This window comes from Ovis aries, chromosome 3, assembly GCF_016772045.2.
Source record: "Ovis aries strain OAR_USU_Benz2616 breed Rambouillet chromosome 3, ARS-UI_Ramb_v3.0, whole genome shotgun sequence".
In the NCBI taxonomy this organism is placed as follows: domain Eukaryota; kingdom Metazoa; phylum Chordata; class Mammalia; order Artiodactyla; family Bovidae; genus Ovis; species Ovis aries.
Window position 1 is genome coordinate 220,081,275 of NC_056056.1, and position 554,763 is coordinate 220,636,037.

Below are 554,763 nucleotides of genomic sequence, written 5' to 3' on the forward strand. Positions count from 1 at the left end.
TTGGCAAAGTAATGTCTCTGCTTTTTAATATGCTGTTTAGGTTGGTTATAGCTTGAGAGCAGGGGAAAAGGCCCAGATGTCTGGCGGTGAGCAGAATGGTGGTGGACACCCTGCCTGGCCTGAAGAGAGGGTCAGGAGGCAGGGAAGCAGAGACGGCGTGGGTGGAGGCCCTTTTCCAGGAAACTTGGCTGAGAAGAGGAAAGAGAGGCAGTAGCTGGGGGGTGATGAAAGAGGGACAGAGGTCTTGTTTCTTAGGTCAGGAGACTTGAAAAGAAATAAATGCAAGTGGTAAGGTGCTGGTCCTCTGGGGTGCCTGAAGATGCAGAAAAGGCAGTACTGGCTAGAGGGGTCCCTGAAAGGCAGAGCTGGAGGGACAGCCCTGGAGGGGAAGATTCAGGAAGGGCTTCAGCTTTGGGTTTAGGCCAGTGGTGGTGGAGGTGGGGTTCTGTGGCTGAGTGGAGTACGAAGGCTGGCCATCTTCTGGAGGGTGGGGTGGGTGGGTAGAGGCTCCAGAGAGCTGTGGGGAGGGGCCAGGTCTCTCGGCAGAAGGCGTGGTGGAATGTGGGGGAGCTCTGCTGGACCATGGTGAGTCTGGGTGCAGCTCCAGACCCCAGCCTGCAGGGAGGTGACCACCTCTGTTGTACAGGGCTGGGCGGACCTGCCGACTGAGGCCATGGGCAGGTCAGAGCCCAGCAGGTTCTTGGGGAGAGGCAGGTAGATGATGTCTGTAGGGCCAACCCTTCCCAGGGGCTGCCTGGGGCCCTGTGCTAGCATTCTGGCTCACCGGGAAGAACACAGCCATTGATTAGTGATATCTGCTCAGAGCGCATGATGGAAGGGGAGGGCTTGAGCCACTTCTGTGCTGCCCCCCTTGCCCAGGCAGCAGCAGAGAGCCGGCGGCCAGGCATAGAACGCTGCTGGGACTGGTGTTGCTCCAGCCCATGCAAGGACTCAAGGTGTGACTCAGCCCCAGTGCCTGTCATCAGTAAACTGGAAATGATAGCGCCACCTGTATGGGCGATCGTGAGGATTAAAGTCATGATGTGTGTGCTCAGACACGGCAGCTTGTGTCGCCTCTGTGATGGGCAGAAGGAGCAGGGTGGAGTCAGGGAGTCTAGGGATGGGAGTCAGGAGGGAATGAGCTAGGCTCCACTGGGGTGGGGGCCTGGGGCACATGTCTTTCTCTTCCCCTCGGCTGTCTGCAGAGCATCGTCTCGGATGGAAGCGCATGGAGGGTGCGGCTGTGAAGATCTAGGCAGGTCCTGGGTACCTACTGGCCAGGTCAGCCAACAGCTCCAACCTCACTGTGAAATAAGGTAAGACAAGGTGATTGTCCTGATGAACTGGAGCAGTGAGATTTATCAGCAGCCCTGTGGCCTCTGGCATCGACCATCCTGGATAGTTCAGTTCAATTCAGTCGCCCAGTGGTGTCGAACTCTTTGCGACCCCATGAACTGCAGCATGCCAGGCCTCCCTGTCCATCACCAACTCATGTCCATCGATAGAGAAATCAATGGATAGCGAAATCATGAAAGTCCATTTTCAGCTCCCCTCCACTCCTCCACTCTCCTTTTCAGGGAGTGTTTATCCTTCACCCGCAGCTGAGGACAGGCTATCCCTGCTCTTATGTTTCTTTCTCAGTCTGGTCCTAGTTTCCTCTTTGTACAGTACGGCAGTAGGGCGAGGTGGTGATAGAAGGGCACAGACATCTCTCCCAGCTTTGATGGCTGTGTTCAAAACTGCTCTTAGGAAGGGGCTGGACACATTCAGACTAGAGTGTGAGTGACTGCCTCGGCAGCAGCGCAGCAGTACCTTGCTGGCCTCTTCCCTCCCTGCCAGCGCCAACCTAGGAGCTGAGTTTGGTCTCAGTGCCAGTCTTGTGGGAAGAGAGAGACTCACCCAAAGAGGGTGAAGATGGGCAGGAGTGGGGCGTGGCCAGGTTAGCTGAGGGAGGGGTCGTTGCAAGACGCAGGTGTGAGTCTGGGAGCTGTGGGACTCAGGGAGTTTTCTGCTGATGGCCCCAGGGCTCCTCAAGGCCACCCTGGAGGAGGGAAGCTGAGGGTGCAATCCTGCAGGAAGGTGGGAATCAGGGGGGAAAAGCGACAAGCTCCACAGAAGATAAAGCCTTCTGACAGGTAAGAAGACCCCAGAAGTGGAACAGGTCCCTGGGAAGTGGGGTGGGATGGGCACGGGGGACAGACAGAGGTGTGAGGGTCCTTGCAGGATGCGGGGGAGGGGGCTTCCTCCCCAAAGGAGGGGACTGTCCGGGGGCGGCATTGGCATGGGAGGCTGGCACTCCCGCCCCCGCTGCGATGCCTCCCTGGGGCTCTCTCTGCCTTTCACCAAGGAGAGCAAGTCCCCCCCAGTAGGGGGGCATCAACAAAGGTGAGGGGGCTACCTGCGGCTCCTCTGTCTAATAGACCTGGTGTCTACTGAGAACCTGCTGGCTGCGGGGAGTGGAGCTGGGATCCGGCAGTGAACAGCACGGAGACACCAGGGCTCAAGGAGAGGCCAGGCAGAGGTCTCCCGGGCGCTGTCACTGATGGGCACTTGCTGAGTCACAGCAAGCACCAGGGCGTTCACGGTCCTCACCCCACGTGATCAGCACGACCTAATGCGGCAGGTATGTTTACCCTGGTTTCACAGGTGAGGCACCAGGTCCAGCACCCTGCCCCAGGACCCCAGTGGCAGGTCCACACTCGTGCGACCCCTCGGACCCTGCTCGCCCACCAGCACTGCGTCCGGCAGGTGAGAGGTGCCTGGAGGGAAGTGGGGCGCGGCCTAGGGATGTTGGCCTGAAGCCCCAGCCCCAAGTGCTGCTGTGCCCCAGGCCTGCTTAACTCTTGATCCCCCCTCCGAAGGAGCCTGGACCCCGTTGCTGGCCATGGGTCGAGGTGAGGGGCAGAGCAGGTGCAGCCCGTGGTGGGTCCGGGAGGGGCAGGTTGCCTGGGGAAGTCCATCCTGCGTGGGAGGGGCTGAACGCCCCCCACCCCCTCCTCCTCAGGATGCAGACTTAGGAGCAGTGGGGAGCCCCGGAGGTTCCCAATCAGGGAAGAGGGACCTGACAGCACTGTGGGGGCAGAGGGCTCAGGGAAGGCCCTGAGGGTAGGGGCTTCGACTCGGGAGGCAGCGGACAGGACTGGGGGAGCCAGCAGAGGCAGGAGACAGGGACAGAAGGTGGGCATGGGGGTGCCCAGGTTTCGGATCCTGCTGCTTTTGATGGGGGTGCCCGCTCTGAGCTGGTGATGGGTGCCTTCACCCCCAGCTCTCTGTTCCCCTGGGGCATTCATTCTAGGGTCTGGGCCTGCCTGGGGGCCCTGCTTGGTCCCAGCCAGGACTCCTGTGCCTGGATGAGGCCTGGGCCTGTCCTGAGCACCCTGGCCTCGTGGTGGGGGTGCGGGAGGTGCAGGGCTGGGTCTGGGCAGGACCTGTCTCCCCTGATCTCTCCCCTGACCCTTTCCTGGGTCCTGGGAGCAGAACCCCGATTCCTCCCTTCTTTCTTCAGGTTTGGCTCTGGCACCGCCATTGACTCGGCTCATTGACTTGAACCCGGGGCTCCCACTACTGGGTGTGGCACCTGGGCCCTGGGGTTCTTGTGAGGATGGGGTTCCCCCCGTCCCGGTATCCACAAACCCAAGCTGCTTTTGGTAGGGGGTGGAGCAGCTCCTAGATGGCCAACCCAGAGAAGGGAAGACGCAGGGCAGCTGGCTGGTGCCAGAGCTGCCTGGAGCGGTGTGTGAGCTCTGGCCGTGGAGCCGAGCGCTGCCAAGGATGGAGGGCAGTCTGGGCTTCACCCGGCTCCTCCAGGAGCCCAGGAGGCATCTGGTATGTCCACCTGTTTTCTGGATGAGGATGCAGGACCCGGGGACGCTGAGGAGATCGGAAGCTCGGCTGGAGGCGGATGTCGGCAGCCCGTGGAGCCCGCTGCATCTTGGCTCCTCCCACCGCTGCCCCTGACTCTGTCTGGAGCTGGTGCACGGGTTGCCAGGATCGAGGGAGGAGACCCACATCAAGTGCCTGGGATTTACCTCCTATGGCCTATACATCAGGGAGCCCTGGGCATTTCATCTCCCGGGCCCCTCTTCACCATCCCTGTGGCCCCTCTTCCCTCATCCACGGCTGAGTGATCGGACCAGGCTCTGCCCACGCTTCCCTGGGCTCTACTCTGTGGCTACAGGGGTGCTGGGCGGGGTGAACCTCTGCCCACTCCTCTCTCTGTTCCCCTCCCTCCGTCACCCCAGGGTCCCCTTTGGTTCCTGCCTCTAGAACTTTGCTTGCTCGGCCCCTCCCCCGAGATGCCTCCCTTCCTCTGCCCTTGTCACCAGGCACTGTCTGAGCATCTCCCCTTCATCTGTCCCCATGTGGGATGAGAGGTCCCCTGTGAGGGCCCCCTGTGCCTAGCAGTGCAGGACCGTTGTTAGTTTCCAGGCCCCACACCCTTTGGATCCCTTGCTCAGGGGCAGGGTCAGCTCTGAGCCCCTCTAAGTCTCTGGCTTTGCCTGGCCCTGAGGAGGTGGCTAGGATATCTATGGAAGGTTATTGAATATGAACTACCCGCTGCCCTGACCTCTGTTGCACCCATTTTTTCAGAAAAGGAAACCGAGGCTTTAGGGTTGGAGTGTGGTATTCAAAGGCCTCCAGGCAGTGCAGGCAAGGCAAGGGCAGGAGCCCTGGGTGGGGCCAGCTCCGTCTCTCACACTCCTTCACTGTCTGGGAGGTCAGAAGAGGTAGCTTCCGGGAAGGACCGGAGAAGTCTGCAGGGCCGGACTGGGCATGACCAGGACCCTGGACAGCTCAGCAGAGCTCAGCAACAGCTGGCAGGGCTGGGACAGTCCCTTGATGTGTTGCAGGCCTTTGGTGGGGTTGGAAGGAGCTGGCCTGGCACCTGGTGGGGAACAGGATGGGTGAGAGGGAGAACAGGTATCCTGGAGTTTGAAGATCGGCCTTGCAGTTCCCACTTTACCACACACTAGCTGGACAGACCTCAAACAATCTTTTGGAACCTCAGTTTCTTCATCTGTAAAATGGGCCTTCTGGTCTCCCTTCGCAGGGATGGTTGCCCCTACCTGAGGTCCCAGCCAGGCTATGGTGAGAAATAAGGCAGCTCTAAGGAATCTGGAAAAATTCTCTAGAAACACTAAGGGACTTACAGGCAGCCAGTGAGGGGCAGGGCCAAGGGTGCTGGGAACCTAGGCCACCCACCTTAGTGGTGACCTGGAGTGGCACCAGGAGCTGACCCCACCCTCAGGAGGCCTGTGGGCTGGGCAACCTCCTGCTCCTGCAGCCTGCAGGGAGGTGGATGGCCTCCCCGGGCTTGGCCTCTGTCCAGCTCCTGGTGACTCCAATCCTGGAGCAGCATCGCTTGGGGCAGGGAACATGATTCCTGAAGCATGTCTTGGGCCCTCTGTCCAGTGACAAACGCCTCGCCTCCCAGGCCCATCTGCCAGGGGCAGACCCTGGTAGAATGATCAGTCAGGTGTCTGGAGCTCGCTTTATACAAGGCACCCTTCTCTGCAGCCCCCTTCTCCTTTTGCTTTCAGTCTTCCCCAGCACCAGGGTCTTTTCCAGTGAGTCAGCTCTTCGTGGAGGATGAGATGGTTAGATAGCATCACAGACTCAATGGACATGAATTTGAGCAAACTTTGAGAGATGGTAGAGGACAGAGGAGCCTGGCCTGCTGCAGTCCATGGGGTTTCAAAAAGTAGGACATGACTCAGCAACTGAACAACGAAAACAGCCTCCCTGCTCCTGGCTTTTTCTGGGTGATGATCCGAGGGTCATATGGGGGAGCACCCCAGAACGGGGTGGAGGACTCATCTGGACCACAGCCTGGTGAGATCCTCACCTCGGGGCAGGAGAGAGCTGTGGGGTCTTCCCATATCTTGACGTTCACCTTTGAGCAAGTCCAGGAGTGAGCTGGGACATCACTTTTGTCCTCAGGCTGAGAAAACCAAGGCTCAGAGAACCACGAGGATGTGCCGAGGGCCCAAGCTAGTTGGTGGCAGAACTAGCTTAAAATCCAGATCCTAGAATTGACATCAAGAACTCTGACAGTGCTAACAGCCTCCACTTGCTCGGTGCCACGGGGCACTGGGCCCTCTAGCTGCACTGCCCTCGAGTTAGAAATTACTGTACCGGCTTTACAAGAAACAAGGAAGAGACTGAGGTCCAGTCACAGGTTCTAAGTGGCAGAGGCTGGACTTGAACCAGTGGTTCTGTAGTTGGGGTAGTCCTCATAGGCTATACCTGACCCTACCCAGAGGTGGGCAGGGCCTGGGGGCTCGTGACAGGGTGGCTTTCCCACCCAGGGCTCTGGGCTGAGGGGAAGACCCAGGGAAGGCCCACGCCAGATGGCTGGAATTGAAACTGACCTGCCTTCAGGGTCCGGATAGACCTGAGCAAGTAGGCGGAGACCTTGGAGGGGCGGAACGGGGGCACACGTGGGGATGCAGGGTCAGGCTTCACCCTTCCAGCCCCAGCTTGGGTCACCTCCTCCAGGGAGCCTCTCTCAATCCCTCTAGCCCATGCTGACTCCCACCTCCCCTAAAATCCTGGGGCTTCCTCTGTCAGGGCGATTCCCGCGGCCTGCCCAGCTCCTGGCACGCCACAGGGGCCCACTGAACATCTGCTGAATAGTGACTATTTCCTACAGGCTGGCTCTGAGCCAGGCACCATGGAGGATCTGCTCTGCCAACAAGGCACTGGGGTCTTCCAGGGCCTGGGCCTTGCCACGCCTCCAGCTCACCCCAGCCCCTGCCCTACACCCCACCACCCGCCGCCCCGACTCTGCTCACTCCCCTGCCTAGACGCCCATCTCTCCACCCCTCATGATACTCTGATGATTTTAGAAGAGTTCGAGACAACATAAAAGTCCAATAAATGGAGTTACGAATCACCCTTCATCTTATCCCCAGGGTTGACATGTGGGTCTACAATACTACCGAGCTTTTTTTCCCCTCATCTTTCATTTGTCAAAACCCAGAGTCAGGGGCCTGCTTCCCTTGTCCACGGGATGTGTGATGACCACGGACACGTTCCTGCCACAAACACGCCAGCAGCCGGACCTCGCTACTTAATATTCCCTCGACACTCCATAAAACCAATCCCCTCTGGCTGGGCACCTGGCTTGTTTTGGATTGAGGGCTGCTATAAATAGTTATTGCCCCAGGACACCTTCCTGGAAAGGTGAATTGCCCCCCACAGTGGAAATGTTGCCCCTCCACCACTGGACCACCAGGGACGTCCCGCACATCACCTCCTGCTGAAGCGTCCCTGCTGCCCTCTTCTCTGGTGTCGTGAGCATCTGCTGACCTCCTGCTTCTGCAGGGGGCCAGATAGCCTGCCATCTCCTGTTTTTCCCTCCGGCTTCCAGCACATAGTAGGGGGCCTGGGAAAGACTTCCCTGCTGCACGAGCCATCCCCTGGCTGGTTGGCAGTGCGGGATTGCGTGGTGTTTCTATTAGTCTCCATGAACAAGTGCCACTGTTATTAAATTTTCCCAAAGCAGAATGTCTGCTGTGTTTGCCAGACTGGTTGCTCTTTTAGGAGTGGGTCTACCCTGCCCATCCCTCACTCCTTATTCTCCATCTTTCAGAGCCCATTCGCTGGGCACCTACTGAGCTCCAGGCTTGTGGGACGCAGTGCTGGGGGCCGAGGCAGGCTGATTCCCCAGCAGGCATAGCTGGGACCAGGGTAGGTGCGGGTCAAGTTCAGAGCTCAGTGCCTGGGACAGGGTTGGGCAGGTGATGGCAGGCCCCTTAAAGGGTGGGGAGCTTGTGCTTTGACCGGAAGGAAGTGGTAAGTGTTGGGCATGCAGTCGGTACTCCATAAATGTACACTGAGGGAAGGTAAGAGGTGCTGTCTGGGAGCTGAGTGGAGGGCGGGTGGGATCAGAGGACGGGAGGAAGCTGAACTTAGAGGATGAGTGTCACCAGAATGTCCCTGCTGTCGCCCCAAGACCAAAAATTCTCCACCAATTCCCAACCACACGTCCCCCACGTTCTGCGAGGTCATGAACCCATTGAGCCTTTGTCCTTGGCTGGTAACGCGTGGAGTCTGTTGGGCTACTGAGCCCAAGTCCTGTCTCCCAGGCAGGTACACTGGACTCCTGGAGACACTGTGCTCGGGAAGCCTCCATCCCTGCGGGGAGGAAGATGTGCCTGGCGGAGTTTGGGATGCTCCTTCACACTGCAGAGTCGGGCAGCTGGGCTGCGGGAGCCGGGAGGCTCTGTGTGCTAAGCGGAGTTGAGGTTAGACCTCATTCTCTACCTGCTTGTTCATTCACTCACTCACTCGATACTGGCCTTGTCCCTGGTGCTGGGACACGGAACCTCTCGCTCAGAAGCCTTCAGGGGCACCCACGACTTGCTGGGCACGGCATTCAAGGCCAGCCTATGGAATGCCCCAGGGGTCCGCGTCTCCTTGCTCTCCCCGCCCTGCTCGTCCTGGCCCCTGCTGTCCGTGCCCTCAGGAATGCCCATCAGGCTCCTGTCCCCTGTCCACACTCTGCCCTTTCTCCCAGGCCCAGTTCCAGGCCCTCTTCCAGGAGGGCTGGCACTATCCCGCAGGCTGGGCCTCTCTCCTTACCAGCCGACATTGGGTCCAGAGTGGTCTCTGGGTGTGTCCCCCCTTCGGCCTTTCATGGAGACCCCCTGCGTCCTTGGTCCCCAACACAGGCCTGGGAGACACACAGTTCCCAGGACAACACAGACACCCAGTGGGCGCTCTAGCCACCTGAGCTGTGGCGCTGAAAGTGGAAAGATCAAATGTTCTCCTCGACAGCAGGCCTGTGCTTTACCCTGGGGTCTCTTTCCTAAATTTCCAGGGGACGCTTCCACTCCTCTCGGCCTGGCCTGGAGGGCCTGCCTTGGGGCTCCAACCCTCAGAGGGCCAGGCCTATTCAAGCTGGGCATCTGCAAAGGTCAGCATGGCCTCGGGGGCCTGAGAAACACCATGGGGGGGGTGTCATCAGGTCATCAGGTCGGGATCTGAGGACCTGGCCCCTGGTTTGAAGAAGGCTCTGACTCACTGGGGAGAGAGGGGAGCAGCACCTGGCGGGCCCACCCTGGGGAGATGGACTGGCCCCTTATGACCTCTCACCCCTGCCATGGGTGGAGACTGGTGGCCACAGGGCACAGGTCAGGCTGGGGCCTCCCTGATGGAGAGGTGAGGAGGAGAGGCCCATCTAAGGCACCTCAACAGAGGTTTGTGGGTCCCTGGGAGGGGGAACCTGCTTTCCAGGACTGGCCCCGAAGGAGACCGGGTGGCCTGCTGTCTCTGTGCCCACCCACCGCATGTTTCACCTGTCCCTCCCGCTTGCCCAGCTCATCTTCTGTTTCCAGCCCAGACTCTGCCCCAGAGATACTGCACAGTGAGGTCCACAGACAAGGAAACAGGAGAGGGGTGACCAGTCCAGGCCCCCCTCAGCCGGCCCCAGCCCAGGCCTCCATCACCTCCCTCTGCAGTCCCAGCCTCTCCCGCTCCTCTCCAGGGCTGCCTGTGCCTGTTGAGTCGTTTCAGCCGTATCCAGCTCGTTGGACGCTATGGACCGTAGCCCGCCAGGCTCCTCTGTCCATGGGATTCTCCAGGCAAGAATACTGGAGTGGGTTGCCGTTTCCTCCTCCAGGGGATCTTCCCGACCCAGGGATCAAACCCGAGTCTCTTATGTCTCCTGCTTTGGCAGGCGGGTTCTTTACCTCTAGCACAGCCTGGGAAGCCCAGGCTGGCCTGAGCAAACTCTAAGAAGGTAAAGCTGGTCAGGTGCTCCCACTCAAAGACCTTCTATGGTTCCCAGTGACAAAGCCTACCCCCTTAGGCAGGCATCCAAGCCCTTCAGCTCCGGCTCCATCTCCTCCCCCTCCTGCCCACACTTCCTCGTTCCCCAGCTCTGAGGAAGCTGTCATCTCAGATTTGCCAAGGCCCTGCCTGGAATGTCTCTTCCATACCTTCTTTCCATGACACCCACTTCTCTGGGGGGTGGCCACCTCCAGGAAGCCCCACTGGGTAGCGGCTCCCACTTCCCCTCCCTCACCCACCCTGCCCGTCTGCCTCCCTCCCCAGCAGGGTGTCCTGTCCTTGGGGATTGTGTCTGAAGCTCTGATGAAGGCAGAATGTCATGTGAGTGTGCCAGGGGAGGGGGGCCCACAAACCTCTGTTGAGGTGCCTTAGATGGGCCTCTCCTCCTCACCTCTCCATCTGGGAGGCCCCAGCCTGACCTGTGCCCTGTGGCCACCAGTCTCCACCCCTGGCAGGGGTGAGAGGTCATAAGGGGCCAGTCCATCTCCCCAGGGTGGGCCCGCCAGGTGCTGCTCCCCTCTCTCCCCAGTGAGTCAGAGCCTTCTTCAAACCAGGGGCCAGGTCCTCAGATTCCGACCTGATGACTTGTCCGCTCTGGGTTAGCTTTCCGCTGGCCACGCATTGTACCCCGGGTCGGGGACCTGGGACCCCCAGAGGGAAGAGATGAGGACGCCGGAGGGGGGCCAGGCCTACGTAGGCTAGGGGCTGGGGGCCCACATCTCTAGGAAAAGGGGGCGGAGGAGGACTCGCAGACGCCCGGCAGGAGGGGTTCCGGGCGAGGTACCCTCGCGGTCCTGGGAGAGGGTCCGGGCCGGGGGCGGGGGTCCGCGGCGCCCCGGAAGGAGCCGCGCACGCCCCAGCACGCGGTACCCGCCGCGGCGGCCTCGGATCCGGAGGTGAGCGCGCCCCCGCCCTGCTCCCCGCCCACCCCGCGCGCTGCGGGGCCAGGGGGCCGGGGGGCGGGCCGGAGAGGGGCGCGGGGCGAGGCGGGGCCGCGCCGGCCCTTTTCCGCAGCGCGGGCCGCCTCCTCCTCGCCGCGCCCGGGCCCGCTCTTCCCCCTGGGGCGGCGGGATGCGGCGCCGGGCCCGGGCGGGGGCCGCGGGCCGAGGCCTGGCCGGCCCGGCGGGGGCCCCGGCGGGCGGGCGCGCGGGGCCGGGGACCGAGGGCGCGATCGCGCCCCTCCCGGCGCCGGGGCGGGGGGAGGCGGGGAGGAAGAGGGGGAGGGCGGCGGCGGGCGGGGGAGCCGGGCAGGCTCGGAGGCGCGCGGCGGGCAGGCGGGCGGGCGGGCGGGCGAGGGAGCGGGCGGCGGGGAGCCCCCCGCCCCCCGAAGGAGGAGTCTGGCTCCCACTTGCTGCCTCGGACGCGCGGCTAGGCGGCCGCCGCCGGAGGAGCCCCCGCCCCTGCGCGCCTCCCTCCCCGGAGCCGGGCCCCTGCCTCCCTCCGTGCGCGCTGCTGCTCGCGGCCGCCGCGGCCGCCGAAGAGGAGCCCGGGGCCAGGTAGGGCTGGGGGCGGGCGGGGCGCGGGCCGGGGGCGCGCGGGGGGCGCGGGGCGCGGACGCAGGGCCGGGCGCGGGGGCGCGGCCGGGACCCTCTCCGGGCGCGGGGTGACGCCCGCGGCGCGGCGCAGGGGCGCCCGCAAAGTTACTTCGGCTGCCTTCGCCGGGGGCTGGCGCCCTGGCCGCGCAGCCCGGCTGCCCCGTGGGCCGAGCGGGTGCCGCGGGGAGGGGCTCGGCCGGAGCGCTGGACTTCGACTGGGGCCGAGGGGTCAGCGAAACTTTTCCCTGGCTCGCCGGTAGCTGCTGGCTGCTGGCGGAGTTGCTGGTGGAAGAAGCGCATTGGTGGGGTGCAAGTGATAAGGATGGTCATAACAATAGCAGCCCCTCGACGCTGAGAGCCTACTGTGCGCAGCGAAGCCCCTGCTGGTACTTGGGGGGCGCAGGAGGCGGGGACTGATGCTGACCCAGCGGCCACTTTGGCGTTGCTGGAAACTTCATCCATCCATCCACCCACCCAGCCATCCACCCAGCCATCCACCCATCCATCCACTCATCCACTCACTCATTCCGCACATGTTTATTACTGTCTGCTCTGTGCCGGTCGCAAGGGATTCCGTGGCTACCCAGGCAGGTTCCAGCCCTCGCAGGCAATATTTCAGGGGCTGCTCAGGCTAAGCAGCAGTTCTGCCTCTTGTGTGTTTCTTCTGGTACTTGTTACAAGAAGGTGAATTCTCACGCCAGTCCCCCTTGACCCGGTGGAAACAGAAGAGGGTCGGGCTGAGAGCTGATGTGTCCAGGAGTCTGTTGTGTCCAGGCTTTGGGTCCTAGACACCCCCCTTTCCTCCATCGCATCCCCACTGGGGCTGGGAGCCTGGGCTGGAATCAGGAGGCCCCACTCTGAAACTGGCCCCCAAGGCCACTTAGCTGTCCTCTCTGGGAAGTCTTTGCCCGGGTGCTGGGGGCTGAGCTTCTCCCATCCCTTGGGGGCTTGGTTGCCTCTCCCTCCCCGATTCTAAGACCCCTATTGAATGGCCCAGAGGAGAGCTTGTTAAGTGGCCAACAATTATGAAATTAAACCCGGGAACAAAAGTGGGTTGGTTGGTGAATGGTGAGCTGGCTCCGCAGGACTTGAATGGTGGTGGGAGACTTGTTAGCAGGGCTCAGCCAGGCTGGGGGCTGGGGGTTTGACACTACCATCGTCCATACCCTGGCTGGTATTTGCAACAACAGAAAAATGCACCAACTACACAAATAATTTGTCACATTGCCTAAAATGCTTGGGGGATGTCGGAGAGGCCACCGGCTGACTGCCACATTCAAGTTGGAAGCCGGGCTTCCACCCATGGGAACTAATGTACTGGGAGGCTGTTCGGGGAGGGGCTGGTGGATTTGGCTGGGCTGAGGCAGGCCTCCGGTGGTGGGCAGTACGCTGGGGCTGTTGAGCCAGCTGGTGGGGATCGGGAGGCATTCTGGAGCCGGGCACAGTGTCCGTGGGGACCGTGGTGTGAGAGTCGTGCATAATAAACTGTGCTTCATGATGCCCGGCTCCTTGCAAATTGGCTTTCCGAGTGGCAGCCCCACAACACTTGTAAAACCTTTTTCCTTAAGATGGGTTTCTGCGAAATGGTTACATCTATTTGAGTGCTCACTCCGTGGAGGTCCATTAATTGGCTGATGGCTAGTCAAAAGGCGATAATCCAGTCACAGTGGTTTAATCGTGTCTTTGGAAGTGGTTCAACATGGGGCTGCCTTCCTATTTATTTCTCAGCCCTAGGAATATCCGAAGACCTGGATTGAAGTAGATCCCTATGATGTTGATGTGGGTAGGCTCAGATTTTGTCACCTACCCAAGGGATGTCATATCTCGGATACAGTTGCCATATGAACACTTAAAATCATCCACATACACCCTAACCCTGTAGGCTGTGTTTATGGACAAAGGGGTCTAAGTAGAGGTAAGAGACTAGGGCTTTAGGGTCATACTGTTAAGACCCTAACTGTGTCAGGATTGCACTGACACTCAAAGTAACCATTCAAGAAAAGTCTGCTTTTTAAAAATTTCCCAGTCCACCGGTGAGACTATTAAATCTTCATCCGATGAAAGCAATTTAAATTCATTTGTTTTCCCTTGAACTTGCTACATTCCGTTGCAGGCTCTCACCTGCAAGGACACATCTCTCTCAGGACACATCTCACACAGGACACATCTCTCTGCACTTGTTTGAAGAATTAGGATGGTAGCAGGATTTCACCGAAGAGTAGCGCTCTAGGAGAAAAACCAACATTCTGGGTGCAGGTTCCGGACTAGTGGAGAAAAGAAAACCCTCCCCACAGTGCAGTCATCTTTTAATTTATCAAAATGATTTCGTTTTTCCAATTTCAGGCCCGTGAACCAATCACAAATAGCAGGGCAGAGGAAATTAATCGGCCAGGCAACGACTTTTAACAAGTAAATATTATGCACAGAAAAACACGCAATTAGTGGAGGTTAGTTAATGCCTTTCAAGTTTCCGCGGCGAGCTGCCGTTCGGGTGGAATTTCTGCGTTATTGCTGAATTGTCTGTCAAAAATCTTCAGTGTGACAACGCGACATGTCGCTTCCATCGCCCCTCCCTCTCCAGGAACAGAGAAGGGGCCTTTTCTAGCATCCCCCCTTTTCCATTCTTCTCTCTGAGATCTCTCCATTCAGCAGTTGTTGTCTACCTTTGTCTGCCTGCACCTCTGGAGTGAGGGGTCCTGGGGAGAGGGATACCCCAGGTGTAGGAGCCCGGGAATGGACTCTCAGGCTTGATCTGTGCCTGCTGATCACAGTGGAATCTCGGATGAGAGACAGGCTGTCCTGGGGTCTTCCTTCCAGCCAGACGTCTTACCCTCTAGGATCAGTTGTGCCAAACACTTGGTGGGCAGGGAAGAGACGGGGGTGAAGGGAATGTGTCCCATAGTGAGAACCGCCAAGCCTGTGCTAGGTCACCCTGAAGGCAGTTCTTCCCTGCGACCATGTTTCCTGGGGTGTTGATGTCCCCCAGGTGGAATGAGACCACCAGCTAGCAAGCATCCTCTCCAGACTGCCCCTGACGTTGTGTGACTTGGAGCTGAAGAAGTGACAAAATTGTAAAAAAACAAAAGCAACCCGTGTTGGAGAGAAGGTATATATAATTTCTTGATTAATTTCATTTGCTGTGGTTTTCCCTGGTGACCTGGTTATTCTGCTGCCAAAACAGAGACTTTATTTTGACCCCCACCCCCAAATGAGATAAGACTCCAATACGCTTTATTTCCATTTAAAGTATCTGTGACTGATAAGAGCAGGCCAGTCTCATGAAAGACAGTCTTAGCAAATGGGGATTATATATTTTAATTTTGAACTCAGGTGGTGGCTCGAGATGTCCTTTGGTCTTTCCATACCATTCTGTGAATTACCATTTGGGGTTTCTTCTTGGATGTGAACTTGGCCAGCTTGACGTCAGACCTTGGTTGTACATCAGAGGCAGATGCAGCTGCCGAAACAAAAAGTCACCCCTCTGGTTGACAGCGATATGCGTTGAGTGCAGAACCAAGAATTGACCAGAGCCCTCTCTGCACCGCCCCAACCCCAAATCCTGAAAGTTTGCTTGGATCGCACGACTTCACATTTCCATCCCCTCCTTCCAAGGATGTGAGGCTCAGCACGCATGGAAAGACTTTTGGCATCGCCCGTGCTAATTTCATCACTTTCGGGAGAACATGATGCCTGATTCACGTTTCCCCTTCATTTCATTCTTCTGCATTTCCCGACAGTACTGCAGCCTGCAAGGCTGCAAAATATATTGCACTGGCTACCTGAGAAGCGTGAGCTCTTCCCCGCACCCTGCCTCTCCCCCTTCCCAACGAAGCGCTTTGGGATTGCGGTGCTCGTGGAAAAGGCAGCCGGTCCCTCCCCCACCCTAGGCTCCCTGCACAAAGGGGCGTATGTGTGGTGGGGGTGGGGGACACATAGAGAAGGAGTTTTGCTTTTGTTAAGTTTGTCATTCAGACACATTCGTTAATTGATCATACTTTTGGAGGTTTCATCCTTAATTGCAGATTCCTGCATGATCACAAAAAAATAAAGCACTTAAACTGATCATAAAAATGGCAAAACCCCAATCTCTGACTTAAGTGTAGAATTACCATAGTGCCGATTTGATTATGCTTCAGTGACATCTGTTTAATAGATTTCCACGAGAACTGTAAATCCACGTTTACTTTCTTTGCAAATCGTATGTGAACGCCAACACCCAGGACCGCCCTGCTGCCTCCCCTCCCCGCCACCGTGTGTGTCCCGCACCCCCAGGAATATGGAGTGTGACTTGATGGATACGTGGGAAGGGGACGCAGAATCCTGGTTTTTTCACGCGTACCTCTTATTTCCTTTTGTGTGTGGGTATGTCTGTGTGCACGTTTGAAACGAATCTGAGCAGCATCCCGCCTCAACCCCACAGACTCGCGAATCTCCAAATGCTTTATTTCGAAAACTAGGACATAGCACTTTGCAGAAGAAAAATCAGTCCATTCACCGTTATTTATGTGATTGCTGATCGGCTAGATGGATATAGAAAGCACTAAGAATTATAATAATTTATGGAGTGGAGCAGTGGTTTACAAACATTATTTCTCAACCCGAGCTTTGAGGGTTTCTTTGCTTCTCGGGCCTCGTTGGGTGCTATGGGAATGGAGGATATTCCGAATTTGAAGACCAGCCGGGTGAACTGACTGTCTTCCTGTCTAAGGTTCAAGGAATAAGTGAGCAGCTATTTGTGGCAGACAGGACATGATCCAGTAAGTAGCTCTCTTCATCATTCTGAAATAAAAGTACATAATTGGAAAATGAAGTGGCAGCGGCTGCTGGGGTGGGGGGCGGCGAGGAATTAGAAAGTGTAATTTAAAATCATGTAGTCATAATTCAAAACAGGCCCAGCTAAAAGGTTTGAAAGTGGTAAATGCTTTAAAGTCGCTTGTGGTTGATCCTTTTTCAAGGAATATGGTCTAATTTTCATAGTATTTGTGGATTCCTTCATCAACTTAGCTCATCAACTTATTCAACGTGGCTGCTAATATCAGCTGCAGGCCAGCATTCCCCAACCCCCTTGGAATCCACAGTTGATGAAGAAGGAGGAGGTCAAATATAAGAGCTTTATTTTCGGGATATCAGGGGATTAGGTCTGAATTTTTTTTTTCCAACTGGGCTGTCTGTTCCTTTTCTTTTCCTTCGAGTTCTTGCGGTGCTTTTGTTTTTACCTTTTCTGATATTTTCAACTACCGACTAATCGACTGCATATTTGCTGGCACGAACAAAACAAGGGGGGAAAATCAGTTTAAAAGTGATTTTTTTGAGCTCGCGTGGAAGCATGGCCTGTAAGAGACTCACTCCCAAACCCCCACTTTGGTATTAATACTCTTCTGTTAGATTCGATTTCCCCTGCATTTTGCTTGGGGTGGGAGCCACGACTTAGGAGGTGGTAGCGTGGATTTTCTGTGACATTTTACCACCTTGCTACTAAGCTCTCAACTGAAGCGTCAGTGCCTTTGGCTGAGCTGCCTTTCTCTCAGCAGCGCTCTGGGTGAGCGGCCGGATCCAATCGTCTGCTTACTGGGCTGCCCCCTTGGCGGGGTGGGGGCTGCCAGCTACCCCCAACTCAAGGTCCAGTGAAGAGAGGCATGGGAGCGAAGACGGTGGGATCCTGCAGAAGTTTTCCAGGTGTTGGGCTTTGTCCGAACGCTGCTGCAGTGCAGTCTCTCTGGGCAGGTGTTTCTCAGGGGCGTCTCCTGTTTAATGGGTAGTCTCTCCTGTGCGGTCATTGATTGTCCTCTGAATTTGGGATTCAGGACAATATAACATTGCCCTGACCTCACAGTTACGGCTTTCTTGTTCTTCAATTGCCAAGTCGTGTCCAACTCCTTGAGACCCCACGGACTATAGCCCTCCAGGCTCCTCTGTTCATGGGATTTCCCAGGCAAGAATACTGGAGTGAGTTGTCATTTATTTCCTCCTCCAGGGGATCCTCCTGGACCAAGGATCGAACCCGCGTCTCCTGCATTGGCAGGCCGGTTCTGTACCTCTGAGCCACTCCAAACATGCTAATGCTGGAGAGAGACAGATGTTGGTCCCCTTAACAGCCTCAGGTTGGCTTTGATTATAGTGACCTTTACCCTTCGTGACATTTTCAGCTGTTGAAATAGGGACACTTTTGAGAGCCGGAGAGGATGCTGGTCATAATGACTGACGGGACAGCAGATGTGAGCTGAGACTGTCCCGGGCCCGTCCTGGCCCTGAGGAGCCTGTGGAAGTGCTGCTCAAGCCTAGTGGAGAAAGGAAGCTGTCTCGGGGCTGCCGATTGGCGGCCCTGGCAGTGCAGTGGCGCGTAGATTCCCTCTCAGGCCCGCTGGGCAGATTTGGGCTGCTGGGAGCACTCAGGCCTCTCCTTTGCAGAAAATCCACCTGCTGTTAAGATGCTGTGTTTTTGGGCCTTTGGCACATGCTGGTAGGTGTAGGTAGGGGCCTTCTCGGGGCTCCCGAGCCTCTTCCCCTCTAGGATCTGAGTTGCCCCGTTGATCTGTCCAGCTCCTCCTGCTGGGTCCCAAGCCCTTCAAGGGTCGGTTTCCCATCTGAGTCATTTGGGTCCCGGAATAGGATCTTCCCTCTGAGTTAGGGCAGCATGTGTTTCAGAGTTGGCTGGAGTCCTGTGGTGCCCAGGACACGAGAGTGGTGAAGTCTGCCTAGAAAACTCGTCACGGGGCAGGTGGTACTGGGAGTGTCCAATTGCATCACCCAGGGAAGGACTGACCTCTGGCCCGCCCTGCCCCAGGGTGGGCGGGCGGGGGCCTGGAGCCCCCTGAGTATCTGAAAATCTCTGCTTGATGCTGGGAAACTCCTTGCGGAGCTCCTGGGCTTCGCTGGAACTTTCTGACCCGAGGGGAAGAGGTGCTTGGGGGGCACCTGCTGTGTGCCAGCTCTCTGCCAGGTGCTTCTGCAGGCGCCATGCCCTGCACTCCTGCCAGTGGCTCTGGGAGGGAGATTCTGGCATCCACGTGTTTGCAGGTGAAAAACCCGGGATCTGAGGAGGTGAGAGGTGCTCTGGAGTCTGGACCTGAGGCCCGAGGGCTGCGGTTTCTCTCACTGGTTCATTTGCTCGGGTATTGTTTTATCCTTTGGCTTCTCACCTCAGACTCAGAACGTTCATCTGGGAGCTTTGGTGAGAGAAAGCCCGGGAAGGCTGGGGGCTGGGGCGGGCGACATCTCCCCGAGGCCCTGAGCCAGGGGACAGGTGTGGTGCCCGGGGTGGGGGTGAGGGTCGTGCTTGGAGCCTTCCAGGCAGAGGGAAGAGCAGGAGCGAAGGCTCCGAGGTGGGGACTTGCTGTGTGCAAACCTGGAGTGGAGACTGTGGCCCGAGTGGTGAGGCTGGGGTCGGCATGGGGTCCTGGCTTATCTGAGGGCCAGTGTGGGCTCCTGGGCTGGTCTGAGGGGCTGAGTGGGCTCCTGGGCTGGTCTGAGGGGCTGAGTGGGCTCCTGGGCTGGTCTGAGGGGCCAGCGGGGGCTCCTGAGCTGGTCTGAGGGGCTGAGTGTGGGCTCCTGGGCTGGTCTGAGGGGCTGAGTGGGCTCCTGGGCTGGTCTGAGGGGCTGAATGTGCTCCTGGGCTGGTCTGAGGGGCTGAGTGAGCTCCTGGGCTGGTCTGAGGGGCCAGTGGGGGCTCCTGAGCTAGTCTGAGGGGCTGAGTGAGCTCCTAGACTGGTGTGAGGGGCCGGTGTGGCGTCCTGGGCTGGTCTGAGGGGCTGAGTGGGCTCCTGAGCTGGTCTGAGGGGCTGGCATGGGGTCCTGGGTTGGTCTGAGGGTCGGTGTGGGGTCCTGGGCTGGTCTGAGGGGCTGAGTGGGCTCCTGAGCTGGTCTGAGGGGCTGGCATGGGGTCCTGGGTTGGTCTGAGGGTCGGTGTGGGGTCCTGGGCTGGTCTGAGGGGCCGGCGTGGGGTCCTGGCTGATCTGTGGGCCTGAATGGGGCTCTGGCTGATCTGAGGGCCGGACTTCCCCTCAGGGCAGCAGGATGCTCCTGACGAGATCTAGTGTGTGGGAGGGAATGGCGTGGTCAGGGTGCCTCCTGGGCCCTTGTTTCTGGAGGCTGGTGTGGTGTGTGGGCTTGCTGACGCACCACGGAGGGCAGGCAGGTTGTGGGGCAGCCGCGGGAGGGGGCGCCTGGCTTGGCCTCTTTCCTGGCTATGAGCTTCCAGTGCCGTAGGTCCTAATGCCTCCTCACCACCTGGTACCTTGGCCAGCGCCCGGACTTCTCCCGGCCTGACTTGACTCAGGGCGCCAACAAATAAATGCCTCTGAGGGAAAACAGAGAAACTGCCTTGTAAGAGAATAAGACTTTTGAAAAGCAATCCCTAAAAAAAATGGAGGGATTTTTCAACAAGAATTTTTCAACCCAGACATTTCTAGAGCTTTTCAGCTTTCCCATTCTGGACGGACCAGGCCTTTGTGGAGGGGCCAGCACAGTTTCCCCGCCATCCCCTCTGTTACCTCCTGACGGGGCCAGTGAGGAAGCGGAAGCACAGAGAGGGTAAGGGATTGCCCAGGGTCCCACGGCTAAGCAGTACTGACCTCAGAGTCTGGGCCCTTCTCTGTTGCAGAAGCGCACCAGGGCCAAGAGCAATAATAATGCAGTGAGACAGTTCATTAATGCTGCCTCTGCCTCAGGGCCTTTGCACCTGCTCTTCCGCTGCCTGGATTCTCTTCCCCAGGTTTCTGGGCGTGGCTGGCTCCCTCTCAGCACTCATTTTAGGAACGATGTCGCCTCTTCAGTCAGGCCTTGCTTGATCATCAGTTTAAAGTCACAGCCCTCTCCCCGCCTCTGCCGTAGCCCTTACTCCATCACCCTGTCCTGTCCTGCGGGTACCTGTTGTTGTCTGTGGGCATCTCTTCTATTTACTTAGGGGTTTGCTTTATTGCTCCCACCTCCTGGAGGGCAGTGACCTGTTGATTCTTTTACTGCTCTTTGTGGCATCTGGACTGGTGACTGTGTGTAGGGCCAAGGCAAACATTTGTTGAATAAGGAAGGGCACTAATTGGGCTTCCCCAACGGGTCAGTGACTTTCCTGGTGGCTCAGATGGTAAAGTGTCTGCTTACAATGTGGGAGATCTGGGTTCGATCCCTGGGTCGGGAAGATCTCCTGGAGAAGGAAGTGGCAACCCACTCCAGTACCCTTACCTGGGAAATCCCATGGACGGAGGAGCCTGGTGGGATACAGTCCACGGGGTTGAAAAGAGTTGGACACGACTGAGCGACCTCACTAATGGCTCAGCAGTAAAGAACTCTGCTGGGATGCAGGAGACACAGGAGATGCGGATTCCATCCCTGAGTTCGGAAGCTCCCCTGGAGGAGGACATGGCAACCCACCCCAGTATTCTTGCCTGGAGAATCCCATCCACTGGGTCGCAAAGAGGCAGACACGGTTGAAGCGACTGAGCATGCACGCATACAAAGGCACTAACCAGTCTGTTCCACCCTCTTCTTTGTGGTCCCACTTCCTTCCTGCTCCCTGGCACGGAGGAGGCCCCTGTGGCCCGGCCAGGGTGTATGACTTGCTCAAGGTCACATCTCTGGCCTCCGCTGGCCAGAGATCTGGGACGGAAGCCCGGGTGGTCTCTGTCCCAGCATCTTCCACGTGTGTTGCCTGCACGCGGTGCGCTTTTGTGGACCAGGTGTGAATGCTTCCCAAGCTCACAGCCATTTACTGGGGAATTGCGTTCCCGTCCCGTGGATCGGCTGTGTTCTCTGCACGGTGGCTGATGCTGCTGCGGCTCCATAAATATTAAATGGGTATTAAAAGAAAGCTCTGCGTTCCCAGTTTCCCTGATTTCTCTGAGCAGGGCCCATTGCAAACCCCCTTTATGTGAAATGCAGCGTTTCACTGCGGAGTGCCTCCCGGGACGCTGTGCTGCCTGCCTTTCCTGGCTGAGTCCCCTGGTGCTGAGTGTCCTCCCCCACTGTGGCTGGCCACAGGGCATGCAGGCACCCACCTGCTCCCCGGGGGCGGGGGGATGGGTGAGGGCCTGATCCCTGCACCCCTCCCTTCATCTCTGCATCTCTCCATCATCCTTCCCTCCATTTCTCCATCCTTCCCTCCATCCCTCCATCCGCACATCCACCAATTCAATATTTATGAATCATCTGTGATGAGCCCTGGGCTGATGAGGATGGTGATGATAAAACCAACACTAACAACGTTTTTGAGCGTTTACTAGGCACCGGGCTCTGTGATCAGCCGTTTACACATGTCACCTCATTTAATCCTCATGACTGTCTGATGCTGGCTACTCTTTTTCTCTTCCATTTTGTGGACAAGGAAACAGAGCCTCTGGCAGGTGAAGCCCCTTGCTCAGGGTCACAGAGCTGTGGGGGCTGTGTCGGAGGTACCGGGGGATGAGCACTGCAGTGAGACCCAGGCTCAGCCCCCAGGGCACATGCAGGCCGTTCATGGGACCCTGGGACAAAGACCCCTGATCAAGGCTTCTCTGGGGGAAATACTGGCCTTGTGGAGGGGTGAAGGGTGAGGTTAGCCAGCTGGGGAGGAGTACAGAGGTGGTCTAAGCTGCCTGCATCCAGATCTCAGCATCACCTTCTCTCTCTCCACGCTGGATTTGGCAAGAGACTTCACTTCTCTGTGACTCACCGTTCTCATCTGCAAAATGGGTGAAATCAGAGTATCTATGTCATAGGTAGGTGGTGACCTTAGAGAAGGCCCCCTGAGAGGATTTGAAGTGTGTGCTTTGAGCACAGCACTCCTTAGCTGGAGGCATCTGGGCAGCACTAGAGCCTGCTGGGCGCAGACCTGTGTAGCTGGAGCGTGGTTAGGGCCCACTGGTCTTGGGTGCTCATCATTGGAGCCAGGGAGAGGATTTCAAGCAGGACCTTGATGTGGTCAGCTTGCATTTGAGAAAACTGAGGTTCTTCAGGGCTGCTTGTGCTGTCTGCTTTGCTTGCATTGAATGCCCTTGGACCATGGGCACCCCAGTGCCTGGGCAGCACCTGGCCACAGCGGGCCTTCTGCACACAGGTCTCCAGTTGAGCTGAACAGTGTGATGTGTGATGTGGTGATTTAGTCACTGAGTCCTGTCCGACTCTTGCAACCCCATGGGCTGTAGCCCACTGGGCTCCTCTGTCCATGGGATTTCCCAGGCGAGAATACTGGAGTGGGTTGCCGTTTCCTCCTCCAGGGGACCCTCCCGACCCAGGGGTCAAACTCGGGCCTCCTGCGCTGCAGGCAGTCTCCTGCATTGCAGGCAGATTTTTTACCGACTGAGCCGCCAGGGAAGCCCCTGTGATTGTGATGGTACCTGAGAATATTAGCTAGGAACTTGGTACCTGTGCTCAGAATTCCTGTTCATTTACCTCATATAGCTGCTCTGGGAGGTGATGTTACTGTTATCAAATCCACTTTCCAGAAGAGGAAGCTGAGACTTAGATTAGGAAGTTGGCTTGAGATCACACCCTGGTGGCTCAGAGGATAAAGAATCTGCCTGCAATGCAGGAGACCAGGGTTTGATCCCTTGGAGAAGGGAATGGCTACCCACTCCAGTATTCTTGCCTGGAGAATTTTATGGACAGAAGAGCCTGACAGGCTACATTCCATTGGGTCGCAAAGAGTTGGACTTGACTGAGCAACTTAACACTTCAAGGTCAACCCAGCAGCTCAGCACAAGGTGGGGACTCAGATTCTTCAGACCTGGGCTGATGGAGCCTGTACCTCAGTGTTTGCTGCCCCGAGGCCTCTCCCAGGGATAACAGGATGGTAACAGGCCAGAGGCCTGGATGCCTGGACTCACCCAGCCAGGAGGCCAGCCACACAGCCTGCAGTAAGAGAGCTGACTTGCTTAGAAACAAAGAACGGGCCGGGGAACAGGAGCAAGTCGTCTTCTGGAGAGAAGAGGCTGATTTTTTCCCCTGATCTTCCCAAGTGGATAAGAGGGGTGTGTATTCTGAATCAGGATGTATTTGGGAAGGGGGGAAGAGGGAGTGAGGGGAGAAGAGAAGGATATTCCTATTTATTGCACTGTGTATGAGCATGCTTGTTGAGAGTTAAAAAAATTAATAACCACTTCTCCTTTGCACCTAATTAAAATGATCTCCAGTCTTTAATTTTTGTCGTTTTCCTAACCTAGTTTATTTTCTGACTGTGTGTATTCTTCCACGTGCAAAGAGGATTTTTCTTCGTTTAACGTGACTGGGATCTGACCGTCCAAGAATAGTTTAAATGATGTTATTTTCTCCTTGGTTAAATGTGGCACAAATGCAATCGTCAGAGGGTCTTAATGACCAAAACCTGGAACAAAACAAATCTTTGAAGCGTTTCCTATTTACATAGTTAAAAAAAAATTATGGAAAAGAGCAAGAAAAAAAAAAAAAAAAGATGATCTTAGTTAAGAAGCCGCGGCTGTCGTGGCAAGTCTGTGTATCAGAGTGGGATGGAATCGTATCCAGGATTCCACATAGCTGAGCTGGAATCGAAAAGGGACAGTTTCATCCAGCAACTAAAATACAAACTGCACTTTCCAATGAACGAAATGAAAAAAAAATATATATAGCATTTGTGAGCTGTGATTATGAGTGGTTTCAAGGTTTGACTGGGCACAGTGAAATTCTTGAGATCCTTACAAAGCTTTTGAGAAGGTTGTTTTTTTTTTTTTTTTTTAAGTAGGGCTTCCGCTTCCCTACCCCACACCCCAATGGCCACCCCCTGAGTTGAGCTGGTATACAGCAACCTTTCTGGGAAAATCCCTTCTCCAGGCTCTGCTGAAAGATCTTTAGGCGAAATGGTTGTTGATGAAGGAATTTGCGCCCGCGCTGTCTTCACCTGTTTGGGCTTGCGCGTGTGTGTGTGGGAGAGTGTGTATGCTTGGGTGGGGGGAGGTCTGTGGGGAGGGGGTGGGGTTGGAGGTGATTCCTTCTTATTCCCCAATCCTGAAAAGTAAAACTTACCTTACCTGTTTCCAGAATACCGGCCATTGTTTTCTGCATCTCATGGTCACCCTATGGGCTCTGGGGGGTGGCGGAGCGGTGGGGGTGGGTGGGGGGGGGGGGGGGGGGGGGGGGGGAGTGGGGGGGTTGGTTTGTTGAAGGCAGAAAAAAAGTCTTAAGTATTTAAACATGTTGGACCATGCATGCATTTGTCCATGGTGGTGTGGTGGTTTTTTTTTTTTTTTTTTTGGTCCCCTCCCTCCCTTTCCTTTTCTTTTTACCAAAGTATATTCATCAAACTGCTGAGTTGGAAAGATTTGTAATGAGTTTTTGAGCTGTACGACTGTGGGTTTTTTTTTTCCCTTTCCCCCGCCCTCTCCCTCTTTCTAAATCTTCATCTGACATTAAATAAAGCAAATCCCAAACAGATTAACTGTCGCCTGGTTCTGCTCCGTCTCCTCAGTCTGTTCCCAGGTCTGGCTCGGGGCCGGGCGGCGGGAGATGCCCGCGGGGCCCGCGGAGGTCCATGTGGCGCGCTAGGTGGGACCCCGGCGTCCTGAAGGCAGAGGCCCTGGCCCTCCTGCCCTGCGGCCTGGGCATGGCCTTCTCGCAGTCCCACGTGATGGCTGCCCGGAGGCACCAGCACAGCCGGCTCATCGTCGAGGTGGACGAGTACAGCTCCAACCCCACCCAGGCCTTCACCTTCTACAACATCAACCAGGGCCGCTTCCAGCCGCCGCACGTGCAGATGTAAGTGGGTGCCCTGATGGAATCCACACCCCATCCCCCGGGGTGGAGGAGGAGGCGAGAGCGGGAGGGCCGCTCGGGGGTGGGCTCCTGGACTCGGGGTACCCCACCGTCTCCTGTGCGTTGACGGCGATGGATCACAAGGCTCGGGACAGGAGGGACGGGGGAGAAGCTGCAGTGTGCTGGCCTTGTGGGCCGATTCTGGCCGGAGTCTTGTTTCCTTTGGCTAGGAGGACGTTTTACAAACATTGAAAAACGAGGTGATGGCACGTAAAAATCCAGACTTCTGGCTTTGCTCTACGAAACCCAAAGTCGTGGCAACCCCGGGCCCATTTGGCCTCGTGGCAGCATCGGGGGGTGGGGCGGGGGCGCTGAGTTCCAGCTGCCACCCCCTTGGTGTTTGGGTTTCTGACCCCCTGGTCTAATTCCTGTTCCTTGTTGCACAGATGGGGAGACTGAGGCATAGAGAAGGGGCAAGACGAGGCTTGCTTCAGGACAGACAGGGCAAGACCCTGGTTGTGGCCTGACTGTTCTCCTTTCCTTCTGCCCAGACCCCCTTGGCTTCCCCCAGAGGCCTGGGGAATTCTGCCACCTGCCCTTTGGGGCTGATGGGAAATATCAGAGGCGCCCCAGCAGCAGAGCACTTAGAGTGCAGACTCAGGATCCGCGAGTAGAACCTTTCTGCTCCCTGGGTCTTTTCCAGCGGTCGGGAGAGGAGCCCATGGCACGGGGTAGAGGTGGATAGATTCCAGGCCCGGCCCTGGGCGGCTCCCTGTGTCACTCCATCTCCCCTCCTTGTCTCCTCTGGCCCGTCCATCGGTCCGGCCAGACAGGTGACCCCCCACGAGCCCAACACAGCTGGCAGGTGCCAGAGCGGACATCTGCCTCCAATGCAGGGCGTTCGCCACGCTTAGCATCCTTTCCCAGTGATGTCTGTGGACAGGAGTGCTCACGTGCCTTCCTCTGAGAGTTTAGGCGTTTGTTTGCTCCATCATTGAAACTCCTCTCAGCCCCTTCGGGGTGCCCCTGTGCTGGGTCTCTGACAAGCCCCTGATGAGTGGGGAGCGCCGCGAGTCCCCAGTGACTGTACAGCAGATGAGAGCTGAGATGGGACGTTCCTGGGCTGTGGGGCCCAGGGCAGGCCCCCAGACCAGCAGGCTGGTCAGATTTCCTCCCTGAAGACACAGGGCCCGGCTTCCTCCTGGGCCACGGGCACTGGTTCTGGGGGGCAGTGGTCACGTGAGGTGCTGGCCGCTGCCCGTTAGGGAGACAGGAGGGTCCGGGATGTGACCCAAGTCGAGAAGGAGCCCAGGGGGTTCCACTGCCCGGCCAGAGGTGGTGTGACTGGGTCACTGCCCCGTGTCCCTGTGGTTCCCTCAGGACAGGTCTTCTGTTGCAAAGGGTGGGTGAGGGATCAGTCATGGGAGCAAGGGCTCCGGAGGGCAGGGGGCACCCAGCCTGGGGGTGGGCCCCAGCGGTAGGAACTCCCTCTTCCCTGCAGTGCCTGCTCTGGTAAATGCTTGTTTCCGTGGGGGCTGCAGGGCTGGCATTGTCAATAGGATGAGATGGTTGGATGGCATCATCGGCTCAGCGGACACGAGTTTGAGCAAACTCCGGGAGATGAAGGACAGGGAAGCCTGGAGTGCTGCAGCCCGTGGGGTCGCAAAGAGTTGAACATGACTGAACGATTGAAGGACAACAACACGATTTCTCTTTGGGAGACTCCCTGCAATGTCCAGTCTGGAACCAGACTGGCAGATTTGGGCAGGATGGGAGGCCTTGAGTCTCAAGCATGCTGTTCCTTGGTCTCTCTGGGACCTCGAGGCCTGGCACGGCGGCTGCAAGGGGAGGCCTTCCCACGGCTGGGTGTTCTCTTCTGTTGATGGAGTTGGCCCTCCTGTGCTGCAAGTGACAGTGCCTAAGGTCCCCAGATGCTGCTGGGAATGGGTGAGAGCCCCAGGCCCTCAGGCGGAGCAGGTGGGGTGTGTGTGTGTGAGTGTGTCCCTGTGTGCACGCCCTTTCAGAGGGGTCCCTGGGCACAGCAGATAAAGCCAAGTAGAGGCAGGCAGAGCTGTCATGTAGGGGACCCCTGGGTAGCCCCAGTTGCAGAACAGAGCTAGGGCTACAGAAGTCAGGAGAATTGTGGGGAGCCAAGGGGCTGAGGGAGGACCCTCTGGAGGGAGGAGAAGATGCCTTGTAGGTTGAGACCCACAGAAGCAGGATCAGGGGCAGCAAGTCGGGAAGTTGCCGCAGGGTCTGAGCCAAAGGTAGCGGGGATGTCCAGAAACTTCCAACCCAGGCAGGAAGCACGCAGGCCCCTGCGGGCCAGGCTGTGTCAGAGGAAGGGCGGTGAGCAACCAGGTGAGAGGAGTCATTCCCCCCATCTAACAACTCTGGCTTATTGGTTCATTTCTTTGTTCACTCACCCACCCAGGGTGTCTGTGAGCAAGTTGCCAAGCACGCTGGTTAGTTAGGAATGTGGGCTCCGGAGGCATACTTGGTGGCTCATGTGGTAAAGAGTCTGCCTGCAATACAGGAGACCCAGGTTCCTTCCCTGGGTTGGAAAGATCCCCTGGAGAAGGAAATGGCCACCCACTCCAGTATTCTGGCCTGGACCATCCTGGGGACAGAGGAGCCTGTCAGGCTACAGTCCATGCGGTCGCAAGAGTTGGACGTGACTTAGCGACTGAATCACTGCCATGGGCTCCAGGCTAGACCACCCGGATTTGAGTCCTGGCTTTGCCGCTTGACTGTGGTGTGTCTCTTGGTGCCTCTGTTTCCCTGCCTACATGATGCTGCTCCTTGTATTGCTGAGGATTAAGTAGGTGGATCCATGAAGAGAGGGGCCGGGCGGCAGGTGTCCGTGCCTGCCAGGCTAGGTGCTCGGGACTCAGCAGTGACCACAGATGGAGCCTCGCCTGCACTGAGCTGATGATACCGTGGGCTATGCCGTGAAAGTCATTAAGTGCAGTAGTGTAGGGTTCTGATAGCACTAAGTGCTGTGGAGAGAAAGCTTAATGGCTTTTTGCGGTCACTTAGCTGTTGTGGGCAGAGCAGGTTCACACCGGCCTGCCCCGCTCCATCCCTCCTGGCCTGCTCTGTGTGGTCCCCTCCTGAGGCTCAGGCAATAGGGCTCAGGGATTTTGGCTGGGCCCCCGAGGAGAGCATACAGCGAGCCCCGGCTCTGGACTCCTGGCCCGGTGCTCCCTGACTGCCCGCTTGGGTCACCTCAGCTTGAAACGCAGCTTTGCACACAATCAGGTGAAGCCGGGCCCCCGCAGAACTGGGTGGGTGGCTGCTATCTCCCACCCCCTCTTCTCCCGACTCACACCCTGCGCGCAGAGGAAGCGTGTGGGTTTCCATGGCGAGTCTCCACCGAGGGAGATGCCACTTCCTGACACGTGATTTATCGCCGCCCTGGGCTTTGTCTCGGGGTGAGGGAGCGAGGGGCCTTATTTAATAAATCCACAATTTATATTTAATAACAACGGTGACAGCCCAAACGTGGCCTCCGATGGAGCCCTGTGATTTATGCGGTTGCCCCCAGAGACCCTGGTGGTAACCAGGCTGCCTTTGCCTGAGGAATGAGTGTCTGGACCTGGGGCTCTGGGTTTTGAGCCCTGAGATCAAAGACCACCCCCCCGTACCCCGACCCTGGGTGCCAAGCAACACTGCCCCTGGGGAGAGCCCCTCTAGGTACCTGCCCCTCTGTCCTGGGCCAGACCGGTGGACCGCTGGCCTGGTGCTCACTGAGAAGGCAAGATCTGTGTGGGAGGGACAGGTTCCCATGGGGGTCCGCCTTAGAGGAGACTGGGGCCAGGCGTGGCAACTCCTCTTTGGCCTTTGTTTATTTATAATATTTATTTATTTGTTTGACTGTGTTGGGTCTTCACTGGGGCACGTGGGGTCTAGTTCCCTGACCAAACCCAGGCTCCTGGGTGGGAGCACGGAGTCTTAGCCGCTGGACCACTGGGGAAGTCCCTCTTTGTCTTTAAAAGGAGTCCTATTGGTGCAGACTCAGCTCAGTTCAGTTCAGTCGTTCAGTCGTGTCCGACTCTTTGCGACGCTGTGGACTGCAGCACGCCAGGCCTCCCTGTCCATCCTCAACTCCCGGAGTTTACCCAGACTCATGTCCATTGAGTCGGTGATGCCATCCAGCCATCTCATCCTGGTGTAATCATTTAAAGACCCTCCAAGCACTGTGGAGGGTCAGGCTGTGTGGGGTCCTTGATGAATGTGGCAGGGTGGGGGACATCACTCTGTGCCAGGCCAGAGTGTCCCCTGGTTCCCAGCCTCCTCACTGGGCAAGGCTGGAGAGCTGATGCCCTCACTAGGTGAGATGGCGGCTTCAGAAGGGACCCGGTGGCCCCTAGCCTGTCCAGGTGCTGCGAGGTCTCCAGGAGACAGGGAGGGTCAGCCTTGAGCCCAGGAGAGGTGGGGGTTGGGGTGGGACGGCCAGCAGGAGGCCCTCACCTGGGCTCTGTCTGTTCTCACGTGCCATCCTGAACCTCCCCCAAGGGCTCCGGGTGCAGTTCTGTTTTCTGGGACCTTGCTTTCTCCCTCCTGCCTCCAGGCTTTGCGCAGGCTGCTTCCCCTAGTCGATGTCCGCTAACACGGACTCATCCTTCGGATCTCATTTCCTCGGAGTGCCTTCCCCGACCTCTCGCCAAATCTTTCTGGCTGCCCTCCCTCCCCCAGATCTAGGCACGCAGAGCCTCCCATTCATGGCACTGCTTCAGCCTATGCTGATACATGCACTCGTGGGAGAGCTTTGTAAGCGTCCCTCCCCTCCGCCAACATGGGCTATCTCCCGAGCCTAGCACGGCGGGACAGGAGGAGGGAAAGAAAAGGGAGTGAGGATCAGGCAAGGCACACGCCCCAGGAAGAGTGAGGGGATCAAGGAGGGCTTCCTGGTGGTGGCGGCATAACCCCTGGGCTTGGGGGACCGGCAAAAGCAAAGCAAGGAGGTGGGGAGGAAGGGAGGCATGGGGTCTCCAGGTGCAGGCTTGCCTTGGAGCCAGTGCTTGGTGGGAAGGAGCCTTAGGCAGTCGTACAGCTCAGCACCAACCAGTCCTTGCCTTCTTCTGGGCCTCCGTTTCCCCACTGGTAGGATGAGAGGAGACTAGAGGTATCACTCATTCTAAAAGCCGTGGGTGATGCCCAGTCACATGACTGGACACGGTTTTGGAACTTCGCTGAAGACAAGTCCTGTGTCATCCAGCCCCCTGACCTTCAGGGTACCCTGTTTGCCCAGAAATAGAGATGACGGGATGGGGGACGGCCTCTGCCTCCCATGCCTATGTGAGTTTTTGGCATCAGTAGTTGCATTTCCAGGGTGTCAATGGCTCAGGGGAGAGAGAGACCGAGAAGGGGGCCAGGACATAGGACACAGGCTGCAAGGGGCATGGATCAGGTTTCCAGTTCTCAGAACATCTCCAAGAGAGTGGGTGGTCCCCACCGTACTGAGCCGGATGGGAGGCTGGAAGGGTCCTGGGCACAGTGAGGAGGTCGCTGAGCCCAGACACTACCCTGGATCTGGGCGCTGGAGGCTGGGTTCTCTATTCTGCACCATCCCTGCTGCCAGGGTTCCTGTGGGAAGGTCCCGGGTGAGGCTGGGGGGACGCGGTGACAGGTTTCAGGAGTCAGAGAGAGGCAAAGAGCCACAGACTTGCTTGGGACCATCTCGGCAGGTAGACGCTTTGGGGGAGTCGAGTTTGCCCCCTCCCAAACCTGGAACATTTATTTCCATACTTTCTCTCTGGTCCCCTGAAGAACATGGCTGGGAAATAACCATTTTCCTCTGTTTTATGAGGTTAAATGCCCCAATTCCTGTTCTGAAGACCCAGGTTCAAATTCTACTCTTTAACTTAGGAGCACCAGTCCTGGGTGTGGGACTAACCTTTCCAGCCCTCAGTTACTTGCTACACAGAGCTGCCTCAACTCAAGGGTTAGCCAGATTGCAAACTGCCGTATGGGTAAAGGAGAGTTTCCTGGCTCACGTCCAGGTTTGGGTCCAGCTTCAGGCACAGGGGGATCTCAGGCTCAGCTGATGTCGTCAAGCCCTCCCACCCTTTGTGTGCTGTCCTCAGTATCCTCATTCTTGTTCTTTCCCTCCCTTCAAAACACAGGCAGGGTTCCTAGGAGCTGCACAAGGTCTCCATGGGTGTCCTGTCCCTAGCAGGTGTTTGGTATTTAGTAGGCACTCAGAAGCATCTGTCTATAGATTGACTGGATGCAATGAAGTAAGGCCTGGAAACAGTCCAGCTTGGTGTGAGTTCTGGAATCGAAAACTGGCTTCAAATCCCAGCTCCACCAGCTTCCATAGCTGAGATCCTGGGCAAGTCAACCTTTTCTTTTTTAAAAAAAAAAAAAAATTCTTTTTTTAATGTGGACCATTTTTAAAGGCTTTATTGAATTTGTTAGAATATTACTTCTGTTTTATGTTTTCCTTTCTTGGCCACAAGGCCTATGGGATCTTAACTCCCCAACCAGGGATCAAACCCACACCCCCTGCATGGGAAGGTGTAGTCGTAACCACTGGACCGCCAGGGAAGTCCCCAGCAGCCTTTTTTGATCCTCAGTTTCCTCATCTATAAAATGGGCACATGCAGAGTGCCCTGTTCAGACGGTCCCTGTGAGGGTGAAGAGAGCAGATGCGTGACAGTGCTTTGCACACAATGAGCTCTCAACCCATGGGAATCATCAGTATCATTACTGTTGTTATTATTTCAAGGTTGAGCATTTGTTACAATCCAAATAGCTGGAGGACAGTGCAGGGAAATAAAAGTCTGTTTTTGTTTTTTGTTTTTTCCTCTGGGGATTATTAGGTTTGCCTCCTCACGGAGCTCAGAAGCCTCAGGGCGAAGAGAAACAAGAGCGGAGTTAATTAAAGAGCTTGGGCTCCAGGAGCAGGCCCAGCCCGACTAGTGCCCGTGGAATTCGTGTGCTCCTGGCTGGCTGGCAGCAGGGGCGTCAGCTGGCTCAGGGCTCCTCCACGGAGGGACACACAGGATGAGGGGTTGCTGGGCCCCGAGGTGGCTCTGGGAATGGTGTCTCACTCCCTGTGTCCCCCTTCTTTGTCTCTTTGACTTGATCTCAGCTGCCCTGTGGCATCTTTACAGCCTCGGTGTATGTGAGGCCAATGAATGAATGGATGAGTTTGATTGACTCAGTCATGTTAATTACTGCGCCAGGCCAATAGCCCAGTAGTGACTGGCTGCCTTGCTCCAATGTCAGCTGTGTTAGGGGCAGACAGGTGGATTCCCAGGCCTCTTCCCTGCAAGACTTGTCTGTCATATGGTGGGTGGCGGTGGGGAGTGACCCAGAGGACAGAGGAGTGGCAGGAATTCCTAGGAGGGAGATGTGCACTTCTCGACCAGTTGAGGCATCACCTCCTCCTGGCACGTTCAGGGCCCCCCAGGCCAGACTAGGGCCTTCTCTGGCCCCCAGGCCCTCTGCTGCCCCATCCGACCTTGTGGCTTTATTGTTACTACCTGGCCAAGTCTCGTCTCCACCATCAGTCTGGGACGTGGCCTGGTTCATTCAGTTCTTAGCTCTGAGCTCATAACTGGTACCCAGTAGGCGTTCAGGATGTGTTTTGTTGAATGAATGAGGGATGGAAGGAAAGAATGGAGAGAGAAGAGAAAGGACTCTGAGAACCGTCCTGTTGGACATCATCAGACTCAGAAATTCTTCCTTTTCCCCGATCGGACCTAACTCTGACCCGCTGGGGGTCCTCGCTTGACTTAACCACCCCCAGCAAAGGGCCCTGGGAGTCTCTTCCCCGGAGGCTGGGTGACGGGGAGATGCTGGCACGGGGCTGCGGCTGCCGCTGGGCGGATGGAGCTTCCTCGTGCTCTCTGCACATTAGCATGCTGAACCCACGTCTCTTGTAAGGTGTTAATTAAATTTCTTCGAAGTATATTGTCTGAAAAAAAAGGATAATTAGAAAGATGTCTTTAAAAGTATTTATGTAACTGATATGGTACTGCTTTTGGTTTGCCGCATAATTAGATTTAAACACAACTCCTCGAGCGGCATACTCATTTGGAGAGAGCAGCTCGTTGAAATGTCATTGTGTCGTTTTTCAGCGTTTTGAGCCTGGCAGAACCAGTCAGCCGAGGAGGCAAGAGCCGGGGTTCTCGGGGAGCGGGGAGCTGGGGCTGTTTCCCACGGTCTGCATTTATTCCCTGGGACACCCAGGCCACCTGCTCAGTATCCTCATGTGCAAGATAAGAGGGCTTCCAGGGCCTCCTGGGGACCGAGAACTCACAGTTACACAGCTACAGCTTTTAAATTTCCTGAGTGTCGTTGCCTAGTGAGGGACGGAGCTCCATTATACAGATGAGCAAACCAAGGCCAGGCATTTTCTTGAGGTTATATGTTAGTGACGATCAGCAGATCTGGGTCTTCTAAATCCAGAGCTGTTTTCCTGCAGGACCCTGGAAAGCCCTCATTCTCAACATGATCAGACCAGCTCATAGGTTTTGAAAATTGCTGTCTGCCTATCATGCCTTTATCTTGCAAGTTCCCATGAAATGCTGCCCTTCACACATGGCTCTCCCTGGATGCTCTCTCTGCACGGCCCTGCAGAGTCAGTTCTTCCAACCGGATGAGGGCTTCAGTGCATGCATCCTCCATGGGGCCGACAGCAACCCCCTCCAAGGCGGTGAAACCTGGATTTTTGGGGGGTGAAAAAAATCTTACTATTATAAAGCACAGATACACACATAGCAAATGAATAGATATACAGTGTATCTGTGGTGTTAAAATTGCACAAGAGAGGGGTAAGTAGAAAAAGCATCTTTTGTAGGTCCCTTAGGGGCTGACGATGAAACAAAAATGGTTGAGAGGCACTGCTTGTCAAACAGCCGGCCAATTGTGGTCATCACTCCGGTGCACGTAGGTCCACATGCTGGACTGTACCTGTCAGCTCTTCCCACTCATCACCTCCTTTAACCTTCACACAACACCCGGGGGTTCCTGTGTTACAGAGGGGAAACTGAGGCTCAGGGGGGAATCTTCCGCCTGATTGGTGAGTGGAGGGTCAGGGTTCGGATGCGGGTGGATGCGATCTGGACCACACGTGATCCGATCTGGATGGGATGTGCGCTGTAGGCTCCCGATGCTTTGGCCCCTGGACCCCATAGTCCCCTCTCTCCCCAGGGTGGACCCGGTGCCTCATGACGCCCCAAAGCCGCCTGGCTACACCCGCTTTGTCTGCGTGTCTGACACCCACTCGAGGACGGACCCCATTCAGATGCCCTACGGCGACGTGCTGATCCACGCCGGGGACTTCACGGAGCTGGGGCTCCCGAGCGAGGTGAAGAAATTCAACGAGTGGCTGGGTAGGTGCCAGAAGGGGTGGCGCCTGGGAGCGGCCAGACTCGGGGCAGACCCCTGCCTGCCACCCTTCCTCCCTGCACCGCCTGGCCCCTCCCTGGCCTTTGTCACCTGTCCACCTCCCCTGGGAAGCCCCCTGACCTCCAGGACCAGGCCTCAGCCCTCTGACTATCTCGTCACACCTGGGAGGTCTCCTGCCCCAGCACATGTCTCTGCTGTGACTTTCTATTTGTGGGATATTTTTCGGCCTGGGAGACTCACTTCCAAAGGCAAACCCAGGTTTGTTTTTGTCTGGTTGCGTGTCCAGCCCCCAGTACCTGGTCCAGGTAAGCACCCAACAAATAACTGATGAATGACTGAATGAGAGGGTGAGTCAGTGGCTGAGTGGGTGAACAAATGAATGACTCTCTGGGAACAGTGATGCCAAGGCAGGTGCTCAGCTGGTCGCACCGGCTCAGACACCCACCACCCTTGACCGCGGCCCAGGTGAGAGGGCCCTCCTGGCCTCCGTGGCCCCAGCAGGAGCCCAGGGGTCTCGGTGTGGGCTCCTCCGTGGGCAGCTGTTGGTACACGCAGCAGAGCGAGCACTGTCCCATGCCGTGGGAGATGGTGGGCCATGATTCACAAGCACAACCCCCAGGGTTTTGTCTTGGTTATGCTTTCTTCCAAAATAAGAAAGATGTAAATATGGGGTGCCCCCCCGGGAAAAGCTGCTTGCTTGGAATCCAGAGAAACCTCACAGTGACTCTCTCTACCACGGCCCCAGTGGGGACCGCTGGACGGCCCCGGTGGGCAGGCCTGCTGTCTCGGAGGCGTGGAGCCAGAGCCAGCCCACCTCCTCTCGCAGCCCCTCATGGCCGCCAGACGGTCCCCCGCGCCTCCCCAGGGGCATCCCGCTGTGCAGTTGGCTGGGAGCTCCGCGAGCAGAGGGCCAGGAGCGAGGCGGGTAGCTGCAGCGAGAGAGGCCCGGCTTTGCCAGTCGAGACAAATATTTACAAGCAAGGCCTTTCCTTCCTCTTGGCAGGCTTGGAGCTTTCAATATTGATCTTTCAAATGGGAAATCCTAATCGAGGCCCCTGTTTGGGCTGAAACCTGTGAAGGCTGGGATGGGGTGGGGGGCGCTCCTGCAGGAGGCGAGTCTGCCCCAGTGCGTCTTCCTTTGCCAGGTCCTAGGAAGGGGGCCCTCGCGGAGACAGCTTTCTCTTGAATATTTATTTATTGGATTTTGGCTGCATCAGGTCTTAGTTCCTGAGGGCCTCACCCCTCTTTAGTTAGTTGCGGCGTTTGGGCTTAGATGCCCCATGGCACGTGGGATCCTGGTTTCCGCAGCCAGGAGTCTGACCTGTGTCCCCTGCATGGCGAGGCAGGTTTGTAACCGCTGGACCAGCAGGCCAGTCCCGAGGCTGCTTTCTTAGCCCCCTGCTCCAGGGTCTCAAAGAGACGTGAGGCTGAACCGAGAGCCCACGTCCCCGGCAGAGAGCAGGAGTCGTTGGTGGCTGGGCACGTGCTCTGCCAGGCCCGCTTGGTAGGCTCCTTACTGTTGCTGCCCGGCTGGATGTGAGGAGCAGCTGTTGGACGTGGGCCCTGTTTGGATCCTTATCTGACCAAAGGCGATGTTGGCCCCCGCCCCCGCCCTGAGGTTCCCAAAAGTGGGGACTGTTTCTGATGTACCCCCGGCCCAGATGTGTTCCTCTCCATGCTGAGTGAGTAATGAAGCCAACAGTTGCATGTACACAGGGCGGCGGGGGCGGGGGGGGGGGGCGGGGGAGAGAGGCCAGGGGTGGAGGGCTGGTGGCCAGTGGTGGTGGCTGGGGGCTGTGAGCTCTCAGTGCAGGTGCTGAGGGTGGCCTCCCCCTGGATGGGAGGTTTCGGGGACAAGCTGTCGCTGGGCTGGGTTTGGCCTGAAAATCGGGGAGTTTGTGCGGGGCAAAGGGTAGCTGAGGCCAGAGCCTTCGTGGGACATGTGAGAGGTGGTGTTATGTGTCCGGGCTGGAGGGAGGGGCTCTGGGGGAACGTGAAAGCAGTGAGCCTGAAAACGGGCGTGGGGCCTGCTAGAGACTCTGAAGCCGAGTGGAAGCCAGGGGCCTGGGAGGCCCGCCTGGTGAGATGGCCATTTTAGGAAAATCTCTCTACCTGCCGCTTAGTAGAGGTCAGAACTAGGTGCCATGGGAATTTGGGCGGCTTTCTTGGTAATTTGCGCTTGGTGTTGATTTATTTCCCCGGATCGTGGCAAGTGGGAAGGGTGAACTTGCAGAGGGTCGTCCTTTTACAAAAGGGGCCTCTCCCCTTGGCAGCCTTGAAGTGTTTGCAGATGTCAGTGCTTGTCACTCAAGTGCACTGGGCGGGGCTTGAGGCTGAGGAGTGACTGAACGGGGCCCAGGGGAGGGGGCGATTTGCATGTGAGCATCAGTAGGAACGGTTTAGGTGGTCCAACTGCAGTCAGCTTCTTGGGAACCTGCCTGCTGCGCACAGGGACTCACCTCTGTGGGCTGGTGGTTCACGTGCCCAGGGATGTGGTTGGTGATATGGTGGAGAGACGGACTCAGGAGGTGTGGTTTTAGAAAAAGCTCGTGTTTATTGACTCTTCATGTGTGTTGGGTGCCCTTTATGTATATTTTTAAATCATTTGATTCTCTTGGTCAGGGGATGAGGCAGGAGCTATTATCATCCCCATTTAACAGAGAAGAAGCCGAGGCTCAGTGGAGTGAAGTAACTTGCCCCAGGTCACACAGCCAGCAACTGGCAGAGCTGGGATTGAAGCCTAGGCAGTTGGACTCTGGAGCCCAGCTCTCATCATCTCCTCTGTATCACCTCTCTTGTTTTTATGGTGAAATTTCTCTGTTTTGAAATAAAGATGGGCCTTTTGGGGCCAGATGTCCAGGGTCAGCTTCCTCCCAGGTGACTGCAGGAGTCAGGTGACCTCTCTGAGCCTCCCTGACCTCATTTTAGATGGGCAGGAGGTCAGGCTTCCCTTACCCTGTCTGCCTCTTCAGAGGTGGGTTGTTTGAAGGCTCTATTGGGCTGAAGGAAATGCTCAAGTGTTATAATCTGTAAAAGGCTGTGCGGATGGTCTTACTGCCCCCAGGAGGTGGCGTTGGCCAGATCAGGGCTTCCCTTGGGGCAGAGGTAGGGGTCATGGGTTGGTCCCATGTGGGGCTGGGGGATTTGACCGGAGCCTGCACGTTGAATTGCAAGGAGAAGCGGTAGATGGTTTGTGTGTCAAAGTATGTGGAGTTTCCGAGAAATGCTGACCTACAACCTCATCTATGCGGGCAGTTCTTACACACATACACACACACGCAGGAAGCTTTGCAGGGCCTATTCATTCCTCCGTTCGGTGCATCTCTCTGAGAACACGGGGTGAGTGTGCAGTGGGTGATGGTAGGAGTGAGGAGCGGCCACCGTGTCTGACGATGGGGATGCCCCGGACGGGTGGACCCACCGGAAGCACCAAGAGGACCATTCTCATGATGAGGTCTGCGGAGCGCTGGCCCTGGGTGATGGTGACGGAGAGCTCCTTGAAGCAGCCACGGAAGGCCTCCCTGAAGAGCTGGCCTTGGGTGTTGCATGAAGGTGACAGTGAGCCCTGCAAGAGGAACATTCCAGGCAGGGGCAGAGCGGCTGCAGAGGCCCCACGGGCAGGCACAGGGGAGGGTTTCCACCACTGCAGCTATGCCCCGTGGGCCAGCGGCAGGAGTTTGGGGTTGATTCTAAGTGAGCTGGGCTCTTCAGGAAGGTTTGCAGAAGGGAGTGACCTTTAAAAAGGCCTGGACTGCAGAGGTAGGATGGAGGCAGCAAGGCCAGTGAGGTCCGAGGCTCTGGAATGTTCCAGAAGTGATGTCTGGGACTGTGGGGGATTTGTGGCTCTCTGTTTCTTTTATCCCTCTGATTTTTCTGTGGGGAGCATGTATTATTCTCGTAGCTTTAACTGAAGACAACAGTAAAATCTCATTGCTTTTAAAGAAACATTGGCCTCTCTGGAGTCTGATGCACGGCGTATCCCAGGATGGGGGTGGGGATGGTGCTGGGCCCAGGGCAGTCCTGGCATCATCCAGCTACTCAGGAGGTCACCTGGAGTCCCTTCCCTGGCCAGCAGGGCCCTGCCTGCCTCTCACAACCACGGGCCCAGCCCTTCCTCCTCCTGAGTGAGAAAGCTGCTGATCTGAAATTCATAACCAGCTTCTTCCCTGCTCATTGATCTCATGGAGAACACCTACAATCATATTGTAGGAACCACCTCCAGACAGGAGGAGATTTAAAAAATTAATAAAGACCCTTTTGTAAGAGAGGATTAGGTGCCTGACCGGGGACATGTGTGGCTCCCCTCACGCGTCTCCAATTTGCTGTCGGGTGGGTTGCTCTCGGCCTGGCTGTGAGGGTGTCCGCGTTTTGCCCACTTGCAGGCTTCTGTCTGGATCTGTATTCTTTAGAGGGCACTAGGTTGGGGGTGATAGGGCCCCCTGACAGATCCCTTTTCCCATGGGCCATTAATATCCCCAATACATTCATGAAATAGAACCGCCAGATGGATTTGTAAATGTCCCAGTAAGCAGCTAAAAAATTGCTAAGGACGGGCTTTCCAGCTGTAAAGAATGAAAAGAAGAGCACAGTTAACTGAAAATGGAAAAGAATGTGCTGGAAGCTCCTTGCTCATCTGCAGGAATGGCGTGATGACGGATGGGCAGCCTGGAGCCCGCAGACTGATTGGCTCAGTAACTCGTGTCTGTGCAGGGAGGTGGGACAGCAGGGAGGTTAAGCGCTCCCATCTGGCAGTCAAGCAGGCCTGTCTTCACCCCTGCTTTAGCCTCTTATTTGCTGTGTGACCTTCACTTAGTCACTCAACCTCTCTGTGCCGCATTTGTACCTACCTACCCCATAGGGTTGGGGAGGAGTGACAAGTCATATGCTTAGTACATTGCGGACTCAGGGAGACGCCCTCGAGGAGTGCTGGCTGTTGTCATAAAAACCTTGCCTCTTCCTGATCCGATACCCCACAAACACACCTGCCAACCAACCAGCCTCAGCATTGGCTGAGCCATTCTGTTCTGACCACACTGGTTGACTCCAGTTCCCCGCTCGGGACCCTGGCTCATTCTTGTCCTCTGGCTGTTTCTCGTCCACCCGGCAGAGTCCGACCCACCCCGGCTCAAATGTAGCTCTTGTGAAGCTACACGCCCCATGGCCCCCTCCTACCCTGCTGGGCTGCACTGGTCCCTGCCCCCACCCCCCCGTACACCAAGGCTCCCTGTTCAGGCCTTGGTGGTGGCCCTTGGAGGGAGGCCCCTGTGTCTTCATGCCTCCCGTCTGCCCCACCTAGACCGTCTGCCCCCGGAGGGCGGGATGAGCCTCACCCCCAGCGCTGACCAGGCCTCAGCCCGGGGAAGCCCTGGACAGAGGCGTGGACTCGGGGTGGGTGTGCTGTGAGCTGGCCCCTGCCTCCTGGCAGGGCTGGTTGCCGCGGCGGGCGGCAGGGAGCAGCTGTAAGAGGGGCTTCCAGGAGGGCAGGGCCGTGACACCGGAGAGCGTGAGCTGCGGCTCTCACAACATGGGGCTTGGGGAGGGTCTTCGAAGGGGCAGAGGCCGAGGGGGTGTCTCCAGATTGAGGCTGGGAATTGAGGCCAGCGGGTGTTGGGGACCTGGCCGAGGGAGGGACAGGTATTCCGGGGGTGTGTGTGGGCTCCCCTCTGGAAGCCAGGGGTGCTGAGCACCTGGGAGCACCCACGCCCAGGATGACCCTGAGGCCTGGACACCGCCTGCGTCTGCCCCAAGGCAAGAACACTGGCCGTTTCTGCTTCCGGCTGGAAGTGACAGCCGTGCCCTCGAGAACTGTCTGTTCCCAGTGGGATTTGCGAGATGCTGGAAGGCTGGTTCTCTGTGACTGGCAGGCGCCAGGCTTTCCTTCCTGCCCCACCCCCTGCCGGGAGAAGCCTGCAGCCTCCACAGCCCCTCCCCTCCCCTGGAACTCCCAGCTTCAGACCCGGCACTGGCCTCGGAGTGACCGCTCACCCCTCCTCTCCACCTCCCAGTCCGCCCTGGGGTCTCCTTCTCCAGCTTCCCTCCTGGCGCCCCCTTCTCCATCTCCTCCTTTCGTTCCTGGTTCTCCTCGCTGACTCGCTGATGGTGGCTCCGCTCAGGACCAACCCTGAGCTTCTCAACCGCCTTCTTTCCGGATGATAATGAGCTCCCCCCCAACACCCGCCCCTCCCCGCCCCGACGTTGCTCCCGCCCAGACTCACAGACGCCTCCCACTCTGCCTCGACCAGATCTCTCTTTGAGATCCAGCCGGCCTATTATTCAGTCGACTCAGAAGACACTTCCTCCTGGCTGTTCACCAGGATTGTAGACTTGTTCTGTCTCAAGCTGAACTCCCAAACTGTAGACCCACACCCAGAGGGTATGTGGTAAGGCACAGGCCTCCACTGAGACCCTTTCAACCCCAGCTCCCTTCCCTCTGAAGCTGTCAGGGCCTCCTGTTGTTATTTGGGCCCTGCTGTTGTCTGTCCTGCCCACGTCCTCGTCACTCACTTTTGCCACCTGCCGAGCTGCTTTGGGCTCCCAAGTGGGCCGTCCTGCCAGCCTCCCCATCTTCCTGCAGAACCTGTGAACCCTTTGAGGGTTGAGGCTGAGCTGGGTCAAGTGCAGGTCCTCGGAGTCCACCCTGGCCCTGAGGGGTGCTGGCGGCCGTCTGCTGAAAGGCCTGTAGAGCACCCAGGAGTCACTTAATTAAGTGACTCTACGCTTAGCAGCATTGGGCGGGGAGGAAGATGAGGGCCTGGAAATGGAGTGCTTAGAAGTTATAATTAACTTTTTACTGGCGCCCTACCATAAAACGATGTATAAGACAATATAAAAGGGGTCCAAGGATCTAGTTAAATAGAGCTAGGTCTTTTGCAAGTAAACCCTTAATTAAAATCTGTGAGAGAGGAAGGGAGAGAAAGGGAAAGCGGAGAAGCCGTTCCGAGGTGGGTTTCTTTGGTGTTTGCCTCATCTGCCGCTGCAGGGAGGCCGCGGGGCCGCGGTCAGGGGCCGGGGGTGGTTGGGCACGAGAAGGCTCCACGCCGTCTTTTTGCCTCTGTGCCATCAGATACGGGAGCCCCTGATAGGAGCTGCGGGTGGACCCGAGGGGCTTTGGCAAGGAGTAGGGGGCCTCACGGTCCCTGTGCAGAAGCAGGAGATGACGCCTGGGTGCAGAACTGGTCTTTGCGGGAACAACTGTTTCAGATGCGGCTGGAAGTTGACGACCTCCCCACCCACTGCCCACCCTCAGCCCTTTTCTTCTCTCCCTCCCCACCGACCCACCCCGGCCCGGGTGAGGCCCCGGGTGAGGCCGAGGCCAAGTTAACGCTCCCCACTCCACGCAGCTCTGTCCCCAGCAGCTTCTGCAAGTCGCTGCTCAGCTTCTGCAAGTCGCTGCTTTTGTCTTATTCCTGAGAAAATTGTATTTTTGTTTTTCACCTCATGCAAAGGCGCCCTTCTTCCCAGAGCCTCGGACCTTCGTGTTCACATCTGTCTCTTTGTGCCCAGTACCTGCCCCGGGCTGTGGACTGTCCCCGCAGTGGGCATCAGGGCATTAGGCCTGAGAGGCAGGGCTGGGGTGGCCCCAGCCCAGTGTATGCACACCGCACGAGTGGGGCTGAAAACCTTCTGGGTTTCTTAGGCGGAGCCATCCCGCTGTCCAGCCCAACGTGGCCAGCGTGGTGGGGTGCGGTGGGTTTCCCAGGACTGGCTGCGATCCCAGGGTGTAAGCGGCTCAGCGGGTGTGGGCAGACAGGCCTCGTATGGACCGAGGTCAGGGTTTGCAGCCCCTTCAGTGGATCTGGGAGTCTGGTTCTGGGCCTCCCTTTCTGACTCTGACCTTGACCTCGTTTTTCCTGCTGAGTGCTCACGTCCACGTCCGAAAAATGTGATGTTTGGACCATGTGTCGACTGAGGCCCCTCCCTGGGCCCCAGCTTGGCTCTCCTCTTGGATCACACTCCTCCTGGCCTCTGAGCCGGGAGGCCAGGCTGTGGGTGAGCTGAGTGTCCGTCTCTCCCACGGGAGAACAGGGGAGGGGTCTACACACATCCCAGTCATCCCAGATCTTGGGTAGGGTAGGGTGGGATGGCACTATGTTCACTGTCTTGTCTTGAAGAGTTAGTGATGACCGATACAGCTACTTCCAGAGGGCCCAGGGATCCATGTAGGGTCTGACAATGCTGTAAACAGGCAAGGTCACTTAGGTGATTGGATCAGTGACTCGGATGATTAGGGGGAGGTGATAGTGATCAAGGTGAGAGGTTTTTTTTTTTTTTTTTTTTTTTAGTATAGATGGTTTCAGTTCAGTTCAGTCACTCAGTCATGTCCGACTCTTTGCGACCCCATGGACTGCAGCACGCCAGGCCTCCCTGTCCATCACCAACTCCTGGAGCAGATGGTTTAGGATGGCCTAAAAGAGGACCCATGAGTAGAGAAGGACCCAGCCCTGAATTGCCTCATTTGCAGGCAAGGTCTGCAGGGCTGAGCCCAGAGACGGTAGAGGCCAGGGGGGAAGGCCCAGGTCTGCTGACAGGGCGAAGGTGCGAATTTTATCCTAAGTGTTAAAGACGCCACGGGGGCTTAGAATCCCTTGGACAGCAAGGAGATCCAGCCAGTCCATCCTAAAGGAGATCAGTCCTGAGTGTTCATTGGAAGGACTGATGCTGAAGCTGAAACTCCAGTACTTGGGCCACCTGATGTGAAGAACTGATTCATTTGAAAAGACCCTGATGCTGGGAAAGATTGAAGGTAGGAGGAGAAGGGGACAGCAGAGGATGAGATGGTGGGATGGCATCACCGACTTGATGGACGTGACTTTGAGTAAACTCTGGGAGTTGGTGATGGACAGGGAGGCCTGGCGTGCTGAAGTCCGTGGGGTCGCAAAGAGTCGACACAAGTGAGCGACTGAACTGAACTGAATGGTGTGACTCGGTGTTTTGAAAGACTCGTTCAGCTGCTGGGTGATGCATGGTCACAGCAGGCGGAGGAGGACGCTGGGGCCCCAGGAGAGGCAGGGGGACCTGGGAGTGGACCTGGAGGGGCCCAAGGGACAGAGCAGGCCGGGGGTCTGGCTACAGCGTGGAGATGAGGTCAGCAGGAGAGGCTGCTGGGAGAGACGGGCTGGAGGGCTGGGGGGATGGTTAACATGTGTCCACGGAACCCGGCAGGCCTGGCACGAGGTGAGCAAGTCTTTGTCACCAAGCGGGCTTCCCTGGTGGCTCAGATGGTTAACGAATCCACCTATGATGCGAGGGATTGGGGTTCGAACCCTGGGTTGGGAAGATCCCCCTGGAGGAGGAAATGGGAACCCACTGAAGTATTCTTGCCTGGAAAATCTCGTGGACTGAGGCGCCTGCTGGGCTATAGCGCTCGGGGTTACATGAGTCAGACACGACTGAGCGGCCGAGTGCACACATACACACGACTCTAGTTTTTAGAGAGCTCATAATAGACATCAGTGGATGTGCACAGTAGACTCAGAGCAGATTCTGGCTCATTTGCTTGTTAATTTGGATAAAAAGGCCTGATCCAGACGTCCTCCAGACACAGGAGGCTGCTATTCCTACAAAGACTAGAGATTGAATATTTAAAACAACAAAAAAATTTTGTTTTTGACTCTGGGCCTCACATCATCTCTGGCTGTCTCTGCTTGGGAGTGGGTTGGTGTCAAGGGATTTTGGTCGTGTGTAGGCACAGCGGCCGGCTTGACTGATAAACATGTGGTCGCCCAGAAAGAGGGAGACTGATGCTCACATCAAAAATCGGAGGGCGAGGAGAGCAGAGGTTTGGTATTCATTCAAAAAATTAACTTTCTGTATTCTTCACCAAAAAAAAAAAAAAAAAAATTCTCACAAGGCCAAGCTGTGTTTCGGGGGCTAAAAGAGAGAAAATTAACTTCTAATAAAGATGAAAAATCTAGAATTCTAAGTGGTAGTCAAGCGATTTTGGCCAGCCGTAATTATAGTATTTTCATGTTAATGTATAAACCCCTTGAAAGGTGTGCTTAAGTGCTAATTATCTATTTACAACAGAATGGCTTTGGAAATGAAATGAGACCCACTGCAGGTGTGTGTGTGTGTGTGTGTGTGTGTATTTCAAACATGTTTTGTGGTTGTTTTTTTTTTTTAAGACTGTCATCCTAAAAATCTTTGCCTTATATTAAATTTAAAAAAATGTTTAAATAAGGTACAGATGCATTTCTCTGAAAGGTATAGGCTCTCTGAAAGTTTTTCCTTAGTTTTATTTTTTGTGTTTTGTTGTTCATTTGGGTTTTTGCTTGCTTATTTATATCTCATCTTGTGTGAAAAGATTTGAGATGGTTTATAAAAAAAACAGTAAGAATGGTAAAATGGTAGAGTGTTGGTGATAAATTGAGAGCCAGAATTAAGAAAAGGAAATCAGAGCAGTTCTGAGGGCGGGCTTAGAATATCAATACCTGGGGCTCACATGAGTTTTCTGTGCTAGAGCCTGAGCTTCCTGGGAGCCAAGGTGAAAAAAGCAGACGCATTTGCAGATGGCTGTGATTGCTGGGTGGAGGAGGTGTGTCAGGCCCTCTGGTTTGTCTGTCCTCCGTAGCAATGTCTGATGTCCGTTTCAGCTGTGGCTCTTGAGGATCAGACTTATGTTCTGGTCATTTCTCTGTAGGGGGACCTTGGTAAAGATTTTTGATTTGAATAATGTGAGTAGAAAAAATAATGAATCTTTATTTAGTCTTTTCTAGGACATCAAACATTTCTGTCATTCATTTTGTGCTTCCTGTCTCCCTCCTCTGCTTATTGTTTGGATTGATTGAAGCTTCTTTTTTTCCCCTCTACTGGTTTGGAAATTCGCCATTCTTTTTCGACTTGTTTAGTGGTTACTCGTAATGTTTTAATAAGCATATCCAACTTAGTCTAAAATTAATCAACACTCCCACTCTCCCCTGAAGGTCCCCGAACTGTGCCCACCACACCCCCTCCTACCACTGTCTTATGTATCTTTGTTGTCTGGAGTTTGCTGTCCTACTTTTTTTAACACCACCTCGCAGCAGTCACCGTCATTACTGTGTGTTTTCCCATTTGCACCTGATTCTTTACTCAGTGACGTTTGCTGAGCCCTTTTTTATGTGCAGGGTGTGATTCTGGGCCCTGAAGATACAGCAGTGTGCAGGGTGTGATTCTGGGCCCTGAAGATACAGCAGTGAGCGCGCAGGAGACAGGCCATGGGCAAACAGAGCTACAGCACGCTGGGAGGATCTGGGATAAGGGGGCAAGGTGTGGCATCACCTTCTGATGCAGTGGCACTGGAGCAGAGACCAGGGTGGAGGGGGCCAGCCATGTCCACGTCAGGGAGGACATTCTCAGCGGGGGCAGCCGCTCTGAGTTGGAGAGCTGGTGGAACCGTGGAGGACTGGCAAGGAGGCATGGGGCCTGGGGCGCGCTTGGAGGGCCTGAGGGCCAGTGGGGGCCATAGAGGCTGGATGAGGACCAAGTAGGGCAGGTGGGGTTGCTTCATGCAGGAGGGAGACCTTGGCGTCTGGGCAGTGCTTGGACAAGTGGAGGGTGGGGTGCAGGCCTTCCAACTCAAAGGGGCAGGCTGTCCAAGAGTCCAAGGCTGGAGCTCTTACTTGCCGTTAGGTTGCGCTCCTTCATTCATTCAGCGTACATTTACTGAGGGCCTCCCCTAGTCTAAGGCAGCTGTTAGATGCCCAGGATATGGTGGGTAGCAAAACAGCCAAGACTCCCGTGCAACAGGAACATAAACGAGAAAATGCCATGATGCCAAGGAGGCAGAACTGGGTGAAGTGGTAGCCTGAGACCAGGGGAGACGCTCAGCCGCCTCCCAGGTGTGTGAGATGGAGAGCCGGTGACACCCGCCCCGCGTCTGAGGGTCCTCGTCCGTCTAGAGGAGGATGGTGAGGCCTTCCTCCCAGACTGGTGATTGTGCCGATGAGAGACGAAGGGTTAAAAACAATCTGTTTTCTGAGGCTTTGCTTGGTTTTCCATTGTGAACCTTCTTTGCCCTGAACTGCATTTTTGCTCATCACCGCTGGTTGTGGGCTGTGGAGCCACTGGAGGAAGTCGTTGGTTGGAAGAGAAATAGCTGGTTGGCCATTCGAGAGAGTTGGGGGAAGCAAGATTCTCTTGCTAGCATGCTTTTTTTTTTTTTTTTTCTACAAACATGGAGATATGTGTTTGGATATGAAATCAGTCTGTGGGTTTTTTAAAATGTCATTTTCATGTTGGACTTCATTCCAAAACAGGAATAGTCAACAAGCCAGAAAATCCTGCCCAGCACAGAATTGAAATATTCCGTCCCCCTGTGCACACACTTATGAAATGTCTGAGAGATTCCATTTTTCTGTCTATACCACCTTCCTCTGCCTGCCCCCTGCACCTGCCCCCCCAGCCTTTGTCAGAGGTTCGGTGACTAGTTTGGTTTGGAGGTTGTGACCACCACTTAAAGAGGGTGTGGGAACTGCCCTGTCCTGTTATCCTTGCCATGGCTTACAGAGCTTGCCCCTTCTTGTGGAGTGTCTGCCGACCCCCACCCCGGTCTCTCCCAGGCGGCCCTGCTCAGACGCCAGGTGCATGAGAATTCCCTGGAGAGGTGGTGGGAAATCTGGTTGAGGTGCAGGTCTCAGTCTGGCGGTTGTGAGATGGGCTGGAGATCCTGCATTTCTAGCCTCCATATGTTTGTGTGTGTGTGTGGTTTTTTTTTTTTTTTTGCCTATAGCTGATATCTAGTCTTTAGCATTGTGGTCGGAAGAGATGCTTGATATGATTTCAATTTTTAAAAATTTACCAAGGCTTGATTTGTGACCCCAAATGTGATCTATTGTGGAGCAAGTTCCATGTGCACCAGAGAAAAAAGTCACCTCTGCTGGTTTTGGATGAAATGCCCTGTAGGTATCAATTAGAGATTCTGCATTTCTAGCCAGCTCCCAGCTGATGAGTAGCCAGGCCCTGAGCTGTTCAGTACTGCAGCCACCTGTTTCTTGGGGATATTGAACATTTGAATGGTGGCTAGTGTGACTGAGAAACTGACTCTTGTGTTTCATTTCATTGCAATTAATTTAAATAAAATAACCACAGGGGGTTAATGGCTACTGTAAGGACAGGACAACCCCTTGAAGAGTCTGCTGTTACTGTCTCTGTGGATGAAAGAACTGAGCTCAGATAGGTGGAGAGCTAGCCCGAGATTGTATAGTGAATAAAAGTGGAATCGAAATTCTAACCCAAGACCTAGGCTCTTTAAAAAATTTTAAATTCCTTTTTTAATACCTAGTGGCTCAAACAGTAAAGAATCTGCCTGCAGTGCAAGAGACCCAGGTTTGATCCCTGGGTCAGGAAGATCCCCTAGAGAAGGGAATGGCTACCCACTCCAGTATTCTTGCCTGGAAAAGTCCATGGACAGAAGAGCCTGGGAGGCTACAGTCCATGGGGTCGCGAAGAGTCGGACTGAGCGACTACACCTTTCACTTTCAAGGTGACCTTGTATATTCAGAAAATGCATGCCCTTTCTATCAGCAGATTCCTCCTTTCCAAGTCTGTTTTAGTATTTGTGGTCAGAAGTAACACTTTATAACATCAGAACCAATTCACAAAGTCATATTTAAGTTGCTGATGGGACACAAGAATGTTCAACACTCTATGTTTCATATGTGAGAGCCACATTTTGCTACAAGGCCTTGTATACAGGTTGTATGAGAGCTGAACAGTGATTTTTTTTTTTTTTTCTGGACAGCACTTTACAGTTTAAAAGGTGCATTCATGTTGTTTAGTCACTTCTCCTTTGAGACAAACAGCCTGGGTCCTGAGTAATGACTTCCCCACTTGACAGATGAGGAGACTGAGGCCTGGTGTAGGAATGTAGTTTCCTGGGAGTCACCCAGGTCCTGGCTGTCAGGGGTCACCTTCCCAGAGAGCCCTTCTTGATGGCCTTACATGATCCACGCCCCCATCCTAATGTGCCCTGTCCCTCTCACCTGGGTTTATTTTTTCCATATCTGCTATCCCCACCTGACCTAGTGCTTAATTCTTTGTTCGTTTATTGCGGATTCCTAGGAAGGTTCACTCCTCAAAGGCAGGGACGGTGCTGTTTGTCTGTCATGTTGCATCTTCAGCACCATGGACAGCAACAGCCTCCCAGTCAGCTCTCAATATTGTTACTTATTATTTATAAATGAAATGATTTACAAATACAGAAGTGAGAGAAGAGCCAGTGGAGAGCACGCAAGCTTTGCAGCGGGCAGGACTGCCTCCCTCATCCTGCCTGGCCACATGCCTGCTGGGGAGCATTGAGAAAGTGATTACTCTCTTGGGCCTCAATGTATTCATCTGCAGTGTGAGGCTAACACACATTTCTTTGTAGGCTGTTGTGAGGATTGAATAAGACACTGCAGGTGGGATCCTGTTTAAACATGTGGATCTGGAGAGACCCCCTTGAGTTTGGATTTTGGCTCCATTCTTCCAAGCCACCTGGCTTTCAGCATATTATGTCCTCTCCCTGAGCCTCAGTTTTCTCATCTGTAAAATGGGGCTGATATTGGGAGAGTTCTGTGAGGCAGGGACTGATCTGGGCTTAGCACAGGGCCTGACCTGAGAGCTACTCACACAATAATAAAAGCCACTACTCTTTTTGTTGTGGCTGTTTTGTGACTGCATCTAAGATGCCTGGCAACAAGCAGATACCCAGTTGATGGGAGCTTTGTTTTTGCTTCGTTTTGTTTTAAATGATGGACCAGATTTAATCTCTTACCCATGCAGTGTTCAGTCACATTTTTTTCCCCGTTAACAGACAATGTTGTGATGGTTTCAGGTGAACAGCAAAGGGACTCAGCCATGCATCTATCTGTATCGATTCTCCCCCAAACTCCCCTATGGGAGTTTTAATTATTGTTGTTAATATCAGGCAAGGATGCCTTCCTTTTGAAAATATTTTATTTATTTATTTTTCTGGCTGTTTCAGGTCTTAGTTGTGAAATATGCAATCTAGTTTCCTGACCAGGAACAGAACCCACGCCCCCTGTGCTGGGAGCATGGCGTCTTAGTCACTGGACCACCAGGGAAGCTCCCTGCCTTCCTGTTAAAAAATATCAGATATTTAAAACCTAGGATTTAGTTCTGTAAAATTTGCTTTTAAGAAAATCGGTTTTTAAAAAGTGTATAGGTTTGGTTTTTTTATTTCTCTTAAGAAGGGATTTCACACCTTTCCAAGTGTGCACGATACAAATGAAGATCTGAGCGCTCTGGGACGGCTGTTTGGAGCTAATTTGGGGCTGGTTTGACAGCCGTGACACGGAAGGGGAAGCGTGGAGCTGACAAAGAGGGGCTTTCTCTGGTGGCGTCCCAGCCGCTCCAAATAGTCACTTTCCAGTCTAGCATTTGTCATACTGGTGTTTGAAAGAAGATTTTTGTTCGTCAATCCAACCGGAACCCTCTCCCCTTAACACTCTTTGTTGGTTCCCTGCTGTGTCCCGGGAGAAGTCCAGACCTTCCTGGGTAGTGGCGTCCCCTCCTGCTGTGACCCCAATCTGTCCCTTCCCAGGCCTGCCCCCTCTCGCACTGTCATCTGCCCTCGGTTTTTAAGCAGTTGCCGAATACCTGGCCAGTGGGTTTTCCCACCTCCATGCCTTTGCTTGTGGGGCGTAGTCTTCCCGGAGACCCCTCCCAGCTTTGTCTACCTGGAGAGCTGCTATTTCTCTGATGCCCGCTCTCATCTGCCTTTACTAAGCTCCCCCCTCTCTTCTGATGGGGGAAAGGAAAACTCACTGCTGTGTATGGTTCCTTAGGACTTGGAACCACCCCCATTGTATGCATGCATGTATAATCAGTCATGTCTGATTCATTGCAGCCCTATGGGTGTAGCCCACCAGGCTCCTCTGTGCATGGGATTCTCCAGGCAAGAATACTGGAGCAGGTTGCCATTTCCTTCTCCAGGGGTTCTTCCTGACCCAGGGATCGAACCCAGGTCTTTTACATCTCCTACACTGGCAGGCAGGTTCTCTACCACGAGCACCACCTGGGAAGACCACCACCCCCATTACAGATCCCAAATTGCTTGCGTGTGTCTTTCCCGCTCTAGATTACAGGAGAAGGGGCTGGGGAGGGGGAACCTCTCTGTTCCCAGCTCCCAGCACAGAGGGTCCAGCACTTACTAGGACCAAGGAAAGTGACCGTGGAATGAAGGAAAGCATACGCAAAAGTGGTGAGAGGATTTTACTCTCCTGTATCTTAATCTTCAAAATGTTGGTTTAGCTTTAAAACACTTGGTTTCACTAAGAAGTATTTTAAAAATAGGAACCTTTTGTCTTCACCATTTTCAAATACTTACTTCAGTTTACTGCAAAGAAGATTGTTTGGGTCAATTTCCCCTCTTTAAATGGTTGGTCTGTAGGTGTCAGAAGGCACCAGAAGAACCTTATGGAAAATGTTTGCTCAGCAACGTGAGGGTCAGATCTCCGCCCTGTATCCTTGCCTTTCACGCACGGAGGTCAGATCCCAGGTGAAATGCATGCTGGGAATTTTTTGGAAGGGTGGGAGCGAGCATAGACTTCCTAGCCTGGAGCTCCTCAGTTAGGGCTTTCTGATAAAGTGGGGTGGGTAAGGGCGTCCAGTCGTTAGACGGCCACTCAGTCCCTGTCCACCTTGAAACGCTGATGACTTCCAAGATCCAGGACTGTTCACTGCCAAGGCCACAATGAATGGCCACCAGGGTTCTAAGATTCGAGGACTCTCAGGGTTCCAAGAACCTAAGGTTCTCCCTAGGATTCAGGGCGCTCAGCTCTCTTCTAAGATGATTTAAAATTTTTTTGTGATTAAATATACAAACATTTACCACTGTAACCTTCCTGAAGCGTACAGCTCAGTGGGATGTAGTTCAGTCACACTGTGAATGGAGCCCTCATGACCGTCTATCTCCTGCATTCTGCTATGGAGGCATCACTGGCGGCTGTCTCTTCCACACTGTCATGGGCCATCACTACCATCTGTCTCTTCACACGGTCATGGAGCCCTGACTACCGTCTGTCTCCTTCACACTGTCATGGGGCCATCAGCACTGTCTGTCTCCTCACACTGTCATGGAGCCCTGACTACCGTCTGTCTCCTTCACACTGTCATGGAGCCCTGACTACCGTCTGTCTCCTTCACACTGTCATGGGGCCCCCACTGCCGTCTGTCTCCTCACACTGTCAATGAGCCATCACTACCCTCTGTCTCCCTCACACTGTCCTGGGACCATCACTTCTGTCTGTCTCCCTCACACTGTCATGGGGCCATCACTGCCATCTGTCTCATTCACACTGTCTTGGAGCCCTCTCTGCCGTCTGTCTCTCGAACTCTTCATCTTCCCAAACTGAAACCCTGTATCCAGGAAACACTAAGTCCTCCAGCCCCTGGTTCCCCACCCCCCCATACTTTTGTCTCTGTGAATTTAGCTATAAACATCTGCTACAAGGAGAATCATACAGGTTTTGTTCTTTTGTGACTGGCTTATTTCACTGGGCATAATATCCTTAAGGTTCACCCACGTTGAAGCATGGAGTCAAAATTTCCTCCCCTTGAAAGGTTGAATTATATTCCATTGTATGGATAGGGCACATTGTATTTATCCACTTATCAGCTGATGGACACTTGAGTTGGTCCCACCTTTTGGCCTTTGTGACTATGAGTGTACAAATTCCTGTTTGTGCCTGTTTCCAATTCCTTAGGTTATATTCTCAGAAATGCAATTGCTGGATCATATGCTCGTTCTGCTTTAAATTTTTTGAGAATTTTCTGTACCATTGGCTGTTTCATTTTATTCTTCCACCGACAGTGCCCAAGGGCTGTCATTTCCCCATGTCTTCACCAGCTCCTCTTGTTTTGTTTTTCTGATAGTCACCTTTCTGATGTATGTGAGGTTATTAGCTCATAGTTCTATTTGCATTTCCCTAATAACGTGAGTAGCAGATATATTTCTCCCATTCTTCGGGTCGCCTCTCACTCTGCTCCTGGTATCTTTGATGTGCGGGCGTCTTACATTGTGATACATTTTTTCATTCGTTGCTTGTGCTTTGGTGTAATATCCAGGAAATCATTGCCAAACCCAGTGTCACGAATCTTTCCTCCTATGGTTTCTTTGAAAAGTATTATAACTTTAGCTCTTACTTCCAGATCTTTGTTCCATTTTGAGTCACTTTTTGCGTGCAGGAGACATAAGAGATGTGGGTTCGATCCCTGGGTTGGGAAGCTCCCCTGGAGGAGGGCCTGGCAACCCTTTCCAGTGTTCTTGCTTGGAGAATCCCATGGACAGAGGAGCCTGGTGAGCTACAGTCCAGGGGGTCACAAAAAGTTAGATGTGACTAAAGTGACTTAGGAAGCATGGATTAAGTGGCTGGCTCCATTCTTTGACATGTGGATGTCCAGTTTTCCCAGCACCATTTGTTGAAGACTGTCCTTTCCCCATTGAATGGTCTTAGGTTCTTTGTAAAAAATAACTTGGCTGTATATATTTATCTCCGGACTCTATTCTATTGCATTGATCTGTGTGTTTGCATTTATGCCAGTGCCATACTGTTTTAATTACTGTAGCTTTGTAGTCAGTTCTGAAGTCAGGAAGTAAGAGACTTTCAACTTGGTTTTTCTTTTTCGAGATTACTTTGGCTATTTAGGGACCCTTGAGATTCCATGTGAATTTTAGGATGGATTTGCTGTTTCTGAAAGAAACATCATTGAAATTTTGGTAGTAATGCCATTGAATCTGTAGATCATTTTGGGCAGTATTGACATATTAATAGTATGAAGTCTTCCAATTCATGGGCACAGGGTATCTTTCCACTTATTGGTGTCTTCTTTAGTTTCTTAGCAGACATTTCGGAGTTTTTACATACAGATCTCCTACCTGCTTGGTTAAATTTATTTTTATATATTTTATTCTTTATGATGCTATTGCAAATAGGGTTGTTTTCTTAATATCCTTTTCAGATTGTTTATTGTGTTTAAAAATGCAACTATCTTCCCCATTGTTTTTGTATCCTGCACTTTTGCTGAATTCGTTTAATTTGTTCTAAAATCTGTATTGCTTTTCAAAATGGTCTTTGAAGGTTTGTTTACAAAGCCACAAGATATCTTGAAAATATTATGTTGTTTAAAATAAAGTCATTGAGAACTCCTCAGTAGGAGGTTTTGTAAGGACTCAAGTGTATGGCACCATTTTTTCTTTTTCTAGAGAAATGTTTAATGCAAAAACTTTGGTGTATATAATATGCCTGGGTGATTGTGACAGATATGGAGAAATCGTGGCGTCAGCTACAGATGGATCAGGGTTCAGGTTCCCACTTCTCTGCTTATCCATTTTGCACTTCTTTAACATAACTGAGCCCCAGTTCCTTCATCCGCCAATCTACTGCCCGTTTTGTGGGGCTGTTGTGAGGGTTAGACGTAGGGCACGGGAGAGCCTGTCTCATATTCTCAGCAGGTGACACGTACGATGTCATTCGTGGCTGCCGGACCTGCCGGGTGAGGAGCTGCTTGGCCGGATCACCTGCCTCTGAACCTGGTTGCCAGACCTCCCAGTACGTAGACCCTCAGAATCACAGAGGAATCAACCAGTTCAGCTTTTCTGCCTGTTCTGTCTTTCCACCAGTCTCAGCTGTGGCCTCGTTTGATTTGGTTCTAGATTTTGAGTAGCAGGTAGAACACGTGAGAGATCAGGCTGCCCTGGGCAGAGGTAGGAGGCAGGTGAGGAGTGCCTGGCCTCCGATGCCTTCGTTTAATTTCATTGCAGTTTTATTTATTACCCTATTGTTGCTCAGTTGTGTTAGTTAGACTTTTTGCAACCCCCCCTGGACTGTGGCCCTCCAGACTCCTCTGTCCATGGGATTCTCCACACAAGAATACTGGAGTGGGTTGCCATTTCCTTCTCCAGGGGATCTTCCCGACCCAGGGTCAAGCCAGTGTCTCCTGCGTCTCCTGCCTTGGCAGGCAGACTCTTCACCGCTGTGCCACCTGCTAGGGTAATGCATGTGTGCAGTGAGTTATAACAGCCACAAGGCTTATGGTAAAGCCAACAGTCTTCTCCCTAGTGATTTCTGTCCCCTGCGCATATTGGGTAGCTGCTGCTTTATTACCACGATGTCTCTAAGTAACAACCTCATATTGCTGCTTTTTATTTTTCAATTGTAGAGATTCCTTTTTAATGTCTTACAGTGAACACTTAGATACTTCGTCTCTCTATCCATATATACACATCTCTGATCCTTTTCTACAATCCCATCACAGTTTTTGGGTAAATATTCACTGTGTAACCTATTGTTTTTCGTAAAGTAATTAATTGGTTGGTTTGTTTGCTTTTTTTCCTCGTGTAGCCATCGTGGTTCATCCCTGTCTCCTGTAGGGTTTTAAATGCCTCTCAGCAGTGTGGTGAGCTGGGCTGGACCATCTGTTGGCTCATTTTTCTTGTACTTCCTGAGCGTCTGACCCCTGCCCCAGTTTGGATTAGCTGCCCAGGCCTCTGCACCCTCACCATCCTGGGATCGCCCTTCACCATTTCCGTCTGCCTTCCTTCTGTCTTGGAGCCCCTGGTCCTGAGGTCCCGTGACTTTTTTTTTCTTAATTTACTCCCTCATTCTGGTGGAGCATACACTTCAGTAGCTTTCTGAGAAAGAATGCGCTGGAGATAAATGTCTGGCCAAATGGTATGTCAGGAAAAGTATTTTGTCCTCCATCGTAATTGGTAGTTTGGGTGTAGAATTATAGGTAACAGATCATTTTCCCTCAGAATGTGGAAGGCGTTGCTCCATTTTCTTTGTTTCCTTTGTCACTATTGAGTATCTCATCCTTTGTATATGACCTGTTTTGTTTCTAGACAATGTGTCTCAGATGTGAGTGGTTTTTATTCATTATTGTGGTAACCCTTTAAATGGAGCAAAGATTGTCTTTAATCCTGTGGATTATTTTTCCAAAGTTTCCCACCCCTCTTTTTTTCTTCCTGACTTCTTTTTCATAGAATTCACACGTGGAATCTCTGCTTTTGATTCTCTGATTTCTGTCTCACTTCATTGTTATTCTGTTTCAAGCTCGGGGAGGTTTCCTCAACCACCTCTTCTACTCTTTAACCAAAACTAAAATATTCTGCCACATTTTAATTTCTTTTGTTAAGAGCTCCCTGCTAGAATTTCATGGATGCAATGTCTTCTATCATCTCACCAACGGTGATAACTATATATATATGTTTTTTTCCCCCTGCATCAACCCTGTTTTCTCCAATTTCCTTTCTTCTTATTTGAGCCTCTGCCCATTTTCAGCTTGGAGGCTTTTCTGTGAGGTCTGATGACCCTATGTGTTGTGTTTAAGAACGAGACACTTGAAAGCTGTTTGTTTTTTTTTTTTTTAAAATATTTATTTATTTGGCTGTGCCAGGTCTCAATAGCAGGATCTTTGGTCTTCAATCGGCATGTGGGATCTTTAGTTGCAGCATGTGGGATCTTAGTTCCCTGACCAGGGATCAAACCCAGGCCCCCTGCATTGGGAGCATGGAGTCTTAGCCACAGGACCACCAGGGAAGTCCCAGAGCTGTTGATAAGCTGTGTGTATACTTGTGTGTATATGTGGAGGGGGAATGTACCACCATAGCCCTGGCCGTCTCTTTGGGGAGCGCCTGATGTTGCTATCTGTAGGTTTTCCTTCTGGATGTGTCTTTCTCCCCAGAGATGAGTTCACCGGTTTGCAGGGCTGGCTTCCAGAGTTTGAGAGCGTGTCGGGGAAGGGCCCTGGGGCCTCCACGGTCACCATATTCATTCTTGTCCTTCATCTTCCTGCTGTTCAGGCTCTGGCCTCACTGCCCATCCCCCGTCAGGCCAGTGGTCTCTAAGTGGGGCTGTGGAGCCATTGTTTTCCTTTGAGAGTAAATGCCCTCTTTTCTGCAGAGATTAGGGGGTGAAGGGCATGGTGACGGTCTGATGGGGGGTTCTGGGCCTGCCTGCTCCCGGATGTTCTAGGTCAGGCTCTGCACCTGAGCCCGGGTCCCCAGGCCTCCTGAGGCTCTGGCCATAGCTCGTCCTGCTTCTTGTGGGAGAGTCACACCCTTTTATTCCTTTACCATTGACGTCACAGGATGTCAGCAACAAGCAGGCAACGTGGGTGTTCAGAACACCCGCCCTGTGTGAGCCCTTCTGTTTGACACTGTCAGCACCTGCCTTGGGAACCCCCATCCCAGCATCACCTGGAAGGTCTTAGGAAGCTGAAAAGAGGTCAGAACCTCCATGTTCCCTCATTGTGGGACTGATGGGGAAACTGAGGCCTGAGCAGAGGAGGCCTCACCTGGGTCCGGGGAGGTGGTATCAGAGGTGAGGCTAAGCCCAGGCCTCCCAGCCTCCAGCCCACGCTCTTCCCAGAGCCTCTGGGTACCAGCTTTGCACCCAGGCCTCGTGCCCCACTGACGTCTGTTGAGGAAGTGAAAGACATGACATTTGGGGTCTGCCGTGTGATATGCTGGTCAACATCTTAGCGATGGCCCTTCCAGAACATTCTGTGGTGGGTTGCCTGGGGGACCTTTGGTGACTCAGTGACCTCACCGTCCACCCCTCATCCTTGGTCCTGCATGGGATTCAGGGAACGTGTATGAGCACCTCCCCGAGTAGCCAGCCCTGTGCTAGGTGCAGAGAGGAAGCAGGTGGGTTCCAGTGTCAGGACGTCCGGCTGATGGGGGAAGCGGATAAAGCAGCTGACAGCGAGAGTGCAGGCTGGGCAGGGCTGGGTGAAAGAGGGTGATCATGGAAGGCAGCCTGGAGGAAGTGGCACTTGGGCCCACTGGTGACGGGTGAGTTAAATTGGAGTTGGCTCAGGAAGAAGGCAAGAAGGGAGTCCTAGGTGGGTGGAACAGCGTGAGCAAGTGTCCGGAAGCCTTAGGAGCTCAGAGGTGCGTGGTGTGTCGTGCTGCGGGAAGGTGAGGTCGTGGCACCGACAGGGCCTGGCCTGGAGGGGGCGCCATAGCCTTGAGTTCTGCATGCCTGCTGCATACAGGGTCGCCAGCTCGGCCCCGGGTGAAGGTCTCAAGGGGCCTTTCATGAGGTGTTTGGTGGGCGGGTGTGTGTTCTGGCAAGCCGTGACTTCTGGGGAAGTTTCCACAAAATCTTGCTGGCTACAGGAGGCCTGATTTTGGGGAGGAAGAACACAGAAGCCTTTCAACTGTCCTTTTCAGCCTCAAGTCATACATGGTCTGCCGTAGCGATTGAAACGAGCATTTAAATAGGAGATGAGGACTGAGTGTTCCTGGTTTTAAAACATTTCCCAGGAAAAACAAATGTTTGAAAGTTAAACATTTTGGCTATTAGGAGGAAACAGAAGAAAAATTGCATTTGCCTTTTAAATATGGGCACTCGCGTTGGGTTATAAATCCAGAGCTTCCCACACAGGGCCCGAGCGGGCCGGCCTGCAGCTTGGCAGAGGGGCCACCTTCCCAGGACCGTCTGTCCCACAGTGGGGGTCTGAACACCCAGGGCTGGCCAGGCAGTCTGGATTCCGGTGCCACGCTGTGACCCCAGGCAAGTGACCTAACTTCCTTAGGTCTGTTTTCTCATCTCCGTCCTCCCAGCTCCCATCTCTGGATTTCCTGGTGAAAGAGTGGCAGTGAAAGCTTGAGCCGCTCAGTCGTGCCCAACTCTCCGCGACCCCATGGACTGTAGCCCGCCAGGCTCCTCTGTCCATGGAAATGTCCAGGCACGAATACAGAGTGGGTAGCCATTCCCTTCTCCAGGAAATCTTCCAGACCCAGGGAGTGAACCTGGGTCTCCCGTGTTGCAAGCAAAGTTTTTACTCTCTGAGCCACCAGGGAAGCCCCAAGAATACTGGATTTCCTGGTAGAGCATGGCATTTCATTCTCCTTCCAGCCCTAAGTACAATGATGACAGCTGCCATCCAGGCTGTATAAATCCTGCCTTTGAGTATTCTGAATTCTGACTTGGCATCTTGGAGGCTGGCTGAACCCGGCGGGACTAGCCCTCCAGAGTTAACTCATTGCTGAGAAGAGTAAGAACTCGGTTCTGGGCACACCTTTCAGAAGCAAACCAGCCAATCTAGAGTTCTCCACCCCCACCCCACCCCAGTCCCCAGCCACGCCCTCTCCAAGGTTCTTGTCCTGGTGACCCCAGGGCTGGGAGCAGACATCGAGGATCAGCCCTTTCCCCCAGAGCCCACCCGCCTTATTCACTAGCTCATCCTCCACGCCTTTGCCCTGTTTTTAGGGATCTGTGAGTATAAACTTCTTCCACAGGACAGTCATTTCCAAGTCTGCGAGTCTTACCACCCCTGATTAAAACAACCCCCTGTTTAAGTGCAATACAGGGGCTTTACATGTCTTCCCTGGTTTGATTTTTCTAAGATCTCTGTGAGGAGCCCTGAACATTCCACCTTTATGGGTGAGGATGCTGGGGCTCAGAGAAATGATGGTTTTCCCTCCAGGCCAGATAGCCAGGAGGCGGAGGTGGGGTCCAGCTTTGCTTTCTAAGGTACCTAGAAGCATCGAGTGTGAATTGCTGATCACAGTGCCCGGCACGGGGCAGCACAAACCAGCGTCTGTGGGGAGCACAGCCTCTGCGGTGTGCTGCGTCGCTCAGCCCCGCCCTTGTCCCAGGCTCCCGTCTTCAGCCTCCCCTGCCTGCTTGTGCTGCACTCAGAATTCCCTTCCTGCATCGTCGGCCCCTGTCCTCCAAGTGGGCACGGCAGTGGCATGCGGGTACCCAAGCCGTGTGCAGCCCCCATGATGGCTCGAGGCTGGCTCCGCATTCCAGAGTTACTCTAGACTGCGTGCCATCCCAAGAAGTCTGCCCACGTGACTCTCCCAGACATCGGCAAGTGTTTAAACACAGAACTGTCAAAGACGCACTAAAAATGCAATCAGAGATCGTTGACGCTCTCTTTATTCCAGTCCCCTCTGCTGTTTTCTGCGAGCCGGGGATGGGCGGGCGGGGGGAGCCGCTGCATTCAGAGACACTAAAACTCCGCCGGGCTCCATACGCTGCTCGGAGAACAGTGTAGATTATGGAGAAGCTTGCACGTATCTTGTTGAATTTAACAGATTATGCAGTTGGAAGGCAGCATTTTCTGTTAAATGGGATGGGGAAGTGTTAGCGAGAAAGAATTGTAACCTTTTGGAGGAAGATTAATCTTGGAAGCACAAGTAGTGGATTTTGTTCGCATCCCTCCCTGTGCCCTGAACCCCGCGCACACTCGAGGCTGTGGGCGCTCCACGTGTGGGTGTGTGTCTATTTGGACATAGATGGCCAGTGAAAAGTTAAAACAATATGGTCATCTCCCAGTGCTCTGCTGATGTATACCTGATGGGTCTTTTTTACTACCCACAAACCCATGGCCAGCAAACGCCAAGATCTCAAGTGAGCTGGCTGAGAAGAAAGGAAGCATTTTGGAAAGATGAGCTGAAGGTTACCATGCAGAATACAACTGCATAACAATGCGCACCAGCTCTGAAAAGCCAGGTGGAGGGCTGGTTTCCCTAAGGACTTGCTGCTTCTCCCAGACCTGAGGATGGGAGACCACCCCCTGGCCCACCCAGCGAGGCCCACCAGGCCCAGGAGCTGAGCAGACCCTCAGGACCCCAAGCCACTCTTCCTGAATGTCCTGTCTTTCGAGTCCCCACCTCAGCCTGTGTGTCCTCCTGGAGGCTGGCTGGTGTGACCGCTGTTTGTGCGCCCGAAAAATAAACCACGCCAGGACAGTTTGAGGAAAAATTTGGAGGAAAGGAAGGGATCCAGCTAGAGAGAGATCAGTTGGTATAAAGGAGACAGACTGTCTCAAGATGGGTGGATTGATTTATAAACGCCTTCATCTGTCCATAATCCATTCATCTTTGTCCACCCATCCACTCACTCACCCACCTACCCATCACCCGTCCACCCAGTGATCTGTCTAGCCCTGAGAAGCAGTGTGGCATGATGGTGCTGATTCAGGGTGAGTTTGATGAGGCCGAGCTACAAAGACTAAATGTCCAGAACCCTCTGTGCTTGTGCATCACTTTATTATTGATTTGTGTAACCTTTCTGAGCCTCTGTTTTCCCAGTTGTAAAATGAGGATAGTAGCTTAAGTGTCTTTGAAGGTTAAATAGCTGGTGAGTTGCCAAGTCCAAGTTGCCACAGTCAGACAGATGTGCTTGGGGCTGGTCCTCCAGCTCAGGAGGAGGTGGTCCTGAGAGGTCTCTGTGTTCACACACACATGAGCCCCCTGCCTCCAGGCTGCACGGCACCCACGTTTTGGAGAGACCAGACGGTATTTGTGGGTGTCATGACAGCTTGTTGGGGCTCCTGCCCCTGCCTGGCTTTGTGTACAGGAGCTCGTCCTCCCCTGGGAGGAAAAAGCCTCAGTCACCTCCTCTGATCCGAGGTTGGAGGAGCCGGAGAGAGCTGAGCGTCTCTTGCCCACTCCCCAGGCCCTGGTAGTCGGGAGCTGCGGAAATAAATGAAACTGTACGGTTGGAGTAATTTGCTAATTTGCTTAAGCAACACCCCCAGTCAGAGACATGACATACGTTAGTGCGGGGAGGCACTTGGGGTGGGATGGATGGGTGATGTGAAGTAGAAACGCAGAGAAACAGTGCTGGAAGGCAGTCGTGATGGCCGCTGCTCCAGCCGTGACTGCAGTGCGGCGAGGAGCTGGCCTGATGGCCTTGAAAGAATCTGAGCTGCTGACCCGGAGGTGTGGGGTCAGCTGGACTAGCACCTAGCATCACTTGCCCCGCTCACCTGCTGTGGGACCTCAGGCCCCTGACGTGGGAACCTAGTTCCCCAGTTATGAGACCAGAGGTTGCCGAACCTGCCTCGGGAGCACCCAGCCTGTTACCAAGGGTGGCTGGCCCGACAACGAGGTCCAGGAAGTGGCGGGTTTCTCTCTGTGATGCCCTCAGGCCCTCTCCCCTTCCCACCGGCAGCCCAAGCATCACTGGAGGTTGGGGGGCAGGGTCTCTGCACTGTGTCACCTGGGGTCCTGGTGGGGCCTTTGCTTTCCTGATTTCTGCTGGGACCTGCTTGGGCTGGAGGTGGGTGAAGCCCACATATCTCCTGTCTGCCCCTGAAGCTCTCCTGTGAGGGGAACAAGCAGACTGCTCAGCACCCCTGGGCCAGGCTGGGATGCAGATAGGAGGGTGGGTAAGGTGGGAGGCAGAGGGGCCTTGCAGAGCTCAGCACCGTGGTCTGGTTGGCAGCCGAGGGGCAGGGGCCAGGTCTGTCCCCTTCTTGTCTCCAGGACTGTGGCCCGGGCCATAAACCCCAGTGTCTTAAAATGAGTGCAGTGGGCATGGGTGTCAGTGGTAGAGACAGGTTGGGACTGTGCCAAACTGACCTCTGCTTCTTGCCTGAAGGAGGTATAGGTACCTAGCACTTGCCTGGGCCAAGATTGTGAGATTTAAAATGGATCGATTTCTAGAAAACAGAAAGACATTTTACTGGGAGTTTCTCTAATTTTTAATGTGGGCAACAAATTGAAATTTTAAAAAGATGAGAAAGTTTTTTTTTGCCAAACAGTATGTCAGTGGGCAGGGCTGGCATCCCAGGGAGGCCGACTCCTTTCTGAACCTCAAAAGCCTTTTTGCATTTCCATTCATTGGTTTGCCTGATCCCAGAGCAGTCTTGTGAGGTAGACATGTTTCTTCCTATGTCACAGGAGAGGAAACAGAGGTCCGTTGAACAGAGGAGGTTAAGTCAAAGTCATATGGCTCGTTAGCGTCTAAGCCCCAGCTGTCAGTGCTCAGAGCCCCCATGCCTGTCACTGGACAACCTCCCTGAGTTGACAAACACCAGAGAAGAGAGAATGCTGCTTTTCTCCAACCTGTAAAGAAGTCTGGGGACTTCCCTAGCAGTCCAGTGGTTAAGACTCTGCCTTCCGGTTCAATCCCTGGTCCGGGAACTAAGATCCCACAGGCTGTAGAGTTTGGCCCAAAAAGAGAGATGTCTTTTTTTTGGTGGGGGGAGTGGGGTCACTGATGAGGCAGTGATGAACAGACCAAGGGTCAGGAGAACCACTCACTGTGTAGCCCTCAGGTGAAGGGACCTGAGACGGGGAGGTGGGGACCTGGGAGCAGGGTCTTCTTCCCCGGGCGGAATTGGCCCGGACAGAAGAACTGGAGGCGGGGAAGTCCTGAGAATGAGGCGGGGCCCCTGCAGCTCAGAGGCCCAGCAGGAAGCTGCCCAGCCCCCTCCGGCTGGTCTGGGGGGCTTCAGTCGGCCACCCAGCAGAAACGGGGGCAGGGAGACCTCAGGGTTGTTGGTCAGAGGGCACCTGTCTGGAGGAAGGGTCACCTCTGCTAGGGTTCCCAGGGGCTCTTGCCTGCCCCCCTTCCCGCAACTGCCCTGTGGCCTCCGGAGGCCAACAGCAGTGCCCCGTGTGTGTGTGTGTGTGTGTCTGTGTCTGTGTCGGCCCTGCAGGCAGCCTGCCCTACGAGTACAAGATCGTGATCGCCGGCAACCACGAGCTGACCTTCGACCAGGAGTTCATGGCCGACCTCATCAAGCAGGACTTCTACTACTTCCCGTCCGTGTCGAAGCTGAAACCTGAGAACTACGAGAACGTGCAGTCGCTGCTGACCAACTGCATCTACCTGCAGGACTCGGAGGTCGCCGTGCGGGGCTTCCGGGTCTACGGCTCCCCGTGGTGAGTGGGCGGCTGCTGCCCTGACCGCTGGCGACGGCGGAGCTGTGCGAGGGCTGGGGGGACAGTGGAGCTGAGGCCGAGTGCTCAGAGGCAGGTGGGGCTGGTGAGGGGGACAGTGGAGCTGAGGCCGAGTGCTCAGAGGCAGGTGGGGCTGGTGGGGGGGACAGTGGAGCTGAGGCCGAGTGCTCAGAGGCAGGTGGGGCTGGTGAGGGGGACAGTGGAGCTGAGGCCGAGTGCTCAGAGGCAGGTGGGGCTGGTGGGGGGGACAGTGGAGCTGAGGCCGAGTGCTCAGAGGCAGGTGGGGCTGGTGAGGGGGACAGTGGAGCTGAGGCCGAGTGCTCAGAGGCAGGTGGGGCTGGTGCGGGGGACAGTGGAGCTGAGGCCGAGTGCTCAGAAGGAGGTGGGGCTGGTGGGGGAAACAGTGGAGCTGAGGCCGAGTGCTCAGAGGCAGGTGGGGCTGGTGAGGGGGACAGTGGAGCTGAGGCCGAGTGCTCAGAGGCAGGTGGGGCTGGTGGGGGGGACAGTGAAGCTGAGGCCGAGTGCTCAGAGGCAGGTGGGGCTGGTGGGGGGGACAGTGAAGCTGAGGCCGAGTGCTCAGAGGCAGGTGGGGCTGGGAGAAACCACGCAGAGACTTGGGGCCAGCTGTCCCCTGACGCCGCATGACCCTGGGCAGGTCACTGCCACCCTCTGAGCCTTGGTTTCCCCGTATCTGACAGATAATTAGATGTGTTATACTGGCTCACATTTAGACAGGTACCATTATTATCCTCATTTTCCTGGAGAGGATACTGGGGCACAGAGAGGGTGAGGGTCTTGCTGAAGGTCACACAGCTAGGAATGGGCAGAGCTGAGATTAAACCTAGGCAGGTGGTTCCAGAATCCCTGTTTTTAACCATCATCCTATACTCCAGGAATCTCCCTATTGTCTGTCCCTCTGACACACGGAAGATGCTTGGATGGAGGTGATGACCGATTAGTCAGACTGAGACGAGGCAGTCAGAATTTCCATGGAGGGCCAAAGGCCTGGTTTACTGTACTGGGGACAGCAGTTGTTTAAACCACCAGCATGCATCAAGACTTTGCTCCCTGTTGGAGACACGGAGCAATCAGGCCTTATCCCTAGGCTCACCTGGCTGAGTGGGCATCAGGGGGAGAACAGGTCATTACTGGTCTCTGTGATGGTCAGTGTGTCCACAGTAACTTGAGGGATGGCGATGGTGGTCATGATGGTGTTGATGATGGTGATGATGGTGGTGATGATGGTGATGGTGATGATGGTGGTGATGGTGATGATGGTGGTGATGATGGTGATGGTGATGATGGTGGTGATGGTGATGATGGTGGTGGTGGTGGTGATGGTGGTGATGGTGGTGATGGTGATGATGGTGGTGGTGGTGATGGTGGTGATGGTGGTGGTGGTGGTGATGGTGGTGATGGTGGTGATGGTGATGATGGTGGTGGTGATGGTGGTGATGATGGTGGTGGTGGTGGTGATGGTGGTGATGGTGATGGTGATGGTGATGCTGGTGGTGATGGTGGTGATGGTGGTGATGGTGATGGTGATGGTGATGGTGGTGGTGGTGATGGTGGTGGTGGTGATGGTGGTGGTGATGGTGATGATGGTGGTGATGGTGGTGATGGTGGTGATGGTGGTGGTAGTGATGGTGGTGGTGATGGTGATGCTGGTGGTGATGGTAATGATGGTGGTGATGGTGATGGTGATGATGGTGGTGATGGTGATGATGGTGGTGGTGATGATGGTGGTGGTGGTGGTGATGGTGATGATGGTGGTGATGGTGGTGATGGTGGTGATGCTGGTGGTGATGGTGATGATGGTGATGGTGGTGGTGATAATGGAGGTGGTTGTGGTAATGGTGATGATGGTGGTGGTGATGGTGATGGTGGTGGTGCTGGTGAAGGTGATGGTGATGATGATGATGGTGGTGGTGATAGTGGTGATGGTGATGGTGGTGATGGTGGTGATGGTGATGATGGTGGTGATGATGAAGGTGATGGTGGTGGTGATGATGGTGTTAAGATCATGATAATGATGATTATGACAACAAATCATCCCTGAGCGATTACAGTAAGCTGGGCCCTGGGCTTAGGTTGTCATAAGAACTGTCGCTAATGCTTGACCCCTGTAAAGACTCCTTATTGTCCCTGTTCTACAGGTGGACAGAAGACTGGCCGTTAGAGGCCCAGCTGGCAGTGGCTACAAGATGCCAAGTACTGGCAGGGGGAGGAGGATACACAGGAAGGAGAGACCTCAGGGGCTTGAAAGAGTGGCTTGATCATGGAAGGGGCCCTGGAGGGGATGGAGTGGCCAGAGCCACATGGGAGGAGAGGGGCATTCCCAGTCGTGGAGGGTGACGGGGCCTGAGTCTGTGCCGTCAGCCAGGGCGGTGCACTTAGGGAGCTGACGGGGCCATCCGGGGGACACAGGGTCTGTCCGGGTGCAGAGACTTCAGGGAGAGCAGCTGCCAGCTGAGAGTAGCCAGGAAGCCTGGGCTGCCCCCGCTGATGTGGCAGGTGACCCCTGCTGCCTGGATGCTGCGGGCGGGTTTAGGACATGGTCCCACCCTGCCAAGGCTCCCTCAAGGGGCAGGGGTGAGATGCCGGGCTGTCCTTGAGCCCCTGGAGGGGCCTGCGGTCACCTCCCCAGTCCTCATCATGTACAGGGTCCCCACAAACCCTTCTGTGAGCCCGTGGGATCCCAGACAGGGTCTGGTGTGGCACTCAGGTGTGATGAGCTCGGGGCCGAGGCTGGGAGAGGAGGTGGCCGAGTCAGGCCATGAGAGCTCAGACCAGGAGTGGAGGTGTGTTTAGGGTAAAAAGCAGAAGGAGGTGGTTGTCGGAGGAGGACGCAGGGTGAGCGGAGGCCTGGAGGTGATGGGAGGACCGGAGCGTGCGGTGCAGGTGCGGAGGCCAGGAGATGAGGGTCAAGGGTCTGGAGGGTCAGGTGTCAGACCAGGGACTCTGGGCTGGATCTCTTTGCCTAGTGGTCTCCCACAGCCTTTCTCCCCTGCACACCCACACACCCAAACACAGACACACAACATTTTTTTTTTTTTTAAACTTGTATTCCTTAGAAGTTAACGGCATGGCTTTGGGACCAAACTGCCTGGGCTCAACTCTTGGCCTCACTTCCTATGGGCTGTGTGACCCTGGGCGAGTCGCTTAACCTCTCCTTGCCTCCGTTGCCTCTGCAAAATGGGAATAACAGGCACGTCCCATGGAGAGTGGTTGTAAAGCTGTCAGGAGGGTTCAGCTGAGCCGAGTGGCTGCACCAAACTCTCCATGAACAGAGACATCATTCTTGTTCTTTGCTGTGTGGAGCCACCCTCCTCCCCCTCCTGCCCCCTGCCCAGAGCCCAGCATGTGGGACGGAGCACGGCAGGGCAGGGGGGCAGCAGGCGTCACTCAGCGTCCTTCCCGTCCCACCCAGAGCAGCTCGATGCAGCCCCACAGCTGGGCTCCAAAGAACCCCTTTGACAGCCAGCTCGCCAGGCTCCTGGCCAGGCTGCCAGGCCAGCCCTGTGGCCCCTCTGCCAGCTCCAGGCCACATGCTAGAGCTGCTGAGGCCTGGATGAGGCTGCTGTCGCCCTTGCTGGGGTCCAGCTGCAGTGTGCTCCAGCTGCCCCTGGTCTCTGCTTTGCCTTTTGTGGCCCCAGAACCAGCAGTTTTGGACCCTTTAGTTGCAGGTCCCCCAGAGCCTGAAAGGGGTGAGCATCTTTTCCTTGACCTTTATCCTTCCTCCTAGGTGGGTGCGCACCTCCAGCCCACGCCTTGGCGGGCCCAGCCCCAGGCTGTGGGAGTGGGAGGGGCTGCAGAACAGAGAAGGGACCTCGCGTAGGGCTTGGTGAGATCCAGGAGGGCTCCCTGTGGGAGGGGGTATTTGAAGGAGGCATGGCGTTTCCGTGATGACATTGCCGACTCAATGGACATGAGTTTGAGTAAACCCTGGGAGCTGGTGATGGACAGGGAGGCCTGGCGTGCTGCAGTCCACGGGGTCACAGAGAGTCAGACACGACTGAGCGACTGAACGGAACTGAATTGGTGTTTCCATAGGTGGAGGAGATGGGAAGGAACCACTGTTACATGCTGGGCCCTTCAGACTCCTGTTGGGCTGCTGTTGGTTCACAGCCCTTGACACAGACAGAGGGCTGAAGGGCATCTCATCTGCATTCCAAGATGCAGCCCAGGAGCTGGCATTCCATGCAGCAACCCCAGTTCCCTTGGGCCCTATCTGGGGCTGGGAGCAGGCGAGATAGGGGCTCCTGTGCTGGGGAAGTTTCCCTGAGTTTCTCTGCGTGATCCAGTTGCTTGCACCTGCTTCTGCGGCATTGTGGAGTTAATCCTGACTTCCCTCTGCCGCCTTACCCCTCTAGGACCTGTGTGCCTGGGAAGGCGGGCCCCTGCCGCCAGGCCTGCCGGCGTCTCAGCTACCGTCGTGGTTGGGCAGTGGAGTGGTGAGGGAAGGGCTGTTCAAACTGTCGCACATCACCACTTCTTTGCTGTGTGACTCTGGGCAAGTACCTTAGCCTCTCTGGTCCCTCTGGGAAAATGATCCTAACTCCCTTATAGGGAGGCCGTGAGGTCTGTGTGGGTCTGTCCAGATGGAGGCTATGCCCAGAGTGAGCCCTTGAAGGTTGGTTGTGTTTATTCCTGCTGCGGTGGAGACGAGGACAGAGGGAGCTCTGTTCCTGCTAGTACTTCAGCAGCCCCAGGGGAGGGCCAGGCTTGCAATCACCTCATTTAATGGAAGAGCGGGTAGAGGCCCAGGTGAGGATGTGGCTTGCCCAGGCCCCTGGTGGGTGGTTCTTCCTGACTTTCGGTCTGCTCCACGTTGGATGCCCATTTATGAAGACCTACTGTGCGCCAGGCGTGGAACAACATGCTCTTCGTGTGTCCCTGGGTTCTCTGAACAGCCTTAGGACGCACCTCACACCTGCCTTGTTGGCCCGTGAGGACACTGAGATCTGGGGATCAGAGTGACGTTCTCATGATCAGTTTATTCACCGATCAGGTGTTTGTCCTGGGGGTGTGCCATGAGCCAGGCACTCGCAGCTCCTGCAGTCACGGGCTTTTCATGCTCATGAGAGGCACGTCAACCACCAACTCGCTGATTCAACAAAAGTCGCGAGGAGCTCTAGGAGCTGGGGTTGGGGAAGGCTCCCCACGGGAGAGCCATAGATACAGGCAGCTCTGGGGGCCCGGGAAGGGTGTGACAGGCAGAGGGAACAGCCCTGGCGAGGGCCAGACAGAGGGCCGTGGGCACACTGGGGTGGAGTGTGGCTTCCAGGGTCTCAGGGAGAGAGCAGACGCCAGAGGCTGGGCCGTCGGGTGGGCTGGCAGCTGCCGTGGTGGGTGGTGGCCTCCCCCTGGGCTCCCGGCGCTCTTTCTGCCTGTAGCCAGTGTCCTGAGCCCCTGGGGACCTGGCACGTTACATCCAAGGCCTGGAAGGGACACTCACGTTCTCGTGTGTGCTGAGCTGGGGCTCAGTCATGCTTGTACCGTGGGCCCAGACACACAGGGACATCCCCACTGTCCCGACTCTCACTCCTCATCTGACCTCAGCATGTCACATCCCTCTGAGCCTGTCTCCCTTCTGAGTGAGGGGGCCGTAGCGCCCTCTCTGTGCTGCCCCTGGGTGAAGCCACACGGCGGAAGAGCACTGACAGTTCCCCAGAGGGGATTCCTGGCCAAAGAACCTCGTGGCCTGGCTGCTGAATCTGCCTGATTCGAGGGCAGGTGGTCTGTGCGCCGCCCCCCACCCCCACAACTATCTGTCGAGCGAGAGGCAGGGTGAGCTCGCCCCCGGTGCCAGCCACCTGGGCATATGGCCGCTTGGAGGGGACAGACAGCAAAGCTGATGGTGATTATTATTAAATTCAGATGTTCCGGGTTTTCCTTTGCTTTTTCCTGTGCCCTTAACATATTGAGTACCACGTGGAAGACAGGCAACTTTAGCAGCATCATAACTCCAGCAGGCAGGGATCAGAGATCAGATAAACTGATAGCCCTGAGTAGCCTAATACTGATGGCATCTGGGGCATGTGGGCAAAGCTGCCCCGGGCTGAGGGGCAGACCCAGTCTGTGTCGTCCGAGGAGGCAGAGCAGGGACAAGAGGCAGGTTCTCATCAGTGTGGGAAATGTATCCCACAGGTGGGAGCCCAGAGGAGAGGCAGTGTGGCTTTGCTGAGTGGTGAGCTGCCTGCTACAAGGGGCATGCAAGCAGACATACACTGTGGGTGGGCCTGGTGTCCTCCCAACCTCTCCCCTTCCTAGAGGGCCTGAGGCTGATGATTCTCTGTAAGTGGATGGATGCACTGGCCAGCTCTTGGGGAGGTCCTTTTGGTGCTGGACTTGGGAGCTCAGGAGTGGGACCAGGCTGGCCTTGATATTGAGAACTCACTGAAGTCAGCCAGGAGGAGGAAGCAGACAGAAAACTCAGTTATCATGACTGGCCTTTCCTTTAAGTACGACCACCTGGAGTTGCTCTGCTTGGGAGACCAGTGGGTCAGACTTGAGCGGTTCCACTTCTTGGCTGACACGCACTTGGAGGTCCACAGTGGCCACTGGGTGCCTGGCCCCCTGAAGTGGGGGGGGGCCAAGAATGGATCCAGCCTGGCTCTTCCCCCCACGACAGGGCACCATTAGCAACCCCACTTTGCCGGATGGTCAGAGGCAGAGAGAGAATAATTTTTTAATCTGAGTATGCCCTCTGCAATATTTTAAATGTCAAAAATGGAAGTGTTTTTGCTCAGTCATGTCTGACTCGTTGAGACTCCGTGGACTGTAGCCCACCTGGCTCCTCTGTCTGTGGGATTTCCCAGGCAAGGATACTGGAGTGGGTAGCCATGCCCTTCTCCAGGGGGTCTCCCTGACCCAGGAAACGAGCCCTGGTCTCCTGCATTGCAGGCAGATTCTTTACCATCTGAATCACCAAAATGTACTTACACTAAAAAAAACTATATATTGTTTGCCTGAAATTCAAATTTAATGGGGAGATCGTCTGGCCACCCTAATCCTGAGATAGCTGGGTTCTGCTTGGTTTTTGAATGTTGTAAAGATGGGCTCCTATGTTGTGCTGTGCCTGCCTTTTTCACTCAATATTCTGTTTTTAAGATTCCTCCGTGTCATCGTGTGCAGTTGTGCTTGGGTCTTTTTTCATTGCTGTGTAGGATTTCATCGTATGAACATTTCCTGACCTATTTATCCATTCTTCAAATAGGCCCATTATAAATGATATTACTAGGAACATCCCACATGTATCTTAGTGCACAGAGAGATATACTCTTGAATGAGGATGCCCACACACACACCTGGGAATGGGGTGGTCAGGAGATCCTCTGCACAGCTCTTCAGTGGAGGCCAAGAGGCAGCAGTCGCTTGTCTCGCCCCTCTGCGAGCACTTTGTGCGACTTGTCAGTTGTGCCCATCTGGTGGCTGGGTTGGTATCATTATGGGGTCTTCACTTGCGTTCCCTTGATGACCTGTGAGGCTGAGAATCTTGGCCACTTAGCTTTCTTCTTTTGTGATGGGCTCAGCTCTTTTGCCCGTTTAAAAAAGTAATTGGGCTGTTTGCCCTTTTTGTATTTCTCCATAGAGATTCTTTATTTGGCAGGCAAGCCCGTCATCAAGTGTAATGTCTCAAGTGGCACTTCCTCCCCCACGACCTGCCTCTTCCCGCTCCTGGTGGCGCCTTCCGAGGACCGTGTGCATTTAGTCGCTTCAGTCATGTCCGACTCTCTGCGACCCCATGGACCATGGCCAGGCTCCTCTGCCCATGGGATTCTCCAGGCGAGAATACAGCAATGGGCTGCCGTGACCAGAAGGTCTTAATTTTGGTGCAAAGTAAAGTCGCTCAGTCGTGTCTGACTCTTTGCGACCCCATGGACTGTAACCTACCAGGCTCCTCCATCCATAGAGCTTTCCGGGCAAGAGTACTGGAGTGGGTGGCCATTTCCTTCTCCAGCGGATCTTCCCAACCCGGGAATCGAACCTGGGTCTTCTGCATTGCAGGCAGACGCTTTGCCATCTGAGCCACCTGGGAAGCAGGCTCAGCAGTCACAGGTCTGTGTTTTTCTTTGTGGTTAGTGCTTTCTGTGTCCTATTTAAGAAGGTCCTCCCTTGAAGTCATGAATATGTTTCCACATTATCTGAGATCTTCACGGTTTTGCCTTTTCTGTTTAGGTATTAGCTCCACTGGCCGTGATCGCACTGACGGCATGAGGTAGGGATCCCGTCTGGGGATTTTCCACGTGGCCCGGCACGCATATGGAGTTCGTCCTTCCCGGCTGCTCCGTGTTGCCCTTCTCACCTGACACGCGGGGAGCTGTGTCTGGGCTGTCTCCTGCCCCTTCAGTCCACTTAGCTCCAGGACCACACTGTCTTAATTACCCTGGCAACCAATTTCTTTCAAGTCTGTTTTCCTGACCAGAATAGTCGAGGCTCCAGGAAAGCAGGGACCTGTCTTCTGGGCGGGGCGGGCGGGGGGAGGTCATATCACCGCATCCCCCATCCAGCCCAGTGCGGGAGGGATAAAGGTCTCCCTGGGAGCCACAGGCTTCTGTGGCCACCCTCCTGGGGCACCGTGACTTTCTAGAAGTCATCTCTGGTCTCCTCAGATGTAGACTGGGCCCTGGGCACTGAGCCTTGGCCCAGAGCAGCTTAGAGGAAGGGAGCGGGAACCAAGCGCAGAAGAAGAGGAAGAGCTCAGCTGTTACAAAATCCTAAGTGTTAGAAAAAAAAAAATTCCGTATACATACCGTATTCATTTATGGGTTTTGGATGCATTTTTTGTTCTCATTTAACTGAAATCGGCCTTGATTTTTTTTTTTAAAGGAGTGAGAGAGGGAGTGAAGTTGGCACGCAGCTAGTCCATCTGGTCTAATTACTTCTGGTATTTTGAAAGAAGGCATCTAAACCTGCTGAGACAGGAAACTTTGAGAAGTGGCGGCCTGGCCGCTGCTGGGCGTCCAGGCTGGGATCCTGCTCGGTGACTCGGAGGCCTGGCTGCTGAGGGGCCGGCGCTCTGCAAACAGCCAGCATGCGCGGTGACCTCGGGTCAGGTCTTGGCTTCTGTGAAATGACAGTGGGCACTCCCCTTGTGCAGGGGTGTTCTTAGGATTCGGGTCTTTTGCATAAGATGCTTGGCACACACCCGGCGTTCAACACACGGTGGTCTCACCCAGCCCCAGACCTTTCCAGCTACTGCTTTGACTGCCCGGAATGGGGGCTGGGGGAGGTTGTCTTCCTACAGCCTGTGTGGCCCTGGGCGAGGCTGGTGGTGGACTCCAGTCTGAGCTCCCCCTTCTCTGTGTGTACAGAGCAGGCCTGGTGCAGGGTGGGGTGGGCAGACAGGAACTCAGCTGCCAGGGAATTTAAAACCTGTGCCCCAGAGGTGCTGATGAGACAATAACATAGTTACTGTTTATACCACTGAGCTGACCAGAGGCTCTACACTTGTAGCTGCTCCAGCAGCTCAAACCTTCACCACCAGGAGGAGGTCTGACCCTTGTCCCCATTATATAGCTGAGAAGACTGAGGCCCACAGGGTGAAGTGACTGGCTGAAGGTCCCACAGTAACTGAGAGTCCCTCTGGGCCTGCCCAGAACTGAGGACAGAGAGGTTGCTAAAATAAAATGCTTTCTAAAAGACTTGATGAAATACGTCTTTTAGAGAAAAAAAGATTAGAGGATGAAATTATGAGCTCCTAACTTTTCCCTTGCTTGTCAGCACCTCTTACCAGCATGTGGTCAAAGTCCTGGGAAGGCTGGGTGAGTGGGACAGGATCCTGGGTGGGGCGGGGCCCGAGGCAGCCCACACTGCCCCTGGGGGCCAGAGGCTGGTAGGTGACCACATTGAGGCCAGTGTAGACAGCTGCGCCCCTTGCTGGGCTCTTGACCCTCGGTCCTCCTGGCTCAGAGTGAGGAGTGGCGGGGTCTGGGACTCGACTCCAACCACCTATAACCCTTTGCTCTTTTACTATTAAGAAAATGTTTTAAATCTTACAAAAAAAAAAAAAAATACTGACTTTTCAGGCTCTGCAGTAATTCTCCAAGGTGTTTGGGGTGTTGTAGTTTGAGGTTGCCTGCTCTTGTTCTTGCTTCCTAGGTGGCTCAGCTGTAAACAGTCCGCCTGCAATGCAGGAGATGTGGGCTCGATCCCTTGGGTCGGGAAGATCCTGTGGAGGAGGGCGTGGCAACCCTCTCCAGTATTCTTGCCGGGAGAATCCCATGGACAGAGGAGCCTGGTGGGTTACAGTCCATGGGGCCGCAAAGAGTCGGACGCGACTGGGCGCTTATGTTCTGCAAAGCTCTATCAGGGGATCCTGGGAAGCCTGAGTTGGGGGTACCCCACAGAGAGCATGTCTGCCCCAGCCTGTGGGTGCACACAGCCAGGGACTGCTTTCCAGTCCTTTCCTGGCCTAGAATTTTGGGGGCCTGCAGGTTTACCACCTTGGAAGCCTGGGTCGGGGGTCCAGGGGAGGCATCCTCTCTCTGGTGGAGGCGTCTGCCATCCCAGAAGCCTTCTCAGGGCCAGCTTTGAGGTCACACCCCCTACTAACCTCTGCCCCATTGCCTCACGGCCATGAAGACCCACATTCCCGGCTTCAGAGGCTGGAGGTCCCGGGGCATTTAAGCCGTGCTTGTTACATTCCATCCTGCATTTCTAGATGGTTTCAGCATGGGCTATGGGCTTGGTCTGTTGAGACAAGAGAGGCCAAGGCTCTTAGTCCGCTTCGGGACCTGCAGCCCTCATTCTGCAGACTTCCCGAGAGCTGCTCCACAGTCCCCTCACTCTGCCGGGCACTCCCCACAGGACAAGGCGGGACTGTTCGTATCCTTGTTTTGGGAGGGTGAGGCAAGGCATCAGGAATCAAGCGACAGGTCCAGGATCTCAGCCATAGGCAGGAACTGGACTTGGGCGGCTCTGGGATTGGCCAGCCTTGACCTGCTTCATCAGCTGTGGTTTCCCAGCCTGTCCCCTGGCACATCCTCCCTGTAGCCCCTGTTAGGCTGCTGAACCAGTCGGGGCTGGACTTCGGGGTCCCAGGAACCCCATCAGTGGTAAATGCTCCAGGGCCCTGTTCCGGGGTGCTGCCCAGGTGCTCCCAGTGAGGCCCCCGGAGCTGCTGGTTGGAGCATCGCAGAATCTGGGTTCACCCCTCTCTCCCCTACCTGGAGCCCAAGTTGGGAACAGCCTGTGTCTGTTCAAGGGAAGCTGGGAAGGCTGCCTCTCAGGCTGACCGCAAGCCCCACCCGAGCTGTGGTGCCCCCAAGTGCCCCCTTGGTCAGTCCTGTGATGGCAATGTGACATGCTTGGGAGGGTCCCCCAGGGATGAGCAGTGTCCTCCACCAGCGGTCAGTTCCCCTCCTTCCTCCGCCAGATCTGACACTTGTCAACTTCATACGCCACTGGTGGCCAATGGATTGTTTAGACTGATCTCTATTTATTCGTCTGTGCTGGGCCCTTATTGCTGTGTGGGCTTCTCTCTAGTTGCAGAGGGCAGGGCGGCTCTCTAATCGCAGCGTGCGGCCTTCTCTTTGAGGCGGCTTCTCATTGCAGAGCACGGGCTCTGTGGCACGTGGCTTGTGAGCGCTAGGCACAGGCTCAGTAGCTGTGGTGCAGGGGCTTGGCTGCTCCGGGGCACGTGGTGTCTTCCTGGCTCAGGGATGGAACCTGTGTCTCCTGCATTGACAGGCAGAGTCTTTGGTCGACAAGTTTGGCTGGAGGAAGAAATTCCTCACCTTCTGGCCCCGCGCTTTGCTGCCTCTGGGTGTGTGCACACACATGCACACACTAACACACACACACAGGACTACCACACAGCACATACAGCACACATGCATGCCACCAACACACGCACACAGGTGCCCACATATGTACACACGCAGCTACACACACACAGAGTCCCCACCCCACAGACGCAGCACACATGCACGCCACACAACACATGCACACGTACATGTACACACAGAGCCCCCACACCACCATCACATATGCACACACACATGTACACACACAGCTGTACATACACAGAGCTCGCACACCGCACATGCAATACACACGCACACACACATGTACACACAGCCGCACACACACAGGGCCCTCACACCACACACGAAGTACAGACACATACATGCACACGTACATGTACACACACAGAGCCCCCACACCACCATCACATATGCACACACACGTACACACACACAGCTGTACACTCATAGAGCTCTCACACTACACACACACACACACACGTACACACATACACAGCCATACACACACAGGGCCCTCACACCACACATGCAATACAAACACACACATGTACGCATTGTCTCTCTCACATATGCTTTCTGTCACACATGTGCACACGTACATGTACTCATACACACACACACGCACACAGAGCCCCCACACCACCCATGCAGGACAGACACACACATGCACACTCTCTCCCTCTCCCATACGCTTTCTCTCGCACACGTGTGTTCTGTCTTCTCACACACACACTCCTGCACACAGATGCTCTTCTCTCACACATGAGACCTCTTCTGCTCTGCCTTTCCCATCCTTATCTTTCCTGATTTCACCCTGTTTTCTTTATAGAAGGGCCCCTCAACACACACACACACGCACACTTCTACACGAGATTAATGTTTGAACGCATCGTCTGCCTTCTTCCCGCCGCAGAGTCCCAGCCAAACAGAAGATGAATGACTCTGAGCGTGGAAGGGTGGGGAAAATTAATTAGCAATGACAAAGGACCCCATTTTGGGTTCACTCACCTCGCTGCTGACTTGCCGTAAGTGGGCGCCAGGCGCGGAGTGTGACTGACAGGCCCGCTCCCACTGGCCCTACCGCAGGGTGGGTAGCAGCGTCTCCCCCAGGCCCCCTCGACTCACCAGCCCGGGAGATGCAGAGAAGGAGCAAGGCATGCCCGTCTCCCTCAGAACCGGGACCTCCCCGGGAGACTGGGGCAACTGTGGGATGAGGAGTCAGCAGGAACTGGCTCGGGGGACCCGGGCACGTCACCGCCCTCTGAGCCTCGGTGTCCCTTGCTGTGGATGGAGCACAGACTCGCTGGGGTGCCGAGAGGGTCCCGGGACACACGTGGGCCAGTGACAGGTGTCATCCTCACCTGAGAGGCAGGGGCCGTGGCCAGCTCCCTGGAAGTGGCCCCAGAAACCTGGCCTCTGGGGGAGAGGGTGCTGGGGCAGGAAGGGTAGGTGAGGATCAGGACGCGTGCTGGGCCTGGAGTGGGCCTGCTCCACTCGTCTTGCCTGAGCTTGTCTTGTCTTGTCAGGCTTGTCTGACCTCAGGGGTGGCCTCTGCGGTGAGAGGTCCCTGCCGGTCCCTGCAGCCTTCCTCCTGCAGGAGAGGCGGAAGCGGAAGCCCACCTGTCCTGCGGGAGCGGGCACTGTGAGAGGCTCTTCCCTTCCATCTGCAGGGCAGCCGCCCTGGCCCTCACCTGGGGAACGGGCTGCCTGGGGAGGCAGGGATGGGCCCCTGAGGGAGGGGAGTCGGGAGGAGCCAAAGATGTGAGCATCGCCTCTGAGGACCCCTCTGTGAAATGGGCACAAAGTCCCCCCAGGCAGGTTGTGGCAGCGGGAGGGAGAATGGGAAGCTCAGCAGATGGTGAGAGTTCTGTTTCTGGTCCTGGGGGTGGCCGGGGGCGGGGGCGGTGGGTGGGATCTCACGGCTTCAGGACTTCCAGGGGCTCTGGGGAGGATCCTGTTGGGAGGATGCTGGGAGGAGAGGGTTCATGCTCAGTTCTTCCCACCTGCCTGTCTGCCAGGTAGAGCACCTGTCACTTCATTCCATCATTCATTCATGCACACCTGAGGCAAGCCCTCCCTGCCTAGACCCAGCCATCTTTTGGGCAGGAAGGACTCAGGAATGGTTGACCTGGGCCTGCCCTGAAGGAGCCAGTGCAAGGGTGCTCAGAGCAGGAAGGGTTACCTGTGCTCGGAGATGGAGGTGATCAGGGGAAGTTTCCTGGAGGAGGTGGCCTTTGACTCAGGTCTTAATATATCACTGGTCATGGGTTCCGAGGAGAGGCTGGGAAGGGCGTTTCAGATGGCTGGGACAGTACGAGCCAAAACCCAAAGGTGGGAAGAGGCTAGGCTGGGTTCAGGAAGCAGAGGATTGTTGTGGTTGGTGGGTGGTGAGCTCACTGGGGAGTCTGAGCCAGATGGTCCAGAAGGTAGGCTGGGGCAGAGCCCAGGGGCCCTGTGTGCCAGGTCACATGGTCCAGGCTTGACCTGGAGGTGATGGGGAGCCATGGAAGGTTCTGGAGTAGAAGTCACAGGATGTATGAGAGGCATATCCTATCTCTGAAGCCAGGCTCAGAGAAGGGGAGCAGACAGGGGACATTCAAGAGTTGCTCAGAGGGACAGGTAGACAGTTGTCATGGAAGAAGAACCAGGGGCCCAGCCACCGCAGCGGGATCCTCTTCAGGTCAGTGGCCCGCTGGGCACAGGGTACAGGAGCCAGGAGCCCTGGTCCAGGCGATCTAGCCTCCTGTGTGTGCTCAGACACACTGCTTGGCCTCTCTGTGGCACTGTCTCCTCATCTGTCAAGTGGGGCCTCCCGAGAGCTCTGTCCTGAGGACTGACTGAGCTAAGGTGTGAGCGTGGCTGGGAAAGTGGGGTTCGCTGAGGCAGACAGCCAGGGCCCCTGGCGCTGTGTTCGTCGCTCTGGGGTGGAGGCGGAGTGCCCAGCTCTGGAGTTCGCAGTCCGGATTGGAGTCCTCGCCATGCCACCAGGTAACCTTGCACAAATCTCAAAACCTCTCTGAACCTCAGATTTTGCATCTGTAATGAGGCCGTGACAGCAGTTGCGTCCTGGGATGGGCGTGAGGACTCAGGGTTCGTGGAGGCGTCCTGGGATGGGCGTGAGGACTGGGGGTCGTGGAGAGTCTTTGGAGCTCGGCCGGTGTGGGTGTCACCCCAGTGGCCTCTTGACACCCTCCAGTAAGGCGCCCCTTCCCTGCCCTCCACTCTCAGGCATTGCGCCCTGGCCTGGGTTTACTGCCGGGTCCAGCTGTACCTAAGGCACCCTGGACCTCCTCCGCCCCACACCCCAGCATCCCCAGGAGTTGGGGTGGCTGATTAAATGGCCCCCGGTACACCCCCTTCCCAGGGGTGTGTGCCTTACCTGGGGAGATGGAAAAACCAGAGCAGGGCAGGCTGTGTTTTCTACAGACAAGTATCGCCTCCCTCCCGCCTGCTGTTAGGGAGCCCAGAATTCACACTTCAGGGGGAAACCGTTTAATGATTGGCCACGTGGAGGTCATTTATATTGGCTAAGCGGGCCTAATTAGACGGGATTCGAAGGTTACCATAAGCGCACAAAAAAGCTGTTAAGGGGTTAACCTCTGAGAGATTACATTGTATTCAGCGCTCTGTTAAAGTTTGAATTAATTTTTCCCATGGGTTTGTTCACATTCTAATTTTCAACTAAATGAGACATCTGTTTCAGAAAAGGAAAATTTGCTCTGGTTGTCATAGCAACTATCATTCTGTAAGAAAATTATTCCAATGGTTACTTTAGAACAGAAAGACAGAAATTCAGGACATAAAGAGCCTGCCATCACTCAGTCGGAATTCTGATCCGCCCGAGCTCCTTGGGCTCTGTGATGTGTCTTGGACGGTGACATGGGGGCTCCTTGCCCTGGGGGCAGTCAGGCTGTGGGTCCGGGCGAGATGCCAGCGGTGTTGGGGCCGGGAACCATGGTCTTGGCAGCACCAGGGTCTCAGGCACACTTGTGGGCCTCGGACCACAGCTGCCCCCAGGGTGGGTGGGGGATGCTGGAGCTTGGCTGCTTGGATGACAGTCCCCGAGAGCCCCTGCCTGCCTTGTCCTCTGTCTGGAACCCCGGGCAGCCTTGAACTTCACCTCTGATCCCAGAAGGCCCCGCTGGACCAGGAGAGGGGGTCAAATGACCAACTGAGGATGCCGGGGGAATCTGGGCCAACTTCACTGTCAGGAAGGGCAAGTGCCACCCACCGCCCTTTGGCGTCTCTTCCCATGGCACAAAGCTGGATGGATGTCACATACGCATGGCTTTTCCGGACTCTGGGGAGTGTGGTCTCTGAAGAGTCGGTCTCTCCTGCTGCTCTGGCCCCTACTTCTGGCCTCCCTCAGGAAAGGCCTGCTAATAGTCTGCAGACCCCCTGAAGAGCATCTCCTCTGGACGGTCCCTTGCATGACTTGACTGTCTGCTTTCCCCAAATTTCAGTCAAGGCCAGAACTTGCCCATTTCCCAGTGACAGTGCCCCTGGAAATCTGGAGGTGTGTTTTCGTGGTGGTGGTACTTCCGTTCTCATAAATGTCCTCCCGCCCACCCTCTCTCCCTGCCCTCTGTGTCAGCCAGTGGGGCGCAGCATCGAGCAGGAAGGAGCCCCTCTAATGGGTAAGATCTGGGGCACAGGCGTCCTTATCCCAGTTTACACACACACAGAGTCTGGGAGCATCCCACCCCGGGGCAGAGGCAGGGTGTCTGATGCCAACTTGGGTGCCCTTGAGCAAATGTCTTGGGCACCTCTGGGGGTGGGATGGATTCCAGCTTCCCAGGATTATGAGGGCACATGTTTCCAAGAACCATCTCTGGGGAAATGCCACCCCCAGATGCAAGCTCGTGGGTGCTGGAAGGGAAGGTGGAATAGGCAGGGGCTCGTGTGGGTGGGCTCCCGGGGGGCCTGTGATGCCTCTGATATGTTGCTGAGTGTCTTTTCCAAAAAGCCGCTCCTGCCGCGACTCATGGGAATGAGCAGACGTCTTCTCTCCATACTGATGAGGTCTCGTTCCCCTCTTGTAAATATTTGATTAGGGTTTTTGAAAAATGGATGCTGTGTTTGCAAGGCGGCACCAGAAGGGCGTTGCTCCTTTTCTTGTAAGCTGACGGGCTGCGGGCTTCCGGGGACCACCAGGCTTGGCTTTGGGAGTGGTTTCTAGGCTGCTGCAGCCTCCCCTGCAGGGACCCTGTCCCGGCTCAGCCAAAGTGGGGCTTTGAGGGCACCCAGAGCCTGAGGACTTCAGAATGGCAGAGCTGTGAGCTGTATGTTAGGGCTGTCAACCGTTTTTGACCAGGAACTGTGGTAGGAAAAGCATTTGTCTTTTTTGCATTGTGACTCAGTACACCCTTACGTGGGTGTCTATTTAAATACAAATATATTTAACTGAAGTGTCCCTTCCCTGCTATGCTGTACTCTGATGTTTTTTGTTCGTTTTTCCTTTCCTTTTTCTTCTTCTTCTTTTTTTAAAATGTGGTTTGACCCTTCAAAACGCAGTTTGAAAAGTCCTGCCCTTGGCTAAAGGTGCATTGGAGAAGGAAATGGCAACCCACTCCAGTGTTCTTGCCTAGAGAATCCCAGGGATGGGGGAGCCTGGTGGGCTGCGGTCTATGGGGTCACACAGAGTTGGACATGACTGAAGCGACTTAGCAGCAGCAGCAGGCTAAAGGTTTTTCATCCAGGTTCCATGAGAGGGTTTCAGGAGGGGTTTTTTATGATGGAGACTGTGATGGTGGTGATGATAGTGGTGGTGGTGGTGATGGTTATGACAGTGGTTATGATGGTGGTGGGGATGGTGATGGTGATGGAGAGGATGGCAGTTGAAAAGCGTTGGACCAGGCCCTGTTGTAAGCACTTTACCTGGATTAATTGTTTTCAAAGCCGTATTGAGGCAAATGGTGTTGTTATTATGCCCATTTTACAGGGGGGATAATTGAGGCATAGAGACACTAAGCCACTTGCCCAAGATCACGTAGGTAATTAGAGGTGGACCCATTCTAACCCAGGTCTGTATGATCCCAAGATTCCCTCCCGTTCAGTTCAGTTGCTCAGTTGTGTCTGACTCTTTGCGATCCCATGAACCGCAGCACAGCTGACCTCCCTATCCATCAACAACTGCCGGAGTCTACCCAAACCCATGTCCACTGAGTTGGTGATGCCATCCAACCATCTCATCCTCTGTCGCCCACTTCTCCTCTTGCCCTCAATCTTTCTCAGCATCAGGGTCTTTTCAAATGAGTCAGCTCTTTGCATCAGGTGGTCAAAGTATTGGAATTTCAGCTTCACCATCAGTCCTTCCAATGAACAGCCAGGACTGATCTCCTTTAGGATGGACTGGTTGGATCTCCTTGCAGTCCAAGGGACTCTCAAGAGTCTTCTCCAACACCACAGTTCAAAAGCATCAATTCTTCAGCGCTCAGCTTTCTTCACAGTCCAACTCTCACATCCATAGATGACCACTGGAAAAACCATAGCCTTGACTAGATGGATCTTTGTTGGCAAAGTAATGTCTCTGCTTTTTAATATGCTCTCTAGGTTGGTCATAACTTTCCTTCCAAGGAGTTAGCGTCTTTTAATTTCATGGATTCAGTCACCATCTGCAGTGATTTTGGAGTCAAAAAAAATAAAGTCAGCCACGTTTCCACTGTTTCCCCATCTATTTGCCATGAAGTAATGGGACCGGATGCCATGATCTTCGTTTTCTGAATGTTGAGCTTAAGCCAACTTTTCACTCTCGTCTTTCACTTTCATCAAGAGGCTCTTAAGTTCTTCTTCACTTTCTGCCATAAGGGTGGTGTCATCTGCATGTCTGAGGTTATTGATATTTCTCCTGGCAATCTTGATTCCAGCTTGTGCTTCCTCCAGCCCAGTGTTTCCCATGATGTACTCTGCATATAAGTTAAATAAGCAGGATGACAATATACAGCCTTGATGTACTCCTTTTCCTATTTGGAACCAGTCTGTTGTTCCATGTCCCATTCTAACTGTTGCTTCCTGACCTGCATACAGGTTTCTCAAGAGGCAGGTCAGGTGGTCTGGTATTCCCATCTCCTTCAGAATTTTCCACAGTTTGTTATGATCCACACAGTCAAAGGCTTTGGCATAGTCAATAAAGCAGAAATAGATGTTTTTCTGAAACTCTGATTTTTTTCTGATGCCCTCCAAGTTGGGTGTAAAATCGTGTGTATGTTGGGAGGGGGTGTTTTCTGCAGAGAGAACCCTCAGCTTTCTGCAGACATGCTAAGGCAGGCCTGGGTCAGGTATGCCTGAGGGAGGAGGCACCTTCTGAGGGGGCTTTCCCCAGGGCTGCCCACCTCACTGCCTTCCCCAGCCCCAGGCACCTGGTCTCATCACATGCAGGGCGCATCCTGAGGTTGGGGATCCCTTGGGACAGCCCAGACCTGGGGGTGCAGACAGCTCTCTGTGTGCACCCTTCACTGTCTATTTCTCTCTCATGGGCCCTGCGGGCAGATTCCCAGGTCCCTACCTATACGGGTGGTCCCTCTGGTACCCACCCATGGCTGGGGGTCCAGGAACCCCACCCCCCACCCCAAGAGCAAGGCAGGAGCCACAAGTCTCCCTCAAGATCTAAACTTAGCCTGGTGGGGGCTTGGGGAGATGGTAGCCTGGTGTGTACTGCTTGCTTTTAGTAGTAAGTTTTTCTGGGTGGTACCTGGGGGCTTTCATTCCAAATGGAGGATTATATCCAGCCTTGAGGTTTTGGCTGCAATCCCAAGACAACAAAAAGAGTTCCGTTTGACATCCTGTTCACAAGCTCACTCATTCATCCAGGCTGTCTCTCTCAAACACTGGTCGTTGAACAAACATCTGCCCTTCCCCCGGGCAGGTGCTGGGCATTTGGGGTGAGAGGGAAGATGGAGGAGAGAGGACTCTGAAGGAGAAATGTGCTGTGGGAGGGGGCAGGCAAGAGGAGAGGAGGGACCCAGTGTCCCAGGCAGGGGTCACGGGTGAGCAAAGGCTGGCAGCAGAGGGGAACCCCACAAGTGTCTGAAATGGGAAAGGACCTTTGCCCCCTAAAGGCTAGTGTGGCCACTCACCTTGCTCCTTCACAAGCGTACGTTCCAGGATTTGACACTGCAGGCTCAAAGGCTGCAGGGAGAGGGGGTCAGATCTGGGTTCCAGAATGACTTCTACACTGATCACGGTGTGACCCTGGGGACCTCCCTTCCTCTCTCGCTGAACCTCAGTCTTGTCCAGAACCTACCATGGTGGGACTAAGTCAGTTCTCAAATGCTGTCCCCTGGAACCCCCAGGGTTCCATAGAGGGGCACTGGGCGGCTGCCAACAAGGCAGAGGCAGTGGGTCAATAGCCAGGGGTGTCAGCCTCCCCCGGGGGTGCATATGGGCCGTGAGGGGGATTTTAGTGGCAGCTCTGGGCACATGAGAGGCTTTGAATGTGAAAGCCCAGCCCCATGACCAACTTGTACAGAGTATGTCGGCAAATGGTGGGGAGGTGCCCAGCCTGGAAGTCTTTGCACCTGGGCCCAGATCCCTGAGCCAGCTCACTTCTCTGAGCCTCTGGTTCCTCATCTGAAAAATGGGGATAATCCTGGCCCTTAATTCACTGGGTTCTTGTAAGAGTTAGGTGAACCCTTTCCTGCAGTGTGATCAGATTGCTGTTGTTCAGTCACTGAGTCGTTTCTGACTCTTTGTGACCCCATGAACTGCAGCAGGCCAGGCTTTCCTGTCCTTCACTATCTCCTGGAGTCTGCTCAGATTCATGGGCATTGAGTTGATGGTGCTATCCAACCGTCTCATCCTCTGTCATCCCATTCTCCTCCTGCCCTCAATCTTTCTCAGCATCAGGGTCTTTTCCAGTGAGTTAGCTGTTTGCATCAGGTGGCCAGAGTATTGGAGCTTCAGCTTCAGCGTCAGTCCTTCCAATGATTATTCAAGATTGATTTCCTTTAGGAATAACTGGCACTTGGCAAAAAGTAGGTGTGCAGGGAATGCTGGTGATAATTTTTCCATAAAACAGGAAGAAAGAGACCTGTCTGCCCACCTTGCTGCAGGTGTGAAGGTCCCTAGGGTGGCTGATGAGGGGGTGATGGTGCTGATGGTGATTATATCAGTTTCCTAGGGCTGCAGAACTAATTATCACAAACCACGAAGCTTAAAACAACAGGTGTCAATTCTGCCCAATTCTGGAGACTGGCAGTCTGAAATCAAGGTGTCACCGAGGTTAGTTCTTACAGAGGGGACTGAGGGAAGATCTGTTCCCTGTCACTCTCCCAGCTTCTGGTGGTTGCTGGAAGCCTGGAGATTCCTTGACTGGTAGACAATCACTCTGGTCTGGGCAGCCATTGTCACATGGCCCTTACCGCTGTGTGTCTGTTTTCTGAGGACACCAGTCACTGGATTAGGACTGCTCTAATCAGGTATGACCTCACCTTGATTATGTCTGTGAAGACCCTACTTCTAGATAAGGTCACATTCACAGGTATTGGTTCAACTTCCACATACCTTAATATTTTGGGGGAGATACAATTTGACCCCCAATGGTGATGATAGTAATGAAGGGGTGAAGGTGTTGTTGGTGGTGGTGGTGGTGATGATGGTGATGGTGACGGCGATGATGGTGACTTTGTAGATGCTAAAGGGCTGTGTTAATTTGGGGATCTCATAATGACTTAGGCCTAAGAGCTGACTCTTAGTTGGGATACTTTCGTTGTCAATGAAAACCCAGTTCAAATGGCTTTCTATTGGCCCATGTAACTGGGAAGTGCAGAGATGCGGGGGTGTCAGATGCAGTTTGATCCAGCTGCTGCCCTGGACCATGTGTTCCAGCCATCTCTCTTTACGACAGTTTAATAGGTCCTGACGGCTCCCAGGGTAGGAAGCTCACTGGTGTGATGGCGTTCCTTTCTCTCATCACTGAAGGAAACATCTGGAGTTGCCTCCAGCTGGAAGGGTCAAGGTCACATGCTCCCCATTGAACCCATTGATGGGGAATGACTTGCATGGATCCGTCTGGGGCTGAGGTGGGCAGCAGCTTGGAATTCTGTTCATTGGTCTCTGTCCACCTGGCCCTGACCTTGATGTTGAGGGTGGACTCAGCGCTGTGGAGCCCCTGCTGGGACCTTCGGGGTGGAGACAGGAATGAGCATTCCCACCCAGGACCCTCTGTCTCTTGGTGGGGGCTGGGAGAGTGACAGGGAACAGATCTTCCCTCAGTCCCCTCTGTAAGTCCCCACTGGCCCCAAATGTGGGAAGGATGATGGATGAGCATTTTCCCACTGTGGGGCCAGGTGAGAGTATTCTCCTCTAGATTTCCTTAGAAGTGCTTAGAGCAAGAGAGGTCTTTGGCAGGAGCTTTTTTTTTTTAACTTAAAAAAATTACATGAATATTTGGTTGACCCAAAAGTTTGTTTTTTCTATAACATATTATAGCCAACCCAATAATATTGTTCATCATAGAAAAAAGCTTTTTTTTATTAGTGAAGCAAGAGGGAAAAATATCAATAACTGGGAGAAATATCAATAACCTCAGATATGCAGATGACACCACCCTTATGGCAGAAAGTGAAGAGGAACTCAAAAGCCTCTTGACGAAAGTGAAAGAAGAGAGTAAAAAAGTTGGCTTAAAGCTCAACATTCAGAAAACTAAGATCATGGCATCTGATCCCATAACTTCATGGGAAATAGATGGGGAAACAGTGTCAGACTTTATTTTGGGGGGCTCCAAAATCACTGCAGATGGTGATTGCAGCCATGAAATTAAAAGACGCTTACTCCTTGGAAGGAGTAACCTAGACCAGCCTAGATAGCAAATTCAAAAGCAGAGACATTACTTTGCCAACAAAGGTCCATCTAGTCAAGGCTATGGTTTTCCCAGTAGTCATGTATGGATGTGAGAGTTGGACTGTGAAGAAAGCTGAGTGCTGAAGAATTGATGCTTTTGAAGTGTGGTATTGGAGAAGACTTTTAAGAGTTCCTTGGACTGCAAGGAGATCCAACCAATCCATTCTAAAGGAGATCAGTCCTGGGTGTTCTTTGGAAGGAATGATGCTAAAGCTGAAACTCCAGTACTTTGGCCACCTCATGAGAAGAGCTGACTCATTGGAAAAGACTCTGATGCTGGGAGGAATTGGGGGCAGGAGGAGAAGGGAATGACAGAGGATGAGATGGCTGGATGGCATCACCGACTCGATGGACATGAGTTTGAATGAACTCCGGGAACTGGTGATGGACAGGGAGGCCTGGTGTGCTGAGATTCACGGGGTCGCAAAGAGTCGGACACGACTGAGCAACTGAACTGAACTGAACTGAAGCGGGAAAAGGTGCGTCAGGCGCCTTTCCTGGCATTCCAATGGTTAAAAATCCAAGCTTCCTCTGCAGGGGGCATGTGTTTGATCCCTAGTTTGCGAACTAAGATCCTGAGTGAGACGAAGCCAAAAACCAACAGACAAGACTGGTCGTTACCTGGGCAAGAGTCTAGATGAATTCACACTTTGAATCCCCATCCGGGTGGACACCTCCTGGGTGTGAGGTCCTGGGTATCCGACTGGTCCTGATGGCTGAGTGGCACTGAGGCCCACCTTTCCTGCCTCTCATCACCCCCACTCTCGATGGCCACCTCTGAACCCCCTGCTCTTCTCCTACAGGCAGCCCTGGTTTTATGGCTGGGGTTTTAACCTCCCACGTGGCCAAGCGCTGCTCGAGAAATGGAACCTCATTCCCGAAGGCGTGGACGTCCTGATAACGCACGGACCACCGCTGGGTAAGACTCATCTGCCTCCGCCTCCGGCTCCTGGCCCCGATGCCCACTCGTGCTGGGAGGACACAGGGCTCTGGGTGCTGGGGCCAGGGGGCGCTGGGCCTATCCAGGGGGCTCCCGAAGGGCTCTGTTCCGAGTCGTGGTGCTGGGGTGCCCGTCACCCACTGTCGCTCTCATTTCCTGAGCACCTACTGTGTGCCAGGGGCTCCACGTGTTACCTCCTGGACTGCTCATAGCCAGGTGGTAAGGTCAGACTCAACTACCCCTTTCACACAGGTAGGCACTGTGGAGCCAGGGGTGTCAAAGACCTGAGTTCTGGGGGCTGAATACCACAAGGTCACTCTCACCAGCCCCCATCCTGTGCACCCCTCACCCCGGGAGACCACCCACCCCAGCAGTCTCCAGCTTTCCTCCCAGCCCCCACGGCCCCTACTCCGGTCCAAGCTGACAACACCGCTTGTCATCCCAGATGGGAAGGGTTGCCAGGTGAAGCCCAGCGCAGCCCCAGAGTCCCTCGCTCCGATACCTGTTTTGGGAGAAGCTGTCCTGAGCACCTACGTGTGCCAGATGACCAGCCAGCACACTCGGGTGCCTGCTCCACCCTCACTAAAGGTTCCCCATTTCCAAATGGAGGGAACCTGGAGGCCCAGGGCCCTGACATTGTTCAGGCGTGACCCGTGGCTTGTAGTGGGCTTGAAGCAGGTTTCTTATTTTCTCCCTCCTTCTCTCCGTCTCCTCCTTCCCTACTTTCCTCCTCCCCATCCATTCCCCCACCAGCATCTTTTGAGTTCCTGCCTCACCACGTCTGCTTCATATACAACACACAACCCCTGCTCTGGGGGTTGCCTGTGTGCTCAGCCCAGCCCAGCTGTTAAATGAATTGTTGAATGTGGCACAGAGAGGTTAAGTGACTTGTCCAAGGTCACACAGCCAGCAGGTAGCAGAGCCTGGGACTTAAACCCAAGGGTCTGCTGCAAACCCGCTTCCCTCCCACTTCCTGTCTCCCCCCTCCTCTTCCTCCCCGCCCCCCTCTCTCCTTTAAGTCAGGTCCACTGCAGTCTGTGTGATTCTTTGCAGGGTCCGTCTTCCCCTCCCCAGCAGTTTTAGGAACCTGTTTCTCCCGCCCAAGCAGAGAAGGGGCTGAGCTGAGCCCTCATTGTCCTCTTGGAGTAATCAATTACTCTTCGTTTGTGTAGCCATGTGAGGCTAATAAGCCGCCACCATATGGGCGGCTCCGGGAGGCTGGCTGTGCGAGCAGACCCAGACGCGGGCACGTGCGTGAGGCTGCAGTGAATAAAGAGGGCATTTTCCTGATTTTGTGATGCTTGTTTATAAAGTTTCCAACCTGCAGATTCTGCTCCTGGGCTCCTCCCTGCTGCTGGCTCACCTTGGGCCTCACCTGTCCCTCTCAGGCCTCAGCTGGCTTTTCTCTGCAATGGGTGGATACCGGCCTTGAGGCCACTTTGAGCATGAATGGTCTGGAGGCTCTCAGCTATGGAGCCGTCTTCGCTACCCCACCGCCGCCCTGTGTGTTCTCTGTGTGGCCCTGCGAGAGGAGCAGGGGAAGAGGGAGGTGGAGGAGGCCACAAGGCCCTAGGAGGTGCACGCTGGAGCCAGGCTTCCCTCCCTGAGAGTGGGGCAGGGCAGGGCAGGGCGGGTCCAGGACTGCCACGTCCCTGAGACTGCAGAGCTGCGACCTGGGCTTTGCGGGGCCAGGGCCAGGCATGCCTGGGCTTCGTCACTGCCCTCCCTCTCTCTCCCCTGCCAGGCTTCCTGGACTGGGTCCCCAAGAAGATGCAGCGGGTGGGCTGCGTGGAGCTGCTCAACACGGTGCAGAGGCGCGTCCAGCCGCGGCTGCACGTCTTCGGCCACATCCACGAAGGTCAGCAAGGGTGGGGGCCGCACACGTGGTGGTTGCTATTGTTCAGTTGCTCAGTCGTGTCTGACTCTTTGTGACCCCAAGGACTGCAGCATGCCAGGCCTCCCTGTCCTTCACTTAGCTCCTGGAGTTTGCTCAAAGTCATGTCCATCAAGTTGGTGATGCCATCCAACCATCTCACCCTCTGTCGTCCCCTTCTCCTCCCGCCTTCAATCTTTCCCAGCATCAGGGTCTTTTCCAGTGAATCGGCTCTTCCCATCAGGTGCCTAAAGTGGTGGAGCTTCAGCTTCAGCATCAGTCCTTTCAATGAGTATTCAGGGTTGATTTCCTTTAGGATGGACTGGTTTGATCACACGCTGGTGGGGGAGGTGCACCTCACTGGCTGCTCAGGGGGCGCCTCTTGGCTCCCTTGAACCCGGTCACCTCCTCCCTGGCCAGCGGGAAATAGCCCACCTCCTACATACACTTTGCATCTACATGCGCCTATCTCCACACTGGCTGTCAGTTACCTATTGCTGGAGTGTCTCATCATAGGACGATGAGGGCAAAGTCTGGCAAGACTCAGGGGTAAGTTTTACTTCCTAGAGCCCTGCAACTCTGCCATGCCTCTAGCCTGAGAAGTCTTCAGAGATGGCAGGGGGCTTTCTGGAGAAGGGGACATTTGGATGTGACCTAGAGAAGGATTGCATTTGGGGGTACACGGTGAGCTGTCTGCAGGGCTGGAAGCCTGTCTTCCTGTTCATGTCTCTATGGCCTGGCATACAGTAGGTGCTTAATGAATGTGGAGGGCTGCCTGCCTCCCTGAGGGGCTCTAGTGGCCCTTCTCCTCGCAGTGTGCCCACCTAAGACAGACATGAGGTTCTGCCTTCTGTCCTGGGGGCAGGACCGCTTGCTGTCTCCACATGGCTGGGGTTGGGGGGGTGTCCATGTCATCTCAGGCAGTGGGCAGGGTGGCTGTGAAGGTGACTGGCGATGTCGGCAGCTGCAGTCCTGACTGCCACCCTGTCCCTGCCCTGTCACTGCCCAGGGTTCACCTCATTCGACTTCAGCCTTCCTCACTGGAGCCTAATCGCACCCGTTGGACAGGTCCCTCCTTTGGCTCCTTTTGAACTTTTATCCCACCTGTCCAAGGCCTCTTGGTCCCACCGTACCCTACCATGAAGCACATGGGCTCCCGTGGTGCAGGGGGACCGCTGTGGTTCCCCCCAACGTTGTCCCCTGGCCTCTTGAACCTCTGTCTGCATCGGGCTGCGGCTCCTGGGCCTCAAGTTTGTCTGGTTCACATCAGATCACTTTCCAGCTCAGAAACCGGCAAGGCTCAGACCCTTCCCTCTGCACCATGCTGTCAGGGGTGGGAGTGATCGTACCTCCGAGACCCTGAGGAGCTCACAGACTTCTGGGCAGCAGATGAGCCGTCAAAGGCGGGGTCTGAAAGGTCATGGGAGAGGTGGATGGCGCGTGTGCTGCAGGATAATAGTAATGCCTGTCGTTTTCTGTAGCCCCATTGTGGGCATGTAACACCATCATCTGATCCAGACCACGCCCTGCGTGATTGTGCGCGCAAAATGCAGGCTCCAAAGAACTCGGAACCTGTGCAGAGGAGGGGAAGTGTCCCTTTTGGTGTGGAGGTGATCTGAGCTGAAGGTTGAAGAGGATTCTGACAAGTAGATGTGGTGGGAAGAGGGTATGATGAGGACAGAGGTGTGGAGAAGAAAGCCCGTGACGGTGGCGGTGATGGTGACAGCGATGGTGACCAGGATGGAAGTGGAGAGGATGGCGGTGTTGATGATGGAGATGACGGCGGCGGTGGTGCTGGTGATACTGAGCTGACAGCGATAGCAGTGATGACAGAAGTGGAGGTGATGGTGGTGATGGAGATGACGACGAGGGTGGTGCTGGTGGTGGTGGTGGTGATGGTGATGATGGCGGTGTTGGTGATGATGGTGATGATGGTGGTGGTGGTGATGATGGTGGTGTTGGTGACGATGGTGATGATGGTGGTGTTGGTGATGGTGGTGGTGGTGGTGATGGTGATGATGGCGGTGGTGGTGGTGATGGTGATGATGGCGGTGCTGGTGCTGGTGCTGGTGCTGGTGTTGGTGATGGTGGTGATGATGGTGATGGAGATGATGACGAGGGTGGTGCTGATGGTGGTGGTGATGGTGATGATGGTGGTGTTGGTGTTGGTGGTGGTGGTGGTGGTGATGATGGTGGTGTTGGTGATGATGGTGATGATGGCAGTTGTGGTGCTGGTGATGGTGATGGTGGTGGTGTTGGTGACGATGGTGATGATGGTGGTGTTGGTGTTGGTGGTGGTGGTGGTGGTGATGATGGTGGTGGTGGTGTTGGTGACGATGGTGATGATGGTGATGGTGGTGTTGGTGATGATGGTGATGATGGCAGTTGTGGTGTTGGTGACGATGGTGATGATGGTGGTGTTGGTGGTGATGGTGATGATGGCAGTTGTGGTGCTGGTGATGGTGATGGTGGTGGTGTTGGTGACGATGGTGATGATGGTGGTGGTGGTGTTGGTGGTGGTGGTGATGGTGATGATGGCGGTTGTGGTGCTGGTGATGGTGGTGGTGATGGTGACGATGGTGATGATGGTGGTTTTGGTGGTGATGGTGGTGGTGATGGTGATGATGGTGGTGTTGGTGTTGGTGGTGGTGGTGGTGGTGATGATGGTGGTGTTGGTGATGATGGTGATGATGGCAGTTGTGGTGCTGGTGATGGTGATGGTGGTGGTGTTGGTGACGATGGTGATGATGGTGGTGTTGGTGTTGGTGGTGGTGGTGATGGTGATGATGGTGGTGTTGGTGATGATGGTGTTGGTGATGATGGTGATGATGGTGGTGTTGGTGGTGATGGTGGTGGTGTTGGTGACGATGGTGATGATGGTGATGATGGCAGTTGTGGGGCTGGTGATGGTGATGGTGGTGGTGTTGGTGACGATGGTGATGATGGTGGTGTTGGTGTTGGTGGTGGTGGTGGTGGTGATGATGGTGGTGTTGGTGATGATGGTGATGATGGCAGTTGTGGTGTTGGTGACGATGGTGATGATGGTGGTGTTGGTGGTGATGGTGGTGGTGGTGGTGATGATGGTGGTGTTGGTGATGATGGTGATGATGGCAGTTGTGGTGCTGGTGATGGTGATGGTGGTGGTGTTGGTGACGATGGTGATGATGGTGGTGGTGGTGTTGGTGGTGGTGGTGATGGTGATGATGGCGGTTGTGGTGCTGGTGATGGTGGTGGTGATGGTGACGATGGTGATGATGGTGGTTTTGGTGGTGATGGTGGTGGTGATGGTGATGATGGTGGTGTTGGTGTTGGTGGTGGTGGTGGTGGTGATGATGGTGGTGTTGGTGATGATGGTGATGATGGCAGTTGTGGTGCTGGTGATGGTGGTGGTGTTGGTGACGATGGTGATGATGGTGGTGTTGGTGTTGGTGGTGGTGGTGATGGTGATGATGGTGGTGTTGGTGATGATGGTGATGATGGCGGTTGTGGTGATGATGGTGTTGGTGATGATGGTGATGATGGTGGTGTTGGTGGTGATGGTGGTGGTGTTGGTGACGATGGTGATGATGGTGATGATGGCAGTTGTGGGGCTGGTGATGGTGATGGTGGTGGTGTTGGTGACGATGGTGATGATGGTGGTGTTGGTGGTGATGGTGGTGGTGGTGGTGATGATGGTGGTGTTGGTGATGATGGTGATGATGGCAGTTGTGGTGCTGGTGATGGTGATGGTGGTGGTGTTGGTGACGATGGTGATGATGGTGGTGGTGGTGTTGGTGGTGGTGGTGATGGTGATGATGGCGGTTGTGGTGCTGGTGATGGTGGTGGTGATGGTGATGATGGTGGTGATGGTGATGATGGTGGTGGTGGTGGTGGTGATGGTGGTGGTGGTGGTGATGGTGGTGGTGGTGGTGGTGGTGATGGTGATGATGGTGATGATGGCAGTGGTGATGGTGATGATGGTGGTGTTGGTGTTGGTGGTGGTGGTGGTGGTGATGATGGTGGTGTTGGTGATGATGGTGATGATGGCAGTTGTGGTGCTGGTGATGGTGATGGTGGTGGTGTTGGTGACGATGGTGATGATGGTGGTGTTGGTGTTGGTGGTGGTGGTGATGGTGATGATGGTGGTGGTGGTGGTGATGGTGATGATGGCGGTTGTGGTGATGATGGTGTTGGTGATGATGGTGATGATGGTGGTGTTGGTGGTGATGGTGGTGGTGTTGGTGACGATGGTGATGATGGTGATGATGGCAGTTGTGGGGCTGGTGATGGTGATGGTGGTGGTGTTGGTGACGATGGTGATGATGGTGGTGTTGGTGGTGATGGTGGTGGTGGTGGTGATGATGGTGGTGTTGGTGACGATGGTGATGATGGTGGTGTTGGTGGTGATGGTGGTGGTGATGGTGATGATGGTGGTGATGGTGATGATGGTGGTGGTGGTGGTGATGGTGGTGGTGGTGGTGGTGGTGGTGATGGTGATGATGGTGATGATGGCAGTTGTGGGGCTGGTGATGGTGATGGTGGTGGTGTTGGTGACGATGGTGATGATGGTGGTTTTGGTGGTGATGGTGGTGGTGATGGTGATGATGGTGGTGTTGGTGTTGGTGGTGGTGGTGGTGGTGATGATGGTGGTGTTGGTGATGATGGTGATGATGGCAGTTGTGGTGCTGGTGATGGTGATGGTGGTGGTGTTGGTGACGATGGTGATGATGGTGGTGGTGGTGTTGGTGGTGGTGGTGATGGTGATGATGGCGGTTGTGGTGCTGGTGATGGTGGTGGTGATGGTGATGATGGTGGTGATGGTGATGATGGTGGTGGTGGTGGTGGTGATGGTGGTGGTGGTGGTGATGGTGGTGGTGGTGGTGGTGGTGACGGTGATGATGGTGATGATGGCAGTTGTGGGGCTGGTGATGGTGATGGTGGTGGTGTTGGTGACGATGGTGATGATGGTGGTTTTGGTGGTGATGGTGGTGATGATGGTGATGATGGTGGTGTTGGTGTTGGTGGTGGTGGTGGTGGTGATGATGGTGGTGTTGGTGATGATGGTGATGATGGCAGTTGTGGTGCTGGTGATGGTGATGGTGGTGGTGTTGGTGACGATGGTGATGATGGTGGTGTTGGTGTTGGTGGTGGTGGTGATGGTGATGATGGTGGTGGTGGTGGTGATGGTGATGATGGTGATGATGGCAGTGGTGGTGCTGGTGCTGGTGCCGGTGATGATGGCAGTGATGGAGATGATGATGGCTGTGGTGGTGATGGTGATGATGGTGATGGTGGTGGTGATGATGATGATGGTGGTGTTGGTGATGATGGTGATGGTGATGGCGGTGGTGGTGCTGGTGATGGTTCTGGTGGTGGTGATGGTGATGATGGTAGTGATGGAGATGATGGTGATGATGGCAGTGGTGGTGCTGATGCTGGTGATGGTGGTGATGGTGATGATGGCGGTTGTGGTGCTGGTGATGGTGGTGGTGATGGTGATGATGGTGGTGATGGTGATGATGGTGGTGGTGGTGGTGGTGATGGTGGTGGTGATGGTGGTGGTGGTGGTGGTGGTGGTGGTGATGGTAATGATGGTAGTGATGGAGATGATGATGGCTGTGGTGGTGGTGATACTGAGGTGACAACGATAGTAGTGATAATAGAAGTGGAGATGGTGGTGACGGTGATGGTGGTGATGGTGGTGGAGATGATGATGATGGTGTTGGTGATGATGGTGGTGATGGAGATAATGATGGTGGTGGTGGTTGTGGCATTGATAGTGATGATGGTAATATTGATAATAGAAGTGGAGATGATGATCACGGTGGTGGTGGTGATGGTGATGATGGTGGTGGTGATGATGATGGTTCTGATAATGACGGTGATGGTGGTGGTGGTGGTGATGGTGATGATGATGGCAGTGGTGATGGTGGTGGTGGTGGTGATGGTGGTTCTGATAATGACAGGGGTGGTGGTGATGGTCATGGTGGTGGTGGTGGTGATGGTGGTTCTGATAATGACAGTGATGGTGATGATGATGGCAGTGGTGATGGTGATGATGGTGTTGGTGATGGTGGTTCTGATAATGACAGGGGTGGTGGTGGTGGTGATGGTGGTTCTGATAATGACAGTGATGGTGATGATGATGGCAGTGGTGATGGTGATGATGGTGTTGGTGATGGTGGTTCTGATAATGACAGGGGTGGTGGTGGTGGTGATGGTGGTTCTGATAATGACAGTGATGGTGATGATGATGGCAGTGGTGATGGTGATGATGGTGTTGGTGATGGTGGTTCTGATAATGACAGGGGTGGTGGTGGTGGTGATGGTGGTTCTGATAATGACAGGGGTGGTGGTGATGGTCATGGTGGTGGTGGTGGTGATGGTGGTTCTGATAATGACGGTGATGGTGATGATGATGGCAGTGGTGATGGTGATGATGGTGTTGGTGATGATGGTTCTGATAATGACAGGGGTGGTGGTGATGGTCATGGTGGTGGTGGTGGTGGTGATGATGGTGGTTCTGATAATGACGGTGATGGTGATGATGATGGCAGTGGTGATGGTGGTGGTGGTGGTGATGATGGTTCTGATAATGACAGTGATGGTGGTGGTGGTGATGGTGGTTCTGATAATGACAGGGGGGGTGGTGGTGGTGATGGTCATGGTGGTGGTGGTGGTGATGGTGGTTCTGATAATGACGGTGATGGTGATGATGATGGCAGTGGTGATGGTGATGATGGTGTTGGTGATGATGGTTCTGATAATGACAGGGGTGGTGTTGGTGATGGTGGTGATGGTGGTGGTGGTGGTGGTATGGATAGTGATGATGGTAGTATTGATAATAGAAGTGGAGATGATGATGATGGTGATGGTGGTAGTGCTGTTGATGATGTCAGTGATGATGTCTCAACACACACTTTCCAGGCACTGGGCTGAACACGTGGATTATGTCATTTGCTGCTCACAGCAGGTCGGGAGGAGTGTCTTGCTAACTTCAGTAGCTTGCCCCAGACATCTTTAGCCTCCTGTGGCTAAGTGCCGCCTGACTACCACACCCATCAGATCACCCTCAACTGCTCCGGGTCCTGGTCACCTCTCAGCCCACTGTGCTTACTTTCTAGGGTATGGAGTCATGGCGGATGGGACGACCACCTACGTGAATGCCTCTGTGTGCACCGTCAACTACCAGCCCGTGAATCCACCCATAGTCATCGACCTCCCCACCCCCCGGAACTCTTGACTGCCCCCGCAGCCCCAGCCCTTCCCACCGCATCAGCTCCATATGCCTGGCCGAGAGCACGGACCCCCAGCAGCCCTTCCTTCCCTGCACACAGCCTGTCCAGCTCCGGGCGCCAGCCCAGCCGACGGGCTGAGGCCTTGGAATGAAGAAAATCACCCCTGACTGTCCCTGGAGTCGGGACACTGCGGGGCTGTTGGGGAATCTGCACTCATCGCTGATTTCTGTGTGTCCCTTCCATGTGTTCCTTGTTAAAGGACCTACTATGCTCACAGCCATGTCCTGCTTAGGACGTGACGGAGTCTTCATCTGCTCAGTTGGACGCCCTCGTGGGTTTGGGAAGCTGCTGCTCTTGGACGGATTCTGAAGTTCTGGCACAAAATCTCCCTCTCACTGAGGGTCTGAGCGGCTGCACGCCTCAGGGTTGGGGAGGTGGGTGGGTGGGGTGTCGCAGTCTGAGTGCGGGCAGCCCTTCCACTTCCCCTAGGCCTCCGAGGGAGCAATCAGGGATGTCTCAGGAATCGGGCTGCACCTGGCCAGGCCACCCAGCCATCGGCTTCTTGCCGTCCCGTGTTTTCTTCCTGTGGGCATTTTTGCTGATGTGAACGATGGCCTGAGCATCGTGGACACCCGCTCAGAGCCTGGACTTGGTGGGGTGGAGGGGGGTTGGTTCTGTAGAATGAGCTTGTTGAAGACCCAGGACTGGGCTGGAGGGTCCCCACGTGCTGGACGCCCCTGGTCCCCTGGGGAGTGCCGAGCTCTGCAGAGCCCAGCAGCCAGGGGGGTCCATGGGCCGAGGCAGCCCTGCCCCCTGTGTGCGCCCGTGGGGATGTGGACACACTCACACATACTTGCAGCCCTCTTAACCTAGTGAGGTGAACCTCAGGGTTCCCACTGCTGTCCTCGAATGTGTTCTCTCCCCCGGTGGGATTTCCCTCACCCCTTGGGTTCTGTCTCCCCTGCCGTTGGCTGGGATGGCTGAATGGTTCATAGTTGTGGTACCAGCGACCAGCTGCCCCCTAATGGGAACACGGCCCAGAGTCAGAGCCGGGACTGGACTTCCGCAGTTCCACCAGGGGACTTCAAGGACTGCAGTGTTGGGCTGAGTCTCTCTGATGGATAGAGAACCAGCTGGGCCTGCTTGGGGGTGAGGCTGGTGAGGCAGAATTGGCATGGGCAGCATTAGATTTTTTATTTAAAATTTAGGTATTTTGTTTATCATAGATTTTTTTCCCCCTGCATTAAGTTTGGTTTTTAAAAACTGCATTAAAATAGTATCTGATCTGGATCACTGAGTTTTTTGGTGCCCCCTTCAATTGTGTGTCCAAGAGGAGTAACCTGCCTGCCTCCTCTTCATCCCAGGCCTGGGAACCAGCATTTAATGAGCCCTTTGCAGATGTGATCTCATTTCTGACACTCCAGCAAGGCGGGTACTGCTGGCCCTGTTTTCGAGATGAAGCGATTGAGGTCAGAGAGGTTAGGCAGCTAGCCTGAGGGAGCACAGCTCAAAAGAGGCAGAGGCAGGATTTGAACCTTGGCCTCTGGCTTCACAGTGCCCTGTGCTGCCAGCACCCAAAGCTCTGCCCCTACAAGGCGATGCAGAACTCAAGGCTCTTTCTTTAAGGATCCTGTTCAGCACCTGTTTGGTTTGTTTTTCATGGAAAGGCCCTGGAGGACTTGGATCTCTGAGCCCAGGGTCCCAGGAGACCGTGATTTCTTCCCTATGAGAGTGAGGCTCCCACAGGGCGAGGGGCCCATCCAGGGAGCCAGGAGCAGCTGGGGCCAGCTTTACTCTGCGGCCTCCAGGGCTTCAGGAGTCCTGTTCAACCCACGTGGTTCCTGGTAGCCGGGGATGTTTACAGGGTCTCTGGGGGCACGTCAGACGCACGGCATATGTGTGCTTAAATGGGTGGCGATGACTCCAGACTCTTTTGATCGCCTCTACTGAATTTCTATGCGGACCAAGAACTATAAACTTAAAAAAAAAAAAAAAACAACTTTTTCCTAAGGTATCTTCAGAATATGGTGTATTTTTATGTGGAAAATAAAAGTTATGAAGGCAGCTGTTACTTTAAAAGAAAAATTCATTAAAAGTCCTTGAGGTATGAAAGATGATGGCGTGCTCCTCAATCATTTCGGCATAACTTGATTGTGGCTGTAATTTTTTTTTTGTCAAGCATGTCAGACAATAAAGTCTTTGTAAAAAGAAAGAGAAGTCCGCCGGTGTCTCTTGCTCGGTCTCTGGGTGTTGTGTGGGGCCTGTGGGGGAGGAGAGGTGTCCTCCAGGCCAAGTCCTGGGCTGAGTTCAGAGGCCGAAGACCTTCTGTGCGCCAGCGACTAGCATCCTTCTGCTGGCTCCAGCGCCCCTCAGAGGCGGTTGGCACGTGCACTTCCGTGTCCTGTCACGTTCACATAGCTCGAGCACCTGGTCCCCCACCAAACAGTATTTCGAGGTGGCCTTAGCTCTGGCCTCTCCCCGGAAGTGGCAAGTTCCAATCCAGCCCTTGTCAAACTCAGGGTCCAGATGTTGCCCAGGAAAAGCTCTGGCAGATATAATGACTACAGTTCCAAAGCTCCCTAGCTGTAGAATTCTGCCATTTTCATGTGTCCATCCATCCATCCATCTATCCATCCACCCATCTAACCACCATCCATCCATCCATCCATCCATTCATCCAACAACCATCCATCTATCCATCCACCCATCTAACCACCATCCATCTATCCATCCATCCATCCATCCATCTAACCAGCATCCATTTATCCATCCATCCATTCATCCAACAACCATCCATCTATCCATCCATCCATCTAACCACCATCCATCTATCCATCCATCCATCTCACCACCATCTGTTTATCCATCCATCCATCCAGTCACTATCTGTCTAGTCACCCATTCATCCAACCACCATCTCTCCATTCAGTCCATCCATCCATCCATCCATCTCACCACCATCCGTTTATCCATCCATCCAGTTGCCATCTATCTATCCATCTATCCATCCAACCACCATCTATCTATCCATCCATCCATCCAACCACCATCTATCTATCCATCCATTCATCCAACAACCATCCATCTATCCATCCATCCATCTAACCACCATCCATTTATCCATCCATCCAGTTGCCATCCATCTCTCCATCCATCCATCTATCCATTCATCCATTTACCCATCCACCCATCCATCTAACCACCATCTGTTTATCCATCCATCCATCCAGTCACTATCTGTCTATTCATCCATTCATCCAACCACCATCTATCCATTCAGTCTATCCATCCATCCATCCATCTCACCACCATCCATTTATCCATCCATCCATCTAACCACCATCCATCTATCCATCCATCCATCCATCCATCCATCCATCTCACAACCATCCATTTATCCATCCATCCCACCACCATCCATTTACCCATCCATCCATCTAATCACCATCCATCTCTCCTCATCTCTCCATCCATCCATCTATCCATTCATCCATTTACCCATCCATCCATCCATCCCTCTAACGACCATCTGTTTATCCATCCATCCATCCAGTCACCATCTGTCTATTCATCCATTCATCCAACCACCATCTATCCATCCATCCATCTATCCATCCATCCATCTCACCACCATCCATTTATCCATCCATCCAGTCGCCATCTATCTATCCATCCATCCATCCAACCACCATCCATCTATCCATCCATCCATCCAACCACCATCCGTCTATCCTTCCATCCATCCAGTCCAACTACTGTCCATCCGTCTACTCACCCACCCATCAATCCATCCACCCCACAAACATTCACTCAGCACCTCTCTTGGACCTGATTTGCAATAGGGACATGGCAGTGATGGCAGTGATGGATTTAGGAGGTAGGGTTGATGAAGGATGGGCGTGGGGAGCCAGAGATGATATACTGTGCGTTGGCTGCTGGTCATGGAGGGGGAACACAGGGCAGGAAGAACAGGTTTGAAGAGGGGATGATGAATCCTCTTTGGGACTCAAGGGCCGGAGGTGCCGTTGGGAGATGTAGGGGGAGGTGCCCTGTGGTTGGGGGTGGGGTGTGATAAATGGACACAGAGGGGAGGAGCCTCTCTGGAGACCTTCATTTGTGGGTCAGGACCAGAGCCATGGGGTTGGGGAGCAGGCTGGGGGCAGCCCAGATGGCATCAGCCCACCATGACCCTCTCCTGTCCTCAGACTGGCCCACCTGTAGTCTGCCCTTCCAGAGAGCTCCCTCCATCAGAGCCTCAGACGTGGCTGCAGTGGCAGGCCCTGGGCCTCGGGTCCCCATCGTAGGCTGGGGGAAGAGCTGCTCGATTCGAGGCACTCTTGCGGCTGTGCTCGGTCACTGATTCTCCGAGCAGGGCTCCTGGGCAGGGGCAGGGGCCCGCCAGGGCTGCCGTCAGCCCTGGTGGCGCTGTCTCACTGCGGGTGCTGCTTTAGTGCCTGGTACCCACTCTGCTGGGGAAACTTCCAGGTGGCGCAGCGGTAGAAAAATCCGCCTGCAAATGCAGAGATGAAAGAGACGCTGACTTGATCCCTGGGTTGGGACGATTCCCTGGAGGAGGAACGGGCAAGCCTCTCCAGAGTTCTTGCCTGGAAAATCCCATGGACTGGCGGGCTACAGTCCATGGGGTCGCACAGACTTGGATACCACTGAGCACAAGCGCCCTCTTGGAGACGCGGCAGCTGCTGAGTTCTGAGCCCTGTGCTCCTGCTGCTTTCCGTGTAGACGAGGTGCTGGTGGGGGTGGGGAGAGGGGTTGACGCCACCATGGACTGCGCACCCCCCCAACCCCCACCCTCACCCCGGCTCTGACTTGTGCAGCTTTACTCAGAGGTGCAGCGGGGTCCGTAGCAAAGAGAGTTTAACATGCTGGGCTCACTCACGCTGCCAGCCGTCTCTGATACAGGACGGGGTCCCCTCCAACACTCCTCTTGTCCCTGGGAGTCCAGGGGGCAAGCCCAATGAGCTGCGACCCTTCCCTCTGCCTCTTTCCTTACGGGAGCTCACACTCAGGAAGCCCAGCCCCCAGCCGCTTTTTCTTGCAATTTGGCTTTCATGGAGCTGAGTCTTGAACATCCTGTCTGAGCCACAAGGGAACTGCCCCCTTCAGCCTCCATGGGGACCAAATCCTCAGGCCTTTTTCTTCCAGGAGACCCTTGCCCCAGCCCCCTGGATAAACTAGTAGAGACGACAAGCTCTGCGGACCTGGGCTTCACCCAAGACCCTCCCCTAACGTCACCCACAACTCCCAGCTGGGGGTCTTGTTGCAGAAGGTCCTGGACACCTCACAGGGTCTTCAGTCCCACCTTCCCTTGAAGGACCAGACTGCAAAGTCCTCCAGGATATGGGAAACAGGCCCTGCTGTCTGGAAGCTTGAGGGGTACTTTGGAAGCCTCCTCTGATCCAGGGAAGAAGCTGAACCCTTCAGCTGTCACATGCTTGGGGCTCAGTGAATGGCAGACAGGTCAGGCTTGGGGGCCCCGAGGAATATCAAACCCAGTGTTCAGGGGGCGATCAGGGAAAGCTTCCTGGAAGAGGGAGCCTGGCTGGGTCCTGAACAGGAAACAATTTCCTCACTTTAAACAGCTTTTTCATTTTGAAATAATTTTAGATTTACAGAAGAGTTGTAAGAATGGTACAGAGAGTCCCCACAGCTTGCCCTGATGTTAACATCTTACATATAACCATGGTCCATTTATCAAAACCAAGAGATTAGCACGGTGTAAGGCTACTAGCCCTTCCTTTGGATCTTTCTGAACAATGTCCCATCCACGAGTCCACGTGGCATTTGGTCATTATGTCTCCGTAGCCCTCTGTGGGTCGGAGATAGTTTCTCAGTCTTTCCTCAATTTTCATGACCTTGAAAGTTTTGAGGACTGGGTATTTGGTAGATTGTTCCTCCAGCTGGGTTTCTCTGATGATTTCTCAGGATTTGCCTGGGGTTGTATGTTAGGAGGAGAAGAGTGTGGAGGTGATGTGTTCTTCACAAAGCATTATATCCGGGGTTACGTCAGACCACTGTGACTTACCACGTGGTTATTAAACTTTTTTTTAAAGTATTTGTTTATTGATTTTTCACTGCCCTGAGTCTTCCTTTCTGTCCGTGGACTTTCTCTAGCTGCGGTGAGCAGGCTTCTCGTTGTGGTGATTTCTTTTGTTATGGAGCAGGGGTTCTAGACTCTCAGGCTCAGTAGCTGTGGCCCACGGACTTAGTTGCTACAGGGCATGTGGAGTCTTCCTGGATCAGGGATCGAACCCGTGTCCCATGCGTTGGCTGGTGGACTCTTATCTGCTTCGCCACCAGGGACGTTTGTGTGGTTGTTAATCTTGATCACGTGGTCACATGATATCAGCTGAGTTTCTCCACTGGAAAATGCTAGTCTTCCTTTTCCATACTCGGTTTGTTAGAAACAGTCACTAGGCCAGCTCACACTCAAGGAGAGGGGAATGAGGCATCCAAGAATGTGGACATAGGATAAAATCACCACATTGACTTACACCTATTTGGAGGAGCCATCTCCAGGCTATTCGAACCACCTAACATTTTCCCCACTGATTTTAGCATCCATCCATGGGTCTTGCCTGGAGCAGTGGTTACTGCAGTATTCTCATGGTGATTTTCTATTTCAACTTCTTCCCTCCTACATTTATTATTTGAAATTGTTCTGTAGGGAAGATTTGCCCCTTCTCTGCCATTTACTTATTTATATCAGCATGGATAATCTTTAGGTTAGGACCTAATGCTGTCATTTATTTGGTTGCTCAGACTGTTCTAACTTTGACCGTTCGGGAGTTCTTTCAAATTGGTTCCTGTGTTCTTCGGACATATTCCTTGTGTCTGTTTGTTTTGCTTCCTTACTTTGGAGCAGGCTCATCTTGCATTTCCCTTGCCCCAGTGCGTTCGCTGTTTCTCCTTCAAGTTCTGGCTCCTTTTATGTAGAAATTCAGATCTGGTTTGTAGAGGGACTAGCTGCTACTGGGGTATCGCTATTTCTAGGCCCTCTTAGTGGACAGAGCTAGGAAATATTTTTTAGAATACTAACCCATGTAAGGGGCTTCCCTGGTAGCTCAGACGGTAAAGAGCCCACCTGCAATGCAGGAGATGAGGGCTCAGCCCCTGGAGGAGGAAATGACAACCCACTCCAGTATTCTTGCCTGGAGAATCCCTTGGACAGAGGAGCCTGGCCAGCTACAGTCCATAGGTTTTCAAAAGAGTCAGACACAACTTAGCAACTCACCACCACCACCACCACCAGTCAAGTTCACTCTTTGTGATGTACAGTTCTAGGGGTTTCAACAAATGCTGAGAGTTATTTATCCACGACCCTGGTACTATAGGAAGCAGTCCCACCATCTAAAAGATTCTTTTATTTGGCCCTTTTAAAATCACACTGTTTTCCAAAAGGGCTTCCCTGGGGGCTCAGCTGGTAAAGAACCCACCTGCAGTGCGAGAGACCTGGGTTCGATCCCTGGGTTGGGAAGATCCCCTGGAGAAGGGAATGCTTTTGTAATCCCACCAGCAATCATAAATGTTCCTGTTAATCTACATCCTCAACAGAATTTGGTATTTAAAATTTTTAACTATTTGAGTAGGTGTGCTCATTGTGGCTTGAATTTCCATTTTTAAATGACTAGTGATGCTGAACATCTTTCTATGTGTTTATTTGCCATATTTCTCCTGGGAAATGCATGCTCAGATCTTTTGTGCCCTTCTTAAAATCTAGATTGTCTGTCTTCTTGTGTTTGGATTTTGAAGTTCTTTAGGTACTGGACACAAGACCTTAAGTGAATACATGATCTGAAGACCTTCTGGTCTGTAGGTTGTCTTTTTACTCTTTTAACAGTTTCTCAGAGCAAAAGTTTTTCATTTCCATTAAGTCCAGTTTATCAATTTTTTTTATTATAGATTGTGCTTTTGGTGTAGCCCATTGATAAACCCCAGGCCATGCAGATTCTCTGATGTTTTTTTGTAGAAATTTTATACTTGGGTCTACAGTACATTTTGAGCTGATTTCTGTGTAAGGTGTGAGATACGTGACAAATTTCATATTTTTTCAAATGAATGCTATTTTTCCATTTAATTTCCTTTGCACATTTGTCAAAAGTCAGTTGATTACATTTGCGTATGTTTATTTCTGGACACTTTATTTTGTTCCATTGATCTATAGTGCTATGATCTTGCCAAAATCATATTTTCTTGATTATTATAATTTCATGGCTAAAGCTTGAAGTTGGGTGGTATGAATGCTTTTGCTCTTTTTCACAGAGAGCAAAAAGAGCTCTCTGTTTGTTTTGGCTACTCTAGTTTTTTTTTTTTTTTTAAAGAATAAAAAAGAGATCCCTTTACTTTTCATATATACATATATGAACGAAATTGTAGCCCACAGTCTTCTTGCCTGGAATATCCCATGGATAGAGGAGACTAGCAGGCGACAGTCGTTACAGTTGCAAAGAGTTGAACACAATTGAACTGAGCATGCAAACATACATATATGTAAGAATATTTACAAAATTTTGCTTTAATTTATAATCTGTTAAAAAAAATTTTAAAATTTATTTGGCTGCACTGGGTCTTAGCTGCGGCATGCCAGACCAGTTCCCTAGCCAGGGATAGAACCCAGGCCCTACTTGGTCCCCTGGCTGTGCTTTGCTAACTTCTGATATAAAAGGAGCGTAGATACTGAGCGTGTGTGCTAAGCCCCTGAGTCACTGACTCAGATGTTGGCCGCTCCTCGTGGGGTCCGGCTGGTGCGTGTGCCCCCAAGGCCCACTCTTTGTGACCCCATGGACTGTAGCCCGCCAGGCTCCTCTGTCCATGGGATTCTTCAGGCAAGAATACTGGAGTGGGTTGCCGTGCCCTTCTTCAGGGGATCTTCCCGACTCAGGGATTGAACTCATGCCTCTTACGTTTCCTGCATTGGCAGGTGGGTTCTTTACCACTAGTGCCACCCAGGATGCCCAGGAGATACTGAGGGAAGCATTTTCACGCTTGGGGAAGAATTTGTCTTTCTTTCTATTGGGAGCTGAGTGTGGGGCTCGGGTCAGTCTCGTCAGAACTTGGGCTGCACTGTCGTTGCCTTTGGGCTTCCTCTGTGCGGCCCCCTGGAGAGACGGGCTCCTGCGGGTCTCTTAGCTGGTTCCCCTTTTATTCCGCGATGGTCGGCGTGGTGATAGGGGAGGGGGTGGTTCTGATTCAGACCCCGGGAGCACTGGGAGCCTTCCTCCGTGCCCCTGCGCTCCCGCATGCGTTTCTCCCCCACCCGCCCCCAGGAGGAGTGCCCTTTTCGCCCCCTCTCATGCGCTGGGTTCCCTTGGGCGTGGTCTTGGTGTCCTCGTCTCTGCATGGAGCCCTTTTCTGCTCCCTTCGAGGGACAGGGTGGTGGCTTCTGGCAAAGTGTCAGCTGGATCCTCCTCTAGCCCCTCCACAGAGGGTGAAGGAAGGTGGCACCTTTTTCAGAGGGGCATCAGAACCCCCTGATGTCTGTGAGCTCCTGCGGCGGTTCCTGGAGGATCCCAGCTCCTTGGTGTCAGAGTCCCCTGAGTCTCTACATCCTCAGGCTAGCCCGCATTTGGTTTTGGGCAATTTGTTGAAATGTTACAGCTGAATCCTCTTGCTGGTTTACATGGTATTTTGTGTCTAGCCCGTAAAAGCAAGCACTTGGGTCTGGCATCTCCTTCTGGTACCTGTCTATCTCCAGACCGTAGTGAACTGTTTGTGTTGAACTCCATTCTCGTGTGGGTTTACGGAAAGTTGTTCATCTCTTGTCTTGTACAGGAGGGAGTGATGCCCTCCCCAGTGTCTCAAGGCCCCAAACCACAGGTGCTTCTCAGCCCTTGGCTGCGTCGTGCTTACTTGTGGCTCATTGGTCGAAACAAGTCATGTGGCTGAGAGTGGCTTCAAGGAGTGGGGAAATGGACGTTATTCAGAGACAGGGACTTCAAGGTCAAAAGCAAGGGACGTGGATACACACGGGGGGGGGCGGCAGGTGGGGCCATTTGCTCTCATATGAGTTCTGTTGGGGTGGAGAAAGCAGGCACTCCATTCTTTCTACACCATGGGATCCAGAGGGCCTGCTGCTCCCAGCTGGGCCAGGCCCTAGGAAGGAAACCCAGGGATGAAGACACCTGACCAGGTTATAAGGACCCAGGAAAGAGAGGAGAGGAGCCCCAGAGCTCACCTGGGAACACAGGGCTGCCTTCCGGAAGCAGCCCAGCCCCCAGGCTCCCCGCTTTGACTCTGAGGGCCCTGGGCTGAAACCCTTCCCTGACCTCTTGCTGTGGTTCCGTCTGAGGTCCAGCTCCAGGTGTGGGGCGAGGGCTCTTTGGGCTTCCATAGACCCAGGGCTCCCCGACCAGGCCTGATCCCTTCTCTTTTGATCGTCTTTGACCTACCTTGTTGGGGGCTCTAGGAGGCAGGTGCGTGTTTGACCTGTGAGGCTGGGAAAACACCCATGGATGGATGAGCCCGAGGCAAGCAGGGGTTCTCTTCATTTTGCAGATGTGGTGATGGAGGCTCAGAGAGGAGAGTTGCACACAGGCCAGGGGGTGGTGGGACACCCCCACGCATGGTCCTGCACTGCTCTCTTGACTCAGGCTTGAAGGGTCCAGGTGTCAGAAAAGCAGTAGCTGCCCCACCTCTCCTGGGGTTAAAGGAGGGTGTAGTTAACAGCCCACTCACCTATAACCCTCTACTCGGAAGCCCTGCTAACTCTGAGAGAAAAACCCCACTGCAGGGATAAGCTCTTTCCATGTGTGTGTATATTGGGGGAGCAGGGGATGATTGTCCATTTTACAAATGTGGAAACTGAGGCTCAGAGAGGGCAAAATGACCTGCCTGAGTGTCACGGTAGAGCTGGAACTTGAACCCAGTGTCACTGACACCACAGATACTCAGAATATTTCAGGAGGGCTGGTGGTCTGAAGGTGGCCAGTTATGACCCCATTGAGTCCTGCTTCTGTGTCAGGATGGGCCACTTGTCACTTGTTGAATGCACAAGAGGAAATGCCCAGCTCAGCCTGGGGGAAGTCAGGAAGGCTTCCTGTAAGAGGCGGCTCTGCACTGAGTGCTGAAGGACGAGTTGGCATTCCCTGAGGAGCAAGTGCAGAGCGCAAGGCTGTGTGAGAAGCATCTCAGGAAGGCTGAAGCCAGGCACACGGCGCAGGGGGTGGGCACACAGAGGGGGCCCCGAATGCTGGGGCAGGGGCATCCGCCCACCTCCCCTCTTAGCAGAGCTGCTGGGGTGGAGGGCATTTCTGCTCCACGGCATCAACTTGGAACCACAGCCCCATCCTACATCCCCCTCCCTGAACTCGGGCTGCCTGGGCACCCCTTGCACTGTGGTGGGCATCTTCCTCCTCTGAGCTCCCTCAGGGCCCTCAGATTCTCTGGGATCTTGGGGTTTCCCCAGTCCTGGCCCAGCCAGACCGCCTCAGCCTGGTCGCCGATGCCTCCCTCACCAGGCTGAGCAGGACTCCAGGAGCCGCCTCCTCACTCCCATGCATCCCACAGGGCATCCTTCCTCCCCCGCCCCCGCCGGGGCCTCGGGGTCTCCCTCTCTGCAGTGGGAGTGGAGACCCCACCGGCTGGCTGGAGTGCAGTGTGGCCAGCGGGGCTCAAAGGAAGTTGGCGCTGGTCTGGCTCCCTAAGAGCCCCCGTGGCTTCTGTTTGAACATTTGCCTCCTTCCCTGATCAGCAGCCATGGCTGCGTCCAGTGGGAGCAGGGAAAGGAGGATGAGGCGTGGTCGTGGCGGTGATGGCCCCAGGAAAGGGGAGGAGAAGCTGGGCCACTGCCCAGGTCCCCGGGGAACCTGCCCTGCTGGTGGCTGGGGCCGCGGTGGGTGCTGGGTGGTGCCGCCCCAGGGAGGGCCTTGGGCTGTGTCGTGCTCCTGAGTTTACTCAGGGTGACAGTGGAGGGTCCTGGTCCCCACCCCTCCCTGACAGCTGGGGTCACACAGCTCAGGGGCAGCCCTCTTGCCTGCCTCTCCAGTTCCTTCCAGAACCTTCCAGAAGGCAACAGGCTCTGTTTCCTTTCCATCTGCTTCATGATGGGTGGATAGGATTATGGTGATTTAAAACTTCTCTTGGCTTGTCTTCCCTGGTGTGACTTCCCAGGCGGCTCAGACGGTAAGGAGCGAGAGCTGGGTTTGATCCATAGGTTGGGAAGATCCCCTGGAGGAGGAAATGACAACTGACTCCAGCGTTCTTGCCTGGAGAACCCTTGGACAGAGAAGCCTGGCGGGCTATAGTCCAAGGGTTGCAAAGGGTCGGACACAATAGTGACTAAGCACACAGCCCAGCGCCGAGGCTGTCAGACCCTGCTGTGTCCTGAAATGGGTACTGCTGGGCCCGGAAGGGCTGAGCCCCCGCTGCACCGACGGGGCCTCACTCAGCTGTCGGCCGCTCCTCGTGGGGTCCGGCTGCTGTCTGTGCCCCCAGGACAGAGAAGGGGCCCTGTGGACAAGCCTGGCTGGGGCGCAGGTCTGACCCACGTCAGGGAAGCCCCAGGGCTTGTGTGGAGGAGGGGGCTGTCCTTGAGTCACCCAGCAGTCTCTTAACGAATAAAACTGGCAGAAATTCTGAGTTTCCAAGTTTATTGTTGGTGGTTCTTTTAAAGTCTCAAGAATCATTCTTGCAAAGGCTAACATTTTAATCTACTCAGACTAAGAGGGGTCCTGAGCTCAGTGGGGCAGCCCGGGGCCCTCCAGAGCGGCCGCTGCCAACCCTGGAGCCCAGGCCTGGGCTGACCTCAGAAAGAGGTTGGGTGCGGGTGTGGGCTGTGCTTGGGGGGATGCCCCGTACGTTCATGAGGCCCTCTGCTGACAGATTTCCCGAGGCGTGGGGACAGGCCCTGCAGTCCCTGTCTGTCGGCGCTGGGCTCACGGTGCGGGGCCCCTACTGGAGGAAGGCCCGGAGGAAGTCGTTGTAGGAGATTTTTGAAGACAGCGTCTTGTCATAATACTCCAGGATGTGGAAGAACTCCTCCTCGGAGAGGTTGATGCTGTACTGCCTCAGGACCTGCGGGGGAGAGGAGCCGCCCCTGGTACTGGAGCCGTTCAAGACCAAGACCAAGGGGGCTGGCTGCCAGGAAGGGGCTGGGCCCTTGCCCACCTCTCTTCCCTCCCCGAGCCTGGACAGCCTACCTCCAGAGTCACGCCCTCCCCCCTCACCCCCCACCCCTCCAGCAAGGCAGCCCTGTCTAGCAACACAGGTGTTGTGAGGCTGGTCAACGTGGAGGACGAGGAAGACGGACAGAGCGGAGGGGATTGGAGGGGAGACTAACCACGGAGCCGTAACTAGGTGGGAGGCCTTGGGGTGCAGCTTCAAGGGAGGGGAGGAGGGCAGGCGCAGGCTTCAGCACGTAGTTACGACTCAACAGTAATACATCCAGGGCAGAGCCTGCTGGTTTCCCAACCAATATCCGTTGACCCTTCCCCTTACATTATCAGACCCTGATTTTCTTCCAGGCTACTGTGTGGCCAGCCAAAATGAAAGGTGACAGTTCTCAGCCTCTCTCACAGTTCTGGCCACTAAAACGAAATGAGAATGCTATGCTGGAATTTTAGGAAGCCTCCTCTAAAGAAAACAGGCATGCCCTCCTTCTCTCTTTGCTGCCTGGAATGCTGAAGTGATGCTAGGGCTCCGGCACCTGTCTTGGGCTATGAGGTGACCTTGGGGAAGGAATCCAGGTGTTGAGGATGGTAGAAAAAAAAGTACAGATGTCCCTGATGACAGTCCAGACACCATGCCAGCTCCGGACTTCCTACCTCTGGGATTCTTTTACATGAGAAGAAAACTACCATGTCTAAGCTGCTGTGATTTATTTCACCTCTGTTATATGCAACTGAGACAAACTGTGATAGATACTCTATTAAATAAATACGAAGATTAGGTTATACATTTCCTATGTATATTTTGTGTTATAATTCATTTCTCAGAGGAGGCTAGAGAGCGGGGTTGGAAGAACCCAAGTTTCCTCCAGGGCCAGCAGGACTGGCCCCAGGCCCGTGGGGCTGAGGTCAGCTGGCCTGCCTCTGGGGCTGATGGGCTGAGAGCAAGAAAGGGGAGTGAACCTGGGGGTCTGGAGGGCCCAGCACCCATCAGGTCTCATTGCCAAGGGCAACGTCTCCTTTTCTCTTGCCCCCTCCCTGCTTGTCACCCACCCCAAGTTCCTAGGGTGTTATCTTCCTTCTCTTCTCTGGCTGAGAATTGTATTTGACCCCAAAGTAAAGAGCGGGGCTTCTCTGGTGGTTCAGACAGTAAAGAATCTACCTGCAATGTGGGCGACCCAGGTTTGATCCATGGGTCAGGAAGATCCCCTGGAGAAGGGCATGGCAACCCACTCCAGTATTCTTGTCTGGAGAATTCCATGGGCATAGAAGCCTGGCAGGCTATAGTCTTGCAAAGGGTTGGACATGAGTGAGTGACTAACCAGCGCTGTGAGCTGGAGGCCACGTCAGGGAGGTGACAGGGTATTCACGACCTCCAGTGACAGGCCTGGCCCCACCCACTGTGTGTGTGTTGCTGGGGCAGGGGTGGGGGATTGCTCCAGGGGGCCCCTCATTCTCTAGTGCCCTGCATGCTGCTGCTAAGTCACTTCAGTCGTGTCTGACTCTGTGTGACCCCAGAGACGGCAGCCCACCAGGCTCCCCCATCCCTGGGATTCTCCAGGCAAGAACACTGGAGTGGGTTGCCATTTCCTTCTCCAATGCATACAAGTAAAAAGTGAAAGTGAAGTCGATCAGTCGTGTCCGACTCTTAGTGACTCATGGACTGCAGCCTACCAGGCTCCTCCGTCCATGGGATTTTCCAGGGGGTCCTTGCAAATTCAGACCCACTAACTGCCGTTCATCTGCCTGCATTGCTATTTAAGAAAAGGTTTTTACATAAAAAATTTTTTGTTTTAGTTGTTGAAACGCAGAGAAATCTAAGGAATACATTTTTCCTAAGTGCACTGAGAGGTAATAACCCTTTCTTGCTTTGATGTCTTGACTGAGTATTTTTTCCTGGCTGTAATATTTGATTTTTAATCTAACATTCTAGACTTCAATTATTTTCTCAACCTCAGTGGTTAGCTAGGGCAGGGATGGGAGAGAGAAGCAAAGAATGGGAGCAGGCCTGCTGACAATTTGAGGAGTTCTGCGTTATTCCAAATGTGGGAGTTTTAAGTCACCCTTGAGGGTGGCCCTTTTCTTTCCTTCGGGAGGAAACCCTCCAAATGTTAACTTCCAAAGGTTCTGCAGGGTAAAGTCTAGCATAGATTCTGTTCCAGAGGTGGGGCTGTTGGGGGGCATCACGATCACAGCTGGTAGACTGGGGTGGGCGAGGTGCTCCCCTAGACCGGCAGGAGAGGCCCCGGAGTCCAGTCTCTACTGGGGTAGCTGGTTGACCAGACTGCATGGTCCAGGGTGGGCAGCCCCTCCATGCCAGGACAGCGGAGGGAGAGGGGAGGACTGAGCAGGGGGCTCTTGCAGGGCAGGGCTGGGGTCTGCAGACCCTGAGTAGCCACGCCCGGGACATGCCTCAGTCCCCGAGGTCGTCATTCTGCTCCGCGGCCTCGCGTGGGGTGTAGGCCGGGCTCTGAGGAGCAGCGGCAGCAGACGGCTGCACTCAGGTGTTGGTACCCCGGGAAGGCCCGGCGGGATTCTAAAAGCCTCTAGGGTGGGGACAGCCTGGGGTTGGCAGCGGACGACAAGTGGACGCAGCCTCCAGTAACCTGGGGGAACCCAGGAAGTGAGATCTGGACAGCTTGCCCACGCCTGGGCCTTCCTCCGGGGCTGGGGGCTCCTTTGGTGAGGTTTTTCTGGCCGCTGGCATTTGGCAACCGCGTCCTATTTGGAGGGAGAAGCCCCGCAAGAGCCACGCTCACCTTCCTGAAGTCAGCCACGCTGAGAAACCCCGTCCCGCCCTCGTCGTAGGCCTTGAACGTGCGCCGCATCGGCCTCCAGCAGTGCACGATCTTGGGCTGAATCCGAAGCAAGGCGGAGTAAAAGGAGCAGGTCTCGGCACCGGCTTCTTTCTGGGAGAAGAGCCAAAACCCACGAGAAGGTGAGAAAGGAGCTCTGGGTGGGAAGGATGGTGTGGACAGGCTGTGGCCCAAGGGGTAAGCAAGGGGCTGTGAGCGCCTCTCCTGGGCCTTGCTTCCGTCTTGGCCTCCAGAGCTCACTCCCCACCCAGGGTTCCCAGCTGGAAGGGAGTCTGCAGGCTTGTCCCAGGTGGCTCGGTGGTAAAGAATCTGCCTGTCAACATGGGAGATGCAGGTTCGATCCCTGAGTTGGGAAGATACCTTGGAGGAGGAAATGGCAACCCACTCCAGTGTTCTTGCCTGGAGAATCCTGTGGACAGAGGAGCCTGGTGGGCTGCAGTCCATGGGGACGCAAAGACTCGGACATGATTTAGTGACTAAACAAAGCTCATCACAAACAGCATCTCCTGGGGGGAAGGTAGGTCTCTTCATCCCCATTTCCTGGATTGGGAAATGGAGGCTCAAGGAGGCAAAGGGGCAGGATCAGGACCCCTCGGGGCTCCGTTTGATGCCAACACTACCAGACCACCTCCCAGGGAACCCCTCCCCGTGTATTTGAGGGGATGGCCAGGCAGATAACCGAAATAGTTTGAGGGGGGAAAAAAAGAGGTTCAATTTGAATCTTCTAGTAGGTTCTTATAATGAACAGACTTTTTAAAAAATCGCAAGGTTGTAATTATATCTAGTAATTAGACAGCACACTACACTGTGATTATTTCATTTAGGTGCTATTAGATTTGAAAACAAGATATTTTAGCATGATTTAGCCCCAACACATGTCTGAATATCACAGAGGTGAACTGTAGGCAATAATGTGTAATACATTTTGGGAAAGTTTAATTTTTAACATGGCACCACGTAAAACACATTAGCACAATGTTAAATTGCTTTCAATTTTTGCATCCTTTAGCACCTATGATAGAAACTCACCAGATGCCCGGTAGCTTCCTCAGCGGCCGATTTACCAATCAGCTGGTCCCCACCCACGGAAGAGAAGGGATTCTGTGAGCACTTGCTCTTCCCACACCTAAGTCTGGCTTGAGAAAGGGTTTTCCCATCCCAGCCCGGGACACCACCCCACCCAGGGGTCCTTGGCTGCTAGCAGTGCCCCCCAGAAGCAAATTCCCGGGGCTCCCCTGGTGGCGCACTTGTTAAGAATCTGCCTACAAATGCAGGAGAGACATGGGTTAGATCCCTGGTCCTGGGAGATTCCATGTGCCTCGGAGCAACTCAGCCAGTGCTCCACAACTGCTGAAAGTGAAGTTGCTCAGTCGCGTCCGACTCTTTGTGACCCCATGGACTGCAGCCTACCAGGCTCCTTTGTCCATGGGATTTTCCAGGCGAGAGTACTGGAGTGGGCTGCCGTTTCCTTCTCTAGGGGATCTTCCCAACCCAGGGATTGAACCCGAGTCTCTGGCACTGCAGGCAGACACTTTCCCGTCTGAGCCAGCAGGGAAAGCTTGTGGTCTAGAGCCTGGGAGCTGCAGCCACTGAGACCCACAAGCCTGGAGCCTGCGCTCTGCAACAAGAGAAGCCACCACCGTGAGAAGCCCGCGCAGCACAACGCGAGAGTAGCCCCCGCTCGCTGCAAATAGACAGAAGCCTGTGCAGCAAAAAAAGACCCAGCACAGCCAAAATAAATAAATAACTAGAATTATTTTTTTTAAAAAAGCAAAGCCCCAGCTCACTTCCTCAGAGGAGTGTGTCTGCTGTTAAGGCTACAGAGAAAGCCTCAAAGTGCTGGAAAAGGAAATGGCCCTTGAGACAGCTGGCACGTTGGGGCCGGGGGCCACCTGCAGAGGGGACCAGGCAAGGGCAGGGCGGGCCCTGGTCCCACTCCTTCCTGGGAGAGGCTCCTGGGAGTCTCACCACCTGTCAATCAGGCCCAGGGTGGGCTTCTGGATGGGAGGCAGGACTGTCCTGAGCTGCGGAGTGGAGGCTGTGGTTGGGTTTGGGTGAATGACCAGAGCTGGGGGGAGGCAGGGGCACACGGAGGTGAGCTGGGACATCTGCCCAGGGGCCCAGGCTCCTGGTTGGGGGGTGGGGGGTCCTATTCCAGAGCGTCTCTCACTTCCCATACACAATCTCAGTCAGCCCCAGCCCCCCAAGCAGTCCATGAGCAGCCTTTGGACGCCTCTGTGAGGGTAGGTGATTCACCTAGGAGCAGGCTGGCCTCTGCACACGGGGGGCTTGGAAGGGGGCGTGGAGCCTCTTCCCAGCAGGCCACCCCTCACTTACAGAACTGAGGCCCAAAGAAGCCGAGGAGGGCCAGAGCGGGCAGGCGTCTCCATGGCTCTCCAGTTATGCTTGCAGGCTGGCCCTCTGACGATTGAACGAGGAAAGTATTTTCTCTACTTACAGAATTACTGAGCTAGAGAAATAATTGTCATAAAGCCAAGTTTTTCTTCCATAGTTTGTTGTAAGCCTTTGGTGTTAGCTCTTGCTTGTCTAAACTAGAAACTATGGTGAGATGCGGCCCGATTTTGCACAGAATGACAGATTTCCCTGTATGGAATCCACTGTTTGCTGACTTGCCGGAAGCCACCACGGGAGATCCCACCCATGACAAGGTCATGTGGAAGAGAACTGTTAAGCAAGGCTTCAGGACTCAAGGGGCTCCCTAGGCTTTCTCGAGCATCTACCCTAGAACCAGAATCTGTCTGTTTTACTACTTCATGACTTTCACCAACTCCTCTGACATTAACAGGGGGCTAACCCTGACCACCTTTCTCTGGAGAAAATCAACTTAGGGCTATAGCTAATAAGTCTCCTGGACATGAGAAAAGTATTTCCAATCAAAACCCCTCTGTTAGCATTATAGCTTGCTTGGCAGGTATATCTAGCTACGCATATGATTATTTACATCCTCCCAACTGTGAGAGGCATGGAAAGCCTAAAACATAGAGCCTTTCAAAGAGTTAAAAGTTGAGGTAGAGAAAGATGGCGGAGGAATAGGACGGGAAGATCACGTTCTCCCTCACAAATTCCTCAAAAGAACATTTCAACGCCGAGCAAACTCCACAAAACAACTTCTGTAGGCTGGCAGAGGACATCAGGCAACCAGAAAAGCAGACCATTGTCTTCAAAACAGGTAGGAAAAAATATAAAAGACGAAAAAGGAGACAAAGGAGGTGGGAAGGGAGCTCCGTCCCGAGAAGGGAAGCCCGTCCCGGGAAGGGAATTTTAAGAAGAGAGGTTTCCAAACACCAGGAAACACTCTCCCTGCCGAGTCTGTGGCGAGCCTTGGAAACACCGAGGGCAACATAACAGGAAGGAAAAATAGATAAATAATTAAAACCAACAGATTACAAGCCCACCAGTAACTCCCCCAGCGGAAAAGCAGCACAGACGCCTGCATCCGCCATTGGGAAGTGGGGGCAGGGCAGGGACGCGCGGGAGGCGCGGGCTGCAGAGCTTTGCAAGAATCGGGCAGGAACGCCCCACGCTCAACCAGAACGATCTAACTTGGGCTAGCAAACCAGACTGTGGGATAGCTACCACGCGAAAAGCTCGAACATAAGACACCGCCAGGACCGAGCACAGAACAAAGGACGGAGCGGAAAAAGCCGGCTGCAGACCATTTCCCGCCGGGGACAGGCAGCCAGAGCCGTAAGGACTGGAAAGGGGCAATTGCAGACCCGGAGATACTTTACTTACCTAACTGCAAGCAGGCTCCTTTGCTAAGACTTCTGGGGGTGCTGGACAGTCACAGTCTGCCTCACGGTGTGCGCCAGCGGTCCACCCAGAGAGCTGAGCGGCAGCGGCGGAAAAGGTGACAAGCCGCGGCGATCGCGCTCGCCAAACTCCTGAGCTACTCGGACCTGGGAAGGGCACAAAGCGCAGTCCCAGCCGCATTTGTGCCTCTGAGGGCTGCCTGAGGGCCGAACCTGAGCGGCTTGGACCGGGGAAGTGCACGCAGCCTAGGGCCGGCCCCAGACGGTTCCCGGCTGAGCATCGTAGAGCCGGAGCGGTTTGTGCGCCGCGAGAAAGGACAGGTCAAGCGGGGCAGAGATACTGTGTACACACGACAGTGCTATTTGTTTGCAGCATCCCCCCTCCCCACAGCGCGACTGAACTAGTGAGCCTAAAAACCAGCAAACAGAAGAAGTTAAACAGAGGGAACCACCTTGGAAGTGAGCCCACACGGCCCATAACATCAGAGAAGAGCCAGATATATTTTTAATTTTTAATATTTTTAAAATCATTCTTTTTTTTTTTGCTTTTGCTTTTATTTTCCTTTTTTTTCCGAGCTTTTTTTAAATTGTTAAGTCTTCTATTTCTCCTCTAATTTTTATTTCTATAACCTAGTATTACTATTAAAAAAAAAAAAAAGACTTTTTTTTTTTTTTTTAAAGGCAAACACCATATATACTCTTTGGATGGTTGTTGGTGTTTTGTTTTGTTTTTGTTTGTTTGTTTGTTTTTTAATAATTCTTTTTTTTCTTTCTTCCTTTTCCTTCTGCTTTTCTTTAATATTGTATCTTTGAAAATCCAACCTCTACTCCAGATTTTTAATCTTTGCTCTTAGGTTTTTGTTGTCAATTTTGTACATTTAAAAACCCAAACTTCACTACCCCAGTTTACCTGAGAGCGAGATTACTGGCTTGACCCCTCTCTCCTCCTCTGGACTCTCCTTTTTCTCCACCAGGTGGCCTCTGTCTCTTTTCTCCCCCATCTCTTCTCTATCCAACTCTGTGAATCTCTGTGTGTTCCAGATGGTAGAGAACACCTAAGGAACTGGTTACTGGCAGGATTTGTCTCTCTCCTACTCATTCCTCTCTCTTATCCTCCTGGTCACCTCTGTCTGCTTCCTCCCTCTCCTCTTCCCCGTATAACTCTGTAAATACCTCTGAGCGGCCCAGACTATAGAGCGCACATAAGGAAGTGACTACTGGCTAGCTTGCTCTCTCCTCTCTTGATCTCACCGCATCTCATTCCAGTTACCTCTAACTACCCCTCCATCTTCTCTTCTCCTTGTAACTCAGTGAACCTCTCTGAGTGTCCCTCAATGTGGAGAAACTTTTCATCTTTAACCTAGATGTTTTATCATCGGTGCTGTATAGATGGAGAAGTCTAGAGGCTACTGTAAAAATAAAACTGAAAACCAGAAGCAGGAAGCTTAAACCCAAAGCCTGAAAACATTAGAGAACTCTTGAATTCAGGGAACATTAAGCAATAGGAGCTCATCAAATGCCTTCATACCTACACCGAAACCAAGCTCCACCCAAGGGCCAACAAGTTCCAAAACAAGACATACCACCCAAATTCTCCAGCAACACAGGAACACTCCCCTGAGCCTCAATATACAGGCAGCTCAAAATTATCCCAAAACCTTTGATGTCTCATAACCCATTACGGGTCACTCCACTGCACTCCAGAGAGAAGAAACCCAGCTCCACCCACCAAAACTCCAACACAAGCCTCCCTAACCAGGAAACCTTGACAAGCCACTGATAGAACCCCACCCAAAGTGAGGAAGCTCCATAATAAAGAGAACTCCACAAATTATCAGAATATAAAAAGGCCACCCCAAATGCAGCAATATAACCAAGATGAAGAGACAGAGGAATACTCAGCAGGTAAAGGAACAGGAGAGTTGCCCACCAAACCAAACAAAAGAGGAAGAAGTAGGGAATCTACCGGAGAAGGAATTCCGAATATTGATAGTGAAAATGATCCAAAATCTTGAAATCAAAATGGAAACACAGATAAATAGCCTAGAGACAAGGATTGAGAAGATGCAAGAAAGGTTTAACAAGGACCTAGAAGAAATAAAAAAGAGTCAAAATATAATGAATAACCCAATAAATGAGATCAGAAACTCTCTGGAGGCAACAAATAGTAGAATAATGGAGGCAGAAGATAGGATTAGTGAAATAGAAGATAGAATGGTAGAAATAAATGAATCAGAGAGGAAACAAGAAAAACGAATTAAAAGAAACGAGGACAATCTCAGAGACCTCCAGGACAATATGAAATGCTCCAACATTCCAATTATAGGAGTCCCAGAAGAAGAAGACAGAAAGAAAGATCATGAGAAAATCCTTGAGGAGATAATAGTTGAAAACTTCCCTAAAATGGGGAAGGAAATAATCACCCAAGTCCAAGAAACACAGAGAGTCCCAAATAGGATAAACCCAAGGCGAAACACCCCAAGACACATATTAATCAAATTAACAAAGATCAAACACAAAGAACAAATATTAAAAGCAGCAAGGGAAAAACAACAAATAACACACAAGGGGATTCCCATAAGGATAACAGCTGATCTTTCAATAGAAACTCTTCAGGCCAGGAGGGAATGGCAAGACATACTTAAAGTGATGAAAGACAATAACCTACAGCCCAGATTACTGTACCCAGCAAGGATCTCATTCAAATACGAAGGAGAAATCAAAAGCTTTACAGACAAGCAAAAGCTGAGAGAATTCAGCACCACCAAACCAGCTCTCCAACAAATTCTAAAGGATATCCTCTAGACAGGAAGCACGAAAGGGTGTATAAACCCGAACCCAAAACAATAAAGTAAATGGCAACGGGATCATACTTATCAATAATTACCTTAAACGTAAATGGGTTGAACGCCCCAACCAAAAGACAAAGACTGGCCGAATGGATACAAAAACAAGACCCCTCTATATGCTGCTTACAAGAGACCCACCTCAAAACAAGGGACACATACAGACTGAAAGTGAAGGGCTGGAAAAAGATATACCACGCAAATAGAGACCAAAAGAAAGCAGGAGTGGCAATACTCATATCCGATAAAATAGACTTTAAAACAAAGGCTGTGAAAAGAGACAAAGAAGGCCACTACATAATGATCAAAGGAACAATCCAAGAAGAAGATATAACAATTATAAATATATATGCACCCAATATAGGAGCACCACAATATGTAAGACAAATGCTAACAAGTATGAAAGGGGAAATCAACAATAACACAATAATAGTGGGAGACTTTAATACCCCACTCACACCTATGGACAGATCAACTAAACAGAAAATTAACAAAGAAACGCAAACTTTAAATGATACATTAGATCAGTTAGACCTAATTGATATCTATAGGACATTTCACCCCAAAACAACGAATTTCACCTTTTTTCAAGTGCTCATGGAACCTTCTCCAGGATAGATCACATCCTGGGCCATAAATCTAAACTTGATAAATTCAAGAAAATCGAAATCATTCCAAGCATCTTTTCTGACCATAATGCATTAAGATTAGATCTCAATTACAGGAGAAAAACTATTAAAAATTCCAACATATGGAGGTTGAACAACACACTTCTGAATAACCAACAAATCACAGAAGAAATCAAAAAGAAATCAAAATATGCATAGAAACTAATGAAAATGAAAACACAACAACCCAAAACCTGTGGGACACTATAAAAGCAGTGCTAAGAGGAAAGTTCATAGCAATACAGGCATACCTCAAGAAACAAGAAAAAAGTCAAATAAATAACCTAACTCTACAACTAAAGCAACTAGAAAAGGAAGAGTTGGAGAACCCCAGAGTTAGTAGAAGGAAAGAAATCTTAAAAATTAGGGCAGAAATAAATGCAAAAGAAACAAAAGAGACCATAGCAAAAATCAACAAAGCCAAAAGCTGGTTCTTTGAAAGGATAAATAAAATTGACAAACCATTAGCCAGACTCATCAAGAAGCAAAGAGAGAAAAATCAAATCAATAAAATTAGAAATGAAAATGGAGAGATCACAACAGACAACACAGAAATACAAAGGATCATAAGAGACTACTATCAGCAGTTGTATGCCAATAAAATGGACAACGTGGAAGAAATGGACAAATTCTTAGAAAAGTACAATTTTCCAAAACTGAACCAGGAAGAAATAGAAAATCTTAACAGACCCATCACAAGCAAGGAAATTGATACTGTAATCAGAAATCTTCCAGCAAACAAAAGCCCAGGTCCAGATGGCTTCACAGCTGAATTCTACCAAAAATTTCGAGACGAGCTAACACCTATCCTCCTCAAACTCTTCCAGAAAATTGCAGAGGAAGGTAAACTTCCAAACTCATTCTATGAGGCCACCATCACCCTAATACCAAAACCTGACAAAGATGTCACAAAAAAGAAAACTACAGGCCAATATCTCTGATGAACATAGATGCAAAAATCCTCAACAAAATTCTAGCAATCAGAATCCAACAACACATTAAAAAGATCATACACCATGACCAAGTGGGCTTTATCCCAGGGATGCAAGGATTCTTCAATATCCGCAAATCAATCAATGTAATTCACCACATTAACAAATTGAAAAATAAAACCATATGATTATCTCAATAGATGCAGAGAAGGCCTTTGACAAAATTCAACATCCATTTATGATAAAAACTCTCCAGAAAGCAGGAATAGAAGGAACATACCTCAACATAATAAAAGCTATCTATGACAAACCCACAGCAAACATTATCCTCAATGGTGAAAAATTGAAAGCATTTCCCTAAAGTCAGGAACAAGACAAGGGTGTCCACTTTCACCGCTACTATTCAACATAGTTCTGGAAGTTTTGGCCACAGCAATCAGAGCAGAAAAAGAAATAAAAGGAATCCAAATTGGAAAAGAAGAAGTAAAACTCTCACTGTTTGCAGATGACATGATCCTCTACATGGAAAACCCTAAAGACTCCACCAGAAAATTACTAGAGCTAATCAATGAATATAGTAAAGTTGCAGGATATAAAATCAACACACAGAAATCCCTTGCATTCCTATACACGAATAATGAGAAAGTAGAAAAAGAAATTAAGGAAACAATTCCATTCACCATTGCAACGAAAAGAATAAAATACTTAGGAATATATCTACCTAAAGAAACTAAAGACCTATATATAGAAAACTATAAAACACTGATGAAAGAAATCAAAGAGGACACTAATAGATGGAGAAATATACCATGTTCATGGATTGGAAGAATCAATATAGTGAAAATGAGTATACTACCCAAAGCAATTTACAAATTCAATGCAATCCCTATCAAGCTACCAGCCACATTTTTCACAGAACTAGAACAAATAATTTCAAGATTTGTATGGAAATACAAAAACCTCGAATAGCCAAAGCAATCTTGAGAAAGAAGAATGGAACTGGAGGAATCAACTTGCCTGACTTCAGGCTCTACTACAAAGCCACAGTCATCAAGACAGTATGGTACTGGCACAAAGACAGACATATAGATCAATGGAACAAAATAGAAAGCCCAGAGATAAATCCACACACATATGGACACCTTATCTTTGACAAAGGAGGCAAGAATATACAATGGAGTAAAGACAATCTCTTTAACAAGTGGTGCTGGGAAAACTGGTCAACCACTTGTAAAAGAATGAAACTAGATCACTTTCTAACACTGTACACAAAAATAAACTCAAAATGGATTAAAGATCTAAATGTAAGATCAGAAACTATAAAACTCCTAGAGGAGAACATAGGCAAAACACTCTCAGACATAAATCACAGCAGGATCCTCTATGATCCACCTCCCAGAATTCTGGAAATAAAAGCAAAAATAAACAAATGGGATCTAATTAAAATTAAAAGCTTCTGCACCACAAAGGAAAACATAAGCAAGGTGAAAAGACAGCCTTCTGAATGGGAGAAAATAATAGCAAATGAAGCAACTGACAAACAACTAATCTCAAAAATATACAAGCAACTTCTGCAGCTCAATTCCAGAAAAATAAACGACCCAATCAAAAAATGGGTCAAAGAACTAAATACACATTTCTCCAAAGAAGACATACGGATGGCTAACAAACACATGAAAAGATGCTCAACATCACTCATTATTAGAGAAATGCAAATCAAAACCACAATGAGGTACCACTTCACACCAGTCAGAATGGCTGCGATCCAAAAATCTGCAAGCAATAAATGCTGGAGAGGGTGTGGAGAAAAGGGAACCCTCCTACACTGTTGGTGGGAATGCAAACTAGTACAGCCACTATGGAGAACAGTGTGGAGATTCCTTAAAAAATTTCAAATAGAATTACCTTATGACCCAGCAATCCCACTGCTGGGCATACACACCGAGGAAACCAGAATTGAAAGAGACACATGTACCCCAATGTTCATCGCAGCACTGTTTATAATAGCCAGGACATGGAAACAACCTAGATGTCCATCAGCAGATGAATGGATAAGAAAGCTGTGGTACATATACACAATGGAGTATTACTCAGCAGTTAAAAAGAATTCATTTGAATCAGTTCTGATGAGATGGATGAAACTGGAGCCAATTATACAGAGTGAAGTAAGCCAGAAAGAAAAACACCAATACAGTATACTAACACATATATATGGAATTTAGGAAGATGGCAATGACGACCCTGTATGCAAGACAGGGAAAGAGACACAGATGTGTATAACGGACTTTTGGACTCAGAGGGAGAGGGAGAGGGTGGGATGATTTGGGAGAATGACATTCTAACATGTATACTATCATGTGAATTGAATCGCCAGTCTATGTCTGACGTAGGATGCAGCATGCTTGGGGCTGGTACATGGGGATGACCCAGAAAGATGTTATGGGGAGGGAGGTGGGAGGGGGGTTCATGTTTGGGAATGCATGTAAGAATTAAAGATTTTAAAATAAAAAACTAAAATTAAAAAAAAAAAAGAAAAAAAATCTCATTATAGTATGTTTGATTTTCAGGGATATTATATTTCTAAAAAAAAAACAAACAAAAAAAAACAAAAAAAAACACAAAGAGTTAAAAGTTATTAGAGTAGTGTTAATGTAGGATTTCGTTATTTGGCCAATGCTTGTTGCTAAGTTCCCATATCTCTTATCCACTGTGTACCTGGGAGTGCATTAGTTAACATAGTTGGAAAGTAAGAAAAACAAGTGTAGCCTTGAAATTAACCATATCAGACTTTTGAGCTAATAGGTTCTTTCTTGTAACTCACTGCACCTTTACTCCGTGAGAAATGTAACTTGTTTAATACTTTTTGAGGCTGACGTAGATTAGAAATATAAGAAAAAACATTTCAAGGGAAAATAAGTTTTCTGGTTGAACAGCCTTTATCAAAAGAGGGTCATAAAATGTTCACAGGCCTCCAAAGACAAAAGATAATGTACACAATATTGTTTATGGGAAAGGTTTGCAGAAAAATCCTGGTTTCGATAAAGACAAAACAGATGTAATGTTTGGGCTGACTCTGTATGACTTTGCATCTTTCATTTCCCTCTATGTACAAGTAAAGGTATAAAAGACCCTTTAAAAAATAAAAACAATGGGCCTCGCTTGAAGAAGCTTGGTCACCCCGTGTTTTTCTTTTTTCTCTTTTTTTTTCTCTCTTACTTTATTTTTTCAGGCTGATCCCTTGGAGCATAGAGGCTCCCTGCGTTCGCTTTTCTGCCCGGGTTTCTAAGACCTGAACGGAAAGACGTTCTGGGTCTTCACTCCCTCGGAAGACTGGGAAGGCACCTGTGGCAGGTGCAAACCGTGAACAGGGCAAACTTCTTGTCTCGAAGTTTTATTGGCTTTCTATGTCAACCAAGGAATATCAGCCTCTTTCTCTCCTCTATTTTCTTATCTACAGTATTCTTTCCTTATCTCTCTCTAAATCAATCACCGACGCCATTTTTCCTCCAGGTTCCCCTGGATCCTGCGGGGGCTGGACCCCGGCACTGGCTGGCACACCATCACTCGGCTGCTGCTGGGATGTGGGGGCCTGGGTAGGGGTCTGGGTCGGGGGCTGCCGGGCTTGCCCCACGCCTCTGGTCCCCACAGCTGGGTCTGAGGGTGACTGGCATCGGCTGTGTTTGTCTCCAAGTCAGCAACGCCTGTTCGTAACCATTTAATTCAGAGTAACTTAATTCAGTGTTACGGATGATAGAACATGAGTGTGGAGAGTCTTCATGCTTTGGAAAGACTTGAGAAAGGCGTGTCCTTAACAGTGTGGTTGACCTGGGTGTGGGTGAGAATCATACAGTTACACATGACAGAAAAAGGGTAAAGATCCAGGGGCCCTCCGGTTGCAAGATTTAAGCATCTTTAGGGTCTCATTCCTCTTCAAAGAGGCAACAACAGGACTGCAGACAACTCATCGTGGGCGCAGCTTATGCAAGAAAGACCACGCGTCTCTGAGCAAGGCCTGCCGTCTCAGACGCCAGATGAGCGAGCAAGCAGTCACGTGTAAGGCACCGGTGCTTCCCTTCACTGTGGCCGCCCCACCCCCCACCTGTGCCTCCAGTTAAGTGACCTAAATCTGCTCCCGGCGGTCCTGTGAGCCACCGACTGTTTCCTCTGTCAACCCACAGAGGTCCCCTTGGGCAGGTGCCACTCAACCGGCTTGCGACCCTTGAATCCTGGCTACTGGTTCCCAGCCTGGGGTCTCCAGACCTTTACAGGTTTGTAAAGGTTCATACATGCACCGCTCGCATGAAGTGAAACGACAGAGTTTAGGAGGAGCTGAGAAAAAAGAAAGAAACCCAGCTAGCCCGGCCCCACCCCCGTCCTCCGGGTGATCCACATACCATTTTATTCGCATTCTGGATTTTCATTCTCTGCATCAGTGAGGTCTCCTTTGCTTTTAACAGGAGGACGCAGCTCTGCATGAAGCTGCAGTAAGCGAACTTCCCGTTGTTCTTCAAGTCGTACTTGACGAGGAGCTGCTGGCACTCGTCCCTGGTGATGTCCAGGTGGAATTTCTCCACGAGAGCTGAAGGCAAGCACATCAGTTCACTTGATGGCGGGCAGCTCCCTCTTGGTTCAATCACAGCTTTCACTCACTCACTCACTCATCACTCATCACTTGCTGAGACGCCCCAGCCGGGTCCTTGCTTCACAGGCTTGCGGCCGCTGGCTGGACGGATGTGGAAACACATAGGCAGGCGACAGGGTAAGTGTGGCCAGGACGGAGGGGACCCTGCATCCTGCTGGGCTCCCTCTGTCCTGGCTTAGCCTGCTGGCCCAGCTTGGCCTGGTCTCTGTTGCTGCAGTCACAGCAGTAGGAACACAGCACTGTGGGGGCCATGACCGCAGGCAGCGAGAGCGTGGAGCGGGGTTCCCGCCGCACAGGAGTCGGGCAGGACCGGGCAGGTGGGGAGGAGGGAAGGTTCCATGTGCTGGGGTGTGGGCCTGGCAGGGGCTCCCCTGGGGTCAGCAATTCAGACTTGGCCCTCTGCGCAAGGGTTTTCAACTGGGCTTCAGAGATACGCTCTCAGGGGTCTGCTGCTGCTGCTGCTAAGTCACTTCAGTCGTGTCCGACCCTGTGCTAGGCTACACCAAATTGTGCATTTGGGGTTTTCATTCTAATGGTGATCTTAAAGTTCCATTCTGGAACACCAGGACCTCCCTGAAGAGACAACCATCGTGCACTTTGAGGATCTGTGTCTGGCTTTCTTTCTTTATGATTAATTATTTTTGGTTGCTCTGGGTTTTCGTTGCATCAACAGTATGCAGCAATTAGAGGGAGCGTAAATCCAACCAATTTTTATAAATATTTGAAGTTTACCAAAGTGATAAGTAAGCAAGTAATTATGAGTCATTCAGTCGTGTCTGATTCTTTGCGATCCCATGGACTGTAGCCCGCACCAGGCTCCTCTGGTCCATGGGATTCTCCAGGCAAGAATATAGGAGTGGGTAGCCATCCCCTTCTCCAGGAGTCTTCCTGACCCAGGGGACTGAACCTGGATCTCCTGCAATGCAAGTGGATTCTTTACCCTCTGAGCCACCAGGGAAGCCCATTTGAAGTTTACCAAAGTGATACATGGCAAACATCGAACCAACAGCGCCGAGCTGTGTCCTCGGCTGCCCCCGGCCCCCGGGCCACCTTCCTGGGCTCTCAAAACCCGTCCCTGTTTATATTCTGCCCAGAGACCGCAACCAGCCTGCAGGTTCTAGCCCCGAGAGTCACGTGTGCTGACTTGATCCAGTGGGTGTGGACCTGCCCGGTGAGGGTGGAGGCATCAGGAGCCCTTGTCCCCCAGATGCTCCCGCAGGTTGCCTGGGCTCCACCGGGAGGAGGGGACCTGGGCTGGGAGGTGGGCCCAAGTGCCCTAGGGGGACGGAGTGGGACGCACCCAGGAAATCGGGGCCGGGGATCTCGCCCTGCCTGTTGGGGTCCCTCTCCTTGCACTCCCGTAGCAGCTCTCGCCAGCAGCCCTGGACCTTCTTGCGAAGCTTGGTCTCGATGGGCTCGCAGTTCTGCAGGGGCGGGGTCCCGCTCACGCTCGAGGGGGTCTAGCAAGAAAGAAAATGGTCTTGTACCTGGAGATTCTAGAGGGATGTCATAGGAGAAACCGACAGATGTGACCCGGGTCTTGAGGTGCACAATTCATAGGCAGTGTTATTTCAGAAGCAGAATGAAAGACAAAACCAAAGTGCTGATGTTGCCGTTTTAACCAGAACAGTTTTGGGTGCAAATATAGCCTTTCCCTTCCTGGCTTCTAGAGGCCCCCACATTTCTTGGTTCAAGGCCCCGTTTGTCCTCCACCTTCAAAGCTGCAACGATAGGTGTGTGTGTGTGTGAGTCGCTCAGTCATGTCCGACTCTTTGCGATCCTATGGACTGTAGCCCGCCAGGCTCCTCTATCCATGGGATTCTCCAGGCAAGAATACTGGAGTGGGTTGCCATGTCCTTCTCCAGTGGATCTTCCCAACCCCTGATTGGACCCAAGTCTCCTGTGTTGCAGACAGATTCTTTGTCATCTGAGCCACCAGGCAATGGTGGGTGGGTCTTTCTCCTGCATGTCCCATGCGCCTCTGTGTCCCCATTGACTGGATACAGTCAGTTGGGCCCCCTGGACCCTCGGGGACAATCTCATTAGCTCTAACTCCATCTGCAACCTTGACTCCCCCCTCGGCAGGTAAGGTACACATCACAGGTTTTGGGGACTGGGATGTGGATGTCCTTGGGGTGCTCTGACCCCCTTGACTCTGATCCACTCACCATCTGTAACACGCTAAACACTCCACTTGCAGGTTCACTGGCTTGCCCATTGTCCCCTATGAGATCATAAACTCCACAAGTGCAGGGGCCAGTGTTCATTCTCAGCACACAGTAGGTGCGCAGTAGACACGTGTTGACAGAATGAATGAACAGCCAGCTCCGTCTTGGATGGCTCACCCCGCATGAAGCATGGAGGTGGTGACCTCTGCTCACATGCCTAGTTGCCATCCCCTCAAACACCACCCCCGCCCCCCCAGAGACCCTGTCATGCTTCTTACAGAGGAAGGGAGACCTTCTGCGAGACTGAGCCCCTCCTTTCATCCCGGGCTGGGGGGCTTGGCCCAGGACCAGGGCTGTGTGGTCAGACAGCCTGGGTTTGCCGACAGGTCTCTCTGTGCTAACAAGGGACCCTGAGCCCACACAGGTCCCTCTTAAGAGTCTTGGATCTTCAACCGTAAAATGGGCATTAACACACCTTACCTCTCGGTACGTGGCCCTCGGCAGATCTGTCCACCCTGGGGGCATCTGTGTTCCTGGGTGACAACGCCTTTGACAATGGCTGACCTGCCCCCTCCCCCGGGTCCTGCCCCCTGGCCCCCAATTCCCCTCTGTCTCTTCTGCCCCCGATGCCCACACCTCCTTCCCCTCCAAGGCAGGTGACTGAGAGGACCCACCAGTGGCTCCTCTCCAGAATCCGCCCCCGGGCCCGGGGGCTCATTCTAAGACACTTTCTCTGTCACCAGAACCCTTGGGGACATGAAGTTCCTGGCCTGGGGAAAACGTGGACCCAGTGAGATGCCGAGAGACGGGAAGGAACTCACACAGGGGTGACTCCGTGACTTGGACCCCGCTTTCGGGTCACGAGTGGGCGACGACCCTGCGGACCGGCCCCGGTCCAAGACCTCGGGGACGCTGCTCCCTCTCTGCGCCTTGGCTGAGTCGCCTGTGGCTGGCGGCGTGGCCGGCTTGTCCACGTTGAAGCTGCTCAGGAAGTCCAGGTACTTCAGCCTCCCCTTGGAGTTGACGGGCATCTCTTCCCAGAGCCTGTCAAACTGGCAAAGAAGCAGAGGTCACCCTTGGGTCAGCGCACACCTTAGGCAAGAGGGCCAGAAGCCAGCGAAGGCAATGTGCTCCTTTGCTGGGTCCCGGGCTCACGTCAAGTTAAACAAAAATTGAAAAATGGAAAACACCCGGCCGGCCAGCCCCAGCTTCCTGGGAAAGCAGGGTTGGCTGGGGGGGGTGGGGGCACGGATTATCCATGGCTTCTGCGGGACATTTTTTAATTGAATTGGGCCCTTAGCGAGCACTTTAAGGCCATTAAATCTTGCCATTAGTCACAGAGACTGAGCTGCAAGACGGAAGAATGTTCTAGGGGAAAACGCAAATCAAACCCCAGCCTTCTGGGTCCCCGGGGAGCCCGGCGAGGCTCCCTCCTGCAGAACAGCCCCAGAGCACTGCGAACAGCCCGGGGCCGCTGTGCAGCGTAAGTCACCCTCAGGGCAAACAGTGCGCTCTCAGGAGATGAGAAGAGAGGCGTCTGGAGGACGGGGAGCAGCTTATGGCCTTGGTGTCAGCGCGGCTGCCGTCACCGGGCTGAGTAAGGGCCCCATGTTGCCGGGACATCACCAAACGACTCAGTGCCACAGGAGCCACTCTAGGTGGCTCGAGGGATTTCAGGGAGCTGAGAAGAATGGTGATTTAACTTCCGTTTGTTTTTTTAACAGCCGCTAAGGCCCAGCCTCCAGCCCGCATCTCCGACCCTGAGGCCATGGAGGAACTTTCCTGCCCTGTGCCTCGACTTGGTCAGAAAGCCACTAGGCTTGCCTGCTCCACTGGGGTTTGCTCCAGGGGCAAATTAAAAGGGACCATGTCCGCCACTGCTTGAAAGTCTGGACAAGACGTAGTGAGGGCTGAGGAAGAGTAGGAGAACGTTCCAGGCCCTGAGAAGGAGAAATGGTTTAGTTTGGGACAATCTTCTTGTCTAAGCTTTCTGTGCTAAGCTTTTAATTTTGAAATAATTACAGGTTTGCAGGATGTTCCAATGATGATACAGAGAGGTCCCCGGGATCCTCCGCCGAACTTCCCTCCCAGGTTACATCTTATGTAACAACTTCATGTGTGTGGTGTGTGTGTGTGTGTGTGTGTGTGTGTGTGTGTAGTTCAGTGTCATTTATCACATCCAGAGTTGCATGTTGCTTTCATTTTGATCAATGAGGGAAACCTACCTCATGGAGTGGAAGTGAGGGTCCTTGAGAAAGTGGCCACAGAGGCTCAGACAGACCTCACCGGCACCAAGGTCTCCTCCAGGAAAGTTCCCATGGACCACCAAGGAAACCGGATGCTCTTCTCTTTCTACCTGCATCCTGAGGAAGCCACCCCTGTAGGTGACACCTCACCTGGCCGAGAGACTCCCTTGGATGGGCCTCTGAAAGTCATCTTTAAATGCCAACTGTCTTGCAAAGGGGTTGACACTCTCTGGGGTCTCAATGCATGTTTGTTAATGGCTGAAGATCCCCAAAGACTCACATGATAAAACTGACCGGACGGGAAGACCCTTTAGAAATGAAGAGGGACAGGGGACAGGGCGCTCAACCATGTTCTGAGTGCACCCATCAGGAAGGGCTTTATGGAAGAGAGATGCAGCTGAAGAGGAGGGCGGGCTGCCGGTGGGCTCTCATGCCCTCCTATCTTGGCAAGACTTGGAGGTGGGCAGGAAGAAGGTCATGCTACGAGGACAGAGACAAAGGGTGGGATGTGGCAAGAAGCTGAAGCACAGATGTGAAGATATTTACAAAACAGCCCAGGACAACAAAAGGGGTTTTTCTCAGGCACATGAGGCAGGGCCCACCACCTTCCTGATGAAATCCTGTGAGGCAGTGAGGTCAATGCAGGACCACACAAACCCTATTCTCATCTTCTTGTAACTGAAGGGGTCTCAACGGGAAGAATACACATCCCTAGGATGACTCAGGGGCTCCCCTGGTGGCTCAGTGGCAAAGAATCCACCCGCCAATGCAGGAGACATGGGTTCAATCCCTGGGTCAAGAAGATTCCCCTGGAGAAGGGAATGGCAAGCCACTTCAACATCCTTGCCTGGGAAATCCCATGGACAGAAGAGCCTGGTGGGCTACTATAGTCCATGAGGTTGCAAAAGAGTAGGACATAGGTTAGTGACTACACCGCAACAGGATAACAGGGGCCTGGGTGGGCCGGGAAAGGATGGGAGGCCACACGTGGCTCTCCAGTCCTGACAGGTTACGCCCCAGGACACTGGTGGAGCCAGGGATGCAGCTCAGGATGGCGGCTGGGGGTGGGGTGCTGCGGGGACAGGCGAGGCCTCGAGAGGACTGGGAATGGGCACCCCAAAAGTGGATTCTGGAGAATTACAGGCTTGTGAGCTGGACGTGAAACCTGGGCAGAATTCTTGTGGTTTGTGAATCAGCTGAAAAGCAAGTGAGTTTCCACGTCAAGTGGCGGAGCATGGCCTGCTGAAAGGCCCCTGGGAATGCAGAGGAGCAGTCAGCGGCCTACTAAACACGAAGGACTCAGGACCTCGGTCCTGCTTCTGCTCGTGAGGCAGCAAGTGGCAAGGGAACGCCACTCCATTTTACCAGCAAGAAAAAAGCCAAATACCTACAGATTCAGAACCCTTCCCGAGCCTGTCTGTGAGCTGAGGTTGCAGGAGCCAAGAGGACTGAATTCCATCAAGCCCCAAGGCTCCAAGGAGATCCTGACACCCCAGCTCTCATGCCCAGTGGGGCTCAGGAGGAAGTGGGAGTGTGGGAAGAAATCAGCTGAGATGTTAGCAAATTCCTGAAGGCCAAACGGGGGCTGGTGCTCAGGCTGGGAGTCTCGGGCACAGGGAATGATCAAGCTCACAAGCCCTCCTTCTGTGGCCTTTGCTGCTGCTCCTGAAGGGGCCACGTCAAGCTACTGGTGGAGGACAGACGTGAGACACCACCCGCTTCTCCAGACACCCTCTCCTGGGAAGCGAAGCCGCTGAGGGAGGCAAAGCACGTCCACTCAAGCCCAGGGGGCTCCTTCTGCTGGAGGGATCTGCCCCCCGAGCACACAAGGGGTGAGGGTAGCAGAAACACAATTCAAATGAGGCTCGATCACCCACCAGACTGACGCAACAAACCCCGACACTCACAGCCTGGCAGCGGAGAGGTGAGCCTCTTCCAGCCATAAGCAGCATTCCACCACAGTCTAGCATTCTCCTGCACATGCTGTCTGTAATTCAGCTTTTTTTTTTTTTTTTAAGTTCTACACACAAACAAAAGGAAAACTGACCCATTGCCAAGAGATATAGCCGTCAACAGGTAAGACTCAGAGATGACCCCCAGTGTGGGGATTATCAGACAAGGACGTTAAAACATTAAACTAATGAGATTAAAACAACACGTTAGATCCATGAACTAATGTGTCCACGGATGTAACAGAAAAGCTGCACAACACGTATGAACAGATGGAGAATTTCGGCCAAGAGGTGGAAACTGTTTTTTAAAATGCACGGTTACGTTCAAACACAACAGAGCAATGGGATTAAAGAGAGACAGAGAAGAGCAGCGTGGCACTGGAGGCCTGGTGGGATGCAGGTGGTGGGTGGGACTCTCCCGGGAACAGGGACGAGATGCCCCCGTGCGAGACGCGCAGTTAGAATGAGGCCATCGCCCACCGCCTGACGTGGAAACAGAGGCAGCTGGGAAGAGCCATGGCTAGCCTGTGCCAACAGTGGGCACCGGATTTCCACGGTCACTCAGGATAGAGGCCTGGAGGCCAACAGAGGAGGAGCCCAGTCTCTAGGACCAGCCAAGGCGGCTTTGGGACCACCTGGCAAGTGGGGACCATGCCCAGGGTTGAGCCGCCTGGGCGAGCTGTGTGTGGAGCATTTAGGGCCTATCACAGCTGCCCACCTGGCTCCCGTCTCCTCACACCTCACCCCCAGTCTCTCCGTGCAGGGCCTCTGGCAAAAGGCAGCTGGCACTGGCAGCCCCTGCCTTTCTTCCTCGCTGGGATCTGGGCCCTGGAGAAAGCATGTGATAATTAGCAGATGTCTCACCCGCACAGAGAGATGCTGGAAGGCAGCGAAGAGATCGCTTTAAAGTGTCAGGGGGAGAACACTTGGGTTTAGAATTCTATCCCCAGCCAAACTATCTTTTGAGGATGAGCATGAAATAGAGAAGCTCTCTGGCTTACTTGTCCCTGAAAGATGCGGCTGAGCAAAAGGGGAAGTGAACAGGAAGTGGAAGTGGGACCAAAGGTGAGTGGCTGTGGACACCAGATCAGTAAGGCACCCAACACCCCCCTACCCTGTCGCCTGCCAGCCCCACCCCGCAGCACCCCATCCCTGGCTCCTTCGGCCTCCTTATCCTCTGCCCCTTGTCTTTCTCTCGCACTCAGATTCGCTGAGGAAATCCTGTTACTTCCAGCTCCGAAACACATCCATGATCCGACCTCGTCTGCTCCCAGCCGTCCACCCGGCCTGGTCTTTAATCAGATGTCTCCTTCTCAGGGGCCTCCCCTGACTGCCGCCCTCACAATGTATTGCCCCCACCCCTCCCTACAATTCCCCAGCACTGCCCTCTTTCCTGGTTTTTATTTTTTGCTTCTATGGCCATCCAACATACACGTATCTTAACGTATTTTGTATACTGTCCATCTGCCCCTCAAGGAACAAAGACCCCGTGAGCAGGGTGTGTCTCCTGGGCCCACATGCCAGCACTGTGTCCTCAAGGAACGCACCCTGACCCCTTGGGTCCAGACCAGCCCCTAGCTCTGTTCTAGCATGCCGCACCTCCCTTTACAGCAGAGAGTGGTGTGGGATCACAGAAATGATGTTCCCACAGGCATTTAATCTCTCTCTACCCTCCTGGGATGCAGCCTCAAGGGAGGCAGGGAGCAGGCCCTCCTTGGTTCCCCAGGACCTGATGTCAGAACTCTGCTCAGAGGACCAGAAGTCCACTCCTCAGTGAAGGAGAGGGTGTCTGCTGCCTCTGGGCACTCACTGTGCAGCCAAGACAGACAGCGCTGTGCGCAAGGACACGCAAGAGTGTGCCAAGGGGCGATGATGGAGAGCTGGGTGGGGGAGGTGGGTAGGGCAAAGCTGGGCGTGGTCAGCTCCAGCAGGGAAGGGCGTGGTCAAGAATTCACTTGACCAGATAGATACAAGGGGGCGGGGCCGGGGGCAGGCAGAGACAGCAGGGGTCAAAGATGGAGAAGGCAGAACTGCAGCCTGGGTGGAGGGCACCTGGACCAGCCTGGGGAGCACTGTCCCATCTCCTAGAGAAGGACACCAAAGCTCAGAGAGGCTGAGTGCTCCAAGGTCACACAGCTGGACGAGTGCAGAAGCAGGGTTGAAATCCAAGCCTGCCTGCATTTCTCTCACTTCCTAGAGGTGTCTGCTTTAGAAGCATCACATCTGGAATGTTCAGAAGTGTTTGAGTTCCTCTCCCTAATGCAGCTGCGTAGTCACAGTCTTTAGGCAGTCAGCGTGGGCTGGTCTAAATTGCCTCATTGGGATAGGCTCTCCCCGTGGGGCCCCTGTCTCCTTCAGCCAGATCCAAGTGGACACAGTTCTATGGCCTTTTATAACATGCTTTATGCAGAGCCATGAAGACCTTCAATGTCCAACTTCACCTGCTCTGAAAGCCACTTTCCTTTCCTGAAAGGTTAATTGTGCCAAAAGTTTTCCAGAGATGGGGCACTTTTCGATTTAGGGAGCTCTGTTAAGTCAAGAAAGCTGGCCCCTCGGATTCACGATGACTGGATCTTTTAGAGATAAGTTTATAACGTAGATAAACTAAGTCCTAGAATCTGTACCAGCAGGCTATTGAACCTGGCTGGACCTGTCCCAGTGTCTCTGGTGGACTCGTCCCCATGCTGGGCTGAAGGGTCTAGACGTGTCCAGTCCAGTGTGCACATAACTTCTGTGTCTTACTCTGCCAGACTCAGGACCATCCACCTGAGAAGGTTGTTGGCGAAGCAGCTCACGCGAGGAGAAAACATATGGATCTCGGGGGCTTTTGCTTTCTGTTTACCAGCCTGTATGCAGAAGCAGTCTTCCCCAGTATAGCACAGTTTCTGCTAATCATCACCCAACTTAAACCGTGGTACTTATGCCAGACTTTGACGCTTTCGATGGTGCAGTCTGTCTCTGAGATATGTCCGTGTATTTTTAGAAGGCAGCGTTTAAAAGTAAGTGCTTGATTGTGCGGTGGGGGATATGGGGTGGGGGGTGGGGGTGTCTGTGCTGCGGATGGTGAAGCTTTTTCTTCATAGACCATTAAAATCAAATTCTCTGTTGAGAATGCCAGATACGCCAGCATGTCATTAATTTACATCTATAATTAGAGTAAAATTTTACTCATTTAGATGGAATGAAAAATCTTTATTAGCAAAACCTTTATTAGCAAAACCTTTATTAGTTGGCTCCATAGAATAATAAATGCAACTGTATTAATTTGAAAGGCTTCCATCCATTGGTAGCAGTGGAGAGATGCATTTCAAACAGCTTCACTTGGTGTGGTTGTTCTTTGGGACAGAATTCTTTGGAAAGAGCGCTTAACGTTTCTTAGCAAAAAAGTGATCACAATGCCTAAGAAAAGCTGGCATTTTGGGAAAGTGAAATCTGATGTTCGTATTAGCAACATCTTTAACAAATTCGTTCTTTAGGGTAGTGAGTTCAGCGGCCTGAGTAGGGCTGGAGGGTGGGTGTGACGATCGCTCAAGGTTATTTTCAGTCCTCACCCTAAACCTCTGAGACTAGGAGTCTTGAGGTTGGGGTGGAGTCTCTCCCAGCTCTGGGGTCAGGACGTGGGTGGGACAGAATGACATTCCCACACGGGGAGCTGTAGGAAGCGCCTGGGCTAGGTCGGAGAGGAACCGGGAGGAAGAGGGGAGGCTGGGTTGCGTTTGTGAGTGTTCTGGATTTCCTTTTTCGTCTAAATTATTCTCTGGGAATGGACAGGGCCTCGGTTTGTCTGCGCACAGGAGCGGGCTGGCGGGAGTCCGTTTTCTTGGGGGAAAGGGACGGCCACGCGTGTGTTCGGATCATTGGTGCTCTGTGCTATTGGCTGCTCAGCCCCTGGGATGTTGGGGTCTGGGTGGGGGACGTGGACATGGTCCACCCGTGGGACGTGCTGAGCACCTGCTCTGTCCAGCCTCACCTCCATCTCCAACCCCCACCCCGGCTCAAGTGTGGAGAGAAACCGGCCGTCTCTCTGGATCAGTTGGGGCCCGGGATGATCCAGGGAAGGAGTAAGAGGGGTAATGGGAGCTGGAGCCGAGTTTAATTTGATTTTAAAAATAAAGGTGACATGACTTGCATTCTAATTGAGATGGTGAATTCCATACCTGTTACAGGAACAGAAGGCTCCTGTGTCTCTTTAGTAAGATTCAAAACAACAACAGTAACCTCCTCTCTCCCCACCTGCCAAAAAACCCCAAAACAAACCCTTCTCATATTTAAAAAATAGAGAAAAACCTTAAACTCTCTATACTCTGGGAAACAACTGGCCTGACGCTCATAACAACACTGCATAGGAGGCTGAACAGAATGCAATCCTTACTTGCTCGTCCGTCAGAACCTGGACATGGCGAGTACAGATGGACCGGAACTCGTCCCTGGAGGTGGTGTTCGTCTTCATGGTGTCAAAATTCTCGAACTCCTGGGCGATGGCATGGTAGTGGGAGGTCACAGCCTTGTGCAGGCGAGCCAGCAACTCCTGGTTTGCCATTTCCTTGGGCGATAAGGGCCGTGGACCTCTGGGCATCTTCTCAGCCCACTCCACAGCGGTCTGGGCAAAACAGAACAGAAAATTGATCCCTTTAGTGAATAATGAATTGCCTTAGCTCTGGGCACCTCAGGCAAGGGTGGAGCCCAGGAGGCAAGCTTCATGAGGAACTTGAGCCAGGAGAGTCAGAGAGACCCAGAGGCCTGACTGCAGGTGAAGATCTGCCTGGAAAGCGGGAGCCTGGGCTGACCAGCCACAGAGCAGGGAACAAAGCAACTGAGCCTGCAGGGCAGGGCCAGGGCTGGGCCCGAGGAGGGCACCCCTCTTACCCCCAGCCATTCACTCACTCGGCCTGTCCTCTGGTTTGCTGAACACACACACAGTGGATGTCTGCTCTGGGTGGTAAGGGAATCAATAGGGATGCGGATCCAGACTGCTTTCATTTCCAGCCCTCAGTACAGGTTGATTTATGCTCATGACAGCTGTGATGTGAATGGCATTGCTAATTTATTTGTTAGGCCGTGCCGGGTCTTAGTTGTGGCATGCAAACTCTTGGTTGCGGCATGTGGGATCTAGTTCCCTCACCAGGGATGGAACCCAGGCCCCCTGCTTTGGGAGAGTGGAGTCTTAGCCACTGGACCACTAGGGAAGTCCTGCGAATGGTGTTTCTTTTTGTTGACTGCTACCATATTATGCTGCAGCTCCACTGTTGGTTAAGTGTCCTTTAAGTCTGAGACTTTGAGGCCCACAGGGATTTAATCCTGGCGAGTACAGAGTCTTGCGTTTGGAGCTGCAGGGACCACGGAGCTGGCCTGCTTGCCGAGATCTCATTTTGCACCCCTGGGAGGTGCTCACAGGGCCTGGGGACGCTGTCCATGGTGCTGGGGAGCCCTGAGGAGGGATAGGACCAGTCTGGGCACAGGGCAGCTTTCTGCAGGGAGGAGCGACCCAGGAGGAAAGAGAGGATCTTCTTACTGGATGGCAGGCTGATGGGCTGGCAACAAGCATGTGGCCAGGTGAGCCAGAGGGGCCTGTGGAGGCCTGCAGCCCATGTTCAGTATCTGCTGATGATCAGTGTGGTGGGCAGAGAGACCACAGGAAGAGCAGTGAGTTCAGTTACTGATTGATTCTCAACAGCCCTGGAAATGACAAGGGCTTCTGTGTCTACCCTGGGCACCGAGGAGACTGGAGTTGGAAGGGAGATGCTGGGGCTGGGTGGGGGGGCGGCAACTGAGTCCTGAGCCTCCTGCAAGGGTAGTTGGAAGGGCAAGGCCCGCAGCATCTATTCTCTGCCACTAAGAAAAGGCCCCAGAGGCTAGACCTGTGGTCACCACATCAGCAGGTGGGCTCCGGGAGTGTGTGGAAGGGGTGGGGCCCTGGGGTGGCAGGTGGGGGCTGGGCTCCATGAGAACCCAGGGGTAACAAGCCATGAAGGCTGTCCCCAAACCAGGGTGGATTCTCAGATCCTCTGGGCTTCTCCAGCCAAAACCATTAGTGACTGGTGGCTAGAAGGCTGGTTCTTTCAAAGCACCAGCACCTGGCCGGATGATCGCATCCAATCCCCACAACCTATGTGAAAACTTGGTCATGACTCAAGTTCAGCAGTTCCATAGGAGTATGGGTATTATATGCTACTTTCCTGCAGGACAGAGCAGAACGTTCCTCTACGAAAGTGTATCAAACATGGGATGCTGTTGACAATACCCTCAAAAGCGTGGCTATACACCCTTACACTCAAACCACAGCCCACTACATCCTCGACCACCCAAAGGTTGACAGATGCTTTCAAATACGTCCATTGGGAGCCATCTGCAAAGTGAATGAACGCCTTTCATTTCTCATTCTAGAAAAAAATAGTGATCCTACAGACGCATCTTACACTTTTTTGAACAGTTGAAAACATGCCTCCTGTGTCTGAGTATGAAGCCCTTTCCCTAAACACCATGACGGGCGTCAGTGGTCAGAGAGCAGAGGGATCTTTGCTGGGTGGAGACTCAGGCTCGAAGTCCATCCTTATGCTGGTCACACCTTTGGGGCCTGAGGAGGACGTGCCATGGGTGAACATAACTGGAAAGAACATGGGTGTTGTGTTGCACAGGGGAAGGTGGAGACCCCTCTGACTCTGGCCCTAACTGGCCGTGTGACATCCACATGCCCACTGAATCAAGTTTTCCTCAGTTTCCTCATTTTTCCAGGGAGGAATCTAGGCTTCCATGAGACGGGGTGTGTGAATGCCCTTTGAAAGTGTTAACACACACAAAAAATCAGAAATTCTTCTGTTTTAACAACAGATATGGAAGAACTCTAACAAAGTAAAATGGGCAATCTTAGGTTAATATGCTTTAAACTCCAGAGGAAATTGAATCATTTTCTAGCAAGATATAGATTACTAAATTTAACGTAAGTAACATTACGAATAGATAGGTAATCAAAAAAGAAGTTTAAAAAGCTGTTAAAAGAGCTACCATCTATCACTAAAAAGATGTCAGGCCCTGGAGTGGGTGGGTTGCCATGCTCTCCTCCAGGGGATCTTCCCAACCCAGTCTCTGCATTGCAGGCAGACTCTTTACCATCTGAGCCACCAGGGAAGTCCATGAATACTGGGGTGGGTAACCTATCCCTTCTCAAAGGGATCTTCCTGGCCCAGAAACTGAATCAGGGCCTCCTGCATTGCAGGTGGATTCTTTCCCAGCTGAGCTACCAGGGAAGCTAGATAATTTTTACATTAGTCAAATTATTCCAGAATACAAAAAGAGATATATAGTATTCCAGTTCATTGTATATTACCCTAACACAAAAATATAATCAAGAAAACACTTTAAAAATATGAGGCAATCTAGTTTACAGACATAATGGCAAATATAACAAAAAAAATTTTTAAACCAATTTTTTAGGAATATTTAGTGCTGTATTTTAAAAGGGCACACCAAAATCAATTAGGGTTTACTCCAAGAATTAGGAAGTCTTCCTTATAATTAGCAAAGGTCACATATCAATGCACGGCAAAGTTCATCTAACACAATTTGGCAGTCATTCCTGATAAAATGGCGTAGAATAGAAAGAGCATACATCCTGTACAGGAGTAAAATGAACATCTTAAACACAGGAGTATTAATCAGACACTATCTGTAAATGTGCTACACAGGTGAAATAGGACGCATTTCCATTAAAGTTACAAACAAGACAGGCAGGCTCACTGTCAGTTCTGCTAGTCACATTTTTAGAGGCTCTAGCCTTTGAAATAAGACAAGAAGATGAAATAAACAGCTGAAAGCAAATGCTGAAAACCAACATTTATCATTACTCTTGGGTATGATTGTACAACTAGGAAATCTCAACACAATTATGACAGCGGCTGAATTAAAGTAAAAAATAAAGAAAACGCAATACCTTCTTTCTTATACAATAAATATAACTAGTTAGAAATTATGTCATAAAAAAACAATTCACATTAATGACAAAGCTATTGAATACTTTGGGATAGATTTCATCTGAAAGGCATGAGACCTATATAAAGAAAGCCAGACACATTCTGCTGAAGGTTATCAAAGCAAGACTGAACTAAAAACAGACACATACCAAGTTTCTGGATGTGAAGACTCCATTTCAAAAGAGAAAACCTTTTTCAAATGATAAACAAATAAAACTCTAGCAAAAATCACAATGGCTATTTGAGGGGGGACCCATTAGATATAGATATTAAACTTAATATAGAGACATAAATGTGAGATTTGCCATGAAATTTTTGGAAGAGGCTAGCGACGATGTTTTTGAGTCACCAGATATCAAAACATCACAAACTTGATATAAACAGAACAACAGAATGAGAATAGTAAGGCCCCGGACATACAAGCAGAACAGTGGACACCTACTCAGGCTGTTCTTGAGAGAGAAGAAGTCTCTTCTGTGACTGAGCCCTGACATCACAAAGCCCATTGTTGCAAACCTACAAAGTCAGCAGGAAGGAGGAGGTGTGGGACACACGCGATGGGGTGCTGCTGCTGCTGCAGCTAAGTCGCCTCAGTCGTGTCTGACTCTGTGCGACCCCATACACGGCAGCCCACCAGGCTCCCCCGTCCCTGGGATTCTCCAGGCAAGAACACTGGAGTGGGCTGCCATCGCGATGGAGTATTGCTCAGCCATAAAAAGGAACGTTTACATTGTTCTGGCATTTACAGTGCCATTTGTTGCAACAGGGATGGACCTAGATATTGTCACACTGAGTGAAGTAAGGCAGACAGAGAAAGGCAATTACCATATGATATCACTTATAAGTGGAATAAAAACAAAAAGCAGCAGGGTGCAGTGTGGCTCTGGTTGACTCCAAGATACCTTTGGGTGAGGGCAGCCCTCCTAAGCAAAACTGAACATCTCAGTTTCATAAAGGTATTCTCTCTTCCCTCTTGAGTTAACAGCTTCAAAATACCATCCCCCTCCCCCCGCCCCCAGCAAATGGAAAACGCCCAGTGGCCCAGCCTGGAGTCCTCTGTGATGCGTCCATCATGCAATCTGTCTATCATCTATCATCCAAACCTCCCCCAAACCCCAGTGGCCCCACGCCCAGTGCATACCTGGAAGCTGACTGCTCCACCCTCACCTCCTGGTCCAGGCCACCATCGTCTTGCCACAAATCACAGCTCCCTTCCTTCCACCCTCAATCTGTTAAAAGTACACACGCAGGAGCATCACACGCACGTACGTGTTAGCACTTGTTCTCTGGGCAGAGGGGTGCGGGAGGGCCGAGCCATAATCAGAAGCCAGCACCACTTTCCCCTGAGGACGACCTCTGTAAAGTGCAGGCCAGGTCATGCACAGCTCTCCAGTGGCTCCCCACGTTGCTTGGAGCAACCGGCAGGGCATCACAAGGGCCGCCGGCTCGCCCACTGGGACCTCTGACCTCACCCTGTGCCAGCCGCCTGCTGTGCTTCATACACACAAGCTTGTTCCTGCCTCAGGGCCCTGGCACTTGCTGTTCCTGCCCTCCTCTCAGGGTTCACACCAGGCTCCTGAGCTGAACGACACGTTCACTCCCGCGCCCGTTCCCTTCTCTTTCTCCATCCCATGTTCCGCTCCCTGATCCCCCTTATATTTACCCTAATTGTTCTCCATCCCACCAGAAAATAAACTTCAAGGCCAGGGCTCCGGTCTTTGGCTCACTGCTGAGTCCCCGAGTGCTTTAAAGAACCTGGCACACAGTGGGGCCTTGACCTTTGTTCAGAGACAGAATGGATAAGCAGTGTCACCAACACAGCCAATCAAACAAATGACTGCTCTGCACGGCCACCCTAGGTCTTCTGTTAAAAAGCTCTGATCTAGAGGCTTCCCTGGTGGTCCAGTGGTTGAGAATCTTGCCTTCCAAGGCAGGGGACACAGGTTCACCCCGCGGTCTGGGATCATCCCACAGGCTGTGGAGCAGCTAAGCCCACGTGCCACAAGTGCCGAGCTGGCGTCCAAAGCCTGCGCTCTGCAACAAGAAGCCACTGCTACAGGAAACCCGCAACCACAGCTGAAGAGCAGCCCCCGCCGATCACAGCTGATGCAAAGCCCACGTGCCGCGATGAAGACACAGTGCGGCCACAAGTGAAATAGTTATTTAAAAAGTATCACCACTCTTTAAAAAAAAATGGAAATGAAACCAAGATTCCGTTTGTTTTTCTTCTAAGAAACACAAATTTCTGGAGTGACAATATCAGCGTTGGGGAAGGTAGAATAAGGTAGGCGGAGCCGTGAGGGTGCCTGTGCTTCCACCTGGCACCTGCCCTTTGAAGACTCTCCTCAAGGAAGTAAACAAGATGAATTCATGAAATCACGATCGTTACGGTACTGTTTGGAAAAGGAATTGGCAACCCACTCCAGGATTCTTGCCTGGAGAATCCCATGGACAGAGGAGCCTGGGGGGCTATAGTCCATGGGGTCGCAAGGAGTCGGACACGACTGAGCGACTAACACACACACAGTATTATTTACACAGTTCACAAAAAATTAGCAACATTTTAGAGGTCAAAATTGTCTAGATCAGGAGAACGGCTAAATAAACCATAGTATTTCTACAATGCAGCTATTTGGAAGGCTTCAAGAAATAGTTTAACGGTATGGTAAAATGTTTGCGGTGTGCAGAGTGGGAAGGGGTGCAGCAAATTGGTCCACATGACCACACACACGCACACGTGTGTACACACCCCAGCACTAACACTTGTTCTCTGGAGGAGGAGTAAGCCAGGGCAGAGGCGGGCAGATGACTGGGGCTCCTGAGCTGCGAGTCTGCCTCCCTCTCCCGCAGGTTGGGGTCTGGAGGTCAGGAGGCAGGGATGGCTCGGTGGCAAGCAATGCAGAGGAGGGGCGGGGGTCCAGGAGCCCTGCTCGGTGTGACTGCCCATCTCTGCCTGGGCAGGAAATCACAGTGACACGTGGGTCACACTGAATCCCAGAGCCCCAGGGGGAGGGGTGGGAACGGGGGCAGCCCAAGCACCTGAGGCAGGCATGTGACCCACACACGGGTGATGCACCCAGAGAGGACGAACATGCAACGCACGCCCACGACGGCTGCATCGGGCCATCCACAGACGCCCCGGGAGCGTCTGCTGCGTGCCTGGCTCTTCTGCTGATGCGCGGGAGATGGAAGTAAAAGACGATCCTTAAATAGCCTCTGCCAGGGGAGGGTCTTGGGGCCAGGGAGAGAGAGGAGAGCCAGTTTCACAGGTGAGCAGAGATTACGAGATGGGTTGTGTACTCTCGACACAGCTGATGGGAATTGCTCCCTGAGGAGGAAACCTCAGAGCCCAGAGGTGAAGGAGGCACACATCCTCGCAAACCTCACGCGGCAAGCTGGGAACGGAAGGTCCCTGGGCTCCGGAAGGTCGGGGGAACAGCGCTGGCCTCCTGCACCCCCCCAGTTCTCTTCCCCAAGCCCCCAGAGCCACACCAGGGGCCAGGCTGAGGACGCAGAGAGGGAGGGCGACTCGGATTTGTCCCTAAGCTGGTTTCACGGCCAGTTGGAGAATATTCTTGGGCTGCCAGCAGAAGTGATTATTGTATGTTCATGGCAGAAAACTTGGAAACTACAAACAGGGCACAAACTGAAACAGACGTCACCGGGGGCCCCGCCCCCAGCGGCACCATGGCCATCGCCCTGGTGCACACGGGACCAGCCTGGGACCAGAAGGTCCCCGGGCCCTGGGCATGCGGTCCCAGCCCTCCCCACCCCGTGCCACCCGGGGCACCCACTGGCCTCGGGAGGGCAGGGCCTCCCGGCTTGCCCATCAGGGGCACTGGGCTCGAGGCGGTCAGGCGCCCATGTTCTGGTCCCCACCTTGCTTTTCTGCAAAGCCGCGCTCCGGGTGACTGGAGACGCCGGGGAGGGACAGATGGCTCTTGGTCTGGCGCTTTTGTGTCCCTGGCACTTGTCACGTGACCGTTCTATCTGAATGGGGGAAAATAGGGCTTTTTCTATAACTGGAAGCAATGTTTTTCCTCATCAGAAAAGACACCACTATCTTCAGATGCAAATGTCACTTTCCAAAACCAACTACGCTTTACATAAAAGGCCTCCTCAGGATAGGGATCGCAGCTGCAAGACAGCTTGGGGAAGGGATGGGGCGTCGGGCGCCTGCTTCCGTCCCCACGACTGTCTGGAGCGGGAGCGGTGGGCCCACTCCTCCTGCAGCCCATCATCTGACAACTGGATGCTTGCAAGGCTCTTCCGGTGACTTTACAAATGAGAGAAAAAAGAAATAGTGGAATCTTATGCACTACTGTTTGACCCAATTACAGGATGATTTCCATGTTTGGAAGGAATCCTCTCACATTTTTTCAAGGGTATTCGTATAGATCCTTGTTTTACTAAACACTTGTCCCTCTTGATATCACAGAGAAATACAGACCACCTGCGCTTAAAAGAAAACTCCCAGTCCCCTTTGTGACTACCCGGCAGCAGTAGCACAATACATAAAAGGAAAAATGCGCCAAGACAGGAAGCACGCAGTCAGCAAAGAACCGGCTAACAGCATCGCGCGTCTGTGGAGCTTTTCTTGGACTCAAATGTAGCCAAGTATCTCATTTAGTAAAAACCAAGCTTTACAGTGAAATCCAGTGGTTCTAAATCCGGCTACTGCTTGGACTCACCCAAGAGGCGGCTCCAACCAGTGCGGGGTCAGAAGGAGGCAGCCTGAATTGGGGGGTCAGAGGGAGATGGCATGGACTGGGGGTCAGAGGGAGGCAGCCTGGATTGGGGGGTCAGAGGGAGGCAGCCTGGATTGGGGGGTCAGAGGGAGGCAGCCTGGATTGGGGGGTCAGAGGGAGGTGGCCTGAGTTGGGGGGTCAGAGGGAGACCTGTGCTGAATTCCCAGAGCCGCCTCTTCTGCCCCAGCTCAAAGCCCCTCCCCTCCCCCCACAGCCCCGACATCTCTGATGCTGCCTTCCGCTCAGACTGGGGTGTCTCCAAGCGCACACAGTGCTGGGTGACCATCGGGGGAAGCTTACAGGGCCCCCCCAGAACCTGTCCTGCCCCCTGGGGCTCAGGCCGCACTTGCCATCATCACTCAGCGCCTGACACAGAACAGGAAGAAGGGATGGTCGCACATGCCTCTGGAGCACTGTCAGGGAAGCCACACCAGGAATCCAAGTTTTGGCTGATTTGGATCGAGCCAAAGGGGGTCAGAGGCTGGGCCGGTCCAGCGGAGGGGCCGGGGTGGATGGTGAGGACAGCTCACGGTCAACTGAGGGCTTTGGCGCCGGCCAGGGCTGAACAGAGCTCCGCACGGCTCTTTCCAGAGGCCTCGAGCAAGACGCACACCCTCCGCCCTCCCTTTACCCACGGGGATAAAACCGAACCATCTCCAAGGGCAGCCTCAGATCTCAACAGGACGACACACGCGGCGCTTCACCCGATGGCCGGCCGGCACGGGCGGCCTTCACGCTGCTCCTGCCGGCTTTTTAAGAGACATTTTGGCCTGAGTCAGGAGGCGGGGCAGACGTGGGTTTGAGTCCTGGCTCCTGGCTGCCGCGGTCTCTGTCGCAAGCCATCGGAAGGGAGAGGTACCTGGCGCCCGCTCTGGCCTGCAGGCTAAGCCAACCTGCCCGGGGCAGGAGCCTGGTCTAGATGTGGTCACACACCCTGGGGCGGGGGAGAACCTGGGCTTCTAGCCAGCGGCCTCGGGCCTGCCGTGGGCTCAGATTCGGGATGGCCAGGGTACCGCCCTGCTCTCCCATCTTCCAGCCGGACCTTATGCAGGCGCCTCACTTCTCCGGGCCAAGGCTCTCCGTCTGTAGTGTCGTGACAGCCACACCAGTCGGAGGGAACTCCCCACGAGAATCACTCCAGGAGACAGGGGGAAGACAGGGAGCACCCCACTGGTTCTGGAATCAGCTCTGGCTCTGCTGTGGGGAACTCATATTTGAAGGGGGTTATGGGTTTGGTCCCTGGGACAGGAAGGTCCCCTGGAGGAGGGCGTGGCCACCCACTCCAGTATTCTTGCCTGGGAAATCCCACGGACAGAGGAGCCTGGCTGGCTGCAATCCACGGGGCTGCAAAAGAGGTGGACATGGCTTAGCAACTGAGCATGCACGCATGGGGAAACCCCAAGGGAGAAGCCTGTGCCCCCCCAGTTCAAACAAGCTGGGGAAAGTAGCCAAGGATGAGAATCGGCGACACAGGCAGGTGTCCTCTGGACGGCTCACTGACCCGGGAATTCGGTTAGCTCATGTTCGGGTTCATTGCGCTCTCATTTCAATAGCTCTATTAAGGGAGGGATTTTAGAAAAGAGCCTTCTAGTAAGTACCCTGTCAATAAATTATGTCCAGCCACGTCTTGGCTGACTTATCAATTTTCCATGACATAGTATCCTAAGCGACTTCTCTAGACAACAGGGAAGCGAGAACACGGCAGGGAGGGTGGGCGAACTGTCCAGAGATCCAGTGCAGCTGGAGATGGAGACACGCGAGTGTATGCTTCCTGGAGGCACGGGGCACTCAAGGCCTGCTTCCTCAGCTCCCGTCCCCACAGCCTTTGCCACGCGGCTCTGGGTTTCCTCCCACCGAAGAGCTGAGAATGGTTCCCTATCCCACAGCTTTGCGCTCAGCCATACGACTGCTTTGGCCAAGGGAACGTCAGCCAGAGCCACGGGGTCGAAGCATTAAGAAGACTTTGCGTGGTCGGCAAGCCCCACTGTGTCTGTGGTGCTGTCTTGAGAGGAGCTCACCTGCTTTACTCTGTTCTAAGGGAGCAGAGACATCCCAGGGAGGCCACCAGAGCTGAGCCCAGGCCAGCCAGCCCACACGCAAAAGCTGAACAAGTGTTTACAGTCCTGGCTGTAAACAGGTGCTGGGCTGGGCTGGGGCTCTCTGTTACACAGCGACGCTGACTGATTCGGTTCTGAATTTCTGGCCAGTGAGGAATAAAAGGTACTGAGCTCAGACTACAGAGAAGACAAGGGGGCCTTTTGGCTCTCACTGCTCCTTGATGGTCACCGAGCAAAAGGACTTGATGTCGCTCGTCCTGTGGGCGTCCAAGGTGGCCTTCACCTGGCTGGGACCACATGGTTTAGCAAGGCCTGCTCCAGCTCTCGGGTTAGAAACACATCGGTATATTGATTTAAGTCTTAGGAAGGATATAATTAAGCTAATCAGACTGCATGATTCTTCTACTAAGTTTTGTTCTGAATACTTAGGGAGACAATTAAACAGTTTTTTCCCATGATTCCTTAGAGGAGGAGTAAAAAAAAAAAAAAATCCTGAAATTTCATACAGAATAAGAACACAGCAGGTAGCAAAAACTCCTAATTAGAAATACTCGGTAAAGAATTCTTCCACTTCCTTTTAAAGAACAGTGTAATTACTTCTAAGAATTGAAAAATTGCTTCATTTGATCAAATATTTTGATTAGCAAAGAAATTAATTGTACTGTATCTTCATTTGTATTTACAGTGAATTAATGAACGCTAAAAATAACAACAGCAGCAAAACTGCCTGTCAAAAGAAAAGATAAAACATTTTAAAAATCTAGATGAAAATAAAGTGAAAGCTCTGTATGCAACTGTGCTGATACAGACGCCTCCCGCTGGATCAAGGAACCAACTTCAGCAACTCCCAGGGACCCCCGCGCATGGGGCCAAGGGTGGACACTCGGGTATCGGGAGGTCTGGAGGCCTTAGTGATGGACGGATCTGCCTTGGCAGTTCAGCACACTGCGTGCAGAAGTGAGAGAGATACACCAGAACCGCAGGTACCACTCGGGTTTCCTGGGGCATGACGCTGCCCACCCTGGGGTCTCTGACCGAGCAGGGATTCTTTCTGGGCGATGAACAGACCCAGATCTGGAGATTTCAGCTTCCTTTTCCTTTGGAAGGGCTACACTCAAGCCAAGTTTCAAGCTTCAAACTGAACCCAGGTTTACTGAGACCCGGTCCTGGGAGCCACCTTTTGCAGTGCTCTTTCATCCAGACTCTGAGCTGCAGCATTGCGGAAGCGCCTCTGACCCTCTCCTTGCCCTTGGGGGCAGCTGTGTCCTCTCTGTTTCTAGATCAGTAAGTGGGGCTTCTCCCTGAAGAGATCAGGACCTGGGCTGCTCCCCTGTGAGCTGATGACGGAGCTCAACACGGCCTGACTTCAGAGCTGTGCTCTCCCATCCTCCCGTGGCCCCAGCCCCCACCACACGCACGAGTACAGAGTCTACCCAAGAAAGGCATCAACACAGACTGAGGGCCTACTGCGCGCCTCTGTCCCAGGCATGGGGACCTGAACGGCTGAGGCCAGCCCCTGCCTGGAGAAGCTATGCTTTGGGATGCCCATGGAGGCACGGGGGAGACCCACCCCAGAGCCCTGCCCCATGGCCTCCCTCTGGGACCCTCTGTCCCCACCTCACATCCCCCTCCCTCTCCTTCTCTTCACCCCGGCCCCAAACCCTCACTCCAGCTGTTCCCAAAATGCGGGTTTCCCATCTCAGGTCTCTGCGTGCACTGATCCTGACACCTGGGAAGCCCAACTCCCGACGTCCGGATGCACCGAGAGCTCATCAGAGAGCCCTTTCTGCCTCCCCTGCCCTGACCATGTAGACCGAGGGCCTCCCACTCCGGCTCCCTGGGCTCACTTCCCCTCCACAGCTCAAAATTCACAGAGGACCCACTTGACGCGTCTGCCAACACCCAATCCATAGACCCTTCGGTAGCACGAAAGTGCCATAAAATGCAGAGAAACAGAGGAAACACTTAAGCTACCCCTGCGACCGTTTAATGATTCAATAAACTCCTGGCTGAAGTCATTTATGAAACTATGAAAATGAATTCTTCCACCCAAATAAATTACACGCTGTGTAATCACATCATTACTGAACATTGTACACTAACCGGGCACTCAATGAAAGAGGAGAGAATGAAAATAATAATGCAGACATTGGGTGTTTGCTATGTTCAGGACCATGCAAAGCTTCTTCTGCATTAACTCGCTTAACCAGAACAGCAGTCCTGTATGGTGGACACTCAGACACTCAGACTGACAGCAGCAAGCTGCGAGCAGGGGCCTGGTGCTGGCTGGATTTCTAATCCTGGCCCTGGTGCTTCTAGCTGTGCAACCAGGAATACATGCTGAAGCTCTCTGTTCCTGTTGCCCCCTCTGCGGTGCTGGAGAAGACTCTTGAGAGTCCCTTGGACTGCAAGGAGATCCAACCAGTCCATCCTAAAGGAGATCAGTCCTGGGTGTTCATTGGAACGACTGATGTTGAGGCTGAAACTCCAATACTTTGGCCACCTGATGCAAAGAGCTGACTCATTTGAAAAGACTCTGATGGTGGGAAAGATTGAGGGCAGGAGGAGGGAATGACAGAGGATGAGATGGCTGGATGGCATCATTGACTCAATGGACCTGAGTTTGAGTAAACTCTGGAAGTTGGTGATGGACAGGGAGGCCTGGCGTGCTGCAGTCCATGGGACTGAGCTCAGACACGACTGAGCGACTGAACTGAACTGAACTGGAAAGGGTTCTTAAGAGGATGAGCTGAGTTAATTCAGGTAAAGTGCCTGCAACAGGGCTGGGCTTACAGCACATGCCCAGTGGGTATCAGCCTCTGTTTGGACGTTGGTATCTGACTGTGGGTGGCAAGAAAATGCAGGAACTGGCCGGGCAGAATCACCAGGGAGATGACGCGCTTCCTCCTCCAAGTCTCTTATTAGGGACCATTCATATTCAGGCCTCAGTGAAGGCCAAGAGGTGGAGCTTTCTGGTTCCTTCATGAATGGTTGGAGCCATTTCTGCCAGAGCAGTCCTTGCCCCTGGGGAGGTGTGTGCATGCTCACCTGTCCTCCTACCAGCCTGGACACCAGGGCTGGCCCAGGGCCTCGCACATCGTTGTTCACATTTGCTAAACGTGGGGAGGTAAGAAGCTCCCAGCTGAATGGGGCAGTTAAAGCCAGAACCCAAGCAGCTCCCCTCCAAGCCAGACACGCAGGTACAGGGTAACAATTAAGACGCAAGTGCCATCCTGGATTTGCTCTGCAAGGCTTGCTTGGGACAACGACTTCTTAGATTGACTCCTAGCTTCCTGATACGGTCACGACCTTGTAGAATCAGTAGTACAGCTCAATGCTGGTGTTTAATTGATCCAAACACGGCAATTAAATTGGATCACAAATCCCTGGAGGGACAAAATGAGTGAGGGTCTCTGGGGCAGAGTCTACACCACAGTCTGCTTACTTGAACAGGCAGAGAGCGTCCCGCCTAGGTACGAATAGGGAGGGAATGCCAGCCCGGATACCAGGGGAATGCTCGTGAGGTACTGGAGGAGCTGCCCAGGGCCCCCTGGAGACGGGCTGAGGCTGGCCCTGCTGGCGGTGAGCGGGCTCAGGTGGCTGCAAGCCTGGCACGGCCCCTTCGCTTTTCTGCGAGACGCGTGGAGACCAGGCTGAGTCTGCTTTGGCGGGCGAGCCCGTCCCGCTTCCAGCCGGGGCCTGTCTGGCAGCTGCTAGAGCAGCGGGCGCCCAGTCCTCCCGACCGCCCACCCCTCCTGGAAGCTGACGAAGGCGCGGGTTGAGGGGGGGACTGCTCTTCCTTCCGACTGGCAGCTCCAGGTCCAGGTGGGGCCCTGGACTGTGGGGTGCATCAACCACTCGGGTTTGGGAGAACTGGGTCTTTTGCAGGTGGTGCTAGTGGTAAAGAAACCGCCTACCAGTGCAGGAGACAGGAGAGACTCGGGCTTGATCCCTGGGCTGGAAGATCCCCTGAGGAGGGCACGGCAGCCCCCTCCAGCGCTCTCTCCTAAGAGAATCCCATGGACAGAGGAGCCCAGTCCATAGGGTCACAAAGAGTCAGACACGACTGAGGCAACTTAGCATGCACACGCGCATTTTAACCTCGTGAGAAGGACACTGCGTCATGCTGACTGGTGGTCAGGTAACCTGAGCAGGCTGGCCCCTGACTGCTCGTCTGGTGTGACGGTGTCATTTTCATTCCAGGCGGTTGACTGTGTTTCTTTTCCTTTAGCTCAGGCACGGTGGCCCAGAGCCCCTCACCCTGCACTGTCACCAAGGTCACCCCAAGTGTCCAAGTGACCTGAGTTATCCCTCCCAAGCTGCCGTGTCCTCGACCGTCTCCAGGACAACAATAACAACAGGAAGCAAGTATTCCATTGGAAGTGGAAAGTCAGTGAAATTTAGGGGAAACATTCAAAAATCCCCCAAATTATATCTAGAGCACTTGGATTTTTTTTTTTTTTTTTTGGCATCAGGGGAAAGAGTAAATAACTGGAATGGCATATCTTAATAATTTGTTTAATTTATTTCCAATAATCTTTGGGCCTTTTCCTGAAAAGGAAATGTCCCCATTCTTTACAATATTCATTAAAAATACATGGACACCATTATACTTACAATAAAAAGTAAAATAAATCAAAGTAACACTGTTGGCAACCAATATAAACATGATGCTCATGAAAGATTACAACCATTTTGATGTGGGTTACAGTCTCTTCGTTGGTTGAAAACTACAACCTTAAATTCTCTCTTGGAAAAAAATCATCTCCAAGTTGCTTAACCTCTCGCTGGATAAGTTCAGAGGTGATATATTATAAACACCAGGTAAGGACTGATCTCACTGGGTCTTGGTTAGCTAAAATGTGGCAAAATAATTACTCTGCATTGAATAAGGATGCGCTTTGTTAAAAATTCCATTATTTCCATGGTAATAAAGTAGAAAGATTTTATACGGGTTCCTACTGTGTCTTTTAAAAATTCTATGTCTGCTCTGAGCATTATTTTATATTCACAAAGGATACTGAAATTTCACTTTAAGACTTAAATGTTAAACAGAAATGATTTTCTAAACACAAGGTGATACTCTATATAGCTCGCATGTAGCTTTTTGAAGGTAAAATGTTTTTCCCAGAAATGAAAAAGAGGTATTTGCTGAGGGCAGACACTCAGGTAACGTCTTCACCCGGCTTGCGAGAGTCTTGTGAGAAAGGTGTTGGTGCTGAGTCCACGGCTTGTCCTGGTTAATCTTTCTTTACTTTGCAACCGAGGCCCCAGGAGCGCTTCGGTTTTCATAATACCTCCTTGCTTCTCTTTGGTGCCACCTAGGCGAGTGCGTCTCATCCTGATCCTGGCCGGCAAAGCTGACTGGTGCCTGCCTCGGTGGTCCGCAGCTTGTGGGCTCGGGGCTGGGTGGTGGTGTGGGGTCCCTGGGGGAAACACGGGGCCCACACGTGGAGCCAATGCTAGGATGGTCGATCTGTACTGGCTATGCGCCCCCCGCCACTTTGAGTAGCGCTTCAGGGGTGTGCCCCGGGGCAGCGGGAGCCGAAACGCCAGGGCTCAGCTGCACCCTGGGATCTGGAAAGTACCGCAGCATTTGGTGTGATGGGAGCTGAGGCGCTTTTCCCTGCAGTGTGTGATGGACACAGGAGACAGATCTATACAGGTTTGGGGGGGGCATTTGGCACCCCATCTAAGAGACGGGTGAAGCCACCGTCTTCACGCTCCAGGTGCTCCCAGCTCCTGCAAGGCCTTTCGCGACGCCTCCCCTACCTTTGCAGCTGTCCCTTCTCCAAGAGCAGATTCAGTTCAGCTGGGGATTATTCACGGCGAACTTCCTCTGCGAGGAGAGGTCCCGACTGCCTTAATTACATTTCGGTAATCTCCTTTTAATTACTTGCCGCCCGTGCATCCCCTAGAGGAAGGGATGGCTGGTGTCGTATTTAATGAGCTCGAGGAGGATGCATTAACTGTTCCTGTTGTTAGTTAACTTCTTTTCCTTCTGTCAAGAATGGTCGTTGGCCTGCAACTATCTTCTGAAATCGCCACCAGGTGGGGCAGGTCCTGGCTCGTCCACAGCCGCCTCGCCATCCCAGTCCACCCTCGTGGGAGTTGACCACATCCCTGCTGAGATGTCTCCAGGGTCTGGGACCTGAATTCTGGAGCGAGGGGTGCGGGGCCCAGGTGGTCTGCCCCTGCCTCCTCCCCCAACAGCAGATGGACGTGCCCGGAACATCCGTGGTCACCCCGTGCCCCATCCTTCAGGCGAGCAGTCCCAGCCTCAACTTGCTCTTCTGGTAAAGGCACCTCCATCTTCACACCTCCTCCCCGAGCCAGTTCAGGGGCTGATACCAAGCGCCTAGTGCACGCGGATGGGCAGAGCAGGAGGGCCGAGCAGTGGGCCGAGGGGTGCCAGCATCCCTGCTGCAGCCCCTCCAGCCGCCCGGCTCCCTTCTGTCCCGAAGCACACTTCCTGCCGTCACCCGCGTTACAGTTAGTCCTAAAGCCTCCTCTTAGGAATGTTCAGCAAGGTGCTTCCGGAGGTGCAGGGGACTCCGAGATGAGATCAGGTAGAACAAGCATGGGGGGAAGCAGGGGGCAACACTCGAGGCTCTGGGAACACCCCCCCTCGCCATGCTCTGGGCTCAGGGACTCCAGAGCCGGCAGAGATGCTCAGAGGGACCCGTGAGCAGGGACGGGCCTCCTCCGCTGCCAATGGTGCAACCTCTGGACGGGGCCCGTGAGGACTCCGCGTGGCCAGGGGGGCCCATGGGAAGGGTTTGGGCACGTGCTCATGGGTGCTTGGCAAGGCCACGCTGTAGCAGTTGGAGGCCTGGAAGCCACTGTGAGTCCAGCAATGGGGCGTGGGTGATGCCCCAGGACACTGCCCCCTGCCTCCTTCCTCAGTCGAAGGCCTGCTCCTGACTCGTTCTCTCACCTTCCACTTGCCAAAGGAGCCTCCCTGCTGGCCCCCGGCCCCCGGGTCTTCTCCCCCGAGGCCCCGCATAGTCACGACACTCTTCTCCCCAAACCTTCTCTGGGTCTCCACGCGGTTCAAAGTGCTACGAGGCCGCCCACCCCATCGCTCCCTGGGCGCCTGCTCCTAGCCCTCTCTGCCCTGCCCCTCGCCCCAGCCCCGGCAGCCAAACTTCACGCCAGCCGGGCTCTCCAGGGCGCCGCCCCCCACCAGTGGTCACGCAGCTCCCTCCCTCCTCTCCACCGGGTCTCAGCTCAGATGTTCCCTTCTCACCGGGCCCTCCTCTGCCCAGCTTTATCTGACCCCACAGCACAGATCAGATGCTGACATCTGATATGTGTTCTCACTGCTCATCTGTCTCTCTTGCTAGGATACAGGCCTGGCTCAATGGCTTACCTCAGGACCCTGCCCAGTGCTGGGTGCACAGCGCCCACCGGAAGCCCTGGCTGACGGACACAGTGGGTGGGAGGGGGCACATCCCACCAGATCCACGCTTTAGACACACACTGTTGACGCGGAAATGCCAGTGATGTCATGGGAGGGGAAGAGGCAGCTCTGGGAGGGATGTGCAGGGGCCTAGAGGAGAGGCTGGGTGCTGGGGTGGGAAATGGTGAAAGTTCTAGGGAGGGGGATGGCTAAGAAACTGGGGGGACAAGAAGCTGAGGGATAAGGAGGTATAGCTAGAGAATCAGCAGGGGTTACAGGGGCTGCTTTGTGGGATGGGACTGGGGTGAACAGCTGATCAAGTGGTCTCTGTTCTGGAATCTTTTGTGACAATTCCTTTTTTTTTCTATATGGGCATATACTACTTTGATACAAATAATAAATGTTTGTTTACAAAAATGTCTTTTAAGAGTTGAGGAAAAGCCCCAGCAACCCCCCAGTTCAGCAGCACATGCTCCCTGTCCTTGACCCGCCCCCCCCCGCCCCGCCCCACTCCGCCACCAAAGGATATCTGTATGGGGAAGAAGACTAGAGCTAAATATATCAAGATACTGGGCTTTCCTGGTGGTAAAGAATCCGCCTGCAATGCAGGAGGCCCAGGTTCGATCCCTGGGTCGGGAAGATCCCCTGGAGGAGGGCGTGGCAACCCAGTCCAGTATTTTTGCCTGGAGAATCCCATGGACAGAGGAGCGCCTGGCAGGCTACAGTCCATGGGGTTGCAAAAAGTCAGACATGACTGAGTGATGAACACTTTCATTCCAAATGTTAACACTTTATCCCGAGGGGTGACTTTAATTTTCTCCATCACAATGATTGCTAATCATGTAAATGGATACAAACAGCAACTATCACTATTAGCTTAAACCATATGAAATTGTCAGTAGTCAATCATTTAGGCTCTAAAGACGGCAATTTCATAGGATGCAACCTCACAGAAAAAGAAATGATTTCCTTTAAGTGGGGCTGCTTTCAAGGTCAATAAAAGCATTCCTATCCTTTGAACCCAGTTATTTCATTTCTCAGTTTCCTTCTTTAGGAGAAAAAATCCAAAATGTGGCCGTAGACATACAAGGTGTTCACTGCAAAGTAAATGACAATCTCAAAAACTTGGGGGGGAAAAACTCTAAATGCTTAAACATAAAGAGTCAATGGAATGTTATACAGACATTTAACTTGTGTTTGGAAGAACTTGAAGTGACATGTAATGTTAAGGAGAAAAAAGGCAAGATATGCGATTACAGCTACAGTGCAACCTCCACTGGGTAAAAACACGTATTCGGTTTGTAGGCTCAGGTTCACGGTGGCATTATTCACAGGAGGTAAAACTGGGAAGCAACCGAAGTGTGTGCTGATAGGTGAACGGGTAAGCAAAACACGGTCTATCCACACAACAGATACTATGAGACTTAACAAGGAAGGGCGTTCTGACATGTGCTACAGAAGGATGAACTCTGAAGGCATTACGCTTAGAGAACCAAGCCAGACACGAAAGGACAGATATCGTATGATTTCACTCATCCAAGGCACCTAAAGTTGTCAGGTTCATAGAGAAAGCAGAACGGTGTTTGCCAGAGACTGGGGGAGAGGGGTCGGGAGTTACGTGTTTAATGGGGACAGAGGCTTGGTTTTGCAAGATCAAGAGAGTTCTGGAGATGGTTACACAGCAACATGGGTGGACTCAATGCCCCTGGGCTGTGCACTTAGAAAAGGGTAAGACGGTGACACTACAGTCTATGCGTTTCACCACAATAAAAGAACGGGGTGGGGACGCACTAGAAATAGGCGAATGAGCTCTCCGAAGCAGCCCCTGGGCCCTGGGAAGAAGACCAGCTCGGAAGCTGAACTGCCTGGCATCCACCCGGCTGAGGAAGCAGGCGGGTGGTACCCGACTTCCGAGCCCATCTGCTCCACCCATCCCCTCCCTCATCCCAGGTGAGGTGATGCGCGGGGTGGACTCGGAGCTCAGAAGGTCTCGCTCAGCAGGATGGAGCTTGTTACTGTTGCACCATCATCGTGGGATTAAATGACTGTTTTCTTTTTTTTTTTTAACACTTGTATTTTCAAAAGTTTTCTCAACAGGTATTTCTTTTAAAATCAGTGAAAAGATATAAGTCACATAAAAATAGGGAGAGTCACCATAAACAAAGAGAAAAGACAAGTCACAGATCGGGAGGAGATATTTACAACGATCACCCAACAAAGAAGTGGGCCCTTTTAGGCAGTTCCCAGAGGAGGGAGCCTGGGTGGCTAATAACATTAGAAAGTGTTGGCAGAGACTGAATCTTGATAATACCCAGGGCTCCAGGATATGGTGCGTGGGGAGCTCTCCCGCAGGGCCGGCCAGAGTACACACGGATCGCTGCAGCCACCGTGGGGGTGTCTGTGGAGCTGAACCTGTGCCGTCCCGACCCCTCCCCAACTCAGTCTGTCCACGCGGAGTGACCCTGCGTGTGGGAAGGACACAGTCACGGAAGGCCGACTGCGCTCTGCTTGCTGTGGAGAAAACGGCAAACCACCTGCCCGCCGTGAGCAGCAGGACAACTGAATGGGGTTTGCTCACTCAACAGAATGTATCCACTTGTCACTTCACTGGCTAGTTCTACAACAGCTTCAGTGAGTGAACTGACGCCAATGTAATGACATAAATAAATCCTAAATTCCTGATAGTACAGCAAGAAAACCTAAAGCTCTGAAGACAGAGTTGGATATAATGTCATATGTATATATCTATATATGTATGATATATATATATGTATATGGATAGTTTTAAACCAGGAAACACAATAGTACATAGGAATGACCATCTAAATGGCAAAGATGAAACTCTTAGTGGTCCCCAGAGGAGCTGGCACAGCGTTTAGAAGCCCGGAGGCCGGAGCCAGGCGTCGGGGGCCACTAACCAGCTCTGCCGCCACCTCCGGGAGTGACTGGCCAATGACCTGACATCCATGCCCCAGCGTTCTCGTCCATGAAATGGGACATTACTAGCGTGTGCCTCTTCATGACAGCGGAAGAATGCACCAGTTCGTGCGTAGAGAGGGTTGAGAACAGGGCCTCGCCCGCACAGACCCTGCTGCTGTCATTATCACTGCACTGAGCCTCAGACCTTAAAAAGGTTCATACTGTTTGCTCCAGCCATCTCTCTTCCGAGAGCTTATCCCACGTAAGTGATCGAGGATTTATGGACTCAGATGTTGACTGCATACAAGTCTGTGCAGTCGGAAATGCCCCGAGCCTCCAGCTACGTGTGCCTGTGTGCTGAGTCGCTACAGTCGTGTCCAACTCTTTGTGACCCTATGGACTGTAGCCCGCCAGGTTCCTCTGTCCATGGAATTCTCCAGGCAAGGAGAATCCAGCTATGACAGTGTGTGTGTGTGTGTGTGTGTGTGTGTGTGTGTGTGTGTGTGTGTGTGAGTGTGTGGGGGGGTGCAATTAAATACATCCCAGCACAGCCTGTTGAGATTTAGCTGCCACCTTATTTTTGTATTTTTCACATCTGTTTTTATCTCCCCTTCCAGGAAGGCAGGGACCATAGCGCCCTCTGACTCAGCACAGAATGGAGGCCAAAGAGGTCCAAGCCCACTGAGAGTAGCCTGTGATCGTCACTACTGATGCTGGTCCATGTGCAGTTAGAGACGGAGGAAACGGCCTAAGAAGGGACAGTGTGCGCAGCCGGAGAAGTGGTCCCGGGAATGAACGAGAGCCCTGTGGAGGGCAGCCACCCACTCTCCTCCAGGAAGTCCTCTCAGACTTCCCCCTAGGACCCCACTACAACCACGCTGACCCCTACCTACCCCAGGCTGGGCTGCTGCAAGGCCCAGAGCCTGGAACAGGGGGTCCCAACAAGGGCCTCCTAAGTGAGTCCCAACTCCCTCAGGGCGTGACTTCTCCGGACACCAGATCATCTTCAGGGATCTATGACTCCTAGAACTTTGAAGCCTCTCCTAAACTTCTTTGAAAATCAGCAAAATAAAATAACATTTCAGTGAAGTAAAGGATACATTATGTACCTTCTGACACTTGACGTAGAATCAATATCAACTTTTCATTTATAATAAGCTAATTAACTCAGGTGGCTGCCGATTTATGTGACACGGTTTTAATCAATTATCTATTTTTCCCAGACTAATTTTAGCCCTTTTCCAAAGAGAAATGCTTATGTGCTGCGGACACTCTTACCTCCTCAACGTAACTGCTGAAGTTCTGGAGAAAATATTTCCAATTTATGTAGGGGGTGAGATGAAGTCTGAGTTTTCTCAAAAAATAATGATACTGGTTATCTGTTAGTTTGTAACAGAAATCCTTAAGAACCTGTCCAAAATCCGAAGCCTTTACAAACCCAGTGTCCTCTTTATCCAATGCAGAAAATGCCTACAATTTAAAAAATAAAGCAGATATTAGTCTAATATTTAAAAAATATTTTTTCTTCAGTATTGCTTTTTGGAATGCAAATGAAATCAAGTGAATGGGTGTTCCCTGTAGATTCTAAATTACTAACTGAATGCCCCAGGACTGAGAGGCAGGTAGAAGGTGCGCCTGGTACAGGAGCCGATGTGTTGTTGAGGAAACTCACTTCCCTCCCTCCCTGGATATGAAGAGGAAGAGGAGTGAAAGAGGAACCCGCCCTCACTGGTCTGAAGCCGAGGGGTGAAGGAACCTGCCTGAGGCCTCTTCTTCATTAAACTTGAGCTCCGGAATGAATCATTCATAACTAGAGGCTCAGGTGAAATTCCACTGCACTGGGATGTAGGGCAGGGGTCTCATGATAGGAGTCTAACGTCAGAAGTGTGGCCAGGAGGAGAACTCAGGGGACCACCCCTCCCAACCCCACCCCAAGGCTTGAACCCTGAGGCTGCTGTCCTTTGCCCACCCTTGGCCAGAGCCCTCACGGCCTTCCTTCCCAGGGACACCCCACCACCGACATCTGTGCTGGAGGAGCTGGGGAAGACAGTGTCCACCCAGCAGAACAGCAGTCAAACCAAAGTGCAAACATGTGCTATAAAAAGGAAGCACGTTTCCCCCATCTGCTGAAACAAAATCGTTAGTTTCTCTTGCATTAGAAAACCTATATCAAGGTGCAGGTTAAGATCTTAGTTTCTTAAGTGAGAATTGAACGTGCTTGCAGACAGAAACCCAAATTCCCTTGCAGTTAATTGTCACTCAGGACTAATTAGGCACCCTCATCGGTCCAGGGGGTGGTGTTATCCGTGTCACTAAATTAACCTCAAATTGCTGTCTGGCTGTGAGTTTGTGTTTGCCTGTGGTATTACGACATAGCCAGGGACGGTGGGAAGCCTCTGGCGCCACGGCTGGGAGGTAGACTTTGAACCTTGGCCGTGTTACCCACAGTAAGCCCTCAACCTCTCTGTGCTGAACGTCTTCAGTACAGAAACCGGGACTTCAGAACTCGCGTTGGTCTAAATTTTACTACAGCAAACCTGAAGTCACATCCGTCCCAGGTACCTGTGCACAGTGGATCTCAGCAGGTTGGTAAGGGGAACAACCCTCCAGATGAAGGGCGCTGACTGAGCATCCTGTCCTGAGGGCGTTAGAAGGCCCCGTGGAGCCGCAAGGCTCCATGGACCTAAGGGATGAGCTGGGGTCTGGCTCACTGTGGCCACACGATCCGCACTTCCCTGGGGCTGGGTGGCTTCCTCATGCATCAGTCCAGCCTGACAAGCCACAGGCTGGGGGCAGGGAGGCTCAGATATGCAAAGAAATGGACGGAGGAGCCTGGTAGGCTGTAGTCCATGGGGTCACGAAGAGTCGGACACGACTGAGCGACTTCACTTTCACTTTTCACATTCATGCATTGGAGAAGGAACTGGCAACCCACTCCAGTGTTCTTGCCTGGAGAATCCCAGGGACAGAGGAGCCTTGTTGGCTGCCGTCTATGGGGTCGCACAGAGTTGGACACGACTGAAGCGACTTGGCAGCAGCAGCAGCAGCAGCAGGGAGCTATAGACTCTGCACAGATATACAAGGCGTCGCTGCATCATTTCAGAAATAAGAGGCTGCACCGAGATGGGTCCCCCAGGACCTGCAGAGACGCCGTTTGTGTCTCTGGTCCCCGTGCTGACCCCTCTCCCCAGACAGTCATTCCTTCCTTCCCTCCCTGCCACAAAGGCCACCTGCATTCAGGCCACCTGCATTCAGGCCACCTGCAGTCTTGTGGCCAGAGAATCTCACTCTCCTGCTTAAAATCTCACCTCCTAAGGAGTGTTTCTCGGGAGTGAGAACTATAGCTCCTCCCGCAGTTTCTACGGACCTCAGTTTGAGAACCACCCTGAGCTGGGAGAGGGCAGGGCCACCCTGCAGTGGACTTATTTGGCCTGCACGGTGCCTCTGACAGATCTGAAACATGTGTTGGCATTGAGAAATCAGGAGCTTTCATAGCTGCTCATAAAAAATGCAAAGATCTAGCCGAGCTGGGACCATTTCTCAGCTTAGCAGTGGTCGGTCAGCGGAGGCGCTGAGCAGAAGCTGCCCTCTGGACAGGGCTGTGCCCCCGGCCTGCTGCAGCCACCCCCAGCCCCTGCGTCACTTCCTTACTTCCGGCCCCCTGTGCACATTGAGTTTGCAACCCTCAGAAGGCGACCCCTGGGCCCGGGCAACCTGGTGTTGACAGGGTATATAGAGGGGATTCCAGCTGACCTGCAGCGAGGCCATACTAATCTGTGATCTTTAGATAGTCGTTAAAAAAAAAAGACACAAACGTGTCAGATCCTCGTGAATTCCTACACACAGACCATCTCTGCTGTCCGGGAGGAAGGCCACGCTCGCTGGCATTCCAGAACAGTCACGGGCTGGCTGGGCTGCCCCTGGCCTCTCGTCTCTCCTCTGACCCCTGAGGCTTGGACTCAGGAGCCCAGCTTGCCTCCCAGCGCTAAGGGAGTTAAAAAGCCCGGGCCTGGGTGTTTGGGCGGGTCCTTGGGTCTGTGTATCGCAGTCACAGAGACAGCCCTGCTCCCACTGTGCCGTCTGGACCACACATCTGACATCGCACGGGCAGCTCTGGATTCGCCGTCTCATCAGGTGGCAAGGCCTGCCCTCTGCACACGGCATCTCCTCTTCCCACGTCTGCTGCAGAGGGCAGCTCACGTGGGGACCCTCAAGGGGGACCAGCCCCTCGCCAGGAGCATGGCCCAGGCACTGTCTTCCGAGGATGCATCCCATGGCACTATCCCCATGTAGGCTGGGTCTTGACATACCCCATGGGGTCAAGAAATGTCAGCCTCAACGTCAGTGTACCGGGGGCACTCCCTTCTCACACTCCTGGGGCTCCGGTCACAGTGAGTCTTTGGCCACAGCCCTGCCCTGGGCAGCCTCTTCAAGGCCACCTTGAGATGGCATTGCCCACCCGCATGGGCCTGGGAGCCCACTCTCTCCTGATACTTCCATCCTCTGCCCTCTTTGGCCAGAAACTGCTGCCCTCACGGCAGATCCTGCCTCTGCTGGAGGCAAGTGCTTCGGCCCTCACAGTAGATCCTGCCTCTGCTGGAGGCGAGTGCTTCGGCCTCACACAACACATGCCGGCTGTGATCATGGCAGCTTTGCAGAGGGCAAAACTGGACACACACGTGTGCTCACACGAACAGTCTGGTCCCGACCCACCATCGGGTTCTGATGCTCCAGGAGAGTGGAGGGAGGGGGAGGGACCCAGGGGGAGGGGCCGGTTTGTGAGGTGGTTTTCAGGAGCTGGCATGGTGCCAGGGCCTCAGTCCCCACGTAAAGGCGTGTGTGGCCTGCCATACCATTGACAAAGCCAGGCTGGAGGCGGCGACGACCTCCTGGATGTTCTTCAGAACCTCCTCTGGATTTAGGGCTGCAAAATTGATGGGCATGCTCTCCTCTTTCTCCTGGGACTGAGGTTTCGTAGGCTTGCTGTTCTCCACCGCTCGCAAGAAGTCAAGGTAATTGATGGAGTTATTGTGCCAGCCGATTCCCCAACTTGTCCCCAAAGAAAGAACACAATATATTAGTTAAAAACACCATCACTTACTCAATCAACAAACACCTGCTGAGTACAAAACAGTGCGGAGGACACGAACAAAGGTGAGGCGCCCTTTCCTGGCCTGTAGGGGCCGCACACGGGTCAGCTAGGCTGTTGCTCGAGGGCTCAGGGAAGGGCTATGGCGGGAGAGGGTGCGGCGCCGCTGCTGCTGCTGGGGCCGCAGACCGCGTTGCGCTGGCGCTCTGAGTCTTGAAGCCTGGACAGTCAGGCTCACAGGGTTCGAAGAGCAGAGGGTGGGGGAGGAGGACTGGCTGGAGGAATCTGGCCCTGCGATGGGGGCAGGTGCAGGAGCCTCAGCACGGGCGTGACGTGTGCGGAGGCGTGATCTGGGGAGATGCAGACGGTGATGGCAGAGCTGGGATGGAGGCAGGACTCGGGAGGTGGGGGCCGGGGCTGTGTTCCTCGAGACCTTAGCTGACCAGGGCCCTCACTGAGAAATGGCAGGGACTCTGAAATCAGGGAAGCACGTCAGAGCCAGTGACAAGGAAAAGAGGGGCTGAGTAAAATAGATGTTAAATTCTTTTTCAGAGTGGTTGAAACTATGTTGGCAAGCTGAGAGCACCCAAAACATTTTTTTTTTTTTAACAAAACCTACACAGCTTAGTATTTTCTCAAATATCAATTCCCTGATGGTCCAGTGGTTAAGAATCCACCTTACATGGCAGGAGATGCGGGTCCGATCCCTGGTTGGGGAACGAAGACCGCATGTGCTGCGGGGCAACTAAGCCCACACGGTGTAACTGGAGAGTCTGGGTACCGCACCGAAAGAGCTCACATGGCCCAACTGAGACGTGACGCAGCAGGTAAATAAGTAAAAATATTTTAGAAAGAAATTCCATCTGGGTGTGCATCTCAACAAGGACATCCACGCAGAAAAAGAGGCTCCTGCGCTTCACTCCAACACACAGAAAAATCTCTTTAATTCTAAAAGAAGACTCTGCGAGAGCAAATCCAAGTTTCCTGAGACTATAGAGCTTATTTATTAAAGATGTAAAATAATGCAAAACATAGCTTGATGACACTCAAAGTTCACGTTTCTGTAACAGATGCCCTGGGGATCACTGGCATCTTAACCCCTATGTGCTCCTTCGCAAGATGGAGCATGTATCAAAGAACAGCTCGGAATGCCAGGAAGTGGAGAGGAAGGTTTCCAGCAACGGGAATAGCAGCTTCTAAAGAGAAGGAGCCAAGAGCCGTGTTTCTCCAACCACAGCTGCAGAGCTGCTTTCCACGGGCCCTGCGTCTCTGGCTCGCGCGGCCGAGACGCCGAGGAAGAGGATAATCAGCTCCATTTCATCGGCAGGGTAAATTGCCAACTTGGTATTAAAATTTAGTAATAAAATCAAATGCATATGCTAATCTCAGTATTATTTAGAAAAGTCTATTTTGGATCTAGAAAAGAATAATCTACATATAATTATAAATAACAGAGATGTTTATCATCAAGAGGTCTTTGAGAAGAAACAAGCAACTGAGCGATGGATCCTTATTAAGGTTTCAACTCGTAAAAAAGTTGATCACCCCATTGACAGGTGGACTACAGAAATTCCACAGCCCTTGTGGTGTTTACGAAAGTATCAGGCCTAACTGCATTTTAACAAGAGTCTCTTGTAATCATTTAGTTGATTATTTATCTGGTGCTATTTTTCGTGATTTATTCACTGAATGCATTTGAATTCATGTTCAGCTGGAAATAGATTTAGTGAGATGAGACCCTATTTAAGGAAGAAGAGGATACAGGCATTTGAGGATGAAATGGTCCTTCTTTTCTCTCTACAAACACACACACACATCCACACTCATACACTTACATGTACATACATATACATACATGTATACATATACATGCATATACACATAGGCAATAGAACACTATCCTCTAAAATTTTAAGGGAAAATGACTTGCTCTCTAGGAGTCTATGTTCCAGCAAGCTAACAATCTGTACAAAGGAAAACAAAAAACATTTTCAGACAAAGAACTGAGAAAATTGTTTTCCTGTCCCCCTTTTTCTTAGGAAAATACTCCAGCAAAATAAGAATGCAAGTTCAGAAATAAAAAGACGTGGGCATAAGCAACAGGGGCTCTGACCCTGGACAGTCTGGGAGGCTCCTGGTGGTGACCTGAAGCAGGGCGTGAGGAGCCAAGCTCTCGGGCGGAGTGAGCCCACGGGAAATCGGAGGGAGCAGACAACTAGGGGGCAGACGCTGGGGGGGCTGAAGGCTGACGATGCTGAACTCCAGAAGACACTGAACCCCACTTTAGAAATCAGCGATGGGTAAAGAAATCACCCTACTCTCTTTGTTCTAGGAAGTAGTTTACAGCAGAGTTTACAGCATTTCATAGTAATGACTCTGTACATATTCATTTACAGCCTTTCCGCAAATGGCTTGAGGTGGACACAGAGGCCCAGGGGTAGAGCCGCTGAGAAGAAAGTTAATTTTCATTCATTGCTTGGACACTGAATACTATGAATTATGGACACGTACACAGCCATAATTCTGAAATGCTGTTTAATGGCATTTGAGTTTTATAATCAACCTGTGAATCAAGCAGAGAGGATCTGGTTGCGGCTGCAGGCCATGTAAAAGCTAACCAGCTTTTGCAAAAAAAAAAAAATCACAGCTGACAAAAGGTGGGACACGGAGAGAAAAGGTGGCAGAAAGGGGGTAGCGGGGCTCCGTGCCTAAGAGCTTGGAAGGGCCACTCTCATCCTTACGATAAGAAGGAAGCCAAACAGACTGAAAACCAATGGCCTTTCTTGGTCCCATCAGAAAACTGAGGTCACAGGGCAAAACATTACCTCCAAATTTGGAGAGATGGGTGAACACAGAGAATCACAGCCAAGAGCTGCTTTTCTGGAACAAAGACCTTTGGAGCTGTAAGCCAGCAGGAACACAGAAGTGGTAACTTGGGCAATACTAGAAAATCAAAGACAAAGAGAAGATCTTTACAGAAGCCAGAGAGGGCAGAAAATTTTATTTGCAGAGGAACAAAGATAAGAATTACATGGGGTTTCTCATCAGAAATCATGCAAGTAAGAAGACAGTGGACTGAAATATTTAAAGTGTTGACAGGAAAAAAAATTACTAACCTAGAATACTATATTCGGTGAAACTTATCTTTCAAAAGTGAAGGAGAAATAAATACCTTCTCTGACAAACAATCCCTGAGGGAATTCATCACAGCCACCCTGGCCTTCAAAAATGCTAAAACACACTCTTCTGAGAGAAAGAAAATCAAAGAGCCAGAAACATAGATCTACCTCAAGGAAGAAAGAGCATGGGAGAAGGAATAAATGAAGCTAAACTGATGTCTTTGAGGGACTTCCAGGCTGTCCAGTGGCTAAGACTTCATGCTCCCAATGCCAGGGGCCCAGGTTCAATCCCAGGTCAGGAAACTAGATCCCACACGTGGCAACTAAAGCTCTAGCATGTCGAAACAAAGATGGAAGATCCCAAGTACCACCACGAGGACCTGGCACAGCCAGATAAATACATAAATATTCTAAAAATAATAATATTTTTATCTTTCTTATTCTTAGTTGGTCTAATAAACCACTGTTTGCTCAACGTTACAATAACAATGTATTGGGAGATTTTAGCAAATGGACAGGTGAGGTGGATAACAGCAATGTTATAAGGCAGAGGTCCCTAACCTTTTAGGAACCAGGGGCCAGTTTTGTGGGAGACAGTTCTTCCGCTGATGATGGGGGGCGGCATGGTTCAGGAGGTAATGCGAGTGATGCAGAGCAGCAGGTGAAGCTTTGCTAGCTGGCCCGCTGCTCAACTCCTGCTGTGCGATCTGGTTCCTAACAGGCCACGGCCCAGTACCCGTCTGTGGCCCAGGTGTTGAGGACCCCTAAGGAACAGCAGACAGGACTTGGGAACACTTAGTCTGTAATAAGGTGCTTGCACCTCCCGTGAAGCAGTGATGTGTTACTTGACGTGGGACTGAGGCTAGTTGTCCACTTGGGCTGCAAATTCTAGAGCAACTGCTCACATTTTTTAGTGGGAAGGGAGGGAATGCTAATATCCTCACCTCACGAAGAGAGGAACGTGAGATGCAGGTGCTCAGTCATAGGACTGCCAGCCTGCACAGCTATGGGACGTGGCAACTTAGAAACTGCATGTGGAAGCAGTTTGAGGAGGGGCAATCAAATGAATTGTTTTGATTCAAAATTACAAGAGGATAAAGCTTGCAGTTCAAGGGACCCCAAAGCACATAACTAGTTTGCTTCTTCCTAAAGTGACAGAAGAAGGAGTTTTTAAAAGGTGTCAAACAGTGGTTCTCAGGGTGCTCTGATCCAGCAGCATCAGCATCACTCAGGACCTTGTTAGGAATGCAGATTCCCAGGGCCCAGGCTAAGTCAGAGAGCCTGAGGGAGGGGCCCAGCAAGCTGGGTTTCAGATGAACAAAAATAACTTTAGTGTAAATGTATACCAAATACTGCATGGAACATACACTAAAAAAAACAAAACAAAACAAAACAAAAACTGTTTATCTGAAACTTAACATAGCATTTTATGTCTTACCTGGCAACCTGAGTCCCTGGGAAATCTGACGAGCCCAAAAGAAAAGTTTTAAAGATTCTGACACTGGGAGTCTTCCAAGGAAACTACCTGCCAGATTACCCTGCCAAAGCAGTTCAACCAAAGTTGACTAGCTCTATGTATCTGTGCAGCTCTATGTATCTGCTTCTTAGTATCTCACTCATTAGGGGCATATTTTTGAGGGAAATGTCTAACATGGAAGATGGGAGGAAAAAGCAACACTGAGGAGAGAAGTGACATTTCTCAAGTGAAGAAAACTTAAAAAAAAAATCTATTGTTAATAGTTTCAGAGGAATGAACCAGTATATCCATGAAACAAGAACAGGATACTATAGAAAAGGAATATTCTGAGAATTTAAAACATGCACTGGTAATTAAAAATATGAAAAGTACTATTAGCAGGGATAAAAATCTCAAAAGAAGGGTTGCAAACTAAAATTGAGAAAATCTCCCAGAAGGTGGAGCAAGAAGAAAAAGGGATGGAGGACAGGAAAGGTTTAAAATACTGGGAGACACTTTAAGTGGCTCACTAGTCAATAACAGTAGGAGGCTCAGAAAGAAACAAACAGGAGAGGAGCTCGTTAATGAAACAAATCAAGAAAATTTCTGAGTTGAGGAACATGAAAAGGCACATCCGAGAAGATGAAGCTGACAGATCAGCTGAGGTTGTCTGAACACACTAGAAAGAGATTTCACAAATGGGAGTGAACTGGGGTTTAATTAATGATAAGAAGTACATAGAAACAAAGCAAACAGAAAAAATAATGATTAACTCCAGGGAAAACAACACACTACACAGGAAAAGAAAAGCGATCATTTCGTCACAGAAATATAAACCCTGAACACCCAACTACAGCAAAATGTTGACACGGCGACATGGGGAGCCCATGGGGGTAAATGTGCGTGGGTTTCCATGGGGCGGGGGAGGCTGGGAGGGGAGGGGTTGGTGACTATGCGATGGGTGAAAAGGAGTTAAACCCACAGTTTCCTGATAGGAAGCCGATAGACACTGCCTTAAAAGTGAAAATAAGTAGCTATTTAACTTTGTCACTTAAGACTATTAACTTAAGTACCAAAAATAGGCATTTAAAGCATTGGAAGTTATTGGCTCTAGGGAGGAGAAGGTGGGGGTGGGGGACATCAGGGCAGAGAGCTGCTGTTTTTAATAAGCCTTGAAGGATGACTTGACTCCTGCCCAAGTGTATGAATAACATGGGTGAAAGGAAAGTAATGTGAAAAAAAAAAAGATGATTGTGCTGCTGGACACACCCGCAGGAAAATTATATATTTGTCAAGTTGCTTTCTGTTTGCTTTGGGTTGACTCAAACCCATTAGATCACAGCCCGACCAGAGGATTATTAGAAGGCTCATTCTTTTTGTTTTTCAATTGAGCCACACTGGCTTATAAATGTTCTGGGAGTACATTATAGTTTTACTTCTGAACACAGGTTGAAACTCAATTTTTGGTGGCATGGGGGTTACTTCGATGCCGAAAGGCTGTTTGAGTGGACAGAGAAGGAAAAATTCATGAAAGTGACATGACCAGCCTGATATTCAGCGCTGTGAGAACCATAGTTAACTTGCTCAAAGGAAACCTGTTTAGAAGATCAATCAGCTCCTCTTCCTTCAGACAACAGCCACACTCCTGCAGCAGCTTCCGCAGCCGGCCCAGGGATATGTAGCCAGTTTGGGATTTATCTAGTTTGGCGAGCGCTTTGCTGATATCTTGATCGTGGTCCTTAAGTTTATCCCTGAAAGAGAATACATTTGAGACACACACACTCCAGCAGGGAAAACCAATAATTTCTTTGGAGCAAGAGCTCCATGATCATTCTAATGGGATGATCTGATGATTCATCTACCAGCTAATCTTGAAGATGCTTTGCACCCTTGGTGCACTACATACATTGAAAGGTACTCTGGAAAAAAAATCATCATTATCATTTTTTAATTATTCTTATCAGCAAAACTATGTTAGAGAAATTACAACCTTGGCTTTATACTAGAATGAGTATTTTAAAAACGGAGTGAAGCATTTAAAAATACAGTGATTCATGGGAAATATACCTCCATTCTCCCCGACGAAGCCTCGGTGGGTGCCTGTCATGTGCCAGGCACTGCTCTAGGTGTCAGAGCGGCCACTCTAGCAGAATTTCCATTCCAGGTGGGGCAAGGCTGATGATAAACAGAAGACATCAATGCCCTGTACGATGGGTCAGTGGGATGGCTGAGCGCTGGCGAGCAGGGCTAGGAATGTTCACAGTGGACCGGGCTGCAACCCCCAGTAGTGGGTGCAAGTGGGCCTCACTGGGGAGGCAACAGTTGAGCAGAGATGGCAGCTGAAGGACTCAGCTGGGATTTAGCCCCCTGCAGCCCTCTCTGGGCCCAGGGATAGCCAGTGCCAAGGCCCTGAAGCAGGAGTGGGACTAAGGACGCCGGAGAGCCTGGGCCCCGTCGGTGAGCACTGGGGGTGCAGGGGTCCGAGGAGCCCTTGCCTGCTGCCAGGTCCTTTGCTGTGAAGAAGCGCAGCCATCCTTTGTGTGGATCAGCTGGCAAGCCAGGACCTATGCCGCCTTCATGCTCCATCTCCCATCCTTTCTTCTTGCCAAGGGAGGCGGGTAACTGTCATCCCATTTTATAGGAAGGGGGCAGCGTCCTCCCATGTGGATTCCGGGCTGGCCAGCTGTCCCTCGCAGGGACACAGGGACGACATCTAGCTGTAGCTCCTGCTTTAGTTCGAGGGCTCATTTCCTTGGGAATGTGTTCAAGCTTCTGATTCCGTCTTTCGGGAAAATTCTTCCCAGACTTAACAGAAATTATTGGTAAGGGAATAAAGACATGTGGACATCTTTGAGAATGAGCTGTCTCGCTCCGGACCTACGGGGCATGGAGTCTATTCTATAACTCCGACTTACCTAGGTCTCCAGAAAGCTCTCCCTACTACCCTGAACACCGTGCCGATGTGACTCCAGCTCGGCGGTGAGCTTCTTAGTAGGGGAAAAGAGGAAGCCAGAAACTCAAAACTCGAAATCTTCTCTGGTAATTGTCTATCACCCAAGATACGTATTATGGATTGTTCCTGTCATCAGACGCTAGGTTGTGTCCGACACTGTATGACCCCAGCATGCCAGGCTTCTCTGTCCTCTGCTGTCTCTTGGAGTTTTCTCCATTGAGAAAACTGTCCATTGAATCGGTGGCGCTATCCAACCAGCTCATCCTATGCCACTCTTTTCTCTTTTTGCCTTCCCCTTTGTGGATACATACCCACAAATAGGTTCCTTGAGTGTGCCTGGTAAAAAAATTTTCCATAGCAACAGAAAAGTCAGAGATCAGGAGAGCAAAGTCTGAGAGTATATTGGGGTGGGGGAGGCAAGGACGCTGAGGCCGTGCGGGTCACCGTCTCCCTTCCCCAACTGGCCCCCGGTTCCGAGTTGGCCGATGTGTGCCTCTAAGAAGCTGACACAAATGAGCTGCGCTAACTGTCCGAGGATGTGTGTCGAGAGGCAACTGCCTGGATTCCCGCACAGGTGTACTCTGAATTCAGTCCCATGTTACGAACTGGTTACTCCTCATCACAACTATTACATTCCACTTAATCCTTCAAAAAGGGAAGCAAATGAAGGTATAAAAAAAATCAGAACTTTTTTGGAGATACATATTTTTAGAGAATTGAGGCGTTGAGCCTTTCTTGGACTGGTTTCCAGGCAATAATCACCTCCCTTGCAGAGTAAGTCTGTGCACACAGTGAGTGAGGATTCGGGCCTGGGATCCAGCCAGCTGCCCAACAGAACCAGTGGCAGCTGACGCAGCGTCTGGGCCCCAGTCTGGACGCGAGACGGGAGCCCCACGAGGGTGGGGCCACAGAGCCCCCCGGCCCGCGGCCAGGCCGGCATGGGGGGAAGAGCCCTGGGTGACCCGGCCGGTTTTGCTCCTGAGCCTCTCAGTTCACATCTCAGAACCGCCAGCTGCGCTTCTGTGGCTCGTTTACTGATGCTGCCCTGACCCTGGATCTTCAACTCAGACTTGGGCCCCAAAAGAGCAAGGCCTGGAAAATAAATACGGGCTTGAGAAAGGACTCTTCTGAATCTTAAAAATGTATTCAGGCCACTTTAAACAAAGTTGATTCACTTAAATTTAAGAAGCAAACGTGAAATTACAGTCCCTTTGGTGAGCACGACTCCTGTCTGTGAATCTTATCAGGGTCCGGTATAAAGGAGGAGGTTGAAAGTCCGGGAAACGCTGCATTCCGAAGGGTTCTCTGGAAGACCCACTGACACCAAAGTTGAAAAGCGGGCTAACCTGAAGGGCAAAGTGACTCGACAGCTTCACAGTGTGACGTCCTTGAGAAAACAGGGGCCGGTCGGGAACTTTTATGGACCGGGCTTGTGTTCTTGGGTAGGAGAGCATGACGGCACGGCACTGGCCGAGCTTGGCGCTGTGAAGACATGAGGGGCATCGTCCACTGGCTCGGAGCGCTCCCGGCCACGGACCCACACGTGCCCAGTAAACGGGAGCGGGAAGAGAAAGTGTGTGGGCATCGCCAAGGACGCGCGGCTCCTCTCCGAGCCTCATTACTCACAAGCGGCAGGAGGGGAGGGAAGGGGGCACACGCGTGGGTAATGAGGCCAGCCCTGTCTGGGAAAGATAAATTCCACTTTTTCACTCGTTTTATGGCATATGTGATTTATGCCAATCTTGCGCATAGTTTTACTTGAAATTTCACCAACTCAATTCTCTGCCTCTGGGCTTTATAACTTAGCAACTTGGGCGTAACTCGGGTGCGTTCAACAGGCCTTTCTCTTAAACCCCATTCAGCCATCACATCCCATCTCTGTGTCCTTGGAGTGCTTCTCTCCTCCGGGGGATTCTTTAGCTCATTCACTCATTCGGAGATGGTGTGGACAGAGAGCTGCAGTGGCAGACGGCAGACGGACACACACGCAGATGAGAGCGCCGTGGAGCCGCCCAGGACCGGGACTGACGCGGGGTCTGTTTCATCTCACGTCATGTCAAATGTGGCAACATTTTCTCCCGCGTTTAACTTTTTATTGCTGCACAATTGACATATAACATCGTGTCGGTTTCAGGTGCCCAAGATAATGACAACGTCATATACACTGTGACACGGTGTGTGGATAAGTGTAAGGACGTAAGGTGTAAGGATAAGTGGAGATACTGTTCGTCACCATCCATAGGATGAGAACGTTTGAAGATTTACTCTTTCAAACACACCGCACAGTACTACTAACTACGCTCACCTTACTGTGCTCACGTCCCCAGGACTTACCTTATCATAACTGCAAGCTGCGCTTCTGGACCCCTTCACCCCCTCTGACACTCCCCCCCCAACCTCTGCAACAGCCCATCTATTTTCTGGATCTACAAGCTTGCTCTGGTTGTTGTCGTTTTAAGGTTCCACGTACGAGTGAGACTACCTGTTCTTGTCTTCCTTTGACTGATCTATCTCACCTGGCATAGTGCCCTCAAGATCCATGCATGATATCACCACTGGCGAGATTTCATTCTTTTTTATGGCTGAATAATATTCCATTGTGTGTGTAGATACATATTCATACACACACACACACACACACACACACATTTTCTTTATCCATTCTTTAAACATTTTAAAATGTGGCCTTAGTGACTAGTTTTAAGCTTTGAAAAGAACCATGCACAGTCTAACCATCCAAATACAACACGATGCCTTCTGCACAGCATCTTCTGGTCCTCGTGGGCAGGCATGTATGTTTGGTGTGGTTACCATCAAGGCACACAGACTGTTTAAAATTTCATTGCCCACCAGTCTTCCATCACAAACACTCCCACAGGCTCCATGATGATGACTATAACTGGCACATACCACCTCATCTTCCTTGCAGCCGTGTTCTCTACAAGCTAGGGTATTCCTCTGCAATGGACAGGTGTCTACTTTGTTGCTGCTGTTGAAGACACAAGTCATACCTTGGACCTGCTGAACTCCTCTGAATTATTTCTGTGGGATAAATACTCCAAGGTTGAACTGCTGAGTTTAAGAATGTGTCCTTTCATGCACTCACTGGACAAGTCCTCACTGAGAGCCTGCTAGGTGTCGAGCACTGTTCTAAACCAAGGGGAGACAGGCGTGTCCTGGGCCCTGCATTCCAGTTTCCCAGAGGAGGGGCCAGGGGTGTATGTTAGTACAGACCTAAAAGCTTCAGTTCTCAAGTTCAGTTCAGTCACTCAATCGCGACTCTTTGCAACCCCATGAACCACAGCACGCCAGGCCTCCCTGTCCATCACCAACTCCCAGAGTTCACCCAAACCCATGTCCATCGAGTCGATGATGCCATCCAACCATCTCATCCTCTGTCGTCCCCTTCTCTTCTTGTCCTCAATCTTTCCCAGCATCAGGGTCTTTTCCAATAAGTCAGCTCTTCGCATCAAATTATTGGAGTTTCAGCCTCAACATCAGTCCTTCCAATGAACACCCAGGACTGATCTCCTTTAGGATGGACTGGTTGGATCTCCTTGCTATCCAAGGGACTCTCAAGCATCTTCTCCAACACCACAGTTCAAAAGCATCAATTCTTCTGCCCTCAGCTTTCTTGATAGTCCAACTCTCACATCCATACATGACCACTGGAAAAACCATAGCCTTGACTAGACGGACCTTTGTTGGCAAAGTAATGTCTCTGCTTTTTAACGTGCTGTCTAGGTTGGTCATAGCTTTCCTTCCAAGGAGTAAGCGTCTCTTAATTTCATGGCTGCAATCGTCATCTGCAGTGATTCTGCAGCCCAAGGGTGACCTATCGAATGTGAATGAGCTGAGAGTGTGGCTGGGTAGGGCTGGGTAGGATTATAGTTCTCTAACTCCATCATGGCTCTGTTTTGCTGCTGTTCTTCAGTTGCTAAGTCGTGTTCAGCTCTTTGCGATCCCATGGACTGAAGCACACCAGGCTTCCCTGTCCTTCACCACCTCCTGGAGTTTGCTCAGGCTTGTGTCGATTGAGTTGGTGATGCCATCCAACCATCTCATTCTCTGTCATCCCTTTTTCTTCTGCCTGCAGTCTTTCCCAGCATTCAGGGTCTTTTCCAACGAGTTGGCTCTTTGAGTCAAGTGGCCAAAGTACTGGAGCTTCATCTTCAGCATCATTCATCCTTCCAATGAATATTCAGGATTGATTGCCTTTAGAACTGACTGGTTTGATAGCCTTGCAGTCCAAGGGACTCTCAATAGTCTTGTCCAGCACCACAGTTCAAAAGCATCAGTTCTTCAGTGCTCATTCTTCTGTAGGGTCCAATTCTTATATCCATACACGATTACTGGAAACACCATAGCTTTGACTTTACAGACGTTTGTTGGCAAAGCAATGTCTGCTTTTTAATACACTGTCTAGGTTTGTCATAGCTTTTCTTTCAAGGAGCAAGCATCTTTCAATTTCCTGGCTGCAGTCACTGTCTGAAGTGGTTTTAGAGCCCAAGAAAATAAAGTCTGTCACTGTTTCCACGGCTCTGCGACTTAACACTAGTTTCTAGAATCTACAGGGGCTCTGTAGGTGGCTCAGTGGCAAAGAATTTGTCTGCCAGGACAGGAGACGCTGGTTCCATCCTTGGGTCGGCAAGATCCCCTGGAGAAGGAAATGGCAACCTGCTCCAGTATCCTTGCCTGGAGAATTCCATGGGCGGAGGAGCCTGGTGGCCTGCCATCCATGGGGTCACAAAAGAGCCGGACATGACTGAGCACGCACACGCACTAGAATCTACAGCAGTGAACGAGTGTGATAGTTTCACGGCAGCACTGCCAGCCCCGGGAGGGACAGGCTCAGAACAACCAGGGTCAGTGTGGGACAGACACCGGCCCCCGCGAGGCGCTCGCCGGCTCACCTGGCCGCTGCGGCCTTCTCCGTGCTCTGCTGCAGCTCCTTCAGCTCTTCTTGCACCTGCTGAGGCTTCGTGAAATGACCCATGAAGTTCAAGTACTCCTCCACGAAGGGCCGGTGAACGTCTGCTGAGTAGTTAATCCCCAGTTTCTGCAAAAATTCTTGGTAAGTGATGTGCCCTCTTCCCTCACTGTCGTACCTTTAAAGACAAGCACAAAACTCTCAGCTGTAGCCGCCGAGGGGGCATGCGCAGGGCTTTAACCCCGTCTACACTCCATCTGCCTGGTTCCTCACACCCTAGGTTCCTGCAGTACTGGCCTCCCTGAGGGAGTCAGATGTGCTGGAGCTCAGGGCCCACCCAGGCCTGATCTGAATCTGTTTTTAACAAGATCCCCAGGCCATCCATATGCTCATCAACATTCCATTGAAACCCACTGCTCCAGTCAACAGGAGGATCACCTCATTCGAGGTGGTCTTGGTTCACCCCATAAGAGCAGCCGGATTCACCCACCAGCTTTTGGTAGAAAGATGACCGTGACTACGGAAATGAAAATGAACCCTTCTGCTCATTCAGGGGTCTTTTACTGAGCACCTCCACAAAAGAAGAACTATGCTAAGGTTCAGAAGAAAAATCCGACAAAAAAAAAATAGCACATTCAGTCTTAATACTCAAATAAATGAACGCCCCTTGATTCCAGCTCCCCATTTCCTCTTTGAAGAGATGCCAATTACACACAACCAACGAGAGAGGCGAGGAAGGAAAACAAGATAAGAATTACGCTGCGTACCTTTTATGCCATTTTCTATTATTGGGATTTTTCTGAATTATAATTCATTTTTTTAAGAAAAAAGCATAATGGAGGGTTTTTATCTCCCCAACATTATTCAAATAGAATAGAAAGAATTACTTCAATAAAAAGTTTTAAGGCAAGTTTTCAATTTTCTTTAAAGAAAAGCATTTATTCTTGCAGAAGAGCTTGGTCCTCTTCTCTAACTGGTAAAGACAGCATTTTGTCAAGGTGATTTTTTTTCTCAGATGAACTCAGTGTTTTGAGGACCAAATATTTACATGGAGCTGGGGTGCAACGCTCCAGCTGGCTGCTGTTTGGGGCTTTGTCGGCCGCAGCGTCAACGCAGCCAGCTCTCCTGTGCGAAGCAGGGCCCCTCTCTGTGCTCAGCCCACCCGACATGGTAGGACTACAGAATCACATGCTCCCTGGGTCCTCTGTGACCCTTTCGACTGAGTGATGACAAGGAAAATGGGTTTATTTACCTGACTTTCTTGTCTCTCCAGGGGAGCAGCGGTGGGTGGAGGATGTGGGGTAAGAAGCCCCCAAGGTGGGTGCTAGCCCAAGGTCCCCTGTCCACTCCCTTCTCTGCACTCACAGGCCTGCAGACCCCACCTCCACCTCCTTCCCAGCACCCAGGCCTGTTTTCATCAGGTACTCTGTCCAAGAAGGTGAGGAGTGTTCCCTCCTGTGACTAAGAGGCAGGGAGAGTGGTGAGGTCTAACACCAGCGAGGTCCTCCCATCACTGCCTCCCCACCGTCTGCGCTTGGGTTCCTTGCCTGCACCTGTGAGCATGGGGGTGGGGGGTTCTCACACCTGCAGGCGGAGATCAGCGCCTGACTGCTGGCACTGTTACTGAGGATTTGGGAGAAACTTCCAGACCTTTCTCAGTTCAGTTCAGTTCAGTCGCTCAGTCGTGTCTGACTCTTTGCGACCCCATGGACTGCAACATGCCAGGCCTCCCTGTCCATCACCAACTCCCGGAACTTGCTCAGACTCATGCCCATCGAATCAGTGATGCCATCCAACCATCTCATTCTCTCCTCCCGCCTTCAATCTTTCCCAGCATCAGGGTCTTTTCCAAGGAGTCAGGTGGCCAAAGTATTGGAGCTTCAGCCTCAGCATCAGTCCTTCCGATGAATATTCAGGACTGATTTCCTTCAGGATGGACTGGTTGGATCTCCTTGAAGTCCAAGGGACTCTCAAGAGTCTTCTCCAGCACCACAGTTTGAAAGCATCAGTTCTTCAGTGCTCAGCTCTCTTTATGGTCCAACTCTCACGTCTGTACATGGCTACTGGGAAAACCATAGCTTTGACTAGACGGACTAATAGCTTTGACTAACTAGCTTTGTTAGCAAAGTAATGTGTCTGCTTTTTAATATGATGTCTAGGTTGGTCATAGCTTTTCTTCCAAGGAGCAAGCATCTTTTAATTTCATGGCTGCAGTCACCATTTGCAGTGATTTTGGAGCCCCCCAAAATAAAGTCTATCACTGTTTCCATTGTTTCCCCATCTATTTGCCATGAAGTGATGGGACCAGATGCCATGATCTTCATTTTCTGAATGTTGGGTTTTAAGCCAACTTTTTCACTCTCCTCTTTTACTTTCATCAGGAGGCTCTTTAGTTCTTCACTGTCTGCCATAAGCGTGGTATCATCTGCATATCTGAGGTTACTGATATTTCTCCCAGCAATTTTGATTCTAGCTTGTGCTCCATCCAGCCCAGCATTTCTCATGATATACTCTGCATAGAAGTTAAATAAGCAGGGTGACAATATACAGCCATGACGTACTCCTTTCCCGATTTGAAACCAGTCTGTTGTTCCATGTCCAGTTCTAACTGTTGCTTCTTGACCCGCATACAGATTTCTCAGGAGGCAGATAAGGTGGTCTGGTATTCCCATCTCTTTAAGAGTTTTCCACAGTGTGTTGTAATCCACACAATCAAAGTCTTTGGCATAGTGGCATCTGTTATTCGTACAGCCTTAGGGCTTGCAACCCTCCCAAAATACCATTCGACCTTCATTCGATGAATTTTCTAAAATAGAACGAAGTGGCCCACCCACTAGAGGAGGCCCACGGGGGCTCTGATTCCTGGGCTTGTGTGTGCATGTTTAGTCACCCAGTCTGCCCGACTCTTCGAGACCCCATGGACTGCAGCCCACCAGGCTCCTCTGTCCATGCGATTTCCCAGGCAAGAACACTGGAGTGGGTTTCTTACTACAGATCTTCCCGACCCAGGGATTGACATGCATGTCCTGCATTGACAGGCGGATCTTTACCACTAGTGCTCCCGGGAAGCCTTACCTGGCTTTCTATTCCAGGTGGCAGGAAGGGCTGGTGCTGCTAGCAAATGGCTGCCCATACTGCTGGTGACCAGGCAGCTGCGAAGGGGGCGTCTAGGTCTCCATCAGGGCACCTGGGAGGGGGAGGGGCTGCCATTTCTCAAGCTCCGAGGGCGACCCCTGGGCCGCGGTCCTACCCTGAGCCGTATCACATCTCTGCCAGCCCCATGCCACCAGATGCAGCTATGACTCACTCTAGAAAGACACCCCTGGAAGAAAGCTCCCCGAGGGCGCCCCACCCCAGGGGGAGGGCTCCTGAGAGAAGGGGCACAGACGACCGGCCCGGCAAGAAAGCCCCGGCCAGCAGGGCACCCGTCTGGAGCCTCTCTTTCTCTGGTCCTAAGGTCAAAGGACTGCACCTCTGCCGCCCCGGGGCCCTCCGGGCCGTGATGAGGACCGGGGGCAGGTGTGCTTGGGGAACTGGGACCAGGGCCACCCAAAGGCTCAAGCACGCCCTGCCTCCACGTCTCCCGCTCCAATCCGAATCTCCCCTCCTGGCTTGATGGGAAGCTTCCTGAGGAGAAACGTGCCTTGTTTTACCTTGGTGGGCAAACTCACAGCTTCCAGCAACCCACCCTGCAAACGCTTCCTTATCAATACCTGGTCACTGAGCAAGTGAACATGGAGCGTGCGTGTCCCTAAGGAAGGCCTGCCGTCCCCGCGGGGGACACTCGGGGGATTCCCAGCCACAAACTCTAAATCGTGACACTTGGACTGAATGAAAAGACACTTCTTAATCACTTCATTGATAAAGATCATACACAGTCTCTCCGCATCTCCAAGGAACAGAAGACCAGATTGCACAACCGCAACTAAAATATTGTTATGCATGTGAATAATAAGACAGTTAATTCAGCTTACATAACCTCACCCTTCATTACATAATCCTTTGTGTCACATTAAAAAAACATCAACTTGGTTATAAAGGTTGAATTTTAAAATGGTTCGGCAACAGATGCACCAGGAAAAATGTGCATATAAAGCAGAGGGCCCATAAAAACCCACATTTGCATGTGGCAATGGCCACTAATTTATGACATAATCAGATTACTGCCTGTCTGTTGCACACACAGCCGTTCGGTTGTACACACGGCGTGAATACATTCACATCGATCGCTGGGCTGAGAAAGTCTTACTCGTTCAGACTCGGTTTAGCGCTTGATTCTTACAGAAATGACAGAAGAACCTTCCAACACCACTGACCCCAGACTCAGAGCATCTGGTGTGAGCCCCACGGATGACCCAGGCTGGCAGCAGAAGGAGACGTGGTCCTGGGCAGCTCGGACATGTGGGTCCTCTCGGGGAACATCCATGGCGAGGGCAGCGTGACTGCTCGGAGAGCTGCCCTGCAGAGCGTGAAGTGTCCGGCTGCCTGAGGGTTGGTGCCCAGTGGGCACATTCACCCAGGCTGGCGGGGGGCACAGATCGGATACCATCTGCCTCGGCCCCACCCAGGGCCACAGTCTGGCCGTTACGCACCCCAGTAAGTGGCCGTCTGGCCTCGGATGCAGCCACGCCAGAGAAGGGAGACCCACTCCTTCTGGGACTGCCCAGCATTCCTGGTTCCAGAGGATGTCAGCTGCTAGAACACCCTTCGTGAAGGGCGAGGGGCCTACCGGGTTAGTCCTCGCCAAGCTGAGCCCCCTTTCATGTCCAGCTCTTCTAACTAGACTCCTGCCATCAGCTCGTCCCATTCAACCTTCTCTTTTTAAACAAGTTTTATTTATTTATTTTAATGTTTTGGCCACACTCTGTGGCATGTGGGATCTTAGTTCCCCCATCAGGGATGGAAGTGCACTCTCTGTATTGGAAGGCGGGGTCTTAACCCCTGGACCACCAGGGAAGTCCCAGTCCTTCCTTTCCTGAACTGTTCCTTCAGCCTTTCCAAATCCTTTCCCATCCCGGGGCTCTCCAGTCTAGCACAGCCCCTGGTAGGTTCTCTTGGCAGAGTCTAGGGAGACAACCCAAAGCTCCACGTGAGTCACACGTGTTCATGGGAGCCGATGCACAGGACACAGGGATTCTGTAACAGTCTTCGCTTTTCATCTTGGAATGCTGATGTACAGCGTATCTACCCAAACAAGAAATGTGCATAAATTGGGCATCATCTCCAGAACATTCTACCAGGTCTGCGTGACCAGCTGGTTGTACACAACAGACCTCTATAGTTAAATTTCCCAGGCTGCTGGCTGTCCTGCTTGAGTCGTCTGTGTGTTTTTATAACACACCGGCTTCGTAGTTTCCTGGCAAAGTTGGTTTTAGGTCCAAAATAACAGAAATCTACCCAAGGAAACTAGGCTACAGAAGGGGCTCAGAATGCTGAGCCCCCAGAAGGGAATGTCCCCCGGAGCCCTGGTCCTGGGGCTCCCTGTCCCCTCGGGCTCTGCTGACACAGGCAGCACCCTCCCCCTTCTGGGGGCCTCCCGCTCCCGCCCCCCAACTCTGGGCCACTCTGCTAGCTGGGATGCCCTCTCCCCGCTCTGGTTAATGACTGCTTATTTGGGGATTAGGGTCAGGCATCGCACACCGAGGGTCCCTCCTGGAACACCCACAGCTCAGGCTGCCCGGCTTCTCTCCCCTGGCATGTGGGTGCTGTCTTCCTGGCTGAGTCATGGGCAAGGGGCTGCCTTCATCTCTGAAACCCCCGAATCTGGCACTGGGCCTGCAATCTCGAAAGTTTCAGGAAATTCCTGCTCAATGATCGCCTCAGAGGAAGGAGTGAGCGAATGCACATTCATCCTGTAATGTATTCTCAGCCGTCTCTCTGAAACCAAACGTGTTGCTCCTGAAATCCTGGGCTGCAAGATCCTATCGCTTCACTTAGGAGGTTTCCTTTCACTAGGGCCTCCTCCAGGTTTGAGGGCTGTGTATCTTTAACCCTCGGTGAGCCAGGCTTGCTTAACAGGCACCTGCCCCACTCTGTCCGCCCCAAGAGGTCAGCGGGGGCCACAGCCCACCCATCCCTCGGCCATGGGCTGGGGGCAGAGGTGAGTCACTCTGGGCTGACCTGCTTCACTCTGCAGACCCCCGGGGACCCTGCTGAGGAATGAAGCCACCTCTGGAAGCCAGATCCCGGATCACCAGTTGGAAGAGAAGTGTCCAGAAGAGCTGCTAGACATGCTAGACTTCGGGTGAATAAGAACCGAAACATCCACGTGCCAAGTCACTGAGATCTGGGGCTTAATGCATTAATTTACTTCCGCGGTGTTAATGAGACCTTCCGGACGCCTCAAACCTCTAATAGAGTGCAGGTGCTTCGCTTAAGTGCTGGGTGAGCGGCGGGGGACGACAATTATTTTGTCTATATTCTCCACGTTTTCTAATTCTGCGTTTTCAAAAGAGCTGAATGCTATTTTCTTGATCACTTCCAGCTACCCAGTTTTGGGGATGGGCTTTCTTATTCTCACCAGTAGACCCCGGGAGCTGGCAGAAAGTGTCACACTGGCCCCAGCTGCTCCCACCTTGCCTGGGGTCCCCGTCACTCATGCTGGGTGGAAGAATGCCCCTCCCTTGTATGAGCAGCTGCGGGAGGCTCAGTGGCAGGGGGACCCTGGGCAGCCCAGTGCTGGCCGCCCCCTTGCCAGGCCACACCTTCTGCTTTGTGCAGCAGGCAGGTGGGGATGCGGAGGGAGGAGACCAGGGTGAGTGGTGTCGGCAAACACTGAACCGTGGAGAGGAGCAGGCCAGTGGAGGGAGGAGGGGGGAGGGTGAGCACGGTGAACCGAGGTCACAGAAATGCCCAGAAAATGGATGAGAAACCACACCATCGAGTTTGTCATGCCTACTGAGTGGGGCGCAGCTGCTTTCTTGCTGTTATCTTTTCCTTTTTCTTATGCTTTTTTGAAATTCAAAAACGCTTGCTCCAAAAAAGCTATGACCAACCTAGACAGCATATTAAAAAAACAGAGACATTACTTTGTCAACAAAGGTCCATCTAGTCAAGGCTATGGTTTTTCCAGTGGTCATGTATGGATGTGAGAGTTAGACTGTGAAGAAAGGTGAGCACCAAAGAATTGATGCTTTTGAACTGTGGTGTCAGAGAAGACTCTTGAGAGTCCTTTGGACTGCAAGGAGATCCAACCAGTCCATCCTAAAGGAGATCAGTCCTGGGTGTTCATTGGAAGCACTGATGCTGAAGCTGAAACTCCAATACTTTGGCCACCTGATGCCAAGAACTGACTCATTGAAAAAGACCCTGATGCTGGGAAAGATTAAAGGCACGAGGAGAAGGGGATGACAGAGGATGAGATGGTTGTGTGGCATCACCAACTCAATGGACATGAGTCTGAGTAAGCTCTGGGAGTTGGTGTTGGACAGGGAAGCCTGGCATGCTGCAGTCCAAGGGGTCGCAAAGAGTCAGACACTACTGAGCAACTGAACTGACTGATGCTTTTCTGGATTTTCCAAGTCTTCTAAAATGAATGTGCATTAATATTGCTATCAGAAAGTAATTGCAAATCTGTGTGATCTTTTTGCTACTGATTTTTATGCTTGTCTTTGCGAAGTAAAGATTTTATGCTTATCTTTGCCTCATTATACTGTTTGGTCACATGGCCATGCCATCCATGGGATAGCTGACTGAAGCTCAGAGAAGGTGAGCCACTGGTCCAAGGTCACACAGCTCACCCTGGGCTCCAGGGGACAAGGCACAGCCCTGCTCAGAGCACAGCCCTCAGCTGTGGGCTACTCAGCCACCTCAGGGTGGCCTCCTGATTTCTGCCCAAGCTCACCAGACAAGTCCAAGGAACCTCTGATCTCATCACTCAGCCTCTCTTTCCAGCTGCTACTGCTGTTTAGTCACTAAGCCATGTCCGACTTTTTGTGATTCCCATGGACTAGAGCCCTCCAGGCAGGAATACTGGAATGGGTTGCCATTTCTTTCTCCAGGGGATCTTCCCAACCCAGGGATCAAACTGTACTCTCCTGCCTTGTAGGTGGATTCTTTACTGCTGAGCCACCAGGGAAGCCCCTTTCTAGGCTGCTAAAGGCTAATTGTCACTTCCTAACTCTGTCACACCGATCACTTCCTTCCCAGTCCTCCAGGCTCCCCCCCAGGGAAGTTTACCCCGTCCTCTCACTTAGAACCCCAAGACAGCCCCAAATTCACCTCCGTGCTTCCCTCGCCTCTCTGGCAATTCATCCTCCTCCCTGTGGCCAGACTGATCTTTCTAGACTGTGGAAACCTGCCTTGATCTGTCCCTACTAAACACTTGGCCTTCAGGACAGAGTTCCCACCTTGTCCTTCCCTTCACGATGTGGTTCAGCTGATGCGCGGCTCCCCCAGGTGACCCCGCCGTCCTGGGGCGTGATCCCCCTTTGCCGCTTGGCTGGACATTCATCTGGTGGCTCTCAACCCTGTGTTTGTCCTTCTGCCTGTCTTGGGAGCTGTGTCCGTCGGAGGTGGGGAGAGGGCAAGGCCAGGCTGTTCCCAGGGGGTCCTGTTCAGCCCAGCGACTGAGATTCCAGCAGATTCCAAGAGGCATTGGGGGGTGGAGGCCACCTCCTGGTCTCCTGGAAATACCTTGTCTCCCCTTTGCCCTCCAGTCCCTGGTGGGGGGCAGCCCCTTGTCTCTGGGTAACCCTCTCCTTGCTCTTCCAGCCCTGGGGGGTGGACAGCAGCCTTCTGGCCTCTGAGTAACTCCACAGTCCCTTTCAGACTTCTGGTCCATCTGACATCTCTGTAATCAGTCTCTCCCTTAGGTCCCACTCGGCTGTAAATATGTGAGCAGCTTCTGTGGCCCCACCAGGACACTGTGGACACACTCCTGGGGCCCCCTCTGTCTCCATCGCCCCTTTTCCCACCCACCCTGGAGGTGACTCCGCATGTGGAGACGCCATTGTGGGCTCCCCACCTCTGCTCCTCTTTCCCTTTTCCCTGGACACACGTCCCGACTGTTTCTCCCAGCCTCCCTGGCTGGGGTACAGCCACATGCAGGGATTCTGGTCCACAGAGTCTGGGCAAAGTGACAGTCACATGTCCAGGCCCGGACCTTACAAAGCTGACCAGACGGTCCTCTGTGCTCATTCCCCTTCTCTGCTGCCAGACACGTAAGATCAGGGGATGGGGGGCGGGCTCCTGGTCCCCGAATGATTGTGGGCAGAGCGCTCCACCACCCACATTAAATTGCGACGTCCTTACCGGGGCAAGCCCCTGGGATGTCGGCCTTGTTTGTTATTACAGCTGACCCTGACCCTGACCGTGACCACTGGAGTTAACTTAGCAGAGCACAGCAAGGCCAGAGAAGTTAAGTAACTTGACAGGGGCCGCACCGCTGTGAAGGGGTGGAGGCAGGGGTCATGACCACGTGTCTGCAGAGCTCCCAGCCACTCACTGTCCACAGCGGACAGCCGGCTACACAAAGGTGGACGAAGTCCTCATCTCAGTTTGCAGCACAGGGTAGACATTGTGTATTTATAGAATAGTGGAAATACACGGATGAAGAAACTTTAGCGGAAAGTAATGGTGTGAGTCTCCCTTCCATCAACAGGGAAGCCTGCCTGTCTCCCATCAGGAAGAGGGCTAGGCGTGCCCCCCTTCCACAGGGAACCCCCAGGGACACCTGACTCTCATACCCCTCATCCCTAAGGCTGGCACCCAGCCTGGGGGCTCATCCCACCCCTCCCTGATGGAGACAGCCGTTCCCTTATGCCCCACACCCCCCATCAATCTCTCCTCTGAACGGCCTCCTGACTCATCTTCCTGAAGCAAGACTTGACCCACATTCGCAGCCACTCAGACTGCATTGTTCCAGATGTCCCGTTAGGATTGCCCGAAAGCGAGGACTGCACCGGGCGATCAGCCTCACCTTTCCTTCCTCAGCCTGGAGCCCAGGTATCGCTTGGAGAGCCCCTCGCCCATCTGCCTGCCCCATCTAGACCCTAGGAACCATTTCAGCATCACTCCTCCACATCCAGAGCACCTCTTTTCAGCTCCCTGTCTGCTGGACCTGTCCCTCCTCTGGCACTTATAACAGGCGACGCTCACACCAGTGTTGGGGGGGGGGTGGTGTTCGTGCCCACCAACAGCTCCTTAAATGTCAGAATGACACAGTCATCACTGCATCATCCGAAATGTCTACGTGGTGAGACCTCCATGCGTCTGCCCGCTGCGATCCCGTCCTTTGAGTCCTCAGGTGGACCCACTCACTCAGTCTGTTAAAAGGGAAAACGGGCAGGGAGACCAGACTCACCCTGGGTTGGAACTGATCTAGAAGAAAAATAAGGGTTTTGTAAGAACTTCACGATGCTTTTCTAAATTAGACACAAAACAGCCCACCTAATTCTAAACTCGGCCAACATTATAGCTTTCCACTTTAAACAGATGAAATGCTGAAGAAAAACTGCATGAGCTGCGCCATTGAGCTGGCCCCCAAGAGGACCTGCAGTACTGGGGTACGACCCTGGGGGCTGCCAGCGGCGACTAACATATAATGGAGGAGGAAGCAACTCAGAGACGGAGCTGGAACTCGGAAATGGACCATGTGGTTAGCGCACCTCGAAACTTAGACATCCACCCAGGGAACGTTGTGATGGGGGGCCTGGTTCAGAAATAGCTTAGTCTAAAGTACATTTTGAAAAATGTAGCCAATACTAGCTCCTAGTTTCAGTTTAAGACACCCTCGGGAAACTATTCCAAGTTGCCAGAAGTTTGGTTATTTTCTTCGAACAAATTACTAATCTATAAAACACTTGTGTAGCATCGATTTCCATCTCCGGGCAATGGGGAGACTGCGTTTCCCTTAACCCACTGCAGATCTGTCCACGGAGGTAGTTGTGTTAGAGAGGAGTCTTTGGGGAGTGACTTCATTCTCCGAAACAGTGAAAGGATGTGCTCAAATGCGCAGTTCCTGAGAAACGCAAAACCCTCACGTCCAGTGTTGGTGACAAGTGTTGACCTGGTTCCTGTGTTCCGAAAGGCCGGCCTGTTGGCCAAAGCTGCTTTCGGGGGTGAATAGGGCAGGTACAACCACAGAATAATGTTCCTGGCCCTGCCTGACCCCCGAGTTGTGATGAAAGCCCGGTGCTGAATTTGGCAGTCAGGAAGGAAGGGACAGTCTTCAGATGCCACTCACCTCATCCAGAGCTTTTCGAACTCTCTCGGCGTGAGGGGGATGTCAAAGCCGTACAGCGCGTTCTTCACGTCCCGTCGTCGAAGGATGCCATTGCCCTCGCTGTCGGTTTCTATAAAATTCTACAGTATTACAAGACAGCGTTTAGTAACATGTAAAATGCTCTCAGAGAGTATCTGGGACAGTCTAAGACTTCCCCTTACGCGCATCGCCTCCTGTCGACTTTTTTTAAGATTCCTTTTTTTTGATGGGGACTATTTTTAAAGTCTTTTATTGAATTTGCTAGAATATTGCTTCTGTTTTATGTTTTGGATTTTTGGCCACAAGGCAGGCGGACTCTTAGCCCCTTCACCATGAATGGAACCCACGCCCCCTGCATTGGAAGGTGAATCTTTAACCCCTGGACAACCAGGGAAGTCCCTAATTACTCTTTCGTATTCGTTCCAAATAAAGTCCTCATTCTGCTCAACAAGACAACAGAGCAAAACGTCAAGTGTTACATGCTAGAACAGGCTTGTTTCCGGGTAATGAGTGGTTTTGAGCGTGTGGCTGGGATTTTTTTTTCCTGAGCAACAATTTGGGTTCAAACACTGTTAGAACTAAGGGCCAACCAGAGCCCAGGAGGTGAGGTGTGGCCCACACTGTTTGAGGTTATCATCTCCACTTTTTGGAAAACTTGGCCTCCGGCGGTCAGAGGGAAAACAAGGGACAGGAGACTCTATAGTTGTTACGATGAGGTGACATGGTACCATTTTAACACCCCCAAGGGGTGCAAAAGGTCTCTGGGGATGTGCCAGGCATTTAAAGGACCACAGACTAGGAGAGCGGGTAATACAGGGCGTTGAACACTGTCTTAAACTTTCTGAACAATAGTTCATTCCTCCTCTTTCCAACACACTGTGCGGAAGACACACTGGGTTCACTTCCCAAGCCCTCTGCAAGCATCACACTTCATGGCGAAACCATGAAACGTTTTCTGGATGATTAAGAATCAGACAAGAATATCTCTATTGCTATTTAGCCTTGTACTGGAGGTGCAAGCCAGTGTAGTTAAGCAAGGTAAAACTGGTAAAAGGTATAACAACAGGGCAGGAAGAAATGCAACTGTCATTATTCACAAATGACATGACTGTATATACAGGTGTACAAGGAATCCACAAATAAAGTATTATAATAAGAGAAAGTGGCAATAAATCTGGATTCTATGAGAAGTGAAAGAGAAAGTTGCTCAGTCGTGTCTGACTCTCTGCAACCCAAGTGACTGCAGCCCACCAGGCTCCTCTGTCCACGGAGTTCCAGGCCAGAATACTGGAATGGGTAGCTGATCCCTTCTCCAGGGGATCTTCCCAACCCAGGGATCAAACTCAGGTCTCAAACCCAGGTCTCCCACATTGCAGACAGATTCTTTACCATCTGAGCTACCAGGGAAGCCCTGGGATTCTATATCAATAGGTAAAATCACTCACATTTTAATACATCAGACATGGAAAATGAACTTTAAAAAAATAACATTTACAACAGCACCAAAAATAGAAAAGTCTGAGGAACAAATCTTATAAATGATTGTTAAGGTTTTTACATAAGAAAGTCTAAAACTGTTTTGAAAAACATTTTAAAACATCAAAATAAATGGAACTACACTGTGTTCATTCATTGGAAGGCCCCATGTAGTAAAGATGTCATTTCTTGCCAAACATCCCAATAGTTTTTTTTTTTTTTTCCTTTGTAGAATTTGACAAACTGATTAAAAAACTCTAATAAGAGAACAAAGAGGAGGGAGCTGCCTACTGGCTAATTAAGATGCATTACTGGACTTCCTGGTAGTCCAGTGGTTAGGATTCGGCGCTTCCACTGCAGAGGCCCGGGGTTCGATCTCTGGTCAGGGAACCCAAGATCCCAGCCTTGGGGAAGTAGAGGTGCCTACCTGCAGGCTGACCCTGGACCCAAGCCCACAACCACCCCCCTCCCGGAGCCCGCTCCAGCGGGCCAGCACTTCCTGGGGCCCTGTAGTCAGAACTATGTTATGTCTATTTTACCACAATTTAAAACAATACCTTCATTCATTTATTTACTCCTGCCACACACCACTGAAATCTGAAAACATACAAATACTATTCATATGCGCATTTATTTTGTGACGTCTCTGTGGCTGCCGAGCGCAGGGGCTACGGAACAGTCGCCGTGGGAGGGCTCCAAGGCACGAGGGCCTGGAGCAGTTGTGGAACGCGTACTCCCAGCTGCAGGTCCCGGGATCTCGAGCACAGGCTGGGTAGCTGTGGCTCATGGGCTTAGCTGCCTCATGGCAGGTGGGATCTTCCCAGATCGGGGACGAAACCCATGCCTGCTGCGTCGGCAGGCACGTTCTTTACCACTGAGCCACCAGGGAAGCCTCTGCCACAATTTTTAAAAACAGCGACAGCATGTGCAGCCGGCTGTGATCCATCCACTGCCTCACACTGAAAACCACCTGGTCTGCCCCGAGGTCTGCCCCATCCATGCTGTCCCCACTGTGCCGGTCAGCCCCGCAAACCCCCTGCCTTGGTTCAGCTTCAGGCCTGGCATTCTCACCTCCCCTGCACGCCTGTCCAACCCCTGCTCATCTTTCTACTCGTGACCTCTTCTTGGGCACCCCGTTGTGTGCGCACCACTGCCATTGTGATCCGTACCATTCTTTAGAGTTCTTGTTGGTGTTTACGCTACAAGTCTCTGGGCGCACAGACATGTCTTCATTTTATCTTATTTTTGGTCATTGTATCTGTAGTACCTTGCAACAAGGACTTTCCTGGTGGCTCAGACGGTAAAGTGTCTGCCTACAATGTGGGAGACCTGGGTTCGATATCTGGACCCACTCCAGTACTCTTGCCTGGAAAATCCCATGGATAGAGGAGCCTGGGGGGTTACAGACCATTGGGGTCGCAAAGAGTCGGATACGACTAGGCAACTTCACTGACAGGGCATAGTCAGCTCATAATAATATTTGCTGAAGAAACCAATGACCTTATTTTCCAAAAATACTTCAATAGACATGAGCATATTAAGCTGCCCCCAGAGGGGACGATGCCTCTGTGTTTCTGAGGATCCAGCGGGACGCGCCCCCAGTGGTGTGTGGCAGGAATGGGGAGCCCCATGACTTAGGTGGCTCCCCAGGTGGTGCTAGTGGTCAAGAACCCCCTTGCCAATGCAGCAGAGACCTAAGAGACGCAGGTATGACCTCTGGGTCAGGAAGATCCCCTGCAGGAGGGCATAGCAGCCCACTCCAGTATTCCGCCTGGAGAATCCCATGGACAGAGGAGCCTGGCGGGCTATGTGACCCTATATATGCAGGTCACAAGATGACTAAACCCTGAATCCTTGTTCAAGTGCAGTTTTCCTGGAGAATACACCCCTTGGGATATTAGCAGCTGCTGTTTCGTGAATTCCCAACAGAAATGCAGCAGAAGGGAGACACCTTCACCATCTCTAAATGCTGGGGCCCAGCAATGAAGAGCGTGGATGTGAGCGCCCATGGCAACCCGCGTGCCATCACCAGGCGGTCAAGCGGGAATATGGCAGATCTTGTTTCTGGGCTTTACTTTCTGCCAGTTTAGAATTCCGAACTAATCCCTTCAGTGCAGCACTCAGTATAAACTGAGAGAGGGACAGGGCGGTCCACATGCTCTGGGTCATTGAGTCCTGTGGGGCCAGTGAGGGGGCCCAGAGCTCGGTTCTGGAGAAAGCACCTCCTCCCCCCACCCCACCCCCTTCCAGGCCCCTGAAATCCCTCTTCCTCCGTAATCCTCCGTGTCCCCTCCCCGCTCCACTCCCACCAGGCTCAGTTCTAGGAGACATGGAAGAGGTTTCCATAGGGGGACACCAGGGCTGCAGCCCAGAGCTCTGGGGTCCCCACGGCTCTTCCACACGTAGTTTGGGGCTGTGCCCAGCGCCAAGGATGAAGGCAGCTAAGAGAGGCCATGGAATCAAGGTGGAGTGAAAGGGCTAGGACAGGGAGGAGGTCAACTGGCTGGGGGGCCGGGCCAGGAGTCAGGGGGCCTGCAGGGTGTCAGGGAGCTGAGGTGGAGGTGTTTCAGGGAGGGTGGACAGAACAAGGCAGAAGCAAGGCCTCCCCGGCCTCCGGCCGCTCCCAGCAGCCCGCTCCTTCCGGCGTCCGCCGCCTTGTTAATAACCTGCCTTTGCTCTGTGACTGTCCCTTCCCCTGGTCCGTGAGCTCTGCCAGAAGGGAGCAGGCACACCCCCTGGGCACTCAGTTCGTACGATGTCAAGGCGGGGTTGGAAGAAGCGGCGAAGGGTCCTGGAGGTGGCCCCACAGGGAGCAGCGCAGAGCGGACCAGAGAGGCGGCTGCTCCCATAAGGGAAGGAGGGCAGAGCAGCCAAAAGGAGAGGCAGGCTGGGGAGAAGGGGCTGTTTTCCTGAGTTGGTCCAGCCTGAGGGAGCTTGAGGGTGGGAGAGAAGCAGGAACAGGGCGGGCACGTGGCTGACAGTGTTAGCTCTGCCCTCTCCCTGCTGGGGTTATGGGCCCTGTGTGCCCACCATGTGCAGTCCAGATCACGCCCTGCGCTCTTCAGCCCAGGGGACTACTCTAAGGCCGGTCTGGCCTCGGTCCATGTGATTTGCTGGCCCAGGATGGCAGAGTCCATGCTATGAGGATGGGGACCAAGGAAGAGGTGGTGTGGGTGCTTAAAAGCAGGCCTTCACATTGGACACAGGTCAAGAGAGAGGACAGAAAGAAAATGGCCAAGTGAAATAAAGTAGAGATGTTCTTCAGACTAGTGTGAAAGTATTCCTATAATGCAGTTTACAAATACTTTTAAAAGTGAAGTTACTGGGTCCTTGTTGCATTGAGAAATAGTGACATCACAGTCTAAACTTCAGGAGGAGCTGGGCTTGCATTTCAGATCTACTGTCTTGCAGGTATAGCTGTCATTGTTAGAGTGTGTGTCCATCCTGACACTGTAATCACAATTTATATCACTGCACATGGAGGGTATTCACCTTGAAAATGTGCTTTTTATGATTTTGGCAGGAAAGGAAGAAATATCTTTTTAAAATGCATGTTTATAACTGTGGGTGCTTCCCTGGTGGCTCAGACGGTAAAGAAGCCACCTGCAATGCAGGAGACCCGGGTTTAATTTCTGAGTAGGGAAGATCTCCTGGAGAAGAGAATGGTTACCCACTCCAGTATTCTTGCCTGGAGAATTCCATGGACAGAGGAGCCTGGCGGGCTACACTCCATGGGGTCACAAAGAGTCAGACAAAACTGAGTGACTAACACTTTATAACTGTGTAAAAAGAAATATGATAGCATCTCACATTGCTTCATTTAAATTTTTAATTCATATCAAACCTGAGATAAAGCCAGGAATTTCAGTCCACGTAACTCCTAAAATTACTTTTTTTCCCCCTAAAGACAAAATTGACCTTGAATGTGAGAATTTATTTTGAAAAGGTATTTTAAGAATCAAAGGAGGCACCGCTGCTGCTAAGTCACTTCAGTCGCGTCCGACTCTGTGCGACCCCATAGACGGCAGCCCCCAAGGCTCTACATTGGTATAAAAGTTGCTTTCCTATCTCAGTGACTGGATCAAAACAGCTCCATCATCCCAATGACCTTGGAACACAAATAGCTGCCCTTCCCTTTTAAGGAAACAATCGCTTTCTCACCTTAGACAAGTCTGACCATCTGGTTTTTGCTTTGGTGACAAGGTACTGATGCGCCTGTTCACAAGCTAGTTCTGAATCTGCAACCTTCTGTTTTGGTCTTAAAAGAAAAAAAAATTATAAATAATTCTGTTTCAATTTAAAAGACTCATTAATCTCCCAAGGGGTTCCCCTACTCCCATTCGTGACAAAGGTGCTATAAAAGTCTGCTATTTCACATCTGGTCTAACTTAATTCTTAAAATACAGTCTTACCTCCCTAGCTTCACGTTAGGGAAATCTTAAATTTAGTTAGGAGTCCTTGCTTATTTCCAGATAAATGCTGTTCAAATTTTCCAGCGATTTACAAAACAAAAAGGGTTCGTTCAATCCCAAAGGGATAAAAAATAACACAGCACAACATTGTCTTTGGATGAAAACAACCAAAAACTTGCATTTCTGAATGTACAAGTGGGTGTGATAACTCGGACCAAAGCAAACAGTCTGGGAACCCTAGGGGAACATGACCTACAGACTCGGTCTCAGCTCATGCTCAAAGGTTGAGTCTGTGGAATACAAAATGATCAAAATTCTATTTACTCACAGAACAGTGGGCGCTGAAGACACTTTCAAAAAAGACTGTGGTTAGGGCACCACGAAGCATAGTGAAGACTGTGGCTGAAGGAATTTGGGGCGCCCTGGACTCTTCCACTCACAACAAATTTGGGGAGCAGATCCTATAAAACCTTTTGCCACTTCTATCTCTGAGATCATGCTGCTCGGATCCTTGTTCACTCATGGGCATGTGGGTGATTGGGGTGTCTTGCCTGAGGGTGAGTGAGCAAGCCCCCACAGGGACGTTCACAGGAATTTCTCCCCAAAGGAGCCCGGAAAACCAGGAAGAGGACAGCAGAAAAGCCCACGATGCCCTTTATTTTTTCATTTTCTGGTCGTCTCGTGCAATACGCAGGATCTTAGCCCCCTGTTGTCATTGTTCAGTTGCTAAATCCCGTCTGACTCTTTGTGACCCCATGGATTGCAGCCCGCCAGGCTCCTCTGTCCACAGGATTTCCCAGGCAAGAATACCGGAGTGGGTTGCCATTTCCTTCTCCAGGGGATCTTCCTGACCCAGGGATGGAAACCATGCCCCCTGCACTGGAAGCATGGAGTCTTAACCAGGGAAGTCCCCCAGGTCACCCTTTGAGAGAAGTATAATTCATGTTCCAGCAGGTGAGATGCTTGTGGGGAAAAAAATCTAAAGAAAAAAATGCAGCACAGGTTTATGCGATCCGTGCCGCTTTGCAGCTCTATACGACGCCGGGTGGGGTGGACGTGGTTTCTGGGGTAACCATGACCCCCACAAGCTCCAGTCGGGCTGCAGCTGCTGGTCATTTGCCACACGGATTTCCCAGCAATGTTGGCATCGTCACCCCACTTTGCAAAGGGGGACACTGGGCTTTGGAGAGGTGAAACAGCCTGCCGAAATCACACAGCCAGTTCTGGGAATCCTGGCCCCTCAGCTCAGGGCCCTCCCAGGCTGGAGGCGAGCCTTTCTCATCATTTTCATTCCAGCTGAAGCTACAGCTTTGGCAGCTCCTCCAATGTCAGTCCTCAGAGGAAGGGACCCATTAGTTGGCTCAGTTCACAGAGGTGAGAGGGCCACCGTGGTTTTGTACACGGGGGATCTTCTTTCTGCTTAACGTTTGTATCTCAATTCAAGGAGCTCAGTTCTCCCAGCACCCCTGGAGTGCCTAGCCCAGTGCAAGGTCGGGGCAAGTGAGGCCTGCGGCCGCCGTCTCCAAGAGAAGTTCTCCTGGGGCATCCCGCTCCCATCCTACATTTAGAGCAGACAGCAGAAGGCTTCCCTGGTGGCCCAGTGGCTGAGAACCTGCCTGCCAATAAAGGGGGTCATGGGTTCAACCTCTGGTCCTAGAAGATTCCACATCTTCCTGGCAACTAAGTCCACAAGCCACAACCACTGAGCCTGTGTGCTGCAGTACCAAAGCCTGTGTGCCTAGGGCCCGTGCCCCGCAACAAGAGGAGCCACCACGGGGAGAAGCCTGCACACCGCAATTAGAGAGGAGCCGCCCGCTCACCGCGTCCAGAGAAGGCCCGCACACAGCAGTGAAGACCCAGGGCAGCCACAACATGGTAATGCTAAGGGTTTAGCTACATCTGACTCTTGCGACCCCGTGGACTGGGAACTCGCCAGGCTCCTCTGTCCATGGGATTCTCCAGGCAAGAACACTGGAGGGGGTTGCCATTTCTTTCTCCAGGGGATCTTCCTGACCCAGGAATCAAACCCAGGTCTCCTGCATTGCAGGCAGATTCTTTACCGACTGAGCTACAAGGGAAGCCCTCCCTTGCAACCAAAAAATAAAAATATAACTAACACAATTTAAAAAAAACACCACAGACAGCAGGCACTGGAGCCAACAAATCAAGCAGTGATCATTTGCTCTTAAGGCTCCTCCTCTAAATCCTTCTGAGAAACTCTGCTGCTAGTCTCAGCTGTCCAGGACCGCCCCCAGGCTCCCGGATGACGGCACTCTGTACCTACTGGTCACTGAGAACACGGTGGCCCTCGTTACCCCAGAAGCCCAAACTGGGCTGCTGACCTCTGTGTCACTTGGAAAGGGTCTTATTCAGAGCGGCGCTTTGGTGAATCACATAGACTCTGACTCCCCGTGGACTGGCAGACAAGAGTTCTTGCCCCCGCTCAGCGGGCAGGTGCAGAGGACCGGCAGCGGCTGGGCGGAGTCTTCCCCCTCCTCCTGCTGACATGGACCACATGAGGCTGGGCCCACTTTCATTCCTCTTCTGGCAGATGCCAGCTTGTGGGGTACACAGGTGAACTGTGGCTTCTACACTGCCAAGCCGGGGAGTCTCTGTACTAACACGTGGCACTGTTAACCGTCTCTCCCCTTCTCATCCCCTGCGTGACGCTGCTCTTTAAATCACAGAGTGTGTTGGAACTCCTACCACCTGGCGAACATGTGCCCCCAGCGAGTGCGTCTCCCTCTCCACCTGCCCCCCACTCCTCCTCCCTCCTTTCCCCCAGAGCTCATCTAGCCGTCTGAAAAGCCGTCCCTGTTCCTGCCCCCGGCCACCGCCTGCTGCTGTTTGTCCACACCTCTGTGTCACTGGCACGGCAACCTCACCTGCTCCCCTGTTCCATCTCTCTCCAACTGCCTACCGGACTTCACAGAATCATGGAATTTCAAGGACGGAAAGGGATCCAAAGATCAGCCAGTCTAGTCCTCTATTGCTACTTCATTTTTGTTGCTGTTCAGTCACTGACCCTTTGCGACTCCATGGACTGCAGCACACCAGGCTCCTCTGTCCTCCAGTATCTCCCAGAGTCTGTTCAAACTCATGTCCGTTGAGTCAGTGATACTATCGAAACACCTCATCCTCTTCCGCCCCCTTCTCCTCCTGCCTTCAAACCTTCCCAGCGTTCAGGGTCTTTTCCAATGAGTCCGCTCTTCACATCAGGGGGCCAAAGTACTGGAGCTTCAGCTTCAGCATCAGTTCTTCCAGTGAATATTCAGGGTTGAGTTCCTTTAGGATTAACTCTTTGATTTCCTTGCGATGCTACTTTACCACTAAGGTTTTGGAAGGCTGGGTGGATTATGTTGCGTTTTCACAACTGTTGCTTGAAGGACTGTAGGTCCTAATGACACACAGTCCCCTGTGTCACCATTAGACTTCACCTGACCCCAAAGGGCTCACCTGGACTTCCCCCAAAAAGGATGGAGGTCCTGAGAGGCCTGTTCCATCTCTGCAAAGTCAACTCACTACCAAAATGATCCCACTGTCTAAACAGACATCCAAAACACCCTCATTTCTTTATTGGGCTATGAGGCTTGATTATTTTTCTTAGTGACTCATGCTCAAACCCGGGACTCCAACTGATTTCCTATTCATTTCTTCTCTGTTCCGTTTTATATCTTTGTCTCCTCTGGAGAGATTGGAAGTTTTTCCATGGCCTTTTCCTCTCCTACGGCCTGCCCTTTTAGACCTTGACAGCTAGATCTAGCCTTCCTATCAGCCAGCCCACCAGTCACGAACTCCTCCCACCTGCTGCCCTGGGTCCTACAAACACAGTGACAAGCAAGGCAGACAGAACCCACGTCCACAAGGCGCTCCCGCTCTGATGGCGGGAACGTGTAGCAGACACTTGGAAAAATAAGTGAATCAGGTAACTTCAGATACTGAATGTGACTGAGAATGAGGGGCCAGCGTGGGGTCGGGGGCACTTCAGCCAAGAAGGCCAGAGAGCGGCTCCCTGAGGCCTGAGTGATGAGAAGGTGCGGTGCAATCCTGGAGAACAACATTCCAGCCAGGGCCAGGGTCCTGAGATGTCCCAGGGAGAATGGAGCAGGCACGTCTACCTCACCCTTTCTCTCCCACTGAGTACAACTCTGGACAGAATACAAAAAGTAATTCTCTTGAGGACACCCAAAAGTAAGTAATAGGATGCTGGTGGTGGGGGAGGGGATCAAAACTTGAAGATCGACTTATATGGTGTATAAGTCGGGGTTTTTTTCCCTCCTTATTTCCAGTTTAAGGGCGGCTTAAAGACAGTTCTAATTGTGGAGTTGTGCATTGGATGTGGACAGAAAAAGCCTCAAGAGAGAGCCTGTTTTTCTGACCAAAGAACTAGGAAGGCAAGCCCCTGAAGTACAAAGGATATGAGGGAATCCTCCCCTTTCTTGCCACTTCTTACTGTTCCATTCCTGATCTGAGGCAAGACAAAGTGGAAGTCATTCAGTCGTGTCTGACTCTTTGCAATCCCATGGACTGTAGTCCATGGAATTCTCCAGGCCAGGGTACTAGAGTGGGGAGCCTTTCCCTTCTCAAGGGGATGTTCCAGACCCAGGGATTGAACCCAGGTCTCCCGCATTGCCGGCGGATTCTTTACTGGCTGAGACACAAGGGAAGCAAGCCCAGTTACAAAACCGCACTTCTACGCCAAGCAATGGTACTGGCCAAGTCAGTTCAGTTCAGTGCAGTCGCTCAGTCGTGTCCGACTCTTTGCAACCCCATGCATCGCACGCCAGGCCTCCCTGTCCATCACCAACTCCCAGAGTTCACTCAAACTCACGTCCATCTAGTCAGTGATGCCATCCAGCCATCTCATCCTCTGTCGTCCCCTTCTCCTCCTGCCCCCAATCCCTCCCAGCATCAGAGTCTTTTCCAATGAATCAACTCGTCTCATGAGGTGGCCAAAGTACTGGAGTTTCAGCTTTAGCATCATTCCTTCCAAAGAAATCCCAGGGCTGATCCCCTTCAGAATGGACTGGTTGGATCTCCTTGCAGTCCAAGGGACCCTCAAGAGTCTTCTCCAACACTACAGTTCAAAAGCATCAATTCTTCGGCGCTCAGCTTTATTCACAGTCCAACTCTCACATCCACACATGACCACAGGAAAAACCATAGCCTTGACTAAACGGACCTTAACTGGCCAAGTAGGTACCCCAAATTGAAATCCTTCTCTCGAACCAGAGGGGAAGGTGAAGGGGGTCTCTGTGCTCAAGGAGGACTGGAGAATCCACGTCATTATCCTTCTCCTTTTCTCTCTCGCCATGTTGCCCTGGAGGCGGACCCAGTCATGAGACGCACGAACAGCACAGAGAGACCGAAACCTAAGGGTTTCCAACCACAAGGCCAAACAGCGGGTTGCTGACTGCTGGAGAGGGTGGGAGGAAAGCACAGAGGGGAGAGAGCTAGCGAAAGGGAAGCTCAGCCGCATGGAGGGAGCTCCAGGGGCACACGCTCTGATGTGTGCACACGTGAGACGAACCCAAAGCAGCCCGGTGAAAGCGTTGAGAAGCTAAGTGCAGTCAGGACTGGCTCCTGGGAGCTGCCTTCATGGGCTAGCCTGATAGAGCTGCAACGGCCCTGGAAAATAGACTGACATTGAAACCACGGAGGGCAGGTCGGGACATGCACTCTGAAACTAACTGGACTGATTGCCTGCTTTGAAAAATCAACCAAACAACACACTGCCAAGGATTTTAACAGGAACAGAGGGTCACAATAGAACATTAAAGATGTCCACAATACAGTCCAGCATTACTCGGTATCTGAAGGACCAGGAAAAGGCCAGCAATTTTCAAGATAAAAGACAAACAAGCACCAACTCCAAGATGACCTAGATGTTGAAAATACCACATTTTAAAGCAGCTATTATAATCATGAGGTAAAGAGTACACATTCTTAAAATAAATGGAAAGACATAAGTTCAGAGCAAAGAAATAGCAGTTAAAAAAAAAAGAAACAAGTGGAAACTTCAGAACTGAAAAATACAACAACTGAAATAAAATGTTCACTGGATTGGCTCAAGGAAGATGACAGAGCTATCACTGATGGAGTCAGTGAACTTGAAAGCAGATGACTAGAAATAATCTGATCTGAGCAACAGAGGGGAAGAAAAGAACCTCTCCAGGGCCTAAGATACAGAGACCCGTGACACAAAAGCAGATCTAACACCCAGGTCCCCGGAGTGCTGAGAGGAGAACAGACGAAGGCTGGTACTGGAACAAGTTTAAAATTTCGGGAAGTAATAGCTGAAACCTGCTCAAATTTGGTGGAAAAACATAAATTTACAGATTCAGGAAGTTGAGCAAATCTCAAAAAAAGATAAACTCAAAGAAAATCACGCTCAAACACGCCACGTCCTCCTCCAAGGGATCTTCCCAACCCAGGGATCGAACCCGCGTCTCTTACGTCTCCTGCGTTGGCAGGTGGGTTCTTTACCACTAGCGCCACCTGGGAAGCCCTCATACTAAAACTGCTGACAACTAAAGATAAAGAAGAAATCCTGAAAGCAACCTAAGAACAATGGCACATATAGAGACGGGTTCCCTTGCGGCTCAGTGGTGAAGACTCTGCCTGCAGTGCAGGAGACTTGGGTTTGATCCCTGGGTCGGGAAGATCCCCTGGAGAAGGAAATGGCAACCCACTCCAGTATTCTTGCTTAGGGAATCCCATGGACAGAGGAGTCTGGTGGGCTACAATCCGTGCAGTCACAAAAGAGTCAGATAGGACTTAGTGGCTAAACCACCACAGGGGGAAGACCATTTGAGTGACTGTAGATTTGTCCTCACAAACTGCAGGGGCCAAGAGATAATGGAACAACATTTTCCAAGTGCTTTAACAGAAGAATTGTCAACTTTTAATTCTATATTCAGGAAAAAAAAAAACTGTTAGGAATGAAAGAACAATAAAGGTATTATCAATGAAGGAAAACTGAGATTGGTCTCCAGTAGACTTGCTAATGGAAATTCTTCAGGGGGAGGAAATGGCAGCAGAGAGAAAACTGGAACTTCAGAAAGAAAAGAAGAGAAGCAGAAATGGAGAATATAACCATACATTTTTCTCAGAGTTTTGAAATACACGAAGCATAAATGGATTAAAAACGGAGGGAGAAATAGATGCAAAATCGTTGTTGGAGACATCAGCACGCCCCTCTTGGTAACTGGTGGAACTAACAGAAACTAAGCAAGACTCTGAACACTATAACCACCTTGGTCTAATTGACATCCACAGAGCACCCCGCCCAGCAACCGCCAAATACACACTATTTGCAAGTATACTTGGGATAAAGAGTCTGCCTCAGTGCAGGAGACCTGGGTTCCATTCCTGGGTTGGGAAGGTCCCCTGGAGGAGGGCATGGCAACCCACTCCAGTGTTCTTGCCTGGAGAATCCCCATGGAAGAGGAGCCTGGCGGGCTACAGTCTTAAGGGGTCGCAAAGAGTCAGACACGACTGAGCGACTAGGCACAGCACATTCACCAAGATGGACCATTTCTAGGGTTATAAAATGGACCTTAACAGGTTTAAAAAATTAAAACCATACTAAGCGCGCTATCTAAACTTAACAGAATTAGCTTAGAAATCAATAACAAACAGCTGGAAACCATGGAAATATTCTGAAGAAAAAACATCCTTCTAAATAATCCATGGTTTCAATAAAGAGTCTAAAGGGAAATTAGAAAATATTTTGAACTGAGTGAAAATAAAAACTACAACTTGTCCAAATTTGTGAAATGCAGCTCAATCAATGCCTATGAGAAAACTGACAGCATTAAGAAATAATTCAAATAAAAATCTGAGCTTTCAGCTTAAGAAAATAAAAATGCAGGACAAACTCCAGTTGACCTTTGCCCCACACAGGTTTGGACTGCACAAGTCAACTTATATGCCAATCTTTTCAATTGATACATCGGAAAATGTTGGGGGATTTGTGATAACATGAAAAAACTCACAGATGAGCCACACAGCCTAGAAATATTGAAAAAAATTAAGTAAAAGGTCTGTCATAAATGCATAAAATATTTGTAGACACTAGTCTATCCTTACATAGACATAAGGTGATATTTAATATACAAGTAATGCCTTAATTTTCTTCCTGATTTATAACTTTACTTTCAAAGAATTACATTACCAGGCAGTATGTCTCTCCCTCTCTTGCCCCCTCTCTCTCTCAGATTGGAGAAACCGAATATTAGTCTATCATCACAGGTAAGGGGTGTTTTTTTTTTTTTTTTAAGAGTAACAATGATTCCAATACTGCATTTTGAATATGACTGTAATATTGTATGCCATGGCTTTGCAGGTGGCTCAGTGGTTAAGAATCCGCCTGCCAGTGCAAGAGATACAGGAGACATGAATTTGATCCCCAGGTCGGGAAGATCCCCTGGAGGAGGAAATGGCAACCCAGTCCAGTAGTCTTGATTGGAAAATTCCGTGGGCAGAGGAGATGGGTGGGCTGAAGTCTCTGGGGTGGCAAGAGTGGGACGTGACCGAGCACGCATGCACACAGGCACTGTATGCCATACAGATTTTACAATGATTAATCCATTGCTGTGTAGGCTAGGCCACCAGGTAGCGATTGTATCGGTTACACTAAGCTCCTTTAAAGAAGTCATATTGCTGCTTCTTTGTTATCCGTGCACGGACTGTTATACCTCTAAGTGAATATGGACTTCTTTCTCACATTATCTTTCCATCTTTGAGGCGTAGAGCTGTACACCAACATGCATGCCACCTCCAGTGCTTTGCATCATAGGAGACAACACAGACATGGGTGCTGACAGACGACTCATCTCGTAACACACAACAGGAACTTGCAGTATTGATATACGCTGTACTGTAAATGCATCTTCTCTCCCTTATGGGTCGATCCCTGGGTTGGGAAGATCCCCTGGAGAAGGGAAAGGATACCCACTCCAGTACTCTGGCCTGGAGAATTCCATGGACTGTATAGTCCATGGGGTCATAAAGAGTGGGATACCACTGAGCGACTTTCACTCACTCGCTCACTCATGATTTTCTTAACAATATTATCTTTTCTCTAGCTTGCTTTATTATAAGAATACAGTATATAATACATATATAATCTGTGTGTTAATTAACTTTGTTATTTGTAAGTTGTCTAGTCAGCAGTCATCTATTAGTAGTTAAGTTTGGGGGAGTCAAAAGCTCTACACAGATTTTTGACTGTGGGGGTGGATCAGCTCCTGTGACCCCTGTGTTGTTCAAGGATCAACTGCATACTTGAAGCAAGAAGGAAGAGAAACTATTAAAGAAGAGAAATCAATGAAATTGAACAGAAAAACAACCGAGAAAAATGAAGGAAACATAAAGCTTGCTCTTTGAAAATATCAATAAAATTAATAAAACCTTCAGCTAAATGGGTCAACGAAAAAGGAGAGAAGACATCAACTACCAATATCAAAAAATGAAAACAGGGGTATCACTAAAGACCCCACAGCTATTGAAAGAACAGTAAGGAAATACTGTGACCAACTTTATTCTCATGAATTCAACAGGCTAAACAAAATGGACCAATATTTTAAAAGACACAAATTATTAAAGCTCAGTCAAAAAGGAATAGAAACCTTAAGTGATCCTGTAACTATTAAAGTAATCGGATTTACAGCTAAAATTCTTCTGAAAAGGAAACTCCAGGACTGAATGATTTCATAGCTGAATTCCATCAAATATTTAAAGAATAAATAGCAAGTCTGTATGATCCAGAAAATAGAAAGTGGCATTCATGACTTTTATTCTTTCTTAGAGATCTTCCAAAGAAACACAAAAAGGGCATTTATTTTCTTTATGAAATAAAACTCCTTTTATCTTGCAATTACCACATGCGTCCATTAAGCCCTCTTAGAAGAGGACAGATCACGGGGTCTTAGTGAGCTTGATTTAATGATCCTAGATCTATTTCATTATTCTAGGAAACATGCAATTGGTTTTCATTCATTGTCTCCAGTTCTGCTAAAAAGAAAGAGGAGACTAAATAATAACAGGAAAACAAACGAAAATAGAGTCTCCTGGCGGCAGGATGATATCACATTGAAATAGATCCCCCGATGACATCGCCCCTCAGGTTTCTGATTGCACTGCCCTGAGTGTAACAGCGTCTTTCAGAAAGGGATAAAAGACGCCAGGGACCCCATCCTGCTCTTACGTTAGCTTTCACTGAACACAGTTGAGAACTGAGAATTCTTACTTCATGCCCAGATGGCAAAGGGAAGAAAACTGAGATCGCAAGATGTTTCACAACGATTAGAAGAACCAGAAGGTGCTGGTGAACTGGATCATAGAAGCCAAACCTCCTGATGAGTGAGTGAGTGGTTCACATCCAAGAACAGCAAGGAAATTCCTCAGGAAGGACTGGATCATGCAATGCTTTGTGACGAGAAGCTGGCCATCTAATTTTGCTAAGAGGACACCTGACAGCATCCTTTCATCGTTAATGATGTACACGCACCGGAAGGAATGTGATGTGGGTTGTCAGCAGATAAATGGACAAGGCCCGTGTGCTTTAAACAAGGGAACAGACGATGTAAATGAATCAGGTCATTGGGCTAATCACTCTAACTGGTGTTTACACATCTAAAGATGAAAATGCTGTGCAGTTATGAAGTAAACAAGATGGTCTTCCTGTCTTTAGCAAAGTTATGAACCTTCAAAGTTTTCAAAAGTATTGCACTTTGATGATGCAGGTGGAAAGTAAAGGCCCAGAACGCAGAGGGGTCCAAGTGAGAGGGCGGGATGGCTTCCAAAAAGGGAAGGCAGCCAGGTTTGGCTAGTGGAGAACAGTGAGACTGGGGGGGTGAAAGAGACCAACTCTCCACACAGAGGAGGTGGCCCCTCCCCACAGGCACCCTGAGTTCCAATCTCTGTCCACTGCCCATCACCTGGGTCCTTCTGGACCAGTCAGAAACTCTCCTCGAGACCCCAATTCCTTCATCTGCAAACTCAGGTAGCAATGCCTCCTTGAAGGGTTGTAGGGTATGAAAAGATACATCTTCACAAAGCACAGGTTCAGGCTCCGGCCATGGGGAGGCTTGGCTTTCTAAAGCAGCGCCTTGGTTGGGTCTCAGAGCTCGGACTACACCAGACCTTTGAGGCCCAAGCTGGTCTTCCTGGATCCAGCCTCTGCATCCACCCTCCACTCTGGGGCTGCTGAAGGATGTCTGCATGCCACAACATGCCCTCCGACACGCCACGGCAGAGGACCCTCTCGGGCCTGCTGACCAAGCCTGACACTCAAGCCCCTTCTCACCAGGCCCTCCTGCAACTTCAGGCCTCCTCGCCCACTGCACATGCCACTCTGTGCCTGCACGCTCTGCCTAGTCCCGAGTAGGCTCTGCGCTCCCTCCTCTGCGGTTCTGCAAATGCTGCGCCCTGGCTCTGGACCACAGTCTGGTAACTCGCACGGGACAAACTCCTCCTCACATCTCAAGATCTAACTGAAATGTCCTACTTTTCCTGTTCACCTCAAGCAGGCTTGGTCTCTCCCCTTCCTAGGGCAACTCAGATATCCTTGTATCCCTGTGATTTTGTACTTGTCCCAGTTCAGCCCCGGAGAAGGCGATGGCACCCCCACTCCAGTGTTCTTGCCTGGAAAATCCCAGGGACGGGGGAGCCTGGTGGGCTGCCGTCTCTGGGGTCACACAGAGTCGGACACGACTGAAGCGACTTAGCAGCAGCAGCAGCAGTTCAGCCCCAAGTCCCTCAAGCAGAGTGTTCATCTTATCCACCTTTGCACCACCGAGCCCTGGGGTGATGCCCAGCTCACGGCAGACCCTCGGTAAACGTGGGATGGATGAACAAATAACACAACTAAGACGGCCGAATCACGAGGATGGGAAGACTGCACTTTGTGGTTGAAATCTTCCATATCCGTTCTGCATACATTCTCCAGAAAATTCTTTCTGAAGGATATTTTCTTGCTTTGTTTGAATTTTAAGCAATCAAGTCTCATATTAAAGCTCCTCACAACTGGAGCAATTGGAAGCAGGTGTCCAACTCATGTGTTCTATGATCGCTTCACTTAGAAAGAGACTACAGTGGTTTTCTTCCTTGCTAGCTTTTTAGGTAGAGACAAAATAAAACCAGCAAGTTCAGAGGGGAAAATTAAAGGGCAAGGTCAGTGGCCTCTGCAGCCTGCACAAGTGGCACAGAGTCTGCCCGGGGGCAGGGGCTTCTCGGGGCTCCCCTCCTGGGGAATGCCCTTGTCTGGGGGTAGGCACTTGTCTGCAGCCCCTGGGGGCTGGAGGTGCCTTAAGGGCAGAAGGGCCCAGGGATGATGCCACTACTGAGCTGAATCACTGAGTATCAAGGGCAGCCCTGAGCTAGCAAAGGGGAGGGTAACATTTCAAAAAATATTGATATTGTCCTTGTAATAATTGGTAAGGGAGCGGCTGAATGTCTCCTTCATCCATGCCTGTCAGCAGATCTCAGTGGGGGAGGCGACTGTGACAGGTCCCAGGTAAGATGGGAGGCCCGTCACTACTTCAAGGAGCAGATGCCTTTACTGAGCGAAGCCAAGGAGACGAACAAGTCACGGCCTCAGCTGGACACACAGATTCTCCTACTGTGAGGGAGGCTGGCATGGGGTGAACAGGGGTGCGGGGTGGGGAGTTCTGCCTGACAAACGGCTGGAAGGGGTCCTTGCATCTCCCAGAGCGGCTGGCGCCGCTGACCCCAGGGTTTTAAAGAGACAAATATACAAGTACATGGGTGGATTTATGCGCATGGAAAAAAGACAGAGAGGACACTCGGTTTCCACCAATCACCACAAGGTGCTGTGTGGTTCCCCAGGCCAGGCTTACTGCCCAAGCTAAGGGCTCAGGCCTGGGGGAGTCCACGTGTTCTCCTGACAAGCACCCAGCTCCACCCTCTGCATGCGGTGCTCCCAGAGGTCTTGGAAGGCTGAGCGACATGCGTATCTACCTGGCCCTGGGTTCATAACAACGAGAACATACAAGGACGCGTGTATATTTACGTGTAAATTAACCAGACTGGGATGACGCACAGTGAAGTACAAAAAAAAACAAAACAAAACAAAACAAAAAACGATGCTCACGGGTGCTCAGATCAAGTGTATCTTCTCACCTGTCTCTGCATTTTCTAGTCTTTCTGCACTGAGCGTGAGATCCTGAGAGTGGCTTTTCTTGAACTAAGGAAATGACAGAGTGAGCAGATCGGGACGGCAGCCGCCCCGCCCTCAGCCCCGGCCCTTGGCACCGTGCCTGCATGGACGCCGCCCCTCGCTGGCCTCTTACCTGAGCAGCCTCTGGGGCGCGTCGTCATCCGTACAGAACGACCTCTTCTCGCACAGGTTGCGGAACTCCCGGAAGTTTAGTGTGACGCTGAGCCTCAGGCCGAGAAGGCCCAGGAGGCGCTCGAACTCCTCGTCCTTCAGGTTGAAGAGCAGGTGCTGCAGCAGGCGGTGGAGGTCGTACATGGTGAGGATGCCATCCCTGTCAGTGTCCATCTTAAAGAAGGCGGCGTATGGGTCCTGGAGCCGGGACACAGCGTCACAGCCCGGCCCCCGAAACCTGGAGCCGACCCCACTCCCGCCCTGCGCTGTGGACTCATCCCCAACAAGAGGGCAGGGCTGTGCTTCTGCTGTGGCTTTTCCTGGAGATTTCCCTGCTCTGGGAGTCCCCTTGCCACGGCTTGCTTTCCCAGGGCAACGGTGAACTCTGTCCTCAGGCGCTCTCTCAGTGCTCAGAGTTCAGGGAAGGGCCTGGAGTGGCTTTTCTTTCCCTCCTGCCCCTCTGGCTCCTGCCAGTGGTACTTCCAAAATCGGAAGTGAAGACCGAGTATGCTGGAGCTCTCCAGAACATATAAAAATCTGGTCCTTGATGTTTTCATACAGCTTTTGGAAATGGCAACGCCTTTCAGAAAGGCAGCTGCTGTCTACAGGAGAACCGGCACTGAGCTGAACTCCGCCAAGGAACTGCCCAGAGGATGGGCACCGGTTTGATGCCTGGGCTGAAATGAAGGCCCCGCCCGCCCTCCTGAGCCCCGCCTCTGCGTCTGCAGGTTGCGCTGCGGTGACTTCCACTTTGCAGGTGAGGGAACAGAGGCCAGCAGGGAACCTGAGGCTACAGCCGGGCTGCAGGGCTCGGGGCACATCCAGGGGGCCAGGCTGCTCAGCTTCCAAGCCCGGCTCTGCCCGGTACTAGCAGAGTGACCGAGGAAAGAGACTGAACCTCACCAGGCTTCTCACCCATCACAGAGGAGGACAGAGTCCCTGCCTACGGGGTCATCGTGAGGACTGACTATGCCAAGCAGGCGAAGTGCTTAGGAGCGGATGGGTAGGTTCTGTTAGGGTCTAAAACGCTGTTTGTTACTATTACTGTTGCCAGAGGTTGGACAGAGAGTGCCCGGCAGTGGGATCTGAATCGGGTCCATCTGGGCCAACACTCCCGCTCCCCCGACTCGGGCTCCCTGGGTCTCGGGCTTGGAGCACAGCCGCTGTGGCTGTCGTCCCCACCCCTGGCCCCACCAGCACCTCACACGGCCCCGCCCGGGGTCTCTCCAGCCACTCTGGGGGCCCTGCCTGCACCTCCATATCCTAGGACCCTCCACAGAGGTCACATAAAGCAAGACCTGCTTCGACTCAGCTGGAGTTTTGTGGAAGACCTACTTGTATTCACTCACTTGTTCACTCACCAAAGTGTGCAATCATTTCACCAATGTGTGCAATCGTTACGTTAAATACAGTGGGAGCCGACATGAAGGGTTGCCCATGCCCCTCAGAGGTGCCACCATCCAGCAGCCTCATCTGCAGGGGCACCACCCACTGGGACCACGGGCCTGTCTCTGCCACGACTTCCTCCACCTCGCAGCTCCCAGCCCTCCCACAGCAGCCAAATGCACGTCTCCAAAGGCTTTGCAGCATCTCCCCTTGGATGTCAGAATGCTGCTGCTGCTAAGTCACTTCAGTCGTGTCCAACTCTGTGTGACCCCATAGATGGCAGCCCACCAGGCTCCCCTGTCCCTGGGATTCTCCAGGCAAGAACACTTGAGTGGGTTGCCATTTCCTTCTTCAATGAATGAAAGTGAAAAGTGAAAGGGAAGTCGCTCAGTTGTGTCTGACTCTTCGCAACCCCATAGACTACAGCCTACCAAGGCTCCTCCATCCATGGGATTTTCCAGGCAAGAGTACTGAAGTGGGTTGCCATTGCCTTCTCTGGGATGTCAGAATGAGCAAGGTCCAAATCAAACTCCTGGCCTCCAGCTCATCCTCTGGGGCCTTCCAGCTCAAGAAGTGGCAGCGCCTTCTTTCAGCAGCTCAGGCCACAATCCGGGGAAAGCAGCAGAAATGTGCAAGGACGCAAGAAGAGGAAGGGTGCTGGCAGGAGCGCGACCCAGGGTTGGGGTGAGGCGGTGTCGAGATGGGTCATAAAGGGGCTGCAGCCAACCAGGCAGGACCCCGGCTCATTCTGAGAGACAGGGGCCACCCTGAGCAGAGCAATGTGTGGAGACCACTCTGCAGGGCCAGGCATTCAAGACAAATGGTGAAGCGAAAAACACAGTGGCTGAAGCATACGTACAGAAGATCCTATTTCTGTGTGGTGGAGGGGAGAGGGGGGCTTGGTCCTGTTTGCTTTTTTTAAAACGTACCTGAATCCACAGACACGTGCCTGAACCTGCACAGACCCTGTCTAGAGGGTGAGGCTGAAGGTGAGCCCACAAGGACCATGGGAACCTGTGCCCAGGTCATGACTCCAGGTCACCAAGGGGGTCTCGGTGTCTGCTTTCCTCACCACAGTCAGGGAGGGGAGATGCCCCCTGTTTGCTAAAATGAATTATTTCCTTCCACTGTTCGTGGTCTTCGACCTGGCCTGGGAGGGTGAGGCCACTTTGCTCAGCTTTGCTGCTGTCCGTGGACGCACCTGTGCTGAGATCCACTCATCTGGCTACAGATCACTAAGCAAATAGCAGCAGCAGGACTAACAGCATTTGCAACTAATACAGGATAGATTTTTCATTATTGATGGAGAGAGAGAGTCAAGAATTCCTCACAAATAGGAACTCAAGAAAGGAAATAAAGTGACTGGACCTTCCCAGTCAACCACCAAAACACGGTCTGTTCCATTTACATACACCCGTGAGGGCAATGAGGCCCCGCCAGGGTCCGGGATGTAACCGACACCTGAGTCTGTATCACGCATACCCTGGCAGTTAGGGGTTTGCCTGTCTCACCCACTAGGTTAAAAGTTCCTTGCCGGATGGCATGGGTGTCGGTGCACATTGATTAAGTCAATCCGTTAGCTAATTATGTAAAATAGAGACCATCTTAGGAAACACAGGACATGCGTGTGCTGTGGCCAAGCATCACTGATAATAAAGCCAGGAAGACGATGGTGCCAGCAGGGAGCTTGGCTTCTCTGTGGCCCCACTGGGAAAGACGAGTGACAGGAGACAGCACAGAGGGGCCAGAACAGGGGTCTGGGTTTTCACTGGTGGGGTAGCAGGCGATGGCCTCTCAGGGTCCGGCTGACCAGCACGAGGGACGGCTTGACCCGGTGCCTCGACTTCCCCCTCTGCCCTCTCTGCCTCCTGCCAGGCTCTCGCTCTTCAGAGAAGCAGGCTGTCCACCCCACAAGGAACCCTGCCTGCCCCGTGCTCTTCTCGGTTGGGCACATGGGATTATCTGATGAGGACGAACCCTTCTCCCTGTCTGCTTATGATGGTTGTGTGTTTTCAAACCAAGAATCAGGATGCATGGTCTGATGGCTGGGCCATCAGTCAAAGTCAGGACCATCCTGCAAATCCAAGCTAGACAATCATAAGTGTGTCTGTTGTAAAATGGGAGCTCAGTAATAACCAAAATGAACCTCCAATTGGCAATCTGTGCTGGGAAGATGTCTCAAGCACAGTAAACTGGCTGCCCTGCTCCTGGGCTTGGCTCTACCCACAGGGCATGCCACACCTCCCCTCCCCTGGACTCAACATTGTTTCGTCTGCTGAGGTGTTCGCACCTACACACTCTGGGGTCTCCATGCCTCGGTGTCTCCATGTCCCAGGGTCTCCTCACCCTGGGGTCTCCTCACCCTGGGTTCTCCACACCCCAGGGTCTCCTCACCCTGGGGTCTCCACACCCTGGGGTCTCCTCACCTGGGGTCTTCTCACACTGGGGTCTCCACACACTGGGCCTCTGCCCCATGTTGAAGCTAAATGGTAAGTTTATCAAACCGATCTTCTTTCCCACTTTAATGACCCTGTTTAACTTCTTTGTGGCTCAGCTGGTAAAGAATCTGCCTGCAATGCAGGAGACCTGGGTGCGATTCCTGGGTTGGGAAGATCCCCTGGAGAAGGGAACGGCTATCCACTCCAGTGTTCTGGCCTGGAGAATTCCATGGACTGTATAGTCTATGAGGTCGCAAAGAGTCGGACACTACTGACTACTTTCACTTTCACTTTACTTCTCAACACAAAAATAGTTGAGGCCATTCTGTCCCTGCCTCTGTGTTTGAATGGCTGCTATTTTCCCCGTCTTTTTCGTTACAACTTCTGCATGCAACCCATGCCTCGGTCACGCAGAGCTGGGAGCTTTCCCGAAAGCCCATGGCCTGTCTGCCACCCACTTGAGTAAGCCCACTCTTCTATTTCTCGCTCCTTTCTTTGCCTGGCCAGCACAGGCTAAGGGTTTAAGATTCCGTTAGGGGGTCACCTCCTCCAGGAAGCCCTCCTTAACGGTTGTTTTCCTTGTGCCCCCATAGACAGTACCAGTCCCTCCATGACAGCCAGTCGCAATGTGTCTGAGTTGTCTGTTGACCCTCTGTCTGGGGCTGGACTGAGCTCCTTGAGCAGGGCTCCCAGTTTTCAGCCCCAGCTTTCAGCAGAGAATCCAGCTTATGGCATGAAAGTGCACAAAGCTTGTTTGGTGAGCGCAGGAAGGAGTGGATAGGATGGTCGAAAGGACCCTAAATTCGCTGTAACTCGGGACCCTTCCCACCCCTCCCTGTCTCGTGAGGAGGGTCTCCTTACTTCTCCAACGTCTTTGAGGGGCAGAAGGCAGGCCTAGCAGAGTGTCAGCAAGGGAGGAGAAGGGATCGCAGAGTTAAGTCCCTTCCCCAGAAGCGGAGAAGGGGCAAGCCTGAGTCTAGGAAGGAGAGCTCTGGGGCTGCAGGGCTCATACCTGCTGTGGCTGAACAGTGAGGAGGACGGGGCGGGGGGCTGGGTCCAGATAAGACAGGCAGCAGGGAGGCCGTGATTTACCCGGAAGAATTCCTTCAGTCTCCGGGGGAACTGTCTCAGGCACTCTTCAGCAGTGACAAAGAAGCTGTCCACGTCACCTTTGGGAAGAGCTGGAGTCTGGGGTGGGGTCACTTCTGCCCCATTCATCTTAGGATCTGAAACAGCGAATCAGGAGGCTTCCGTTAGCGGTGGGTGCGCCTCTGTACTTCTATCTCAACGCTTAACTTCTTCGGTTCCCAGTCCTGCTAGAACTCTCGCCGGTACTATGACTCTGTGACGGAACAGGGCGTGAGCTCTGATCTGATCTTAGAAGTGCCCCTGTCACCACGAGAAGAGCTTGTCCTCAGACCAGCAGGGACACCCCCTCGCTCGGCACGCTTCTGCGTCTGGCCCCTCCGTCCTTGCTCTAGGACAGGGACCACATCCTGCCTGTCTATCCCTTAGTTACCAGGGGCAGCGAAAGGGGATTCCTGCCCGTTCTGTTTCCTAGAATCAGGTCCTCAACGCAGGAACATGTAATTCAGTCACCGGACAGGTTCTGCCCACATCTGTGCTGGATGTTAGACTGGAGGCCTCCAGACACCTTCTGGCAAATCTTGGCCCTTTCCATGGTTCTAAGAGGCAGAGTCTCTCCTTAAGCCTGGTTTATGCACAAGGAGACCTATTACTATGCCCATTCTACAGACGAGGACATAGGGGTCCAACTTCCCCGAGGTCACAGAGCTCACCCCAGGCCCGCCGGCTTCCAGAGCCCAGCCGGTTAATGACTGAATGAGGCCGTCTCTCTCTTCCCTGAAACGGAGGAAGGAAGTGTAACCTCCACTTGAAAATCAGCCCATTTCCCTCAGGTTGCAATGACTTGAATGTGGCCTTCTCTAAAGCCAGGCTGCAACCTCGGACTTGGTTTAGGACGCGACTCTCTACACATGCTGTAACCCCCTCCCTGATGGGGCCTGGGGGATGAATGGCAGGCAGGGCCTCCGGAACTCATGGGCAGCCTTTAGTCCAGCCTTGAACCTGGCCTCTGCCTTGCCTGGGTCTGGAGTGGCCTCCCCACCCCGGGTTTCCTATGCCTGGCAGATAACACCTGCCCCTGGTGCCTGATCCCCTCTGCCTTGCCCACCCCCACCCCCCATGGCCTGGAGCCTCCATCTCCCCACCTCCAGCATCTGGCCATGTGTTGGAGGGACTGATGGGGGACAGAGGAGTGGGGGAGGGGGCAAAGAGAGGAAGCTGCAGGGCGAGGTGCCCACTCATGACAGGCCCCCTGCTCTGGAACCTCGGGAAGTCACTGCTCACCCTAGGCCCCCGATTTACTTGCCTCGGTGATGGATGCACCAGGGCACCGGAAGCACTCACTAAGATAAATGTGGGTTCCTTTCTCATCTTTTTATTGCCTCAAAAAGGTCAAAGCGTATAACCAAAGGAGTGTCAAAATCCTAAAATTCCACAGCTTCTCGTGTTGTCTTTGGGGTAGGGGATTGCAGGACTTCTATCCTTCAGGATCAGCAAATGAAATCTGGTGGGGGGTGCTGGATGGGACCTTCTTCTTTCCTGGCGGAGTCACAGCTGCCAGCTCCTCGAGCGAGACCCGCTGCACTATCCAGTCATCGCTCAGACCAGCCCTGGGGAAGGACAGCATAAAGCAAGTAGGGTCTGGGTTCTGCCCTGTCCAGCCTGCAGTGCTTTCATATAATCCGTGCACTCGTGGATATATACATGGGATTTCTGCAGCTTTTCCGGAGGGCTTATTTGTCCATCTAAACTTCAGTAAGAGTGGAGACAAGGGAGGGGAGAGACAAGAGCTGAGAAGCGGGAGGCTGGGTGCTGGTCGTCCATCTGCCGGGAGTGTGGCTGGGAGAGCGGAACAGGGGCAAGGGGCAAATGGGAGGACCCGGGCGCTGAGCAGACTGCACTGTGGACTGAGTCCCCTGACAACCCTGTGGGGAGGGGGGAGGGGAGGGACAAGGGCCGGCTGATCTGGGCCAAGTCACTGAATCTTTCAGGACCTCTGGGTCCAGGAAGGACACGATCCCCGCTGGTGCACAGGTGGCTCTGATGACCAATAACCAGCATCTACTTTTAGGAGGAAAACCTTAGAGGACACGAGGTGTGATTGGAGGAGCACAGGCTTGGGAGTCAATTTTAGAAACCATTTGTGCTCTTACTATTTGTAGAAGGCTCTGCCAGACAAAATTCGGCACTCACAGTGCAGCTGAGTGGGGGTAAAAAAAAAAATTAAAAAAAAAAAAGGCCGAAACACAGATAAAATTAAACAAGAATGTCTGTTTCAGTCTTAGGACGCATGTGATTTCCACATCTCAGCGCACACTACTTCAACCCCAGTGGCCTTGGGGCCCCATGCGGAAAGACCTGTGGGGCCCCACGTGGGAGCCAGGTTGGTACTTGGCTGTTAGCTACCTTCGAATCCTGCTGCAAAATCAAGATAACTCATCCCTTCTTTCTTATATCCTAATTTTGTAGTCAACAGAGCGTACTGATCGTCATCCATGGGCATTCCATTATCTTCTAGGACCTGACGAGGAAGACAAGTGAGGGGGAAAGGCTGTTAGGCGGTTTTGGGTCTTTGCTGGCTGAGCCCTCCAGCCCCGCGACGAGCTCATCACCACGGCCTCTGCGGGCCAGCCTGGCTGTTACTTGTCTGCTCCCACCCCCAGGTTCCCATGGGCGGGGCCGGGTGTCCTGGGGCTGGGGCCCTGGGCAAGGCTGGTTGATTGAGCGAGAGAACAGAGGTGCAGGGGGGCTCCCAACCTGGCCCAACCTGGCTTTGGTCAACCTGGCATGCAGGCTGCAGGCATAGCTGCAAAACTTGTCACTGGCTGTGCCGTCCAGGTGTCGAAATTCACATTTGCTGTGACGGCAGCAGCTTTCAAGTTTCAAAAGTTAGGTTTATATATATTCACATACACGCTAGGAAACACGAACAGAGTAGAGTAAAGCAGGGCGATTTGAGGAGGGAAAACTAGAATTTTGACCGGAGTTTCATCAGTTTAAACGATAAGTTACTAGGCTTTTTGTGGGGGATCCACGGACACCTGTTTTCCTCTCCTTGTGTGATCCACTCTCTGAAAGTCATCCAGGATCCCTTCACTCCACCACACATAACCTACTGTTGACCTACGATCCCTGTTTTGTGTGTGCGGCAGGTGGGGGCTTGGGGGACTGGCGACTGAGAAAACATACTTCCCTGCATTGCAGATGGAGGCAGGATCCCCTAGATGACTCTGCCCAGGAGGAACTGATGGTCTGGGCTGTTCCAGGGGCAGAGCCAGCTAGTCAGCAACCTGGACACAGCTACCTGCCTGGAGGTGAGTGCCCCCGAAGGGATGCTAGAAGTGGGACAGAAGACAGCACCCCTGACTCTTACGAAGTGTTCACAATTTAAATGAGAAAACATGACTTTCCTTCCAGAAAAGGACACTGAATCTTAATTCAAAATGTGTCTGTGCACCTAAGGACCAAAGATACCCAGGATGACTGGACTCCCCCAGGACAGACGCAGGAGGCTGCATGGAGACGGGCTAGAGTGAAGGCCCTGCCTGAGCGCTGCGGGGTGGGGCACACACAGACACGCCACTAACATGGTGCTGGTCAGGGGCTGTGGCGGCACAGGAAGCCAGAGCAGGTGGAGAGCAGAAAAATAGCGGGGCCAGTGCTGCACAGACTGCACTCTGTGGAGGAAGCTGAATCGGGGGGAGGGAGCAGGAGGATGGGATGAGATAGAACCCATCATCACCATCACCATCACCACCATCACCATCACCACCATCACCATCACCATCACCACCATCATCACCACCATCACCACCATCACCATCACCACCATCACCATCACCATCACCACCATCATCACCACCATCACCACCATCACCATCACCACCATCACCATCACCATCAACATCACCATCACCACCATCATCACCATCATCATCAACATCACCATCACCACCATCACCATCACCACCACCATCACCATCACCACCATCACCATCACCATCACCACCACCATCATCATCATCATCAACATCACCACCATCACCATCACCACCATTATCATCAACATCACCACCATCACCACCATCACCATCATCATCACCATCACCACCGTCACCACCATCACCACCACCACCATCATCATCAACATCACCATCACCACCATCACCATCACCATCACCACCACCATCACCACCATCATCACCATCATCACCATCACCACCATCACCATCACCATCACCATCACCATCAACATCACCATCAGCACCACCATCACCACCACCACCACCATCAACATCACCATCACCACCATCACCACCACCATCACCACCATCACCATCACCATCACCATCACCACCATCACCATCACCATCACCACCATCATCACCACCACCATCATCATCATCATCACCATCACCACCATCACCATCACCATCACCATCACCACCATCACCATCACCACCATCACCATCACCATCACCACCATCAACATCACCACCATCACCACCACCACCACCATCAACATCACCATCACCACCATCACCATCACCATCACCACCATCACCATCACCATCACCATCACCATCACCACCATCACCATCACCACCATCACCACCAACATCATCATGATTTAGCAGTGCTTATCAGTAACTTCAGATATGCAGATGACACCACCCTTTTGGCAGAAATGGAAGAGGAACCAAAGAGCCTCTTGATAAAGGTAAAAGAGAAGAGGGAAATCGCTGACTTAAAACTTAACATTCAGAAAACTAAGATCATGGCGTCCAGTCCCATCACTTCATGGCAAATAGATGGGGAAACAGTGACAGACTTTATTTTCTCGGACTCCAAAATCACTGCAGATGGTGACTGCAGCCATGAAATTAAGACACTTGCTCCTTGGAAAAAAAGCTATGACAAACCTAGACGGAGTATTAAAAAGCAGAGACATTACTTTGCAAACAAAGGTCCGTCTAGTCAAGGCTATGGTTTTTCCTGTGGTCATGTACGGATGGGAGAGTTGGACTGTGAAGAAGGCTGAGCACCGAAGAATTGACGCTTTTGAACTGTGGTGTTGGAGAAGACTCTTGAGAGTCCCTTGGGCTGCAAGGAGATCCAACCAGTCCATCCTAAAGGAAATCAGTCCTGAATATTCATTGGAAGGACTGATGGTGAAGCTGAAGCTCCGATACTTTGGCCACCTCATGCGAAGAGTCAACTCACTGGAAAAAGACACTGATGCTGAGGAAGATGAAGGTAGGAGGAGAGGGGACAACAGAGGATGAGACAGTTGGATGGCATCACCAACTCAATGGACATGAGTATGAGCAAGCTCTGGGAGATGATGCAGGACAAGGAAGCCTGGTGTGCTGCAGTCTACGGGGTCGCAAAGAGTCAGACATGACTGAGCAAGTGAACGACGGTGCCTATTACATGCCAGGCATTGTCCTGAGGTCTCTACAGGTATTAACATCTCATTTAAGCTGTGAGAAAAGGACTCTTACTAATTCCATTTTAAAGATGCAGAAACTGAGGCTATGAGAGTAGCCCCAGACACATGATTAGGTAGGGACAAACCTGGGATCCAAACTCGTTCTTCTTAACCACTGTGATAAAAGCCACTGCTGGAAAAAGGTCACTGGCCTCCAGACAAACAGAACAAGTGGAAACAGATAAGAAATGACAGCAGGAAGTGGGGGAAGAGCCCCCTCACACGGATCCAAACAGACCAGTAGGCAAAGGCTAATCTGGGTCTCCGCAGACCACCTTGCGATGCCCTCAGGACACCAGAGAGGGGGGAAGCCGCCAGTGAGAGGGTATGAGGCCACCTGCCATTCTCCATGTCCCAGGAGGCCGTCAGGAGACAGATTTTCCTCGGTTCCCAGGGTCTGACAGGTGGTGCCTTCCACCCCAGCCCCCACAGGCTAGAGCCGTAAAATATAGACCCACTCAGCAGCACCAAGGCACTCATAGCAGCAGGGCAGCCACCGGCTCCTGCTCTGTGCTGCCCTTTCCGGCGTGTGGGCCAGGACCCGGGAGCGGGCCTCTCTGGCCATCTGTGTGAGTAATGAGCTGAATGTGATTGCGGCTCGCTGTGTTTGCACCTGCCCAGTTGGTCAGGCCCTGGCTGTGGCTGGGCTTGTCTGTGTGTTGAAGTAAACAGGCTGCGGGTCGGGCTTGGTGCAGGAATGGGAGCAGAGAGAAAGGAAGGGGGGATACAGGTGTTACAGTGTTGCCCAGGGGCTCGGCGGAGGCGGGGAGCAGCGCTGGATGCCCAGACTACCCCGAGGGCCCACCTGGGGGCCTGGGCAGAGTGCGTGGCTGGGGACTCTGGCGGCGCTGTGCCATCTGCACATATACCCGCCCGCCCCGCTCTGCGCAGGAGTCTGTCCCAGCTCGGGACAGGGTACGCGTTTAGACAGCCCACCCGTGGCTCTCGCACGGGCACCCAGGCAGCAGTAGCAGGGCTCTGAAACGGAGAGGTCGGTGGCTTTCTTTGAAAAAAAAAAAAAAAACAAAACTTCATATTTTCAAAACAATTACACATGAATTATTCATTGCAAATTCCTCCTGCTCAGTCCTTTCATAAAAACATATGTAATGGATGGTAAGAAAATGTCTGTAGGCGAATGTTTCCATAGCCTGGAGGGGTGAGAAGTCCGGGGAGGCTGGGCATGCCTTAGGCAGCCTGTCCTGAGGTTGTAGGCGTGCCATCCGCGACGGGCACAGAGTGCCACTGAACACGCAATGCCCAGGAGCACAGGCCCCAGAGAGGCGCCAAGGTCTTCACCGACATGAGCGTCTCTCAAACCTCCCCTTGCGCCACTCACTCCTGGGATGAATAGGGCCACCAATCAACTCGATTTATCGCAACCCGTGGAGGCGATTTATAACACGATGTAGGGCTAAACTGCAACACGTATAAAACCGACTGTCAAGCGCTTAACCATTGAAGTCTTGTCCTTTGGTCTTTTCTAGGAGGCGTTTTCCTTAGGAAAGTTCCTCAAAGAAGAACAAACTGTGACCGGCATGTTCTGATTCTCCGAATCGTCACTTCCGCCATTCCTGGGACATCACTTTGATCGTGGACTGGTTCTCTGCTGAGATTTCCTATGTTTTCATTCATTATGAGTATATTTTCCTTTGCATGACTGAGCATGGTTTTAACGGTTAAAAATTGCAAGTGCTAAGTCTAACGTCTGGATCATCTCAGAGTCTTTGCTCTTGAGAAAGGCCTCTCTTCCCTATTTCTCCATATGTTGAATAAGATCGAGTGGGCTTCCTGGACATTCTGAATGTTATGGTGTGTGGAGATTCTGGATTCTGTTACATTTTGTTTACCTGTTTTGAGTACACAGTAGACTTGGCTGGACTCTGTCTGCTGGGCAGCAGTTTAAATCTCAGTTTGCCTCCTTTATCCTGAGCCAGGCTCCTAGCAGTCTGCCCTGCTTTTGTCTCATCAGGGTCAGCCAGAGATTTGGTAAGAATTCATAAACAGAGCTTAAAGCACCCACATTCTGGCTCCGTCCTCTACAGAAATCCCCCTCTACTCCCCAGTGGCATCAGTCACTCAGACCTCCCTCCGCTCTCTGGCTCTTCAGGCTGGAAAGGCTGCTGGCTTCTATCAGTATTTTATCTACCGTATGTGGCACCAACTTCAGCCTTCACTCAGAGGAGAAGCTGAAAACATGGGAACATTTCCCCATGCTATTTCCATTTCCAAGAGTTGACTCCTCTCCAGAATCTAGTTGCTTAGTTTCATTCTCCAGGACCTTTGGGTACTCTATTTAGCTATTTATTCTTTAATTTACTGACTTAACACTGTCCAGTGTTCATAGTTATGTCTCTAGGAAAGCTGGTCTAGTAGCAGCTGATTTACTCATATGAGAAGCGGAACTCCCTGATGCACATCCTTAGATCACAGCGAGGACCAGCACAGCAAACGTCTTCCCAGCTGCCCTCCCACCCACCCGCTTGCAGGGGTAATGCTCTTTTTTGAGCGTCCACAGTCCCTCTGCTTGCTTATACTGTAAACAGTCCCTCAGGCACTCGACAAATGAATGGCTGTTGGTTGGAGAAATTACCAGCACTTCTTTTCCACCTATGTACCCCAAGAGCATACAGTAGGTGCTCAGCAAATGCTGAATGACAAGAAGAGGCAGGGATGTCAGTGTAAGGGAACCCTGAATGCTCTCCCAACTCCCACTATGTGCTAAGTTGCTTCATTTGTGTCCAGTTCTTTGTCACCCCAGTGGACCGTAGCCCGCCAGGCTCCTCTGTGGAATTCTCCAGGCAAGAATGCTGGAGAGGGTTGCAATGCCCTCCTCCAGGGGGTCTTCCTGGCCCAGGGACCACACCCACGCCTCTTACGTCTCCTGCACTGGCAGGCGGGTTCCTTCCACTAGTGCCATCCGGGAAGACCCTCTCCTACTGCAGGTCTAGGTGAATCTTGCGCCTGATGTGAGACAGTCCACGTGAGGCAGATATGAGTGCCAAGTGGTCATCTAGCCTTGGCTAGGTAGTAGCTAGACTACCCAGAATACTGCTAGGCAGGACGAGAAGACATTGTCCCGGGAGGCAGACACAAGGAAGCAAGAGGAAGGGAGGCGGGCTTAGAACTGCAAGGTTGTACTTGTCCTTGAGACCTGAACTGCAGAAGCTTCAGACCTGTGAAGGTGCACGGCTCTGGTGCTGGGTCAGCCATGATCTTTATTGTTCCTCCCTTAACCCTGCACTTAGTCATGTTCTGTTTGCAAACTGTCAGTCTGGGGGACCAAGGGAAAGGCTCATGTTTACACTCTAGCTTATACAGAAGCCAGAGACTTAAAGACCAAGATGTGAAGCGAAGGTAGAAGTCGGGTGGACAGACCTGGAGACTGTTCAGCCATTCCTCCCCACCTGGAGATTCTCCCACACGTTACTTGTGAAAGAACCAATGTGGGTTCTGGGTTTTATTTTTAATGAATAATATTACTTCTACTTCTTGACACACACATTCATAGTCAAAATGAAACAGGCAAAAAAAAAAAAAAGGCTTCTCTAGAATTTCAGACTTACTCTATCTCCCCATCCTCCATTCCCTATCCCAGGAATTCCTGCTCTTCCAAGCCCCTCCCGACCCTTAGCTGCCTCAGTCATCACAGGGTAGAAACAATCAGAGGATTCAGTCATCAAGACGACCTGATCACAGGCAAATCTGCTATGAGGGATTAGAGCACCAAGGCTGGAAAAGAGTACCGAACTTAAAACAGATGTGTACTCAGACAGAAAGCTGAAACTCTTTTGGCAAATGTTTCTGTGAATATTCAGGCACACAATCGGACTGTCCGTGTGGCCCCAGCAAGCAGGGTGTTCACAGCTGATGCAAACCCATATGAGAGGCGATCACGGTGCTATCACCTGCGGCGGCCACGGTGCGTTCAGCTCGAGAGGCCATTGCCTGTCATAAGCGCGGTTCACGGGACAGGAATTCCTTTCAGTTTCGTAGGTGGTAGGAATATTGTGAGTATTCCAGAGTGTGGAGGGTGTGGAGCATCTCAGATAAAAGACACAGAGCACCTCAGTGTCCTTGTGTGAGGACACTGATGGCGGGGACTGTTCCGGAGACAGGGACTCAGAAGTGGAATCTGAAGCTGGGGAGCATCTCGAGCACAGTCCCAGCATCAACGGCCCAATGACAAGACCCAGGGCCAACTTCAGAGCAGCAAACATGTCTCCAGAGGGCAACGGACACTTCACAAGTGTCACCAAGAAAGAGACCCCGACTGAAGCAGGCGCGGTCACAGTACTAAGTGACTCCCACACACTACCCTTTTGTAAGCAGAGCAACAGCTCCTCAACAGAAATATGACCAAGTCCACCTTACAAAGGAGGAGGTCAGAGTCCAGGACGGCTAAGTAAAAACAGCCGTTTGCCAGAAAGCTGGCTGTGAGCAGCGGAGCAAAGGCTTGAACGCGTGTCGGCCTCACACCATGAGATACCACTGTCTTCTGACTCCGCGGGGGGAGAGCCTGGAGTGTGTCAGCTGCGGCATTTACAGGTTCACTTACAGACGAGGAGCCTGGAGCCCAGAGACACCAGCACCTGTCCCTGGGGACAGGCTTGAGCACAGAGACACCTGAATAACTCCAGCGGGGGTACTGCCCAGGGATGCTCGGTAACCAGTGACAAACAGCCCAGCGCTGTGGCTGAGTCTGGACTCACAGTTGAGGCTCGGGCTCCACGAACGACGGGAAGTGTGCCACTCCCCACTCCAGCAAGCTGCCCGGCAGTCTGCGGAGGACATGGTTGAGACCGGGTCTGGGTGCTCCCCGAGGCTTTGTGGCCCATATGTTTGGGGCAGGTTGATAGCAGGGACAGAGGCTCTGTGAGCCAGCTACCGCATAACAATCATCCAAAATGTGGTGGCCAATGACAAAACAAACATTTGTCCTTGAACCAGTGGGTCTGCGGCTCAAGCGCAGTTTGGCTCATTTAAGACGGCCTTGGCGGGAGGTTCCCGGTTCAGCCTGCAGGGTGGCTGTAGGCCTGTTTCACATGCATTCACGCTGGGGACCCCGCGGATGGGACAGCAGCTGCTCCAGGGAAGTTCTTCTAACAGCTGATCGCTGGAGCCCAAGGCCACGCTCGACCCACAGCTGCTACTCAGGCTATCTCGGCCACACTCCATGTCCAGCACCACTGGCTAACTATCCCCTGAGGTACTGGACAGCAGAGAGGGAGGGCCATGAAGAGGGGGTGAAGGACAGCAAGTGCATGAACTCTGAGGTCCTTTCCGGCTCCACGAGTCTATGGGATCCTGTACATTTGGTGGCAGAGCTATGACCTCTAGAAAGATATCACTATCACAATCCAACCACTCTCCCAAATCTAGACATGCCTAGCCCTCAGGTGAGATCTCTCTGGTCCAGACCCAGTTCCACCTGACCCGTGGGTGATGGTGCTGAAAATGCTTCCAAAAACAATCTATCCCCCCATCTTCTGGACCTTCAAGACACACTGAGGGTTTGATAACTACAGTCACCAAGCTATAAAACAGTGGGGCTTTTTCTTTCCTTTCCTGATGCAGGCGTGATGATGACAATGAAAACAGTGATAATATGATTTGGTTTAGTGGAGTTTTTTAAACTATATTATCCCCCTAGAACAACAAGACCAAAATTGTGTTTAAAAGGCTCAGAGTGACGAAAATGCTGAGCCTAAATGCAACCTTCAGAAACTGTGAAAGGAGAATAAAAGACAAGGTGACCTGGCAGCTTTCAGTAACAAGGAGATTCCCGGGGTGTCTCGCAAATGGACCAGACATGTCTAACCTTGGAGGCAAGCCCCCAGAATGTAGAGTGCATTTTTGCACACATGTAAAATCTTAGCACATTCCATGGGCAAATGAATCCAATACTTTAGTAACACGCTGTGAAGACTGCAGTTGAAAGCAGACAAGCCATTTCTGCTTCAGAAGAGACTGTTCTTAAGTCCTGGAGTCATGTCTGTTGTTCAAAGGGCAGGTGAAGACAAACCATGGGGCCCAAAGCCGAGCACAAGGTCAAGGTGGTGGAAGAAGCTGCCACCGGGCGGCCACACCCGCCTCTATGCCTGACTTTATTTCTCCCTTCTCAATTTCAAAAACAGATACGTTTTTAACATATAAACTTAACGCAAGTCCAATTATGATCTTAATAATGCATCTGGGAGGTGACTCTATATGGATAGAGTTTATATGGAAAGATTTAAATGTGGCCTGAGAGTAGCCAAGAAAATACAAGAAGGGAGGAAAAAAAATAAGGAAAGATCTGTTTTACTAAAATTTAAAAAAAAATTACATTGATATAGAAAAGGATGTATAGAACTGTGCAACAAAATGAGAATTTTCAGATGTATGCCCTAGGATAATGAGAATTTCACAAACGACAAAGGGAAAATATAGAAGAGCCTCATTTTACACGGTACCAAAAAAATTAACTCCATATGGATTCGGAACTCATATTTAAAAAATAAAGCAGTAAAAAATCCTCGCAAGAAAGTCTAGATTATCTGCAAAGTATGAGAGGGAGACCCGGAGGGACCAGGGAAGAAGGAAACTTATTAAGCAAGACTAGAATTCATCTTTAATGAAAGAAAAGAGGAAAAAAGAATGGAAGACAGATACATTGGGTTGTACAAAAATCTTAAAACACTTTAATGGCAAAGGATATAATAAAACAAAGAGACAAATGATAGGTTTTATAAATATATTTGCAGTGCGGAAGACAAAGAGCTAATACAGAATTAATTCAAGAGCTTTTGGGGGACACCTACGTTCGAGACACTATTCAAGCCATCAGGAACTCAAAGGTGAACAAAAGACCAAAACCCTGCCCTCGGGCGGAGGCTCTACTGGAAGGGCTAACCGACTGAATTGAGTTGCTTGAGTCCCTAGAAAAATATGCTTAAATCTTAACCCAGTTTCCTGCACATGTGACCTTAATGAAAACAAGGTCTTTGCAGATGTAACTGAGTTCCCATGAGGTCATACTGGGCTAGGCTTCCCAGATGGCTCAGCGGTAAAGAATCCCTCTGCCGATGCAGGATGACGCAGGTTTGATCCTTGGGTCTGGGAGGATCTCCTGGAGGAGGAAATGGAAACCCACTCCAGTATTCTTGCTTAGAAAATTCCATGGACAGAGGAGTCTGGTGGACTACAGCCTATGGGGTCACAAAGGGTCAGACATGACTGAATGACTGGGCAGGCACGCATGCACACACTGGATTAGGGGTGAGCCCAAGTCCAAGGACGGAAGTCCTTATAAAAAGAAGGGACTCTGGAGAGCGAGGACAACACAGGTGAAGACTCAGACACAAGCAAGAGGCCAGAGGTCAGTGTGAGGGCAGCTTAGCAAGCCGAGGGCAGCCAGGGGCTGCCAAGCCAGCAAGGCTGGGAGCCAGAGTCAGCAGGGAAGGGTCCTCACATAAATAAACCGTGGCGGGCGGCAGCATTCTGCGACACCCGGATTTCAGATTCTGGCCGCAGCACTGTGAGAGAAGAGATTTCTGTGGTTCAAGCCACCCAGTTTGTGGTGATTTGTTACAAATTCCTAAGAAGCTACTACACACGCATTGGCTCGTTTAATCCTTATCACTATCCTACAATCCCTGGAGAAGGAAATGGCAAACCACTCCAGTATCCTTGCCTGGAAAATCCCATGGACCGAAGAGCCTGGTGGGCTGTGGTCCATGAGGTCGCAGAGTCCGGCATGGCTGAGTGACTGTCACACAGACTATCCTACAAGGTAGCTACTAAAACATCTCCACTGAGGGAAGGAAACTGAGGCACAGAGAGGTCTGCCCAGGGTCACGCAGTTGTTAGGCAACAGAGCTGGGATTTGACCGGCACCCACTCCAGATTCTGGCCTGGAGAATTCCATGCACTCAAAGAGTCAGACATGACTGAGCTTTGACTCAGAGCTTTTCACTTTGAGACTTTGAGTGTGGCTCAGAATCGGCCTTTGAGATGAGATCGGGTGCATACAGGGGGTGGTATGGCTGTAGGCAGAGTTTTAAAACGCAATTCTCCAATGCTCCAAAATTGATTGGGTTCATTCCAAGAATACTGAGTACTTATGCCCTGTTTCAGATGCTTGGGACAGGGCAGAGAATAAAAAGGACACAGATAACTGCTTTGAGTAGCAGGTCCACCTCAGGGAGGAGGGCAGGGCTGCAAGGGGTTGGGGGAGAGAACCAGGCTGAAGCTGACGCAAACAAGAGTGTCAGGGAAGAGGTGTGGCGGCCGGAGGCTGGGGTGGGGCAGGGTATAGGCTGGGGTCAGATTAAGCAATCCTACCCCAGGGAATCCATTCCATAGAGATGAAAGCATCAATACATAGAGAAACATAAAGAATGATTGTTTGAAGAGGGGAAAAAGAGAGAAAAAGAAATGAATGCCCATCAAAAAGGGAAGGGTTGGTGTGCAGCTTGCAGTTCTTTGCTTCCACTGAGAACAAACAGAAAGCCAGACAAAAGACAGCAAAACACCTGTCTGACATACAGATGGCTGCTGAGACAACAAGGGCTCAAAGGCACAAAAGTCGGAGTGAAGGGGGAACTTCAGAACTCGGAAGAGAAGGAGGTCACAGACCCATTCTGGGAGCAGAGCCAGGGTTCAGGATTGGGGCTGAAGGCCCAGGCAGGCAGTCGCTACCAGCAGAGAGAAACAAGCAGAGCGTGGGACTGCAGAGACCAGAATCAGAGACTTCACTTTTCAGTTTCCTGGTGAGAAGGGAAAACAGAAAACGGACCCTGATACTGTCAGTTTTCCCCTCGAGGTACTGGCTGAATTCAGAAGCCACGGGGTGGGAATTGACAGAAGGCTTAGAAATCAAAGCAGAAAACCTCAGAAAAGCTGAAGGTTTTTTTGTGTGCGTGTGTGTGGTGGGGGGGGGGGGGGGGGGGGGGCGGGTGGTTCACCTTTTTGAGTCCTGAGGAAACTAAGGTTAGACAGAATTCAGGACTTCTCAGGGATAAGGGCTCAAAGAATAGCCCATGCTCTGAGTTAGAAGAGCTTCCCCAGTGGCTCAGTAATAAAGAACCCACCTACTACACAGGAGAGGCAGGTTAAATCCCTGGGTCAGGAGGATCCCCTGGATAGGATATGGCAACCCGCTCCAGTATTCTTGCCCGGAGAATCCCACGGACATAGGGGCCTGGGGGGCTACAGTCCCCGGGGTCGCAAGGAGTCGGACATGACTGGACTGATGGCGCACAGGCATCAGTTCAGTTCCATTCAGTCACTCAGTCGGTCACTCACTCAATAACCTCAGACGAGGTTATTGATATTTCTCCCAGCAATCTTGATTCCAGCTTGTGCTTCATCCAGCCCAGCATTTTGCATAATGTACTCTGCATATAAGTTAAATAAGCAGGGTGACAATATACAGACCCCATGGACTGCAGCACGCCAGGTCTGCCTGTCCATCACCAGCTCCAGGAGCTTGCTCAAATTCATGTCCATCGAGACAATGAAGTCATCCAGCCATCTCATCCTCTGTCGTCCCCTTCTCCTTCTGCCTTTAATCCTTCCCAGCATCAGGGTCTTTTCCAAGTAGTCAGTTTTATGCATCAGGTGGTCAAAGTACTGGAGAGTCAGCATCAATCTTTCCAGTGAATATTCAGGACTGATTTTCTTTAAGATAGACTGGTTAGATCTCCTTGCAGTCCAAGAGATTCTCAAGAGTCTTCTCCAGCACCACAGTTTGAAGCCATCAGTTCTTTGGAGCTCAGGCTTTTTTATTGTCCAGCTCTCATATCCATATATGACTACTGGAAAAACCATAGCTTTGACTAGATGGACCTTTGTTGGCAAAGTAAAGATGTCTCTACTTTTTACTATGCTGTCAAGGTTGGTCATAGCTTTTCTTCCAAGGAGCAAGTGTCTTTTCATTTCATGGCTACAGTCACCATCTGCAGTGATTTTGGAACCCCCCAAAATTAAGTCTGTCACTGTTTCTATTGTTTTCCCATCTATTTGCCATGAAGTGATGGGACCTGATGCCATGATCTTAGTTTTCTGAATGTTGAGTTTTAAGCCAATTTTTTCACTCTCCTCTTTCACTTTCATCAAGAGGCTCTTTAGTTCTTTACTTTCTGCCATAAGGGTGGTATCATCTGCATATCTGAGGTTATTGATATTTCTCCCAGCAGTCTTGATTCCAGCTTGTGCTTCATCCAGCCCAGCATTTTGCATAATGTACTCTGCATATAAATTAAATAAGCAGGGTGAAAATATACAGCCTTGACGTACTCCTTTCCCGATTTGGAACCAGTCTGTTGTTCCATGTCCAGTTCTAACTGTTGCTTCTTGACCTGCACACAGATTTCTCAGGAGGCAGGTCAGGTGGTCTGGTATTCCCATCTCTTTCAGAATTTTCCACAGTTTATTGTGATCCACACAGTCAAAGGCTTTGGCATAATCAATAAAGCAGAAGTAGGTATTTTTCTGAAACTCTCTTGCTTTTTCCACAATCCAACAGATGTTGGCAATTTGATCTCTGCTTCCTCTGCCTTTTCTTAAAAAACTTTGAGCACTACACGCTTAGAAGGGAGTTCCTTTGGTTGGGTGGTTGGTTTTGTTGTTGGAGTGTTCCACATGCCGCAGGGCAACTAAGCCTGTGTACCGCAACCACTGAAGGCCACGTGCCCTGGAGCCCGTGCTCCACAGCGAGAGAAGCCACCACAATGAGAAGCCCAAGCACTGCACTGCAGCTAGAGAGGAGGCCCCGCTCACTGCAGCTAGGGAAAGCCCATGTGCAGCAGCAAAGAGCCATTCTAGCTAAAAATAATAGCGATAAATTAACGGAAAAAATTAGTCCAGGCGCAAGCATACAGAAACATAAGATGCAGACAATTAGCAAGGGTAAGCATGCAGATACATATGATATCTTATTTACCATAAAAATAGCATCCTATGGGATTCCGCATTGAAGGAAAATTTAAATGCGTGACAATAGTAACGTAAAAGATAGGAAGGGGTGAATGAAATTAGTTTTATATCTAGCATTGCTAGAGAAGTGGTAAAAATAACAACATATTTAAGTGCATACAATAAGACAAGGATTCACATCAAATCTCTCGGGCAGCCTCTAAAGACTGACGGAAGAACATACACATCAGCAGGCTGAGAGCGGGGAAAGTGGAATGGTAGAAATAGTTAATCTAAAAGAAGGTAAGAAAGGAAAGAAAAGAGCGCAGGAAACAGCTGGGTCAAATAGAAAAACAGTGAGATGACATTCACAGATATAAAATCAACTCTGTGTGCTTATGCGCTATCATGTCCAGCTCTCTGTGACCCCACGGACTGTACCCACCAGGCTCCTCTGTCCATGGGATTTCCCAGGCGAGAATTCCGGAGCGGGCTGCTGGTTCCTTCTCCCGGAGAACCAACTCCATCAGTAACTAAATGTCAGATGAAGTGGCTACTGCCAGTGCAAGACTGAGGCTGCCATGGTGTGTTTTCTAAAATACCTGCTCTATGCTGTCCATGTGAGGCAGTTTAAATATGAGCACCCAGGAAATGTGGAGTAAAAGGATAGGAAAGAATATGCTATGCTAACGGGAATCAAAAGAAAGCTGAAGTAACTATAGTATTATCAGTCTAAAATAGACTTGAAGGCAGGCAGCATCACTCTGTATCAAGAGAGTCATGTCATAATGATAAAGAAGACAGCTCACAGGAAGCATCAGCAATTCTGGGTCTATGTATACCCAAAAACTTAGCTTCAAAGTGAACAAGGCAACAAGCAACAGAACTAAAAAGGATCTCATAGACAAATCCACAATCAATTGGGAGACCTCAACACATTTCTCTCAACAGCTAATGGGATGAGCAGGCAAAAAATTGATAAGGAGACAAAAGGCCTGAAAAACACAATAAAATCAACTTAGTTGACCTACTTAGAAAACTAAAGGTCCGTGATGGACTATACATTGTTTTCAAGTGTTTCTGGGACATTTACCAAAATTGTCTCTATACTGGGTCATAATCCAAGCCTCAGCATATTTAGAAGGATCAGTTGAAGTGATTTAACTTTAAAATCACACCCTTTGATAGCCCAGCTGCTAGAGCAGAGGATGATAGGTTCGATGCATGTAGACTTCAAAATCTATTCTGTGATCACAATGGAATCAATTTTAAAATCAATAATAAGAGATAAACTAGAAAATATCAGCTGTGTGGAAATTAAACAGTAAACAATTGGAGAAAAGAAGAAATCACGACAGAAATTATAAAATATGTTGAAATGAATGACAGTGAAAACACAGTATACAGAAAACTGTACCATGCAGCTAAGGCTGCACCTAGAGGACGATGGGTAGCCGTCAGTTCACACACTAGAGAGACAATGGCTGGAAAGCGATGATCTAACATTCTACCTCAAGAAATCAGAAAAAGAAAAGCAAATTAAATCCCTAGCAGGTAGAAGGAAGAAAATAATGGAGGTAACATCAGAAATAACAAAATATAAAACAAATTATACAAGAGAAAAAAACCAAGTCAAATAAAGTTGTTACTTCGAAAAGGGAAAATTGAGAGATCTCAACTTCTGCATTTGGGTAGGATGGAGCAATTCACAGCAAGCAAATATTCCCAATGAAAACAATTTTTAAAAATCAAGTAAAAACAACAAAAAGGCATCAGAAAGCTGCAAAAGCCATGAGGTTTCAAGGGACCAAAATCCCAAGGTGGACAGGACTCACCTTTCAGTGTCAAGGGCTTCCCTGATAGGTCAGCTGGTAAAGAATCAGCCTGCAATGTGGGAGACCTCGGTTCGATCTCTGAGTTGGGAAGATGCCCTAGAGAAGGGAAAGGCTACCCACTTCAGTATTCTTGGGCTTCCCTTGTGGCTCAGCTGGTAAAAAACCTGCCTGCAATGTGGGAGACTTGGGTTCGATCTCTGGGTTGGGAAGATCCCCTGGAGAAGGCAAAGTCTACCCACGCCAGTATTCAGAGCTGGACAGGGCTGAGCAACTTTCGCTTTCACACTTTCAGTGTCAAACTGAAGGGAGGCGACTGCATTTCCCCTGGGAACAGCTGACGCCTCTGGAGTGGACTTTGGACTGAGAAATAGGTTTGGGCCAGACGGAGAGCCACTCCAGCGGAGCGTTCACTAGTTACGTGGTGCCGGAGTTGCGAAGTCAGAGGGGGCAGGCTCAGAGCATGTCTGGCTCCCCCTTCCAGACATGTGCTCATCTCTGGAACAGGCCGGGGCTGGAGTCTAAGGACCTGAACTGAAAACTTAAAAAAGGACAATGCAAGTCTCCACGCTTAAGAGACAAAGGCCCGACAGGGAGGAAGACCCTGAGAACACACAGGCAAAAACAAATCCCTAGAGGTGTGGTCCATTGACACTGAGGGTCTGCAGCTGCCCGGGCCTGGAGGAACTGGCCAATTTGGGCATGGCCAGATGCCGAGAGGCTCCAGGTTTGGCATCTGTCAAGAGAATTATTGCTGGAAGATAGAGAAATAAATATAGACTTTTGATAGGTGTGTGGAGCTTGGAGCAACAAAACTGAAGATGTGAGGGACCTCGAACACACAACTGGTTCATCTCCTTGAAACAAACGTGTAAGATTAGGAAGCGGTAAGGAACAGCCAAGAGATGATCAAGGGTGTTTTGGGGGCTTGGTTTAATCAGGGTCCCTGTCCCCAGATGGAGAAGACTGTGTGGCAGATTGATGGCAGTGAGTGGGGTGGGCACCCGTTCCCCAGATATGTGAGTGTGACCAGCACCCAAAGGGCTTAAGGTACTCTGCTGGGAGGAAGTGAGGAAGCTCACCTCCTGATAAGCAAGGTGAGATATCCTTGCCTTCAGGAAGGTGCAGAAGTAAGAGGCCAATGCTGCTAAGAATCTGGGACACTGGGCTGGGCTGTTACAGATTCTGGCTTCCCTAATCCACGTCTTGGGGGCTCTGTGTGTGTTGGCTGATGAGCTCTGCAGCCTGTGTCTGTCGCCGGGGCCTCTGCTGGGACTCCAGAAATGGGACTAAGAATAACAGCGAGCTGAACAATGTTCAGTGTATTTACTGAGGATGAAGAATAACAATTTCCCATTAGGAACAGCCAATTACAGGGAACCAGAATTGTAAAGCTGCCCTCAAATTCCTGATGGATGGAATAGCTCAATTAGTCTAATTACTCAATTAGACTAATCTTGACTTATGTGTCCTTGGGTGTTTAGTCATTTTATGTTCCCCATGGGTCACTAGTCCCAAGCAATGAAACTTCTGCTTTACCCATGTTCCCCGTGTGGCTTAGTCCCATCCCAAGTGTGGAACAGGCACTCTCACAACGTTTACCAAGAGAAAGGATGGCAGAGACTGTTGTATTTGCCTGTCTAATGTGTATTCTCTCCTTCTCCCATAGGAGCAGGACCTTGCTTTTTCTGGAGGTAGTAATGTGCCCAGCCAAAAAGTGTGTATGTAAGCGGAAGCTTATGACACATTACAACAAAATGTTAAGTTTGAGGAGCTTCCAAAAAAAGCCCTTTAAAAAAGAAAGCCTTCTCTGGCCCAAGCCTTTGCCCTTCCCTTTTTCCTTTCTTTATGCCTGAAACATGTGTGTGATAGCTGGTGTTCCAGCAGCTATCTTGTATACATGAGGATAAGACTGAAAGAGTAAGAAGCTAGAAGCAACCTGGGAAGACAAGTACAATCTGAAGACAATGTAGAGCTGCTGCACTGCCCCTAGAGCAACAACCTCAGACGCCTCTCTTACAGGAGAAAAATAGCCACTTTAAACATTTAAGCTACTGTTTTGGGGATTTGCTGCTAATTCAGCAGAAGAAGGATAGGGAAAGGGGGGAAATGTATCTGGAGAAGGAATATACAGATTCTAGATCATCCTAAAATTCAAAAATGGTTTTCAGCAACATTACAAGTTCTTGACTCATTATTTAAATAAATTGGGACATTTAAAAACACAAGGAAGTCACAGGATTTGTGGTGCAGAGGCCCGAGCAATGAAGCAGAAGAGCGGGATTTCCTGAGAGAAAGAATATGTGTTACAGGGTTGTTGTGAACAATGATTTAATGGATGATGCAAAATATGCAGACCAGGGCCAGTACAATTCCAGAAAGAGCAGTCCTTTTCCCTCCCACAGTGGAAAGTGCATACTTGACCATGAGTTCATGAAAACCCCAGCAGCTCTGCCTCTCTCAGGGCTCTCAACTCAGTGTGGGGTCCCTGGTTATCTTACACCAACCAGAAACTCTGGTATCTCCTACAATCAAGAGAGAAAAGGGGGAAAGTCCATTACCAGTTAACAAATAAGAGTCTGCATGACAGACAAAAGCTGCCTGACTCGGCAGGTGAAAACAGCAACAGAGTCCAGTGAAGACCATGCAGGGACGCAGGGGCCTGTCAGCTTCCGCCTGGCTCTGGGTTCTATCCTCATGGGTCTCTCCTAAGAGGACCTGTGTAGCCCATCACCTCCTGCCTCCACCACAGGGAAGGTGATGGCTGCTAAGAATAAACAGCACTTCTAATTTAGAGTGCAAGGTATTCAGTTCAGTTCAGTCACTCGGTTGTGTCCGACTCTGTGTGACCCCATGGACTGTAGCACACCAGGCCTCCCTGTCCATCACCAACACCCAGAGGTTGCTCAGACTCATATCCATTGTGTTGGTGATGTCATCCAACCATCTCATTCTCTGTCGTCCCCTTCTCCTGCCTTCAATCTTTCCCAGCATCAGGGTCTTTTCCAGTGAGTCAGTTCTTTGCATCAGGTGGCCAAAGTATTGGAGTTTCAGCTTCAGTGTCAGTCCTTCCGATGAATATTCAGGACTGATTTCCTTTAGGGTGGAGGACTGGTTGGATCTCATTGCTGTCCAAGGGACTCTCAAGAGTCTTCTCCAACACCACAGTTCAAAAGCATCAATTCTTTGGCACTCAGCTTTCTTTATGTTCTAAATCTCACATCCGTACATGACAACTGGAAAAACCGTAACTTTGACTAGATGGAACCTTTGTCGGCAAAGTAATGTCTCTGCTTTTGAATATGCTGTCTAGGTTGGTCACAGCTTTTCTTCCAAGAAGCAAGAGTCTTTTAATTTCAAGGTTGTAGTCACTATCTGTAGTGATTTCTACAAATGATGGTTTGCAAGGTATTCAAGCCAATGGCCTGTGTTCAAAGGATGAACAAGTACATGGACACAGAACTGGGCAAGTGAGTATATAGGACTTAGAGCTTCACTCCCAATGCCCCGGGCTTGAAACTCTGCAGCCACTGCGCTACTAACTGGTAAGACTTGGGGAAGAGAGGGGAAGAACATTGCCTCCCCACAATCAAACTGGTAGGAAGCAGTGAAGGGGCATTCTTATTAAAAGTAATGTCCTTTCCACAAAACTCTGAGGCCAGATGCAAGCTCAAAGCTGCCATCGGTTGTACCCAGCTAGCCTGTATGGGCTTCCCTGGTGGCTCAGAAGGTGAAGAATCTGTCTGCAATGTGGGAAACCCAGGTTCAATCCTGAGTCAAGAAGATCCCCTGGAGAAGGGAATAGCTACCCACTCCTGTATTCTTGCCTGGAAAATCCCATGGACAGAGGAGCCTGGAGGGCCCCAGCCCATGGGGCTGCAAAGAGTCGGACATGACGGAGTGACTAAGCACACACACACACACACACACACACACACACACACACACACACACACGGCCTGTATGACGCCCACCAAGCCAGTATCACTCCCAGCAAGGGTCTGAGGTTGATACAGACTGGCATGGATTCAAATTCGAGTGTCTGAATGGCTTACCAGCTGAACCATGCTGAGCCATTATCTCAAGTCCTAAGCTTCGGTCTCCTCATCTGCGACGTGGGTATCATGTGATCTATGTCTCATGGGGCTCCTGTGACAGTTACAAGTAACGCTTGTGAAGCAACACGCCCAGCGCCTGCACACTGGCAGAGTCAGTAAGTCTTCAGTCAGTGTAGCGAGACCATCACTAGTCTAGCAACGGTTAGCATTACCATCAAGGTTATTATCATTGCTATTATTCCCATTGCAGAATTAGTCATTGTTAACACTTAAAGCTCTCTGCAGAGTTGGTTTCAAAGGTTTCCTTGCCACTGAAGTTGGGTATTCGCAAACCTTTAACATCTGGGTGCCTTGCATTATGTCCAATCTAAATTCTGGTTTCTTTCTATAGTATAAGCCCATGATTTTCCCAGCTCTGACTTCACCAGCGGTAGAATCGCTCTCATTGGTAAATAATTTAACAACGAAAACTTACATTTACATAATGCTTTGAGGTTACCAGCCTATCAAGTTGAAATCTGGGTCCCCAGCGGATGGTTGAAAGTCACCCCATGATTATTGATCTTCAAGTTAAACGGCTGGTCACGACAGGAGGTTTTCAGAAGTTAAACCCAACAAGTCACTAAGAGGGAAGCCAGTGGAATACTCCCCTAACTGTGTTCGCCGTGAACTGGTTGTCGAGTCTCCTGAATCAACAGACTCCTCTCCCTGCATCTCCATCCTCTAGTATTTTCTGTTTCCTTCCGCAGCCCCTGCCACCCACTGGCATGTCTCCAGGAAGCCAGCAACGAGGGAGGGGAGAAGCATGCCGGTGCCACCGGGAAGCAAGAACAGAGCTGCAGCTGCCCCTCCGCTTGGCCGGGATGTAGGGACGGGCAGGGGGCAGAGAACGGGGCCAGGGTGGGTGCGCCAGGTGGAGAGGGGAACCAGCCTCATGTTTAGGAACCCCAACTGGCTTCTGAAGTGGCTGCTTGCCTCACTCCGCAGGTGGTGGCCCTTCAGGCTCCCCTGGGGATTCTAGTTACCTCTTCAGGTTCACCTGTTCATCCAGCAAATGTCCTCTGGGCCCTACTGCGTGCCAAGTACTGGGATACATCTCTGTCCAAAAGAGATAAAAATGTCTACCTTTGGAGCATATGTTTTTACTGGAGGAAGATAAACAGGCAGAATAAAGAAATGAACCAGGGACTTTTCTGCAGGCCTGGTGGTTGAGAACCCACCTGCCAGTGTAGGGGACCTAGGTTGGATCCCTGGTCCAGGAAGATCCTACATGCCATGGCCACGCGGCAGCTAAGCCTGAGCGCCACAACAAGTGATCCTGAGCTCGGGAGCCTGCAAGCTGCAACTGCTGGAGTCCACGCAGCCTAGAGCCTGAGCTCCACAGCAAGAGAAGCCACCACAATGTGAAGCCCTGCAACAGAGAGCAGCTACTTGCCGCAACTAGAGAAAAGCCCGCGCAGCAGCAAAGACCCAGCAGAACAAAAATAAAGAACCTTTAATTAAAAAGAAAAAAAGAATCAGAGTCAAACACAAAGAGGCCCCATTTGCCAGGTGATTCAGGGTGGAACCTGGGACCAGGCCCTGGGAGGGTTCCATGACTCCTGCCCATTTACCCACTGAAGCTGCTCTTGCCAGTCGGCAATGGCTGGCTCCCAGTTCCTGGTCCCTGCCCCCCCCCCCCAAGCCAGAACTTGTGGAACCATCCTTGACTCTGTCCTCTCGCTTACCTCTTACCCCATGTCTCCTTGCTGGGCCCCTTAGGCTCACAAACCTAGATCCTCCACTTCCGCATCTCTTGCTTGGGGAAGGGGAGGTCTGGACTGTTTCCACAGCCATCTAATCCCTTCCCCCCTCCCTACACCAGCCGGCCCCCTCCTCCACACACCCTCCACACTGCTGCCGATGAGAGGCTTGGAAATGAGATTCGGACAGAGCCCATTTCGGCACCTGGCATGGGGGCAGGCACTAGATAAACTGCAGCTGCTAATCTGATTACTTCTCTTCTTGGAAATATATTTCACTGCCTTCTTCTGAAGGTGTCCACACGGACACTACTACGTATTAGAGGCAAGGTTTCCCTTTAAAATAGCTGCAGATGATGAACCAGGGGGATCATAATAGGAATTTTAAGCAATCGTGCAAATTCATTCCTGAGAAGTCTGTGCAGAACCCTTCAAAGTGAGCTCTTTCTGGCATGAACCTCCCTAGTTCCCATAAGCACATGCAAATCAGCACTCTGAGCTTCCCATTTTCACTGCCAGTTTCTTTTTCCCCCACTTTCTTGCGGCACAAACCGCAGCTCTGTTATCACAGCGTCCTGGGAAGCCCTCGCTGGCAGGGCTGGGGGTCCCTGAGCGGCCTCGCCCCGCCCCCCCCCCCCCACTGCCCCACCTCGCACACGGAGCCGGGTCCTCAGTGGATGGCCAAGGAAAGCACCAGTGAACCCTTTGTTTTGAAAGGTTAACTATCAAAAACCAGCCGCATTCACATCAGAAGCACAGTCTGAAGAAAGTTGCCAAGGATATTTTTGGCCAGAAGAATCCTTTTACATTGTCGGAAGATGCCTAGAAATGCATCCGTTTTGCCCTGGAATAAACCCTGGCTGAAAAAAAACTTAATGCTTGTGCCTTCAGAGCCCGGCAGCACAGTAAGAGAAGGAAATGGCAACCCACTCCAGCGTTCTTGCCTGGAGAATCCCAGGGACGGCGGAGCCTGGTGGGCTGCCGTCTATGGGGTCGCACAGGGTCGGACACGACTGAAGCGACTCAGCAGCAGCGGCACAGTAAGACAACTGAACTTCCTTCCGGAAAGGAGGAAACGCAGAAGCGCAGAGAAACCTTACTCTCCTACCTTCTTGAAGTCATGCGTGTTAATTTTGCCATCAGGCTCCCTGGTGAAGTCGAGAAACCGCTTTCTGAGTGCTGGGTCCTGCTGCCGTATGCAGCTTTTGAGCTTTTCAATGACTTCCTCCTTCGTCATGTTCCTGGCCATGGCACCCTGGCTCTCAGCGGGCTTGGCTCTAAAATCACAAGCAGGCACACAGCTGCAGCAGCGCGCTTTCTATAGGCCAGCAGCCCCCAGCCTTTCTGAGCACTGCAGACCAGTTTTGTGGAAGACAGTTTTTCCATGGAACGGGGGACGGATGCTTTGGGGGTGATTCAAGCTCACTGCATTTATTGTGCACTTCACTTCTATTGTTATTACATCAGCTCCACCTCTGATCACCAGGCTTGAGGTCCCGGAGGTTGGGGACCCCTGCTACAGAACTCACCCGCTTATGGTTCAACCCAGGACAACACAGGGGCTTTCCATCCCCTTTTCACAAACGTGCAGACAGACGCTGAGGTCAAGCGAGGGACTCGGGGACTTCTTACACGCCCATGGCTCGTAGCTTCAGAGCCAGGCCAGCAGCTCTGTGTCACTGTGTCAGGTAAGCTCCCCTCCCCGGCCGAGGTCCCAGCACAAGGCAGCAGGCCAGGGTGGGGAGCTTTGGGGCAGGGGCTGGTGTCCGCCCTGAGGTTTTCAGCTGTGCTTTGAGCTGGCTGAATCTGGCGTGTGAGTGGGAAGACACGGCTGAGAGAGGATACTTTAGTGAACTGGGAAAATGCAAAGTCAGAGCCTGCTACACAGCCTTAAGTTAAACAGGCTGTTCTGTGACCACCAGATCAAAGATCATCAGACAGCCAGGGGAAGGAAGGGATGTCCACAATTAATCCAAGTTGACTTGTGAAATCGATTTAATCTATATAATACAGATCTTACGTGGTGTGCTCTGTGTCTGAGTGTGAGAATCTGTGTGTCTTTGAAGGCTAATTATTCTCCAGCCCTCCTGCAGTCTCCTAGACCTCGTTTCGATAGCCATGAGATGTCCTGAGAATGGACTTCGACTCCTCACCTGCTGCTTCTGCCAGCCCTAAGAGCTCTCCAGGAATGCCCAAGTTTGATGAAATGCTAAACTGCTAGTACTTCTTTCACTGCTTTTTTGGGAGGCAGACGTAGCACTTTATAGAATCTTTTACCTTTCTCTTAAAATACCATCTTTCTACTCATCTATAAAGCAGCTACTATTAAAGTGCCCAGATATTCAAATTTCATCACCTTAGCATTAAAATATTCCCATTGCTCTACACTTGAGAATTTTTTAAAGGGGATATGACAAAGTGAAGTCGGCCAATTAGTTCTACATTTTATCTTTCCTCATGGATTTATTATAAGCTATAGAACAAGCAAGTTAAAATAATATCTTTTCATTAGGCTAAACCTATATTTTTCAAAATGAAGGGCTAAAATATTCATCAGTCTGACTTTTAATGGATTTACTAAGTACGTTTTACTGTTACGATTCAATTTGGCAATCATTTAAGTAATTCTATCGTTCATGTTAGAAAATGTTAACCAGTGTTATGAGTATATTTTGCAATAAATATTATACAGCAGTAAGGAAGCTACAACTCTGGCAAAAAGTGTGACTGCAGGGAGGCAATAGTTGAGTTCTTTGGGAGCTGAAAGTCCTGGGTCCGTCCCCCAGGGTGTCCACTCAGCCTGTGAATAACCTGAGCATGCAAAGTGGCTTTCATTTGTGTCCAGCTCTTTGCGACCCTATGGACTGTAGCCTGCCAGCTCCTCTGAGCATGGGATTCCATAGGAGTGGGTTGCCATTTCCTTCTCCAGGGTATCTTCCTGACCCAGGGATGGAACCCATGTCTCTTACATCTCCTGTACTGGCAGGGGGGTTCTTTACCACTAGCGCCACCTGGGAAGCCCAAATAATGTGAGGCCAGTCCCCAGACCTCCTCTCAGGTCTCAGTGCTTTCAATCCTAGAATTAATAAGTCAGTGTAGCGTAGTCCTAAGATCTCTGCTTGCTCTAAAACGCCCTGACTCTAATCACTGCATTCATCATTTGCCATCTTTCTTATTTAAATCCCCAAATATTTAAATACTCATTTTTGTCAACAAATATTTACTGTCTACCTTGCAGTAGAATTCCACGGACAGAAGAGACTGGTGTACTCCAGTGGGCTACTGTCCACAGGGTTGCAAAGAGTCGGACACAACTGAGCAACTAACATATCCTGAAGTAGGCACCGTGGTTTTAATACGTGCTTTTGTTTTGTTTTACCTCTCAGAAAGGTCTGGCAGCGGCTGCTCCTCTTTTTGAAGTTGTTCGTTTAACAGTTGACCCTTTGGCACGGAAACTGGAGAGACAGTGGGCGGTCGATTAATTCCTAGGCATGCCAAAAGTTTCTTGTAAAGGATTCTTCCTGAAGCAATATCCTGAAACTTACTGCAGAGTCTGAATTTTAAAAATAATTAGAACACGCCCATTAGAACAGCTGAAATAAGAGCGAGCCTACCAAGTATCGGCAAGGAGGTGAGTGGCTACAGGTCTCCTCCACGGCTGGTGGAGTGCGAGATGGCGCTCCCACTTTGGAAGACAGTGGGGCAACCGAAGGTATACTCATCAGAGGATCCAGCTATCCTACCCATAGGCACTTGGCTGGAAGAAATAAAAACGTATGTCTGCACAAAGACTGGTATAATACCTGTAGCTTTCATTGTAAGAGAAAAATTAGCAACAAACCAAATGCCCATCCATAGACGAGTGGATCCACAAGGCTGGAGAAGACCATAAAAGAGAAGTCTACTCTGCAATGAACAAGAACCAACTGTGGATACACAGAACAGCGCGAGTGAGCCGCACAGACATTACGCTTGGTGAATAAAACCTGGCATCTTGTACGCTTGCATTTACAGAGAATCCTAGAAAATGCCAAGTCATCTGCAGTGACATGGTGCCAGGTGGGTGGAAGAGAGGGACTGCAAAGGGCACAAGGAAGTTTTAAGGACGATGAAAAAGTTTAGAGTCTGGGTTGACAGCTTGTGATGGGTTCACAGAGATATACACACTTGATGGATTTCTTCCAATTGTATTATGTAAGTATGGATTAGTTTGAGACTCCTCTGGTGGTCCAGTGGTTAAGACTTCCATGCTCCCAAAGCACAGCAAGCCCACCTCATGGAGCTGCAAGAGGCTGGGGAAGGCTCGTTCTGAAAGGAGGGAACAGATCATCTGAAAACCCGGACACAACAGAGAGGTCAGCATCAGCCTCGCTGAGCTGGGACCTACGGGAATGGCCGCAGCAAATGAGAGCTCCATGTGCGCTTGACCCTGGGTGGCAGGCTTTGTGTCTATCACCTCATTTGATCCTCACCACAGCTCTTATGCTCAGCACTTGCCCAAGTTCACAGCTTGTTCAGGGCCGAGCTGGGATTTGAACCCAGGCCTTCTGGCTACAGAGCCCGAGTTCCAGAGGGGCTTGAGGATCCTGAGGGGCTGGGAAGCCACATTCTGTTAAAGCAGCTGGTGTTTTCCTAATGGCAAGAGGACACCCAAGTGCTTCAAGCAGGGTTTTAATGTGATCATCTCTGTAGGGTTTCCTTGGTAGCTCAGATGGTAAAGCATCTGCCCCTGCAATGCAGGAGACCCGGGTTCGGTCCCTGGGTTGGGAAGATCCCCTGGAGAAGGAAATGGCAACCCACTCCAGTACTCTTGCCTGGAAAATGCCATGGACAGAGGAGCCTCATAGGCTATAGTCCACGGAGTTGCAAAGAGTCGGACACGATTGAGCAAATTCACTTTGTAGCTTAGACAAAGACTGGTTACATAATGGAGAAGAGATAGAAAGGCTTGCATCTCAAAAATCCAGGTGCTTACATGATCAACCCACTAAAGTTCATTCATTCATTTCCTCGCTTGACATTTAAGATGCCCTGTCCATGAGCCAGGCACTCTTCCACTCCTAGGTACTGGAGCTTCAGCCCGAAGAGACAGAGTCTCCACATTTTACATCCTTGGTGGGGTGGCACAGGTAATAAACATGAACAAATGACAGGAGCCAGGAAGAGTGGAGCCGGGCAACAGGCGGGGAGCACCTGGGAGGTGGGGTCGGGGAAGGCGGAGGAGGCGAATGGCGCGACCTGCAACTCTGGGTGGTGAGACGTCCACCAATCTCCTTTCCAAGTTAACGTGTCTAAAATGAAACTTCTGATTTCTGCTCCCGGAAACCGTCCCCCTCAGCCTCCCCCAGCTCAGATGACAACCCTGAGTCCCCAGGTGCTTCAGCCAGAAGCTTGGGTTCATCCTCATTTCCTGCCCACCCTACCCCAACCCAACACCCCTGGCAGGTCAGCCAGTGGTATTCCAAACACACCCTGAACCTCTACATGTATTCATGGTACGTATTCCTAGAAGAACCACAGGGACAAAGTGGGCAGGGGATGGTCCTTTTCACACCAAAGTGAAAAAAGTGAAAGTGTTAGTCACTCAGTCATGTCTAACTTTTTGCAACCCCATAGACTGGGGCCTGCCAGGCTCCTCTGTCCATGGGATTCTCCAAGTAAGAATTCTGCAATGGGCAGCCATTCCCTTCTCCAGGGATCTTTCCCACCCAGGGATCAAACCCAGGTCTCCCATATTGCAGACAGATTCTTCACCATCTGGGCCACTAGGGAAGCCCCTTGTTACACCAAACTGCTTTCCAGAGAGGCTTTTTCATTTACACACCCACCAGCACACATGCGTGAACCACCTTCTCCTTCCTGCTCTGTCTTTCCACTTGTTTGCAAATTCCCATTTCTTTTACTTTAAGTGGTATCGAACATAACTCATATTTTTTTCTATTTATTAACCTACATTTTAACAAAGCAATAGCAAGCCTTCTGCTCAGAGCCTTTGGCAGATAGAGACATTTCATTAGGATTTAATCATACTGTTTTCATGAAAGGCAGACTTAGCATAATCTCTTTACAGCGAGTGATGATGTTTTTACATATAAGAAAAGGCTTTTAAAAAAAATTAATATACTTCAGAAAAAGAGGAGTTGATATAAAGAAAATAAAGTGTACTCAGGTAGAACATGAATGCCACTGGGTGTCATCTTCTTTTTAGGGACAAGTAAACGGAGACTTCAAGAGGTTCCCCTCTGTTGGCCCTTGGAAGCTGCTGCAAACGTTTAACTCCCAAGCCTCCCATTCCACCTGCGACCTGCCCACTCAGCTGGCGATCTCGCCTCCCCCTGCACTGAGAAGTCTGGAGGGGGGGACTCCTAGGTCAGCACCCCCATAATCCTTCTTCCCACCCTGGCTCCATCTGCTTTTCCTCCGCAGATGCTGGCTGCAGTCTTCGGCTTTTCCCAGCCCGCAGGCCTGCCAGAGCCTGTCTGTGAAGCCAGGGGACTCCCTTCCTGACCCTGGCCTCTCTGCACCACACACATCCTGAGGACCTGCTGGGTCTCCCCCCACCCAACTGCTCACCCCACTTGCTTCCTCTGTGACCTCTGACCTCGCTGGGCCCCTGCCCCCTTAGCCTCAGGCACCCCTGCCCTGACCTTCTCGGCTTCCTCTGCTGCAGGACCAGCCAGGGCCCTGGTTGCCTGGTGGTGCCCTCAGGTCCTGCCCGAGGCTTGCTCACCTCAGCCAGCCAGTCCACCGTCAACCCCAGACAAACGCTTGTCGAACAAACAAACGAGCAAGCGGTCGTGTGAGGACCCCGGGGTCTCGTCCCGGCCCAGACTCCCCTCTGAGCCCCACATCTTCCTGCAGCCCTTTTTCTGGCGCTTTCACCCCGTCTGCTCTCTCAGCGGCCCTGTCTCTCCCACCTGGCGGCTGGAGCAGCCCCGGGCATCCCCGGAGACCGCTGCGCTCTCGGCCGTCAGCCTCCCTGTCCAAAGTCAGCGGGCGGTTCCTCTGCTGCGCAGACCACCCCGCAGCAGCCGGCCCCACGGTCCTCTGCCCCTCCTCCTTCCGGCCCCTTCCTTCCCCTTTCCCCCATTACACCCGTCCGTCCCCCTCCCTGGAGCCAGAGCTGTGTTTACAGAGCACAGACCGGGCGTGGCCCCTCGCCCCCTCTAGACCCTCTCGCGGCCTCCGGTTGGCCCTCAGCTCTGCTTCTCGGCTGTGGGCCGCATGGCAGAGGCGACAGGGGCTCGGTGTGCCCGCGCCCTGCCGGCCCGCAGGCGGGGGCAGGGGCATTTTCAGAGCCCTCCGTCCTGGCGGCTCTCAGACCCTGTGGAGGACCCTGCCCACTGGATGACTCCGGTCCCCTGGTGGGGGGGTGCCCATCCTTCTCGCCTGCCCTTCCCGCCCCGTGCCGCGGGCCCCTGCCGCTCTCCGCACATATCCCGCCCAGTTGTCCCGTGGGAGCATCCCCTGCTGCCCCACGTCCTGCAAGGCTCTTCCCTTTCTTCTCCGGGTTCCAGCCTCACATCCCTGGGAAGCTGCTCGCCTTCTGTGCCCTGGCCCCACCCTCCGGGCTTCCAGAACTGTGCCTACATGGTACTCTGGTGCTCGCACGCCACACTGGGCACTTCTGCATCTCTTTCCCCCACGTTAGACACCCCCACACCCCCCCCTCCCCACCGCCAGTAAATGAAGGCCTTTCTGTAAACCTATTAAAGAAAGCTGAGGGCAGAAGAATTGATGCTTTTGAACTGTGGTGTTGGAGAAGACTCTTGAGAGTCCCTTGGACTGCAAAGAGATCCAACCAGTCCATCCTAAAGGAGATCAGTCCTGGGTGTTCTTTGGAAGGACTGATGTTAAAGCTCAAACTCCAATACTTTGGCCATCTGATGCAGAGAGCTGACTCATTGGAAAAGACCCTGATGCTGGGAAAATTGAGGGCAGGAGGAGAAGGGGACAACAGAGGATGAGATGGTTGGATGGCATCACTGACACAATGGACATGGGTTTGGGTGGACTCTGGGAATTGGTGATGGACAGGGAGGCCTGGCGTGCTGCAGTTCATGGGGTCACAAAGAGTCAGACACAACTGAGCAACTGAATTGAACTGAACTGACTGATATAATAGGAGCTTCTCTGGTGGCTCAGATGGTAAAGCATCTGCCTGCAATGCAGGAGACCTGGGTTCAATCCCCGGGTCGGGAAGATCCCCTGGAGAAGGAAATGGCAACCCACTCCAGTACTCTTGCCTGCAAAATCCCATGGATGGAGGAGCCGGGTGGGCTATAGTCCATGGAGTCCCAAAGAGTTGGACACAACCGAGCGACTTCACTTTTTTTTTTTTACTGATATAACAGGATGGCCAGATGCAGGAGACTCATGCAACACTCACTGAGTGATAGACCAAGTGGAAGGACAACTGAGCTGCCCGGCCAGCCTTGGGCTCCTCCCTCTCTCTCCCTCTCCCCTGGGTCTGAGCACTCAGCACAGTCACAAGCAAGCCCTGCAGACACGGACATCCCCGCGGCCTCCGCCTTCGCCCGCTGCCCAGCCCAGCCCTCACCCCTCCCTGAGCTCCTCCAGAACCGCCTCTGGCTTGCTGTCACCTGCTTCTCCCCTTTGTTTGGTTTCTTCCCCCTGCCCCAAGCAAACTGATCTTCCTGCAAGAGTTCTGTGAACTGGATGGATGCAAACAGCTGGCCCAGCACACCAAGCTCTCGAAAGCCCCTCCTTACAGGGAAAGCCTTGCCCCCACTTCTTATAAGCCATGGGGAAAATGGGCTATGAGTGTTCATAGAAAGAGAGGCCAACAACTGGGTCACTTTAAACCAATGTAATATGAAGCAAAGTAAAAAAAAATAAGTAAAGAAAAAAATAAGATGTTTAACATTCCATTTGGAAGGACTGAAAGAGCATCCTTGTGATGCCTCTGAATTTCCATCTACAGGAATCTCCCAGATTACTGCCCACACCCTGGGGAGCACTGGCCACCTGTTTCTGAGGGCGGCCTGTGGCAGGCGCCATCCCGCCTGAGTCCCACTCCAGCCTGCTAGTTGTCAAGGTCATCTGTAGTGAGGGAATGCCACAGGGGGCAAGCCCTTCCACCTGGAGGGTGGAACAGACACCAGGCAGGACCCATGGAATCTTCAGGACACCCTTCTCTTCTGTCTCTAATATCCCTGTCCCCTCCAACTTCGGCTCAGCTACCACAAAGTAAGTTTTAAATGAAAACGAACTATAAATTATATATATAAACTATAAATCAGGCTACCATTTATGAGCTGGTTGGTCGCAGCCAGACACCCTGGGAGGTAAAACAGCCTGAAGATTCAGACCACAGGGGTCATGGCAAGCAGGATGGGACCCAGGCTCCATGGCTCACTCCCGTGTGTCTCCAAGGACTCGCTGAACGTCCTCAGGCCTCCGTCTCCTTATTCAGGAAAAGGAGTTGTAATGCAGCCCTACACACTTGTGGCAAGGACTCAGTCATATAGTATATATGCCAGGTTCTCAACCAACGTTCAAGGCTTAGTACAGGCTCAATAACTAGAAGCTATTATCAGTACTACCTACTAACACAGCAGAAAACACGTAGAAAAAGGTTTAGAATTATCAAACAGACTTTAAGGAAGATGTGACATGAACTAATTCTGTTACCTGAAAACTTACTTTACTAAATGTTCAGTTGTTAAAAATGGGCAGAATACGCGCATGATTTTCTTGAAATTATTTCGCCCAATGAGTCCTGTGTCTCCGATGTCATATGACCGCAGCATATTACAGAAAGCTGATGGATTCTTAGCAATCGAGTCATGAATAATTTCTTCCACCTACCGGGGGGCGGGGGGGGGGGAATCATATTTACCAAACTGCATGTTTGTAACCTGGGGTGGGAGGTAGCACCCTGGGGCCACACGGGAAAGCGTTACTTACTGAATCCCAAGCCAGGAAGAGAGGCATCTTGGTGTCCTTACAGGCAGGTATTTTGTGCAGCTGATTGGGAAACAGAAAATGTGTATAAATACAAATCACTCATAAAGGCAGTGGAGGCTTAGGAGGCAGACGGACTTTGGGCTGTCAGTTTTGTCCCTGACTAGCCAATAGTTTAGACCTTGAGCCCACCAGCTCCTATCTGGAAATGAGGATAACTACATTCAACTTGTGTTTATTTTAAAAAGTACAACAAGCATGAAAAAATCCATCACCTGACCCAGAGAGATGTTATGGGAAGGGAGGTGGGAGGGGGTTCATGTTTGGGAATGCCTGTACACCCGTGGTGGATTCATGTCAATGTATGGCAAAACGAATACAGTATTGTAAAGTAAAATAAAGTAAAAATAAAAATTAAAAAAAAAATCCATCACCTAGAAATTAAATAATGAACACCCAGATTGTAACAATGGGGACTACTCTGTATCTTTTAATATTACATGGCAGAATTTTTACTGACACTAAGGGTTAACAATATGTTAACTGATGATAAATTTAAAAGTCACTAATTACATATCTCATTTTAAAATAAAATAGATATCATATATGAAAAATATATATATGCATATATCCAGCTCATCAAATTGTATACTGTATGTTAAATTGTACTTTTATATATCAATTATACCTCAATAAAGCTGCAAAAACTAGTGTGTGTGTGTATAAAGGTATAAAGGTTTGGAAGAACATGCAAGAGTGAGTAAAAACGTCATACAATTCCTCCATGTGAGAATTAGCAGTGATCTTAATTTTCTTCTATTTGCACATCTCGTGTTCCAGTGTTTCTAATCCATCTGTTTATATGCCTGCCTGGAGAATCCCATGGACAGAGGAGGCTAGTGGTCAAAGGAGTCCATGGGCTCCCAAAGAGTCGGACACAATTGAAGGAGCTTACCATGAATGTACACAAACCATAAAATTTAAACTAAAAGCTAACCTGTACCTGGTAAAAAGAAATCTTCAACAAACATTTCAATGAGACTCTGCTAATGTCCATGGCATGCATTATCTGAAACTAATCCGATTTTTTCAAAGTTCTTAAAATTTTAAAATGCTAAATAGCTATTAAAGTTATATAAGGATTAATAATAACAAAACTATCAACTTTCAACCAAAAGAAATAAATACCCTAAGTGTTTGCCATTAGAGGCAATAAGCAGTTGTTTTGTCTTATTTCAAATGCTAAGTCGTGCTAAGTCGCTTCAGACAAGTCTGACTCTTTGTGACCCCATGGACTGTGGTCCCCTAGGCTGCTCTGTCCATGGGATTCTCCAGGCAAGAATACTGGAGTGGGTTGCCATGCCCTCCTCCAGGGGATCTTCCCGACCCAGGGATCGAAACCGCATCTCTTACGTCTCCTGCATGGGCAGGCAGGTTCTAGCAGTGCTACTGAAATGCTGTGAAAAGGAGTTATATCTGGTGTATCAAGTGCTGCCATTCAAGGAAAGTTTTGGCAAATGTCAACGTTCGTCCTTCAGTGAGATTTAGAAAAGCAAAAGTTGCTCAGTTGTATCTGACTCTTTGCGACCCCATGGACTGTAGCCCACGGAATTCTCCAGGCCAGAATACTGGCATGGGTAGCCTTTCCCTTCTTCAGGGGATCTTCCCAACCCAGGGGTCAAACCCAGGTTTAGAAACTAAAAGTTAAAATCAAACAGCTTTTAAACACAACTCTTACTTAAAATTAAAATTAACTCCGGTGGAAAATGTGCATTCAGCTATTTAAACCATATTCCACCTGCATCTCTTATTTCACTAACAACACTTACGTTTCCTACCATAAACAGAAAAAAGAAACGTGAAGTTGTGGCAAAACTCACCTTAGGGTTCTCTTCAATTAGCTCAATAAACTTGCTGATGTTGACACACCCGGTGCACCCAGGGTCAAGTATTCGCATTAGTTCTTTGAATTCTGAATCACTTATGTTTACAACCACGCAATTTAGGACGCGTTGCAGTTCTTGCCCTGTTATCTGTCCGTCAGGTTTCTGAGCATGAAAATATTATAAGGGAATTTTTTTAAAACAAGGAAAAAAGGGAAGAAAAAAGCATGACATGTATTGGGCAGCACTTAATAAATCAAGATTTGGGGCCAAATAGAATTGTGATTTGAAATACGAAAACCTCAGCTGATGTTCACTGTATAACCCACGTGCCAAGAGCAGTCAGGGGAGGGGATCTAGAACTTTGCCAGTGCCCTTGCTACGATGTTCTTTGTCAGGATGTGGCAAGAAAGAGGCTGACCCTCTCCCCAGGACAGGCTGAATGCTGGTGGTCTCAGAAGCCAAACAGCTTTTCCTGCCCTAACCCACCTGAGGACCCTGCAGCTCAGCCACACTGGGCATAGGATTTCCTGGAAATTCAATTGCAACTTGCCAATTTACTAAGAATATTAATTATGCTTGTTTGCACTACCACCAACCTCGTCAATTACGTAAATGGACAATTACTTAGCGAGAAAAATTTCAGCCACGCACCATAAAGAAAACATGAGCAAAATACTGGGAGGCAAACTTCTTCTCCCAGAATAAAAAATTATCAATAAGTAAATTGACTATCAAAATTGAGAGAAACTATTTACTGGAAAGGCAGGGGAAATAAAGGACCCCATCTCTTCACAAAGAGAGATTGTGAATATCAATCTGACCAAAGACTTTAAGTGATGCAACAGTGCATGAACGCCAACTACAGATTCAGGGCCCAAAACGTGAAAAGGACAGGTTTCCTTGGAGAAAATTAAGTAAGTTACAGGGTATGTTCAGGGTACTTTTTAGTGGGGGAGTGACCATTCTTTAATGTCCAAGTAGGAGTCGTTGACAACTAATATTTATGATTTTCAATAATCAACCATTCAGTTCAGCTCAGTCGCTCAGTCGTGTCCCACTCTTTGTGACCCCATGAATCGCAGCACGCCAGGCCTCCCTGTCCATCACCAGCTGCTGGAGTTCACTCAAACTCGTGTCCATCGAGTCGATGACGCCATCCAGCCATCTCATCCTCTGTCGTCCCCTTCTCCTCCTGCCCCCAATCCCTCCCAGCATCAGAGTCTTTTCCAATGAGTCAACTCTTTGCATGAGGTGGCCAAAGTACTGGAGTTTCAGCTTTAGCATCAGTCCTTTCAAAGTACACCCAGGACTGATCTCCTTCAGAATGGACTGGTTGGATCTCCTTGCAGTCCAAGGGACTCTAAAGAGTCTTCTCCAACACCACAGCTCAAAAGCATCAATTCTTTGGCGCTCAGCTTTCTTCACAGTCCAACTCCCACATCCATATGACCACTGGAAAAACCATAGATTTGACTAGACGGACCTCTGTTGGCAAAGTAATGTCTCTGCTTTTGAATATGTTATCTAGGTTGGTCATAACTTTCCTTCCAAGGAGTAAGCGTCTTTTAATTTCATGGCTGCAATCACCATCTGCAGTGATTTTGGAGTCCCAAAAATAAAGTCTGACCTGTTTCCACTGTTTCCCCATCTATTTCCCATGAAGTGATGGGACCAGATGCCATGATCTTCGTTTTCTAAATGTTGAGCTTTAAGCCAACTTTTTCACTTTCACTTTCATCAAGAGGCTTTTGAGTTCCTCTTCACTTTCTGCCATAAGGGTGGTGTCATCTGCATATCTCAGGTGATTGATATTTCTCCCGGCAATCTTGATTCCAGCTTGTGCTTCTTCCAGTCCAGCGTTTCTCATGATGTACTCTGCATATAAGTTAAATAAGCAGGGTGACAATATACAGCCTTGACGTACTCCTTTTCCTATTTGGAACCAGTCTGTTGTTCAATGTCCAGTTCTAACTGTTGCTTCCTGACCTGCATATAGGTTTCTCAAGAGGCAGGTCAGGTGGTCTGGTATTCCCATCTCTTTTAGAATATTCCGCAGTTTATTGTGATCCACAGTCAAAGCCTTTGGCATAGTCAATAAAGCAGAAATAGATGTTTTTCTGGAACTCTCTTCCTCTTTCGATGATCCAGCAGATGTTGGCAATTTGATCTCTGGTTCTTCTGCCTTTTCTAAAACCAGCTTGAACATCTGGAAGTTCACGGTTCACATACTGGTGAAGTCTGGCTTGGGGAATTTTGATCATTACTAGCATGTGAGATGAGTGCAATTATGTGGTAGTTTGAGCATTCTTTGGTATTGCCTCTCTTTGCAATTGGAATGAAAACTGACCTTTTCCAGTCCTGTGGCCACTGCTGAGATTTCCAAATTTGCTTGCATATTGAGTGCAGCACTTTCACAGCAGCATCTTTTAGGATTTGAAAGAGCTCTACTGGAATTCCATCACTAGCTTTGTTTGTAGTGATGCTTCCTAAAGCCCACTTGACTTCACATTCCAGGATGTCTGGCTCTAGGTGAGTGATCACACCATCGTGATTATCCGGGTTGTGAAGATCTTTTTTGTATGGTTCTTCTGTGTATTCTTGCCACCTCTTTTTAATATCTTCTGCTTCTGTTAGGTCCATACCATTTCTGTTCTTTATTGAGCCCATCTTTGCACAAAATGTTCCCTTGGTATCTCTAATTTTCTTGAAGAGATCTCTAGTCTTTGCCATTCTCTTGTTTCTTTGCATTGATCGCTGAGGAAGGCTTTCTTATCTCTTCTTGCTATTCTTTGGAACTCTGCATTCAGGTGCTTATATCTTTCCTTTTCTCCTTTGCTTTTCACTTCTCTTCTTTTCATAGCTATTTGAAAGGCCTCCCCAGACAGCCGTTTTGCTTTTTTGCATTTCTTTTCCATGGGGATGGTCTTGATCCCTGTCTCCTGTACAATGTCACAAACCTCCGTCCATAGTTCATCAGGCACTCTATTTATCAGATCTAGTCCCTTGAATCTATTTCTCACTTCCACTGTATAATCATAAGGGATTTGATTTAGGTCATACCTGAATGGTCTAGTGGTTTTCCCTACTTTCTTCAATTTAAGTCTGAATTTGGTAATAAGGAGTTCATGATCTGAGCCACAGTCAGCTCCTGGTCTTGTTTTTGCTGACTGTATAGAGCTTCTCCATCTTTGGCTGCGAAGAATATAATCAATCTGATTTCGGTGTTGAACATCTGGTGATGTCCATGTGTAGATCTTCTCTTGTGTTGTTGAAAGAGGGTGTTTGCTACGACCAGTGCATTCTCTTGGCAAAACTCTGTTAGCCTTTGCCCTGCTTCATTCCGTATTCCAAGGCCAAATTTGCCTGTTACTCCAGGCATTTTGTTTCTTGACTTCCTACTTTTGCATTCCAGTCCCCTGTAACGAAAAGCACATCTTTTGGGGGTGTAAGTTCTAAAATCAACCATTATCACTCTCTAATTCGAGTATTTCCATCACCCCAAAGAAACCTTGTGCCCATTTGCTGTCACTCCATTTCTACCCTATCCTAAGGGACTAATCTCATGTCTATCCCTATACATATTTGCTTTTTTTCTGGATATTTCATGTAAATAGACTTGTACATTTTATCTGTATGCACCTTCCATCTGCCTTCTTTCAACAGGTATAACGTTTGTGAGGCTCATCCATGATGTTGCATGGATCGGTATTTTGTTCTTTTTATTCCGGTTAATACTATTCCATTGTATGATACGGCACGTTTTGTATTATCATAAGTTGATGAACATTTGGACTGTTTCCAGTTTGGAAATGAGGAATAATGTTACTGTGGACTCTTGCACACAAGCCTTTGTGTGGACATGTTTTTATTTCTCTTGGGCAGACATATCTAGGAGTGGAATTCCTGGGTTATGTAGTAAATCTGTTTTAAATTGTTAGGACATGGCTCTGTTGTTTTCTGTAGCAGTCGTACCACTGTATGACCCCAGGGGGGGTGTGTAAGTGCCATCGTCACAGCATCACCAGCACTTACTGCCATCTGTCTTGCTGACAGTAGCCACTCCAGGGGGTGTGAGGTGGTATCTCATTGTCCTATTGATTTGCATTTCCCTGATGACTAACAATGTAGAGCTCCGCTTCCAGTGTCAACTGGGTATCCCTAAATCTTCTTTGGTGAAATGTCTATTAAAGTCTTGTCCGTTTTAAATTTGGGTAGTCTTCTTATTGCGTTCTAAGAGTTCTCACATATTCTAGATATAAGTCCTTTACCAGATATAGAATTTGCATACGTTTTCTCCCAGTTTGTGGTCTTTACACCTCTTTAATGGTATCTTCTGAACAACAAAAGCTTTTGATTCTAAATAAGTCCAATTTATACATTTTGTTGTTTTGTGGATCATGCTTTTAGTATCACATCTAAAAAAATCTTTGCCTAACACAAGGTCACAAAGAATTACACATATGTCTTCTAAGACTTTTACTGTTTTAGCTCTTATATTTAGGTTTATGGTCCGTTTTAAGTTAATTTTTATAATGTAAAGAAAAGGTCTAACTTCATCTTTTTGCATTGTTCAGTCACTAAGTCACAACAGAATCTTTGTGACCCCATGGACTGCAGCACTCCAGTCTTCTCTGTCCTTCACTATCTCCCAGAGTTTGCTCAAACTCACACCCGTTGAGTCGGTGATGTCATCCAACTGTCTCATCTTCTGTCAACCCCTTATCCTCCTGCCCTCAATCTTTCCCATCATCAGGGTGTTTTCCAAGAGTTGGCTCTTCACATCAGGGAGCCAAAGTACTGGAGCTTCAGCTTTAGTATCAGTCCTTCCAATGAGTACTCAGGGTTGATTTCCTTTAGGATCGATGGGTTTGATCTCCATGCAGTCCAAGGGACTCTCAAGAGGTCTTCTCCACCACCACAACTTGAAAACATCAATTCTTTGGTCCTCAGCTTTATTTACGGTCCAACGCTCACATCCGTTCATGACTACTGGAAAACCGTAGCTTTGACTATATGACTTTTGTTGGCACACCCACTTGTCTCAGCACCATTTGTTGAAAAGATTATTCTTTCACCTGCTGAACTGGTTGAAAACTAATTGACCATCAATGTGAGGGGTTATTTCCATACCCTCAATTATGTTCTATTGATCAATGTCTATCCCATGCCTGTATCACCCTGTCTTTATTACTCTAACTTTTTCCTGTGATTCAAAATCTGGAAGTTTAGGTACTCTAACGTCACTCTTTGTTTCCAAAATTGTTTTAGCTATTCTGCAACCCTTGCATTTCCAAATGAATTTTAAGATCAGATTTACAGTTTCTGCAAAAAAAAAAAAAAAAAAAAGCCAGCTGGAATTTTGATGGGCTTTCATTGAATCTACAGATCAATCTGGGGGAGAATTGCCACCTTAATAATACTGAGTGTTCTAATCCATGAATATTAAATGTCTCTTCACTTATTTACATCTTCTTTTACTTTTTACCGGGTTTTATAATTTTCAGTACACAAACCTGGCCTTCTTTTGTTAAATGTACTTCTATGTTTTTTATTCTTTTCATGCTGTGTGAATGGAATTGCTTACTGAAGTTTATTTTCAGACTGTGCATTGCTAATTCATGGAAATACAACCGATTCTTGTCCATGGAGCTTGTATCCTGTAACCTTGATGAATTCATTTATTAGTTCTAGCAGTTTGTGTGTGAGTGCATTCCTTAGAATTTTCTATTACAAGACCAAGTGGTCCGTGATTAAAGACAGTCTTACTTTTTTCTTCCCAATGTATATGCCTTTTATTTCTTTTCTTTCCTGATTACATCATCTAGAACTTCAGTATAATGTTGGAAAGAAGTAGCTAGAGCTGACATTATTGTGTTTTTCCTGATTTCAGGTGGAGAAGGCAATGGCAACCCACTCCAGTACTCTTGCCTGGAAAATCCCATGGATGGAGGAGCCTGGTGGGCTGCAGTCCATGGGGTTGCGAAGAGTTGGACATGACTGAGCAATTTCACTTCCACTTTTCACTTTCATGCACTGGAGAAGGAAATGGCAACCCACTCCAGTGTCCTTGCCTGGAGAACCCCAGGGATGGGGGACTCTGGTGGGCTGCCGTCTATGGGGTCGCACAGAGTCAGACACAACTAAGCAACTTAGCAGCAGCAGCCTGATTTGGGGGAAGTATTCAGTCTTTTGTCATTAACTGTGCTGTTATTTAGTCTCTAAATTGTGACGGACTCTTGCAACCCCATGGACCATAGCCTGCCAGGTTCCTCTGTCCATGGGATTTCCCAGGCAAGAATGCTGGAGTAGGTTGCCATTTCCCTCTCACCTATCCTTCCTATCTATCACCTATTACCTATCACCAATTCCTTCCTACCTATCCCTGGGTAGGATCTTTCCTACCTTTGAGATCTTTGCCTCTTGCATTGGCAAGCAAAACCTTTACCAGCCATCAGGGAAGCCCAACTATGCTGTTAGCTTTGGGTTTATCATAAAGGCCCTTTATCAGGTTAGGAAATTTCCTTTCTATTCCTCGTTGGTTGAAAGTTGTTATCGTGAATGAGTGTTGAATTTTTCAATTTTTTTTTCTGCATTTATGGTCATGCAGATCTGTCCTTTGTTTCTATTGTGTGTGATGATAATTGATCTTTTGGAAGTTAAACCAACCTTGCCATCCTGAGATGAACCTCGTGTGGCCATGGCATTTAATTCTTTTTACACGTTGCTAGGTTCGGTTTGCTAATATTTTTGAGAATTCTTGCAACTATATTCATGAAGGGTATCAGTCTGTGGTTTTTCTTGTGATCTCTTCATCTGGCTTTGGTATCAAGGTAACATCGGCCTCAGAGAATGAGCTGAGAAGCATGTCTTCCTTCTATACACCCTGAGTTTGTAGCAGGTGGCTATGTGTATAAGCAATCTGCCAAGTCTTCAACACAGAGGATTTGCACATTTTCGGTTAGATATATTTCCAGGTATTTGGGGTTTCTTTTTTAAAGGATTATTAGCAATAATATTTTAAAACTTCTTTTTCCAATTGCTTATTGCAGTTTATAGAAGTATTACTGATCTTTGTATACTGACCCTGTATCCAATGGCCTTCTCAATTCTATGATGAATCCTAATAATTTCTGGAAGGTTCTTTGGGACGTTCTACCCATAGTATCATGCGAGCTGCAGATGACCGCACTGTGAATGAAGCACATGAGCAGGCAGGGCACAAACTGTTTCTGGGCGCTAGAAAATGAGCTGCGCCCGACTTAAATGCACGTCAGCGGAGTGAGGGGGTCCACTTGGCACGAGCGCAGAGGCATACTCAGGCAGCACACACGGCTTGGTGGGGTGTGTGACTTGGAGCAGACTGAAAGCCTGTCTTCTAACAATCCTGCATCCTTCTCTACGGCAGCAGTGGGTCCTGCTTCCCAGGGCCGACCTCTGTGGCCAAATGCCATTCCGTGCCCACTGCTGGCTCTTTCCTTCTGCTCTCCTTCTCCTACCAGGCCCCAGAATGTGGCCAAGACCCAGGCAAATGATTGGCAGGCGTGGGGTGGGGGGATCCCCATTGGAAACCCCGCCTCTGTGGCTCCCGGTACGTGACGGCTGTGGCTCTCCTGCGATACTCCGGAGGGTGAGCTCGACGGCAGTGGGGACTTGGCCTTGTTCACCCGTGGGTTCAGTCTGGCGCGGAGCAGACACTCAATCCCCACCTTCTGTGTGCGTTCACCAGTCTATTTGTCCAGAGGTGCATCAGGGACTGTTAAGTCACTGAGATTTGGCTCAGTAAGCATTATTACAGCCCTCCATTAGCGGAGGTGAAGATTTCACCGTTTTTAATTAAATTACTTCTTCAATATACTAATAAAGCTGAGGGGGGTGAACACATGGGAGCCTTCGTTTATCTTAAAGCAGCGGCCTGGTAAGTGCTGATGGGCGGCTCAGTGCAGGGTGGAAGAGCGCCAGCTGGGGGGGTGGGGGGCAGCTGCTTCCAATCTCAGCCCCACCGCTCATTAGCAGGGGGAGCGTCAGGCCGGGCACTCACCCCCCAGCCTCCTTTCCTCAGCAAATGAGGGTGAAACAAACAGGATCGAGTGAAGGTAACAACAGTGCCTGCCTGACAGAGGTGTTGAGAGGCTAACATGAGTGGACACCACAAAAATCACTGGAGGCAGAGCCTGGCATGTAGAATGGGTTCCCTATTCCTGGCTGTTCTCAGAGAACAGGCCAGTAGGTATGAAGATAAACTGTGCCTGGCACACCAGCTAGAGCATCTCCTCTGGACAAAGCAGAACCCAGAGCTTGGAATCCACACTGTGCGGAAGCATTCTAGACAGACAGAGGCGTGCAGCTGCGGCCTCCAGAGCGAAGCGCAAACCGGAACCAACGAGCCCTCCTCTAGGCCCTGGGAGCCTCCCCCGAGCCCGGCCCACAGCGGAGACTGTCCCTGGGTGGCGGGCTTGGTCACGGAGGCCAGGGGACTCTTCTGTGTTTGAGCCTGAGGCAAAGTAGTTCAGTGCACTCCTGGTTATTTACTAGAGATTCAGTAATCGGATGTGCTCAGTAAATAACTAACTTGTGAGACATGGCTCTGAACCAAAAGCATCCAAATGCTGCTTTCTAAAATGAACGTGAAAGTGGGACAGGAGCTAATGTTTAAAGCAAAATCATGAACAAGCCTCCCTTTGCAGGACAGGTAAGCAGTTAAACAGACTATTTTGGGACTAAGAAAATGTTCCCGTTCAGGGCTACAAGTTGGTTACGAACCCATAAACTCTAGGGTGGGGATGGGAGGAAAGCTTGACAGGTCAAGGCTGGTCCTTAATTATACAGCTAATGGTGATGAGTCACTCCATCCTCAACAGTCTTGATGCATGTTGTTCTCAGCCCCTGGCATTCATCTCACTACATTGCAGTAAGCTTTATGGCCCCTATCTTCCCAACTAGACCCAGCTCATGACGTCAGGCTTTGCATCCCTAAGCACTCAGAATAAGCGCCAACATATAATGGTGGTGGTGGTTTAGTCGCTAAGTTCTGCCCAACTCTTGCAAGCCCGTGGACTGTAGCCCACCAGGCTCTTCTGTCCATGGGGTTTCCCAGGCAATAATACTAGAGTGGGTTGTCATTTCCTTCTCCAGAGAATCTTGCCCACCCAGGGATCACACCTGCATCTCCTGCATTGCAGGCAGATTCTTTACCACTGAGCCACCTGAGAAGCCCACAGCATATAATGGGAGCTCAAAAATAGTTGTTGAGTGATAAATGAATGAGTATACAGTTTTTATTGGTCCTGTTGAGTGTTAGCCTTCCTCGCAACAGGGAGTTTTTCACCAGAGTTTCAAAATCTTACAGACTTGATGAGCAGCAGTGCTTTCTTCAACGATGTATAGTGATCTTCATGTCTAAATAACTTCGTGATAATGTTTTCCTTATGAACCTGATTTCTAAAGTTGATGCTACAAAATTAAGAGAAAGACAGGAATCACGTAATGTTCTTGACCCTTTGTTAATGCAAAAAAAAAAAAAAAAAAAAAAGAAAGAAAGAAAAGAAAAGAAAATTACCCTAACAACATCTATACTAACGCTCTATTTCTGGATGGCTCCTCTTCCAAAAAGTGTCACATGCTCGTGTGGGCCCATCTGTCACTCAGTCAACGTGGTACCTAATCAGGGAGCCAGCTTGCATGCAGTTCCCACAGGCATCAATTAGTCTTGCAGCCCCATCACTCTCCCCTCCCCTTGCCAAATAGTTGTGGCCAGCCGTCAGGCCAGTTCAGGCCTTTGGTCTCAAAAATAGACCAGGAAAGACGCCGAGATCATGGTTGAGAACAAACTGATCACTGTTGAGATCACTGCTGAAAGCAGCACCTCCTTGTAGAGGCAGCGTGTTGTAGCCCACTCGCCCACATCATCACTGAGGACACACATTTCATTTTGGGACAGTGGGGACGTCGACCTTCACAAGCTGCCCCTCACCGTTGACAGCGGCATGACCGCCATGACCACCTCTGTCATCAGGCCCGTCTCCCTTACTTGCCTCTTGCTTTCATCCCCTGAGATCAGGGCCAGCAGCCTGCATGTACGTTTGACCACCCACCGGGGATCTCAGAGCCAGCTTCACCGGGGATTTTGATCACAGGGGAGGCTGAAGAACCTCCTGGCAATGTATACTTGCCAGCATCCCTTTTCAGGGTTCAATTAGATGGTTTGACATGTCCCACGAAATAAAGAATGGCGGTGAACCAGACTGGCTCTGAACATCTCTCAGATCATTTAGGGGAGCTCACTGCTGCATCTGTACAGCTGTCTTAGCTTTTTCCAGTTGTACGAGAACATACAAACACACACACCCCTGCCACCACTTTTACGGAACATAGGAGGTAGCAGAAATGCTGGGTCTGCGTTCTTCGTGTGACTTGGAACCTGGCTTTTCTGAAGACCACACACACTGGCATGAATGGGTATGTTTGCATCAGTTTTATCTCCCACAGTACCACTGGCACTGGGGCCGGACAGTTCTTTGTTGCGGGGATAGGAGGGGAGAGGGGGTGGAGGTCCCATGCTGTGCACTGAGGGATGTTTAGCAGCATCTCCGGGCTGCATCCAGTGGAGAGTGGTAGCACCCCTGCCCCAGCTGGGACAACCAAACATGTCCCATGACGTTGCAAAATGTCTCCTGGGGGGCCAAGACGGTGCCCAGTTGAGAACTACTTTTTTAAAGTAAATAAAGTTCAGAGGCTAATTTGTACAGTCCTGAACTAGGTGCTGTGGGACAAGAAAACTATAAAGAAACAGAAGTAACTTCACTTAAGAAACGAACTCACAGCACTGCTTGTATGGCCGGGGCGGGGGGGGGGGGGGGGAGGCGTGGCATGCGGCGAGGGGCTCTGAATACCTGGAAGGCTGGTGACCAGGGCAGTTCATTAAATATTCATAAACCCTGAGACAGGGACTGGAGCTAGTGAAATGGGAATTAACCCTGTGGTATATTTCACTTTACAATAGAGCGTAGTGCTTTCAGTGAATGTGCTGAAGTTATAAAGGCTGTTTTGTTTTGTTTTTTTTCCTTAAGATTCATATCGGGCAATCAATACAGGGTGCACATCAACACAAACAAAATAGTTCCTGGAGTGAGAGTCTAAACGCTAAAATGTCATATTATTAAGTGGTTTTTATGTTTTGGGGCCCCTACCACAATTTATGTGATAATGTACATCTCAAGGTATAACAGACATTAGAATGAAAATGAAAATAATGGCACTCAAGGCAAATAATCCACAGTAGATGCGCCATGCAGAGTGCGGCTGGAAGTCAGCGTACATTGCTCTTTTCCATACAGCATGTAGGAGTCACACGCTTGTACCCAGTTCCACAAGGAGTACTTGACGCTCAGAGACTGATCTTGGCGGGGTGGACGTCTGCACTGAGGATGTTTAGGCTCCGATTCTGCCTCCATGACTCACGAAGCTATGATCTAGTGAAGACCCCCTTCATGTCTCTTTTTGCCATCTAGAAGTTGGAATAATAATTATACCTACCTTACAGCTTAAGCTATACATTATTATGTAAAAGTCTGTAATTATTCAATGAAGACTAATTTGTCATTCAATAAATGAAGAAAAAGTAATTCAAATATTCTCTAACCTTTTGCATATTATGATATGTGTAACCAAACTTTAGGGTTTTTTTTTCTTTTACATACCTATTTCTTTTTGTCAAGGGAGCTTTATTGCTACCTTCATATTGAGGTTCATAAAATGATGTTAAAAATTGCTTCCAATTGACTTTAGTGGTGGTTTTAAGTCCAAATCTGGATTAGAAAAAACAAAGATAGTATTTTAAACAATTTTTTCTATAACACTTCATGGATTAGGTGTTTACTACTGAACTAAAATGGCAGTGGTGAATTTATATGAAATTTTGTATATAAGGTAAACAAAATAATTTAGTAAAATACTACTGTAAATTGATTTTTTAAAAGCAAGGAAAAAACAAACTGACTGTACATCTCCATATCTCTATATTCTGTTCACAGTAGCATACACTGAAGGGAGAAACAAAGGGATTAGACTAGAAATAATTGTTTCAAATTCATTATTTGAAGAGTTCGATTGGAGTGGTAGGCAGAATAAAAGCCCCAAGATGTTCCTGTTCTAGGTCCAGAAAATAGAGGAATAAGAGAGAAAATCTGGGATGAAAAGCTTTAGCTATGTCTGAGAGAGCCCCAAGCCCAGCATTTAAGCAGGATGGACAATGTGTACCCACATCTCAAGCCTTGTGGGAAGAAGTGTGCTACCGGGGCGCTCCTGCCACGGAGGGTCCTGTGTATCAGAGAACAGAAATCGTGCAGACGGGAGATGAGCTGCTCAGCCGCTGACCGAAAATGGCAGCGGGCAGAGTGGGTGTTGGCAAGACTGCTGGCTTACTCTCAGAGTCGGCAGGGATATAACACGGAGGATCTCCTGTGAATCTCACATGGGCCACACGCGGGAGAGCACACACAAATACACAGTCATCCAGGTCCCACCCAAGAAGGCCACTTGGAAGAATGAACGGACCTTAGTAAAGGTAAGGCTTTCCTTCCCTATCTCCAGGTTCCCAGGGGCCGAGGAGGGAAGAAGTAAGTAATCAGCTGAGATGGAGATGCATTTGCCCTCATCAAAGAACTGCAGACGTGAGAGCCAAGTGTGAGACCCAGAGACCCAGCCAGAGCTCTCCTGAAAGGAAGCGCCTGCAGACAAAAGACACTTGCTAGGCCCAGAGAATTCAGTTTCCAGCTCACAGGACAGCCAATCCAGTACGAACATTCCTGCTCCCCTTTTTTCCTCTCCTTCCTCTGGGCACTCCCGCTCTGGAGGAGTCAGAACCCACGTGTGCTATATGGGGAAGGAAGAGAAGTGCAAAGTGGGGAGAGGGGAAGAGGCCATTTGTGCCCCCAGCAGGCCCTGACTGGGCTGGGAACACGATTCACATTTAAATCAGGTCTACAGCTTTGACCATGATCTGCGGCTAACTATTGCAACTAGTAAGCTGGGGCTGTTTGTGTGATTCGAGACAAACCAGAAAAATCAAAGTCTGCTCATACTTTTCATCCAGGGGGAAAAGGACCAATCCAACTGAGGAAATTTAAAGGGACAGTGGGAAACAAACTGAAGTTGCCTTAAGACTGCAGTGGGCTTCCCGGGTGGTGCTCAGGGTAAAGAGCCTGCCTGCCAATGCAGACAAACGTCAGAGACGAAGGTTCAGTCCCTGAGCTGGGAAGATCCCCTGGAGGAGGGCACGGCAGTCCACTCCAGTGTTCTCGCCTAGAGAATCCTTTGGAGGGAAGAGCCCAGCAGGCTGCAGTCCACAGGGTTGCAGAGTTGAACACGACTGAGTGGCTTAGCACACAGGCACACGCAAGACTGTAGTGCTACCATCTCAACTGAGGTTTACATTTGCACCCATCCACCCAACTGTCCATCCATTCATACATCCTCGTGTGGTGCCAAGCTACCATCTTTCCTCACTTGAATCTTTGCGATAATCTCACTGGTCTCCTTGTACTTACTGTTGCCTTCCACTGAAATGTTTTCACACTCTATAATCAGCCTGCTCTTTTTGAAATGCAAATGTGATCACTCTTTTGCTTAAAATCTTTCCACAACTCCCCATTACTCTTAGGACAAAAATTACAGTCCCTCAGTAAGCGCAGCCTGCAGAGTTTGACCCTATTCACACCTCCAACTTTATCCCGTACCACGCTGCCCCTTGCTCCCAGCTCCTTAGGTTCCTCAGAGCGCTCGTGCTCTTCTTGCCGCAGGTTCCTTAAATTCACTGCTGCCTTTGCTAACTGCCACATTCCCCCTATCTCCCACACTTTAGGTAGTTACCTCTGCTCCTCTTGCAAGCCTCAACTTAATCATCACTCTCTCAAGGAAGCCTCCCCTTATTTTCCTAGGCAGGGCTGTTTGCCCTGCAGCTCCATGCCTCTATCCTTTATTGCATTTATCACCACCTAAGTATCAGAATCAGCAGCAGCTAACACTTGTACAGCACTTCAATTATGATTACTTTATGCCAGCTAATGCTTGATTGGTTATTCTGCTCTTAGTGCCATGTATGGGGTTATGAGAAAGAGAGCATCTGATTGACTAAGTGATTTCATCAGGTGCACAACAAGTAGGTTGTGACAGTGGTTTAATGCCTTGCTATTAACATAGAAAACAAAGTTTCATCTTTCCTACTCAAATTTCTTTTCCAGACTTCAAGCACTATTTTGATAGTTTGCTAATGCTATATATTTTCACCTTAAATTTAAAGGTGAAAATTAAAAAGTTAAAATTTAATTTTCTATATTGGAAACATTGTGACTACTATTAAAAATACGATCAGCTGCATATATTATGTTTAGGAAATTACCTTGCTCTTTGGGAAAAATATCAATCTATAAACTACAAAAAAATAAACTCAAAAGAGATTAAAAAGTTAAACATAAAAACTAGGACCATTGGAAAAAGAAAAAAACTAGGTGTATGTTTATCTGGTATTTGAATGACAATGGATTTTTAAATGAAACTTAAGAGAAGAAATCACAAACTTATTTAATCACATCAAAATAATAAATTTCTGTATATCAGAAATATTAAAAGTTTGAACCAAACAATAGACTTACAAAGTTATCTTTCATGATGATGCATAACAAATTGTTAATATTTTTAAAACATAAAATGCTTTACAAATTCATATTAATATGAAAATATTAACTTGACTTCTTCCAGTAGTGGTGGAGTAAGATCCTTCTGGATCAATCCTCTTAGAGATAATCAAAACGAGCTCTGAGTGTAATGCCAAAAGCGGCCACCTAAAAGCACTGTAGGGGTTTCTCCGGTGGCTCAGCTGGTAAAGCATCTGCCTGCAGTGCAGGAGACCAGGGTTCCATTCCTGGAAAGCAATGACTACCCACCCCAGTATTCCTGCTTGGAGAGTCCCATGGACAGAAGAGCCTGGAGTCCATGAGGCTGCAAAGAGTCAGACACAACTGAGCAACTAAGCATGTCACATAAAAGCAACTAAAGAGTGAACTCTGGTGGGAGATCTATGCTGAGAAGAGAGGAGCTGTAAGAATATTTTCAGTGCATCTAACCCAGGCTAGGGTACTGTAACATGAGGGATAGCAAAGGCACCAGTAGGAAAAAAAAAAAAAAAAAGTGGTCTTTGTAGCTTAGAAAACTAGAAGGTTAATAAGCCCAGATAAATTATAAACCTAGAGAGAAACAGAAATCCTGGAAAAAAGAAGGGACTAGAGAGAGATCCCCAAATTCTGTCCCACCACATTTCTGGCTGGTTTCTGAATCTCACGTGATCAGGACCTACTAAAAAGTGTAGCTGAACACAAAAGGTCTGAATTAAAATCACAACTGCCACCCAGAAACAGAATATGCAGCTTCAGTTCAACTACCGAAACAAAAGAAACAACACTCATTGAAAAATAATTATGACAGAAGTTAGAGTTTCCAGGATTTAACATTCAAACTTTCTAAGACAGAATCTAAAATTGCAGGAACATGAAAAACCAGGAAAATGAAACATTAGTAAGGAGAAAAACAAAGTCAATGGAGAGGAATCCCAAATAAGCCAAATGGTGGTATTATCAGATAAGAATTTTTAAAGCAATGATTATAAGCATCATCAATGATATAAAGGAGTCAAAAGATAGGAAATCTCACAGAGAAGTGGATATAATAAAAAGAATTAGGCAGAAATTTTAGAATGATGAAAATACTACCCGAAATTTTTTAAAAATCACTTGATGGAATTAACAAAATAATGGAGAAGACAGAGGGGAGAAGGAGTGAATATAAACACAAATCAACCAAAACCACCAAATATGACAAACACAGAACACACATGTATTTATAAAATGAATAGAGCTTCAAAGACATAAGACAGTCTTACATACACGTAATTGCAGTCACAGAAGGAAAAAAGAGACTAGGGTACGAAAAAAAAAAAATCTTGAGGATATAAGAGCCAAAATTTCCCCCAAATTTGATTAAAATATACACTTACAGATTTAAGATGCCCAGTGAACACTAAGCAGTAGCTGCCTGAAACATGCCAGGCCAAGGCACACCACAGTCACAAAGCTGAGAGTCCGGGCAACAAGAAAGTCATCACACACGAGAGGACGACTGCTTAACAGACAACTTCTCATTCTAAACAACGGAACCAAGAGGACTGGAACAGAACAGTAAAGTGCTGGAAGAAAGAACGGTTACACAGAGCTGTCAGTCTAAGAAAGCGTCATTCCAAAATGCAGGAGAAACGAAGACTTCTCTAAATAAGAGAAACCTGAGGGAATCCATCTTTAGTACACTTAGTTCAGTCGCTCAGTCGTGTCCGACTCTCTGTGACCCCATGGACTGCAGCATGCCAGGCCTCCCTGTCCATCACCAACTCCCAGAGCTTGCTCAGACTCATGTCCATCGAGTCAGTGAAGTCATCCAACCGTCTCATCCTCTGTTGTCCCCTTCTCCTCCTGCCTTCAATCTTTCCCAGCATCAGGGTCTTTTCCAATGAGTCAGTTCTTCACATCAGGCAGTCAAAGTATTGCAGCTTCAGCTTCAGCATCAGTCCTTCCAAAGAACACCCAGGACTGATCTCCTTTAGGATGGACTGGCTGGATCTCCTTGCAGTCCAAGGGACTCTCAAGAGTCTTCTCCAACACCACAGCTCAAAAGTATCAATTCTTCAGCACTCAGCTTTCTTTATAGTCCAACTCTCACATCCATACATGACTACTGGAAAAACCACAGCTTTGACTAGACAGACTTTTGAAAGCAAAGTAATGTCTCTGCTTTTTAATATGTTGTCTAGGTTGGTCATAGCTTTTCTTCCAAGGAGCAAGCGTCTTTAAATTTCAAGGCTGCAGTCACCATCTGCAGTGATTTTGAAGCCCCCCAAAATAAAGTCTCTGACTGTTTCCATTGTTTCCCCATCTATCTGTCATGAAGTGATGGGACCGGATGCCATGATCTTAGCTTTCCGAACGTTGAGTTTTAAGCCAATTTTTTCATGCTCCTCTTTCACTTTCATCAAGAGGCTCTTTAGTTCTTCTTCGCTTTCTGCCATTAGTGTGGTGTCATCTTCATGTCTCACGTTATTGATATTTCTCCTGGCAGTCTTGATTCCAGCTTGTGCTTCCTCCAGCCCAGCGTTTCTCATGATGTACTCTGCATAGAAGTTAAATAAGCAGGGTGACAATAGACAGCCTTGATGTACTCCTTTCCCAATCTGGAGTCAGTACACATATTCCTCAGCACAGGAAGTTCTTCAGGCTGGACAAAAATGATAGCAGATGGAGACGCTGGCTCCTCAGAGAGGAATAAAAAGAGTGTCAGGCATAACTAAGATGAAACGAAAGTGACGTTGCTCAGTCATGACTGACTCTTTGCAACCCCATGAACTGAAGCCTACCAGACTCCTCCGTCCGTGGAATTTTCCAGACAAGAGTACTGGAGTGGGTTGCCATTTCCTTCTCCAGGGGATCTCTTTGACCCAGGGATCAAACCCAGGTCTCCCGCACTGCAGGCGGATGCTTTACCTTCTGAGCCACCAGGGAAACCCAAGATGAAATGAAATTTGTTGAAAAACACAAATTATCAAAAATGACCCAAGAAGAAACAGAAAACTTGAATAGTTCTATATTCATTTTTTAAATTGAATTTGTAATTCAAAACAGTCCCCTAAAGAAAACTTCAAAGCTAAATGGCTTCGCAGACGAGCTCTATCAAGCATTTAAGGAAAATGGTAGCAATAGTAGGGGCAGTAACAGTGCTGGCAGCAGTAGTTGTGACGCCAGTCACAAAACAGACGAGAAGGAAACAGGTCCCAGCACATTTCCCAGGCCAGTGCTGCCCTCTCAGAATGCATTTATAAGAAAAGACAACTTGAGACAAACCATCACTCATGAAGAAAAGATACCAAAAAAACCTTGACAAATTTTAGCAAATAAAACTGAACTGTATATAAATGGGATAATCTATCAAATTTTAGCAAATAAAACTGAACACTATATAAATGGGATAATCTATCAGGGCCAAGTGGGGTTTAATCCCAGGATGCAAAATTGGCTTAGCATCTGAAAATCAGTCCTTGTAATTCACAATATTAATGGAATAATGGAGAAGTACATGATCATCAGAATAGATGCAGGAAAACATTTGACAAAAATCAACATACACAGTTTTAAAAATTCAGCAAAACAGGAATAGAAAGGAAATCCCTTAACCTAATAAGGGCATCTACAAGAAACCCATGGCTAACATCGCTACAGTTTAAGATGGAATGGTTTCTACCTACAATCAGGAACAAGGCAAGGGTGTCTAATCCCACCACTTTTGCTCAGCATTGTACTTAATGTCCTTATTGTCATACTTAATGTCCTACCTAGTAACATGTGGCAAGGAAAAAAAAAAAGGCATACAGATTGCAAGGGAAGGTGCAAACTTGCCTTTACTTAGAGGCACAATGACTGTCTATTTAGAAAACACTAAGGAATCCACAATAAAAGTATCAGAACAAATTAATCAGTGAATTTAGTAAGGTCACAGTATTGTAAAGTCAATAACCAAAAAAATCAATTGTATTTGTTAGTATTAGCCATGAATAGTAAGAAAATGAAAAAATTTTTAATTGATTTATATTAGCATCAAAAAATAAAAATATTTAGGAATACATACAATATGTACAATATCTGAGCATTGTAAACAACAAAATCTTGCCTAAGGAATAATTAAAGACCTAAATGAACAGAAAGATGTACCATGCTCATGGAATGGAAAACTGAATATTATCAAAGTGAAAAAAATCTTCCCAATGTACTCAGAAAAGTGGCAAATCTCCCCAATTTACTTGCAAAATCTTAGCAAACTTGCTTTCTTTCTTTTTTAAAAAAAACGTATTGACAAGCTGAATGAATAGATAGGAAGGCAAAGCACCTTGAATAGTCAAACAATTTTGAAAGAAAAGAACAAGTGTAGGGGACTTATACAACTTAATTTCAAGACTTAACTCTTTAGCTACAGTAATCAAGACGACAGTGTGGCACTGTTTCAAGATGTATTCTTACAGGTTCTGGAAGAGGACAGAGTCCAGAAACATACTGACACGTATGCGGTCAATTAATTTTTGACAAAGGTGCAAAATAATTCATTAGGGAAATGATCATCTTTTCAACAAATGAATATCTGTGCAGGAACAGAATGAACCTTGACCTCATGTCATACACAAAAATTAACTAGAAACGGGCCTAAATATAGGAGCTAAAATTACCAAACTTCTAGAAGAAAAGATAAAGCAAGGTAAAATCCTTGTGCTATTGGGTTAGGCAAAGATTTCTGAAAATGAATTCCCCAAAAATTACCCATAAAAATTTTAATGGATAAAATGTACTTCATCAAAACAAAAATACTTCTGTGCTTCAAAAGACCAAGTTAAGAAAATGAAAAAGCAAGCCATACTGAACGAAAATATTTGAAAACTACGTATGTGACAAAGAGCTAATATCCAGAAGACATAATGGACAGCACAAGCGGTAAAGAACACACAGGCCAATGCAGGACACAGCAGGCAACTGAGCATGCACAGACCGATCACAGGAAAAGAAACCGTCCTGTAAAAAGGGACAAACGATCTGCAAAAGAAGAGATACAGATGGCCAGTAATCACATGAGCAGAGTCTCACAATCATTAGTCATCAGAAAAAATGAGAGTTAAAAATAGAGATAGCTCGACACAAACTAGAATGGCTAAAATTAGGGAGAGCGGCAGTACCAAGCTTCGGTGGGGAAGTGAAGCATCTGGCTTTCTTACATAGTGCTGGTGGAACCACAACTGATACCGTGACTTTGGAAAGTGGTTTGATAGTGTCTCATAAATTTAAAGATCCACTCATCATTGTTGTTGCTGTTCAGTCACTAAGTCGTATGCCGCTGTTTTCCGACCCCCCCTGGACTGTAGCCCGCCAGGCTCTTCGGCGCGTGGGACTTCCCAGGCGAAAAAACAGGAGTGGATTGCCATTTCCTTCTCCTGGGGATCTTCACCCAGGGTTCGAACCTGAGTCTCTTGTATTGGTCAGATTCTTTATCACTGAGCTACCCAGAAAGCCCACACTCATCATACAACCCAGCAATTTCACTACGAAGTATTTTACCCAAGAGAAATAAAAACATGTCCACACAAAATGAGACCTGTATGCGAATGTTCATACAGGGAATATCTATGGGATATTTCCCAACAAACTGGGAAACACTATGGGATGCTACTCAGCAATAACAGTTAGTGGGACATTTAGATGGGCAGCGACATGGGTGAATCTTAAACCTTGGAAAGTGAAAGAAAGAGTAGTCAAACACAAAAGACCACGTATCCCATTCATGAGAACACCGAGAAATAGCCGGACTACAGTGACAGGGGCAGAGAGCAGACCAGTGGTCCTGGGGCTAAGAGGTCAGGGGAGGGACTGCTGTCAAAGTGCAGGAGCACACCACAGGGCGACGGAAGCGTCCCATACGTTTACCAAGGGAGTGGCTACTAGATACACACGGTTGCCCAAACTCGTTAAATTGTGTGGGTTAGTCACTCAGACGTGTCCATCTCTTTGTGTCCCCATGGACTGTAGCCCGCCAGGCCTCTCTGTCTATGGGATTCCCCAGGCAAAAATACTGGAGTGGATTGCCATTCCCTTCTCCTGGGGATCTTCCCAACCCAGGGACCAAACCCAGGTCCCCACATTGCAGGCAGGTTCTTAACCATATGAGCCACCAGGGAAGCCTATTAAACTATACACTTGAGAAAGAACTTTACATGACTTGTACCGGGACCAAAATATTTTTAAAACACAGGAAATGGTCAAAGGCCCTGAGCAAACAGCTGTTCATGAAGGAAGTTACTGTTAAACGTGAAACACGGGCCAACTCAACGGCAAGCAAGGTCACATCAATCAAAATAGCAACCAGGCACTGCGCTCTCACCTGTCAAATTAGCAAGTATTTAAAGACAGCAGTGTTAAATGCTGGCGAAAAGCACTCTCATGGACCTCACCCCTGAGAATAAATCAACATTTTTCTGAAGGGCATCTTAGCAAAATGGAATGTAAACCTTGGAAGCATTCAAAACCTTTGACTTGAGGGCTGATAAAACATTAGGCAGCTGTTAAAAATTAATTTCAAAGGTTTTTTAAATTAACAACAACAACAAAATCCTCCTGATGTAATATGCTGTAAGAAAACAGAACATAATTTATTTCTCACATGGCATCAACTATGTTAAGCATGTGTACATGCACACACATAAAAATTCTGGAAGGAAATAGACCAAAATATTAATAGTGGCCATCTCTGGCCATTACAATTACGGGTAGTTGTTTTTTTTTTTAATCGTTTTTTCTATTTTCTAGTTTGAGCCTGTACAGTTTTTATAATCAACATGAATAAACATAATTTTCAAAAAATAGAGCCAGCAGATAATTTTGCTAATCACACGAGTAACCGTTATTAACCAAAGTCACAAAGGTGGATATTGCTGGGTTTTTTAATTCTTAAAAATGCCTCCGGGGACTTCCCTGGCAGTTTAGTGGTTGACAGTTAACCTTCCAATGCAAGGGGTACGGGTTGGCTTCCTGGTCAGGCAGCTAAGATCCTGCATGCCTCAGGGCCAGAAAACCAAAATATAAAACACAGCAACATTGAAACAAATTCAACAAGACTTTAAAAATGCCCCAGGGGCTCCTCTGATTTCCTCAGGCCCCTGTCCCTCTGGATTCTGATGCTGGGAGTCCAGCGTTATTCCCAATCTTTCTTTCCCATCCCATGAAGCCAGGCGGGGGTCTTATAGCGGCATGTGACTCATCTCTGGGTTAGCGAGAAGAAACATAAATTTGTTTTTCACATTCAGGATGAATAGATAGTGGCTCCAGACTAATGATAATCTCTGAAGAACCAAAGTGCCAGCATGGTGTGTAGGTCAGAGGCTTATGGAGGTGGTTAGATGGAGCCGACTCAACGGACATGAGTCTGAGCAAACTCTGGGAGATAGTGGACAGGAAAGCCTGGCGTACTGCAGTCCATGGAGTCGCAAAGAGCTGGACACAAACGAGCAAATGAACAACGACGAGCTGGAGCTCAAGTCCACTTTACAGCGGCTCCAGTAAGAGCATCGACTCATCCCATGGTTGCTCCTCCAGGTTCAGAAAATATCATTGGAGTAAGTATTCTTAGTCATTGCAGAACCCTCCCATTGGTTTTGCTCTCCGTGGAATAAGGGCTCTGATGGTAGGAAAGGCCAAGGAGGAGACCCCACCCTTCATAAGAGAGTGAACAAAAAGTAATACCACTTCTGTGGGGTAAGTGTAGACACTCTGCCCCTGGCAACGTGTAGAGATGAAAGTGAAAGTGAAGTCGCTCAGTCGTGTCCGACTCTGCGACCCCGAGAACTGCAGCCCACCAGGCTCCTCCGTTCTTGGGATTCTCCAGGCAAGAATACTGGAGTGGGTTGCCATTTCCTTCTCCAGGGGAACTTCCCGACCCAGGGATCGAACCCAGGTCTCCTGCATTGTGGGCAGACACTTTAACCTCTGAGCCTAGAGATGAGGGGTGGGAAAAGGATTGATTTCTACAACCTTCTCATTGAAATCACCTGGCCGCCCATGCAAACGCTACTAGTACTTGGGTATTAGAAACTGACCAGATTATTGCAAATGTAATCAGGTGATGATGGCATTCACATGTACAAATCCACATAGTCCCTGGCATCTCAAATGCAGCTATGGATATTTCATACTAACATCCTAGATTTCATGTGGGGACTTTGAGCAGCTCCTGCCTGGGGACACAAGGCTTTCATCTCTACAAAGGACCAGGGCTTTCATCCCTCCAAGGATGCCAAGGCTGAGAATGGCCAGCGCCAGACATGTCCATCCAGATCCACTCTCTGCCCTCCTCCCCACTGTACAGCATCCTGGTGACCTGCTCCAACAGGCCCGTCGGGCCTCTGGCTCTCAGATGGGCTGGCCAGTGGGAGGCGGCGGCGGCAGGAGAGTAGACGGCAAGAGGAGAGCAGGCTGGCTGTCACCCAGCCCCTCCCCGCTGGCCTGAGCGTGGCCCTGGCCACACTCCTGCTGAAGGCCTTATCTGCTCTTGGGTGGCTCCCTCCTGCAGCCACCCTTCTTGCTCCTCGCACTAACTCCTTCCTCTCTTGCCCCTTCAGACCTAGGAGAGAGAAATGCTTTCCCTTCTATAGACTGCACATTTCGTCCTGCCCTCACCAGGGTAAAAGTTCCTTCGGTAAACTTATATGCCATCTGTTTTCTGCCTGGACCCTGCCCAGTGCACTTCCAGACGAAAAAGCCCACAATCGAAGAAAGAGCAGCTCCCTCACACCAAAACCTCCTTGTGTTGCCCGCCATGAGTCACACCGTCCCCCACCCCGGTCCTAGCAATTACCATCTCTCCTCCATTCCCACTGGTCTGCCTTTTCTAGAATGCCACACAAATAGAAGAGATCCTAGACGTGTGGGTTAAAAAAGGTTTGGGCAATAACTGAAAATATATCCCAGGGTATTGCTTCTACACTTCATATAATTTGGGCTAAATGGCTTGTTTTTTGTTTGCTTAGCTCTGCCAGGCTACTGATGTTCCCAGCGTGGATGGGAAATTTCTCACCGGGAGATGCTTCTGAGTGGGGACCTGTTCACATGATGGATGGATGAAGCCCAGGCTCTGGTGAACGTGCAAGTCACAGCATTTATTCCATCCTCTCAACTCTCCTGCAAACCTCATTCTTCATATTTAAACACTGGTTTGGTTTTTAATAGATCTATTTTATATAAAAGATTAGGCGACAATGAAAAGCACAGCATGTTAGTAATAAAGGTCAAGATATCAGTTCAATTACAGCCTACCATTATGTTACAATATGTATATGGAAAATAGCTTTTAACATCCCTAACATATTATTTGGATCAAGATTTTATGTCTCATTACCAAGCTGTTAAGAGTTTTTAATTTAGGTCCTAGATCTGGAGTATTTTTTAAAAATAAACTAAAAAAAAAAAGCCTATTTTTTTCTTCTTTCCATTCTTAAACGTGACAGGAGGATAATTTCTGAAATCGTTTTGTAGGGCACGAGAGTTTAGATTTCATTTTACTTCCTCCTTTATTCGTTTCTGTACTGTTTGCCTTAAAAAAGGGATGAGTTTTAAAACTTTATCTCTCAATATCAAGCGCAGTAAAAATGGGTTTGTGTGTACATATTTACATGAATTTATCACACATGTAGATTCACAGAACCACTGCCCCACACAGAACCCAGGACTGCCTCATCCTCCACAGCCTCCCTGCTGCTGGCCCTCTGGAGTCAGGCCCTCCCCCACCCCCCATGCTGGAGTGATGAGGGTCTCCTCTCGCCCACCATCGGATAACTAGACCCCTAAGGTAGGAACCTTCGAGACTGGGTTCTTTCACGCAGCACGTCTCTGAGAGTCATCCATGTGTATCAATAGTTCTTTCCGTCTTGTTGCTGAGAAATAGTCTATCGTGTAAAGCAGCTTGCTGATCCAATCACCTGCTGAGGTACCCTGGGCTGGTTCCAGTTTGGGGTGATTATAAACAGAGCTGTCAACAGTCATGCACAGGTTTCCCCTTAAATCATGGTTTAAACACAAAACTCATGCAGAATATGTCCAGTGCCATCGTGGGCACATCCTGGTACGTTAACAAAAAGTCTAAGCCTAAATTTAGAAGACGACTCATGGCTTCTTGTGATGCTCAGAATAGAAACATCGAGAGGAATTAAAGAGTTCCCTCTAGCGACACCACGTGTCCCAGCCACCTTCTGGGGGGCCTGAGGGGAGAGCACAGGAGAGCAGAAGTCAGCACCCCCACTGCTGCGCGCAGCACCCCTGCCACCCCAGAGCCACCTGCCGGGAGCACTAGTCCCTCCTCTCATTCACGAGCCCACTGCTTTCACGGCAGAAGCAGATTCTCCCTTCTCAGCGTAGAAGGTGACGTAATCAGGGGTAAGGCCTGCAACAGTCGCTATGTGAACTCAAGGAACAGATGAGAAGCAGAGAACGGTGGCAGCGCAGGCGCCTCCGTGTGCTCTCCCAAGGTCTAACAGAGAACATGAGGGCGTCGGATGGCCAGCTGTAGACAGAGCCTTGGACAGAAACGTCCCAGCACAGGAGAAGTCTATAGACTGGCGGGAGAGAATACAGAAAGACACATTAAACCAAATTATGGATAGAGTGAATGGCACAACGTGGACATTAAAAACAAGGGGAGGGAAAGGATTACATAAAAAGTGGTGGTGTAAATAAATTATCTGTTTGGAAAAAAAATATTTTAGTTGGGACACCCACCTTATTTCAGGAGGGACTGAAGTGTTTTGTGTTCAAAGAAATGGAAAAACAAGCAGGGTAGAAAAGAGTTTTTATCAAGCCTAGATGAGGATGGTAACTGGTAGGAGCAACAGAAGACGCCGCAAAGGGCAAAGATGAGTGCATCTGATGGTGTTGGAATGAATGTAAACTTCTAAACAGTGAGGAGTCACAATGAAAGGGAAATAGCAAGCTGGGACAAACAGCTGCAGCACCCATGACACAAAAGGGTTCTCTGTGAATAACGAAATAATTATAAAAAATTATTAAACCAAAAGGTGATGAAAGTTACTTGAAAAACCATCCGTGGGGCCATTGACCAAGTAGGACCTGAAGGGCATTCTGGGCTCATGGAACGTCCAACCTCAGCAATCCCTCCAAGAGACATAAATTAAAGCAATAAGGGGGTTACCGTTTTACACCTCTTAGGTCATCAATATTTTAATACAATGTTAATATTAGCACTGAAAAGAATATGAAACCGGAACCCTCACACCACGTTGACAGCAATGTAAGTCGCTGCTATCTTCCAAGAAAACAATTCTTGGCAATTCTCATAAAAATTCGGGAAAGCATTCACACTGCAGGTGAATAAGACTTTTAGAAATACATTCTGAGGAAAGAAGGTGCCGGCCAAGGAGGAAGCCGTGTGCCTGAAGATGGGGTCTCTAGGTGGAGTCCCCCCACAAAGCCTGTCTGCGACCCCCTCGCTTACCACAAGCCCCAGTCCCTGCCGGCCCTGCCTGCCTCCGCCGCAGGTCTCCGCCCTCCTGCTCTCTTGCCAGCTTGGCTCCAGGCACTGGCTTCTGCGAGTTCCCAGAACAGGGCTCCTGGGGCAGCCCCCCAACAGGGCCTTGGCCCCGCCCAGAAGGCTCTGCCCTGGGTTGCTCTCCCTGACGTCACTCTTCAGAGAGGCCCCTCCAGGCCAGCCACCGTAATGGTCTGAGGTCCCGTTATTCTCCGTCATGTCCTTGCCAACCTCTCCACTGCCTTCATATACCTCGCTCAGTCCTGTCCGACTCTGCAACCCCATGAACTGCACAGGCCATGGGATTCTCCAGGCCAGAATGCTAGAGTGGGTAGCCCTTCCCTTCTCCAGGGGATCTTCCTAACACAGGGATCGAACCCAGGTCTCCCGCATTGTGGGTGGATTCTTTACCAGCTGAGCCACCAGGGAAGCCCAAGAACTCTGGAGTGGGTAGCCTGTCCCTTCTCCAGGGGATCTTCCCAACCCAGGAATCAAACCGGGGTCTCCTGCATTGCTGGCAGATTCTTGACCAACTGAGCTCTCAGGGAAGCCCTAGAGCCTTCATCACACTGCACATCTTATTTCATTCCGTGTGTGTTTGTTGACATCAGTCTCCCCGTCAGCAGGTTAAGCTCTTCGAGGGCAGGGATCGTGCCTTTCTTAGTCCCCAGCGAGTTCCTAGGCAAGTGCTCAGAAATTGCTTGGTGACTGACTGATTAAACAAAAAATGCATGCAGAGCTAAAAGGAACCTAAAGGCTTAAGTAGCGGTGACACACAGGGTGCCAAGAAGGGAAGGAAGTGCCGTGGTCTAGATCAGTTCTCTGTCTCTCATGCCTCGCCTTTCCGGGTAACCCTGAGGTGCCCTCCAACGATTCAGAGTTTGGCAGGACAAGCTTCCATCAGCCTCAACCCTACGTCCCCTGAGAAAAGGATTTCTAGTTACCTGGACAGAAAGCTGGGTAAACTGAAAACAGTATTCTTCACCCAGAGGTCGGTCTACATATACCACTTCCAACTGAAAGGAAACAGGGGTCCTGGGAGAAATGGCTGACTCCAAGTGTGGGCAAGAGATGCCCCAGAAGGGCCTAGGGCGTTCCATGACACCAAGGAGTGCTACCCAAGGACTTACGAGGGTCACCCAGCAGGACTCAGAGCCAACGCGAAAAGGCTCCCCTGGCCAAGACAGGGCAAGCTGAGCATCGAGGGGAATAATAACTCTGATAAATTGAAACACACCAAACATGTCAACACTCATGAGTTCATAGTCATATATTTTTTTCAAGAAGAATCACTCATTGCTCACTTCTAGAGGATGCTGGGAACACAACTCATTATTTTGAAAAGCAGTAAGCGAAGGGAAAGAACCAAGCAGCTGCTGCCTCTCTACACTGTGTCTCACGGTTACCAGACGGTGGGAGAGGGGAAGCTCTCATTACAGAAGCACTCCGGGTGAGAAGCGGAGAAAAGAGACACAGAGTGTCACCGCTTCACAATCCCCAGTGATCTGATGGGCACAGGGATGATCAGCACCGCTGCTGACATCACAAGGAGAAAGATGAGCAGCGCACGCATGCTTGCTGCCACCTGGGAAGCATTCCTGCCCCCAGAATTGAACCTGGATCTACCAGTTCAGGGGCAGGGGGTGGGGGAGGGAGACAGGAGAGCAGGTTACACGCCACTGTGGGTTGCAATCAGTCAGGTTCAGATTCCAAGAAACTCCACATAACAGACAGTCCAGACCTTTTCTATGAATGCATCTTACGGAGGAAAAAAATAAACAAATGGAGAGGGTCCCTATAGATTAAAAATGAATTGTGGCAGATCACAATGTACAGATTAAATTCGCTATGAAAGAAAATGGGAGACAATCAGTTAAATCTGAATCCTGACTGGATGTTTATTAATATTATTGATAATTCTATTAAGTGTGAAACAGTATTTGCTCCATGTTTCTTACAAGAGTTCTTATCAAGAGACATAGTGAGATCTTTTCAATGAAATATGATGTCTGGTATTTGCTTCAGAAATATCTGAGGTAGAGGGGAGGCGGGCCAGGGTAGGGATGAAATGCTTGGCCAGGAGTGGAATGTTTGAGACAGGTGGTGGGCGCATTCGCGGGTTCAGTGCGTTATTCTCTTTACTTTTGCATGTGTTTGAAATTTTCAGTGGCAAAAAAAAGTCTAAAACATTAATAAAATATAAATGAAGCTGTTCCTTATTCTCACAATTGACGTCTGAGGGGAAAAATGTCAAGGAAACAATGGGACTCTTACCTTTTCATTAACTGGATGAAAACTCTTCTTGGTAATCGGTATACAAAGGTGTCGAGGACAATCTTTAGGTAATTCAAAGATACATATCCACTCGTGCAGGGGTCCCCTGCACTCAGGGCCTTTTCAACCTTTTCATAGCACTTGGAAAGCTGTGGTGAATTAAAATTAGAGTGCGGCATTCACAGAAATCAGTGGCGCAGAGCCATCCAACCACTTTATTTTCACCAAAACCTCTTCACATTTTCTTTCCCAAAACTGATCAAAAAGGTTACTATGGCATGTACTGAACTTCAAATGTTTAATTGATGAGCTTACTACAAAACAATATCCCCAGCCGCAGCTACTCGACTGACAAGGCAGACAACTTTCTTGGGGAAAAACAGCACATATAATAGCTCTAACTCAAATTTCAGTGCTAAAAATACTTGGTGGATCTGCCAGTTTGATACATCTTTCTTAATATACTTGCAAGCCATCCTTACTGTGAGCCCATGCTAGGCTGCTCCTGATTAAGTCAGGTCAATCAAACAAAAAGCTGGTAGCATCTTATTAAAAATAGAAGTTGCTTTTACTGTAAGGGAAATTGTTAATATAAGAATTTCATAAACCTTGTACACATTGGACATTTCTTTAATTATCCTTTTTTTTTCATGGGGAATTACAAAGAATCAGGGTGAATGAGCTTTGCTTATGGGACTTCTAAAATGCAGTAAAGTAGGTTAACCACTGATTTTTATATGACTCATAAAAATGCTGTGAAGATTGGTTTTATTTCCAAAGGTTTTCCTGCTGTTTATTATTGAGTAATAACAATATTCTTCAATATTTCCAACCCTCTCCACTTTGTATGAATTCACTTTTTCCTGCTAACTGGGATAAGATAAACAAAAGAACCATCAACTTGGAGTAGAAGGTGATGTTTTTAAACGCTGTATTTCTCGATCCCTGGTCTGGGAATTAAGATCCCCACATGCCATGTGGCATGGCCAATTTTTTTTTTTTTTTAAAGCTGCTGGAACATGGAAACATACATACAAGGGTCTCTATCCACTAAACAAAGAAGCACATTCATTAAGACTTCCTCAGGGTGCACAGGAATATCGGAAATCTAAGGGGGAAATCTTTAAAAGAATCTAGAGACTCCCAGGGCCTAAGCTCCTTAGAGTTGCATAAAATTAACCCAAAATGTGGCTAAATGTACCCTTCTCTCTCTCAGGGAGAGGGGGCTGCCTGGGAGAAAACTTGTGGAGAGAAGCCAAAGCCAGACGTAGAGTCTGGTCTCGGTATATTTATTGGATTAATGAAATCCGATTTTGTTATCTTAATGACATTCAGTTTCCAATATGGTTTTTTCCTAGGAAAGCGTTTTGACAAAATCAAGAGCACTTAGGGGAAAAAAGCCTAGAAATGAAATAGAAGTCAGGTCTTTGCAACACGTCGAACTTTTTTTGGAATTTTCATCGTTACTGTTCATAATGAAACAAAAGAAAAAAATGCAAGCAATTCAGCAAAGTATAAACAAGGCCATAAAGATACCTGGAAGTCTCACAACCCACAGGTTTTCATATGGTATTCCAAAAACTCCAACATGATCACATAAGAGTATATTACTGTTTTACAACAATGGGACCATACCACACTTTCAGTTTTAACAATTTTTTTTTCATTTAACAACATGTCATGAAACTTCTCCCATAAGAACTAGTGTGTATCTGCACTATATTTTGAAACAACACAAGGCAACCATCACAGTATTGACCGACAAACAAAAGGTACACTTATTTCGGTTTTTTACAAGTGTTTTTTTATAAGTGTTTCCCTGATCCCCAATTGAAATGAGATGCCTCATTACTCTCTCTCATGACACCCCGTCCTTTCTAGTCACACCACCCTAGGAAAATGATATCTGTAAATGTGTATTTGCTTAACATCTCTCTCCCTGATATATGGTCATGCAATCTCCATGAAAGCCAAGGCTGTGCCTGTTTTGTTCACTAATAATGATCTAAAATGAATCACACTTTGGCAAGTGCTGGGCACTCAACAGGAGGTTCCCGGGTGGTGCTGGTGGTAAAGAACATGCCTCTCAATGCAGGAAATGTAAGAAATGCCGGTTTGACCCCTAGGTTGGGAAGATCCCCTGGAAGAACGCATGGCAACCCACTCCAGCATTCTTACCTGGGGAATCCCATGGACAGAGGAGCCTGGGGGGCTGCAGTCCACGGGGTCACAGAGAATCAGACACGACTGAAGCAACTTAGCAGGCACACAGGCACACAGGCGCTCAACAAATCTTTGTTAAAAATGGATATAGTTTTACCAAAAATGTTCTGAAGAAAGGTTGCAAAGTGTAAAAAAGCTATTTGACACATCAGTAGAAAGAGAAATAAAATTTAATTGTTGCTGAAATGCCATTTAAATATCATCAGACTTATAAAAATGTAAAAAACTAATGACTTCAAGTGTTGGTGAGTACATGGGACAATAGGAATTCCCTTATGCTCCCAGTGTGAGTGCAAATTGGTGTTCTGAACTGGATACTGCCAGTGAAGGATGAGAATGTGTTCCCTACAACCTAGCAAGGAATGCCTGGGCATCACTCCCTCTGCACATACACACCAGAAACTTTTGCATATACACACCAGAAGATATGTAGGCAACCACTCACAGTGGCATCATTTGAATTAGCACAAAACCAGAAACCACCCAAATGTCCAAGCACGGGACAGTCTATAATTTGTGTATATGTAGCTAATGGAAAACTGTACAGCAGCGAAAATACGACTACATCCATCATACGAGTGGATCTCAAGCCAAGCGCAAATGGGATGGAAATAGATGGCTCTGCAACTGTGCAAACACTCTACAGAAAAGAAACAAACAAACGTCAAGCAGAAGACAACCCAATCTGTAAGAACGCACAGCAGCAGAATATATACATATATCACCAGTGAGGGTTTCATACGATAAAAAGGAGCTAAGTAAGAATACAAATTCGTCACAAGAAAAGCTTGAAGATGCTAAAACAATGAAAAAAAAATAGAAAACAAAAACGTTACTAAGGAACTAATAACAAATTAGGAACAGCAAGAATAAAAGACAAGGCTGAAATTAAAATTAATGCTAAAGGAATGGCTTGGGAATTCCCTGGCCGTCCAGTGGCTAGGGCTCAGCATTTTCACTGCCAGGGCCCTGAGTTCAGCCTCTGCTTGGGGAACTAAGATCTCGCAAGTGAAACAAAGCAGGAATGGCTTGACAGAATCTCAGTGAAAGCAGAGGAAAAATGAAGATGATGGCATACTAAGAGAGGATGATTATCATCAAGGATAGACAAAGATGGCCCAATGTAAGGATAAGCGGGGAGACCACTGAAGGAAAGAAAGAAATATGCCAGGAAGACAGGAGTGGGTAGGAAGGATGGAGGGAGGAGGTATTCGTGACACGACACAGGGAAATTTTTCCTGGAATGAGGAACTGAATCTCCATTCATCAAAAGAATAGTCTGTGTTCCAGGAAACCGACAGAATGCTCCATGCCAAGCCAGCTGAGTTTTGTTTTTCCATTTCAAGGATCAAGAAAAAATACTTTCGGCATCATGGTAGGAAAAAAAAAGTTATCTACAGGAAAGGAAAAAAAAAAATCTGTTGACCTCAGGGTTCTTCTCTAGAAGACCCAGTGCCAGAAGACATTGTAGAAAAACAGCATTTTGAGTAAAAAAAGGAATGGTGGAAGAATTATATCCAGCCAAGTTGTTGTTCAAATGAAAAAAAAAAGAGAGAGAGAGAGATAGTATGAAAAAAACACAAAGGGAATAAAGCACCCATGAGCCTTTCTTGAGGGAATTACGTGACAATGAGATCCAGGCAACCCAAGAACAAATCAAAATAAAGTACTCTGAAAGGGACAAGCAAGGGGAGCGATACGTCCTGAATTCATGCAGATATAAAATGAGGGTGAAACAACTGGGGGAATTATGGTAGCAGGACAGAATGTAAATATTAGAAACTCTAAGAATATAATACAAACAGCAAAAAACTGTGAGGGGAAGGAGGGTGGAAGAAACACAGGAAGTGCCAGTCTCGAGGAGTTTCACAGCAGAGCCAGCCCTTACTGTCTGTAATTGAGACATCCTTCAAAACACCGTCATTTCTCCAACTCGTCACGGCTTTGTTAATCTTTTCTCTTGTCTCGAAGTCCTTCTTGGGACCGAATATTTCTTTTGGCAAAGAAATATCGAAAGTCCAGAAATATCTTTGGCTTCACTTGAGGACTATGTCATGAAGAGGACCTGGGCCCGAGAGTCTCTGGCAGAGTAACCTGGGCAGGTTGTTACACCTCCTCAAGCTTCAGTCTCCTCAGCTGGAAACCAGGATGATAACGGTACCCAGCTTCTCGAGTTGCCACGAGGCCTGAAAACCTGAGGGCCGCTTAGAACACTGCCGGGCACAGAAGCAGCCCCATTTCTCGTTGCTGTTCAGTCGCTCAGTCGTGTCCGACTCTTTGCAGCCCCATGGACCGCAGCCAGATTTGCAGGTTTCCCTGTCCATCACTATCTCCTAGAGTTTGCTCCAACTTATGTCCATTAAGTCAGTGATGCTACCCAACCATCTCATCCTCGGTCACCTCCTTCTCCTCCTGCCTTCAAGCTGTCCCAGCATCAGGATCTTTTCCAATGAGTCAGCTCTTTTCATCAGATAGCCAAAGAATTGCAGCTTCAGCTTCAACATCAGCCCTTCCGATGAACAGTCAGGGTTGATTTCCTTTAGAAATCAACTGATTTGATCTCCTTGCTGTCCAGGGGACTCTAAGAGTCGTCTCAAGCACCACAATTCGAAAGCATCAATTCTTCAGAGCTCAGCCTTCTTTATGGTCCAACTCTCACATCCATACATGACTATTGGAAAAATCACTGCTTTGACTAGACGGACCTTACGTTGGCAAAGTGATGTCTCCACTTTTTTAAAATGCCGTCTAGCTTTGTCATAGCTTTCCTTTCAAGGAAAGGAGAAAGCATCTTTTCCTTTCAAGGAGCAAGCATCTTTTAATTCCATGGCTGCAGTCACTGTCCACAGTGATTTTGGAGCCTCCAAAAAGAAAACCTGTCACTGTTTCCACTTTTTCCCCTTCTTCTTGCCATGAAGTGATGGACCGGATGCCATGATCTTAGTTTTTTGAATGCTGAGTTTTAAGCCAGCTTTTTCACTCTCCTCTTTCACCCTCATCAAGAGGCTCTTTAGTTCCTCTTCACTTTCTGCCATTAGAGTGGTATCACAGCCTTGTTGCGGTGAAGGGGCTTACGTAACTCAATGAAGCTATGAGCCATGCCATAGAGGACCACCCAAGATGGACGGGTCACAGAGGAGAGTTCTGACAAAACATGGTCCACTAGAGGAGGAATGGCAAACCACTCCAGTATTCTTGCCGAGAAAACCCCATGCTGCTGCTGCAGCTGCTGAGTCGCTTCAGTCGTGTCTGACTCTGTGCAACCCCACAGACAGCAGCCCACCAGGTTCCCTCATCCCTGGGATTCTCCAGGCAAGAATACTGGAGTGAGTTGCCATTTCCTTCTCCAATGCATGAAAGGAAAAGCGAAAGGGAAGTCACTCAGTCATGTCCGACTCTTAGCAACCCTATGGACTGCAGCCTACCAGGCTCCTCCGTCCATGGAATTTTCCCGGCAAGAGTACTGGAGTGGGTTGCCATTGCCTTCTCCGAAAACCCCATGAGCGGTGATGATTTTTTTTTTTTTCACTTCTGGTAAACTCAAAGAAATTTAAATTAAATATGCCTTATTTGTAAAGAGGAGCATGATTCTCTTCTTATAAAATTATTTCTCTCTGTGTATCCACCCACCCACCCACTGATGCAGCCATCCTTCTATTAATATATAAAGACAGGCCTAGAATTATGTTCACCAAATGTTGCCTTCGATTATTTCTGGGTGGTGGGTTTAATTTATTACTCTCTTCTTTATACTTTTCAGAATTGCTTACGTCTTTTCATAACGGTCATGTGTTTTGGAATGGCCGTGTTTTCATGAAAACAATACGTTCATTAACAACAACTAAGGAAAATAAGTTTTTACTAATCTACCAGTGGAATATTCGTGTGCCCCTTCCTCCAATGCCCTTAATCTGTATTGGCTTTGGTTACTGTTTTCTCATTGACAATTTCCTGCTGAAAATTTTAAATTAATAACTTATAAAAAGTTCTACATATGTTAGGGACAGTTATTATTTATCTGTCAGTTACGTGGCACACGCTTTGCCAAGTTTATCACTTGTTTATGCAAAGTTTTGCTGTACAAATGCTTTTTCATTTTAAGACAAATTTACCAATCTTTGTCTTTCATGATTTGGGGGCTCTATTTCGTGCTTAAACGTCTAAGTTTCAAGTTTAAAAATTTTCACCCAGATTTTTTATTTTCAAGCTTAAATAGCTGGTGCATATAGAATTTATTTTGGTGTGAAGAGTGGAAGGTTCCAAGCTTTTCTCCCCAGATGGCTGTCTAGGGAATTATCTCCATAATTATTACTGAATATTCTCCTCCCTTGTCCCCATCCCTCTACTGGAAGGCCGCACATTGTGTGCGAAATTCATATATCAAGATCAGTTCATTAAGCAACTATTGTTTTAATTCAGTTTGAATGTTCACTGCTGTACCACTGCTATATTGTCTTAATTATTATGTCTTTATAAAATGTTATATATGTGACAGCATAAGCCCTCTATTGTAACTTTTCAGAACAACAAAAAATATATATGTATATGTGTGTACATATATAAATATACACTCCCAGATGTAGAGAGACCATGTGTTAATACTAAATCTTCCAGTCCAAGAACTAGAAAAGACCTCTTCATCTATTCAGGCTCTCCTTTATTTTACTCAGCAAAGTTGTATCATGTCTGTATATAGGTCTAAATATTTCTTGATAGATTTAAGAGCGTGAGTGGCACCAAGGCGGTGCCTGAGAATCAATCTCTCATCGAGGTCATTATTAGCCATGCATTTTTGTTTGCAGAGGTCTCAGTGTTCCGGGAGATGTCGGCGGGTTCCAAACACAGTTTAGAGACAGTGTCTAGGCTGGTGGTTTTCCAGAGCTGTTCACTTTCTCGGTTCACAGTTTAGATAACCCTGGCACTGGGAAAACAATCTTACCTCTAGGCAAAAGGCCGTCTCAATTTCATCCAAGGAGTAGTTTTTCCAGATACTGTCAGATACAGCGGAACTGGGGGGTTCTTCTCTTTTGGAACTTTTGACTCGTTGATTCTCCCACAGGACCTCTATTAAAACAAAAGAACTTCAGTTTATGAAGACTGTCAAACATACATTCAAGTATTAAGTACTTCCTTTTCATTAACACCTGCATGTTAAAGATTAAGACTCAAATAAACCAAAACATAAACATTTATAATGAGTGCTATTAGAATTATTAGACATTTTAGAAAAAAATAAAATTAATCTACTTGCTATCTTATCTAGGGTAAATCTAGACAGAGCAAATGTACACTAAGTAGACTAATAAACCCAGAAAAGTAGTAGAATAAAATTAAGATGAATATCACGTAATCGATACAAAATCACTGTGTGAGATACACAATCACTGTGTGAGAAGTCCTTTCCAGAGCACGCATCAGAGCCAGAAATCATGTAAATAATGGAGAGTCCTGACAACATAAATATTTAATTTTGATTTGGTTAAAAAACACACAGGTGACAATGAAAGAAAAATGACTGGGAAAAACTATTGTTAATATATGTGAGAAATACAACTTAATTTCCACAATATATGAGTAGCTCTCATGAATCAGTAAGATAAATATAAATCCCCAATCACACAATAGACTAAGGTTTAAACATGTAATTGACATTTTTTAAAAGGACTTTTAAAAAGCCAAGCAAGGTATGAAAAACTGCTCAGACTCATTCGTAATTTAAAAGGTCTAATTAACACTAGTTAATTTTTTCCTACTTGTCAAATAGGCAGGGATTAAGGCAAATGACAAAGAAAGAAATCAGTTTGGGCTTGTATGCAGAAAACCTGGTACTTGAATATTCTCAAATTCCCTTCTAGAACCTTATCCTAGAGGAAAATAGGACAGAGGCGTGTGTGCAAGGATATATTCTGTACTGTCTATAAGCAGGAGGAAAATGCAGCAACTTAAATACCCACTAATGGAAGACTGGTCTTATAAATTATGGTTCACAGATATTAAAAACAAAGGGCCTGTCTAAACCATGAATGCAAAAAATCTCCCTTGAAACTGTTTCATGATTGAAAGAAAAGACAATTTATCATAATTTAATTTTCACTTTAACACTTATTTTGGGTATTTTTCTGTCATCCATCCATCCATCCATGCATCAGAAATAAGACCTGGGAGGATAATACACCAAGAAAACACAGCGGCAGGATTATAGGGAAGTGGGAGTTTGTGTTTTTGTGCTTTCTGGCCTTTTTGCAACAAGCATGTATTACTTTTATAATAAAAGAGAATAAAATAAATCTAAGATATAGCCCTTTTCTCTGTCAAAGTCGACTGCAGAGAATCACAAATGGTTTCCCAGATTTATTTCCTAAAATGTCTGCAAATAAGCTCCACTCAAATTAAGCACACTTATAACTACTCAGCTGCAGTTAACAAACTGCTAGTCATCTGGAATTCCATTTTCTACCTCACACACACACACACACACACACACACACAAGAAAGAAAGAAAGAAAGAAATAGAAAAAAAGAGAAGAAAAGTAAAAGAAAAAAAAAGGAAGTCTCCTCCAGTGGATCCCTGTGGCTACAGGATAAAATACAAAGCCAGTCCTTTAGAACACAGTCTGGAGTTCTGTGGTTCCAGTATGCTGAGTGCTTGAAACGTGGGCTCTTGGAACACGGAAGCTGCAAGGGCCTCACTCACTGAGGGGTGGGGAGCCAGGCCGGTCTCACTCGGGGAGGTGGGTCTCCCCCCTGCTTCCTGAGGCCTCTTCCTGTGCTCGCTCCGCCCTGGGGGGCGGCTGCTACTCTAACCGGGGCTCACAGCAGGAAGTTCATCCATTTGCAGCAATGCATTGTGGGTGGCTTTTCTACACGCAGGACAGTATGCGGGAAGTGGGCTGAGCAGCTCTAGGTGCCACAGAAGGGGGCTGACAAACTCAGCTGTGCCATATTCACTGGCTCCTCTCTCACTGCAGTCAGAGCAGCTTTCCCTCTTCTCTGCAGCTTAATAATTCCTGCCCCCTCCTGATTTTCCCAAAATTTCCCGGGAAGGATTCTGGTTGATTTGAAATGGAATAGAGAGGAAACGCAAAACAGCTTCAGTGGACAGCTATGTACGTCGCAGGTGCGGGAAAAAGGAATTCACACCCCAGTGTCCTTTCCTCGTGTGCTCAAATGGATGGCGTTTTTGATAAGCAAGATGACAATGGCTTATTAAGAACAAAAGCAGCAAATCCAGAAATATGAAAAATTAGTAGAAGATAAATATTGTTCTATGTCCAGAAGTGGGTCACTGTAAATGTATGAACTGGAGATGCCTTTCTTACAATACTTAAGAAAATAAGTAAAAGGAAAAAGGGTAAAAATCAGCCAAGCAAAAAAAAAAAAATTGAATAGTTTTATAACTATAAATATAACTTTTATATAGTTTGTATAAAATATAAACTATAAGTTTAACATAAAATTTTCACTATGCATTTATACTGCCCCCTTCCAATTTTTCCCCTCAAAATTTACACTGTGATAAACTGAAGCAAGAAGAAACTTAACATGGGCAGCCAGAAAGTTTTGCTTCCGGTCGTGGTGGGTTGGCTCATACTGAAGCAACCCTCCTAGCAGACAACAATGACAAACTCTGGCCAAAATATATACAAAAAACTCTCTGAAGGCACTGGAAAGCAAATGACATAAACTGGAGTCAACACTTGGAGAAATGGAAAAATAACTCACTGAGTTTCTTGTTTCCTTGGCTTTTTGCCTGAGGGCAGGCCTTGGCTGGAACATTATGCTAAGTGGCTAGAGTTTGGCTATAAATCCAGGATCTTTCTGGTTTTAGGAATCAAAAAAAGAATTCAAGACTATCACAGTGACTGGAAAGTAAAGAGGGAAAGCACAAAAATAAAGGAAAAGGGGAGAGAAGAGAATCTCCAAAGCCTATGAATAAAACCTGCCAAAATCTCTGGCTAACACCAGAAACTACAGATGTGCAAAGCAGAAAACAAGACACCCAGCGAAGCCCGAAACAGCAGAACATAGATTTCACATGTTAACCCCCTCGGGGAAGACAGAGTCTAGTCTTTTACTGAGGGCAAAGAAATAGAGGAAAACAACGGAATGGGAAAGACTAGAGATCTCTTCAAGAAAATTACAGATACCAAGGTAACATTTCATGCAAAGATGGGCTCAATAAAGGACAGAAATGGTATAGACCTAACAGAAGCAGAAGATATTAAGAAGAAGTGGCAAGAATACACAGAAGAACTGTACAAAAAAGATCTTCAGGACCAAGATAATCATGATGGTGTGATCACTCACCTAGAGCCAGACATCCTGGAATGTGAAGTCAAGTGGGCCTTGGAAAGCATCACTATGAACAAAGCTAGTGGAGGTGACGGAATCCCAGTTGAGCTATTTCAAATCCTGAAAGATGATGCTGTGAAAGTGCTGCACTCAATATGCCAGCAAATTTGGAAAACTCAGCAGTGGCCACAGGACTGGAAAAGGTCAGTTTTCATTCCAATCCCAAAGAAAGGCAATGCCAAAGAATGCTCAAACTACCGCACAATTGCACTCATCTCACATGCTAGTAAAGTAATGCTCAAAATTCTCGAAGCCAGACTTCACCAGTATGTGAACCGTGAACTTCCAGATATTCAAGCTGGTTTTAGAAAAGGCAGAGGAACCAGAGATCAAATTGCCAACATCTGCTGGATCATGGAAAAAGCAAGAGAGTTCCAGAAAAACATCTATTTCTGCTTTATTGACTATGCCAAAGCCTTTTACTGTGTATCACAATAAACTGTGGAAAATTCTGAAAGAGATGGGAATACAGACCACCTGACCTGCCTCTTGAGAAACTTATATGCAGGTCAGGAAGCAACAGTTCGAACTGGACATGGAACAACAGACTGGTTCCAAATAGGAAAAGGAGTACGTCAAGGCTGTATATTGTCACCCTGCTTATTTAACTTCTATGCAGAGTACATCATGAGAAACGCTGGGCTGGAAGCAGCACAAGCTGGAATCAAGATTGCCGGGAGAAATATCAATCACCTCAGATATGCAGATGACACAACCATTATGGCAGAAAGTGAAGAGGAACTCAAAAGCCTCTCGATGAAAGTGAAAGAAGAGAGTGAAAAAATTGGCTTAAAGCTCAACATTCAGAAAACGAAGATCATGGCATCTGGTCCCATCACTTCGTGGCAAATAGATGGGGAAACAGTGGAAACAGTGGCAGACTTTATTTTTGGGGGCTCCGAAATCACTGCAGATGGTGACTGCAGCCATGAAATTAAAAGTTGCTTACTCCTTGGAAGGAAAGTTATGACCAACCTAGATAGCATATTGAAAAGCAGAGACATTACTTTGCCAACAAAGGTCCATCTAGTCAAGGCTATGGTTTTTCCAGTGGTCACGTATGGATGTGAGAATTGGACTGCGAAGAAAGCTGAGAGCCAAAGAACTGATGCTTTTGAACTGTGGTTTTGGAGAAGACTCTTGAGAGTCCCTTGGACTGCAAGGAGATCCAACCAGTCCATTCTGAAGGAGATCAACCATGGGATTTCTTTGGGAGGAATGATGCTAAAGCTGAAACTCCAGTACTTTGGCCACCTCATGCGAAGAGTTGACTCACTGGAAAAGACTCTGATGCTGGGAGGGATTGGGGACAGGAGGAGAAGGGGACGACAGAGGATGAGATGGCTGGATGGCATCACGGACTCGATGGATGTGAGTCTGAGTGAACTCCGGGAGATGGTGATGGACAGGGAGGCCTGGAGTGCTGTGATTCATGGGGTCGCCAAGAGTCGGACACGACTGAGTGACTGAACTGAACAGAACTGAAGGTAAATTGGCTACCAAAACAAAAACTTAAGTTCTTCAGAGGAACATAATAGAATTCATAATCTCTACAAGGCAAAATTTACTGTATCTAGGATAATTTCCAAAATTACTAGATGTAGATAAAAAAACAAACAAAAAACCATAGGACACTATGAGCCACATTTTTAAAAAGGAAATCAATAAAGACCAAATAGTGAAATGACCTAGATGTTGAAATTAGCAGTTAAAAAATTTAAAGTATTTAAAAATGTTAAGTAGCAGTGTTTGAGAATATGAAGGACAATATACTACTAATGAATGAACAGAGAGGAAATCTCAGCAGAACAACAGAAGCTGAGAAATGTACCCTGGGTTTCGGAGGAGTCTTTTGCTTTTGCTTTTTTTTTCTTTTTGGCCTAGCTGCACAGCTTGCCTGTGTTTATGGTGTATATAAAGTATGATTTATGATAGCAATATAACAAAGGATAGGAGAGAAGAATCCAGAAAATGCTGCCTAAAGTTCTTGTAACTCACGCGAGTTGTTTTTTGTTATTTAGCCACTACGTCATGTCCAAAGTTTTGCAGCCCGATGGACTGTAGCCGGCCAGGCTTTTCTGTCCATGGGATCTCTCAGACAAGAATACTGGAATGGGTTGCCATTTCCTCCTCCAGGGGATCTTCCCAACCCAAGGACTGAACCTGTGTCTCCTGCAGTGTCTCCTGAGCCGCCAGGGAAGCCCTTCATGTGAATTAGTATAATATTATTTGGGATTAGCTGAAGATGTACTAATATAATGGAAAAAAATATGCTCAATCAATGCAAATTTCTTTTGACACAAACTCTACAAGAAAAAAGTTAGGGGAAGGGGATGGTGGATAGAGAAAGAAGGAGAGGAATATAATGTGAAAAATCAAGGCTCCTACCTTGGAAGAAAACGTAGTTCAAGTACAGAATTACTTACAGCACATTTTAATAAGAACACAAATTGATTAAAACAAGAGTTCAATAACAAGATAGTAAAACAGTGAGAGAGGAAAACAATAGAGTAGGCCAGAGGAAACAACATCATCGGATAAATAAAGCGGACATAGCAACATGGTCCTTAGTGAAAATCAAATTACAGAGGTAGCTAAAAGACCTAAGATGATCCTTATGTATACAGAAGAAGAAGACAAAGAGAATAAAGCACTTCAAGAGAATGTATTCAATAGAGAAGAGCAAAACCATTCGACATAAGGATAGTTTCTATCATCAAAATGAATCTGAAAAGTGGAACAGAAGCTTTATTCAAAGATGTATATTACTAGTGTTAGAGAGCTGTCTCTCCTTTCCGTATTGAGGTATGAACAGATGCCAGGAATAATGCTGATAGTGGTTGTTCCTGGGTGGTAGGGACAGTTTGGTTGTTTATTTTAACTTGTTACTCATCCACATCAGTGCCTGCCTCCCAGGGCTGCAGGAAATACAAAAAGACCCAGTACAGGAGCATGTTCAGCCTGGTGGCTGGCAATGAAAGAACACTCTGGAGGCGAGGTCGCTTACTGTGATTACCAAGTTAGGCACATAACCCTACTGGTTTTGAACATCCTCTATAATCAGGCTAGATCCCACCTCCTATCCCACTTGAGCTTAGTGTGCACAGCCCCAGGCTTCTGCCAAACATGTTACCCCCAAGGGCCCTTAGCCCAGAGTGCTCACTCCCCTGGTGTTCCTCACACACATCCTGTGAACCCCAGTCCTGCAAAAGTGCCCCCTTAATCAGACATCCTTCTTCCTCCCATGAACGCCATGACACTTCGTTTTTCTCTTCTAGGCATTTAAATAGTTGTTTTTTTTTTGGAACTGAGTGATTCCCTGGTAGCTAGCTGGTAAAGAATCTGCCTGCAGTGCAGGAGACACCAGTTTGATTCTTGGGTCAGGAAGATCTCCTGGAGAAGGCGTAGGCTACCCACTCCAGTATTCTTGGGCTTCCCTGGTGGCTCAGCTAGTAAAGAATCCGCCTGCAGTGCGGGAGACCTGGGTTCTATCCCTGTGTTGGGAAGATCCGCTGGAGAAGGGAAGGGCTACCCACTCCAGTATTCTTGGGCTTCCCTGGTGGCTCAGCTGGTAAAGAATCTGCCTGCAGTGCGGGAGACCTGGGTTCTATCCCAGGGTTGGGAAGATTCGCTGGAGAAAGGAATGGCTACCCACTCCAGGATTCTGGGCTGGAGAATCCATGGACCGTATAGTCCATGAGGTCACAAAGAGTCGGAGCTTAACAGTTCAAATCTTGACTCTACCACAAACTAGCTATGTTACTTTGGGAAATTCATTTAACACCTCTGAGTCCAAGTTTTCTCTTCTTAAGATATGGGATAATAATATCTACCTCACAAAGCTGTTGAGAAAAAATTGAAAGTTAAGGTTTATAAAGTAACTACACAGAGCACAATAAACAGATGTTTTTTTAAGATTATTTTATGTGACATGCTTTATCTCATCCATCTTATTAAAATATCAACAGGACTAGTCCTATTAGCATATATGTATGTGCATAGACCTACAAACACACACACGCCTGCATGCACACCCGCACACACACACTTCTTAAAGTCGAGAGTATTTTACTTGGCTTTGTGCTCAGTGAAGGGCCTGTTAGCACAGCGACTTGCAGGTGAGCTAACACAATGTAAAGGATGAAAGCGTCCTTGGCTGGCCATATTGTCTAGTAACTCCCCAAACTAGTAAGGCTTTGAAAAGTAAGAGTCCTGGGATCTGCTATACACTATCTCGGTTAGTGAAACTGGGCTGAAATCTGAGAATTTATAGTTGTTGTTTTTTTTAAGCTTGCTAGTCAGGCAGATCAGGGAATCAGAGAAAGTAGTCCATGCATATTTGCTGGAATCACTTGCGTTGATCTCAGACAGTGACAACCCATCTTGAATGAGCCAGTCCCACGTGGCAAGCCCCTGAGGCAAGAAAACTGCTTGCCTCAAACAACCTAGAGCCTGGAAGGGAGCACCTCCTGCTGCATGCTTCATATGTCTACCCTGGAGGAGCTGGACCCCTGCTCCCTGCAGAACTGTGCAACCCTAGGCATTACGTTCCAGAGGCTGGGATTTCCACCGGCACGAGGAAAGCTTTTCCTTCTCAAGGCTGTATGCCTACATGAGCCTGGCTTTATGCGTCCGGTGTAACTACACCGACTCAACTATTTCCCCTTTTGTATCAAGGTTTGTCCCATCATTGAAAGAGTAGTTACATGTTCACTATCAGTAATTTTTGAAAATACAGAGGTAGCAGAAAGAATCAAATACCCAGAGACATCCCACTTAAAAGACAATCCATAGTTCAGAGTTCCCTTCTAATCATTTACTGATATCGCACATACATTTTTCCAAGTTATAATTAACTCTGTGAAGATCATTGCTTGTGGCTGCACAGTTTACCATGTGGATAAGCTGTGACTCACTTAACCCTTTCCCTGTTGTCAGACATGTATGTCATCTTAACAGATAAGGATGCCATGACTGTCTTGGTGGATAACGCATTTTCCGTATTTTAAAGCACTTCCTCAGGGCAGAGTCACAGACGGGGAATTACCATGCTAAAGGATACTGAAAGCTTTAGCTGTGCGTTTTAAAAAGACTGACCTTGACTTCCCGTATTATATTTAAGGTTCAAGTCATTATTTGAACTGAGGTTCTTCAAGAAAACCTTATAATCCACTGCAGCGTCTTTATCAATATCGTAGTGTTGTGCAAACCTAAAATAGAAACATTCATTAGTATTCAGAAATTGTGATACAGAGCATCTAAAAAATGAAGCAGGTTTTTTACTGAGGTACCTTTACACTAGGGCTAGCATTAATTTTAATGCATTTCTCCAGCTAGAGCTAGAAAATAGAAGTAAACCCTAGGAAATGTTACTGTAAGATTTTTAAAATGCAAAATACCCCTGAAACTAGCATACTCAACTATGCCTCAATTAAAAAATAAATTAAACAAATAAAATGCAGATATTTGGCGGGGGGGAGGGGGGCGGAAATCTCACCACTCTGCCTCCAGAGGGCTGTGTATTGGTATGATTGGACAGGAATGTCTTAGGACCCATGAAAGGAATGCCCTTGCCTGCACCCCTAGGGTCCTCTCCCCTCTCTGGCGGGAGTGGGTGAGGGGCACCTCTGCACTCAGACAGCAAAAGCAGGTCCCATTTCCTTTAATAATTGATGGGGATGGATGTGGGCCATGAGTCAGCATACGATTTCTATAACCAGACGAATCTAGGGCTGGGGGAGGACAGAACACAGCCCAGCTTCTTGAGCAAGTACATCATTTCACAGAGAGAAGCTGTGCCCAGGATGGCATATCATTTTAAAGCAGTTAAAGGTGGGAGGGGGGAGCTTTTCTTGGAGCCTTCTAGGACTTGCATGTATAGAAAGAGAAATTTTTAAAACACTTAAGCAATGTCTCTTCCTGAAATATACAGAGACACTCTTTTTTTAAAGTCAAGATAAATGGAATGTTTGGATTCTTTTCTTTTTTCTTTCTAAAATGAAATTTCTATTATTCAAATCTGCCACTTGATAAATGGTTTTCTAGATAATTTCTGCATTATTACATTTATACAAAAAAATTGACAGTTTTTAAATGTTTGGTTATATTGTCTCCATATGTGTTGGTTTCTATAATTACCTAATTTCATGCTGCTTTCTAAAAATTTAGTAATTATCACTTAAAGTATTTGTTATTTTTCTGTTTTCCAAATTTAACAAAGAGTAATGTCGTGTATTCATTTCCATGCATACCTTTTTTTTTTCCCACTTTGGTGAATCCTGCCTATTGTCCTAATAAGAAAAATTATCTTGAGATATGATAACTGCCAGATGTTAACACTGAGACTCCCTAAATAGCTCCATCTTTCATCCGTAGACTTTGCCTGGCAAACATAAGCTGTAAGCACAAGAACCCAGAAGGCGGCCCCTGATGGGCTCCTTTCCGAGTTGCTGTCCTGCAAAAAGTCTCCACGGCTCTGCCGCTCCAGGAAAATGTCAGCATCCTGATTAAAAACAAACCCGTCACTGGCTCTCCCGCTTCCTGTGAAAACTCAACATTCCTTCCAACTGGTACTGGCTCAAGAGGATCCCGACCTTTCCTAAAGTTCAGCCCACCGGCGTTCGTAATACCCGCTACACGGTCGCTGAGAACAGGCAGCCACAATCCCACGGTAGTATTTCCTACAGATACGATTCAAAAATGAAGCCTCGGTACTTCCCAAGGATGCAGTATCTCAGAAGCCTTTTTTTTTTTTTTCTAAACAAGAATCAAGGCATTCCCAATCCGAAGTCGGACACATTCCCAAGACACAGCAATAAAGGCCATTTTCCCAGGGACCTCATCTGCAGGCAGGAGAACCCACACGTGTGTGGACGCCCAGGCCAAGATGGCCACATGGGAGGCCGCCTTCAGGGACAAAGGAAAGGATGCCAGTGGACCCACAAACCCTTCAGCACCACCACCTACAACTGCGCCTTGGGCTGCACTCATCTGCCCAGGCAGCAGACTGACCAACTGAGCTTGTTTGTTTCTCTGTTTTTCAAGGTCACAAAAATGATTTTACCCAGATTCAAATATTTCGTCTTGCAGGGGAATGCACAGGACAGTAGAGGGGTGCGAGATGGGAAAGGAAGAGAAAACCCCGCGGGTCTCAGGACAGTCGGGCCAGGCGTAGAACCTGGCCGTGATCGTCTCCCCCAGTTCCTGTTGCCACAGGCTGGATGGCATTCTGCAGCCTCAGAGAGCTATTTCTCAGAGAGTAGAGGCACCCGTGGAGTCTTCATGATTATGAGATTGTCGCTGTGAAACTAGCACCTACTACGTGCCAGGCACATGGCAGGCACCCTTGGCACATTCCTCCAAGTCCTCCAGCCTGGAGAGGCGGGCTCCTGAGTCCCCATGTCTTTAAGAGAATGCTGAATCTCAGAGCAGCCCAGGAGTCTAGGGAGGGCAGACACAGACCTGACCCCAGGCGTGCCTGACTTCAGAGCCCAGCCCACTCCTCCATCCCTGTGCTCCCCCTACCCCGCCCCACGCTGAAGGCTGATATTAAAAAGAAAGCTGTTAGATAAAAGGAAGGATTCAAAAATGCATTGTGTTGCCTGCTGAAACACTGAAAAGGCAAAGCTAATACTGAAGCAGCTTCTCAAGGAAAGAGTATATTCTCCAGCTTCAATCAGAAAAGCATTAAAGCAATTGAAGAAATGGTCTACTTTTGATCTTACCCATTTCAGTTCTAAAGGAAAGCAATTCTATTATGTTAAGTTCCTCCAGCCTTATCACACAAACAGTATTGTTTTTGAGGCTTAAAAAAAAATCTCAAATAAAAATTTGTGGAGTTCTTTATTATTCAATACTTGTGAGATAGGGAAACAGACAGTAACATTTTTTATAGATTTACTAGGTTGGGAGACTGCAGTGCCAAACACAAGGTTTATTGTCAAATAAAACACTGTTTTGTATTTTGATTGCCTGTTTTAGAAGAGTGTTGCTTCTGTTCTATAATTGCGTGCACAAAATTATTTAATTTGTTTTGTTTGGATCTTATTCTGGACATTTTCCCAGTCGGAAAGATGTAAAAATTAAAACATCTATTATGTCTTTTATATTCTGAGGTGGGTTATAAAGAGAAAAAGAAGAAGAAAATATTCAAAAGACTCAGAAATATCCATATTTTAAATCTCAAAGCTTTCTATGCCCTGCCATGGTCCGAGAGGCTGTTGTCATATGCCCTCCAGTCCTCCTTGCTCTGGGAGCAAATTCCTTTCCTAACAGAGGCAACATTGTCTTTATTTAATAAAACAATGTAAGCAACCACAACGGCCCATTTTACTAGCAATTTATAACTCTGGTGTGATGTGAAACCCTTAGGCTCAGGGAGAAATAATCAGGCTTGGCACTTTTGTTAATGGCCTGGAGGGTGCTGAGAAAATCGGGAAAAGGCAGGAAGTCGACGAGGACCTCTTTGAGGTTACACATGGGCGCCCCCTCCAGAGGCTTCTGTTCAAAAGTCAGATAGCCACACAATCTGAGCATTTGGCTTCTTCTACATGATCTGGAGCTTATTGGAGGCTCAAAAAATGTGCCGCTTCCACACACTGCCCTCGAGTCAGGAGCAGGTGGCCGCGGTTTTCAAACGCCATGGAGCAGCTCCTGTATTCCCCCAGCTCTGCCATGCCCGCCCCAACCTCGGCAACCACAGTTCTCAAAGGAAAAGTCGGTTTCTGTTGCTATATCAGGATGGAGGGCCAAGAAGGAGCGTAGCAACCAAAGAATGAACGGTGAAATTTTCACTCTTCTCCTAACCCCAGACCCGGAGCAGGAATCATCTGGGAACCGGAATCCCGGGCGGCGGAGGGCGTGGTGCCGGGCAGGCAGAGGGAGAGCCTGGTGATGGATGGCTTAAATAATCGAGATGTGTTTGGAGCTGCAGGCCAACTGACTCCCACCTGAGGTAGGCTGGAGCAATTGGAACCGTTAGCTCTCATTTTTGAGAATTTGCGGAGAGCTTCAGGAACATGGGAGAAACGTTGACTGGGTATCTCTTTTAAAAATGGTCAAGACAGGGACTTCCCTGGTGGTACGGTGGCTAAGACGCTGCACCTCTCAATGCAGGGGGCCTGGATTCGATCCCTGGTCAGGGAACTAGATCCCACGTGCTGTAACTAAGAGCTCATATCCTAAAACTAAGACCTGGCACAGTCACATAAATAAATAACATAAATATTTAAAAAAAAAATCCAGTGTCAGAACTATTTAAAAAAGAAAAAGAAAACAGTCAAGACAGAGAAGGCGGGAGGGAAGACGCTGCCTGGATCCAGTAAACCTGACAAGTCCCATTTTGAAACTGGCTGGCGCTTCTGCTGAACAGTGTCTCAGCGCACCTTTGCTTACTTACTTTTTGTATTCCTCATCTTTCATCTTCAAACAGAAGGTCTCCAGAACCCTCCTCAGCTCGTGTGGCTGGACCAGACCAGTCGTGTTAACATCAATGAGCATAAGGGCTTTGATGATGGTTTTAATGTTTTTGAAAATCTGCGTATAAAAAGCGATTTAGGAGAAGTCAAAAGATCCAGTGTTAAAAATCAGGATGGTAATAAAACATTGGGAGGGTGAACGTGTTTAAACACTTCTTGTAAAATAAAACGTTTCCAAAGACGCACACTCGTCGATATTGCAAAATGGAAAAAAGGACACTTTCCATTTCTCGAATGTTTTCAAAGCAATTTTCTCTATAAATTGGTCTTAGTAAGTTGAGGAAAAAACTCTTTCTGATGTAAAGTGGTAGGTCTCATACACAATTCATTCCCTTGTAAGAGCCATACAAAAAATCTTTTTTGTTACTTGATACTTTAAAACTATAGTTCTGGCATAGCTGGACGTGGACAATTTTTATTTTTCATAGCCATATGCAAACTATTTTTACTAGGAGCTAGAAAAATATGAGTATATATTTCAACCCCCTCTGAATTTTTAAAAGACATTACAGGAAAAGTTTTATAGCAATCTTGCCCAAATCTTTCCCAAATTCAGCAAATACATATTTATTGAGCATGCGGACCTGAAAGGCATTTGGTAAGGCCCCAGGGAAACAGGGCTGTGTGCTGGCCGTAAGCTACTTCTGTGTGGAGGAGAGAAACAGCTCAACGTGGGGTTTGGGGCTTGGGGCTCAGCGTGCCAAGGCCAGAACCACATGAGTGAGTCCTACAGAGCCCCACAAAGGAAGCACCATTTCCCCACTTTTAGTTAAAACTGAGGTTGAGGAGGCTGCACGAGTTACCCATCATCGCCTGGTTAGACGACGATGATGCTGAGGGTCCAACCCCCAGCATCCACGGTCCATGGATCAAGTCCATCCCCAAACCTCACCTCCCGCAGAGACAAGAAGACATGTAAACAAACGTTGCCCAAGATAGGAACCATGGGAACAAGAGCCCAACACCAGAGACAGACAAAGGAGGAGCTGTGGGTCTTCACAGAGGAGGAATAGCGCCTCCATCGGAGCCCCCCGGGGGCCTTCCTGCAGGAGGCGGCATCTGAGCTAGGAGGAGAGGACAGTGAGTGCAGCGGATGGGACGGCAGGCTCGTGCAGGAAGGGTGATGAACGTCTGGTCCAGCCGGATCCTGGGAGGCCTGACTCCACATCCCACTCCAGATCAGACCAAGTCCAGCCCGGACGCAGAGGGGAGCCAGTGCACCGCAAGAAGGGGCTTAAGGAAGGCTGCAAGATGGACAGGGCTGCTCCCAATTTCCTCAACAGCTCTGCCGACTGCCCCCTTTACTGCTCCCTTTGATCTGAAGGAGCCCCCTGGCAGCCCGCCCACCCCAGGGTGAACGCCTTGGGATCTCACCAGAGGAAGCACTGGGCTGGAGGGGGCATGGCCTTGTCCCTGGCTCCTCCTGGCTGGGTCATCTTGTCCCCTCCGCTGCCTCGCCTGGAGGACATCAGCCCTGCACACCTGCCCTGCCTCAGCACCGTTCATGCTGTCCACGTGGACAACCTCTGACTCAGCCCTGTGTCCTCCTCCCATCTGGAGGTCACCTCCCTGCTCACACTCACCCCTTGTCACCAGTAAGTACTGCTCTCCAAAACCAAGCCTCACATCCAATGACCCCCTAACTTTCAGCTCCCTTCCCTGAGGGCTGACCCCCTACAACCTTCTTTCCTCCACGACCCTGCCACACTCCATCTTTATACCCCTACCACGGTCCATCTTTGGACTTCCCTTGTGGCTCAGCTGGTAAGGAATCTGCCTGCAGTGCAGGAGACCTGGGTTCGATGCCTGGGTTAGGAAGATCCCCTGGAGAAGAGAAAGGCTACCCACTCCAGTATTCTGGCCTGGAGAATTCCATGGGCTGTACAGTTCATGAGGTCTCAGAGTCGGATATGACTGAGCAACTTTCACGGTCCATCTTTATAATGACCCACTACCTCCCTTCTCCACCCGCCCCCTCCGCCTGCCTCCTCCTGTCTGGGCAAGACCCTAACACTGGCCATATCCTACTCACAGCCTCTTCCAAGTGCCTGATGTGGCCGGAGAGGACAGGCCATGGAGCCCTACCTGGGTCCCCTCACTTGAGACACCAACCTCGCCTGTAGCGGGTGCGTGGGAATCCTTGTCTCCGCTCCCCACTGCCTCTGCTCTTCACCTCCCTTCCCATCCGCCTCCTTCCTCCATCACAGATAACCTTCCTCCTTACTTACAGGGAAAACAGAAGCCACTGGAACCCAACGCCCTGTGCTTCTGCATCCAGGGACCAGGTCCCGTCCTCCACACCTGGGGATAGTTCCTGTCCTGGGCACCCAGGGACCGGTCCCATCCTGCTTCGGATGCTCACCCTGCTGCCCTCACGCACGCAATGATGTCCAGTACCTGAACCACCTTAGAAGGGAGACTTTCCTCCTCGCCTGGCCTCTGCCTCTAGCCGCTTCTTCCCTTGTGCAGAAATCCCCCCGGAAGAGCTGTCTGTGCTTTCTGTCGCCAGTATCTCCCCTGTAGCCGGTCGGCTCTGTCCCCGCCACCGCACAGAGACTGTGACCTTGTCGGGGTGGTGGCCTGGCCAGGTCCAGGGTCTCCTGGGGCCCATCTTGCTGCCCACACATCAGCCCTCCACCTGGCTCAGCGCCCCCTCCTCTGGGCACACATTTCCACCCCGGCTTCTGCACCCATTCCGGGTTCTCCTTGGCTTCCTGCCTGGGCTTGGTCTGCTCCTTGAAGGTCCCTCTGAAGTCTGGGCAGCCACAGACTTAGGCCCTGGGTCTCCTGGCTTGTCTAACCACACTCCCGCCCAGGTGGCCGTGGCCTTGGCCTTTGTAACCAGGATGGCTCCAGCCGTCTGTCTCCAGCTCTGGCCTTGCCTCTCAGCTCTAGTCAGGTTGTCCCCCTTGAGAGTCCAGCAGACACCGGCTCCTCCTGTGCCGCTGCGGCATGGCTGCCCACCAGATTCTCTTCTCACACCCATGTTCGGTCCCAAGAGCCCAGCAGCCCTCCCGCGATGACTTTTCCAGGTTCCAGCCTGTGTCTCTGCCTCACACCCTTGGGCTGGGCTGGGCTGGGCTGGTGGGACCACCTCCCACCTGGGCTCCCTGTGTCCACGCCCAACCTACGGCTGAGGCTCTAGCAGCAGCAGGGGGCCTGTGTATCCAGGGCCAGGCACATACCCCTTTGCCTACAGCCCGCCCACCACTCTGACCCCTCCAGGTCAAAGGCCAGGGCCCCGCAGACTGGCTCCTGGCAGTGATCCTGCCTTGTCCCGGTCCCTGCCGCTCCTCAGGAGTGCCAGCCAGGCGACTCTGGCCTCAGGAACATTTGCTCTTCCTTCTGCCCAGAACTTTCCTCCCCAGACACCCACTGGCTCCTCCCTTGCTTCTCTCGGAGTTTGGTCCATGTGTCGTCTTACCCAAAACGCTTCCCCTGACCCCACGCCCAGCCCTCATCTTCCTGGTACTCCTCACAACTAATTTCAAGCCTGTCTTTACTGCCCGTCTCTCCCTCAGGGATGTGGGCTCTCTGAGAGCGGGGTTCCGTCGACCACGTCACCCCCGGGGTCCAGAGAACCTGCCTCAGCAGAGCGAACAAATGAATGAATCCAGCTTCTTTGCACCTGCTTGGGAGAAAGCCACACTCTGAGGAAGCTGTGTTCTATGTCTGCGAACACACCTCCCTGGAGCCAACCCTGAGAGTGAGAAGGATTACATTCAGTGCAATCAAGGCTACAGTAACAGGATCATTGAATAAATAGTCATTGGATTTTGTCATGCGCCAAGCCTGGTGCTAACCCGTATACACGTCTCCCACTTCTACCGACTGGGGGTCCTTGGCTGAACCGAGCTCAGTATTCAAAACCCAGAAGACCAAGCCCAGAGCTGCCTGGACAGCATGGGCTGCCGCGAAAGGGCTCGAGCGTGTCCACCCTCAGCTCCACCCCTTTGTCTGAAAGCATGGAGCCCCAGCCACTAGGGCACTTGCGGCTGAGGCCAAAAAAAAAAGAAAAAAACAACCCTCAGCACTCTGTCTGATGCCAAGTCCTGATTCACCTCTTCTGGTAAAACGGGAGGATGGGAGGCGATGTGCTTTTTTAAAAAACCCGAAGCAACCCATATGGGCCCCGCGGGGAAAGCAGGGAGCTGCAGAGCTGGCACGGAGCGCACCCAACTGGAGGTATGTCTCCAAGTCTTCTATCGCTTGTCAGCCTGAAGCTTGGCAGCGTCTTGGCGGAGCTGCAGATGGTGAGGTTTATCGGAGGCGCCGGAGCTGGGGCCGCGGCGTGAGGGCTGCTCCCACACTGGACGGAAGGAGAAGCGGCCCGAAGGGAAGGAAGGGCCTGCCCTGCCCCAGCCCACTGCCCTTGCACTTGAGGAGGGAGACGAGGCGAGGGAGAGGGGCAGGGAGACCAGGCGGACCGCGGGGGAGCACCCGGCTCCTCTCTGGGCCGGCCAGACGCCTGCCGCTTGGGCTCAGCCGGGACACGTCAGCATCAAGAGTCCCTGCCTCTGAGCCCCCTGCTCCCCACAACCCACCCCACACCGAGTGCCTTCACGTCACAGGCCCTCTGGGGTCTCTTCAACCACAGCCCAGAGCCCTGGACAACCTGACCCCACGACCTCCTGACCTCACCCGGCCCCCTCCAGCGACACAGGCCAGCCTGCGCTTTCTCTTCCGGGGAGGCTTCTGCACGCCCAGCTTCCTCCGCATGACGGGTTCCCTTGAGGCCCTCATTCAGGTCTGGCCCCAGAGGCCTTCCCCATGGCCTGCACAAAAGCGCGCCTCCTCCCTTTCCTCCTGCGCGTTCGCCCACACCTGGAAGTGTCAGATTTCCTTGATCGCCTTCCTTATTCACTGACGCGTAAACGCCAGGGAGGGGGTTTCAGTTTCACTCGCCTGTCCTCAGGCTTAGAACAGTCCCTGGATAGAGCGGGTGCTTAGAAACACTTGCACAGTGAGCTCGCTGCGGCCACCGCTGCCCAGATGCACTCCTGGCCCTGCCCCTGCCCAGTCTGGCTCTCCTGACTGCACCCCGACCCATCACTGTCCCCCTGATTTCCACCTTGACATCCTGGTGTAGCCCTGCCTGAAAGGGGTACCCAGCTCCTCCCCCCAGGAGGGGACCTCCACTCTATGCCTGACCTCGGCTCTCCAGGAGATCCATCACCCTTCACTTCCCCCTGGCTTCCCAGGGCGGGAGCTCAGAGAGGGCCAAGTCCATGGCGGGAGAAAAAGGCTGTGCAGCTTATAACAAGGGAAGGGCCTCCTTCCAAACCCAGCTTCTCAGAAAGGAGAGGGTGCTCTCCTGGCGCGGCTCTGGGGCCTGTGGGAGAAGAGCTCCCTGCGCTCCGTGTGTGTGTGCCAAGTACATGCTAAGTAGCTTCAGCCGTGTCCGACTCTTTGTGACCCCATGGACTGTAGCCCACCAGGCTCCTCTGTCCATGGGATTCTCCAGGCAAGGATACTGGCGTGGATTGCCATGCCCTCCTCCAGGGGATCTTCCCAACCCAGGGACTGAACCTGCCTCTCTTGCGTCTCCTGCGTTGGCAGGCAGGTGGGTTCCTTACCACTAGTGCCCCCTGGGAAGCCCTCCTGCACTCCAGGTCCTGCAGCCTCTTGCCTGCAGCCTCTTTCTGTATGCTGGAAAGCTAGGAATGATTTGTACCTGTGTGAGTGGTTGGGGGGAAAAAAAATCGAAAGAAGGGTATTCTGTGACACGTGGAGGTTATTTACGAGTTTCAAATTTCAAGACCCAAAAGTAGACTTTAATGGCACTCAGCCACGCCTGTTCATTTGTGTAAATAAGTTTCCTCCAGAGGTTCCCCTACAGAAGCAGAGTTGAGCACCCAGGCTGAACAGTCTGGCTGACCAGGATAAAAATATTGACCATCTTCACAGACGTTCGCGATCCTGCTCCACTCCCTTGCCTGCACCCCCATGGGGGTCTCAGGCAGCATCAGGTGCACAGACAGAAGCAGCTCTAAAAAGGGGGGGGCGCGTCCCTGGTGGTCCAGCGGTTGAGAATCCACCTTGCAAGGCAGGGGATGCAGGTTCAATCCCTGGTCGGGGGACTGAGTTCCCACAGGCCTCAGGGCAATTAAGTCAACACACCTCAACTAGAGAGCTGGGGCAAAAGACCCATGTGGCGCAGCGAAGATCCTGAGTGGTAACTGAGACCCCACGCAGCCAAATAAATAAACATTCAAAATAAGGAAATAAGAAAGCCAAACTGATAGCTAACTGTGACTCTGAGTTACAGACTCGGGAGCCAGAAAATGGCCTGAGGCTCTCTGAAGACCTGCCCCCTAAGTCTACTCCTCCCAGCCACCTGCCCCATCTCCTGCCCCAGACTCAGTCCCCACTCCATTCTGGGTGGCCAGGCGCCCGGCCAAGAGCCTTCTTGTCAAGCTCTGAGCCCTGTGCCAGGCTTCGGAGAGCACAGCTCCGCCCAGCTGTGCCCCGGCCCCCGTGGCCCCTGCAGCACCACGGCCCCTGTGAGAAGGCAGCATCTAACCCTCTTCTTGGCCTCAGAGTCCCCATCTAGGGAGATGACTGGGCCCAGGGGGTGATCAAGAACCAAGCAATCCAGGGACGGGAACCATGGAGAAGATGCGCTAACAAGGCTGGAGTCTGCCCTCTGGACAGCAGGGTTGGGAGAAGCCGGAGAGAAAGCCTTAAAGGTCTGAAGTGTGGCTACATAAACCAGGACTCACTCACCAAACATTTCAAGAAAAGGAAAAAAAAAAAAAAGCCCCATTCCACAGAAAAGCGTGAGTTGCTCATTTGTGTTCGACTCTGTGCGACCCCATAGACTGTGGCCCTCCAGGCTCCTCTGTCCATGGGATTCTCCAAGCAAGAATACTGGAGTGGGTTGCCATATCCCTCTCTAGGGAATCTTCCCAGCCCGGGTTTCCTGCATTGCAGGCAGACATGTTACTGTCTGTGCCACCAGGGAAGCCCACGGAAGAGTGAAGTAAAAAAAGAAGGAAGCAATTACTTTGGGGGAGGGGGGATGATAGGAGCAAAATTAAATTAAAATTTTCTCCAAAAGACTTGGATGAACTTATAGAGGACAGACTCACGAATATTACTATAAGGAGCAGAGAACGTCTGCCGTGAAGAGTAAAGCCAAGGAGGAATGGGGACAAGAAACCTCCTTCAGAGGTGGTAGCAACCACGGAGAACCAAAGTGCCCCAGGCTGCCATCATTCTGGTAACCTTGGAACAGAGACCTGACTCCTTGCAACTCCAGTGTTCTCATCTGTGAAATGGGAATGAGTGGGCACTGCGTCAGAGTGCACAGATGAAATGAGCTCACGTGCGCAGGTGCCTCACCGGGAACAGACTCAATAGACGGCGGTCTGATAGGGATCACTGATCAAGACCAAAGGCTGAGGACAGAGACAGAAATAACCAGATGGCCACACACACACATGCTGCGGAATAGCAACCGGCTGAATCAGCGCTACTGCCCCACTCAGGCAACTCGTCTACTTCCTTCCCTTCCCCACCGCCCAACCCAGGTTAACAGAAGCCTGAGAGAGCAGAAGGTCGCAGGTGGGCAGGAGTCCAGGGCCAAGAATGGGGCCTGGGTCAATGGATAATTGTCAAGTGGATGAAGGTATGGATGATGGATGGATGGAGGGATGATGGATGGATGGAGGGATGATGGATGGATGGAGGGATGATGGATGGATGGAGGGATGATGGATGGATGGATGGATGATGGATGGAGGGATGAACAGATAGAAGGATGGATGGATGAATATAGATAGATGGAAAGATGGAGGGGATAGATGGCTATATGCATGCATAGATTAATGGAGAGAAAATGGATGGATGGATGGATGGATGGATGAGTGATTACATCATTCATGGGGAAGAAGCACTGGTAAGCCAACAAAATGCTTGTACAGACAGGACAGGTGCCTGCAGAAGGGCAGATAGGCATGCCATTTCTGGGGACACAGTGATCTGCTCTACACTCTCCCAGGGGGAGGAACTGAGAACTGAATAGAGACACCAGAACAGGAGGGGCAGATTAGAGCAGTCTGTGTGACTATTATTGGCATGGACAGGATATGTGAATTTTCCATGAGTTAAGTGGAGAAGAAGAAAGGCTAACAGTGAAGTACCAGGAACAAAATTAAGAAAACAATCCCATTACCATCACCTCAAAAAAGAATAAAAATACCTAGGAATAAACCTACCTCAGGGGGTGAAAAACCTGTACTCCAAAATAGTTTTCAGACACTGATGAAAGAAATTGAAGATGACACAAACAGATGGAAAGACATACCATGTTGTTGGATTGGAAGAATCAATATTATCAAAACGACCATACTCTCCAAGGTAGTTAACAGAGTCAATGCAATCCCTATCAAAATACCAATGGCACTTTTTTTTTTGCAGAACTAGAAGAAAATAATTTTTAAATTTGTAGGGAAACACACAAAAGACCCCAAATAGCCAAAACAATCTTGAGAAAGAAGAACAGAATTGGAGGAGTCATGCTCCCTGACTTCAGACTATACTACAAAGCTGCTGTAATCAAAACAGTATGGTACTGACGGAAAAACAGAATCACAATGGAATAGGGGAAGAGAGCCCTGAAATAAACCCACACACTTACGGTCAATCTACAAAAAGAGAGACAAGCATATCTAATGGAGAAAAGACAGACTCTTCAATAACTGGTGCTGGAAAACTGGACAGCTACATCTAAAGTGGAGGTGATGGAATTCCAGTTGAGCTGTTTCAAATCCTGAAAGATGATGCTGTGAAAGTGCTGCACTCAATATGCCAGCAAATTTGGAAAACTCAGCAGTGGCCACAGGACTGGAAAAGGTCAGTTTTCATTCCAATCCCAAAGAAAGGCAATGCAAAAGAATGCTCAAACTACCACACAATTGCACTCATCTCACATGCTAGTAAAGTAATGCTCAAAATTCTCCAAGCCAGGCTTCAGCAATACGTGAACCATGAACTCCCTGATGTTTGAGCTGGTTTTAGAAAAGGCAGAGGAACCAGAGATCAAGTTGCCAACATCTGCTGGATCATGGAAAAAGCAAGAGAGTTCCAGAAAAATGTCTATTTCTGCTTTATTGACTATGCCAAAGCCTTTGACTGTGTGGATCACAATAAACTGTGGAAAATTCTGAAAGAGATGGGAATACAGATCACCTGACCTGCCTCTCGAGAAATCTATGCAGGTCAGGAAGCAACAGTTAGAACTGGACATGGAACAACAGACTGGTTCCAAATAGGAAAAGGAGTACATCAAGGCTGTATATTGTCACCCTGCTTATTTAACTTATATGCAGAGTACATCATGAGAAACGCTGGACTGGAAGAAACACAAGCTGGAATCAAGATTGCCGGGAGAAATATCAATAACCTCAGATATGCAGATAACACCACCCTCATGGCAGAAAGTGAAGAGGAGCTAAAAAGCCTCTTGATGAAAGTGAAAGAGGAGAGTGAAAAAGTTGGCTTAAAGCTCAACATTCAGAAAATGAAGATCATGGCATCTGGTCACATCACTTCATGGGAAATAGATGGGGAAACAGTAGAGATAGTGTCAGACTTTATTTTTTGGGGCTCCAAAATCACTGCAGATGGTGACCGCAGCCATGAAATTAAAAGATGCTTACTCCTTGGAAGAATAGTTATGACCAACCTAGATAGTATATTCAAAAGCAGAGACATTACTTTGCCGACTAAGGTCCGTCTAGTCAAGGCTATGGTGTTTCCTGTGGTCAAGTATGGATGTGAGGGTTGGACTGTGAAGAAGGCTCAGCACCAAAGAACTGATGCGTTTGAACTGTGGTGTTGGAGAAGACTCTTGAGGGTCCCTTGGACTGCAAGGAGATCCAACCAGTACATTCTGAAGGAGATCAGCCCTGGGATTTCTTTGGAAGGAATGATGCTAAAGCTGAAACTCCAGTACTTTGGCCACCTCATGTGAAGAGTTGACTCATTGGAAAAGACTCTGATGCTGGGAGAGATTGGGGGCAGGAAGAGAAGGGGACGACCCAGGATGAGATGGCTGGATGGCATCACTGACTCGATGGACGTGAGTCTGAGTGAACTCCGGGAGATGGTGATGGAGTGCTGCGATTCATGGGGTCACAAAGAGTTGAACACGACTGAGCGACTGAACTGACTGACTGACTGACATCTAAAGGAGTGAAATTAGAACATTCTTTCACACCGTATACAAAAATAAACCCAAAATAGATGAGATGTAGACCGGATATAGACCTAAATGTAAGATTGGATCTTATAAAATTTATTGAGGAAAACATAGGCAGAACACTCATTGACATAAGTCACAGCAATAATTTTTGGATCCATCTCCTAAAGCAAAGAAAATGAAAGCAAAAATTAGTAAATGGGACCTAATTAAACTTAAAGGCTTTTGCATAGCAAAAGAAGGGGCTTCCCAGGTGGTGCTAGTGGCAAAGAACCCACCTGCCAATGCAGGAAACAAGAGACTCGGGTTCAATCCCTGGGTCAGGGAGATCCCCTGGAGGAGGGTATGGCAACCCACTTCAGTATTCTTGCCTGGAGAATCCTATGCATAGAGGTGCCTATGGCCTATATATAGTCTATAGGGTTGCAAAGAGTCAGGCACCACTGAAGAGACTTGGCACACACACATGGCACAGCAAAAAAAAAAAAAATCAACAAAACAAAAAGACAACCTACTGAATGGGAGAAAATATTGGCAAATGATAATGACTGATAAGGGATTAATGGCCAGCATATACAAGCAGCTCATACAACCCAATATAAAAAAACAGACGACTCGATAAAAAAATGGGCAGAAGAACTGAGTAGGCATTTTTCCAAAGAGGATATGCAGATGGTCAACAGGCTGATGAAAAGATGCTCAATATCACTAATCAGTAGGGAAACGCAAATCAAACCCACAATGAGATATCACCTCACACCTGTCAGAATGGCCATCATCACAAAGAACACAAACAACAAATGTTGGTGAGGATGTGGAGAAAGAGGAATCCTCTTACACTATTGGTGGGAACATTAATTGGTACAGCCACTATGGAAAACAGTATGGAGGTTTCTCAAAAAAAAAAAAAAAAATAGAACCACCATGCTGCTAAGTCACTTCGGTTGTGTCCAACTCGGTGTGACCCCACAGACGGCAGCCCATCAGGCTCCTCCATCCCCGGGATTCTCCAGGCAAGAACACTGGAGTGGGTTGCCATTTCCTTCTCCAGTGCATGAAAGTGAAAAGTGAAAGTGAAGTCACTCAGTCGTGTCCAACTTTTAGTGACCCCATGGACTGCAGCCCACCAGGCTCCTCCACCCATGGGAGTTTCCAGGCAAGAGTACTGGAGTGGGGTGCCATTGCATGACCAAGCAATTTCATTCCTTGGTTCAGTTCAGTTCAGTTCAGTTGCTCAGTCGTGTCTGACTCTTTGTGACTCCATGAATCACAGCACGCCAGGCCATCCTGTCCATCACCAACTCCCAGAGTCCACCCAAACCCATGTCCATCTAGTTGGTGATGCCATCCAACCATCTCATTCTCTGTCATGCCCTTCTCCTCCTGCCCTCAATCTTTCCCAGCATCAGGGTCTTTCCCAAGGAGTCAGCTCTTGACATCAGGTGGCCAAAGTATTGGAGTTTCAGCTTCAACATCAGTCCTTCCAGTGAACACCCAGGACTGATCTCCTTTAGGATGGACTGACTGGTTGGATCTCCTTGCAGTCCAAGGGACTCTCAAGAGTCTTCCAACACCACAGTTAAAAAGCATCAATTCTTTGGCGCTCAGCTTTCTTTATAGTCCAACTCTCACATCCATACATGACCATTGGAAAAACCATAGCCTTGACTAGATGGACCCTTTGCTGGCAAAGTAATGTCTCAGCTTTTTAATATGCTGTCTAGGTTGGTCATAACTTTCTTTGCGAGGAGTAAGTGTCTTTTAATTTCATGGCTACAGTCACCATCTGCAGTGATTTTGGAGCCCAGAAAAATAAAGTCAGCCACTGTTCCCACTGTTTCCCCATCTATTTGCCATGAGGTGATGGGACCGGATGCCGTGATCCTAGTTTTCTGAATATATATCCCCAAAAAACCAAAACCACTACTTTGAAAAGACACACACACCATACATCCCAGTGTCCACAGCAGCACTATTTATAATAGCCAAGACATGGAAGCAACCTAAGTGTCCATCAACAGACGAATAAATAAAGAAGATGTGGTATAAAAAAGAAAGAACTTTTGCCATTTGCAAAGCAACATGGATGGACTTGGGGGGCATGATGCTAAGGAAAGGAAGTCAGATAGAGAAAGACAAATGCTGCATGATATCACATGTGAAATCTAAAAAATTATGGCAGACCATTGAATACAGCGAAAAAAGCAGCAGCCTCATAGATACACAGAACAAACTAGTGGTAACCGATGGAGGCAGGGGAGGGGCAATACAGGGGTGGGAGATATTAATGCAAACTAGTGGGTGTAAAATAGGCTCCAGGATGTGTTCTACAACACAGGAGAACAGCCAATATTCTGTAATAACTGTGAATGGAAAGCAACCTTTACAAATTGTATAAAAAAATTTTTAAAGAGAAAGAAAGGTAGAAGGGAGCTGGTCTGCTCCCGGGAGCTGCTCACCAGCTGGGGAGACTGGAGCTGCAGGAGCAGGTGAGGGGGACAACTGGGGCAGGGCACCAGGAGAGAGGGGAGGGTAAACCCTGAGCTGCTCCGTCTCCCCGGGAAACCACACAGTTCAGGGCCCCTGAAGCGCCATCCCTGTGAGTCCCTGAGTGCCCCATGAGCAGTCACAGAGGAGGCCGGGGGCGGGGAGGCCCCCTCTTCTTCCTCAGCCCTCATCACACCCCTGATGAACCGGGGAGAAAAGAGGCCGAAGGGGGGAGAAGGGGCAGGTCCCATGCCCACCCCCCCGGGGCCCCGGGGTCTGGAAGGAGGGCGGATGGGCTGCTGAAGCTGGCAGGTGTAACCTGCGCTGGGCCTGTTATCCCCGGACCCTCTGAAACCGCCTTCCTTCCGGGAGGCGGCAGATTCGCCAGCCCCTGCTTGGGAAGCAAAGAATCAAACTGCTTCCTGTTTGTACCCCTGCTGAGTTCAGACGGGTTCAATAAACTGCTAACAGTGGATAATTCTTACTCCACGGTTCTTTGTTTAAAATTCTCTTTATGGCACTGGGAAGGGAGCTCCAGGGGAGAAAGCTGTGAACCCAAATAAATATGACCACCCAGACTTGAAAGGAGGTGAGGAAGGGCCTTCTGTTCCCTCCCTGGAGCCCAGAACCCACCCCCCAACCCCCGCGTCCAGGCCTGGCTCTGGCGGGGCCCCTTTCCGGGGTGGCGGGGCTGGGGGATGGCAAACCCTCCTGGGGCCAGAGGGCAACGGCCTAGAGGTTTTACCAGGGTGCGGCCATTCGAACGGGCTCCTGTTAGCTGTTTCCTGTTTCCTCACCTGGAGCCACCTTCATCGGTGGTTTCCAGCAGCAGGGGGTTGGGGGCCGCAGCCCACCCGCCTGCCTGGGGCTGGGGGCGCTGGGGAGGGGGCCCTTGGCCGGCCCGTGTCTTGGCTCCTCAGCAGAGCTTGGGGTTCGGCTGCCACCCTGTCAGTCTGGCACCTTTCTGCTGCCACGACGAAACTCATTTTAAATTTAAGGAGTACACTTCTCTCTCTTTTTTTTTAAATTGAAGCCAAGGAAAAAGATTTCTCTTACAATAAACACATCAATGCTCATTTTCCTTATTATTCTACTTTTGGCTATTTCGTATAAAATCTTTAATTAAAGTTTTTCTTTGAAATTGTCATTATCAACCCAGAAGAAAGAAAGGGGAAAAATAAAAAAGAACAACACAGCTGTGCAGATATGAAGCGCTATTCAGGACTAAATGAACTGGAACGGAGTAAGTAGCTTGACTGTTATGTTCTTGGTTTTGGCTCTGTATTCTCAATAGCACAGTCTAACTTGTCACTTTATATCGATTCCATCTGTTTACACTCTGCAGAGTATTGGCTTCCTACCGTGAACATTTCCTATTTACCAGCTGGTAGAGATGAGCCAAACCAGATAGGAAAAAATTAGACTACATTCAGAGCCTCATAAACACAAACTTTCAATTTGGGGACGTGTGGGAGGCCCAGTGGCCAGCATTGCTCACCTTTAACAAAGGGGCCGACTTCCCTTCCTGCTCCTGTGATGTCCCCACCCTCCCCTGTCCCCGATTTCTGAGAGGACGCGGCATTGACTCACTGGAGGGGCGCAGAGCCTGTCTCTACCAAAGAGTGAGCAAGCTCACACAGAAAGACATCAAAGGAGGCCCGCGAAAACGGAGAAAAGGGATCAGATCTGGCTAAAACAGAGCCGGGTGGAATTCTCCAGGCCAGAATACTGGAGTGGGTAGCCTGTCCCTTCGCCAGGGGATGTTCCCAACCTGGGGATCGAACCCAGGTCCCCTGCATTGCCAGTGGATTCTTTACCAGCTGAGCCACACGGGAAGCCCATAAAGTAGAAGTCGCCCGGTCGTGTACGAATCTTTGCAGCCCCGTGGATTATATACAGTCCATGGACTTCTCCAGGCCAGAATACTGGAGTGCGTAGCCTTTCCCCTCATCAGGGTGGGGGCGGGGAGAAGAGCTAAAGCCACCTAAAAGTCACCGTTGCTGTGCTGTGCTTAGCCGCTCAGTCATACCTGACTCTTCGTGATGCCATGGACTGTAGCCCACCAGGCTCTTCTGTCCACGGGGACTCTCCAGGCAAGAAAACTGGAGTGGGTCGCCATGCCCTCCTCCAGGGCATAGTTTCTACCACAGAACAAAAATCCAGCTCTGGTTTGGTGTTTCCTTGCAGCCACAATGAAAAGAGAAACTTTCTGTATATACATCACATATATCTCCCCCGACCTTTGACTTTCATTTTTAAGATGCTCACCTGCCACAAACGGCTTCAGTTCAGTTCATTTCAGTCACTCAGTCGTGTCCGACTCTTTGTGACCCCGTGAACTGCGGCACGCCAGGCCTCCCTGTCCATTACCAACTCCCGGAGTTCACTCAAACTCACGTCCATCGAGTCTGTGATACCATCCAGCCATCTCATCCTCTGTTGTCCCCTTCTCCTCCTGCCCCCAATCAGAGTCTTTTCCAATGAGTCAACTCTTCGCATGAGGTGGCCAAAGTACTGGAGTTTCAGCTTTAGCATCATTCCTTCCAAAGAACACCCAAGACTGATCTCCTTTAGAATGGACTGGTTGAGCAATCCCACTGCTGGGCATACACACCGAGGAAACCAGAATTGAAAGAGACACATGTACCCCAATGTTCACCGCAGCACTGTTTATAATAGCCAGGACATGGAAGCAACCTAGATGTCCATCAGCAGATGAATGGATAAGAAAGCTGTGGTACATATACACAATGGAGTATTACTCAGCCATTAAAAAGAATACATATGAATCAGTTCTAATGAGGTGGATGAAACTGGAGCCGATTATACAGAGTGAAGTAAGCCAGAAAGAAAAACACCAATACAGTATACTAATGCATATATATGGAATTTAGAAAGATGGTAACGATAACCCTGTATGTGAGACAGCAAAGGAGATACAGATGTATAGAACAGTCTTTTGGATTCTGTGGGAGACAGAGAGGGTGGGATGATTTGGGAGAATGGCATTGAAACATGTATAATATCATATAAGAAACAAATCGCCAGTCTAGGTTTGATGCAGGATACAGGATGCTTGGGGCTGGTGCACTGGGATGACCCAGAGGGATGGTACAGGGAGGGAGGTAGGAGGGGGGTTCAAGATGAGGAACACGTGTACACCCATGGCAGATTCATGTTGATGTATGGCAAAACCAATACAATATTGTAAAGTAATTAGCCTCCAATTAAAATAAAGAAATTTAAATTTAAAAAAAAAAAGAATAGACTGGTTGGATCTCCTTGCAGTCCATGGGACTCTCAAGAGTCTTCTCCAACACCACAATGGCTTAAAGATATCTAATCGGAATTCTATCTACTCACTGAACAACCGACACAGCTACAAAATAAGCCCCAAGAGGGTGGAAATCTAGAAGGGTCTAGATTCGCATCTCTCCTTCTTCCTAACCACACCCACAGGCCTGGGATGGGAGCTCCTGCCCAGACACCACGGCCCACGCATGCTGGGGCCCCATCACCCTGACCCCAGAACTCACACAGCTGCACCCCAGGAGAGGCAGGCAGGTCCCCCAGGACCGCCAGGACCCCACACAGCAGAGGTGTGCAGCAAGCACAGTCTGGCGATGCCGGTGAGGGACTGACTATCCTGGGACCTGCCAACAGGCACCCCAACCCCAGCTGCTCTCCCCTCACGTGCAGCCCTCCTCTGCTGACGTCATCGCCTGAATCCTCCGCTCTCAGGCCATCACCCCATCAGGAACATCAACAAGCTGCACCACCGCCCCGTGCCCCATGCTTCAGGGTTAACAATAGCTCACCTTCAAACACCTCCACCCTTTTCTCTAGTCTGCATTTCAGGAGTTGCTCTGTCCCTTCTGCCTTGAGAAACAGAACTCGGTGTGGAGCGGTCACAGAGCTGGTCTCCTCCCCGGCCCGGCCACGCGTCCCCTGCCCGCTTCACCTCTGTGCCCTCTCCTCCCGCCGGGCTGCAGTCCTGAGTGCCGCCCCGCGTTCGCCCTCTGCCCTGTCCTCAACGTGGATGGAAAGCCCATCCACGGTCCAACTCAAGCTCCACTCTCACCCTCCTCGTGATGTCTCTCCTGTGCATGCTTCTTGCAGCACCTTAGTTACTTCTCCTGTAAATATTTACTGAGCTCAGATCAGGTGCCGGGGTCTGTTCATGGCACTAAAGTGACAACAGGGAGCAGGGTGGGGAAGGCGCCCACTCCCAGGAAACGTATTTCCTAGTGATGGGCAGATAAAACCTCAGGATGTTCTGAGTGCTGAGCAATTGTAGATGGTGTAATCCAAAGACTTTCGGGGGTGGAGGCGTGCCACTCCAGGGGGGCAGCTTCATGCTGAGTGCAAAACACCCAGGTGCTTGTCCGAATTTCATTCAGTAAGTGACCAGTAACCATGCGGCGTCTTAAGCAAAGGAGTCAGATGAGACCTGACTCACGTTAAGAACAGACGACTCTGGTGTCGCAAAAAATGGAGACTGTGAGGGGCAAGGCGGGCAGCAGGAAGAACCACCCCAGGGTGACTGGCAGGGCCGTCCAGGGGGGCCACGGGGATGCAAAAGCACACGGGGCTCTGATACAGCAGAGGCTACAGCAGACGGGACTCGCCGACGGACTGGAGCCACTCGCTGAGATGGAGGGAGGTCCAGGGAGGAAGGCTTCTTGGGTGGCGTCGGTGAGACCATTTGCCCTGGTTTGGTCTGTGGACAGTGGTGAGTCTGGACATGCAGATGGAGGCAGAAACGCGGGGGCCAACAGCGTGCAGCCCTCGTAGTAGCTTTAAACCGTAGATGACCGAGCACTTTCAATTTTCCACATTAACTCCCTGGTTTTATCCACTCCAAATGCAAACTCCTAATTTTCTGAAAGACTTCCGTGGGCCTTGCACTATGGTAAGCTCATTTTATATTTTTTTCCCATAGTCTCAACACTATTGGAAAAATCTTGGAAAACTGCTTCCCCATTTCACTGCTGAGAAAACAGTTCCCAGAGAAACTAGCTTCCTTGGGGGCCACTCAGAGAGTGTCTCGGTTCAGATGAACACTCAGCCAGGGGTCCGGCCTGCCCTCCAACCGGCCTGCCCCCCAACACCACCGGCCTGCCCCCCAACACCACCGGCCTGCCCCCCAACACCACTGCCCTGTCCCCCCGACACCACCTGTCTGTCCCCCTGACACCACCTGCCTGTTCCCCCAACACCACCGGCCTGTCCCCCCGACACCACTGCCCTGTCCCCCCGACACCACTGCCCTGTCCTCCCAACACCACCTGTCTGTCCCCCTGACACCACTGCCCTGTCCTCCCGACACCACCTGTCTGTCCCCCTGACACCACCTGCCTGTCCCCTCAACACCACCGGCCTGCCCCGCACAACTGGCTTGTCCCACCAACACCACTGGCATGTACCCCCAACACCACCAGCCTGCCCCCCAACACCAACAGCCTGTCCCCCTGACACCACTGCCCTGTCCCCCTGACACCACCTGTCTGTCCCCCCGACACCACCTGTCTGTCCCCCGACACCACCAGCCGGCCCCCACGACACCACCGGCCTGTCCCCCTGACACTACTGCCCTGTCCCCCCCACACCATTGGCCTGTCCCCCACCCACTGGCCCGTCTCCCCCACACTGTGCTATTTTAAACATTTATTCCTGCAATCTTGTGTTGACTTGCCACATGTAAGAAAGATTTTTTTTTTAAGATAAACTTAGACTGAAAAAATATAAATTCTGACACAACAGCATCTTTGATTAACTTTCCTAATGAAGCCTTTAGTAAATTAATAATAGAGTAACCAAAAATAGGTCCTGGGGTAGGAGCATTTTCAATATCTTTTTTTTAAATAAAATGGCAGCTGATTATTTTGTTATGTGAAATGGTTGAGATCAAAATGTAAGCACAGCTCTTCATTTAGCTGCACAGAGACACAGGAACAAGAGCTGTGACATTATTAATCACTATATTCGGTTATGATTGATAGGCTTTTCTGCAGGAGGAGAAAGTGCCTCAGATACAAGCTGTCCCAACAGCCCCGCGATATGCTAATATTTTCTTCAGATGAAAGAGGAGATGTGTTCAAATACCTGCTATAATAGGCAATTAATACCAAGTGCACCGGAGGAGAGATGATAAAAGCGGGATTAGGAGAATATTACGAATTAACCAAAAGCTTGTATGTTTTAGTAAATGGCCTCATTTTGAGCCTGACACAGTCTTTTTATTAGGCAAACAGGCTGTATTCTGATACATTCGTGCGTGCTAATGTGGTGTTCTAATGTTAAGGTATGTTTATGAAATGGCTGTGATCCTAACGACTGTTTCTTTATTCCTCAAGCGATAATTTTTTAAATCTCTTTTTTAAGAAAATCCACCTATTTAAGAAAATGAATATACCCATCACTTGCATGTCTTCACTTTTGTGACGATATTACCGAGCAAGCAAGCAGCTTAGTGCCTCTAATTATTTACTAATTGCTCCTGAAATGACTGAGCTGCATCTGTGCGACTCCAAGGCACCGGGGTGATCCCATAAAAACCCGTGTCAGTTCACTCGGTGTCCCACAGACAGGCTCGTCGCGGCTGACTGGGTCGACCAGATGTTCTGACATCACGGCACCCAGACTTGAAAGGCATTCTTGATGGGGTGGTGATGTGGTCTGAGAGCCAACGACCTAGGGCTTTGGGTGAGGTGTGTTTAGTTTTCCTTTTTTTTTTTTCTCATGTCTTTGTTTTGTTTTGTTTTTTCCCCCCTTTTTTAAAAAAATTTTTATTTTTACTTTATTTTACTTTACAATACTGTATTGGTTTTGCCATACATTGACATGAATCCACCATGGGTGTACATGCGATCCCAAACATGAACCCCCCTCCCACCTCCCTCCCCACAACATCCCTCTGGGTCATCCCCGTGCACCAGCCCCAAGCATGCTGTATCCTGCATCGGACATAGACTGGCAATTCGATTCTTACATGATAGTATACGTGTTTCAATGCCATTCTCCCAAATCATCCCACCCTCTCCCTCTCCCTCTGAGTCCAAAAGTCCGCTCTACACATCTGTGTCTTTTTTGCTGTCTTGCACATTCTTGAATTCTAGTCTTCAATTTAAAACAATTTTTTTCTTGCCTGTGGAGGGGAGGAGACTCGTCGTGACCTTTCTAAACACACACTGAAGTTCTTACATAACTGAGAACAGCTTCCTGTGTCCTGGCCATTCCCAGGACACGACTTACAGGGAGCATCCGCCCACCCCCCAGCTCAAGGGCAGGACAAGATGATTCTCTTCCCTTGCTCGCCCCTTCTTTACCTCCACCTCACGCTCATGTCAGGAGTTGATGAAAGATGAAACAGGGTCAAAAGACCTGAACGTGGTTGCCCTGGCAATGCCCCGCAGCCCGGCTCTGGCCCTGTTGTCCTGACAGAGTCCTCACCTGAAGCCGGTGGAGAACTAAGTTCTAGCTCTCGGGTGCTGCCGCAGCTGCAGGACAGGCTAGGGCCCCGCAGGGCCGACAGGAACGTAAGCAACTGAGGAGTTGGGAACGAGTGCGAGATGGGCAGGAGGCCAGAGGCAGAAAGGGAAAGAAAACTCCCAAATGCCCGTTTGAAGTGGATGCCACACAACCAACAACGCAACTCTGGGGTTAGCAAACAACCTCCGCTCGTTCATACGGCGGTGATCAGGGAGGCTTCTCCGGGACCAGCCGGGTCCACCTCCAGGCATAAGCAAGAGTCACATTTGCTACAGGCAAACGAGGTGTTGGGGCTTCCCAGCTGGCACAGTGGCAAAGAATCTGCCGGCCAATGCCAATGCAGGAGACCCGGGAGACTTGGGGTCGATCCCTGCGTCAAGAAGATTCCCTGGAGGAGGAGATGGCAACCCACTCCAGTATTCTTGCCTGGAGAATCCCAGGGACAGAGGAGCCTGGCGGGCCACCGTCCACGGGGCCGGACAGCACTGACTATACACGCACCCACACACAAACGACATGTCACTGCCTTTCCTAAAGGGCCTCCTTGAGAAGCAGGGTGGCTGGTGATTAGCAGCCAGGACCCCAGAGCCAGCTGCCAAGGCAGGAACTGCAGCTCCTCTGTCCCCAGCTGTGCACGCAGGGCTCAACTGCTCAGCCTCTGTTGTAGCTTCCTCCACATCAAGAAGGGATCCCAAGAGCACCTGCCCCAGGGGGTTCTCCTGGAAACTGAATATATAATCACAGTAACGCACTTGGAACAGCTCCTAGTAAATGCTCAGTCTCTGCCACCTCTTATTGGTATCGCAGCTGGCAAAATCCAAAAATTTACATCACTGTCCAAAGGATTAAGGCCCGGCCAGCCTGTGGGTCCTTTTGCTGGGTGGCTGAAGCAGACACTGTCAGTCACTTTCTCCAAAGCCACTGACGTCTGCTCACCCCGTCTCTTTCTAACGAAACCCTCCATCTTCCATTTTGTTCAGATATTAGCGCCCACCCGCCCCCAGCCCATGGTCACGTGCCTCGGGGGAGGGAGTCCAGCCACTGCACCAGGGAGTGACCAGGGTTGGAGCAACGCCACCACCAGTGACGGGTTTGTGTGGGGACAAGACCCTGGGCTATGAGTCGTGAGGAGACGTTCCACCGTGTTTAGGGAGAGTCATACTGGCAGAAAGGGCATGCTGGGAAAAAACCAAAACCCTGATATTGCAGTATCCATGTGTCAGACCTGGAATGCTGGCCGCCTCCTGGTGACTGGAGGAGATGTGAGTGAGCAGACCCTGATCTACGCTCCTTCAGACTTGGACAAGAAGAGAAGTTCCTTATCATCTCAGCTCAGTTGGACATTTCTCAAAAGGCAGGACAACCAGACACCTTGGTGGCGGTGGCTGATGGGCCGCCTCCTGGAGATGGGTAAAGCTCCCACAGGAAAGGTTACAGGAGGGCCTGGCAGGACAGATCAAGCGACGGATATTTATCGAGCACCCACTGTACGCAAGGGCGTCGCTGGCATGACTCCCACTCATTCTCGTGGCCGCTCCGGCAGGTCGGTGCTGTTGCCTCGCCTTCAGAGACGGTGGCAAAGAGCAGTGACAGGCCTGAGGGCCTGTGGGCAGGGGCAGAGACGGGGCTTCATGCCAGGGTGCGTCCTGCCCACTGAGCCCTGCTGCCTCCCAGCAGACTGAGACCACGAGGTGTCTGCAGACCAGGGAGCTTGACAGCTGCCAAGGAGACACCCACCAAAGGCACAGAAGCCCAGGGACACAGTCATCTCCATGACCCGGGAGAAGCCAGGGCCGAGAGGGGAGGGCAAGCGGGGGCCCACCAGACACAGAGCGCCCACGGGGCAGAACCTGGGCGCAGATCGGACCAGGACCCCGGACCCGGAGCCTGAGGATGGCACCCTGGGGACCACCTGGGCGTGCAGAGCTTCCTCCTCCCCGATACGGGGCCCCCGGACGCAGACAGCAGCCTCCTCACGTGAAGCCCTGGGTCACAGTCCCTGAAGGGCGGAGAGTCTGGACCCAGAGACCACCCTGTCTATCTCCGCCTTGATGGGAGGGAGAAAACGAGGCTCAGGGAGACCTGGGGTTCAACTGAATGTGAAGACACACTGGAGGGTCTAGTGAAAGGGAAGCGAAAGTGTTACTCGCTCAGTTCGGTCCGACTCTTTGCGACCTTAAGGACTGTAGCCCACCAGGCTCTCTGTCCATGGGATTCTTCAGGCAGGAATACTGCAGTGGGTTGCCATGCCCTTCTCCAGGGGATCTTCCCGTCCCAGGGATCAAATCCGAGTCTCCTGCGCTGCAGGCAGATTCTTTACCATCTGAGCTACAGGGAAATCCCAGGAGACTCATAGGGAGGAAATACAGTTGGAGGTAGAGTCCCAGACTAGGGCGTTTGGAAGGTCTGGTTGTTATGGTTGTTGACTCGCTAAGTCATGTCTGACTCTTTGCGACCCCATGGACTATATCCCCACCAGGCTCCTCTGTCCAGGGATTCTCGAGGAAAGAATACTGGAGTGGGTTGTCAAGCCCTCCTCCAGGGCATCTTCCCAACCAGGGACTGAAGCTGCATCTTCTGCACTGGCAGGCGGATTCTTCCACTGAGCCACCAGGGAAGCCCCTTGGAGGGCCTAAGTGAACCTGAACTAGGGCAAGGCTGAGGAGCCAGCCATCAGACCAAGCTCACAGCAGAAGAAATCAATTGAGATACACAAGCACTGGGGTTCGGGCAGTTTGGGGTGCCAGCAGCTAACTGCCTGTTGGTTTAGGATGGCTAGACCACACACGCATTTAGCAAAGTCTGGCTCCCAAAATTCACAAGAGACATTTGCATGCATTCTTGGCTCCAGTGAGGCTCGTGGACTTATATTTAAAACAAAAGCATTAGCATCTCTCACTCCCAAATGTGTGGCTCGCCCAGCAATGACAACGTCTGTATGAAGACAGCCTTCTTTCACTAATTGCTAGGTGTTCCTCTCTGTCACCCGTGCTCAGGTGTGGTCCGACTGCAGGACCCGAGTGGCAGCTGGAAACACGCTCCTGCACAGCCAGCAGCCAAGGAGGGTATTGGGTTTGTTCTGTTTATTCTGGGCTCCGTGGGAAGGGATGACACTCATGAGTTCCTACCTGTTCGTCAAGGGAAACTGTAGTAATCGCCATAATAATGACAGATGGCATCGCCTAAGTGTTCCAGGCCCTTTATACCGGAGGTTTCTAAGCCACACAACAGCACCACGAGATGGGTGTTCCTATTCCCAACCACGGATGAAGGAACTTGATGGCAAGGACTTTCCCAAGACCACCAGCTGGTAAATGGCAGAGCCCATCCCAGGCCACCTGCCTGCCCAGGGCCAGGGTCGCCGGTCGAGCTGGGGCTCCAGCTTGCGTGGGCCTGACTGCTCGGCAGGGAGAGCCAGGGAGCAGGCGTCCCCTCCCCCACCTGCTCAGCCCTGGCTGTCACCTTTCTGTTCTCTCCAGAACCAGCCGAAAACTGCCCTGGTTGAAACTCACTGTTAGTGGGAGGGCTTTATTGGAAGGAGGCTGGGATGAAAAGACAGCTGAGATGAAAGGACAGCCAGCCAGTGGGAAGTCCCCTCCAGCTTTCCTCTTGGAAGCCTCACTTTCAGTAACTTACAAGCCGGACCTGTGTCCACAGCTCCCCTAACCGTCAAGCCACATTATTGATCTACAACGGCATCTAAGTTGACAGGATGCCCATCGTAAACAGCTGACTGTCCCGGGATAATTTCATGATTAACACAGTTTGTGAAGAGACAAATTGAGGACATATACCATAAATAATATCCAGTGTGTTATGTATCTCTTACAGAATAACAAGTGAACGACAATGGAAGCAGCAAGTGATTGTACCAGAGTTCCTACTGATATAAACGACAGAGAAAGCAGATTTCTGGGAGCACATAATGCTGAAAACTTATCACACTAAGATGAATTTCTGGTGTTAACGGCACAAGCCGGGAGAACATTTTGTGGGGTTTAGACAAACATTTTGTGGGTTTCTGGCTCTGTTTGATTTGGAAACGTATGAAAATCTCAGAAGAGTTCAAAAAGGAAAGAAAATTTGTCACATTTCTAACCAACATATTGAATCAAGTGAATTAAACTATGATTCTCAAACTGCTCATGTAACTGAGCAGGCTCACATGCATCTTAAACAGGGGTCTGAGTCCAACCCTAAACGCTGTGAACACCCCTCCCGAGCTGTGCCCTGCTATCCACCTGTAATCGGCGAACAGGAACGAAGCTACATGCTCCTTCCTAAACACACGCGGGAGCTTTTGTGGCTAAATTACTCCATACATAAATGTCTATCTCCCTACGTTGCTCTGGTTATTTTTACCATGCTGCTCTTGATTGGCACTTACTGCTAAAAAGTAACAGTTTTCTCATTCTAAAGAAAACCTTGCCTCGGTTGTAGACAGAAACCGAAGGGCCACCGTGCGGATGATGATCCAAAGTTAAAGCAAAGGTAATTAACATTCCAGGACTTCTGCCGGCACGGTTCCTCACAGACGACGCCATCTGAGCGGGCGAAGGCGAGGGAACGCGGGCTCTCACACGCCATCTATCGAGTCGGGCGACTTTGACATGAGAGCGCAGATGACGAGACCCAGCTCACTCTGCATCAGCTCCATCAGCTCCCTCTGCTAGCAGCTACTTTTGACAAGCGGCAGGGCGGGGGGGGGGGGGGGGGGGGGGGGGGGTAGGGTTGGGGGGCGCGGAAGAACTTTGAAAGATCTCTATTACCTTTTCTCCTACTTGGGCCTCGAGCTCTTTTAATGTCCGACAGCCATTCATTTCATTCTCACCTCCCCTTAAAGACAACAATTAAAAACCTCTTGTTAGCACGTTTTCATTGAATTAACGTTTACATAGGACACACAAGATGAAAATGATAAGAATTTCTACACTGCATATTTTTAAATGCAAGGTGTTTCTTATGCACTACCGTTTGCCAGAAGTGTGAACTCAGGCAAGTTACTTAGCTTCTCCAGGCCTGGGGCCCCTCTTCCGTAAAATGAAATACAACATCGACACCTCCCATGGAGGTGCAGGGACTGAGTTAATTATGGCCTGCACTCCATGAGGCCTCATTCCATGGGTTAGCAGACATCCCGCTTTACAGAGGAGGCTGGGCAGGCCGAAGGTCACAATGGGGAAGTGGAGACCCAGTCTTCAGATGTGGGTGACCTGGCCTTGCCGCCCCCTCCCCACCCTGGGCTGCGGCATTGCGTTCTGACCCTGCAGGCTCCCGTTCACGCCGCAGTGCACGCTGAGCCTTGCCGAAAAGGGCTGAGCCTGGCTGGACGTCTGTAACCAGCCGCTTGGCTCCATCTGCTTGTATTAACTCTGATTTTGCATCTTCTGTCCACCCATAGACCGCTTCAGACTCCCTTTGGAATCAACCGTGGGGCTAGGACGGGGACAAAGAACACCAGATGCCACTTCACAGTATTTATCCAGTGCCTCCTGCACCCAGATCTGGACAGCGTGTCGAGCAGAAGACCATTTCCAGTCTTGAAAAAGCTTAATGCCAGTGACGGTAACAGACAGGAAATAAGCAAGCAGATAAGCAACGTTCAGTTCAGTTCAGTCGCTCAGTTGTGTCCGACTCTTTGCAACCCCATGGACCGCAGCACGCCAGGCCTCCCTGTCCGTCACCAACACCGGGAGTTTACCCAAACTCATGTCCATTGAGTCAGTGATGCCATCCAACCAACTCATCCTCTGTCATCCCCTTCTCCTCCTGCCCTCAATCTTTCCCAGCATCAGGGTCTCTTCAAATGAGTCAGCTCTTCGTATCAGGTGGTCAAAGTATTGCAGCTTCAGCTTCAACATCAGTCCTTCCAATGAATATTCAGGACTGATTTTCTTCCAGATGGACTAGCTGGATCTCCTTGCAGTCCAAGGGACTCTCAAGAGTCTTTTGCAACACCACAGTTCAAAAGCAGAAATTCTTTGGCACTCAGCTTTCTTTATAGTCCAACTCTCACATCCATACATGACTACTGGAAAACCATAGCCTTGACTAGACGGACCTTTGCTGGTAAGTTGATGTAATAAGAAGTTCTATGAAGACAATAAAGGCAGGCGGTGCAGGTGGGGTCGGGGAGAGACAGGGTAAGAAGGAAAGGCCCGTCTCCTGGACAGGGTGGACAATGGGGCATTGGGATAGAGACCCACACGTTGAGGAGCCAGGAGCCACTCTCTCGGAGGAACAGCTCTCTGAGCAAACAAAGGGAGCACGCAGCGGCAGGAAGCCCAGAGGCGGCAGGGGTCTGGCACATTCCAGGGCTGGCACTGTGGGGGCTGGGGGATCAGAGCCCACTAAGCAGGGCCGAGGAACACGGGGTGAGCTCAGAGATGGAGGCGGGCACCAGCCCGGCGGTGCGGGGGTCCCTGATGAGGAGCCTGGACTTCACAGTGGGACGAGGGGAAGACACTGGAGCGCTTTAAAGGGAAATTAACTTCATTTTACATAGAACAAAATGGGCTCAGAGGAGTTGAGTGCTGGACCCAAGTTAAAGATGAAACCAGGAATCCAGCGTTACAATTCTCTGTTAAATGTCATATATTTAATACTGTTCTCATTAGGTATTGAAGAGATACAAAATACTACAGGTAGCATATGTTTCAGATTTAAGGAGTAAAAGGTAGACATACCTGCGTACCCCCCATCAGCTGCCCCAGGGGCCCAGGGAGGCTGCCCCCCCGCTCCCTCCTCCTCCTGCCTCTGCATTTGGTCAAGGCAGTTCCTCTGCCACCCCAAACTCCATCTCTGTCTCCTTCAAGGGAGCCCCATCTATTACCTGACACTAACTCAGTGACTCCAGCTTTCTCTAGATTGGTATTTCTTGGAATGGTATGTCTTTTTAAATCTCTTCACTTTTAACCTTCCTATAAACTTATGTCTAGGTTTTTCTTTTTGTGGACTTTACATTTAAATGGAATATTTATTTTAATTACTGATATTTTCAGGATTTCCATTTGTCCTGCTTCTTCTGATTCTTCTTGCCTTCTTTGGGTTGATCTAATGTTTATCATTCAGTTTTTGTGCCTTTTTTTTTTTTTTGAGTTTGGGAGTTACACAGTCCATTTTTAATCTTGTAGCAACTGCTCTGGAAATGACAACCAGCATACTTGTCAAAGGGCCCCTCTTCAGACGGCAATGCAGGAGATGCAGGTTTGATCCCGGGGTCAGGAAGATCCTCTGGAGAAGGGAATGGGAACCCATTCTAGTATTCTTGCCTGGAGCATCCCAGGGACAGAGGAGCCTGGCGGGTACAGTCCATGGGGTAGCAAAGGGTCGGACACAATGGAGCAACTGAACTGAACTGCTTTCTTTAGATCAACAGTCCTAGGAAGGCAGTGATGGTCTTCCAACACATCATAGTTATTCATCCATTCAAGAGTCACTTTTGAACTTCCCTGTGGCACAGTGGATAGGAATCTGCCTGCCAATGTCAGGGACACAAGTTTGATTCCTGGTCCGGGAAGACTCCACATGCCACAGGGCAGCTAAGCCCATGGCGCCACACTGCTGAGTCTGAAAGGCGCAGCTACGGAAGCCTGTGGGCCCAGAGCCCGTGCTCGGCGACAGGGATGCCACTGCAGTGAGAAACCCGCGCACTGCAACAAAGACCCAGCTAGCCAGAAAGAAGTAAATCGACAGATTATTTTTGAAAAGTCACTTTTGTGTAAGTGTTGCCCTTTGGCTTTTTTTTTTTTTTGGCCGCATCACACCACGCAGCATCTTAGGTCCCCGACCAGAATATCAAACCCTGGGCCCCTGCAGCGGAAGAGCAGAGTCTCAACCACGGCACCATCAGGGAAGTCCCCGTTTTACTGTTTTGGGATCTTTTGGTCCTTGGGGTCCTGCCCCCACCTCTGTTTTAAATCTTGCTGGAGACTTGGCTTCTTGGATCCACAGGACAGCCCCTCCCGTCGGCGGGCCGGGCCGGGCTGCGGTCTCTGCCCCTGCCATCCTTTGTCTCGCTGCGCTCTTTGTAAGAGCTCGTTACATGTTCTGTGTCTGTGCTACACTCGGCCTCGTGGTTTCTGACCGATCTTCCAGTTCACTTATTTCTTTGGCTGCATCTCATCTGTTTATTAAATTCATTGCTTTAAATTGTTACTATGAGATGTAACCCTGACCCAGAAAAGTATGTACAGCACATATGCATAGTTTGCTTACTATTGAGGCAAACACCTGTTTAACAACTTCTCAAATTAAGAATGAGAGCTGGGGCTTCCCCGGTGGCTCAGAGGTAAAGAATCTGCCTGCCAATGCAGGAGAAGTGAGTTTGACCCCTGGTCCAGGAAGCTCCTACATGCCGCGGAGCAACTAAGCCTGTGTGCCACAACTACTGAGCCTGTGCTCTGGAGCCCGGGAGCCGCAACTACTGAACCTGTGTGCCCAAGACCTGTGCTCCACAAGAGAAGCCACCGCAGTGAGAAGCCCGCACATCACAGCTAGAGAGTAGCCCCCTTTGATGCAACTAGAAAAAAGCTCATGAAGCAACAAAGACCCAACAGCCAAAAATAGATAAATAAACACAATTTTTTAAAAAAATAAGTTTTAAAGAATTAGAGCCAAACACAAAGAGGCCCCATCTGCCCTTTTCCAGTTTAAATATTTTCTCTTCTCCTCGTAGTAACCACTCTCACAGCACTTAGGAGGATATCATTTACTTTTCAGTTCAGTTACTCAGTCATGTTCAACTCTTTGCAGTCCCATGAACTGCAGCACACTAGGCTTACTTGTCCATCACCAGCTCCTGGAGCTTGCTCAAACTCATGTCCATTGAGTTGGTGATGTCATCCAACCATCTCATCCTCTGTTGTCCCCTTCTCCTCCTGCCTTCAATCTTTCCCAGCATCAGGGTCTTTTCCAAGGAGTCAGCCCTTCACATCAGGTGGCCAAAGCATCAGCATCAGAAACCATGAGGCAGAGTGTAGCACAGACACAGAACATGTAACTGGAGCTCTTACAAAGAGCGCAGCGAGACAAAGGACGGCAGTGACACAGACCACAGCCCGGCCCGGCCCACCGACGGGAGGGGCTGTCCTGTGGATCCAAGAAGCCAAAGTTTCAGCCTCAGCATCACCCCTTTCAGTGAATATTTAGGACTGATTTCCTTTAGGATGGACTGGCTGGATCTCCTTGCAGTCCAAGGGACTCTCAAGAGTCTTCTCCAACACCACAGTTCAAAAGCATCAATTCTTCAGCGCTCAGCTTTCCTTATGTCTAACTCGCACATCCATACATGAGTACTGGAAAAACTATAGCTTTGACTAGATGGACCTTTGTTGGCAAAGCAATGTCTCTGCTTTTTAATATACTGTCTAGGTTGGTCATAACTTTTCTTCCAAAGAGTAAGTATCTTTTAATATCATGGCTTTAGTCACCATCTGCAGTGATTTTGGAGCCCCCCCCTAAACAAAGTCTGCCACTGTTTCTATTGTTTTCCCATCTATTTGCCATGAAGTGATGGACCAGATGCCGTGATCTTAGTTTTCTGAATGTTGAGCTTTAAGCCAACTTTTTCACTCTCTTCTTTCACTTTCATCAAGAGGCTCTTTAGTCGTTCGCTTTCTGCCATAAGGGTGGTGTCATCTGCATATCTGAGGTTATTGATATTTCTCCCAGCAATCTTGATTCCAGCTTGTGCTTCATCCAGCCCAGCATTTCACATGATGTACTCTGCATATAAGTTAAATAAGCAAGGTGATAGTGCACAGCCTTGACATACTTTTATCTTCATTTACATTTATCTTTTATCTTCTTATAATTTTACCACCTAGGTATGTATCCTTAAACAAAAAAGTTCAGTCTGTCTGGTTTGAACTTCACATGTGAACAGAAGTATTTGTTCACGTCTTCCTCCTTCACTCAGTGTTGCATCCACGACAGTCATTCAGGCTGTTGACTATAGGTGTCGTTTGCTGGTTGTCATTGGGCTTCCCCTTGTGGCTCAGCTGGTAAAGAATCTGCCTGCAATGGGGGAGACCTGGGTTTGATACCTGGGTTGGGAAGATCCCCTGGAGAAGGAAAAGGCCACCCACTCCAGTATTCAGGCCTAGGTCTATAAATGGGTCACAAAGAGTCAGACACAACTGAGCAACTTTTCACTTCACTTCACTTCAGTTGGTATTTTTGCAACCTCTTATTCAATAAATATATATTAAGCACCTTCGTTGTTGCTGTTTAGTCACTAAGTCATTTCCAACTGTTTTGCCACCCCATGGACTGTAGCGCGCCAGGCTCCACTGTTCACGGGAATTCCCAGGCAAGAATACCAGAGTGGGTTCCATTTCCTACTCCACGGGGTCTTCCCAACCCAGGGATCAAACCCGTGTCTCCTGTGTCTCCTGCATTGGCAGGCAGATTCTTTACCCCTGAGCCACCTGGGAAGCACATTAAGCACCTGATCTGTGCCAAGCACTCTCCTAGGGACTTGGAATACATCAGTAAGTCAAATGGATAAAGTTGCCTGCCCTTGTGGAGCTCACGTTCTATGTTGAGAAAGTCACACTTGTGTGTTAGCCTCAAGAGTGTGGGTGGAGTGACCTACTGGCTTATCTGGTGGAAGCATTGCAGACGCTGGAAACCACCAGTCAAAAGTGCTAAGATGGGAGCAAAAAGAATGTCATCAGTTTGGGAACACAATGAACAAGAGCAGAGAAGCAGAGTCCCATCAGGAGGCCAGCCGGATCACAGAGGGCCTTGCAGTTTCCGTGGGATCACCTGCCTTTCGCTGGCAGCATATCTTCTAGCATTTCCCTAGTCGAGATCTGCAGGAGATGAACCATCTCAGTTTTTGTCTGAAATGTCGTTATTTAATCCTCAGGCTTTTTTTTTTTTATGTTTCTTGCTGTCATTAATCTTCAGAAATTCAAAGATGCTGTCCAAACCTTTGAAAGTGAGAGTGCTACTTGCTCAGTCGTGTCCGACTCTTTGCGACCCCGTGGACTGTAGCCCGCCAGGCTCTCCTGTCCATGGGATTCTCCAGCCAAGGATACTGGAGTGGGTTGCCATGCCCTCCCCAGGGGATCTTCCCGACCCAGAGATGGAACCCGCATCTCCTGTGTCTCCTGCATTGGCAGGGAGGTTCTTTACCACTGAGCCACCTGGGAAGGATATTCCAATGCAAAGGCTGCTTCGTTTTCCTACAAGTCAGTGTGAAGAAAGTTTACCAGATGGAGGTGAAAGGTAACCTTGAACATCACAGGCAAAGGAGCCAGATGTGGATCCCTTTTCCAAACAGTCTAATCCCAGTGGGTGAGCAGACACCATGGCAAGAGGAGGAAAGGCGGCCAGGGGTTCCCACAGAAACAGCTCTCGTTCTTATTCTTACAAATATAGCTTTAAAAAAAAAATCTAGGAAGGCGAGTGTTTTAGCTCAGCACATGCAGAGCTTCTCCCACAGTCTCATGCCTTTCGTTGTCACTGTTGAGACACCACTGTCAGTCTAACTGTTACTCCCCTGGAGTCAACCCCATTTGTCTTCTCACTGCCTTAAATATTTTCTCTTTGATTTTAATGTTCTACAGTTTCACTGTGATATGTCTAGATAGGCATCCCTTTTTATTTATCTGGCTCGAGATTCTAAACCATTACCTTTTCAAATATAGTCCCTGTCCCACTCCTTCTCCTACATATCTGGAAATCCACCAAGTAGTATCAGTGGGCCTTCTCTTCCCGCCTCCCATGTCCTTATTCCCGTCCGCCATGTTTTGTATCTCTGTTTCCGTGCTGCATTCTGGACACCACCTTCAGGCCTGTTTTCCACTCCACTGAGGCTCTTTTCAGCGGTGTTGACCCCACTATTTTCACCCATCCACTAAAATTGTACTTTACAGTAGCTGTTACCTTTCGGTACGAGCAGTTCCATTTTGTATTTCTTCAAATCTTTATTTTTGTTGCCTCTTGTTTTGCATTCGTGTATTGAATCCATTCTTTCATTTCTTTAAAGATATTAAAACACTGGTTTTAGATTCTGTATCTGATAGGTCCAACATTGCACGCGTTTGCAGATCTGATTCTACTGGATACGATTTCCGTTTGTTTGCGGTCCTCATTCTTTGTCTCCTCATATGTCTTCAAGGTTTTCTGTGTGACACTTTATCTGTGGTTTTCTTTAAGGGCTGTGTTGTAGACGTATCCCTCCCTTGAAGGGCACACCCAGTCCAGGACCAGTTTTAAGGAAATTCCTAGCCTGAGACTTTTCAGACCACACAGGTAGCATTATCTTAGGTACAGATCTTCATTAACATTGACTTGTGATCACAGTCTTTCCTCTATTCACCCAATGCCAGTGTTGAAATTGGTAGGTCTCTGTGATGCAGATCTATATTTTGATAATTATCCTTACAGGACGGTATAGGGGTCCCCACTGTACAGGTACTGGTCTTCTCTTTGGCTTTTCCACCTTGGATACACCCTGGAGGCTTTGTCTCTTATCCCTTTCACTCCAAAGACCAAACAAAACTGGAGCACCAGTTCACCAAGATTTGGCCAAGACTTTATGGCAAAAACTGTCTTTATACAAAACTTCTCTAGATTCCAGTTCTTACCGCATGCTTAGCCTCTAAGAATTACTTCCTCTTTCCAGCTCAGTAATGCATTAAAATATTTTACCTTTAATCCACCATTTCAGTTGTTTTCAGTGGAAGTGTTGTTCATGGAGGTAGCCTACCATAGTACTAGAAACAGAATTTTCTATTCACTCTAACTGAAAGTGAAAGTGAACTCGCTCAGTCGTGTCCGACTCTTAGCGACCCCATGGACTGCGGCCCACCAGGCTCCTCCGTCCATGGGACTTTCCAGGCAATAGTACTGGAGTGGATTGCCATTTCCTTCTCCAATTCACTCGAATACATGGCCTTAAACAATAAGATCATGGCATCCAGTCCTATCACTTCATGGCAAATAGATAGGGAAACAGTGGCTGACTTTAGTTTTCTGGGCTCCAAAATCACTGCAGATGGTGATTGCAGCCATGAGATTAAAAGACGCTTACTCCTTGGAAGGAAAGTTATGACCAACCTAGACAGCATATTAAAAAACAGAGACATTACTTTGCCAACAAAGGTCCGTCTAGTCAAGGCTATGGTTTTTCCAGTGGTCATGTATGGATGGGAGAGTTGGACTATAAAGAAAGCTGAGCGCCAAAGAATTGATGCTTTTGAGCTGTGGTGTTGGAGAAGAGTCTTGAGAGTCCCTTGGACTGCAAGGAGATCCAACCAGTCTATCCTAAAGGAGATCAGTCCTGGGTGTTCATTGGAAGGACTGATGTTGAAGCTGAAACTCCAATACTTTGGCTGCCTCGTGAGAAGAGTTGACTCATTTGAAAAACCCTGATACTGGAAAAGATTGAGGGCAGGAGGAGAAGGGGATGACAGAAGATAGATGGTTGGATGGCATCACCGACTCAATGGATGTGGGTTTGGGTGGATTCTGGGAGTTGGTGATAGACAGGGAGGCCTGGCGTGCTGCGGTTCATGGGGTCGCAAAGAGTCGGACATGACTGAGCGACTGAACTGAACTGAAACAATAAAGAGAATTTAGCTTCATGAGTAAGCTGGAAATCTTTCTAATTTACTTTAAATATTCAGTCTTTTGTGTTTAAGAAAGTAATGTATGATACTTTTCATCTCAAATTATTAGACTGAGATTTCACAATTGAACAAAAACAAAAAACTCTCCGCTTTTAGTTTTTTTCCAACTTTTGAGCTTTTTCAGCAAAGAGTACTCAAATTATGTTACTTATCCCCCAAATGGGGATGGTTTCATTAGGTCAAGAGCATGAATATGCCTATGAAATAACCAGTCGTTCTTCTGAACGAGTCTGGAAGTTATCCTAGCTCATCACCAATGGAGAGCATCAGCAGATCACAAGTCCCAGATCCCAGAGCAGATAATACTTTGTCATTCTTGGTGGAGCTGCTGCACTGATTTTTTTTTTTTTTTAAGTGTTAGTCGCTCAGTCGTGTCTGGCTCTTTGTGACCCCATGGACTGTTGCCTGCCAAGCTCCCCTGTCCATGAGGTTCTCCAGGCAAGGATACTGGCGTGGGTTGCCATTTTCTTCTCCAGGTGATCTTCCCGACCCAGGGATCGAATCCAGGTCTCCTGCATTGAAGGCGAACTCTTTCACCATCAGAACCACCAGGGAAGGACACAAGTTAACATCTTAGCCATTTTCTGTACAGCTCGCTCAGTTGGTAAAGAATCCGCCTGCGATGCAGGAGACCCCAGTTTGATTTCTGGGTCAGGAAGATCCACCGGAGAAGGGATAGGCTACCCACTCCAGTATTCTTGGGCTTCACTTGTGGCTCAGTTGGTAAAGAATCCGCCTGCAATGCCAGAGACCTGGGTTCAATCCCTGGGTTGGGAAGATCCCCTAGAGAAGGGAAAGGCTACCCACTCCAGTATTCTGGCCTGGATTATTCCATGGACTGTATAGTCTATGGGGTCACAAAGAGTCGGACACGAGTGAGTGACTTTCACTTTCAGTAATGTGAATATATCCATACTTTGATGCAAGGGATCTCTGGGACTTGCTCACCTCGCAAAACAGAAACCGCACCCAGTAATCAGCAATCCCCCTTCCCTCTCTGCAAGGCTGCACTAATTTTCACAACTGAGCTACATCCAAGATGGCTGAGATCATGAAAGTCACAATACCAGAATGTGCTAATATTTCAGAACCAAGTTTAATTCTCTTAGAATTGTTTACACAATTCCTGAGAAAATGAACCTTCCTCATTTAGAGGCAGAATAATCTGAGTCAATAATTTTTCTACTATAAAACAATATTTTCTATACCACACACTAGAATCAAAGAACTTTACAGCTGACAGAGACAGTAAAGTTCAGGCTTCAGTACTCTCGTTTTGCAGACAAGACAAACGAGCCCCATGCTCAGGCTACAGCTATGAGGACCTCATACAAAGATCTTCTAAAAATTTTTTCATTTCTAGCTATAAAAATATGATCGCTAGCCAACGAAAGACACTAAAAATGCATGGAAAAAAAAAACAAATTTAAAATGTGGCATCTTAATACTCTTACTTCAAAATTTAAATTCCTATTTCCAAGGAATTCCCTGGTGGTCCAGGGTTAGGATGTGGCGCTTTCAATGCCAGGGTCCAAGTTCAATCCCTGGTTGGGGAACTAAGATCCCACAAGCCTTGCAGTGTAGTGGAAAAAAAAATTAAATTCCTTATTTCCAAATATGAAAGGCCCCACATATGAAATATGTTGTTCTGGGTGTGCTCAGTCGTGTCTGACTCTTTGTGACCACACGGACTATAGCCCTCCAGGCTCCTCTGTCCATGAGATTTCCCAGGCAAAAATACCAGAGTGGGCTGCCATTTCCTTCTCCAAGGGATCTTCCAGACCCAGAGATCAAACCCGAGTTCCCCGCATCTCCTGCGCTGGCAGGCAGGTTCTTTACCACCAGCACCACCTGCGAATCATGTTGGTCTGGTTTTAATTTGCTGTGTTTCCACTTTGAATACAATATTATTTCTCTTATCCTGAAACATATCCCATTTAGACATCAGAATCTTCTCTAAGTCAACTTTTTGCCTGAGGATTGTATCTGTTGACATGGTTAGCTCTAATGTGCTTGTGTCCTATCTCACATCACTTCAAGTTTCACAATTTCATACGAGGGAAGAAAAAAAAAACTTACCTCTTTATAACATTGATACTCAGGTCAATTCCTCCAAATCTGGACAGGAATACAAGGTACGGAACGGCCCCAGAACTGGTGAGGGGGATCTACACCCGAACAAGAAGAATGGCAGCTCATTAGCGAGTTCAGGGCCAAGCTGCAGGCAGCACAGCAGGCTTCGCTGAGCGGGGCGGGCGCTCCAGGAACGCTTACAGCCACTCGGCCCAGGCATCTGAGTCGGCAGGCGCCCTCAGCAAACCTAGCACGAGCAGCAGACACACCAGAATGCCAGTCTGTGCTCAACTAAAGCTACCAAGCCCTCTACAGAATTAGCTAAAATCTAGGCCCATCTAACCGGGAAAGACTGAGGGCAGGAGGAGGAGATGGTTGGATGGCATCACCAACTCAATGGACACGAGTCTGAGCAAACTTGGAGAGACAGTGAAGGACAGGGAAGCCTGGTGTGCTGTAGTCCATGGGGTCACAGAGAGTCGGATACAACTGAGCGTCTGAACAACAACAGCAACAGGTCTTCCTAAAGGATAAAGTAGGGGCCTCCCTGGTGGTCCAGTGGCTAAGACTCCTCGCTCCCAGTGCAGAGGGCTTAGGTTCCATCCCTGGTCAGGGAACTAGATCCCACATGCCTCAACTAAGACCCAGCTCAGCCAAATAAATAAATGTCTTTTAAAAAGATAAAGTAACAGTAGTAGAAATATATTCTAATATATTTTACATATGTATTTATATATACGTGTGTGTGTGTATAAATATATATATATTTCCCAAGAATCTGAGGCCACAGCACAATTTACTCTCTGAGTATCATGTACCCTTTCTACACAGTCATATGCTTTTAAGGTAGAAAAAAAGTTATTTTTAAATCTAAAATCCTACAAAGGACATCATTGGGCCAGGTGGGTTAATACGGACTCTAGACTAAATAAAAGTATTACTACCTCAATGTTTACTGAAGTTGATAAGCGTGCTGTGATTAGGTAAGAGAACAGTTCTTATTCTTGAGGAAATACACACTGAAGTATTTAGAAGTAAAGGACCAATGACAGGACTTCCCTCGTGGTCCAGTGGCTAAGAATCTGCTTGCCAATGCAGGGGACATGGGTTCGAGCCCTGGGCCAGGAAGACTCTACGTTCTGTGGAGCATCTAAGCTCATGTGTCACGGCTGCTGAAGCCTATGCTCTGAGCCCAAGAGCCACAACTATGGAAGCCCAGAGCCCAGAGCCCGGGCTCTGCAGCAAGAGAAGCCACCGCAATGAGAAGCCTTCGCACCGCAACAAAGAGTGGCCCCTGCTCAGAGCAACGAGAGAAAGCCCGTGCGTAGCAATGAGGACCCAACACAGCCAAAAAACAAAGAAAGCACCGTTAGTGTAAGCAATTTCGTCTTAAATGATTCAGAAGAAATTACATACACATTATTTGTGTATTTCAAATATATATCGCTTGCATATGTGCAGAGGGAATGAGAGATTCCAGGAGAAGCAAGTGAGGTTAAATGTTCACAGTCAACAAATCTGGGCAACGGTAAATGGCCATCATCTGTACCATACTTTCCTTCACAAACTTGCTGGAGGCTTGAAATTACTTTTAAATAAAAAGCCAATTTTTTTAAAAAAAGTGAAAAAATTATTTCCCAGAAAGCATGTGAAACTAAAATTAAAATAAACACACAGTCAATATAAATTTATTTTTTAAGCTTCATGCAAATACACAAGTACAATCTCCCAAACAGCTGAACAGCTCCTGAGCCCATACAACCAAGTTTGATATTTACTTAGCCCTTAAAATTCCAGCCTCAAAGCCTAGCACAGTTATCTCAGTCTTCCCCAAAGGACACATTTCCCTTTACTGTTTAAAACATGTGTAACTAGGACATGGGACCGGGGGGAGAGTGGCTCACAGGGTGGGCCTCTGCAAAGCCTTTTCCTGGAAAGGACACCAGGACTCTGACTTCTGACAGGGTGGTTTTCAGTAGATACAACTTGGTTAGGCACCTCAGAGGTTCCCTAGTCCCACAGAAGAAGGGCAAGGACAGATTAAACGTGCAGTTTCCCAGACTGGATGCCCTCTTGGTCTTAGCAGTGATAAGAGTCAACGCGGAAGAGAAGAAGCTAACATTGAAGGAGCTCATACTTCGTAAACGGGCACAGGCACCGCTCTTGATTTTAAATCATCCAGCCCCAAACCACCTTCTGAGGAAGCTGAAACCTTCCACATTTCACAGAGCAGAGGAATGACCTCCCTGCACAGCACTGCCTTGGACTCAGAAATCTGTGACTCCAGAGCCCAAGCTCATTTCACTACACTAACCACCCTGTCGGCAAAAAAAACAAAAAAAAAGTCCATCAACTGTTGAGGTTTTTGTCACATTTCATATTGCTACTTATGCGTGCGTGCTAAGTTGCTTCAGTCATGTCCAATTCTTTCCAACCCCATGGACTGTAGCCCACCAGGCTCCCCTGTCCATGGGGATTCTCCAGGCAAGAATACTGTGGTGGGTTGTCACGCCCTCCTCTTCCAGGGGATCTTCCTAACCCAAGGGTTGAACCCACTCCCTTACGTCTCATTGGCAGGCGGGTTCTTTACCACTAGCACCACCTGTTAAATTAGTGCTATTTCAGGGAGGCCTGGCAAGCTGCGATTCATGGGGTTACAAAGAGTCGGACACAACTGAGCGACTGAACTGAACTGAACTGAACTGTGAAGTGAAGTGAAAGTTGCTCAGTCATGTCCTGACTCTTTGCGACCCCATGGGCTGCAGCCTACTAGGCTCCTCTGTCCATGGAATTCTCCAGGCAAGAACACAGGTACTACCTGTGATCTGATGCAAGTTTTAAGGTGGCAGATACATTTCTGCAATGCCTAGTTTCCAAACTAAGCTCAAGGATCCAGTCTAAAAGGAAAGGCTCAGCTAAGGATTCACTTCTCTGGGATTTGCGATTCTGGCAAAAATGTCTTGAGACTCAAAACCATCCACTGATGAATCACTGGAAGCAAATTCTTAGACTGCAGCTGGCGAAGCACAGTTTGTGAATCCACGTCCAGCATGTTGATGAGAAACTTCCCAGGCTCCTCTTTCCTTGGGACAGCCACCAAGACCAGAATAGAACTTTGCTTTCCTTCTCCGGCATCTAGTAACCGGTGCAACTTCTTTCAAAATGTTTAACTTATATTGATATTCAGAGACTGAGACACATTTAAAAAAAAATTCATATCACTCACTATTAATGAAACTAAGGAACAGGGTAGCTAACAAACAACGCCTTGTCTATCATCACCCTGACATTCAAACATTCCTGACACGGTTCTTGAGATAAAATTACAGCTAAAATAAATTCATTAAAACTGGAAAATTCTCTTCTGATTTTTAATGCATTTTGTACATTTTTATTTATTTTTTCTGTACTGGGTCTTCATTGCTGGGCGGGCTCTTCTCTAGTTGTAGGAAGCAGGGGCTACTCTCGAGCTGTGGCGAGCAGGCTTCTCATGGAAGTGGCTTCTTGGTGTGGAGCGCAGGCTCTAGGGCGAGAGAGCTTCCGTAGTCGCGGCTCCCGGGCTCTAGACCACAGGCTCAGCATTTGTGCATGGGCTTAGATGCTCCATGGCGTGTGGCATCTTCCCAGATCAGGGATTGAACCCATGTCTCCTGCATTGGCAGGTGGATTCTTTACCACTGGGCCACCAGGGAAACCCCTTCTTTTCTACTTTTGAGGGTGAGATTTCCATGAACTATTTGACCAGTTTTATACATTGCCAGTTAGGCTTATATTGACTATTGAAAAAGAAAGTTGGGTGTCACCACGTGGATTAGTCATTAAAAGACCTAGAAAAGTCACACACCCTGTGAAGTCCAGGGAATAGCGAGACAAGCTCTGCCCTGCTTTCCTGGTGAACCTGGCCTCCTGTGAAGGCACCGCACTCCAGTCTCCTGGGTTTATGCGTGGGTCCCGAGAGCTCAAGGTTCTAGAAACACACGCTGATTGTAAGACAGACCACGGGAACCTGTTATGTAAAGGCTCTGAAGTTTTACAGCTCTCAGTGACTTCTTTTTAAAACAGATGTCGCTTTAAAAAAAAAAAACAGATACGCGCTTCACATTTTCTGTGCTGTTCCTCTTCCTGCATAGCTGATTAGCTTGGGAGGCTGTCAAAATTTTAAATTAACATTAGATCCTGAATATAGGGAGACATTAGCAGGAAATAATATTTTCACTTTCCATTTGGTATAAAGAAAAGATCAGTTCAATCAAGCTTGGGATGGAACGGATGCAATGTTTGTGAGGACAAATGTTCTTTAAAAGCAAGAGAACATTACCAAGCGACACAGCACTTCCACTCCTAGGTGTGTGCCCAAGGGAAGTGAAGACACATGTCCACATAGAAACTTGCACATCCAAGTCCCAGCAGCACTGCTCACAGAAGCCAAAACACAGAGACAACCCAAAGGTCCAGCACCTGACGGCAAAGAAGCTGCGTCGTCTCCATGCAGCGGAGTACTATTCGGTCATAGCAAGGAGCGAAGTTCCACTTCATGCTGCAGCGTGGATGTCTAGCAGAGCTAAACGTCACGCTGAGTGAAAGAAGCCACACACAGAAGACCATGTACTCCATATTCCTTTTTATGAAACAGCCAGACTACACAAACTATTAAGACATAGAGGAGATTAACGGTTGTCAGGGATTAGGGGAAGGGGGAGTGCAGAGTAACTGCTAATGAACACAAAAGTTTCTTTCAGGGATGATGGAATGTTCTGGAATCAGACAGTGCTGATCGTGAATCACTCTGTGAATATATTAAAAACCTCAAGGGTTTCCCTGGTGGCTCAGCGGGAAGGAATCTGCTGTCAGGACAGGAGTCACCGGTTCAATCCCTGGTCCAGGAAGATTCCACAAAGCCTCACAGCAACTAAGGCCGTGCAACACAACTATTCAGCGTGTGCTCCAGAGCCTGGGAACTGCAGCTTCTGAGCCCACCAGCCACAACTCCTGAAGTCCGGGTGCCCCAAAGCCCGTGCTCTGAAACAAGAGAAGCCGCCGCGGTGAGAAGCCCACGCACCGCGGCCAGGGAGCGGCCCCTGCCCCCCACAGCCAGAGAAGAGCCTGTGCAACAGTGAAGGCCAGCACAGCCAGACAGTCAATAAACAGAGTCACTGCAGAAACCCCACCGGCCTGCCCGCCGGTAATGCTGGAGACTGTGATATGGAGGCCATGTCCTAGTAAAGCTCTCATTTAAATGTGGATACAATAAAAGTGACAGGTGAAAGAATCAATATATAGTATTTGTGAGATTCTGGGAGCGAATAAAGGGGAAACATTTTTAAAAGGAAAGGAGGAAAGCTCTTCACCTTCCTCCCCCTTCCCGCTTCCCTGTCTGTCCCTCACAATTCAGTCCTGCCGTCATTAGACGGGGCAGAGACACGTGGTGTCCGCCATGTCGGGGGAGCCCTGGTCCAGAGCCAGGGAGCACACCCACACGGCGGGCAGAGGGCATCCACTTAGGTGTGTGGGCGCCGGAGATGGGAGATGGATGATGAGTCACATGCCAGCATATTCAAATAAGTGAAACAAGCAGGATCAGACCCTGGGTTGGGAAGATCCCCTGGAGGAGGAAATGGTAACTCACTCCAGTGCGCTCGCCTGATCTATCCCATGGATGGGGGAGACAGGCGGCTGCAGTCCATGGGGTCGCAGAGTCGGGCCTGCCTGACAGAGCCCACACGCACGCACGTGTGTGTACATGGATGTGCGTCTGGAATAGGCCCCTGGAGCTCTGCCCACTTAGAGGGCCTGGAGAAGTGGCATCCAAGAGTAATGAGCAGCCCTGCTGCCTAGATCCCAGATTCTGGATGCCTGTTTCCATTAAAAAGAACCAGAGCTCTTTGAAGAGATGGATGATTCCAGGACTGAGCATGGAAAGTACAGGTGAGCTTGTATCAGGAAGTCAGAAAGTGCTCAAAAAATGCTGGGGACACGTCAAAAGGACACAGAAACCAGCATGAAGGTGCTCTTGTGGCTAAATTAGGGACAATTTAAATATCAAAATAAATCATGGAAGCAATGGGTCATAACCCACTTATTAAACAGGAAATCTCAAGTCCCTGCAAATATGTAAACAATAAAGAATACATGAAGTTTGGTGAGGGCTGACACATCCACACAGCTTCAGAGGTTTCTCCTACACACTGCTCATTAATCACAAGGTGCACAAAGAACATTCTGCTGGGGAAGAAAGGGGGGTCTATATATATAGCTATATCTATATATATAGTCTATATTATAGCTCCCACCTTAGTGGAGCGACCGCAGTGAACAGCAGCAGTAACGGGACAGGCGGAAGTCACCTGCAACCCAGCAAAAGGTCATGAGATGAGCACAGCGTGGCTTCTGGGACATTCCTGCCAAAGATGCAGGCCTCAATCTAGCCACCAGGAAACGCCTACCATCTGATAAACTCAAGTTGGGGACACTTTACAAAATAACGGGTCTGCAGTCTTCAAAGTGTCACAGTCCTCAGAACTAAGGACAGACTGCGAGACGTGCAGATGAAAGGAGAGTTGCCAGATGCGCCGCGCGACTGAGACCTGGGCCCGGGCTGAGTCGGTTGCTGTGACACGACGTTCCTGTCTCTACCGTTACGGTTGCATTGTGGGAGCACGGAACAGGGCCGGTTTTAAGGAAACATGCAAGGAGATCCAACCCATCCATCCGAAAGGAGACCAGTCCTGGGTGTTCATTGGAAGGACTGAGGCTGAGGCTGAAACTCCAATACTTTGGCCACCTGATACAAAGAGCTGACTCATTGGAAAAGACCCTGATGCTGGGAAAGATTGAAGGTGGGAGGAGAAGGGGACAAGAGAGGATGAGATGGCTGGATGGCATCACCGACTCAATGGACATGAGTTTGGGTGAACTCCGGGAGTTGGTGATGGACAGGGAGGCCTGGCATGCTGTGGTTCATGGGGTTGCAAAGAGTCGGACACGACTGAGCGACTGAACTGAACTGAACTGAACTGAACACTGAGATACTTGAGGTAATGAAGCAGCTTCCTTCTAAATGGCTTAGGAAAAACAGTTGTTCTTTGCACTATACTTCCAACTTGTCCCTGACTCTGGGACTGCTTTTTTAAAAACACAAAGTGGCAGAAGTCGTGGCAGAGAAAGCTCTGAACAGACTAACCTCCCACTGTCAACTCCTGTAGACTCTGTCAAAATACCAAAAAGGGACTATCTAAGGGCTCAGGAGAGTGAAAGAAAGCAGGCAGGTTTGGGAGGAAAATCCTTTACAACTTCAGAAGAAAGGACGAGTACAGAGTCTCCTGTTCTTAATGGCTTTGAACCTGAGCGGCCACAGTCAGTAGTCAGCACAAAGCAGCTAAATCTGCCCCCACCCACCCCCACCAAAACCCCCACTGTCTTTCTGGCCTGAAGAACCAACACACTGCACTCAAAGCAACCGCAGCCATTAGAAATGTGAGGGGGATCTGAAACAGGAGAGAGACAGAGGAGGAGCCCCACCTCCTGTGTACACACTCTGTCCACGTTCCAGCTGACGCCTGAACCAGGCGTGTGCAAGTCACACGTGAAGAGTCCCAGCTAAAGACTAAAGAGGTGGGAGTGAAAACTGATCCAGCCCCTACGGAGAACAGTATGGAGCGTCCTTAAAAACTAAGGATGAAACTACCACATGACCCAGCAATCCTACTACTCGGCATAGACCCTGAGGAAATCATATTGGAAAAGACACACGAGCCCCAGTGTTCACTGCAGCACTGTCTACAACAGCTAGGACACGGAAGCGGCCTAGATGGCTATCAGCAGATGAATGGAGAAAGAAGTTGGAGCACATATGTACAGTGGAATATTACTTGGCCGTAAAAAAGGAATGCATTTGAATCCGTTTTAATGAGGTGGATGAACCTAGAGCCTATTACACGGAGTGAAGTAAGTCAGAAAGAGAGAAACGAACATTGTATATTAACACATATATATGGGATCTAGAAGGACGGTACTGCTGAGCCTCTCTGCAGGGCCGGAGTGCAGACGCAGACATACAGAACAGACTTGCGGGCACACGGGGAAAGGAGAGGGTGGGACGAATGGAGAGAGTGGCGTGGGGACGCACACCACCGCACGTAGAGCAGACAGCTCATGGGAAGCCGCTGTGTAACAGAGGGAGCCCGACCCAGTGCTCTCTGGCAGCCTAGAGGGTGGGATGGGTGCAGCGGGGGAGGGAGGTTCGAGAGGGAGGGGACGTATGTATACCTATGACTGACTCATGCTGATGCATGGCAAAACCAACATAATATTATAAAGAAACTATACTCCAATTAAAAGTAAATAATTTTAAAAAAAGAAGGCAAAAGAGCTGAACCAAGATATGAATGACTGCCTGCTGCAGGCAAGACAGAATTTGGAAGCTGACTGCCTGCCAAAGCAAAGGCATTGAAAGTTGAAGAGGTCAGTGTAACAGAGTCCAGAGCACCAGGCTGCGCAGTCAACAGCCAGAGCCACACGAGACTCCAAAGCACACGGATCGTGGCCAGGGCAGCTGACGAAATGAACTGTTACCTTTAATGTTAATTAATTTAAATGCTAAAATTAAGTCCGTTTGGGGAAAATTTTTATGTTTGGAATGACTAGGTGAAATTAGTATTTCAACTGCAAATTTTTGTCCTTTTTTTAATCTAAATTTATTCATTTTAATTGGAGGTTAATTACTTTACAATATTGTGTTGGTTTTACCATACATCAACATGAATCCACCACAGGTGTACACATGTTCCCCATCCTGAACCCCCCTCCCTCCTCCCTCCCCATACCATCCCTCTGGGGTGTCCCAGTGCACCAGCCCCAAGCATATGAACCTGGACTGGTGATTCGTTTCATATATGATATTATACATGTTTCAATGCCATTCTCCCAAATCATCCCACCCTCTCCCTCTCCCACAGAGTCCAAAAGACTGTTCTATACATCTGTGTCTCTTTTGCTGTCTTGCATACAGGGTTATCGTTACCATCTTTCTAAATTCCATATATATGCATTAGTATACTGTATTGGTGTTTTTCTTTCTGGCTTACTTCACTCTGTATAATCGGCTCCAGTTTCATCCACCTCATTAGAACTGATTCAAATGTATTCTTATTAATGGCTGAGTAATACTCCATTGTGTATATGTACCACAGCTTTCTTATCCATTCATCTGCTGATGGACATCTAGGTTGCTTCCATGTCCTGGCTATTATACACAGTGCTGCAATGAATACTGGGGTACCCGTGTCTCTTTCAATTGCAAATTTTATGAAATCTCAATACAGGTTTAAAAAAAAAAAAGGTAGAGACATCACTTTGCTGACAAAGGTCTGTATAGTCAAAGCTTGGTCTTTCCAGTAGTTATGTAGGGATGTGAGAGTTGGACCATAAAGAAGGCTGAGTATCAGAGAATTTCAGAAGACTCTTGAGAGTCCTTTGGACTGCAAGAAGATCACACTAGTCAATCCTAAAGGATTGATATTCAGGTTGATACCCTGAATATTCATTGGAAGGACTGATGTTGAAGCTCCAATACTTTGGCCACCTGATGCAAAGAGCTGACTCATTGGAAAAGACCCTGATGCTGGGAAAGATTGAGGGCAAGAAGAGAAGAGGGCGACAGAAGATGAGATGGTTGGACGGCATCACTAACTCAATGGACAAGAGTTTGAGGAAACTCCGGGAGATAGTAAAGGGTAGGGAAGTGAGGCATGCTGTAGTTCAGGAAGTCACAAAGAGTCGGACACGCCTGAGCGACTGAACAACAGTAATAAGATACAGGTAAAGTATTCCTAATGGAAACGTGGTGTCTGAACTGAGGTCTGCTCTAAGTACACACCAGGCCTTGTAGACTTAGTACACAAAGAAGAATGTAAAATATTTTACCACCAATTTTGAATAGTGATTACATGTTGAAATGAGACATTTTGGTCAAACAAAAATATTATTAAAATTAATTCCACTTATTTCTTTTTATCTTTGTAATGTAGCTACCAGGAAATTTAAAATTACATATGTGCTTCACATTATATTTCTATTGAAAACCATTAGTCTGGGATATAATTCAAATACACTCAACAGTGAAGGACCAATTCTTTGTTTTCGTACCTAATTCAAGATTCCACATTGCATTTAGTTACACTGAGCAGCTTCAGCTGCATGCCACAAATTCTGATAAATTCTCTTTTCATTTTTATTGTTACAATTATTTTCTGATTTTCTGCATTATGGCTTCTTAGATAAACCCATCATTTAAAAGTGGACATTTAATTTCCAAATACATGGGGTTTTTAAATATGTTTGATATTAATTTATCATTTTGGTATTAATTTCTTATTTAAATGCTTTCTTCTCTGCAATCACCCTCTGTATTTTTTCAGTCTTTTAACTTTATTGAGGCTTTCAATGACTAAGTCAAAGATCTTTTGGTAAAGGACACATTGCCCTTGAAAATATGTGGGTTATTTTCAAATATCTTTTGATACTGATTTCTAACATATTTCCACAGTGATAAGAGGACAGTATGATTTCAAAACCTTTAGACCATGAAATGTTTGCACCTTGTTTTATGTCCCTGGTATATAGTCTATGGGAACTTGAATAGAATTTGTATCTTGCTGTTATGTGAAAACTGTATAAATCTTAATTATGTTGAATTGGTTCATAGTGCCTTTCAGGTCTACTATCCCCTTCCACTTTTCTGTCTATTCATTATATTAATTTTTAAGAGCTTGATATTGAAACTCCAACTAAAATTTTTAACTTATCTACTGAAAAAATAATTGTAATATATAGTTGAACTATATGTAACTTTGTTCTGTATGTTCCAAATCTCCATTAAATGTACTATTGTACTTTGATAATTTACGAAATAAAAAAAGATTTTTTTAAACGTAGGACCAAAGAAATGTGACCCTTCTCAAGAGAAAAAAAAATCAAAACAGGCCAACCCCGAGATGAGAATTACCAGACAAGGTTTAAGCAGCTATTTTACATATCTCAATGAGTTAAAAGAAATATGTTCATGATTGAAAGAAAATCAATAAACCTAAGCAGATAAATAGCAATTATAAAAAAGAACCAAATGGAAATTCTAGAACTGAAAAATACAATGTCTAAAGTTAAAAATTCACTGCTGTTCCTGCTGCTGCTGCTAAGTCACTTCAGTCGTGTATGACTCTGTGTGATCCCATAGATGGCAGCCCACCAGGTTCCGCCATCCCTGGGATTCTCCAGGCAAGAACACTGGAGTGGGTTGCCATTTCCTTCTCCAATGCGTGAAAGTGAAGTCACTGAGTCGTGTCCAACTCTCAGCAACCCCATGGACTGCAGCCCACCAGGCTCCTCCATCCATGGGATTTTCCAGGCAAGAGTACTGGAGTGGGGTGCTGTTGCCTTCTCTGAAAAATTCACTGAATAGACTTAATAACAGAATGGAGATGTTAAGAAAAAGTCAGTGAATTTGAAGACAGATCAATGGATATTATGCAGTCTGCAAAACAGACAGGAAACATACCTTTAAAAATGAACAGAGCTTCATTGCCACACGTGCAGTCGTTTTTAGTTACTCTTGTGAACTTACTTGTGACGTGTGGGCAGGGTCGGGGGGTGCATCTAGTTCCCTGACCAGGGAGCGATCCCAGCCCCCTGCATTGGGAGCATAAAGTCTTAGCCACTGGACCACCAAGGAAGGCCCCCAAATATTGTGTATATGGAAGCCTTAAAAAAAAATAAAAGAGAATGACTGTAACAGTGCTACGCACAAAATACGACCCAAGCACACGGTGATGGCCCCAAACCCGCCAGGACTTCACTGAACTGTGACAAACAAGACTCTGTGTGGGAAAGCGTGGGGAAAGCCAGGCTAGGTCACATGCCCCCATCATCTCCTGCATCGCCCGGCCACATGCCGGGTGGCTCCGAGCCTCCTTCGCCCGATACCTGAGCCAGAACGTCCTGAAACTGCTCTCTCGTGAGAGGCAGCAGGAAGGCTGTGATGACCCTCCGCAGCTCGCTCTTGGTCACTGTCATGCTGCGAGCGGTGTCGAGCAGCTGAAAGGCTCTCTTCAACTCATCTCCTCGCTCAGTAATTTTTTGAAATAAAATCCGTTTAACATCTAAGGACGACAGTATTGGATTTGCAACAGTTGTGGCTGTGAGAGACAGAGAGAGAGAGAGCTATTTACTAGACATGCTTAAGGCTATGATGATGAAAACTATTTCACTGTGTACTAGGGCCCAGCAGACTTCTAAAACAGTATTTCTTCTACTATATCCAGGTTTACAAGCAGGTGACCTGCAATGGCAAATCTGCAGTCATTGTTTTCACCTCTGCAATTGACATTTCAATCAATACAGACAACAGCAATAACATTAGAATGAAAGAAAAAGGCAAAGATTCTTCCCTAGAAAGGACCTATGTCACGGGATATTGAAGTTAAAACCTAGTTAAGAATTAAGGTCATCGCAAATAAAGCTTTTTCTTTCAAATTTATTTTTGATCGAAGCATTAGTTGATTTAAAGGATTAGGTTAATTACGGCTGCACAGCCAAGCGACTCAGTTATATCCTTACACGCACACACTCTTTTTTTCATGTTCCCCTCCATTACGGTTTGTCACGGGATACTGAATACAGCTCCCTGCGCCACACAGTAGGACCTTGATGTTTACCTGTTCTATGCATGCTAATTTGCGTCTGCAAACCCCAGCCTCCCTCTTCATCCCTCACCTGAGCTGCTCGGCAACCATCAGCTTGTTCTCTATGCCCATAATCCTGTTTCTGTTTCATAGAGGGGTTCACCTGTGTTATGCTTTAGATTCCACGTATAAGTGATACATATTTGTCTTTCTCTGCCTGACTCACTTCACTTAGTATGATAATCTCCAGCTGCATCCATGTTGCTGCAGATGGAATTACTTCATCCCTTTTTACGGCTGAGCAGTACTCCATATACATATATACAGGACTTCCCTGGTGGCTCAGACAGTAAAGCATCTTGCTTACGGTGCGGGAGACCCGGTTTCGATCCCTGGGTCTGGAAGATCCTCTGGAGAAGGAAACAGCAACCCACTCCAGTACTCTTGCCTGGAGAATCCCCTGGATCGGAGGAGCGTGGTAGGCTATATTCTGTGGGGCTGCGAGGATTCAGACACCACTGAGCGACTTCACTCACTCACTCACTATGTAAAATGTAGCTTGCTTACGTTCTTTCCGTGTCTCGGCTATTGTGAATAGCGCTACTATGAACACTGGGGTACATGTATAATTCTGGAATTATAGTTTTGTCCGGATACGTGCCCAGGAGTAGGACTGCTGAATCATATGGTAACTCCCATTTTTAGTTTTCTGAGGAACCTCCATACCGTTTTCCACAGTGGCTGCACCGATTTACATTCCCACCGACAGTGGAGGAAGGTTCCCTTTTCTCCACACCCTCTCCAGTATCACATAAACCTTTAAACCATTGTATTCACTTTCCATCTTGGTGGCCACAGCCCACTTAGCACCTCTGTCTCACACAGTAAATTCTGGACATGTGAAGTGTCTTGAATGCCGCTGTGTTTTTCATCGAATCATTCACAAGCGGTGGCGAGGAGAGGGTGACTCTAGGCATTTCCCTGGAAACAAGACTTCCTCATCAAGCAGTGGAACCTTTCTGGCATGGGGACACGATGGCTTTAGCCTTGGGGTGACCTGGGCCAGATGATGTCAGCAGATTCAGAGTGTCAGCATGGACCTTCCCAGAGGCAGCAAGGGGCCTGCTCACAGCTGCAGGGTGACTGAGCTGCCTTCTGTTTGATGTGGTAACAGAGGACCTACCAGCGCCCCCACCTGCCGTGAAGAGCTCCCAGGTGCCCTCGGCTCAGGAGCAATGCGGCAGGATCCAGGGACCCCTCCGGCCTTCTAGGGGCTGCACAGGCCGTCACCCCAGTGCCCGCCTTCCCTGAAGCTTGCTCACTGTGCACACATGAGGCCTGTGCCCAGTGCTGGGGGTTCTTCTCGCTCACAATACCCACAGTGACCTCCAGGGAGGGGATGACTTAACAGGGATAACACTGGAGACCCAGAACACAGACGGCTGGTTTGGGGTGACAGGCTGAGGGTCTCGGGAAAATCTTAGAGGACACAGTGACACTTCCACGGCAAGGCTGTGTTCCCCAAAAGTGAGATAGGGGGCTGGAAGTGGGGCTGCTGTAGAGGACGGCCGGGGGAGGGGGCCACATAGAGCAGACCCTGGCTAGGAGAGGAGACTGGGAAAGTCAGGAGACAAGGCAGGCGGCCCTGTCCTCTGGCCTCGTGCTCTGGCTGTGAGATGCTACAGCAGGACTGTCACTGAGAAGGCGACACGGCCCAATCTTCATTCTCGAATATTGATTTATTTGCCTAAGCCAGGTGTTAGGGGCAGCATGAGGGATCTCCCATCTTCATTGCGGGATGTGGGATCTTTACTCACAGCGTGAGAACTCTCAGTTGCAGCATTTAGGATCTAGGTCTCTGACCAGGGATCGAACCTGGGCCCCTGCAATGGGAGTGCAGAGTCTTAGCCACTGGACCACCAGGGAAGCCCTCGTTCATTCTTAAACTTCACTCTGGTATCACACAGGAGAGAAACAGAAAGGGGAGGAGAGGGTGGTGTAAGACGAGCTGGGTGATTACGGCCAGCTCAGATGAGTCTTAAGGGAGGTCTACACTAATGTGATGGTCAGCGAGTGCAAAGTAGAGGTGACTAAAAGAGCTGTTACAATAGAGGAGGTCCACAGAACACTCTGATGTCATGCGCTGGGTGAGGTAGGAGGTAAGGATGAAGTTCGTGTGGGTGGCTGGGTGAGCCATGAGAAAAGGAATATGGAGATGGGGTTGGTTGGCGGTTTTGTCTGAGATGGCCACACAAGATGCCCACCACACATGCTTCTCTTATGATATCGTGTTAACTCTCCTCCCATCAGAAAGTGGGATGTACATCCCTCCCCCTTAAAATGTGCATGAGTCTGTGACTAGGGCAGAATTGACACGATGTGATTGCTAAGACACGGCCACAAAGAGAGCATTATAGCCTCTGCCTGGCCCTCCTAAGACGCTCACAGTTGCTGTGCCGTGAGGAGGTCAGGGAGCCACACAGGCTCCCTGGAGGCCATGCGGAGGTATCTGGCCAACAGCCCCAGCTGAGCTTCCAGCCAAGAGCCCACACCACCTGTTGGCCATTCGAGAGGGCCAGCCTCCAGAAGATTCCAGCCCCAGATGTCAAGTTGCCCCTGCCTTGGCACCTCCCCCACTGAAGTGCAAAGAGCAGAGACAAGCCATTCCAGGGACCTAACTGTAGATCTGTGAGCAAAACACGTGATGGTTGAGGTTTCAAGCCTCTATGTTTGGGGGAGTTTGTTCATAGCAATGGACACTTGGAACAGAAAAGTCTGCAGGAAAGCTAAAGAGCTCAGTTTGGGATATCCAAGTCGGGATGTCCATTCGAAAACTGAATACACAAATCTAGAGGTCATAGAGGGTGGTGCTGGAGATCCAGGTGTGGGGACTGGCTGTGTGGGAGCCTTAGGAAAGCAGGCAGGCAGGAAGAGAAGAGACTCTTTTGAAACACCGGCTTGAAAGGATGTGGAATTCATTCATTCAAAAGGTATTTCTGAGCACCTGTCATATGCCAGCGCTGCTCTAGGCACTGGCAGGACTGCCGTAAGACCGGAAGCTCTGCTCTTGGAAAGCTTAGATAGACTCCGGAGAAGAGAAGCAGGACGAGAAACAAAAGATAAATGATGATGTAACGGTAGGTGGTGCCACGTGCTTACAGGCAGCAGGACAGACCACAGAGGTGAGGGCGGCCGGGGAGCTGTCTCAGGTCGGGGAGTTGGGGGAAGCCTCTCTTGAGTAGTCTGATGAGCTGAAACCAGGACAGAATGAGCCAGGCAAGCAGCTGCAGTAACAGTGTCCTCAACAGGGAGAAGAGCCTCGGGTAAAGAGCCCCTGAGCAAGAGTGAGTCTAACGGGTCCAGGGAGGCGACAGACCTCTGTGGACAGAGGCGTGTGTCCAGCGAGAAAGGGAGGCAGTGACGGCTGGGATCGGAGTACGTGATACCTCAGATCCCTGCACGGGGACTGGGGTTTTCACCATGGGCAATGGGAAGACTCAGGAGAGTTCAAGCAGTGAGTGATCTTATTAACGTATATGGCTTTTAAAAAATTACTCTGGCTGCTATGAGGAGAGTAGATTACAGAGGGGCAAGAAATGAGAAGTTCACTGAGGAACCAATTCCAAGATCCAAGAAGAAGTGATGGTGACTTGAACAAGGTCCAGGTTGTGGTGAGGGTAGGGTTTTGTGGGGGCCGGGGTGGGGGGGAGACAGATTAGAGACATAACCTAGAAACACAGCTGACGAAGTCTCACTGATAGATTGGCCTGGTGAGCTGGAGGGGGCTGGGGGATGAAGAGAAAATGAAATCAAGGATAACTCCTTGCACTTGAGGAACTAGATACAGGATGATGCTCTTTACCGGGATGGAGAATGCCAGCTGTCAAGAGATGTCTGATCAGTTTGTGTTTGAGATGCCCGCTAGGTGATGCTCAAGCGGAAAGGTCAGGGGGCAACCGCAGATGCAACCTGGAGCTTAGGACAGAGCTCACAATAGAGCTGCTATTTGCTGCGCTGGTGTTTCAGGACATGGAGCCAAGTGCTTACATACGAGAGGCCAGGCAGGCAGAAGACTGGGCTCAGAGCCTGGGGGAGAAGAAGGGACTTAAATCCCCAAGGATGCTCGTTGTGCAGGGGCGGCTGCCTGCTTTCCTCTGCCGTTCTGATGCTTTGAACCTCAGAAGCAGCTGATTGATGTGGCGGAGCTGCAGGGCCCCGTGTCAGCTAGTGACAAATATTTCTCCCTCTGCCCACGCACCCTGGAACTCCTCCTCCTGCACCCGGCATCACGGAGGGACCCCTTTATGTCTGTCTCTGTCTTGAAATCTTTTTTCAGACTTTTCACGTGTATTTTCAATGCTTCCCAAGAACCCCCTTCTTAGCAATCAACGATTCTAATTTTAAAGTATCAGAAAATATTGATTTGAAACTATCTGATTTTACCTGAAGGAAAGCTTCTTATTTCATTAGGCTAATAGGACTTCTTTGGTTTAAAATGAAAGCAACAACCAAACTGGCATAACCTGCTGGTGGGAGTACGAACCGATAGGATCTTTCTGGAGGAGAACTGACAAATTTTCTACTTCCATTTAGGATATAGAGAGTCACAGAGACTGTCATTCTGACCCCAGCGAAGAGAACCAGGAGGATAAGCTAAAAAAAAGAGAGAGAGAGAGAGAAGGGTTTGAAACCCATCAAAGAACTGAGGATGCAAAGGAAACAGAAAGGACCAGCCACTCCTTGGAGAGAAAGCACCCAGGACTCCTTTCCTTCTTGCAAAGTCTTGGGATGAGAAGCAGATTCATCCTAGACAGGGGCTTAGAGAAAACCACCGATGGGAAGCATGTAGCAGCCGTGTGGGCCAATCCCATGGACTTGTATCGCCTTGAGAGCCTCAGGCACACAGCGAGTCTGCACCCATCCACATGGGCCTTCCCACATGGCAGTGGCAGCACCTGAAGCTGAGAGCAAGGCAGGGGGCTATGAGCTATGCCCTGAGACATGGGGGGTCTTCCCTAAGGGTCAGGCAGCTGCTCACAATGGCTGAGTACAGACCAGAGGCAAGCCCCTCTGAAGCCTATGGGACCCTCACCAAGTGCCCCTTGGCGGCCCACTGCAGACTGGAGGCAGGCGGTCAAGGTGGAGGGGAACCTCCTGAGGTGCACAAAGCTGGAGGCTGAGCTGGAGAAACTGCCTCCAATTGTGGCAGGAGGGCTGGAAGCAGAGTCCCCCCCAGGACACCAAGCTGGCAGCTGGGCCAGGAAGCAGAGATGGCTGGAGTATCCACGCTGCTCAGATCTCAGGGTCTGCTGAAGCGAAGTGTTTGAAACAAGCGGTCACCTGAATCTAACCACCACTGACACCAAATCCAGACACAGCTAAACCAAGAAATAAACTGAGCCAGGCATCTCATCAGAAGCCTGAGCAGAAGCAGCATTCGTTTTTCTGGTGGTAAATATTATTTACTTCTGTCTCTACTCTTTTGGGAGGCTTCCCTGGTGGCTCAAACGGTAAAGCATCTGCCTCTAATGTGGAAGACCTGGGTTCGATCCCTGGGTCAGGAAGATCCCCTGGAGAAGGAAATGGCAACCTACTCTAGCACTCTTGCCTGGAAAATCCCATGGACGGAGGAGCCTGGGAGGCTATAGTCCGTGGGGTTGCAAAGAGTCGGACACGACTGAGCAGCTTCACTTCCCTACTCTTCCTGGGGGCTTCCCTGATGGCTCAGTGGTAAAGAACCCGCCTGCTAACGCAGGAGTCGTGGATTCGATCCCTGGGTCGGGATGATCCCCTGGAGAAGGAAGTGGCAACCCACTCCAGCGTTCTTGCCTGGGAAATCCCATGGTCAGAGGAGCCTGGCAGGCTACGGTCCATGAGGTTGCAAAGAATCGGACATGACTAAGCGCGTACACACTACTCTGTTTTACACAAATGTCTGCTGCTAAATCTTTTTAAATTGCAAGACAAGTGAAATAAGAAAAGATGACCCAATGAAGAGCAAAACCAGTCATCAAAAGACCCACAGAGAGAACAGATGCGGAAGTAATCGAGTATTTAAACCAAGAATGACAAATATGTTAAAGAGATTAAGGGAAAATTGACAACATGCTGAACATGTGGGGGATTCCAGCAGAGAAGCAGAAACTTTTTTTAAAGCGCATGAAAAAGCTAGAAATGAAAACTACAATATCAAAGTGAAGAGTTCATTTAATTTGCTTAACAGCAGACAGTCCACACAGCAGAAGAAAGGACTCATGGGTATAAAGTCAGGTCGACAGAAACTATTCAAATTGAAACATAAAGCAAAAAACATCTTAAAAGGAAACAGGGTGTCAGTATCTGTGGCTCACAGATTTACCCATGAATTGTGTGTATTTAATATGAGTTATGTAATTACATATCTACACGTGTGTGTGCATGAATGATGCGCCATCGCTGGCAGCCAAACACTCAATGGTGACCCACTCTGGAGAGGAAAGGGGTGCTAAGGGACATTTTTTTTGAAGTGTATTTATTTAAAATATATAACTTTTATTTAGAAAAGGAAAAATAATTCAGTACATTTTAAAAATCATCCATAAAAATAAAAGGCAAATGACAGATGAAAAAAGACACTGATGGCGCATAAAGTGAAGTGAAGTCGCTCAGTTGTGTCTGACTCTTTGCGACCCCATGAACTGTAGCCTATCAGGCTCCTCTGTCCATGGGATTTTCCAGGCAAGAGTGCTGGAGTGGATTGCCATTTCCTTCTCCAGGGGATCTTCCTGACCCAGGAATCAAACCTGGGTCTCCCGCATTGCAGGCAGAAGCTTTACCATCTGAGCCACCAGGGAAGCATTCATATTTTTAACAAAGAGCGCTCACACAACTAACTGAAAAGACCCACCCACAGTGGGTGAACAGGTAAAGGGCATGAAGCGGCAGCTCGTCAAAGGAAGACATGAATCTGATGGACCTGACCATCAAAGGTCACCTCGCCATTGGGGAGATGCAGGTTAACAGCGCAACAGAATGTGGTCTATGCATAGCAAGTGGACAAGAGGTCAAAGACAACATTCTGTGTTAGGGTGCTCAGAAACAAGTACATTTAATTGTTATCTGTGGGGATGTGGAGCTACAAGCTTCCTAAAGGCGATTTGGCGGCGCCTTAAGGAGTGTGAACGCCCCTTAATCCAGTAATCCCGCTTCACTCCATTCTTCTTTGTGCAGTCAGAAAGCTAGTTAACGAGGAGATATCTGCAGAACACTGTGGGCGTGGAGCAGATTTGTTAATGACGATAAATGTCTGTGGTGGAGACTGCCGGTCACCCCGACATCCATTCTCCCCTCCTTCCAGAGACCCGAGCAGACACACGCCCATCAGAAATCGTCTGGACTCCCTTCCGGCTCCCCGGCAGGTGCCCGTGGCCTCCCGCGGACAGCAGGTGAGCTCGGTGGCCAGCGTGACTTCTGACCAGCTCGCCTCTCCTCGGGCCTGCCCTTTCATTGTGCTGCTCTGAGCCCTTCCGGTTCCTCAGGCTGTGCGTCCACGGCGTACGCGTGTCTGGTCCAGCCCTGGTCTCTCCTGGCTGGGACGCCTCCTCTCCCTTCCAAGACCATGGGCTCCTCCAGGGCAGACCCTCTACAGGACCTGCTCTTTATCCTCAGGTCCTAGGACAGTTCTTTTTACATATTAGGGCTCAGAAAATGTGTGCGAAGAAAGAGAGGGAGGGAGGAAGGAACAAATGAGAAGATGCACATTTTGGAGAAATTATAATGTCAAATTTTATTGCTTTAAAACTGACTGATCCAAATAAGTTAGGGTTTTAGGTCCACTCAAAAACCTGCATGCAAATGTTTATACCAACTTTATTTATAATTGCCAAGGCATGACAGCAACCAAGATGTCCTTGAGGAGTGACCAAACGGTTGTACATCCATACAAGAGAATGTTATTCAGAGAAAAAAAAGAAATGAACTGTCACATCATGAAAAGACATGAAGGAGCCTTAAGTGCGTAGTGCTGAGTGAAAGAAGCCAATCTGAAAACGCTACGGACCGCATGGTTCCATACTAAGTGACATTCTGAAAGAGGCAGAACCGCGGAGACAGCAGGAAGACCAGTGGCCGCCTGCAGTCAGGAGGAGGGAGGGATGAACAGGCAGAGCACAGAGGAGTTTCCGGGCAGTGAGACAGTTCTGTGAGATGCGGTAACAGTGGACACACATTGTCACACATCGATCAAAACCCAGAGACTGCACAAAACGAACAGTGTGAACTCTAGTAATGTATCGATAACGGTGTGTCAATTGTGATGACTGTCCCATACTACTGCAAACGCTGGCAATGAGGGAACCTGGGGATGGGAGTGAAGAAGTGTACAGGAACTCTCTGCACGTTAACTCAGTTTCTCTGTAAACCTAAGATTACTCAGAGCATCCCTGGTGGTCCAGGGGTTAAGGCTCGGTCGGTGGTTTCACCGCCGTGGCCCAGGTTTAATCCCTGGGCAGGGAACTAAGATCTTGCGAGCTGCACGGCATAGCATAAAAAAAATTTTTTTTAAAGCTACTCAAAAAATATAGTATATTAACTAAGAAAAAACCTAAGTGAGGTAGTATACTAGATAATATAGTAGTTTAATTCCATGGATCCTGTAATATCTGGGTTCAAATCCCAACCCTGCCACCTAAAAACCATGTAACTTTTGGGCAAGTGGCTTCATAAACCTGGGTCTCAGATTCCCCATACAGAAGATAGGGACAGTAACAGAATCTATTTCACAGCTTTACTGGGCTGACAGCGTGTCGTGTGAGGCCTCTGTGCAGAGTCCAGCATGTACTGCACACACACAGTGATGTCTGCCATCAGTAGCATCTGCTCGGGAATACTCACATGAAGAAGGTCGGAACATATTTTGGAAAGCACTCCTTGAATACACTCTGCAAGGTGAAGAGTGAGGTCTTGAATGTGTGAATTTCCGTGTGTAAGGACACATAATATGCCAATCTGGTACAACCGCCATTTTGCACGTTAAATCCCTGGAAAATGAACAGAAACAGGTCACATGACCCTCAAGCACATCCCCCAGTGAGGCCAGCCTCCCGTCTCCTCCTTTTCTGAAAGGGCAACCGGGGATGGTAAAAATGCGATTGGTCAGGACCTCGCCAATGTTTCAGAGGCCCTCTCTTAAAGTGAATACAAAATTGTGGGTTTTAGACTCGCTTTTATAGCAGATCCAATAATCTTCAAAGATGGGAAAACAAAGAGGCATCTGGACAGGACACGTGTACCTCAACTACTAGTGACTCATTCTTGGCAGGCGGGGCAGTAGAGGTGGCAAGTTCAGGTCCTCTGAGCTCATCCAACACACAGTCAGGGGTGTAGCTGAGGAAAACAGCACCAGAAATGGTACAGTGAAGGCCTCTGAAAACCTTCTCCAAAAGAGTAACAGGAACACTGGCAAGAACTGTCAGAATCAGCTGTTTCAGAACTCCAGAAACTAACCCAAGTCTGCAGCAATCTGGGGAGTACTCACTCATGGGAGATGCCAGAATCTGGGAATGAACCCCCATTTTGTGGCATTTTGACTTAGCCTGTTCCCATCTCCCCTCATCCCCAAATCTGCAGTAGCCATGAAACCAACATCCTGCCACCACAGGGAAAACCCAGCAGCCCACCAGACCCGGGAAGGGGAAGAACAGGGTGGAAGCACCTTCAAAGCCCCATTCGCATAAACTCTTCATTCTATGACTTACCTGAGGGCTCCCTGAAAGACCCCCACACTCAAGGCTGTCTTTATTTGAACTGATTCAGAGCTTTCCCAGGGAGGACCAGCTATTGTCAAAAGGCATTTGATTGGGGAAAAAAAAAAAAAAATTCAGGGTCAATTGTTGCTTTAAATTCTAGCTGCCCAAGGCGGGTGGATAACAGGTGGAGCAAATAACAGACTAACCAAATGGCTTAAATGGAAAAGCTGGGGAACAAGATGTCCAAGAGGGGCTTTGAGAAGCTCCCACAGATTCCTGGGGATCTAGAAGGAGGTGCACATGTCTGGGGCTATGTGCTTGCTCAGGAAGAGCTGAGAATGCCCTCAGCGCTGGCAGACTTGGGAGGCTCTGCACAAGCAGGAGGTGAAGGCCGAGGCAGGGCTGTAAACTTCCTGCCTGAGTGTGGACAGAAGGCTCAATACACACCAAGAGCCCTCAGCAAAGACTATCGGGCTGCTGTGTCCAGGCATTTAAAGAAAGTCCTGTCCCAGCTGCTGACCAGTCAGGGACACTTCGGTGGCCATACATGACTAACGATACAGAACTTACCAAGTTAGTTTAGAAGAGCCTCTGAACAAACAAAATGGAAAGGAGGGAGAAGATGATTTGAGAATTGCCACATTCTTAAAATGCCCAGTTTTCACAAAAATTTTGACACTTGCAACAACAACAAAAACAGTATGGCCTACACATACTTGTCTTCAGAAACCATGCAAACAAGAAAAGAGTGGAATGAAATATTTCAAGTGTCAAAAAAAGGAAAAAAGAAATCCACCGATGCAGAATTCTGTATCCAGCAAAACATCCTTCAGATTTTAAGACAAAGACCTGATCATATACACAAAACTTGAGGAAATGTCACCAGTAGACCTGCTTGTAAGAATTATTAAAATAAATTCTTCAGAAAGATTAAAACACACTCATGTGCAGCAGAGCTCAGACCTATGCAAGGGAAGAGCATGAAGGAAAGAATCAAGGAAGGTGAAACAAACATATACGCAGAGCTGATGGCAGAGCGCCAACATACATGAAGGAAAAACCGGCCAACTCGAAGGAGAAGCAGACACTGCAGCAATAATAACCAGAGACTTTAGTACTCACTTTCAGGACTAGCCAGAAGATTAACAAGGAAACAGAACACCTGAACGACAACACTTTAAACCAACAGAACCTAACAGACAACTACAGAACAGCTCACCCAACGACGACAGAATACACGTTCTTCCCAGGGAGACGGGGGGACGCTTTCCAGGACAGACACCATACGCTAGGCCGTAACACAAGCCTCGACAAATTTAAGAGGGCTGAAAACACCAAAGTATGTTCTCCAATCACATGGGAATGAAATTGGAAGTAACAAAAACTTCAGTTCAGTTCACTGCATTCGCTCAGTCACGTCCGACTCTTTGCGACCCCATGAATCGCAGCACGTCAGGCCTCCCTGTCCATCACCAACTCCTGGAGTTCACTCAGATTCACGTCCATCGAGTCAGTGATGCCATCCAGCCATCTCATCCTCGGTCGTCCCCTTCTCCTCCTGCCCCCAATCCCTCCCAGCATCAGAGTCTTTTCCAATGAGTCAACTCTTCACATGAAGTGGCCAAAGTACTGGAGTTTCAGCTTTAGCATCATTCCTTCCAAAGTAATCCCAGGGCTGATCTCCTTCAGAATGGACTGGTTGGATCTCCTTGCAGTCCAAGGGACTCTCAAGACTCTTCTCCAACACCACAGCTCAAAAGCATCAATTCTTCAGCACTCAGCCTTCTTCACAGTCCAACTCTCACATCCATACATGACCACAGGAAAAACCATAGCCTCGAGTAGACGGACCTTAGTCGTCAAAGTAATGTCTCTGCTTTTGAATATGCTATCTAGGTTGCTCATAACTTTCCTTTCAAGCAGTAAGCGTCTTTTAATTTCATGGCTGCGGTCACCACCTGCAGTGATTTTGGAGCCCCCAAAAATAAAGTCTGACACTGTTTCCACTGTTTCCCCGTCTATTTCCCATAAAGTGATGGGACCGATGCCATGATCTTCGTTTTCTGAATGTTGAGCTTTAAGCCAACTTTTTCACTCTCCTCTTTCACTTTCATTAAGAGGCTTTTAGTTCCTCTTCACTTTCTGCCATAAGGGTGGTGTCATCTGCATATCTGAGGTGATTGATATTTCTCCCAGCAATCTTGATTTCAGCTTGTGTTTCTTCCAGTCCAGCGTTTCTCATGATGTACTCTGCATAGAAGTTAAATAAGCAGGGTGACAATATACAGCCTTGACGTACTCCTTTTCCTATTTGGAACCAGTCTGTTGTTCCATGTCCAGTTCTAACTGTTGCTTCCTGACCTGCATACAGATTTCTCAAGAGGCTGGTCAGGTGGTCTGATATTCCCATCTCTTTCAGAATTTTCCACAGTTTATTGTGATCCACACAGTCAAAGGCTTTGGCATAGTCAATAAACCAGAAATAGACGTTTTTCTGGAACTCTCTTGCTTTTTCCATGATCCAGCGGATGTTGGCAATTTGATCTCTGCTTCCTCTGCCTTTTCTAAAAGCAGCTTGAACATCAGGGAGTTCATGGTTCACATATTGCTGAAGCCTGGCCTGGAGAATTTTCAGCATTACTTTACTAGTGTGTGAGATGAGTGCAATTGTGCGGTAGTTTGAGCATTCTTTGGCGTTGCCTTTCTTTGGGACTGGAATGAAAACTGACCTTTTCCAGTCTTGTGGCCACTGCTGAGTTTTCCAAATTTGCTGGCATATTGAGTGCAGCACTTTCACAGCATCATCTTTCAGGATTTGAAATAGCTCTGCTGGAATTCCATCACCTCCACTAGCTTTGTTCGTAGTGATGCTTTCTAAGGCCCACTTGACTTCACATTCCAGGATGTCTGGCTCTAGATGAGTGATCACACCATTGTGATTATCCGGGTCGTGAAGATCTTTTTTGTACAGTTCTTCAGTGTATTCTTGCCACCTCTTCTTAATATCTTCTGCTTCTGTTTTCACAAATATACGGAAATTACACAACACACTCTTAAATAACCAGTGAGTCAAAGAAAAAAAATCATGATAGAAATCAGCAAATACTTCTAGATAAGTGAAAATGAAGGCACAACACATCAGAATAAAATGGAGACTCTGGAAATGAACCCTTAGATGCAGCATTAATTGATTTTTGATAAGGGCTGCATGATCATTCAGTGTAGAAGGAATAGCTTTTTCAACAAATGGTGCTGGAACAACTGGATATCCACAGCCAAAAGAATGAAATGGGACCTCCATTTCACACCATGTACAAAAATTAATGACAAATCAACCAAAGACCTAAATTTAAGAGCTAAAAATACAAAATTCTTAGGAGAAAACATACATGTAAATTTTTGAGACTTGGAATTATGTGATGATATCTTAGACATGACATGAAAAATGCAAGCAACCAAAGAAGGAATGTTAACTGGACTTCACTGAAATCAAAAATTTTTGTGCTTCAAAGGATACTATCAAGAAACTGAAAAGACAACCCACAGAATGGAGTCAATTATTTGTCAATCATGTATCTGATAAGAATCTAGTATGTAGGCTATATCAAGAACTGTTTCAACTCAATAATAAAAATGCAAATAGCCCAGTTTAACAATGGGCAAAGGGTTTGAACAGACACTCCTCCCAGGAAGATACACAAGTACATGAAGAATGCTCAATATCATGAGTCATCAGGAAAATGCAAGTCAGCACTACAAGAAGGCATCAATTAACACCCAAGGGGGCTTCCCTGGTGGCTCAATCAGGAAAGAATCCACCTGCAGCGTGGGAGACCTGGGCTTGATCCTCGGGTGGGTAAGATTCCCTGGAGGAGGGCATGGCAACCCACTCTAGCATTCTTGCCTGAAGAAGCCCCGTGGACAGAGGAGCCTGGTGGGCTGCAGTCCACGGGGGTCACAACGAGCTGGACACGACTGAGCGACTAAGCACCCAGCACACACGGGCTGGTATAATCAAAGAAACAAACAACAGCAAGCATCGGTGAGGAACTGAAAGCCCAATGTCCACGTGGAAGCTGTACACAAATGTTTATAGCAGTATACACACAGGGTCCAGAGTGGAGACCGCCCAAAGGCCCATCACCAAGGAAACAGATCAGCGAAAAGTGGTCTATGCACTCAGCGGGCTATGCATAATCCTGGAGATGGAAATGGCACCCCACTCCAGTTCTCTTGCCTGGAGAATCCCATGGACGGAGAAGCCTGGCGGGCTACAGACCATGGGGTCTCAGGAGTCGAACACGACTGAGTGACTAAACCACCATGTACAACATTCAGCCATAAGAGGGAAACACTGATTCATGCTACAACACAAATGAATCTTGAAAATGTTACGCTAAGGCCAACCATATACTATATAATTCAACTGATACAAAACATGCAGAATAAATACATCTATAGAAATGGAGCCAGCTTCCCTTGTGGCTCAGACGGTGAAGCATCTGCCTGCAATGCAGGAGACCCAGGTTTGATCCCTGGGTTGGGAAGATCCAAAGCAGAGTAGGCAGTTGCCAGGGTCTAAATGAAGGGGGATATGGAACAGCTAATGAGTGCGGGGTTTCTTTGGAGGTGACAAAGGTTAGACAGTGGTGCCGGTCACACCCTCAGTGAATACACTGAAAGCCACAGAACTGTATGCTTTTAAAAGGATTCATTTTATGGTATGTGAACTACATCAGAATAGGACCGAAAAAGGAGCGGAAAGAGGAGAGGGAGGGGAGGAGGCGGAGGCAAAGAGAGCAGCTGCCGCCCTGGGCACCTTTGGCTTCGGGGATGTCCTGTTTCTCTGGGGCGCTGTGGGGAAGCGCCCACCCAGGCTCATGCCCCACAGTTCGAGGAAAACTGGCTGTGCTCCCTACACCCGCCAGCAGAAGGCACTAGCCCTCAGTGGTCACCACGCTAGTACATGCATTTAGGAATCTGCAACTCAGAGACTGTGGCTTATTGGCATTTCAGAAGTCAGGGCAAATTTTTGACTCACTGCTTTCTAGGTATAAGAGACAAACTCTCCCTTGCCTCAAGTGAGCCAAGAGGCCTAAGCTCAGGGCTACAAGGACGTTTTACAGCCAGCACCTGTCTGAGGCTCCTAACTTGGCTATCCTTTGCAGCTAAAAAAAAAAAAAAGTTTTCTCAGGCTTCCCTGGTGGCTCAGCGGGAAAGAATCCGCCTGCCAATGCAGGAGAAGCAAGTTTGATCCCTGGTCCAGGAAGCTCCTACACGCCGCGGAGCAACTAAGCCCGTGTGCCACAACTACTGGGCCTGTGCTCTGGAGCCCGGGAGCCGCAACTACTGAGCCCGTGGGCTGCAACTACTGAAGTCCTCTCGCCTTGGAGCCGGGGCTCAGCAACAAGAGAAGCCACTGCGATGAGAAGCCTGTGCACCGCAGCTAGAGAGTAGCCCCTGCTGCCTGCAACTAGAGAAAATCTCGCGCAGCAGTGAAGATCCAGCACGGCTGAAAAAGAAAACAGGCTTCCCTACTGGGCCTCACGCTGAAACGTAAGTGCATAACTAATAATAGTCAAACCGAGGTGGATGTGCACGGCACCATTTGAGTACAGAGAATCAGGCTAGCCAGCGCCTCTAAAGCACTGGGTCTGAAGAATCTCAAGTTTACAGGGTTGGAGAAGTGGATCGGAACTTCCTCACGTACAGGAAACCCCCACTGGCCAGTGCTCGGCTTCCCTCGCTTCGGGCGGCCCTGACTGCCCGGCACGGCATCAGTCTGCATCTGCCTTATCTGCCACCGACTGTCGGCAGGTCCCTGCAGGCCGGGATCGCCCCAGGGCTAATGCTGGGTGAGGCTGAGAGCTTCCGCCACTCTCCCACATATCTCCTTCTTCAACCAGACACACTTAACTGCACTGAAACCTAGAATCATAGCATTGGTAAATTTCCAGAAGAACATGGCTCGATACAAGCTCAATCAAAAGGTGCTTATTAAGCTCCTTCTAGACTGAAGCCTTGGGGCGGGGAGGGGGGGGGCGGTCAATGAACAAAGCTGACAAAATCATGGCCCTCAGGGACCTTAGCTTCTAGTAACGGAAGACATACAGCAAATATAATAAGTAAGTTAAACACACGAGTGGGCTTCCCAGGTGGCACTAGTGGTAAAGAACGCATGCCAACGCCAGAGACAAGAAGTGCAGGTTGGATCCCTAGGGCCGGGAGATCCCCAGAGAAGGGGATCTGCTCCAGTCTCCTTGCCTGGAGAATCCCGTGGACGGAGGAGCCTGGGGGGCTGTGGTCCACGGGACTGAAAAGAGTCAGGACACGACTGAAGCGACTTAGCACTAGCACTATACACATGCGTAACTGCTGCGGGGATAAATGGAGCAGAGGAGGAGGACAGGTGACACTGAGCAAAGGTGTGAATGAAGCCAGGGGGAGCAGAGCCACCAGGAGGGCAAAGAGGCAGCAGGCGGCAGACGGAGGGAAAGCACCTGGGCCCCGCGAGCGCCAGGCTGTGAAGATGCTGAGCAGCTGGAGGGTTAGGCACAAGATTACGCTCTGGCCTTTGTATTTAAAGGATCCCTCTGGTTGCATGTCAAGAATAGACCGACAGAGGCAAGAGAGGAAACAGGAAGAGCGGCTACGTCGCCTGCCATCGTCCACGCAAGAGAAGCTGTGGCGGGGAGCGGGGTCCTTCTGGGGAAAGTGTTGAGCAGTGATCAGATTCCAGGCACATTCTAAAGGAAGAGCCAGTGCCCTCCCTTACAGATCTAATCTGGTGTGCAAAAGAAAGGCTGGATCGAGGGGCTGTGAACTGAGATGGGAAAGACAGCAGGTAGACCGTGTCTGGACGGGAAGATCAGGAACTCCTTCTGGACATATCACATCTGAGATGCTTGCTAGATAGCCTGGTGGAGATACTGAAGAGGCGGCTGGATGCATGAGGTCTGATAAGGACAGCAGTTTGGGGATCATCAGCATACAATGCATGTAAAGACACGCTATCGGACCAGCCCACCAGGAAAGGGGGTGTGAGAAAGAAGAGCTGCCGGGGCCAAGCCTTGGGGTACACTGACTTTCAGAGCTCAGGGACATGAGGAACCAGCAAAGAAGCCTGAGGAAGAGCAACCAGAGGGAGAAGAAAACCGGGGGACTGGAGTGTCCAGGGAACTGAGTGAAGAAAGCGTGTCAGGGAGGAGGGGGTGATGCTGTGCGTCAAAGGTTACAAGGGATAATCACATCCGATGAGGACCAAGAACTGCCCTGGGACGAAGCCAGGCAGGAGCCACCGATGGCCCGAACAGTAGCCACGCTGGTGGAACTGGGTGGTTGGCAGGAAGCTTGCCTGAGTTCAGATGAACTCAGAAAAGAATAAGTGACAGCAGGCAGAGGCACCTGTTTCCAAGCACTTGGCTGTAAAGCAGCAGTGGGTGGGGGGCGGGCAGCAGAGGAGAGATGGGCATCCACAGAGAGCCGTCTTTATCACAGGAGAACCAGCAGCGGGTCTGAATACTTGTGATGGTGACCAGCCTTGGGGAACAAGAGGGATGAAGCAGGAGAGAAGGGAGGGAATGGGTGGCTTTGGTGGGTTTGCCAGTGGAGACAGGATCTCCTCAGGTGCCGGAGCCTCTTCTAGGCACAGGGGTGGCTCATGACAACCAAGACGGCAGAGCGTGTGAGCAGACACAGAGCGGAAGGCCCGCGGCAGTCCTCTTCTGCCAGCTCTCTTTTCTCAGGGAAAGGGAAGTCAGGTCAGCAGCAGCACATGAGGACGGGGACAGGCATCTCAGGACTGAGGGGGAAGGGCCAGCCGGCTGGGCGGGAAGGTGAGCAGGAGGGCAGGGAAGCAGCATGCACGACCGGCAGCGGGCTGAGAGAGCCCACCCGAGGCCCGTGGACAGGAACCTGGGGGCCAGGGCAGGCGGGCACGGCTCTTCTCCAGCCACGGTCATCTGCTGCGTGGGGAGGCCACCAAGCTGGGTTTCATCTGGGTCTGCGTTTTGCACAGCAGACTTCCCTGGTGGCTCAGATGGTAAAGCATCTGCCCACGATGTAGGAGACCAGGGTTCGATCCCTGGGTTGGGAAGATCTCCTGGAGAAGGCAATGGCAACCCACTCCACTACTCTTGCCTGGAGAATCCCATGGACGGAGGAGCCTGGTAGGCTACAGTCCACGGGGGTCACAAAGAGTCGGACATGACTGAGCAACTTTACTTTCTCTCTTTCCTTTTTGGACAGCACGTGTGAAGCGGCAAGAGGAGGGCGTGTGTGAAGGAAGTGAGGACACGCCACAGTGTGCTCAGGAAGGAACACCGAGGGTGCGGGAACGATGAGGCACGTGAGAGCCAAACCCGGACCGCTGTGAACACGGAGCCTGCCTGGGAGTCCCACCTAAACATCCTTGGTGGGAGCACAGGCTGAAGAAGAGACACAGAAGCTCCAGCTTATGGAGAATTTTAAGGAGGAAAAAAAAATTATTCTAATCCTATTAGCATTTAATAGGGATTCCTTTGAACCGGGAAATGCGCTTAAGATTTACGAAAAAAAACTCATCACTTAACCCTTCCCAGCCCAACCACCTACGGCTCTTTCCATTTCATAGGTGAGGACTCGGGAGCGCAGAGCAGGAAGCGACTGGCCCAGGCACACAATGCGAAGCCTGGAGCTGGTGCCCGAGACGGGCCCCTCCCAGGTATCAAGTCAACAGCCAAGGCTTTCTGGCTGCTTTTTTGCAAAATAAACAACAAGCTCCTTGAAGGCAGTGGTGCTGCGCCTCTGCCCGCCCCCAACCGCCACCTACACGGTTAAGGTACTGGGCTCCTGCCTGCCCTGCGCTTCGAGCACGGGGGTGGGGGGGATTGGCCATGACCGCGCTTCTCGTTGTGGTTATTGCTGATGCAAACAGCCACGTTCTTTATTTTGTCCATAAATTCCCTTCCTAATAACAATAAGGCATGCCAGGGCTCTGGCCTCCTGCCTTATTACACCACCTGAGGAGTGAGATAATCACCCAGAAATGGACTGCCTGTTGTGCATTTTATTACTTGAATGCAAAGTGATTCGATTCAAGAAACACTTAGTTGAAGACAGAATGGGAAAAAAAAAATAGTAATCATATGAAAAGTAATTCCTCCTAATGCTGCTGAGTGCACTGCAGGGAACAAGCCTCTTCCAGCGGGAGAGTGGTCTGGATGACCTGTTGGGCCTTCTCCGATCCTCTTTTCTACCAACTGCAGGACTGTGAAAGCTAGTGAAACTTCAATTACAACAGGAATATTTCAGAGAGCCAAATCCGGACAGCTCTGAACACGGAGCCTCCTGTCTGGGTGTCCCACCTAAACATCCTTGGTGGAAGCACTTGCCAACCAACTCTGCTCTCAACCATTCACTCTCCAGCCAGTGCTGCAGGCGTGAGTGGAGGGCCAGAAAGAAGACCCACCCGGCCCTCCCAGGAGCTCGAGACCTAACTCAGGATTTGAAGAAAACGGCACGTGTTTCAAAGAGCAAGAACGAGGTACTCGGCAGCACGCCCGGCTGCCCTGACAGCTCACGTAGAGTCACAGTGATGCCTTGTCTTCCTGACCTGCATCTCCCGGCTCAGGGGCTGGCTTCAAGACTTTGCCCAAGAGACGTCCTCGGGGTCCATCTCAACAGGACTGGAGCTATTATTGCATTTCCAGATTCCTCAAGCAGACAGAACATGGTTTTCCATTGTTACTAATACTATTATTTTCTCTGTGCATTTCTTTTCCATCCAAAAAAAAAAAAATTTAGTTTTAAAAGGCTATTGAAGCAGACATACAGCTTTCAGTGGTTCTTTAAATGTGGTCCCTGAACCAGCTATACCAACATCACCTGGGGCCTTTTCAGAAATGCAAATTCCCAGGCTCCACCCAGACCGACCAACCTGAATCTCCCGGGTCGGGGGGCCCAGCCGTCTGTGTTTTAATAACAAGCTGGGACCACTACTTCACAAGAACCTGAAGCTGATTTACAAGGACAAGTCTATAGTTTTTAAGGAAGCTCATGAGGAAAGTTCCCAGTTTGACATCAAAATGGAGTTAAAAGACCAGCACATGCTGTATTTAGGGGATTCAACCACCGTCACCTCACAAGAACCCATTTTTCTGGCCACTGGCTAATCATCAGCCTTGTGAGTTAGATACCGCTATCCCCATTTCTAGCCTCCCTGGTGGCTCAGACGATAAAGCATCTGCCTGCAAAGCAGGAAACCCAGATTCAATCCCTGGGTCGGGAAGATCCTTGGGAGAAGGGAATGGCAACCCACTCCAGTACTCTTGCCTGGAAAATTCCATGAACAGAGGAGCTTGGCGGGCTCCAGTCCACAGGGTCACAAGAGTTGGACACAACTGAGCAACTAACGCTTCATTTCATGTTTCATCCATTTTCAGAGGCAGAGAAATGAAACACTAGCAGGAAAAGCCAGATTTACTCATGAGGCCAAGACCCAGAGTCCCCAGGCTTTTTGCCCAACTGTGCCAGGGGTGTGCACTGGCCCAGGTGCCTGTGAGTGGTCTGCGGGCAAGCTCACACCAACACAGAGATAAGAACCATGAAGTCTGTACATATTAACAGAGCGATAAAAAAAAACCTATCAATGGTCAAGAAAGGGTACCCTGCATTTGCAAAACAGTCTAACGGTTCTGCAACCTCCTCAACAGAACATGCAGAAAATTAAAAGCGAGCCATCTACACAGTGGAGAAGGCCATGGCAACCCACTCCTGTGTTCCTGCCTGGAAAATCCCACGGACAGAGGGGCCTGGCAGGCTACGGTCCACGGGACCGTAAAAGAGTCGGACACAACGTGGCGAATAAACACCATCTACATAAACAACTAGTCAAGCATTAGGATTCCTGGGTTCGTGGCACTAATGTGTGAAGCCCAGTCTGCCTCCCTCATCTGGGTCCCATACTCCCTTAAGATCTTAGAATTGGCTGGCAACCCCTCACTGCTCTAAACATAGGAATTATAAGAATGCAAGTTGATTTACAAATATATTTCAAATGATAGGGTATCGTAGAAAACAATTTAGCCAGTCATCTGAATTCAATTTAGTGAAAAATTCCCGGTTTATAAACTGACCTCCTTCCCAGCCAGCAGCCCGGACAGTCTGAGCCTCTCAGCCTTCCTCCATCCAGGGTCCCCACCCTCCGCTACACCAAGGTCTCCTCAGACCCCAGCGGGGGCTTTCACCTTCCTCCCAAACCTCATTTTCACAAACACGTTCTCTTGCAGCATAAATTTCACATCTACCCACATACACCACAAGACCCACCCACACCAGCTCAGAAATTAACTCAAAATAAAATACAAGGGACTCTCCTGGTGGTCCAGCAGTTGAGAATCCGCCTTGCAATGTAGGGGACGTGGTTCGATCCCTGGTCGGGGAACTAAGATCCCACAATGCCTCGGGGCAACTAAGCCTCAAGCCGCCACGGAAGACCCCCTCCCCATCGCGTGACGTGATGGTCCCGTGGGCCACAACTGAGACCCAACACATCCAAATAAATCACAAATAAATATTTCAAAAATATATATAACACAAGGCTCGCCAAGTCTGAGCAGGTGATTATTTACCACTATTATAAATAATATAGAACACGTGGAAATGGAAAAACATGTTTAGGACAAGGTTAAGAGGAAAGGTATACTATATACTCACGGTATAAAAATGTTATTTCCAAGGGTGGACAGGGTCTGTTTTATAGACAAAAATAGCTATGTTGGGATGGTGGTAACATCAGTCTTTAAACATTCTCTAATAAACATGCATCGAATTACTAGACATAAGTTTGAGCAAACACCAGGAGACAGTGAAGGGCAGGGAAGCCACAGCCAGGCGTGCCAGTCCACGGGGCCGCGAGGAGTGGGACATGGCTTAGTGAACTGAACGGCCGTAAACGTACGCTAGGTACATGACACGACGTGCCTGCCAGGGCCTACCCGGCCGCGCAGGACCCAGCTCCGGCCTTTGTCATCCTCCCCACCTGTTCCCCTCGGCTCCACGGGCCCCTCTGCCCAGCTCCCCCGTCCCGCTCCTCACCCGGCTAACTCCTCTCTCCTCCAGATCTGAACGTGCCCACTCCGTCCTTGGAGACATCCCCACTCCGTCCTTGGAGACATCCCCCTGCTCGCATCATCCACATCCTCCTCGTAGAGTCTCTCATTACAGCCTGTCCTTCCCCTGAGCTGCACGCATCTCAGCAGGTAATTATGCCTTCATTTGGGAAATTATACACTTCATTATAGACTGCATGAAATAAAACAGTGGTTTGATGCTACGGTACCCCCCGCCCCAGTACACCCAGCACACCTCTGCAGCTCCAAAAGTATTTGTAAAATTAATGAAGGCAGGATTTTCACAGCCTGGTCATCCAAACAGCATTCTCCTCCCAAAATGCACACGTGCACACACACACACACACACACACATACACTCACACCCCGCCACTCCTGGATTTTGTTCCAGATCCTAACTCTCTTTCCCATTAGCCAAGGTACAAGTCTTGGCATCATCTGTGATTTCTCACTCTCATCCCCTGTACTGAGAACCAGTGACCTGAGTGAAAGGTTTTCTTAATTCGCATCCATGACCCTTAGGATTGTTGGATAGATGTTCTCTGTTAAGAACCATCAATGCCCCGAGAGCAGGAACCACATCTGATGACAGCGGTCCAAAAATAATGCTTCCTGAGTCTAACTGAATTGAATGCTGTGGGTTCAGGATCATTTATATCAGCATGAATGCCTTGCTGGCCCAGAACACAGAGCCTTAAAGCAAAAGAAAAAGCTTCTTGCAATTTTGCTTGTAATACACCTTCTCTACCATGGACACAAACACCTAATCTCAGAAAGTGCCTCAGAAACTCACTCTTACCTAACGATCATTTCCAGACTCACCACCACACCTAGTGTGCTGAGAGATGCGGCAACAGACGACAGAAAAACAAGCTGCTTCGGAGGAACTGACTGCACATCAGCCGTCAAATGGTTGTTCCCAACTCAAATACGGTCTCCCTGGCAGGCTTTTAAGACATGATTGCTGGAAATCACTGGGCCCTCCCCACTCCTGTGAGCCGACCAGGAGTGTTGAACGCGTCCTGTTTTTATCACAGCCGGCCCAGCAAGTCCTCGGATGTTGGCAAAGGGCACAGGCGATGGACTCCCCGCCTGAGCCCGGTACTGGGAAGCCGGGCAGCTGCTGCCACCTGCAGGAGCACACGGGGACCTGCGCCGTGCAGGGGGCTCTGCTGGCCCACGGGGAGGCATCTGCAGAGCTCGCCGTAGCTGTCTAACAGCCAGGGTCACACGGAGCACCCAACGGAGGACCCCAACTTCAAAATGTATGGGCCGATGCTTGCTGATACGATATGCAAGTTTCTTAGACAATTCTGGCCCCAGAAGCAGCATTTTGCACACGCCTGCTGGGTGAACAACAGAAAGAAACCAGACGGAAGTGATCATGGTTAACACCACCAGCTTTCTGAGCCCGGCACCGTCCAGGGAGCCCACCGCGCCCCTCCAACCCGTCAGCTGACACAGACCTTCAGGAGACAGCAGCGGCTCGCTGGCCCTGGGACTACTCCATGCAGTGCTGGGGGCGGTGAAGGTGTTTGTTTTGGTGCTATTTTGTTTCATTTCCTTCAAGAAAAACTATTTCTGAATTGGTGAATTCTGGAAATTAAGAAAGCGGCAGGGTTAGGCAGATTTTTTTGTTTAGCTCACCAAACCACGGGAACAGAGCCTTCGGGTCTGCAGAGCAATCTAGCGGTTTTGCAGGTTACTGGAGAGCTGTGCCCACCGCCACAGGCAGGTCCTGTACATGAATTTCACGCTAAATTTTGGGTTTCTCACGTAGAGATATTTTATGCCAGCACCATGAGCACCACTTCTCTTCCCATAACTCGAACTCACACACACTATACATACACAATACAAGCACATACCCACACACCACACACACGCACACATACACCAAAACCATATACACACATCACATACACAAATCACACACACACACACACAGACTACCGCCACATTTTAAAATGCTGACCTCCTTTCGTTACTTCCTTGCTTTAAGAACTCCAATTGCTTCCTACTGCCCTTCGGAGAAGGCAATGGCACCCCACTCCAGTACTCTTGCCTGGAAAATCCCATGGACGGAGGAGCCTGGAAGGCTGCAGTCCATGGGGTCGCTGAGGGTCGGACGTGACTGAGAGACTTCCCTTTCACTTTTCACTTTCATGCATTGAAGAAGGAAATGGCAACCCACTCCAGTATTCTTGCCTGGAGAATCCCAGGGACGGGGGAGCCTGGTGGGCTGCCATCTCTGGGGTCGCACAGAGTCAGACACGACTGAAGCGACTTAGCAGCAGCAGCAGCAGTAGCCCTTAGAAAGCTGACCATGGTCTGTAATGACAGCTGAGGCCTGCTTCTTTCTCCACGACTGGAATCTGGCCCTCTTTCTAAGTGGCCGCAGGGACTGTCTGCGGTACCTGGAGGACACCTGTGACGTTGGTCCCCCCACCCTCTCCACCCCTCCCTTCACTCCCCGAGTTCATCTTCATTCGTGTAGATTCCAGAAACAGCCCCTTAGATCGCATCCAGGTCTCCAACTCCCTTCTAATCCATCCTCCTCTGTGGCCAGGATCTCTCTTGCTAAAGCACACACACAGTTACATTACTCCCTGGCTTAAAAAACGTGCAAGGCAAAATTACCCATGTGCTAAAATTTCACAGAACTATGCTCCAAGAGAAAAAAGACTGAGTCCTGTCAATATGGGTGAAATCTGAATAAAGTCTCTATTTGGTACTAGGACTGCAGCAGGGACAGCACCCTGGTTTTGCTAAGAGTATTGTGCTTATTCTGTAAGATGGTACCATGGGGGAAGCTGGGGGCACATGGGAACTCTCTGTACTAATTCTGCAACTTTTCTGTGAATCTACATTTTTTAAATTAAAAAAAAAAAAACCACAACATGCATTTGTATGACTACTCCAGGTATATAGACTGAAGTCAGACTCCTAATTGTGGGGTATAAGGTCACTCACATCGTTAATAACCTGGCCACAAGAAACTTCCAGACACCACAGCTTCATGCCCGCTGCACTTCACACAAAAGCCAAATGAATATACCACGCAGTTCCTCACCTCTGTGTACTGGGTCGTGCTCCTGCTCGAATTTTTCAGTCCTGCTAGAATTTCCTTTTCCACCACACTTCATCTTTCAAGACCGAGGGTAGAGCCCCCTCTTTCATGAGGCCTTCCTATCCTCCTTAAAAGTAATCATGCCTTATATAATCCAGAAAAGAAGAAAACTCTAATTCAAAAAGACACATGTCTTAGCAGCACAACCTAAGTGTCCATTCACAGATGAATGGATAAAGAAGTTGTGAGACATAATATATATATGTATATATATATATATATAATATCCCATTTTTCTCAGCCATAAAAAGGAAGGAAATAATGCCATTTGCACCAACATGGATGGACCCAGGACTGTCACACTACGTGAAGAAAGTGAGAGAAAAATAAGTATCATATGATCTTTTCTACATGCAGCCTTTAAAAAAAATTATAGAAAGGAACTTATTTACAAAGCAGAAATAGAACTCACAGACATAGAAAATAAACTTATGGTTACTAGATGGGAAAGTGGGGAGGGATAAATTGGGATTGGGGGGTCGACAGATATACTGCACTACATAAAAAACAGGGAAACAGCAAGGGCCTACTGAGGACCAGAGGGAATGAACTGTACTCAGCGTCCTGTATGGCTGTAACTGAGGGGCTTCCCCGGTGGTCTAGCGTGTAAGCCTCTGTGCTCCCAATGCAACGGCAGCCAGATCCCACACGTGACAACTAAGTTCATATGCCACAACTAAACATCCCACATGCTGCAACTAAGACTCAGTGCAGCCAAATAAAATATTAAAAAAAAACCTATAATGAGAAAGACTCTGAAGAAAGATAGGTAGGTGCATAATCGAATCACTCTGCCGTACAGCTGAAACTAACACAACATTGGTTTTTGTCTGTTTTTAATTTTATTTTTGGCCACAATGAATGGCACGCAGGATCTTAGTTCCCCAACGAGGGATCAAACTCATGCCTCCTGTGGTAGAATTCAACCACTCAGCTACCAGGGAGGTCCCAATTCAACACGGTTAACCGGGGGGGGGGGGGGGGGGGGGGAGGGTGTGTGTGAGGGTGTGTGTGTGTGTGTGTGTGTGTGTCTGTGTCTGTGTGTGTCTGTGTCTGTGTGTCTGTGTGTGTGTGTCTGTCTGTCTGTCTGTCTGTCTGTGTGTGTGTCCAGTTGTCTGACTCTGTGCATCCCCATGGACTGCAGCCTGCCGGGCTCCTCTGTCCACGAGACTTTGCAGGCAAGAATACTGGAGTGGGGTGCCATTTCTCTAGCCCCACATCTACCTTCACTTTGATTCTCGGCTTCCAGGCTTTTCTCTCGGCTGTTTATCTGTCGCCCCTACTCGCCAGGGAGCCCCTCCCATGCAGACAGCCAGCTGCACTCACCATCTTTACTCAGCACCTGCCACAGGGCCTGGCACACAGGGCACACTCTGTTCATCCTTGTTCTGGGGGGACCGTGGCTATTAACAGCTAACATGGCCAGGGTAAGGAGCCTGGACTCACTTCACCCTCGACCTTGAAAGCTAACCAGTGTTCTCAGCATGAGCAAGGCAATGCAATGAGTTCTTTAGGTCACCCCCGGCCTGACGTCGTCCTCAGTTTAGGTTTTCTAAATAAAGAGAATTCTAAGACATTCATGAATATGAGTCTATCAAAACGTATAGTAAGGTTGAAATTAGCAAGGAAAATAAAACCAGTGCCCTCCAAACAAACACCAAGTCACAGACCATCAAATACACTTACTAACCACTGGCAAAAACACGATTAGAAGGCTATCCTACGGATGTATTTGTTTATTTGTCAGATAAGCACTGATGTCCAGTTTTTAACAGATGCTATTTATATCAGAATCATAACAAAAGTGCCATCCATCTGCCTTGGCATCCAGAGAAAACATAATTCAACACGAGAGTAAGAAACGTGCACAGCCCAACAGAAATGGCATCAGAAGCGAAAACTGTTGGAACTGGAATCATGGCGCGGGGAGGGGGGTGGAATTATCACTTGACAAAACTGGGGACAAGTTGCAAGCAGCACAGAAGATTTTGGCAGCTAAATCCAGATCCTTGAGAAAAATCTTCTCCCCATCTATTCTGACATCAAATGATGTTCTGTCGCAGCAGGGGCACATTCACTTTAAAGCTCCCTTCTGGACCTTCTACACACTTACTCCCGCATTTACTGAGCATCAGGGTTTAGAGTCAAGAAGACATGGAGTCACAATTGGTTCCATTATCGACCATGCAGACTTGCAAGGTAATTAACCTCCTCGTCATCCAGTTTTCTCATTTGCAAAATGGAGATAATATCTCTCTTTAAATCAAGTATTCTTACCAGGTGGCTCAGTGGTAAACAATCCACCTGCTAATCAAGACACAGGTTTGATCCCTGCGTTGGGAAGATCCCCTGGAGAAGGAAATGGCAACCCACTCCAGTATTCTTGCCTGGAGAATCCCATGGACAGAGGAGCCTGGCGGGCTGCAGTCCATGGGGTCACAAAGAGTCGGACACGACTGAGCGACAGCATGCACGCACATTCTTAACCTGGGATCTATGGACAAGGTTCACGCGTGTGCACTTCCGGACCTTCAAACTCTCTGAGATTAAATTCCAAAGGGTGTGAGAGGTGATTTTTCCACAGGGAGGATACATGGCTTCCACCAGGCCCTCAAGGTGCAAGTGACCCACAATGGTTGAGTGAAGCCCTCTACAGGCTGATGCTAGAACTTCCCTGGTGGGCCAGTGGTTAAGACTTTGCCTTCCAATGCCGGGGGTGTGGGTTCGATCCCTGGTTGGAGAACTAAGATCCCACATGCCACGGGGCATGACCCCAAACAACCAACCAAACAAAAAAAGCTGTCGCAGGACCCAGATAATGTATCTAAAGAGACTGACACGCAGTAGGCTGTGCACACTCCTTGGTGGCTGCCACAGACTTTAGGTCCTGGGAAGGCAGAGCAAGAAAAATCAGAGCCCAGGTGGAAGGCAGGGAGACCGTTACGGTGCAAGGTGCTAAGCATGGTCTTGGGTTTTACGGGAAGGGCAAAAAAGGATGGCAGACCAAAGTCAGTCCAGAAACGGCCCAGCAGGAGAAAATGACAGGGAGGAGCCCCCAAAGGCAAAGGAGGGTGGCTGACCATCTCCGCAGTGTCCTCACTGCCTGGACCAGGGCCTGGCGCATGGCAGGTGTTCAATAGGTAACTGCTAAGCACACAAATGACTGGAACCAACCCCGGGGACCTGATAACACCATTTACCGAAAAACAAAATTCAGGAGGTGTTCCTGAAAATTTCTATTCTGCTGGCTATTGTTTAATCTTATTCTGTTATGTATTTTGTAAATTTTGACTCTGATTTGTGCCTTGTACTACTCAAAAATTCTATACAAATGCAACAGTCTACATTTGTTTCCCTTAATAGCTAGGACACTGAGCCTACACGCTGGGCACTCCGTGTTAAACCGGATCCTCTGGGACTTGCTGATGAAGCCCCGGAGAAACGTCCTTTCGATGGAGGCATTAGAAACACTTTCTTTTTTCCAGAGGAATTAAAATGCCTTATTTGCCTGGACAAAATAACTTCAACTTCTTTCTTTTTTTGGTTGTTTTAAATTTTCTTTTTCCTGAGTTTAAGAAGTTCATAGCTAATAAAACAAAAGAGAGGCAGATGCACAAATAGAGAGAGCAAATCAGTGGTTACCAGTGGGGAGAGGGAAGGGGGGACGGGCAAGACGGAGGTGAGGAGGAAAACGGGGCTGTTACGGGATTACGTGAAATCATTTGTGAAATTTTTAAAAAGTATAAACCACTATAAAAAAATTTAAAGACTCTTTCATTTGATTAAAAATAAACAAAAAAAGAAGCTCACAGCCAAATTTGCAGCCCAACTATATTAATCATTACGAATTATCTGACTATTCTTTCTTGAAGTTACTTTCCTATTTACCATATTGTACGCATTGTTACAAGTCCCCTCAAAGCCCAGTGCAGACGTGTGGAGGGATGTGCAGAGCACACACATCTCTGAGAGCGTGAGAGGACTGGCTGAGAAAGCAGGCTCTGTCCCCAGGCAGTCCTGGAGCAGAGGCCACATGCCAGCACCTATCTGTCGTGCAGCCCTCTTTGTAGCTGCTCTACATCCTTGCTACCTCATCTATAAAATGGGAACAATAACTGTACTGTTTCCTAGGCAAGAAGCACTCGATTTAAAAAAGGTAATGAGAGGTTCCAAACTGAGCCTGGAACACAGTGAGTGCTCAGTATTAGCCAGGAGGAGCAATGGTAATAGAAATAGTCAAACTGCAGAAAAACAGGTGAAAAGATAACGGTGGTGCCTGAAACATATTAAACAAAATAGCAGTAAAAGTTTGAAACCAAGAGAAAAAAAGTAGAAAACGAAGCTCTTTCCTACTGGAAGTGTATCATGTTCATATGTTATCTCCATTCACAGAGTTTCCCCAAACATTCCTTCCCTTTACATCTCCTCTTCTAAATGGCATGGATGTCCTAGATAGCACTGTGTGGAATGTGAATCAACATTTAACTAATATAAAGATCCAATCTGTATAACTGCACAAACCTAGATCTGGAGTGAAAGTTGCTCAGTCATGTCCGACTCTTTGCAACCCCAGAGACTATACATAGAATAGCAAGAAGAGATAAAAAAGCCTTCTTCAGCGATCAATGCAAAGAAATAGAGGAAAACAACAGAATGGGAAAGACTAGAGATCGCTTCAAGAAAATTAGAGATATCAAAGGAACATTTCATGCAAAGATGGGCTCAATAAAGGACAACAATGGTATGGACCTAACAGAAGCAGAAGATATTAAGAAGAGGTGGCAAGAATACATGGAAGAACTGTACAAAAAAGATCTTCATGACCCAGATAATCATGATGATGTGATCACTCACCTAGAGCCAGACATCTTGGAAAGTGAAGTCAAGTGGGCCTTAGAAAGCATCACTATGAACGAAGCTAGTGGATGTGATAGAATTCCAGTTGAGCTGTTTCAAATCCTGAAAGATGATGCTGTGAAAGTGCTGCACTCAATATGCCAGCAAATTTGGAAAACTCAACAGTGGCCACAAGACTGGAAAAGATCAGTTTTCATTCCAATCCCAAAGAAAGGCAGTGTCAAAGAATGATCAAACTACCGCACAATTGCACTCATCTCACACACTAGTAAAGTAATGCTGAAAATTCTCCAAGCCAGGCTTCAGCAATACGTGAACCGTGAACTCCCTGATGTTCAAGCTGGTTTTAGAAAAGGCAGAGGAAATTGCCAACCGGAGATCAAATTGCCAACATCTGCTGGATCATGGAAAAAGCAAGAGAGTTCCAGAAAAACATCTATTTCTGCTTTATTGACTATGCCAAAGCCTTTGACTGTGTGGATCACAATAAACTGTGGAAAATTCTGAAAGAGATGGGAGTATCAGACCACCTAACCTGCCTCTTGAGAAAGCTGTATGCAGGCCAGGAAGCAACAGTTAGAACTGGACATGGAACAACAGACTAGTTCCAAATAGGAAAAGGAGTGCATCAAGGCTGTATATTGTCACCCTGCTTATTTAACTTCTATGCAGAGTACATCATGAGAAACGCTGGACTGGAAGAAACACAAGCTGGAATCAAGATTGCCGGGAGAAATATCAATAACCCCAGATATGCAGATGATACCACCCTTATGGCAGAAAGTGAAGGGGAGCTAAAAAGCCTCTTGATGCAAATGAAAGAGCGAAAAAGTTGGCTTAAAGCTCAACATTCAGAAAACGAAGATCATGGCATCCAGTCCCATCACCTTATGGGAAATAGATGGGGAAACAGTGGAAACAGTGGCAGACTTTATTTTGGGGGGCTCCAAAATCACTGCAGATGGTGACTGCAGCCATGAAATTAAAAGATGCTTACTCCTTGGAAGAAAAGTTATGACCAACCTAGATAGCATACTCAAAAGCAGAGACACTACTTTGCCGACTAAGGTCCGTCTTGTCAAGGCTATGGTTTTTCCTGGGGTCATGTATGGATGTGAGAGTTGGACTGTGAAGAAGGCTGAGTGCCGAAGAATTGATGCTTTTGAAGTGTGGTGTTGGAGAAGACTCTTGAGGGTCCCTTGGACTGCAAGGAGATCCAACCAGTCCATTCTGAAGGAGATCAGCCCTGGGATTACTTTGGAAGGAATGATGCTGTAGCTGAAACTCCAGTACTTTGGCCACCTCATGCGAAGATTTGACTCATTGGAAAAGACTCTGATGCTGGGAGGGATTGGGGGCAGGAGGAGAAGGGGACGACCGAGGATGAGCTGGCTGGATTGCATCACGGACTCGATGGACGTGAGTCTGAGTGAACTCCGGGAGTTGGTGATGGACAGGGAGGCCTAGCATGCTGCGATTCATGGGGTCGCAAAGAGTCGGACACGACTGAGCGACTGAACTGAACTGAGACTATACAGTCCATGGAATTCTCAAGGCCAGAATACTGGAGTAGGGAGCCTTTCCCTTCTCCAGGAGATCTTCCCAACCCAGGGATCGAACCCAGGCCTCCTGCATTACAGGCAGATTCTTTACCAGCTGAGTTACAGGGGAAGCCAGATCTGGGGTAATTTTAGATAAATACATTTTACAAAAAGGTCAGTTCTCTTGTGATATTTAAAGGAAGAAAGTGACTTTAGCTTCTTGCCTCATTACACTTTCTCATCTATATTAAACAGCTTATTTTTCAACCCTGGCAGGGGAAGGAGTCATCCAAGAGAAACTTCAGTGACTCTCCTCATCTACTAACCTTAAACATTCACTTGATCTGTCAAGAGGCTTTACGAAAGCAACTGTCTTGTTAACAGCCAGTGGGCTCCCAGTGGATTCCTGCTCCAGGCGGGCCCCAGACTCCTGAGCATTCTGCTAGAGCTGGTTCTGTCTCCATGTGCCAGTCAGCTGGAGGGGTCACAGCAAGGGCGATGCAGAGATCTCTGCACGGGAGAGGTGGACAGCTGCAAAAGGGTAGGGACACGAAAGACAAAGGGGACAGCAGATTTAATGTCTCCGGTAAGCAATTCTTGACAAATATCTACAAGCACAGGCACCTGCCATGAGCCAGTCCCTAAACTCATGGTGGTGTTCCCATGAGCACAGGTGACTGAAATAAATCCTTGCCCTCCTAAAGCTTGCAGTAAGGCTGAGTAGGAGACAAACATGTTCACAGATAATCAAAGGGCCCTTGCCTGATTCACTTTCAGTTCCCCAGATTTAGCCAAGTAAACACATCTGTTGAAGGCAATGGATAAAAGAGAAGGAACAGCAGTATGTGAAAGTTGAAAATAAAAAAACAATTTTACATCATTTCTGTAAGTCCACTCATTTAGTGGCCCACAAAATTTAAGAAACATTATTAAATTAGTCCTCTTGAAAACGAAATAAGAGTCTTCTTAACAGGGGCAAGGCATCCTGAAAGGCAAAGATTTTCAGGACAGAAGGAAAAGGAAGTACGGAGTAATTCAGCCAATGGTCTTAAATAACCGCTGAACATTTCAGAGAGTGCTTCCAAACAGAGTTCTGAGGGAGGCAGGGATCACTCCTGCAGTTTGAGGAAGAGGAATGTTCGAGAAAGCCTGAAGATTCTGACATGAGACAGAAGTGCTCAGTTTGAATTCTGGCCCTGCAACTTCTAGTGGTGTGATTCTCAGGGACAGACCCCTTCACCCTGCGGGGTTCAAGTCCTCATCTACAAGGCGGAACTTAAAATAGTCGAAAGGCTGCTGTGGGGACAAACGGAAGTAGAAAACATGAGTCAGAGTGATGTGACCCTCAGAGAGACTGGGAGACAGATTCACCGCCTTCTACGTTGTTTATAGTCGGTCTTTATAGAAATATATAAAGGATGGGGCTATTCACTGCAGGAGAGTATTCACTCTGGGAGATAGTGGACAGAGAAGGCTGGCGAGCCGCAGTCCATGGGTTCGCAGAGTCAGATGTGACTGCGCGACTGAAAAATAACAACGAATTCACCGCAGGAGCCCCCAGACCCGACAACGGCTCCTGGCACAGGCAAGCGCGCCACATACACACGTGCGCGAAACGAGTAAACGGGTCACTACCGCCTCTTAGCCACAGACAAGGAGGGGATGCGACGTGTCCCGGGGCTGTGGCACCCCAGAGCTGTCCTCCCGGGCCCTCCTCAGCGCCCCCCACACTCCCCGCTGCGGGCTCGTGCGCTCTTGCCGAGGCCGCTCCGCCTTACCCCGGCCCCTTTCTCAATCCTCCGACTCATGGGAGCCAACTCCGCGCGCGGACTCCAGGGCCCCCTGGCCGCAGAGGACCAGCCCACGCGGTGTCGCTAGGACGCTGTTGCCCGAGCGACGACGGCGCTCGCTGACTGGAGAACATGTTTCCCCACCCGGGAAGAAACGGAGCTCCGATTGGCCAAGTAGACTAGGAAGTTGTCGCCGAGGGGGCGTGGCCAGGCCTGCCCGGTGGCTCCGCCCCCCGCCACGGGGGAGGAGCTTCCGCCCGAGGTCATGGCCTCCGGGGAGCTGGTACCCCGGCGAGAGTCAAGGTGGCGGGCAATGCGGGAGAGCTTTTCTGTTAACCTGGCCGTCGCGCGAGCTGTCGGACGGGTCGCAGAGTACCTCTTCGAGCCGCGTGGCCGGGGGAGGTTAGTCTCATCCTGCGAAGCAGACTCCTCACCTGTTAAAAAAAAACCAAGCGTACCCACCCAGAGCCTGGGGTCAGGATGAAGAAAGTCCACGTGAAAGTCGCTCAGTCGTGTCCGACTCTTTGCAACCCCATGGACTAGTCCGTGGAATTCTCCAGGCCAGAATACTGGAGCGGGTAGCGTTTCCCTTCGTAACGGGATCTTCCCAACCCAGGGATTGAACGCAGATCTACCCGCATTGTAGGCAAATTCTGTAGCAGCTGAGCCGCAAGGGAAGGCCTTAGGATGAAGGCAGGTGTCTAAGCCCCGACCGCGTCTGCGCCCTTCCTGCGTGTTAGCACTTAGCGATTCTGATTGTCGCCTCCTGTGTCCAGTTGTGTCCTCCTGGTGATCTGGGGAAAAGGCAGGACAAGGCTGCTTTTCCCAGCCTGGTATCCTCCGCGCTCACATCCCGGTCTTCCTCCAACCCCAGTAGATAGGTAAATAAATAGTTATCCAATGAGCCAGTTTTTTACCATGCTCACAGGCTGACTAGCAATTCAGTAAGTCATGTGGATAATGGTGTGTGGTTTAGTCGCTCCTGTCCAACTCTTAGGACCCAATGGACTGTAGCCCACCAGCTCCTCTGTCCATGGGATTTCCCATTGGAAATACAGGAGTGGGTTGCTGTTCCCTTCTCCAAGGGAATCTTCCTGGACCCAGGGACCAAACCTAGGTCTTCTGCATTGCAGGCAGGTTCTTGACTTCCTAAGCCATCAGGAAAGCCCAGTAATAGTAGCTATAATGTGGCTGACTCCTCGGAGCACTGCGCTTACCCAGGCGCCTATCTAAATACTTTACGTGCACTTAATCTTCATTTATCTTTATAACAGCCCTAGGACATAGGTTCTAGGAGTAATTATTCCCATTTAACAGATAGGACACTAAGGCACAGACAGGCACAGTGAGTCAGTGGCAAAAGCAGGATTAGAACCCAAGCAGGCTAAGTCCTGGGCTTCCCTGGTGGCTCTGCGGTAAAGAATCTGCCTGCAGTGCAAGAGACCCAGGTTTGATCTCTGGGTCGGGAAGTTCCCCTAGAAGAGGGCATGGCAACCCACTCTAGTATTCTTGCCTGGAGAAATCCCATGGACGGAGGAGCCCGGCAGGCTACAGTCCATAGGGTTGCACAGAGTCGGGCACAATTGAAGCGACTAAGCAGCAGCAGGCTGAGTCCCAGGTCCTACTGTGCGTCAGCCTGTTCGTCACTGTGTTAACTCACAGGTGAGAGAAGCAATGGCCCCAGAGGTGCAGCCTTACTGAGGAATCCCGGCCACACGGTTCTATCAGTTGGTAAGTTACAGGGTGACCTGCCGAGAGCCCCAGAAAAGGATTCCTCCTGTCGATCTGACTGTCCATCACTGGCTAGCTAGTTTTCTACTCACTGAGAAAGTCAATTCATGTCTTCTCTCTGCTCAGACCTCCCACACCCTTTAACTCATCACCCTAAGTGAGTGACCTCACCTCAGGCCCCACTGAGAAAACCAGTCCATAAGAAGGGAATGTACGTTTGCCTTACGATCACTTTGGCCCCCATCTCTTCTGCTCTTGTTCCAAAAGAGGCTTTGGAACTTTGGAACCGAAAGGGTGCTTTCCACAGAGGCCATTTCTGCCCCTCGTGTCCTAAACCCCATCGCCATTCACCAGCTCTTGGACTGAACTGTGCAAGTCAGCAGATCTCCAAGGGTGGTCTGGGGACCCCTGAGTGTCCTGAGACCCCCTTCAGAGAGTCCATAATTATCAAAACCGTCTTCGGAGTAAGGTATTGCTTGTGTGTCCACTCTCACTTTCTCATAAGTGTACAGTAGGGTTTTCCAGACACTCCATGATGCATGACAGTGCAGCAGACTGAATGAGAACAAAACCAGGAGAATCCAGCTGTCTTCTGTTAAGGCAGATATTAAAGAATTCATAAAGATATAAACGGCCTTTCTTCGCTCGCTCTTTTTGTTTTGGAAAATACAATCGTTTCATAAAATGTTACTGTGTGACAGGTTTATTGTTATTTTAAATGAATTGGTAAACAAATGTTAAGCTTTTTTATCACTTTTACTGTCTCGTATGATAGTGATAGATATAACTCACAAAAAAGAAAAGCTCTGGGGGATCCTCAGTACTTTTCAAGAGTGTAGGACTTCCCTGGCCATTCTGTGGTTAAGACTCCATGCTCTGGTCTTCCCGGGTGGCTCAGGGGTAAAGCATCCGCCTGCCAATGCAGGGGACACAGGCTCCATCCCTGGTCTGAGACGATCCCACTTGTCATGGAAAAACTAAGCCCGTGCCCCACAACTATTAAGCCTGTGCTCTAGAGCCTGACAACTGGAACTGCTGAGCCCAAGGGCCATAACTACTGAAGCTCGAACACCCCAGAGCCTAAGCTCTGAGACAAGAGAAGCCACCGCCATGAGAAGCCCAAGCACCGCGGCAAGAGGGCGGCCACGCTCACCACAACTACAGGGAAGCCTGCACAGCCGTGATGACCCAGCACGGCCAAAAATAAATAGTAAAATAAATAACACTGTAAACCCCTAGGTGGCGCTAGTGGTAAAGAACCTGCCTGCCACTGCAGGAGACAAGAACCAGTCAGGAAGATCCCCTGGAGGAGGGCATGGAAACCCACTCCAGTATTCTTGCCTGGGAAATCCCATGGACAGAGGAGCCTGGTGGGCTACAGTCGATGGGGTCACAAAAGAGTCGGGACACGAGTGAAACAATCCAGCCCGCACGCACGCAGGTTTGATCCCTGGTCAGGGAAGATCCCAGATGCCATGTGGCACAGCCAAAATGAAAAAAAGATACCTTTCAGTACTACTGAAACCAGGTACATTCCCTGCTCGAGAAATTGCTACAGCCTCTACTACACAACCACTGTGAGACTTTGCCTCTGAAAACCTCTGATGGAATCTGGAGACGCAAACCCGTGGAAAGGTGAGGGAAGTACATTTACGCCTGTGATAATCCAGCAGCCAGCTCATCCCTCAGTGATCCAGAAGAAACTCGGGATGGTGGAGAGCTATGTGTGCCCTCCAGGTGCTGAATACTCACAGCTACATTTTCGGCACAGCTCAGTACCTCTGGGAGACCAGGCTGGGAGAGCAAGTCTGTGGCCATCTCGTGGTTAATCAACAGCGCTGTTATAGGTGGAGGTTATGCTTCCATGTAGAGTAATAAGTAGCAGGAACTGATTAACCCCTCAGAAGTTAAGTGCTATTATCCACCTCGTCTATTAATAAAGGATGGACGAGCTGGCACCAGCCACGAATGCATGGTCCGTCTAAAGAGAAGCGGAGGACGTCCCTGGGAAGCCCACTTGAGATTTCTCTGGCGGTTGTGCTTTGGGTGGCCTCGCAGAATGGAGACCAGACTCTCCTGAGCTGTCCTTGGGCGAAAATAAAATTAAACGAAAAGAAATGAGGTACAGGCGTCTCTTTGGAAAGAACCACCGTGGTTATTTTTTGTCTTTGCTAAAATAGGTACTTCCTCTCCGGGCGGGATATGTACCTTGACAGATGACGCAGCTGCTCATTTTAGTTCGATCAACCAGAAACTAAATTGCACATTTTAAACATTGTCACTACAAATAATTGATTATCGTCTGTAAACAGGGGACCATTTTAGGATCATCTGTGGAGAGACGGGTAACCGCTCCTGGGTTTCTTTCCCCTTTTGTGTGCCAGTAGATGGGGACGCCTTTCATTTCCCTTAACAGTTACTGCCTGTCTCTGTTCTCGAAGACAGGAATCAAAATCCACTTATCTTACCCCTGAACAAGATTCCACGGTGAAGAATACCAGTGTTTAGAATTTTAATGAATTCTGCCCTCCGAACGTCTTATTGCAGCAATCTGAGAGGAACGGCCCTCCCTCCGGAACAAAGAAGCAGTTAGAAAATAACAATTTCGTGTTTCCTACACCTGGGCAGCTGGCAAACCCCTGACAATCACAAGCACTTCTCTCTGCGGAGAGCCAGGATCTCGCGACAGCTTGTAATTAGTGGTGTTTAGCATTTAATTTGCCTTTAGTTAGGTAACAAGCATTTATTGATTACCTGATAGGAAGGGAGCGCTGTGCTAAACACGGAATGGGGACAGAGTGATGAATGAGGCACGGGCTCTACTTATAGTCTCTACTTGCGGCTGAAAACACCTGCTTGGGAAAGGAAACTTGAAACCAGGAACAAAATGTTTTCTTAACAATTGTAAACCAATATCCCATTATAGAGAGTTATTACTCTTTGAGAATTCCTGGCACACTCCATTCTAAAGAGAAAAGTACTTGCTGCCACGGCTTGTCTCATGGAGAGAGTGGGGACACCCAAGTCACTCCTTCTCTGGACTAAAGAAGGTTCTGGCCTTTTCTGCTGCAGAGTCCCAAGTGTGGTAGGGACCCAGGAGGGAGAGAGCCACCAGCCCCTGACAATCTGTCTGCCCCAATCTGCAACCCCTCTGACATTTTGGTAAAAATGGAAGCCTGGGTACCCACAAGATGGCAGCGTCAGAGAGCTAAGTTAATTCATGGTGACCTCCTGGAGACTGTCTTTCGAGGCCAGCTTGAGGCAGGTGGTAGAAATGAATTGGCAACACTTAGAAATAGCAGCGGAGAAGGCAATGGCACCCCGCCTCCAGTACTCTTGCCTGGAAAATCGCATGGACGGGGGAGCCTAGTGGGCTGCCATCTATGGGGTCGCTAAGAGTCGGATACGACTGAAGCAACTTAGCAGCAGCAGCAGAAATAGCAAGGAGGGCTTTTCAAGAGGGCAAAACAGTCCAGCCGAGTTGAGGAAGAGCTTGCAGGGGGCGTAGGAGTGAGCTGTGTGGCCGGGCCAGAGAGGGCCCAGGCAGTGAGTCACAGATGACGTGCTGGTGAAGTCCGAGGCTGTTGAGACGCCCAGGGTAGGCTGAATTCAGTGGCCAGTCGGGACGCTCCGGACGTCAGCACTTCTTTTCTGAGCTGACTTCTTGGCACCAAGGAGAGTGAGACATGGTTTGATTCTCAAGAAGCAGATAGTCCCTGAGTTCGGGGTCTGTTAGGAGGGGCACGGCAGTGGTCCCCACCCTTGGGAGGAGGTGCAGCGAGAGATGCCAGGGGTTTCTCGGAGTAGACCGCACCCGAGCTGAGCCTCAAGCTTAAGTCAGTGTCGTCTGGGTGGAGTCCAGGCAAAGGGGACAGGCTGAGTTGGGCACAGAGGACCAAACAGCCAGGGGTTCTTGGGCAGACTGAGATGGGTGCCAAGGTACCAGCTGCATTTGAGTAAAAAAAAAAAAGTTTTTTCTGGAAATCACATGTACTGTGGACTCTAAAGGGGAGAAATAAGAGACGAGAAAAATAGGGTTGGGGGAGATTTTTAACCAGATCACTTGTTTTTTTTTTGAGGATGCAAAAGACTGGAGAAGAGAGTCTTATTGGCTTTGGGAGTTTTTCCTTCTGCAGAGATGGCCTTGCTCGCGATATTTTAAGACTTCTGTTCCCAGCTGGTGCCCGACACCACGGATACATGTAAAGATGACAACTCTCAAGAGGGGAAAATGCATTTTCTGGTTGATTTTTTTTTTCATATTTTAAACACATTTAGCATTCCCTGGTTTTTAAAGAAGGCTTTTAATAGAGCACAGATTCCTTTCGTCAATGGTGAGGGGGACAGATTTAAAGACTGCAGCCCAGACATCCAGTGCCAACTCGCTTACAGGGATCCAAGTGTGAGAATCAGACTGTCATTTGATGTGTAGATTTGGCAAAGACTCAGCACGCCTCAGAGAAGGCGGTGTTGGGCCCAAGCTGTGTGCCGGGCGCTCACATAACCAATCCTCTCTGCCCTCGCCAGCAAAGTCCACCCCCGGCTAAAAACGTCACGCTCTCCCCTATGGATCAGCTCCTCTGGGGTTGGATGGATAGGCAGTTTGACCACTTAAGAATCACAGCATGCTTGGACAGGGTAGGATGTCAAAACACTTGAGATGAGACCTCCTCGTTATGAGATGAAAAGGGGCCGTCCCCTCGGTCCCACCACCAGTGGGGGCAGAGTGGGTTAGAACCGAATGCCTGACTCATTGCAGTGCGTTGTATTTCTTCCCACCTGCATGCCCCTCTCTGGTGCCTGCCCTGCTCACATCCCGCCTGTTTACAGACCAGCTCTCGCCCTGTCTCTTCCATTCAGCCGTCTCCCTGCTGTCACTCAAGTCGCCTCTCCTTGCTCGGCATCTTCGGAGGGCTGGCTCTCTGCACCGCTCCTTCTGTTCCTGACTGGGGAGGAGGCAGGGCACCAGCCTAGGTCTTTCTTGGGAAGTTATGGGCCCCCCAAGGCCAGGACCAGGAGCAGTGCGTAGAAGGGGCAGGGCAGACGGTGTTCAGAAAAAATGAAACCCACTCCAACAGTGCAGGATGCCTCTCAGAAAATATTAGGTGCTAATTATATGCCATATTCTGACCTAGGAAAATACAGCCCCGTCCTGCTTTCAGGGTGTCACTGCACGGGAAGACCAGTGCAGAGCAGTAGGCGGGGGTGGGATGAGAGGAAGGCAGGGAACACCTGGGAGTAGAGGGGCGACATTCACCAGGTCAGGCAGGGCTGGGCATCTCAGGGAGGCCAGAGAGGAGGCAGGCTGAGAGGTGGGGGTCTGCTTCAGTGGCCGGAGAGGACCCCCAGCAATGGAATGACCGTCCCAGAAGGTGGTAAGCCTGTCGGGACTGGACATCCAGGGATGTCAGAGGGCATTCCTCACTGCGGGAGGCTGGACCACCTGGCCAACGTGCCACCCCAGTCTGAAAGTGCTTGTTCAGCAGGGAGAGGGGGAAGGTGATGCTTTGTGGGCAGGGCTGGGACCAGGCTCTACGGGAGGACAGGATCCACAGGGCGGAGTCCTCCGGGACACCCAAGGACCCTCTCCACCACTGCAAACAGCAGCCACCCTGCTCAGAAAGGCGATAAAGCTGTGTCACACGTGGGGGCTCCCAGGACAAGGACTGCACACCCGCCTGCATCCACAGGCCTGGGGGGCCTCCCCGTGGACTGAGGACAGCGGCTGTCACCTGTGACTTGGCCACTAGGGGGTGCTCATCAGCAAGGCCAGGCACAGATCTGCGATTCTGTGAATTACATGAGTGTTTTCAAAGCCACTTTTAAATCTTGTGACCATCCCATGAGTTAGCGTGATGGAGAGATTGGAGAATTTACGTGGCTTACCTGCTCAGGTGAGAGGGCCTTCTTGGGTATTTCAGATGAAGGGAATAGGTGCGTGGTGGGGGGGTGGGGGGGATGGTTGCTGAGTCCTGGATGGCCGTGTCAGAGCCTGGAGGCCATGGGGACAGGTCCAGCTGGCGGGGGGCTGTGGCTGAATCCAGCTGCTTGGGCGTTACAGCCTATGCAGGTCCCCCACGTGCCTTTTGGAATCTTTTTAGTCTGCGAAGTCAAAAGGCCAGGCAAGCCGGGACTTCCCTGGAGACGGGGACGTGCAAGAACCCCATGGTGGGATCCGTAAGGTCAGCCCACTGCCCAGGCCTCTCTGGCCCTGTCCATCTGTCCCTCACCTTGGCCCCTCAAACCCCACCCACCCCCAGGGGCTACTAACCCCCGGGTCACTCTGCTCTCCAACCTGGCTTCACTCGTAGGATCCACAGCACCTTTGGCCTCAAGTCATTTTGCCCTTGACTTTGCCCCAAGTGTGAGAGGCAGCAACTGCTCCCAGCACACGACACCCTAGAGCACTCAGAGCCAGGGGCTGGGGCAGAAGGTACCTTGGGGATGTTCTAACACAGCCAACCACCTCCTCCTTCTGTGGATCTGGTGAACCAGGAGGCCGGTACCGGTCCCTCACCCCTTCTACCTGCAGAGGGGTCGAGGGTAGGGGGGCACCTCCAGGCAGCATTCCTTCAGTTAAGCCTTTTTGGGGCTTTCATTTCTTCTTACAAAATCCAACTCTCATGACCCCTGAGGCCTTCTGGGAGCTGGGCTCCTGACCGCACTGGCTGCCAGCCTCTGAGCGCTGCCCAGCACACACCCCCATCCCCAGGCGGCCCTCAGCCCGGGGTCCCTCACCTGCCCCTGGTCACTCAGGGGGCCTCTTCTTGTTGGCCTCCCTGGTCCTTCAGGAGCACACGGGTCCCCAGCAGCCCATTTGGGCCTGAACACACCCCAGGTTTTATGACATCACTTCCCTGCCAGAGCGGGCACGCGACACAGGCTGGGGACCCTAGTGCCGCCAGCAGCGCCCACGGCCATCCGAAGTGTGTCCTGAGTGGATCCAGGGACTGTGGTGAAACATCCACCGGGCAGGGCTGGAAGGGACGCTCATTGAGCTCCGTGAACATGCAACCTCACCCTGCCTCTCTATTCAGCGGCTCCACCTTTATTATAATCTGCCTGATTTTAGGTGATCTGGAGGTGATTTAGGAGCGGACCCCCCCCCCCCGGGAACATAGCAGACTGGATGTGGGCCCAAGGGGGGTCTAGGTCATCCCAGACACCAAAATAAATTCTGGGACTTCACCAGAGACCCAAAGGAGCTAGTTCATTTGAAGATCAGCGTGACTTTTCAGAGTCCAGGCATTTTATCCAATAAAAGAACATCCTTGACTTCCCTCCCACAAGGCATCAGTTAGATGGGCTCTGGAATTCACAGAGGCAAAGGAAAGTCAGCAGCTCAGACTCTACACCACCATCTGCCTTGCTGAAAGGGACCTTCCCAGACTGAGCCCGAAAGCCCTGGACCCCACGTGCGGCCAAACCTCTTCCCACTTCTCTCCTCCCGCACCCTCCCTCTCACTTCAGCTGCAAAGAGATTCCAAAAGGTGGCGGGACCCACAGCAAGGGACACTCAGCCCTTGGAATATTGAGTCCCGGTGACCCAGCCCACCCAACCCAGGCCAAGACCTTCACCCCAGGGGCGGGGGTCAGTGGGCTCGCTCTTACCGCCCTGATATCCAGAGGGGACCATGGCAGGGTGGGGGGCCCCCCAACTGCCCCCACCCCCGTCAGCACAGGCTGGACACGAGGCATGGGATATGTCTTTATTACAGATGCAAGCAAGCACAGAGAAGTCTCACACGTGGTGCTCAGTAACATCCATACAGTACTAAAAATAGAAAAATAGAAAACAAATTTCACAGAAAGCAGCCACCCTCGCAGATACACAGAAAAGAGGTGCTGCCAAGCCCACTGCACAATGCCGAGGACCACCTGCCCCATCCAGGCTGCCCTCCTCGACAAAACGACTGAAGCGCTCGCGTCCGCTCTCAGCACAGACCCTCCCACGGAGGAGGCGACTACTCTGGCCCCACCACCCCCGGCATTTTCCAGCCACGGACAGCCAGGACAGCCCGGTGCACAGGGGCGGCGACACGCGTGCAGGTCGATCAGCCCTGCAGCTCGCCCACCGCCTCTTGTCACTCCTCCAGCCTGCCGTGGGCCAGCAAACGAAGCAGGAGGCGGGGCAGGGCGGACCCCCGCCTCCAGGCCCTGGAGCAGCACCAAGGCGACACCGCCGGGCCATCCGGGCCAAGACGGGGCGCCACACGCACTCGGTGGGTCTCTGGGGCTGAGAGCCGAAGGCCCAGACGCAACAATGAACAGTAGGTATAGACCCAGGAGTTCTAGAAAGTACTATCAAGCCATCTGTTTGCCAACATAAGCAGGTTTCTGCTTCAGGGAATCAAAGACCGTGGAACAAAAAGTCAGGTTCTGAGCAGGTTCTGTCTCTGCTGGGGTGGGGGGTGGGGGTAGGGGGCCGTTCTTGGGTCACCGCATGACATGCCCACCCCTCCGGGTCCTCTGCGTCGGCCTCGGGGCCGCTGGTCCGAGGGCAGCCTCTGAAAACACCCCCCGCCCTGCGAACAGCTCCTGCTGCAACTCAGGGCGGCTGCTGAGAACTGAGAGCCACCGGGGAAACTAGGGCCCCCAACCCCAGCCTCACCCCGGTCCTCACCAGGGGAGGACCGAATGGCTGTGCCGTGTGAATGACAAAAAAAATAAAATAAAGTCAACCCTGAGCGCTTCCTACCACCTGGGTGTGGCTCTCCCGAGCCCCTCGGAAATGAACTTTTATTTGGTTTACTGACATTTATTCAGGTTTCCAGTGAAAAGCTCTATAAAATCCAATACGTAGTGTGGGTCGTAATAAAGGCAGACACTCTGGTTGCATATGTTAACAGACGGGACACGTGGTCCAGCAGAATCGCCATCTTTGTGGGCGGACGTTTTAGACTTCAAAGGCGAGACAGCTGCTCTGGATCAGAACTCAAACCCGCTTTCTCCAGCTTCTCCGGCCATGTCCCCTCCCTCCCCCGGGGTCTCACTTCCAGAGTCTGTCCAGCAAGGAACAAATGAGTGCAAACGGGACTCTGAGCTATAGTATCTGGGTACTGTGAGCATGCAAGTGTGCGGTTGCTGATATTATAAATAAAAGTCGAACGTGAGGTCGCACTTCCCCATCTTCTGCTTGTACACCAGGTCGAACTTCTCGTTCATGGAAACAGTGAAGATGTCCTTCCACAGCCCGACCCTTCCTGCAACACAGACAGGGGCAGGCGTGCTGAGTTCACTGGCGGTCAGCCCAGCTGCCAAACCACAGGGAGCTGGGGAGAGGGACCTGGAAGGTTCCAGACCTATCCCCGGACCCCTCTGAACCTGTCCCGTGGGGACCACGACGGCCGTGTGAACCACAGGCTAGCTGAGCCCGCTTCCCTGAGTCTGGCCGTCCTGGTATGCTTTCACCCAGGACCAGAAATGTGCAGAGCTGAGGCCCTGGGGAGGCGCTGCCCATCCACCACTGGCCCCCAGCACCAGGCAGAGCAGGCGTGTGAGTCCCAACATCCCCGAGGACGGGCAGTGTCCGTGGCCCGGGTCTGCGGTTCAGGCGCCACGTGGGATCTGTGTGCTCTGTGACACCACTACTCACGCAGCTCAACAGCTCCACCAAGGCGGCTGTTGGTTCTGGAGAATTTTTAAAGGGAAACCGAAAATCATCCCCACAAAGGCAGAATGTTTCATGGTGGGCAGGGAGCTGCCAGGGCCAGGTTAAGGGTGGGGATTTTGAGAAGCCTGCCCGTGTGACATCAGGGGAGAATTGACAGGGAATAAAACCATCAGAGCTCCCAACTCGACACCAAAATCAGTCCCACCCAGGCCCTCGTGGCTGCTCTATCACAGTGACAGTCCACTGAGGCTTGATCAGACCCCCTGTGCCCACCCCTTGCAGGAGATGAGGGGCCTGGAGCCGACAAACTGATGGGCCGGCACGGGCCTTCCCCTTCTTTGTGAAGGGAGAGAGATCAAAATCACGAAAACTGCTGAACCCACTTCCCTTAACTACAAGATCTTCGGTTCTGGTCACTATGAATGGTGACTGTGAGGAAGTCAGGAGCAGGTTCCTGCCCTCCCGTCTGCAGTGAGTGCGTCACCCAGAGCACTGTGGCCAAGCTTTTTACACACCGGCCTCAGGGCACTGAGATGCTCGCCTAGAATTCTGTTCACCGTCGGCATCTCTGACGGCAGAGCTCTGACCGTCCCAGCAAGCATCTCTCATTAAGCTGCGCTATTAACAGTCGCCCCTGTCCTGGCAGGACCTAATGTATGAAACTGCAACCCTGCAAACACTGAGCTAACAGATCCAAAGTGATACGGATTTTCTCTTCGGTGATGAAAAATTATATGCTGGTGATGGAGAGGAAAAGAAACAAGAGACTGTTCTTGCTACCCTCTAAGGACACCTCAGGGTCAGAATTACAAGCTCTAGACCCACCACACCATATGTTTTTTTTTCTCAGCTGAGGCAGCCGAGAGCTCGTCAGAGGAGTCACCCACCTGGTTTAGGATTTGGACTCAAGACAGTGCAATTTATGCTGTGACATGAATCAAATCTAAGCAATGCAGCTGGCTACTCAAGCCCCTGCATTCTCACCAACGCAAGGAGGTCTTCCGAGCAAAGAGGCAATGTGCTAAAAGAAAACAAAACCGAAGAACTGAAATAAAGCAAAACCAAGGTAAACGATGATAAAAGCAAACAGCGGAAGAAGCATCTGTGCATGCAGTATGCTCTTGACACTTCTTAACCACACGAGTGAGCCGGAAGGGGGGCTTCTGGAGAAGGTCACACCCAAGGGTAACAAAACACAGCAAACGCAAAACTAAAAAAGAGCAAATAAATCTTAAATTATAAACATTCGTGAAGATGCAGCCAGGAAATAAAAGGCAGGGTGACGTGGCTCGTTTACTAACGTCTTCGCGGAGAGTGGCCCGCCTGCCTTGACAGGAAGGCGCCCAACCGCCTGACCTTCAGGACAGCCTAGGAGCCACATGGGTTGGCAACCCAACCAGCGCTCCGCACAGGGAGGACAAAGGGCCAGAGCAGCCCGGCAGGCCACGGAGGAGCTCCTCTCTCCCCTCTGGGCAGCTGCTCGTGGAGCCCGGTGCCATTCCCGAGCCCTCCCCTCCGACCTGGGAGCTAGGAACCAGCCTCGGCCATGATTTGAGGTGCCGCGGATGTGAATGCCTGGGCCGTCTACCGTGAAGCAGCTGCAAAGAGCACAAGCCCTCGGGGCACAGAGAGCAGCCCCCGTGGACCTCGGGAGGACTCTTGTGGGAACGCCTGCCCGCACCGCAGACGGCTCCACCCCCAGCACCCCGCTCTCGGGCCGGGAGGGCGTGCTGGCCTCTGTGACAGCTGCCCGGCCAGCCCTGGAGAGGTCTGCACTTCCTGCTTGCTGTCACTCTCTCACATGCGTACACACACACACACACCCCGTGTGCGCACACACACCCCTCACATATACACATAGCACATACACCACAGACACACACACACACCCCTTCCCTGGGATGCGCTGCACCTCACCTGTGTGGCTGCCTCCCCTGGGGAACAGAGGGAGACGCCCTTGCTCACACAGACCCCTAGAGCCCGCTGGAGCTCGAGGAAGCTGTGTGCACGCTCTGTGCTCCTCAACTCCACAGCCCCAAACCCACTGCCAGGCTGGGGGACGTCTGAGGAGGTGTCTGCCTGAAAACCTCTTGCCCAAAGAGCCTGAGACACTCCCCCGCCAGCAGCCGCCCCACCGTGAACTCTGCACCCTGTGCAGGGTCACAGGCTGACTGCAGCAGGGGCTTCCAGGATCCTCAGTGGCCCTTTCTTGGGTTGCCTTCTTCCGCTCCCCCTGGGGAACGGAAGGCTCTGGAGATATGAGGCTGAACCCTGACTCGGGGCCGGGGAGGGGGAGGATGGGGCCTGGAAAGCGTGAGGACGCCGGCAGGGAGGGGGCGGGGGCCCTAGGGGCCGGGCGGCACGTACCCCGGCCCACGGGCAGGGCCTCGGCGTTACAGCACTGGTCCACCAGCTGGTGGCAGTGCTCGACCAGCGACTCCAGCTGCGCCTTGTCGCAGGACACCCCCAGGAACCTGGCCAGCTGCTCCACCATGGCCACCAGGTCCTGGAAGACAAGGGGGGGGGCGCGCGAGCCCGTCAGAGGCGGCGCCTTTGCGGAACACCACTCGGGGGACCTTTCATGCACGGCCTGACTCAACTCCTCGAGACAAACCGGACACCACAATCTTCAGGAAATAAGGATCCGGGTTAGGAGACCGCCCGAGGCCGCTTAGCTCCCGCCCCGGACCTCTGGGAATCTGGAAGCAGACCCTGATGTCGCGGCGGCCATGTCCAAAAGTAGCAAGCAGTAAAGGAAGGCGCTTGGGCACTGTGCCAGGGGCAGGACCAGCTCGCTCTCCCCTTCCTTCCACGCCATCAGCTGGAACCCAAACGGCACTCGGGAGAGCCTTGAGGAGGCCCCGGGGGACCCTGGGGCCCCAGGGCCTGCCCACCTCGCGGGGCAGGGAACCTGGCTCACTGTGAAGATTCGGTAACGCTCGTTACGCTGACGCGAAGCCGTCTGTGGGCCCCGGCACCCCGGCACTGCCGACGGCACAGCTACCGCTGCCTCACCGTCTCCGAGGGGCCCTGCCCACCTGCTCACCACACAGCCCCGCCCCTCCATGCCCATGTCCTGCCCCAGGAAACACTGAAGCCTCTCGCGGCCTCCGCCCCAGCCTCGCCATGTCCAGTGTCCTGCCCATAGCCAGGGCTGTCTGTTGGCAGACCAAACACCGGCCGGCGGTGGCTGGGCCACGTGAGAAGAATGTTAGAGGCTGTCTCCTCTCCCGCAGGCCTGCAAGGCAGACACAGCCTCCGGGCGAGTCTGGAGAAGCGGGCCACAGGGCTGTGTTTCAGCTCTGAAGTTTTCTGTAAACTGCACGCCCTGCTCTCTCGGGATGAAATACTAAGTGACTCAAAAGTGAGGCGCTGGGAGGAACCTGCCAGCTGGCACTGGGCCCTACAGTTGCGTCTGCAGCTGGACAGGCGGGCTCCTCATCCCACCCTGCCTTGGAGCCCCAAGCACCCCCCCCCCCCCGCCATCCCAGCACAGAGGTAGAGGAAAAAAAAGATGAAAAGACAACTAGTGTCCGCCCAGACACGGGAACGCCCACAGAACTCTGCTCACAGTTACCCAGAATGGGAACAGCCCAAATGCCCGTAGCCCTGAGTGGATGGACAGACATGCGACGGCGGACACGCTGCCCAGAACGTGCCCCAGGGAGCAGAGGCCAGACACCAGCACACACCCGCCGGGTGGTCAGCAGCCTGCAAACCAGCTCCCCGCCCCCCACAGACAGACAGACAGCCTGGACGAGAAACGCAGACTCGGCCACCCCAAGCTGGTCCCCTCACCTTGGACAGGGTGCTGGGTGGTGCTCCACCACCGTCGAAGCATAAAAATAAATAGACCTTTCGGAAGCACTGCAGGCCACCCCTAACTTGGGAGCGGCGCACGGCCCAGGCCACTGGGGGCCTGCATGGGCTGGAGGCGAAGCTCTGTCAAGGGCTCTGGGCCCACCTGGAACCCTGGGGTCCCAGACACACCCCTGATGACCAGGCACTGCAGGCCCCACCCTCCCTGAGGGCTCCACTGTGGGACCGACCGGAGCCTGGAGCATCACCCCTGCCCCTTGGCACCTAACCACCAGGGCACACCCCCCCTCAAGACAAACCCCCTAGGGACCTGCCCCTCAGGACACGCCCCAGAGGCACCCACCCCTCAGAACATGCCCCCCAGGTACCCACCCCCTCAGGACACGCCCCTGAGACACCCACCCCTCAGGACACGCCCCCGAGGCACCCACCCCCTCAGGACATGTCCCCCAGGTACCCACCCCTCAGGACACACCCCCTCAGGTCACACCCCTGAGGCACCCACCACCAGGTACCCACCCACTCAGGACATACTCCCAAGGCACCCACCCCTCAGGACACGCCCCCCAGGTACCCACCCCCTCAGGACACGCCCCTGAGACACCCACCCCTCAGGACACGCCCCCGAGGCACCCACCCCTCAGGACACGCCCCCCAGGTACCCACCCCCTCAGGACACGCCCCTGAGGCACCCACGCCCTCAGGACACGCCCCCGCAGGCGCCCCCCCAGGCACTCACCCGGTGCATGTCTTCGTACTTGAGGAAAAGCACGTTCGAGTCCATGTGGTGCTCCCAGAACTCCTGCACGTGCTCGAACCAGGAGCCATAGCCCACTGTGGACACAAGGGGACAGGAGAGGTCGCAGGAGGGACGGGCGCGTGGATGGCGGCTCAGTCCTCTGCCCAGCAGCTGCGACGCAGCTCCAGCTCCTCCGGCAGCCACACGCCCCCTGGCCGCCTGCCCCACCACTCCCGTCCACTGGCCTCCGCCCCACCTCCCAGACACCCAAGGCCCGACCCTGAGCAGGGAGGCCGCCGTCCCCTGGGTGTGCAGACGCCGGCTCCAGGAGCTTCTTGGACACGTGGTGACCGCAAGAGAGGGCCACCCAGAGGAGCTGGCCCAGGGCCAGTTGGTCTGCAGTCGGGAAGACAAGAGCTCGGGGTGGGGTGGGGTGGGGTGGGGCGCGGCACTCTAGACAGAGCAGACGTGGGGCCCGCCAGGCCCGCACACCGCAAACCCAGGCAGGACCGGGAGGCGCTGCACGAAGAGGGGCAGCGGGCCGTCCCAACACGTGAGCTCACACCAGCACAGCCAGCGTGTCCCACGACTCTCTGGGCTGTGGCCTGGGGCTGGGGTCCCATGGCCACAGGGGGACCCATGTACCAGTCAGTGTGGCCAGGCCGCTTCACAGCGTTCTTCGTAAAACCTACGGGTTCTCACCACTGGTTTACACTGGCGCCCCTCACTGTGAAGGCAGCTTCCAAGGGGGCTTCCGGGTGGACCAGAGGGAGGTCTCGGCCAGGGAACGTGGGGGACCCTGGGCCGGTGGGGCCTTGGAAAGCAGGTCTGGCTGGATAGCAGGGGCCAGTCAAGAGTGGTGGCCACACTGCCGGGGCCCTCACTTAGCTGAGCACGCATCCACCTCCCGAACCCCAGGACACGACACACAGCCCAAGGCCAGAGGAGCTCCCAGCCTGACGGCAAAGCCCAAGGACACTGGCGACGGCCACACGGGAGTGGCCAGCGCTGGGAGGGAGCGCCAAGGCCTGGGGCAGGCACCTCCCATGCCAGGCAAGCTTGGAGCGATCCGCGAGGGCTGGGCGGGAAGCAGGGCAGGGGGCTGCTAAGGGGCCTCAGAGAAGCAGGGGGGGGGCACAGGTGGGCGGGGTCCGAGGCAGACAGCACCATCAGACGGTGGCCAGGCAGGAGGGCAGAGGACGAGGACTTGGATCAGAGGCAGCCGGCCTCTCACACCCTCACTGGCTGTGAGACGGAGCAGGCCCTGAACCTGTCTGCACCTCCTCCTCTGTGAACGGCATGACGACAGAACCTGCGCCCCACCCCCCACCCCCCTACCGCTAGGTTGCTGCCCCCAGAGAAGCAGGTACAGGTTTCGGCCCCTGGGGACCAGCGGGGGCATCGCTGTGTGTCCTCTCTGGTGGGACGCAGTGGGGGTCCCATGTGTACTACTGAAGTCCCCCAAGTGCCAGAGCCATGCATACCTGCACGACCAAGGCTGGCACATGGGGATCCCAACCCTGCCAGCCCAATGCATCAGCAGTCTGCCATTCTGCTGGCGAGGCACGGCGCAGCAGCAGCCTAGGCCCACAGCCAGACGTGGGTCCTGGGAGTGGAGGTATTGGTCAGGGGGGCACTGGCGGGGGAGTGGAGCAGAGCAGAAGGCCCTCTTCAGGCCATTTATGGAGAAGGAAGGGGGCGCTCTGCAAGGGGATGGGGGTGAGTGGGCAGAAATGAATCAACAGCGCAGGCTACAGCCAAAGGCCTCACTGGGCCCGCGGCCGGATGAACCCTGGCCCTCCTGGCCCGGTCTCCCGCAGCCAAGGTTTCAGACTCCAGGTCTCGCACCCTCCCGTCGGCCTGGCACATCCCTGCTCCTCCCACACCGGGAGGAGACCCACGCACAGGGAAGGACATGAGGGCCAGGCCAGCCGTCCCGATCTTGAGCATGGGGGCGAGTCCAGAGGAGGAAGGGACCTGACCAACTCGCTGGCAGGCTGGTAACCCTGGGGGCCCTGAGCAGACGCTCCCAAGTCTGGGCCCACAGCTGGCAGGCAGACCGGCGTCCTAGGACTGAACGGTGCACTGGGCATGGACATGGGAGACCAGAACACCCCCACCCTCCCAGAGAACACTCACAGACAGACAACCAGGGCCTGAGGATGGGGTGGCAGAGGGGTGGGGGGCGACTCGGGGACAGGGAGGCCGAGAAGACGGGGGATGCAGGCACTCCTCCACCCTACTCCTGTCCCCTGGCACTCGGGGCCAGTCCCCCCCCAACTCCCGCCCTGTAATGTGTGCGTCACGACCCCCGACACAGGCCTCGGGGCAGTGCGCCCTGGCTGGCAGTGGACAGACAGCGAGTTTCACTGCCTCTTCTGCACAGCACTCAAGCTCTTCAGCACCGTGGACAGAGAAGGCAAGCCTCCTCAGAGCGGGGAATAAACAGGACTGGGTGCTTGGGTGCAGCGGCTTTGGGGGACCACAGCAAGCGTGTACAGCCTTGAACGTCAGTGCTGGACAGTAACGTGGCCTTCACGAGGTGGAGGGGCCTGTACTGGATAACTTACAACCCCTCTGGCCTGCGCAGGGGGCAGTGTGAATGCGGTGGACACCCACTATTTGCAGTGGTGGTGTTCCCGTGCTGGTGGACGCTTTAAAGGCGGGAACGCAAACCAGGACTTAAAACACGGCTCTGGGAACCAAACGCCTGACAGACCAGGAGGGGCCCAAGCCAGCTGATGGGTTGGGGGAAGGGAGGCTGAACAGAGGCCTTCAGTAGGTCCTCAGGGCCTTAAGGCACAGCACTGGGGCCCTACACTTGTCCCTTCCCATCCGGGGCCCCTCCTCCCCAGGCTAGGCTGAAGCAGAGATGCAAGGGCAGCAAAGAGAGGGCCTCAGACACTGTGGGGAGCTCACTCAGGAGGTCTGGTCTTCAGCCAGGCTCCAGTTCAGCCACCCCAGGTCCCATGTAAACTTGGGGTGCTGCGCTCCTGTACTGCCTCTATGCACTTTATCCTGCTCCTGCCACGTAATCTCATTGCAGAAACCCTGCCCTGCCTGGGCCGGACAACGAATGGACAACCAGGCTGAGGGTTTCCTGAGCTGGGAAATAAAACAGGAAGTGTATATGCAGGAGAGTCTCCAGACGGACTTAATCAATTTCAAAACTTTCCTGGGCGCAAAGTCTTAAGCAGCAAGGTGTGCAGAGAAGCCAGGGTTGGCAGGTGGAGGACCAGAACCAACCCCACGGCCAAGGGGACAGCTCCCTCCCTGGTCCACTCCTCCCCGGGGGTGGGGGGTGGCAGACACGGATGGAGGGGCCCTGGGCATGCTTAGCCCCTGCTCAGGCCTCTCCCCTGGGAACAAGCCTCCTGCCCAGAGCACTGTCCCGCCCCTCCCTCGGAGTGAACCCCACCTGCCACACCGGCCTGTGGCTCAAGCCTGACCCTCAAGTCCAGCTGAAGGCCCAGGGCCCTCACACGAAGCCGCAGCCTCCACGCTGGCCTCGGGCACCAATAACGGGGCGGATCTAGGCCACTTCTCACAGCTTGGAATCCAGGCAGGGATACGGATGCTTTTAACTGAGGGACTTCTCAGAACCACAGGGGTGTGGGGAGAGACATGGGCTTCGGCGTCGGATGCCCGCTCGGCCTGGCAGAGACTTCCTGGCCCCCCTCAGCCCGCGCTCCACTGCCCGCCAGCAGGGAAGCAGGCCGGCCCCGTGGCCGTCACAGCCCTGGGGTGATGGGCAGCACCCCCGCGGGGGCGCCACGCAGACACTCACGCTTGTCGTTCATGAACCTCCGGCAGAACTCCTGGAACGTGCCTCGGTAGCTCATGGTCCGCAGCGAGCGGTGGAACTGGTAATAAGACACCACCAGGTCCTTGGGGTTCCGGGCCATGTAGATGACCTGCGGCGGCGGGGTGGGCAGGGGGAGGAAGGAGGCACAGGCGGGCACACGGAGGAGGTTAGTCTGCAATCCTCCGGCCCAGGAAGGCCACCCCAAGCAGGTTTCACTGACCTACAAGCTTCTCTCCTATCCCGTTACCCAGGCGAGGCCAGCCCTTCACACGCCAGGACCAAATACCTTCTCACCGTTGCCCTGTCTCAGCAGAGATGGACTCCTGTCCACACGGCAGCATCAGCTAGGACAATTACTTGCGTGTTTAATCACATTTCTGTCCTCTAGCACTACTTGTTTTTGTTTTTTTTTATTAAACTACAGTTGACACTTTAGAGAAGACTCTTGAGAGTCCCTTGAACTGCAAGGAGATCAAACCAGTCAATCATTAAGGAAATCAGTCCTAAATATTCACTGGAAGGACTGATGCTGAAGCTGAAGCGCCAATACTCTGGCCACCTGATGTGAAGAACTAACTCCTTGGAAAAGACCCTGATGCTGGGAAAGATTGAAGGCAGGAGGAGAAGGGGCCGACAGAGGATGAGATGGTTGGATGGCATCACCTACTCAATGGACATGAGTTTGAGCAAACTCCAGGAATTTGTGATGGACAGGGAGGCCTGTAGTGCTGCAGTCCATGGGGTCGTAAAGAGTCAGTGAGTGACTGAACTGATAGCTGATATACAGTATTATATATATCACGTGTATAAAATACAGTCATTCAAAATTTGTAAAGAGTATATTCCTTTTATATAAGACACTTGCTGTATTCCTCATGATGTACAATGTACCCCTGTAGCTCATTTTATACATGTTGTTGCTGGGGTTCACTTGTCCAGTCGTGTCCGACTCTTTGCGACCCCATGGACTGCAGCACGCCAGGCCTCCCTGTCCCTCACCGTCTCCCAGAGTTTGCTCAAGTCCATGTCCATTTTCTGCAATAGTCTGTATCTCTTGGCCCCCATCCCTGCCTTGCCCTGCCCCTTCCCTCTCCCCACTGGTAGCCACTGGCTTCCTTTTCATCTCTGAGTCTGGCTGCTCCTATTACAGTCACTAGTTTGCTGCAGTTTTTCAGATTCCACTGAAAAAAATCACATAAAGTGATGCCGAACAGTATTTGTCCCTCTCTGTCTGGCTTAACGCCCCCCAAGTCCAGCCCCACTGCTGCAAATGGCAGAATCCCCTTCTCTCTTTACGGCTGAATGGCTTCCCACTGCACACACCCGCCAGACCTTTCATGCCCATTCATCTGGGGACGGGCACTGAGGGTGCTTCCGCAGCCTGGACACTGGGCTGCTATGAACGCTGCGGTGTCTCTAGATCTACTTTAAAATCAGCAGAAGACGGAAAAATTATGGTCCTGACCCTCCTGGTGATGAGAACTATAGGTCTCCAACATCTCATGCAGTTGAGGAAACAGAAAAAAAGCAGACAGTGAAAGCAGCCGTGAGTCCTTAGGTCTCAAACAGGCAGAGGCTGAGCCCTGGCTGGTCAAGTTCAACTGTGAGGAAGAACCCAGGTAAGCAACATGGATATAAAACACTAGCGACAAGGCTCCAGGACGTCTCTCCGGGGGTCCCACCCCACCAAGGTTCTCTGGGAACTCGTGCCTGTGACAGACCACAGTTTGGACTGGCACACGGGTCCCTGGTTCCAGGAGGAGGAAGCGGTTGGGAGCAGTGGGGATCCAGGGTTACCTTGGAATCGCCGTTGTGGAGGTCGGAGGGCAGGAAGCGGTAGGGGAGGTGGCTTTTGATGAGGCGGGGAGATGTCAGTTCCTGTGGCGGGCAGAGAGGGGAGGCGGTCAGAGGAGGACACGCAGACTTTCTGACGGGCCCTGGGCCCTATGGGTCCTTGGACGAGTCAGGACCAGCACCCCTGCCCCAGAAACGTCTCCCCAAGATATGACCCCCAGCCCTGCCCAGGCTGGACCCTGGGGGACAGACATGAGCCAGACACAGGCACCCACAGCCTGAGTCTAAGTATACCGGCAAGGGTCTGCTCAGAGGACACGAGGGCAGGCTGCAGCCTGGAGCGGCCAAGAGCGGCCGCAGGACGGGCCATGAAGGGCCACAGAGGAAACAGAAGCTCAGGGAGGAGGGCCGCTGGGCTCTGCAGTGGTCTCAGCGCAGGGCCCCCCGCGGTGCCTTGCCACGCCCGGCCCCTCCATCAGCCAGCGCTCCACCCCCAGGCTCTGACTCAGGGGTCCCCGCCGACAGGCCCTAGCCCGTCCACGCTGCTCCTGTCCAGAGGGGCCACCCTTCGACCACCAGGACCCTCGCTTTTCCTGTCCTGTGGGCTCTAAGTGCTGTAAGGGCTCTGACATCACAGGGTCAGCTCAGCTCTGGGCGGGACCGCAAGGCCAGGAGCAGGGCGCCAGCAGTGGGCACCCACCCAGCTCCACAGTGGGGCTCGGCCGGCAGCAATGCGAACACTGACCTGGGGGTGTGGGGGTGCTCTCAGAGCTTCAGAATGCCCATCTCACAGGAGAATGGACAGGGGAGCCACGCGGGAAGTGAGGCCTGAACTGAGAGGTGGCAGAGGGGAGGGTGCAGAGAAAAAAACCAGATAACATGAGGGGTGGGCCAGACGGGACTCAGGGATGTTTGTTTCACTCTTGGCACCAAGTATTTATGATGCAAACACATCCTACCCAGTCCCCCCAACAGGCAGGATGAACCACAGGAGGGGGCCCCTCACCCCCATCTTGCCCCCCTACTCCCGGCAGCTGCCTCCTTTCCTCCTCGAAGTCACCCCCTATCACCCTCTGGTTCGGTTCCAGGGTCATCATCACCAGCTCAGGCCGGCAGTCTCTCCCTGCCGGCCACCTGGGGTCCCAGGAGCTCGCTGCTTTCCTTCCAACCAAAGGGGCCCCAGGAACCCCTCAGGAGCAACCACAGGAAGGCCCCCAAGGGGCTCACGTGGGCTGTGACGCCTGCCCCGAGCCCACCTTGATGATGTCCAGGCCTGGCTGTGGGTATTCCAGGACCGGGAGCTGCTCGTCGATGTTCATCAAGCCGATCTCATCAGGGTCGGCCCCCTGGCTCACCAAGTAGACCACTTCCTGCAGCAAGCTGGTGCCTGGAGGGAGAGAAGCTGGTGAGGGGGCGCCTGGAGGGAAGCCCGAGGGCCAGGCCCACTCTTGGGGGAGCACCAACCGCCCCAGGAAAGGACTGAAGGGCTCCAGGTTTTGCAGGGAGGTCTCAGCAGTGTCCTGAGTCTAGTGGAGGAACACTGCATGCCTCAATGCCACCTCTCGGGGTGACTGTGGTTCAGCCGGCCTTTCTGAGTTCCTGTCTTGTCGGCACCGAATGCAGACAGATTTCTCGAGACCGCCATGAGGGGAGAACAGGACGCCCGGTGCCTGCCTCCCTCAGGGACTAGAGGACTGTGATGAGCGTGTGATCTCAGTCCTGGGCTTCCAGAACCTGAATTTCCATATACCCAGGAGTGATGAGGGTCCAGGGGAATGGCTGGCCAGTCAAGTATTATTTACAATGAAAACCACATCTCCTGGTATATACTAAACCAAAACACGGGTCTGTGGTTTTGACCTGTAACAAGAAATGTACCAGGACAGCACCAAGAGACATGGGCCAGAACAGCCCTGCAGTTACTCAGAGGAGCAGAAGGCGGATGCAGTAACAGGTTTCCTCTGCTTGGGCTCCAACACCACCACGGGTGGTGACTGCAGCCATGGAATCAGAAGACGTTTGCTTCTTGGCAGGGAAACCTCGACAAGCCTAGACAGTGTGCTGAAAAAGCAGAGACATTACTCTGCCAACAAAGGTCCCTGTAGTTGAGGCTCTGGTCTTCCCAGTGGTCACCTACGGTTATGAGAGATGGACTGTAAAGAAGGCAGAGCGAAGAATTGATGTCTTCAAACTGTGGTGCTGGAGAAGATTCTTGAGAGTTCCTTGGACAGCAAGGAGATCAAACCAGTTAATGTCAAGGGAAATCAACCCTGAATACTCATTGGCAGGACTGATGCTGAAGTTGAAACTCCAGTATTTTGGCCATCTGATGTGAACAGCTGGCTCACTGGAAAAGTCCCTGATGCTGGGAAAGATTGAGGGCAGAAGGAGAAGAGGGCATCAGGGGATGAGATGGCATCACTGATGCAATGGACATGAACTTGGGCAAGCTTTGGGAGATGGTGAGGGACAGAAAGGCCTGGTGCGCTGCAGTCCGTGGGATCGCAAAGAGTCAGACACGACTGGGCAGCTGAGGAACAACAGCAGCCAGGACCACGCTGAGAGGCGCAGAGCAGGACAGCCCTGCAGCGCTCCTCAGAAGAGCAAGCCTTGGGAGCAGCGGAAGCGTCGGTGAGCAGCAGGATGAATGAATCAGCCCCGGGACTTGGACGACAGGAGCCGCAAAGGGCTGCAGCACCCGGCAGGGCTGGGTCCAGACACGGTGCTGAGCACAGTGAGCGAGGTGCCAAAGGGAGTCTGCTCTGCGGCTGTGGTCGCCCTCCAACCTGAGACGCAGGGACCATCGCCCCCATTAGAGGGGAGGTTCCTGAGGCCTGATGGTGCCCAAGGTCACAGCGCCAGTGTGTGGCCCCCATCCACCTCTTCCTCCTGGTGAGGCCCATCCACCCAGCAGCTCAAGGCAGCTGCACTTGGGTGGGGGCAGGCGGGGAGAGTGGGGGTGGGAACTGGGGGGTTACCCTTAGAAATCAGACCGTGGGCAGTTTCCTCCCAGGGAGGTCTTCAGGCTTCCCTGGTGGTACAGTGGTAGAGAATCTGCCTGCACTGCAGGAGATGTGAGTTTGATCGCTGGGTTGGGCATATTCCCTGGAGGAGGAAATGGCAACCCACTCCAGTATTCGTGCCTGGGAAATCTCATGCACAGAGGAGCCTGGCGGGCTGCAGTCCACGACTGGGTGACTAGACCACCGCCAAGGAGTTCTTCAGGAGCTGCATTTAGCGCTCCCGCCCCACCCCAGCAGCCCCCACAGGCATGACCCAGACAGCCATTTCTGCACATTAGTACTTCTAACATCAGCGTCGACACAGCAATTTCACAAGCTCCATCCGTGCCTCCATTAAGGAGCTGCGCCGGAAGGCCAGCCTTGTTAGAGCCCACAGGAAGCTCTCTGCAGCCTGTCCCTCGCAGCCCCCTCTCCAGGGCAGCCCTATAAGTCCATTTTCTGGTGGAGCACCACTTGGCACTCCCGTCTCCAGCTCAGGAGGGCGCACCATGCCCCTGCCGGGCACCAGGGAGGACGGGGAGTGGGAGACACAGGACCAGCTCAGGCAACGGCCCCGGTGTCCCCAAGCCGGCCGGATGTGACCAAACCACCACAGAAAAGAATGATCGGGGATGATGACTCTACCAGAGAGTCACTACCCGGGTCCAGACAAAGCCCCTCAGCCGAAGTCCAAACACTGGCCCTGCAGGCAGCCACCAGGCGCCTGCCCTGCCCACTGGCGCCTCCAGGTCCCACCGCCGAGAGGCCACCCTGCCCAGCCCGTCCACCCACCCTCCTGGCTACTGTGGCCCGGCTGTTCTCACGCCCAGGGACACAGTCCTGCTCAGCCTGCGGCCTCCTCTCCCCCACTCTGACCCTCTCTGCTGCGGCCACCCTTCTCCACCACCCCCTGCACCCAGCACCCAGGGCCCAGGCCTGCCACGGGATGCCCTTCTGCCTAGTCACCTTGGACTTGTGCTTTGGGCCACCACTCAGAGGCCTCCCTGGACCCTCCAAGTCTCCCCAGCCCTGGGGGCACTGGGTGACCTGGGCTTCCTGTTCAGCTGCACACAACGCTCTGGGCACCTCTGGGGAGCTGACGGGGGGCAGCTCGTGTGCACAGGGAGCGAGGCTGCATCGTATTACTAGTTTTTACAGCGGCTGTAACCAATTACCAACAACTCAGTGGCCCAGAACCACCCAGGTACTACCTGTCATTCTGGGGGGCCAGGAGGCCAGCACAGGTCTCACAGCACTAACACCAAGGTGGTCTGCGAGGCTGCACCCCGTTCTGGACACCAGGGAGAAGCTGGACCCCCGCCTCCTGCCGCCCCAGGTCACATCCCCTAACACCCGTGGGCACTGCACTGCTCACCTGGACTGCTCACACTGGAAACACCCCAGCCTCCTCACACCTCAAGCCAGGCCGCCTTCCCACGAAGATGGGCTGATGGGTGACACCGGGGGCAAGGCCCGCCATGGCCGAGGCAGGGTCTACAAGCACCCCCAGGGTGGATAAAGAAGCTCGGGGTTCAGGTTCTGGGCCAAGGTCACAGAGCTGGGGAAGGGAGAGCAACGCTTGGAGTGGCGGGAACCGCAGCCCTGCACGGACAGCCTCCCCAGTACCCCTGGGGAGCACGGGGGCCACAGCCGGCCACCCAGACAGGATGGCAAAAGCAGGCGGGGGTGAAGCCAGGCCTCAGCCCCCTCCCTGCCACCCCTCTGTGTCTGATCCCCCGGGGGGAGAGGTGCCTAGGAGGCCAGCCCACTGCCCAGCAAATTCAAGGTGAGGTGGAGAAGAGCCAGGCTTTCAACCCAGGGATACGCGGGACTGGCCAGGCGGGAGTAACACGAGCCACACGCTTTCCGGCAGCTCATTTTCAAGTCAACAGATGCGAGTCGATGGCTCACAGGCGCGCTTCTGCTGACGGCAGGGAAACTGCTCCCCGGCGGCTCCGAGGCGGTGGCAGTGACTCTGATCGGCAGAGAACACTGAGGTTTGGGTGGAACTCCCTGGCGATGGCTGGGGTGCAGCCCGTCAAGATTCCTACCAGAACTCTTGGGGACAGGACAGACCAGCATGCTATGGTCGGAACCAGTCGGAACTGGACCCCTAGGCGCCAGGATCCTGGGGCTGGGAAACTTTGGAATTCTGATCCTTTCATTTTTATTCTTTACCTAAGATCACACGTGTATACCTGGTCTAAAAGTCAGGAGCGGATTTCCCTGGTGGTCCAGTGGTTAAGAACCCACCTGCCGATGCAGGGGACGCAGGTTCGATCTCTGGTCCGGGAAGACGCCACAAGCCAAGGGGCAGCTAAGTCTGAGCTACAAGGAAGAAGAGCCCCCCACACTCAACGCAACTAGAGAAAGCCCGCACGCAGCAAGGGCAATCAGCACAGTCAAAAATAAATTGTAAAAAGAGTCAAAAGACTGAAGTCAGAAATCTCACGTCCCTCCCCACCCCACTCCTGTGAACACAGCAAAGCCCTGCTGATTCTTCTCTTACCCTCCAGTTTCTGACGTGCTTACACCGTTATTTCACATCTGTACGTTCTGATGGGTTACTGACTGCTGACCGAGCCGCCTTCCTTCCTACAGGCTTCTCTCCCCGACGCGGTCTTGGCACAATTCTTGGTCTAATCCAAAGTACAGCGTGTGGTGGTAACGTTTCCTTGCTCATACGAGACTGTCTCCTTTGCCTGCTTGCTCACTGTTTTATGTGCCTATTAACAATTCCTTGCCCGACTCTGGATAATAAGTCCTGGCAAATACTCCCCACACAGCCAAATGCAGGGGCTGTGCTCTAACCCCATGAATCTCTGAGGGTCGTGCCCTGCCCCCCGGCGCCCCACAAATGTCTCCCTGCGTCTCCGTGGGGCTGGAGGGACCCAATCTTCTAGCCGTGTGCCCCTTGGTGTCTGCATGCACGGCGGCAGAGCCCACCCTCTATGAGCTGGAGCCTGACGACAAGCGCCTGCTTCTACCTGGCTCGGGACGGCTGGCTGAGCTGGGTATGGGGTTCCAGGCTGGGGACCCTGAATGCACTGTTCCCATCTTCCAGCTGCCAGCATTGTGCTGAGAACTCTGAGGTCCTGGTTCCTCGTCCCTTGAATGTGGCCCATTCTTATCTCTGGAAGCTTTGCAATCTCCTCTGAAATTTCACAGTTAAGTGCTTCAGCCCGGTCTCTTATTCACGGTGCCTGGAGACACATCCAGGCACAAGGGGGCCTTTAACTCAAGCTCCAGTCTGGAAATCCTGACTTCCAGTTCTCCCGATCTCGCTTCCCTCTTTCTGGAACTCTGAGACCTTCTACTTTTCTTACCTCTTCGCTCCCACTTGTCATCAATTTGTAACAATTTTGTTCCACTTTCCAGGACATTTCCTCTGCTTCACCATCCAAACCTCACAGCTGAGTTTTAAAATTTCAGCTACAATGTTTTTAATTCCAACAGTTCTTTCAGGATCCCTACTTGCTCATTCCTGGTGTGGCTGCTTTCTTCACCAAGAATGTACCTGCCTTCACTCTCACAGTGGAGCAGAATCAAGAGCGCCAGGGGTGGTTCTTTCAGGTTTTCTTCTGCTCTGCACACTGTGTTGGATTCCGCTGAGTGCCTCTTGCTGCTTTTTGTCTTCTTTTGGCAGGCCTCTGTCCTTCCTGTTGGAGATGCTAAGATCTGGAGACCCTGAGTCCACCCACAGGTGAGAACAAGCCCCAGGTCACAGTTCTCTGCGGTGGACGCGTCTGCTGACCGCAGGGCCTCATATGCGCGAGTGCAGCCCAGCCCAGCACCCTCACGACTATGACAGCAGATGCCCACGTGGGAGCATTTCTAAGTCTTCACTTTGGGGTCAATTTCTCCAGAGGAGACGCCTCTACTCTCTGCCCCGGGGGACCGCAGGCATCCCAGGAGAGCTGAGCAGGAGGGTGAGGTTGTGGTCTTCACCTGATGTCCATTTTCAACTCAGCACTGTATCCCAGCCTATTGCTGTGTGTGACAGTCCCAACTCCACGACCTCTCTGGACCCACTTCCCCCAAAGAAACTTGCCTGTCTTTGCAACAGCCTCCTGCCTTCAAACTCCTCCGAGGGGCGCAGTGTACGACTCCTAGGCCCTGCAGTGAACGGGTCCACGTACCTGCTGCCCTCCCCTCCTGGCATTAGGTTCTCTAGCTGCTAAGTTAGCTAATACTGAGCTTCTGAAACCTACAGTCATTGCACTCCCCCTCCCAGGGGCTCGGAGCCTCCTACTTCCGGTCATCACGTAAAGAGGTCTGAGGAGACGCAGCGACGAGCACCTGTGCTCAACCCACCCCGCGGGCGCTCTGCAGGCACTGGACACAAAGGTGCCACAGCTGGGGTCAGTCCAGCTCCCCCAGGAAAACAGAAAACCTCCTGGAACCCTTCTCCTCTATGGGAAGAAAGCGTTAAGCCACTGGAGGAGGGGCAGCAAAACCTGCTGCCCCCCACCCACCCGGGTGCTGGTGAAGACCCAACATGGCTGGAGACTGGGTGAAAGAAAAGAACTCTGGCTCCATGGGCAGGGCAGAAGCCCGTCCCAGGGGTCTGAAGACCCCAAATGCAGAAAGAGGGATGCGAGACTCTTTCCCGCACAAGACCCACCATCAAGGCAGAGTTGGCAGCCACTGGAGGGCATCACTGAGTAAGTTCCATCAAGACCAAGAAACCCAGAGCCTACCTAAGGCTGCAGCTGGACCAGGCAATGCCCTCAAAACCCTCCTTTCTCAGCCAGTAACAGAGCAACAAGTACCAGCTGTCCACCCTTGAGGGAGGGGACAGGGTGTAGGGAGAAACCCCTCTTAAGATTCAGACCAAATGCTGAAGGTAGGGCTGGGAAGGACTGCAGGCAAAAGGAGACGGGGGCAGCAGAGGATGAGATGGTTAGATGGCATCATTGACTCAATGGACATGAATCCGAGCAAACTCCGGGAGACAGTGGAGGAAGCCTGGTGTGCTAACCAGTAGGTCCAAACATAGCAACTGAACAGCAACAGGACAGGAACACTGAGGAAAGACCCTCTGAACACTCAGCACCTCCCTCGCCATGTGGAGCACGAGGCGGTGCTACAGGAGTTAACACCAGTGGTCACTCAAGTGACCAGAGTGATAACACAATTCAAACACAGCCCAGTTCCTACTAGACTGACTCACTGCCTACACTAACAGCCTGCCAAGAAGAGACAGGCTGATTTCAAAGCATCAATACAAACGATTCCTGCCTCCAATGCTGGCACAGTGTCCAGCATCCAATCAAAAAGTGGTACACATCAAAAAACAAAAAACAAAAAAATCCCAGTCAGGAGACAAAACAATCAACAGAATCAGACTCAGGGAATATTAAAGTATCCTGACTCAAATGTTGAAGGATTTCATGGAGAAGACGGACAACAAGCGTAAACAGATGAATATTTCAGCAGAGAGATGCAAACCACGATGGAAATGCTAGAGAGAAAAGAAAAACACGGTTAACAGAAATACAGAACGCTTTCAGTGGGCTCGTCAGTATACCTGACACAGTGGAAGGATCAGTCAACCTGAAGACTGGCCAACAGAAGTTACCCAAACTGAGACACAAAGAGAAAAATAGCGTGAAAAAAATAGAATGTCCAAGAGCTATAGGACCGTATCAAACTGTCTAACGTGTAATTGGCGTCTGAAAAGAAGAGAGAGCGGGACACCAGAAATAGGTGCAGTGGTGACTGAGAATTCTTCCAAAATAAGGAAAGGCATCAAAGCACAGCACTGAGACGCTCAGAGAAGCCCAAGCGGAATAGGCATCCTTCTCCCCTAAAAAATACATGTATCTGGACACCTCATATCCAAGCACTGAAAACCAAAGATAAAGAGGACATCTCGAAGGCCGCCAGAAGGGGGGAAAAAGGATCCATTCCAAAAGGAACAAAGAATCACAGCTGACTTTTCACCAGAAGCAATGCAAGCCAGCAGACAACAGCGTGGCACCTCTGAAGTCCTGAAAGGTGGCAGGGGGAGGCACAGGAGGACGCTCAGTCCCACAGTGAACAGGTGAGAGGCGTTCTGGAAACAGAGGTCCACATCGGGTAATCGAGAGGGAGGGAAAAGGAGAGGAAGGGAAGGGAGGGCAGGAGCACCCCAGAGAGAGGGAGCCAGGCTGCTCCCGAAGGGAGAGCCATGCGTGCTCACCGTGCTGGTGAGCAAGGGGTAGGACAGCTGACCACCAGAGGACGGCCCCGGGGTGGACTTCACCACTGCCTGAAGGCCATGGCAGAGTTGGGAGAGAGAGCGAACCCTCAGGGGCGTGGTCTTGCGTTCCTAAGAGGTCACTTTGGCTGCAGAGTGAAAGGTGAACCCAGGAGGCAGGCCACACAACAGTCCAGGTGAGACAGGAAGGCTCCCAAGACCGCAGGGGGGCTGAGAGGGGTGGGCAGGTTTGAGCACTTCCTGGGTGGTGGAGCCACAGAAGCACAGTACCGAGGTGCATGTGGGGGCAGGGAACGGCAGAGCAGTCCTCACTGCCTCGGAGGAAGGAGAGGTGAGGAGCCCCATGAGACCCTGAAGCTCAGAGTGGGCTCGGGGCCTCCTCGTAATTCCATGGTATCAGCAGATTCTCGTCCCGCTGGCCCTGCTCCCATCTTCCTCCAGACCTTGTGGGTTCCTCTGGAGGCTTTCATTCCAGGTCTCATACGGTGATGAGAAGGCTGCTCCCCCAGCCAACCCCGCCTCTTGGGACCAGCCACCTCCTTCCCCAAAGCCAAGCCCTCTCGAGTATGGGTGAGCAGCTGGAGTCAGAGCAAAGGGAAAGAAGAGGGAGGAGGCAAGGGAGAGGGAGGGGAAGGACACAGGAAGGCGACAAGTCATCTGGAACCAGACCTCCGGGGACATCCTCAGGGAGGCGGGTGAGCAGGTGCTCGCTGGGGGGCACTCATCACCCCGGAGCTGGAAGGCAGGGATGCCAACTCCGATCCTGGCACAAACGTGAGCTTAGGGCAGGTGGTGAGTTCCTCCCCCAAAACTTCCTAGCCTGCTTCTGGATCTGTATTTGAGGCCAGTCTCCTCCCCAGGCTGGGAGAACATGATAACCATCCCTGGAAACCTGGGAGCGTCCAGCCCAGAACTGAGGCCAGGTCACCGCTGTCCCTCTGTCCAGCTCCCCTGGGGCTGGCTCCTCCCCACCGTCTGCAAGTCAAACCTGCATCCTCAGGCGCTGACACCGCCCTTGCCCCTCAGGGGGCCTGCTTCTATTCAAGAGAGGCAACAACGAAGAACACGAAGCTGCTCCGAGGCTCAAACACGATGGACGGGGAGGCCCCACCAACTCTCACAGCCAGGTCCCGCCACCTCCTCCATGCAGCCCCCCTGAAACCCTCCTCCTCGGAGCCCCTCTTCCTGGGCCCCCTACCTGACCCCCGAGAACGAGCACCCTGGCCCATTGGGCAGCTGTCAGCATTAGGAGCCTGGCTTTCCAGTGTCTGTGTGAGCTCCTTGAGGGCTGCATTCACAACACTCCCTGCGCCCATCTCCCGGGCCTGGGGACGCTCTCAGCCAAAGATCATCTAGGCTGTGGCCTGTGGGCCTCCCCGCCCCAGAGGGTTCTTAAGACTAAAGATGAACCTATCAGGTCTAACCCTCTCATTTTTCAAGAGCAAACTGAAGTCACACAGGGACAGGGCTGGAGTTGGGCCAGGCTCTCCCGTCCCCCCATCAGTGACCAGAGAACGGGGGTGCACTTCAAGACGGGTGAGAGCCAAAGGAAAGAAAAACCAGGAGCGGGGATGCCCAGGCCGAGCCAAGGAGCACATTCCAGAGCCCACGTGATCTCCACAGCCTTGGGAACCGATGCCGCCCAGACAAGATTGGATTTAACACCAGACACCCTGGGCTTCCCTCAGGCTCAGTCGGTAAAGAAGCCACCTGCAATGCAGGAGACCCCGGCTTCAATCCCTGGGTCAGGGAGATTCCCTGGAGAAGGAAATGGCAACCCACTCGGGTATTCTTGCCTGGAGAATCCCATGGACAGAGGAGGAGCCTGGCGGGCTAGAGTCCATGGGGTTGCAGAGTTAGACACGACTTAGCAACTAAAGAGAGAGAGAGACCCTGGGACCAGAGGCTGTAAGAAAGAAGGACCATCAACACTGGACAGCGAGGAGGGTCCCGGACACTGAAGGCACCACGGGCTCCCACCGTGGGGTCACAGCGCAAACTGGTGCCATCCTGCAGGACCTCCGTGAGGATGGAAACAGCTGAAGCCTGCTGTCCAGCGCAATGACCACTAGCCACGTGCAGCTCCTGAGCTCATGGAGTGTGGCCAGTGCTACTGAGGAACTGAGTCTCTATAATTTTATTTCAATTCCTTAAACTTCGATACCCCCCTGGGAACTAGAGGCTCCCGTATTAAGACAGCACAGTCCTAGCCTGTCACCTGAGCTCAAATGTCAGAAACACAGAAAAGTTCTAGAAGTACTGAAGTACTGTGGAGGAAAGCAGGATCCGACTGTTGCGACCTCTCCCATCAGACGCTCCCCACCAGAGGGGCGGGGTGGACAGGGGCCCTGGGGCCACCTGCAAGTTCACTGCGACCCCCTAGACTTGGGCACTGGGAACCCAAGCGGTCCCGGGGGTCCACACTGGAACTGTCCGGCCCCCGGCAGGCTGAGCACTCACTGAAGACAGGCACCCAACAGGACTTTTCTCTGCATGCCCAGCCCCGAGGAAAGGTTGGGGTGCCGCGGGTGCTCAGGGAGTGAAAGCTGGCATTGACGACACCCTGCCCTCTGCTTAGGGTGCATCTGGTCCAGGCAGGAGCCCCGGCTTATCTTTCCACCCACCCTCACAGCTGCCCAGCAAGGGCCGAGGCAGCCTCTCCCACCGAGGGCAGCACAGCTCAGGTGGTCTCACCTGCCCAGGGGCAGCCAGCAGGTGAGTAGCACAGCTGCACTCACATGCAGGTCTTTGCGCTCCAAAGCCAGGCCCTCAATGTCCAAGCCAGAGCCTCCTGCAGACCCACTCCCGGTGGGGAGGAGGAAGCAGGGAGGCGGGGACGGGAAGGGAATGGAATCGTGAAGTCGGCCGCCTGAAGTCCACGTGGCCCAGGACTCAGAACTCTGACAAAACCCCTAAAACCCCGAAGCATCCTGAGACTTCCACCCCAGAGCAGGGGAGAGAAGGTGGGATCCTCCCTCCTCCTTGGGGCCTGAGTCCAGCTCCCTCCTCCATAGGGGCAGGGGCGAAACTGGCGGCGGAGCAGAGGACAGACCTGATTGTCCCTCAGCTGCTGTGTAACTCTGAGCAAGTCCGTGCCTTCTCTGAGCCTCTGGATTAACACGGCAGAGTACCAGGCACGTGGGACTCGTCAAGGGGCCACTTCACCACTTTGAGGGCCCACGGCAAACTACACCTGGCCTGCGTTCAAAGTAACAGCCCCTCCAAGGACCCGGGAGCAGAAGCACAGCAGGGGAATCGCCTGAGGGCAACTGCCTGGGGTGGGGTGGGGGGTGGGAAGGAACCCAGATCCTGCCCCCTAGGCAGCTCCTCCTGCCACACTAGCTGCCACTGGAGAGGACCTCCAGGGCGTGCCATCTTTGGTTGAGTGAAAACTAGATTTGGGGGACTGATTCTTCAGGCCCCTCTGTTATCATTTTGAGTAATGAACTTTACAGGCGGTGGGGCCTGCGAGGACATGGGACCTCCAGAAGCACTGGTCTCAGCAAGGTCATCCTTCCTGAGAAAACTTCTCACTTTTCCTGTCACCATCCCACGACATGGACAAGCAGGATGGACTGGGTGAAGGTTAAGAACCAGGAGGAAAGCAAAAAAGGAATAGCAGATACTGGCCTACACAAACCCGTGACACCCTGCGGCTTCACTCCCGGGCCCGCCGTCAACTCAAACAAGACTCGTCCCAGGCACTTGAGCTTGGGCGAGCCACTTCACCTCCCAGAGTTTCTGTGCCGGACTTCTGAAATGGAGACCACCTCTGGTCAGAGAGGTCCGCAGACAGCTCACTGCCATGATGAACAGTGGCCTCTGCAAGTGACAGAGCACGGAGCATGGCAGGTCGCCAGCTGAGCGCTACTAATGTCCTCTCCCTCTGGCTCACACACAGTTCGAACAAGGGCATCTTCAGGCTGCCCTGCAGGCTGCATGCATGCTCAGTCGCTTCAGATGTGTCCAGCTCTCTGCGACCCCATGGACTGTAGCCCGCCAGGCTCCTCCGTCCATAGGATTCTCCAGGGAAGAATACTGGAGTGAGCTGCCATTTCCTTCTCCGGCAGGGGGGGTGTCTTCCCTACCCAGAGTCTCCTGCGTTGGCAGGTGGATTTTTTGCCACTGAGTCACCAGGGAAGCCCTTAAAATGGGTTTGTGTTGTTCAGTTGTGTCCGACTCTTTGCAACCCCATGGTCTGTAGCCCGGTGGGCTCCTCTGTCCATGGGATTCTCCAGGCAAGAGTACTGGAGGAGGTTGCCATGCCTGTCTCCAGGGGATCTTCCTGACCCAGGGGTCAAATCCACAACTTATGTCTCCCGCATCGGCAGGCAGGTGGTTTTTTTTTTTGTTTTTTTTTTTTAACCACTAGCGCCATCTCAGGCTGCCCAGTCGGCAGGTAAAAGGCAAAAGGAGCCAGCAGGGGGCAGATGGAGAAACAGTAAGGGCCTGGAAGGACCGTAAGGGGAAAAATAATTTTAAGCTTTGAAAAGGAGGCTCTTTCAGGCTGTGTGCAAAGGGACCCCACACCAGGATCTCTGGCCGAGCTGGGTTCTCTGTTTCCGAAGGGAAGAGCCAATCTTTGCTCTCCTTCTGAGAGCAAACTCAGAAGGACATGTTTTTATCTTTGAAAGATGCAAGTTACAAACAAGATGTGAGGTTTGGTTATCCAGAAAACTTCCTTAAACTAACACTTCATTCCCATCAAGGTCCCTGCAGAACCCCAGCAGGCCCGTCTAAAGCCTCCCCACAAGCTTCAAGGCCATGCCTTTCAAGCAAGCTCTATGCCCAGGGCCTCCCCAGCCTGCCAGCAGCCCAGCTTCTCAGCCACCATCTCCTACTCATGAAATGGAGGGGAGTAACAGAGAACCACAACTGCCCATCTGCCACTCCGAAATCCTCAGAGGTGCCCAGATTTTTCCCAATTCAGAGGTAGGCAGACCCTGCCCTAAACTGACAGGAGGCCATTTTCAGCCTTCAGTGATCCCACGGAACAGGAGGCAAGCCAACTGCTGTCCCGCCCACACCCTGCTGGGGGTCTTATATATATGAATGATATCCCTGGCTCTAAAATCTGACCAATTTTGAATCCCCACACTTCCTTTTCCTTCTTCCCAAAAACAGCCCAGCAGTGCCTCCAGACTCCTCTCCACCCCTCCACTCACAAGCCCGTTCTTCCGCCTTCCTGGGAGAACCAGGCCTACCCCTGGGCATCTGGGGCCCTGCACAGCAAGGACAGCCAAGCTTACAGGCTCTCCCAGCAATCTGCCAGCCTGATCCTCTGACCACACGACCTCAAGGCCGCCACCCTGCACACCAGGCCAAAGACGCACTGCACTGTCTGGGTTCAGAGCAGTGAATCCCTCTCTCTTCAGGACAGCGGCAACAATGGAAACCCGCAGGAATGTCAAACAGGAAAGTTGCTCCTTTTCCCTACAAACCTCAGAAGAGGCACTACATCAAAAATCTCTTACATCAGGTCCTGGGCACATGCACACCCGCCTGGCCTTAAATCGCAGCTCCTCCCGCTCATCAGCTGTGTGACCTTGGGCAAGCAACCTCCCCTCTCTGAGCCTCAGTGCCCACGATACAGTGGGAGTGCGAACGATCACCTGGGCTTCACACAGCGGTCATGAAAGCGACATTCTAATGCTAGGAAATGTGACTGCCCTGGGTCCCGGAAGCCAGGATACACCGGGGTGAAGGAGGCGGCCCTGGATCAGGGGGGACACATCGGACACTGCACTCTGGGCACAGGCCAGTCCCATCCCCCAGCCAGTGCCCACGCAGGAAATGAGGGACGCACACAGCCCTGACGCCCCGTTTCACCCCCTTCCCAAGATCAACACCAGGACTTGGCGCTCATCAAAGGGCTGAACCGAACCCAAGAACAGAGAGGTTTAGTGACTGTCCAAGGTCACACAGCCAGCTGGACATCGGGAGGGGAGGCAGTGAAGGGTGGCGGGCCTGGGCCTATCTGCCTGGCAGCTGCCGCCGCCAAACAAGGCTCCATCCCCACAGGACGCCACCTGGCCACGGACACCGGGGGCTCAACCTCCAAACACCTGGTTTCCCCCCAAACCCCGGGCCGACCACCCCCACCCCGCCCTGTCGGGCTCCAGGCATCGCGCCCCCGCCCTCGGCCCCCCACCCCCGGTCGGCCCCCCGCCTCCCCGCGCGCGGGCCGCAGCGTCCACGCCGGCGCGCCGCAGAGCCGGCCGGGGCGGGGTCCGCGCAGGGCTCACCGGACTTGGGGTAGGTGACGATCCACACGTCGCTGGGCCGCACCGGGAAGTTGGCGATCTCCTCCATCTTCCCGCGGCAAAAGGGCGGCAGCCGCACGCCGTGGAACTCGAAGTACTTGCTCTCGAACTCGCCCGGCGTGCTGGGGGTCTCCGCCTCGCTCTCCGCCATGCCGCCGCCCGGCCCCGCAGCCCCGCAGCCCCGCAGCCCCGCCGCCGCCGCCGCCCCGCGCCCTAGCCTGCCGCCCCGCAGCCGCCGCGCGGCGCTCCTCCGCAGGCGTGACGTCACGGCGCTCCTCCGCAGGCGTGACGTCACGGCGCCGCCCGGCCCGCGCCCCGCCCCAGCCGGCGCGGCGGGCCACCCCCCGCTCCATGTCGTGACGTCATGACGCCGGCGTGAATGCGGGCATGACGTCATGGCCCGAGCCCCGCCCCGGCCACCCCTCGCCCACCCTTCCTGAGGGCCGTCCAAGACCCCTCCCCCGCCCTCCTCCTGGCTGGCAGTCTGCATCACCTTCATCACGCATGTGTTAACCAACCCAGGGATTCCAGCGATTCTGTCCTTCAGCAAAGCTTCAACACAAACTCAACAAACACTGCAACTAGCAGTGACCCGAAAGATTCATTCATCATTCATTCAACAAATATTTAGGGAGCCTCTGATCTGTACCCGCCACGGGTTGAGGGTCCAGACCAGTGATACTGGCAAGAGCCCAGCCCCCTTGGAGCTTACATTTGTGAATAACCAAGACGATTTCAGATCAGAATAAGACCTGTGAATCACACGCTTACAATATCCTGAGAGCAGGAAAGGGTTAAATCTGTTAATTGAAGATTTCCAGGGCCCACTCCAGAACTCATGATACCCAGGACCTTTGGTGCAGTGCTTCACAAGTCTGTTTAAAACGTACTTCTTAGGCAGACTACAATTCGAGAACAACTGAATTCTATAGAGGTTTTAGTACAACCCCTCATCCATTCACTCAAGAAACACACACAGGCAAAGCTCATTTTATTGTGCTTTGCAGATGCTGTGCTGTTTACAAATAGAACATTTGTGACAATCTTGCATTGTCAAATGATGATTAGCAATTTTTAGCAATAAAATATTTGTTAATTAAGTCATGTACATTCGTGACTTTTTTTTAAAGAAATAGTGGTATTGCACAGGTTCAGTGTCCCTGACTGTGAAAAGAGAATGGTACTCTCTACTTCTAGGTACTGTAGTTGAGAGGACAGAGATAATTACACCAGCAAGAGTTCAGAGCTGTGGGATTTCCCTGGTGGTCCAGTGGCTGAGACTCTGCACCCAATGCAGGAGCCCCAGGTTTGATCCTTGGCCAGGGAACTAGATCCCACATGCCACACAAAGATCCAAGATCCCGCAAGCTACAACTAAGACCCAGCATAGCCAAATTAATTAATTAATTAATTTAAAAAAGAATCCAGAGCAATGCAGGGAGATAGGACCTACCTTCTCTCTGCTTCTTCCCCAGGATTGAGACACTCACAGTCTGGCAAGGGGGACATTGGCCACGTGTACACAGTGGATGAAAAGTGCAAAGAGAGCATTAACTCTGATTCAGGCGGCTTGAGGATGTCTTCACAAAACTGCAAGAGAAGATTCCAAATACCAAAACATCATTAAGAACAATTAGGTAATGGCACAAAGACAGGTAGCCAAAGGCTGGAGGAACTGAGCAAATAAACGAGCTGGTGTTTCAGATGAAGATCTCACTATGGAAGAGCAAGGAGGAACCCTGTCCTTTTAGATTAGAATCTAAGGTATTTCATGAATTTATTATTTATTTTTAAAATCTATTCCTTATCTTTGCTGAAAAGGCCTTTAAGCACTGTATTCCAGCAAAACCAGGAACAGCCAGTGCCCAGATCTTGGTTTCTAAATACTTCCCCACCAAAAGGAACCAGAGTTTCTCAGAGAAAAGGCCACTTCCAGGGCTGGGCAAAGAAAGTACAAGATGAGCCTAAAATATCTTTGGGGCAGAAGAAGAAACCATTAAAAATGATGGGGCTAGGTCAAAAGATCACAGGAGCTAGCTTGAAATTAGGAACAAATTAACACTTTGTACCTGTTAGACAAGAATTAGAAACAACTCAAATGTCCATCAACATTAGACTGGATAAATTGTGATATATTCATACAATGGAATTCTTACTACACAGTGATTTAAAAACGGACGATTGGTGTATGCAACAATATAGGTGAGTTTCACAGTCAAAATGATGAGCAAAAGAAGCTAAACATAAAAGGTGGTATGTTGGATGACTCTTCATATACAATTCAAGGACGAACAAAATTAATCTATGATCAGAGGTCAGAACAGTGTTTAATTTGAGGCAGCAGATGGGGTTGACTGGGCAAAGACACAAAACTCAGAGGCGATGGTACCCCACTCCAGTACTCTTGCTTGGAAAATCCCATGGACAGAGGAGCCTGGTAGGCTGCGGTCCATGGGGTCGAGAAGAGTCGGACACGACTGAGCGACTTCCCTTTCACTTTTCACTTTCATGCATTGGAGAAGGAAATGGCAACCCACTCCAGTGTTCTTGCCTGGAGAATCTCAGGGACGGGGGAGCCTGGTGGGCTGCCATCTATGGGGTCACACAGAGTCAGACACGACTGAAGTGACTTAGCAGCAGCAGCAGCAGCAGAGTATTGGAAACATTCTATTAATGTCTTCCTTTTAGTGATGGTCACATGATGATATAAGCATAAATACAGATGAATACAGATGTGGATATAAATTTAGATGCAGACTCCATACCACATTAAAGATCCCAAATCACTTACATGGTTTTCCCACCAAAAATTCATATCCTGGATCTAATAAATGAGGACAGAATACAAAACCAAAGGAAAGGAACAGTCTGTGTAACAACTGACCTGTACTCTTCAAAAATGTCAATGTCATGAAAGACGAAAAAGAAAAGTTGAAAGAACTAGTTCTAGATAAAAGGACTAAAGATAATTGAAAAGGACATTCTTGGGGCAATTTGCAACATATGACTATGGACTCTTTATAAGCTGGTAATATTGTATTATTGTAATATAATAGTGACAGAATTTCCTGGTGGCTCAGCAGTAAAGAATCCACCAGCAGTGTGCGTGTGCATACTCAGTCACTTCAGTCCTGTCCGACTCTTTGCCACCCCACGGACTGTAACCCACCAGGCTCCTCTGTCCATGGGATTCTCCAGACAAGAATACTGGAGTGGGTTGCCATGCCCTCCTCCAGGGGATCTCCTGACCCAGGGATCGAACTGACGTCTCTTGCATCGAAGGTGGATTATTTACCACTGAGCCACCGGGGAAGCCCTCACCTGCAGTGCAGGAGATGTGAATTTGATCCCTGGGTTGGGAAGATGCTCTGGGAAAGGAAATGGCAACCCACTCCAGTATTCTTGTCTAGGAAATCCCATGGACAGAGGAGCCTGGCAGGTTACCGTCCATGGTATCACAAAAAAGTCAAACATGACCTGGTGACTAAACATCAGCAACATTGTATTAATTTCAAATTTCATGAACTTTAAAACTGTACTGTGGATATGTAAAAGAATGTTTTATTTTTTTCTTAGTGGGGCGATGATGAAGTATTTGGGAATGTAGAATTCTGTCTGCAGCGTATTTTCAAATAGTTCTACGAAACACAACTATAACACTAATGTGTATACATACATTGAAAGAGAGGAAAATGTAGCAAATGCTACAATTGGTGAATGTAGGTGATACATATGTTCATCGTCGTCTTCTTTTTCTATCACTGCTATAGTGAATTACCACAAACTCAGTGGCTTCAAAACGACACATATTTATTATCTTACGGTTCTGTAGGTCATACGTCTAATGTGCGTGTCACTGAGCTAAAATCAAGGTGTTGGCAAAACTCCATTCCTTTCTGGAGGTTAAGGCTGAAGCCAGTTTTCTGCCTTTTCCAGCCACTAGAGGCCACCCGCACTCCTGGGCTCAGGGTCCCTTCCTCCCTCTTCAAAGTCAACAATGCCGGTTTACCATTTCTCACATCATTTTACTCTGATGTTGACTCTTCCTCTATCTCCCTCTTCCACTTTTAAGATCCCTTATAATTATAGTAGATCTTCTCAATAAATAATCCAGGGTAATCTGTTTAAAGGTCAGCAGATTAGCAAGCTGAATTCCATCTGCAACCTTAATTACCTTTGACATATAACATAGTCACAGGTTCTGGGAAGACATGGACATCTTTTGAGGGGGTGGGGAGGTGTTATTCTTGCCTACCACAGTTGTATTACTTCTTGAAACTTTTCTTTTGACTTAATTTTATCTGTTAATATAGAAGAGCCTGAGGACCCTACCAAAAAAGCTGCTAGACTGAATAAATGAGTTTGCTGCTAAGCCACTTCAGTCGTGTCCGACTCTGTGCAACCCCGCAGACGGCAGCCCACCAGGCTCCCCCGTCCCCGGGATTCTCCAGGCAAGAACACTGGAGTGGGTTGCCATTTCCTTCTCCAGTGCATGAAAGTGAAAAGTGAAAAGTGAAGGCGCTCAGTCATGTCCGACTCTTAGCGACCCCATGGACTGCAGCCTACCAGGCTCCTCCGTCCATGGGATTTTCCAAGCAAGAGTACTGGAGTGGGGTGCCATTGCCTTCTCCAAAATGAGTTTAGCAAGCTCATAAGACACAGGACCAGCAAACAAAAATCAAATACCAGCAGTAAACTATTGAAAGTTGAAATTTTAAAAATATTGTTTGCAATATCATCAAAAAGCATTAAATGCTTCTGAATAAATCTAAGAAAACATATGCAAGATTCATATAACAAAAGCTACAAAACATTGATGAGATAAATCTGTAAAATTTAAAGAAATGGTGACGTATATCCTGGTCATCAATTAGAAGACTCAACATTGTTAAGATACAATTATTTCAAAGTATTTCAAATATTTCAAAATTCATCTGTAGAGTCTATGCAATCCCAAGAGAAGTGTCAATGGACTGTTTTGTAGAAATTAACAAGCCAGTTCTAAAACCTATATAAAAAAGCAAGGTCACTAGACTAGTTAAAACTATTTTGAAAAAGAATAGCAGAGCTGGAATGCTCACACTACTTGATTTCAAGACTTACTATAAATCTATTTACCTTAAATCTAGAAATCAAAAGTGTGGGATTTGCATAAGCATAGACATAAAGATAAATGGAACAGGACAGGATGTCTAGAAACAGACACACATATATGATTGATTCATTTTTGACAAAGGTATCTCTAAAGAGCAGGAAACAGAAGATTCTTATGAGCCGAAACTGTCCACCAAGTCCTGGTCTTCCCCATGGGTAGTGAGCGCCTCTTCTCTGGGGATTGGTAAGAGGCTGGATAGTCTTTTGTCCTGAAGAAACTCTTTTTAAGTAACCTAGATCCGAAGTTCTCTGCCCTGTGAGATACTCAGGGCTGCATAGAGACTGCGGAGCGGCCGCCAGTCGCTGTCCGCGGTGCTGAAAGCGCACAGCTCACCAAATCCTCATGATCGCCCAAGGCGGGACTTTGGGTAGACACGACACCCAGTGGCTCCGGTTTTGCTTTGTTTTATGTTCTGTCTTGATGCATATTTTCCTATTTGTACGGACTATCAAATCTTTAAGATTATGCTGTCTTTTATTAGGGAAATATGCAAACATAGGAGAAGGCAATGGCACCCCACTCCAGTACTCTTGCCTGGAAAATCCCATGGACGGAGGAGCCTGGTAGGCTGCAGTCCATGGGGTCGCTAAGAGTCGGACACGACTGAGCGCCTTCACTTTCACTTTTCACTTTCATGCATTGGAGAAGGAAATGGCAACCCACTCCAGTGTTCTTGCCTGGAGAATCCCGGGGACGGGGGAGTCTGGTGGGCTGCCGTCTGTGGGGTCACACAGAGTCAGACACGACTGAAGCGACTTAGCAGCAGCAGCAGCAGCAGCATGCAAACATACGCAAGATATGTCAAACATATGCAAAAATAAAAAGAATAGAATGAATTTCTATGTATCCATCACCCACTGTCAACTGTTACCAACTGAGGTTTCATCAACTCTCACCCACTCCTCCCCACTCAGATTATTTTGAAGCAACTCATGTGTTATGCCATTACTTAAACATAGATCTCTAAGAGATAAGAACTCTTTGAAACCATATTCCCCATACATTAACAGAACTAAAAAGTAATGATTACTCCTTAACATCACCAAATATCCGGTTAGTGTACAGTTTCAGACTTGCGGGTGGGATGCTAAGTTCAGAGGGGTTGAGGTATCTGAGGATATCTAACGAAGCCAAGATTTAGTGCTGGGGCAGAGGTCACCCAATAGCATCCCATGATGCCAGACACAGATAGGCACATGCCAGCCTGTTGCCACAGATGATCTTAAGAAAGTCTGAGCCAGGGTGCTGGCTCAGGTGGATGATCACACCCATAGAGTGCCCCTGAGGACAGTAGTGCCCGGGAACTACAGGCTTCAATCACATTCCTGCCTAGACAGGTCTAATTCAATACCAGAATTTCTGAAGAAAGTCCTGAGCTTCAATATTTATACCCAGCATTCTAGTGGGCAGACAGGATGGAACCACAGCCTGAGCTAGTCTTTTTTAAACGATCCTATTTATTTTAGATTATTTACTGCTAATATTTTTATGTATTTATTTGGCTCCCCTGGGTCTTAAGTGCAGCATGTGGGACCCAGTTCCCTGACCAGGGATTGAACCCAGGCCCCCTGCATTGGAACCTGGAGTCTTAGCCACTGGGCTACCAGTGCGGGAAGTCCCCTGACCTAGTCTTGAATGCTAACTCCATCAATGGTTTGCTGTGGGATCAGGTGCTTCACATTATCTGAGCCAGACTCCTTGTTTCTGTAACTTACCAGGGGGCACCCCAAACCTGTCTTCACACCTGCAGCCACACTCCTGGAGTGACTTTCTGCCAACCTAGAACCTAGGCTTCCATAAAGACCCAGTTTAAACACCTAGCCCTCTGTGGCCAATCCTCTCCTGGAATCATCTCTCCTCCCTCTGAGCACGGTGGTATTAATTGTCTCTGTTGTGAGAGCTGGAGGCCCTTTAGAAACCGACTGGTCATTTTAAAGGCAAGGAAACGAGGAACTGATCGAGGAAAGAACTTGCTCAGCATTGCACAGCAGGTACACAATGAAGCTGTGATTTTTCCAGAGATCCTTCTGCTGCCTGGAGCACACACTTGGGCATTTACAGCTTTACCACTTACCCCAACACACAGGACCACTCTGCGCTTTGGTTTCCTCGCCCATAAAATGGGGCAGAATAATGCTCACCTCCCAGAGTTGCTGTGAGAATTAACTGAGATAACTGGCTTTGAAAACTGTAAGTGGTGGGCACTCGTGAGGGTCAGACTCCCTATTACCTTCGCAGAAATAGCAATAGAGGAAAGCAAGCTCCCTGAGGCAGGGATCTGCCTCGGGCTCAGTTCACATTCAGCAGATGGTTGGCGCTCAGAAACTGGGAGCTGGAGAGCCACTCACCTTTCTATCCCACGCTCACGCCCAGATCCTCCTGGATTCTACTCACCCTTCAGTCGCCTTTTGCTTCTCTGCTCTAACTGCCCCCCAACGACTGCGCAATCCAAACAGTGCCCTCCATGCCCCAACCTCCGCCCACCCCACAACCACCTCGCTGCCCACAGTGCACTCCATCACCCCCTCTTCATTCTCAACTCAAGGCCTTTGCAAGCGCTGGTCCCCCTTTATGTGTGTTGTTCCCCCTGCTTGCAAAACTCTTCGCTGGCTCTCACATCTCATCTCAGACTTCCCCTCCTGTGCCACCTCCCCAGAGAGGCCCTCCAGGACCACCTGGTCCCAGGTTGCTCCCCACCTCCATCAGCCTCACCCTCCTGTCTCCCCACAGAACTGCCATTCCTGGAAATGATCTTATTTTCACCTCTTCCTGTTTCCTGTTAAGCATCTGTTCTCGTACCCCAACCAGAATACAAGTTTTGTTCACAGCTGCGTCCCCAGAGCCTATAACTCATTAAGTCAGATGAATGAATGAATATGTCTCTTGTTCACACATTTATTCCTTTGTGTCTTTTTCTCTCACACCTGCCTCCATGTCTCCACCCTTCCCAGTCCTCCTCGGGCTGAGTGTCCCTTAAGGGCCTGGCCAGGGGCACGGTGTGGGCTCTGCTGTCAGGATGGGAAGAGGAGCAACTCCTGAGAGAGGCTGGAGGCAGTCTGGTGTCCCAGCACCTTCTGTGCCAAAGAGAAGGAGGGGCCAGGCTGGAGGCATTGCTCATCAAAAATCTTTTTAAGGAACACATTGGAGAGACCTGTGGTGGTGGCAGCCAGGGGCCTTTGGGAACCCCAACGGAAGCACACGTAGCTGAGATTCTGAGATTTTAATCCCTCTCTCTCCTCCCACCCTCCCATCTCCTGCCGGGGGTTCCCTGGGGAATAGACCCAGAGGAAGTCAGAGGTCAAGGTTTCTAGACTAATGCAGAGCACGGGGATTACCCCCTGAGGGCTAGCGCATGACAGAGAAAGTCAGAAAGGGTCAGAGAGGTGGCACTCCTCGCCCCAACATTTCCATTTGTTCCCTGATCTGTGCAAGTGGAAGCGTCAGTCACTCTGTCATGTCTGACTCTGTGTTACCCCTTGTAGCCCGCCAGGCTCCTCTCTGTCCATGGAATTCTCCTGGCAAAGATCCTGGAGTAGGTTGCCATTTCCTTCTCCAGGGGAACTTCCTGACCCAGGGATCAAACCCAGGTCTCTTGCATTGCAGGCGGGTTCTTTACCTTTTGAGCCCCCAGGGAAGCCAGGGATCTGGTATGCCCGTTTCTCCACCTTCCCTGAAGCTCCCTGCACACTGCTCTATGACACACCGAAGCCCTTATTCTTGGAGACGCTGCCCCAAGTCCCCCAAATGGAAATTCCAGAACCAGACATGTGTCTCAGCCCCTGGCTTCCTTCCTCCCTGTGATGAGATGGGAGGATGACCTGGGGCTGTACCAAGAGGCTGCGCCTCACTCGGAAAAGAAGAACCTGAAGTCCCAGGAGTGGGGGCTATGGAGAGACTCGGGGGGCTCTTCTCACTCCTGGGGGCCACCTGCCCACGTGGCCTGGAACAAGAGTCTGTCCTCTCCACCCTCCATGTGGCTGACAATTCCAGTGCCCACCCTGGGCTAGGGGTCAGGCTCTGAGCTCCAGGAGATGGGTCAGGACTCAAGGACTGGGGGCAGATGTGGGCACGGGACAAGGGCCACAATGGGAGTCAGGGGAGGCTAGTCGCTAGGCTGGGCTGGCACGGTCCCCTCAGGCCTGATGGGCGGGTCTGGGCTCCTTGGCCAGGTCCTCGAGAGGAGCAGCCTTAGGCTGGAGGGGGCTGGTGACAAGCAGGCTGCAGAGGAAGCAGAAGCCAGCAAAGGCGAATTTTCAGAGCCTGGGATTGGGTGAAGCCCTGGGTTGCTCTTCTCCCTAATTCTGCAATAAACCCTTATCCTGGCCAAGCGGAGGTAGCAGAAAGGTTCCAGGGTAGCCACTCCCTGAGAACACTGTGCCAACTTCCTTGTTTAGCAAATGGTGCCGAGTGGGTATAACAGGCAGGAGGGTGGAATGCTGGAGTCTCCAGCCAGGAGGGAGGGAAGGTTGGGGAGACCCCACACCAGGCCTGGGTGACGTCTGGAAGGAATGCAGGGGATCTGGCGGAGCAGAGACCCACTCATCCCCCGTGACCTCAGGCCATCCCTGTGGATGAAGGGGGCAGGGTGACCGCCCCCCAAGACTGACGGATGTGACCAGCCAGCTCCTGCCTCGAGGCTATCACAGGTCTGGCCCACAGCAGGGACCCGGCATGTGCTCCAGGGCTGTACGAATGGGTGGATGGGGACACGGATGATGTGACTGCCCGCCCAGGGTCTGGGGAACCAGCGGCACCTCCCCCAGCCCGTCTCACCTGACCAACCTGAGGAGTGGGGCCTTCGTCCTGGAATAGACCTCGAGGGCCAAGCTCCTCAGCAAGTCTTGCATCCACCGCACGTCGGCCGGCATGTCCGGCAGCCACGCCACCAATCTGGAGGGAGAGGCAGCAACAGTGGCCCTGGTCTGTGCCCAGCCGAGCGTGCAGCCTGGCAAAGCCCATCCTCCCCATGGGGCCGACGCAGAGCTGGGGGACCCCGCACCCAAGCAGCAGGGCTAAGGGAAGGAGGAAGCGGGGTATGGAGTCAAGCCGCATTGACTGCACTGTGGAGCACGTCAGCACCTGCAGAGGCACCAGGGGGCGGGGAACGATCCCCGTGGGCCATGAACTTGACGGAGACCACCAGGCCCTCAGGGTCATCAACTCCAAAGGGCACAAGGGGGAAGCCCTGGGGTGGAAAGGCCAGGGCCCTGGGGTCAGGCCGGCTTGCACTGTAGCCCCGCTGCCCCGTTCATCCGCTGGGTGGTCTCGGCAGGTCAGGGAAACTTTCTGGGCCTCAGTTTCTCACCAACTGAGTGAGGACCATCCCCTTCCCGCCTCCATGGTTCTGTCCCCCTTCCTCCTCCCCAGAACAGCCCCTGCCCTCCACCCTGCATGCCCTTCATCCATGCTCCTTTAGGCTGCCAGCAGCTTCCTAAACACATCTGACCCTGGCCTTCCCCTGCCCAGCGCCCCCTGGGACTCCGCACCTAGACCGCACAGGATCAGCGGAGGGGAGCATCACCCAACTACAGCTGAGAGGACGCCTGGCCCGGCGCTTTCTGAGACTCAGAGAGCCCACCGCGTGTACTGCGACAAGCCAAACACAAATTGAACTGTCCCCTCCCTTGTTTCTGGACCTCCTGCCCCTATTATTGTAACCGATATGTCGAGTACGTGCCTGCTCAGTCTCTCAGCTTCGTTTAACTCTTTGTGACCCCATGGACAGTAGCTCGCCAGGCTCCTCTGTCCATGAGGTTTTCCAGGCGAGAATACTGGAGCAGGTTGCCATTTCCTGCTCCAGGAGATCTTCCTGACCCAGGGATCGAACCTGCATCTCCTGCGTTGCAGGAATTCTTTACCATCTGAGGCACCAGGGAAGCCCCAAACTTAGTTATGCTCTGCTCCGTGGTGTTTTTTGAGGGTGTTGTTGTTTAATTGCTAAGTTGTGTCTGTTTTGTGACCCCATCGACTATATCCTACCAGGCTCCTTTGTCCATGGGATTTTTCGGGCAAGAATACCAGAGTGGGTTGCCATTTCATTCTCCGGGGGATCTTCCTGACCCAGGGATCAAAATCCCTTCTCCCTGCATTGACAGGTGGCTTCCTTACAGTCGAATCACCAGAGAAGCCTTGAAACATCACCCTGCTTTGGCCAATGATCGGACCCAGGCCTCCCACATGGCAGGTGAGAGCTCTACCACTGAATCACCAGTGCTGCGGTTGAGCATGTAGTTTATAGAAAAGACCCCTGCGGTCTGGGCAGGTGACTCCAGCAATACTCATACATTGATCTTTTTGTAACTGAAATGGCTAGAATTTGCATTGGTCTTTTTTGATTTTAACTTGTGGTTGCAGTCTAAAAGCTCTGCATAAGAAAAAGTCCACATCAGCAGAAAGCTGTCTCCCAGCTTTGGGTCACCAGCAGTTCAGACAGCAGGGCTGACCCTGTCATGGGCTCTGCATGGAGCAAGCCAGAGACCAGTGGCTCACTGTCACAGACCCTCTCCAGGGAATGGGGAATTAAAAAAAAAAAAATACAGATCTCTGCATGACACTTTCCTGCCAAAATCCTCCACAGCCTTCCTGTAACCATCAGGATAAAGACCATACCCCTCACTTGGCCACAGACCCCTGTGTGTCTAGCCCCCACCAGCTTCCTCAGCTCCATCTTGCACACACTCCAGATTTGGGCTTCAGCCACACTTGCCTCCCTTTCTGCTCTTCAGATGAGCTTTACTCCCTCTGCCTTCTGTCCCAGGGCCTTTGCACATGCTGCTCCATCCTTCTTGGCCTAGTGGACTCTTACTCATCCTTCAGATTATAGCTCAGAAGCTATCCCCTTGAAGCAGCCTTTCCTGATCACACAAAGCCACTGTACACCTCTCCCAGGAATCCATAACCACTGTCGATCTCTCTAGGTATCCGCAGGCACAGCCGGATGGCACAGATAAATATGTGACGATCGGTGGGCTGTGATCCCCAGAAGGTCGGGGCTAGGTCTCGGTCAGTCCTGCCTCCCAGCCCCCAGCCAAGGCTTGACCCTAGACGGGCCCTCAATAACTGTCGGTGGAATGAGTGAGCCAACAACAGGGAGTGATCCATGAACCAGCAAAGTGAGACGGTTAGCAAGGGCCTATCCACAGCCAGTCTGCTCTGGAAAGGCCTCGTTTTACAGAAAAGGAATCTGGGGCCCAGAGAGGTCAAGATGCCTGGCTTGGGCCACACAGTTAATCTGAGGCAGACCAACCCCTAGGGCTACCCTCAGGAAGAACTCGTTTCCTCTGAGACTCTGACAGGTGCAACAGTGGACCGAAGATCCTAGAGACGGGAAGGTCCAGGCTGGCCACGAGGCCCCGTTTCCGGTGGACTAAAGCCACAGCTGTTACCCACCCACCCCATCAGTCCCGTCTTCCAAAGGAGACCACAACTCCTCAGGGCCTGCAGCCAGCGTCAGGCCGTTTGGGGACACCAGCCCTGCTCTGCCCCCGGCCCCGGCGCCCCAGTGCCCTTCCTGCCACAGGCACCAGTCTCAACGGGTCAGACCCTTCCCAGGACCCCGGCCATGCCTCACCTTCTGCTCTGGACGTAGACGTACTCAAAGGGCAGTGTGCAAGGCAGCAGCAGGTACGTCAGCGCCCGCCCAGGCCCCGAGCGGCAAAAAGAGGCCCAGGTACTGGGGGCCCGCATGCAGGCTTTCTTCAGTGCTACGAGAGAGGCCACGGTTGCCCCTCACCCCTCCAGCCGCCCCCTCAAGGTCACCCTTAGGGAAGACAGCCCAAGCCCGCTCTCTACCTCCCACGGCCCACAGAGGACACCCCCACTCCCAGCCAGTCTGCAGGGGAAGCAGCTGCACTGATGGAGGCCCGCCCAGGCTCCCTCATCAGTCCTGAAACGGTAGAGTGTGCCTTTTCCCAGATGAGTGGACTGAGGCTCAGAGTGGAGCAGCGACTCGCTCAAGCCCATTGCCAGGAAGTGGTGGGCCCAGGATGGAGCCTGTCAGGCTCCCTGCACTCCTTTCACCTCTGCTGCCCCTCTGGAAAGTCTGCTGTGCCCACCATACCTCCTTCCCATAACATCAGCAGCTGTGACCACACGACCACTTCCTAAGCCCCCAACCCTTTAACTGATCAGAGTGCAAGGGCCCAGCATCCTGGCTGGGACACAGCCAGAACCCGAACCCTGACCTCCAAACTATGGCTTGGCCATGCACACACCACCAGCGTCAACTCTAGTTTCCTGAAAACACAGGACCTGGCTCCCTGTAACCTGCCATGTGGCCTAGGATGGGTCCCTTTCTGTCCCTGAACCAGGTCACCGCCTCTGAAAAATGGGATACAGGTAGTATCTCCATCAGTAGAGGCGGCCAGGATTAGGATTAGGAGATGCTGTAAAGGCCTTCAGAGAAGCTCTCTGGTGCCCCCTTGTGGCCGCAGGGACACCGCCGGGGTTCCAGAGCCCCAAGCTTGGACCTCAGGAGCTCAGCGTGGATGCTGACATACGTCTTTGTGCCCTATGTGGTCTCCCAGGCAGAAAGAGCGGCTCGCTTCATTTCCTCACCCACCCCCTTGCCCCTTCTCTGGGCTCAATCACCATCACCTCTCCTCCCAGCTTCCCACCTCTTCAGCCTGTCGCCTCCCAGCTGGGTGCAGCCAACACAGGGACCCAGAGTTTAGAGCAGTCGTGAACTCTGAAAGTGAGGGGTCGCCCCAGTGGCTCCCAGTCTCTTTTCTCCTGCAGCTTTGGAGGCCTTCTGCCCCACCCTCCAATCGTCCCCAAGCTGATCTCCGCTCACCCACCTCTCCCTCAGCCGCAGGGGCCCCCTCCCCTCCCCACCAACCCCAGGACATTTGCACAGGCCACGCCCACTGCCTGGACGCTCATCTGGCCCCTCTTTTGCTTGGCCAACTCCTCCGTTCACAATTCACTTAGATGCTGCTCAGACTCCCACTCCCACGACCACGATATGTGCCTGTCCTTTCCTGTTGGGGCCTTCGTGGCATTTAGGTCACCGAGCAGGAGGGCTGACTTTGCCAGCTGGGTGACCTTGGGCAGGTCGCTTAAGCTCTCTGTGCGATGGTTTCCTCAACTGTCCAGTGGGGACCATTCAGCACCACCCTTCAGGCGGGCGGTGGGGCGGGGGTGAAATGAGTCTGTCTCCACCTGGAGAGGCACCTTCTGCCCTTCCCTGGGCAGTGGGCAAAGACCTGGCTTTCTCAGGCATAGACTTGGGTTTGAATCCCCCAGTTGTAGGTCCTGAGACCTTGGCGAGCCCCTTCCCTTCTCTGAGCTTCAGTTTCCTCATCAGCGAAATAGGCAATGAAAAACACTCAGGCCCGCTTGGGTTGTGGTGAGGAGTGAAAGGGGCAACGTGTAAGAGGCATGGGCACCACGCGTGGCACGCCTGAGCCCTATCCTTTTGCAGACCACGAGCACCTTCAAGGTGGGGTCCCCAGCCCCAGGCCCCCCACGTGCAGGGCACCTGGAAGGTGGGCATGGATGGAATGAGAGGGGCAGTACCAGCCTCCAGCTCTGGGGAGAGCTGCTCAAAGTCGGGCACGTCCTTGACCAGCACGTTGGGCACTGCCCAGTTGAGCGACAGGCCTCTGTCATGAGCAGCACCTGGGGTCCCATCAGCTGGGGCTGGGGGCTCCTTAGGCACAAAGCTCCACAGCACTGGCTCCTCGGTGAGTCCTGGGTGGGGGGAGAGGAGGGACTCAACAGGTCAGCACAGCTGGAACCTCCCAGCGACAGTGACCCTCCACCCAGCGCTCCACACTGCCCTCACCACCCGCACGCCTCTACGCTCGAACCTAGCTCTGGGGACCCGTTGGCCACAGGATGAGTGGACCCTTGGCTGGTCCTGAATGACTTTGTCCTGAGCTCCCTGGCCCTGCTCTGTCTGCCGTCTGATTCCTCTGCACTTTCTAGTGGTTGACAGAGCCCAGGCCCAGAAGACCCAGCCCAAGGCTCAGATCCTGGGATCCCCACCCGCCAGCTCTGGGATCTAACAGCTCCGTACGTGGCTTCCCTCCCTAGAAAACAGGGGGAAAATTAAGACCTGCTGTGCATGGTTGTTTGGATGCAATGAGTCAGATACAATGAACACACAAAGCTCGAGCCCAGATCTGAGCTTTTTACATCTGAGCACATGTTATGTGCTCCATGAGTGCTTCCTGCTGCTGAGGGTTTGGGGCCATAAAGTGGGGGTCCAGGGTCATGGACCGTGTAGCCAGAAGGCCTGAGTTCAAGTCTCGGCCCTACCATGTTGAAGAGCATGGCCCTATGGGATGACAGCCAAGCTCTCCAGCTAAGAGGACCTCTCTGACCCTCCCAGTGCTCCGTCTCACATACACACACACACACACAATCCTACGGCCCCACTGAGGTGTGCACCCTCGAAGTGCCCAGCTCTGTTCCTTTGCCCTTGCTCTTCTTCTCCCCGCCTAGGGTGCCCTCTTCCTTCCCATTGTCAACATTCCTGCAGCCTTCATGACTAGTTAAAACCCAGCTTATCAGTCACCAACTCCAGAAAGCCCGCGTTGCCCACCCAACCCACCAGGCTGGGTCAGGTGCCCCCGCTGGGCTCCCGTGGCCCTGAGCCTCCCTCCATCATCCCTGAGGGATGTCTCTCTCTTGATCTGTCCCCCTGGCACCAGGCAGCGGGCAGCTGGAGACTAGGACACATGTGCGAATTCTCCCTGGGTCCCCAGCATCCGGCACAGAGCAGACGCTGAGGAAGAGAATGAATGAGCCAAGGTCCTTGAGAACTCAAATTGGCGGGGGTGATGCCCAGCTCCTATGGGGGGCCGCCACCTACCGCGTCTCTCCAGGAACCTCAGGGCATCCAGGTAGCCTTGTCTGCAGCTGTCGGCCACTACCTGCCAACACACAGGTCAGGCTGAGGTGCAGCAGGCCTGCACCTACCCCTCAAGCCAGTAGCCACAGGCCAGAGACTCATCTTCAGCCGGACCCCAGGGCAGCCTGTGCTTCCCGAAACCCCCTCTCAGCAGGGTTCGAGAATCCCGAGGGTGTCTGGCCAGCACTGGACAGGGAGAGTCCCAGGACCTCGGGGAAACACGTCTTCTCCAGCAACTCCCTCCCTACAGCTTCATTCACCCTCCCACTCTGAGATGCCCTGGCTGGGGGCTTTTGCTCCAAACTCTCCTTTCTCTGGCCTCAGTTTCCTCCTCTGGAAAATGGGATCACAAGGCCTGGCCAGGGATGTCTGGGCCCCTACAGATCAATACACGGCAGTGCCCTTTGCCCTTGGATATTTGTGGCCAGGACCACCCTGAGATGGCCAAGGCTCTCAGTCAGAGCCCTACCAGGAGCAGGGAGTCACCTACAGGCCCAGGAAGGCTTGCGAGTGACCTCTCGACGGCTGCACCACCTTTCTGAGAGCCTCGCCTTCCTTGGCTGTAAAATCGGGCTGAGATTTTCTGTCCACTCCATGGGTGTAGGGAGGATCAGCTTAAATGAACAGGACTTTGTTTCATGAATTACAAAATACTACACGACCACAAGAGAGGTGGGGGGCTAGGGGAGGGCCGGGGTGTGACTGGTGTGAAGGAGCTTGTTAGGGTGACAAACAGCTGTCAAATCACCCACATCCCAGAAATCCCAGAGAGCAAAAAGCAGGAAACGAGGGTCTCTTGTCCAGCTTTTTCTGTTCTGTGCGTTGCTGCCATACAGAGGGTCAATCTGGCCACAGTCTAGGGCAGCCGTTAAGACTGAGCATGGCTTTGGACTAGGATCTGAAGTCTGGCTTTGTTGTTTCCAGGCTGGGTGACTTTGAAGACGTTTACTTACCCTCTCTGAGCCTCATTGTCCTTCCCTGAAGAGTGGAGATGACCACAGTACCTTGTCACCAAGCCTGACCCCAAACAGTACCCGCAGAGGCCTGGCTTAAACCCCAGTTCAGCAGAGGTGGCCTTGGGGTGCTGCGCTGATGGGAAGAATGAGGCAAGGCACATCAGGAGCCCAGGCTGAGTTCAAGGGCTTGACCGTGAGACTCAGGACACACGTCCTAACTGTCCCGAGCTTATAGGGAGGGCTCTCGGGCACAGAGTCTGACTCACCGGGCACTAGATCATGGCCAAGCCTCTAACACCTTCAAGGCTGGTCATGGGGTGGGGGCCAGACCTACCTCGGGGCTGGAGGGCATGAGGGAGCTGATGCCCAGGAAGAAGTTCTTGGTGGAGATCTGGAAGTTGGCGTTGAAGACATTCAGCTCGTGTGTGCTAGCCGAGCTGCTCTGGGGACAGATGTCCACCGTCCCGTGGAAGGGCGACACGGTGATGGTGGAGGGCGAGTCCGCGAAGGGTATGTTGTTGCTTAGAGTGCCATTAATGTAGCGCTGCAATTCAGGGGGCCTTGCTGCCCTCGGGTGCTCTCCACCCACACGGCCACGAAACCACCCCCAGAACCTGGCGGCAGCAGATCACCTCCAGCTGCCCCGAACCACTAGGTTGACCCCTAGCCCAGGATGCTCTGAGCACCCCTGAGACCAGAGCGGGGGGGCTGACACACCCAGTAAGTGCTGCAGGAGCCCTGGTTCCTCCACCCACACACCTCTCGGTAGGGATGGGGCGGACTGGGTCACTGAGCCCCCGAAATGCATGCACTTACCTTCCCTCTGAACGTGAGAGGAATCGTCCCACAGTAGAAAGGGAGGAAAATGGTGCAGACCAAGGCCTGGGAAGAAAAGCCAGTGAGAACACAGCTGTTTACGCTCCTGGTGTTCAGAACCTGCTCTGGGCGTGGAGTCTAACCCAGAACAGCCCACACTGGCGTCAGGAGAGCTGCGTCCAGGGAGGGAGGTATCGCCTCGTCCCAGCCTAGTTCTCAAAGTTAAGAAGGGATTTGAGAACTGCGGTCCGGTGCTTAGGGCTCAGCACTTCCACTGCAGAGGCAAGGGTTCAATCCCTGGCCAGGGAACTAAAATCCTGCAAACAGTGGAGTGCAGCCAAATACCAGAAACATAAGTGGGGATTTGAACAGGAGTCCCTCTGCCCTCCTCTTCCTGCTAGGCCCCTTGCTGGCTCAGGACTGCTGCTGGGCCTTTTCCCTCAAGGATAGACACCAAGTACCATTTCTCATTTATCCAGCTGCCAGGAATTCTCCACTGAGAATCTAGGTATGTCTCCTGAAGTGTGTTCCCTGGACCAGGGGTCATCCTATGAGGGGCACTTCTGACAAGAAACCCTGATTCTGTCTGATTTGGAAAACACTGTCTACTCCTCCCAGTAGAGGCTCTGACAAGTCCTGCAGTGAGAAAGATGCTTAACAGAGACCCTGATACGGGTGACGTTTGGGGGTTGGAGGAGTCTCCCTTGCGGGGAGGCTGCTGTCCTGTGCATTGCAAGGTATTTAACAGCATCCCCAGCTTGCACCTTGTAGCTGCCAGTACTTCGTGCGTGTGCGGGCAAACACACACACACACACACACACACACACAAACTCACATAGAGCTGTCACAGCCAAAAATGTCTCCAGTGTTGCTAAATGTCTCCAGGGGGGAAAATCACCCTTCGTTGAAAACTGCTGACCTAGAGCTTACCAGACTCATTGAGCATAGAACCCTGTCTCTTGGGACTCAACTCCTGGAAACATCCCTCCAGCCCTTTCTGAGAGATGCAGAACCCATCCCACCTCTGACAGGATAGAGGTGCCGGTGGGAGCTTTGATCCCATGGGTTCGTCATCAGAGCAACAGCAGCTGATGTTTACTGAGCGCCTCCTGACTGCCAGGCCCTGTACTATGTGTTATCCAGGCCAGGATGCTGGGACTCTCACTGGAGTCCTAGGAGCCCAAGGACATGAACGCACAGGAAAGGACTGGCCCTGCTCTTGCAAACGCTGGGCTTCCCCCTGCCAGTGTGGGAGACGTAGAGACGCAGGTTTGATCCCTGGGTCGGGAAAATCCCATCGAGGAGGGTGTGGCAACCCACTCCAGTATTCCCGCCTGGAGAATCCCATGGACAGAGGGGCCTGCTGAGCTACAGTCCATAGGGTCTCAAAGAACTGGACATGACTGGAGCGACTTAGCACAGCACCCCATACGCCGGTCAGCACCCAGAGATGGTCCCCGTGCTGGGCGATGGGGCACCACGGTGAAGAGGATTCTGCTGCAGGGACCCGGGTGGCAAGGCTGAGCAGAGCTGTGCCCGACACCTCTCTGAGCTCCCCGTGGCCCCTCCCTGACGATGGGGTTCCCTGTCATGTCCCCTTCTGATACTGGTTGCTTCTTACTTCCTTACACGACCTTGTGGCCACTATCTGTGCCCTCACAGGTTTGAATAGGAGCCCCCGGAAGATAAGGATTGTTGTTCTGCTGCTCCACTTGGGGTGGTGACTGGCACATGATAGGGAACTGGTGTTTCTCTGCTGCATCAAAAAGCACCTGGAGGACCAGGAGCGGGTTGACAGGCACCCCACCTTCCGGGAAGAGCAGACCCGGCAGGGCCCTGACTGAAGAGGCCTGACTTCTCCCCGGCCCCCAGCCATATCCCTCCACGTAGAGCCAAGGGGCCCCCCCGAACAGCAGGCTCGAGAGCCGCCGTACTCACGCGGCCGCCCCTCTGTGCAACTCAGCTCCCTCGTTAGTAAACAGAATGAGGTCCGTCTCCTGCTTGATCCGCCCCCCTCCCCAGGGCCGCAGAGAAGAGTCTTGCTCCGGAAAGCGCCTGCAGGCCACTGGGTAGGAGATGGTGTTCACCCACCTGCTGCCAGGCCCTGCGTCCCGCCCCCTGCTCACCTCAATGACCTCATCGCGGGTGGCGAAGTCGGTGACAATGAAGTTCTCGCCGCTGGGCCAGTGGGTCAGAGAGATGCCCAGCCGCTGGGAGGCCAGGATGTGGATGTCGGCGGGCAGCGAGTCCTGCAGGCCCTGCCTGACGGTCTCGACAGGCATGAAGGAGGGCTGGAAGACGCCCAGACTCAGCTGCTCCACTCGCTTAACCATGGCCAGGATGCGCGAGCAGCACAAATCTGCAGGGCAGGGCAGGGAGGGGGTCCTCAGCCTCTGCCCTCCCTCCCGGGCGCCGTGGGAATGAAGGGTGCCCCGCTCCGACTCCAGCTCAGAGTTTCTGTGTCCAGCGCTGCCTTCAAACACTCTGTGCAGGGGGCCTCCCTGGTGGTCCAGTGGCTAAAACTCTGGGCTTCCGAAGCTGGGAGCCTGGGTTCCATCCCTGGTCAGGGATCCCTAGATCCCACACACTGCAACTAAAAGATCCTGTATGCCACAACTAAGGCCAGGAGCAACCAAATAAATAAATATTAAAATAACTACTAAATAAACGCTCTGTGCAGCCTCTTGACCTTGGGAACAGTCTTCCAGGCTCTAAGCCTCAGATTTATCTTCTGGAAAATGGGGATGCCTGTGGTCCCAAGTCCTCAGGGTTCTCATAAGGATTAAGTGGAAACGGGCTGGCTGTAGGGAGCGCAGGGCACCGCGCCAGGCTCCCTGAGACACCCTCTCAGGTCGGAATCAGCCTCGACTCGCGCAGGTAAGCCGATGCTCCCTGCGCTGCTGGTCCACGCAGTCAGTCCCCAGACTCACCGACAGACATGCCGCTGACGATGCTGACGGCGATGAGCGCCCCGGACGAGGAGCCGTAGAAGCGGCTGGCGCCGCGGAGGAGGCGCGGGGCGCGCTGCCTCAGGCAGTGGATCACCCCTACGTGGTAGAGACTCAGGAAACCCGCGCCCGCGAAGGACAGGCTCCAGCTGCCCTCCTTCTCGAAGCAGCTCATGGCAATGGGGCCAGACCCAGGGGTGCGGCTGGAACAGGGCCGGGAGTGGGGGATCGCTGGCGGACGGGGCAGAGAGGAGGTGCTCCAGCGGGAAGTTTCACAGGTTGAGTGCCGAGTTGGACTTGTGGCCAAGAGGTGAAGCTCAGGCCGGAGCCCAACCCCCGCCCCGGGCTGCATCACCCACCAGCCACCAGCCAATGAGGCCCCGCGAGCCGAGACCCGCTCCCCCTCCTCCGCTCCGCCATCCCCGTCCCCGGGTGTGCACCAGATGTGCCCTGGAAGCGTCAGCGGGATGTGGGCATCTTAACGCGCCCCCACACGCACGCCCTCGGTCCGCAGCACAGTCCCAGATTTCTGGGTGACGGGGCCCGGGAGAGCAGGACCAGCTCTTCTGCCGGGTCTCTGGCAGTCCTGAAGGAAAGGCTGTTTCTGCCCCCATTTCGCAGATGAGGAAACTGAGAGTGCAAGGGAACCTGGTAGCCAGGAACTGGGGGAGCTGGACACACAATATCCATCGGGTCTTGGGGGTCAAGTCAGACTTAATTCTGCAGCTGTGCTGGATCAGGGACCTGGGGGAGCCCTGGGAGGGGGAGTCTGGGTTCTAAGCTCTGCCGCCTCCCCCCCCCCCCCCCCTGTGCCTGGGACTTTGCTCACGTTCCTCACTCTGTCTGGGTTGCAGTTTTTCAGTATAATGTGAGTGCGTAGTCTAGGTTGGTCACAGCTTTCCTTCCAAAGAACAGGCGTCTTTTAATTTCACGGCTGCGGTCACCTCCTGCAGTGATTTTGGAGCCCCCCCCCCCCCCCCCCCCCCCCCCCCCCCCTCCCCCGCCAAAATAAAATCTGTCACTGTTACCACTTGACATGGATGAGGCTTGGATGAGGACCTACAGAGATCTTTCTGCTCTGGTGGCTGCTCCCCCAAATATAGTCTGTTAATGCACGTTTAGGTTGCTTCCGTTTCTTGACTGTTGTAAATAGTGCTGCTATGTTGGGGTGCACGGGAGAAAGAAAATTCCAGAAAAACATCTACTTCTGCTTCATTGACTATGCTAAAGCCTTTGGCTGTGTGGATCACAACAAACTGGAAAATTCTTAAAGACGTGGGGGTATCCGACCATCTTACCTGCTTCCTGAGAAATCTGTATGCAGGTCAAGAAGCAACAGTTAGAACCAGACATGGAACAACAGACTAGTTCAAAATTGGGAGAGAAGTACATCGAGTCTGTATCTCAATACCTTGCTTATTTAACTTGTACGCAGAGTACATCATACAAAATTCCAGACTGGATGAATCACAGGGTGGAATCAAGATTGCGAAGAGAAACATCAACAACGTCAGATCTGTGCAGATGTCACCACCCTTATGGCAGAAATCGAAGAACTAAAGAGCCTCTTGATGCAAGTGAAAGAGGAGAGTGGAAAAGCTGGCTTAAAACTCAACATTCAAAAAACGAAGATCATGGCATCCAGTCCCATCACTTCATGGCAAAGAGAAGGGGGAAAAGTGGTTACAGTGACAGATTTTATTTTGGGGGGGGGTTCCAAAATCACTGTAGGAGGTGACTGCAGCCGTGAAATTAAAAGATGCTTGTTCTTTGGAAGGAAAGCTACAACCAACCTAGACTACATACTGAATAGGAGAGACATCCCTTTGCCAACAAGCATCCATATAGTCAAAGCTATGGTTTTTCCAGTAGTCATGTACAGATGTGAGAGTTGGACCATAAAGAAGGCTGAGTGTTGAAGAGCTGATGTTTTTGAATTGTGCTGGAGAAGGTTCTGGACTGGAGAGTGTTCCTTGGACTGCAAGAAGATCAAACTAGTCAATCCTAAAAGAAATCAATCCTTAATATTCACTGGACGGACTGATACTGAACTTGAAGCTCCAGTACTTTGGTCACTTGATGCAAAGAGCTGACTCACTAGAAGAGACCCTGATGCTGGGGAAGATTGAAGGCAGGAGGAGAAAGGGATGACAGAGGATGAAATGGTTGGATGGCATCACCAACTCGATGAACATGAGTTAGAGCAAATTTGGGAGATAGTAGAGGACAGAGGAGCCTGGCGTGCTGCAGTCCATGGGGTCACAAAGAGTCAGACCCGACTTAGTGACTGATGGCAACAACAACGAAACGCTTTTCTGCTGTGTATTTTAAAAATAGTGCATTGGTGGCGCCTTTCGGCCAGAGCATGAGTGGAGGGGCCGTTGTTGCTGGCCCTTTCCTCTTCCCCACCGTCCAGTTAGTGGGTTGATTAGGCCACTGGTCCTCAAGCCACGACGTGTCTCTTATTGAGTTCTGGGGAGTGCCTGGCCGGCATGAATGATGTAGGGGAGAACAACTTTGAGGCCAGAGAAGCGATCTCAAAGTAGGTCAGGTGCACCAGGATCCTGGCGTCGAAGGAGCCGACGTCACTCTAACATCTAACCGGAGGAGACATACAGGCAGCAGGGCGAACCCCTCAGCGTGTACACTCAGTGCTGTGACCATTGAGTGGCGGCAGTGTGGTTCATGACCAGTGAACTGGATGATCCCGAGGATATGGTTTCATTTATTTCGAGAGAGTAGATGACTCAAAGGAGGCTAAGGAAAGGGCAGATGGACCAGAACTGGATGGTACGAGAGTTCATGTGGATTGTTCTGTCCCCCAGAGGGCCCACACCCCTACACCAGGCGTATATATACACTGTCAGCCCGCCTTGCAGTGGCGGAGGCGGAACCGAGCTTCTTACTCTGCTGGAGGGTGTGACCGTGGGCAGGACAGATATGAAGACTGTGATCACCGGCACAGAAGATCCCTTCTCCTTACTGTAGTCGATACAGATCATGGTCAAGCGCTCCGTCCTACAGCCCAAGACGCTATTGATAAACAGAGGGGTCGAAGTCGAGGACATCTTTTTCTCTTTCCTTTTTTTTTTTTTTTTTTCAAATTCTGGATTTCCCCAAGCTTCTAATCCTTCCTACTCCTTAAAAAGAACCCTTTAAAAATCTTTATTTAACATCTACACTTTGTTGATTGTATTGCTGTTTTCCACCCCTTTTATTATATTCTTAAAGATGTAATTGTTGTCATTCTGAGTAGTAAACATCTTGGGTGAAAAAGGAACCGTCAGTGTTACAGTTTGTAAAAGTTGTTGTTTTTTTTTTCTTTTACAGAAAATTAACTCCTGGCAAATCAAATGAGGAAAGAAATGATCTTTTAAAATCTTCTTTTGTGTTAGATATTGCATGAAATATTGTATTAGAGACTTGCATTTCCTGCAAACTCTTCTTTTAACTTTCTTTTGGGAAAGCCGGTAGCACATACAGCAGCTCAGTGATGCCAGTCTGTCTGGGGTAGCATAGAGCAGTCGAATAGCTGAGCGTAGAAAGTTTGAAACCACAGAAGAAAGCACTTAGTCATTTCTTTCGAAGAACAGAATTTTTGAATCCTAAAAATTACGTCGTTTTTTTTTTAAAGATGTAAAACCTGTGGACTCCTGAAAAGCGTTTTGCATTTAAAATACATTTGTTAAAAGTTAAAAACCATAATGTATTAACTGCCTGGAAGATGGATTGGAAGGTCAGCTATCACGTATATCGGCTGGTGTGACTATGGGGAGTGGATGGCAAGAGGAACGGGAATGGGGAGGAGGAGGCAAGGAATGAAATGCCACAGAGAGCATGCATCCGAGGACCAAAGGAGAAGGGGCGGGACGCAGTTAGGAGAGGACTGATAAGACGCCTTTGCAGGTGTTTGCCTTCTACCTGGCACTGGGTCAAGCCCTTTTCCTAGGTCACGTGTTTGCCTTCTACCTGGCACTGGGTCAAGCCCTTTTCCTAGGTCACGTATTTTATTTTCGCAACTGTCCAGTGAGATATCATCAGTCTCATTTTACAAATGAAGGAGCTGAGGTGTAAACCAGAAACCAGGGTAAGGCGGGAAGCAGATGGGAAAGCGTATCTTTCAGGTTGGAGGACTCCAGAGGGGCTGGCTGGAGGGCATGGGGCTTCAGAATTTAGGGAGCCGAAGCTTCTCTATAGGAATCGGGGGAGAGCAGTGCTTCTCAGGGAATCCTGGAAGCTTGAGCCCAGGACATCTTCTTATGCCAGCAAGCAAGTGTTCAAGAAATGACGGAATGGTGGCTTGTCCACATCCCTGTACTCAGAACCTGTGAATATGTTGTCTTACATGTCAAAAGGATCTTTGCAGATGTGATTAAAGGAAGGCTCTTAAAACAGGGAGATTATTCTGGATTTTCTGGGTGGATCCATTGTAATCACAAGGGTCCTTAAAAGACAGAAGAGGGTGGAGGAAGAGTCAGAGAGAGATTTTAAGATCTTGCATGCTGACTTTAAAGAAGGAGGAAGGGGTCATGAGCCACAGACTGCATGGCTCTAAAAGGCAAATAAACCAATTGTCCTCTAGACCCTCTAAAAGGAACAGAGTCTGCTAACACTTTGATTTTAACCCAATGAAACCCCTTTTGGACTTCCAAACTTCCAAACTAAAATATTCCATACCATCTTATGCAAAAACCCAAATGGACTTTTTTGCCAACCCAATAATAAAATTGTGCTTCTGTAAGCCACTAAGCTTGCTAAGTTATAGCAGCAATGAGATACTAACACACATCACCCCTGTAGCCTTCTGTGTTTGATCCCTGGGTTGGGAAGATCCGCTGGAGAAGGGATAGGCTACCCACTCCTATATTGTTGGGCTTCCCTTGTGGCTCAGCTGGTAAAGAACCTGCCTGCAATGCAGGAGACCTGGGTTCAATCCCTGGCTTGGGAAGATCCCCTGGAGAAGGGAAAGGCTACCCACTCCAGTATTCTGGCCTGGAGAATTCCATGGACTCCATGGGGACTCAAAGAGTCAGACAGATTAAAGGACACCAGAGATGTGGCATCTGAGCAACACACAGCTCTGGATTTGATCCTGGCCTGGAGGGAAAACAGCCCTAAATGACGTTGTTGGGAAGATTGGTAAAGTGTACATGTAAGCCATGAATGAAATCACAGAGCTGCACTGATGTTACACTGGCAATTTTGAAAACTGTACTGTGGATTCATAAAAGAAAGTCTGTTCTTGGGGAATACATTGAGATATTTAGGGTCGAAGAGGCATGGTATCTGCAACCTAATTTCCAGCAGTTACAAAAAAAAAAAAAATCACTATCTTTGTATAGCTCGTAAGCACATCGATTTGTCTATGTCTATTATCTAGAGAGAGAAGCCAAACATGCCAAGTGTTACTGATCCCAGAACTGGAGTTATGGGGACATGAGAGTTTTTTGGGGCCCAATTCTTGTAACTTCTCTGCAAGAAAAATGAGATCATATCAAATGGAAAAAGACAGGAGACAGTTATCCCTTTCTGGTCTGGCTCAGGGGACTTGAGGTGGGGCATCTATCTTCAGCCATGAGTGGTGAGTTCTGTTCAGCATCAGGGTTTGGATGGGGGTTTTAGACTCGCCAGAGACCACGGGCTCACTGAGGGTAGAGCGGTGACTTTTTCAGAGCTTCTGCAGAGAGCTGGTCGCTGAAGCAGTGAATGTCCCAAGCAGGAGGCCAAAAGGGAAAATAAGGAAACCTCTCCAGGGGCTCCCTAACTGAGCAAGAAGGAAAAGATAAGGAGGAGGAAAAAAGGAGGAGAAAAAGGAGGGAAAAAAAGAAGGGAACAGGAGGGAAGGCCAACGTTGTGTGCGAGAGGAGGGGCGAGCTGGGAGGTGAGGACAGGGACACTCCGAAAAAGAACAGAAGACAGAGGTGGGGAAGTGGTTTCTGAGCCTTGAAGACAGCTTTAAGCAGCGTGTCTGTTACAGGGAAGGACCAAATCTGACTCCTTGTTGGATCTGTATTTCTTTAACCTTGTCTTCCCGTGGCTTTTGTTCACTAAAAGGATGGTGTCTATACATAACGGCCTGCCTTGGGGAGCCCTGCCCCTCTGCCTGAATGTTGAACCAAAGTGCGTTTGCTCAGGAAGTCATCCTGACCCTGTCTACCCATGAATGATTGCAAGAAAGAAGAAATTAGCTCATCCCCTCTCTGAGACTGGCCATAACAGGAGTTATTTGCAAGATTAATGGCCTTTTTATTTCCTCTCCTCTTCCTCCTCTGTGTTCTGTAAAAGACTCTGGACCGATAAGACGCCGGTAAGATGGTTATTTTGAGACGCTAGGCTTCCATCTTCTTGATCTGCTGGTTATTCCTTGCCTTAACACCTTGTCACCCGATTCACGGGCCTGTTGTGTGGCTAGCAGAGTGAGCAGGGACTCAGTGACTTGCCCTCTACTCGAAGGAATGGGACTCTGGTCTGGAAAGGGCACAGGGTGGCTACTCCCTGAGCCTCAGGTAATGTTACCTGCTGTCCAGGACAGGGATCTAAAGATCATCGCCCACGCCTCCCCCACCCTGGAATTCATCAGCATTCCTCTTCCTTGCCCCCACACCCTTAGGACTTCCCCTGACTCCTCCAACCCCTGGATCTCTTTTTAAAATAATAATAAAAATATATGTATTTGTTTGTCTGTGTAGCATCTTAGTTGCGGTACTCGGAATCTTCGATTTTTTGTTGCAGGGTATGGGGTCTAGTTCCCTGACCAGGGATCGGTCCTAGGACCCTGTATCGGGAGCTCAGAGTCTTAGCCACTGGACTACCAGGCAGTCCCTTGCTGTCTCTTTTTATAAGGGTTGATACTGATCGGTCAGGCCTTCCTGAGGCTCAGACCTGCACTCTCCTTTCTCTTTTTAACATTAAAAGGGGAACAAGTAAACTTTAATAAGTTACTGTATTCTTCTCCCAGCCATGGGTGATCTCATCCTTTAAAAGTGGGTGAAGGTCACCACCTGAGCTACAGAACGGTCTGACCTCTGGCTGGACCACAAGCCTCCAGATGGACTTAGGTGATGGAGGCGGCTGGCACAAGCTGTTGGAAGTGGAAAGGGGCTGCCAGGCTGCAGGGCACCGTGGGCACCAGGAGTCCTTGCCAGGTCTGCACCCAATGGGGAGCACTGTGACTGGGTGGCTGTTGTTTCACAGAGCAGACTTCATTTCTACAAGCTTTGAAAACTGGCGATGCAGTTTTGTGGGGGGCAAGCCAAGGGAGGAGGAGGATGTTGAAATGGCCCATGGACGGGGGCTGGGCAGTGCTGGGTGGGAAGGCCAGGCTTTCTGACATAAACTGGCACAAGAGTCAGAGGCGTCAAATCTGCCTCCTTCACTGCCCATATTCTTAAAATAGGAGAAGATGGGCTGCTTGACTGGAGGCATGAAGGAACATGTCGGGGCAGGGAGAGCAGAGTGGTGAAGGCTGTGGAAGGCTGTGAACACACAGCGCCGGTAAGTCACATGGTCCAGGCCACTGGCAAAAGGAGAGGAGGAGGCAGGGAAGCTTGCCGGGCCACGGGCAGAACCTGTTCCCCATCCACCCTCAGGCCTGCCTCCATCTTGACCGTTGCATCTGGTCCCTGGGGTTGCACTGGGATCTTCCAAGAGCATTTCACCCAGGACCCAAGACCCAGATGTAAGAAGCAGCTCCCCGCCTACATGGGTTCTGAAGTGGACTCTGTCACTGGGGCTTAAGACAAGTAATTGCCTCTCTCTGCCTCTCTCTTCCCACCTGTGAATTGGGGAAATCATTGCATCATAGCCTCCAACCTTTTCCAGAAGGAGAGCGTCACTTCACGCACATGCACATCTGGAGAGTCACCTGACCTCTCAGTCACCTGAGTCAACTGACCTGTTAGCATCCAGTGCTGGAGAAAATCCCGAACCACCGAGAGCTGCCCTGAATTCAGCAACACTTGGGAAAGGTGAGCAGAGTATCAGCTGTACTGATACTCTGTACAGCACTTTCCAGACAAGTACTAGGAAATGCTTGTCCCTGTGTGTGCAAAGTCATCTATTTACCTCCAAACCAGGCTCACATGGTGTGGAGCCAGGCCCAGGGCCTCCGCCAGTTCCCTTCTGCCCAACACGGAGGCTGGACACAGCAGGTCCTGACTAAGTCCAGAGGCAACGCGGCTGAGTCCAGCTCCAAGGGAGGTGGGTGTTAGGATCAGAGAGTCCATTCAAGTCCCACTTGAAGAAATCCAGGACAATAATTTCCATGGAGCATTTGTCAGAAGACTTCAGGCCATCAGCGTGGAGGCTTTGCCTGTGAGATATTGGGAGTTGGAGCTCTTCTGGACAGATGGGACTTGAGAGGCCGGCAGGGCTGTCCCAGGTCCCACTCTCAGTGTGTTTAGGGCAGAGAGACCGACAGAGACCCAGCAGAGGTCCACAGAGGATGGAGAGGGGCTGGGATGGTGCCCCAGGCCTCCTTCAGGACGCAGCGTCCAACAGGAGACCGAGGATGGAGGTGCCCCTTTCCAGGGCTGGGCGCAGAGCCCTTCCTCGCAGCCCCCTCTGATGTCATGAAGCGGGGTTAATTATCCCCTTTTCACAGATGAAGGGACTGGAGCCCAGATACAGTAAGGGACTTGCCTGAGTCACACAGCGGGTTAGGGTCCTGCCAGGTTGCTGGGCCTCCAGACCCTCCTGCTCCCGAAATGCTGCCTCAATTCTGCCACGGAAGAGGGGTCAACTCCACAACGTTACCAAGGCCCGGCCCCGAAAAGGGGAGCATGCAGCCCTGGGGCTGACCTGCTAACCGGACGCCTCAGTGTAGCGAGGTGCCCGCGGGGGGCCTGGGACTGTCCAGGTTAGTGGATTTCCACTGGACGGCCCTGGGATGGGGAGGACTTCTAAGTGAGGTGACTCAGAGCTTCAGCCTTCTCTCCCAGCCCACTCCTCGGGCGCCAGGTGCAGGGCGCTGACCTGACTTCCATGCCCCAGCCCCAGCCCTGGGGAGAGGCCAGGGGCCTCTACCTGCCCCTGCCCCCACCCACGATGGGACAAAGGGGCCCCTCAGCCTGGGACAGCCCCTAAGATGACCACTGGAGCTCTGAGGGGACGGGAACCGTGCGTCTTACAGATCTAAACACCAAGCCGGTCTTGCTTCCTTTTCTCATCTCTTTAGTCCACCTCCATCCACAAAGGACTTATGGAGGACTTCCCTGGAGGTCCAGTGTTTAGGACCCTGCACTCTCACTGCTGAGGGCCCAGGTTCAATTCCTGGCCTGGGAACTAAGATCCGGCAAAGCCACACAGCGAGGCAAAAACAGAACAGAGGTGTGAACACTGAGCCCACAGCCAGTGCCCTTTTCCCTACAAGCTGTTCTTCCCTCTCTGTGTTCGTCACCCCTGAAAGGGGACCAATCAGGGAAGGCTGCTGGGAGGAGGGGTTTGGGCAGAGCCTGGAAGGGAGGAGGAGCGGGGAGGGAGGGAGGGAGGCAGGGAGATTCAAGCAGGGCATTCTAGAGCAAAAACACATGGGCAGGAGAGCATGGGGTGTGCCTGGGACTCGATGAGGGGCTCTTAGAATGGACCGGAAGGAAGAGATTCCAGATGAGGCTGGTGAGGCAGATGGGGCTCTAGTGGGTGGGCAAGGCTGGGCAGGGGTCCGGGCAGGAAGTACCCTGTTAGCAGCTGGGCCCAGGCTGTGTGGGAACAGATGAAAGTTGGGCCTCCCTCCCCCCACCGGCGTACCCCTCTGGGATCCAAGGGCCCAAGCCTCCAGGAAGGGAAGCAGGGTGGTGTCTGGGCAGCTGGGCCTGGCATCCTCGGCCTCCCCATGGCTCCAGCCTCCCTTGTAGGGATGGGGGCACTGGGGGGGGGGGGACACTGGGCGCAGCAGGGCTGAAGAGCGTCCCCTGCCCACTGTGAGCTTATCTCTGCCCCTGTGAGACGGGAAGAGCCATGCTGCCTCCGGACTGGCAAGCGTTTTGCAAAAGATGGGCGTATATGAAAGATGGTGACTGGGCTGGGGCCTCCGCCACCGCCGCCCCTCCCGGTGGTTGGGGAGCTGGGCTTAGGAGGCCTTCGGGGTGCGGGAGGAAGAAGGGCCAGGACAGAGTTCTGCAGACTCACCGGCCACCAAGGCCAAGGGCGGCCTGCTGGTGAGGAGAAGGGTGGCTGTGGCCGGACCACCTTTGTGGGCTGGGGCAACGAGGCAGGGGGCAGGGCGGGCAGTGCCCACTGAGGGGCAGCACAGACCACTGAGAAAGGCACCCCTCCCCGAAAGCGGGTGACTGAAAACCCCTGTCCTTGTGGCTGCCCGGTGCCCGGTCCCGGGCAGCCAGGTGCCCAGCCAGCTCCCAATGAACAGGCTGCCGGGTGGGGTGGCTGGGAACACGCGCACGTTTCCCACTTCCCGAGAGGTGCGCTCTCCTCCTGGCCCCGGGTCATCACCCAGGTCCTCTCCCCGCCTGTCTCCCTGCAGGTGGCGGCCCTCGCTCAGCCCACACCCATCTCTCTCTTTTTATTTTTGGCTGGGCCACATGGCTTGTGGGATCTTCATTCCCCTGCCAGAATTTGAATCTGCGCCCCCTGCAGTGGAGGCCCATTGTCTTAACCCCTTGACGACAGGAAAATCCCCACCCCATCTCTTTTGGAGATGCTCCCCCAGCCTTGAATTTTCCATCCCCTAGAACAAGCTCCCCCACCTCTCCACTCCCTCTCATCCTCTCCCAGGGCTGGAAACCCGAGCATGGAGCATCGCTGGGCCTCCCCTCCCACCCCCACCCCGCGCCGGCTCCCTGGATTCCCTCAGCATCTCACCTCTTCCCTCCTCCCCAGTGACACGCTTCATTGTCTCTCATCCCATCACCTGCAGCAGCTGCCTCCCACAGTCTCCAGCGTGGCTCGCAAACCTCCCCCGGACCCCTCGCCGACCTGTTCACTCAGGTGTCAGCCCAACCCTTCCAAGACAGAGCACCCCCATGTGCCTCCGGATCCTGCTGCGATGGCCGAACCCCAGCCCCACCCCACCCCTCTCCTGGCAGGCAGGTCTTGCTGCTGTCTCCATAAAGAGCCTTACGGAGAAGGCGCTGGCTGGAGCTTGGGGCCGCACGTCTGAGCTGGGTCCTGGCTCACACCTCCCAGGCTGGGCCACCGCAGGCAGGTCACTGCCCCTCTCTGAGCCTGTTCGGGGTTGATGACGCCTAACTGCCTCACTGCTGGCTGACAACGGGCCTTCAGAATGATCAGAAGGAAAACGCACGTACACGCAGAGAGAACAACTCACACCATAGAGGGAAAGACTTCAAAAGATGCACCACATCCGAAAAGGGGGCCCAAGAAAGACCTGAACTCGTCCAGAGGCAAACACCAGCAGCATCAGTGAGTCTCTGGCTTGAGAGAGGAGCAGGGGTACGCGAAGCCGCAAAGACGCACCCAAGGGGAAGAGGGGCCGGCAGCATACCTCACTGTGCATCGGGCTCCCCCGCCTGGATCTTGTTCTTTTCCCTTTTTTCCTTTTTTACGCTGGGTCGGTTGCTGCCCACAGGCTTTCTCCAGTTGCAGTGAGCGGAGGCTTCTCTCGTTGCCGAGCACTTTGGATCGAGGGCTCAGTAGTCATAACATTCGGGCTCTAGAGCACGCAGGCTTCAGTAGCTGTGGTTCAAGCTTAGTTGCTCTGGCATATGGAGTCTTCCCGGACCAGGGATAGAAGCCATTTCCTCTTGACTACTGGACCACCAGGGAAATCCGAGTGATTTTTTTTTTTTTAATTTTAAGGAGAATTATACAGAGTATAGAGAAGGAAATGGCAACCCACTGCAGTACTCTTGCCTGGAAAATCCCATGGATGGAGGAGCCTGGCAGGCTACAGTCCATGGGGTCGCGAAGAGTCAGACACGACTGAGCGACTTCACTTTCACTTTACACAGAAAATAAACACATGAGAGTATAAGGGTAAACTATCTCTGGGGAAAGCCACAAGGAACTACAATGTTGATGCCCCTGGGGAGCAGAGACGGAGGGATTTATCAGGGGAGACACAGGTTCCTGCTGTCCCCTTTTATCCTGTGTATGCATTAATCCTCTTTAAAGAATTAGAACATAGGAGAATGGCCCCCTTTCCCTAGAAGTATGGGTTACCTGAGATTCGCACAGATCTGCGGAGAGAATGGAGAGACTGATAAGCACACCCCAAAGCGCTTTAGGGACTGTTGGGCCAGTCCAGCCTGGCTGGCTTTGCGATGATTCACGCTGCCTGGATTCCAGCTCTGCCCCGAGTGCTTCTTGGCTGGTGACCTTGGGAAACTTAGCTGATCCGTATCTCCTCTCTCACTGTTGTTGTTCGCTTGATCACTTGTCTCAGGCTGTGACCCCATGGACTACAGCACGCCGGGCTTCCCTGTCCTTCACCATCTCCGCGAGTTTGCTCAGACTCATGTCCATGGAGTCGGTGATGCCACCCAACCATCTCCTCCTCTGTCGCCCCCTTCTCCTCCTACCCTGAGTCTTTTCCAGCAGCAGGGGCTTTTCCAATGAGTCGCCTAAACCCCCGCCAATGCTGTAGGACCACGGTGGGGGCTGAAGGAGTCAGAGCGGGGGCCGGGTGTCATGCCTCACATGTGGTCAGCACGTAATCCACCGTTGCCGTCGTGTTATTATTTTAATCATGTGACACGAGCCGCATGCTGTCAGGGACCGTGAGCCCTTGAGGAAGGGGCCACGCCGCCACCGGTGCCTGGAGGAAGTGGGGCTCAGAGAAGGTGGACAGGATGCCTGATCGGCCGCCTGGATGGATCATGTTCACAGGAAGAGGAGGGAGGTTAGGATTCCCGGGGCAGTGAAGCTGCCCTGCAGGTGCTGGGCACAGCAGGTACCAGTCTGGATGCCAGCTGAGCCTCAACCCCTCCTCCCCACCTAGGCAGAGCTAGGTGGTCCCCACTTTGCTGATCCCACGTCGGGCACCACATCCAGAGCCGAACCCCTCCTTCCTGGTGCTGAGCCCAGCCTGACGGGGAGCCCGCCCACCTCCTCCAGGGAGTAGTTCCAGCAACTGCAGGGGCTCACTGCCGCTGTCCCAGGCCAGGTGTCAGCCCACGGAAATGCGGCTGGCTCACCACCAATTCTGGAGGAGTCCCCTTAGGAGTGTGGGAAGAGGGCAACCTGGCATCAAGACACAGCCCTTGCTTGCCCTGCCCGACCCCGGCCCTCCCACCCCTAATGGACAGAGGGCCCGGCATGCACATTTGGCCCATATAGACAGACAGATGGGGGCCCCCTAATAGAAGCCACATGGAAGGTGAGAAAAGGGGGGCCCCAAAAAATCCTCTGCAGCAAGTCCTCTGAGCGGACCTGGCACCCAGGCCTGAGTGGCAGCAGGCAGCCCTGGAAAGGATGGGGCTGGGGGATTAAAGGAATGTATCTCTTAATGCCTTAAAGGAATGTATCCTTTGCAGAAGACAGCTTGGCCGTGGGGGCCAGGGGGCACAGGGAGCCTGCTCACGTTCTCGTCAGCTGACATGGTCCCATGGGGGTGTGAGAGCAGTGGGCACGCTGCAGAGGTGCCCCCGAGGGAGCCACCGGCCAGACAGATGCTGCAGGAAGCCTTGGAAAAGACGCGGCCACCGCTGACCTGTGAGCTGGCCCCGAGCGGCGGGAGGCTCCCAGCCCCTCTCCTGTCCTTACCATGTGCCTTCCACTTGCCCTCCCAGCTCTCAAAAGCTGCTTTTAATTTTTCTGTGCTTTCACTGAGATATAGTTACTTTTCAATGCCACATAAACGATAGGCGTGCAGTGGGGCGATTCACAAGTTTTCGAGGTTAGCGAGTGAGCTCAGGCATGATACTCCACTTACAGTTACTGTGAAATATTGGCTCTGCTCGCTGTGCCCTACAATGCACCCTTCTGGCTCACTCTTATGCGCAGCAGCTTGTGCCTCTTAGCCCCCACCCCATCCTGCCCCTCCCCCTCCCCTTCTCCCCGTTGGTAACCGCCAGTTTGCTCTCTATATCTGTGTCTGCTTATTCGTTGCAACATTCTTTAGCTTGTTGTAGTTTTTAGACTCCACATATAAGTGATATCATCCAGTATGCGTCTTTCCCTGGGTGACTTATTTCACTTTGCATAATGCCCTCCAAGTCCATCCATGTGACTACAAATGGCAAAATTCCGTTCCTTTTCATGGCTGAGAAATATACGCCCCACGTCTTCTTTACCCGTTCATCTGTTGATGGACACTTCAGTTGCTTCCGAATCTAGGCACTTATAAATAATGCTGCTATGAACATTGGGGTGTATGTATCTTTTCCTATTAGAGTTTTTGGGTTGAGGGGATACATATCAAAGAATGGAATTATTGGGTCATATGGTAGTTTCTTTTGGCGTGTGAAACCTCCATCCTGTTTATCATAGTGGCTGCACCAATATACCCTCTCACCAACAGTGTTCAAGGGTTCCCTTTTCTTCACATCCTCGCCATTTGTTATTTGCGTGCTGTTGTTGCTGTTGTTTTTTTGATGATGATCTTTCTGCCATGTGTAAAGTGGTATCTCAGTGTGGTTTTGCTTAGCATTTCTCTGATGATTAACACCCTTGAGCATCTTTCCACGCGCCTGTTGGCCCTCTATATATCTTCTTTGGAAAAATGTCTGTTCAGGTCTCTTGCCCGTTTGAGAATTTGTTTTGATATTGAATTGGATGAGCTGTTTATATATGTTGGATATTAGACTTATCAGTTATATTATTTGCAAATATTTTCTCCCATTCAGTAGGTTGTCTTTTTGTTTTGTTGATGGCTGGGACTGGTGCAGTAGGCAGCAGGGACGATGATGATGGTGGGGCTGGAATTAAGATGGCCATGGCAGAAGACACTCCTGAGGGAGAAGCCGCAGGGCCCATGGCTGGAGAGACTGGAGGTGAAAGAGGGGGAGCAGTCCGGAACACCCAGGTTTCTGCTCTGGGTGCCCAGGGGAACAGCAGTACATGGACTGAGCTAGGGATCTGGGGGACAGAGCGGGTTTGGGGGCAGGTGGTGAATTCAGCTCCAGGATCTGAGGTCTGGAAAACATCTAGGTTAGGTCCCCCAACTCCAGCTGAGGCAGGTGAGACCCCGAGAGTGACATGCCCCAGCCCCCACACAGCAAGGCGCTGGCTGTGGCAGGGATGTCGTGCCTCACTTCCTCACTATTGTTTAAACTGTCTCAGGACCAGATGAGAGCCTGGCTTCTCTAAGTGGAGCCCGGCTCCCCTAAACTGCCCCCAGATGCAGCTCTATCAGGGCACGCGGCTGGTTCACAGACGCATCTAGGTGACAGCATGTGAGGTCTGTGGCACCAGCCTCTCCCCTTCGGTCTCCCGTCTAAGTACTAACCAGGCCTGACCCTGCTTAGCTTCCAAGATCAGACACGATCAAGCGCCCTCAGGCTGGTGTGGCTGTAGACTCCCCTTGGGTCTGTATTTGAAAATAGCCAGAAGAAGAGTTCCATCCAGACACGTCTTGTGCATGAACAAATATCCTATTGTTTAACCCAGTGACGCCCTCTGTAGGCTCTCTGGGGTTGGACTCTGAATTTCTTGGTCTTTTTTTGTCCTTCTGTCTGGCTTGGGAACTGAGCTGCTTTGGGAAGCCTGCATTAGCAGCATCCTTGATTTAGAGACAGTGGGCTGAGTGTTCACACTGTCTGTCCTGAACTAACTTAGCTGGCCTGGTGCCAAATAACCCAAGGCTGTCTCTAGAATGGGCCCCAGCTGGGTCAGTCAGAGGCCCCAGCTGATTGAATCCAATGACATCAAACAAAGCCCAGGACCACCCACAACCACACACACACACACACACACACACGCACACACAGGCATAGCTGTGCTGGGCCCCGGAGAAGCTCTGTCCAAAAACCCCTAAGGACTCTGAGATCTAGGGACCTAGCCCATGCTCAAGTCCCCTTAACATTATCCCAGTGGTCATCCAGCCTTGCTTGAACACCGCTGCTGATGGGGATCTTCCTGGTTGGTAAAGGAAGCTTCTTTCCCAGGAGGAAGATCTACAGGCACCCACCTCCCCAGAACAGAGCCACTCCCTCCACCTGGGGACAAGCTAGCACAGTCAGGTACCTGGTGTCTCAGTCCCTGTCTGGGTGGGTCTCCTGAACCTGTTCCAGGTGGTCAGTGCCCCTCCAAGATGCAGGACCCAGCACAGAAATTCCTACTCCTGGGACAGCCACAAGGCTGACTTTCACCTTCTTCATTACAGACACTCTGCTTCTTTTAATGTGGCTCAGGGTCTCATTAGCCTTTTGGCAGACCTTATCATATTGATATTCCACAGGCAGTTTCCAGCCATTTAAATGCCAGATCCTTGTCAGAAAGGCTGCTCTCTACCATGCCTCTTTCATCTTCTACTTGGGCAGCTTTTCCCCCCTTAAAGTCTAGAACTCCTTCCCTAGTGGCTCAGATGGTAAAGAAACTGCCTGCAATGCAGGAGAGCCAGATTCAACCCCTGGGTCAGAAAGATCCCCTGAAGAAGGGAATGGCTACCTACTCCAGTATTCTTACCTGGAGAGAGGACCCTGGTGGGCTACAGTCCATAGCGTTGCAAAGAGTTGGACACGACCGAGTGACTAACACACACAAAGTCAAGGACATTACGGTCCAACAAAAATGTAATACAAGCTTGCTATGTTACTTCTAATTTTCTGGCCACATTGAAAAAGTAAAAAGAAAGAGGAAAGATTATTTTAATAATGTATTTTATTTACCACAATATATCTAAAATATGATCACTTCAACTTGCAATCAATATAAACAAATATTAAGAGATTTTATTCTTTCTTTCCCTAAGCTTTCGAAACCTTTTTCTATTAAAAAAAAAAAACAACTCAATTAGGATATTAAATTTTCAGCAAAATACAATCCTACCAAAGCAATAAAGTGGTGCTTAATGAGGAAATAGTTTCCACTGCTTTGCACTAGCTGTATTTTAAGTGCTCAGAAGCACAAGTGGCTGGTGGCAATCACATAACAGAACGCAGGTCTAGAATTCAAAGTAGCAATTGACGTCTCCCAGCACGCACTGCCTCCCACACCCCTGGTGTCTCTGAGAGGCGTGAGCAGGTGGCTGCCCCCAGGGAGCCCACCATCCACGGAGGAAAACACACGCAGGAGTGATGGGCTGGAGGAGGGTCGAGGTGGGCTGGGCGGGTGGGCAGCTAGGGCAGCCAGTGTGGGTTCAGAAGGGTGGGTGTCATAGGCCAGCCGTCCTGGGGCTTAGAGGCTGAGTGAGGATTCCCCTAGCAAGGAAAGGGGGTGGACACAGAAGGAAGAATAGGAGCAAAGGCCCTGGGGCAGGGAGGAGAAGGGAGGGTGAGACTCCAGTGCAGCCCGTGGAGCAGGAGAGGGACGGGGCCGCTGCAGGCCTGGAGAGCAGGTTGAGTGTCTGTGTATCTAGGCTTCAGGAATTGGATCCTGCAAACAGCGGGTGTGGCTGCCTGGGGTCCCCCAGAGGCAGTCACCCTGAGGTCGGTTTCAGGCACAAAGGAGGAGGCTGTGCCGATAGCTCCTGCCCCCATCCCCGGTGTCTCTGGGTAACAGGGCAGGCCCGCCCTGTCTCAGGGCTGTTTCTAGGGACAGAGTCCTGCCAGAAACTCCATCCCAGCACATCTTGTGTTACCCGAGGCTCTTCACGTGGGGGCAGCTATCTGCATCCTGGTGTCTCAGATGACTGCGTCCTCCACCTCTATGCCCTGCCAACTGGGGCAGTCCAGGTGCTTCTGGTTCCACTCAGCTGCCTTTTCTTCCAGAAAGTGGGCCGGCTGTTCCAAAGGCCCACCTGGGAAGGCCTTCCTCCCTCCAACGTCCACAGCCATCGTGACCAGCATTCAGAGTTACTTGGTGTCTGCAGCCGGGACGCCTCCTTGTTGGATGTTCTAGAAGCAGGCATGTCTTCTCAAGGCTGGCCTTGCCCCCCTCCTCCCTCTGCAGCTCTCCTCGAAGTTTCTTCAAGGGGAACCTGTTGCTAGGATAAAAACGCCCTCAGATCGCTTTAAATAGATATGAGGGCTTTTTAAAAGTAAAATTAAGTGTATCTGTGGGCCAACCTCCATTTAGAAACACACATTCCAGGTCACCATAGACTGTCCTTGGAAGGAAAGCCATGGCAAACCTGGATGGTGTACTGACAAGCAGAGACACCACTTTGCCAGCAATGATCAGTACGGTCAAAGGTATGGTTTGCCTAGCAGTCATGTACAGACTGGTTTTCATTCTGTCTGCCCTCTGAGGAGGATAAGAGGCATGTGGAAGCTTCCTGATGGGAGGGACTGGCTGTGGGGAAAACTGGGTCTTGTTCTGGTGGGCGGGGCCGTGCTCAGTAAACTTTAATCCAATTTTCTGCTGATGGGCAGGGCTGTGTCCCCTCTCCTGCCATGACGGGTAATGGGGTAATAGCAGCCTCCTTCAGAAGGACTCACACCAGCATGCAGTGGCTCCCAGGACCGCTGTAGCCAGTGCCCCTGACCCCGTAGCAGGCCACTGGTAACCCAAGCTTCCACCAGAGATCCAGGTCACTCATGGGTAAACCTGCCTCAGTCTTGTGTGGGGTCACTGCTCCAGTCTCCTGGGTCCTGGTACACACCAGGTTTTGTCTGTGCCCTCCAAGAATCTGTTTCTTCCAGTCCTGTGGAAGTTCTCCATGCCTCTGCAGGAGACACTCAAACACTCAAAGGCAGGTCTGGCTCAGGCTCTTGCGGAGGTCACTGCTCCTTGCCCTGGGCCCTGGTGTGCACAAGGTTTTGCATCCTCTGAGCATCTCCTCTGAGTGGTGTTGGAGAAGACTCTTGAGAGTCCCTTGGACTGCAAGGAAATACAACCAGTCCTTCCTAAAGGAAATCAATCCTGAATATTCATTGGAAGGACTGATGCTGAAGCTGAAGCACCAATACTTTGGCCACCTGATGCGAAGAGCTGACTCCTTGGAAAAGACCCTGCTGCTGGGAAAGATTGAAGGCAGGAGGAGAAGGGGACGACAGAGGATGAGATGGTCGGATAGCATCACTGACTCAGCGGACATGAGTTTGAGCAGGCTCTGGAAGATGGGGAAGAACAGGGAAGCCTGGGGTGCTGCAGTCCATGAGGTTGCAAAGAATTGGAGGTGACTTAGCAACTGAACAATGACAAGAGTAGACTGTCACAGTTTTTAAAGTTGGACTTCCAGCTGAGTGGGGTGCATCAGAAGCACCTGGGGTCCTTTCTCCAAGCCACGTGGCCCCAGTGTTCCTGCCACCTCTCAACACACAGTTTCTGAAATATCTGTCCCCTCCTCAATCTAGGCCCTGGCCCTGTCACCTGTGAGCTGATGGCTGGCACCAGGGTGAGCTCTGTAGTCACGCAGAGGAAGAAGTTTAGGGGCCAGCATAGCCAGAGATTCACAGAGATTCACAGAGATTCATGGAGATTCACAGGGAGAGGAAAGGGCCAGTGATAATGGTGGTGGGGGTGGGGGGTAAGGCTGATCTGAGGGTCTGTGGGAGATGGGCTTGGCTGAAGGCTGTGGGGACTGGAGCCAGCTGGGGTGGCAGCTGGATGTGGGGTCCTCGCTCCACAAGCCAGACCCTCCTGTTGTGAACATCAGCCTGAGGGAAGCGGTTCCTCCCGGCACGGTCCTGTCCTCATGTTGCTGCTCCACCCTCTGCTTGGTCCCGGAGGAGCGAGCCCTGCTGTGGGGCTGGCTCCTGGTATACAGAGCAAGGCTTGCAGCGGGCTGTCCTAGTGGGCAAGAAAGTCTGGCAACAAGGCCCTTGGTGAGGCCACGACTGGGGCCAGAGTGAACGCCCCTTACTCACTCCTTCATCAAAGCCACTGAGTCCCCTTGACCTGCCCCAGGGCCTGCGCTGGGCACTGGGGACAAGATGCGGGTCAGCTCGCCTGTGTCCCTGCTTCTGGGGGGGAAGCGGGGTTACTGAGATGTGCACGTGTAAACAAATCAAGGTCACCTCTTCTCAGAAGCCCTCTCTGACTCCCTTTCCACCTCCCCAACGGAGGTGACCTTTGTCTCAGTGAAGAAGGAATTTGGCTGCCTAGGTTCAAGCCCGGACTCCACCTCCTGCTGGCCGTGGGCCCTGGACCAGTTACTCCACCTCTGAGCCTCGATTTCCTCACCTGTAAGAGAAGGTGACAATATTACTTACCCCACAGAGCTATTGCCAGCACGAAACCAAACCCAGGTACAACTCCGCACATAGTAACGTCGCTCAGTCGTGTCCGACTCTTTGCGACCCCGTGGACTGTAGTCTACCAGGCTCCTCTGTCCATGGGATTTTCCAGGCAATAGTCCTGGAGTGGGTGCCGTTTCCTTCTCCACAACTCCTCGCACAGGGGCCGTCAGATAGCATGTTCCCAATAGTACTAGCTACTATTATTGTTGCTGTCACGAAAATCACTATTGCCCTGTATTTCTCTCTGCTATAGGACTTCCTGTCTTTGATTATTCACATGTATGTCTTGGTGTCTAAGCTTCCAGAGAGCAGGGACCATGAATCATTCATTTCTGCATTCCCAGGAAATTTCCAGGAAAACAATAAAGCTAGTAGTAGGAACAATGAGATCGACAGATATACACCACTAAGGATAAAATAGGAAACCAATGAGAACCTATTGTAGAGCACAGGGAACTCTACTCCGAGCTCTGTGGTGACCTAAATGGGAAGGAAATCCAAAAAAGATAGGACATACGTATGCACGTAGCGGATTCACTTTGCTGTAGAGACTAATGTGAGAATGGAAAGGAACTGTGTGTGCGCTCATTCACTCAGCCGTGTCCGACCCTTTGCGACCACACGGACGGTTGCCCTCCAGGCTCCTCTGTCCGTGGGATTTTCCCGGCAAAGATACTCGAGTAGGTTGCCATTTCCTCCTCCAGGGGATCTTCTTGACTCAAGTCTCCTGCATCTCCTGCATTGGCAGGCAGAGTCTTTACCACCGAGCCACCTGGGGAAGCATCCATAGTCCAGTAAAAACTAATAGAAAAAAAAAAATTTAAAGATAATGAAAATAAATTAAAAAATAGAATGATTCTCTACAATGCTGAAAAAAGAAAAAATACCCAGCAGCAGGAATGATGACCGTCACACCAGTTACCATTTCTTGAGCATTTGCTCCCCCCTGGACACTGATGGGGGTGCTCCAGGGGGACTTGTGTTCATCTCAGTGACCCTTCCAGGGAGGGTCTGTTTCTCAGCCCTGACCCAGGTACTTAAGACTCCCATGCTATCTACAAACCACAGCAGGTCCAGGGGAAGGGGGCCTGTGAGGAGGCCTGGGTCCTGATCAGCCCCCGTGCACCCCCAAGAGATGACGGGACCCTGCCCCTCTGGGTGCCGCCCCATCCTGGTGTCAGGGACCTTGCTGACGCAGAGGGCACAGGGTGGAGCAGCGGGTCTGTCCTGCTGAACCCCCTCCCTTCCTTCTTCACAGGTCCCAGATCTGGAGCCTCACCTCCTGGATGACATTTGGGGCCCATGGGGGCCCCCTCCACGCCCGAACCTGGGAACGGCCACTTGCACATGGGAGGCAGTGAGGCACCACCAGGGGCCCTCAGAGGGGCTCCAGGAAGCCCTCGGAGAAGGTGCTGGGGTGGGGCAGGACCCACCTACGCCGGCCTTTCTCTGCTCCTGCCCTCGGCAGGCTTTTGCTCCATGTCAGCCTCCAGGCACAGATGGGGCAGTGGGGTCTTCATCCTCTTGGGGTCTCAGATAAGAGTGTAAAGAAAGCCCTGAACCCTGTGCACAGACTCACCCGCGGGGGCCACAGTGTCAGGGACCCCGAGGCCCATCTGCAGAGCCAGCTTAGAACCTGTCTGTGGCCGGTCAGCAGGCTCTCACCGGAGAAACGCAAAATTACCGGTGCCTCCTTGGCGTGTACATGAAGAGCAGCTAAGACCTCCTGGTTTCCAGAGTGGTGTCTCTGCATAAGGTACCTGGACAGAGTGCTCTTTTGAGAGGGAAATGTCCAGAAGCGTTGAATTGAGGGTGCTCCCCTTTCCCAGCTGAACGTCCTGCACTAGTTCCTGAGATGAACAAGCCTGGGTTCACTTCTCAGGGGATTGGGGGGCACCAACGAGCTGGTGTCTCTCTTTCAACACAAAGCTGAGGTACCTAATGAGCCACAGAGTGTTCAGACTCCATCATCTTCCCACCAAATTCCAGATTCGGGGCGTCTTCTGTCTCTGGGCTTTGCGCTGAGTTGAACACTGAGCCTCCAGGTGCTGAGCACACGCCCATTTTACAGATGCAGAAACTGAGGCTCAGCAAGGCTGTGCCTTCCCCTGAGCTGGTGACCTGGGCTCCTCCCTCCAAAACCAATCTCTGAGTCAGGGTCCCCCCTGCTTTGTGTTCTGACATCTAGAAAACTGCAGCCAAACCTTGCCCCTCTCCCAGGAGGGGCATCATCCCCTTCCCCCTCCAGCTGCTCCCCTACTCCAGCGAGGCTCCAGCCCCATGACCCTACGGCCTTGCCATGACCCACAGCTCCTTTCAGGTCCTCACTTTTCACCTTCCTCAGCTTATATTCTGTGGTGCTCCAATGGCTCAGTGCTAGAGAATCCGCCTGCGGTGCAGGAGACTCAAAAGATGTGAGTTCGATCCCTGGGTTGGGAAGATCTTCTGGAGGAGGAAATGGCAACCCATTCCGGTTTTGTTCAGAAAAGCCCATGGACAGAGGAGGGCCCTGGCAGGCTACAGTCCATGGGGTCGCAAAGAGTCAGCATGGACACACATGCTTAATCTGGAATCTAGGAACAAGGCCCACATGTGTGCAGAAGACGCCACCCTTATGCCAGGAAGTGGAGAGGAACTGAAGAGCCTCTTGATGAAGGTGAAAGAGGAGAGTGGGAAACCTGGCTTAAAACTCAGCATTCAGAAAACTGAGATCATGGCATCCAGTCCCCTCACTTCATGGCAAATAGGTGAGGAAACAATGGAAACAGTGAGAGACTTTTTATTTTATTGGGCTCCAAAATCACTGCAGATGGTGACTGCAGTCATGAAATTAAAAGACGCTTGCTCCTTGGAAGAAAAGCTATGACCAGCCTAGACAGAATATTGAAAAGCAGAGACATTATTTTGCTGACAAAAGTCCGTCTAGTCAAAGCTCTGGTTTTTCCAGTAGTCATGTACGAATGTGAGAGTTGGACTGTGAAGAAAGCTGAGCACCGAAGAATTGATGCTTTTGAACTGTGGTGTTGGAGAAGACTCTTGAGAGTCCCTGGGACAGCAAGGAGATCCAACCAATCCATCCTAAAGGAGCTCGGTCCTGAATATTCATTGGAAGGACTGAAGCTGAAGCTGAAGCATCAATACTTTGGCCACCTGATGCGAAGAACTGACTCATTGGAAAAGACCTTGATGCGGGAAAGATTGAAGGCAGGAGGAGAAGGGGACGGCAGAGGATGAGATGGTTGGCACATGAGTTTGAGCAAGCTCTGGGAGTTGGTAGATGGGCAGGGAGGCCTGTCGTGCTGCCGTCCATGGGGCTGCAAAGAGTCGGACAGGACTGAGAGACTGAACTGAACTGAACTGTGTGCAGTCCAAAGGGTCGCAGGGTCACAAAGAGTCAGACACAACTGAACGACTAGGCGTGTGCTCATTAAAAAGATAAACTGAAGCATATAAAAAATGTTGAGTTTTTTGAGCAAAAATCAATTCGACCTGGGCAGTGCCAAATGGGGAGTGGTTAGGAGCACACCACCCACACGGAGGCAAAGCTTCGCCAGCGGGAGAGTCCTGGGTGGGCTGCGTCCTGGGTGAGGCTTATGTGGGGAGCCCCCGGGGGCTGTGGGGTTGGCTGTCCTCAGACTGGCGTCTCTTCACCTAGCAGTCTTTCTGGCTTAGATGGCTGTAGATGCAGCTGCTGAATCTGATCTAAGTGAACCTGCCGGCTCCCTTTCAACAAAGAGGCTGGGGTCTGCCTGGCTCAGCATGGCCACACAGAACCTGCACCCTGTCTCACCTCTACTCTCAGTCCCTACAACCCACCCCCTCCTCCTCACACTCATCAGTGGCCTGGCTCTTGCCAGAAAGAGTGCAGTCCCTTCTCACGTTGACAGCACTCACGCCTGTCCCCACGGTGCCCGACCCCATCACAGAGGTTGAGTGCTTCCCGGCAATTGCCCATTTCAAAGGCAATAGCTCCCTTGGGACCTTCCACCTCCTACCGGCTCCTCTTCTGTAAGCCCTGCCTCCAGCCTCCCTGCTGGCAGCTTCTGCAACATCCTCACCTCTCTGCTTGAGCTCCTGGCAGGCAACTCCCTCCCCCACCCCCTGCTCTATCTTGCGGCCTGGGGAGATTTGTGCGGACTTGAATTTGCCAGACTTTCCAGTGCAGCTGGGCTGAGTCTCCCTCTGGCTCCTTCCCTCCCATTCCCTCAAGGCTGATCCTTCTTATTAGACGTGTTGTTAAAGCACTAATGTTCCAAGAAGTTTCCCCTGGCCACCCCACAACGACTTCCTCTTATGGTAAGGACAGCTTTTTTTTTCTGTTTAACTTATTTGCTTGAAGTACAGCTGATATACCATGCTGTGTTAATTTCTGTTGTACAGCCAAGGGATTCAGCTATGCATACGCATACACTCTCCTTCATATTCTTTTCCAGCTGTGGTTTGTCACAGGATATTGACTATGGTTCCTCATGCTATACAGTAGAACCTTGTGGGTTCTCTAGTTTATGATAGTTAATATACAGTTTATATAGTTGGAGAAGGAAATGGTAACCCATTTCAGTATTCTTGTCTGGGGAATCCTATGGACAGAGGAGCCTGGCAGGCTATAATTTCAGTTTAGTTCAGTGGTGTCTGACTCTTTGAGACCCCATGAACGCCAGGCCTCCCTGTCCATCACCAACTCCCGGAGTTTACTCATACTCTGCAACGGCACCCCACTCTGGTACTCTTGCCTGGAAAATCCCATGGATGGAGGAGCCTGGTGGGCTGCAGTCCATGGGGTCGCTGAGTCAGACACGACTGAGCGACTTCACTTTCAATTTTCACTTTCATGCTTTGGAGAAGGAAATGGTAACCCACTCCAGTGTTCTTGCCTGGAGAACCCCAGGGACTGGAGAGCCTGGTGGGCTGCTGTCTATTGGGCTGCACAGAGTCGGACTCGACTGAAGCGACTTAGCAGCAGCAGCAGCAGCAGCGTGTCCATTGAGTCGGTGATGTCATCCAACCATCTCATCCTCTGTCATCCCCTTCTCCTCCTGCCCTCAATCTTTCCCAGTATCAGGGTCTTTTCAAATGAGTCAGCGCTTCGCATCAGGTGGCCAAAGTATTGGAGTTTCAGCTTCAGCATCAGTCCTTCCAATGAACACCCAGGACTGATCTCCTTTAGAATGGACTGGTTGGATTTCCTTGCAGTCCAAGGGACTCTCAAGAGTCTTCTCCAACACCACAGTTCAAAAGCATCAGTTTTTCAGTGCTCAGCTTTCTTTATAGTCCAACTCTCACATCCATACATGACCACTGGAAAAACCATAGCCTTGACTAGACAAACCTTTGTTGGCAAAGTAATGTCTCTGCTTTTTAATATGCTATCTAGGTTAGTCATAACTTTCCCTCCAAGGAGCAAGCGTCTTTTAATTTCATGGCTGCAATCACCATCTGCAGTGATTTTGGAGCCCAGAAAAATAGTCAGCCACCGTTTCCACTGTTTCCCCATCTATTTGAAAGGAAGTGATGGGACCGGATGCCATGATCTTAGTTTTCTGAATGTTGAGCTTTAAGCCAACTTTTTCACTCTCCTCTTTCACTTTCATCAAGAGGCTCTTTAGTTCTTCTTCACTTTCTGCCTTAAGGGTGGTGTCATCTGCATATCTGAGGTGATTGATATTTCTCCCGGCAATCTTGATTCCAGCCTGTGCTTCATCCAGCTCAGCGTTTCTCATGATGTACTCTACATATAAGTTAAATAAGCAGGGTGACAATATACAGCCTTGATGTACTCCTTTTCCTATTTGGAACCAGTCTGTTGTTCCATGTCCAGTTCTAACTGTTGCTTCCTGACCTGCATACAGGTTTTTCAAGAGGCAGGTCAGGTGGTCTGGTATTCCCATCTCTCTCAGACTTTTCCACAGTTTACTGTGATCCACAGTAAAAGGCTTTGGCATAGTCAATAAAGCAGAAATAGGTGTTTTTCTCGAACTCTCTTGCTTTTTCGATGATCCAGCGGATGTTGGCAATTCGATCGATCTCTGATTCCTCTGCCTTTTCTAAAACCAGCTTGAACATCTGGAAGTTCACAGTTCACGTATTGCTGAAGGATGGCTTTGAGAATTTTAAGCATTACTTTACTAGCATATCAGATGAATGCAATTGTGCGGTAGTTTGAGCATTCTTTGGCATTGCCTTTGTTAGGGATTGGAATGAAAACTGACCTTTTGCAGTCCTGTGGCCACTGCTAAGTTTCCCAAATATGCTGACATATTGAGTGCAGCAGTTTCACAGCATCATCTTTTAGGATTTGAAATAGCTCAACTGGAATTTCATCACCGCCACTAGCTTTGTTCGTAGAGATGCTTTCTAAGGCCCATTTGACTTCACATTCCAGGATGTCTGGTTCTAGGAGAGTGATCACACCATCTTGATTATCTGGCTCATGAAGATCTTTTTTTGTACAGTTCTTCTGTGTATTCTTGCCACCTCTTCTTAATATCTTCTGCTTCTGTTAGGTGTGTACCATTTCTGTCCTTTATTGAGCCCATCTTTGCATGAAACGCTCCCTTGGTATCTCTAATTGTCTTGAAGAGACTTCTAGTCTTTCCCATTCTGTTGTTTTCCTCTATGTCTTTGCATTGATCGCCGAGGAAGGCTTTCTTATCTCTCCTTGCTATTTTTTATAATTTATGGCTATAATTTACTGGGTCACAAAGAGTCAGACACAACTTAGTAACTGAACAACAACAAGAATCCCAAGCTCTTAACTGGCCCCCTCATGCCCTTTGCCCCTTTGGTAACCAAAAATGTGTCTTCTACGTCTGTGAGTCTGTTTCTGTTTTGTATATAAGTTCATTTGCATCATATTTTAGATTCCATGTATAAGTGAGATCCTATGGGATTTGTCTTTCTTTGTCTGACTTCACTTAGTGTGATACTCTCTAGGTCCATCCGTGTTGCTGCAAATGGCATTATTTCATTCTTTTTTAATGGCTGAGGCATATTCCATTGTGTATATATACAGCACATCTGTATCGGTTGGTTCCATGTTTTGCATGAGCAAAGTTTCTGTCTGCATTCCCCCCACTGGAGACTAAATATAGGAACATACAATAGCCAGACCATGTATAAAAAGAGAATTCTGACATACAATGCGTAGCAACCAGCCAAGGAAACCAACCCACCGTCTGAAGTAACTGGCCCCAGATGCCCGCCACAAGGTGAGTCAGACTTGTAGGCGGTCAGATCACTATCGCTAGCAACCGGTTGAGGAAGCCAAACAATAACCCAGTGACAACCATCCTCACAAGACCAGGGTCTGACTGCAGGCAGAGCCTTTGCCGTCTGAGCCACCAGGGAAGCCCTAATCACTGACAGCTTCCCCACTTTTTGTCTTGCTTCCAACTTAGTACCAGAGAAAGTCAAACACGCTTCAGGGCAGTTCAGTCCAGTCACTCAGTCGTGCCCGACTCTTTGCGACCCCATGGACCGCAGCATGCCAGGCCTCTCTGTCCATCACCAACTCCCAGAGTCCACTCAAACTCATGTCCATTGAGTTGAGGATGTCATCCAACCATCTCATCCTCTGTCATCCCCTTCTCTGCTTGCCTTCAGTCTTTCCTACCATCAGGGTCTTTTCCAATGAGTCAGTTCTTTGCCTCAGGTGGCCAAAGTATTAGAGTTTCAGCTTCAACATCAGTCTGTCCAGTGAATATTCAGGACTGATTTCCTTTATATTGGATCTTAAAATTGGTTAAACTAGGAAATTTTACATTCTGTATATTTTACCATGATTGGAAAAAAAAAAAAGAAGGTCTTCCCTGATGACCCAGTGGCTAAGACTCTGCCCTCCCCATGCAGTGCACTGAGGTTTGATCCCTCATCAGGGAACTAAACCCCACAGGCTATTAATACAACTGAGAGTTCAAGTGCCTCAACTTGCCTCACATGCCTCAACTAAGCATTCGCACACTGCAACAAAAGATCCCTTTGATGCTGCATTGACGACCAGGTGCTGCAAAAGGAATAAATAAATACTTAAAAAAAAAAAAAACCGAAACCTTGTGTGATAGGTGCTTCTGTTTAAAGACACCTTGTATGATGCACATATGATTCATTAATGTGGAACTGTCCCTGGTGCCATTCCTAAGCTCATCTGACACGTCCATTGTCTCCACAATGAAGGCCAGCACAGCCTTCTTGAGCTTGGCTGCACCAGATGGCCCTCAGCTCTATGCTTGGGGACCATTTTAAGCTGCAAAATCACCACCAAAAGACACCAAAATGTGAAACAAATCAGTAAACCAATGACAGAAAGGACGCTAGTTTATAGCAGGGCCTGAGACAGGAGGCACAGCTGTTCAGCCACAGCTGGGAACGGCAGGTATGGGGCAACCTGAACGGTGTGGCTGCTCTGCAGATATCCATGAATGGCCAGAAAAAGAGCTGTTAGCATTAATCAGGATGTATAAATATGCTCTAGTGAGTTCTAGGCGAGTTTGTGAATACAGAACCATAAACAGTGAGGACGGCTGAGTGTTTCTTTCCTTTCTGAGCTGGTCTCTCATTCTCTGTGACTTTCTCACTTGTCTCCCAGCCAGTGGTTTGGCTGTTTCCTGCCCAATAAGATGAACAATCCTAGGACTGTTCCTACTGAAGATTTATAGGCCAGGCAGACCTAACCCTGACATTTGTAAGTGGCATGGGTTTGACCCACTGTCCCAGTTTGTCTGGGACCTAAAGTCTTCCCAGGATGTAGGACTTTCAAGTGCCCAAACCAGGGAAGTCCCTGGCAAACTGAGCTGAGTTGGGCTTTATATATATATATGTGTGTGTGTGTGAAAAAGATCTAAAGTTTTAAAATCTAAATTATTTAATATGGCTGAAAGTTGAAACCTTAGTCAATACTTTTTCAAGATAAAACTATAAGTTTTATAAGTAAAACTATAAAACTATAAGTTTTATAACTATAAGTAAGTGCAACTCTACTGTTCCATTCTCACCTGGCTGCCAAAGTAAAGAGTAATAGGTTTCTTGCCTCACAGTCAGGCCAGTGAACTAACCAGCTCAATAGCAACAGGTGTTTCTTAATACCACAAAGTGTTCCTCAGTCTCTGGGTGCAGCTACTGCCAAAACAGCCCACATTTGATCACGATACCACGATGTTTAGGACATGAAGTTGAGCAGGTAATGGACACTTGCTATTTCTGGGTAACACCACTGTGCGCCATGTACCTTAATTGGCCCCAGACTACCAGACAGAGCTTTGATCTGGTCATTCCTAAATGCTTTGACTGGCAGTCAGATTCTTGTTCTGCGAGCTGTTCTAGCAAGTCATAACGGGGAGTGGTGGGACTCTGGGGACGCGATGGGCCACTGGCGTCTGTAGTGGGGCCAGTCTTGTGGACTGAGCCCTTCACCCATGGAGACTGTGTTAACTCTGGGAAACAAGCGTCGGAACTGAACGGAATGTTGGACACCCAGCTGGTGCTTCTGAGGGTTGTTGAAGTGGTGTTGGAAAAGTTGTCAACATAATTGATGTCAGAAGCTCGGTGGGGAAAAACAGCATGAAAGTGTTATTCACTCAGTTGTGTCTGACTCTTTGCAACCCCATGGAATGTAACCCACCAGGCTCCTCTGACCATAGCACTCTCCAGGCAAGAACACTGGAGTGGGTAGCCATTCCCTTCTCCAGGGGATCTTCCTGATCTAGGGATCAAACGCAGGTTTCCTGCCTTGGCAGACAGATTCCTTACTGTCTGAGCCACCAGGGAACCCCATAGAACAGCTTAATCCCAGGACTTCCCACAAAGTATTAACATAGGTTAACACTGTACCACCTCTGCAGGGTGCAAGGGTTCAATCCCTGGTTGAGGAACTAATATTCTGCAAGCCTTGCAATGTGGCCAACAAAACCCCCAAAAAACAAAAACTGCCTACCCTCACACGGTTAAGGAAACTAAGCTAAGAAGTAAAAGATGCCTGCAAAAATCTAACTCTGCTAATGAGTGGCGAAGCCTGCACTGGGGCTCAGCCATCCCTCGTGGCTCAAACGATAGAGTCTGTCTGCAATGCAGGACATCTGGGTTCGATCCCTGGGTCGGGAAGATCCCCTGGAGGAGGAAATGGCAACCCACTTCCGTATTCTTGCCTGGAGAGTTCCATGGACAGAGGAGCCTGGCGGGCTACAGTCCATGAGGCCGCAAAGAGCTGGACACAACTGAAGCGAGTCACACAACAACACGGATCCCATATCACAGCTCACAGCCTGCCCTGTGGCAGCATTGGGCAAGGGGCTGAGAAAGCCAGGACCAGGGACCCCTGCTCAGACCGTTCTTCTCTTTGTTTGGGCACAAGTGTGTCCACTTGCTATCCATGAAACACAGAGTCACTCTCAGCCCTGCTCCTTTCCCACCTTTATCCGGTTTACACCAGGAGCACAGATGTCCCTGGCAGCTGCCATGATTGTGTGTCCGTGGACTGGAAGAGAAGGCAAAGGCCAGTGGCTGTTGGCAGGACGACTCACCTGGAACCTGCATTCCGAGCCTCTAATTTTAGTCCTAAGAGCAGCTACGCAGCACAGGAGGGCTGGTGGGGGCAGAAGTCCCCGGTAAGGGGCAGGAGTCGTCGAGGATTGTGGACCCAGCGGGCCCTGCCAACAGCCTCCATTTTCCCACCCAGAAATTTCATTTCTGTCCCAGCCCTGAGTGTAGGGTGGGTGTGGAGAGCAGTTAGTCGGGGCAGGCCTATGAGTTTTGCCCCACCCTCACCCTAACCAAGCCAACATGGTCCAGGACAAACAGAGGGACCAGCCCTTTCCTTGCGCTGGACTTCCATCAATGAAGTGTCTGTGTGAGGTTGCTGTTGGTCCAGGTGGTCACTCCGGTCTGCTCCCACATCCTGGGGTCTGGTCCATAGAGACGAGACAGAATGGCTCACCCTGGGGGTCTGCAGTCCCTGAAGCACCCCAGCCTCAGCCTCTGCTCAGATCCTGGCACACCCCTCCCCCATACCTCCAGGCACAGGCTCAGCTGGCGCAGGGGATGACTCAGACTTGGGAAACTCTGTGGGTGGGGGGTCATGCATAACTGATGTGTCCAGGCCATAGGTGACATTTGGAATCCTGGCAGCATCTCCACCAGTGGTTTTACAGATGAGGATTACACAGAGGGGTAGGTCTGATCCCAAGGCCCACACTCTACACCCAACATGGGCTTGGTGGAGCCAGGAGGGGGTGCCCCTGTCCACAAAACAGTGGGTGGGATGGCCCAGTAACCTGGTTGCTGGCCGTGCAACTCTGGGCAAAAGCCTAACCTCCCTTTGTGGACTGGTGTGGGAATTCTCCATGCAGCGCAGTCACAGAGCCCAAGGGGATCCCGGGCACTTCCTAAAGGGTACAAGGAATAACCCAGGCCTGAGCCTCCGGAACCCCGTGATCCTGCACAGCCCACCCCACCCCCCAAGCACCTGTTATGTACAATTTTGACTTAGAAGTGAATTTTTGAAAGGGACCTTCCTGTCATTATCATTCGATGAAAAATCTCCACCATTTGCCGTGAACCAAAGACATCATGCAAAAACTTGAAGGAAGTCAAAAACATGAAATTCCATTTAGATCCTGGTGCCTACTGCAAGCTTGCTTCCTCCTGTAAAAATACTGCAAGCTTGCTTCCTCTTGTAAAAAGGTAAATGAATACACGGTCAGAAGGATATTAAGAACCTAAGTGGCGGACTCCCATGGTGGCTCAGTGGATAAGAATCTGCCCACTAACACAGGCCACAGGAGTTACATCCCTGGTCCAGGAAGATTCCACCCGCTGCGGAGCAACTAAGCCCCTGGGTCCCAATGACTGAAACCCAGGCGTCCTAAAAGCCCACGCACCCCAACTCCTGAGCCTGAGTGTTGCAACTGCTGAAGCCGGTGTGCCTAGGGCCTGCGCGCGCAGAAACCCATGCGCTGCAGTGAAGAGGTCCCCTGGGGCAGCAAAGAAGACACAGGGCTACCGAAATTGAAAAAAAAAATTTTTTTTTAAATTTAAACAAAGGACGTTAAGTAGGCAGCTGTAACGTTCTAACTGGTTTAAGCGGTGAAAAGGAACCGGCAAAGAAGCGCTCGATCTCCACCGTCGAGGAGCTGCGGGAACTTCCTCCCCACCCTCACCCGGCGCAGGTCTTCGCTCTCCTCTCCGCCGGGTGCACACCCCTCCCAGCCCCCCGCCTCCAGGGAGGGCGGGGTGGCCGCGCTGCCCGCCTGGGGCCGCCGGGAGGCTCGCTCGCGCGGTCCGAGCGGGGCGGGGCCGGGGTCGGTGACGTCGCGCCGGGAATAGCCCGGGCTGCGGCGCCCAGGCCCGTCGGAGAGCCAGCGTGGGCGCCGGGCGAAGCCGGGGCGCGCTCGGACCCCGGCCCCCTCGCCCCAACCTGCCGCCGCTATGTACGACCCCGAGAGCGGCTGGAGCCTGTCCTTCGCCGGCTGCGGCTTCCTGGGCTTCTACTACATCGGGGTGACCCGCTGCCTGAGCGAGCGCGCCCCGCACCTCCTCCGCCACGCGCGCAAGTTCTTCGGCGCCTCGGCGGGCGCGCTGCACTGCGCCTTTTTCCTCTCCGGGATCCCGCTGGGTAGGTCCCGGGCTCCGCGCCGGGATGGGGCGCGCGCTGGGAGCCGGGGCTGGAAGCGGGCCCTGCGGGGGTAAACCCGGGCTCTCCCCCAAACAGTTGCTTCCTCCAGTGCATCTTTTTTTTGCCCGGCTTCAGGGAGCCCTGAAAGCGGGGCGTGGAAACCCGGAGCGCATCCTCTTCTCAATTCCCTTTTGGCGCCCGGGCTTGGAGGAAGCCCCCTTCTCCACTCCGGGACTGAGAGCCTGGTGGTCTCGGAGCGACGGGGAGGAGGGAGCATGACGGGGTCGGGGGAGCGGAGTTCCCATTTGCCCTGTGTGCGGCCAGGAGGGAGATCTGGGGCTCTGTCCCAGGCAGGGATGGGTACCTTCTTCCCTCTGGGGACTCGAGGGGCTGAGACACCCCCCTCTCCACCGCCCCCGAGGGCCTTTGAACTCCGCCCAACCCTGGGGACTGGGGGGCGCCTGGGTGCCTCTCAGGTAGAAGGCAGCTTGCTGGTTTGGGGTGAAAGGGGGTTGAGGAGAGATGTTTTGGGGAGAGGAGAGGAATTAGCAAAGTTGTCTCCTCTCCTCCTTTCCTGGTGTTTGAGACCCTTTTGGGGACTGGACAGTTCCATCCCATCCTCCCCACCACGTCCCAGCAGGTCCTGGGTGTTTGAATCTTGTCCTAGTGAAGGTCTCCATCCACGTGGGGACTGGAGGGAGGGGAGGACCGAGGCTGGTGGCCAGCGGGCCTGAATTACTAGGGCCTGGCATCCTTGGCCTGTGGTTCTGGCCAGGGAGCAGAGCCTGGAACCCGGGGACAGCTGTGTTGGGCACTGCCAGCAGGAAGTGACTGTTCCTGGAGGCCAGGAATCCCTTGCCAGTACTCACAGCCCTGCCATTGGATAGGATCAGTGAGCAGACCCTGGGCTGACTGCAAGGTGGGGATTGGGAGAGGCCACGCTGGCAACCGTCTCCATTGAGAGGGAGAGGGGCAAAGAGCAGGAAGCGTGACCTCAGAGGTGACTAGACTGGACACACAGACAGTCTGCACACCTTGGACTTGAGCTGTGATAAAAGCCAACCCTTGTGTCTCCGGCTTGTGACCTGGAGACATCCACGCAGTCAAATGTTTCATTGATTCAGATGCACAGACCCCAGCACCAGAAGTCGGCCGACTCCAGCTTGGAGGAGGTTCACAGGTAGAGGACAGGTGTAGTGGGGGGGCTGGGCTTGCAGGGGGAGGCTCGGGACCACCAAGGCCCCCGAAAGGGTCTGGAGGTTTTGGCAAGAACTGCTCCGCAGGGTCTGGGAGCCCTGGTTTTCTGCTTTAACTGCCTCTCTGACTTTGGGGAGCTCCGGGGAGCATTCCCAGGGCCTGTGGCTTGGGCAGGGTTCCTGAGCACACCTCTCAACCAGGGCTGACCTGGAAGGAGAGCCTGGCAGAACCAAGCAGCTCTGTACAATCGTGTACCTTCTGTCTGGGCTCAAAAGGGCCACATGTGCAGGGAGAGCCCAGTGGAGTCAGAAGTGGGTCAGGGCCTGCTGGCGTGTCCGGGCCCTCTGTGTCCCCACATCCATGGATGACCAGGGCTCGGGCTGGCACTGCCTGCCAGGGCAGTGCAGGCCAGCAGAGGGGGCCAGGGCAGTGAGTGAGGTCAGATGGAGCATGAATGGGCCCTGTGTCCACTAGACGGTCTGGCAATTGTAGCATTAGAGGTTAAAAGTGTCTTTGGTGGCTCAGATGGTAAAGAATCTGCCTGCACTGCAGGAGACCCAGGTTCGATCCCTGGGTGGGGAAGATCCCCTGGAGGAGGGCATGGCAGCCCACTCCAGTATTCTTGCCTGGAGAATCCCCATGGACAGAGGAGCCACGAGGCTGAGTGACTCTTTCCCTTTCCAGAGGTTAAAAGTTAAGTCTCGGGATTTCCTTGGTGGTTCAGTAGCTAAGACTCCATGCTCCCAATGCGGAGGACCCGGGTTCCATCCCTGGTTGGGGAACTAGATCCCACATGTCACAACTAAGCGTTCTCATGCTGCAACTGGGAATTTGCATGCTGCATCGACCCCTGGGTCAGGAAGATCCCCTGCAGAAGGAAATGGTAACCCACTCCAGTATTCTTGCCTGGAAAGTCCCATGGACGGAGAAGCCTGGTAGGCTACAGTCCATGGGGTCACAAAGAGTCGGACACGGCTGAGCAACTTCACATTGGAAGAACTAGCATGCCACAATGACAATCGAAGATCTTCACACCGTTCCGTGTGCTGCAACTAAGACCTGGTGCAGACAAATAAATAAGAAAATATGTTTTTGAAAGTTAAGTCTAGTTATTTATGAGGTGCTTCCTCTGGGTTGACCGTGTACAGATTTTACTGTACCTAACCTTCTCTGTCTCCAAAATGTAGGTGAGTGTTGTTCCACATTAAAAACATACTGTCTGAGGCTCAGAAGCAGTGATGTAACGTGTTTAAGTTGCTCAGCTAGTAAGCAGTAGAGATGGGATTCAAACTCAGGTCCCACTCTGCGCTTGCTCTCTGCTCCCTGCAGGGTTAGGCCCATCCATGCTCAAGCTCTGATGCTGTGGGTTCCTGGCATCTGGCCTTGATGGAGGGATGAAGAGAGGGCTCCCTGGGCCTCTGGAGGCTTGTTCCTTTGGCCCGGGGAGGGGGGCGGGGGTGGGTTCAAGAACAGCTCTGACCAACAGGATTATGTATATCTTTATTTCCTAGTTGTTATGGTTCAGTCACTAAGCCGTGTCTGATTCTTTGCCACCCCATGGACTGCAGCACACCAGGCTTCCCTGTCCTTCAGTATTTCCTGGAATTTGCTCAAATTCATGTCCATTGAATCACATGGAAGAAATAAAAGACATCAGTGAAATGTGTTTTATTTATCCCAGTATAGCCAAAATATTACCATTTTCACATCTAATCAATACAAAACATTATCCATGAGATAGTCAACATTTTTGTTGTTGTTACTGTCGTTCTAAGCCCTTGTGATCCCGTCGGTCTTTGACCCATCAGTGTGGACTAACCACATCTCAGGCTCAGGAACCACCGGCCAGATCAGGCAGCCCAGGCCTACACAAAGCAGAGGGCTGGCAGCTTCCTTGCCCTCAGGTTTCTGGTCCCACCAGAAAGCAATTGCCACCTCCAGGATGGTACATTCCTTTGCATATTTCTCTCTCCACCCCCACCCCTCCCTTCTTCCCCACCCTGCCCATCCCCCACTTCACCCCTAACCCAGACCAAACAGTGCAGATCCTCATGGACCTCGTCCGGAGTGCCAGGAGCCGGAACATCGGGATCCTTCACCCGGCCTTCAGTTTGAGCAAGCACATCCGAGACGGTCTCCGGAGATACCTCCCTGACAACGTCCACCAGCTCGTCTCGGGCAAGATGGTCATCTCGCTTACCAGAGTGTCCGACGGAGCAAACGTGCTGGTGTCGGATTTTCATTCCAAAGATGAAGTCGTGGACGTAAGCGGCTCATCTGGGTACTGTCCAGTTGGAAGGGCCATTTTGTTTTGGAAGCAACACAGGGAGGGGCTGTTGTAAGCCAATCTGCCCCATTTTTTACTTAAGATGCAGGAGAACCTAGCGGGCCATGATGCTGGTTGGCTTCCTATACCAGAGTGGTGTAAACTGTGTGCCTCCAGCGGGCTGGTCCAGAGCATGTGCAAACCTGGGGTGTCCCAGTCAGTGTCAGGTTCGAACAGTGTCTCCCTCTCCTTCACGACTTGGTTCATAACCTCCTGCTCCAGGGACCTTACGTGTGTGGCCCTCCTCCCAACGATGCCTGTTGCTTAATGAGGACCCGCCCAGTGAAGCCCCACAAGGGTGGGAGCGTGTCTTGGTCACCTCTGTCCCCTGGCTCTAGCACAGAGAAGATCATTGGTGATATCAACATACCCTTTGGGTTGGCTGGTATCTTTTGTGAGAATGCCTTGAGAGTCATTTCACTTAACACGGGTCCATAGGAGCAAGCTGCCTGGCGCGTATAACCAGCCAGTGTCGTCTTCTGCTTAACCTTGTTTCTGGGACCGTTTTCTGGATATCCAGCACCTGCGCATTCCCACAGGAGCCCTTTTCTCTCATTGCAACAGTGTTACGTCATGCTTAATGCTCACTAGCATGGTGAGACGCAGAGCGTGGTCCCCTGGGGACCCGCAGCAGCGGTATCTCCTGGGGGTGTTTTAGAACTGCAGGCTCTCAGGTCCCGCCTCCAACCTGCCGATCAGAATCTTAGGGTGGGGCCCCGAGTCTGTGATTGGCCAAGCTTTCCAGGTGATTCTGATGAGTGTCAGTAATTGCAAAGCCCTGATCTAATCTCTCAGAGAAGGCAATGGCGTTCCACTGCAGTACTCTTGCCTGGAAAATCCCATGGACGGAGGAGCCTGGAAGGCAGCAGTCCATGGGGTCGCTGAGGGTCAGACATGGCTTCACTTTCATGCATTGGAGAAGGAAATGGCAACCCACTCCAGTGTTCTTGCCTGGAGAATCCCAGGGACGGGGGAGCCTGGTGGGCTTCTGTCTATGGGGGTCACAAAGAGTTGGATGTGACCTAGCACGCAAGCACGCTGAAATAATAAGTGTGGGGGCAGGCTCATCTTCCTCCATTCAGTAAAGCACCTGCTCTGCCAGCAGCGCTTTCAGGCTTATTGCTGTCCTTGCTTGTAGAAGGCTTGTAAAGGCCCCGGGAGTGAAAGGCCGCCTGCTCTGGGCCGTGCTGTGGTCTCACTCTCTTTCGTCTTTGCAGGCCCTGTATTGTTCCTCCTACATCCCTCTCGTCTTTGGCTTGATTCCCCCTTCCTTCAGAGGTGTGGTAAGTCCACTTTCAAACTGAGTTTCTGGGAATTCCCTGGTGGTCCAGTGGTTAAGACTTTACACTTTCATTGCCAAGGGCCTGGGTCCATCCCTGGTCCAGGAACTAAGATCTCGTAAGCACCCTGGACCCCTGAGACCTGTCCCTAAATGAAAGCCTTTTGCCTCTCAGCCTTCAGACAGAGATTCCATAGCTGAACCCCTTCCAAGCTCTCTTGAAGCAAAACCGACTTCATGTGGGATAATTAGCTGCTTACCTGTAACATAAGCTATTCACATAATCTCCACTTGAGCACCGAAATAGGTGCCCGGTGGCCTACTTAAGAGTATAAGATGCTCAAGAGTCAATTTACTCACTTAAGGTTTTACTCTGAGGAGCTGAGAGTTTCAATCCTCTCTGCCTCTGACTCTGTCCATGGCTTTGGGCAGAGGCTGCCGACAGGGCTGCGGTTCAACACCCATGTAGACACATGTGGCTATTCCTGAGCACCGGCTCAGGAGGAAGAGCAGAAGTTGAGGTGTTGGTCCTGCAGGCTCTGGGCTGGATGCTGGGCCGCCTGGCAGCCGCCTTCTAGGGCAGTGGTTGTTAGATAATTCTGTCTCCCTGTCCCAGGACATCTGGCGACATCTGGAGACCGGTTAGGTTGTCACAGCTGTGGGAGAAAAGACGAGACGTCCCCATGTCTCAGCCGGAAGGCACTTCAGAGGCCCTTTCGGTTCACGCTTTAACAGCAGTATGGGCCTCACATTCAAAGCAACTTGCAGAGGCAGGTTGTGAATAGCCTCACTTATGCCCCGGAGCTTCCGCCAGACAGACACACAGCTGGCCCTATTTACAGATGAGGAAACCGAGGTCTGGAGCCATGAACTGATCACCTGCGGTTCTCACAGCTCCTGCCAGGCAGACAAATCTAGAATCAAGTGTCTGCTTTAGCCCATGTTAGCTGGGCCACGTTGACACGTTCCTTTCTTTCTTTCTAACATTTATTTGCTGAGTTGGCTGTACCAGGTCTCAGTTGCGGTACTCTGGCTCTTTGGTTGGAGCATGCAAACTCTTAGCTGTGGTGTCCCCAGTCTAGGTTCCTGACCAGCTATTGAACCCGGGCCCCCTGTATTGGGAGTGTAGGATCTTAGCCACCGAGCCTCCAGGGAAGTCTTTGGACACATTTCTTAACTCTTAGATTGAATTGCAAACTGGGAGTCAATAATAGTGTGCGGTTGCAGCACCGCCGTGGAAATTACCTGCAATAATGCAGCGAAGCGCCCAGCACAGAGCCTGGCACCCTTAAGTATTAGGTAAATATGGGTTGTTTTGTCGTTGTTATTGTCATCTTTGCACTTCCCCTTGGCTGCCCCCACTGTGGTGCACACACGGTCACACCCTCAGCGTCCTCAGACAAAACCTGCTGAAAATCAGAGCAGAGTGTTCTTGAGAGTCCACTGAGCAAACTCAGAACATTCCTCCAGGACAGTTCAGGCTGGAGGAAAAATCCCACGCGACAGAGGAGTCATTGGACTTTACAATAGACCTTGAGGGGCAGAGGAGGGGCTGTGTGTGTGTATACCAGATGGACTTTGTTGTACAGCAGAAACTAAGACAGCATTGTGAGGCACCTAGACTCCAGTAAACATGAATTTAAAAAAATAAAAAATAATTGAAAAAACAATCGCTTGCTTCCCCCCATCTCAACCTTAACTCAACTTTCCTGACGTTGGGTTCCGAGTCCCTTTCTGCCAGCGAGGGTTTTGATGCTGACAGACAGCAACAATATAGAAACTAGTCCTGTGCGTGCACACCGAATCGCTTCTGTCCTCAAGGGAGGACGCTCCTGATACCTAAGGCATGCCTGAACATGCCCGATGCTCTCCGGGACTCATTGTAGGCCAAAGTGTGCCCTGGCATTTCGCCCTTCGGAAGGACTGGCTGGGGAAAGCCTCCCAGTTGTGATATTTGAAGGCCCCCCCACCCCCACCATGGGCACCGACAGCTGGGCTATGATGGTTTGAGCTTCGGGAATCATTCAAGATATTGGTTTCATAGGTCCAGACTCGATCCAAACTGTAGCAAAACGTGCCTGCCCCAGCCTGGCTTTGGGCACTAGGGTTGTTCAAGGCTAGGAATACATTAATAGGAGGGCTTCCCAGGTGGCTCAGTGATAAAGAGCCTGCCTGCCGCAAGAGTCTGGGTTTGACTCCTGGGTCAGGAAGATCCCCTGAAGTAGGAAATGGCACCCCCATTGCAGGTATTCTTGCCTGGAGCATCCCATGGGCAGAGAGGAGCCTGGCGGGCCACAGTCCATGGGGTCGTAAAGAGTTGGACGCAACAGAGTGCCTGAGTGCTTACTTACCATGGAATATGGGGAAATGGATTCTCACAGCACTTACCCCAAATGCACCTTTCCTGTGGGATAAGATGCCATTTTTTAAGAGCGCAGGTCCCAGGTTGCCATGTCATTTAAGTCTCCAGCGCTGGTTCTCATTGCCCAGGTGTGGACAGAGAGTCAGGACCACAGGTTAAGTGTCTTATCCAAGATTGCTCAAGCAGCAGCGGGCCTCTGGAATCGAACCCGTGACCATCTGTCTCCTTTCGGCCCGATCTACATCACACCCTGCCCTGAGTGCACGCAGCGCCCCTAGTGGATGTGAGTTACACGGACTCGCCTGGGGGTGCTCCTGACTGGGCCCGGCCACGCGGCCAGGCGCCCGCCTCCGTGTGCCTCTTGACCCGGGCCTCCGTGTGCCTCTTGACCTGGCACTGTTCTGGTGCAGTGCCCACACTACGCAACAGCACGTGGCAGTCCTGAGTGCCAGCCTGCAGCCTGGCCTGGCACAGAAATGCTCACTGGGGATTTGCTGCAAGAGTTGTTCCAAACAACTCTTCTCTCACCAGGTCGGCCTGTGGCTCTGAGAAGTCTCTATCCCTAATCTGAAACACGCAGAAAACTCCAGCCCAGAGCTTCTGACAGTGTGTCCTTTTTTTTTTCCTTCTCCCTTAAAAGCGATATGTGGATGGAGGAATAAGTAATAACATACCCTTCGTTGATACCAAAACGACCATCACTGTGTCCCCCTTCTATGGGGAGAGCGACATCTGCCCCAGAGTCAAGTCCACGTTCTTTCTTCACGAAGGCGTCACCAAGCTCAGGATGTCCTTCTGCACAGAGAACCTCTACCTGGTGTTCCGGTCGCTGTTCCCGCCGGATGGCAAGGTGAGGGGGGCTCTGAGTTCTGGGGGTGCTGTTCTCCCCTTTGCATCCCTCTTTGCCAGGGGACCCAGCAGCTGTTCAGGCTTCCCTGATGGCTCACTGGGTAAAGAATCTGCCTGCAATGCAGGAGACGCGGGAGATGAGGGTTCAATCCCTGAGTTGGGAAGATCCCCTGAGTCGGGGGAAGGAAATGGCAAGCCACTCCAGTATTCTTGCCTGAAAAATCCCATGGACAGAGGAGCCTGGCAGGCTACAGTCTAAAGGGTCGCAAAGAGTCGGACATGACTGAGTGAGCAGAGCACAGCTGTTCTCCACACTGACTGGACCAACAGCAACAAACCCCATCCTTGAAAAGGGACTCAGCTCAGGGCTGCCTCCTGCTGGCCACCGGAATCCCCTGGGGCCATTGAACCGGAGGGGTGGGGGTCGCCACTGAGATCCCACTTCCAGGGGCTATGGCTTAATATCCACAGCCTGAATCCATCTGCCATTGCAGGAGATGCAAGAGACTCGGGTTTGGTCCCTGGGTTGGTAAGATCCCCTGGAGAAGGAAATGGCAACCCACTCCAGTATTCTTTCCGAGGTTATCCCAAGGCAAATGAGCAAATGAGTTGGGCATGACTGATCATAGTGCATCACAGCCTGGGCAGTAGGGTGTTTCTGTGTTTTATGTTTTTAATTACTGCAATGATTCTCTTTTAAAATTAATTACTTTGGCTCCACTGGGTCTTAGTTGTGGCACACAAGGTCCAGTTCCCTGACCAGAGGTTGAAACCCCCTGCCTTGGGCGTGCGGAGCCTGAGCCACCCGACCACCAGGCAAGTCCCTCAATGATTATTGGCAGCCATGGTCAAGAATTACACTGCGTTTGATGGTCTAATCTTTTTTTTTTCCCCCCAGCTGTGCCTTGAGACTTGTAGGCTCTTGAGGGATTGAACTTGAGTCCTTGGCAGCGAAAGTGTGGAGCCTTAACCGCTGGACCACCGGGAAATTCCCTGTTTAATCTGTTTTTGATTGTCGCTATAGTGTGGTGGACCTTACCACCCTAATATAGTAAGAAAGTTGGTAGAATCTGCGCAGTGACAGCTCTGGGGAGAAAGAAGACCATGCCATACAGCATACGTGACGGCGCGTGCTCACGGGCAGAGATAAGGCTGGACCTCAGCATCGGGTGCCCGTGTGGTTTGGGTGCAGGGGAGGCAGCCCAATGTCCCATGACAAGCAGATCAGGCCCTGGTATTTGTGAGGATGGAGGCTCATCCAGGGACCAGAGGAACCAGCTCCTGTCATGCTGGGGTGCCAGCCCAGGCTTGTGCAGAGCGGGTGTCGTTTGAGCGGAGTCCTACCAGGAAGCAGGGCTGCCTTCTCCTGGGAGCCCAGAGCCCTGTCTGCACGCGGCGTCAACTCGGAGCTCGGAGGGCTCCTGGCTCGGCACCTGCCGTCTTCAGGTGCTGCTGAACGGAATGGCGCTTAGTGACTCTGCCTGCGGTTCACATCACGTGGTTTGTCCACAGGTGCTTGGAGAGCTGTGCCTTCAAGGATACGTAGACGCGCTCAGGTTCTTGGAGAAGAATGGTGCGTATGGTGAGGGCGGCAGCCGTGCCCTTTGAGCAAGTTTTCTGTTCAGTCTTGGTCACCAGGGGAGCCGTGCTGGCACTGTCACTCAGTGCTCAGCACAGTCACCGGCCATCTGGCTCGGCCCTGAGAGATAGGAAGTCATTGCCCCCGTTTTACAGATGGAGACATGGAGGCAGCCACGGCCTGCACTCTGGGGAGCAGAGCTGACCCTGCAGAGGCCACAGCCCCAGGGCTCCTTTCCCTCTGCAGTGTCCCTGTCTGCCAGCCGAAGGCAGCTCCTTTGTTTTGCGTTTTGCTTGAACAATTGTGAACTTCAGTTTGATGAGGAAGGAAGAGAAACGGTTTCTGGGTCTCAGGTGAAGCCATCAGGAGAGCTGCCTCCAGCCAGGTGTGGGCCATGCCCACCAGCCCAGCTGTGTTCTGGGGAAAGGTCCTGCCTGGTCTGGGCTGGGGAACTTGGGTTCTTCAAATGTTAGTGTGGAACCAAGCCTTAGTTATGTTTCGAGCTATTTTCCCCTAACGCTTGCTACAGTCACTGATCCTCTGAATTAGTCTTTGTCCTAGACCGAGGAGCTGGTGTGGTTCATGGGACACACATGTATTTATCTGCTCAGAAAGCGCTTCCTGCATACCTTCTGGGCGCTAAGCAGTTGGCTGTGTGCTTGGGACGCCACAGTGGATAGACAGATGTAGCCTCTGCCTTCCTGGAGCTTAGTCTTGAGATTGGGGAGGGGGCCAGGTACATAAATAGGAGGCTGACAGGGGGCTCAGTGCCCAGCAGGAGCGTACAGGACGCTGTGGGTTCAGCTGGGCTTCAGTTAGGGGAAGGGGGTGGGGTTCTGCAAGGCAGGGGAAAGCAGGGCTCCTGGGAGGATGCGAATCCGCAGTGATGCTCTGAGGGTGCACAGGCGTGTTCTAGGCGTGGGGGGGTGTGAGCATGAGTGCTGCAGACAGGTAGTCTGTTCGAGGTGGAAAGAGGCATGTGTCATGAGTGGTGGGGGTGGGGGACAGAGGAACAGATAAGAGGGGGGCAGGAATGGGGGTGAATGGAAAGAGGGGCAAGGCTGGGCCTCGAGGAGGTGGAGAGGGGCTTGCATCTCACAGCCATAGGGAGCCAGGGAGGGCTGCTGACCCAGGGGTGAGGGCAGGCAGAGGGAGCTTTGCCAGGGCCCCTGGCTGCAGTACAGAGAGGGTGAGGCCAACATCGTCTGTCAAGGTGGCCACCATGGGCTCGACTGGGGTCACGGCGGCAAGGGTGGTAGACGGGGCCCGAGGGGACAGGACTTGGAGACGACCGACCAGAGATTCCCGAGGAGGAGGACTCAGGGATAAAGTCCTGCCCCTGGCTTCTGTGGCTGGGACTGGAGCAGAGGGCGGTGCTCATGGTTTGGGCCCTTGGGAGGGCGCGGGTACTGCAGGAAAGCTCGAGAGCCCCATGTGTGGTGCCCTGGGACAGATTTGGGTGGTTGGGCAGGAGGCGCTGGGCCTTCCCAGGTCGCGCTCGTAGTAAAGAGCCCCCTGGCCAATGCGAGAGTTGCGGGAGACACAGGTTTGTTTCCTGGGTCAGAAAGACCCCCTGGAGGAGGGCCTGGCAACCCACTCCAGTATTCTTGCCTGGAGGATCTCCATGGACAGAGGAGCCTGGCGGGCTACAGTCCACAGGGTCTCAGAGTTGGACACGAATGAAGTGACTTAGCATGCATGTACGCAGGAGGCATAGTGATGTCAGCGTTTGAGGTTCTAGAAAGCAGGTCTGGACTGGGATTGAAATTTGGGAGCCACCTGGGAATAAAAGACAACGAGGAACCCTATAGAAGTTGCTAGGTGACTTTGGGCAAGCCCCTTCTCTCTCTGGGCCTCTGTTTCCGCATCTGTAGCAAGAGGAGTTTGGAGTAAATGATGCCGACTGATTCTTAGTAATTCTAAATCCTGGCGTGGGGCTGGGCGCTTGCAGCATGGGTGCTGGGTTTGGGTTTAAGGATCTAAGCCAGGTTCTGCCTCGGTCAACCTGGCTTCCTTGGGGTTCAGCAGAGGATGCATGGGGGCGGGACAGGTGTTCCCTGGAAACAGATTCTCTGACACATTCCTAAGAGAGAATAAGTCCCCGGAGGCTGAGCTGTGTGTCTGTCAGAGGCTGGATAGATGCAAGGGAGTCGAAGTGGGAGGTGTAGCTTGGGAGTGACGCGGGGGGCATGCAGGGCCAGCCCCTGGGCTTTTAACCCGAGGTTGGAAGCGAGAGGTGAGCTGGGGGAGGTGTGGGCATCCAAGTCTACCCGTCCCACTGTCCCCACCCAGTGTGAGAGCAGGAATCACCCGCTGGGATCAGCCCCTGAGCCCTGGCACCCAGGGCAGGGCCGGCACACACTCCCCGAACTGTGGCTTCTTCTCAAGGTCGTGTGATGGAAGGGTGCCATCTTTGACGTCAGACCCGGGTGCGAATATCGCTCTGCCGCCTGTCGGCTGTGTGACTTTAGGCAAATCGCTTTGCTTCTCTGGGCTTCTGATTCCTCGGCATTCAGCGGGGAGCAGCTGCGTGGCTGCTGCAGGACCTGGAGCACTGGGCTTCAGCAGTGGTTCAGCTGTTATAAATCGTCCTTTCCTCTGAACCTCATGAATCCACATGTGGCTGTAGAGCCCATGTGGCCGGTGCATGACGGAGCCAGCTGCCCGCCTCATCCGTCCAGCTTCAAAGGCCCACACCGCGCTCTCCCTGTTAGGAGTGGTGGTCCCTGTTCGAGGTGGAGCAGGGGGGATCCCAGGCGGATTACTCCCAGGTGGATCCCCGCTGGGTACTAATAACAGGCCTGTTCGCTTCCTCTAACTGGGTGGGCAGGGTGGCTGGGCAAGTAGTGGCCCTGCTGCCTGAGATCGCCTGATGGGTTGTGTCTCTGTGCCCTTTGCAGGCATCCGTGACGGGCCCCATCCGTGCCTGAGCGCGTCCCCCGCAGAGTCGGAGCCCGGGAGCCTGGAGCCTTTTCCGAGTGTGGCCACCTGGGAGGCGGGGCCTGAGTCAGTCGAGCTGCTGGACCACGTGCGCCTCAGCGTGCTGTCCTGGGACGAGAGCGTCCTGGAGACCCTGTCGCCCCAGCTCATCATGGGTACTGGCTCTGGGGGCGGGGAGGGGGAGCACAGAGGCAGTGGTAGTCAGTGACCCTTTCAGAGGAGGAAGGGCGGCTTCCCCATGAGCTGTGACGGCCGAGCCGCGCTGCTCGGGAAGACACAGGGCAGAGTGACCAGCCCAGGTCGGTCGGGACCCCCGCCTCCGCGCATGGACCTCCCATCCCCCTGGGTCCTTGCTCTGTCTCCCTTCCCATGCGGCCATGGCCAAAAGGAAACAAACTCCAGCTGAGTTTTTATTTTATTTATTTATTTATTTTTAACACCAGAAACATTTTATGTTGGGGTGGAGCTGATTAACACTGTCGGGATAGTTTCAGGTGAACAGGGAAGGAACTCGGCCATACAGGCATCCGTTCTCTCTCAAACCCTCCTGCCATCCAGGCTGGCACATAACATTGCAGCTAGGTTTTTTTTTTTTTTAAATTTAATTCATTTTTGGTTGCACTGGGTCTTCGTTCCATCTAGTCAAAGCTATGGTTTTTCCAGGAGTCACGCATGGATGTGAGAGTTGGGACTATTGAGAAAGCTGAGCGCAGAAGAATTGATGCTTTTGAACTGTGGTGTTGGAGAAGACTCTTGAGAGTCTCCTTGGACAGCAAGGAGATCCAACCAGTCCATCCCAAAGGAGATCAGTCCTGAATACTCATTGGAAGGACTGATGCTGAAGCTGAAACTCCAATACTTTGGCTACCTGATATGAAGAGCTGACTCACTGGAAAAGACCCTGATGCTGGGAAAGATTGAAGGCAGGAGGAGAAGGGGATGACAGAGGATGAGATGATTGGATGGCATCACCGACTCAATGGACACGAGTCTGAGCAAGCTCAGGGAGTTGGCAATGGACAGGGAGGCCTGGCATCCTGCAGTCCATGGGGTCACAGAGTCAGACACGACTGAGCGACTGGACTGAACTGGGTCTTTGTTGCTGTCCCTGAGCGAGCAGGGGCTGCTCTTGGTTGTGGTGCCCAGGTTCCTCGTTTCAGGGGCTTCTCCAGGGCATGGGCTCCGTCATTGCACCGCGAGGGCTCAGTAGGTGTGGCACACAGGCTTAGCTGCTCCCCAGCATATGGAATTCTCCTGGACCAGGGATAGAAGCCATGTCCCCTGCACTGGCAGGAGGCTCCTTATCCACTGGACCATCAGGGAAGTCCTCTAGCTGACTTTTGAGTTAACCTGCTGTGCTCTCTGCTCGAAAGTCCAAACACATTGGGTTTCGAGGGGGACTCCTAGGGGTGGGCTCTTCTTTGACAATGCTGTTTGCTGTCTGTCCTCCCATCTCAAAGCCTTCTCTCTCTTGAGGAGCCCCTCCTAACTTCTTCCTCCTCCCCAAACCACAGTTTTGAACCTTCACTGAAGGTGATGTATTTTATCATGTCATCACAAACTATCTGATGGACAGATGAGTGCACCGTCTAGTTTCCAGTCAGGCTTTTGGGGAAAGCTCAAAGCTGGCTCACTGGAAAAGCCCCTGATGCTGGGAAAGATTGAGGGCAGGAGGAGAAAAGGGTGACAGAGGATGAGACTGTTGGATGGCGTCACTGACTCAATGCAAATGAGTTTGAGAAAACTCCGGGAGATGGTGAAGGACAGGGAAGCCTGGCGTGCTGCAGTCCACAGGGTCACAAAGAGTTGGACACAACTGAACAGCTGAATAAAACAGAGATGAAAGGGATGCTGTTTCTTGCCTCGGGTACTAATGTCCTAGGAATCACACTGACCAGCAGCTACTCAGGTTATTGAGATCTGAGGCATCGTGAGGTCATCACAAAGGGAAAATAGAAGGCTAGGGGTTCCAGGTGGAAGAGTGGAATCCAATTGCAGATGCAAAGAAAAGCTCATGAAGCCTGGGCTGGGGAGATCTGAGACATTTGTGTCTGCCTCCAAAAGTAATTTAAAGTAGTGGTGAAGTGGGATTTCCATTCTGGAAGATTCAGTGTAATGGCTAAGACTCAATGCAGCTCTCAAAGCAGGGGCCCCAGGTTCAATTCCTGGTCCAGGAACTGGATACCACATGCCACAGCTAAGATTCAGCACAACCAAATAAATTTAATAAATAAATAAATAAAGTAGTAATGTAGTAGTGAAAGCTGCTCAGTTGTGTCCAACTCTTTGTGACCCCATGGATTGTAGCCCAGCAGACGCCTCTGTCCATGAAATTCTCCAGGCGAGAATACTGGAGTGGGTTGCCATTCCCTTCTCCAGGGAGTCAGTTTAAAGGAGACTCTTTAAAAGGGCTTCCCTGGTGGCTCAGAGGGTAAAGCATCTGCCTGCAATGCAAGAGACTTGGGTTCGATTCCTGGGTCAGGAAGATCCCCTGGAGAAGGAAATGGCAACCCATTCCAGCATTCTTGCCTGGAAAATCCCATGGTCAGAGTAGCCTGATAGGTTACAGTCCATGGGGTCGCAAAGAGTCGGACATGACTAAGAGACTTCACTTCACTTTAACAGGGATCCTGTGTCCTGTTGGTGATCCAAGGGCTGTGTAGGCACATCCCACATCTGACCTCATTTGTGATAGCTTCTGATTCCTTCCCTGGTGCCTCAGATGGTAAAGGACCCACCTGCAATGTGGGAGACCTGGCTTCGATCCCTGGGTTGGGAAGATTCCCCTGGAGAAGGGAACAGCTGCCCACTCCAGTATTCTGGCCTGGAGAATCCCATGAACAGAGGAGCCCGGCAGGCTACAGTCCATGGAGTCACAAAGAGTGGGACATGACTGAGAAATTTTCACTTTCACTTTTTCACTTTCTGATTGCTTAGCTGCCAGGATTGGTAGGATTTATAGAAATTCCAGGCACCAGCTGGGGAAGGTGGCTTGGTTTTTACGCTGGTGGGAAACAGACCTCCAACTTGTGTTTTTCAGCACTGAGGAAGGCAGTCAGAAACCAAGATGGGTACATAAACAAGATTTGCAACTTCTTACCAGTTAAGATCATGTCCTATGTAATGCTGCCCTGTACGCTGCCTGTGGAGTCTGCCATTGCTGTGGTCCAGAGGTGAACACTTTCCGTGGCTTTCTGGCTTCCCCTCGGGGCTGGGGGGTAGGGTGAGGATTCAGTGAGCGGAGTCACACTGGGGGCTCAGTGCAGAGCCTGGGTCCTTACACATCTGGGTGGAGCTCACAGTCTGCGTGGAACACCCTGGAAAGGTGCCTGGTTGGCGAGCCCCCGGCCACCCCAGCCCCTTTCTCATTGCTCCTGCAGATTTGTCCCTTCTTGTAGGTCTGTGTTTTTGGGAGGGAGGGGGATTTATTCCTAGTGTGTTGGAAGGATCCCGAGGCTTACACTGTGTGGCTGCTGGATTCCTGGGCATTTGTTTTCCCTCCATTTTCTTCAGATTTTCTTTAGTGTTTTTTTTCTTTTCAGCAACTTAGTCAGTATGTCTTTCAGTCTGTCTGTTTAAAAGTCCCAAAGTGAAAGTGAAGGTTGCTCAGTCGTGTCCGATTCTTTGCGACCCCATGGACTACAATCCATGGAATTCTCCAGGCCAAGAATACTGGAGTAAGTAGCCTTTCCCTTCTCCAGGGGATCTTCCCAACCCAGGGATCAAACTGGGGTCTTCTGCACTGCAGGCAGATTCTTTACCAGCTGAGCTATGGGGGAAGCCCTTAAAAGTCCCAGCCGTCCTTCAAAATCCGGCTCAGTTCTCGGGCTCTGCTGGACCTCCCAGATCACTCCACAGCGCTGCCAGTCAGTTACCTGCCTTGCCCTGGGAGGAGGGCTGGCTGCTCTGGCATATTTTTTCCTTCCTTTCCTTTTGTTTTTAAAAAGTAGTTTGATGACTTCTTTTATTTGTTTATTGTGGTCATGCTTGGTTTTCAGACCAGGATGCACGTCAGCTTCTCCAGTCGTGGTGAGTGGGCTTAGTTGCCCTGTGGCATATGTGATCTTAGTTCCCTGACCAGGAATCGAACCCTCGTCCCCTGCAATGGAGGGCAGATTCTTTACCACTGGACCACCAGGGAAGTCCCTTGACATTTCTTTTTTTTTTTTTTAACACCAAAAACATTTTTATGGGGGTATAGTCAATTAACAATGTTGTGATAGTTTTGGGTGAACAGTGAAGGAACTCAGCCATACATATACACATATCCATTCTCCCCCATAACCCCCTCCCAAGCAGGCTGGCGCATAACACTGAGCAGAGTTCCATGTGGTATACAGTGGGTTTTTCTTTCTTTCTTTCTGTTTTTAATGCAGGAGACCCAGATTTGATTCCTGGGTTGGGAAGATCCCCTGGAGGAGGGAATGGAAACCCACTCCAGCATTCTTGCTTGGAGAATCCCAGGGACAGAGGCTCCAGTCCCTGGGGTTGCAAAGAGTCGGACACGGCTGGGCAACTAACAGTTTCCCTTTAAAAACATTTCTTTATTTCTGGCTGTGCTGGGTCTTCACTGCCGCACGGGCTTTTCTCTAGTTGCAGAGAGGGAGGGTTGCTCTCTGGTTGCAGTGTGTGGCTTCTCATTGCAGCGACTCCTCTAGTTGCTGAGCACAGGCTCTCGGGCACGTGGGCTTCAGCAGTCGCAGTTCCCGGGGTCTAGAGTGCAGGCTCAGCAGTTGTGGCGCACGGGCTTAGTTGCCCCTCAGTGTGTGGGACCTTCCTGGAGCAGAGCTCGAACTCGTGCTTCCTGCGTTGGCAGGTGGGCTCTGCCACTGAGCCACCAGGGAAGTCGGCCGCTGACATTTCTTGAAGCCCGAGATGTGGGGTCCTTTTTGTGTCTGGGGTCTTGGAAGCCTGGAGAGCAGAGGTCAGGCCTCCTTGGCAGCTTCCTCTGCGGGCATGCATGTGGCCGAGCACCTTCGATGTGGGTGCAGGGGGTGGTGTTTCAACCAGAAGATGCTGTGCAGGGGGTGGTGTTTCAACCAGAAGATGCTGTGTCAGGGTCCTTGTTGCCCTGGAGGAGCGGGGTCTTGGAAGACCCAGGCCTTTTATCTCCATGCAAGTCCCTTGAGCTTTCCTGAATCCAAAGTGGCCTCATTTTGCTCTGGGGCTTTTAGCTGGGCTTGCCTTGCGGAATTTATCAGCTTGGGGTTAGAAGTGGCCCTGGCAGTACCTGCACGATGGCACTGCCGTCAGATGTCTGCCTTCGGGTGGGGTTTCCTCTGGTCCTTTTTGCTGTGGCTTGTCTTCACCCACGTACGAGGTGTGCGTCTCTGCGTTTCCTCCCTGCAGACTGGTGACGTGGCTTCCAGACATGCCCAGCGACATCCGGTGGCTGTGGTGGGCCACCTCCCACGTGTGTTCTCAAGCCATGGTGCGTCTGCTCCCCGCTTAGGTAAGTGATTTGCTTGTGGGTCTGGGGGTCCACTAGGCACCCTCTCATCTGCTCAGGCCTCACGTGCCATCCTAGGAATGTCATCAGGCCCCAGAGAGGAGGCAGGGACCATGTCCCCTGGTGCCAGAGGCCCTGCCTTACAGGAGGCAGCTGAGCCCATCAGAGGTCCCATGGTGCCTGCTGGAAGCTAGTGACCAAGACTTATCTGCAGAGGGTGTGCTGAAGCCTGGGGAGGTATGTCCATGGAGCGTAATTTTTAAAAAAGTTATTTATTTAGCTGGGCCAGGTCCTAGTTTCAGCACGTGGGATCTTGAGTTGTGGCATGTGGGGTCTAGTTCCCTGACCAGGGATTGAACTCCGGCCCCCTGCACTGGGATCATGGAGTCTTAGCCACTGGACAGCCAGGGAAGTCCCCCACTGAGCCCATTTTGATGGCAGAGGAGGGAGGAGCTGGCTGATAGAGCAGGGGCAGGGCCAGTGGACAGGTAGCATTGGTTTGCCTATAGGGAGTGGCTCTGGGTACCGGTAGCATGGGGAGGGGGTGAGGCAGGGAGAGAGGGGCAGGGCCCCTCTGTGTGTGTGTCTGTGTGTGAATGTGTGCGCATCTGTTAATGCAAATTCCCAGCTGACCGTAGACTCCCTGAATCCCGGTCTCTTGGGCTGGAACCCAGCCACCTGCATTGTTAACATGGTCCGGGTACTGCTGCTACCACTTCCTGAATTCTGAAAACTAATGAAGAGCAAGAAGGGCCTGGTTCCAGTCATGATTCTGGGATTTTTGTCCTGAAAGTCGTTGACCTTGGCTTCCTCCCGTTTGCTGGGGCTGATCCTCCTCACCGCATTAGGTGTCTGCGAGGCTTTGGGGAGCCCCCAGCTCAGTCCTGACACATGGCAGGTGCTTGGGAGACAAGCCCTCCAGTTTTTCTATTAACAGACGTGGAAGGTTTAAAGTAGGGATGGAGGGGTCTGGCTTGTGCTGGGAAAATGACAGTAGAGGCCTTGCGGAGGCCGGATCCCCAGACAGGGCAGAACTGGCCCAGCGAGGGGAAGGGCTTGCTCTCCAGAGAAACTGGAGGACTGAGTGCTGTCCGCAGGCTCCAGGTCCAAAGGAAGATAGCAGCTGCGAGGCGCTGCTGAGCTCCAGGCTGGTCGGAAGGCAGGAGCAGGGGGTGGAGGGGATGGCGGTGTGGCTGCAGAAGGCCACCCAGGCAGGTGAGCTGGTGTGCGTGGGGGTGACCGATGGGCTCCCTCTGGGCCTGTGCACGTCCACTGGGAGGTGTCCAGGTGGCTGGGAGGGCCACAGGTTTGGAGGCCTGGGATGGTAATGTCAGCCCAGTACGGGGACAGGGGACCTGAGGAGGCGGTGGACTTGGGCTGGGCCACCCTGCAGACCCCAGACCGTCATCCCCACTGACACTGCAGACCAGAGCGGCAGGTGGGCAGCTGAGTCAGAATTCTTTGTTTGTTTCAGATCCCAAATCCCAGCAAGCGGCCAACGGCCTTCCTCCGCAAACCAGAACACTGTGGGCGACCGCCAGGCTCTCTGCTCCTTCGTGGACCCGGACGCCCGCCCTGTGGATGTCCCGCAGAGGCCAGAGCTGACACCTGTGATGTATGCAGAATGACCTCCGTGCTGAATCTGTAGTGTCCTGAAACCAAAGGCAATCTTTCTGTCTTACAAAGAGCTTGGAAGCTACTCTTGGTGTGCGCGGTGGGTGCAGAGCTCGGTGATACCCAGGATATGCATCTCTGAGTCTCGTTGGCTCGGCTGGGAAACTGCACAAGGGCGACTGGCGTGGGGGAGTCAGTGACTGACTTGTCGCCCACTCAGCTGTCCCAAGGCAGGCTCCTAGGGTGACTGGTGTTTGGATCGGGGACCTTGCAGTGGGGAGCTGAGCTGCCCTTTGTGCAGTCTTGGGGGTTGTGGGGAAGGATTGTGGTCCCGTCTCTCTGTACAGAAAGCAGTCAGTGTCAGGCGAGGTGGGGTGCCATCCTCCCAAGGACACGCCTGGTTTTGGGGGGATTACAAGGTAGTAACTTACTTGCACTCTGGTACATCTTGCTGCTGCTGCTGCTGCTGCTGCTAAGTCGCTTCAGTCGTGTCCAACTCTGTGTGACCCCATAGACGGCAGCCCACTAGGCTCCTCTGTCCCTGTGATTTTCCAGGCAAGAATACTGGAGTGGGTTGCCATTTCCTTCTCCAAAGCATGGAAGTGAAAAGTGAAAGTGAAGTTGTTCAGTCGTGCCTGACTCTTAGCGACCCCATGGACTGCAGCCTACCAGGCTCCTCTGTCCATGGGATTTTCCAGGCAAGAGTACTTACCTATCCTAAATATTTGGTGGAGTTATAAACATAACTCTTGGCAGGCACTGAGAGAGGGCCTCAGAGGGCAGACAGACGGAAACCACAATCACAGACAATAGGCCAATCTGATCACATGGACCACAGCCTTGTCTAACTCAGTGAAACTAAGCCATGCCATGTGGGGCTATCCAAGATGGGTGGGACATGGTGGAGAGGTCTGACAGAATGTGGTCCACTGGAGAAGGGAATGGCAAACCACTTCAGTATTCTTGACTTGAGAGCCCCATGAACAGCATGGAAAGGCAAACAGATAGGACACTGAAAGATGAACCCCCCAGGTCGGTAGGTGTCCAGTATGCTACTGGAGATCAGTGGAGAAATAACTCCAGAAAGAATGAAGGGAGGAGCCAAAGCAAAAACAAATACCCAGTTGTGGATGTGACTGGTGATAGAAGCAAGGTCCGATGCTGTAAAGAGAAATATTGCATAGGAACCTGGAATGTTAGGTCCATGAATCAAGGCAAATTGGAAGTGGTCAAACAAGAGATGGCAAGAGTGAACATCAACATTCTAGGAATCAGCGAACTAAGATGGACTGGAATGGGTGAATTTAACTCAGATGACCATTATATCTATTACTGTGGGCAGGAATCCTTTAGAAGAAATGGAGTAGCCATCATGGTCAACAAAAGAGTCCGAAATGCAGTACTTGGATGCAATCTCAAAAATGACAGCATGATCTCTGTTTGTTTCCAAGGCAAACCATTCAATATCACAGTTATCCAAGTCTATGCCCCAACCAGTAATGCTGAAGAAGCTGAAGTTGAAGAGTTCTATGAAGACCTACAAGACCTTTTAGAACTAACACCCCAAAACGATGTCCTTTTCATTATAAGGAACTGGAATGCAAAAGTAGGAAGTCAAGAAACACCTGGAGTAATAGGCAAATTTGGCCTTGGAGTACAAAATGAAGCAGGGCAAAGGCTAATAGAGTTCTGCCAAGAGAACGCACTGGTCATAGCAAACACCCTCTTCCAACAACACAAGAGAAGACTCTACACATGGATATCACCAGATGGTCAACACCGAAATCAGATTGATTATATTCTTTGCAGCCAAAGATGGAGAAGCTCTATACAGTCAGCAAAAACAAAACCGGGAGCTGACTGTGGCTCAGATCATGAACTCCTTATTGCCAAATTCAGACTGAAATTGAAGAAAGTGGAGAAAACCACTAGACCATTCAGGTATGACCTAAATCAAATCCCTTATGATTATACAGTGGAAGTGAGAAATAGATTTAAGGGACTAGATCTGATAGAGTGCCTGATGAACTATGGGCAGAGGTTTGTGACATTGTACAGGAGGCAGGGATCAAGACCATCCCCAAGAAAAAGAAATACAAAAAAGAAAAATGGCTGTCTGAGGAGGCCTTACAAATAGCTGTGAAAAGAAGGGAAGCAAAAAGGAGAGGAGAAAAGGAAAGATATACCCATTTGAATGCGGAGTTCCAAAGAATAGCCAGGAGAGATAAGAAAGCCTTCCTCAGCGATCGATGCAAAGAAATAGAGGAAAACAACAGAATGGGAATGACTTGAGAGCTCTTCAGGAAAATTAGAGATACCAAGAGAACATTTCATGCAAAGATGGGCTCAATAAAGGACAGAAATGGTATGGACCTAACAGAAGCAGAAGAGATTAAGAAGAGGTGGCAAGAATACACAGAAGAACTGTACAAAAAAAGATCTTCACGACCCAGATAATCATGATGGTGTGATCACTCACCTAGAGTCAGACATCCTGGAATGAAGTCAAGTGGGCCTTAGGAAGCATCGCTAAGACCAAAGCTTGTGGAGGTGATGGAATTCCAGTTGCGCTATTTCAAATCCTGAAAGATGATGCTGTGAAAGTGCTGCATTCAATATGCCAGCAAATTTGGAAAACTCAGCATGGCCACAGGACTGGAAACAGTCAGTTTTCATTCCAATTCCCAAGAAAGGCAATGCCAAAGAATGCTCAAACCGCACAATTGCACTCATCACACATGCTAGTAAAGTAATGCTTAAAATTCTCCAAGCCAGGCTTCCGAACCATGAATTTCCAGATGTTCAAGCTGGTTTTAGAAAAGGCAGAGGAACGAGAGGTCAAATTGCCAACATCCTCTGGATCATCAAAAAAGCAAGAGAGTTCCAGAAAAACATCTATTTCTGCTTTATTGACTATGCCAAAGCCTTTGACTGTGTGGATCACAACAAATTGTGGGAAATTCTGAAAGAGATGGGAATACCAGACCACCTAACCTGCCTCTTGAGAAGTCTGTATGCAGGTCAGGAAGCAACAGTTAGAACTGGACATGGAACAACAGACTGGTTCCAAATAGGAAGAGGAGTACGTCAAGGCTGTATATTGTCACCCTGCTTATGTAACTTATATGCAGAGTACATCATGAGAAATGCTGGACTGGAAGAAGCACAAGCTGGAATCAAGATTGCTGGGAGAAATATCAATCACCTCAGATATGCAGATGACATCACTCTTATGGCAGAAAGTGAAGAACTAAAGAGCCTCTTGATGAAAGTGAAAGAAGAGAGTGAAAAAGTTAGCTTAAAGCTCAACATTGAGAAAACTAAGATCATGGCATCTGATCCCATCACTTCCTTGCAAATAGATGGGGAAACAGTGGCTGACTTTATTTTTCTGGGCTCCAAAATCACTGCAGATGGTGATTGCAGCCATGAAATTAAAAGACACTTACTCCTTGGAAGGAAAGTTATGACCAACCTAGATAGTGTATTAAAAAGCAGAGACATTACTTTGCCAACAAAGGTCTGTTTAGTCAAGGCTATGGTTTTTCCAGTGGTCATGTGTGGATGTGAGGGTTGAAATATAAAGAAAGCTGAGCACAGAAGAATTGATGTTTTTGAACTGTGGTGTTGGAGAAGACACTTGAGAGTCCCTTGGACTGCAAGGAGATCTAACCAGTCCGTCCTAAAGGAGATCAGTCCTAGGTGTTCACTGGAAGGACTGATGCTGAAGCTGAAACTCCAATACTTTGGCCACCTGCTGTGAAGAGCTGACTCATTTGAAAAGACCCTGATGCTGGGCAAGATTGAGGGCAGGAGGAGAAGGGGATGACAGAGGATGAGATGGTTGGATGGCATCACTGACTCAATGGACATGGGTTTGGGTGGACTCTGGGAGTTGATAATGGACAGAGAGGCCTGGTGTGCTGCGGTTCATGGAGTCACAAAGAGTCAGACGCGACTGAGCAACTGAACTGAACTGAACTGATATTAAACATAAAGGATTCTTAAAATCTGTTGGATTATCTATTATGAGAATCATTAAAATATTCAGAGAAGAAGCCTTGAAAATAAAAATCCAGCGCATAAGACAGTCTCCCCGACACCTGCCCCACCGACCCCACCCCCCCCTCCCACCAGAGCTCTAATAGAGACGAGCAGGAGGCAGGTTCCCACTGTCTCTCCAGGGTGGTGATCTGTTGGCAGGCACAGATTACATGGGCCCGCTGCCCCGTGTAATGTGACCCAAGGTGCAATGTGTGCGTGTGTTTCTCTTATTTATGCATTTGAGGATACCAAAAAGGAAAGGAACAATAAGCTCAAATCCTACTTGTGGGCATGAAAAGTCGCAGCTCTCACCCACATCATGTGCGTGAGGGCAGCAGGCAGGGGCTGCCTGTGAAAACACAGGGTCGACACGCAGTGCAGGGAAGTGCCCCGTGGGGGCTCCTGGCTGGCTCGCCATTCCTGGGGCCTCCTGTGCTGGTAACCCTCACTACCTGAGTGAGGCAAGGCTGAGTGGTGGGCTCTCTGGCCACCTGGGCCCCAGGACAAAGCACTGTCCCCTTGCTGAGCTGACCTGGACTCCTGGTGACACCCTCTCACACCTTCCCTGAGCCCAGAGCTCAGGGTCCCAGTGGCCTTCTCTGCCAGAACCACGGCACGGGTCTAAACACATGCTGCCACACCTCAGCAGCACTTTACAATGTCCAAGATACTTCCATTCAGATCGCATTCTCTGCACTGGCTCTGACGTCATTGTAAGGAAAGAGATGTGTTAAGATAGGATTACATGGGACTTATTTTCTTACTATTTGTGATTATTCCACCTTCTTACAATGAGCATGTGTTTTATTAATTTTTTTTCAAATGTGCACTAAGACAAGAAAGCGTATTACTTTCTCTTAGGAATATCCAGGGTTCCACCTCACTGGCGCCTTAAATGTGATCCGTCTCCTCCTCATTGGTTGACCCCAGGTCACGGCCCCCCGACATCCTCACCGCCCCCCCACCCCAGGCCCTCACCTCTCTAGCACTGCGGGCTTCTCATCAGCGCATAGAACATTCTCAAGTTTCTCCCACCTTATCAAATATTGATGATCCCTTGATAGGCTGGGATGCTCCAGTATCAGGAATCAGCCGCGTGCAGTCTGATTCATGCCAGGGAGCAACCGTCTGTTTGGTCAACAGATAGCAGAACTTGCTGAGAAGCATGAGCCCAGTCTTGCTAAGGAAATCGTGTGTGTGTGTGTGTGTGTGTGTGTGTGTATTTAGAGTGGAGCCTGAAAGACCGTTGGCCCAGTTACTGAAGGTAGTTACCATGATGTCGTTCCCTGCAATTACATTTTATATTAAATTTCTGCATTCATCAGGAAATAATTCATAATAAATGTGATTGTTCAACTGCTTCCCCTTGTCTCTGCATCCTTTGCGCAGTGCTGCTTTCCTTGCCTCACGGCCAAGCTCCTTTAAACTCCTCTGCCAACCCCCACCTGCATCCCTAAGTGGGTTCACGGGCCCACTGCCCTAGATGGGCCCGGCCAGGCCAGGTGGCCTTCACATGCTCTGTCCTGGACACTGAGGCCCAGACCCTTCTTCATCTGGGACCCCAGACTCCCTGATTTCATCCTGGGTACCCAGCTCTTCCCCAGGGCCTGGACATGCTGCTCTGCAGAAAGCATCCAGCCACCCCTGGGGAGGCCTCGCTCACTCCGAGGATTCCCGTCTCTGGTTCAGGGGAGGGCCCACCTAACATTCCCCCACCTGCCCCTGGTTGCCTCCCTCACACCCTCCCCCAGGGCAGAGCTCCTCAGCTCTGTCATCGGAGCCAGGATTTGGCGCTTGAGTCCCCCACCCTTCTCTCCCAGCGAGGACCTGTCCTGCCCGTCCACATCCACTTCCACTTCAGGCACATGGAAGCCAGTCCCTCTTGGGAGCCCACCCCTGCCCTGGGCTGTGGCAACAACTTCCGGGCAGGGGCTGGTGGCCTGAACTCTGCCTCAGGCCACTCTTGGGCCCAAAATCGGTCAAGTCACCTCCCACCCCCACCCAAAGAAGCTGCCTTCCTCGCAAGGCCCCCAGTCCTGGGCATCCCGCCTGGATTTCCGCTTCCCGCCAGCACCTGTGTCCTTTCCTCTCAGCCGCTCACCTTCACTCCTCTGGTGGTAGGAGCCGGGGAGACAGGATGGAGGCAAGGCCCTCACCTAAGGGCACCCCAAACTAAGAGCAGGGGTCACCACTGCGGAGATCTGTGAAGACCCAGCGTGCCTTCCTCGTGGCCTCTGAGACTCGGGGTTTGACTTTGTCACGCGAACCAGTGTGGTCACTGACCTGCATTTAGGTCAGCCCTTCTTAAACCAAGTTTTCCAGAATGCTGATGTCCTTGCAGATGGGACTAGGGACTTTTATCAGTTAGGATAAACGGGGTTATGTTCCCAAAAGTTTCACTTCTCAGGGTGCGTGCCCTTCAGACCCGGGTGGCCCAGCCTGAAACTTTCCCTGCCTCTGGACCCAGGGTTGGGATGGGCAGTAGGGGAGAAACATGGTGCTTAAAGGTTTCCATCCAGGGTGTCAGCTCTCCCTTCTGCCCACCACTTGTGGACCAAAGCAAGTCACATGGATGGGGTCATGGAAACAAAGCCTATCTTTTGCCCCAAAGAGGAAGAGCAGAAATTCTGGTGAACAGGGCCGCTGAAAACCTCAAAAAAACCGCAAAGTCTTTATGGCAGAATAAATAACCCACGGAATACTGGGTTAAAGAAACCCTAACAGGTGTACGCATCACAGGACGTCTCAGAGCCTTTGAAAAGTTAATGTACGGGGAATTCCCTGGCAGCCCAGTGGTTAGGACTCCATGCTCCTACTTCAGGGGGCATGGCAGGGGGCAAGGATTTGATCCCTGGATAGGAACTAAGACCCTGCATGCCACACGGCGTGACCGGAAAAAAGTGTCCATTGTGGCCACCAGAGAGGGCAGAGCTGTGACTCTGTTCGACACGTCCTCAGCCACCCTGGCCCTTGTACACAACAGGCTCTCAGATATTTGGCTGAGGACTTGTGTTGCAATCTGCAGGTCAAAGTCATGGCTTATCTTTGAGAGGAGGCTTTCGTAAGAGAATAACAAGGAAATGCAGGAAGAAAGCCTAGTTTATTCAGCGTTTAGTGAGCCAGGCCCCATGGTTTCTCTCCTTAAATCCTCACTACACCATCATGCTTTAGGAACCACGGTCTTCATCTTGTACTTGAGAAAACTCAGGTTCAGGCAACAGGAAGACGAATTTTAAAATAAGTGGCCAACCCGTGTGACTCGTGCTTAAAATTTGCTCCTCCTAGATTATCTTTGGAAATCTGTGTCCAAGTTTTCACACATCACAATCTTTTGTGTCTGAGCTGGGGATCGGTAAGACCCTCAAAGCCCCACTTTGGTGGCCAGAGGCAGGTGTCCGGGGCCCCAGGGGCCGGGCCTGTGGGCACTGAGCCGAGGGCCCTAGGGGTCTTGCCAGGAAACAATCTGGCACAGCCTGTTATATATACTCCCCCCTCCCTTTTATGGGTCGGGAGGCTTCTGAGTCATCATCTACTTCACCGCCCTGTCTCCAGATCCTGGGACATGTGGGCATCATTCAGAGGTGGCCAAGAGCCAGTAGCGGGGCCATGTCACTCTGGGTCCAGCTTGGCTATAGGGTAAGTTGCTTATTCTTTCTGGGTCTGTTTCATCCTTTATAAAAGCTCCCCTAACTGTGATGGTTAACTGTGTGTGTGTGTGTGTGTGTGTGTGCGCGCGCCCACACACACACACGCTCTCTCTAGGCCTGGTTGCAGGCTGTGTGTTTGTCCACACATGCGCACATGTGCTCTCTCTCACAGCTGTGTGTGTGTATGCACGCGCACGCACACGCACACGTGCGCTCTCTCTCTAAGCCTGGTTGCAGGCTCTGTGTGTGTATGGGTGTGCACATGTGCTCTCTCTCCCTTGCAGCTGTGCGTGTGTGTGTGTGTGTGCTCACGTGCTCTCTCTAGGCCTGGTTGAGGCTCTGTGTGTGTGGGTGTGCACACATGCTCTCTAGGCCTGGCTGCAGGCTGTGTGTGTGTGTGCTCACGTGCTCTCTCTAGGCCTGGTTGAGGCTCTGTGTGTATGGGTGTGCACATGTGCTCTCTCTCCCTTGCAGCTGTGCGTGTGTGTGTGTGTGTGTGCTCACGTGCTCTCTCTAGGCCTGGTTGAGGCTCTGTGTGTGTGGGTGTGCACACATGCTCTCTAGGCCTGGCTGCAGGCTGTGTGTGTGTGTGCTCACGTGCTCTCTCTAGGCCTGTTTGAGGCTCTGTGTGTATGGGTGTGCACATGTGCTCTCTCTCCCTTGCAGCTGTGCGTGTGTGTGTGTGTGTGCTCACGTGCTCTCTCTAGGCCTGGTTGAGGCTCTGTGTGTGTGGGTGTGCACGCATGCTCTCTAGGCCTGGCTGCAGGCTGTGTGTCTGTGTATGTGTGCTCACGTGCTCTCTCTAGGCCTGGTTGAGGCTCTGTGTGTGTGGGTGTGCACGCATGCTCTCTAGGCCTGGCTGCAGGCTGTGTGTGTGTGTGCTCACGTGCTCTCTCTAGGCCTGGTTGAGGCTCTGTGTGTGTGGGTGTGCACGCATGCTCTCTAGGCCTGGCTGCAGGCTGTGTGTCTGTGTATGTGTGCTCACGTGCTCTCTCTAGGCCTGGTTGAGGCTCTGTGTGTGTGGGTGTGCACGCATGCTCTCTAGGCCTGGCTGCAGGCTGTGTGTCTGTGTATGTGTGCGTGTGCACCTGCCCTTTCTATCTAGGCCAGGCAAACCTTTACATTATTTACTAACCTTATGAGGTGGACACCATCACCACCCTCACTTCACCAAAGGGGAAACTGACCCAGAGAGGTACAGGTCCTGCCCAAGTCCACACAGCTTAGCAGTGACAGAATCACGGCTGAAACCCAACCGCTGGGTCTGCCCATAAAGCCAGCTCTCGTAACCATCGAAGGGGAGCTAATCTGGCTGTCACCTCCTGCCAAGCGGTGATGCAAAATGGCCTAAACGAGTACAAAAGCCCAGGACCCATTACTTCCCAGTGTGAAATAGAAAACACTTAAAAACCTTCTGTTTCTGGTCCTTAGCAAGCTCACCTCTATTTGAGAGTGGAGAAAAGTAACCCTTGAAGAGGGTGTGACTTGCCAGGGGTCAACTGCTTACAGCCTGGTTCTTCCATCAGCTTGCTGTCTTTCAAACGTATGCCCAGACCCAGAAGCCTCCGGGCCAGCCTTGACCCTGCCCACCCTTCCCCTTCCCACTGGAGGCCGCCTCACCTGCCTGTGTCACGGCCCCGCCCCGCCTGCAGATGCTCCCTTGCTGACCACCTCTTCCACTCAATTCTGGCCAAGTTCCTTATAAGCAGGTGAGTAGCCCAAGTCTTCAGAGACTTTATAAATGAGTGATAAAGTCAAACACAGACCTAAAGGTTTTTAGAATGTTACTGTTTAATCACTAAGTCGCGTCCGATTCTTTTACAACCCAATGGACTGTAGGCCACCAGTCTCCTCTGTCCATGGCATTTTCCAGGCAAGAATACTGCAGTGGGTTGCCATTTCCTTCTCCAGGGGATCTTCCCCACCTAGGGACGGAACCTGCACTGCAGGCAGATTCTTTACTGTGGGGTTCTTAAACATAATGGGTAAAAGAATTATGTAGCCCACTTTAAAAAACTCACATCTCCAGGTTCTACTTTCCGGAGGTTGGTTCAGTAGATCAGGGCTGCGGCCCAGGAATGTGCATTTTTAATAGAAGCAGGGTCTTTCTGTCTGCTGTAGCAGTAATTCGGGAAATATTAACTGAGTCCCTGCACCACGCCACGCACCGTGCAGCCTCTGGGCTCATGGAGCGAAGGACTGGGCCCCGCCTCCAGGCACCAGTCCAGCTCAGAAAACAGATGACTAGGTCAACTGGCAAGGAATGCAGTGTGGGAAGGGGTGCCTGGGAGGAGCTAATGTCTTGTCTCTTCCCAGGCAAGAAGGGGAACATGGACTTAATATTTACCCCAGGAAGGCAAGAGAATTAAGGTATTGCCACTTACGTGGGAAAGGGTGTCAGGGTCTCTGGGAAGGGGTGGAAACGTGAGACCACATGATACTGAAAATCCTTCTCTTGTCCTGTCTCTTCTCTCCCTGCATTTATCACCATGTGCTATTACTTATTACATGCTGTCATTTGACACAGGAAGCTGTTTCCACCACCAAAATAAAGCCCCATGTTGCAGGGAGAAGTCAATTCTGACTCCACCTTGACATTGTTGCACTTGCTTTCTGCTGCTTTTGTTATTACAATCATACATAATGCCCTGCCTCAGAGAATTCTGCCCCTCTGCCTGTTAAGTGCCTTTGTGCATAACCCTGTCCACCTGGAGAAGGCAGGAAGAAAGAAGTTAACACATCTCTCTGCCTGAGACTTGGCATTCTAAAAGTAAATTTCCAAGATTAAAGGCCTTTATTTTACTTTGTCTCCTCACCCCTCCCCCATCTCAGATCCATAAAAGAACCTGGCATCCAGACCCCTACAAGATGGGTTACTTTGAGACATCAGTTTGCCCTCTTCTCAGTCAGCCAGCTTTCCAAATAAAGTCAGAGTCCTGGCCTCATTTCCTCCTCTCCCCAGATTGACTGCCTATCCTACCAGGATCAGAGCGAGCTTAGACTCAGCAACACCAGAGCTGTCTTGTTTTACAATGTGAATAGTCCCCGCGTCAACCCCTGGTTAACACTCTTGACATTCACTGCAGTTTAAAGAATGGGAGCCATTGACTCGCTGCTCAGTCAGTGAGTGCCCAGCCCTGTGCCCGGCGCTTTTACACTCTCCTGCAAAAGCCTTGTAATCCATCCCTGCTAAGCAGGTAAGACGTCACCTTCATTCTGTCAACGAGGAGCCTGAGCCCCGGGAACTTCAGAGACCTGAAGGGTCCACGTGGCCAGCGGGAGAGGTGCAGGGCGCCAATCCGGATTTGTGAGGCTCCGCAGGCCGGGGTGGAGGAGGCCACAGCCGCAGCCAGGCGTGGAGAGCGCGGCGCTTCGCCAGAGTGCGGGGACAAGCGCAGCACCGCGGAGCCAAGGACATGGACACGAGTTTGACCAAACTCCGAGGACGTGGCGATGGACAGGGAGGCCTGGCGTGCTGCAACCCATGAGGTCGCAAAGAGTCTGAGAAGACTGAGCGGCTGAACTGAACTAAACACGAGGTTTAAGGGAAACACATGAGGCCCGACGCGCTCACCGGCTGGTGTACTGTCCCCCAGGGGCAACTCCGGGGCGCCCCCTCACCCCCAGTTCCCCACGGAGACAAGCTGTCCACTCGCCGCTAGCTCCTCCGATCGCTAACAAACGCGCGGTGCTGGGGACATCTCCAGGTCTCAGGGCTTCCGGCGCCAGCGTGTACATCCGGGTCATGGATGCCTATGAGCCAATGAGCGAAAGCATCGTGAGCCAAGGGGCGGGGCGAAGGCGGGACATCATGGCCGCCCCCAGTCCTCCGCGTTAGGGGCTTGTGGGTGTTGCCCTAATCCGGAGCTCGGTCACCGGAGCCCCGCCCTCTGTCCTCACCCGCCGAGCTTTCGTCCGGCCGGGACTGCTCTGGAAGGCGGCGGCCAGAGAGGGAGCCATGGGGACGGTGCACGCCCGGGTAAGAGGCCCAGCGACTCGCGCGGGCTGCGTGACCTCGGGGCGGGCGTCGCGGGGAGACGCTGTCGCGGCTGCGCCCGGGGTTGCCCCGGTAAAAAGAGGGCGGCGGAGCCCGAAGGCTAGCGGGGAACGGTGCCGGGGTGGGGGTGGGGGAGCCCCAGTGCTGCGCCGCCGCAGGCCGGATGGAGGAGGCCGCAAAGATGCCTCCACCCGCTACGGCAGGCTTCCGAGCTGGAAAACCGATACCCAGAGGAGAGACCTGACTTGCCCAAGGTCACTTAGCAGTGGGGCCGGCAAAGGGCCAGCGGGCTTTCCGCGATGTCCTGCAGCGGAGGAATAAATTTTTTCTGCCCTGAGAGGTTTCGGGCGTCTGAGTTCCTTCAGTTCAGTCTCTCAGTCGTGTCCGACTCTTTGCGACCCCGGGAATGCAGCATCCCAGGCCTCCCTCTCCATCACCGACTCCCGGAGTTAGCTCAAACTCATGTCCATTGAGTCCGTGATGCCCCCCAACCATCTCATTTTCTGTCGTCCCCTTCTCCTCCCTCCTTCAATCTTTCCTAGCATCAGGATCTCTTCCAATGAATCGGTTTTTTCGCATCAGGTGGCCAAAGTATTGGAGTTTCAGCTTCAGTATCAGTCCTTCTAAAGAATATTCAGGACCGATTTCCTTTAGGATGGACTGGTTGGATCTCCTTGCAGTCCAAGGGACTCTCAAGAGTCTTCTCCAACACCGCACTTCAAAAGCATCAATTCTTCGGCGCTCAGCTTTCTTTATAGTCCAACTCTCACATCCATCCATGACCACTGGAAAAACCAGAGCTTTGACTAGATGGATCTTTGTTGGCAAAGTAATGTCTCTGCTTTTTTTGCTTTTTTCCAGTCTCTCCTGCTCAGCCGCTGCTGGGGTCTTGCTAGGCTTTCCTAGAGCAGGAAGCATCTTCTGAAGTATTCCAACCCAGGCTCAGGAGTCCTCATGTCTCCTGGTTACCGCGCAAAGAGGGAACTGGGCTGAGTGGAGGCGGTAGTAGTATCCACTCACTGGGCTGTTGGGAGAATTGAAACTCACAATGCATGTAAATGCACTTGCTTGGGTACAGTAGTAGGCAGACTGCCCAGCTGCTCTCCTTTATCGCAGGCTTAACTGCTGCTGCTGCTAAGTCATATCAGTCGTGTCTGACTCTGTGCACCCCCATAGACGGCAGCCCACCAGGCTCCCCTGTCCCTGGGATTCTCCAGGCAAGAACACTGGAGTGGGTTGCCATTTCCTTCTCCAATGCATGAAAGTGAAAAGTGAAAGGGAAGTCGCTCAGTCGTGCCCGACTCTTAGCGATCCCACGGACTGGAGCCCATCAGGCTCCTCAGTCCATGGGATTTTCCAGGCAAGAGTACTGGAGTGGGGTGCCATTGCCTTCTCCCAATCTTAACTGAGGCCCAGAGAAAGAATATCTGTCCAAGGCCTTACCGTTCAAGCCTCAGAATGTTTTGAAACTGAATGTCCTGAACCATCTGCATGTTGCTGAGTCCCAGCCCACAGCACAACTTTTTCTGCAGCATAGATAGTTGCGCTGCTTAGAAGTTTTCAGGAGTTTTCCTGAAAGAATTTGGCACAGATGTCCCAGCATGGTGTCCAAAATTGAACTTAACCTCCCTTTGCCTGGAGAAGGAAATGACAACCCACTCCAGTATTCTTGCCTTGAGAATCCCATGGATGGAGGAGCCTGGTGAGCTATAGTCCACGGGTTCACAAAGAGTTGGACATGACTGAGCGACTTCACTTTCACTTTGCCAGATATTTCCTTCAAATAAAACACTATTTGGACCGTACTGGTGGGCATAGCTCCCCTCATCACTTGCAGTAGCTGACAAAACGGGCCAGTCTTGTAGAAGTGAAGTGAAGGTTCCTCATTTGTGTCTGACTCTTTGTGACCCCATGGACTATATAGTCCACTGAATTCTCTAGGCCAGAATACTGGAGTGGGTAGCCTTTCCCTTCTCCAGGGGATTGTCCCAAACCAGGGATAGAACCCAGGTCTCCCGCATTGCAGGCGGATTCTTTACCAGTTGAGCCACAAAGGAAGCCCATGGTTTTTTAGAATTCAGTTCAAATCATTTTCTACACAAACCTTGTCTCCCCTCCGTTCCTCATTTTGGATGTGTTACCAACCTCCTTGATTGACATTTCTCTTCTGGTGCCCTGTTTTAGCTCTGCATTTTTCACTTAACCTTTTAGATTGTTAGTTTCTAGATGACAATAGGAACCACATCTTATTTGCCCTGGATCCCTTGTAGCATCTTGGCAAAGTAAACATTTGTTCATTCATTCAGCTCATGTTTACCGATGGTCAGCTGTGTGCTACCTGGCACTGTTCTAGGTGCTCAGAGTATAGGAACAAAAAAACTGCTTTTATTGAGCTCCTTTGACACTAAAACTGCCACTCCTTTATTGAATATATTGACAAAAAATAATTTCAGTTCTTTAACTTCACTAGCCAGTGTTTGAATTTTTTGGTCAGAACTCACAGTAAGAAAACTTCCCATATTTGCTATCTAGTACCTTCATGCATATGTGAAACAAAAGTTTTCTGAATCAGGACTTCGCCAGCGGTCCAGTGGTTGGGATGCTGTTTCCACTGTGGGGCGGGGAGTGCAGGAAAGGTTCAGTCCCTGGTTGGGGAGCTAGGATCCCACACATTTCGTGGCAAGACCAAAAAATTAAAAAAATTGGAATAAAAAAGTTTCCTGAAACAGTGTTTACCATCGATATCTATTATTTTTTCTGGTATATTCTGTCTCATTCTAGTCTACATCACTTTAAAGATGGTGTTCATAACTCATTAAATTTGTTTCATGTCCTGTTTCTTCCGTTAGCACTGCCTTGCCCAGTGCTTGGCATGTGGTGCTCAGTAAAGTTTGTCGACTCACAGTAGACATCTGCTTAAAGGTTAGAGGCTAGATCCAAATATTTATTTTAATTCATTTCACTGACTACTTAGCCAGACAGTGCAATGTAAATTCTGTGAAGGTGAGACTCTTGCAAGTGCTTGTCACATAGTGAATGGATATTTGGTGAATGAATGAATCTCTGTTGGTGAAATAGTTAATTGAGGACATCAAGCTTTGGTGCAGTTAGTGAGACCGTAAAGACACCATCTGTCGAACTTAAAGTGTAAATTTCGGATTTAAGACTCCAGATGGGTGTGGCAAGTCCTTGGTGAAATATGTTGTGTGCTTCGAGATTTTAGAAACCATAAGGGAATTTTTTTTTTTTAGCACAACAGCACATGAACTTTATGTCCAGACAAAATCTGTTTGTCAAGCATTCGGATAAGAACAATGAATATGTGTGTTGTTCCTAACCATAGTATATACTCTGCGTATAGGATTTACTCGTCTGTAATACACGTTTTAGCACTAGGTAAACATAAATACAGAAGCATGTTCATGAAAGGTTGCGTTAAAAAGTTACTATTTTAGGGACTTCCCTGGCAGTCCAGTGGTTAAGACTTCACCTTCCAATGCAGGAGGTGTTTGTCTGATCCCTGGTCAGAAAGCTAAGATCCCACATGCCTTGTGGCCAAAAAACCAACAAATGTAAACCAGAAGCAATATTGTAACAGATTCAATAAAGACTTTAAAAATGGTCCACATTAAAAAAAAATTTTTAAAGTTACTATTTTGATTTGTTTGCATGTTTGAGAAATACAGTAATGATCCCCTGTTTTAAATATTTACACAACAAAAATGAAAGGATAATTATGTGAAATAAATTCTATTTCTTTGCCTGACATCATCTTCCCTTTTTACTCATGTAAATAATCCACGTCAATCCCTGCAGGAAGGACCGAGTCTGTCTTATTCACGGCTGCCTTCCCTGCTCTTAGACAGTAGGCACTCAGATATTTATTAAATGTGAGAACAAAAGAAAAAAAAAATCACTCACCCATGCCGAGCGTGGCTGTTTCAGCTCATCTCTGGGGAGGAGGCTAGTTATCCTGGGAGGAGAGGGCCAGATGCGCCCAGACAGGAGTGCGAGGGTTGCGTGTGGTCGGGTCGAGTCTGGAGTAGCAGAAGGGGGCTGCGGAGTGGAGCTCCTCCGCGCCCCCAGCTGCACTCCGTCCCTGGGGACGCCTTTAAGGACCAGTCCTCAAGGGCCAGGATGGGAAAGCGGCCGTGGTTCTGTCAGGTCGGTACCTTTCCAGAGGACCGGTGCCATGATGAAGGGTCTACTGACAGGCCATTGAACGTTCCAGGGAAGAGGCGAGAATGGCCCAGAGTCCCCCTTGCTGCACGTTCCACTGGCGGCAGACATGCCCGCGCACTTAAGAAGCGCTTCTCTATGGAGAGCTGGTGGAGGAAGGAAGCAGCTGGTTACGGTCCCATGGTTCTCCCAGAGCTGCCTGTGTGTGCACTCACCTGGTGCCACTCGGGTGTCCGGGAGTCTCCGTGGTTAAGCAGTCGCGTTGTTCAGTCGCTCAGTCGTGTCTGATTCTTTGTGACCCCATGAAATGAAGTGAAGTCGCTCAGTCGTGTCCAGCTCTTTGCGACCCCATGGACTGTATAGTCCACCAGGCTCCTCCATCCATGGGATTTTCCAGGCAAGAGTACTGGAGTGGGTTGCCATTGCCTTCTCCAGATCTTCCCTACCCGGGGATTGAACCTGGGTCTCCCGCATGGTGTTGGCTCCGGCTTCACCATGTGGCCCCGTGGACTGAAGCAATTATGTATGTAATAAATATGCGATATTGTATGTACATTGTTTTATATACTATTGTCATATCTCTATAATTATTAGTGTAGAGTCCTTCCTCAGAAGATGCTTGAACACTTTTGAGGCAAAGTCACTTCAGACTGAAGGGCCGCTTTCTGGCACATGCTACTCCCCTTAGTGTGTAAGTGAGACTTTCTGAACCAAAACAAATCTGTCAGAGTCCGGAGAAGTATCTTTCAGTAATTTGTTTTGTTAATGTAACTATCCTAGATTGTATCTAGTTTTGGTTTAAAAAATTGGAACGCTTTCTATAACAGGAAAGCAGGGGTTTTTTTTGTCTTCACGCGAGTCTTAGGTGTACAGAACCAAGTTCATGGAGCAGTCATTGTAGTTTGTGCCTGACCCTTTTGTTGATTAATTTTCACCTTTGTTTTCTGTGATAACAATACTCTGGACCCCGAAGGGTCGCTGCCGGCCGAAGGCTTGCAAGTCGACAGCTGCTTCCGCTCTCCGTGCTCCCCACGCCGCTGCCACCAGCACTAGAGCGAGCTGTGGGCCTGAGTTTTCTGGAGCGCCATCTAAAGACAAAAATGAAAAGATTCTGGCTTTTTAATGGAAGTTCATTTATCTGTGGTTCCCCCCCCTCCCTTTCAGAGTTTGGAGCCTCTTCCAGCCAGTGGACCTGATTTCGGAGCATTAGGAGAAGAAGCTGAATTTGTTGAAGTTGAACCTGAAGCTAAGCAGGAAATTCTTGAGAACAAGGATGTGCGTATCCTGTGGAGGGCGAGGGCTCCATTCCGTTGCTGCTAGAAGCACTCGCTTCCACAAGCCGCTGGGAAAACAGACAGGGATTAACCTTGTTGACACCTTTATCAAAGGAGAGTTTGCAGCCAGCTACATTTTAGAAAGACTGGACACTTATTAGAGAAATAGCTTCTGGTTTTAGAGGAATAGTTTTTCCTCGGTGATTCTTTCTGTGGGAAGGGTAAACAAACCCATTTTTGTATTGATGTTACAAAAAACCCAAAAGTATTTCAAAGAGAAACTCAAGTGGTGGTAAAGTTTAAACTGTGTTCCCTCCTCCCAGAAAAGACTTTGGGTCCTGAATGAAACTTTTCCTTAACTTTGTTGCCTTTGAAATTAAATAGAGAAAGGTAAACACCTTTTCATTAGTTCTTTTTTCTATTTTAAATTTACTTAGTTTGAATTGGAGGGTACTTGCTTTGCTCTGTTGTGTTGGTTCCCGCCATAGGTCACCCTGAATCAGCCGTAGGTGTACATATGGCTTCCCTCTTGAACCTCCCTCCCACCTCCCTTTCATTAGTTCTTTGATTGCAATTGTATAGTGTTCTGATCACCTATAAGTCATGCAGGCCCAAACACTCCCTGTTAATGCCTGCTTGATTTTTCTCTGTTACTCACTACCATCTGCTCTACTATGTAGATTGCCTGTTTCTCTCCCCTTTAGAGTATAACCTCCATAGAGTCGGGAATTTTAAAGTCTTGCTTACTGATATATTCTCAGAGTTCAGTATGATACTTGGTTTGTAGGCAATCAGTGCATCTTTATTGAATGAATGAGTGAAGTAGGTATTCATAGACAAGGGAACGGCTCTGAGCTGGCGTGTATCATGCTATAAACGGGATCTCCGGCAAAATGCTCAGTTACTAAACCAGGTCACAGTCAGCACCATCCAGAGGCCCCTGCCCCAGGGAGCATGTGGAGAAGGAGGTCCAGAGGACCTCTGCACCCTGCCTGGCTTTAGGCCTGACCTGGCCCTTGGTCATTTGGCTGCAGAGACCTTGTAAGTCTCGTTCACAGGAAGTACAGACCTAGTCAGTTCAAGGGATCAGTTGTTTTGAAAAGGCATGGAATTAAGAAACGTGGATCATTAAATTAAAAAAAGAAAGTCCTTGAAACTGATTTTAGGTATTTGTCTTTACCCTTGATGTCTGGTCTTCTGCCCCGTCTTGTTCTCAACGATCGTGTGTCCCCTTGTCACGTTCAGGTGGTGGTTCAACACGTTCATTTTGATGGACTTGGAAGGACTAAGGACGACATCATCATGTGTGAAATTAGAGATGTTTTTAAGGCTAAAAACCTTATCGAGGCAAGTATTCCGCTCTGTGTGGCCTTCTTCCTATCCCCTTCGGAACCCCGTGGACCTCTGCCGCACCACCGGGTACCCTGCCCCCACTGATAAGCTCGCCTCCTACCGGGAAGGGGGCTGAACCCCCTCTGTTCCCAGAAGCCCCCCCACAAACTGACATGCTCTCGCATCCACCCTGACTCCAGAGAAGAGGTATTCGCCCATCCTGCCCAGGGCTGCCCCTCCCCGTGTCCCTTGCAGCCGTCCTGGCTTTGCCTTGGAGCTGCTGGTAGGGGGTCTTGACCCTTCCTGCACCCCCTTGGTGCTCAGTGCACTTTCCCTTCAGGGCCCTCCATGACCGTGGGGGGGTGGGCTCTTCTCTGCCACCCACCCCCGCCAACTCCTCGGGCCCTTACTCGACTATGCAGCTGCGTCTTTCCTGGCTTGCACCGTCCTCTCCTCTGTGGCTTTCTTGTGTCTGCTCTCGGAACCACACTTAGGTACCTGGCAGAGTCGCAGGTACAGCGAAGTCGCCAGAGCAGCTTCTTGGTGACCACGTCCGGCTGGCTCCAGTCCCCGTTGCATGTGATCTCTTAAGCAGTGTTCAGCCATTCCCACTTTTAAAAGTGCAGTATTTTTTTTTTTTAAGATTAATATTCTCAGGGAATCATCAACTTTGCACGAATGCTAAGCCGCCAGCCTGGTCTCACAGCCACCATGTATGTCTCTGTATCTTAGAGGAATACCATCTCTGTTTTTCTCTCTTACAGGTTATGAGGAAATCTCACGAAGCCCGTGAAAAGTTACTGCGTCTAGGAATATTTAGACAAGTGGATGTTTTGATCGATACGTGTCAGGGTAGGCATCCAGCTTTTAGCTTCTCTCTGATTTCACCTTTTCGTCTGTTCCCCTAGGATCACGGACACTATTTATGTGTCCAGGCAGAGAGCACGTGCATTCTCAAGGAATTCACTGGGTCTTCATGTCAGGCCGAGGGAGGTCAGGTGACTTTGAAGATGCTGCTTGCTGAGCCCCTGGATGGGACCAGGGTTCTGAGAAGGAGAGAGCCAGGCTTTTTGGGGATAGCCTACCTCAGCGGGTGTACGAATAAGCTCTTGGGAGATTCCACCTAAATGTGTTAAGAAGAGGAGGCAAGTGGGAGTCAGCTTTCACTTTTGAGTGTCTGTTCACTTGCTCAATTGCTATGATATTGGGCAGCTGTCTTACCTTGGTGTTTATTCTTTGGTTAATGAGTCCCTGCCATGGGAAGAGACTATGGCAGACGAGACATGGTGTCTTTCCAAAGAAGCTTCTGGTCAAGTGGAAGAGGCTTGGGGACAGACAGAGAAGTGAGGACAGTTCAGCTGATAGGTTGTGCTGTTTGGGGCCGGGCCCTGGGGGAGGAGACTTAGCCTCTCGGTCAGCAGAGGCAAAGTGGATCAGAGAAGACTTCCTGGACGAGGTGACACAGATGCTGAGACCTAAAAGAGGCTTGTGAGTGCGTCTGGGGAGCAGGGCTGATGAGGAATGTTCTGGGGAGAGAGAATAGGCCCAGAGGCCAGAGAGAAAGGGTCACTGGGTGGACGCCAGGGCTCCGGAGCCAGAAGGCAGTTGTGGGGAATGAGTGATGCAAGACGAGGCAGGAGAAGGATCAGGAGGCGGGTCATGAAGGACTCCGTGTGTGGCGGTTCACTCCGTTCCGACGTCCCCCGAAAACTACATATTTGGAATGAATCAGAGAACAAGTGAACTCTTCAGGATTGAGTGAAAGATAATTTTGAGAAGATGAAAATGAAACAGTATATGAAAGTGCTTGCAAAAATATAAAATGCTGTGTAAATGAAAGGCGTTTCTACCACCTGGAGTACAGGTTCATCTGTGGCTAGCAGAGCCCTTGGCCTTGCCCCCGGCGGGACGGGTGTGGCAGTGGCCCTCGCCAGGGCTCCGGAGTGCTTGCTGGTGGCGAGTCCTGTGGGTGGCGTGCAGGTTTAGTGCTCTCCTCTCTTGTGAACGTGATGTGTATGTGGTCAGCTGGTCCACCTCTGTCCACGGTTCTCTACCCTGGCGGCCTTTAGACCCACCCAGGAGCTTTTAAGAAAGAACGTGGGCATCACCCACTCGTCCGATGTCTAGAATGTGCAGTGCCAAAACTGAGCCTTAGCGCAGGCCACGCGAGTTAACAGGAACATCTCTCAGCGTGTGAATGGGGGAGGCGGTGTGTGTAGAGGGGGCTTATGGGAACTCTCTGTACTTTCTGCTCAGTTTTTCTATAAACCTAAAACCACTCCTCTAAACAATAAAGTCTGCTAATTAAAAAAAAAAAACAAACTGGTGCCAAGGCTCCAGCCTGGACCAGCTGAATCTGAGAGTTCGGGAGCCCCTGCCTGGGTGTCCGTGGGTCTGACAGCTCCCAGAGGCCATGGATGTCCAGCCAGGGTTGCAGGATCAACCTCGGCCTTCCTGGCTCTCAGGGCCCTGCCGCCCGGAACCCTCGATGGGTGAGGGGCAGCTGCACTGAACTCAGGCCCCACGCCACCAGCTTGAGAAGGACAGAACCATCCACGTCGTACACCCGGGTCGAGCTGTTGCTTCTCCGTCAGGGTTACCCGAGCCCCTCTGTCACTGGAATTCCACGTTTTAACGTCCATTGAACTGAGGCCCCCCTGGCATTTTCAGGGAACTCACTTGTTGGGGAACAAGTACCCTAAGGAAGTGATGCAAATGACGTGTGTTTGCGTAATGCTGCTGCTGCTGCTTATGACTCCTTCCAGCAAACCCTAACCTCGCCGTCTTCCACCGCAGAAACCAGACCCGTGTGTCGGGATGTGATGGGGTTTTCACGCACGTTCTTGGGCTTTAAACCAGAGCGTGTGTGTTCCAAAGGAGGTTGTAAAGTCAGCGGAGGCTTCAGTTTGCATTCTGTCATGTATCGCAGCGGGACCGAAAATAAAGCTGCACACTCAGGCTGTCTTCATTGTCTCATCTCTCTCACTTACTAGGTGATGGTGCGCTTCCCAATGGCTTAGACGTTACCTTTGAAGTAACTGAGTTAAGGAGGTTAACGGGCAGTTACAACACCATGGTCGGGAACAACGAAGGCAGTATGGTAAGACACGGACGGGCTTTCCCTTCCTGAGGGTGGGACTTGCCATAGTGACCTTTTTATTTTTTAGAAAACGTGTATTTGTTTGCCTGTTCTGGGTCTTGGCTGTGGCGTGAGGGATCTTTAGTTGCAGCGTGTGGGATCTGCCTCCCTGACCAGGCCTCCTACGTGGCAAGTGTGGAGTCTCAGTCACCAGGGAGGTCCCCAGTTGTGAACTATGCTCTAAAAACTAATGGTAATTTCAGAGCTTTCCCGTGACCTTTAGTCTTTATTTGTAAGCTGTCCTGTGGTTCTCATTAATCTTCCTAGAGTTGATTATAACGCGCTTTGTTATGAAGACGGATTGTTTGAGAACAAGGTGTCGATAACCCGTGATCATATTAATAGTTTCTTGTTCAAATTCTCCTGAACTCCAAGCACACAGAGTTACTTTCTCTGAGCTTCACAGTCGGCAGGATCAGCCTAACCCTGAAATTCATCAGGCGTGTGCCCTCGGCAGAGGCAGGCTTTAAAGAAGAAAAGCAATTACAGATGAAAGGCGGACCCTAGTGTACATGAACCCCTGCTATTCTTTTTTTGTATGATTCCATTTGTTTTCTTACACTTTTTATTTTGCGTTGGGGTGTAGCTGATAAACAGTGTTGTGATGGTTTCAGGTGGGCAGCAAAGGGACTCAGCCATACGTACGCATGTATCCACTCTCCCCCAAACTCCCCTCCCATCCAGGCTGCCACAAAAACATTGAGCAGAGTTCCCTTGCAGGTCCTTATTGTTTATCCATTTTAAATTCAGCCCTGTGTACATGTCCATCCCAAACTCGCTCACTATCCCTTCCCCCCTCCCTTCCCTGCTAGTAACCATCAGTTCGTCCTCTAAGTCCATGAGAGGGACGTATATATGATAGAATATTACTCAGCCATTGAAAAGAGTGAAATAATGCCATCTGCAGCAACGTGGATGGGCCTAGGGAGTGTCATGCCGAGTGAAGTAAGTCAGAGGAGGGGAAATACCATACGGCACCTCTTGTGAGTGGACTCTAAACAGAAATGACAGATGAACTCACTTACAAAACCTCTGCTGTTTTTCTTTTGCTCCCAGGTCCTTGGCCTCAAACTCCCTAATCTTTTAGGCCGGGCAGAAAAGGTGACTTTCCAGTTTTCCTATGGAACAAAAGAAACTTCGTATGGCCTGTCCTTCTTCAAACCACAGCCCGGAAACTTCGATAGAAAGTAGGGAGCCCAGCGGGTCGTTGTGCTCAGTGGCATGGTTTAGGGGTTAAGGTAGCTGTGGTGGGAGTTTCTGGAAGGAAACTTTGCAGGATCGGCCGACGCTTCTGTCGCATCACTGCATGTGTGGATTTCCCCGTGCAGATGAGCCCCGAGGCGTCGCTGTGAGTCTGTTGATTTAGGTGATACATCAGGTATAATCACCGTCCCAGCAAGTAAAGCTCTGTCCCCTTGTCTTCTAGTTTCTCCGTAAACTTATACAAAGTCACGGGACAGTTCCCTTGGAGCTCGCTCCGGGAGACAGACCGAGGCGTATCAGCGGAGTACAGCGTGAGTGCCTTTCCCGTCCTTCCCTTTGGGTGCCTACGTGGGACCTGAGCCTGTCGATTGATGCCCAGGCTCGGCCGAGGGCGCAGGGCCAGGCGCGCAGCCCCACGTGGGTTGAAGCTTGGAGCTGCGGGCCCCGATGCCCGGGTCACCCTGTGCTCCCTGTCCGGCTGCCAGCTGCCTCCTGGGTGGCCCCTCCCCACCTGCCCAGTGCCCGTTGCCAGGGCCAGAGAGGGTGGCCACCCCCCACGGCGGCAGATGCTTTGACCCAGTCACATCTCTTCCCTGCCCCTGACTTCCCGGGACACCGTCTGTTTGTGCTTCCTTGTGCACGCTCAGATCAATCGCTCCCGACAGCCAGTTAAGGTCACGTCAGGTTACCGGGCGCTTTCGTTGCTGGCTTATAGCGCGTTCACTTCCAGCGAGATGCGTCGCATAGAGTCACTGCCATTTGGCCGCTTTTCAGTGTTACGACGAACGCTGCCCTTCTTTGCCTTCCTTTCTAGCTGTCCCCCTTCCTCCCCTCCTGGTGTGGGCTTTAGTTTGATGAGGAAAGACTGGAGGCATGCGCTTTGTAAAAGTAGCTCCCCGCGTGCGGTCTTCTGACCCGCCGCCGCTGCCTCTCCTGCACGTTCACGGCCCTGTGTGCCTTACTGGGTGAGTGTCTCCAGGGAGGGGCCCAGGAAGCTACTGTGGCATGCCCCCTACCCAGTGCCTCCACTCGTCACGGGCTTGTGACCCCGTCTCCCTGCTCTTCTCTGGGGGCTGAGGCGGCTGGGTCACCCTGCCTGGCTTCAGAAAACTAGGTGGGGTGTGTGTCCCGTGGTCTTTCAGATGGAAAAGAAACCAGGTAGTTATAAAGTTCCCTGCAGCATCAGACCAGCGACGCCCGTCTCCTGGCTCGGAGCACAGCCCCGCTGCTCAAGCAGTTTCTCCCGCTGATGGCGACCCTGGCTTTCTCCCGCAGCCCAGCCCCGCCTGCCCACGTTCCCTCCTTCCCCGCTTGCCTTGTCTTCCTCTCTTCCCATCCCGTTGTTCCACAGCATGTCATAGTTTTTAATCGGCTGATGATCTAACGGCGCGTCACCCCGCGGCCTGGGCTGGGGTGACGCCGCGTCCACGCAGCACGGAGGCTGACGGTTCTCTGTGTTTGCTTGCAGTTTCCCACCTGGAAGACGAGCCACACGGTCAAGTGGGAGGGCGTCTGGCGGGAGCTGGGCTGCCTCTCCAGGGCCGCGTCCTTCGCCGTCCGGAAGGAGAGCGGGCACTCTCTGAAGTCGTCTCTCTCGGTGAGGGCTTCGCGCGGCGTGTGCCTGCCCTGGTGCAGCCAGGCCGTATGCGTTGGGAGAATGGTGTTTCCCTCCATTAGGAGGGACTGAGCGGCGTCACGGTTGAGGCGGCCAGAACGGTGGCTAGGACTGGTCACTGTGAATATCTGGATACAGCCTCACGTTGTTTTTTCCTCAGTAACATCGGAGGTGATGCAAACGGAGGGAATAAGGGCCCACCGTGGTGTCTTAGCTGGAAGCGGGCTGAGCTGACGTCCGTCAGGGCATCAAGCTCCCTGAGAAAACAGGGCTGGGGACGGGGTCGGAGTCGCCCAGCCAGCAGACGTGACCTGTCTCGCTGACTCTGTTGGGTCCTCACACAGAATGGGAGGTTTTCTTGAAGGCGAAGCCACCTAAGGGAACACTCGGCACAGAGCCTGGTGAGCAGCCAGCGCTCAGGGAGTGTCTGGTGTCATTCCATACTGAAGCGCAGACACCCCCGCCCTTGCCTTTTCCAGCACTCGATGGTCATCGACTCTCGGAACTCCTCCATCCTGCCGAAAAGAGGTGCTTTGCTGAAGGTGAACCAGGTGAGCGTTCCCTCCCCTGTGGCCCCTGCAGGCTCCTGGGGAACTGGGGCGTCCCTCGGGGGCGGTCACGCTGTTAATACTTGCAGCTGCCTTTAGCTGTAAAGGTCATTCTGGAATGCCTCCAAGGGTGTCTGTCCGTCTCAGGGTTCCTAGCCCTGGATTTGCTCCCTGCAGCTCAGACTGCCTTCACGGAGCTCAGAGTCAGGGTGAGGAGCCGGCCTCTGACGTGTCGCTCCACAGACCAGGAGCCAAGTCATGACTTGTGGGACTGGTTTCTCAGTGAGCACACGAGCCCGGGGTGTGACCCGGATACTGGCAGGGCCCAGCCGGTGACCTTGGGGAGAAGCCGGCTGGGAAGGGGGCTCCGCCCCTCTGTCTGCCTGAACTCAGTGTCAGAGGAGCAGCTGGCAATCCAATTTTCATGTGCTGTTGCTGCTGCCAAGTCACTTCAGTTGTGTCCGACTCTGTGTGGCCCCATAAATGGCAGCCCACCAGGCTCCTCTGTCCCTGGGTTCCTCCAGGCAGGAGTACTGGAGTGGGTCACCATTCCCTTCCGCAGTGCATGCCTGCATGCTAAGTTGCTTCAGTCATGTTTGACTCTGTACAGCCCAATGGACAGCAGCCCGCCAGGCTCCTCTGTCCACGGGATTCTCGAGGCAAGAGTACTGGAGTGGATTGCCATTTCTTTCTCCCATTTTCATATGAAAATGTGAGAAATTGTGAAAGGTGGGCTAATATTCTTTTTCCAAACATTGATTGGGCCAAACAAGTCATAAAATCCTGTTACTGTTCAGTCGCTAAGTCGTGCCTGACTCTTTGCGACCCCATGGACTGTAGCGCTCCAGGCTCCTCTGTCCATGGGATTTCCTAGGCAAGAATACTGGAATAGGTTACCATTTCCTGCTCCAAGGGATTTTCCCAACCCGGGGATCCAACCCACCTCTGCATCGGCAGGCGGGTTCTCTGTGGCTGAGCCACCGTACCATCCTTAGCAGGCTCTGTAGTGAACGCCGATGTTGCCAGCGTTCTCCTGGCATGCGTAAGGAGTGAGCTTCTCTGCGGTTGCTCTGTGTTTGGTGACGGTGTCTCTGCCAGGCCCCTGATGCCATCCCGAAAGACCAGGAGGCAGCTTCTGGGACACAGACATGGTCTGTTGCCTTTCTGAAAATACAGAGCAGCAGCCTGTAGTGCTGAGCACAGTGACTCTGCAGTCAGTCTGTGGGCCCTGTCCCACCTGAGACCCTCCCTGACAGGAGCTGGCCGGCTACACCGGAGGGGATGTGAGCTTCTTAAAAGAAGATTTTGAGCTTCAGTTGAATAAACAACTCATCCTTGACACAGTGAGTATTTCTCCAGCAGCTTGTGACCTGTGTTTTTGGAATCTGACTAGACCCCAGTTCCCGAATATCTAAAGCTCAGAAGAGGAAATGAGAACAGTCGAGCTTGAAGCTCAAGCGCGTCATCTCTTAAGCGTGGCCAGAATTGAGGCTGCTCTGGGGAGAAGCGATAACTAGCTCCTTTAAAACTCACCTGTCAGTCATTTCACACGGAAGAGCCCCTTCCCCATTCACCATCATCTCAGAGCCATCAAGAAACGTGTCTGCAGGACGTGTGTGCCATCGTCTTTGCCTCCTGATGTTACGTCCCTAGAAAGTCTGTGTCTTCACCTGACTTTGCTAGGTCTTTAGGCTCTGGGTGTCTCCAGAATCTCTGTGTTAAATGTTTTTAGCCTGGTTTGGTTTAGTTCCTCCTGGTTCCCTCAGGACCTGAGGAGTGAGTGACCAGACTCTGCCCGAGGCAGCGGAGCTCCAGGCCGGGAGACACTGTGCCTTCCGTCCACTCTGCCTGGCGCCCGGGTGGCTAGGGCAGCTCTCCACACCCCGCTGCTGCCTCAGAACCTGGCGGCAAGGCGTGAGTTCTGACGAAACGGTACACGCTGTTTCGTCTGACTGTGAAATCGTTTATCACTGCTTCCGATCGGTCCTGGACTCAGCGCACTCAGAGTGCGGTCCCTGCCTTTCTTTTTCTCTGCTACTCCGGAGGCTCTCGGGGCCGATTCCTTGTCGAGTTCAGCGAGCTCTCTCCGGTCCCCTCCTGTGCCCACCCCCAGGCACTCCCTTGGCCCTCCTTGACTGCATCATGCCTTCTCCTTCCGAGCCTCGGTGTCTCTTTCTCAGCCTCCTTTCCCTCCGTGCAGCCCCTGGCTCTCCATCCACCCATCCGTCTGCCCGTCCATCTGTCCTCCCACCTGTCCATCCGTGCGTACATCCATCTCTCCCTTCTTCTCACACAGACTGGCTGGCTTCCAGGCACTGTCTTGGCACCAGGAACACCCCAGTAAATAAAGCAGACAGTGCTCTCACACGCTAGTGGAGGGGGAGTCCCACAAGCAACGAGATGGGTATATAATCCGGCAGGTGGTGATGAGAGGCTGAGGAACAGGACAGCAGACTGCGGGGGAGGAGGTGGCCACGGGGTGCTGCCTCGTCGTCGTTGGTCGGGGGGGTGTCTTTGAGGAGCCCCTCCACCCTCAGTGGTGTCTGCCCCCCTATGCCAGCCCACCCAGGGACAGCCATGTGAGGTGCATAAAGCAGCTCGTTTTTAGTAATGAGCTGTGGGATTTCACCAGGGTGAGCGGGGAGTGAGGACACCAGGGAACCAGGGGGTGGGCTTGTCGTCCTGCTGGCATTGATGAATTGGGGTGCCCGGTGCTGGAGGAGTGGGTGGAGAGGCCTAGGCGTGGGGGCACCTGGGGTTCCTGTGGTCACTGAGCTCAGCGGGACAGGCAGGATGGTGGGCCTGTCTTGGGGCGGGGCATCAGTGTTCCTTGTCGCCCCCCTCCCTTAGGTTGTGACCATTGGGTGGCGGGGGCGGGGAGAACAGTCTGCCAGGAACGTCTTGTCCAAGGGGCGGCCGCCCCGCTGCGTGCCAGGCCCCAGCCCCTCGCCGTGTTCTGCGGCAATCTCTCCCGTTGTTGAGCAAAGATGCATTTCTCAGAATAGAACGTACTCTTGGCCCTCTCTGCCCACTCTGCCCCAGTTTTCATCTGTGATTCTTCCTACAGAAGCTTCTAAAAAAGAGCCCTCTGGGCAGCTTTCAAGGACGTGGACTTTGCCCCAAGAGGACAAGTTGGGCAGAAGCCTGTGGGGAGCACTCAGGAGATGGGGGGGCGCATGATGATGGCCGGGGGTCAGGAGCCTAGAGGGCCCACTGTGGTCTCAGGCATCACTGGGGCAGTTCTGGGCGGGGATGACGTGGCATGAAGATTGGATCCCCGCATGGGATCATTTACCGCCCCGACCCTGACCTGTCACACGGAAGCGCTGTCCCCGAGGGCTGGGTTGGATGTGTGTGTCTCTGCATTCCTTTTTTTTCATTTGTTTAGTTTATTATTTATTTTTGGCCGTGCCGGGCCTTCATTGCTCTGCAGGCTTTTCTCTGGTCGGGGTGTGAGGGTTTCTCACTGTGGCAGCTTCCCTCGTTGCAGAGCGCGGGCTCCCGGGCCCTAGAGTGCAGACTCAGTAGTTGGGGTGCGTGGGCTCAGTTGCTCTGCAGCACCTGTGGTCTTCCCAGATCAAACCTGTGTCTCCAGCATCGGCAGGCGGATTCGTCACCACGGAGCCACTGGCAAAGCCCTGAATTTCTTACCTGTGACATTTTCTTACCTGCTGCCTCCCTCTCCTGAGAGGCCAGGCGTCCTCAGGACGTGAGGCCAAGCCACAGAGGCCTTTGGATGCCGACTCCCTTGTCGGGACCTGGTCCGCCTCCCCCATCTGCCCATGGCATGGCCCACTGGGCTTGGCTTCTCGGAAGGGAGGGGGCTGCCCAGTGTCAGAGCCAGGCCCTGCTGAGGGTTTGGGCTTGTTTTTTTTGCTTATCTCTTGTACGTCTTGAAACTTGAAGTTGCAAGTTACGCAGATATCCTCAGAACGCTTCGAGCTGTGGCTCCTCCCCTGCCCGAGCCAGGAGTTCCCTTCTGCAGCCTTCACGCCCCAGCCCAGAGCTCTGCACCGGACACGTGGGGCTGCGACCAGACCTCAGTGCATTTTCTGTCTGCTGATACTCGTTGGAAGGAAAGAAACGCTGGAAGAAAACGGTTGTTTGTTTCTATTTCAATAGGTTTTTTCAGCCTCTCTCTGGGGTGGAATGTTGGTACCCATGGGTGATAAGCCATCGAGCATTGCTGATAGGTGAGTAATAATAAACGAATGGGTGGTTTGCAAGTGGCTTCCTTTGGGTCTTTCTGGTCGGTTTCTTACAAAAGAAGTTTATTTAGGAGAGCACTTATTTCACATTTTAATTTAGTTTTTAAGTTTAAGCTAATTTCAAAATACCCTGTATAGCTTTATGCTAATTTTTAAAAAACAAGAAGGATGCAAAAATGTATGCGAAATATAGTATGTCACCAATTTACTACAGATGTGTACATAAATTTGTATGTATACACCCTCACACAAATACACATTCACAAAAAATCGACTGACAGGAAGTACCTGTGACCCTGAACAAAAGTGAGTTTGATCCTGGGGGCCCAGCCACAGGTGGGTGCCTTCAGCAACCAACACCGCAGCATTGCACAGCCAGGAGGTGGTCGATCTGTGGCTGTGGAGGAAGCTCAGGCAGAGAGGACTGACCGCAGGGTATATTTGGATCAACCTTTCAGTTGTTCAACTGAAAGAAAGTGAAAGTCGCCCAGTGGTACCTGACTCTTTGCAACCCCATGGACTGTAGCCTACCAGCCTGCTCTGTCCATGGGATTTCCCAGGCAAGAATACTGGAATGGGTTGCAGTTTCCTTCTCCAGGGGATCCTCCCGACCCAGGGACTGAACCTGGGTCTCCTGCATTGCAGGCAGATTCTTTACCGTCACAGTTACCAGGGAAGCCCATGGGTTGTTCAAGGATTCACTGTAATCCCAACTGTTAACCCTGCTTGCCAGGGACAGGATTGTTTTATTACTCTCTTAAATGTTTCTCTGTGTTTCTGTAACCTACACGGGGTTTCCCTGGTGGCTCCGTGGTAAAGAATCTGCCTGCCAGTGCAGGGGATACAGGTTCGATCCCTGGCTCGGGATGATCCACTTGAGAAGGAAATGGCAACCTGCTCCAGTGTTCTTGCCTGGGAAAGCCCGTGGACAGAGGAGCCTGGTGGGCTACAGTCCATGGGGGTTGCAAAGAGTTGGACAGGACTGAGCGACTAAACGATAACCCGTATGAACTTTTTTCTTTCATACTCAAACAGAATACACAGTTTTTGATATGATGAAGTACCTCCCCGACCGCAAAGCTTGGATTTTATTGGCGTTCTCCGTTCTCGTGTGCATCTCCCTAGTCCTGAGACGTGCAGTATGTGGCGGCGTGGGCCACCCAGAAGCGAGTGTGCGCCCTTTGCACTCGCGGTTTGTGACGGCGGCTTCCTCTGACAGCTCTTCCCTCTTCCAGGTTCTACCTCGGCGGACCCACGAGCGTGCGGGGCTTCAGCATGCACAGCGTCGGGCCACAGAGCGAAGGTCTGTCCTTCCCCAGAATACGCCACGTTGCAAAAAACCGAAGCTACACTTACATCTCATTTTTGAACCATGTATTTGTTTGTTTAAATTACCAAAATAATAGATACTCGTGTTTCACCAGCGGAACTAACACCTAACATCCGTCACCCAGCAGGCTCGGAAAAGTATTTATTTGTTGAGGAAATGATGGACGATGAGAAAGTATAGCTAAGCGGAACATGCACAAGAGTGCCCTGTGATCCCATCGCCTCAAGCTGTGAGCGTTGTGTGGTCTTAAACACACGTGTCCACATACACGTGTTGTTGTCTTACACGCTTGTGTTCTCACCTGTTTTTCCCACCACCCCCTCAATAACAGTATGTGAAACGATGTTTATAGGAATAAGTACTTTACCATTTTTTTATGGCTGCTTATTTTATCTCATTGACAAACTACAATTTTTTTAAGTAGTGTACTTTATTTAAAATTTTAAAAAAATGCACATAGTAAAAGTAAACAGTAAGCATGCATTTTTATAAAAAGACTTAGAGGAAACACAGCTAAACAGCAGTCAGGGTTTTATCTGGGTGATGGGACTGATGAATGATTTTTAGTAAGGTTTTTAAAGTGTGTTTCTGCACTTTGCAAATTTTTCACACGTTTACATTAAGCTTATTTGTTCACTGAGATGTGGTCAGTCTATAATATCACATAAACTTCAGTTGTGCAGCGCAGTGGTTCATAGAATGTCGACTCTACCCTGTGTAATGGGCTTTATTTTTGAGAGTAGTTGTAGGTTTAATGGAAAACTTGGGCACCAAGTGCAGAGCTCACGGTACACGCCCGTAGGATCCTGTATCACTAGTCCTGTGTTAGTGTGGGACGGTTGTCACAACCCATGAGCCAGCAGTGATGTGCTGCTGCGGCTGCTAAATCGCTCAGTCGTGTCCCACTCTGTGCGACCCCGTGGACTGTAGCCCACCAGGCTCCTCTGTCCACGGGATTCTCCAGACAAGAATACCGGAGCGGGTTGCCATTTCCTTCTCCAGGTACTGACATGTTACTACCAACTAAGCTGCATGGTTCCCGTGGGCATCCCCCGCCTGTGCTGTGAAGTGTCCGGGTTTTGACAGATGGGTGACGGCACGCATCCATCCAGCGTTCACCCCCGAACGTTCGCTGGGCTCCACCTGTTCGTTCCTCCCTCCCTGCCTCCTCCTCTGCTCCTGACGGCCTCTGAACTTCACCAACTCCCTGGTTTTGCCTTTTCCAGAATGTCAGATGGTTGGAGTCATAGAGTGTATGTGCTTTTCAGACTGGCTTTTTTGACAAAACAGTACACATTTCAGGTTCCTCGGTATCTTTTTTTTCTTCTTTTGGTCAATGTGTTTATCAAATTTTTGTTTATATGTGTGTGTGTGTTTAAGGAGCTGTGTGTGTGTGTGTGTCTGTGTGTGTGTGTGTGTGTCTGTGTGTGTGTGTGTCTGTGTGTCTGTGTGTGTGTGTGTGTGTCTGTGTGTGTGTGTGTGTCTGTGTGTGTGTGTGTCTGTGTGTGTGTGTGTGTCTGTGTGTGTGTGTGTGTGTCTGTGTGTGTGTGTGTGTGTGTGTCTGTGTGTGTGTGTGTGTGTGTGTGTCTGTGTGTGTGTGTGTGTGTGTGTGTGTATCTTAATTGGAGTATAGCTGATTTATAGTATTGCATTAGTTTCGGATGTCCACTACAGTGATTCAGTCCTCTGTGTCTTTTCATAGCTTGATTGCTCATATCTTTTTATCACCAAATAATGCTCCCCCCACTGCACGGCTGTCCCACAGGGTGTTTTATCCGTTCACCTGTTGAAGGACATCTTGCTTGTAGGACATCCAACTTTTTGCAGTTACGAGTAAAGCTGATAGAGATATCTGTGTGCAGCTTTTTTTTTATCTGGACGTAAGATTTTTCAGCTCGTTTGGGTAAAAAGGAGTGCAATTGCTGGATTGTATGGTAAAATTATGTTTAGCTTTGTAAGAAAATGCCAGACTGTCCTCCAAAATAGCGATACCATTTTGCATTCCCACCAGCAATGACTCAGAAAGATAAAAGCCTTATCATTTTTAATGGCTGCATATTTCACGTTCTTGCCATACTGTGACCTTTCTAAATCAAATCCCAAGTGTTAGACATTTAGACTGTTTTGTTTCTTTCTTATTTTAAATAACTATGTGTCAGTGAATAACCTTGCTCAATCTTTGTGTTTCTCTATAAGCTTTACTATATAATATAAAGTTCTAGGTTGTAATTGCCAGATTAATGGATTTTGAGTATCCTCAAGGGTTTATATTGTGCTCAATCATAGTCTGTTTAGCAGAGTGTGAGCATTCCTGTTTCGGGAACTCTCTCCAGTCCTTGACATCTTATTAGAGAATTGCCATGTGTTATGAAAAACATCGTATAGATAGGACACATGTTATTACATTATAAAATAGTCTATCCTGATTTTCTTAACTTTTTTTAAACATCTTTGTTGCTCCTATTTTATATTATTAAAAATAGTGATCATCCGCGGCATAAATTTTTGTATAAAATATAAATTATTTCTTTTCATTTGCTGTTAGGATGCTTTTATTAGTCTGTCCTTTTCTCTTGGAAAAGTAACAGTTTCTTTTTTCATTGTAGCAAGTATTATTTAGTGACTAGATAAAAGTTTTGGAGTCTTCCATTTGCCTGAAAATTAAAACACAGTGATGTTTTATTTAATTACCTATTAAAAGGCCATTGGTAAGATTCTGTGAGCAAGGGTGTAAATCGCCGTAACTTTTCATGAAAGCGGTTTGACAATACTTATCAAGAGCCTAAAACATACAGATATATACATATATATATATGTATATATATATATATACATGTATGTGTATATATATATACATGTATGTATATATATATATATATATATATATATATATATACACAAGAACTAGAAGTGAATGGCAACCCGCTCCAGTATTCTTGCCTGGAAAATCCCATGGACAGAGGATCCAGGCTGGCTACAGTCTGTAGGGGTCGCAGGGTCGGACACGACTGAGTGACTAACACACACGGATAACAGCACTGAAAACTGCAAACCCAGATGCCCGCCAGCCGCAGGACAGGCAGCTAAACGGTGTGTCTTCACACCGTGGTTTATGATATAGCAGCGAGGATGAGCAAGTTAGAGCCACTGATGGGGTGGCCTGAACAAACTTAAGAAATATACGCCTCCCCTGAAAAGAGTCAGCCCCAGCAGGTGCATGCTCTGTGACTGTGCAAAGTGTGGCGGCTGGGTAAAGAGCTCCGTGCTGTCGGGCGACAGGCGATGGTTGCCCCTGGTGTGGGTGGTGATTTGAAGGGTTCACAGGGCCTCCCCAGGGCGCTGCGTGTGTCTGTCTCTTGGTCTGGGTGCTCACTGGATCGTGTGTTCTGGGCCTGGAAGTTCACTGCATTGTACACTTAGGATGTGTGGGCTTTTTGTGTGTATATTATACTTCAAGATGGTTTAAAACTGTGTGCCTGTGCAGGAAAGCCCATCACAGGTTAACGTCCACTCTCAAGTTCAGCACCAACAGGACGGTAGTCAAGGGGTAGGTCGTTACATTGGCCTTCCCTGGTGGCTCAGTTGGTAAAGAGTCAGCCTCCAGTGCGGGAGACTGCCTGCAGGAGGCCAGGCAGGTTCCCTCTGTGCCCCAGGAGATACCCTGGAGCAGGAAATGGCAGTCCACTCCAGTATTCTTGCTTGGGAAATCTCATGGACAGAGGAGCCTGGTGGGCTACAGACTATGGGGTCAAAGACGCAGACGTGACTTAGCGACCAAACCACAGGTCATTGTGTTATGGTCCATATATGTGGTTATTCAGGCATCAAAATCGCATTTTCAAAGAATAAGAAGTCTTAGAAGGAAGTGCTTATAGTACAGTAAGTGAAAAGCAAATCAAGACTGAAAGATATGTGTATATATGCTTACATTTTATTTTCTTATTTAATATTTCATTGTAATTCATTGAAAGGAAGGACGCTGGGATGTTAGCTGGTTTTCTCTTAATGGCAGAAATTAAAGGAGAATTTCCTTTTTTATACTCCCATGATGAGAATAAAAGAGGTTATTTAAGGAAGGAGAGGAACACTTGCTGGGAAATGAAAAGCAGGCCCGGTTGATCTCCTGTTCTCGGTCCATTGTTTCCTCTAGAACTTCAGTGTTGACGGGGGTGAGGAGACGCTGGAGTCTCTTAAGTGAATAAGCAGTTCATCCCTTGAGGTTAATCTTGGAGACAACCTGTAGTCTTTGTCATGTCGGGTCATTTTGTATTAAAGGAGACCGAGGCACTTTACAAATGGTATTTAGTAACAAAGTATAAACAGTTCAGAGGGTTTTGTTTTAATGTTGTGGCTATTTGTAGTTGAAATAGTAGGGACATTTGTAGAAGTAATTTGTATTATTATGCATTATGTAAACAAACAAAACCCCAAGTGGTCATGAACCTTTGAGAACGAGCCTCTTCTGTGAAGATATTGAGCTGGGATGGTGTCCTTATGCAGCAGGGAGCAGGCCCTCCGTACCTTTGGGTCAATAGCTAGTCTGACCATTTCCAGAAACTGCGGAGACATTTTCTGCATTTTGTCTCTCTGTAGTGCAGTCTTGAAATTTCTGCAGAGTAATGCATTTCATTTGCCAAGCAACAATGATCTGGTCATCTGCAGTTGCGGAGAAAGCGATTTCCATTAGTTCGCTTGTTTTATTCTAAGCATCTCACAGATACGATCAATTACTGGTTTCATTCTTTCTTAAATGATGTATTAGCTTTTTTTTTTTTTTTTTTCAGTTAAAGCAAATTATAAAACAAACCAAGAGAATAAGAAACATTGTTTAAAAGGAGGCCGACAGCCTTAGCGGTTAGAAGAGCAGTTGCTCGTGGGCCGGGCATGGAGTGTGTCCTGATCACAGCACACCCCTCGCTTTTGTTCATGGTGGGCCATCGGGGTGGTCTTGAACCTGTGACCTCGTTTTGATCTGCGCTCCTTCCTTGCCTAGGTGACTACCTGGGCGGGGAAGCCTACTGGGCCGGCGGGCTGCACCTGTACACCCCGTTACCCTTCCGGCCCGGCCAGGGCGGCTTTGGCGAGCTCTTCAGGACACACTTCTTCCTCAATGCAGGGAACCTCTGCAACCTCAACTACGGTAAGACTTGGACTCCTTAGCGGCCAGTCGGCACACCTGACCTTATGTTTCAAAGAACAGGACGCGAGCAGGGATCTGTCTCCTTTAGACTGCTGTGCTCAGTCGCTCAGCCGTGTCTGACCCCATGGACTGTGGCCCGCCAGGCTCCTCTGTCCAGGGGATTTCCAGGCAAGAACACTGGAATGGGTTGCCGCTTCCTTCTCCAGGGGATCTTCCCGACCCAGGGATTAAACCTTGGTCCCTTGTGTCTCCTGCATTGGCAGGCGGGTTCTTTACTCCTAAGCCACCTGGGAAGCCCCTGTTTTAGATTATGTCATCTTTAAATGTACCAACTATGCCCTGGAGGAGAAAATGGTAACCCATTCCAGTATTCTTGCTGGGAAAATTCCATAGACTGAGGAGCCTCGTGGGCTACCATCCGTAGGGTCGTGAAGAGCTGGGCACGGCTGAGCGTGCACACACGTGCTCGCCTTCGATGCCCACATCATCTGATACAACGCCCAGAGCAAAGCGATTGGTTAGGTGACGAAAACACGTGAAAAACCATCTGGTGCTCTCTTGCCAAAAAAAGAAAAGTATTTGTTTAGCAAACATTTCTCAAGCAGCAACTCTGTGCCGGTCATTAAAGCTGCAGAACCAATCTCTTCCTCTCGGAGCTCAGGGCTGGGTGAGGGGCACAGACGTATCCAGCAGCAGGGGCGTGGGAGGTGTCTAGAAACCAAGGCTTGGAGTCAAGCTTCCTGGGTGCTCAGAGGATGGGGAAAATGCCATCATCCTAGGCAAAGGGACCAGAATGTGCCGGGCCCAGAGAATGGAGAGGCCCGCGTCCTGGGGCGGCGAGGCGGTGTGGTCCCCCGCCCTGTCTTGAGTTTGGACCTAATGTCACTTTCGTGCATTCTCCTCGAAGAGCTCGACCTGGCTCTCACGATGATCGGAGGCCACGCGGAGAGTGAGAGCTGGGGCTGTCTGCAGACAGCGAGTGGGGGGGCCACGTGCGGTTGGTCACGCCCCCCTCCCCTATCTTTTCAGGGGAGGGCCCCAAAGCCCACATCCGGAAGCTGGCCGAGTGCATCCGCTGGTCCTATGGGGCAGGCATCGTCCTCAGGCTGGGCAACATCGCGCGGCTGGAGCTCAACTACTGCGTCCCCATGGGCGTGCAGCGCGGGGACAGGTAGGTGCGGGGGTCCTCTCGAGAGGCACATGGCACTCTCCCATCACCATACTTTGTTTGAACCTGCTTCATCACTGGCATCACCGACTCAGTGGACAGGAGTTTGAGCAAACTCTAGAAGATCGTGAAGGACAGGGAAGCCTGGTGTGCTACAGTCCACGGGGTCACAAAGAGTCAGACACGACTTAGCAACTCAGCAGCAGCAATCACTTCACCAACAGCCTTTAAGATTCAAGACTTTAGGAGAAATTGAATAGTTGGCAAAGGAGTGAAAATACAGGGACTTTTCTCCGCGGGGTTTTTCTTTCCATCTGGTTTGGAGGACAGGCTGTGGGGTATCCTTGTCCCCCGACCTCACGCTGTTTGCACTTGTTGCCGAGCAGCGGGAGCCCTCCGGGCAGGCTGGCTGGAGGCGGTGGCCGGCGCTGCTGGCCTGTGCTGAGGGGGATGAGGTGTTGCTGTGGGGTCTTTGCAGGCCGGGAGCCGGAAAGGCTGGGGTAGACGCAGCTCTGCACCCTCCAGAGCCTTCTTTGGGCAGCAGAGGAACAGGCTGTCTGGCATTTCTCCAGCTGTCATGGATTTGTGCTGAAGAAGAAATTAATGCTGTTTCTTGAAGTGTTTGGTGCTCATTTTAGAAAGTTCAAGAAGCCCAGAGATATCATGCTGCTAAGTAGCTTCAGTCGTGTCTGACTTTGTGTGACCCCATAGACAGCAGCCCACCAGGCTCCCCCATCCCTGGGATTCTCCAGGCAAGAACACTGGAGTGGGTTGCCATTTCCTTCTCCAATGCATGAAAGTGAAAAGTGAAAGGGAAGTCGCTCAGTCGTGTCCAGCTCTTCGCGATCCCATGGACTGCAGCCTACCAGGCTCCTCCATCCATGGGATTTTCCAGGCAAGAGTACTGGAGTGGGGTGCCATTGCCTTCTCCAGAGATATCATCATATTAGTATGTAATACCATGGACTGGCGGCTTAGAGAGCAGACGTGGATCCCTCACTGTCTGGGGGCTGGGAAGGCTGGGGTCAGGATGCTGGCAGGTTCGGTTCGTGGCCCAGGGCGCCCTTCCTGGTTGGCGGGTGGCACCTTCTCTCTGTGTCCTCACCTGGGGACAGAGCAAGGTCTCTGGTGTCTCTCCTCACAGGGACACTGAGCCCACCAAGGACCCCGTCCTGGCTGAGCTCCCTCGTCTGTGGTGACTGGGTCACCTCCCCAGGTCCCGTCACGTGGGCTTAGGGTTCGGGCCTCAGCTTGTGCGGGTGGGGAGGCCACGTGTTTCTGTTAACCTCTGAGTATCTTCACACACACGCAGTTCAGAGTCTCGACGGCTGTGTGTTTTTCTTCTTGGCATTCTGTCTGTGGTCCGCTGTGATGCTGAGCCATCGTCTCCCAGGCGTCCGGCACCGAGCTGTGGTCTGCGATGCTGGAGGGGGTCCCCTGCCGCCTCCGCTCCCTCCTCTTTTCGCCCAGCGCGGGGGGTGGCGGTGTTCTGGGAGGGGCTGTGTCGGGGGGTGTCAGTGTTCTGGTTTCACCCAGCGCAGGGGGGTGGCGGTGTTCTGGGAGGGGCTGTGTCGGGGGCCTTCCAACCAGGCTGTGTTCTTAGGCGCGGGTCAGCATCCATCAGCCGAGTCCCCTGTGGCCGTCGGCCCAGTGCAGTCTGCCCTGCCCGTCTCACTGGAAGGCTGGCTCGGGCCAGGGCCACCAAGCCGCCCGTGGTGTCAGAGCCCTTCCTCCCTGCGCCCTCTCTGCGGCTCTGACCACGGTCAGCGCCCCTCCACACCTTGCCTGTTCTCGGCACAGAGCAGAGCCGAGGAGGGTCTGGGTGCTCAGGCTGGGTGTTCTCTGGAGCGCAGCTCGGCCGCCGTGTGGCCCGGGGTGAGTGGCGTAACCTTTCCGGGCCTGTTTCACGTCTAGACAGTGGCGCTAGTGGTAGTGACCGCTCTGCCGGTTTCGGGGCTGATTGAGTGAGCCCCCGTGCACATGCAGAGCCGTGTCTGGTGTGGTGTCAGCAGGGCTGGTTGCTCCTCACGTTGCTGCTGTGACCGGTGCAGTCGCCCTGGCCAGCTGCTCCCCTGGGAAGCACAGCGGGTCCCCCGCTCTCTCCCCGTCTGCAGGGTGCCCGGGGCTGCCGCCTGGCTCACTGTGATGGAAACACGTAATAGCGATGGGTGACGTGCCCTAATTTCAGGGAGAGTGCAGCGTGGGCAATCGGGTACTTTGCCCAGGGCCGGGCTTGTCTACTAGGTGACATCTTAGCTGCCCGCCACAGGTGTGGCCCCGGGCTCCCTGGTGTAATACCCAGGTGCTCACTGATCCCTTGCAGGGAGCGGCCGAGGTGCAGTGCTGACCCTGCACCCACCCTGGGATGGAGTCACAGAGAGCCATCCGAGCCGGCGCTTCTCAAGCCGTAATGGGCCTGGGTGGGCAGGACGATGGTGTGTGTGTCCGTCAGGGGTGCCAGGGGGCGCCAGCCCTCTGAGTCCAGAGTGCGCGCTGTTCCCTCCACCTCCAACGCCAGCAGAGGAGCCCAGCACCCCGCCGCCCGCTCAGAGACCCCCGCGGTGAGGCTGTGCCAACCCCCGCCCCGCGGGCAAAAGCGTGCAAAGATGAGAACCGTCTCTTGTCTCCTCATGCACACTTTGACTCGCTACCAGCTTCTCTGTCTCAGAGAGTACCCAGGCTGTCTCCATGACGATTGGTGATTAGTCCCGATCATACAAATAAAGAGGTCACAGATGCTCCTTGTTATCGGGGAGCCTGGACATGCGGGTGGCGTTTTCGCTGTAGCTCGGCTGTTTCACCGTGACTGTCAGCCATGGAGGAGCGGCCACGGCCCCGCGACTGGCTGCGCTGCGGGTGGGCTGCAGGCCCAGCCCCTGCCTGTCCCTAGCTGTGTGACTGGGCCCGCCCCACTGGCTCTGGGGAGGCTTCCCGTCCTTCCGGCTGAAGTGTGGGTGCAGCGTCCTCGGAGGCCACTGGGTGTCGCTGTGCTCCCAGAATCGAGGCTCTGGGGAAGCCCGGCTGGGTCCACTCGCCTCGCAGACTCTGCAGGGAGCCGGCGTGTTCCCCTCTCCGCTCTGTTCCCTCTCTTCAGGTTAAGTTTGAGAAAAGTAGTTCAGATATTAATGTCAGCTGTGAGTTCCGGAAGGAGGGAGCAGGCCGTGCACGGGACATTTAGACCAGGACACAAGGCCGCGCCGCCCCCTGAGCCGCGGCGGGTCCGTCTTAGGGTCGTGGTGGTTGCAGCGCTTGCTGTCGTGCACGGTGTCCCTGTGCAGGGGGCTCTCTTCACTCAGCGCATGGCTCCGTCTGAAGTCTTCTCATCAGAACTGGAAGTTGTTTGATCTTTATTTCTGAAATCAGGCAGCTGGCAGGATGGGGAATTGTGTGTGTGCAGAACATCCGTAGAAACCGCCCCCGACACCCCCGAGTTAACGCAGTCACTCTGTAATTAGGGTCTCAGACCTTTACAGAGATGGAGACCATAGTGAAACGCTTGGTGCGTTTTGTACCGGAGGTGACACAGGACACCGTTGCCTCTGAGCTCTGATGCGACCACTCTGTGCCCTGCTGATGGAGGTCCCTGGAGACCCGCTGGGGACTCGGGCGGCTCTGCCTGGGAGGGCAGCGTGTGGTCAGTGACGGAGGAGGACAGGAAGCGGGTCGTGGCGGCTGCTGAGGGTGTGAGAGGGCCTCCTGGAGGGGGTGATACCTGACTGGAAACTTCTGGAAGGACAGCTGGAGCCAGGGGGCAGATGCAGGAGATGCCTGCGGGCACCAGCTTGCACCCCTTCTGCAGGGGCAGAAGCGAGGCGTGGGGTGGCCCTTGATGTTGGGCAGGGACTAAGTTCCGGGCACTCTCGTCCCCTCCCGTCTCCTCTGGCCTTTTCCCCTCGGGCACACACCAGGGTCTCTGAGTTCTGGCCCTCGTCAGCCTGCCTCCCGCTGAGTTGCCCGTGCCAGATTCAGGCCCGGGGCCTGCACGGGGAGGATGGGAGCGTGATGCTAGGGGACCCTGCAGGGCCGGAGACCGTGCCAGCGGGAGGGGGCGACTGAAGACACAGGGGATTTCTGAGGCGCCTCCTGAGTTACAGACTTACAACTTACAGGAGACACAGAATAGGATGACGGGTGATTGGTGAGGCTGTCTGCACGCTCCTGGCATCAGCGACACCGTTCTGGGTATGTGTAGCGAGTATCTTTCCTGTGACACGTTCATACGGTCTCTGAACATAAACATGCGCTTGTAAAGCTGTTTAATCTGTTTATATAGTTCAAGTAAACGAGCCTTTATTGGAATGCCTGCTTGTTTCTGAACCATGTAAACCTAGGACTTGACTTATTTTTATCTTGTAGCCTATTTTCAGACACTTTCCTAAATAGCGAATGTAGGCATTGGTCCCCCTTTTATGGACCCGAAAATATAAAAGGTAAAGACACGTTGTTTGGATCTCAGCGGAATTAAGCTGTGCACACACAGCCGCGGTCCTGATTGTGGGTCTTTGCCATTTAAGGACGGCGGTGAGGTTTACTCAGGGTCACGTTGGGGCTGGACTGTGGCCGCCCCTTCCAGTCAGGTGACTTCTGCTGATGCCGTCGGTCAGTGAGCACCCTTGACCCTGCAGGCGGTCAGTGGCAACAGCAGTGATTCTCTGTGTCGAGTCTCTTAATTGATCAGGTTATTTTGTCCCCTGCTCACTCAGGCTGAAAACCGCTATCTGTCTGCTCTCCTGCGTCTTAAGTTCTAGGGGCGGGGAGGGCGAGGTGCAGGTGTCTTGGCAGTGCACCGTCAGCTCTCCTCTGAATGAGGGGGCTGCTCTTGTCCAGTTTTTCTGGAAACTGTCAGAACTTGCAAAAACACGCCGTGTTCCACAAACACATCGTCAACTGCCGGTTGGGATTTGGAACTCTGCTTTCGCTGGAATCTTCTGCTTCCTGGTGTTGTGACCCCAGGACCATACAGCCCTGGTCCTGCCTCTGAGCCTGGCCAGCAGGTGGACAGCGTGGGAGACCACCTTCCGTGCCCGGGGCCGGTTCTTGGCCTGGTGGGTACTGACATCGCTGGGGGGTCCCAGGAACGCACCTCGGCTGGTGATTCTCAGTCTGTGTGTGGCCAGGGCAGGGGCCAGGCCGTCATGGACATGGCCAGGCCCTCGGGCACGCGTGCATCTGGGTGCGGAGCTCGGCTCCCAGGACCCTGCCGTGAGCACAGCCGCCTCCTCGCTGCTCGGCCTGCTTGCCCATCTGAACTTGGGCCCAGGGGCCTGTCAGCTGGTGATCAACAGTGCACAGAAGGGAACCTGCGAAAGTTTCGGTGGGTGGCAGATGCTGCAACCTACGTGACCTCCTGTGTCTTTCCTGCGAGAGGAGCAAAGAGGTGGTTGGGACAAACCCTGCGGGGCTGTGGGTTCTGCTGTTGCCAGACCCTGGGACTCCTCTGGTTTTGCCCTCCCAGCTCCCTCCCCGACCTCCCTGGGACATCCTGGTAGCCTTAGAAACAAACAAAGCTTCCCCCCACCACCTCCACCGCCCCCACCAGAGTTTTGTTGTTGGTGACTGTTTTGCTCCGAGGTCCTCTTGTTGTCTCCAGTTGGGTCAGGACTGGGGAAACAGGAGTAGAGGAGGAAGCAGGGAGGGGGATTTGTGTCTCCCGTTTCGTTCCCTCGTCCGTCCTCCAAAGGCAGAGGAGGGAGCAGCCAGGGCCAGCGGGTGAGGCCGAGCAGCCAGGAGGGCCCGGGCCTCCTGAGAGGCAGGGCTGTGGGCCTTGTGTTTGAGCCGTGCACGTCTCTGGATCCGACAGCAGCGGGGTGAGCAGGGCAGACCCGAGCGTTGACTTCCTGTCTTAAGAGAAAGCGCTTTGTTTTCCAGGATCTGTGACGGCGTCCAGTTTGGAGCTGGGATCAGGTTCCTGTAGTGGATGCGGCGCGTCCCCCGGCCCCCCAGCAGCGGCTCCAGGACCTGGGCAGCACTGACGTTCTCGGGGCCACTCTCTCTCTCTCCAGACAGACACGCTTCACGGATCCTTCAACTGCAGTCCTTGTGGGAAACCATGTCAATAAATTTTCAAATACAGATCCTCGGGCGCGTCGTGGATGGGAGTTCCTCTCCGAGGCTGCGCATGCCGCTTTCTCTGAGGTCAGGTGGCTTTGTGCATGTTCCTTCGTGCGTGCCGCTGGGTGAGGGGCCGGTCAGGCGTCTCCTGATTCCCCTTTCATCCCGGACTCTTTGGGTCTCAGTGCTCAGTTGCCACAGATTAGGTGGAATCAGCAATGGGATGGCTGTTAGCAAACTGTAAAACAGCATTAGAAAGTGTTATTAGTATCCTCATCCCTGGGCTTCCCTGGTGACTGGCTCCGTGGTGAAGAGTCTGCCTCCAGTGCAGGAGATGCCCATTCGACCCCTGGGTCAGGAAGATCCCCTGGAGAAGGGCATGGCAACCCACTCCAGTATTCTTGCCTGGAGAGTCCCATGGACAGAGGAGCCTGGCGGGCTGCAGTCCATAGGGTCTCAGAGTCAGACAGGACTGAGTGACTAACAACTCTCATTATCATCATTACTATTATATTTTTTGGTGGATTGACTGAAATAGTACGTCTGGGCTGTTTCTCAAAGCTACTGTGAGCCCCATCTCAAATCCTCGTGACTGCGATGGGCATTCTCCATGAAGCGATCCGCAGAGCCTGCCGCTGGGGGGCGTGCGTGCTCTGACTTGATGCCGGCTGAGAAGGGCCTGTGTGGGGCTGCAGGCTCAGGGCCCTGTCAGCCAGTGTGAGCGCCCTGCAAGGATGAACCAGCCTGACGTCAGGGAGGCAAGGAGGGAGGGCGTGTTCTCGGGAGGGAGGCGCGGCCGCCTCGTTATTAAAGGCGTGTGAATCCGCTTCTGTGCTGCCCTAACAAAGCACTGCGGACCTAGAGGCTCAGCGTGACACAGAGCTGTCCCCTTGCAGTCCATACGCCAGGAGTCCAAAATGGGTCTTGCTGGCCTGAAACCAGGGTGTCCGCAGGGGCGCATGCCTGCTGGAGGTTCCAGGGGAGGGGTGGTTTCCTGACCTTTCCCAGCTTCCCGAGGCGCCCACGATCCCTAGCTGATGGCCTCTTCCTGTGTCTTCAAAGCCCACAGCTCAGGCTTCCGTCTCCCTCTGACTCTTTGCCTCGTCTCTGGGCCCCTGTGACTGCTGGGCCCACCAGACACTCCAGGCTGGCCTGATGTTACCATCAGATGGTCAGCAGCCTCAGTTCTACCACAATCTAATAATGCCCCGGCCACACTGAGTCAGATACCCACAGGTTCCAGGAGTTAGAAGGTGGGCATCTTTGGGGAACCTTTATCCTGCCTAACACCTAGTATCTATCTCTCAATATTTTAGGGTAGACTTAATTAGCCACATGAGAAGAAAGTTTTAACAATTTAAACCTCCTCTGAATACTTCTAAAAATGGTGCCCTGTAAAAATGTCCAGGGGTGCAGGTGGTGCCCCAGAGGGCCTTAGCCAGAGAGTTTCCTATGGGATATCCCTCCCCACCCCCATGACCCCGGCTGGGGCTCAGTGCCCCTCAGCTTCATCCTCCCGTTACCTAGTTAATATTCCCACCAAGGCCACCCAAGTCCAGGGACCCACCTGCGCTAGGCCTCCGAGGTGTATGTCCCCCTCACTGCCCACGTGAACTATGGAGATTCTGCAGAGGATATTTAAGGAGAAAATTTTACCTCTCTTAATAGTTGGGAACCTAGGAGAACATACTTTTTTTCCCCTGAGTTGCTTTATTGTTTCCAGTTGCACGTTGATACACTTGGCAAAATAAGAAACCCACAGTATAGCTCTGTTGTGTTCAGGCTACAAATTAGGAACAGTAAAAATCCAGGTAGCCCAGACTCTCAGACTCCGTGCCCTTTGTGAATTCATCTTCTACTCTGGTGGAGAATCCAAAGAGAAGTCACTTTTGAAATGGTGCATCTTTAGTCACGCAGGGCTGGGTCCCCCCGGGCCGCCGCCCAGCTCCTTAATGAAAGCGTGGCAGGTGGGCCATCTGCCAGGTCAGGAGTCGGTTTCAGTGGCAAACACACTTCGCAGGCTGCTGCTCCACAGGGTGGAGTGGAAGCAGTGGAGACACGGGGTGAGATCAGAATTCTGTCCCTTCTCTGTGGGGTTCAGTGGGCAGACCGGAGCAGGAAGCCAGGAGCCCTTCACAAAGTGCCGTCCATGGAAGACCAGAGCCCAGGCCGGTTCACTGTGGACGGAGCTTCATAGCTGCTGTTCAGAGCGAAAGATGTCATAGAAAGGAGCGTGACGAGCACCGCCCTGCCTCCGTGAGTCTCTGTGGCCGCGCCTCCTGCCTTGTGGGATCTTAGTTCCCCGACCAGGGATCGAACCCGCGTCCGCTGCTCGGCAGTGAAAGCACCAAGTTCTAACCACTGCACCACCAGGGAATTCCCTTTGCATCTCAATTTGACTTCATTTTTCTCTAAATACCTGAGCATTTGGGATTAGACCAGAGTTCAGTATTTGTTCAATAAGGCTTTCATGTCACTCTGCAAAGGAATGGGCCAAGACACGAAGCCTTCCGTGTCTTCATCCTGGAGGGGAACGCTGCCATCTCCCTTGTTGGAAGCATGCTGGGCCAGTCTCCTTGTGCATGTGACCAAGGCTGGCTTCAGCAAAGACAGTTGTCTCAATGCCTACAAAGGAAAACCCGTCCATGATGCATCGTGTTGCCCGTTTCCATGACCTTGTGGCGGTCTCTGCCCTCGCACTCTGACCTTTTACACAAGTTCATCAGCCACGTGCTCCTGGAGCTGAGCCACCAGCCACCCCCTTCCCCCGCTGTCTGTTGTCTGCAAGGCTTTTACTGTCCAAGGAGGAAACAGGTTGTGCTTCCAAGGGTCTTGGGCACTGGAGCAAAGGACAGTCACGCAGGCTCTGCTGATGAAGATCAGGTCACACTTCCCCTTAGGTTGATTCCGGCATAGACCCTGCACTTCTGACATCTTCCTCATACCCCCACAGCTCCTGAAGCTAAGAATTCTCTTTAGTTTGTGAATTTGCTTCTTTTTTTTTTTAATATAAATTTATTTATTTTAATTGGAGGCTAATTATTTTACAGTATTGTAATGGTTTTGCCATACATCGACATGAATCCACCACAGGTGTACACGTGTTCCCCATCCTGAACCCCCCGCCCACCTCCCTCCCTATCCCTTCCCTCTGGGTCATCCCAGTGCACCAGCCCCAAGCATCCTGTATCATGCATCGAACCTGGACTGGAGATCTGTTTCACATATGATATTATACATGTTTCAATGCCATTCTCCCAAGTCATCCCACCCTCGCCCTCTCCCACAGAGTCCAAAAGACTGTTCTATACATCTGTGTCTCTTTTGCTGTCTCGCATACAGGGTTATCATTACCGTCTTTCTAAATCCCATGCGAATTTGCTTCTTTAAGACTAGATAAACCTACCTTCAGGATAATTAGATGTGTTCAAATGCACAGTGCGGTTTGGTTCAGTTCAGTTGCTCAGCTGTGTCCCGACTCTTTTGACCCCATGGCCTGCAGGATGCCAGGCCTCCCTGTCCATCACCAACTCCTGGAGCCTACTCAGACTCATGTCCATTGAGTCAGTGATGCCATCCAACCATCTCATCCTCTGTTGTCCCCTTCTCCTCCTGCCCTCAATCTTTCCCAGCCTCAGGGTCTTTTCCAGTGAGTGAGTTCTTCGCATTAGGTGGCCAAAGTATTGGAGCTTCAGCTTCAGAATTAGGTTAAAGATCACCAAAGAGGAGTGGATGCCTTAGTCTAGAACAAAAAGCAGAGAGCTGCATTTGAAAGAAAATGAAATGTTTGAAATCAGGTGGCTGGGGACTTCCTAAGGTGGTGCAGTGGCTAAGACTCTGTGCTCCCAATTCGGGGTGGGGAGGGGGGACGGGTTTGATCCCTGGTCGCGGAGCTAGATCCCACGTGGTGCAATTAAGAGCTCACATGTCACAACTAAGGATCCCACATGTAGCAATGAAGACCCGGCGCGGCCAAAAAATAAATCAGGTGGCTGTACCCAAGATTTCCGTTTCCAGCTTCTCTCAAGCAGTGGGTCTGATGACAAGAAGTCTTCGTTGCTGTAGGCAGCAGAGGGCTGGAGCTGGGAGTGGTCCTCCTCCAGCACGCATCTCCACCCCTGGGTGCCTGCGGGCCCTGTGTGGCTGTTTCAGCATCTATATAGTTCCTGCCGTGGGCCTGTCAGAAGTCGGAGCACCTGCGCGTGTCCAGGGAGGAGGCACAGAAGGTGGATAACCACGGGCCCCACGTCATGATGCTGCTCTGGTCCTTGAGGCTCTTCACCAGCCCCACCCGCTCCTTCCCTCTGGCTGCAGCCCTCTTCTGTCAAAGGACAGGATTTGGGTTTGGTCCCTTCAGGTGCTGGATTCCCGGGTCCCAAGGATGCTGCCTGTGGGTTTTCTGAGCCTTAATGCCCCCATGTAACTCACAGGTGACATGTAACACCGTCGATCGCTTTGCCTGCGTTTCAATGTTAGATACAAGGAGAAAGCAGTGGGTACTTTGTGATTCAGGCTGGACTCGAACTCCAGCCCTGTCCCCAGCCAGACACAGCATTTTCTGAACCAGGTGACGCTCACCCAGAAATTCTCTCCCAAGCCATCAGTACCGCTTAATGAAATATTTACATAGTCGATGATCTCCATGACACAACCACTTATTAGACCGTTTTTAAAAGCACCAGCATTTAATCTCAGGGACAATAACTAAATATTGCCTCTTATCTTTTTACTGATCTCTTCAGATGATTGTGTACAACTGTGTTTCTCAGATTTTTTGGCCCTTGGATTCCTTAGCCCTGCCAAAAATTATGGAGGACCCTCCAAAGAGCTTTTGTTTATGTAGATGGATATGAATACTTACTGAACTAGAAATTAAAACAAAATTTTGAAAAATATAATTCATTTTAAAATAACAAACCCATTGCTTGCTATCATACATAACATTTTATGGGGGAAAGAAAAAAAAACTATTCCAAGAAATAGAGTGAAAAGAGTGGCATTGTTTTGCAGTTTCGCAAATCTCTTTATTAGGTGTCTTCAAAAATACATGGTTTCTTATATCTACTTCTGCATCAATCTCTTGCACTTAAAGTGGTTTAAATATATAAGAAACTCTAACCTCATATAGATAGGTATTTGGAAAAGAGGAGAGTATGTTTTTTTAATCTTCATTGTGGTGCACGGGCTTAATTGGTCCTCAAGCATGTGGAATCTTAGTTTCCCTACTGGGATCAAACCCCCGTCCCCTGCATTGGAAAGCAGATTCTTAACCTCTGGACCACCAGGGAAGTTCTTAGAGGCGGTTACTTTAATAGTCTTTTCAGATGACTTGGCTGAATATTCTTTGATAATTCACCAAAACTCAACAAGTGATGGTTTTTCAAAGGTTAGTTGCCAATTGGAATCTGAAATCACATCAGTGACTTCTCACACTCAGTTACATCAAATCCGTGGGTCCATCTGGCACTGTAACTGGGTCTGCTGCTGCTACTGCTGAGTCGCTTCAGTCGTGTCCGACTCTCTGCGACCCCATAGACGGCAGCCCACCAGGCTCCACCATCCCTGGGATTCTCCAGGCAAGAACACTGGAGTGGGGTGCCGTTTCCTTCTCTAATGCATAAAAGTGAAAGTGAAGTCGCTCAGTCGTGTCCGACTCTTCGAGACCCCATGGACTGCAGCCCACCAGGCTCCTCTGTCCATGAGATTTTCCAGGCAAGAGGACTGGAGTGGGGTGCTGTTGCCTACCCAGGCACAGTTTTGTGGCATCATACATTGGTCATTTGGGAAATACTGGCCCACAAAGTTGTGCAAATCTTCCAAATACCGACCAATGGTATGATTATGCAAAATTAAAAGACCACCTTCATCCATGTCACCACCGATCTCATCAGAAAAATCTCGTAAGTATGGCGAAGCTGCCAAGCTCACAGTGGTCGATGCAGGTTTCCCCAAGTTCCACTTTTCACGTGAAAGCTCCCATGGTCTCCTTGGCAGCAAATTCTGTTAGTTGCTTTCCCTGAAGCTCACTTCATTCATTTTCAAGGAAACGTCTGCCAAGTGACCCATCCGAATAACCCCAGGTCATCAGTCATTCCTTAAGTAAGGATGATTGACGCTCCGTGGGAAGAGTGGCTGTTTTCCCACAGCCCAGCCACTCAGCTTTTCCCCTGAGACAGACGAGCTTCTGTGCCCCCATGTCAGCGCACAGAATGTTAAAGGGCTGGAATTTAATGAAATCCAGTGTTTCTGCCTCACCAAGGATGTTCTCCAGTGAACCTGGCATTTTTGTTCAGTCCCCAGAGTGTAGGATACAGTGACCTCGAGTGCGGGCTGGGGCTCAGCCCTCCCCCGTGTCCAGGCCCCAGAGCTTGTACCCACTGTCGTGCTTCCGTGAGTGCACATGTCACCCCAGTGAACTGAATCGCCAAGTGACGTCTTTGTTGCTGTCGCTCAGTTGCTCAGTCGTGTCTCTTTACGACCCCATGAGCTGCAGCACGCCAGGCTTCCCTGTCCTTCACTGTCTCCCAGAGGTTGCTCACACTCATGTCCATGGAGTCGGCGATGCCATCCAACCATCTCATCCTCTGTTGCCCTTTTCTCCTCTTGCCCTCAATCTTTCCCAGCACCAGAGTCTTTTCCAGCTAAGTGGGCTCTTCACATCAGGTGGCCAAAGGGTCGGAGCTCCAACTTGAGCATCAGTCCTTCAAGTGAGTATTCAGGGTTGGTTTCCTTTAGGATTGACTGGTTTGATCTCCTTGCAGTCCAAGGGACTCTCAAGAGTCTTCTCCAACACCACAATTCAAAGCATCAATTCTTCAGCGCTCAGCCTTCTTTATGGTCCAATTCTCATATCTATACATAACTACTGGAAGAACCATAGCTTTGACTGTATGAATCTTTGTCAACATATTAGTGGGCTTCCCTTGTAGCTCAGCTGGTAAAGAAGCCGCCTGCAATGCGGGAGACCTGAGTTCAATCCCTGGGTTGGGAAGATCCCCTGGAGAAGGGAAAGGCTACCGACTCCAGTATTCTGGCCTGGAGAATTCCATCGCCCATATGGTCTGGGGTCATACAGTCCATGGGTTTGCAAAGAGTCAGACACGACTGAGCAACTATCACTCACTCACTAGTGTTATAAAAATTGCTTTGACCTCGAAAACCCTCTGAAAGTCTCAGGGGCTCCTGGGGCCCATGGACCACACATTGAGAAACCCTGATCTTCCATCATCCAAAGCAAGTTATTTCAGGGGCTTCGCTGGTGGTTCAGTGGCTGGGACTTTAGGCTTCCACTGTTCAATCCCTAGTCAAGGAACTAAGACCCTGCAAACCATGAGCCTCGGCCCCCCAAACAAACAAACAAACAAACAGAGTCCTCTCAGCCGGCAGAGGCCCTCCCCAGAAAGTGATCCGATATTTGCACTGGAGTAGTCGCCAAAGGGCCAGAGTAATTCCTAGAGCACTTGTGAGGGCTCTGTATGGACCCGAGTGAGAAGGGACTCTTGTCTTTGCTGAGGGACAAGCTGGGAATTAAAAACCCTCCTTTTATTACCAGATATAAACCATGTTCCCCTCCCTGCCCTCACATTTCTCCTCTGTGAAATGGGGCTGGTGGAACCTCTGTGTTGCAGGAAATGTATGTGGAGGGCCTGGCACACAGTAGGGCTCTGACCCGTGATCCGCATTGGGGTGGGTGGGCTTTAGCTTGGATTGTAAGTACCATCCAGAGCGTGGTGTGAGCAGGGGAGAAATTTTGAGTCTTTCCTGAAGTATCACCTAGGTGTACCGTAAAGAGAAAAGATTGCTTTAAATTTGGAATAAAATGTAGGCATGTTTTACGTTTACACTCACACATGTGGGTCTGAGAAGTGAACCATGGGAAGCTGTCTCAACTCTGCTTTCCTGGGGTCAAACCAGCCGCCTAGAAGCACAAAGGATGCTCTGCCAGAGGGCCTGATGGTCACCTCGTCCCCAGGCCTGGTTGTGATTCTACATGGCTTTCCCCTGACGAGTAAATTACCGGATTCCTTTGCCAAATCATTAGATAACTTTAAAGAACAAAGACTGTTCGTGCGAAAGAGGACTCAGCATTATCCTGCTGGGGAAATAAACAGTAATCATTTTTGAGAAGAATGTACACTCTATGAATCTGGATCAGCTATGAAAATTGCAGCCTCTACCCAGTTTTTCCTCCTTTTCCATCAATCCGTTTCTAACAAAGGAAGCATTTCCTACTCTGTCACGAGATAGATGGGCTTGGTCAATTAAAGTATTCCGACTTCGCCTGGCTGAGATAATAGCCAGCCTGGCTCCATCCGTCATGTGAAATAGAAGGTGACCTCCCTAGACTGAGTCAGAGACCCAAGTACAGCAGCTTCAATCTTATTATCACACCCAGAAATTACCGCTCATCTAAACATAATTTCCCTGAAACACTAGGCAGGCAGAGCCACAGCTGGAAGCGTTAGAACGCAGTCAGGAGACCGTGGCGTGAGTTGACATTGCACACGCTGGGTGAAAGTGGACATGCTGTCCTTAACGGGGGGATGTGCTGAGATCCGACGGGGTGAGGCTCCTGAGCGGCTGCTCTAGTAAAGGCGAGGTCGGGTTGGTCCTCAAGCTTCCATGCACAGCCCTCACCTGAGCACTGATAGGAACCAGCTGCAGTGGCCAGGCCGGAACTGAGCCACCGGGACTCCAACCCTTCCCATCCCCGTGGCCTCAGCTCTGGGCTTGGCCTCGCCTCCTGTCTGTCTGGAAACAGCTTCCTCTGGCCCTTCCGGGTGTGGGGAACAGGAAAAGCTCGTGCTCAGGAGCCAGGTGCCAGAGGCCTTGAATCCTCACTTTCTCTGTTCGTTTGCTTATTCACTCAACACACGTGCTTGGTGCTGGGCTTGGAGCAGGAGTGCAAGGAGCCTCCCCACCCCCAACCCGTAATCCATCCACGTGGCCTTCTTATTTATCCTCAAAGGCCCTGGGCCTCGTGTCTGCTCATCCCTCATCCTCGTCCCGCCCCAGGTGCCCGCTCCCCCCAGCCATTTCCAGTGACCTGTAGCTGCCAGCCGCTGGTCCTCCGTTCTGCAGGGCCTGCCCCTCGCCCTCTCTGAGAGTCAGCTCCTCTTCAGTCTTGTGGTCCCGCCCACCCCCACAACCTGGGGGTAGCCCGGGCTGACTCTCCAGGGCGTCTCGGAGATCCAGGAAGGTGCTGGAGGAGTGTGTTGATCCTGTTGTGTGGGGTCCGAAGAGGCTTCTCTGAAGACAGATGTGAGGAAGGAGAAGCAAGCAGGCAGGACAGCAGGTGAAGGGAACAGCAACTAGGAAGAGGAACAGCCTATACAAAGGCCTCAGGGGGAGAGTAGCTGGGCGTTTCCAGGAGTTAAACTGTGGTGCTGGAGAAGGCTCTTGAGAGGCCCTAGGACTGCAAGGACATCAAACCAGTCAATCCTAAAGGAAATCAACCCTGAATACTCATTGGAAGAACTGATCCTGAAGCTGAAGCTCCAATACTTTGGCCACGTGATGTGAAGAGCCGACTCCTTGGAAAAGGCCCTGATGCTGGGAAAGATCGAAGGTGGGAGGAGAAGGGGATGACAGAGGATGAGATGGTTGGATGGCATCACCGATTCAGTGGACACTAATTTGGGCAAACTCCAGGAGTTGGTGATGGACAGGGAGGCCTGACGTGCTGCAGTCCCTGGGGTTGCAAAGGGTTCAACATGACTTATCGACTGAACAAAGACAGGATTCTCCAGAAAGACAGAATCAGTAGGATATATATACATATAAAAGGAGATTTAATCAGGGAATTGGCTGACTCTATTACAGAGGCTGTCCACCAGCTAGACTCGGGAAGGCTGGTGGCATAATTCAGTCCAAGTCCGGGGCCTGAGAACCAGCAGAGCTGGGGTGTAAATCCAGCGGAGTGGCAGGAGAGGAGGAGAGGAGATGTCCCAGTTCAACAGAGAGGCAGGAAACAGGGCAACCTCCTTCTGCCTCCGACTTTTGTTTTATTCGGATCCTCAGTGGGCTGGCTGACACCTGCCCTGGGATCTGTCTCTGTCTATCTCTATTTATACAGGAGGAGACTACATCCGTCTAGCTGTCTACCCCTCCTGAGACACATGTATTGATATGTCATCTTCTATTGGTTCTGCTTCTCCGGACACTCCCAAGACACACAGTGCTCTCCAGTCCTTGGTGTCTCAGACTCTGGAGCTGGAAAAGAGCTCATTTCTCTGCATGTCATTCTCTTGTCAGAGAACATAAGGAAACAAGTCCCACCTCTTCTAGCCTTGAGTGACTTAAAAAGAAAAAGAAACTAAGTGATTGCTGAGGGTGGTCATCAGTCACTGAGAGGCTGAGCCAAAGGCAGAGGAAGGGCAAATGCATCTCGAGACCGGAACGCCCTGCCGGCAGCAGGTGGGGGACAGGTGAGCAAGCTCTCACCTGGACTGTGGTTGGCTTTTCGGAGGGCACTCTGTCTGCACACGGACACTCCCCTGGGTCCCCGCAACCTCCCCTCGGTTCGCTTGCAACTGCTTGTGTCTGCTGACGAAGCCAGAACACTCAGGAGGGTTAACGCCTGAAGTCCATTTAAGGGAAATTAAGAACCACAGATCCAAAAGGATTCTAAAAATATCTAATTGATTTGCAAAGGTTTTGGGTGGGGACAGAGGGCGGAGAAGGCTGCTGCCTGCCCATAACAGATTCCCCACTTGACTTCCTTATGAGCTTTGAAAACTTGGAAAATGGAAATCTTTCCTTTGAAATGAAGGTGAAAAGAGTAACCCAGCTCTTTAAAAATCGATGATGAACTTTTTAAAACTGAGCCTTCTGCCTTACAGTTTTGTGTTTACAGACACATTTTGAAAAGAGGGCAGAGTTTCCATACCGTCCTCAGCCAGCTTTCCCACATTAATGAGCCTGTTAATCACATTCATTATTAATGAGCAATTATTGCAATAATTAATGAGCAATTAATTACATTCATCACATTAGTCTGGGTCTGTTTGTTACAACTAATGAACCCACATGAACACGTTACCATTAACTCATCTAGTCTCAGATTTTCTTCGTTTTCACCCAATGTACTTTTCTGGCCCAGGTCCCACATGACCCCCAGTTGTCCTGTCTCCTTAGCTCCTCTGGTGGTGACGATCTCTCAGACTTCCTTTCTTTTTTGATGACCTTGACAGCTTCGCGGAGGCCTGGGCTGGTTGTGCAGAAGCAACTGGAGTTTGCCTGCTGTTTTTCTCCTGATTAGACTGGAGATGTGGGCTTGGAGTTTGCCTGCTGTTTTTCTCCTGATCAGACTGGAGTTGCGGTCTTGAGGGGGATGACCACAGGGGCAAATTGTCATTTTCATCCCGTCACATCAGGGCACATGCTGTCACCGTGGCTGACGGCTGTGACATTGGCCTCGATCACTTGGCTGAAGGTGTGTTTGTCAGGCAGATTCTATTAAAAAAAAAAAATATATATATATATATTGTTTTAAAAGAAAACCTCGGATGAGATAGGCAAAGTGTGTGTTATTTAGTGATTTAAGTCAGATCCAATCTTGATGTTTATCCTAAGATGTATACATGAAAAGCTATAGCTTGCCTTCTTCAGGAATGAGATGGAAACGCCAAGACAGCCTGGAAAACAAGTGGAATCGATTTGAACTGCACACAGAGCTCAGAAGACTGGTAAAGGCCGGGAAGGAAAGCAGCTCTTTCATCAAGCCTGACTCCAGATCTGACAGCTCCCACGCAAGGCTGCTGGTGCCTGTCGGAGTCCGGATGGTTCAGGGAGATGCGGTGACGGGAGCCGAAGCTAGTGATTCTCTTGCACGTTCCTGACTGCTCCGCGGGGAAATGAATAATAGATCTCTGAAATTAATAAGGCACACTAGACCCACAGACGAAAGGCTTCAGGATAAAGAACATGCCAAGTTCTATACAAGTTTCAAATCCAGCAATGAACGTGAACCTCAAACAGCACCCACAGCCTCTAAGGCCCCTTGCTCTGGAGTGTCGGTTGTGAACGTGTTAGTCACTCAGTCGTGTCTGAGTCTGTGACCCCATGGACTGTAGCCTGCCAGGCTCCTCTGTCCATAGCATTCTCCAGGCAAGAATACTGGAGTGGGTTGCCATGCCCTTCTCCAGGGGCTCTTCCTGACCCGGGGATCCAACTCAAGTTTCCTGCATTGTAAGCGGATTCTTTACTGTCTGAACTCCCAGGGAAGTAGTAAATGTCTATTTAAAACACAGTTATCTCAAATATTCTGGGTTAATATTTCCAAATAATTGGTAGCAGAATTAAAGAAAAATCAAGCATTTAAAAGATGTGTTCATGGGACTTCCTTGGAAGCCCAGTGGTTAAGACTCTACACTTCCAATGTAAGGGGAGAAGTTTCGCATCCTGTTTGGGGAACTAAGATCTCACTAGCTGCATGGTGCAGCCAAAAAAAAAAAAAAAAGTGTTCATTTCTCCAAGGAGCTTGATTATTCTTATATTAAAATCTGCAATAGTGGCAAAGAATCTGATTGTTAAAAAAGAAAAAAAGTTAAGAAAAAGGGCAAAAAGTTGCCAGGAAACATTCTTTTGCTGATATATTTTCACTATTTAAAAACCACCATTAGGTCTCGGATCTTACAAAACTGGCACAGGCTGGATAGCTGGGCTGGTCGTTTACTAACCCCTGAGGTTCGTGGATCTGGAGCCCAGTGGCTGCAGGACCAAAGAGGGAAGCGTGGGAATCGTTAATGTCAATGTGGTATTTAAACCCACATAATTTTTTGTTTTGGCTGCGTGGCTCATGGGACCTTATCAAACGCACACCCCAGGCAAGGAAAGCTCAGAGTCTTCCGCACTGGAACACCAGGGGATTCCCATAAACCCGCATACCTGCCCTTCACTTACGACAATCTTCCATTCAAATTCTGTGTATGTGTGTGAGCTCTTGTCCCCTAGAACAGAAGCTCTACACGAGCAGGCACGCGATGCGTTTGTTGAATGAATGAACCAGCGAATGTGCCAAACGCCCGTGTCACCCAGTGTGATGGCTCAACCAGAAGGGCCTCCAGGGAATGGAGAGACACCGAGAAGGAGGTGAGCCGCTGGGCCTGGGAGGGAGTCAAGGCAGAGAGGCAAGGTCTGGGAAGTCAAGGAGGACTTGTGTAGGACAGCTGGGAGTCAGGCGAAAAGATGGCGAGTCAGGTGACAAGACCATGGAGCGCCAAGGAAGGACTGGGGGCCTTGGGAAGCCTTTGAAAAATGAAGCCAGGAAGCGCCATGATCAGATTTGGGATTTCCTGGCTGGGAGACCCTTATCTTGATCCAGGTGAGTGAGACCAAAGCATGAGCTCAGGCTTGTAGAGAGGAGGGCTGATAACGAGATTGAAGACAAGCAACCAACAGGTCCAGGAGAAGGAGTCCCGATGACCCCATATCACAGACAGGGGACTGGCTGATTTCACTAAGTGCTCAGTTAGTCATAGCTGACTCTCTGCGACCCCGTGGACTGTAGCCTGCCAGGCTCCTCTGTCCATGGGGATTCTCCAGGCAAGAAAATTGGAGTGGGTTGCTATGTCCTTCTCCAGGGGATCTTCCCAATCCAGGGATCGAACCCAGGTCTCCTGCATTGCAGGCGGATTTCTTTTCACCATCTGAGCCACCAGGGAAGCCAGACTACCCTCCAAATACATTTGGTTTCTTGGAGGGTAATCACTCTGCTCCCCTGGGGCTGACTGTGGATGGCAAGTCTGAAATCAGGGTCCAAATCCACAAGACCTCTCTGAAGCCTCTGGGAGGACCTTCCCATGCCTTTCTCTAGCTTCTGGTGTCCCAGGGGACCCTTGGTGTGTCTTGGCTTGTGGACTGCCTCCAGCTTCCCGGGTGCTCTGCCGGTCTATGAACGAAGGCCCACCCTAACGACTCACCTTAACTCCATGACATCTGCAAAGACCTTACTTCCAGGCAAGGTCCCGGTCCCAGGATAGGGCTTCAACACGCTTTGGGGAAACAATTCAACCTGTAATTAGACCGTGCGAAGGACAGTTGGGGATGAAGGCATGAAGGGGGCGGCAGAGAACAGAACGCTCTTTCAGCAGGAGCGTCAGGAAGGGAGAGGAGGCGGAAGGTGAAGAAGGGGGTCAGGATAGGAGAGACGCCCCCCACCCTGGCCTGGCCTTTGGAGCCTCATTCTGGTGACAATGGTCCCTTTACTAAAAGGGGGAATCCGGGTTTCAAAGGGAGACCTTCATCCTTTGGTGGGGGGACGACCGACCAGACTCACAGTGGCCTTTTGTCCCTTCCCTTGAGCAGATGGCCCAGGCGCCTCCTCCCTGGCAGGGGTCTGCCCCTCCCATCCCTCGGCCTGGCCCCCACCAGGTCTCCCTTTCCACGAAAGGGGGAGGGCAGGGGAGCCGCATACATACTTTTTTTTTTAATTTTAATTTTTTTGTTTTGGAGGTTTTTTTTTCAAATTTGTATTTGTTTATTTATGGCTGCACCAGGTCTCTGGCTGCGCACGGGCTTTCTTGGGCTGCGATGCATCGGCTTCTCGTGGCTGTGACTTCTCTTACTCCGGAGCAGGGACTGTTGAGTAGCTGTGGCTCACGGGCTCAGTTGTCCCACGGCGTGTGGGACCTTCCTGGACCAGGGATTGAACCTGTGTCCCCTGCATTGGCTTCTTAACCACCGGACCACCAGGGAAGTCTAACCAGCATACATTTTTAAAAAGTAATTATTTGAGTAGTGGAGGATTTAAAAAATAGCTTGAGAATGCCAGAAACCTCCCAGGCCCAGGCTCGGTCACTGGGGTTCCCACTGGGCCCTGGAGGATTGGTGCTGTGCGTCATTTTAATACAGTGAATGCGTTAAAGGGGATTCTTTTAGCATCATACACTTGGAAATTTCTGAGAAGACAAGTGATATTCCGGGGTGGGAGGGGGTGCGGGCAGCGATTTTCTTATCCCAGATGCCCATGGTGACCTTTTAATAAAAGAGTATTGTATAGCCTTTCCACTCAGAGGCTGACACAGGAACCAAAAAGCCAGAGGCGTGAGCTTCACTTGGGGGTGCGTCAGCAATGCAGAGTCTCAGGCCCGGTCCAGCGCTCCTCCTCCAGGTCCTATGGTTTCCCACGGCCCCAAGCAGCCAGCTGGTGTGCATTAACTCAGAAGCGCCTAGGGGGGTTTGGGGGTGACGTGGTTTGATCCCTTCCAGTCCCTCCTTGAACGCTAGACCCCACTCTCCCCCCCAGCACAGGCTTTGTCAGCCCCCCTTTCCTTCCTGAAGAGGCAGCTGGAAAGCAAGCTGCAGTAAAGCTTTGCTTCCTGATGTTTCCATGTCACGCTGCCTTCTCTCATTTCCTCATCCCTACATCTGTCACTGGCACTGAGTGTACGAAGAAGCCGTAAACACTTTGTGTCCATCGATAAAAGCTTTCCTGGGAGGATGCAAACGTCACAATCATCCCAAGTGATTACCGCCAGCCTCCTGTCATCCATCATTTGCCCTTCGTCCATCCATCCATCCATCCATCCATCCATCTATCCTTCCATCCTTCCAACCATCCAGCGAACACTGATTGGGCTCTGAGTGTGAGCAAGGCTCTGTGTGGGGTCCAGAAGCAGAGGCGACACTGCCTGATTGCGGGGGAAGGGCCATCATAGGGTCAGCGGGGAGCTCTGGAAAGCTGGGGGCTGGAAGACCAGGATGGGGAGGAGGGGTGGGGAGGAGGAGTGGGGAGGAGAGAGGGAGCGGCAGGGACCGTCTACAGCCCCTTCTTCCCAGAAGCTGGTTACTCTCTGCTGTGCTCGCTCTGCGGTGCAGCCGGGGGCCTTCTCACCAGGCCGTGCACCCCACTCTGCAGCAGGATTTACGTGCGATTCTCCACGTCCCCATCGTCCCCTTGGGGTTGGCGGTGTAGCAATCCCTCATCCTCTCCTTCTCTGGGGCTGGCCCTCCGGTTAACCCTCTTCTGTCTCTAGGGGACTGTCCACTCTGCTCTTCCATCTTCAACTGCTTGGTTTATTCATCCATCTCTCTTTCCTATTACTTCTCCTCCCTGGGAAAGTCTTAGCTTTTCCCACTCGGTACTTTTCCTTTTGTTACATTACCTTTATTTTCGGGGCCTGATATATTTGGGGCTTTAGACACGGGCTTAAAAAATGATGGTCAAAATATACTTAAGATAAAAGCCACCATTTCAACCATTTAAAATACACAGCTCAGTGGCGTTAAGTTCGCTGTTGGACACCATCACTGCCCTTCACCTCCACACTCATTTTGTCTTGCAAAGCTGAAACTCTGTCCCTATTAAACCAACTCCCATTCTCTCTGTCCCTATTAAACCAGCCCCCCGCGACCCCCATTCTACTTTCTGTCTCTGAGAACTCGACTCTTCTAGGTGCCCTTGTGAGGGAAATCGTACGGTATTTCTTTTGTAGTCTGGCTTATTTCACTGAGCGTCATGTCCTCGGGGTGGTTCCTGCTGTGGCGTGGGTAGGCATCGCATGTGGCTGTGTAGGGTTGGACCACGTTTTGTTTATCCATTCATCTGTGATGGACACTAGGCTGTTTCTACCTCCAGGGGCAGGCTCTTCTGATTCATGAAATATTTACTGAATATTTTCTGCATCGAAGGCATGATGCATCTAGAGAAAATAAAGACTCATTTTGCCTTTTTCTTTCAGATAACAAGAAAACTGTAGCATTTCGTTATAGAAAAGTGTTTTTAGTTGCAGTCTGTGAGGCTGGCTTTTATAACGCTTTGTAGGTTATATTACAGGTAGCTTCATGGTCAGGCACCTGGAGGGCAAGGGCCCAGGCTACTGCTGCCATAGTGTTTCTGGGAAAAAAAAAAATCAGCTCCACATTTTAGTAGTTTTTTCATAATAAATTTTTTAAAAAACTTTTAAATTTATATTGGAGTATAGCCAATTAACAATGTTGTAATAGCTTCAAGCGGACAGCAAAAGGACTCAGCCATACATTTACATGTATCCATTCTCCCCCAAACTCCCCTCCCATCCAGGCCACCACGTAACATTGAGCAGAGTTCCCTATGCTATATAATAGGTCCTTGGTGATCCATTTTAAATATAGCTGTGTGTACACATCCATCCCAAACTCCCTAACTGTCCCTCTCCCCCACCCTTGCCCACTGGTAACCATAATTTCATTCTCTAAGTCTGTGAGTCTCTTTCTGCTTTGTAAGTAATAAATATTTAAACAGCACTGACAATCGAATAGCCTTTTCAAGCCTTGCATTTTCTGATTTCCTTGCAAATTTGAAATTTTGACAGTCTAAGATAATTTATCACACAGAGCTGAGCTTCACAGCTTAATACTCTCCTGATTCCAAAGCATAATTTGCTTACAGCTGCTCAGCCTTCAGGTCTCAGTTAGTGATGAACTACTGTAGGTGTGAGAGGTGGATAATCATGGAACAGACTTTAAAACATACTTTAATATAGGAGTCATGACCCTGAACAAATGGAAATTGGTCTCCCTTATGCACGAGATGGTGTGTTTCCCTGATGATCACGTGCTTTCTGAGTATCTGCTTTCTCAATCAAAATGTATTCTGATTAGTCCTGAAATCAGTTCTATTTGCTCTGAATAAATTTCCATTAGTTACTGTTAGTACTCCCAGATAGAAAGGCAGAGTTCAAAATCAGCCGTTTCCCCTTGACAGAGTGTTTGAGGATTAAAAGGTGGATTTCTGTAAAGGTTCACATATGTGTAAAATGTGCGTATGTGTAACACATATATGTACTTGGGTTATTTTTTGAAAACTTCCTTTAAAAGGTTTTATTTGAAATGTAGCTGATTTACAATGTGGTGTCAGTCTCCGATATACAACTAAGTGATTCGGTTGTGCGTCTATGTACATCCTTTTTTAGATTCTTCCCCACTTTAGGTGACTACAAGATACTGAGTATAGTTCCCTGTGTTATACAGTAGATCCTTGTTGGTTATGCATTTTCTATATGATGGTGTATACGTGCCAATCCCAAACTCCTAATTTCCCGTTTCCCCTTTGATTACCATACGTTTGCTTTTTATGTCTATGAGTCTATTTCTGTTTTATAAATAAGTATATTTCATCATTTTTTTAGATTCCATATAAGCAATATCATGATATTTGTCTTTCTCTTGTACATGGGTTTTCAAAATCACTAACTTTATTCCTCTGCCATGAGAATGTAAGCTCCACCGGGCAGGCCTTCTCGAGTTGGTGCATGGTATGTCCCAAGGCCTGGAGTCATGCCCAGTACCTACCTTGACACCCAGGGTGTGTACAGTCAATGAGTACGTAAGTGTGGAAAGTGGAAGCGCAACTTGCTTTTCTATTTAACCCCACATCCCTGCCCTGCTCCATGTCCTATGGTGTCGCTGGACTCTGCTTTAACTTATGTGTTCAGTGATGTATGTTGAAGTGGTTCCTATTTTCCAGAAAGACTATCTATCCCAGCGGTAAAGATCCCGTTTGCTAATGCAGGAGACGTGGATTTGACCTCTGGGTCGGGAAGATCCCCTGGAGGAGGAAATGGCAACCCATTCCAGTATTCTTGCCTGGGAAATCCTATGGATAGAAGAGCCTGGTAGGCTATAGTCCAGGGGGTTGAAAAAGAGTTGGATATGACTTAGAGACTAAACAACCACCACCACCACCAACAGCTGCAACATACTCCTACCTCTGTGTAACGGTGTGGAGAGTCTTACAGAATAAACAAGTCTTATAGAATAAGTAAGACATAAGAAGCGCAATTGTTACTGACCCACTTTGGAAGAGGTGTGCTAACAATACATTTCCAATGCACGGGAAGCTTTTATGTACTGCTTTGGAGGTACAGACTCTGAGTCACTGGCACGTTTAGGCATCGATTTTTAGTGGCGCCATCATTATTACCTTTCTGGCAAAAACATGCAGATAAGAAGTAAAAAAAGAAATTAAAAAAAATGCAGTTAAATGAAATGCTGTTTGGGTATAATCTGCTTCCAAATCCAAACTGCTTTTTGTATCACCTGTGAGCTAAGAATGGGTTCATGTTTTAACTGTGTTGACAGAAACATCAAAAGAATGTTTTGTGACACATGAAAATAATATGAACTCCAAAGTTCAGAGTGCAGAATGAACTCGCATTGGAACAGAGCCATGCATTTGCTTCCGTATTGTCTGTGGCTGTTTTCAGATTATGAGAGCAAAACTGAGGAGCTGCAAAGGGTGTCTGGCCCAAAAAGTGGAAAATATTTCCTGTCTGACTCATAGATCCCTACCCTGGCCCCTGTCTTCCCCAGCCCCAGTGATGTTCTCATGATGCGCTTGGTGGCTAATTCCCCTGCTCCATCTGGCAGCAAGCTTACTGCCCTAGAGTACCCCTACCTTTCATCATTTCTCCCTCCATACAAAGCACAGCTCTCAGGACTTACCTGGTGGTCCAGTGGTTAAGAATCTGCTTTCCAAAGCAGGGGACATGGGTTTGGTTGCTGGTCCCATATGCTGCGGCACAATTTACTCTGCAGGCCACAACTGCTGAGCTGTTGTGCCAGCTCTGCTGCAATGAAGACCTGATACAACCAAATAAATGTAAAAAAACACAAACAAAAAAAAGCACAGCTTTTATTCCCTTACTGTGCCCAGTGAGACAGGAGGTAGAAAGTAAAGCCTTTTATTTTCTAGGCAAGTGATAATACATTATGATAAATGAATGGTGAAAGAAATTTAGACTAAAGTGTTACTGTCTAATAGGCTGGGCCTTTGTTCTCCCATCTGCATAAGAGGTATTGGCATTTTTCAAGGAACTTGCTCTCTGAAAGCTAGGGGTCGATCTTTTTTGAAGGGGGCATAATCTTTTAGAGGACTTTCCCAATCTCTCCCCCATGCAACATGAGGAATTAATAACTTGGTGCCAATCTTTCATGCATTCCTCATCTCTAAAATATTTACAGGAACAAAGTGTATGTGTAGTTTAATTTGCCTACGAGGCGAAAAGAAGACTCAGAGGAGTTGCCAATAAATGAAAATCCAACTTCCCTTGTTTTAAAGTGTGCTGATGTTTCCAAAAACGCTTGAGTGAAAAGCTGTTGATCACTGCAGTCAGGCATTTGCGTTTCTCTCACACGTGGCTTGGGAAAAAGTGTTACCACCACAGTTTCAAGATTCCAGGCAAGTGTGGTCATCTTTTCATGCTTCTAGCATTTAAAGCGAAAATCACAGGTTTCTCCCTTGCCAGATCACTAAATTAGCAAACTGATTAAATCACGCCGTTCAAACGACTACTTTGGATGTTATGATTACAGCACGCTTGAAAAAGCTGCTCCAAAGGGCAGAAAGACTGCATTGGAGTGTAACCTGGGGGAAATAAGGCATTTTCTCCATCACTGAATCAATTAAGTATTTCCATCGCTTGCCTACACACTTCTAAGTCTCCTGAAATTGCTAGGTTTGAAAATGAACAGCACAGGGGAACATTTCACAGTTTCATTCCTCCTTCGAACGAGCTCTGTTTTCTCTCCCCGAGAGCTAAAGGCCGTTTTTTGTGTTTTGAAAGATGTCTCTTCTCCTCTGGAAGGGAAATGGGAGAAGGCGTGCGGCTTTTAAAACTCCCTTTAAGGGCTTCCTGAGCTGCCATATTATCACAGGAGACGCGTTGAGAAGGAATGAAACCCAAATGCAGGTAAGGAAGAGCACTCAAATTATCTTGCCTTGGCGTGTCATTCATTCATTTTCTTTCCCCCGAGCCGCTATGGAGGTGTAACTGACACATAGTGACATGCACAGTTCTCCAGTGTGTGGGTGATGGATTTGTACTCAGCAAACAACCTGTGTGAGCCCCAGCGCCCCACCCTGCCCCAGCCAGCCCAAGATACGGCCAGCGTGCATCACTCAGAACTCTGACCACTCTCAGCATAGGAAAGAGGCCACCTGCTGCTGAACTTCAAATGAGTGGATTCCCCCAGTGTGTGCCTTGCACTGGCTTTTGTTGCTGAATGCATTTTTTTTTCTTTTTCTAATTTGGCCTCATCGCATCACCTGTGGCATATTAGTTCCCTGACGTCGGATTGAACGTGCCCCCCCACCCCTGCACTGGGAGCTCGGGGTCTTAACCTCTGGACCACCAGAGAAGTCCCTGGACATGTTTTTGAGATAGGGTGACTGCTGCTCTTTCTGATTGCTTGTAGAATTCCATTCCATGAATATAGCCATAGGTGTATTCATTCTCCTGTCTGGTTACTTTCGAGGCGGCTTGTTTGGTCTGCCGCAACTGAAGTGTTAGGACAAATGACATCCACCTGCATGGCCCAGAGCCTGCCATCTGCAAGGAAGACGGACAGCATAGCCGGAGAACCTGGCTCTGAGTCTGCCCGAGAGCACACGGTGTGGGGCCTCCCCCAGGGCCTGGATCCGGCTTGTGCTCCTGGAATGTTTGTTTCTTATTCTTATATCCATCCATCATGTGCTCAGTAGGATCCCACTCTTTGTGACTGCATGGACCGTAGCCCGCCAGGCTCCTCTGTCCATGGGATGCTCCAGGCAAGAATACTGGAGTGGGTTGCCATTTCCTCCTACAGGGGATCTTCCCCACCCAGGGATCAAGCCCATGTCTCGTGTGTTGGCAGGAGGATTCTTTACCGCTGAGCCATTTGCGTAAGGAGATGGAACCTTTGGAAGCCATGGTTCAAAAGTAAATCGAGGGGTTTCCCTGGTGGTCCAGTGGTTAAGAATCCACCTTGCAATACAAGGGACACGGGTTCAATCCCTGGTCCGAGAAGATCCCATATGCCAAGGAGCAACTAAGCCCACACGCCACAACTCAGAGGCCTGAGCCCTAGAGCCCCTGAGCTGCAACTACTGAAGCTACAAGAGAAGCCACCACAGTGAGCAGCCTGGAGCATTGCAGTTAGAGAGCAGGTCCCGCTTGCTACACCTAGAGAAAGCCTGCACACCAGCAGCAAAGCCCCAGCACAGCCAAAGCAAATCAATCAATCATTTCTTTAGAAAGCAAATCAAATGGTTTTCTGTCATAGGGGTGGCTGCATGTAATCTGATTTTCATAATGATTTTCTAAATGTAAAGTGCATGCCAACCCGTGGCACAGGCAATACGCATGTGGCATGCTAAGAAGTAGAACAAAGCTAGGAACAAAGCTAGTGGAGGTGATGGAACTCCAGTTGAGCTCTTTCAAATCCTGAAAGATGATGCTGTGAAAGTGCTGCACTCAGTATGTCAGCAAATTTGGAAAACTCAGCAGTGGAAAAGGTCAGTTTTCATTCCAATCCCAAAGAAAGGCAATGTCAAAGAATGTTCAAACTACCACACAATTGCACTCATCTCCCATGCTAGCAAAGTAACGCTCAAATTCCTCCAAGCCAGGCTTCAACAATACATGAACCGTGAACTTCCAGATGTTCAATCTGGATTTAGAAAAGGCAGAGGAACCAGAGATCAAATTGCTGGATCACAGAAAAAGCAAGAGAGTTCCAGAAAAACATCTATTTCTGCTTTATTGACTATGCCAAAGCCTTTGACTGTGTGGATCACAACAAACTGTGGAAAATTCTTAGAGATGGGAATACCAGACCATCTGACCTGCCTTCTGAGAAATCTGTATGCAGGTCAAGATGCAACAGTTAGAACTGGACATGGAACAACGGACCGGTTCCAAATTGAGAAAGGAGTATGTCAAGGCTGTATATTGCCACCTGCTTATTTATATGCAGAGTACATCATGCGAAATGCTGGCTTGGATGAAACACAAGATGGAATCAAGATTGCCGGGAGAAATATCAATAACCTCAGATATGCAGATGACACCACCCTTACGGCAGAAAGCGAAGAATTAAACAGCCTCTTGATGAAAGTGAAAGAGGAGCCTGAAAAAGTTGGCTTAAAACTCAATATTCAGAAAATGAAGATCATGGCATCCGGTCCCATCACTTCATGGCAAATAGATGAGGAAACAATGGAAACAGTGGCTGACTTTATTTTGGGGGGCTTCAAAATCACTGCAGATGGTGACTGCAGCCATGAAATTAAAAGGGGCAAGTGAAATTAAAAGACACTTGCTCTTTGGAAGAAAAGCTATGACCAACCTAGACAGCCTATTGAAAAGCAGAGACATTACTTTGCCAACAAAGGTCTGTCTAGTCAAAGCTATGGTTTTTCCAGTAGTCATGTATGGCTGTGAGAGCTGGGCCATAAAGAAAGCTGAGCACTGAAGAACTGATGCTTTTGAACTGTGGTGCTGAAGAAGACTCTTGAGAGTCCTTTGGACTGAAAGGAGATCCAACCAGTCCATCCTAAAGGAAATCAGTCCTGAATATTCATTGGAAGGACTAATGCTGAAGCTGAAACTCCAATATTTTGGCCACCTGATGAAAGAACTGACTCATTGGAAAAGACCCTGATGTTGGGAAAGATTAAAGGCGGGATGAGATGGGGACGGCAGAGGATGAGATGGTTGGATGGCATCACCAGCTTGATGGATATGAGTTTGAGTAAACTCTGAGAGTTGGTGATGGACAGGGAAGCCTGGTGTGCTGCAGTCCATGGAGTCACAAAGAGTCGGACGTGACTGAGCGCTCAACTGAACTGAAGAAGTGGAAGGTCGAGTAGGTGGGGACAGGACAAGATCATTTTTCTGCTTCTCATTAAATTCTTTCTCAATCTTAACGACCAGCACTTTCCAGCCTTCAAGTGAATATAGATGTTTGCTGCTCTGAAAGCAATTTGGAAAGTTGTTTCAGTTAGACTGCTCTGGAGAGAATGCTGGGCAAATTCCCCAGGAGCCAGGCCTGGAGCGAGGGAAACTTTCTGGGGTTTAGGTTAATCCCTCCAGCCTCTAACCCTGCAAAAGAAACCCAAGTTCATCCACAGCCACTAAGTCATTTCTTGTTATCTGTAGCATACAAGAGTCAAAACCAAATACGTTACAACTAATACAATAATTGTAAAAAAGCCTGTAAGCTGCATTTGATAAGAAACCAGGACTTCCCAGGTGGCGCAGTGGATAAGAATCCTCCTGCAGTGCAGGGGACACGGGTTCCATCCCTGATCTCGGAGGATCCCACACACTGAGGAGCAACTAAGTCTGGGAGCCACAAACTCTGAGCCAGCATCTCCTAGAACCTGTACGGTCGGAAACAGGAGAAGCCACCACAACGAGGAGGCCAGGCACTGCAAGGAAGAGTAGGTCCCGCTTGTCACAACTAGAGAAAGCCCACACAGGCAATGAAGACTCAGAGCAGTCAAAAATTTAAAAAAAAACAAAGGTCAAAGGTCCAAGACCATTAAAAAAACAAAAATCAGACTATCCTCCAGTCCAAGAGGTGCAAGGGAAACAGAGCCCATGGTCCAGCATCTTTGAGGCTGCCAGGACCATCCCTCACCTCGGGGGAGGGAACGACAATGAACTGAACCCAGAAGTCTCTGCTTTGCATGGATTTCTCAGCAGTATGTACCACTTTGCACTGGAAACATGATTAAGTTTCTACACACATGATGTCTACAAAATTCCAGAACCCCGTTGTCATGTGAGGCCCAAGTCAGTTCCTCTTCCAACTGAGAATCACTTGACTGCAGCCAATAGTTCTTTCTGAAGTAGGTGGGCGGTTGGCAGGATTTGAGTATCTTTCAGAGAGATTCTTCCATGGTGTAACGGCATCTTTTAAAGTAGGCTGCAATCTGTCTTTGTGGTATTCAAGGTAGCAGTGACTGAACAGAAATTGTAAATTCTGTGTGTCCGCTGGGAAGCTGGAGCCACTGATGAAATATCCAACTAATCATCGACTGGGCAATTACAAGGCGCCAGGACCATGCCCGGGAGCTCAGCTTTTCCCATTTTGCTTCCCAAGAATTTTTTTTCCTCCCCCTCCCCTGATCGCAAGCTCTCCTCCGGAGTTCTGTGGCTGTGCCCAGGGCGGTGGGAGGGTAGGCTGGCTGTGATGCCCGTAAACAGCGTGCAGCATCTCGTGTGTGTGTGTGTTTCCTTAGAGGAGACAGTCTATACTGCGCACCAGATCCTCAAAGGGGCCAGAAACCCCTGCCCCAGACGTCAGTCTCCCTCAGCATTCAGAGCATTCTAGCCTTGACTGTGCCATGATCCCATCAGGATTTCAATAACCAGATTCACCATCTTTCTGTGTTATCCCCAGTGTGGTTAGTAATCCCAAATCAGGCCGTGCAGGTAAGAAGCCTCAGAGCCCTCTGACCCTTCCTTGTCCCTGTATCAGTCATCCAAGGACTCCCCATGGGCTGTGCTTTGCAGCCTTGAAAGTTTATTCTTACCTGTCCCTTCCTTCTGCCACTGCCACGGGCAACTCTGGCCTCGCCCCTTACAGTAGCTTCTGAATTGGTCTCTGGCTCGGGGTTTTGCTTTAACCCATCCTCAGGGTTCCTAGTGGGGGATCACTGATCTCCCCACCTCATCCGCTCACTCAGTCACACCGGGCAGCCTGCATCCCTGGCTCGCCTCTCCTCTCCCGGGTACCTGGGTCTTCCCTCGAGTTCTCTCCATCCTGCCTGCTGCTAATGAGAGGATGAGGGTATCCATATTCCTTCTCTTCTTCCTGAGACAGGCCTGGGACTTGGGACGCTTTGCTGCAATGCCTGCATCTGGACACACTTCTCCTTCAGCAACAAAATACAAAAACAATACAGGACTAAAAATAACTGTGCGCATGTGCAGTTAGGGCAAGTTCTGGACAAAAGACACAGAGAGACCAAGAAGACCCCACTGCCACTTTTGAAGAGCCAGGAGCAAAAGCACTGCACCTGCCCCCTGCACTCAGCATCACCTCAGTTCAGCTCAGCTCAGTCGCCCAGTCATGTCCGACCCTCTGCGACCCCATGGACGGCAGCATGCCAGGCCTCCCTGTCCATCACCAACCCCCGGAGTTCGCTCAGACTCATGTCCATCGAGTCAGTGATGCCATCCAACCATCTCATCTCTGTGGCCCTCTTCTCCTCCTGCCCTCAATCTTTCCCAGCATCAGGGTCTTTTCCAATGAGTCAGGTCTTCGCATCAGGTGGTCACAGAATTGGAGTTTCAGCATCAGCATCAGTCCTTCCAATGAATATTCAGGACTGATTTCCTTTAGGATGGACTGGTTGGCTCTCCTTGCAGATCACCTAAGGGGTGACAAACCACCTAAGCCACCCCTCCCACTTGACCCTGGACACACCCCCTACCCTCACCCCACATAAAGAACCAGTTTGCCTATCCCCCAGTAAGTGAGGAAGGGGGCCTGTGGTTTGTTCTCGCTCCCCCTTGCTGCACAGAGCCCCAGTAAAGCCCTGCCTGGAAGCCTTGTCTGGCCTCTGATCAGTTTCTGTTGGTTAAGCAGGGCAAGCACCCTGGTCCATAACACTCCGGCTGCCCTCCCACCTGGCTGGGTTCCTAATTGCAGGGCCCACCTGGATCACCAGCTCTGAGAGGGCAAGGCTCTGCCCCTGTGGTCAGCGCATTCTCCGTGGGAGGGCAGGGCCTGGCACCAATCAGCAGGCCAAAAGAAACCTCCGCTGCCGGAACCAGAGAGGGCCAGCCCCCGGGGAGACAGAAAAACAACGTTACCCACACCCAGACCTGGCCGCCCCATCCATGCTCCTCCCGGGTCGGGCCTCCTCTGATAGTCTCTATCTGCTGGGGAAGGCCCCCATCCTGCTGGCCTGGGCCCAGCAGGAAACAGGCTTAACTCCCCACCCCTTCCAGCCTGGGAGTCCTTCCACCTATGAGCTTCTCCACAAACCTGTTCACGTCTCTCCTGAGTCACTGAAGCCTGGGACCTGCTCTCCAGGCTCAGTCCTTCCCCACCCACCTCACCCAGAGTCAACTCTGCAGAACCCAAGTCCACCACATCACCTCCACAGTAAACCGCTTCCTCCTCTTCTCTCTCCTCCTTGGAGCCCCTACACTGTCCCCTCTGGTCCTCCTGCCCTGCCCTCCTCCCGAACACCC

The 554,763-nt window shown here is 51.1% G+C and overlaps 6 protein-coding genes, 4 long non-coding RNA genes and 2 other non-coding genes across 18 annotated transcripts; 7 read left to right on the plus strand and 5 right to left on the minus strand.

Moving 5' to 3' along the window:
* The first annotated feature begins 2,435 nt into the window (after positions 1–2,435).
* On the plus strand, positions 2,436–7,509 carry LOC132659643 (uncharacterized). The gene is made up of 2 exons (XR_009600305.1): positions 2,436–2,748; positions 3,506–7,509. It is a non-coding gene; the product is annotated as an uncharacterized LOC132659643 (long non-coding RNA).
* Positions 7,510–11,169: 3,660 nt separating this feature from the next.
* MPPED1 (metallophosphoesterase domain containing 1) lies at positions 11,170–97,857 on the plus strand. The gene is made up of 7 exons (XM_015095056.4): positions 11,170–11,291; positions 24,721–25,007; positions 34,170–34,351; positions 62,757–62,982; positions 86,414–86,529; positions 88,295–88,408; positions 95,527–97,857. The coding sequence occupies exons 2-7, from the start codon at positions 24,784–24,786 to the stop codon at positions 95,643–95,645; spliced, it is 981 nt and encodes a 326-aa protein (XP_014950542.2). The 5' UTR covers positions 11,170–11,291; positions 24,721–24,783; the 3' UTR covers positions 95,646–97,857.
* TRNAC-GCA (transfer RNA cysteine (anticodon GCA)) lies at positions 70,970–71,041 on the minus strand. Its single transcript has one exon. It is a non-coding gene; the product is annotated as a tRNA-Cys (tRNA).
* A 10,371-nt stretch (positions 97,858–108,228) lies between the features above and the next one.
* Positions 108,229–374,941, minus strand: EFCAB6 (EF-hand calcium binding domain 6). 4 transcript variants are annotated; one of them, XM_042247852.1, is made up of 32 exons: positions 374,833–374,941; positions 373,381–373,585; positions 350,563–350,708; positions 340,994–341,205; positions 329,024–329,112; positions 318,071–318,137; positions 293,041–293,177; positions 288,741–288,853; positions 280,231–280,355; positions 273,069–273,217; positions 256,331–256,438; positions 253,979–254,084; positions 244,629–244,796; positions 242,752–242,811; positions 242,488–242,648; positions 236,201–236,374; positions 233,930–234,098; positions 211,206–211,320; positions 208,806–208,939; positions 203,852–204,006; positions 190,285–190,381; positions 184,630–184,748; positions 173,428–173,622; positions 167,157–167,312; positions 160,751–160,946; positions 157,176–157,367; positions 135,177–135,404; positions 127,428–127,658; positions 125,739–125,898; positions 124,191–124,375; positions 111,521–111,670; positions 108,229–108,669 (listed from the first exon to the last, which is right to left on the minus strand). In XM_042247852.1, exons 3-32 carry the CDS (start codon positions 350,690–350,692, stop codon positions 108,547–108,549), a joined length of 4,404 nt encoding a protein of 1,467 aa, XP_042103786.1. In that variant the 5' UTR covers positions 350,693–350,708; positions 373,381–373,585; positions 374,833–374,941; the 3' UTR covers positions 108,229–108,546. The 4 variants fall into 4 exon arrangements, with proteins under 4 accessions (XP_042103786.1, XP_042103785.1, XP_042103787.1 ...); XM_042247851.1 differs by having other exon boundaries at positions 203,852–204,087; XM_042247853.1 differs by lacking the exon at positions 173,428–173,622 and having other exon boundaries at positions 203,852–204,087.
* Positions 234,041–239,002, plus strand: LOC121819239 (uncharacterized). Its single transcript, XR_006059498.2, has 2 exons — positions 234,041–234,509; positions 236,208–239,002. It is a non-coding gene; the product is annotated as an uncharacterized LOC121819239 (long non-coding RNA).
* On the plus strand, positions 305,636–309,086 carry LOC121819240 (uncharacterized). The gene is made up of 3 exons (XR_006059499.2): positions 305,636–305,812; positions 306,970–307,053; positions 307,156–309,086. It is a non-coding gene; the product is annotated as an uncharacterized LOC121819240 (long non-coding RNA).
* On the minus strand, positions 343,546–343,617 carry TRNAG-CCC (transfer RNA glycine (anticodon CCC)). Its single transcript has one exon. It is a non-coding gene; the product is annotated as a tRNA-Gly (tRNA).
* A 9,329-nt stretch (positions 374,942–384,270) lies between the features above and the next one.
* SULT4A1 (sulfotransferase family 4A member 1) lies at positions 384,271–412,075 on the minus strand. Of its 2 annotated transcripts, XR_003588952.2 has the most exons (8): positions 411,795–412,075; positions 397,602–397,732; positions 396,349–396,429; positions 394,534–394,660; positions 390,747–390,841; positions 388,556–388,694; positions 387,076–387,209; positions 385,668–385,778 (listed from the first exon to the last, which is right to left on the minus strand). XR_003588952.2 is itself a non-coding variant. In XM_027968186.2 (7 exons), the coding sequence occupies exons 1-7, from the start codon at positions 411,961–411,963 to the stop codon at positions 385,666–385,668; spliced, it is 855 nt and encodes a 284-aa protein (XP_027823987.1). In that variant the 5' UTR covers positions 411,964–412,075; the 3' UTR covers positions 384,271–385,665. The 2 variants fall into 2 exon arrangements, 1 of the variants encoding a protein (XP_027823987.1); XM_027968186.2 differs by lacking the exon at positions 387,076–387,209 and having other exon boundaries at positions 384,271–385,778.
* Positions 412,076–421,100: 9,025 nt separating this feature from the next.
* On the minus strand, positions 421,101–434,750 carry PNPLA5 (patatin like phospholipase domain containing 5). The gene is made up of 9 exons (XM_042247410.2): positions 432,526–434,750; positions 431,722–431,954; positions 429,595–429,660; positions 429,113–429,322; positions 427,784–427,844; positions 426,484–426,657; positions 424,538–424,670; positions 421,741–421,857; positions 421,101–421,185 (listed from the first exon to the last, which is right to left on the minus strand). Exons 1-9 carry the CDS (start codon positions 432,893–432,895, stop codon positions 421,101–421,103), a joined length of 1,449 nt encoding a protein of 482 aa, XP_042103344.2. The 5' UTR covers positions 432,896–434,750.
* Positions 434,751–442,052: 7,302 nt separating this feature from the next.
* Positions 442,053–449,439, plus strand: LOC132659644 (uncharacterized). The gene is made up of 2 exons (XR_009600306.1): positions 442,053–442,155; positions 443,414–449,439. It is a non-coding gene; the product is annotated as an uncharacterized LOC132659644 (long non-coding RNA).
* Positions 449,440–465,079: 15,640 nt separating this feature from the next.
* On the plus strand, positions 465,080–490,342 carry PNPLA3 (patatin like phospholipase domain containing 3). Of its 2 annotated transcripts, XM_027968188.3 has the most exons (9): positions 465,080–465,342; positions 468,571–468,803; positions 470,083–470,148; positions 473,147–473,356; positions 474,868–474,928; positions 477,835–478,029; positions 480,915–481,047; positions 483,224–483,326; positions 484,798–490,342. In XM_027968188.3, the coding sequence occupies exons 1-8, from the start codon at positions 465,156–465,158 to the stop codon at positions 483,324–483,326; spliced, it is 1,188 nt and encodes a 395-aa protein (XP_027823989.2). In that variant the 5' UTR covers positions 465,080–465,155; the 3' UTR covers positions 484,798–490,342. The 2 variants fall into 2 exon arrangements, with proteins under 2 accessions (XP_027823989.2, XP_060269603.1); XM_060413620.1 differs by lacking the exons at positions 483,224–483,326; positions 484,798–490,342 and having other exon boundaries at positions 478,538–481,030.
* Positions 490,343–496,522: 6,180 nt separating this feature from the next.
* Positions 496,523–527,835, plus strand: SAMM50 (SAMM50 sorting and assembly machinery component). Of its 2 annotated transcripts, XM_004007040.5 has the most exons (15): positions 496,523–496,607; positions 501,969–502,079; positions 503,324–503,425; positions 504,175–504,262; positions 506,404–506,510; positions 507,606–507,736; positions 507,976–508,063; positions 509,221–509,349; positions 509,847–509,918; positions 511,172–511,258; positions 514,038–514,108; positions 515,359–515,426; positions 520,447–520,593; positions 521,623–521,764; positions 527,630–527,835. In XM_004007040.5, exons 1-15 carry the CDS (start codon positions 496,587–496,589, stop codon positions 527,673–527,675), a joined length of 1,410 nt encoding a protein of 469 aa, XP_004007089.1. In that variant the 5' UTR covers positions 496,523–496,586; the 3' UTR covers positions 527,676–527,835. The 2 variants fall into 2 exon arrangements, with proteins under 2 accessions (XP_004007089.1, XP_012031142.1); XM_012175752.5 differs by lacking the exons at positions 520,447–520,593; positions 521,623–521,764; positions 527,630–527,835 and adding an exon at positions 516,456–518,162.
* The last annotated feature ends 26,928 nt before the right edge of the window (positions 527,836–554,763 follow it).

What these genes read in the sequence shown, in the direction of transcription:
- PNPLA3 (XM_027968188.3), top strand. Translation starts at nt 465,156, where the DNA reads ATGTACGACCCCGAGAGCGGCTGGAGCCTGTCCTTCGCCGGCTGCGGC. An exon ending in CCTCTCCGGGATCCCGCTGG is followed by an intron (nt 465,343 to 468,570) that starts GTAGGTCCCGGG and finishes CCCCTAACCCAG; the next exon opens with ACCAAACAGTGCAGATCCTC. An exon ending in TGTTCCCGCCGGATGGCAAG is followed by an intron (nt 473,357 to 474,867) that starts GTGAGGGGGGCT and finishes GTTTGTCCACAG; the next exon opens with GTGCTTGGAGAGCTGTGCCT.
- MPPED1 (XM_015095056.4), top strand. Translation starts at nt 24,784, where the DNA reads ATGTGGCGCGCTAGGTGGGACCCCGGCGTCCTGAAGGCAGAGGCCCTG. An exon ending in CGGGTCTACGGCTCCCCGTG is followed by an intron (nt 62,983 to 86,413) that starts GTGAGTGGGCGG and finishes CTTCTCCTACAG; the next exon opens with GCAGCCCTGGTTTTATGGCT. An exon ending in CTTCGGCCACATCCACGAAG is followed by an intron (nt 88,409 to 95,526) that starts GTCAGCAAGGGT and finishes CTTACTTTCTAG; the next exon opens with GGTATGGAGTCATGGCGGAT.
- SAMM50 (XM_004007040.5), top strand. Translation starts at nt 496,587, where the DNA reads ATGGGGACGGTGCACGCCCGG. An exon ending in GCGTATCAGCGGAGTACAGC is followed by an intron (nt 508,064 to 509,220) that starts GTGAGTGCCTTT and finishes GTTTGCTTGCAG; the next exon opens with TTTCCCACCTGGAAGACGAG. An exon ending in GGCGTGCAGCGCGGGGACAG is followed by an intron (nt 521,765 to 527,629) that starts GTAGGTGCGGGG and finishes TTTGTTTTCCAG; the next exon opens with GATCTGTGACGGCGTCCAGT.
- PNPLA5 (XM_042247410.2), bottom strand. Translation starts at nt 432,895, where the DNA reads ATGCAGCCCGGGGCGGGGGTTGGGCTCCGGCCTGAGCTTCACCTCTTG. An exon ending in CCCGCGATGAGGTCATTGAG is followed by an intron (nt 429,661 to 431,721) that starts GTGAGCAGGGGG and finishes TTTTCTTCCCAG; the next exon opens with GCCTTGGTCTGCACCATTTT. An exon ending in CCACTCCTCAGGTTGGTCAG is followed by an intron (nt 421,186 to 421,740) that starts GTGAGACGGGCT and finishes CTTCCTCTGCAG; the next exon opens with CCTGCTTGTCACCAGCCCCC.
- SULT4A1 (XM_027968186.2), bottom strand. Translation starts at nt 411,963, where the DNA reads ATGGCGGAGAGCGAGGCGGAGACCCCCAGCACGCCGGGCGAGTTCGAG. An exon ending in CGTCACCTACCCCAAGTCCG is followed by an intron (nt 397,733 to 411,794) that starts GTGAGCCCTGCG and finishes CTCTCCCTCCAG; the next exon opens with GCACCAGCTTGCTGCAGGAA. An exon ending in AGTACGAAGACATGCACCGG is followed by an intron (nt 388,695 to 390,746) that starts GTGAGTGCCTGG and finishes CTTGTCTTCCAG; the next exon opens with GACCTGGTGGCCATGGTGGA.
- EFCAB6 (XM_042247851.1), bottom strand. Translation starts at nt 350,692, where the DNA reads ATGGCGGTTGTACCAGATTGGCATATTATGTGTCCTTACACACGGAAA. An exon ending in AGACGGCCTTTTGCCTAGAG is followed by an intron (nt 273,218 to 280,230) that starts GTAAGATTGTTT and finishes AATTCACCACAG; the next exon opens with CTTTCCAAGTGCTATGAAAA. An exon ending in TAATTGAAGAGAACCCTAAG is followed by an intron (nt 242,812 to 244,628) that starts GTGAGTTTTGCC and finishes TTTCCCAATCAG; the next exon opens with CTGCACAAAATACCTGCCTG.